The sequence below is a fragment of the Spea bombifrons genome, chromosome 4, assembly GCF_027358695.1.
Source record: "Spea bombifrons isolate aSpeBom1 chromosome 4, aSpeBom1.2.pri, whole genome shotgun sequence".
Lineage (NCBI taxonomy): Eukaryota > Metazoa > Chordata > Amphibia > Anura > Pelobatidae > Spea > Spea bombifrons.
The window spans coordinates 61,469,618-61,931,239 of NC_071090.1; the positions used below are offsets into that span (position 1 = coordinate 61,469,618).

Sequence of the window (461,622 nt, forward strand, 5' to 3'; positions counted from 1 at the left end):
ATCCCCCCCAGAAACTCATGCGGGGGGGACCGATAATGAAGAAATCCCCCCAGGGCCGTAGGACCCCCCCAATAGAAACGCCGCAAATGTGGCCTGCGAGACCTCGAGGTGCGGCCCGCGTAAGATCGGCAGCCAGGGCAACCGATCTTACGCGGTCCGCACCTCGAGCCCTGCTACTTACCTGTGGGAGGGTCTTCTGTACTGCACAGAGGAAGCGGAACCCAGCAGAGTTCACGTGACATCACATCCTGCTTCCTCTGTGCAGTACCAGAGAACGCAGAGGGAGGCCGCGCCCCCTGCTGAAGTCTGTGAGTGGCATCGAGGAGCTGCAGTGCAGGTAAGGGGGTGGGGAGGGTCTTTGAATCAGTATGCGTGATTGAGGGAATGAATCTGTTAATTAATGAGTATATGAATGAATGAGTGTGTGTGATAGCATGGATGTGTAAGTGCTGGAACCTAGGCATGATGGGACTGTGATTGCTGTTAGCAATCACACTCCTATCATGCCAAGTCAGCCAGTACATGCTGAAACCTAGCTTGCTGCCCCCCTTGTCTATTGATGCTGCCAGCAGTATGGGGTCTTCACATCACTTACAGCCACCTGTACCAGCATGTACTGGCTGACTTGGCATGATAGGAGTGTGATTGCTAACAGCAATCAAAGTCCCATCATGCCTAGGTTCCAGCATTTACTGGTTGGATGTGTAAATTCTGGAACCTAGGCATGATGGGATTGTGATTGCTGTTAGCAATCACACTCCTATCATGCCAAGTCAGCCAGTACATGCTGAAACCTAGCTAGCTGCCCCCTTTTGTATTGATGCTGCCAGCAATATGGGGTCTGCACATCACTTACAGCCACCCTGTACCAGCATGTACTGGCTGCCTGGGTATGATAGGAGTGGCCCCTAAACACTTTTTTTTACTCTTGTGGCTCTAGTATCAATAACCAGCGTGAATAGAAAACTGAATACAAAAAGTTCCAAGGACCTTTTCTGCAACAGAGAACTCCTGGTGATGTCCAAGGGGTTTCGTATATGAGAACTGAACACTTGACCTGTGCATTCTGATTCGTACAAATGGCAAGTTTAAAAATTTTTGGCAAATTGACCAATTCGTACAAAGTCACCAAATCCCCCCATGAAGCAGACAAAAAAATGAATAGTCTGAAATTCGCAAACCCATTACTCTCTCAGTGCTTCCCTACCTTCTCTGCTGACCACTTCTGCGTCCGCATCTTGTAACTTCTGTCTTTTATGTATCTTCCTCCAAATGTTTGCGGATATAATCTGGTGCAAACTTCCACCAAAACGTCCTGTCCCCTGATCCTCCAATGCGGGGAGAGAACCGAAAGTGTTGTGAGTTTGGTGAACTTCCCCCCAAATTGGCACTTTTGCTGACGTCCTCACTTCGATCCCTCAATCAGGGAGAGGATGCAGTAATTTGGGCAGAAGTTTACCTTAGGGCAAAATGACAGCTGCCATTTCGACGATGGGGCCGAAGATAAGAGATTAAAGATAGAGGAGAGAAGATGAAAGACAGAAGATGAAGAACAGGAAGATAAAGAAGTGGAAATGGCCATCAGAGAACATAGGGAAACATTGTGGGTATTGGGCAAAAAATTATGTTGCAGCTATAAAGCAAGATGTGAAGACTTCGAGTTGAAAGATGCTAATAATGAGAATGGACAGTGAATCCTGCGTCACCTTATTGACTTTGAAGGCTTGTTGAGCTAGGAGCTTATCACCTGTACATTCAGAATATTGTACTTGGTTGCCTGGGGAAATATTGGGATCTCATCTTGATACTTTTTTCTGGTTTTGTTTATTTAATTTAAATAAACTCTTTTCACAGAGACTTAGTTATTGCACACAGCTACAATATCTCACATCTGAGATAATGATGGCGAAAATTTGACTTATGATGAAAGCAATTTAAAAAAATGTATGTTAAAATGTATTTTGCTTTAATTCTGATAAATGTAACTAATATATGTTTTATTTTATATACACATACAAAAAATTAGCCAATGTTTTTAAAACCTGTTGTAAGATTTAATAAAGGAATCCTGCACACTTCGGAACATTGGTATAGATTGCAAATTATGCCACTTTGAATAACTCCAAACACATTGCAGCTTTAAAGGGGATGTCCAATAAATTTGTTAGTAAAACCAGATTAAAAATCCAAGGCCAAATCTCTGCCTTGATTCTTGCAGAAATTAGCAAATTTGCCAGCTCATGGCATGAGTTATGCCACACCCTGACCCAGTTTGTGAAGTCATCATAGTCAACCTAGACTCTCATATATTGATATTTTAGCCCATTCACCAAGAAGTCAGGTCCATATAAAATGTATAAAAACTTGGCAAACATTATATATTTTATATTTTAAAAGAAAACATACATTAAAGTAGGGCACAGGACAGATGCATGCACATTTATGTTTGTGTGCATTATTGCCACCACCGCCTGACAACTTTATTTTGTAAAGGTATTTGGTATGCATTTTGCAGTTAGTAGATGTTTCATCCTTAACAATATGATTTGTATTTTGGGAAGATTTTCTATCAGCAATTGTTAAATACAAAGCTACTTTTCATAAAGAACAAGACTTGCTACATCTGAGAAAAGGAAAAACAAAGAAAAATTGCTCAGTACAATTAATGCGTAAAAGCACTATCATTGTCAAAAGAATATTTAAACCGTACTATTCTTGATCCAGAACAATTGAACATAGCACACTTAGATCTGATATCTAATTAATATTCACAACATCATCCTTACAAATACTTACAATGATGTTTGTTATCTTTATTTAACCACCTTGTAACACTTCTATAGTTATGACCCACACACACTATTATGTAAAATTTACCAATGTTCTAACACATCGAAGACTATCACTAGTAAAGAATATCTGAACTCTATCACAAAATTTCTTAATTTGTCAGGACTTACCTGAGACTGCACCTGCTGCTTCCTCCTCTAAATAATGTTTGTGACATTATCAGTCTGTGCCCTGCAGCCTATATTAACCCTGCGCATTCCCTGGATGATGCCCTTCTCTGGCTTACTCTTGAGATTTGCCCAAGTAGTGGTCTGACATTATTATTATTAAGGTGCAAAAGAATCTCTCATGCTAAGGGAAAGAAAAATAAAAATCTCAGGGGTTATGTGGACCTCAAGATACTAGTATGAAATTTTAGTTTGTGCTACTCCTGTTGGGAACACAAAATTCTGCAAAAAAACCCAAACAAACAGTGGCTTGATTAGAAAACCAATGTTGCATCACTCACCTGCCCAAAAATATAATATCGCTTATCTGCAGAGGAATAGACAAAACCGTGATGACATGTAAGTCATTTGACCAGTCCGTTATGCAAGGTCAACTTGCATGAAGTATGCAAGTCGAGTGGTAGCACCCAAAAAGGGCCTCCAGCACTCAAAACAGTAGTCAATTCACAATCTCTTACTTGTATATTGTATAAAGGTTGTAATTATAGTTCTATTTAAATGTTTGAGTCAACTTTTATCTATTTAAAGAAGAATTCTCCATTCTGTTATATTTATAACATAGATGCTTAGATCTACTAAATGTGAGTCATGCTATTGTCAATGACTGTGAGCTTCAAAGGAATTATTTCTATATAATGGAAATGTATTATTTCTATGGGATACTACAAATACATGAAAATGAATTAAAACCAAAGACTGGGTTTTGAATGTCAATTTCCTAGTCAGCTTTTAATTGTGAATATTTTATTTTGATAGCTGAAAACATAGAATACGTACATTGCCCAATTTTTTTTTATGTCTGCTTTAAAAAGCACAAAGGGTAAAGGCTACATGTCTGGAGAAGGCCCTAGCAGACCTCTTCAAACCCTAACCCACAAGCAAGATAATCTACTGTATCCGAAGGAATAGAAATAGGGCAATATAAAAACTGTCTTTTAGAATTTGCATGTCATCCATGAGATGTGCGCTGCTCTTTGCAGTATAGGGTGTCTTCTCTACATTTTAAAATGTCCTGAGCCTCTCACTGCTTACATGAACTGACACAGGTCTTTTATCCACACCATGGAGCACAGCATTGGGATCCCAGATGGAACCATAAAACTCCAGAAAAGAGTTTACAGATTAATAATGTTTTGTTCCAATTTTTTACTTTGCTATCATATTCCTAGATTGTTGGCTTACCATTCCTTACTGGCCTATCACAACTAGGGTTAGATAACCTAAATTTGCCAGTTTTTTAAAATTGTTTCCTTAAAATATATTTCCAGGAAAGTATCCCACAGACTTACTAGCCAAGGGAATAGGCTCACTTGCACACTCCTTATTGATGTACCATACAACATATAATATCAAACTCTTTTTCGTACCACAACTCTGCTGCCGCTCTCAGGCACAACCACCACCACAATCACTCAATATCCTCACCTTTTACCATCCACTTTAGTACAAAACCACAGGCCAGTGTCAGCCAGTGCACACACACAATTTATAAGTTGATTGATTAATATACAATTAAAAGAAAAAAAAGCTTCTGTGTAATAATCCACATTTATTGTCAATGTCAATGGCAGCACTTACTAAGTGTTCTAAAAAGGCATAAATGACAAAAAGTAACAATTTAGTTAAAAAGTACCAGTTACTAGGCACAAAGTTGTAATATTATCATCATCTTTTGTTTATATAGCGCTAATAATTTACACAGCCCTTCTTACAGTACGTAAGAGAAAAAGGTAACTTTGAAACAATTTAAATATGTAACTCAGGCTCAGTAAAGCTTTACAGAATATTGCAAAGGAGCATGCCCTGCCTATCCACTCTGCAGCTGTGTAGGACATAACAAGTAGTACATAACATAACAATTACAAAAACAAAAGTTAAGAGGTTAAGTTGTGCTAGCTTACCATTCTTTTGTACTTTCAAGCATCTCTTCTTTGCCATTCATCATATTCAAGCTCTTACTTACTGACTCTTTCTACTCTTATTAACGACTTTGTGACAGGACTGTTTTTGTACCCTTTATGACAATGGCATGGTTTTAGCATTTCTGTGTAGTGTTTGTGTTTAGCTGTAATTCTCTCCTTTCCCATTTACTGTACACACAGAAATTATATGTTTTTCAAGACTAGAAGGGCTTTCTATTTTAAAACTTCCCCCCCCCAAAATTAGCAATAGTGACATTGTAACACTGATATCTGTCATAAATCCCTGAATCACTCCCGACATGTACATATTTTTCAAAAGAAGAAAATCCAAGTGCCTCCACCTTGCAACTGCTTCGGCAGCATCCTATATGGAGTCACTTCATGACCACCACTGCAGCAGCCTCCACAGAGAAGGGCCAGCCCCCCCTCCACCTCAGCCGAGGAGGGGAAGACCCTCCTCCACTCCACAGCCGCCATGTTGGTTGAAATAATGGTCGAATTCTCCTCAGAAAGAGTTTTCCTTTATTTAGATCATGCGCATAATCGAGACAATGCACACAACAAACAAAAGTCGAAGCATTGTCTGATTACATGTTTGGATTACATGGTTTATATAACCTCTTATCTACTTCTAATAGCATGCATCATTCTGATTGGTTACTTTTCAAGCAGGTTACGCCTCTTTAAGCTGCATAATTAAGAATGGCCAATACTTGACCCTTTGCACATATATATATAGAATAACATAGAGTAGATGTGTTGGCATGAACTCGTGCATATATCATAGACTAGACATTTTCTACTTTTTTATGTCTTTGTCAGCAATAATATTTACGATAACATGAGCATTTTTCTAACACGCCACAGCTGGAACAGCCAGGCAGGAGAGGGAGACGCCCTTCCCTGCTGCAGTCAGGTCCTGGGACGACAGCAAAAGATTCTGTGTTCAACTCTGGAACTGCAGGTCTTTAAAATGGGAGATTACAGCATACAAATTGGCGCCAAATTGAATTTCATGCCGGTCCCTATTTAAATCTTTGAGTTTCCAATGTGCCTTGCCCTAGCTCTGATGGTCACCTATGCTTATAGTGCTTGTCCTCAGTGCGCATTATCCTCATCGGTCCTTACATGTTTGACCTTGGCTTGTTTTCTCGATTAAGTTGATTCTCCGGTATCCTGACCGTGGCAAGTTATCCATTGATCCTGATTCATGGTATCCTGACCTTGGCTTGGTTGACTATGTTAACGGTACCCTTGTTTTTAACCTGACTCCAGTATCTCCGTCCTTGCTGTGCGTGACACCAGCTTATTTGACACTTTTTACCACCATACTTTGCCAAAGTTTGTAGAGGCTAAAAAAAAGTGTTTTTATTTTTATTCATACAGATTGCAATTCAAGTATAAATTTGCTGAGAATTTAAATGGTTACAAAGAAACAATACCCCTATATATGTTCTGCAACATCTCTTGAGTACAGTGCTAGACCCTTGCATAGGTTTGTCAGGTTTCTTAGAGGCTAAATTTGCCACATTTGCGAGGTACGCATTTCAGTTTTTCAATTTGGAATTTTTACATCTGATCATCCTGCACCCATGTCCTTTTGGGACATCTTTGAAGCAGGTCAATTCAATTTATCCCCATCAAAACCATATATTTTTGAAAACTAGCCACCCCAAGGAACATCAAATGGTAGTTTTTAACACTTCCCATGCACTTATTCTACCACATCCTTTGTCAACTTCCAGCTTGTGGTATATGTCACTGCCAAATACACCAATATGCATTCAGTAATATCTCCTGGGTACAGCGATAATACCCATGCATAAGTTTGTCTGCTTGTTTGGGGGCTAAACCAGGTTCTTCTTCAAGGCCTTCTGGCTTTACCTATGCTCCCCATGCATAGATTTTCTGGGATTTTTGGGATACAAAAACACAGCACCAAGACTTGCTCATAGAAATACAAAAGCCTAGAGTAGTAAAAGTAAAAAATGTAAAAGGCTGGAGCAGGGACAGTAAAAAAATAATAAAAAATTATGCAAAATGCATGTTTATCATGGCAATCTGCTAAATCTGGAAATATGATCTATGTCTGTTCTTTGCTCTGCATCTTTTTGAGGTTCTTCTTTTCAGTAGGGGGATTTTAAAAATAAAATGGGTAGCCCCAATTCTTCTTTTGTCCATCACCACTCAAGGACCAGGTAGAGCCTGGTACAAGATCCCCCAAATAACCTGGAGCTGTACTATTAAAACAAGAATAATGGATACAGGTAGGGAAGCGCAGGGTAAAACGATGTGAAAATATCATATCCAGGACAACCTAAAATGCAGTCCTTTCCAATGATCTGTGTAAAAGAAATAATACCATGGTACAGTATAGCAAATAAAAAATGTCCTACTATTTATTTTTGATCAGCAAATTTGTCTCCTGAGGAAGCCAGGACAGCACCTTCTGAAAGGTGTAGAGAGGCTGATTCTATCTTCATCCATTCATATCACTTACCAGTGGATTCCTCATGGATTGCATTGGCTTTTATGCTGTTGTGAGCTAGCACTTCTTGTAAATTGCTCCAATAAATAGGGGTCACATGTTTTATTGTGCCATGGTCAGGCCCGGACTGGGACAAAAAATAGGCCCGGGCATTTAAGCCTGAGCAGCCCATATTTATTTATTTATTTATTGTTAAAGCCCACCCTTCATGTACCATCTTTGCATTTAATCATTCACACAAATCATTAACACATTCATTAATGCAGTCTCACAAATCATTCACACAATTCATCCTCACATTCATTAATGCAGTCTCACAAATCATTCACACAATTCATCCTCACATGAATTCATTAATTGTCATACGCAATCATCTTATCTGCCCCTTCTCACTATGTTCCCCCTTTTCACTATGTAACCCCCTTCCCCACTTCTCAATATGTACCGCCTCTATCTATCCCCTCTCCCCCTTTCTCACTACCTAACCCCCCTCTGCCCCTTCTCACTGCAGCCCCCTCCCTCACCCTACTTACCTTGTTGACAGAGCAAGCAGCAACTGCGACCGTGCCTGTGGCAGGGCAGGATTGACTTAGGGGCTGATGGAGCTGCAGCTCCAGGCTCCCACCTTAAAATAGGCCCAGTCAGGACCGGACTGACTGGGCCTATATGGCCGCATTAAGGCAGAGCCCCTTAAGCCCGCCGCAACTGCAACCGGGTCCGCCACTCTAAGGCAGAGCCGGCCTTAGGTGTTCTGGCGCCCTGTGCGGACTACTCCTCTGGTGCCCCCCCATCCCAAAAAAAGAAAGGAATAAAAACTTGTAACAAAACTCCCTTTTCTCACTATCTATCCCCCTGTATCACTATCTACCACCTCTGCCTCTTCTCACTGTTATCATTATATACTGAGGCAGACATTGACGGTGGTACAGCATAATACTTATCACTATATACTGAGGCAGAAATTGACGGTGGTACAGCATAACACCTACCACTATATACTGAGGCAGACAATGACGGTGGTACAGCATAACACCTATCACTATATACTGAGGCACACATTGACAGTGGTACAGTGTAATCCCTATCACTATACATTGAGCCAGACATTGACAATAGTGCAGCATAACCCCAATCACTATATACTACGCCAAACATTGATGTGGTGTAGGCCTACCACTTCATTGTCTGGCTTAGTAGTAGGGATGCACCGAAACAAATTCTGGACTGAAACCGAAAATGCAGCATTTACCTGTCCGAAACCGAATATGACCTCCCCACACCATAAAAAAATCTAACACTTTTATTTAAAGTAAGTAACACACCAAAATAGGACAAAACATTTAAAAAACAATATTATATGTATATATATATGATTGTTAACAGCAATCACATTCCTATCATGTCCAGGCATACCCAGATTCCAGGATGCACTCGCAGACTTGGCATGATAGGAGTATGATTGCCCTATCTACCCCTTCTCACTCCCTTCTGCCCCATCTACCTCTTCTCACTCCCTTCTCCCCTATCTACCCCTTCTCACTCCCTTCTCCCTATCTACCCCCTTTCCCCCGTCTCACGCCCTTCTCCCCATCTACCCCCTCCTAACTATCTACCCTCTCCCTCTTTGAAGTTCACTTACCTTTCAGGAGTCCTGCGGTGGGGGTGCAAGGCCTCTGCCTCCCAGCTCTGCCACTGTATGGAACAGTATAGAGTGATGGGAGTTATGATGTACTTTTAGAGCATAATTAGATCATGAAAAAGACATTGGAAATGGTACAGCATAACACCCATCACTCTCACACACTTACCAATCCACACATATATACCAATCCACACATATATACCAATCCACACATATATACCAATCCACACATATACCAATCCACACGTATACCAATCCACACATATATACCAATCCACACATATATACCAATCCACACGTATACCAATCCACACACATATACCAATCCACACACATATACCAATCCACACACATATACCAATCCACACACATATACCAATCCACACGTATACCAATCCACACATATATACCAATCCACACGTATACCAATCCACACATATATACCAATCCACACATATATACCAACCCACACATACACCAATCCACACATATATACCAATCCACACATATATACCAATCCACACATATATACCAATCCACACATATATACCAATCCACACATACACCAATCCACACATATATACCAATCCACACATATATACCAATCCACACATATATACCAATCCACACATATATACTAATCCACTCTCACTGAATATTTTCCTACCTTTCCTCTTTTCTCCTTACAGCTCCTTTTCCTCCTTTTCGCTCCTCTTCTTCAGTTCTTCTGTCTTCTCTGTCTTCTTCCGGGTCAGAGGGCACGGACAGCGGTGGGCGCGGCTTCAGTGTTGTGCGTCGGGATCTGACAACAAACCCCGGCGCACAGCAGCTGTTGCCCCTTATGCCCTGCGTTAATGCGGCCGTAGGTAGGGTAGGGGCCTGGAGCTGCAGCTCCATCAGCCCCTAAGTCAATGCGGCCCTGCCGTGGCCCGGCCCACCAGGCAAATGCCCGGTGTGCCCGATGGCCAGTCCGGGCCTGGCCATGGTATTATTTCTTTTACACAGATCATTGGAAAGGACTGCATTTAGATACTGATACTAAGCTTTTGTTCATTGACAGAGCACTATTTAACACTAGGCTGAATAAATCTGCAGGACAAGACCTATCAAAAATGAAATCCCCTACCATGTATTGAATTATTAGAGCAACACTATAAGTGTTCCAAGCTCTGTGAATGATAGAGGCCAATAGAAGACACCAATTATTGAGTTGGCTATGATCCCAAAATAATTCTAGTACCTCAGCCAACTGAATAATTGGTCCCTCCTTCATTATTGAGTTGGCTGAAATCCTAAAATAATTCTGAGATCACAGGCAACTAAAAATTAGAAACATTGAAGTCTATTATTCACAGAACATCAAATAGTTACTGCTTCAGCATTGAGAAGGTCCTCGCTGCAGTTTATCGTTTTATGACTGCGCGTATGCAATGTGTTGGCTCTTGTGCATTGACTACATTTAGTTGAGTCAGGTCTAGTTTGGTTTGATTATAGCATTTTGCGCATGACTGTTCTATGCCTTTTAGTCAGGTCATTAAATAGCTTACTGCATTTTTTTACCACTGTTGTTGCAAATGACGCTTTAGTCAGGTCATTGAATCTACCCAAAGCCTAAGCCTAAACACACAAAGAAATACAGAAAAACTATATACTATGGAATATATATGCAAAATAAAACTATTCCCATGTTACTGTGAGTCTTATTCTTGAAAACATGCGGAAATACAGATCACCCTCAGTGTGATCCTCTTGCAAATAATTAAGTTATTTCAAATGTGCTAACTTTTAATTCACAGTCCCTCATCTAAATGCAGATACAGTATCATAAAAATGTTTTATTTCAGTAAAATTAAAAGTAATTATGCATCAGCACATTGCTGTGTTGGTTGATTAGGGTAGGCTCAAGCTGACTTATCAATATGTATTTTATATGCAGATACACGCTTTTAACATATAATACAATTATCAAAATAAATGTGTTCAACTAAAACACTACTCAGCAAAGCGAATCTTCGTTGATGATTTGTGGAGTAAATTACAGATAGAATATATATTGATTTGACAGAGACTATATTACTTATTATTTTTACATATGTCCTTCAAAGTCTTCACAGACTGTGAAAATCCATAGTGTCCACAGAGGTGTTTTTGCAGACAGTGTCAAAATTAAACTAACACAGACAGAGGGTTGTTGTTAGACTTTCAGACAGATAGATTAACAGATAAACAGTCACTTTGGTTTGCCAGCGTTTGGGAATCTGTTTTCTCAATAAGAGGCAAACCGCACAGGTTGTCGAATCCAAAGGCCTTCAGAAAATCTTATTCATAGAAACATTGAAAGTGACAGCAGATAAGAACCATTCGGCCTATCTAGTCTGGCCAACCTCTGAATACATTTCTTAGTCCCTTGACTTATCTTATTCCATGATTGCCTAAACACCTTCACTGTATTAATCGCTATCACTTATGCTGGAAGGCTATGCCATGTACCGATTACCCTTTCAGTTAAGTAATCTTTCCTGGTATTACGTTAAACATAAAGACTATGTCCTCTTGTTGTGGTAGTATTTCTTCTCTCTTTCTTTATAATGTTGATTCCGTTTAAGTATTTAAATGTTTCTATCATATGGCCCCTGTCACGTCTTTCTTCCAGGTTATAAATGTTAAGATCCTTTAACCTTTCCTGGTAAGTTTTATCCTGGAATCCCTGAACCATTTTAGTAGCCCTTCTCTGAACTTTGTCCAACATCTCCTTCTGGAGATACGGTCTCCAGTACTGTACACAATACTCCAAGTGAGGTCTCACAAGTGATCTGTGGAACGGCATGAGCACTTCCCTCTTTTTACTGCTAATGCCTCTCTCTCTATACAACCAAGCATTCTGCTAGCATTACCTGCTGCTCCATTGAATTGTGTGGGACAGTGTCAAAAGCCTTACTGAAATCTAGATACGCACAACCTTGAATTTTTATTTTAGTCATCCAATCAAAAAAGATCAATAAGATTAGTTCGGCATGAGGTAAACCCATGTTGTTTTTTTATCTTGAAATCCTTGTGATTGCTCAACATTCCTATCCTTTACCACAGTATCCATTAATTTCCCCAATAACGATGTAAGACTCACAGGCCTGTAGTTGTCTGACTCCGCCCTACTGCCTTTCTTGTGAATGGGCACAAGATTTGCTCATTTCCAATCTTCTGGGACTACTTCTGTTAACAATGATTGGTTAAATAAATCAGTTACCGGTTTTGCTAGTACACCACCAAGCTCTTTTAATAACATTGGGTGTATCCCATCAGACCCCATTGACATATTTCACTGAGGTCCCTTTTCTTTTTTTTCATCTATAACAACTGAACAAAAATAATAATTAAGGCAGTCAGCTAGACCTACCGTATTTGCTTGATTATAAGACGACCCTGGTTATAAGACGACCCCCCAAAAGCTGAATATTAATTTATGAAAAAAAGAAAAAGCCTGAATATAAGACAACCCTATAGGAAAAAAGTTTTACCAGTAAATGTTAATTCATGTAAACTATGTGAACAATTTATTTTTAATAAAAGCTATGATTGAGAAAAATATTTTGTTTTTATTTCCTTTTTTTTTAACCTGCCCCCCCCCAGTTATGCACATCTCCCCCCTGGCTGGCCACTCTGCCCCAGAAATGTCTTATACCCCCTATATGCCACTTTGCCCCATGATATGCCTTTTAACCCTCTAAATGCCACTGTGCCCCATGATATGCCTTTTGACCCCCTATGTGCCACTCTGCCTCCAGAATTGCCTTATACCCCTATATACCACTCTGGCATTTAGGGGGTTAAAAGGCATATTATGGGGCAGAGTGGCATATAGGGAGGTATAAGGCATTTCAGGAGGCAGAGTGGCATTAAGGGGGTTAAAAGGCATTTCACAGAGCACTCTGCCTCCCGAAATCCCTTATGCCTCCCATTTAACACTCCGTCCCCCTCCCTCCTCCAAACTTACCGGAGCTTCTGAGTCCCCGGTGCGTGGTCCGGACAGCGTGTAGAGCTCTACGCGATTCGCGTAGACAACTTCTGCTGCAGCCGGGAGGAGGTGCGGTTAGCAGCGAGGGTTGTCTGCGTCCATTGCGCAGACCTTCCCCGGCTGTCAGAGATCACGGGGAACTCTGATCTCTGACAGCCGGGGAAGGTCTGCACGCTGCCCGGACCAAGCACCGGGGACTCAGAAGTACCGGTAAGTGGGGGAGGGGGGGAGACAGGAGGATCCAGGTCCCCTGCATCGCTGCGGGGGATCTGGATCTTAGTCTCATAGTCAGACCTAGTTGAGGTCTGATCATAAGACGACCCCGATTATAAGCATTTGCACTGGAAAAAACCTTGTCTTATAATCGAGCAAATACGGTATATCCTCTTCTACATACATTCCTTCTTTTGCTTTTAAATCCTTGTTTTACTTTCCTTTTCTCTTTTATATATCTAAAAAACATTTTATCTCCTTTTTTACTGAAAGTAGGGTGCAGCAGGCCACCAAACCCTGGGACAAAAAGTGCTCCTGCCCAAAAAATACAGATGCAGGATGTTCTCTTTATTAGATCATCTGTGTTGGAAGCAGTAATATGCTATTCTGACTCAATATGTATTACACATTCAGTGGGTGCTTTTGGTAAGACGTGCAAAAAACTTATTAAATGCTGAGTACTTGGCTTCAGGTTAGTGTGGTAGGGCATATTTTAAGAAAATAGTTATGAATGCATGTAGGATACTCAAAATTAGCAATCAGTAAGAATAATAGCAAAAGTCAAAACTAGAAAGCAGAATTTCAAATAATGAATGATAAGGAGTGCTAAAACGCCCAAACAAACACTGCATGCATGAGGTTATTGGAGTAAATAGCTATGTGGGGGCTTTATGAATCTTTCTCAGAGAAGCTTCTCAATTGTATAAAAGCTAGGGAGACATGGCATGGACTCATGGATTAGAGTTTGGAGACTGTAGACATGTAGGAGTTTTGAATCATGACTGTTATACTCTCAACATACCACCATCTGTGTAATGGATAATGATATGAATCACACTTGGCACTCAAGATAAATAGATAGCGAAGGTGTGAAAAAATAGCTGTTTCTGTCAGATTTAGGGCAAAATGAAGTGTGAATCTGTACTACTTTCCTGTAGTGACTGTGATGTATTAGGTTTGTAGCAGACAGTACTACACAGCACAATGACCAATGTAAGCGGGTAGGAGATGAAGACAGAAATTGCGTTAAGGTAAATTAAGCTAAGTAAATTTAAGATTAACAAGGCACTGACAAAACATAGCCAAGGTTTCAAGTGGAGCTCACAGCATTTTAGTTTTTGAATATGTAAGCTGATGGAGGAAATACTTTACGTCATTAAACAAGAGCATACAGCATACTGTATACTGAGCTTCAAGTTACTTCAGCGAGGTAGGCAAAGCTTGTGTCAGAATTAGTCAATGCCCTTGATTGAGAATGCACTACACAACTGCTGGACATGACATAGCCCCATGGTCCAGCAGAGCTTTGAATTAATAACTGGGGAACAGGTCTCTTTATTACTCTCAGAACTGTTCCAGCAATCAAAAAGAGAACAATCCAATTCCATATTCAGGTTACATCACACATCAAACTCATGGTAGCAGGATCAACCTGGAACAAGAAACTATTGAAGATTCGTTTCACCCTCTAGCAATACAAAAATATGTTTGCTACTGTGGGAATTATTTTCATCTTTAGCCCTCACCCCCAGGGCATGTAGGCTTCTTTTGAGCGCTGACATCCAAAGTTACCTAATAGAGCAGGGGCCTCCAACCTGCGGCCCTCCAGCTGCTGCAGGACTACATCTTCCATCCCCCTCAGCCAGCCCCTTAGCGGAAAGAGCATTATGGGAGATGTTGTCCTGCAGCAGCTGGAGGTATACTCTGTCACTGCTGGAAGTTCAGTTGTACCTCTCACTATAACTCCTGGGTTACTTCCTGTCACAGAATTAATCAATTTTTCATTAATGGAAATCCAAATCCTCCTCGCCAATACTATGACGAATATAAGATTGATTAAATAACTATTTATTACTTTTCAGTTTATTTAGCCCACCATTACCACATATCCCACATAATGTGGTAATTACCACATTACCACATATAAGGTCCAGCAACCAACCTAAACAACTCCCACTTGATGACAATGCTCATGCCAAGAGAATACTGTTATTTGTGTTATACAGGGGGAATTTTTGCTAAAATACATTTGGGTTAAAAGCTCTTTTATGGCTAAACCACTATTAGTGAGGTGTCAGAGATAGTAAAAGTAATCAAGTTCTGTCTTTTTAAGAAAATTGGTATGCAGCAGGATATCTCAGTCAATGGTTGAAGTGAACTGGTCAAGCAGATTGAAGCCCTCCACTGATTAAGAGGAAAGTGTTGTAAATCCACAGATGGATGAACGCAGTGTGTAATGCTAGTGCTTTTATAATATTAAATGTATATGGTGAATACTTTCAATGTGGACAAGCCAGGCAAACTTAAGATAATGTATTTAATATTCTGCACATGTTTTACAGTACACACATATTTACACTAGATGGCAGCCTTGCTTTAAAAACACCACATTAAAAAAATATTAAAAAAAGCTTGCTAATTGTGGTAGGTTATTTTTGCATAAACCCTAAAACAAACTGTTGTGGGGTAGAAAGGGCTAATAGATTAACAGTGGGTGCAAAAAAGCAATATACAAAAAGTATTGTCCTTGTATTTACCTTGTATAGGAAAGGGAATCCAGTATATTTTATATTCTATACTGTCCAATTGTCCAATATGAAATACTTCTGCAATTATCTTATAATTAATTTGCCTGATTTCCTAATGAGTATTGAGTAGATTATTATCATATTTGTCAGTAGAACAGCTCTTACTGTACCTAAATAGTTGTTCTCAATTAGGGAGGACTGGTGTTATTTATTGGATTATACAATTTAAACAAGAAGAGAACAAGGCACACAAACACTCTTGATAAAGCACAGCACATTATTCAACAATAGTTGATGAGCAACACTTTTGGATCTCAACCATCACCTTTTGTCCATTCCTCTTTCCCCTATTTGCCTGTTCTTGACATTGCATATTTTGTCTCTACCTAGGTTTTTTCAAAATTATGCTACCTGGGATGGGGTTGGCAGAAAAGGGTTTTGTGGTGAGCATTTTAATAATGCCACTAAGCAGCAATGGCTTACACACTTTGCCTATCCCTGCTGTAGCCCACCCGAGAGTCCAGGCCCCAACATAGAGCAGTTGCTCTTGAAATCTATAATTATTACACTCTCCCCAGCCACCATTTACTATAAAAAAAATCTATACTGGGTGAATATGGCTGTTTCAGATTTAGATCTTAGACATTGAATTTCTATGCCACTTCACTCTAAAATTTCCAAGTTTCCTAAGCCAGAAGAGAAGTAATTGGAGGGAACAGACTGGTTCTGGACAGCTGGATTTGAAAAGAGCTGTGGAAGTTTGCCATTTCAGTCAGTGTGTTGCCCCAGGGTCTTTCTAAAACACCAATCCCGCATGCAGCTCCCTGATCAAAGTCTGTGCCGCTCAGAGAGGGAAAAGCAACAGCAGCACTGTCGGTTTCTGCCACTGGAAAATGATTCTGTGCAAGATTAATGCAATAGTCTGGCCCCAGGTCCAGACTTTTGCTATCCTGTTTTCATAATATCCTATCCTCTCCTCTCATTGAGGTTAACCACACAAGTTACTTTCTTTTGAAACCATACATATATTTATAAGTCATCATTTAGCTTGAAAAGAAAAAGAAAAGTGGGAAAAAATGATTTCACCCATATAAAATATACATAGCCATTGCAACTGAAAAAAAATAGCCAAAATATATTCCGGTATTTGTCCCCATTTTGGAAAAACCACATATGCCTTGGATTTTCATCTACCGTATTTTAGTTATGATTTTCTAAATATAAAAGATGTGCATTACTGTTTCCACTAGATGTTTTTAAGCATTTTAAAACATATGATATGCTATATACCGTATTTATCGGCGTATAACACGCACTTTTTTAAACTAAAATATGAAGTTGAAACCCTACCTACGTGTTATACGCCGATAAATCCTAGAGCTGCACAATCTTCCCCTGCACAGCTCTCTCGCGCGCCCTCTCTGATGCCGGGAGCCGGTTGATGACGTCACTCCGGCCCCGGCATCAGCACAAAAAGTAAAATGCTGGAAGATAAAGAGGACCCATACCAGATCTCCCAAACGGTAGGGAGTAATATATAAATTTAATGTGTGTGTGTCTGAGTGTGTGTGTGTCTGAGTGTGTTTGTGTGTCTCTGAGTGTGTGTCTCTGAGTGTGTTTGTGTGTGTGTGTCTAAGTGTGTGTCTGAGTGTGTGTGTCTTAGTGTGTGTGTGTGGCTTAGTGTGTGTGTGTGTGTGTCTGAGTGTGTGTGTGTCTTAGTGTGTGTGTGTCTTAGTGTGTGTGTGTCTCAGTGTGTGTGTGTCTGAGTGTGTCTTACTGTGTGTGTGTCTGAGTGTGTGTGGTTTCCCAGATAGCAGTGATTCTGATGAAGTTTTTTTTGTGCTTTTTCTTTATTCTTTATTTCTTTTATTACATTATAATAAATGTTATAATGTTATAAACATTATTCCAACATTAAGTTCATAGCTTCCAAGTTTAAACTTATTTTTTCTTACTCAAATTTCCTTGTTAAAATGGGGGTGCGTGTTATACACCAGTGCGTGTTATACGCCGATAAATACGGTAGATAGTTGAGTACTAATAGTGGCTAGAAAAAAACAAAACTTCTGAACAAAAGTAGGTGCATTTTAACACTTTTTAGTCGCCTTTTTCTATATGTGAAAGAACAGACAAAAGTTTGTATTCAGTACGTGGGTTGTTTTTCGGATGTTGCAGGGTCAAAATTGGAATATGAGCATTTAAATTTTTAAAAACTTTGCATTTTGACAGATCATTTTACTGGGGTCATGCCTCATTTGAGGGTGCAAAATACCCCCCCATAAACTTTCTATTCCCTGGAAGTTGGAATTCCTTCGGTGAAGGTAGCAGATGATGTAACATTACTACCCTAGCTTAGTACTGTTTTTTCATGGATGTAATGTTATATCCTCAGTCCTGAAGGGCAGAGTAGGTTCCCAGTAAAAGGTACCTCTGCCTTCACATCCAGTAGACAAAGTAAAGACCCCACCAAATGCACACACATTTACGTTTTGATAAAACATTCTTAGAGGGGATTGGACTATTTTGGAGTTACATATTTTGGTACTGCTTCACTTGGAAGTGTGGGAATTACTGTGTGAGATGCTCTTATGTTTAATCATTGTTTTTATTGCGTTAAAATATCTTAGAATAGAATACGTAGAGGGTTTCATAGCCCATTAAACCCATTAAACCCAACAGAACAGGTTACAATTGTATTGAGTTACTCTGTAAATCTCTGTTGTGACATTAATAGAACAGGTAAACATATTTATGTATGCAGAGTGTCTTTTGGAATATAAAGCTTTTTGTCACAGTGAATGGCACATGACAGATCCACCTCAGGTCCAGGTGAAACAGGAGATGAAACAAAATAAAAAATACAAATATATGCTCTTTATGAGAACTGACTAAACATAAAAGTTACTTTGTAGTGTAGTTCTTCTGAACTTTACCAGTGAGGTCCTTTTGGGCAAATTGCCTGCCACAGTCTGAGTAAAGATGGATCCCTGGGCATGGGGGTAGCAACCCCACCCCATAAAAAATCAGCTTGCTATAGAAATGTTAACAACAGCGATAACAAAGGCATTTAGCCTGGAAGAAGAAGGATTTTCAACTTGAAAAGGCATGGACAAAGAGTTGACGTAAGGTAATACTACTTTTTCAGATAAATATATCACCATTCTTATAGGAGACTTCAAGACATGATACGAACAAGTTATTGAGACCCATGTGCTGGGTGAGATGAGTGAGAATGGAGAGAAACTTACTTTCCTGTGTGGACTCAACAAACTGCCTTGGAGGCAGTATCTTGCCCCACAAGAGTACCTGGGTATTGCCAGAGAGAACAACAGAGAACCGGATCAACATGTCTGCATTAGTAAGATAATCAGAAGATCCCCGCACGACATTAGTGTTAGAAGAGGAGCAGACCTAGAGACATTAAAGAAGAACTGGAAAAACTCACCAGACAGAAGAGCAAAGTGCAATGTCAGCTTTCTGGAGGACTCCAAGACCTCTGAAGAACAGGTTTGCAGTACTACAGGAGCTGTTCGAGGAAGAGAAAGACAACATTCAACAGCTGGCAGAAAGTGAAAGACACACTTTAATCATGTTAGAAAGTGCTCAAAGTCAAGAAACATCAGCAGAAAAGAGTGGATCACAGCAGAGACCTTGACCAAGATATACGGCATAAAGAAGAAGGGGATAGCAGTCAACAACAGGACTAGGGCAGCAAAGGACAAGGCTAAAGAAGAGTGTACTGAAGCCCACAGGAAGGACAGCTCCACAACACCACTCTGTCTTGAAAGGTCTGCAAACAATAATGTCCTATCAAAGACAAGCAGGGAAAGACCAACACAGGAATAGAACAACAGATAAATAGATGGGCGGATCACTTTAAAGAACTGAACAGGCCAGCACCACCAAATCTACTAGTCATCGACCCAGCCAACCAGGGCATCCTAATCAACCAACCAGAGAGGAGATCAAGAAAGCCATCACCCTGATGGGAGAAAGGGAAGATGGCTGGACCTGACAACATTCCAGCAGAGCCCTAAAAGCAGACCTAGATACTCCAGTGTTAAAGAAGATATGTTAAGAAGAATACATTCTGGCAGAATGGAAGGAGCGATATCTCATCAAGAAGAGGCCTTCTTACAGCTCAAGAACATGTTTTCCCAATCTTCTACAATCATCTGAATGACTAAAGTGTAAAAAATTGAGAAATGTATCTGTCAATATAATAATTTTTCAGGATTGCGATAGAGTATGTTCAAAATTAGGTGCTTTAGGGGGTGTATTATGTGAGGAAATTAAGCATATAATTACACAACTGCTATTTAAAATTTAAATGCAATTATTAATTCCATGCCATGAACAGCATAAAACAGTCATTAAGCAAATGATTAGTAATAATAGGTATACTTTTAAAACGAAATTATAAGCTGGGCTAAAAAGCAGCACTTTTTGCACATATGTGCATAAAGAGCCACAGCTATACTTTAGACCACAATGTTACTTAACCCCTTTGTGACAATGGCTGATTTTATTTTTTGTACCCTTAGGGACATTTCCTCGGTGCTCGTGTTTAGCTGTTATTTTCTTCTTTCTCATTTGATGTACCCACACAAGTTATATATTGTTTTTTTCAGGACAAGAAGGCCTTTCTTGAGATGCCATTATTTTGATTGTATCATATAATGTACTATAGAAAAGTATAAAAGATGGTGAAAAATTTACTTTTCTGACTCTTACTTGAAAAACATTTTAATCATTTGATAAAAGCTAATGAAAAAAACTGCTAAATAGATTCCACGATTTTCCTTTTAGTTAAGAAATACCCAATGTTTTTTTATGTTTTTTGCAAGTAATAGGGCAATAAGTACAAGTGGCGCTTTGCCATCTCTAAACCATTCTTTTCCAGATCTGGTCATTCTGTCCCCATGTGCTGTTTGTGACATCTGTGAAGCCGGCCAATGCAATTTACCTGTCAAGATTCTATCCTGACTGCAGGATAGTTAAAGTTTAACCCTTTGTTCGGTATGTATTTAATCCATGTTCTGTGTATTTATGTTCAGCTGTGTTTGGTTATGATATTTCTGTCTCCCCCACCTGAAGCCTATGCCATTACCACACCTGACCTGACCAACAGGCTTTATTGCCCTGCCTCCCTCACCTGAAGCCTATGTCATTCACACCTGACCTAATGACCAGGCCTATATCTGGACACTCCCCTGTTTGTTAGGGGCCTTTGCATTGAAGTTATAGGACCATTTTGCCCTGGCCCTGTACCTGATCCTGACTTGTTCCTGGCTTCCTGGCTTCCTGGCTTCCTGTGTACTTGATCCTGTATTGTTCCTGCCTTCAGCCCTGCCAGTGGGCTTCCTACCTTCAGCCCTGCCAAGTGGGATTCCTACCTTCAGCCCTGCCAAGTGGGCTTCCTACCTTCAGCCCTGCCAAGTGGGCTTCCTACCTTCAGCCCTGCCAAGTGCTCTGGCTGCCTTCAGCCCTGCCAAGTGGACTTCCTGCCGTGTGCCCCTCCAGAGGGCTTCCTGTCATATGTCAATTTTCTTGCTAAGAGACTGTTTAACCTGTATTTGCTTGTCCTGCCATAATATACAATACATAGCATTACCTGCAATTCTACCTGTGGTGTATACCTTTGTGCCCGTCTGTCTTAGCCTTTGGTTACCATGATCGCCGTGTGCAGACAGAACCCCAGGTATCCCCTGCAATAAGGCCCAACCCAACCTGATTACCCGGTCCCTGACATTACCCCATCAAACAAGACACCCCAGGGTATTTCAAACAATAGTATTTTAACTCTTTCCATGCACTAATTCTACCACCAGTCTTTGTCTTTGATACCCTTATGCATGGGTTTGTTGTTTTTTGGGGGCTAAAAGGCCACATTTGGGAAGTGTGCATTGTTCTAATAAGAATTTTGACATGTGGTCATCCTGACCCAATGTGTTATTTGGGACATCTTTGAAGCATATTACACACATTGTACTTCATGTATGAATTTACCACTCCTGGAATATGTTACTGTCAAACAGCATCCCAATATGTGTTCAGCAACATCACTTAAGTACAGTGATGTCATCCATGCATGGGTTTGTCGGGTTAGGGTAAAAGGTCACCTTTGCAAGGTGTGCATTTTTGGCGGATTTGGGCATTTGGTCAGTCTGTGCCCATGTGCTATTTTTGGGACATCTTTGAACCCAGACAATTTGATTTACCCCATCAAATCATATATATTTTTTCAAACTAGACACCCCATGAGCATTTAACATGCCAGTATTTTAACTCTTTTAATGTGAGAATTTTTGTGAAGATATAACGCTAATTTTAGGACTTGCTCACAAAACTAAACTTTTGTATATATATTATTTTTTTGGACCTTTTTTTTTACATTGTACTAATCATATTGTGATTAAAAAGCTGGGCCCCATTGATTTGGATACTTGAATGCAGTACCTGTATTCAACCTGCAGAGTTTTAAGGAGGTTCTGAAGAGAAAATCTCTTGCGTCCTGGGTGGGTATTCGATGTCACTGAATGCGTTGCTATCGATGCATTTCAGTGGCACCGTTTAAGCTTAGGAGATGATCATTGAAGAACTACTTTTGGAAATAAGGAAAATCATCAATTGTCATTAATAGCTTTCTAGAACATGACACCCATATAGTTTTGAATATATAGTTCTGTGATTAAACTTCATAACAAATTGTTTTATTGGGCTAATTAGATGGATGGATTATTCATTTAGAAGTTCAGTCATTAGACATTGACTTGATGTTATTTGAATTTCAAGCAGCCAATTTGGTTAGTTAGCTGTAGGCAGCAAAATGCATAGTTATAAATTATAATAATTCCTCTAAGGAATTTAAAGTAGGGCTGCAACAACTAATCGATAAAATCGATAATAATCGATAATGAAATTCGTTGCCAACGAATTTCATTATCGATTAGTTGAATCGATTATTATCGATTATAAAATGAGGGTTTTTTCAGAGCAAACGCTCTGAAAAATACCCCTCATTATATAATAGTTTAGTCTGACTCACAGCAGCAGCTCCTACTTACCAGTCCCTCCCTGTAATCACTGTGACAACTGGCCCCGCCCCCTTCCGTCTCCCAGAAGGCCAGAACCACATGGCTGTGACACTCATCTAACTGTAAGTATAAAATTAATATTTGGGCTACTGAAAGTCAGGGGAGGTGGGGGTTAATTTAGGGGCAGTTATGGTTAATGGGGTGTTTAGGGTTAATTTAGGGGCAGCTATGGTTAATGGGGTGTTTAGGGGCAGCTATGGTTAATGGGGTGTTTAGGGGCAGTTATGGTTAATAGGGTGTTTAGGGTTAATTTAGGGGCAGCTATGGTTAATGGGGTGTTTAGGGTTAATTTTGGAGCAGCTGTGGTTAATGGGGTGTTTGGGGTTAATTTGAGGCAGTTGTGTGTTTAGGGTTAATTTAGGGGCTGTTGTGGTTGACAGGGTCTTTAGGGTTAATTTAGGGGATGCTGTGGTTAATGGGGTGTTTAGGGTTAATTTAGGGTAGTTGTTTTGATGGGGTATTTAGAGTTAATTTAGAGGTAGTTATGGTTAATGGGGTGTTTAGGGTTAATTTAATGATGAGGACTGAGGGTTAATTTAATAAAGTTAACTTAAGGTGCAGTTAGAGATAAAGGGGGGCAGACTAAAGGGAATCTAAATCCTGGTGGCAGGGAAGATGAACCCAGTACTTATTTATAAAAGTATGGTGTCAGTGTGCTGTGAACGGGTCTGTGGCTCTATGAGAGGACTATGGGATATCTGGGGGGTATAAGGCATATCTGGGGAAGACGGAGTGACATATCTGGGGGTATAAGGCATATACAGTATATAAGGCATATGTGGGGAGGGCAGTGTGGCATGTCTGGGGAGGACGGAGTGGTGTATCAGGGTGTATAAGGCATATCTGGGGGTAGAGTGGAGTGTCATATGTGGGGAGGGCAGCGTGGCATGTCTGGGGAGGATGGAGTGGTGTATCAGGGGGTATCAGGCACAGTGGCATATGTGGGGGTGGAGTGGTATATGTTGGAGGCAGCGTGGAGTGGCATATGTGGGAGGCAGCGTGGAGTGGTATATGTGGGAGGCAGCGTGGAGTGGTATATGTGGGAGGCAGCGTGGAGTGGCATATGTGGGAGGCAGCGTGGAGTGGCATATGTGGGAGGCAGCGTGGAGTGGCATATGTGGGAGGCAGCATGGAGTGGTATATGTGGAGTGGCATATGTGGGAGGCAGCGTGGAGTGGCATATGTGGGAGGCAGCATGGTGTGGTATATGTGGGAGGCAGCGTGGAATGCTGTGGGAGGCAGCGTGGCATGTCTGGGAGGCAGCGTGGCATGTCTGGGAGGCAGCGTGGCATGTCTGGGAGGCAGCGTGGCATGTCTGGGCTCAAATGTGCATAAATTGGGGGGGCTGGCTGGGAAATAAAGACAAGAAATGCATTTTATCAAAGTTTTTTTTTATTCTGCTGTTTGTCTTTAACATCATTTGTTTATTAAATTATTTTAAATAAATGAAAAATTTACATTCATTTTTTTTATCCGATTAATCGATTAATCGACAAAATAATCGGCCAACTAATCGATTATGAAAATAATCGTTAGTTGCAGCCCTAATTTAAAGACAATACTATTTTTAGCTCAGAGCCAAAATAGTACCATACAATTCTAGTGCATGTTACATGCATGGATCAAGGGCTTCATATTAATCCAATAATGTGTATACCATAATTGTAACAGGGGACTGAAATAAGTATGATTGATTTGATGCATAGAGATAAATAAAAAATTACGTACTGTATCCATGGTGATAATTGCTACTTACTAGTGCAAGGATGTGAGAAAAATTGTGATTTGCCCTAAATTTAGGCTATTCCATGCTTTCTTATGGACAATTGACTAAACATCCCATGGGCATAATTGACTTTCACAGTTATTGGTGCTTATTGTGTTTATAATGAACACAAACAGGTTAACTTTCAACATTTTCATCAGTGCCTAAAAGTTAATTAATCACTTTACCCACACCTGACAAATTATCAGTTCCACTAGATATTTCCATAAGGTAACTAATTTTCTTTGGGTGATGGATTTTATCTGGACAATTCAGAGTTAATGCATCAATTAATCAATGAACTTAACTGTTGAATAAAGGATGATCCATTCACATTATGTTCCACCGACATTGATGCTTTCTGATTCTTTTGTACTAAGCATTTAAGTAATGAGAGCAAAAAGTGACAAACACACATGCTCTTTTATAGACTATAGATTAAACCTTTCTGATCCAGCATATACCTACAGCACTAATGTTTGTTGTGCTTCATTTTATAGAACTAAAAAGCATTTATATTAGAAGTTATGGAGTTTTTTGAAAATGGACCCACATACCAAGTAATATCACCCTGAACCTTAAAATATGTGAATTTATGAGTTACCAGTTTACCAAATTCATCTTCACAAAAACGATTTGGACTAATTTTTCTGTTTGTTTTTGTCCTATTCGTTTTGGGCAATAAATAACGTATCCTAACCATTTGATTCGGACGAAAATCAGGGGACATTTTTAATTCTGGAATTAAATTTGTTTCTCAGTGCCCACATTCACTCTTATTCGCACTCTCGAACTCTCATCCTCGTTCACTCTCTCTCACACTCTGTAAATGTTTCCTACCATCTCAGCTGACCATTTCTGCTACTGCCAACACTTCCACTTCTGCTGACCACTTCCCTGTCTTTCTATTCTTCATCTTCTCTCTTTTTTCTTCATCCGCATCTCCGTGGACGTGATCTGGCATGAACTTCCTCCAAAACGGCAAGACTTCTGGTGACATCCTATTGCCTGATCCTCCAATCGTGGAGAGGCACATCAACAAAAGTGCTGCTATTTTGGTGGAAGTTCACCTTAGGGCAAATGGCAGTTCTTTTGGTGACATCCTCTCATCCGTTTGGAGGATCAGACATAACCTGGCGCCTGGCGGTGCCATGAGGCCAACTACTGGCAAAATGGAGTTGATTTCGGTGACGTTGTCCTACTCGATTGGAGGATCAAGCAAGTGGACATCACTGGAAGCACTGCCATTTCAAACCTTATGTGACTCTTTGCCTCAGTGAAATTTGATCCACTAAAAGGTATCCCAAACTTCTTTGTACTAACATACCCTCTGATGCACCTATATAATTTTTTAGGTGATCAAGTAAAAGGTTAATGGGTTTAAATTAGCCTAAAGCTTACATTGTTTCTACAGCCAGCAGTCCCAGACTCAACTGGCTAGGGAATGCTCAGAGATTGTAACAATTCATTTGTTTTATCTGTGATTTAAAAAAAAATAGGGAAATTCTAAGCAGATCTTACCTTGAGATTAAATATCTATTAACATCCCAAAGCACTGAACAGGCAGTTTGGTAATTATGCATTGCACCTGTTTGTTATACATAACTATGCAACTGTGCTCTGTACCTTCTAATGTTAACAGTATAATCCGCAATACTTCATATTTCTGTACATAGGAAATGCATGCTAAATTGCTGTGGGCTGCTAAGTGCCCTATTGGGTAATTAGCATTCCTAGTACCACACTGCTCTCATTAGGCCCAGTTTGGCAGATATGAACTCTCCGTAGAAACCAGTCCACTTATACTGTGGAGGTCTGTGCATTCTACATTCAGGGGCACTGCCCTGAGTAAAGCTAGGGGCAGAAATAGGGGGCTGAGCCGACCTACTCACAGAGACAGGAGCAAAGTGGGGTCAGATAATGCAATATGATGTGACCCCATGGTAATAGCGTGTCTGCTCACACAGTACAATGGAGTATGTTTTAGTGTAAGTGTGTTGGAGTGTATGTATGTGTGTGTGTTAAAAGTGTGTGTTAATATGAGTGTGTATGTGTTATAGTGTGGGTGTGCAAGTGTGTATGTTAGTTTCTGGAGGGAGGGAGCAAGGGGCAGGAGGACCAGGGGAAGCTGCCAGCAGAGACCCCACATAAATACATCACAGAGGTTTAGGTGATATCTTAACAAATTAACTTTTTCCCTTAACCTTTAGAAAATAGAAGAGTAGGGAATTATTTATTTACTTGTAATTTATCATTTTCATTACATATGCAATAACAGTGTTTTACTGAAAATTGCACAAAGTAATGAATAAATTATAGAAAATTCAAACGTGAGTGATAGTAGATAAAATGCATAGTATTTTGCAAATATGAAGCTGGCAAAGGAGAAGCTCCTGAGATCAGTAAAATCCTAAAAAGGTTTTTTTAAGGACATAGTTTTTCAAAATGCTCAATCTGTTTTTGTCTGTTTACTTCTTATTTAAGTTGAAAAGATTAATCTGCCACTAATGCATATTTATTATGTAGCTAGATTAATCAATATTGATACAGCAAGGAGCTTCTTTGGAAAGTGTACTGTATGCTTTATATGGACCATTACATAAAGCATTAAAAAGCTTAGAGGTAGCTTAAAAAATGTCAAGCTACCAATAAATCAAAGTCAATTTCCTCCTTTCTCATATATTATCATTATTAAAGTTACCTCTGCATGTCTCTTTCAATGCAGTAACTTGTTAAATAGTAAAACATTTTCAATACCGCTTCTCACTTCTACAAAAAATCAATCCATAACTAGATTTTACATACTGATTGGAAGGCAGCTCCTGAGCCATCATACAAAGGATTCCCCTGATCACCAGCACCAGTAGGCCATGGATTATTGTGAATGTCTAAAACATGAGTAGCTTATTAATGGCATTGCCTATACTACTGTCCTTATAGTAAAGCCTTTCAGTTAATAGTATATTTAATAGAGACAACAAAACAACTTTTCTTCCAGAGACTTAGCTGATTCGTCAATTGGCATTTATTGTATTTCACTTTGTTTTTTTAATTGTTGTGGTATTTTATGGGTAATAGCAAATTAATAATTTTATATTCAATACATTGATTTTTAGTTTTTGATGATCTATTTGATCTCAAATGCTATCAATGATCAGAGTACCTTTGACTAAAAAAAATTAAATGTCCACATGCAATTGTGGACAAGGAAACCTACTTACTACACATACAATAAGACAATTAAAAATGTCAACTATTTAAAATGTAGTTTATAATATAGAGGCATGGGCATTGGCATGCTTTTTTTGGCATCAATTTTACTAGGTGCCACATTTTTCATATTTAACATGTTCCACTTATATATATATATATATATATATATATATATATATATGTCATCCTCAGATTATTTTATTACTCTTTTTATTTTCCTCAAATCAGAATATATTTGTATAACTTGCACTGCATCTGCTAGGGTTCAAGGTTACACTGTCAGTTATGTCCTTGTGTTTCTCGTGAGAACATTTTTTAAAGGTGATTGCTGTTGGACAAAATAAAAATAAAGTGTAACCTAGCAGAGTAATTAAAATGCTCCATTGGAAGTGAGACAAGGATGCCCCCCCCCATTATTTAAACCCTTAAGGAATGAGCTGGAGTTTTTTTTGTACCTTTGTGACAATGGCTGTTTTAACATTTCTGCAATGCTCATGTTTAGCTGTTATTTTTTCATAATCTCATTTAGTGTACCCACACAAATTATATATATTTTTTCCATCTTGATAATATCATCTAATTTACTATAAAATAAATTCTAAACTAAAATATTGCGAATTTTTTTTAAAAATGACTTTTTCTGACTTTTATTTGAAAACTGTTTTACTCATCTACAAAAACTAATGAAAAAGAAAATGTGTTAAATAGATTCTAATATTTGTCCTGAATTTAGAAATGTTTTTTTTGCAATTTTTTGCAAGTTATAGGGCAATAAGTACACGTAGTTTTTTCAAAACTGGTCATTCTGCCCCCTCTTTTCCCGTTTAAACTCTTTTCATGCAGTAATTTTAGCACCAGCCTTTGTGAAAGTTTGTAGTCGTATTTTTTGGTGTTTTTTCACACACATTTCAGTTCAGGTATGAATTTACAGCCCCTGTTATATGCCACATTTGGTAGGTGTGCATTTTTTTTGGGGGGGATATTTGACATCTGGTCAGTCTGCGCTCAGGTCATATTTGGGTCATCTTTGAACCCGGCTAATTCAATTTACCCCACCAAGCACCTCTTGGGTATTTCAAATGCCAGATGGCTTTCTAAACCTGTTTAAACTCATGACATGCCATGCATGTCAATTGTCATCAAGGGGTTATCATTAGTCTAAATCCAATCATAAGGGTACTCTATAATTCACCATTGTTCAAAGGGGTTAGTATGGGTTCTCAGGAAGGTAACATATCCGTCTTTCTTGATAATCTTTTACTGTTTATTTTAGAACCTACGTTCATTAAATAAGTGGGGCCCAGTGGTTTTTAAGCTTAACCTTAACAAAACAAAAGGCCTGATAATGTCATTGGACTCGCACAACATGGGTATTTTGAGGAGTATCTTGCACTTAGATTCCTTGGGTATAAAGTGCCTGTCATGATTATACAGCCTAAACATGATCCTTGCCATTGTGAAGACCAAGATGGAACTGCAGAATTAGGATAAACTGAATCTAACATATTTCAGAAGAACTGCGCAAATTAAACCCATCAGTTTCCAGGGACTCCTGTACTTGTTTCAGGTCTTACCGGTTTTATTATAACCTAAGGACAAGAATGTATCCTTCCAGTCTTTCCCATTAATTAATGATTTATATGTATACAAAATACAACTATGGTAAGGCAACCACAGCTATTACTATTCCTAGTAGGAAAAATGTTAACTCAGTGGGCTAGTTCCCGAGATGTGCATACAGTGTTTTAATTATTGTATTTCTGACATGTAAAAGGGAGAGCACAATTCTTATGCAAATCTTAGCAATTATTTGAGCAGCTTCTAAATGTCCAGTTATTCCTGGTCTATGTGTTTTCTGAAGATATGTTTAAAAAGTGAAGTCAAGAACTTTTATGAATTACATGAGAGATTTTTAAGGTTTATTTAATTACCACAATAGTCTAATATGCCCATTAGTTAAGAAAAGTAGTAGTTAGTGCAATGAATGCTACATGTTATTACCATATTCAATTTCCCTCTTTTTATTTTAAACTTGTTATGCTATTGAAAATGGATATTCTTAAATTAACAAAAGATCTTTTATGGAGCTGAAGATTCTACTATGCCAAGTAATTGCTGGTAAGGAAAGAATGCATTGTGTCTCATTATTGTAAATGTTCTATTCTGCTACTTTCAAAGTGTTCATTTATAAAAGCAAATCGTATGTTCCACTGAGTAGGGGTTTGGGAATTCTGAAATTATGAGGCATATATAGGTCAGAATAAATTAAAGAAGGGAAACTGCACATGCAAATAAGCGGTATTCTTGTAAATAACAGATAACAGGTGGTTGTGTGTATAAATAATGTTTATCTAAATTTAGCAGAGAGGCATATCTATTGCTTATTGAGCCGACACATTATTTATATAAAACTTGCTACCATTTCAAACAAAATTGCACAAACAACCTTCTAAAATAGCAGCAAGGTTCACTATACACAGAAATTTTGCATCACAACAAATAATGAAACTTTGAGGTGCATTTTAAAATTGTAAGTGTAATATTACATCAAAAGCGGTCTGTTACTTTCCAAAATGCAACATTTTCCAGTTCAATATCACTAATAATCTGTTACATATGTTACTATCCTTGTTACCCTGTTGTGTCTTGCTTGAGATTTTTTGAATATAAATACTTTCTATCATACTCAACCCATGTTTGCCCACAAAAACTAAACCAAATATCTTGTTTACCTACCTGCCTAGCTGTCCATTACCAATGCTGGGTGCAGGTATTGTACTGAGGTCCCTGTATACCTTAAAATTGACCTAAAATCTTACCCATTCTAGCACAAATAGACAAGTCACATATTCTGAACACCAGCTACCCATTTGTGTCTATTTAAAGTATGCTATTTAGGCACAACAAGGCTTTCTTTTATACATTAACCACTTCCATACTGGTGACGTACCTGGTACTTCCTGGTTTTGTGTCACCCACAGACCAGGATCGATCCAGAGTCTCTATGGATGCTGGGATCGCGAGGGGCGGCTGCTACTGAGCGCTGGGTGTCCCTAGCAATCTGTAGCAGCCACTCCCCCTCAATTTCGTGCATGTGATCGCTTTGAAGAGAATCACGGTCACAGAATTAAAATATTTAAATAAAACTGCGGAGGTTAGAAGCAGTACGAGAACGCCAGTCCTGAATGGGTTAAAGTTACTGTTTTTATCTACAAGTGTGGGATAAAGAAACTCCCAAAGAGAACATCATACTCTATATATGGGCATATGTATGCCCTTTAAATTGTAAGGGTCTGATTTGCTTAATAGCATTTTTTTTTGGCCTACTTTAATATAATACACCACAATTTTTGGGTATGTTTCACATATAATGTACTCACTTATTATTTGGGTGCGCAGACACTTGTGTGATTTTGATTGTATTTCATTTGGAATTTTGGTGACTTTGTTCCTGTGTCTTTGCGGTACCACCTCACCAGAAGGTGTAATATTTATATTAAATTCGAAAATTGTGCATCACTTTTTTGTATTTTGAGTACGCCCCACTCCCTGCCCGTTTCCCCTTTTAAATGCGGGTGTTTCCTGTGATGTCAGCAGTAATGCCCACCGACATCTGCAGGACCACCTCCAACATCAGCGGGACCACCCATTGACATCAGCCGGATCACCCAATGACGTCAGTGGCCAGTACTGGCCACGTTTCGCAAGGGAAGGCTCCAGATAGCTGGAGCCAACAAGTTCTCAGGAATGCTTATGACAGTGCCAAGTTTAAAGTCACTGAGCTCTTAAAGTCATGTTACTTATTTGTTACCGATGGGTTTGAATAAAACACCTAAACTGTCCATATAATATGTGTGTGTGTGTGTTTATATATATATATATATATATATATATATATATATATATTCCTTTACTTACTATAATTCATGTTAGCTTCATTAATGCCTGAGGAAGGGACCTAACAACTTGGTCTCGAAAGCTCGCAATCAAACTCTCAGTTAGCCAATAAATGGTATCATTTTAACTATACTTTTCTCCTGTTTTCTCAACGGCTAACACGGTACAAAACCTTTTTATAATTCAAAGGCATCAACTGGCCATGTCTTTGTTTTTAGCAATCCAGTGTATTAGTGTATTGTGTACAGTAATTATAAAGCCCAGCAATTATTGTGCCTTGCAAACCTATGTCAAAGCCATATGTATACTGTGACTTTGGCTATGCCAAGGTTTTTTTTTCAACCAATGGCTTAACTGGCCAGACAGAGGAGAATTTTGGCTCTGCCAAGCATGTCCAAACAGGTGCTGTCCCAGCATGCAGTCTAACCAAAGTATTCTGATTGGATACAGTCACTCTAAGCAGAATTCTATTGACCAGGAACCCTGGAGTATTTGGAAGCAATGTGTAAATTATAAACAGCAGGACTTGAGGACAATCTGTTCTACTCAGACCATGTTATTCTCTTAACTCTATATTTTCCTAGTACCCACTTGCATGGAGAGAGCTACGCCTTGTGCTTTAAGTATGACAGCAGAAGAATTTGAAGATTTCTGGAAAAGCAGGCTTTGAACAAGACACAATTGATACAGAATTTACAATGCATGTATGTTTAAAACAATATACATTTGTAGTGATACTGAAATATTCTAATATGGTAAAGCAAATATGAGCTATAGAAATAACATTACATCATACATGAATAACCTAACATCAATAACATCTCTATACATAAAATGATTTGATATGTGAAAGTGGTATTAGACAGCATTTTTTCAACATTCTTCCATCCAAGTACCTCTAGGACCTTAATTAATCAGTCAAATGCATATCATTTCTTGCTTTAACATCCATACTTATGGTCCCTATCAAATATCTTAAACCTTTCCATGTAAAAAGGTTTTAAAACACCCCTTTGGACTGATCTGGACCCATCACAGAGGCTACTATTACCACATGTAAAGAAGCAATTGTATGATTAGTGACCGGTCAAATACTCCTGTGGTGACATTGTCAATTGTCAAGTATTGGATTCAATATGCCTGTTGAATGCAAAATCTTAGTTCAGTCTCTCTCTGCCCACCACCCTGCATGGATGGGGCTACCGGTGGTGTGCTGGGTTATTTTGGACCTTTAGGTTGCACGTTAGTCTTGGAAAGTGTTGCATTGTATGAGCTGTCACTCATTTATTGTATGTTACTGTGTCTCTTAAATATCTGTTAAAGTAGACAAACCTTTGTGTTTTTGGTTTTAACACCACAACTCCACCAAAATGTTTTCCTAAAATAAGATGAAACCATTAGGAAGCAAACGTCAATGGTGGGAGTGTAGTCATAAACAGGAATTCTTTGGATTTCCTTTAGAGGCAGTTATGGTTGACGTGCAAAGCCCAGGTGGCTTCAGTGGCTTTTAGTTATGCTTAAAGAACTGGCCAGTTGTGATCACTCACTGGACATTAAGGTTAAGGCATTTTGAGTACAGTTTTGGCTCATGGAAAAATACAGTACCTTTGTATAATTTGTACCATATCTTAAATAGGGAATTACCATTAGAAGGAAGTACTTAAACACAGTTTCTCCTACTTTGAGTTGAATTGTTTGTCTATGTCCATGTCCTTTACACCCTCTACCATTCTCCTATATCCATTGGCTCTTTCACCTTGTTCCAGTGTGACATCTCTGCTCCTCTCCTTTTCTCCCAGTTGTGGCACTCTTCCAGGCTACTACTGAAGCATATATTTAGAAGATGAGGCACATAGTTTATAAAACCCCATTATTTTATGTTCCACAAAATGCATAAGTGAACATAATCTGTCAGACTCACTGTTTAACAAATGTGAAAAATAAATGTCCCACCTACCCGTTAAGTTTATTCTTAATCAATTAACTATGTCTTGGTGAACTATGTAGCAATGTATATGGCGCTGTGGGTTTCTAGAAGTGTATTTGTAACTGCAAGGTCACCCTGAACTTTCTAATAAAGCAGAGTCTTTATTGCTTAGTCATCCAACCTGTAATAAATATAAAACATTGCACAGTTACTGTAAACAAATATTTATTAGTGTTGGATGGATCCACATACAACAGCACAACAGCACAAAGCAGCTCCTACTGTATATTCCATAAGAAATGAGGTCCTTGTAGGTTGATGTGGATCCAAGCAAGAGTTTCAGAAGATGTCCTCAACTCCAGCTCACAAAAAGGAAATTTTAATTAAAAAATAAAGGTCCCGTTTGCTCCCCCACACCACTGAACATTTGGGATGGGGACAAGCAGTTCATCTCTATATCTTTTGAGGTTATTTTAATTCAAGCATTATACTTGACCCTATCATTGCATTCTTAATACTACCATTTCATTACCCTAATTAAGAAAACATGTAAACAGCATTAAATACAAATAATTGTGACACAATCTTTAAAATAAACACCATCTATCTATTTTGACGGTTCTATAAACAAATATAAACTTGGCCAATAACATTGTTTCTAATGTGTGCTAGATTTGTTAAATCACTAGTGGCTGTGCTGTAACAATGACAGTTCTGGCCATTGCATGAGTGCAGACAGAGTTAATATATCCTCTGTTTGTACAACCCCCAGCAGATCATCTGTATTTGCAAACATCTTGTACCAAAGCATTGCCTTTTACTTATGTATATTTCCTTTGTGTTTTCAGCTGTGTGCTTGGTTTAAATTAGCAAGCACTTATTATGAGAAGTCAAGAAACAACAAACGCTTACATTTTAGATGGCATATATTCAAATCGTCAACATGTAGCTCATATTAAAGTAAGGGATTCATTAGCTTGCATAGATGTAACATGATGACTTCAAGTTGGGTAACACCTTGTATTATTGAGTCCTATATAAAGCTCTTGACAACAAGGAATATGTTTTTATGCTAAAAGTTAAAGCCACAACTGGAGTTGAAATGGTACCATGGATGGCTTGCGTACTATTATTTGACTTAATTGCTTCCACTATACAGGCTAGAGTGGCTAATGTCTCTGAATTTAACAAAATACAACTACTTGCATGTACAGCTACACTCTTAATTTTCGAGTTTAGATGATTCAGCCACACCCATTGCTAACGAGTGTATAAAATCAAGCACATAGGCAGTTATCTCCATAGACAAACATTGGTAGTATAATGGGTTATACTAGATCTGCCCAGTTCACAGTAAGTGCTATAATAGTGAGGTGGAAGAGTCTATCTACAGCTCAGCCACAAAGGGATAGACTCTGCACACTCACAGAGCTAGGCTGCTGAATCATGTAGCATGAGAAAATTGCCTGTCCTCTGTAACATCACTCACTACAGAGTTCCAAAATGACTCTGGAAGCAACATCAGCAGAATCACTGTGCATCAAGAGCTTACTAAAATGGGTGAGCAGCTGCACACAAGCTGTAGATAACTATGAGCAATGCCAAGCATCGGATCGAGTGGTGTAAAGCACACCGCCACTGGACACTGGAGCAGTGGAAACATGTTCTTTGGAGTGATGAATTACGCATCACTATCTGGACGTCTGATGTAGAGGACTGCATTGGGAGGTGGGTCCCGCGGGTCCTGTTGGACCTGCCAAAAAACTTGCGGGCGCGGGCGGTCTTGCTGGTGTTGCAGGCGGGAGCGGGCGGTCAGGCACTGTACCTGTGGGTCCCGGTAATCCCGCGCAGTCCTGCAAGGCTGCCTTCGCTCTGCTCCCTTACAGTGTCTCTGCTCTTGCTCCACTATGTGGGAAATCTGCAGTTCAGGTAAGGAGGTGGGCGGGATTGGCCACAATGGTTGCGGGAGCAGGCGGGAGTGGAAAACCCATATTGCGGGATCGGGCGGGATTGGGCAAAAAATCAGCGGGAGCGGGAATAAAAAAGCCATCCCGTGCAGGGCTCTAGTCTGATGGACTGTGTCTTGCAGAGGGAGATAATCACCACAAGGTCGACTCGGCCATTGCAGAATGCACTTCTTTGCCTTAAAAAACTCCTGGGTTGCAGTATGTTTCCCGTCATTGTCCATCTGTAAAGTGAAGCGCCCCCCAATCAACTTCGCTGAATTAGTCTGAATCTGAGCAGACTTCTGCTCTGTCACATCATCAATAAATACTAGTGACCCAGTGTTATTGGAAGCAATGCCAGATTTTATTTACTTTGTAAAGTTTAGTGGCTCCGTTGTGAAGAAAAAACAAAAGAGTGACATAAGACCGCGGTGGACACCAGGTCCCCTTCTTCATTTTCTTCAGGAGTCGCACTCCACAAGGGATATGTGGCCCCTTCTCCCCCACCCCCAGCCATAAGGCCTGCAGGAGGGCCGGATCTTTATGGTCCCTTTCCACAAGGGTTGGGATCACTGGAACAGTCGCTAGAGGAGGGGGCCGCTCAAAAGAGCTACCTAACTCCTCTCCTCACCATAAAAACTGGGCCTTTTTAGGGGACCCGGCTCCATCTTGGCTTTTCAGTGTCAAAAATCTGTGTCAAAATACTGTTTACACACATCCCTACAGAACCAGATATGGACAGCAAATAAAACTCAGGGAGATCCTGGATCTGTAACTGTGCAAAGGTATACACTAACAGCTATCATTATCTGATCTTTGTTTAAGAATTTTCCAATTGAAGCGCCCCAGTTAGATGGACTTATTCTGCATTGCTTTAGGTATATGTTATATGTATATTGTTTTAACATGTTTTAAAACAAGATACATACATTTATTTATTTTTCAAAAAAGTAGGGAGCTATAATATATGCATATATACCAATCACATAGCAGTATTTAAATTGTGATATTCCATATTTAGTTTCAGTTGAAGCAGTTGGAATTTGGTAATCTCTCTATGAGTAACAGTTATTTACACCTATAATAAACCTACAACGGTTTGCCCACAATTGGCACCTGAGTTTTATTGGTATGTACAGCTCATTAGCATTACAACAAAACATAACAGAACTAAGTGGTGTTTTTAATGAAACTTCACACCTATTCCATAATGTTTGGGGCAAATTGACCTGCAATCCTTTATTATGCTATAGATCTTCATTTTGTTTGCCTTTTCTATATAACTGACAATTACATCTATGCCATATTTCTTGGTGAGCACCGACACCATCAACTCCCATGCTCTTACTGTTCACATCCAACTTTGCAGTTGGCAGGAATCTATGATCTGCAAATCTCATTTGATCTACGTAAAAGGATTGCCACCAATCCTACCAACAGCTAGCGGGAGATGGCAGGCCTCTCTGAGAATACCAAACAATTTGTTCCATAGCAGGTAGTAGGTGTATGTACAACCAATGAGTCTTTAAGATGCCAACGTCCAAGTAAGGGTAACAAAAGAACAAGAACAGGCCAACTGGAGTAGAAAAAACAAGGAAAAAATGATTTTTCTGGACAGCCCCAAGAGAGAGAGTTAAACTGTGAGACACTTTCGCATACTTACACATTCATGCTCTCACACGTAAACATCCATGCTCACACACACATACACTGTTACTCTAATATACATACATTGATATATATATACATACACCTTTCCTCCCTTACACTCTCACTCACCCTTTTACCTCGTACCTAACTCACAGCTTTCTTCCTGGTGAGCAGCCTCTCTTTCACCACGGAATCATGTAACATTGTGTTACATGACCCTGCTGTGTTTCTGCCTCCCTAGGCTAGTCCAAAATTATTCACAAAGAAGAAGTTCAGACTGGCCCATTCCAGGTTCAACTGGCACTTTTTGATTGTGGATCAGCCCGGAGGGCAATTGAACATCTGCCCCAGGCAAGATCGTCGGGGTAGTGCTCCCTTTGCTGCTTGTGGTGTAGGGCCACTAAACGGAGAAGGGACTGAACCCCAGTAGTGGAGTCCCTTGACAGACTTGTGCACATGGGACCTGGGGGACCCAGTTTGGCAGCCTAGCGGACAGGAGTAGAAGAGGAGGTATCCTTGACAGGCAAAAACCTTTTTTTCCTAGTAGCAACTGTAAATCCCTCAATTTACGTGTTGAAGAAAAATATGGTGGGAATGGGAGCGTGTGTGCGCCTGGCCACACACCCACACCCAATACACGCTGAAGGACAATTCTTTTACCCATGGTAGTCTCTGGGAGGCTTGATCTGTTACCATACTGGTCAGCACTGAAAGGGTTTGTGCAAAGCTTCCCCATAACTGTGGAATCAGTAAAGTGTTAATGCTTTTATCATTAGGATTTTGTCAGCCACTGCTCATTTACTCAACATACCCTTATAAATTTCTTTTGAATTCTCAGAACTCTTACATAATGTATAAGGTGTGTAAATCTTCCCAGTTCAATATGTGTGTGCAAGTTAATTTCTTTTGAATACTCTGGAATGACTTAAAAAGTTGACAGTGTTTGATTGTGCTGGTACTTGGCTTATTGGTTTATTACATTGAGAGGAAGGCCTGTAAACATGTCCATCATCATACATATTTATTAGCCCATGCTTTGTACTCTGTGCTGACTGATTACCTTTGAAAAACACTGATAGCGCAAAACAGCTGTTGGCAAATTCAGCACATTTGTTTGTTTATGCCATAACTGTGCATTATATGTTTTTGGTAAGCTGTTTTATAATATATACTTATATATTATAATTAATGAAATGTTTGCACGCAATATCCATATGTTGAGCTATTTCGTGCTTAAGCAGAAAAACTAAAGGTTATAGGGTGAATTCCTAAAAACTTAGTATACATGCATTGTAAGGATAAATATACTGCTAATTATATTACAAGTATTATTCAAGTGTAAATTGGCTTTTGTATACGTGCAGTCAGAATAATTGGTGATTTCTTTTAACTAACTACCTACAGCCCAGGGCCAGCCCGACAATGGAGCCGAGTGGGGCAACTGCTCCAGGCGGCACTTTGCCGCCCCAAGCCCTTTTTTTTTTAAAGCGGAAGAGAGAGAGAGAGGGGCGCCGAGTGGTTTTCACTTACCAAGTTGTCAGTACCTGCTCGGCCCCCCTCTCTCTCTCCTCTTCGGCGAGTCTCCCTGTTCGGTCTCGGTGCCGGCTTGTAATGCTGAGCGCCGGAAGATGACGTCATTTCCAGCGCTCAGCATTACAAGCCGGCACCGAGACCGAACAGGAAGACTCGCTGCAGGACTGCTGAAAGGTAAGTACAAGGGGGGTAGATAATAGGGAGGGAGGGAGAGGAAGGGTAGATAATGGGGGGGCGGCAAAGATGGAGGGAGAGGAAGGGTAGATAATGGGGGGGGGCGGCATTTTTAACTTCGCCCCAGGCGGCATTTTGTCTTGGGACGGCCCTGCTACAGCCACAAAATCCAAGAAGCGCCTTTCTCTCCATAGCATCTATTAGTAACATACTGTAGGTACTATGCAGATAAGGGGGCACAACTGTTATCTGCAGCAAATGTTGCATTCAATGTTTGCTACCATGTACATAGATAAAAAGGTTAGGCAACCAGTCAATCACCTGCTGTTTACAAAACACAACCCCCGTAAGATATCTGCTAGAGCTCATACAGTTCATTATTTATAGTGTCCATAATTGTGTGGCCATGTAATTACCTTTTCTGTAAAAAAATAATTTGGAAATAAGCCTTAACCCAACAATTCCTCTTCCAATATTTATCAAAATATATAATTGGACAAGAGTGCTTACGTATTTGAAGACTTTCTATAGAGATGACTCTAGATTGTAAGCGTGTTTGAGCAGGGACCTCCTTACCCCTTGTTTCTGTAAGTCGTATAGTAATGTTGTATATACTACTTGTTATGTCCTATTTATCCATTGCACAGCACTGTGGAATATGATGGCACTATATAAAACAATACATAATAATAATAACATGGCCATTTTGCACACGCACAATGCCGTTTTGCCACTAGGTGGCACCTGCTTTGTCACCAGTTCATATACCAGCAATGCAAAAAAAGAGAAGAGTAAGCCACTGTTGAATGAAATGTTGTTGGGGGATGAGCCAACCAGTGGCATGCAGAACTTGAGAGGACTGATGTAGGGGAAAGTAACACAAATATGATGGCTAAAGTTGGTTTAACATGCTTGAGTACGGATTCTTCAGCAATTTAGGTGCTTATTTATTAACTTTAAATTGCAATCTAGTACATTTTATAATGTTATTTGCACCATAACTGTGTTATATTACATACATGCTCAATGAGCCATCACAGAAAAGTGTGTTACCCAATTTTGTTCTTAATTCAGTTCATCTTTAATCATACCATTCATTTCCTATTCACTGCACTTTATTAGTTCTGGATTTTTAGATCAGTTCTGCTTGACCTCACCTAAAGAGCATTGTACTAAAAGATCATCAGTAGGGCCTTAAAGTTACTCATTTATACGACTAATCTGGTACTTTATATACGACTACTCCCTAACTTTATTTTAGGGAATAATCTCATGCACTCATAGTGCCTATTGAGGTGTTTACGGAAGAGGATATATATATATATATATATATATATATATATATATATATAATATAATTAAAAAATATATTAAATTACATTATAATACTTTATAATACTAAATTGTCTCTAAATGGTAAAACATTATTAGGTGTAATTATGATTGTAAGTATACTATACAACAGCAGCACAAATAAGCATAAGCAAATTGAGAGTTGATAATCACACAAATGACAAAAAGCTCTGGCCTGGTAATAAATAAAACACAAATATTAAGACATTTGGGGTATATTCTGACATTAAAGGCACATTATCTTTCTAGAGGAAAAAAACTGACAATTCCTTACATTTAGAATAAGTGTTCAATTTGAAGTACAATAGTGTATTTATTATATTTTACTGTTCTAAGATGAAGCATTGACACATACATAATAACACTATAGACAGATATTGAAAGTTAATTTTTAATTGCCAAACATGAATATTTCCATTTTTCATGTGGGATTTCCATATACCTTCTGTATTTAAAGCTTATTTATATTCATTATTTAAAAATCTTGACCTTATTTATTGACTTTTAAATATCTGCTACTGCAGCCCACATTGTCCTCTTGTGTGGAGGACACAGGGTCAGGTAGCTTGTGACTATAGAGCCATTTAACATTTATTGTCTTGGTCAAATGTGGACATATGGGCATCAAAATGTCATTGTTTTTCAGCCTAAATGACTATTCCTGCCACATATTACAAATTGCCAGGATGCATGGAACAATCCTTATTTTATAGCTCCTTAGACAAATACATTTTAATTTGCAAATTCCATACGCCTCATATTGTCCACCACAAAGATCTCATGCTTTCTTTTTTATTTGACTATTCAGCACCAGATGTTAGATCGCACATTGCTAAATAACCTGCTAAATCTGACTAAATGAGAAGGCATTTAAAAATCAGTAGAATGGGATTCCCAGTCAGTATTGTAATAATGTCATCTTGTACTTTGAATATACTATACGTTAATTAGAAAGAATGGATTAACTATTATCAAGAATGATATGCTTAGATAAGAAAAATAATTACATACTTAATGAAGCCAGTATTTAAAAGAACTACACAAGATAATTAATGATATCCAAAGTTATTTAATTAGAATCTTTATTTAAGGTAATAGAACATTAAAAATGAATTGACATGTATTATTGAGTTTTAAACCAATACATTAGACAGGCCCAAGTCAAATCAATGGTTGCACACGTATGTTATTATCTTGCCTTATTTTACCCAGTGCGTGCCAAGGTTCCAGTTTTTCTTGTAATCAGGTCAAATGCCTTGGATGACGGTGTGTAAACTGACACATAGGATTCCTTGGTAAAGCTGTGGTTTCCTGATTGCAAAACCTCTGTGTATATTGCAATTCTGGTAAAAAAGGAAAGTTCAATGTCCGGTTTACCAGGTGATTAATTATTATCTAGTCATTGATTGACAGGGAGACAAGCAGACAACCATCTACTATTTTCCTAGCCATTGTGACCTGTATGTTTTAACAATACCAAGTATAGATATCATCACAATCATTGACAATACATTATATAGAGGACCAAAAGATAGCAACGCTTAAAAAATATTTTTTGAGGCAAACAATATCCACTCATTCCTGTAATAAAATTCACAAGAAATTATATAAAATTTCACCACATCAGTGAGATTCGGTGTTTCTGTAAACACTGATATACATTAAATAATAAAAAAGATGATGCTGTAGAATGTCTAAGGTTTGGGGAAATCCACTGTTGCAAATCTTTCTCTCATAACCTGCCTTGTTGATTTCTGTCTGTCAAAGTTAGATGTTCCATACAATAATGCGGAGAGAGGTTGCATACTTTGTTTCACATTTCAGTGGCATCGTAAGATAATTTGGGATGATGTCAAGATTTATATATCATGTCTATCTCCTCCTCCCTAGTTACATTTTTTGAATAATGCCATTTGAACTCTGGATGGCAAGAACAGCTAAGAACTAACCACATAATTTTAGTTTGCCTGACCATATAGTTTAGTAGAAAAATATCTTTTGGAAGGAGAATAAATTTCAAAAGTTATGCTGCCCATTCTGTCACCATTTATGAATTTCCATCATGTGAAACTTGAATCCAAGAGATAAGGTCAAGGGAATGAATTATCTTGATCTTGCAGTTTTAGCTGGGTACATGTGAGCTACTTTTCCATTTGGTGGTAGAGCTACTTAGAAAGTGCTGCATAAAAAATGACTGGATTGCCATGAAATATTTCTCAATTCCTTGCAAAAACTGAGGTTCGTTGTAATACATTTCTCATAATAAATCAAATGACTGCTAATGTGCTGCTCAGTAAGAATGTCAGGAGGAAAAGCTACTTGCATGTTTATTTCAAAGAAAACATATTATTTCGGGAAAATAATTTCCCTTGCATTGATTAATTTGAATATAGTTTTTACACAGCCGTGCCCAGAAGACAGATCCGCTAATTACAGATTAAAAAGAAAGTGGGATCCATACTTGCAGAACTGCCATCAAATCAACTAATAATGAGGTATTCCATAATGTTCTATTTACCATATAAATACAGTATAATCTCAAATATAATACATTTGTTCCTGCTACTTTGAGTGCAATTACATTAGTGTGATATACAAGATTGATTCTTGATTTTACTGTATTTTTTTATCATGGATTGGAAACACAAGAAAAAAGCCAAAAAAGCCAATAACTTTTCTTTACTTTTTGGATAAAGTTTATAATTTTCCCCATTCTCATGTAAGTTTATAGTAATTTGAAACGGCTTTCATAGACTAATCAAAACAATGCAATTAACATGGGTATGTTTTGTTGCAGAAATAATGTTGGTTTCAGAAACATAGAAATCAAGAAACATCTAGTATACTCAGTTTTTCTGATATGAAGACTCAAACCTTAATTAGTTATTGGTCTCATCTTAGATTTAAGCTATGCCTATCTTTATTTAAGATTTTTGTATTTATTTATTATTTTATTTAAGATTTATTTCTTTATTCATATTTAAGATATGCCTATCTTATCCATGTTTAAATTTCCTTTACGTGATAACCTCTACCAATTCTACTGTGAGGCTGTTCTGCTTATTTATCACGAGTATAGCTTCCTTACATTACTTCCACATGTTTCAGAATATGACCTTTTGTTCAAACATTTTTCATCCTTTTTACGTGAGCTCAAGACCAACAACAATTGGTTGACATTTGGTCACCAATAGCAGAAGAAATTTGTACTACGGTATCAGACGTCCAAACAATGTGTAGCCTCACAAATTATGTGTTTATTATATCTACATAAATCAATTTCATCCAAAAACATGACAAAAATATAATTCAGGCTCTATACTTTTTGCATTGGAAAATGAATTTAAGATGACAACGGCATTTCAATCTGAATCAACAATGTACTTATCCATAAAGCAAAAAGCTCGATATATATTCTGCAGAACTAATAATATATCAAGACATTTACTTAATAAACACACCCTAGTCTCCAACCTCCTGATCAAAGAACTGTATTTAATGAAAAGTTATTTCTTTTTTTATCAAAGCTGAAATCTCCCTTTTTATTTCCCAAAAGATTTCTTTGTACCTGCTATGCAGTTCTGTTGATGAAAGACTCAGCACAGAATTTACCTTGAATGTGTTTTTATGTAATTTTCATAAACCTTCATTTTGTTTTAAAAGCTTTCTCTCCATTTCCCCCCAAACCTTTTACCTTTATTATATGTGTAAACACTCCAGTACCTAAATGTCCTTTTTTTTAAATTGGTGTTTCAATATCAATATCAGGTCTTACAAAGGTGTCAACAATTACTGTTTTCTTCCTACATTTTGGCTAATGTTGGGATGGAGCACATACTAATGAAGCCATTACAGACAAAAATGTATTATATATTTTTGATTTAAACCTAACATCTTTACTGTTGACAAAGATCTACAGGAGGCACACTTTTTTTTCCTAGTAAAGCCTTGCTTAATAGCAGAGAAGCTATTTCATTACAGCTTTATTTCGAAAGTCTCTTTGTTTTCTGACCTGAAAACATAAAGTCAGCAGCTCTGGCCATGGTTTTAAAATTCTTCCCAAATTAAAAAGTGTGTTCAATAACTGTAAGTCTTTGAGTGGAGCCTTACTTGAATTTAAAGTTAGTTAATGAAAATGTTTACCTTTTAAACTGATGGACCAATATACTGAGCTAGGAAGTGTGGAAATCAATAGTATTATATATTATAATGGGGAGGTTAAATAAGTTAGTACATTAGTCACTGTGAACGCATAGCAATATGTTTTATACACTAAGTGATGCTGCTTACCTGTCAGTCTTTTTTTGATAAGCTGGTGGTGGTCCTTCTTACTAACGTTTTGGTTGGCTCCACTGTAAAATGATGTGATAATCTCTATTAATTATCACCACGGAGTATGAACAAATATATTACTAGTAATATATTACAGTGTGAAATTTAGAGGCTAAACTTGTTGGCCCCCCTATAGCCTAAACCCATTTCCTAAGGTGACACACTCATGTGCTGGGTCCCCTGGAGTAATCGATGTGCAGCACAATATTTTACAAGGAGTCTTTGAAAGAGTCACGCAACGAAATAATTACTGTATACGAAGCCTTACATTGCACTTAATAAATTAGCAAGTACTCTGTCACCAATGACAAATATAGAAGCTACAGTTTGAATTTGCAAAAAAAAAGAGTCCAACAAAGTGTGAGGTGTGATATTTAGATTTTTGGTTAACAAGGTACAATTGCATATTTACTGATTATTATTATCTAGGTCACTTTATTGCCCAATAATCATACTTGCAACCTTTTTTTTCTATTTGCCAATTTCTCAATTTGCCTTACCCAACTAAATTTACTAATACCACTTTTGATACAGATTACATATTAAGGCAAATGACTATGCACTTTATTGCTTAACTGTAAATGTTACTGGCTATAAATGTATAAATATATATATATATATATGTGTATAAAAATTGTGTCCCTGCCCTTGGAAATTGCAGTCTGAAGTATGAAGTAAATTGATCTAGGACAATATACACAAGAACAAAACATGTAAAAAGATTAAATTAAAAAGATTTAAAGATATAGGTATTCATTAATAATTGGCTTCATAATACGTTTTGGTGGAGAATGGACCATGGATGATGGAACTAAAATGTACCATGATGACTTTATTTGGATGCAAAAAGGTTATAGGGTTGATTTCTTTTACCTCTAGACTGGACAGTGAATTACCTAACGTTGACTTCCTTGTAAATTCCTAGAGTCCCCTGCTCTAGAAAGCCTGGTGCTCTGACTTATTGCCCAGTTCTCAGTAAAGGGACACAGAGGTCATCAAAGGCAAACACCATTGTGTACAAACATAATGTCACCTGCTGCAAGTCTTTCTAGAATCCATTCACATCTCAAAAGAAAAGGGAGCAATATACCAGCCAAGACCAAATCTCAACATGTGTGCTCCGCATTTTTCTGAAAAAGAACACAATGAAGAGCGTGATCAAGTGAAAAGGACACATCTGTTCAGCAATTAGCATGTGCCATCCTCCCCCTATGCTATACCTAAAATAACGTCAGTCCCTTATTATGGTTCTGTTATATTATGTTTAATCTATTTAACCTTATAAGTCATTAAGTCAATATTTAAAGGAAAATATATAACAGTATATTAAAAAATATTTGCATTGAAAGCGTAAATGCCAATGACAATTATTCTTGTGCTGCAGAATGCTTTTATACCTAAAACATTCTGTATAAACATATACAGAAAAAAATGGGGAAAATATAAACTGATCATTTAATAAAGGGCATGATTTATCTTGTGTAAGAATGTCCTAAGAATCTACTTAAAATTGAAGAAACTGTAAAAGTTGAACCAAGACAGGTAATAACAGTATTTTAAATGTAACATTTTGAATGTATACCATATTTGAAAAAAGTTTTTAAAATTTTTTGTTTTCTTTCCAAATACTAAAAAAATTGAGTATGATACTTTAAGTTTCTCCCTGCTGCATGATACGTCATGAGTGGGTTTATATTATTCATGTGCAAAATAGCATTATCATTTTCACCTACATCTTTTGTTGTGAATTATGTGTTTGTGTTATAACAGCATGCATGATAAACTCAAGGTTTTAGCTAGAGCTCAGGCCAGGGGCCAATCTAGAGTCTGACTTCAGGAGGGGCACTAACACTACCACATCCAAACCCTCACACTAACACACACCCCCAGACACTTACACTAACCCAACTGGACACTAACACATACGCACACAGACAATTAACACTAACACACGTGCACACACTAACACATGCACCCAGACACTCGCACTAACACACATCCAGACACTAACACAACTAGACATTCAACACTAGCACACAAATATGCCTAGACAATAACACACACCTCCAGACACTAGCACAACTAGACACCTGTATTAACAGAGGCAAACTAACACACACAAATATACCCAGATACAAACACATACACTAGCATACCCACGTACATACACTAGCATACCCATGCACACACACTAACATTCCCAGAAACACACACCAACATAATGACAGACACGCACAGCCATGTACCAACATATACAGACACACATTAACACACAGATCCAGACACCAACACAGCCAGACACTCACATTAACACAACCAGGCACACTAACGCAACCAGACTGACACACACAGTAAAATACCAACACACATGCAACTCCCTTACCATCTGAAGCTTCAGCCTGGCTTCAGTGCAGCGACTACAACAGGGTCAAACAACATGATCTTACGTAATGCCACTCAACGTTGCTTCCTTCTAGAAATTAGATAGGTAAAGTTTGGGACTTGGGACTAACCTCCTTATCCCTAATCGTGGAGCATCTGATTCCACTCTTATTAATATGTGGGCACCCCAATTGATAGTTGTTTTTTATTTATTTTTTTACTAATTTCATTCAAAACACCTCTAATCACTTATATCTAAGTACGTGTGCCCATAAGGGTGGGGCTAGTCACAGATAGCATTGAATTGTTTGGGAGTGGGAAGGGAATTGGGCGTGAAGCAGGCGTGGCTGAACATCACTCCCTTGCCCCAGAGACTTGGGAAGGCAGCATTTCCCAAGTGTGGTTACTAGAACCATTAGCAAGTAACTACAGTAGATTTGTTTATGATGAGTTATTAAAAAATTAATAATTTGAAGAATAGCGGGGTCAGTTAATTTACAACATGTTAAGGTGTGGTTCTATGGCAGGCCCTTTGCTTTAACAGGCTGTAGCCTTTTGGGGTTTCTTGTTGTCGCAGCTAAAAACTTAACATTAAATGACAGCCACAGTACACAATCCTGTCAAATGTGTGATTTCCCCAATTAAGTTGCTTTCATGATGTATTGACTATACCATGAGTTTACAGGTGAGTTGAACATTTCAACATGTCTTATAGAGGAACCCAAGAGACATTCTACTGTAAGGACAGCTGAGTGTGCCCTCTTTCGTGGTTTTCAAGAAGTTACCACAAATAACTAAGATTATACAGGATCAGTTCAGCCCTTCTTGTAGGACAAAGTTTTACTGAAAATGCACTTCATAATCCAATCAGAGGTCAATTTACATGTCAACTCACTGTTTGGTAGATGGACCACTTTATGAATCAATAGGGATCTATGAAACAATATAGAAACACTGTTCAAATCTCTTGTACACAAGTGGTTTTAAACCTTGACAAATTGAAATAGAAGAGTTTTGTTATTCATGGTATGACTAACCACCCACAAACATTTATCCAGTCTTAATTAGGTTGTTAACTACTAAATGTTTGTAAAATAATAGAATGTATGTCCGATGAATTAACCTTATCATGTTCCTCGCACTCTCTGCGCCACACACCAGATGTTGTGTTTTCGTATGTTTTGGGATCTCGTGATGCTTGTAAGCTGAATGTTTTTCCAATGGGCCAGGAAGTCTTTATCATACATACCCTTTAGCCATTTTAATGCTAGCATTCTATAAATATACAATTTTGTTTATGAACACCATGTATAATGTGGGTGAGTTTGAAGTAATGTTTGGCTAATGAGTAGTGATTTTTCCATCAAAATGATTCATGGCATACAAGAATTGTTGCTGTGTTTTATATTAGATATTACTTTGTTCCATTCGCTGAATATAGTGGTGATCATTTATCTATGTAAATTTGATTTAGTTTATTGTAGTAAACATGTCATGCAAACATTTGTTTTTTGTGACTATTTGCATTGAAAATATTTCACACCTGTTTTTTGGCATGTCTGTTTTCTGGAGTACCGGCTATTATTGCATATTACTATAAATATGTAGTCTAAAATAAATGTATTTTAGAAAAAAAATCTGTAATCATGGATGTGCAAAAGGACACAACAAGTAATGTATGGAAAAACAATTTATACTTACAGAACTAAAAGGTGAAGATGGCCATGCTCAAGCGAGTTTACAATCTAAAAACTCTTTATAAACGATTCCAAAGAAGTACCTTTCATATCACTTTTCTCAATATGCAAGCTTTGTCCGAGCTTGTCTTTGCTTTGTACTGTGGGTGGTACTTTTAAATACAGATATGTCATTACTTTGTAGCACCTTTCATATGGCAGATGTTCTCATGTATATAACTAGGAGTGTGACTGAAATCCCTGGTGCTACTTACAAGGGTGTTTTTACACTTAAATGAGAGGCTCCAGGAGACTTGCAGGTTAAACTTGCTGACTTTAACATGTCTCCATTTCAGTCATGCTAGATGAGGCTTAAAGCTAAGGTCATAGTGGACTTGGTTACCTTGTCCCACTCAATGTTTTCAATGTACTATAGTTAGACACATCTTTGATGTTTATAGACATTTGTCACCGATGCAGGAACCAACACCCCTTGAAGGACACCACTGACCCAAGCAGTCTGGTGAAGAACAGAACATCCCAAAAAGTGTGAGCATGGGGGCCCAACAGTCAGACACATGGTACTAGGGAATAGGGAAGACAGTGGTTGGACATTCCAAAAGTCACAGGACAGACAGATAAGGTTAAAACATGTTAAACAGACAGGGGTTAAGGCAGGCATTGATTATCATGGTCAGAAAACAAGCTGGAAGTTAAAAGGAAACAGCGGGTGTTGGGACACTACCACCAGGGCTTTATAGAAGTTTCCATTAGATTCAGTGCACCATTCTGTGACGCTGTGTGTGGATCTACAGTATCTCACAAATGGGAGTACACCCCTCACATTTTTTATAAATATTTTATTATATCTTTTCATGTGATAACACTAAGAAATGACACTCTGCTGCAATATAAAGAATGGAGTGTACAGCCTGTATGACAGCGTAAATTTGCTATCCCCTCAAAATAACCCAACACACAGCCATTGATGTCTAAACCTAGGCACACCCCTAAGTGGAAATGTCCAAATTGGGCCCAATTAGCCATTTCCCCTACCCGGTGTCATGTGACTCATTAGTGTTACAAAGTCTCAGGTGTGAATGGGGAGCAGGTGTGTTAAATTTGGTGTTATCGCCCTCATACTGGTCACTGGAAGTTCAACATGGCTCCTCATGGCAAAGAACTCTGAGAATCTGAAAAAAAAGAATTGTTGCTTTACATAAAGATGGCCTAGGCTATAAGATTGCCAAGACCCTGAAACTAAGCTGCAGCACCGTGGGCAAGACAATACAGCGGTTTTACAGGACAGGTTCCACTCAGAACAGGCCTCGCAATGGTCGACCAAAGAAGTTGAGTGCACTCAGGGTCATATTCAGAGGTTGTCTTTGGGAAATAGACGTATGAGTGCCGCCAGCATTGCTGCAGAGGTTGAAGGGGTGGGTCAGCCTGTCAGTGCTCAGACCATACGCCGCACAATGCATTAATTGTTCGTCCCAGAAGGAAGCCTCTTCTATAGATGATGCACAAGAAAGCCCGGAAACAGTTTGCTGAAGACAAGCAAAATAAGGGCATGGATAACTGGAAACATTTCCTGTGGTCCGATGAGACCAAGATGTTAAGATGTGGTGGTGGACGTGACACCATTTGTGTTATAGATCTCTGTAAAAGTAAGAAGGATCTGGATGTTCTGAATTAGATATGGCAAGCTGCCTCAAATTTGAGACAGTTTAAGAGATTTTATTTCTAAGGTGTTTAGTTGAAAATGTGTAAACTAGAGTGCTGCAGTACCACTATATCCCATTAGATGTCACCAGTGAGATCTGCAATAGGCTGTTGCACACAAGTCAGTGTTCCCTACTGTATGTCAGTGCTATATTGAGACCCTCTGGGTCCCTTAATGCATATGTTAATAGTATTGTGCTATTGTGACATATTCTTGTTATGCAGGCATGTTGGTGGCAAAGAAAAACAATGTTTGTTTATATGTTGTCTGCACCTTACCTGCACACTGATTGCTTATGAACAAGAGGAATAACTACATTGAATGTTTAAAGACCTTTGTGAAATAAACTCTGGAAGATTTATTGCATATGTTTTTGTTTAACAGTGTTTCCAAATGAAGAAACTGAAATGTTTTAGTAAAACCAAATTTGGTAATAAGTGAAACCACTTTAAAAGTATACTCATGCACACTTACCTTGATTATGTTTTAGGGTCATTAACTCTCACATGGAGATGCACGCTGCTGTGTTTAAAGCCACATTGTGTAAAGTCACCCTGCTGAACACCTGATTCGGCCCTATTATGATAATATGGGACTGTCCATCAAGAATTAGATAGCAACCCCAAAACCAGTGGCATTGTGGCTAAAAGCACTGTGGGCCCTGTACCCTGGGCATCACTATATACATGCCTAGTGAACATAGTGCAAACCCCAGCCGAGAAGCAGCCCTTCTTCAAGGCTGTCTGAGAAGGTTATTAGATATAAATGTTACATGAACCATCCTATGACCATCCTGAACAGCAGAGTTGGTATAGTTGATGATTCCAGTCACAGTGAAAATAAATACCCTTTATATAACCTGAGGATATTTCACAAATATAAAATACATGGTTTTTTTATGAGATGTGTATTTATAAGGTTTTCTAACAATGTTTTTTTGTGCAATGTATTTTAGGGCTTACAAAGAACTATACTTGTAATATATGCCTTTGTTGTATGAATTTGATTCATGTGTGATAATTATTCACCCATAAATAATGTTTTGTGTGTATCTTTTGTTCCCAGTGTGTGTGTGTGTATATATATATATATATATATATACATAATGTTTTGTGTGTATCTTTTGTTCCCAGTGTGTGTGTGTGTGTGTATATATATATATATATATATATCATACTGATATGTAAAGCAATTTAAATAATACATATTGTGAATTATTAATATGTTTATGTTATATAATAAAGTGTTGCTGTCAAGCAGCAGAAGAACGAGTTTCAACACTTTTTGTGTGCTAATTAATGAAAGAGGTATTTCAATATTCTCCAACACTGGGGAAGTCAGATAATCTCCACGTATGGTAAATTGTTGGAGCTGTTGAGCTTTTGAAAGTGTGTGTTTTTTTTAATGTTATTCTTGTGGCCTGTTCTTTTCATGTTGATAAATGGATAAGCCATCCAACTATAGTCAGTGATTTCCCGTTGTCTATTTTATAGACCAGTAAAGCTAGTATTTTGTTCTACTTTTATCCGTGACACCCAAGTGCAAGATTTTATTGGTGCTTCCCCCATATTTTCCATGTAAATGTGTGGGCTGTATACTGAATTATATCTGAATTATTGCATGCATTGGGCACTGCATTGGGCCATATGAAATAATTTAGTTAATTTTCATTATTTTAGGTATTTTTTGTCAGTGTTGTTGACATCTCTTTCAGATGAGTGCAGGATACCAAATTGTTCTCCTGTCTCTTGTTTGGCAAACGCAGTTCTGTGGTCTACTATGTCCCTGGTTTATCCCTCACTCATAGCAACAGAGTGTCTAACCCCTGCTTTTTGCAGAATGGACTGCATCGTGACCACAAGATCATGGTGGTGATTTTATATTACTTTCCATTTTGTTTATAGAGCGCCAGCAGGTTCCACAGCGCTAGGGTATAGAAAGTAAGTCAAAATGTTACCTGGAGTGAGAAGACTTTAAGAGCGGCCTCTAAGAGAAGCCTATCACTGCAAAGTGCTTATGTGGCTTCTCTGTGTACATTTTGAAAACTGCCACAAAAAATAACTTCCTTTTGCATCTGAATACAGCCCCTGCGCTCCTTCTTCAGACTTCAGTCTTTTTGTCACTATGACACAAACAAAGATTTCTGCTTGTGGCACCACCTGGCAAACACGTTAGTGTGGTTGAAAGTGTTTCCTGGACAAAAAACGTCCCATATAGATATCTGTCCATTTCCTTTTGACAGAACTGGCCCGGTCTGTTAGAGGTATTCTGATTCTGCCACCTTTTACCACAGATTTCGGTTTCCCTGATGTAAACCGTTAAATTAAAACATTTACATCAATTGCCAAACAAAAGGCGTATGTTATATATTTTGAAAAATGTATTTGGTTATTATAAAAGCTCCGATGTAACAGATTTACGCTCCCCTACCCCTCTAGTCACCTTTATTTCTACCCCTTAATGTTTTTTTCTTTAACCCTCTCTCACCTCTATTCACATTTTTTTACCTACTTCAGGAAAAGGTTGTCATCACTTACTGCATTCATTGACTGTATATAATTTTGCACACTGGGATCAAAGTACACATCACCTCACAATCAATGTCATCACAAAAGCTTTTTTCAAGGCCTTGTAGAAATGTAAAACGGTTGAAAGGACAAATTTCACGCATATAATAAATGGGCTAGCTTCAGACCTCCTTACTAGTTTTATATTTTGCTCTCTAACAAAGAAGACCCGGTAAATAAACTGCTAAAACCTAAATAAGCCATACGGCTTAGCATATTTAAAAATTCAGCAAATACAGCTGACTGGGGAACAGGAAGAGAACGCTACATTTGTTTCGAGGCTTTTTCCAGTGATTGACATTTCGGCCCAGTTTTGCTTCATTTCCCCCTGTCACTAGTACTCATGCATGTGGTGTATCCCTTGTGACACCACAACATCCATCACAATGCCATAAAGAATCAGCTACGGCAACATTCACTGCCTAACGCATATCACCCTTTTAGAAAACTGACTAACCCCTGAAGGTTACTTTATGCTAGATATGATTAGCTATGATTAATGTTTCATTAAATCACTATCCCCTTGTTTAAAAGCAATATTAATGAACAAGGCTGCGCTTCTGTATGTGTGAATCTGTTTCTTGGGTACAAACGACATGCTTTCAAATCACTGCATAAATAAGGATTTGTCAACAAATTAGTTATCACATTCACGGCGCATCCACCAACAAACTCTTTATGTAACTACCTAGAACATTCATTTCTTACATGCGATTCATGGCTCTGAAACGCTAAAATCTCGAACCATCTCCCCTTTAACACTAGCGATGCCAGAATCGGGCGAGCAGCACAGGTTAACTCTTTCATATCATCTCTGGTTTGAGTCACAGGAAATAAAAACAATCCTCCAGCAGGGTACGTTGGAGCACAGCAAACAATGCAAATGCCCCTGGGAGAGGTAGGGACATTCAGGTGCAGGGGAAGAGATCTGTCAACAGACAAAGGAAAAATGCAACTAGGCGCAGATTTCAAAAGGCATTTACTATGCACATGCAGAGATGTTTATTACGCATTCCCAGTGGTAATACACACTTAATAAAAAGTCAATTACACATTACTGGGTATGGTGCTGTTATTCAAGAAAGTCACATTTTTCCAGCTCCTTTTTTCTAGGATGGGGGAAAATGTATTACTTCCTTCCATGCCAATTTTTTATATTTTATTATAATGTGTTTACCATATACTTAAGCTCCGTCAAACACTGGGTTTGCGGGAAGTTGTTTATTTAATAATACTTATTAGAAAGCAACAAATGATAGTAAACAGATTTTTCTAGATAGAGCTAGGGTGTAATGTAGGTAGAGGACTAGTGTGTTAACCTCACAAAAAAGCAATTTTGGCCCTTGAGGCTTGTTACGCAATAACAGGGCCGGTCCTATACCAAATAGCACTCAGGCAAGGATATTTTTGCAGAATTTTGAAAAATCTAAATATATATAGTTACACAATTTGGCATTTTGGCCCCAATATAGTGATCTGTCCAAGTAAAGCATCTCAGGGGCTGTAACCACATCAGACCTGTCTCTCTAGGCAGAACATACCACTGCTGGTGCCCACATTATTCAGGCAGTCCTTGCATTAACCTGGGATTCCAAGTGCTAAGTCCAGTAAGTCTTAGATTCAAAGTTTCATCAGGCATATATAGCTGTATCTACTCTTAGTGATTTATTTATTTTTGCTTATGTCTTTTAAAAATAATTCTAATTTTAGAACATGATCTTAAAATGTCAATCTAAAATATGCCCTACATATTGCAATATGTGCCAATGTCCTAGGATGTATGGTCCTAGGGTTAATACCAGCAATACAATTCACTAAATCTGCAAGCAGTAAAGCAGGCACATTTTAATACTTGTATAGGAAATTGCTCCAAAAGTTTACCCCACAATTTCTCCAGTTCAATAGTTTTTTTTAAAAAAAATATGACTTTTTTAACTTGTTGTTAACCTTTATAATAAATAGGATTCCGATCCCCACAGTTTATCAGGTATTGTACCGGTTACAGCATCCAATTAAGCACAAGCAAAATAGCAACAGTTTTACACAAAGAAAGCAGAATGCAAACATACCCTATAGAATGTGGAATGCCACGAAGTATTTGGTGGCAACTGGAACAGCTACGAGCCATTCACCTTTTTCCAGGGCTGCGTTCCATCTCTCTGCTCATGGCTGATAGCGGACCAATCAGCTGCCGGGGGTGTGGTTAGCTAGCACAGTTAACATGATCTGCATATGAGGCATGTCTTATGTGTGTGTGAGACCCCTGTACAGCGCTTCTGCTCTCCCTTCAGCAACCTGATCACTGGCACTGATGCTGCCTGCTGGGGAGTAGACATCTGTGCATCTGACTTGATTTCTGTTTGCAGCTGAAGTTTGTATTTACTTTTATGTATTGAAACTTTCTTTGATTTCTCCCCCCTCCCCTCCAAGACCTCCGTTATTGTCTCTTATGCAGGCAGTATATTGAGTGTGAGCTCCTCAGGGGGTCCCCCAATAATGGATAAGATGCACACCTGCCCCAGCGCACAATGGACTTTGCTTGTGTTTGTGGGGATCATGTATTGTGCTGCTGCACGCGGAGCAGTGGGGTATTACCCCAGGTTTTCCCCTTTCTTTTTCCTCTGCACCCATCACGGAGAGCTGGAAGGAGATGGGGAGCAGGGAGAGGTGCTCATCTCCCTACACGTCGCAGGAAACCCAAGCTACTATGTACCTGGACAAGAGTATCATGGTAAGTTATACCGTGGGCAGGGCAGTGGGGCAACAGGGATGATCCGCTATCACAGGTGGGGAAGGGTTTCATTTTGGGAGAGAATCTATGCAAGGACTGGGCACCGATTTAAACATTAGGGTGACTTTGAGTGGGAAGTGATCAGCCTTCCATTAGACTGTAGACATAATTATTGGAAACGAGACAGCCTCATTTAGGTCTGCTAACAAAAGGCTATACTGTAGGAACACAATATTTAGCAGACTAATGATCATTATTTTAGAGAGATAACTAACTTTAAGGTGTGGTGAACTCATGCTCCCTCTATGATCGGCCAATTGGTAAAAACAATTTAGTTGATTGTTTATTCCAAGGGTACAGCAACAGAGAGCTTCATTAGATTAAACAATTTACTAAACGCCAAATAATTTAGGAATACTATGAAATTATCAGCAAATAGCAAATTGAATGGTTCTCATGGTGTTATTTATTTCTGCTTTGGTGATTATTATTATTATTATGTTCCGTGGTATTGGATATTTTTTTTTGGGGGGGTGTTAAACAATAACTTGAGAGATAAACTGCTTTATCTGTTTCCTGTGTCCTGTGCCATTATTTGGCTTGCAGTTTTTTTTCACTTTTAACAGGAGTGAATGTTAAGAAAAGCAGATTGTGTGGGTGTTTATATTTCTTTTTGCTATATGATTTAATAATGTATCTATACATATATTCCTATGGCACATAGGTCCATATACATATATAATACAATCATGTTATCCCTAAATGATTTTATATCATTGTGCTCTTCTTCAGGATGACACCATACACCACCTGTAGACACACATATTCCCTTCTTAATTAAAGTATGTCTTATTTACTTATTTATGTCCATTTAAAGTAAACCTGTTGAAAATAGTGGCTGACAGGAATATAGTCGTGTTCTATAGCCATAATTTCACATAAATCCCAAAGCACTAGGTGGTTTAAATGTAAGACACAAATCCCTACTTATTGATATAACTACTGTTAAATATTCAGATTTTTTATTCTAATTTTGTCATGCTCTTTAGTATTAAAAAAAGAGATATATGTAACAGTGTGATGCTATATTATGTATCCTAGCACAGAAAACACTGTGTGTGCCAGTGTGCACCAGTGCCAGATGCTCTGTTTGGAAAGAATTCCGCACATTTTTGATTATTCTTTATCTTCTGTTCAAAGAAACTTTAGCCCTTTTTTTAGATTGAAACCAGGAACAATTCTGGAAACAAACTCAGCTAAAAGTAATTGTAACACAGTTAAAAGCCACATAGTTCTAGACAGAACAGCGCACATTGTCATGCAAAAATACACATAATTTATGAATGCTTTAGTCTGTATGATACAGATTTAAATTTTTTTGCAAAAAATACCATTGGAGAGAACACCGGAACTCCAACCTACCTATATTTTAAAGAATCCATGTTGATCACAATGTGGCTAACCTTCTGCCTAGTGTTGGACTACAATGTCCATCATCCTCAATGGATTAGATATTAGTTAACCCACCTAAATATACAATAGTATTGCAGTTAGGAAATTGTGACTACTATTAACTTATTTACTATTATTATTGTATGATACATAGTACTAACCTTTGGTATAGCTGCTCATAGGCTGCTTATTGGGTGGATCTTCACTACCTAAATCAGTGTATTGTGCCCTTTTGTTATATTCACCTGCCTTTCCCCTTGGCCCACAGTACAAGCTGTCCTCAGATAACCAGGGTATGGCATTCAAATTTTGTTTTTCTTTGTCTAATTGCAATGTTGCTGATTGGGATATGAACAGAACCTAAAGATTAATGAGAAAATCACTAATAAATTGGTACTTCAAACATTCATTGCTAGTGTCCTGGGTCATACCTCTCCTTTTTTTTTTAATGAAAGCATATTTTAGTCATCTTGTTTGGGATGTATTTTCTAATGACACAGATGAAAACAATGCCAGAAATTCCTATGGCATCTCACATAATACTGTCTCCCACAATTAAGAGTTACATGTGTTGGGGGCAGAGGTAATTTATAAAGTATTTAATACACAGGCTATAAACTGAACAGAGATTCCCAGTTTAGACCTTTAAACCTCAATTTACATATTTACAAAGGCTTCGTGTACAGCTATGTTGGAATATATACATATTTGCTATGCACAAAGGGAATTGATCTCTTTAATATTTCACTTCACTGGCTGTGAACAGGTGGCAAGTGTTATTTTTCAAAGCAAATCCATTTTTAGACAAGAACTGAAAATTGTAGGATGTAAATGGAATAATGCAAGTACTTGTGTAGGACATTCACAAACAATTGCATTTTTCAGCACACATTAGGAGATAGACAAAAGCTCAGCAGAAGAAAGGATTAAGTGATTTAAATGAACCATGCTATCAGTGTAACTGGTGCTTTACAGTCATTAAAATAACATGGAATAGAAATTACCTTACACTTCTGGCACAAACAGGATACATTTTAACAGGTCTATTACACCACTGGCAGAGATGAGAGCGTTATAAATTCAATCATGAATGGCTGAGGGTGATAGAGGTTGCCCATATAACCTCAAATAGGACAGAGGTTGCCTTACATCTACAAATCATGCCTAATATAAGAACATATGTTAATATGTTTTAATGTTTTTATTAAAAATATATTAATTGTAGGCTATAGCTACCCATTTGTAAAAAAAAAACAACACTTTTTCATTGGTGGAACATTCTTTATGAGAAGATCTAAATGTTCCCAAATCGCTTGAACTGAATTTGGCAGATTTATCATATCATTATTCTGTCTATTAGACTTAAGTTGTATAGAATATTCATGAGCATTAAGTGTTTAACACACATTAAAACTGCCATGTCTATAATAACTTCACAGGAAAAAATAATGACACCACAATTCCTTTATCATCAATTCACTACATGATTTTGGCTATATTTTGATTTCATGAATTCATTTACAGCTTAGAGCGTTGGGGTATATGTGTCTTTTGGGGTACATGGTTCAAAACAATAAGCCCCTCATATATGTCAGTGTAAGCTTGGGTACTTTTTTTTATTATTTTTGTGATTGATGTAGTTCGGAGATTAATTACATTGATTTTCTTAGGGTAAGCACATTAAACACCTGCTTGCAAATCAGTGAGAAAATTAAAGCCATCTTAAAAGAGATGTTAAATCTTGATCAGTAATGGTAATATTTAGGCTTGAAATGTAGACCCTGGGACAGATGTTAGAAATAAATTAAATCTTATTAAAAATATTCTACTATGCACTTCATCTGCTTAGACAGATAAGAACCCCAATGTTAATTACTGAAAAAGGGATAATATTGCCACAGCACACTATGTAAATTGTATATGTTTTAGAATAACAATGTATGTTCTTCACGCAGCAAGAATAACATTTGCTGTAAGACAAACTATATAGTTATGTGCTTGCAAATTAAAAAGAAACATTAACATGGAAAGCAACAGTAAGGTTATTTATAAAAACTCTCTCTCTCTCTCTCTCTCTCTCTCTCTCTCTCTCTCTCATATATATATATATATATATATATATATATATTACTGTACCTGTGTTTTAGGCAATTGTGAAAAAAATGTTGTAAAGTAAGAATGCTCTCAAAAAACATGTTCATAGATTAGTTTTAGCATTTAACAAAATGCAAAGTCAACATAAGAAAATTCTAACTCAAATCAATATTTGATGTATATACCCAAACAACATCAATTCTTCTAGGTACATTGTGTAGAGTTAGGTGTATGATCATACAATTATACCAAACAGGTGCTAATGTTCATCCATTTAATATCTAGGGTGAAACATTAACATCATTAACTGAAACAGAAAAGGCTGTGCAGGTGGAATACAATTGGATGAGCAGCACCCAAATTCACTAACAATGTAAGGTTGCTGATCTCAAATGATGTTAATGTCAAAACTCATACACTATGGCAAGCCTAAGCACAGCAACAAGACATAAGGTGGTTATACTGCATTAGCAAGATCTCTCCCAGACAGCATTTTAAGACAGACAGGGGAGTCTAGATGTTCTGTCTAGACTCCAGACAAAGAAACAGGCAATGTTAAGGACCGTAGACGAGGTGGTCTTCCAAGGAAACTAAGCGCACCAGATGAAACACACAACATGTCTACATCCCTTGACAGTCGAAGAAGTACAGCAGTGCCATCAGCTCAGCTTTAGAAGAAAACAGTGGGACCCTTGTGTGTCTGTCTAATGTCTGATCAGAAGTGGTCTTCATGGAAGACTCGCGGCCAAAAAGCCATACCTCCGGCATAGAAACAAGGCCAATCCACTCAACTATTAATGAAAAAAAACAAGGAACTGCAGTGTAGACATTTGGCAGCAGGTGCTCTGGGCTGAAGAGTCAACATTTGAAATATTTGGCTGTTGCAGAAGGCAGCTTGTTTGCCAAAGGGCTGGAGAACTATACAAGTGTTTGTAGGCAACAGTAAAGCATGGTGGATGTTCCTTGCAAGTTTGGGCTGCATTTAAGGCAAATGGAGTTGGTAGTTGGTCAGAATTAATGGTCTCCTCGATCCTGAGAAGTACAGGCAGATACTTAATCATCATGCAATACCACCAGGAAGGCATCACATTTTATCATGCAGCATGTCAACGCAGCATGTCAACAACCCCAAACATACAACCGCAGTCATTAAGTGTAAAGAAGAACAAGGAATCCTGGAAGTGGTGGTATGGCACCCATAGAGCCCTGCTATCAATATCAAGTCTGTTTGGGATTACATGAAGAGAGAGAGAAGCAACTAACTGTGGTTAGTTTTCCAAGATATTTGAAAAAACATGCTGTTTGGAAGGCAAAGATTGGCCACACCAAATATTGATTTGACTTAGATTGTCCTTCTGTTTATTCACTTTGCTTTTTGTTATATGATAAAAATAAATTAACATGTCTATTTTTGAAAGCATTCTTACTTTACAGCTTTTTTCCCACGCCTGCAAACTTTTGCACTTTAATATATATATATACTGTAAAGTGTACAGAACTGGTAGCATGCATGATTTATGAAATCTAATCTATTTAATGTATTAAATCTAAGCAGTATGAACATCAAGCCCATATCCCAGGAACTCATAAAAAATGTGTCATACAGAGATGCAGAGATTTAAATGCAGCCCTGCAGTATATATTTCTATAACCACTGCCAATTAAATGGGAAATTGGCCTGTTGTGGTTCCACACAATGTTGATTGCATTTTCTGGTATGTTAAGTAAATAACCTTAGAAGATCTGTTTGCTAACAAAAGGCTATACTATAGGACCACACTAAGTAGAAGTGTGATGATCATTATGTTATTTTATTGTTTCCATTTAAAGGTTAATCTCATACAAAAGTATAATAGTATAATGGCGAATGCATTCCAATTCATTGACCACACATAGAGACTCAGGGAACAGATCCAATAGAAAACAAATAAGGATCAAGCTCAGCTCTTTTGAAAAGTAAAGTTTCGATCCCACTATGGGATCTTTCTTAAGCCATGGCACCAGTGACACCAGTGTTGACACCAGTGTTGTTCTGGGGAACATATCCATGGACTAATACGTATCAGGATACAGAGGTCTTAATAAGAAACTGCTCCCGAAAGTTGAGAAACATGGTCAATGAATCTTATGTACCTATAAATGACAAAACATTTGGATTTCTCCAATGCACATATAATAAACCTATTAATATTGTGTATTAATAAGCATTGTGCCCAGAGTTGCATTATTACCTATGCAGGTTTCTGGTCTTGGACTGAAAATACATTTTTAAAGAACGACTATTCTGCTATTATGTAAACATATTTTGATCATGTGTATCCAAAATACATTTATTTCTGGTATAACTTAAAATGTTAATCCAGAATTTCGTGCACGCATTTGTTGTTTTACATCACATAGGAAAAGCATCTGGCTTGTTATTGATTTGAAATTGGGCACACATGATATGGAGATTAAACTTTTGCTCAGTTTTAGGAGCATAGCTTAAAAAATAATTGTACACCGTCATCAGTCATTGTGCAATAATGAGTTTACTAACACTTGGCATTTATCTGTAGATGACAGCTATTATATGACCTTTGCTCCTTTTGACCTGCAGTATTGATTCAGTAGATAAAGAGTAAATTAGACATACTACATTGGGCACATTTATTAAAGAGAGAGAGAGTTACAGATGATATTGCACAAAATATTACCACTTTCTACAAGTTAGGTTCATAGCAAAATGTTCCAATGTAGTGAGAGAGATTTAGATTGATATTGCAATATCTTCTCAAACTCTTCTAAATTTCCCTTTTATGTGAATATTTGGCATGGTATTAAGAAATGTTATTGTTTTGATGATATTAACAAATGCTTCCATGTGTTTTAAATAATATGCAACTTTTGTTAAGTGGGTACTAATAACTTCATTAGAACATAAGAAAAAAAAGAGACTTTTTTTAGGATACTATGGAAATATTTTAAAGAATAAATGTAATTATATTAAAATTCCTAAACATCACTATAATGTATATATCACTACAATGGTTGTGTGTTCCTTGCCAACTGGATCTGGATTTTTTTGACTTTCACAAGGAAACAGCTGGGCTTGTAAGACTATTGGAACTAATCTGCTGTGTGTATATATATATATATATATATATATATATATATATACTGTATATAATATTTTATATAAATCCATTTTATAATTATTACATCCAAATTAATGACTATATTTTGTTATTTACCTCTGTCGCTCGCATTTGGAATGTTCATATAAAATGTAAAAATCTTCAGCTGGACTACTATAGAGTTTTAGTAATAAATTACTGTTACTCTAGAACTTGTAAACTAGGCTTTACAATGAACATTAAGTGGGATAGCAGACATTGGCAGTCCATTACTATACTTTTGATATTTCAAGCTGGATTTGGAGTACTTATGCAGGGTTTGTCAGGTGGCTTGTTATTGTATATGGTCAGCAAGCTTGTTACCTTCAATCATAATAACTAATCATTAATATATGATCAATTATATTATGTAATGTAATGTAATATGAAAACAATGAAATTATGAATCAGGTAACTGAAATTGAATGCCAAGAATAACTGGCATACCTTACTACACAATAATAAAGGTTTGTACGATAGATTGGTTACCCTATGCATATTCTCAAGATTCTCTTAGTAGAGGTGTCAAGGCCTGCAAACAGACCAGAAATTCTACGTATCAAATGCGAATTAATAATATTTTCATGATTGTGAACTGAAAAGAGACAGTGCTAAGACAACTTTTAAGTATAAAAATCCATATTTATATAAATATATATCGTATATAAAAGGCAAATATATATATAAGACAAAAAGAAAAAACAAACACAGAACACAAATAATAAAAAATCAAAAATCCACAATATATACAAAAAACATGAAATGATTAAATAAAATCACATCCACACTTCACCAAGGGAAGTAAAAACTCACTGTTGAGAAAACTATGCCTGGGCAGGCTGGGCGCCAAATGCAGAACAGGTTTCGTTTCATAACTCAGCTGCAGAAACGGCACATAACTGGCCAGTTAGTAGCCATCAAGGTAATTATTATTTTAATTTGCTCATACAGACTTGTCATATCAGTGATACATAATGTTTGTTTCATAGAACTCTTCACAGGTCACGATACAGGTCACTTCGTGTTTATATACCATATAAATTTACAGTTCAATTGTGTAAAATGTAATTTCTATAATATTTTTTTTTTTTTTAAATCTAATTGTTACCTTACAGAAACAACCTGCTAATGTTTGGTTTCCACTGCTCTAGTTTCCTCAAGGTCACCTTCGGGTGAGCTTAATAATGAGCACATACAATTGTAACAAGAAAAAGCAACTCAAGAACATTTTATATATAATTAGTTTCGGCAATTTTATTGTAACCTTTTAGTCTTTAATGTTCTACCTTATTACATAATGTGAGGATTGGATAACTTTATATAGAATGACAAAACTAAGAAAATTTGCTAAAGAGACATGGCTTTTTATTATTGCTGAGAATTGTAATAACTAGGAAAGGAGCACTAAACAACAGACCAACGTTCTGTAATACACAACTTTAATTACTATATTGCATAAACACTTTAACATTGTCATCAAATGGCATAATCTTAAACCGACCAGTGCACTGATTTTTGCAGGACAGTCCCAATTTTTGGAGACTGTTTTGGGTAGCTACAGCACTTTCATGATATTTCAGGTGGTAGGGATCATTGACCAAATCTAGAGATTCCCTGATGTCCCCTGGCCGACCCAGGGAGCTATAAAATCAATGACTGCACAGACCTTTACTGCAGCTCCCATCCTTGCAATGGTCTGCGGTGAGGTGGTCATACAGGAGGGGCAGGGTGACCATACCTACTGCCCACTGCTTGTACTGGCCCTACCCTCTCACCTCCGGAAAAATACCCAACACAAGGTGTTTGTACTCTTTCCAGCTCAGTCCTCTTTCTTATGAGTATACGTGTTAGTATGTATGCCTGTTAATTATGAGGGGCACTGGAGAAACACTGCACCCACGTGCCACTTACCATAGGCTCAACTCTGCTCTAACAGGCCCATCTAAAGCAAGACGACGGGAAGAGCACGTGCAACAGAACCATAAGGTGTGCTTATGGGAGGATCCTAAGGCAGGGTGATGGGTGAAATGTGGGCGGAGCAATGTGTGGAATAGAAATGGGGTGGACTGATGGGAGGGGCATGGGGTACAGGCTTTACACTTTTACAGGGACCTTAGAGTTCTGATGGTGGCCCTGTCAATTAATGTCCACAATAGAGCAGCATGTTTTATCGGAGACTTACTAATAATTTCTACGGTTGGAGTACAAAATATTTGCATAAATATTCTTTTTAATGTATCCCGATATTTTGTGAGGTTTTATCAGACACTGCTTGAGCAGCGTGAATATACATTTCCTCTTTCACTATATATAAACCGGGTTTACGCTAGTGGATGTCCATCTTTCTTGGTGCTTGTCAGAGTTCTCTATGTGGTATGAAAGGGGCAAATACAATTATAGAACATTCTGCCGGGATGCATTTGAAGCTTAAATACGAAGTGCCTAATGACACAGCTATTAAGTGATAGCTGTCTCATCATAATGATGACTGTAATGTTCTTATTGCCTTGTATTTAATCTTAAGGTCTTAAAAATTGAGTGTGTAATGGCAGAACCAAGTGAACATTTACAAATTACCTAATGGCATTGGTACCATATAAGTCACAGTGAACAGAAAATTATTAATTACCAATCATTTACATACAATTTACATACCTATTTGTGATTGAAGAGACATTTTATTTCTCTTTATTATCTCTTTAATGCATACCCTGATTTTATATCTGGGCAATGAAGGCGAACAGACATATTGCTTAATGAAACTGATCTGTCTGATAATTCTTCACATGCAGAGGTTTTTTTCTACATTCTCAAAAACAGGTGGAGAAGATAAAGATATTTTCCCATATCCCCACATTTAGCAATGGATGCTTAATATATGACTATAATACTCCTATTTACCAAGAAAATATACTAATAGACTTATTTACTAAGAAAATACCATACGGGCATTATAAGGAACCGATAGTCCTCCTGTAGCATAGTTGGGTAGGAGAGCACCCTTTTTTAATGTGTGCAGCCATCTTTTATGTGAGTAAAAATAGTGGTCTCCAGTAACATAGACGTATCCAATCAAAAAGGCATATTTATTCACGCACACTAGATATTAGGAATCAGGTCCAATATAAAAGTCTAATAAGAGGGAAAAAATTGTAACACAGTAATATAGGTTGAATAAAATGCAAGTCTGTTGATCATTGATAAAGGAAAATAAGTTGCGCCTAAGAAATGGAGACTATTCCTTTCTGACTCTAAAATCACAATCTGATTTCTTACTGGATCAACAAGCTATAATTAATCTTTATATCTAAAGATTCATTTTTGCTGATAAAAAGCATCCATCCTATTTTTAAAGGCATCAATTTGTATTTGGCAGCACCACCTCTGTGGGTAGTAACTTGTTTCAGTCTCTAGGACTGATGTTGAAATTTCCTTTGCTAAAGTCTAAAATGATGACCATGTGCTCTCAGAAAATCCCTTTTGATGACTGGAGGTTTAATCATTTTGATAACCACTAGGTATGGGAGAACTCACTATGTGGTGTGATAGGGCTGTATGTGATAGGGCTGTAGTGCTAAGGCACTTATTACAGTGTTGTTTCTTGAATTGGGCAAACTGTATCTGCCCAATTCCCACCATTGCATGGAAATTATTTTTATACCCTTAATTGATAACTGCAAAACCTCATGTAACAATGTGTACCAGCATAATGCTTTAAATGTGCAGATATACTATTCATAGCTATGATGTTATGGGTAAGATTCATAAAAATAAGGTTTCTCCTTTTTAATAGACATATTTTATTCATAAAGATAACTGTCACTATACCATACTTAATGAGTAAAGGATCAAGCCTCACCATTTCATGATGTGACTTTATTTTCACATGCATACCTTTTAACCATAAAGTGGACTTCTAAGCTGGATGACATAATGTAATACTAAAATGTATCTATTTTAGTTTACATTGCAAAGAAGCCAGTATCTGATCATAAGTGTAGACCAGTATGCCCCTGGTTTCCAGCCACTGTTTACAGCCAGGGCAGTCTTTATTGCTTGAGTACTTTTTAAGCCCCCCTCCCCTTAGTGGGCAGGGAGCAATTATGCCACCTAAGGGCTGTTAATATGTTTACATTGAAGAGGAAGCATGTTTGTGGTTCCTGCCCCCTATGAGCGGAGAATTGGACTGAGGGGTTATATTTTGGCACTCTCTGGTTAATAAAATCTTCACCCTTTTCTTGAATGCCACTCAACTTAGTAGTGAATAGACTCAATATAGAGGGTGTTTCCAGCTACCGAATGGCTCTTCAGTCATATTAATGTACACCATCTCCGTATAGTATAAGAGCCATGGGAACCAATTACTCATACACAAACTGTAAAATACAGCAAGACAGATCAGGTCAGCTGGAAATGGCAATTATAATGCAATATCTTACCCTTTCTTTATCCTGTATTCTGGCACAAACACTAGATTTCAAGTTTTTGGTGCCAGGATATTTATTTTTATCTTGTGTTCTGTCTCCTTTGTTTGTATTGTGATGTTTTGTAAAACCTAAAGTTAGTTGAGTTCACGTGATGCTAGATGCGTGTGCTATGTTTAAGTAAACCCTGCCTTCGTGTGCTCCTAGTTGTAGAATTGAGAAAAGCTGCATGGTGTCTCAATTGCAGCTGCATGTTAGATGTTTGCTAAGATTGATTTGCTTGTAGTCTTTTCAGACATTTGTACCAATTAAAATGAACCTAAATACGACTTTACTTTGTAAACCGCTTTTCAACCAGACACCAAATGGCCGTGTATCTTTACTTTTTTCTAACCTAGCAACCATAGAAACAGATTTTGTGAACAGACCTCCTAGAACCGACCTTTTATTGAATAAACTAACCTTGTCCAATAAGCTTTTTCATCAAATATTTTTTTACGTGAAATTAAGATTTGTAACTCTTTATAAATTTGCTACAACACTTTTGTAATGGCACCATGAATGGCAATGTAGAGAATGTTATGGTGGAGTTACTATGTCTGCTGTTCTATGAAGTGGTCATGTTACCAACAGAATGCACAAACCCTTTAATCAGCAGGTTATTAGATAATAACCAATAACCCCATGTAGGCTTAAACCTCTGAGTACTGGTAGGTAGCATTTGTTGGTGAATCATCTGCTCAAAAGCAATAGTGACAATTGGTAGAATGAATAATCCATATATACCCACATATTACAAAATATTTCACAATGGAAACAATCACACACAAGACAAACTTGGGTTGTTTGTTGCGCTGACTAGCATGATCCTTTGGGTAAACGAACACGCTAAAGCCATGTGTAAATCAAACATTTTTTTTCATTTCACAAAGACTCTCTTTTTTTATTAATGCCTTCCCCCATGTTTCTTGTGATTATTAAGCTAAAGTGAATCTGTCATTTTTTTTCCTCTAATTTAAATAGCGTCTTAAATTGTATAATCTCATGCTACATTTCATAGAGATACTCATTTGCATTTTTGCATTTTGGAATTAAATCCTGTGGCTCTCCAGCTCTGTCCAACAAGAACATTTTTTTTTTTTTTGCTTTTTATCTGAGGAGGTGGGAACACACAGACCAGTATTATATCTGAAATCATTGAGGATATCTTTCTTTTCTACTTAAAGTATTAATGTTTAGCTATCAATCAATATAAGCAGATTGCAGATAAGTAGCAGGCATTATCTAAATTTGTTTTCATCTTATTTTTATTAGGAACACTATAGGTTGGAGCAGGGGTGCTCCAAGTAGTTAGGTTATCTGAAAATGTGGCCTTTTGGCAACATTTGCCTGTGCTTTATATAAATATTTTCTAGATAAACAGATTTGACAGATTTTGCTTTCCAAAATAAATGCACAGGTTTTGTTTTTGGTGACATTTTGGGCTCTACCTATAAAGATTCTAACATTTTTCATAGCGTAAGCCAGGAGTAAGCCCCAAAATGTACTGGATGCAGATCCATCCTTAACTGGTTAAGAAGCATGACATAAATTAACAGTTGATATCATTCTTGTGTTCAAAATAATTGTGTGTGTCCATTTGGGTTTAATTTTGTTCAAAAGATAAATATGTATGATATTATACATGGTGATCGGATATTACGATTTGGATCAGTGTACAGAATCTGTTTCTATGGAAGATGAGAGATGCTGTGACTCTAATGCGTGTGATTTGTTAATTGCTTGATTTTCAGTGTCATTAAAGATTACCTATTTAAAACCCAGAACTCAGGTGCTGGGGTTGCTTTGCTGGGTAGATAATGCGGTGTCTTTTGTGAGGCTGGAGACAGCTGCACTTATTTTTTCCGTGATGCTATCAGTCATTTACCATAACAAAGCTGTGGAGCAGCACCTGCCATCCCAATACCACACATCCTATTGCTTACTCGCACAGCTAGTCTTTAAAACCCAAATTAAGTGTCACAGCAGACATAATGTGACATGTTAGCAGCATAAGAGAGAATGTTAACAGATTGTAACTGTGTCATTATTGAGGAGTCTGAAGTGTCACAATTTCTAGAACTCTCACTTTCTACTTCAAGAGACATTCCACCTAAACATCCATGTGAAGCAGGGGACATATATATATATATATATATATATATATATATATATATATATATATATATATATATATATATATGTATATGCACTGCTATTAAGCTTCTGTTAATAATATCTCAAATAAATGGTCTTCAGACAGATGTTTGGGAAAATGGCTTGGCTACCTCCCTTTACACATGATGAAAACCACTCAAGGTTGCAAATACAATGTGTTGACCTGTTTGATTTAACTACAAACACCTGGAATTTAAGTGTATCTCTAGAATTCAAATCGACCCTGTCTGTTTGTGATGAGTTAGATGATAATGCTGAATTCTTCCAGAGGATTGTAGAAGCCAAGACATTAAATATTAAACAATAAATGTGCAGTAGCTGATTAATTCTGAATATTTGTGAGCAGCCCATGAATGTTTAATATCCATATTTTGCTTATTGGATATGATCAGTGCTATTTTAATTACCTTTTTCTGCTGTTGGTTAGTTTATCTGTACACAAATAGAAGTCATCCCAGTTCACATATTAAAGATCTCCCAGTTTAAATCGGTAAGAGAACCACCGGGCTGATTTATTAGATGCTATTGAAATATTCTTGTACATTTCATGCAGAGGTAATTCATTTCTACTTGCAAAAAAGTGGTTGGTCATATACAGTATGTGACTGTATGTCAACATTTCACTCTGTCTATGCACTTGAAGGATTTCAAATGAGCTGTTTCTTTTAATTATTGGGTTTATATATATGACTGCTGAAACCATGCAAAATCACACATCACAATCACAGGACATAAAAGAGTTCATAGATAATTTACATTTTTTCTCATTCAGTTTGAAGCATGTAGCCTTATATTTGTCATTCTGTAGACAGCTGAAGCTTATTAACATGATAAGCGCAGATGTTTCTCTCTATTTCTCCATATATATATATATATATATATATATATATATATATATATATATATGTATATATGTATGTATATATATATATATATATATATATATATATATATATATATATATACACAAAGTAACATGGTTGTAGAATCTTTTGTAGACCTTTTTATTGAACGGACAGACTTCTGCAACATTAGTGGACTAATATGGCTAATACAAAATATTGCTTATTTTGCTTGCTATGTGACAGCTGCTCCCTATTTCTTTCTCTGTTTTTTGCTTTCTTTTTGCTTTCTTCTCCATCCATCTGCACACACATACTTTTTAGTAGTTCCTTCTGTTCAAAGTGTCTTCACAATACTGCCTTCTCCTCCTTTATCATGTTTCCTTTTGTAGAAGATTCTTATCAATCCCACTGTGGGATTCCTAAGAAACAAACAATAGGATGCAGGAATCTGCTCTGTGGATTTAGATTCACAGGGTTTCTGTGGTTGGAAGGCCCAGTTACCCTTTCTAGTGATACTGATGTAAGTATACAGCAGATGTGATCACAATCTTTTCTTTCGTGGATTACCCTTTCAGAGAAACATGTCTATTTTGTCTTATGCCTGTGGATCCTTCAACTGTGACATTGTTGCTGGTTACTGCTACTTATACTTTAAATTTAGACATTTGATAATCATGAATAACTGAACTGAAATAAAAATTAAATGTCAAGAACTGCAAGATTTATAGGACTCCATATTGCCTGAGACATGATTTGATGCTGCATGTGTATAGTTTATAATTATTTCTAATAGATCTTGCATTACCTTGGTATAATCGACTATGAAGTAGTACCCACCTATACCAGTCTCCAACACCAAAGAACGGAAAACCAGTTAGTGCTTATGTACTAGTGTGTTACTTCAATTGTCCACCAAGCTACCGTAATTTACTTTTAAGTTTAAAGAAAATATACCTTCTTTACAACCTAGAAAATCAAGCAAAATGCCTTCTCAAGTAACATTGGTGGAGGGTGCCATGATGCTACAATGTTGTCACTCTATTGTGGTTGGATCTATTTGTGACATATCATGTTATGGGTTTCTCATAGAAACACTACTTTGGGACCTGCTTACCATTTAATTTTTCCGCTGCTGCTGGGTTTATTAATAAAGCTCCTTTCTCAATCTCCAGTAATGAACCCAGCCTTGAACCCTGTCAGTGCTGCCTGTACAGAAGCCTGTAAAACATATTTAGTATGTTGATGTCAGAAAAAGTGATAACGCTTAAACACTAAGCATAGTACTTGTGATGCTGATAGAAACAGTACATTGATCCATGGAATGTTAGTCGGGCCTCAAATTTTTTTTATAATTTATCTTGTTTAGAAAATCAAAATAAAAGAGAATTTCTTTTAGGTGTAGTCACATACATGTAAATGCATGTAAAGCAACAGTAGATTTTGGATAATGTTTCTAACATTTGCGGCTACATATATTCATTAAATCCGGTACTACTCTACAGGTACTTTTTCATGTTCTTTTTGTTTGAGCAAAACTAAACAGAGTATACATGTGTATTTATACAGGGATACGATTCAGTCTATCAGCTTTGTTCACAGTAGGTACACAGACCCAGGTCTGTGATGTCCTTGGGTCAAGGGCCTTTAGAGCAGTAGCTCAGTGTGAGACAGAGGGCATGTATAAGTAGATCTGTACACATACAAGATAAAAACTTTGGGCTTTCATGTCAAAACAAAATGAAAACACTTCATGTTCATGAATGTTATCATCAAAACGTTTGTACTGGTTATTAAAAATATTTTGTTAACTGTTTAATATACCATAATATGTCATAACCTTTCTCTGACGTTTAAGCTAAACATTCAAACATTAGTTTGTTCCCTATGAATCTGAAAATGTAACTAGTTGCTACCCACCAAATATTTCATAGAAGAATGAAGACACGTTATTTTACACTCCTCAAGATAGGCAGATACTGTAGATAAGTTAAGTCTATTACTGAGAAATGCATAATAGCTGGACAATGTAGCTGGTGCAAAGTCCCTCAAAATGAGTGAAACAGGCTTAATGATGAGCAGACTATGGTTGTATCTGTCACAGCTATAATTTGGATGTGATGGCACTTCATAACTGTTCAGCAACTTTTTTTGGTAAATCCAGTCCCATTTGAACACTTTCAGTAGAAATGGGATCAGTTTGTTTATCAATATTTTTTCTTGCTAATCATATGATGTGTGTGATTTAATTTCCACTTTTATAAAATGCCTTCAAAGTTTAAAGAACCCTACATTTAATGGTATATATTGTGAGATAGCACTTTTCTCCTTTTTAACCTTTTCAATATTATTATATTAGAAATATAAATACAAACCCATAGCTTCAATGTTTTAGTGTCTTCAAGCTGGGGAATTTAGCTGTTCTACTCGGTGTGTTGAGTCTAAGCCACTGGTCTTCACATTGGAGTTTGCCCACCAATTATGAATGTTTGCACCATATTTATTGTTATCTGTGTGGTTAGTTTGGTAAACTATGGATTATTATGGTTGTTTAAGCCTATTATCCTAGAAGTTTTGGGTGAAAAGTAACATGTAGCTTCTAATTAAAATTAAATACTGTGTATATATTATAGGTTCTATACAGATATATTTATAGATCTATCTTTGTATTCATTTTTTTCCAGTGACTATTTCAACAAGTACCTATTTTGATGGGCTTCTTGTGACTGGATTATACACCTCTACTAGCGTGCAGGCCACTCAAAGCATTGCAGGCTCCAAGGCATTTGGATTTGGTAAGTGTTAACAAGCATTGATCAGAATTTATTTTGTGATTTAATATTAAGGTGGGCTTTATATCATTTGTCATTGAAAGACTATGCTTAGATGTTTATGGCTCTTCATGTTATGGCTTCAGAAGAATGTGGTTGTACTTGGTGCTGTAGAATTGAAGACATACATTCAACCTACTTAAGCTAGGAGGAAATATATTAAGCTAAAATAAACCAAAATCAGTGCCACTAAGAATATAATCAGTGTCTATAACAGCAAGCGGTACAAATATGAAAGTTATGCATGCACCATTGCCCCACAACAAGCCTGAAGGCCAAGAGAACATCAAGGTTAGCAGGTACGTAAGATCACTGTTAGTGATGCATACTCAATGTTGAATGGGTTTATTTCTCTTGTCAATATGAATCTAAAAACATAAAGCTCTAGAGTTTACTGTTTAATTATGAATATCTCTTTATGCATTATAAAAACACTTTAGTCATGTGTGCATTTAAAATGCATGTAACCAACAGGTTATTTTTAGCCTGGTAAATATGTGGTTAAGACAGGAATGGCGCAGGTTTTTTATAATGTTCTTTTACCTGATTTATGTTTTTTTTTTTTTTTTTTTAAATAAAAAAATCTTATGTTAATCATAAAAAGGCTCATCTATTTGGTTTCATATGTAGATCTATATTTCACCTACTAGATTATATAATTGATTAAATAGATACTATCTCTGTGTTTATTTTGTATTAGTCAAAAAAGATGAGAATTTCCAGACCATTAAAGCCATAACAGTTGGGAATGATTGAGAAGCAAAAAAAATTCCAATCAATGGGAACAATCGGAACATATCTATTTGTCTCTTCTTAATGCCAAAAAGACAAATGATCGCCTAAATTATAGAGCCTGCTAGCACTGTTATGAAAATGACTCACTAAATCTTGGTTAAGGTTTTTAATCTTCTACTAGCCCTGGTTTTCGTTCCTTCATTATGTCAAGTAAGAAGTGTAGCCATTGCCACAGTCTTTGACAAACGACTCACAAGCGGATGTGATTTACATCTCTCCAGAACACTTGTCTCATTGCCATCCTCCTATTTATGGGAGATCAGTCCCTTACTTACGAGAACTCAGACAAGATATGTAATCATGAAAGAGCCAGAACAGTTCTAGTCTCAAGTCTTTCATCTCGTAAATTATTATGGTGTCATAAACATGATTGCTGCCTAAGTGTAATTTAAAATTCTCCCCAAATGATTTTCAGAGTTGCAGTCTATTTTAATTTAAAGTGTTTCGTGCTGGGCGCTGAGCATCTGTATTAGAACTCAAGTCATAATGGTAATAATAAAAGGTGTTATATTTGAACAGTATGAATTTAATCTATGTAGGTGTTCGTGTTATAAAATACCTTTCTGCTATTAGGAAAATTGATGAAAAAGACAAAAAGGCAATTCAGCAAAGGCTTTGCACTGTAATCATTCCCCACTGATAAGAAATCCAGTGTGCATGGAATGAAATCTCTAGATACCATGAGCAGCAGTGTTTGACAGGAGGGGTCCGGACATGTGCACCAGACTATGTACATCAAAGACAGTGGTTTTGACCTAGAAGTGGCTGTACCTGTGCTCTGGCAGTTCATGATGCTTAGCAGCCCACAAAAAAAGCCGATAAGCTGCTATTTTGGTCACAATGGGAGATGTTTAGTGCCTCCTAGAAAACATGTTTGTGTTTTACTTATGTACAGTATCTGTGAATAATGATGGTTTGTCTTCATAACTGTTATTGAGGCTAACTTGCAATCAGTTCATACAAAACTACACATAGAAAGTCTAAGCATAATTTAACAGGGGAATGTGATGTTCATTCTAACAATAAACAGTAACATCACATTACAACACACACAGGGCAAATTCCAGTGGGTGGATGGCTGACAGTGCCCCATAATCATCCAATCTACCACTCTATAGGCAGATCAGGCGTGTGTGGCATCTGGCTGGATTTGCCCAACCACACACAGCATTTTTTCTGCACTGGTCAGCAATATATGAAAATGTGTGATCCTAAAAACATTGTCCAAAATGGCCAATGTGATCACCCTACTATCCAGTGGTTATTTGTGTATGGTAATATTCGTTAAAGAAATACCTTTAATAAATGCAGCCAGGAGCCAGGAAGCTACACCCCCAACGTGGAAGCAAGGCCCAGTGACTCAATCATTCCTGACAACACAGGAACTGGGGTGCAGAAAAATGGCAGCAGGTGCTCTGGGCCGATGAGTTCAAATTTGAAATATTTGGCTGTAGCGCAAGGCAGTTTATACGCCAAGAGTCTGGAGAGAAGTACAAGAGTGAGTGTTTGCAAGCAACAGTGAAGCACAGTGGAGATTCCCTGCAAATGTGGGATTGCATTTCTGCAAATGGAGTTGGAGATTTGGTCAGAATTAATGGTCTCCTTAACGCTGAGAAGTATAGAAAGATAATCATCCATTATGCAATACCATCAAAGAGGCATCTGATTAGCCTCAAATGTATTCTACAGCATGACAAGGACCCCAATCATACAACCACAGTCATTAAGAACTTTCTTCAGCTTAAAAAAGAAGAGGTAGTCCTGGAAGTGATGGTATGGCACCCACAGAGCCCTGTCATAGATAACATGAAGAGAGAGAAGCAACTGAGGTTGCTTAAATCCACAAAACAACTATGGTTAGTTCTCCAAGATGTTTGGAACTACCTACTTGCCAAGTTCCTTAAAGAACTGTGTGTGAATGTACCTAGAAGAATTGATGCTGTCTTGAAGGCAGAGGGGTCATGCCAAGTATTGATTTTATTTAGATTTTTCTTCTGTTCACTCACTTTGTGTTTTATTAAATGCGTACTTTACAGGATTTTTACACTGGCCTGAAATGTTTGTGTGTGTGTGTATATATGTATATATATGAGAAAGTCCTTTTCTATTTCCTTTTTAGAGGGTGAATAAATACACTGATTTAAGCAACTTATTACACATATAAATATAAATTACATGAAAATATGAAATTTACCCGAGCATCTAGACAGTTAAAATAACACAATAATGTTAATGAAAATATGTGAAATATACAAAATATATTTATAGGTAAACAGAATGCATAACAGAAATGAAGGTGGAATCTTAGCAGATGTTTCAAGATTGTATTGCTGGAGCTGCACAGATGTGTCCTTTACATTATGAAACAAACAAACCAAGTGTGAATCCTATAGAAGAATAGTTATGCTGTTCTTTGCGAAGCAGAATCTACATTTTTATAACGATGTCTATTGACACTCAGCAGAGTCAGGACAGATTCATCATAAAGAATATCTAATTTTCTTTTTATTTGCATTTGTATGAATCTGGAAAGATTGTCCTCTGCGCATTTACAAGGCTTGCTTACTGCATATAAATCTGTAAGCGTTCCCTTTCTATGCTTCACAATTGCTTATATCACCAACCTTAAAGGCTCATTTACTGCCTCATTTCTTTTCAGTAGTTGTGATCAGTCTTGTTTTCCTTTTTGGATGGTATTTTCGATTCTGCTTTTTTATTCTGCTTATGCATTGCATACACTTCATAACTTTTATAAAAATTCAGTGTAGTTGAAGACTTTCTTTGGGAATATTGTCTTTCTTATCAAGGATACATATCAAACATGAGTTCCTTGCCACACTGCCAGTCTTTTAAACATAGTAAAATATTTAAATTACTTAAATCTTTGAGACGGTGAGAAGCTTGTCCCCTCTAGCCCCAGCTATGAGGAATGCATATTAAAGATCTAACCAGGGCAGTGCCCTCACATTAATGTAGGGCTCACAGGCAGCTAAGATGAGACTCAGGGCTCCATATCAGACTGGGGCCCTGGAGCTGTTTCCACGAGTTGTGGAAGGCTGCATTTAAATAGAGAAAGCATGTTAGATTGCACCTACCTCTCCAAGTGGAGAAATCCTTGTCCCTTGTACTGGTAATGAGGAAAGGGACCCGGAAAAGCAGTGCTTAACCCTGAGACTCCAGGTCAAACGCAGAGAATTCCCAAATATGTAAATACGTAAGCTTGGCTCAGTCCAAGTGGGGGCCATCATGAGCATAATTTTAGAGACCTAGGGCTTAAAGGTAAGCCCTCCTACTCATCCACCTATTCTGCATTTTCCAGTTACCAACTGATATATTTATAAGAGGTTTTGTCTGTGTCCCTACTGCCAACTGGGAATGAAATACACATTTATTAAATTAATCATGTGGCAAAGCAGGATAGATAAGCATATTGTTAATTTTGCATATAATTTTGCATGAAACTTGAACAGTTGGTAGCAGTCCTTAGCTTATGAAGAAGCACGTGCCCCATAAATATGCTGGGTATTCAGAAATCTGTGATATGCCTTGGCTTTTCCTTTCCTAATTTTAATGTCAAATATATTTTACTTTTTTTCATCTACCCTTCTTTGTTGCATGATTATGTTGGAGTAATGACTCCCATTGAATGCACATCAATAGCTATGGTGTTTGAATTTATGTTAGTATTGAATTTATTATTTGCTCCCCAGTGGGAGTTTTTGGACAAAGTAAAAATCTAAATTAAGCTAATATTAAGCTAAGGCTGGTCCAAGCCAGAACAGCCCAATGTTAAAAAAAAAAAAATATGATGAGACTTAACTTATAGAAAAAATGGCTTGTATTGGTATCCAGTGTATAAACATTTTCATAATTTCCCCTTTTTAATTTAGATTAACTAAAAATATGTAGTTTGTTGCACTTACAGAGAAGCTTTTAACACATCTTTGTGTGAATGAGTCCCTTCTGTTCACTATAATAAAGCACAATCAAATTTGACCTAACAACAAAGGCTTAAGCATTTCCGTCAAGGAAATATTTTAAATAAAGGGATACTTTTTTATTTATCTTATTTGAGGCCTTCCTAGTCCAAGAAAGGGTTGGCAAGAGGTGGGCACGGGCAACTGGGTGCTTTTCAATGTTATTAATTATTTAGCTAAGTTAGACATGAAGCCAATTAAATATAGGATATATGAAGATTAGCAAAACAATGAATTGGAACAAATATAATCATGTCCTAATTAAGCAGAAATTAACCAAAATAACCCATGTTAGTTTCTCAGTGTCGTCACATTTAATTTGGTTTTCGCCATACAACGGATTAACATTTTGATATTTATGTTCAATATATGTCAGTTTCTTTGGAGAGTTGATCCTGTGTCTTTATGTGGCCTTTTTAGACAGTTTCAGGCTTGGTTGAGATTTACTCATACAGGCTGCAAAAGTTTGAGTAGAACATATAAACCTACATTCTATTATTTTATTAGTATGCCAAGTAGTTAGGTATATTGCCCAACACCTACCTACAGCTGATACCATCATACCAAAGAACCACATACAAACTGTTAGCGAACAGAAAAAGCCTACAATAGTCTCCAGATATTTTTAGTACAGAAGTCACTAAGCTGTTATTTTATTTATTTTAAATGATGGAGTCTGTAGTAACAAGGGACCTGGACATAATGAAGAAATATTTAAGGCAATCACATTGAATGAACAGCAAATGAGACACCTCCTTTCTTGGGTTAAGAGAAATGTGTTAATCCTGTCAGCCTACCTAAACACTAACCACTGCCACTGTCATAGCTGTTTTGGAATGTATCAGAGTGTATTATTTTGTTTAGTTAACAAGTGGAAGGGGATAAATTAGATTACAACTCTTGAAGAGAGTAATGTTTTAGCATTTCTGGTGTTATAGCAGTAAAGACACATAGGAAGGATAGGGATTTACTAAAGAAGCAATATCCACAAGTAAGAATTATGGGTAGAATTCCTATTAGCACATATAAGAAATCTAAGATCTGGTAAAGGCTTAATGTACGATGCACACTCGTAGATGCACAGATTAATTATCTTTTTTTGACAGCTTGAAGAATGCTTGCATTAAACTCTGTTGTCCTCTTCAAGTAAAACCAAGTATATGCTTGAGCCAAAACAAACTGAGAAACACTGATTTTATTGTTTGCTCATGTCACGACCAGATCAAGTAGATGTCTGTGCAGGGACAGGTGTTTGTTCAGATCCTCGTGTGCGGCTGGTAAATTCAGGAGTGTTTAGCAGCCTAGGGCTTTTTCTTGGGTGCCAGGGGAGGGCTAGCACCTTCTGGTCCAGAGGGGCAGGTAAAATTAAATGGCCACATTGCCCACCCCCCCAGTTAACTCACATACGCACTGGCACACTTAAGAGCATGCCTAGAGTATTTGACAGCCGCTGGCACCCACCCCACTTTAAAATGTAAAAACACCCACGGCAGATTAATGTTTGCATTCCCCCTACCTTTCTGCACCTCCATGACTTGCTTAATTGTTCCCTGGTGATCTAGTGGGGTGTTTTCTCAATGGGACACCTAATGACACTCTCCAGAGTCCAGCTAGCTAGCAGTGCCCTTGAAAGACACTCCCCAGCATCTTACCCCACTTACCCCACAGACAGCGCTCAGTGCTCATAGCAGACGCACACAGACCTGTGAGCCTGCGACAGAGGTAGGACTGCAACAATCACAAACATTTCTTTTTAATATTCATGTTCAGTATTATTTGTGAAAATGGCCTGAAGTAAAGTCTTACTTGTTTCTGATTTCAACCCTGCTTTGTGACTAGTTAAATGAGATGAAAGTCCCTTGGCTTAAGCAGACACACATGCCAGAAACCAACAGATGGTAAACAAGTGGGAAATGACCCACAGCGTTCTCATTAAGGCTATGGGAAAATTGTAATGGGTCCCACTTTGCCTCCCTGGTCTGTCTCTAACCCTTTGAAATACTGTTTTTTGTTTCAGGTTAACAACGATCATGTATATTTTAAAAGGACTTATCAAACACATTATGCCCAAAACATGTACCAGTCTACCACTCTTAATTAATGTATTTTAAACAAACGGACTTTAGTAGTAAATGGAATGACGTAGGTACCGGTAATTTGCTGCTAGTAAATTATTACTAATTAAGGGTAACATAAAATATCTTCGTAATAGTCATATTTGGATGGCATTGGAATTTGAAAAGCTGCCAAGTAATGGCTGGTCAAGAAAACAGAATAACATCAATAAGGACTTTAGACCAGCTTATTTCATTTTATTTATTTTGCAAAATATTGATTTTTTGGGTTTTTGATCTCCTCTTAGTGCCTTGCCGGTTTTCCCTGGATATTAAAAACCATTATAAAGTGGAAGTGTTTTTAATTTCCAGCAGTGTTTTGTGAAGTTTTGATGTTTTTAGTAGCATTAACAAGACTACATGGGGCGCTGATTTTAGATTTGTACAATTTAATGCAAACCACTGCTTGTTTAGAAACAAGCACATATTAAAGTAATTTAGGGAAGATTTAATTCCCTCTTACTAAAGAACAAAACTGAAACAGTCTATACAGCGCAGGCAAAATGCTGGGTTTTTTTGTTCAGGAAAAAAATATACTAGTATTTTAGATATTTTGCATATCTGATCAAATGGCTCACATAGCACTCAGTTATGTGATTATTAATTATATGGACATATTACAAAATAATTAAGTATATAAAGATTTTAAAAGTATTAGTCAAACAGGGAAATTGAAAATGAAACCTATGATAAAGCAGAATGTATTATAACATATTTAGAAGATGTGGGCTAATTCTGTTTGGGATGGCATTTTATGTTATTGATCCTTTTACTGCTAACCAGCTCCATGCATAGTACAGCATCAATGCCAGTAACAAGGGTCCAAATACAATTTAATCCATAAAAATCAAAGTGTATTTTTCTAACCATTGCTGTTGGCAGGGTAGACAACTAATGCAATATTAAGAGCTCTTTCCCCAGGCTATCACAGTTGAACATGTAATTTGGGTTAGTGTTACAACTCATATAAACATATATCAGTTTTGACCCCCACAGCCTCACCTTAAGCCCTAACCTGTTTTTACTAAACTGTGTAATATTACTAAACTAGTAATATTAAAAACCACAGTTTACATTATCTTTGGTATATTGCATTATATTAAATTTGATTACATAGTGCCGGCAGATTCCTTAGCGCTTTTACAATAACGGACTCTGAAAATATTTAATACCATTAAAATTAAAAAAATATGGGATTGACAATAGCATGAATTACATATTGGTGCAGAAGGAGGAGATGACGCTCACAATCTGTTGAGCAGGAATGAGATGGAAGGGGGCAAGGGACCGCTTCAGCGAGGATGATTTGATTGTACCAAGGGTGACGTGGAGAAGCCAATAGTGTGGGGATCTTGAAAGTGGGGAGGATTGGTGGTTTCTTTAGGATTCACATAGAGAGCGTTAAGAGGCTAGATTGTATGCTATGATTTCTTACAAAAGCACACTTTATTTTTGTACCGTAGCTATATATATATATATATATATATATATATATATATATATATACACACACACACACAAAGTGGTAATTGTATTGCCTGAACCACATCCAATGGAAAGTCTACATGCAAAGACTAAAAAAATATAACTGAAAACTCTCTCTCCCACATCCTAGTAATTACCAAAATGTCACTTTATAGCCATGGACAATGACACTTTTATTTACTGTCTAGATCAATACAGAAATGTAATTGACCGCACTGACTTTCTATACTGGTGGCATTCCAGGTAGAATCCTGCAGACCAAGGCATGCGGCCCTCCTTTTAATGTCTAAAATGTGAGGCACTTTTTGAGCCCTTTTCTTATTTACACAGCTTAGCACTATGACCATGCAAACGGTTTTAGTGTTTGTTTTATTACTTGTTGAAGTTTCTACTTATGAAGGACTGTAGATGCTTCCTGTAATTAATGATGAATGCACATAGAATGTACATCATCGTTTGCCTAAGGAAATAAAAATAAAATGTCAAATGTGACAATTTTACTCGAAGGAATACCTTTAGTGGGCTTGGTTTGATGTTTGCTACTTACAAATTGACTTGCCTGCCAAATTGTGTTTCTTAAAATCCATTGATCGAGGCAAAACTTTTTGAGCTAATCTCACATTTAGACGTTCAATGCTCTAGCCTCCAGTTCTATTTCAATTCTATTTTTTTATATTGCATCCTGTCCGGAAGTGCTGTACAAAATGTACACACCTGTAATAACATATCTGAGCATAGATAGAGACATACATACATACACACACACCAACAAAAGTATGTGTTCCCCATAGTGTTTCTACAGAAACATTATGCATGGCTCTTAAACTTGATCCCCTTGTTTATACTGGCATATTAAGCTGTGTAACAGGGGTCTTTGCCAATAGCATAGACAGATGCCCATGGGATAAGTTCTGAATATGGTCACAGTTAGAAAAGGTATTTGGATGGCTACCTTCCTGTGCAGGTGTACTATATATCAACACCAACCACATGCTCTTGTCTGAATGACCTCAGAAAGCAGCTGCCGGGTAAACAACCAAGCAGTATTTCTCTGCGAAACATTATCTGACAGACAGAAAGGCAGCTCCACTGATCCCTGAAAAAAACATGACTGTCCCTTTAAGTTTTGTTACCAAGCAGTAGTCCAAGAAAACTTCTACTCCAAGAGGGCAACATCAGTACAACTCCAATTGTTTTCATTTTCCCAATGCCCAGTGTGTCTCAGAAGGCTGACTCTTGGGAGGAAATTATGTCATCTGAGTGGTGTGAAATGAACAAATGGTATTTATAGTTTTCTTTGTTGACTAACATCTGGCCTTCCTTTATGTATACTCAGTTTAAAGATTCAGAATACTTTACAGTAAATGATCCTTAAACATTTGTATCTTCTATCAGCCCCTCTTCCCCACCCAAGAAGAGCATTCAATGTATCAATCACAGTACAATAGAGCACACGTTTTCTCATGGTGATATTTCCTGAGAACCCTCAGAAGTTTGTGCTATCTTTGGGTACATACAGACCTGATCCTTAAAAAGCAGTGATGTGTAACAACTCATTCAATGAACTCCAGATACATTATAGGTCTGTTTTGATTAAGTAACGGTTGCATTTGCTATGTTTTAGAATAGTGATAACCAAAGTTCTGGTGGGTAAAGGAAAACCCTTCCACTTAAAATTAAGGGGTTAGTAGAAAGTGTAAGTGTATGTAATAGTGTTCTGTTTCCCATTTTTATCCTACCTTGAGGACCCTGCATACTAAGTTAAGCAGACAGTCTCCCTGGAAGAAAAAGAAATTGTTCCACGATTTAGTATATCCTCCACTAGGATTATGTGAAGTACCCATCAGTTTGCATGTTATCACATAATCCTTTGGTTGCTACAGTTTTTATCTAACAACACCAGATGGGAATTTAGATGATGGGAATGTTTTTATGGACATTTTTTAACCTTATAGTATGATTTGGAAGCTTCTTAAAAACACATACACAATCTTCAAACCACCTTCTTCAGCTGGTGCTCTAAGTGATAGAACATATACTTTTAAGGAAATATTCAATAAAACAATAAATGTCCTTAATTTAGGGGACACCAGGAATACAAACAGACCACATGTATAGGTTTTAGCCACGTTCCAATGAGCTCCCAAGTTAAATTGATTCAGATATGATTTTTGGGTCTCTTTCAGAACTAAAAAGATAATAAGAGATGATCAGTAAATGGTGAATTCACTGAACAAACTCAATGGGAACTGTGTTGGGAGACCCAAAGTTTAGCATATAGTGAGTTGGTTAAAGGCTTTCCTACTACAATTGTTGTTAAATCACATCATATTCCCATAAATGGTTAAACTAGGGGTATACTATAAAGCTTTCAAAAATGACGATGATAAAGTGTTCTTACAACTTTGGCTGTATTATAGACTGTGAGCTCGTTTTATTATATAGTTTACTCTCTCTTTTCTTCAATATCTTATAAAAGGTGAAATACGGTACATTAGAAATTGTGAGATTAATGGGGTTTTTCAAAAAGGCCTTTTCAGAAACATTTATAAGTGTTGCTCTGTGGCTGAGCAAGCCATTTCTCTAATTTCATATTCCCCTACTTCACTACTGCTATTGTTTCTTATTTCTCCCTATACAACATATTTCTAAGTGTTTTTATTGAACATTGTTCTCATATAAACAGCTAAACAATAGTCTTATCAGCACAGTAACCAATTAAACCAATTTGACCAGAAACAATGGGTTTTCCTCAGATTTTGTGAAGCAGAGTTTTCATTTTATTCTAAAATGAATACTACTTTTTATCAAAGTACTCATACCATATATCTTGCCTAGAGCAGAAGGATAATGAATCTAAGACTTGCCATTGAAATGCAAATGTAATATAACTCATTACATTTCTTTTCAGGTGTGAAATAAATATCTCTTCAAGAGCCAAATATTATATATATATATATATATATATATATATATATATATATATACGTATTAGGTTTTGGCCAAAAGTTACTTTTGCATATCTCAGTTTTTTAATTTTGTGTGCATTTTGTTTCTTCAGGTATTATGTCTGATCACCAGTTTGGCACCCAATTCATGTGCAGTGTTGTCGCTTCCCACGTAAGCCACTTGCCAACCACAAACCTGAGTTTTGTATGGATCGCCCCACCAGCAGGAACAGGATGTGTCAACTTTATGTAAGTAAAAAGTACACTGGTGTGAGTGCTTCAGAATAAATTCTGGGATGTACTTATCCCCCATACATACTACTTGCCTGTAAATCCCCTCATTATCTCCTTAGAGAAAGCTCATGTGAGAATGAATAAAACTATATCACCATGATTGTTTAAAAGCATTTCCACAACTGCCTTACTGTACCACTATTTAGTACTGCTTATTATGAATGCAAGTGATTTACTAATATAACTGATGCATCTGCCTGGGAGCATCTCAAGGTTGGGTGCCCATGCTTCCCCTCTCAGTACTCTTTCATCTATCACATCTTCCCTTTTTCCGCTCCTTCTATCTAAATCCCCTGGTTTGACACAATGGCCAATACTTGTGGGTCCCTGTGAAATTCCTTGGCACAAAGCTATCCTCTTTGCTTTGCCATGCTCTGCCAGGTGTACACGTGCTAGGCCCATCATTACAGTGCATTTTGTTTCTTCAAGATATGTAGATCTTAGGCAAACATACATCTTAGGCATATGGACATTTGTTGGCCATATTAAAGATGAACAGGCTAATGGATGAGAACTAGTAGACTGGCGTACCTAGACCACTTGTACAATTGAACCGTATTAATGTATACACTACTAGCAATCCTTCCCCACGGGTGTAGTTAGCAGCATGCACACGTCAATGTATTTCAGAACCTACAGGTTCTTCTTCTAATGTTACAAAGGTGCTCTTGGGCTTGTAAGCGTCAATTTATTCAGTTTTTGTGACAGAAAATTCATGATGGCTCATAGATTGGCATACATTCCAATATTCTTGCTATTTGGAATGTTTAGAACAGCATTTTCTGATGTAGGTGATCTGATACACATAATAACAGTACATTCTGAGCTCCTAAGACAGAGAGGCAATTATGAGGTATGGATTGGATAAATTCTCCTTTAGATTAAGTTGCTACCTCTTAATGGGCAAATGTAGAAATATATGTAGACTAACATACAAGCTTTCAGGACCTCAAAGTTCTCACACTTAGATGGAATGGCTACCCTTTCTCTGCAGCTAATATAAGTATATCTGTTTTTTTCTGACAAAAAACTCCTTTCACCAGTAAATCAATGATATTTGCAAGGAATGTTAAAGCTGGGGTATCAAAGCAGTTGTCTTTTTTTCTGTTCTGCATTCTAATGTTACCAGCTCTTTCCTTTCCTAGTCCATCTGACTATGATCTCTAGATTGTAAGCTTGCAAGCAGGGCTCTCTCCACCTAATGTATCGGTTTGTCTTAGTCTGTCAATTCTCGTCTTGTCATACCCCTTATATGACACTATATAAATAAAAAAATAATAATAATAATAACATGCAAATCGAAAATGTGCCTTTGTACTCTTAGTAAGTAAGCCTTATTGAGAGAAAAAATCACATTATCATTTCTAAAACACTTATATGGAAATTAACATTATTTCATAATTTTGTAACCACTTTTTAACCCTGTAACCCATTATCCTGTATTTCAACTTCAGGATAAGAGCAACTTTAGGGCTCAGACAGCCAGAAAACTGTTGTTTACTGTTTGTCCACTACCACTAAACCCATACTAGACATTTAAATATTTAAAAAAACACATAACATATTTCCATTTCCAAGTGAAACGTGCATTTTATTAATGCATAAATAAATGATTTTATAACATATGTTCCTATCTGGTCACTGTGCTTTTCAGGTTGTGGACATAAAAAATGATAAAGTAGGTGCTGACAAAGAATGCCTCCTGCAGAGTTATGAGCTTTTCCAGATAATAGTACATCTTATGGAGTGACCTTATTTCACTTAGGAAGGACTTTTAACTATGTCTTGCTGAGGCCTTGGCTCTTCCTAGCAGGCAACACTAACATTTTATTGGACACCTGTGTACGATGAAGTGCAGAGAGTTTATTCTTCCTATCATCCATCTCTCAAGTCAGAGCGCAGCAGGGCAAAAAACAACATACACACAACCAGCTCAAGGATTGTTACGGTATAGAATGCTATTCGGAGATGAGGTACCTAGTAGGAGCAGTGGAAGTCATATGGGAGACCTTTAATATTTAGTACTGGTAGTTTCTAAGTCTATACATTTTTCTCTAAACATATAAATATATATATACATTTTTAAATTCAACTGTGGGTTTATTTCTCCAGCGAGAAGGGCTGACCTGGACCTTCATAATGTATAGTTCAATATATGAGAAGACCGTGAAGAAATCTCACTGATTTAATTATACATTATTAAACAATTATGTCCATTAGAATTAAAGATGCCCAGGAATAAAGGTGCAATTGAAGGGCAAGAAGGCGACTACATTTAAACACAATATTAGTACAGTAGGTGATATTGGGGAAAATAAAATGACTGATGAGACATGTCACCACAGAGCATGCTTTGAGTGTTTTTTAGCTGCAACATCTCTTTGCTTGTGTACTTAACATACTCTGCATACTAAAAAACATGACCTGCTTTGTTGGGACATTTGGGTGTCTCTGAACACAAGCCTATGATGATAATTCTTCCACAAAAACGTCAAAAACACAAACCTGTGATGATCATCCTTCCACACATATCAATTTGTTGTTGATCCAGAAAAAAGGAAAGTAAATCACTCAGTAACGCCATTCCTGTTTCGTGCAAAGACCTTGCCTTCTTTCCTTCCTGCATAGCAGTAATTGGGATAGCTCCTGAATTTGTCTTCCTGTAGAGATTTATCGGAGCATGTTTTTATTTTGTTCCTCTATGTATTCCTATTTGCAGCTATAATATTCTTATTCAAGTAGTCCTAGTGATAGGTTAGCCAGTACTGAGTTTGGGAACCTTACTTTCCTTCTCAATACTGTTCTTACTAAATTCAGAAGAACGTAGAATTTGACAGTAGATTAGAACCTATGCATCACTGTATTAACGTCTACCACTTCTGCCAGGAGGTTGTTTCACTTATCTACCACCACCTCGATGCCTTACAACATTTGAAGCGTCAAAAGCATTTTTCCTTAAGGCCAAAGAGGGGCAATTTCTGGACAGGCAGAGCTTTAACAAGTTTTTAGTGACTTTTGTGAGTTCATATGTAATTGAGTAACACATTTAGGAAAATAATAATAATGTATGAACACATTTCCTGATATGTATGTATATATATATATATATATATATATATATATATATATATATATATATACATCATTGTGACGTTTAGAGCTGTACAGGACTGTAATATACCCGTATTGATCAAACATTAAGAGTTCATATAACAGAGGGACATCAGGGAAGAATAGAACAATAGGGGACTTGAGTCCCACAAATGGACTGTCCCTCCTGAAGAGGGACACTTACTTACATTTAAACATCTGACCCTCTAGTTTTAGATAATGACCTTTTGTTCTAACATTTAACCTCTTTTATATATACTTCCCTACTGTACAAGTATAGTTGAGCAAGTCCTTTCATACTGCTTCTGATTTTCAGTTTATGGCATCTTTTGATGACATTAAAAAGGAGTGGGTGCAACAGAATGTGGGGATTTACCACATTGTCTGTGAATTTTTACAGAATACAGTTAACAAACATTTTTGCATTAATTACCACCCATTTCTAAATAACACACACAAAAAAAGAAACACATGACCAATTAGCAGTTCTTTTTAGTTTGTACCCACGTAGGAAGAACTAAAGAAGACAGGGGGGATGCAATCTGTTCTTAAGGATGATTTGAATGTGAAAATCTGAGGTTAATGTTTCTGAAAACCTATAAATCATGATCAGGCTTGGAGCGAAAAGTGATTTTGTGGAATTCTCTGCTTTTAGCTGCATAAATGTATAAGCAGATTATGAACAGAATATTTACTCAAATCAGGCATGTTTCAAATAATGCTTTGAATAACATAAGTGTGTCACGCACGCCAGATGTTTATATGTCTTAAATGTGATTGATTTTTTATTATCATATGATCATCAAAACTGTAATATTGTAATGGGGGGAATGAAACCACAGGAATTACTTACATCATATACAGTAATTTATTGATACTCTTTACTATGCAGGTTCATTTTCAACCCAGGTGTATATCATGAGTAAGCAGATATCACAAAGATTGGATCTTCTTTCTGTGGCTACACATAATAGTGAATATTTGGAAAGGGTACATTTCTGTAACGTGTAACTTGTTACCTAGTCCTAGAAATTGAGGGATGGATGCATAGTTACATAAAGGAAAAAGTTATAAAATTGTGAGTTTGTTAGAAATGTGTTGAAAAGGTGACAGTGGAGTGGTGCAAAATAAAGACGAATTGTATTCAAGATATTATATTGGCTTTATTTACATGCATCTGTAACAATGGCAATATATAACATATATATATATATATATATATATATATATATATATATATACATATATATATATATATATATATATAATGTGCAGGCAGTGTTGTAGCACCCCTGGATAGGCAATGTCTGTAGCCAATGGCTTGCTTCCACTAAGTGGAGCACACGGCAGTGTCTCCTTGCGCTACAATAAGAAGTTCACAGAAAAAATTAGCAAAGTCTTGTGCACCTCGTAAGGAACTAATATATCACAAAATAGTACCAACATCATCCAAATACAAATTCAGGCTTTATTGCCACATCATAAAAGCATCACCGCATGGGGAGAATATAGCCTCACGCGTTTCACCTTATCAGGTTTATTAATCTGTGTTATCCCAATTTACTGGGCAGCAGCGATTGAATGAAATGCACCCATATTTAAAAGCAAAGAACAAATAACGAGCATTCAATTCCATGTATAGGTATTGGTTATTTAATAACATCTAGAACAGGTAAAGATGTCCACCAGAATAGAAATAGATGCTCTTCCCCTATACTATCATTGGTAATTAAGCTGGTGGTTGAACCTTCTTCTTGGTTAAGGGACCTTGGAATGTTAGTGTGTTTGAGTATAAAAGAACAGGAACTGACAGTATCAGAGTCAATAAACCGTAGCATGTAGTACAGGTTATGTATCAAAAGTGTTCAGAACATAAGGGCATGCCATGCATTTACAGTCAAGTGTCGAGTTTCTTGCAATAAACAATGAAATTTATTGTCCGACATAATTTCCCTGTGTCGTTTGTGAGTGTAAATAGTACAGTCAGACCCATTAGCAGAAGACGCTGCATTGAGATGGTAATAATTTATATGTGAGAATAGCCATCAGTTGGAAAGGAGCAAACTCGTTACCACTATAATAGAACCCTAAACCCCTCAGGTCATGCTTGTACTGTTTGGCTAAATGATACATTTTTATATGCAACTTTTTACCATGTCATGTCATAACATGTGTCAGTCAACAAATTTATAACAACATAAAGAAATCAGCTGCCCAGGATATAAACTGCAGGCACACCCAACAACCTAATGCAGCAATTCTGTAGATTTTACTGCTGTTGGCTCAGCATTTTCTAATAAATACAATTTTTTTTTCTAAATAATTGAATGTGGCTCAAGTAGTGATTCTGATAATACCAATACCAAACTATCATTCCAACTATGCATCACAATGAGATCAACCTCAGACCCTTGTACATTAACCATCCAAAAGACATAATTACTTCTGATCAAAGAGAACTTGAGGATCTTTTAAAATACAGAAACTTAAATTTATTTGTGTTCATTAAACATCCCTATGGTTAAAGGCATACAGAATGCATACATTTTGTAGGTCATCTCGGTGCCTGTTACTGTTATGCTAATTGGATATCAGTTGATCGTAATATAAGATTCATCCCTTAAACTGTGTATTTAAAAAATAGGAAACACATTAAAACTGTTGTGGGAATTACGCTGACAAGGTCCTCCACTTCTATTGCGTATATATACGGGTGTGTTGCCATAGTTATTTGCTAATATGGTTACAAAGGGACTTTTTGACTTTGAGCTGAAGTACACATTAATTTTGGTTACTGCCAGGCTCACTTCAACTTCCATAATAGATCCTTGGCCTCTAATCAAATCATGGCGATACAGTGCTTCCATGTGCATAGCTCAGAATTAGTAGGGGGAAAAACAAACAAACCATGCGTCTCATCTCTAAAACCATTTGGTTCAGATTTTATAGGCCTCAATATGCTGTCTGTAATATGTGATAACAGAGCCAATAGAAGCATCTGCCTAGAAAGAGATTACTTTAATTATGGACTCAATGTCCTATTTCCTGCAAGTGGTCCCTGGAGGTTGCCGTAGCGATACACAAGAGGTGTACTCAATTGCATTAGAACATAGATTTCAAACACTGAGAGATGAAATAGTGGAACCAGGGCAGCGAGGAAAAAAACTCTCCCGGCCTCTGGTTAAATGCTAAAAGAAAGAATACAATTATTGTCTTTTAATTATTTTAACACCTGTCAAGGCATTGTTGTGTGTGTGAAGAGATAAATTAAATCACATTTGCCATACATATATGCAGTGTGCATTTTTCTTAATCTGCTTAATAAAATCAAACCTGTTCCACTTGTCACATTTTTTAAATTAGCTTGCTCTTTTATCAGCGATGTGATGCAAGTAATGTAATGTTGAATTCAAACAAGGCAGCAGTTTAGTCTAGTTTAGGCTTAAAGAACATAGGCATTTGCAGTATTCTTACCCAATGTCTACACATACACACTTACTAGATAATCTTACTTACTCACTTACTACATGTCTTACGGATTATGTGAAGCAAGATGGAAGGCAGTCAGACCTAAAGCACAAATATGCCTTAGAATATCTTTTCTTAACTCCTTCACTACAAAGCCCGTACATGTACTGGAATCCCATTAATGGGTTTAAGTAAATGGATTTGCTTTAATTTATTGTTTGTGTTCTGTTCGCTAAGGGCCCATGTTACTAAAACTTAAAACCATTTTTAAATCTCTGAGCTGAAGACATCTCTAAGCTTATGTGACTTTACATCTTTTTTATTTTTTTACTATTGGCTCAGTAAAAGATATCAACTTCAGCCAACTAAAGCATAAATAATAAAAAAAACAAGGGTGGCAGGATCCTTTACTAGGAGATCAGTTAGAGTCAAACATACAAGAGTCATATATATTATAATATGGAATATTGAATCTGTTATGCTCTCACACAAGTACGTGAGCAAATAATATAGACTATATATAGTATGTGTCTAACTGTTATACAGTATATATGATTTAGGTCTAAAATAGACACGTGTCTATCAAGTTCAACCTTTCTTTTGATCCAGAAGGAGCCAAAAAACGCACACTGAAGCAATTTCCAATTGTGCCTCAAAACATGGGATTATTGATTCAGTCCCAGGACCACACTTGGTCATAAAATGTCCCCACACATTAAAGATCAGTGACCCATAGATTGCAGGCTACACTTTTACATCAGCCTAATTGTAGCAGTGTAACGGTGTAGCTCACAGCCGCGCATATCAAGAAGGCAGCCCTGCCCGCTACAAAATTACTTTGTCCTTATTAGAGTGGCCAAGAAACTGGATGGAGGTTATTGGGTATTCGTGCACTTTGTATTAGCTCTATGAGCCCAATGGCAACTCTGGGCCTGTTCAGTCTCAGAGATAATCATTTTCCTTATATCACCTCCATTCAGCCACACCCATCATCATCATCATCATAATCATTTTCTTACCAATCATAATTTCGCTGATTTACATCCCATGTCAGAATAAACATTTTTATTAATCGTTATTCTCATGAGTATGGTAGAAACTTACTGTACAGAAGCTGAGGAGGCATATCCCTAAAACATCAAACAGTATGATATACATACACAATGTCCTGTGACTGCATTCCACTTGTCCGTTAGACGTGAAGGCACTAGGTGGCATTGTGCATCTGCTTTCATTTCCGTATAACGAGCTGGTCAGGCTCTGTTTTCTTAAAGAACCAAATACCTATACCACAGATATCATGTGCATGGCTAATGAAATTTTATATTTGAAAAATTATTAAATTATAAGGCCTCATTTTATCTCTTGATAAGATTGAGGTTACTAGAATGAGTGAATTTAAACATGCCTGGGGTAGGCATATGGATTTTCTGGATGCTAGACAGGACTGATTAATGTTTGAGTCTTTACAGGAGAAATAATGGACCGACTAGACGGGCTGAGTGGTTCTTATCTGCATCAAATTCTAGGTTTCCATTCTATGTAAGATTATGGTGTTGTCCTTATCTAGAATTTGAGCTAATTACGCTGAAATCAAAATTTTTCAAACATAAAATGGTCAACCATGTCGTATCCCTTCACGTTCCCATGTGCTTCTGGATTGCTGACACTCTGTCTCATCAGATAAATGAACATTACTATTAAATTGATGGCATAGCATTGCAAGGAAAGATACAAGGTATGTGCTCTTAGAAGTAGTATTCGCATACAATCCAAGCCAGTGTTATTTTAGTGATGTTACATATAAAAAAACCCCACAAAAGATGGTTCACATTCAAAACTAACCAATAATTAAAGCTATGTTACTTATTTAAAGACATTGCTTTAGCTATAATCGTAACTGGCAATAGAATTATGCAGTTAATTACATTTTTAAGCAAACAGTAGGCATGGAATAATAATAATCCTATTTACATTCTAGAGGTGTACTGTTAGCTTTGTTTCTAAAGGTATAGCGTGTATGGACTGTAATATTTAAGTACAATATAAAACTGTTCCAGCTAGCGATCTATTCAGTACTGTAATTATCATTTTCATAGCAGACTGTTAAATTGCATACGCAGTGGGTTTTCTGGCACTGTATTGTACAAAGCACGAAGTGGGCCTGCCGAGCTCCAATATTAACTTTGGTTTTTATTTCTTACTTTTTTTCCCTTGTAATTGGTTTGCTGCTGAGTTTGGCTCGTATATTAAACGTAGGTCTCCAGTCCTTGCAAACGGACCGTAGTTCATTCAGAGCATTTAACTGTTCAGAGCGGGAATGTTCTTTAACTGTGCTACTTCCAAATTAAAAGAAAACCTGTTGTGTTATGGAAATTATCACTCAATCTTCGAGAGAACTAAAAAAAGATAATATTTTGAAAGTGTATTTATCCCCACAAAATAATTAAAATGTATTAAAAGAAACAAAGTTTAGGTGGTTATTCTGTCCATGGGATAATGTAGACGTGCATGATGTTATCCAAATAATACTAGTAATTTGAAAAATATATAATGTAAAACAAAGTGGAACTCTAAAAATGTGGACTGAAAACTAAGAGGTCTTTAAAATCCTGCATATCAAAGAAATGTAGCATTATCTCATTATATTAACTTTAAATGGACCAGTGTCTATTATGTAATGTTACACATACACAGTGGCACTCTTGGGTCTTCTCTCAACGATGTTTAGATTGAGAACACACTCCTGTAGTGTGGGGGAGGCTTACCTGCTCCAGACTGAAGTCTAATGCGTTTAACAGTATGTGCAAGACGTCCGTTAAAGAGAACAGCCATGTATTTACTGTTAAATGCCCCGAATTACTCCGAACAGAATAGTACCTTTTTATTACTGTCTTACCACAGGTACAAAATACATCAAGTCCTCCTCCTCTGATAAATATAAAATTTACAAATTCATATGTCACGGAACAAGGGCTGTAGAGAACTGTTCTTTGTGTTGGAATTGTTTCCCTGTTCCCACAGGAGTATAACCATGCCGTTCTGTTACCAGCTGTTCTGGTAGCCTAGGCTAGAATGTGTTCTCACTGTTACCAATATAGGCTTCATATGCAATTTATATCAGCTGCATATACATGGGCATCCACACTATAGGGCAAAAAGGAGCACTTTCCACCCCCTTAGAAATTACCTTACATGCTACTCTATTCTACTTGTTTCCTGGCCCTTGGACTGGGCTAATAATTGGCATTTATATCATTATATCATGTGATGTGCATGGTTTGCCCTAAAGTAGCCATATATGAATAGCTTAACATCCTGAAAAGAGCGTAAGCTGTAAAAAGTGAACACATATTACCCTGGCATCACATGGAAAATGTCTCTTGACCCCTGGTATATAGATATGAATGTATATGGAATATATAAATTCCCTGAATATATATTTTAGGGTATTGTTTTTTAAGTGTAGATCAACACTTATTTTCCATCTCACCAATGTCCACTATATCGGTATCTTAAAGCCCACAGCACTGCTTTTGTGTGTCCTATTTTACCGTTACTATTACAGACTAGTGATTTATAAGGGCCAGAGGTACTATATATATTGCTTTGGATTCCTCTTTGATTTGAAACATCAATATCTTTAAATGAATTCAGTGGCACTGTTGTGCAATCCTAGCTTTGATAAGACGGGAACTGTGAACATAAATTAGATTTATGTTTAATTCATAAGGTGTACTACTCCCTTGAATAGGCAGAAGTTAGGTTAAAGGTGCCATAAATACATTTTGCTGCTCCTTTTGTGATTACATTCAAAAGATATATTCATACATTCTCTGTGTACAAATGTGAAATTGGGGTTTCATCTAGTTTTGTGATATAGAAGGCATGCTCATCGACCATTTATAAAAACTACATACGGTCTGAAAGTGAACATGCTTTCATATGTTGACTCTTTGCCTGCATAACCTAAAGGTGCTGTTCACCAAAGCCAAAGCATTAATATGGCAGTCTATTGTGTTAATGATAAACCATATGTGTCGTTTTACTTATTCATTCGAAAGTTTAATCACCTAAAAACCATACAAAAACATTTAAGAGGCTTTTTCTATTTCTAAGTCAACAGCCTATCTGTGCCTGTTTTAATGTCATATAACGATTAAGTGTTTGTGGCACAAGCGATGAATGAGGCAGAATTTTACATCATTAAATACTTATTTCTGGGAAGATTGTGGGCATTCAACAGTGCTAGGAATTACATTTCTAATGTTGACTTTACATAGAAAAGTGTTACATTCAGCACATCGAAAAAAAGGGAATAGGCATAATTCTACAGACTTGCAGAAAATATAGTTTTGCCGGAATAAAGTTAGGCTAGATATTGATAAATGCCACTGCTCTTTGTTTAATTACTTTGATTGCAAATTATCAAACGATGGTGGCTAAATGTATTTGTATTCCCAAAAAGCATTAAAAAGGTTGTGGTTCTGCATTTATATCAAGCATGAAAAGAAAGGCAAAGTGTATCTTCTTGTTGAAAAAGTTTGAACAAGAAATGGTCAGTTTTATTGATGCCAGCGGAAGATGAAACATACCAGTAATTTACCATATCAAACCACCTAATACCAGAATACTGGATGCAGAACAGAAAACATTTGCAGAATGACTCTTGAAACAGTTTCATTCCTTACCTTACACAGGTAAGGAATGAAAAAAAATGGCACGGCTATATATATATATATTTAAGAGATTTACTAAAGTAGAAGACAATGGCGTCTTAGTATCTTTGTGGCTAAGAGTAGAAAATCTATATGATGCATAAAGTGGATCAACTAGCATTATCTCATCAGTTTCCTGTGCTGAATTCCTATACGTACACCTTACCCCTTTACAATGGATGCCTGAACCAATTAATGACAATAAACTTACAATATGAGGATAACTTATTGGGGAGGAATAAACATGCGGATTCTTTGAACAGGAAATGAAGGTATCTGGTGTACATGTGAATAGGTTTAAATAAATATTGCCAATTTTACTCTGCTAATGTGATACCATGATTTCATGTATAGAACTATGAACTGTAGCATTCGGTAATAGTTACAGATCTGCTTTGGCCTCATCTACAGTCTTATAGATAATGGCTCTTAGAAGTTGGAAATCTAACTAGACTTTTTCTGTCATTGCCTTTTCCTCCATTGAAATGTCAAAATACAGTTTATAGTCTTCGGGTGCTTATTTATTACAGACACACATTAATGTCTGTTTGTTTTGTAAATGTGCAAAGCACTGCAATCGTTTGGAAAATAAATCTGTTTCATCAGCTTCAGACAAAATTAGGTGAGAGAAAAAACTATAAATATCAGCAGTGACACTGGTTCAGTTGCTTTTTTATGTATTTTTCAAGGCTATGTTTTGATTAAACAACTCTAGTATCCTTTGGGAGAAAAATTGGATCCTAAACTATCTGAAAAGCAAACACATGTGGCATAATAAAACTACTAGTATTTACTACTACTAGTAAAGTGGAATTAGGCATATACAATGGGCTTGCTACGTTGAGGCATGTCTTCACTAAAGTCATAATGAAGTTCGGATTACCTTGTGCATCTTGTTGTCCTCTGTCGATTACCACGGTACTGGTTGACATGTTCTTACCTGCATATCTAGGTAACTATCATACCACATTCAGTGGCCTAAGCTGACTTGCCCTAGGGTAGCAGGTATAGGGGTGACAGGCCCTCTGCCACAACAGGATGCCTATCTCCTTACTGGGAAACAGGCTCCCTGTAGTGCCACTGCTCAATATGACATTATGACATTATTGACATTATGAGGGACTGTGTCAATTCGGCACGTTGTCCACAGTTTACTACCACTTAATACTACTCATCCTTAAAAGGCAGAATGCTGGGATATGACATCATATCCTAACACTTAGCAGGAATGGTGGCGCAGAGGGGGCAGCTGGTTAGGCACAAGGCAGCGCAGAAGATAAACAAACCATAGTTGTCAAAGATAGTGAACCTTTTTATATGCTGTACACCTGTGCTTTTCCCAATAATAATGATACTCCAATATTTTTTATTTTAGTAAATCAGTAAAAACTGTCCTGGACAGGACAGTCAAGGTACGCTCTGGCCTCCTATGCACTTTAATGCATATGATAGCTGAGTGCTTCCTGACAATTTTTTTTATCCAAATGCATAGGGAGATGTGTCAAAAATCTCTTTGTATTTTATCTTTCTCCCCGTTCAAGATACTTTGCATTTTCAAACCAAACCAAAAGGTTGGATGTCTTGACCTCTTAGGCCCAGAGTCCTAATTCTCAACAGGAGCCATCAACGTGGGTAAGAGCGTGGGCCACAGCTTTATTAACTCCCCATGCCAGTATAACCGTAACATAATAACATGACACACTAACCAATAACAACTCACCAGCTGTTAGACCTAATCCCAACAGACGGTTCCAAAACCATTAACACCAAGACTTCTGGCCCAGTGAGTGCCATCAGCCGTCCGTTGTGCCCACCTCCCCAAGCCCATACGGGCACTGCATCCAGGTAACACCACTTCTCCGCTGTCCCAGGTGGGGAATCTTCCGCTGTTGTGACTATAAACACACTGGCCTGGCCCAGTAGTCATATACGCATCTTTCCTTAAGTCCATGGGAGGCCCTTTCTAGCAAACACAGACATTCAGGGTTTTAATTGTTAGTGTAGGTAATATTGATCCAGGGAAGAATCTGATTGTCTGTGGAGTCCTTCATGGACAATATTGGGTACAATTGCCCTTGACTCCTTCTTAACCAAGGAGAGACTGTGTAGTGCCCTTTTTCCCATCCTATGTGCATTGAGGTACAGAATACTGCATAAGTATAACATAACTAAGGTTTATGGCATAATAATGCTGCATTAACTCACTGTTACCAATGGTTTTGCAAAGATCCAAAATCAGCCACACATGCTCTTGTACAGTCAGCCTTCATTTATTATACAGAGAGCCCACTACCTAAATGTCATTTCTGAATGGTATGCAAAAAAATGCCCTTCCCAAGGAAGTCCTTCATTTGACAAGGACATTTGGTGGGACAAGATAACCGAAAATAGAATGTGCTATTAGACTGCCCTGGGAGAACTTGCTTCAGTACAGATAAACTACCATCCAAGCCCTTTGTATCCCCCAGTCATTTGCTACAGTAATTTATTATATTTTGAAGGACATCATTAAAGACCTGCAACCAACACTGATTAAAGATGAAATCTGGAAATATAAAACAAAAACATATAATAGTTATAGTGACAAATCTAGATACATGTTTCATTATGTCTAAGCTGGGGAAAAAAAGAAAGAAAACCAAAATATACATATTTTATTGTATTTCGGCCTCTGAAAGCAGCATATCAAGTTAACATCCTGAAAATGACAAAAATCTGCTTTTTGTGATGCAAACCTAATACATACAGTTTAGAGTGTTTGCCACCAAATTAAGACATTATTTTTATATATTTTGCAGCTATACAGTATATATATATATATATATATATATATATATATATATATATAAATCATTATTTTAATATATTTTGCAGCTATGTATGTAGGGTTTATTGGGCTTGTGCTTCTCCTAAAAGTTGCACTTATGTTGCACTAATGTGATGTAATCTTTATGTGTAACAAAATCTAGAAAATAGTTTCCCCCCAAAAAAATATAAATGTCATTTGAACATGAAGATTAGGATGTCCTAGATTTCATGTTGCATCTCGTTCGTGAAACAGTGAACATTTCTTTGGCATTATGATCATTTGTTACCTGGCAACATAATTGAGTATGTATTTTTATATTAGTCAGTGGCTCAATCAAGACACACAGTTACAGTGGAACATCTGTTACTTGTTTTTTAATTGTTGATCCTCCTCTACTTTTATAGAATATTGTGGATTCATCTTTTTTATAGAGACAGTGGAAATACAATAGTGTTTTGTTTGACCTTAAACCTTATTGTACATCTATAACGGGTTAGTTTACAAGTAAATAGAGTCTTTAGTTGAAGTTAATACCTTTTTATTGGGCCAACCTAGAAAGAGATGTAAAGTTACATAGGTTGTCCAGAACATTTATTCCAGATGGAATAAATGGTTGAAAGAAGAAGGCATCTAAAATGTTATTCATACCCCTTTCACTGCTTCCAAATGTTCAAGTTTTTGTATTAGTTAATGCGAAAGAAAAACAGTTTCAAGTCTAATAATATTTTGGCCTAGATCAATATGTTTTCCGTAATTAATTTGTTATAACCCCACATTCCAGCTTTGTATGAGAAATATGTTTCTGAAAGTATCGGCAAAGTCTGCCAACACAAAGGCACTTGCTGGCAATTCTGTCTTTTTATGAAATGTACAATAGGGACAAAAAAAGTATAAATTGGTGATAACTTAACATGACGTAAATACTTTTTGTCACCCCCCCGAACACGAAACAGGTCTAGACCATTAACCCCTTAATGACAAAGCCTGTACATGTACGGGCTCAAAATGCATTGTTTTCAATGGGTTTAGGGACCGCCCATTGTCCTTAAGGGGTTAACACTAAACTTGTATTGTACTGTCCAGCAACAGATGTTATATCTGAATGCTTTGGTTATACTCCTGAATGTAATTTTACATTTGGGCACAACTCCTAAAGCATAGAAGATGCAAAACAAGTTTTCTTTAATTGCTAAGTGAAAGTTCTGTGACTAATTTGTCATCAGTCGGAAGTATTTTTTTATTTTATTATGTTTTATTGGTTTTGTTTACTGGAAATGAAAGTACACAGGGAAGCAACAGAGGCTTCTGGGCTGCTGTCCAGATCATCAATCAGTACTTTGGCTACATTTACCACATTTGCTGGGACCTGGACTCCAATAAGCTTATGTACTTTTATAAATATGGGGAGGGAACATGCTTTGAGGTGCTCATAATTATATGCCTTTATCCATCATGTTCTGTGATTCATTGCTTTTATGATCAACATAAAATAGGAAATCATCATATTTCATTCCCTAGCAGGTTTTTTTTTCTGATAAATAATGGTTCGTGCTAATGATACATTTATGTCTTGCTGCAGGTAAATGTAGTGAAAGGGTCGCGAATAAAAAATGAAAATAACAATGTTTATGCCAAGAATAATACACAAAAGGTTTGATAAATGCATTTCAAGGATTTTGGTTTTCGAAATTATGTTTCATTGTCCAAAATCTTTGGCGAGAAAAGTAAGCCAAGCACAGCATTTATTGTGGTCAAATACTTCAGCACTTATGGACAGGTAGCACACAGAAGAAAATATGTCCATGACTGCTGAGGAACCAATTTCCTTAGTCCCCCACTAGACCAACTAGTAAATGGGCTAATAGGTTTAAAAAATTGCCCTTCAGTATTCACACACACAGAGAGAGTTGTGTTTCCAGGTATAATCATAGGGTTTTCTTCTACAGCTGGTAGCTTATGAGCTACATCTTTCTCTCAGACTGTCACAGGGCAGCTCGTGCTACACCTTAACCCCTAACAATAAAGAGACATATATACACCGTGTGTATAGTTAAGTAGAGCTGTATCTCTCTTAACCTATCTTAACCTAGTTTAACCAACTCCATTTGTTCTATAGCATATCTTGAAATTCTTTATTAAACATAACTAGCTCCCATTAAAAGAAATCTTGGCAGTCTTTTAGGTAAATCCTCTTCTAGGGACTATTTTAACAGGAAAATTACCAGTACTCTCACATAGAACTAAATTAAAACTTTTCTTACTGTGTTCTAGACTGGAACACAAATACTGTGACTGGGGAAACACAAATACAGGATTTAGTCATGCACTTTCCTTTACCACCTCTCGAGCAGCAGATCTGCTCATCCAGTGTGGCCAACGGCTGAATAAATGCTATGAGTATGATGAAATTATGTGCTAATGGTTTTTTCGCTTTGTTAGAGCAGGTGTTAGAGATATCAATAACGTTAAGGATCACACACCATGATATTGACTATTTTGTAAAATAAATCAAGCTATCAAACCTACATCTGAGACCTATGCAAAATATGATATTAAATTGATGTTATCATAACATCTTCTTTTCTCCATTTACAAATTTGCAGTATTATTGATATGTATAAATGACGCACGATTTTGTTTGTAATGATAATTACCCATATGGTAATTGTAGGGAAAACATAATGTTGAGCATAGTAAATACATACACTGTTATCCCAGATGGTGCTATGTTCTTGGCTATGACACAAAAGTACAGTTTTCCAAGGGAAGCTTGGTTAGTACGTGATATGTGTACGCAAGGTACCAATGCTTGATTAAACTTGCCTACTCCATAGTATGGCAGGATGGACTGTGTAAAAAAAATAATCTATACCTTTTCTATGTTTAAATGTATAGTAATGAATGAGCAGTAATTAATACTGATGCACGAATTGTATCATATACAGGGAACACCTAGGGTTTCCAAACCACTACTAAATAAAGACTGACTTCCGAAACACAGATATTGTATGATTGTGAACCAGAAGTGAGCCAGTTTCTCACATGGCTTCTCTTGTTTTATAAATCTTAGCCATTAGCTTTCAAGTATTTTTAATGCCATCAGACCCACATGATTTTTTAGGAATTTGGAATCTTACAGTTTTCTAATTAAGTATGAATCAGTGTCAATATTTGCTTTTGAGTGTCTGTATGCAATTTCATTCTTTTCATGTTTTTAATGTATTTAAAGTGTTACGTGTCCCCATAGCTTCTTTCCCATTGATTTGAAAAGTGTCAGGTTTCTTTGTCTCAAATGTATTTGATGATCTTAAATATACGGGCAAAAATGAATCCACTTTAGGAGTTCCTACACGCTGCACATCTCATTGAATCGCTGTAAGGGCAGGGCTTTGATGGTTTCAATGTAGCATTTTCTGTAAATGTGTACAGTAGGGTGTCAGTTGTTGTATAAAGTCTAGTCAGGCTGTTAAATATTTTTTAAGGTTTAGTTAGGTCATTGAATTGAGCCCAAAGTTCTTACCTGACTAAGCCTGGAGGGCACCATTTAATGGCTCATGCCTACCATCCAAAAGGTGCTATTAAATTTTGATAATGCTTTTAACTGAAAATAAATCAGAGAAATAACATCAATTACATTATTAATGCATTTGATTTGTTACTTATTTCTTCAGTCATTTCTTATTTTAGACACTGTAAATATAACATTTAAGGTAGAAAAAAAATAGGTGGAGAAAAGAAGATTGTAATATTAGTATTATTTTTTAAATATTAATATTGCTGTTGATTCATCTCCACTTGTTAAATAGTTGTATGTCAGCAGATTATGCATTATGTTATTGTGTTTGACCATGCCAGCAGCTTTACAATATAAAATGTCACAGATTCATGCAAATAATTGACGGTTTTTATCCTAATTATGTGAAACAGTTTGTGACAGTGAATTAAGAGATTATGAAGGTAATTGGACTCAGCAATATATAGCTAAAAGCAAATCTTTAGAATAATGTGACCTGACAAGAGTTATATTAAATGTACATTTATTAACTTAATTAAACTCTTCCATAGAATGTCACTCAAGATAAGCAATGCACTCTTAATCAAAAGCAACATTCGCTTGTAATTTTATTAAAATAAATTAAATATTAGTAAAAATGAATATTATATATTGACTATGTTGTATCACTGTTATTAGAACCCAGATAACAAGTATTGTGAATTTTAAACACCACAATTGATCTGCTTTATAACTAAATAATACACCTTTCATTTTCTGGTAGTAAATGCAAAGGAAAACAATAAATGGTCTACATTTTTAATAGTGTATCTTAAAAATATCTAACCATCATTATCTGATGTCAAACCTATTGTGCCATATTTCCCTAGCTTGATATCATTGCTCCTAATACACATACCCTAATATTTCTGTGGTCAGATTAAGTCACTTAAGGCCCTTGAGCAATTAGACAAAAAGCCCTCACAACAATTGCTCCACCGTAAATCCGGCCCAGTCTTCAATCTGGTTAAAGCTTTTTCTTAAACATGTGTTTGAATTGGCATCTTGGTTTACTTTGAAATAAAATGCTTATCTTAACAGAGATGTCCTATAAACATAGTGAAGGGGTTCATCAAATTTTGTTGAAACTGCCTATGGTCTACAGGAGACACTTGCTGTGACAGAAAGTGTTTAAAAATACTTCCCTCCAAAATCCTTTCATTCTGCCTCCAAAAAAGCATCATATATTTATTATTGTTTTTGACACTGTGAGTCAAATGCTCTATTGGTGTTTAAGAGCCCCTGCAATTAGGTCAGGACAAAGATGGGGGTAAATTGTGCCAGGATAGATTGATTGGCGTAAAATGTGGTCACCAAGGGATGCATATAACATGATGGGATTTATAGGGATATCATTCTGACAGTTTCAGCAATCCAAATGTGCACAGAAATGCCCATTACATTTTCATTATTGAAATAATCTAATAATATTAATAATCTTTTGTATGTGGTATTTTCATCATTACATTTAAAAAAAAAATCATCTGCTTCAGTGACAGTTGTGTGTTTCATGCTTTCCTATATATATGTCTTTCACTGTGGTGCTATGTCACAAAAAATGGAATCAGGAATCACATATAAGCTTAGACTAGGGAACCTCATGTAGGACCATTCTCAATATCTTTGACGCAATGCATGTTAGAGGACTATGTCGGGACCCTACAAAAACAGGGAAACCTGTCATATCAACTGTCTGCATTGTGTTCTACATAGTGGTCAATTTAAACAATGAAATGACATCAGTAGTTTTTAGAGATTCTGAGGCAGTAGGCTGGCACATTGGTCAAGGTGAGTATTCCTTCTTCTGCTAACAAATTGGAAAGATTTGTGTTGCAAAAACTGTAATTGTATTGTTCTCCAAACATTGCAGAAGCTTCTTCACTCTTTCAAGGTTGTTAGCAGTCCAATTAGCATCAATATTTGGGATCATCTTTAACGATACCAAGAGCTATAAATTAGGGCAAATAATATAAATATTCAGGCATTCCATGTAGTTTATTGCCTCAAATAAACTCCTACTCCTGCTAGTATAGAATGAAGCTGACAGCTTTGGGTTGAAAAAAAAAAACCCCTAGAGGTTGACATTGCAGACTATAGACTTACAGAAGTCAGAAGAGAGGTCTCATGAGGTTTCCTAGATATTGAAATGAGCCTTTTTTCAAGTCATGTTCAGAAAAGAAATGATCAGGTATTTGGCATCGTGTCAACATTGAAATTAAACTTGCTATTTTTGAAGATTGTTCTCATTATGACCTTCACAGTATTTTTTTAAGGTATACAGGATAACGTGGCATAGGTATGAATTTATTGAAGGTGAAATGAACAGCATATAAACCATGCCCTCGAAAAAGCTGCTTGCAGATATATTTATCTTCCTAGGAGTGTTATTAATTATTTTGTTGATCCTCGCTGTCATATTAATAAAGCAACATGCCTTCATGCCACCTGTACAGGAAAAAAATGCCACTATATATATATATATATATATATTAGTATATATGACTGTTCAAAAGTTTTCGGCCCTTGTTTTTGAAAGAAAAACAAATGATGTATATTAAAATAACATCAAAGGGATCAGGAATACAGTTTTCACATTGCTAATATTGTACATGACTATTACAACTGGAAATGGCTGATTTTGAATGGACTACCTTCATATGTGTACAGAGGCCCTTTATCACTCTCGTCACTCCTGTGTTCCCAAGGCACGTTCTGTTCGCTCATCCAGGTTTAAGTTTAAAAGGCTTTTTGATCGTTAGAAAGCTTTTGCAATTACAGTTTTGTTACAAGTGTAACAGCATCTTTAAGGTAAATCTTTTTTCAGTGCTAATGTTACACAGTATATTAATAACAAATGTCATTATTTTCCTTTATAAACCTGTTTTACATTTAATTTATCATCAGTACATTTCCCTGTGTCTACAAGTAGATAAACTTGGTTTAAAAAAAAAAAATGAGTAGGGCGATGTCACTTACTCATATCTGGGATACCTATCATAGGCCCTGCAGTATTATCTGCTAAGCATAAAGTGGATCTGGGGGTGGGGGAGAATGCTAACATTTAGAGCTAAGCAAATTAGTGATTAACTCGAAGAAAGTCAGGAGGGAAAGGTGGAAATTTGGGGAACCAAGACATTGCCCTAAGCAGAAGTTTGCCCATTGCCCCAAGCAGAAGTTTGCCCATTACTCTAAGCAGAAGTTTGCCCATTGCTCTAAGCAAACGTTTGCCCATTGCTCTAAGCAGAAGTTTAACCATTCCTTTAAGCAAAGGTTTGCCGAGACAGCCTCAAGAAAGTATATGTGATATCACAATGTTGTCATAAGGAGTCATCAGAGGCACATATTCTTCTTAATACATTATTGGAGGTTGAGGAGATCTTTCATAATCCTAGTTGATGACAGGAAAATGAGCAGGGAAACATAGAAAACATAGTTAAACTGTATACAAGATAACACCAGTAAACCCATTGCACTCATAACAATGACTTCCTTTTTTGTGTTGCAGGGCTACAGCGACACACAGGGGTCAAGTGATATTCAAGGATGCCCTGGCACAGCAGCTATGTGAGCACGGTGGTAAGTTACGTTACATTAAAATCTAATATCTGTTTTGTTTTCCCTGGACCTTTTAATATCTGTCATTGTAAGGCAGTATTTTAGTGATCAAAGAAGACAACAGCTCATCTTTTTGTAAACGCTTAAGGCATTTGTCCTTTTATAATTCTCATGGTTGTTAACTTTCATGTCTACTAATGAGGGACCATGGGACTTCAGCTTTAAGACCAGCAAGAAAAAAAGTAAAGTTAGTGTTAATGTTTACTGGTTATCACCTTGTAATATGAAAACATGGTTAAGCTGTGTTCACATAGTAAATATTTAATCATAATATACATAAATGCCAGAATAAATATAAAGAATATCTACATATTTATGAAGAGTAAACATGGCCTCCTAGTCATCATATTGATAAATTGATTCTCTGGAGGCATGTAGTAAAGAAACACAAGACCCTTTGTACAAAAATGTTAGCTGCTTAATATACTCTCTGCTACTTTTAATAAACAATGCTTTCGTATTTGGCTTATACATTTGCACAAATGTAGGAAAAAATAGAGATATTTATACAAATACTTGATGCCTGCAAAGCATTTACAAATGTGCTTAGCATGTAGACAAACACAGTCTTGATAATAATTTAGTGAATTTTTCCACCACATTACATTTTAGTTTTTGGGATCAGAAAGACAGCACTAAAACCATCATCAGGCTTACCTCATACTATTACCCAAAGACAAAGAAAGAAGACTTTGAGCCCTTATTAATGCTTGCATTCCCCTCAGGGTCACATCCACTCTTTATTCCAAAACAGTGAATGATTACAGTTCTTGGGGCCAAATTGTCCTCAACTCATTCTGAAATCTGCAAGCCTTGAGTAAGGAAAATAATTTAAATGTCTGATGGGCCACATCAAAGCTGGTTCTAAAAAATAAATCAAATGCTAATTAAAGTGTGTCTAATGCAAAGCTCATTATGTAAGACTAACAGTAGGTGCAACGTAGACATTAGACCTTTTGATTAAGCTTTTAATTAAAAGGAGGACTCAGCATCCAAATCACTTGGTATTGGTGTGTGCGTGTGTTTAATCACTTTCATTTTGCATATGAGGTAAGCCTTTAACTATGTCTGTTTAGACGAAACATGCTAGGTGTGTTATTGTATAGCACGGTGTTGGAATGTACATTGATGATTAATGGTTACGTTCAATATTTATCTAGTTATCCAACCTGCTTTTGTGTTGTCTGGTGTGTCCAATATATTTTTTAACTTTGTTCAGCTTAGGCATGCTTGTCTAACTGGAAGTTAGAGCTAAAAAGCTCACAATCTCTTTTTAATGACATTGTACATTCAGCAGAGTCAAGGAAAAGTAATGCTTTGTTTTCCGGGATCAGTGATATACACTAGTATGCTTCACTATTCCCTGTATGTATGCAATCCATGCATTTTGAGTTTTGATCCAGGCTTGGTTACTTACCCTGCTGCTCTCCCCAGATATACGGAGAGAGACTATTAATTATTTTCTGATTCTAAGTATCTAAATGACAAACCTAACACATTTTATTATGATAGTGAAAGCTGTTGGTATTATTGTTCTTAATATGTATCTATATAGATCAATAAATGACCTGCAACTACAACCATTAAGCTCATTAACTGTAAATATGGAACAAATATCCCTCAGACTTAATACTGTAGCCAGGGCTAAAAACGTGTTTGTCTGTTTCTTAGTGGTTTACTATTCAAACAAAACATTTTTTATTTATTTTTTTACGTATGGAGCACACTACATCAAACTCTTTTATGGAGGATAACTCCACTGGCATCACTACTAGCAGAAACATTCAAAATCCAAACTTTTTACTTTAAGTGCTGTCTCAGCACAAACCCACAGACAACTTTCAGCCAAAACGATTCACAAATGTAGACACATATACCATTTATAAATGGATTGATTAATTAATTGAATCTATAAGTTGATTATCATTATTCATTATGTATTTTTGTATGTATTTATTATATTTATCTCTCCCAATCACTGTACATACATTGTATACATTTTCCCTGCCTCTGCCATAAAATTAAAAGAAATAGATTGGTGTTCTTTGTTAATGTCAATGGCAGCAGTTACTAAGAGTGGTCAAATGCAACAGTTACCAAAAGTAACAATTTAGCTAGCATCGGTTTTAGTATTAGTTTCCCTGGTGCGCAGCTAGTTTTATTAAAATCTATTAAACCCCGATACAATTAAATCACAAATAACTTAGTTTCAACAAAGCGGTTGCTTTACAGACTATTCAAAAGGAGCTCAAAACAGTGTGGGAGATGTATATTATATAACGTTAACGATCATCATCATTGCTGCTGAAACTTCTAGCTGTAGCAACCACCATCACACATTGAATTTAATAAAGGAATTAATCTCATGGAGGTAAAATAAAACTTAATTTGAGAACTCATTAAATTGTATTTTTTTATGACTTCTATATAATTTACAATATTAAGATAAAGAAGTTTAATCAGACTTCCAAGTTAAGACAAGGAGGACCTTAGGCAACATTTCCAGAATTTTCAAATGATGAAGCTTTAAAAGAAAAAAAAATCAAATACTGCAGTCTCTTGAAGGTAACATCAATTATAATTATATAATTATAATAATATAACAATGATGTGTGTTAGTCACGTCAAGTCTTAAAGAAAACCATGACTAAGAGTTTATTTTATGGCATTTTTTCCAAAGAAAGTTCTTTTGATTTGATAGTTTAAGGTGGTTATATAATAAAAACATCGTTTTCAAAGACTTCATTCAAAGATTTCATTTTATCTTTTCAGCTCCAACAGAAGCCCCTTTACGTCCAAATTTAGGTAAGCTGCCATCAATTACATTTTGAACTTTTTTAAGAGTTATGCAGTCATACTTTATCACTTGGATCTGTGCCACCAACACATTCTACGGAACCAAAACATAACTTTTCCCCCAAAACATTTGCTGACAAAATGGTCTACCTAATAATGAACAAGATATGGTGCTAGCTTTCCTCTGTTACTCTTCTCATGATGATGATGTTGTTAATGTCTTGAATAGGTCAAACGGTACTATACTTTTCAATATGCTATTCCATCTGCCATAAAACAGATCATATTTGGTCATAGTGGGTCAGCAGTCTTGTTTCATGCCACTAAAGATAATTCTCCCTATAAAGGAATAGAAGGGGGAATGAGGAGAAGAGAAGACGTTCTGAAACAGTAGGGTAGTACAACGAGTGAAACAGTGCTTAGAGCACCTGTGGTAGGTTGTAGACCCTGAAGCAGATGCATGTCCTAGGTACCAGTATTAATGAAGGCAGCTGTGGCCTCACTGAGGAGGTGTGTTACCTAAAAAGAAAAAAAATGTAAGGAAATGCCCTGTTCTTCTTAATTAACATGTTTGTGTATCCACAAAAGTGTATTTAAAAACAGGACCCCAGGTGAGCTCTGCAACAGTAACATGCCCTCCTCTATATGGTGCATGGACTTCTAGGTACTAAGCATTTAGCTGTCTGTTATTAGCTGGCACTCAACAGATTTTTAATATACTTCTTAGTTACCATATCTTGAATACCCTACACAGTAACTGTCAATTTAATATTTCGTAGTGCTCATGTTACTGTTTTCTATACATTTTATAAATAGCGAATAGATAGAAGAATGTGATTCCCCCCATTACAAACTCAGTTCCTTGTGGCTTACAGGAAACTTAACAAGAAAAGGCTTTTTTTCTATCTACCTACCACTATCTATCTATCTGTCTATCTATCTATCTATCTATATCATATTATAATTATTATTATTAAATATCCATGCATTTCTTTTCAGCTGAAATTCACAAAGATGGTATCATTTTGAGAGACGACTTTGACTCCTTCAAGCAGGAACTTAATCCAAACATTTGGTATGTGACAGCTTTTTACCTTTGTAACAAATGTCAGCCTTAGTTCAAATAATTCGCCAGAAACATTGTGCAATGTTGGTACAGGTTTTCTTGGCATCTAAATCCCAACATGGAGACATCAGTAGCTTCATTTCATGTTGGAAAAGGTGACATGGTAGCAACCCCCGCTGCCATCAAAAGCTCCTTTTTTTAGTTATGACTTGTTTGGGCCAGTAGCAGAAAAATAGAAACATTTACATGTTTATAATGTGGGCTTCCTTTTGAGGTACAAAGTTTACTGTTTTGATTTCATTTTAGCCAAAATACATGACCTACTAGAAGGAAAGAACACTATGAGCTCTTGTTCATCACGTCCCATTTTTAGTTACAAATAGTAAAAGTATTTAGAAAATTCTCCCGGTCCACTTATGTGTGTTCTGCGTTGCATTGCTGACACTTGGAACTGCAAGAAAATGAAAGTGTGAAAGATATATGAGAGGCAGCAGATGTTTCCCGTTCATTACAATGCTGGATGAGATACGGTGCAAAAAGGTAACATCCTGGCAACCAGGCATGGATATTAGAAGATAAGCAAGACAAGTGTCAATGGATTCAGTGACATGTAGAGTTGGATACACAGTGCCGTTTGGAGGTCATACATATTTTAAAGCCAGTTGGACTACTGTATAAACATTCAGGGATGAAGAATAAAAAAACAAAGGCTTTAAACTCCAAGACTGGCAATAGTAATGACTTAACATTTATGCTTCATGTCTAGGCAAGTTAGTGTGTCTCATCCGTAAACATTATATTAAGCAGCTGGTGAAAGACCCAGCTCACATCACAGAGGTTTACATTTTAAAGCCCAGTGAATGAGAAAATGATTTCATGAAATCTCTCTGATTCCTATGATATTCTCTGAAGCACTCTCATCAAATAGAGGGGTTTATTCAGTAATGTGGGAGCTTGTAGATGAGGTTCATGGAAATCAGCAGTTTTAAGCCACCAACTCCATTGTAATGAAGGCCCAAACTTTGCAGGTTCCTTCTGTAAGAAGGACTGAAACAGTCATTCATAATTGAAAGGATTCTTGAAAATGACCTCGCACATTCAGCTTACACATAATATAGAATATATAGAATCATTTTTTCCAGGGCACATATGTGCTGGTCAGCAACCTGCAAAAAGTATATGTATTCTGAAAAAAATGCCTGATGTGGTTACCCAAAAAGAGCACTGTGTCCATTAAATAATAGGTTCTCTTTGAAAGATGCGTCCTTTCCTTGGGACTCTAGTGCAATCCCTAGTCTGCCATGCAAACTTGTAATTAGTCTCCAAACAGAGAGTAGCTTCTTATTCTAACATTTAGTGAAGTATTCGAGCTCTTTGGGTACCATGAGTAAAAGGTAATACACTGCCAAGTCTGGCACATGCTTTTTGGCACTCAAGAGGGTAAAACACTTACTGCTGTGAACCATGAACCTCAGGCTACATTGGAGTATCTACAAAGTAGGGGTTATTAATGATAAGCCAGCTGGTGTCATGCCTCCTGAGGGTAAAAGCAGTCCCTTACTGTGATCGCTAGTCTCTGCCTGGTACACACTAGGGTTTAATTCATTAAACCATAGATTGCTCAATTTCATATTAAATATTTCTATGCATTATACAGTGCCAGCCCTGACTGACCATATATACCGTATTTGCTCGATTATAAGACGACCCTGATTATAAGACGACCCCCCAAAATCTGAATATTAACTTAGGAAAAAAAGAAAAAGCCTGAATATAAGACGACCCTAAAGGAAAAAAGTTTTACCAGTAAATGTTAATTCATGTAAACTATTTTTTTAATAAAAGCTATGATTGAGAAAAATATTTTTTTTTTGTTTTTATTTCTTGTATTTTCCAACCTGTCCCCCAGTTACGCACATCTGCCCCCAGGCTTGCCACACCAATATGGCACTGTGGCCCATGATATGCCTTTTAACCCTCTATATGCCACTGTGCCCCATGGTATGCCTTTTGACCCCCTATGTGCCACTCTGCCTCCAGAAATGCCTTATACCCCTATATCCCATTCTGGCATTTAGGGGGTTAAAATGCATATTATGGGGCAGAGTGGCATATAGGGAGGTATAAGGCATTCCAGGAGGCAGAGTGGCATTAAGGGAGTTAAAAGGCATTATATAGAGCACTCTGCCTCCAGAAATGCCTTATACCCCTATATGCCACTCTGGCATTTAGGGGGTTAAAAGGCATATTATGGGGCAGAGTGGCATATAGGGAGGTATAAGGCATTTCAGGAGGCAGAGTGCACTATTAAATGCCCCCTTAACGCCACTCTGCCTCCTGAAATGCCTTATACCTCCCTATATGCCACTCTGCCCCATAATATGCCTTTTAACCCCCTAAGTGCCAGAGTGGCATATAGGGGTGTAAGGCATTCCAGAAATGCCCTATACACACACACACACACACACACACACACACACACACACGCACGCACTTACTTACTTGTGCTTCCAATTTCCTGCTGTATTGCCGGGGCAGCGGGTTGACGTCTCATTCCGCGGCAGCCGGAAGGAGGTGGAGTTGGCAGCGGGGGTGTGTATGCGTCCGTCGCAAATACCTTCCCCGGCTGTCAGAGATCAGGAACTCTGGAACTCTGATCTCTGACAGTCGGGGAAGGTATTTGCGACGGACGCATACAAACCCCCGCTGCCAACTTCACCTCCGGAAGCACCGGTAAGTGTGTGTGGGGGGGGGGCGACGACAGGAGGATCCAGGTCCCCTGCAGCGGTGCGGGGGATCTGGATCTTAGTCTCCTAATCAGACCTCTATTTGAGGTCTGATTAGAAGACGACCCCGATTATAAGACGAGGGGTATTTTTCAGAGCATTTGCTCTGAAAAAAACCTCGTCTTATAATCGAGCAAATACGGTAATACATAGTTAAATCTTTTAAGAAATCACGCTTGGAAATAGGTATACATAATGCAGAGCCGGGGCTGGCCCTATTTCATGCATAGTTGATTCAGTGCAGAAGAAATGTTTTATCTTAGCTCTCTTGAAGCAGGTTTCTAGATGTGAATCTTAAATGTGAGATGAAGCATAGAAAGTGTTCAGCAAAGATTTCAGCAACATAACTGATTAAAAATTAGCTAGTGTTAACTAATTAGGGAATAACTTACATTTTCAACAGTTCCCATGTGTGATCTCTCTGCTAATATTCCTTTACTTTCCTAAATCCATACCTTGCGCTCACAAGTATGACGCCACTAAATACCTATTCCATATGAACCAGTTTCCCGTACTCATGTATATGTAACTATATGTACCAAGCATACTGCACTGCCCTGTTCCTATAGCTGTGTACTGTCCATAATTCCATCAGTATCCACAAAAATGCTCCTATATTGCTGCCTCTACTCAAATGTTTATACGTTGCCTGCATCACTGTTTTATACAAGTTGGGCACGTGTTGCTGTTAAGCAAGTGTCATCTTCCTCCCTGCGGTAAGGTTGCCCGAGTCTTTGAAAACCTTGTGTGTCTATCTGAATCCGGATGAAACATTAGCCTGGAACTAGATGTTAATTTGCCCTTGATGATGATCTGTTCCCAGCAGCACCACAGTAATAATGTTGGACGCATATTGAAAAGCTTTGAAAAGGCCCCTAATGAGTCTCAGGTGCAGCTTTCTAGCCCGAGGCCTCCCTGCAGTAGTCCTCATGCTGGAATGTCTCATGGCCTTCTTGCATACACATTACCAGCAGTTTTGTAGTGCCAGGAATTGATCGTGTATATTACATTACAACATATAGATATGTATAGTAACCACAAATTGGTTGTTAGGTATGTTGTAGATCACAGTAATTCTGTGCCTGTTAAAAGCATAAATAGAGGCAGCAAAGCCTTTCAGAATAAGAAATGGCCTTGCGCGCTGTTACAGGGATGGATAAGAGGTTGCACTCAGAGGGGCTGATTCATTCCCTTGGGTTAACGTGACTAACACCTGTAAATCCAACTCAGCAACTTGAACCTTCACAGACTAAAGTTGCCATTTGTATGGATTCAAGTGCATATGAGTAAAATGACGCAGATTGGGAGTCATCATCCAAACATGTAAAATATGAATGACATAAAATGAAAGCCCCCTACAGGATGCGATGGCTCACAGTGATGGGAGCAAAACAGTGAAATTATCACCCAGGAAGTCCCAAGTAAAGGCAGCAGCCGTTTACTGCATGAAATAACTATTTATAGTCTTTTTGTGTGCATTGTGGTTGTTTTAAGTGCTAATATTTTATAATGCTCTTTATTTTCCTGGCACATCCTCTGGATCTGCGGGTGTCATAGATTTTATTTTTGTTTGTGCAGGATGCAGTGCAGGAACTGTGGGGTTGGAGAACAATGTGGTGTGATTATGCATGGCAGCGCTGTCACATTCTGTGATCCTTACGGGGAAAGAGAATTGGTAAGTTGGTCTTTTCTTGTTGTGATGGGTGGAAACATTCAAGAAAAGGGCAGAACTACTGTTAGTCAACTAATAAAAGAATCACATCAAAAGTTATTTTTTTTTACCTTGCAACAAATAAGCCCGTAAATGTATTGTTTCAACCTGTCACAGCTTATCGTAGTGTCCGCTTGGCCAAGGATAGCATCATTTTTTTTTAAAAAAAAATAATAGAATGTGTACATTAGCTACATTGCTCTACGATCTAAATGTGGAATATCTGACAGGTACAGCCAAAACATCCACCGCAAAGGGAGGAAACAAGCCACGTTTCCCCATCATCCTGGCCTATAATTTAGTATCTTTGTGTGCATAACACATATAGCAGCATATTGCGCTTTCTTTTCCTGCTTTTCTATATGAATTGAGTAAATGAAGTGCGGAACGGGCTACTTCATGTCCCTGTCTTAAATGGAATGAGCACATATTCTTTCCTACTTATTCTGGTGTTTTAGTTGTTTTTTCACTGAGGTCTTGCACCCTTTGTTCATTGGGCCCTCTCGATCCATATATCTCAAGGTTAGCTCCTCCAGCTCTACATTATCTGTACTTCCAACTACATTTAACGTTATCACAAATGTATGTAATTTTCTTCTGATTCAATTTCAACTCCAAACGCAGCTTGAAGTACATCAAGTTCTTGTTACCAAATTATGTTTCATTGTAGCCGGGTGGACACTGCTCCCAATTTTTTAATCAGAGATCACTAGTGGTAGATTAGTCTATCCAGAATACTTATTTTTTCAGGAAGCAAAATAAATTGCAATTGTTTCCTACCAATTACCAAGACATTTAATGGTATACTAAAAACCATTGAATACCACCCAGCTTATATGAAGTATGTTATGGAGTAACCATATAAACAAAAAAGAAAACACTGGCAGGCTAAATGTTCTTTTTTTCATCCTTGATATACAGTAATTATTCAAACACTATTTTTCATGGATTTTCTACTGTCTTTTAATAACGTCTGATAACCAACATAATGGATTTACTGTTGCATGATCACAGATCGTCTGCAAATCGATTGAACTACTTTTAGTAAGGTGTGATCCTCGCAACACTGAAAAAATAGCTGGTTAAATTAAATTCAGCCATTATAAATATAATAATTATATAATATGCCTCTACACTACAGTATGTATTTACAGTATGATTTTAGACAGCAAAAAGAAACAACCAACAAACCCTTTTTCACATAATGGGAGCACATTGGTGAAAGAAAGAATCTATCATTTTCATCCAAGAGGAAAAATCCACAAGAACACATTTGGTTTTTTAATATAAATAAAAAAACTAGATTTGGTTTTCTAGTACAGTATTCACTGCCAAAAAGTATGAATAATTTACTTGATTAAAGTATTATTTTGTACACATTGCTATAAAAGGAAACGTAATCCTTGATAATCTTGACACTTTGGCCTTTAAATCTAAAACCCAATTTTTAGCAAAGATTCAGTGACGGAAACAACACTAGCTGAGCTTCCCCTTTAAATTATAGTAGCAAATACATGGAGGGATTCAGCAGACTCCCTCCTCCTATGCATTTGCCTTCCCTCCAACCCTCAGCTTCATGGCTTGAAGGATATATGTTTGACCGAACACATCTCCTGCTTGTCAGTGCACACGTGTGGTATACTAAAAGCAAACCGGGTCCAGCACTCACTAGTGCAAGCATTCCAAGTAGAAAGACCCCTGCTTACATGTGCAGAAAACACTCATATGGAATTCAATGAGAATGATTTATTGCCATTGATTGGTTGCTTTTACCGGCCAATAATGGCATGAAATTTGGACAGTGTTAGGGAATGCGTACTTTTAAGGTGATTTGAAATGTATTCTTTATTGTGGGCTGCCTGGGACACTAGACTGTCACTATTTTATTAATACCAATATTTCTTTTCAGACAACAGTGAACCTTAACACAAGCACAGCATCCATTCTGCAGTTCTCTATTGGTAAGTTTGGGGTACATGTTAACAAACAGTGCATCCGTTTTACACAATGTTTGACTAATAAAATACATGATTCATCACTCTTACATTGAATTAGAATTTTAAAGCTACTAACACATGGCATACATGCATTTAAAATAGCACAAAGTATGGTGCAGGATAAATGAACTGGCTAAACCCTGACCTTAAGAGGTCAAGGGGGAAGCTCTGGTAAGTCTATAGGTATGGTGGTCTATGCCTTAGCACATACATGTTCTCTCTTGCTTGGTAGAGACTGAAGTTTATATAATCTAATCTATAGATTATCAGCAGAAGCAGAGTGTTTGTATCTCTTGGGACTCAAAGCCCATTCGTAGCTTTACCCCCTCTGACCTCTATTATTTCTACACTTCATACAATACTGCAGTAACATATTGATGCAAGGTTCTACATTTTATATAACAAAATGATATGAAGGGTGCATTCAGGCTAGAAATAGCATTTTGTTTAAGTTCAGTTCTGGATATATATATATATATATATATAGATATAGATATATATATATCATATATCATATACTGTATCAAACTTTCATGTGTAGCACATAAACTTTGACTCAAACACTCTTAGATATGTTTAAATGTCTAAAAACCGTTACGTTTTAAATTCTGCGAACAATAGATGTAGTGACTCAATAAACCCAAAAGAATTCATTGCTTGAAATAACTAACGGTGATTTTGCATTGATGCAGAATTTTTGCAAATTAAAACAGTGGGAGATGTCTTAATCTTCCTCTCATTATGTGTCTATTCATTCTACTGTATAGAACAGAGCTTAGCTTCATCTTTCATGCTGTATGAATGTATTTGACAAACTAAGGATGAGGTTGATTGGTTATGAACGTGGCTCATCTAAGTAAAATAAATGAATATGATTAAAATTTGGAACCCTAGTGTGGTGCAAAGTATAAAGATGGACGGCAGATGTTCAGTTAGTGGAACACTGGCAGTGGCAGCAGATGGGCTCAAAGTAAACATGAATTGACTTTTCAACTGCCCTTCATTTGCTTCATTTATTTATATACAAAATCGAACAAGTTGACAGCGCTTTACCTCAAAATAGTACACACTTAATAAAAGCTTAAAAAATGGTTTCATTACCCTTCGGTTTTGCCTCATACAAGTCTTATAAACTTTTATAAATGATGGAACGTATTAAGCGTGGCATTATATGTATATCGTGACCAAACTCCTTTCAGGTTAAGGTCACAGCATGTGTAAGTTTTAAATTATTGTCTATGAAGCACCATTAATAGACAGTTACATTTAAAATGTGCAAGAAAAGTGTTGTGAAATATGGAAGGCCATCAAAAAAATGGATGCCTCACACCTTCTCTGTAGGCATAGCATAGCTGACAAGAGGCACACAGCCAATTAAACTAAAATTAAATTGCTACAATTAAACCTTTCATGGAACTTTAACCCTTTAAGGAAAAATTTTCATGCCTGGCACCTCATGGCATTTATTGAGCTTAGAAAGTGATTAAAGATTGCTTTCTTTTCCCAACCGGCGTTGCTCTATTGCCAGGATATTGAGGCATTCAGCAACACCGAAAACTGCTTCAGGAGCCCCATGTGATTGCACAACATGCGCCATATACAATGGCGGCAGCCATCTGCTTCAAAAGAGCTTTGATCGCCTCCTCAGCTCAAACGGTGTTGCTGACAGCATGAAAATCCCATATTAAACAAATACAGACTCTCTCTATATATATATATATATATAAACTCTGTCCTTCACAAATACGAACTCCCATATATCCAATAACAAATAAATCCAGTATGGCCAATTAATTTTTAAAAATTAATGGTTACTACAGTTTGTTATTATTTTAGAGTTGTGTGTGTTTGTGTATATGTATATATATATATATATATATGTATATATATATATATATATATATATACACAATATATATATATATACAATATATAACTCAATAGATTTTCTGAAATTGATTATTTAGGTCACATGTCAGTACTATGTACATTTTCATAGTGTGCACATAATTCATATTGCTCCCCTGGGAAATCTGTACTAGATTACACAGTTGAGTTGTGATTTATCACTTTTATATCAATTCAGACTTCTAAAGCATTGGCAAATCAGCTGCTTACTCTCAGCGAAAGCTCTAATGACATTTCATTATTGATTTAGTAATTTAAGGTATGAAAAAAATGAGTTCTGTGTACTGGGGTCACTTGCCATTTGGAGCTATTAGGGTACAATTAATGTTTCCTTAACACGGTTATATCTTACAGGCTCGGGATCCTGTCGATTCAGCTACTCAGATCCTGGTATTGTGGTGTCCTACACAAAAAATAATAATTCAAGCTGGTCTGTTCTGGGAAGAATCAGGTGTGTTTGTCTACTTAGATGTTTATTATTACAGTCTGTGTTCTTAAGAGGATTATTTATTTTTGTTTGTATCTGGTTTGAATTACATTTAAAAGACTTGCAAAGTTTTCTTTTGTATTGTCCTATCAATCGCGCTACTCAGACTATTATCCTGTTAGCTTGTCAGTGAAATTGGTTATTATTTCATAAGATATTAGTATGAAGACATACTGTATTATCGTTATGTATATGCATATGCATATTATTCAATGACGTAAAAATAAACATGCAAATAATATGTAATAATATCACGGACATGTAAATGTTTGATAAATCAGCGTAAGTCTTCTAAAGTAAGATTTAGTTTTAAGTTAAAAAAATATATAAAACAGTATAAGATAAAAATTATAATTACATCATAAAAGGTGGTTCACATTTAATCACTTTCATTAATACGATTATCACTCAGACATATCAAGGAATTTTCTTTAATATATTAATTATGTGTCTGAAAATAGATGACAATCGCTTTGCATCAGTTAAAAATAATCCTTTATGTCAGTTTGTATGGTTTCCTTAATTGGGTATAAAATCCTAATTGATAAAATAGAGAGCTATTTAGAACAATACATAAATAATGGTGTGCCAGTGCATAGTGTTGGATGATGTTGCAAAATAGAGGTGGGTAAATACATTATTAGTATTAATAATTATTAGTAATAATTACATTATTTCTAGAAGTGCCATTTCTAGATTTAGTGTTTTACGCTTCCTTGTTATCATTTTACAGTGCACCTTCAAACGTTACGACAATTATCCACATTATCTACCTTCCCCATGAAGCCAAGGGTGAGAATGTGAAATTTCGCTGGAAACAAGAGAACACTGTGGATGGAGATGTGTATGAAGCCTGCTGGGCCTTGGACAACATTCTGATCATTAATGCCGCTCACAAACAAGTTGTGTTAGAAGACAATTTAGATCCAATGGACACTGGGAACTGGCTCTTTTTTCCTGGAGCTACTGTCAAGGTATGTGGCTCTGTATTCATTTGTTTTTTTTTTTTAGCTTGGCAGATGGTAAAACATTGACATGCTAAAAAATGTGGTGGGGTTGATTTTTTTCTATAAGCTATTGCTATATTTGTCATGGCCCTTCCTCTTTGTCACTTTTATTTTTAGTGCATTTAGGGACATTATAAAAAAAAAAGCTGCCAAATACATCATATTTTAAAATTTTATGGTTATTATTTGATTATCTAAATTATTTTGTATTGTAGCTTTATTAGGGTATATTCCACAGGTGGATGTAGTCTTACAAACTTCATCGGCAGCCCCGTGGTTTTTTTTTTTATAGGTTTTTAATCATGTCTTCCAGCTAAGATTGAAATGATTAATACATATTTCAGCCTTAACACAAGATGATCAGAAGCTATATGTCCTTGGTTGAGCATGACTTAATGTTTTATTGGTCATTCTACTGAATTATACCTCACCTCTCTCATCCATTAATCTGAATCTGACTGTGATAATAGACAGATGTTCTGCTCTGTTTGTCTCCACATGTATCATCTCAGGAAGATGTGACCTTGCTCTAGGAGTTTGCATGCTTTGTGAGATGTGTTATATGTGCATAATATAAAATATGTCAAAGCATGGGGGTGCCTATGTATGATGGAACTGGTAGAGGGCGCATTGTCCTTTAGTATTCCTAAGAGTTTGTTAATGTGTTCCAGTGACGATCTTTCAATAGCAATATATGTGTATAAATACATATACATATATATATACATATATATATATATATATATATATATATATATATATATATATATATACTCAAATTACCTTGGCAAAATGCTTACTTTTCCATGTTAAATTTCTCTTCATGCCTGTGTGATACCAGCTTGCTATTTTTTGGCTTAAAAAAAAAGATTTATATTAATTTATAATCTAGTAATATTTATGCTGTGTAAGCACATTCTGACGATATAATACTTTGTAATGAGGAACATTATGTGACATTATTACATATTTTAGATCAAGACAAGATGCTCAGTCTATGAACATTACTTTGGTTATGATCAATCATAAAATTACGATCTTGAACATTAAACAATGTATGGGTTTAATGTTACAGAGGAGTTTTGTTTCTTAATAGACCCACAGCTTAAAGGTGCTTTGGGGGGAAACCTGTGTGCTGTGTTTGAATTATGTGTGACTTGTTTTCTCTGTCTTTAAGAGTGTGACAATAGCATACCTTGTAGAGGTTTAGCTAATTTGTAGAACATATAACCATGTGGAACACTATTCAGAATTTCCCTGTTCAGTTCATTTAGGCCTCTTTCCTAAATTTGCTAGATTGTTGGCTGTCAGTTGTATTTTTCAGTATGATATGCATGGATAATTAACTGAGGGTATGAAAGAGATCTGTCTCTATCCTCTTGTCTTCATTTTATACGTATGTGTAGCTGAGCCCTGTAGAAAGCTTTGTAAATCGGTAAATTAAGCTGCTGTACTCTGCCACTCTACCTAATGTTAATATTTCCGAGTGAAGCATTATTATGCAACTAAAACCCAATATTAGATAAATAGGAGCTTGACAGAAACACATGGTTTTGATACCTCTGTCATTTATTTATTTAAGAAATGTATGAAGCCCAGTGCTCATGTGTGAAAAGGTAATCAGACTCAAAACATGTTTATGCCATTTGTAGTAGCAATCTCTAATATCCCTTTCCTACATGTAGAACTGCTTTAACTCTGACACTAGCGGAGTTTTGAGCCTGAACTGCTCGTTTCAGGTTGTGTATCAACATCTTAATGGGATTTAAGCTGATAGATGGATGGGCCTGACAGTCCCCTGCAGAATTCTCTAAAACAACACAAAATTCATAGTTTCTTGAATAACCCCAATAAGACAGTGCCCCCGTCATGCCTGAGCATTAGTATGAGGTCCTCAAACACCTGACTTTAATAACTTTTTCACACCTAGACATTGCATGTTTAATCAGCACATCAAGGAATTGAAACAAGCACCAAACTCACAGAAGGGGTAGTGACTATCCCAGTTTAAGCTATACTGAATGTAGTTAAATGTCAAGGATTGAGCAAAGTATGAGTCTTTACACCAGTAAACCGGACTGGCCAAATGCAAAGCAGGACTTGGGATGGTGAGTCAGCCCTTTTACTCCTTAGAGTCTTATCTCTGATAGAAATCATTTACATGAACCACATATTCAATTTTGTATTTTGATAAAGTATTTCTATAACCAATCTCCCAACCTTACCATGCTGAACAATATTTTTATTTGCAATTAAAAAAATATTATTGTTTTTTTATTAAACTAAAATAGACTCGAAATAATTAAAATAATAAACACTTAGTTTCTTGTTTTTTTTTATTCTGATGTGTGTATGTATGTGTGTATATATATAAACATACATACATACATCTTTAATGTAGTAGATGTTCAAAAGATTTCTGGGAAGGAATATACTGAGAGTAATTGACAGCTGATTTTTATTCATTAGAATTGTTCAGATCCTGTGATCCCCATGCAGTCTGACAGTGACTAGCATAGCAGTGTTTCATTTATAGATTGCTTCCCAGTGTTCTTGTCACAATGAGATCAGTTATTGTAGTGTGATGGTTTCAAGATGAGCCAATTAAGTAATATGCTGACATGTCGGAAAGTTCACACAATAATGGACTCTGTTGGTTCTTTTAACCCTGTCTTTTAATCCTGTTTTTTTGAATGCTGTTTTCGGGTGGGTAATTAGAAGTATAGTTAAATGGTCTTTTATGTATTTTTAAGAGTTTGATTAAACTGTTAAATGTACTGTTATTACACAGACATTTTGAAACATTACTGGATAACCATCGTGAACAATAAGAAACATAATTAAAGGATAGGACAGTCAACGCGGCAGAATATTCTAGGAGGCGCTCTATTTAGGCTGATTATAGTGGCCGGATGTATAGGACCTGGTCTACAAAGCAAGTACACAATATGGCAGAGATCATATACTTTTGGTGATATTATTTATATTCAGAATTGTTTTAGAAATGCCCATATTGATTTGAGGGTATTTTATTTTAATCAAAGTGTGTATGATACTCCAGTTCTTCTCAGATAGTAACATAATAATACCTTTTTGTTACTTTAAATGCTCCAGCTACACCAAGATCCCGTTACATAATCAATAACACAATAACTACAGTTTAAATGAGGCATTGCAAAAAATTAACACCTCCTGGTACTGAAATGGTTAAATGTTACTCTTGAGTACAGAATATAAATTGTACTAAAATGTACTAGATGTTGACATGTAAATATAAAATACCTAATTGCTCCACAATAAATTATATGATTGCATTGCAGGTTACCACTTAACGCCTTCCTGTTTTTAGTTTACCTCTAATATCTCTCTTACATTGGCGGCCTGGATTTTAATTAAAAAAGTTCTCTCAAAGGAGATGTCTGCAGTGACATAATCACTTAAAATATTACAGTCATTACAAAAATTGGCTGTTGCATTTTCAATTTGCACACAAACTGTGTTTTACATTAGTCCCAAAGTGTCCTCCGCATTTGCATTGTTTATCAGCTAATCTGGTGACCAGAAAATGTTCTCCTACTCAGATGGGCTGAATGACAAGCCTCTTAATGGAAGAAATTGATGACTTTATGCTCATGTAGAGGTAAAGGCAAACTGGACAGATTTCTTTCCATCTGCCACCAGGCCTCTGCAAGCTGGCTGTCACCAAATACCCAACGCAGTCTTTCCAATCAAAGCAATGTCGCCAAAAAGTAAATTGCCGGGCTACAGCTGTCTGTTAGACTCATTTGTATATAGTGCCCCAAGGAGAAAAACGAAGGGAGGCATCAATGTTCATTTCCGATGTAAACATAATTAAATAATGGTAACAGTCTATGCAAAGATTTTGAAGCCGTTTTGAGTTATGTCATTAGCGTTCATTGTAATGCATAAGGAATAGTTTCAGGGGAAATACAATAGGGATTGATTCAACATACTACAGTCACATATGTAGTAAATGTCTGTTCTATATATAAAGGAATAATTTTATATCATTCCATCTAGCAGAACTTTGGAGAGATAATTCACCCATTTTTTTCTGGACCATATATAATTTCAGAACAGTGACATATATTGGATAACCATAGTACATTGTAATGAAAGTAGAACCATGTAATGTTGGAGTGGCATAGTTTAAACCATTTGTGGAGGGTAGTTCATATTTAAGGTTTTTCTTATGCATCCAATTACCTTTATCCTTGATGCATTTTTCATAATGCTTTATTGCTTGGAGGTGCTATAAAATACAACAAACAACACAAAAGCTTGAGTTTTTCTCTATTTGCTACAACAATGTTGTTCATAATTAATGTCCAAAATTGTATAATAGTTACACAAAAGACGTAGATTTGTAATTGAGTCTTTCATGTCCTGGACACCTTTAGATGGAGTCCAGGAGAAACTGAGCTATTTAAGAGATGTTCTACTAAAGGCAGCAGAACATCGCATTAAACATGTTAGTAAGACTAAAGGAAAAAAGGAAACCACTGTGGTCCTTTGCAGATGTGGCAAATATATTAAAGGAGATAAAATAAAAGCAAAGCCAGGTTAACAAAAAGTTGCTAAAACATGTTTTAGATGTATAAGTGAGAAAGGAAGCATAAATCAAGAATAATTGGGAAATAAAGGGCATTATATAAATGAGGATAAAGATCTAAAAAATACTTCTGTTTTGTTTTTACAGAGGAAGATGGAGGTGAGGAACCCTTGTTTGCAAGGGAAAATAAGGTGACATGTAAAACATCTGTGTTTACGGAGGAAGACTTCAACTTGAACTCTCCAATGTAAAAACAGACAAATCCATGGCAACAGATGGAATACACCCAAAGTTATTAAAAGAGCTTCAAAGTGTGGCAAAACCGTTGGTGGACTTACTTAGTCTGTCAATATTGGCAAGAGTAGTCTCAGGAGAATGGTTGGCAACTGTATCACCACTTCACAAAAAAAGGTAGCAGGGAAGACTCTGCCAACTATGGACCAGTAAGCCTTACGCCGGTAGTTGGCAAAATCATGGAAACCATGCTAAGGAATAGGAATGTTATGGTTTACATGATCAGAAACCGCACAGGCTTACTACAGAGTGACTAAACAAAACTAACTTAATTTATTTTTGACTGGGTAACTAAAATAAAATACCAGGGAGGAGCTATTGATATCGCCTTTCTTAATTTAGTAAGGCATTCAATATTGTCCCCATTATGTGTCCTGATACTGAATGAGGTTTGAAAACAAGGAATTAAAACAAAAGTGCAGACAGTACACAGAGACAGAAAACTTTTGAGGCACATGAATAGTCAGGCTTCAGTCCTATATAGGCTGCAAGGGTAAGCTTGTAAATTGACAGCCGTGATTTAATGGTTATAGAAAGCTTTAACCCCTTAAGGACAATGGGCGGTCCCTAAACCCATCGAAAACAATGCATTTTGAGCCCGTACATGTACGGGCTTTGTCATTAAGGGGTTAATAATGTGCAAAAAAACTTAAATTCACATTGTCCTCATTTGTTTATCCTTTCCCTGGGTTTGCGCTATGACCTCAGATGGTTAGGTTTTGTTTTTGCCTGCTTATTGGCTGAATCAGACTTCCAGCTGTCTAGTTCCCTACTTAAACCCCTGAGTCATTATGTACTTTGCCCTTGTGTGGTACACATCCTGTTAAGTGTTCTCTTAGCTGTCTTGATTGTATCCTGGTGTTCTACCCTTGCCTGCTTATTGACCATTATCTGACCTCTGCCTGGACTGACCTTTTGGCTGTGACCCCCTCTATTCTCCTATCTCAGCCTGGACTAACCTCAGCTTGTTATTGACTACTCCTGCTTGCCTACTGTTACATTATTGGAGCCTCCACTAGTCCCATGGCTACCCGCACCTAGGAGCTCAACCCTTGGGGAAAGGTAGTTGGGGGGGTGAACATTCTTCTCTCCCTCTGTACCTGGGATCCTCCCCACCTGTTTCGTGACATATGTGTGTGTTCATCAGCATGCATCACACATGAGCAAAGAATCTAAGCCTAAAAGCAACTCTGAGTGATTGCACAAAAACTCAGTCACATAGCACCCTTTGTCTTAGAGATTACTCTTATTATGGGATCAAGCAAAATGTGAGACCAATCTAATGAATAAACTTGTGACCTAGTCTCTGGGTTATGTAAAACTCTTTCTTAACTATCTACTTAAAAACCAACCTATTCAGAGAAGCACATAGCCTCGCCTCCTGATATCCTCAACCTGCATCCTGAAGAAAGCATCTGTTGACCCCACCTTTAAGACCTCCACCCAACTGACTTCTTAACATCAGTCGTCTCCTTCCATCTCATTTCTTCTCAACCTCCAAATAGATTGTACTTTGCAAAAGCAGGGCCCTCTTCTCCTCCTATACCAAGGTTCATTTGTGTTAATTTTAATTAATTTTCACTTCCATTGTGATAGCCCTAGTGCTGTATAAATCCATGTAGTGTAAAAGAGAAAAAATCTTTCTTTAAGAATTACACAAAGAAAGAAAGGCAGAGTTTTGTTATTAAAAAGGAGGTAAAATTAAATTATTTTAAAATACACTAAAATTAGAATTTGCAAAATAGCAAAACATTGCCAAATGATTATAAATGTATATGAATGAATGTTTTATATACTGTGTATGTATATATGTATATGTATTCATCAAATGATGAGATGAGTGCAAAACACAGTGTTATAATATAACTATTAAATATTCTAACTATTATAATTAGTTGTTACACTTTGTTAAAGAGTATAATAAGAGCTATATCATCACTATCAACCATGCCAAAACAACTACAAAGGCAAAAAGGATTCAGCACTGGCTGACAAGGATAAACTACTGGTTAGGAGTGGGGCATTATTATGCGTTGGCATGGAACAGAGACTCTTTAGAGGAAAAAAACCTTGCATACAGTGTCCATCATAGAGCTTTCAGCTAGGCACAGTGCTCTTTTCGCAATACTCCGATAGCGAGCAGTCAGAATTTGACTCCGAATGGAAATGTGTTGGTGAGGATTTATGTATGGATTATAATCATCCGAGGACAATTCAAGTTATCAGCTTTAAGCAGGATGCTCAGCTCTTGGTAATATGCCAACAACAAGGATCAGTGGTTTTCTGGCTGGACTTAAACATATCATTTTAAAAATAACTGTGTCCTTTAAACTGGACATTGCTTTTCTAGGGCACTGGAATGGGCACAGTGTTCAATGGCCACAGCACTCCATACTGTCAGTTGGACAGAACATTTTATTTAAATGACATTAACAATAAGACAAAAATCAAAGACGGATAATTGAATTGTAATATAAAATAAAAGACCAGGGTCCAAATTGTATAATCTATAATTATTTATAAGATAATATTATTTCAGAAATAGGTTGTACAATACAGAATACTAAGTAGTGCTATATGTTAGTTCCTAGTTAAACTGTGATGCTATTTTTTTATACCAAATTAGTAGATAAACAAATGAGAAGGTTGAGACGGTGTTGGTGGTTCTTATGGGATGCAGTTGTGAATGGCAATGGTGCAGATGTCTTTTTTGCTAGATTCCAATCTACAGGAACAATACAAGATGGCAATAGGTATAATATTACCATATTAACAAACTCATTCACCACATCCAATTAACATAAATGAGTATGGTAGATGGGCATGAGTCTCACTCTTCTCTTGATTCGATGGATGTGCGGTGTTGCTAACCCATTGGATTTGTGCACCATACCTACTATGGTAACAACTGAAAATGGAAAGGCAAAATAAAGAAGGAGAACTTGGAAGGGGTCCTGAAATTATTCAGTGGCACGGCCCTATGTACTTGGTTCACATGTCTGGATGCTGCCAGTAACAGTGTTGTGCTTCCAGGCCACAGTTCTTAGAGTTGAGCTGGGTTTCTGCCAATGCATGGCATTACATTCAGCATTGTTAGTAACATTTTTGGAACTTGTATCTCATTATATTTGATTTGAACATTAATACAGTTTGAGAATTCTATATAGATGCAATTGGACATTATTTTTATTGAAAAGTTTATGGGTATCCTATAACCAGCTTAAAAAAAAAATCTAAAATGCAGCTCTTTATTTTGTGCGTGATATTTGTGTAGAACACTAGGCTTATATAATCCTGTAGCAATGTTAGGCAACTTGGAATTTACTGAAAAGCTCACGTAGATCATGTGTAAAACTTATGTAGATCTTCAAAACATATAAGTTAAAAAAGACAAGTGTTAATTGTTAATGGATAAGTACAATTTAACAAAACACATTATTTGCAACATATGGGGAAATATATTGCAACAGAAAAATGGCTTTTCACAAATATAATCTTATTAGACCATGAAAGAACAAGTACCTCAGTACTTGTAAAGCAAATAATCTAACCTAAGATATTTAATAAAGTTCAATGTTTTTTTTGTTGTTAAATATAGTAGGATATTTTACTATTATGCAATTAAGCTAATAACAGAAAATATTGAATATGTTTCTGGTACAAAAAAAAATGTAGATGCTGTGACCTCCTCTTGTGGAACTTTGTGTATTGTATTAGCATTTTCATAGACAAGTAATAATAATTATATGAAGTGAAACATGTATATGTTTAATTGAACAATGTCTTTATTTGTATTTATAGCATAGCTGTCAGTCGGATGGCAATGCCATTTATTTCCATGGTACAGAAGGCAGTGAATATAACTTTGCTACCACACGAGATGTAGATCTCTCCACAGAAGACATTCAGGATCAGTGGTCTGAAGAGTTTGAAAGTCATCCTGCTGGGTAAGTATTAAGAGAGCTAAAAAACATAGTTGCAACGAATGCTGAATAGTGTTTAGCATGCACAATGGAGGTTCCTCAGTTAATCATTTCTAAGCCACACTAGCAATTCGTTTTTTGTACCTTAATTTCACTTACATTTGGTATGTTGAAATCTGTTTCACATTATTCCGTCCTGCTAAATTGTATTTTGCTGATTAAGTTGGCTGTTGGAGGCAGTGTTGTAGCTTTGGAGGCTTGTAGTTTATATACCTTGCTTGCTACTCACTCACAGTGCAAATTAACATTGGTCTAATGTGTGCAGCATGCCATTTTGTTAGTGGCATTGAGGCGACGCAAGCATGTTGCCACTGTTAGTGTTTCAGTAAGAGATCCCAAAGAGGAACCAGCACAAATGAAGAGGACAGGCAATAAAATGTCATTCTTTCTGACATGCCCTTTATTTCCATAACCTACATTGCCATCTTAGGGTATGTTTTGGGTCAAAGGGTAAACCTCACACTTCATTCAGTGTTAATGAAGCATCTTGGTAGCCAGTGATCTGTAACAATCACGGCAATTGGAACAGACTGTCAAGTAAATCAAGCATTTATCTGGTCTTTGTCTCCAAAAAAGCATTATTTTCTTGGGAATGTAAATGTCATAGTTCTGACTTGCCAGATACAAAGGACTAGCAAATATATAGCAGGCACCGTTATTTTTAAGCTATATTTTAATGATATATTATAACTTTGAAACACTTCCACTCTCTAGAATAAAGCATGACAATCATGGTTAAGCATCAATGCAGATGCATATATTACCCTGGAAGAACAAAGAACAGCAGCGAATTAGCAGTTTCTTATTGTATGATCTTCTTGTCATGTTCAATATACTTTGCTTCGCTCCCCATGGAAATTAAGAGGCCGAATCATAAAACTAGAGACTTAATACATGATTTTTCAATCTGGGTATAGCTAATACAATGATATGGAAGGAATAAAGGAAAGTAAACACACATTCTGGTAGCTGGATAATCATTGCAAATTTAACATGAGTGACAGGGATTTCTAACAATATTTTAAGCAGTTTTATTGTACAAACACAGATGCTAAAATACTTGAAAAAAACTGAAACTTTTCCTTTAGCTAACAGTTATACAACAACATTTTTATATTTTAAATATTTATAATATTTGTATGTGTTTTATTATTCCTATAATAATGTGCTGCTATCTACAGGTGGGAGATTGTTGGAGCTGTCATTGGTTCAGAATGTGGAACAATAGAATCAGGCATGTCTCTTGTTTTCCTGAAAGACGGGGAGAGAAAATTATGTACGCCATACATGGATACCACGGGATATGGGAACCTTAGGTTTTATTTTACTATGGGTAAGTGAATTAGTATGCCACTTTTAGTATGATTTCACAATTTCAATAACACAGCCATGTTTTGTCTTAGCCATTGAGCATTATAATTGAAAGCTTTGGAGAAAATATTAATAGATAGATAGATAGATATTTTAGATTGTAGAATACACAAAGATATCCGTAAAAACCCAGATCCTAAATGGAAAAAAAAAATACGAATTAGTGATATCAATAGCTTATGATTTCTTTATTATGGTACATCTGTGAGTGCTGTTTATAGTTAGAATTTCTAATACAAAGAGAGATTTTTTGTTTTCAATATTTCTAGAGGTGTTCTTAGAGAATTTATAAAGTTTTGGATTTTGTGGTCTTCTATCCTTTTTTAAATAATAATAATAATAATAATAATAATAATAATAATAATAATAATATATTTTATTAAATAATAATTCATAAAAAAGCAATTTCATAAAAACTAACAATATATGTATCTATTTGCAGCATCGAGATACCATTCTCGACTAGATACTTAAACTTATTTTCAACCTGATAAGATCTTATGAAAACTCCCTTCATCATTTATTTAAACTGTATCCATTGGTAATCCAGATTTTCACATTTTTAATTTAAATGCACCAGAGATTTAATTGTGTTTGAAAATGAAGCACACGTTACCTTTGCTTTCACAGAGTATGCATGACCATTCCCATTTTCCATAATCTCTAAAACAATTGCATTGATTGACAAACAAAATTACAAAATATTGATTTATATAACTTAATTTGGTTAAACTGTGACAATAGACCTTCAGTAAAACTACCGACAACGAAACACACACACCAGGACAGGCTCTGCCACAGCGACACCCAAACATACACACCAGGACAGGCTGTGCCACACTGACACCCAAACACAAACACACCAGGACAGGCTCTACCACACCTACGCCCAAACACACACACACCAGGATGGGCTCTGCCACACCGACACCCAAACACACAAACCAGGACAGGCTGTGCCACACTGACACCCAGACACACACCAGGACAATTGTATTGATTTATGTAATGGCCCCAGCTGCCCCCTTGTGTATTGATGTAGCCAGCCCAGATAAAATACCCATACTGCAGGGCTGGTGAGTAATATGTAAAAAAATTATATGTGTCCTGGAAAACATGGCCTATGTGGTCACCTAATGCCCCCACACTCTTGTGCATTGCCCCACATTGTATATTTATCCCACCACCCAGCCAGCACCCCCTTGTGAATGAATGCCCCCACACCGTTGCATTTAGTATAATTTCAGCCCTGGCACCCAGATTGTGTCCACAGGACCTGCCCAACACCCAGATTGGAAGCATAGGACTTGCCATCTTTGCCCCCAAAAAGACTTTGCCGCCCATAGACTTTCACAGGGGCCACTGCTTTCCTCTGTGTTGCACACACTCTGTGCAAACAACTTCTCTTTTACCGCCCAGGGGAAGCACAAACAGAGCAGGGTCATGTGACGTAAATTCACATGACTCCGCTGGGTTCCTGCTTGTACAAGAGCACAGGTGCGCGGCCGGCCCACCAGGAAATAAGGCCGCTATATATTTTCAGACAGGGGCCTGAAGCCGCAGCTCCATCAGCACCTACGTTAATCCGGCAGAGAATATTAGGGATGCACCGATATATCGAAAAAAGGGTATTATCGGCAAAATGGCGAAATAAAAAAAATGGCCGAAAATAATCATCCGCAGGGGCCAGGCTGCTTACCTGTGTGTTGCTCGTACAGTGTGTGAGCAGCTTTTCTTGTACCGGACAGGAAAAGCAGGAACCCAGCAGAGTCACATGATTCTGCTCTGCTCCGTTCCAGTACATGCTGGAATCTGGGTATGCCTGGGCATGATAGGAGTGTGATTGCTGTTAACAATCATATATATATATATATATATATATATATATATTAATATTGTTATTGCAATTTTTTGTCCAATTTTGGCGTGTTACTTACTTTTAATAAAAAATAATTTAAGGAGGGGGGTCGGTTTCGGCCAAATGAATCCTGAATTTTCAGTTTCAGTCCAGAATTTTTGGTGCATCACTTCGGTAACAAAAAGCTCATTCTGCTTTTTATCCATTCAGTTCCGATCATTTGAGCCAAATAGAGGTGCTATTTCTCGCTATTTAATGAGGCATGATATACTAAAGAGCAAGCAGCTTTATATTCATTAGTTACATGTCTCTGATATAAAACAATTTATATACTGTAGCAGTTAAGGCTGCATTTATAATGCATAAAAATTCAGACACAGTGCATTAAATGTCTTCTTATAATTAAATTTAACTGCCAGCTCAAAGTTGACATTATACAAACAACTAAAACAAATGTGAAGTCAGATTAATTTAGCTTAGTCACAAAGCAATCAATCATAGTAAAAGATACAGGTGTATTTTTTTATCTTTCTGTTCTGTTTTTGGAACTTAGATATGCACTGAGCCAGCAAAATGTTTTCATTTTAAGGGGAAGAATTGCTGAAATGTATAATTACTGTAAATTATTTTTGGCCCCCTTCTACATAAGACCATGCGAGCATATTTAGAAAAAGAGCCCACATACCTATATGCACAAAATAAATAAATCCCGCAATACGGTCACATTGAGCTCTTTATATGGAATATTAGTATCTAACCGGGTCCGTCTGGAAATACGGCATCATAATGACAGGTCCTTCCCTAAACAGACTTAAACAATTTAATACCCTAACACAATAAAATATGCAAGACTGTATAACGTCAAATAGAAGTAGCGGGATAGAAATAGGATTATGTCCGTGCTAAACAAGACAATACAGAATTTTGAACTTCTCCGCCTGTTGTACTGTTCTCAATACCCATACCATGCCTCCAGCAGTGAAAGTTTCCAGTCATGTACTGGTGGCATAATCAGTAACCATCTTTCAGATATTTGCTAATCCAAAGAGACCTTTGTCTATTATGAAGCTTGGGGACAGCCAGTAGAAGATCTAGAGATCCACTTAAAAAACACAACATTTAAGTTCTTTGTAATTGTTGGGATCTCACATGTGAATTTACAGTTGATTTGGTTAAAGCTTTCCTGAGCCAGTGTCTGAGATCTCTTGTTGGCAATTGTTCTTTTTATTTCAGATTATCTTGAGTGCTTTAGCAACCTCTTACATTAGCTCCTGCATACTTGAACATTTGCTCACTGCTAACCATTGCTACAATTTAGTTTAGTGTGAGAAACCTGTTATACACGTAAAAGCTCTCTGGAATAATTGCAGTCCCTTGTGTTGTTTATCTTGTTATTTGATGTATATCCTACCGTTTCCTGAATTTGCAGGCTGTAGTGTATTGTATATTTGAATACCCTCCTTTGGGGTTTTTTGTTATTTTTTATAATGGTGGGTTCAATTTACATACTTTATATACCTGTTGATAAGCACTGTAGCTCTCTTTTTTGTACAGTCCACATGGTTGTGATCTTTATTTTTCCAAATTCTACATGCAAATGTGTTATCTAACATCCAGCATGCTCCTTAATTGGCTATTTCAACTGCTCTTACATGCTAAAAACTAGACTCCCTATCAAAAGATCCTTCATCCCACCAGGACCAGCAACATTTGTAGTCTATTTACAGAGATACTGAATGTATTGTTAAGTAATTATCTAAATAAAACATGGATTTAAATTACAGTGTTAGTTCACTGCTTAGAATTTTAGAGCATTTGCTACTTACTATGCGTAAGGATTTAATTCCTTCATATAATCAAATAATTGCCTCCTACATATGTATGACTTGTGTCAGTTTGGAAAGCAATGGTTCCGGCAATGGTAAGTGATGGGTATCGGAACAAATCTCAATACTTTTGTACTTTTTAACTCTACAGGAAACCCATATCAACAAAGGCCTTGGGGTTCCCAAAAGTTTGTCTTTTTTTCTGAAAGGACATAATGCTATTGTGTTGCATTTGAATTAGGTGTCTCCTGGATTGGGAATGTCTTTTTGGGATATGTTATATGTGTCCTTGTAATATGTTTGTCATCATCAAATGTCTATGTGAAGTATTTTTGCAGTTCTCATATCTATCTATACATGTTTTTCTGTACTTTTTCACTTTATACTTTTTTTGGAAACAGTTAATTGCTGTTGAATGAGATTCACCCAAAAGTGAAACTTGTGGATAACCAAGAAAATATGTTTTCATGATTAGCAATCTCATTGTTTTAGCAAATTATTTTTGTCTGTAACTGTTTGTGAGGCAATGCATAAAACTTTTTCCACACTTCCATTAGTCATTTTAGGTATGAACATAGGTAACTATTCTTTGTGAAATCTAAAATCCAGGAATCCAAAGGAACACATTAATTCCTCATGTTAGGAAACAAGAATGTTTCTGTTGTGGCCTATGGCATTTCTGGGTAGTTCCAGGACTTACTTGTCCTCAATAATCACAGGAAAGCAGGACAGAAATTCTCCCGGTTGTCTAGGCAGTTAAACACCTGAGAGAACAACAGGAAAAGAGATTTCCTAACCCTGTGGACATTGAGGTGGAAACTGTTGGTTCAGCAAAATGAAGCCATTCTTACAGATTCCAGAGTTTAATTGTGATATTCACATATTTAGTGTGTAATAAAAAGGAAATGTATGAAGTTCAAGTCATGTTTATGCGTTTTCTACTGTCCTCATTAGTAATAATCCCAAGCAACTAAATAAAAAAATCTTGGAATAAAATGTCAATTATTTATCATTACACTTTTGTGCTGCTGGTAATTACTTTCTATGTGTAATCAAAAGTTAATATTTCTGTGTGCTTTTGAATGTTTCTTAGGGGGACTGTGTAATCCAGGAGAATCTCATGACAACGATGTCGTTCTATATGCACAAGTTGATGGGAGGAAGGAACACATTGTTATGGATACTCTGTCATACTCCTCTTATAAGGTATAACAGGCACATCTGCTGTTGGAATGGTTTTCAGAATGACCTGCCTGGTTAACAGTCCCAGTCCTTTTTAATCACAATCCAGTTCCTTTCATGGGAAATCAGGTTTCTTTGGGACAAGTTGATATAAATTTATCCACACCTAAAAAGTTTAAAAAATAAACACAAACCCCATAAGGAACTCCATTCTTAGGAAAGGTATGTACCGGACCAAATATGAAATCAATCTAGGGGGCAAGCTGCCACAGGTTGCATTTAAAGGGCATCAAATTCTTTCCCTGTAACCTCAAACAGAAATTTTTGTGTGTTCATCAGCATGTATCACATCATATTGTGCACAGGCCATCAATGGGCAAACGGGGAACCCAAGACTATGCAGCACCTAGTTACAACCCCAAACTGGGTGATATGGTACTTGTATGGTTGAATGTTTTTAGAAAATAAACACAGCACAATCACATGAACCAACGTTATGTTGTTTCCCTGCTAATTTGATTTTTTTTTCCTTTGAAAGGTTCCATCGTTGGTTTCTGCTGTGATAAACCCAGAACTACAGACTCCAGCCACAAAGTTTTGTCTGAAGCAAAGCAGCCATAGAGGACATAGCCTTAATGTCTGGGCTGTCGATTTCTTCCATGTGCTTCCTGTCCTTCCTTCCACAGAATCACATATGATACAGTTTTCAATTAATCTAGGCTGTGGATCTCATCAACCAGGAAACAGGTAAAGTGCATACTTATATACTCCTAAATTATAAATTATAGAACTTATAAATCAGTCAGAGCCATATAAATCCAAAACAGGGAACATACATGCAGCGGAGGCCCTTAACACAGCTTGTAGGGGCACCAGGTTTTTATGTTATACCATTGCTTAAAATCACTCACATTTCTGATATCTACAACTTCGTCTGTTAGGGTATTCCACATATTTTCCACCTATATACCTCTTATCACATGACTTGCACACCATCGAAATGTACCACCTATTTAGATCTTGATCTGCAGACTGATTTTGTGGCTGTTTGTCAGCATGATAACTACTTGTTGATAAAGTATATGCTCTCGACCTGAAGGAACACTTGTACATGCTCATTTTTTTCCAATAGCCATGGCTGGTCATCGGTAATCCTTCTCAATTTAATGTATTTACTACATGCAGTGAAACTGCTGTAATAGACTGAAAGATCCCAACTGAGACCAGATGTATTCTTATAATTCACATGTGGAGCTAGACATTTATTTGATGTGTCTTTACACAACGTAGTCATTTTAAACAAAGAATGGCTATTAGATATACTCACTGGCTATGCAATTTTGCTTTAAAATGAATTCATGGTTTAAAAACAAATTTAGGAAAATAAAGTGGTATAAGCTACAAAAGGCTGCTGTGGCGGTCCAGCAATTATGAATTAATTGTTAATAATTTAAAATAAATACAGCTGCCATCTAGATTCTTGTTGTAGTTGTAAGGGGTTGGTTCAATTAGAGATGAATTGCAGTTCAGATGAAGCATTTTATCTGTTTTATCTGTTTATAATGACATTAAATTATCTTTTGCTTACTTAAGAAAGATACTAAGGAAATATCACTCCATAAAAAGCAAGGCTTGCATAATTGCTATCTTATGCTTTTGAGTTATTTTCCTGCTTTCTCTGAGAGTACAGATGCTGACAGTGTCCATACACAGTGTAAGATCCTACTATGGCCAATGTTACCAAATAAACTTGAGGTCAAGGCCACCAAGGGGTACAAATTACTCAGTGTCCATGAAATTTGCAGTGATATATCACTGATTTTTCATTATGAGTAGTGCTATCGCTCTGCCATATTGTTTCAGTGATTCCATTTTAAAAAAGTTCCATTTTCTGTTACCAGTGTAAGTTTGGAGTTTTCAACTAACCACGGCCGTAGCTGGTCCCTGATGCACTCTGAATGTCTCCCTGAACTCTGCGCTGGTTCTCATCTCCCTCACAGCACCATCTACTCATCAGATAACTACAGCGGGTAAGCAGTATTGAAGGGAAAGCTAATAAACAAACTCATTAGTTAACAAATGTGTGTGTTACTTATTTTATCCAACATCATCAACACAACTCTCTTGCAGTTGCATGTATCTGAGTGGAATGGTGTTCTTGTTAGTTGGCAATGGAGAATATGCCGGTTGGACTTAACTTGGACCTGCGTGAGATTGCTGTTGTAAACCTGCATTTTTGGCCAACTAGCATGCACTTTTCATTAGTGAACAGACCTGACTGAGAGAGAATATAATTGCTTTGTGGAAGTTACACATAGCAAATCATTTGCCTATATTAAAGAGAGTACAACGTTTTAAATTAAATCTTTAACAAGCAAGTATACACGTAACAGAAACTTTCCTTTTAATGCAGGTGGAGCCGAATTACTATTCCCCTACCCAACGCAGCTCTTACTCGTGACACAAGGATACGGTGGAGGCAGAATGGGCCAATTAAAGGAAACATGTGGGCTCTGGACAACAGTTAGTATTGTGCATCTTCAACTAACACCTGATGAGTAGCCTGTTCAAATAGGCACAGATCTGTTGTTTTTTTACGTGCGTTGATACCTCGGTTAATCTTAAATGCAATAAAAACTCCACAATCTTATAGGAGCAATTTCTGGATCTCCTTACTTGCCCAACCAATGTTTGGCTTTAACAAGTACTATGCTTGGCTTTCCATATCAAAATATATCAAAATTAAGAATTAGAACAGTGTTTCTGGCAGTTCACAACCTGTGCTGCTGACATAACCCTATACATAGAGGTGAACGAGAATTATGTGATACTGGGGAGTTGTCAGCTAAATTGTGTCTTTGGGCTTCACATTCCTCAATCCAGCCCTGGGGTCTTTACTGTGCAGATTCCGAGATAAGTGCTAAATTCAGCCTTTCCCCGTGGAATAGGGTAATTTAGCCTATGCTGGCTTTTAGTTCTTTATAATTCATGATGCTTGGTGTATGTTTCTTGATCTTGAAAATGACAAAGAATTCTAATAACGTCTTCCCTTCCTGAATGTTTCATATCTTTATTACATTGTTATTTCTACAAAAGTAAAGGCTCTAATAACGGAAAATATAATTTTAATGCAGATGTGAATTGGCCTATCTGTTTTAAAGTTTTATTGAGTGGAAATCCTTTTAACTTTTACATCCGGTTTAAAATCAGCCATGGTAAACACAGATTAATTTAAAATGGAATTATTCTTCTGATTGCTAGAGGTACAAGCAAGATGTTACTGAATAATATGTAGATTTTCTCAGGTGTAAAATATTTATGGAAGCCACTTTCGCATGTTACCTTGAAGATTTTAAAACAGCGTGTAACCACCGCATGTGCAGATGACATCCAGGAAGAGCAAAATATATCTCTTCACAGTATATCTAGGTTTGGCTCAGCAATTTCTGAAGTGACAGTCACGACAGGAGGCAAACCAACAGCACGTCTATTTAATTGCTGGCTTCTGCGCTCAGACTGCCAGCTGAGGCGGTGATTACAGAGGTGGCGTGTGAATCGAATAAAAAGCAATAAGCTATTTGATGTAGACAAGACCATGTGGCTCTGATGTAAAGCATTCTTACGCCTCTCCACACTATATTAGATAAGTGGCTCAGATGAGCACTGCTTGCCAGACTGCCATGTAATTTCTGTTAAACTAAAATAAAGGCAAATCCAGTGACACGTATGATTCAATCTGCCTGACAAATGGAGACTTTTCAGGTCTTCTGGGCTATGTCTCTACCTTGGATTATGGAGGAATTTAAGGTTTACGCCTGACAACCATTTAATCTCATACCATTCTCTTCTCGTTCTCTACTTGTTGTTCACGACTCTTTTAAAAGGATTGTATTATTAGCCAATCTTTTCATGTAGTTTCATCCTCTCCCTCCCTCATGAAAAGTAACAAATTTAAATGTGTTTTATATGAAATATGCTGTATATGCTGTATACACACATACATTAAAAGAATACATTATGATTGCAAAATAGAAAAAAAAACATGTTCTAGTTTAATTCCCCGAACCTTTTTTTGTCATCAGTATGAGATATCATTTCCAAAAATATAAATAAACAATGCATTTGATATGAATGTACAATACTTAATTAGGCTACATAGTCCTAGAATGAAGCAGCCTAATTACTGATTTGGTGTAAAGTAGCCTATTCCCATATGTTAAGGCTAAGCAGAATATGGCTGCAGATAACCATCCATTCTGCCTATTTTTGTCTGCTGCAAAAAACACAATTATGTTATTACATGATCTTCTATTGTAATCAGACTAGTCATATGCTTATGGCATTCATGCTTTAATTCCCTCACAATTTTAACTTTACTACTTCTAATGTGTAAAAAGTATTTTCCTACCCTGTTTTTCCCAGTGCCCGTCTCTCATCTAGCCAAGGACAGTAAAGCAAAATGTGTGAATAGTTGGGGAAGAGGGAGAAGAAAAGGGTTAATGTATGCATTTGAGGAAAACATAGTATTATTATTATCATAATTGTATTCCCACAGTAGGTGTTAAATGACACTGTTCTTCCATGTTGAAGCTTCTTTCAGCACCATGGACAGTGCCTGGAGGTGCATGATAGCCAGAGAACGTACTTCATTCAATTTTTACTGCTGATGTGCATGAATGTGTAGCAGAACACTTCTTCTGTACTAGGATTGACCTGTAGACATTAAGAAAAAACACTGGGGTTTCATGCCTGCCCTTAATACATAAAACTCTTTAAGAACCCAGCAACACTAAAAACAGCTTTTTGCTTTCGTTGTTTTTGTTCTTTTGTAAAGATATTCTGCATGCTGATGTTCATTCTTTCATCGGTTTGGAACTCATTAAAATACTCATGTGGTATTGCAAAAACTCTCATACAGTGTTTATTTGTGTCAGGATGCACTTAGTAGAATAATGCTTCTCACTTCTAGCATCATAATGCAGCCACATACTCACATTAAATAGCACATAACATTAGGTGTCACCTCATAGTGTTTCATATGCAGGTCCCCTCACTCAACTCATCTAATATTAATAGGTATGTACAAATGTTTTATGAATGCAATACAAGTGAGGGATGGCACTCAAAAGAAAATCTGTCACCCCCAGTTGATATCCATGAGTTTAGTCTTGATATACAATCTAGAAAGAAAGAACATTTTAATGCAGCTGACTCCATTGAGATGTACCATGTGCTTCTTGTGTCACATGTTCTAAACATGCTTATTTTTACATTGAACTAGCTTTTCCATGTATTACTTTTATATTATGTCTCAGTCTTAGGGCCCAATTAAATATTTTAATTACGTTTTTGTCATTTACTGCTATGCAATTTCCTTAAATATACACATCAGATGTTTCATAATATAATATGTATCTGTAAAAGTATCAATAAAGTATCAGAGTCAAATAAGTGATATAAGAATGGCTTTGAAAACTTAGTTAAACCTTGGTGAAGAGTAAACTATGTGAAGATACCTGGTGGCAGGGAATTCTACCCACAGAAGCACCAGCTCTTGGGTGGTGGCAATAATTAACTGCCCTTTAGAGCGCATAATGGACTATGAACATATATGAAGTCCAAAAGAGGTCACTATTAATGGAGGCTGTTGCACTGAGGCCTTAATATCTTCATGTATGTTGCTAGAACAGTTTATGTAGACCAGACAAGGCAAGGAACCAGTTTGTAGACAGGGGCAAGAATGTAGAGGACTGTGCACAGCAGTGAATCTCTCAGGACTGAAGACTGGTGGTAGGAGCTCAACAGACTGGCAGCACAGACACCAGGGAGTCCAGCATGGACATAATCATGGTGTAGCTAGCTGAAATTTTATACGGTAGGAACAAAAACACACTACAAAAGGGTATGACAAAGAACTATACAAAGTCCAGGCCTGAGTCAATAACTGGGTAATCAGTCAAACGAGGTCCCAAAAAAGACAAGACACCATGTAGAGAGTCTAAGCTGGGCCAAATAATAAGACTCAAATCTAAATGATACCAAAGGGGTGACAACAAAGCAGAGTACAGAGCCAGGTAAAAAAAAACAGAAGGCAATGACAGCAGGATGCATACAAGGAGCGCAAACATCAGAGGCTGGATACATTGCTCCAACAAATGAAGTTGGGCCCAACTCTGTTATGTAAAGGCCACTGATTACAATTCACAGATACACTAGCAAATAGGCAAGAATGACATGGACATGTGGAGGTAGAAATTCCAGTAACAATACAGCCTGCTTTAGGTGACATGGGCAGGTGAACAACCCATGTTCAAGGGTTGTTCTTACAAGGGTCATTTACTGTTTATCTGTGAAGCTATTCCATAATATAGACATTGATGTGTTTGCAGTAACATATAGACATTGATGTGTTTGCAGTAACACTTCCTATGGAACATTGTGGTATTTCTGTCAATGATTATTACAGTAAGCAATGTATTGTTATGTTAACAAATAAGTATAAGAAAACAGAGCAACAGTTGAATACCATTGCTACTGAAACTTTTTATGTAGGAATGTAGCCCAAATAGGGTAGCTCAGAATTACTGTACTACTGTGCCTTCTAGGTCAGCTAGAGGATGCCTCAACAGAGTATAAAAAAGGCATTTAAGTCAAGATGAGAAAATGCCTTATCAGAGGGTTTGTAAGGCATTGTTTGTTTTCTGGAACTCAGAGGGTTAAATTATATTATATACTTTATCAGAATGTTTCTTAACTGATATAATATACATCACTCTTATGTACTGACTTTTAAAACCTATTAATTAATTTGCAGATTGTCTTTCCATCATTAGCCTTATCATACTTTTTGTGTCTTGATAAGGGCAACGATGGAAAGTCACTTATCCCCAACCATAATAACATGATACAAAAATTATTTTACAGTTTACATTGGACCATCGTGCCTGAAATTCTGCTCTGGCCGCGGACAGTGCACAAGGACTGGCTGCAAGTAGGTCTCACGTCTTGTAAATGCCACGTGTGCTGCTTGCTGCATTATTATTTTTTTACCATGAAGTCTGTCAGATTTCCCACGTGACACTTCAACTGGGGAAGAAACAAGATTTACATATATTGATTTTTACTGCTTTCCATTGCTGAATCATTCTTGACATCCATCAGCTTTACTTTCTTTGTAGACACATCAAAAGACCACATTTTGCACTTAAAAATAGAAAGTTTGGGATAATGCACAGGTGATATCTTCAGAAATTAACAAGAAGAGATTTTGCACATATATTTCTAACAGTGTTGGCAATGTACATATCTTCAGATGAAACAAAATGGCAGATGTCTTCTGAAAAAAAATTAGCAGAAGTATCAAAAAAGTTCTACTTTCAAACATGATCTATAAAGGTATTTATCAGCTGGCTTTGGCATGAGACCAAAGTACCTAACTAACACGTGAGAGTAGGTGTCTGCCTAATATTGCAGATTTGCTATAGAATCTCAGAATTGAGATTGACCCCACATCTAGTTGGCCATATATTTTCAGCTTTCTTTCTCACTCTAATGTGTCATTTTAAATTTCTACATTACAGATGTGAACCTGGTTTTTCTGGTCCGGCGTGTGAAATGGCTTCTCAGAGCTACCCCATCTTTATATCAGAAAGTTTCACTAGCTCCAGGCTTTCTTCATACCATAATTTCTACTCTATCCGTGGTGCTGAAGTCAGTTTTGGTTGTGGTGTGCTTGCAAGTGGCAAAGCTTTAATTTTTAATAAGGATGGGAGGCGACAGCTCATTACCGCTTTTCTTGACAGCTCCCAGTCAAAGTGAGTGACGTGTGTTTTTTATTATGTGCCCTGGAATAGGATATGAGGATACTTGGTTTTATTGCTATAATTTTCTTTTGTAATAATCTGAGTAGTGCAGTACGTGAAAGGAAAATAAATGAAACCATTACATATAAAAAGAAAAATGCTTGTTAGACTTTTCTTGAAATAAAGATAAAACAGTAAATGTATTTAAATTGTGCCACAATTATAGATTAGTGAACAAATGTTAAAATGTTTCTTTGTCATAAAAATACAATGTATCTTGGGATGAATAAGTTAATAAAACGTTATGGTAAATTGCAGGTTTGTAATACTAAAAAAGAATAGCAGTCAGGAGTGAGCCAAGACAAGGATCCTGATTCCGTGATCATAGATGCATCTGCCCGCACGCTGGGGCTGAACAAGTACACACTAAAGTTGTTTTAAGAATACCATAATATTTGAGGAACAAGTAAAGCAAGGGCCTAGGGTAGGATATGAGTGGGAGTACCAGGAACAAGCCATGGACCAATAACCAGGACCACCAAGCATCAGAAGGGAATCAGACTACTAAGCATTTAGTTATAGAGTTACTTGAATTTAAATAATTAGGTGCCAGAATATCCAGAGAACTGTGTGTCTATGTGTGTGACTAGACACACAATATGGGTCATAAGCCCATCTCCGTAGATGTCCACCATGTATACATAGATGATTATGAGGTATGGTGGTGTTACTAAAATAACACAACATAGTAGAATGAATAATGCGTATTAAGAAGGCTTACTGCTCTTATCAATAAACAGAAATACATGTTTTGGAAAAAAATATATATGAAATGTTTTACTGCCCTCCGTAAAGAATAAGGCATTCTTGTGTTCTAGTCTACAGCATGTTTCATTTGTTAAACAGTAGTCAGAACAAAAGTATCAAAGAAAAGCAATTCTTACCACTAGAAACAGAAAGAACTAATGTCCAACATCTGAATAATGAATCTGAATCAAGAAAAACAAAGCAGAGTTATATACTAACACTCAAAATCCTAATGGTGATCAACATTCAAGACATTAAAGGAGAAAAGTGTACAATGCATATTTTACTGAGCAATCAGGCTCTGATAAAGCCAACTCTTTCCTCTATGAAACGCGATTCGGGTGCCTTTTTTCGGATGTCTTGTTGAAAAATTTTGAGGCCACTGTCACCAATGTGTTATAAATCATTTAAAAAAAAACATCCAGAAAAGGTACTATTGGCCAGTGATTGCACATAATTTAGTTCCCTGTTCCCTGTAGGTTTTTGCAATTTACTCTGCGAATTGGAAGCAAGTCTGTCCTTAGCACCTGCAAAGCACCTGACAAGCCTGGAGAAGGCATCCTGCTTCACTATTCACATGACAATGGCATTACTTGGAAACTGCTGGATCATTATTCTTATCTCAACTATCATGAGCCAAGGTATGTGAAGAGTTTGCATGTCAAAAGTGATGTATATAGCTCTCTCGAGGCCCAGGTTTTTTTTTATGTTTTAACAAAGATACACTTGATAGTGGAGAAGAATTGGAAGCAATCAGTTTTCATCTTCATCCCCAGATGTATATAATGCAGCTTGGATTACCAGAGTGATACATCGTTTGTGATGCAGTAGAGAATTGAAATCTAGGCTGAAAATAATATTTTCTCAAATCACTAAATCAGCTTTAAAAAATATACTCTGGTTGAAAAATTATTCTTAAAAAAATAGAATTATACATTTATTTGTATTCAAATAATGCAGAGTAGTACATGTATTAATTATAAGTCAGTTTTCCACATTCTTTGCCATGGAGCAGTATGGGAATTTAAACATGCAAATTCTATGTTTCTGTCTCTAATCAGGTATGATGGTTTGCACTGTTTACAGAGAGAAATAACAGTGTATGCTTTTGACAGAAGTCCAGAGAGTTCACCAATTTCCAGGCAGCTTTTTGTGTATATATGTGTGCATTTCAATATGTATGTATCCGTTTGTGTATGAATGGATTTGTGTGAATGAATGATGTGTGTATCAGAGATATGTTGTGGTTATAGGGAAAAGTGCTAAGCTTGTAAATTGAAATTAATTTATTTTACCATTATAACTCAATTACCACTTAACTGGTAGTTTAAAAGTAACTTGTATTTTTTAACTCTCTTTACTTGAGTTTATTATTCAAGCTTGGGGTACTCCAATTCCAACACCTAAACCTCAAAGTATTAAGGCTTGCAGTGCATTCCATGGTACTGATGAGCTGCCTTTGGATTTATTTCCCAGATCCCAGGGCACTAAGGGGATTCATTATACACTCCCTTCAACTGAGGATCCATATATTTCACATAATGAAAAGGAGCGAGACATGCATTATGCATCATCCAGATCACACACGTCTGCATGTAGGCTGTGTTTGGTATTACAAAGCACTCTAGACTCATTCATAAATCTGCCGTCAGTATGATGGAATTCCTAGGCTAGCGTCCTGACATTTAATACTTTAAGCTCACAGACAGTGGCATTTGTGAAGACCACACAGCTAATTAAAGAATAACATTTTTACTAAGGTGTTTCTCTGGCATTGAATAATACATGACATACATCTGAATATTAGTGGCTTGTCTTAATAAGTTTCACCTATATAATTTATGTTTTAGAAATTTCTTATGTAGTAACTGGAAAGGATTCATTTTTATTACTTAAAAAAACGCAAATGTAAATTTTTTAGCACTCCAGAAATGAAGTCCGGGACATTTTTTCATTATTCTCTCGCTGAATTATTTTCTGTCGCTGATTAAAGAAAAATTGAAGGAGCACTGATGGTGAAATACATAGTTTGGGTTTGCTTTCCTTTATTTTAGCGGAGACTGAACAACTTTATAGATGTATCCTCTCACTTACCTCCCTCTGCAATGTTATGGGGACAGGGTTCCTTTCTTACACCCATATTTACCATATGCATCTGATACAGATCTGTAATTGCCTTCTCCAGCTCCCATTTGCAATAATACTTTAATCAGAATTCTATATATCTTTGATATATCATTTAGGAGAGTTTAAGTTGAAAACAAGCACAGTGCATTAATACTATAAATTGTTACCATTAGTAATCCATGTAGTGGAAAGGTAAAAATGCTGTTTTACTACTAATTCTCCATTACCAGGAGAACCCTTAGTAGACATCATAGTATGTTCGGGAAGACAAATGTTACACTCGTCACCCGAGTGGGAAAGATCATGCCAGTGAGTGATTTACTGAATATTCAAGGAGATGTCATTGGCCTGGCAATGAATGTGTTTACTTTGTGCTTATATTCAGTAATTGCTCCTGGAGATTAGATATTACTCTTAATTTTCTCTGCCGTTTGTCAGCTACACCTCTGTTGTCATAGCTGCCACAACAAATCAAATGACCTTACACAGCCTGCTTCACCCCTGGGAACGGGATTAAATCAGATTTCTGTAGCACAGTAAAAGCATTTGGAAAACTTTCTAATCTCTGACAAAATGACAATTGTAGAATAATGAAAATGGATACAAGGCTGCCAAATTAAATCTAGAGACATTTGCATAATAATAATTTGAGTACTCAGATTTATGTTTAGTATTTTTTATGATTATATATGGGCACTTGCTTAAATTTACCTAATGCAAGATGTTTTTCAGATTTTATGTGGATACCTATGTAATGGTCTGAATTCATGTGACATTTATGTAATGATAACATACACTAGTTAATATCGTCGACTGAAAAACTTGTTTCCTGTCCTAGAATTATATCAGTCCAACTTCCAGAGGAAGCAAAGCAGTTTGGCATTCAATTTAGATGGTGGCAGCCATATCATTCCGGCCAAGGTGAAGATGTATGGGCCATTGATGAGATCATCATGACTTCAGTCCTCTTCAACAGCATTAGCTTGGACTTCACCAACCTAGTAGATGTCACTCAGTCACTTGGGTTCTACCTTGGAAATGTACAGCCATATTGTGGACATGACTGGACTCTATGGTGAGTGTGTTTCTTCTCCAATCCAATTATTAATGGTACTAATAATTTGAAAACTAATAATTTGTGAATACATTATAGGGCTATGTTGTATGTGTGACTGGTAAAGTAATTACATTTCTAAACTCTGTTATGAAATGAACATGCGTTTTCTCACACTTACTCATGAGACATTAATAGAAAATAGTCTGTGAGGGCTAATTCATCTGCTACAGGAGATCCACTACTTTTCTTTACCGTATCACCTGCTGATATTATTTGGTGTTAGTTTATCAGCTTTGGTCTGTAGTCAAAGCCCTTGTTATTGACCAACATAGAAAAAAAGCATGTAATGTTACTTAAGCTTTCACAGCCTTAGTGGTCTCTACAGATTACACCTTTGATGTCCCCAAGAAATTCCTAAAAGTACTTCATCTTCTTGGGTCCCGAAAGGTTTCTGTAACTGGCCCAATAAAATGCAGTCTTAATTTTCTCTAGGCTAATACTACAATATCTATTATTCTTATGTAAGCAGCTCGAAACTGACCTCATACAGATCCATTGGCTGTATTTGACTTACAATAATAAAAATAAAAGGGAAACTGTGAAGTTTCCCTTTTTATGCATATCTAATACATAATTATTTTAACATTTAATTGTTATACCCTTTACATAAAAGGTGTACAATCAGAGCAATTGTGTATAAAAAAAAAAACCTTAGGAAGCAGAAATAATTGTCATATCCCCATAGGCATCTACAACAGAGAGGTTTTATTATCAGGAGCTTCACAATAATATGATTCCACTTTTTGATCATCTTCCTGCCTGAAGGGGCTTGCGTATGCCAAGCCCTGAGCGTATGCTCTTGCAGTGATAATGAGGTTGTATAGGCACCATTATCCACTTTAAAAAGGACATGCAAAGTTCTCATCACTCATTATAGTGAGGCAACACTGCTTGTCTCATATGGCTTTCATTCCTCTAATCAAGGAATACAAATAAGAAACCGTGTGCATGGCATTGTACTTGTGTTTTATTATGTGTTCAAGTTTATGTTTTGAATTTAATCATCTATCTTATGATGATTAGGTTATTGTATTTTCAACACATCAGTTTTGCTTTTTCTTATATAAAAGCTAACTTATTTTGTGTGTTTTATTCTTTAATTCAGTTCCCTTGATAGCCACAATCAGGTCAGGGATTCTGTTTACCCCTCAAAACAACTAGTTTAATGATTTCTTTAATTGGGGTGCCTGTTCGCAAACTGAGATTTCCAAAAATGGGGGACTGGAGTTGTCCACACTAGATTTAACCTGGAGGTGGAGATGTGTTTACAAATATACAATTCTGTTTATGATGTTGTTGTTTTTCCTTCACTGTTCCGGAGAAATGTAAGTGTGTTGGCTTGTTTGTCAGTGGTGACAATGACACATCTACCACAAGGCATTCTTTTATGTTTCTACCAAGAAAACGGTAGGTTTTTTCTGGGATATAAATACATTTCAGTTACTGATCAGCACATATAAAGGTCTTCCGTGCTGTATGCAGTATGCATTACTGAGTATTAATAATTTAATAATAATGAGTTTATACAGTATATCTCATTCATACATTGCACGGTAGAAATGTATTTGTGTCCTGAATTGAAATATCTGATGTGGCCACCCTAAATAAAATCTCTTCCTGTTCCTCTGTGTATTGCTTATGCTTCTCAGTTGTTGGATCTCTTAAACTACATCAATCACTGACCTTGCTATTCTCAAGAGAACATGCCAAGGTCACACCAGGTCTCTAGTAAATTGCTGGTGGTTTAATTCTGATGGGCTGTTTCCAGCTGTGGGCTACTTTGGTCCTCATTTCTCTAGCTAGCGCGGGCTCACATAATTTTAGATTTATGATGGTGAAAATTATCCTCACTAGGAAAGCCTGTCAATTGCTGTTTAATTAGAATAACTAACATCAGTATTCTATAAATCACTGGGCTTTGTGACATGCTTAACTACATCTCTGTCTGCATAGGAGAAATGGCTGTTAAATGTTGACAAAGTAAATGTACACAGTATAAGTTCTTATCTCCGAACTGAAAAAAAATTGTATTTAATATGGAAATAAAAATCAACACAACCTGACATATTTTGTACAACATAAAGTATGGTGACCCAAGAAGGTTCTGAGAGAGAGCATGGATAGATGTTTAAAACTCATGTTATATTTGTTATGATATATTTATTTTGTTGTGTTATAAAGCTATTAGGTGTTTTACTACAGTTGGTTTGTAGGGGTCATTGATTTTGAGTTTTTTTTCCTAGAACAAATAGTATTTTTTTATTTTGTAAATAAAGTTTTAAGAGTCAATGAGCTATCAATATATTTGAAATGGGGTGAAAGTAGGTGGTATTGGGTAGAACTGGGGGGAGTGGGCAGACCTGTGTGGGCAATAAGCTAGAGTGACCAGGGCCAAGTGATGCTTCCCACCCTGAGATAAAACATGATGACTTGAAGACTCTGTAATCAGTTCTGGTTTAGGGACCCTCTGGGTGACATCTAGAAGGTTTATAGAAATGTGTTCTTGTCTGTCTCCTAAATTCCATGAAGTCCAGTCCTTCCATGAGCCATATTAACATGTTTATAACACAACACCAGAATGCTTTCTTTGTACTATGTTCATTCTGTGCTGTATTTTTCAGTTTTACTGGAGACTCTAAGCAAGCCTCAAGCACACGTTATGTGGAGACACAGTCCATGCAGATTGGAGCTTCATACATGATACAGTTCAACTTAGTGATGGGATGTGGAGAGCGCTTTACACAGCATATGGACAATCAAGTCAAATTAGAGTACTCTACAAACCATGGTCTCACGTGGCACTTAGTCCAAGAGGTAAGGTTAAATAATAATAAGTCATGCAAGTATAAGTAATCCAAAGAAATGAAGCTTTGCTGTTTTGGGGCCATACTACCTGAAAAAGATCAACATTAATATCCTAATTGTATGTGGGCATATTATGCCATTATTTTTATCCTATTATATTTCATAACTTATTAAAATGAGTAGTATGTCAGGTTCCATGAGAAACATTGTGTTTTGTGCAACCTTTTTATCTAATGTCTGTGAGTATGGCCTTGCAGCCAGCTTATAAAGCAATACCGTGTAGCAACCATTTTGAATCTCCCTAAGTGTCTCAGATGAGGGCTGTTGAGTTCTAGAGTGGCTTGGTGTAAAGTGTAACGTGTTCTGGATTTAGTGGAGTGTATGCTAGCTAATGGTAAGCTAATGAAAGGTTGGAGGACAAGTAATCAAGGAAAGGGTTCTTTCTCAATTTAGAGGATATACAGCCCATGGCACGGCTATCTGTTTATTATCATCCTGACTAGAATTTCCACTAAAGTGTATTAGGTTGCTGATTCAACCAGAACAAAAATACTGGCTTATGTGTTCGCACTGTATAGCTAACAAACATCCCTTTTGCAGGAAAGGGTTTTATTTTTAATTCTGTATTGTTTCAAATCAAGCTTCCTTATGTTTATCCAGTACCAACAGGAGCAGTTCAGATAAATATATCACAAAATTAATATTCTATCCTATTTATAGAAAATATCCAGACTGACCCATTCTCTCTAAATCAGAATCAATGAATCAGTTATATGTTATTCATATTACTCAGTGAGATTTAGAATTTGAGAGGTATTTGTACCTTAAGAAATGTGTTATGCTACTTATTTAGAAAAACACATTTCCATGGCTAAATATAATATATATATATATATATATATATATATATATATATATATATATATACATTCTATAACACACAAAAAAACTTGATAAACGACATGAATGAAGCAGGACATACCACCACTGCATCTAACAATTATATTTTAGTTTGGATATGTACATCCAAAAATGTAATCCTTCCAGATAAATCAAGATATGTTAATGCATTTATTATATTATTCCATGATTTACTGAATGAACCTAAGAGCAGACGTCTGATTATCTTAAAAAAACAAAGTTGCAATGAAGCTTTCTAGACATAGTTTTTTTTTGACAGTGCTGAGGAATATGGTGTGTTCTGTCCCCATTGTGCTTTGTGTTATCTCAAATTGGTCCTGATGAGTGCTGAGCAGAAAGCCTGCCGCTTAATTACTTTTTGCCACACCACCAGGTGTTTTCTCGATAAAAGGATAATAATGAACGCAAATGACTTTTTGGGGAACAATTTGAAAGCAAACAAAAATTTCAGTTGGAGAGGTTTTTGATGCCGCTTAACATCTTTCTAATGGTTCACATTCATTCTGGGAGAGATGATTATTGAAAATATTTGGACTGCATCATTAAGAGCTGTGTTTATTCTCTTTGTGGCAAGCTCTGCCCTTGAAATAAGGTCCCTAGTGAATCAGAGTGGTAAGTGATGGAGCATGTGATTTGGCAAGATCACAAGGAGAGCACGCTGACATTGTTCAAAATATTTTCGTATACACAGACGCTTAAATAATAGGTTTAACAAGTGCTGAGAGCTCTCCTTTGCAAAATCTGTCAAAATAAATGGGAGAAGTGGTTGACAGACTACTCAGAATGTAAAATATTGTTATTATTTTATAAGTTGCTGAATAGCATACCTCTTATTTACTGACGGCTAAACACTTTAAACTAATAGCCATATGCATACTTCCTTGCTGTGAAAATGTTTATTTTGAAACTTGTCTGTTTTTACTTTCTTGTTCGTTTACTTTTAAAACCTCAATATAGCATGAGAAATGTGGACTTGTTAAAGCTACACATTTATGGTAAAGAACAAGGTGCATATCAGTGCCCTATTAAACACAAACCAGACCGCAGCTCATACGCTTTGTCCGTTGCAGACCTCACTGCATACATTGTCCACCAACAATGCTAAGGGTTAATTTTAAAATGTTTCACCTGTATAAATTGAGCCTGGAAACTTTCTATTCACACCATTTCTATATTTTAACACACATTAATTGTGCTCATATAGAAAATTTCGATTTTGCTTGTTGTGGTTTAATACAGAGATTTCTACTAATTTCCTTCATTTATCTGTAATCTGTATGTCTAGGAAGTGATTTGTTGGCCTTGAGCCTTCTGCATCATATCAGGCTGTATTTGTGGTTGTGATGTAATTTTGAAATCCCATTCTCATTAGGAATGTCTTCCAAGCATGCCAAGCTGCCAGGAGTTCACATCATCTAGTATTTACCATTCAAGTGAATTCACTCACTGGAGAAGGATAACTTTGCCTTTGCCACAAAAAACCTGGTAAGAACTCAAAACACAAGGAATGCAATAAGATAGTTATAACACAAGTCATTTATTCACTTGACATGATGATAAGACCGGGTAAAAAATAGTTTTTCATTCTAGATGTTATTAATATTTAATCCTACGAAAATGTGCTGTTTGGCTGTCTGGCTTATATATGCTGCATCAGTGAAGTAGGGGGTTAATGTTGAATGAGTCCAAGAACACATTTGGCAGTCACACCTTGTAAACAAAAAAATCAATGTAAGCACAGATAGTCTCCAATCAGGGCTGACTTTAGGCCAGCACAGGGCTGGCACCTTCTGGAGCTTGTGCCTTCTGGCTGAGCCAATATACATCACCATATGCGGCATTGTATATAAAAACCCAATTCTGGAGGCCCAATTTCTTCAAGTCAACTTTTCCACCATTGTCTACCCCTTGCTGTCTTCCCCATAAGACAGGGTTTTTTCCAGCACTGCCTATCTCACCCAGCTGTAAGGAAATAAGTATGACCATGTGTTCTATAAGGCGCTTCTCACTAACGGAGTGAAGACTTGTGAAAAAGAATACTTGATGCAAGGAAATTGGTAAATTGTGTCTAAGATGCTGCAACAACTACCTAACGCTATAGCCAATGTGATGAAACGCTTCAGGCAGTTCCTTGCTCACAGCAGGATGCTGAATTCAAAACGAATGAATGCATATATTTTCATTTTTTCTTAACTCCATTTGTTTGTCTGGCATTCTTGTGAGTCCCAACCCAGGCGATTACCTGTAGTCAATTAGTTACTTTTAATATTTACAAAGTAGATGTTTTGACCCACTCATTTAGGTAAAGGTCTGCTGAATATCAGTACTTGTTGTCCAATGTACTAGTTATTTGTTGGGATGGGTTATTGAAGGAATCTTCTTGTTTGATTATTTTTTCCCTGACCACATCAGAAATTTGTTTTATTAGAAATAGCAAATATGGGAGAGTCAGGTTATATCTAGCATTAAGCTAAGAAAGAGAAGGTTGTGTGAAAGAACAGTATAATCTGTTTTTTAACGATTGCCTCGTAAATTAATGAATTCACATAAGGAGAAATTTACACGAAAGCTTGGAACGATGCAGTTGTCAACTTGTGACTTCACAGGCAAATCAACACCTAATGTTAGAATGAGCCATTCCATGTAATTAAGTAAATCTAATTAACCAATTGTAGGCATTTATGCAAAACTATATTTTGTTCTCAAAATTACCACTTAATTTCCAGGACAGAAACACATTTAAATGATTATTAAAGCAATGATGAGCAAATGCTACATATTCAGCACACATTACTTGTCCAACATACATAAATCTTAAGATATATGTCCAAAACTTTGGTCAAGCAAAATATGTATGTTGCATTTCTGCAAGTTAAGTAATATAACAAAGTTTTAAAGGCTGAGATAGACAGATATTGAAATTGGGCCATGACCAGTGTTCCCTCTAAGCTGTGCGCTTGTGCGCGCGCACATAGCTTTTTTAGAGAGCGCACATGTCCAAAAATTGTGCGCACAACAGTTTTTCCCAAAAAAAGAAAAAAATAATAATTTTATTGAAACTTTATGTGGCGCGGATATTGTGCGCACAAAATTTTTGCTCTATGAAACTTTTTGCACAAGAGAAATTTTCTGCGCACGCCAACTAAGAAAAATTAGATGGAACATTGGCCATGGCTGCGAGATTAAACATGAAATTGGCAATTTAGTAAAATAACTGCATGCAAAAAAAACTATAACTCTATATGCGCTAGGAGCCCAAGTAGGTCCTATAGTCATGTAATACAGTTTTAACCATTTAATAGAGAACATCTGCTGTTTTAAGCATATCACTGTAGTTTATTTATGGTAAATTGGATTTTATGTGGAAAGGAAAAGTAATTATAATTAATGTTGGCATATTTCCTTTTAAGTTGTTAATGCTTATTATTGTTCCTTACTCTGATTATTGTTTAAAGGTCTAGTGCGACGCGTTTCCGCTGGAGCCAGCGATATTACACATCAGAAGATGAGTGGGCTTTAGACAATATTTACATTGGACAACAATGTCCAAACATGTGCAGCGGTCATGGCTGGTGTGATCATGGCACTTGCCGGTAAGCAGAATACATTCATGTTATTGTGTTCTGTTTTTAGTTTCTTCATTTACTGCATTAGTCTGTTATGAATTCCATCAGCGATGGTGACCAGATTCTCCTGTTTCAACTCTCACTACGTCTCATCACTAGGAATAATGGGAATTGTAATCCAATTTTACCCTTGGCATAAAGCCTAAAGCTTAAACTAATTGTTTTTAGTATTCCTGTAGCATTTTGCTAATTATGCATGTGAAGAATAAATCTACCCATTAAGAAACCATATAAATGATGGCCACCAACATGGTAGTAACGTTTGATACATGTTTGTGTACCAATGAAGTACTGTAGCTGCAGGTAAAGCATCCCTCACATTATTTCGTTTAAAATACACGTTTTGGATTTGTAATATTTACAAAGATATGTAGCTTTGATCTTCCGTATGTACTTTGGTTTGTTCAGGTGTGATACCGGATACCAAGGCTCGCAGTGTCTCCCTGAAACATCCCTTCCATCGACTGTAATATCAGACTTTGAAGGCTTGAATGGCTGGGAAACCGACTGGCAGGAAGTGGTTGGAGGAGAGATTGTTAAACCCGAACAAGGATGTGGGGTCATTTCATCAGGGTCATCTCTGTATTTCTCCAAGGTATGAAAATAACCACAGCGTGTGCTACAGCTCTGACCATTGGTGACAATGAGCTAAACAGCCCCAAGTGACAAATTCCAATACATTACATTTGCATTACTTGTCAAGTGAATGTAGAAATTCATAATTATAGTAAGGTATCTCCCTCCTATAAAGTACAAAATGATTAATACATTAAAATACAATATAACAAAACAATATTGATTTCGGCCTTCTGTTTCTGTAGTAGCGGTACTTCAGTGTTTAGCAACTAACCAAGTACCTTTACTACTTCATGTTTTTCACCACTTTGGGGTCATGGAATTTGTAGCTGTGCTAACATAATTGCAAAAGGGTTTTTCTAATCATCAGTTAGCCATTAAAAACAGGTTTCCAGGTGCAGTAGTCAATTACAACATTAACAACTGTATTTCTTATGCATTTTATTTTATTTTAATGGACAACATTTGTGTTTCTTTAAAAAAAAAAAAACAAGGACCCCAAACTTTTGAACAGTATATCACGTCTTGAAACATATATTTAACTGTTTTCCAAAATTTTCCAAAATCATTGACATCATGAACCTTAGCATATTTATATATATTTATATCAGGTTGCATTAGGGGATAGATTAAGATAAGATGTAACTAGTTTATATTGCCTTTGGCACAGGCATTCATAAATGCAACCGTTTGCTTCCAGGAAGACAAGTTCATTTTATGCCATTTCACTGTGAAGAAAATTGGATGTCCAAAACCATAAATATGACTATTTCAAACATCAAACCATCATATTTCTGGCAGTGGTATAATACTGGTTTACATTGCTTTATATCTATTTTAGCATCCCTAACATACATGGAAACATATCAGATATCTGTAATACCTAGGCACAATGTTTATAATATGTTGTCCTTATGATTCCACCCGTGTAATTGTACCTTGATTTCCTGCCACTTGCTGTCAATGGCAAATTCCATTCTTTAATACAGAGCGTCACCAATGCATTTCACTGATTTCTTTTTCTTTTGACATGTTTTTAAAGGATGGAAGAAGACAACTTGTTAGTTGGGACATGGACACTACGTGGGTAGATTTCATTCAATTTTATATCCAAATTGGTGGAGACAGTTCTTCCTGTAATAAGCCAGACAGCCGCGAAGAAGGTGTATTACTTCAGTACAGTAACAATGGAGGGATCAACTGGCATTTGATGGCGGAAATGTACTTTTCTGACTTCAGTACACCTAAGTAAGTTCAATGTCTACCTTGTGAGGATTGATCAAGCAGATCTTTTCTAATACCGGTATTTATCTAGGGAGGAGGCCTCAGTTAGTAACATATAAATGGGACAATGGTTTGTATAGGCTGATCTATATTTTGGGAAACAAGGTGTAACCTGTCCACATGTTACTTTTAACCCTGTAATTGAGTTGCTACTAGACATTTCTTCTTGATTTAAGTGCAAAATAATGGAGAAGCATTGTGTGTAGCAGTGTGATTTTTAGCTTAGTCCTTGAATCTTGGTTCCAATGCATTAAACATAAAAATATGATCTTTGTGCCTTCAGGTTTGTGTATCTTGAACTACCCAATGCTGCAAGGACACCGTGCACAAGGTTCCGCTGGTGGCAGCCAGTGTTCTCAGGGGAAGGTTATGATCAGTGGGCTGTTGATGATGTCATCATTTTATCAGAAAACCAAAAGCAGGTTATACCTGTTACCTACCCAACACTGCCACAGGTAACGCTTAAGAGAAATCTGTTGGTATTGTATCTACAGATAACATGTTTTAGTATAGTTACTGACATGCATTTATCCTTCATATAAATAAGAAAGTAATGTGTCTTCACTTGTCTTCTGGGTGCAATGATTTTTGTCTTAACTGCTGTTTACCAAGTCATCTGGTGATATAACTTTTTATGAAGGATTGAGTTTCACAAAGATGTTTACTTCCTTACAGAACTTCTATGAGAAACCTGCTTTTGACTATCCAATGAACCAGTTGAGTGTGTGGCTAATGCTGGCTAACGAAGGGATGATTAAAAATGAAAGTTTCTGCACTCTTACTCCATCTGCCATGATATTTGGAAAATCAGATGGGGATCGCTTTGCAGTGACCCGGGACCTCATCTTAAAGCCTGGATATGTTTTGCAGTTCAAGGTACACTTTCTGTGGTGGTATGCATGTGATGCACATGGGCCATAATGGAAAAGGGGGACCTAAGCTTACAAACATCGAGTGATAGACCAAAATCAGGTGAACAGGATATTGTTTATAGAAATCAGTGCTAGTAATATGTAACAATGGTTTATAATTGTTTCAGTAAGTATGTACTTATTTATTTTGTCTTTGATCTCTTTGCTAGAACCACACTTCAATGTGACTCTAAAATGTTGCCTTATTTGGTTTGACAAGCTGTTGTTTCTCAACCCTGATCAAATTTTCATTTAGTTTATAATGAATTCCCATTTGTGAATTTCCGAGGGTAGACGGCAATGTAAATTTAATGAGATAGTCACCACTACATGGCCCTTACATAATTGGTGAATACAAATGATGAATAATTTACATGTGGAATTATTAAAGAGATCAGATGTTTACAGAGAAGTCTTCAAAGATGATTTCCACAGTTCTAAATATAGGACATTACCTGGAAATAATCAGTAATGTTTAGTATCCACACAGTGTACAAATCTTTTGCTATATCGAGCTATAATAACGGGTATGGAGGACTCCTAACTGCCAACACACGGGAATTATAGTTCTTCAACTGCCACATTAGCCCGCTATTGTGCTAGAAAGCTCTGAAAACATCAATTTTGACAGCAGCGTTCATAGAGAACTTGCAAGCTAACATTTTCCATGTAAAGTTCAGTTAACTAAGTGCTATAACTATGCGAATTATAACCCTGCAAATGACCGGGGATTAGATGAGAAAATACCTAGGAATTGAATGCAAACCTGTGCCTTGGTTTGCAGGAATCTGATATTATTTGAAGTTAAGTTGAAGGGTAAATTATAAAAATTACCTGTGAGAACACTGAGATATAACAAAGTCTCCATAAACCGGTAAAACAGATGATGGGCAAGCTAAAGCGGCCAAGAGCATTGAGGAACCCATTTTACCTGTAATAAAGCCCCTAATCAGAACTATACAAAGGGTTAACATGCTAATCGGTGCTCACGATCCCAAAGTGTTACAAAAAATATTTGTCACCGTCATCAACACCTTTCGCATTGACGCATTTCTGTGCGTAACTTGTGACATCGCAGGGATGTGTATAAGTACCAAAGTGCTTTATCATCATGGATCAACATTTTAATCCTTAACGGAAGCAGATCCATCGTTAGAAAATGGGTCAAACATGATCAGAGGCAGGACAGTGGGTGCTTTGGAGCTGAACACTAGGTGTCTTCCTTAAAATAAGTTTTTTTTCTGTGACTATGCAAAATATGTATATTTCATAACTGCTGTTGGCAGCATTCTGAATCGTGTGACTAATGGGAATAATGCTGACTGACAGTAGTTCAATGATTCAGTACTGATATTTCCTGTTATTAGGAATCTTCTATTAACCCGAAGAATGAGACTAACCACGTTTTAGTTGTTTTGTATCTCATATTTTGGCAGTGTTTAAGGGAAAATTATTTTGGAACATTTTTACAGTATAATTTTTAAATACAGAATTAGCACATTCACATGGAAACATTGCTTTGCTTTGATCTTAAAATGTAATCGATTCAGTCATACATGTGTAAAAATTATATCAAAATATATATTTGTGTTTATATGTTCTACTTCAAGCTTTATGAACAATTTTGAAGTTTTGTTTTTTGCCTTCTGTTTGCACAGTATGTATGTTAACAGTTAATATTTTGTTTTCAATCAAGTCTCATCTATATGAATATATCATACACATACATTGCCAAGGCAATATATAAAAGTGTTTCATAATCACATTCCTCACTAAACACGTTAATGTATATAGTGTTTACAATTTACTAACAGTTAAAAACATGATAAACGTCATCTAATAGAACTACCAAGTTGTTAGATTGGTATATTCTGGGGTTCAAGGATCTGGTTGCTTCTCTATTTGTGCGTGTATGTATGTATGTGTGTATGTATGTATGTATGCTGTATATCATACAATTTTTATATAGCATGTAGACATCACAAAGTTGACTGGTCCTGTGTTTGTTTGATTCAGCTGATTGTAGGTTGCACCAATGTGTTCAGCAATACAACCCCAGTCCTCCTGCAGTACTCGCATGATGCCGGCTTGTCTTGGTCCTTGGTGAGCGGTGGTTGCTCTCCTGCATCACAGGCCATCAAAGACTATGAAGGAGGTGCTGGGGAGCTATGTGAGCCCACCACTTACTACATCGGAGACTATGAAGACTGGACAAGAATAACCATTGTCATTCCAAGATCATTGGCTTCTAGGTAGGGCGTTATTATTATTAATTCTCTAATGAGATATTGCTGTATATCTTTTAACAGATTGAGTAGTTCAAACTGTAAATGACAGTAATTAGAATGAAAATTATTTCAACCAGTGGAGGTAACTATGTGAGGAAGCACAATGCTAATAAAGTTAGTGTAAAACTGCAAAGTACGATATTTAGGTGTAGGGTACTATAGACTCAAAATTGAACATTGCCTACATGGCTACTTTCATACACGTGAATATAAATTTACTTAACAATGGGGAGTGTCTCCAGTAAAGAATGATGCCTCACAGCTTTTCTTTGAGTAAATTGAAGTGAAATGAACAGGAATCTAATATGGCTGCTTGCTACCAATGTAACCAGTGATGCCAACCAAACAATTAGATCCATTTTGCATGCAGTAAAATGCATTGGAATCCATGGAAATGGACTCTAACGTTAAAAAATAAATAAAAATAAAATTTTGGGGACATAGAATAAAGACAATATTTAACTGGTAAACCAACTGTTTGAAAAAGCCTTTGTGAGAGCCACAGATATATATATATATATATATATATATATATATATATATATATATATTAAAATGTCTGCAGCTTGACAAAATATATTTACAGCATAGAATGTCCACTCTTAAAAGTCAGACTGATAAAAGAAGGCAGCGTAATCATGTATGACCAAAATCTTTGGTTAACATATTTTTATCGGTTATGATAGACAGGGTTTGTTGAGACTGAAATATCCACTTTTTTGGCACGACAATGGACCAGACGGTGAGAAGCTCCAGCACAGCAAGGACATCTGTCTAACAGTTTTCCCTCTTTCCAGGGAAAGGAAAGCAAATGATTGACTTGTTTGTACCTTTTGTAACAGAATACTATCACGTCTCTAGAGCGTCAGCAGCTTGTTTCTGGAGCGGTTCTGTGAAAGTCACAGCGGCAGTTAACAACTAAATGTGGCAGAAGACTGTATACATAAACCGAGACTGCTAAAAATGCCATAAAATATATTGTATTACTAACGGAAAAACACAAGTGACAGTAACTACCAAGAACAAGTTCAAGCTGTGGCTGTATAAATAATCAAACTCCAACACCAGTCTCCACGTGGAAACCCAAATGAAAACTGGTTCAATTTAACAAACTCAATGTATAAACTATTATTATAAGTCACCTGGCATAGAAACACCAGTTTCATAGTGAGCGCCAGAACATTCTGAAGCAATGCAAACCCCTGATGGGTTTTGTATGTCAAGTACTCTGTCAAAGGCTTTAACTGTATAATATTTTATGTTAAGTTGGGGTTTGATCTACATTTTAGGCACTCCGAGGCATCTAAAATTATTGGAGCCCTGTATCCCGAAAAATGTAAAGGTTTTCTAAACAGGTCTTTAAAAAATGTTTAAAACATAGAATGCCGTTCATATATGAGTTGAACAAAGGCAAGCATGGGCAGGACAAGTGAGTAGTGTTTACATTAAAAGAAAAGCCTGATTTTGGAGACAGTAACCATGAAGAAACCATGAAGAAACAGTTATGTAGGAATACGCTCATCAGCAACCATTATAGGAAACCTCTAGAGGATATAATGAAACTAAATCCTAAAACTTTTAGTATGATAGTGTGTGTTGGACAGGGTATGCCCTTAAACTAGTCAGTTACATATAACAAAGAAAGTTATTTGTGCATTAGGTTTTGTAATGCGTTAGTTACATGTATGATCCATGGTTTATTCTAAAAAAAAAACAAAATAACATTTTATTGCAGTAAGACAAGATTCCGCTGGATACAGGAGACTAACGCTCATAAAAATGTTCCTGCTTTTGGCCTTGATGGAGTCTATATATCAGAACCGTGTCCCAGCTACTGTAACGGCCATGGTGATTGTGTTTCTGGAGTTTGCTTTTGTGATCGGGGATATACAGGTAAATACAGGTTTCCCTTTAGATGAGTCCTACATCAATAGAACCTAGATCAATAATTGTATGTTCCATTATGGTAGCACTGCTTTTCCACTTCCTTTACTGAAAAAGTATAACTCTATAGTGTCTAGGGGATTTTGGTGATTGTTAAAATAAATTTGAGAGTTAACAATGCAATAAAAAGGCCACCTCAAAACGAATTGCATGATAAGCAGAGTTGGCTCTTTGTAATGAGATGAAATGTTTCCATCTAATGAACCCCAATATATGTAAAATTTAGACCAGTAGATCCCTGCTCTCAGGTTTTCGAGATCTCTTCTCATGGACACAAATCGTTCTTTCGTCATATGTCTCCTTAAGGCTCACTCATTCACTGTTTGGGGGATGTTGGATAAGGAACTCTGGAAAAAACGGATTGTCCCCACCCATGTGGTGCCCCAGGCAAGATTTTCCTTCGTCGGCCTAGACAGGCACATGCCATATCTTTTGTATATATTTAAATTGTCGATATAGACAAAGAGCTCTCATTCACATCTATGTCACGCATTGTGGAGGCTTCTTCTGCACCTCTGTCAGATACCAGACCAACTACTATGCATTGGGGGCTTTTTTGGGTGACTGTGGGTGTCTTCCTGGTTGGCAGCTGCCTATCTCACTTGGCACTAAGATTGGCACTGCTGACCACTATTGGAGCGGTACGGATTGCAAGAACCAGCTAGATTTTGAAAACAGAGTAGGCTGTAGAGGATGAGGGTAGGGTTTAAAATGGCAATGGGCATGGTATCCATTACAATATTTTTATTGATAGTTTGGGATAACTAAAATGTATGCCTGTTGTAAATAATTATTGATGTAGTTTATACTAAATAATATAATCTGGATTTATGTATGTTACTTATAGATATGCCGGTCTATAAGCTTGTGATTGGCAAACATTTTCCCACATCAAAGTCAGGGCTATTTAAACAACTAATACCTTAATACTTTACAATTCCACTACCTTTTTGTTGCAATTTTCATGATGTTGGGTTAGATAATTAGAAATGTAATTAAAAAGAATTCATCAAGGTGAGCAATGTATATACTTAGAAATGTTGATGCTTCTTCAAAAGGATTTAGAGACCTACATAGGGATGGACTCTTGGGAAGTCACGTGACCAGAGCTGAACATATGTTACAACATTACAGTTTTTTTATATTGTTTTTCCTTAAACCAACATCCATGTATAATTCATTATTTATGCTTTACTTTGAAATCATCTATAGCTGAATAATAAGCAGTGTATAAATTTGTGGGTTTTTTTTATCTGTGTAAAAACAACAATGCGCTATACATTTCCTTAGTGATTTAGATTAGGAGCAGAAGTTAATCAATGCTTCATTATAATCAGTAAATATAACAAGTTAATCTGTGTCCCTGATGTCAGTATTAACGCGCCTGCTATTTGGGACAAAGACTTTGCGTGTGTGCTAGAAAAAAAATAATTATTACATTAAAACATCTTAAAGGGAATTTATTTATTTTGCATTTGTTCTGAATGGTTTTGATTGCTCCAAGATATAAAATTGAAAATTCACATTCATACACACGCAGATTTCTTGGTTGTATATCCCGGGACACATATTAACTCATTGATATGTTAATGCAAATTGATATATCACATAACACATATGTTTATGATGCTTATAGACATTTACCTACCAATCATTTAATCAATTAACACGTTGCTATTGTTATAATTTATTGATTTATATAGCTCCATCGTATTTGAAGCACTGTACAGTGGGCAAGCATGGCATAATACGTAGTATATCACATAACAATTTGAATATGGAGAAACAAAAGTTTAGAAGGTTCATTAGAAGGAATGAGGAAAAGTATGCATTGCACAGCACTAAGGAATATGATAGAAATAATAATAAATATGAATATTTAGAACATTAATGTCACCTGTAAATATATGTTTTATAACATGTATTATGATGAATACAAGCAGTTATACTTTGGTACAATGGAGGGAATTTATTTCTGATGTTTATCCCCAACTTGACAACATTATGTTTTGGACTGTTATACAGACATGCTTAATAGGTAGATACACGAGTTGTGAAGCTCAAAGAAGACCACGTGATCATACATATACGTATCTTAGCAGAGAGGTGAATGTCATAAGATTTGCTTTATAATGCACCATACACAATAAAAAAATGCAACACTTTAACACTACAGTACAGAATATATTGTTTCGGAACATAACCATAGCTCCTTAACTAGGGGGATCTCCCAGTATTCTGTTTGTATCATAGTGTATAAAATGACAACATATACTCAATAAGTCATTTGTCATATGTCATTGAATGTCAGCCAAATTTCATCTATGTTGTAATCTAAATGTGAAGATAACCATCTAGGTTAGTGTTCAAAGAATGTTCTACACTTGGCTTGTCATCCTGTCATGATGTTCCTGTAGCACATTCAGAGATTTCTTTATATTTCTGTTTTAGCTGAACATGGAACATGCATCTCAAACAGGCCTAACCCAAGTGAAATGTTTGACAGATTTGAAGGCAAACTTAACCACCTGTGGTATAAAATCTCTGGAGGTCAGGTGGGGGCTGGCTGCGGAGTGTTGAGCGATGGCAAATATCTTTATTTTAATGGGCCTGGAAAAAGAGAGGCAAGGACGGCCGCTTTGGACACAACTAATACCAGGTGAATGCAGTGTGGCACGTTAAAACAAATGTTTGGAACAAAAGAAAGTTATTGTTACTGTCTGTGCTAGTAGCCAATTTCTATGCCATTGCATGTTTAGAATAAAAGATGCTCTTTATGGAAACAAGTTCAGAAAAACTTCGAAAACATTTACAGAACAAAAGCTGTCAGTAGAGTTGTGGATTTTTCCTGTTTGCCCAGAATTTAGTTTCCATTCACAAGGTCAATAAAAGTTTTATTAGCACATGAAAGTCCATCCCTCTGTCTCTGGAAATGAATCAGACAACATTATAGTGTCTTTTGGTTATTTTTGAAATTTTCATGTGCCTAGCTAGAAAAAAAATGTAAACAATTAATGTAAGCCTTAAACATAATCTCTTGCCTTAGGTATGTTATTATAGGTAAACACAGTTTACAATTGGGGAGGGATACTTCAAGATACAGTAAACCAGCTGCTAGCACATGAAAAGAAAAAAAAAGAAAATTGTTAATTTCTAAAACCTATTAACAGTCCTTCTTTTATATTACTATGTAATTGAAATGGAAATATATTTAATTAACTCTATGTGTGCATGTATATGTAAAGTGTTAAGCTGACAAATAGCCTTTAAAGGGAGACTACTAAACCATGATATTTAAATCAAGTGTTTCATCTAAGGTGTGAGACTTTGGTAGAACTTATATCTATAAGTGCCATCTGCCTGAACGGTCTAGCCTAACTAATTGCCCAGTGGCTTTACAATAGAAACTACTATAGGCATTTGCGTTTAAAATAGCACTTAAAGTCTTAAAGGATTTCTTTCTTGTTGTGTTCATTTTTTTTATATGTTGTATTTTATATAGTTATTCATTTGAATATGGCTGTTTTTCTTAACAGACTGGTCCAGTTTTACATACAAATTGGAAGTAAAAATGGTGGCTCTTCTTGTCTCAAGCCAAGTGAAAGAAATGAAGGTATAGCGCATGCCATTTGCTATGGCTGTTTTTATGATCTAGTTGTTAAGTATAAATACTAAATACATTCTAATTATACTTATTTTTACACACCTTATTTAGCAGTGCTAACAGTGCTTATTTAATTTATTTTTTTCAATGTAATTGCATTTAATGTGTGTATTTAAATATACATCATTGGAATTATACATAAGACTTTGAAAATACTTCATAAAATCTCAGAGAAATACAAAAAAATATAATGAATAAAAATTTATTTCCTGATTTCATAAGGTACTGAATACGGTTTCATTTGTTGTTTTTTTGTACTTTTTTAATTGCTCTTGTTATGGTTCCCTCTTCTTTCTTCCATCAAGAGCTTTCTCCAAAAACTGTCCATAAGTTGGTTAATAATTCTAGTTTCCTGGATGTGTTGTCCTTGTCTTAGACCCCCTTTGTCTTAATTTCCTCTATATCACTTGTTCCATGTTGGTTTCAGTTAAGACCACACAAATTGTCGACCTTTCTCTCATCTTGTTCCTCTTTGCTTTCTTGGGCAATGCCACATCCCTTGTTTTTCCCAGAAACACATCCTTTGGTTTAAACCATGACTACACCTTTTTATATCATAATACATCTTGTCCCGTATGTGACCATGAGATTTTTTCAGTGAAAAAGTAAATAGAGGTGTTTCTATTTCTGTGTATCCGGCTTGCTAATTAGATGTACGGTGCCTACATAATTTAGTAAAGCCCAAGGGTCACCAAACCTACATGTATATTGACAAATGAGTGCAATATATTTTTGATTTATATTGTTCATTAGCCAAGGATAATAATGTATTATTAACAACTTCAAAACAAGTGACTTTCACCCCTAACTGTGGATAATGTATTGCATGTCAATGCATTCTATTCAGTAACTAATTACTTTTACTTTGTAGGAGTAAAACTAAAGATCTCAGTTAGTACACAAAAAATTCAGAATTCCAGAATAGTATTTGTGCTTGAAATAGGACACTGCTAATGCATACTGAAGATTGTTATCATTTTAAAATTGACACCATTTCAAGGTTGAATATATATTTATGATATAAATTTTATAATTTTGATTAAATCCTCTTGTGGGGAACATTCCACAAAGCTCTGTTATGGATGTCAGGATTAAGGTTTAGGTTAATTGGTCGAGGAAATGTCCCAAGGAAGATGTGGGTGCCCAAGATGCTGTATAACTAGTGGATATTAGGGCAAAACCACCATTCGAATTTGTGTTTTGCACTTTACAATTAGGCAGTAGCAATGACATTGAGGTTTGGATGTTTATTCGTCCCTCCAAACAGTTCTGGATAAATATTGTGCTTGTCATGGTATATATAATGCCAAGTAATATATCCCAAAATCAATCTTAACATCAAGGAACTCAAGCAAAAACAATCCCACTCTAGCAAGGCACGTCACTCATCCCAAAACTATCTACAGGACACACTTCTGAAATGAACATGCATTTACATTTTTCTAGTTAATCTAAGAATAAATGCATTAGCTTTGTATGATTTTGTTTACTGTTAACTTTCAGGTTAACTTTTCTGTATTATTTATTGTGTAAAATCAGGTGGTTAACTTTCTGGCCGCCCATGATTTACTTGAAACTGAATAAACACATCAATGTAGAATGTTTTCTAAAAAGGTTACAAATGTAGAACACATTTCTTCTTTGCAAACTTTAATAATATCTTTTATAATATAAGGTGCAAATTTACCGCTGTCTGGGTCCATTCTAAGTACTACAGATGTTAAAAAAGGCAAATAATATACAATATACCTGGCCATATTTAATGGATTTCTAAATATTCTGCTACAGCACTGCTGGACATTCTGCGATAGGCTAGCGATAGGCTAGCTTTAATGTGACACATGCAGATTGTATGTGTGTGTGTGTGTCTAATAATGTTTTTCTGAAACTCAGGCATTGTTGTCCAATATACAAATGACAATGGGATCAGTTGGAATCTACTGCGGGAACTGGATTTCATGTCGTATTTAGAGCCACAAATAATTTCTATAGACTTACCCCAAGATGCCAAAACCCCTGCTACTGCATTCCGATGGTGGCAGCCACAGAGAGGTAAGATGAACCCATAAATAAAAAGGAGATCATCGTAACACTATGCGTGTGTTTCCTTTTTAGAATTCTAGGTATTGTTGTTGCGTATATGAACTTGGCAATAGATCTATCTCAGAAAGCCTGAAGAATAAAAGTACTGAAATATTCATGAACATATTGCCCTATAGGAGATGTGCCTCTTGGCAACTGTAAATTGCCATGTCCTGAATGTATTGTTTTATGCGGAGCACAGAATTTATTTGAACAATAATATGCCTGGACCCGCTTACCTTACAAAACTGATGTTCATTTATTTGTAATTTGCATCAATGATTTGACATATCGTGATACTACTCTTTGTTGCCTTTCTTTTTTCTAGGAGAACTGTCGGCACAATGGGCCCTTGATGATGTCCTGATTGGGATGAATGACAGTTCACGTTCTGGATTTCAGGACAAGTTTGACGATTCTGTAGATCTGCAAGCCAACTGGTACAGAATACAGGGTGGTCAGGTAGATGTTGACTGCTTGTCTCGGGATACTGCCCTTGTGTTCAGTGAGAGTACAGGTATGTGTTATAACAACAAATTGATCCAAGCCTGGGATATTGGGATTCAGCCAATGTAAAGAAAGTAGCTATGATAGTTGTTATGATAGGAAAGTGTTAGTTTTTATTTGGTCTAAGAATAGTGAGTTGACTGCTGCCATGGATATGTAAAAATGTGCAACAATTCAGTTGACAGTATTGCGCTAAAAAGTTAAACCATGCCCTATAGCACATTCGTCGCAAGTGTTCTGTTGTTCAGCTTATTTACAGCATGGGTATCAAAAGAGAGGCCCACTGGCATTGGACACAAAAAAGTCAATTGATGTTATTATTTTATTTGAAGTCTAAATAGAGCCCGGGTGCTAGGTGTATATTAGACCTATGCATTGAGCAACATACATCAGGAAACTTGATTTAATTATTAAATATGACATTTTTTATTCATTGGTTTATAAGAACAAAATACTGCCAGGACCTGAATGGGGGAATTAAATCCCAGAACTAATGTGGTTTTAATAGTATACAAAACTTAACTTGTATTTAACTAAAAATAAAATATTGAAGGACAGAAAAACTTCCCCGAGGGATATAAACAAAAAAATGAATAGGTACCTGTATCCTTCCTAGAATGCCTGACTAGGGAAAAATAAGCTGACTAGAGAGGCGGCTCCAGGTTCTTATTGAAGCTACAGCGCATGCAAAGAAGACGATTATTAGATTTTTGATTCTCCCATTTGAGCAGTAATACTTTCAGTAGATTTTTGCTATTTTGCGATGTGTGAGGGAATATCAATTTTAGAAATATCGTACAAATCCACTAACTTATTAGTCATCTTATTTTTCCCTAGTCAGCTATTCTAGGAAGGATACAAGTACCTATTCAGCTTTTAGTTTTCAATATTTTACTTTAAGTTAAATAAAATGTAGGTTCATTCATTCATTTAGACACAGTAAAGGAGTTCAAGAAAGGATATGGATATTATCCAGAAAAAAAGTTAACAAGATTCAAAAAAGACAGATAATTTGTTCTTTTCTATGTTCGCTATCTATGTATCGATGTACTTTTTTTATAGGGAAACCCCGCTATGCTGAGACATGGGACTTTCATGTAATGGCTTCCTCTTCTCTGCAATTTGAGTTGAACATGGGATGCAGTAAGTCATCTAGTGACTCTCACACGGTTCAGCTTCAGTACTCTCTGAATAACGGAAGAGACTGGCAACAAGTTACAGAAGAATGTGTACCACCTAGCATTGGCTGTCTGCACTATACAGAAAGCTCTGTGTACTCACCTGAAAGGTTCCAGAGCTGGAGAAGAATTACTGTCTACCTTCCGCCTTCAACCGTGTAAGTCCTTCTATTTTGCACATTATATTATTTCATTTTGTGAGCCGTGCTCAGGATGATTAAAATGCTTCTCTGGCAAAGATAGAACAAATCATATTTTAACTGTAATAAAAATATGGATGTAGATGTATTAACCCAAGGAAAGGGGAGTCATAATAGTAGAAGAGACCTCTGAGATCTGAAAGCTTATATAACTTTTTCTTTGTTGGTCATTTTTATCTGTCTCCCTAACTTATTGTGTTACTCACCACCATTGTCCACTCTGGTCAACCTATTTCTTTGTTCACTTGCTGCTGGCTTTATCTGCTTACATGATGATGTAATTTACCAAAACAAAATAGGTTTGGACCAGTGGCATGTTTTTTTTAATGTTCTTGACTTTGCAACAAAACATATTTTATAGAGACCAGATAAAACAGTATATGTATTTATTCAGTTTCTATTTATTGTTCATTTGTGGTAGATCCCCAAGGACACGCTTCCGATGGATCCAAAATAATTATGGCCATGGAGGTGATGCCTGGGCCATTGATAATGTTGTACTTTCATCAGGATGTCCTTGGATGTGTTCAGGCCACGGCATATGTGATTCAGGCCGTTGTGTGTGAGTAAAAGAAAATACTTTACTTTTTAACCCAGTTTTCACAGATGCAGTGGCTACAACAACAAGACAAGGTAGCCCTTTCTTCCTTTCTTCATGATGTTATGGAAATGTTAACAAGCTTTCTTAAGCTTAGTAAAATTTTCATAGAGAGAAACATCATTGTTGGTATAAATATAATAGGAGTTAGGAATATAAAGTGATGTGGGCCGTATAGAAAAATCGCGTTATTACTAAAGCTACCAAAATTATCTTATTGATTTAACCATCCTGGTGGTTTCTATGGTGATAAGGCTCCATAATGGTCATATTTAGAGCGTTTCTGTCACAGAGTGGTAAAAGTGGCACAATCATTAAAGCAACTAGTTGTCTTATTGAAGAATACATTTCCATAAGAAATAATAAGTTATGAAAGAATAAGTTTCCAAAAGTGGAATGTGAAAATGTACAAACAGGGTTTTACCAAATATTTATTGTTGTAAAGTAGAATTCAAAAATCTCCTGCCTTTTAAATACAAATACAAGAGAAGATCAGCACCTAATGTTAGCATCAGGTATAGTCTAGAGGTGCAATTCTGATGCATGGCCAGTCTTAGTACTAGGCAGCCAAAGCAACAGGTGGGCTCAGCAACTGTAAAAATGTCCGACATGAACCATGTCCAATCCTATGCCTGATTAAAATGAGTGTGTGTCAGTATACAGGGTTATAAGTGTGTTAGTGTACAGTGTTAGAGAATGGGTATGGGGTATCAGTGTATAGTGTTAAACCGTGTTGGGTGTCAGTGTACAGTGCTAGAGTGAATATGTGTGTGTGATTATACAGTGTTAGATGGGATGGAGTGTCCATGTACAGTGTTAGAATGTGCATGTCAGTATACATTGTTTGAGTGTCAGTGTATGGTGTTAGACTGAATGTATATGTTTGCATATAGTGTTAGTGTATAAGTCAGGAAGGTGGTGCACAGAGTGATATGACAAGAGCAGAGCACTGAGCAGTGAAGAGAAACTAAAATCCTATTAGGTCCAAATATTACTTCATAATCCACTGTGATCTGCAATAGCACTGGTTATATATCATTGCTTCCAACATCTTCCTACCGATTACTAGTGTCACATATGATCACCATATTAAAATGTTGTTTGTTTTAGATGTGATCGGGGCTATGGAGGCCCATATTGCGTCCCTATTGTTCCTTTACCCTCCATTCTGAAAGATGATTTCAATAGTAACCTTCATATTGACCTCTGGCCTGAGGTGTACGGGGCAGAGAGAGGAAACCTGAATGGAGAAACCATGAAATCAGGAACCGTGCTGATCTTTAAAGGGGTATGTTATTGTTAAACTATATAGTGTATACTATGATTGCCGGCTTATGTTGCAAAACGGTAATGCTTCTGTAACCTTGGAAATGTCAAAGTTACTTGTTACATGATGAACATGATAAGCAATGAGGTATTCGTTAGAAAAGTCCAATAAACTGAGTTTATAGCCCAAACCTGATCCCTACACAATGTCAATATAGGATTAAGCTGTTCATATGTAAAATCCTAAAACTGTGTATTCTGTATTTCCAGGAAGGATTACGGATGATTATCTCAAGAGATCTCGACTGTGTGCATGCATTATACATTCAATTCTCATTTAAATTTATTACAAAAGGTAAGTGATGTGTGCTAAAATAATTTGCGTGCAACTGTACGTTCTTAATCATTTCTGTGATTCTTTTTTTCTGCATGTGCAAAATTTCAAGTCAGTTTTGAGAAATTTTTTTTCACAGACTCCCTAACTATTGAAGAAAACGTTCTGAAAGGAGTACCAAGCTGCCCTTGTAGAATACATAGCTAAATCTGAGATGTCTTGGATTTGTAGAAAATATCCCTTTGAAGCAGGATAGTTGATAATTCAGACTAATCCAAACTGAACAATCCACATTTAACATAACATAGAGCTGTTTGATTCTTATGTGTCGAAGTGGTATTAATTATTGTAAAGTAAAATGAATTATGTTAATGCATCATACGATTTTTCAGTGTATAGAATATCTTCCAAATGATGAACTGTTTACTCATTTTTAAAAAATTTGACTTTGTGTTGCAGGCACCCCAGAGAGGTCCCACTCGATTCTCCTCCAGTACTCAGTCAGTGGAGGAATTACATGGCACCTGATGGATGAATTCTATTTTACCCAAACCACAGATGTATTATTTGTCAGTGTTCCTTTGCCACATGCAGCACAAGCCAATGCTACGCGATTCAGACTTTGGCAACCTTACCATAATGGTATATACATTATATACATCTTAAGGCTGATGGGTTTTTTGCATGTAGCAGCTTTGAAGGACGTCCTTATTTTTGGGCACTTATATAAAGCAAGTTTATACAGTGTGTCCTAAAATAAAGATCCTGGCCAGGACAAAATCTGTTTCTTTTATTGTCATTTCTGTTGCAAATATATGCTATCTTCCATAGGTAAAAAAGATGAGATATGGATTATAGAAGACTTTGTCATTGACGGCAATGCCTTTAATGATCCTGCAATCCTTTTGGATACATTTGATCTTGGCCCAAAGGAAGATAACTGGATTTTCTATCCTGGTGGCAATATTGGTCTCTATTGCCCCTACTCTTCAAAGGGAGCACCGTAAGTATTGTTTGCTACTTAATCTTCAAGAAAGGTAGATTTAGGGACTTCTAAAACTGTGTATGCATTAATTTTGATAGATTCATTATATGTTTGTGATCATTTGCTTGTCCTGCTAAATTCATTCAACAACGCTCTATTCATTATCAGGGAGGAAGATTCAGCAATGGTATTTGTTTCAAATGAAGTTGGAGAACATTCCATCACCACAAGGGATCTGTATGTTGATGAGAACACCATTCTCCAGTTTGAGGTTGGATCATTGCATCACTTTCCTATAAGTCTCTGTAACTCATGTGGTTATTATTAATACTAGACTTGTGTATTCGTATTCGGGGGAACATGAAATAGAGGTTACGTTATCATTGTTCAAACCGAATATGGCTTTGTTTAAGAAAATCTCTTATTTAATTCCTTTCTCACAAAGTACCAAATGCATTTTCAGTGCATTCTCCTTGTACTATAAAACATTTTCCTTAGAAATAACCAATCTAATCAAGGAAAATATGAATTGGCCAATATTTTAATTAGTTACATTTATTTTGGTAAGGTCTGAGCAAAGGTAAAAAGAGTGCTGTTACTATTGTTATTTTATACAAGTGGTGCTAGGTGTACTCACAGTACCTGAATGTTTAAGTTAGTATTTTAGCGTGGCCATTTCATAATACGGTGTGAAGGGACAACCTCAGCAAGCCAATCCTCAATGGAGGACTAAGGTGGCTCCGTATAATGCCGAGGTAAAAGTTTCAAATATTTTGAAAGTCATCTCACTGATTATATGTAATCTCAGTGTATGTTCCATTATCTTGAGAGATATTTTATTATGCTGCTCAGATCAATGTAGGGTGCACAACTGACAGCTCTTCTGCTGATCCAGTGAGGCTGGAATTCTCGCGGGATTTTGGTGCTACTTGGCACCTGCTTCTCCCCCTGTGCTACAGCAGCAGTCACATCAGCTCCCTGTGCAACACCGAGCACCATCCCAGTAGCACATATTATGCTGGGACCATGCAAGGATGGAGAAGGGAAGTTATCAGCTTTGGGAAACTCCACCTCTGTGGGTAAGTCAACATACTTTTATCATTTAATCTTTTTTTTTAGCAGCCCCTTGCTCCCAGTAGTTGTTGTGTTTTATAATTGTGTTTGTTTTATTCCTCTTTTCCTCCTGATATTACAGCCAGTAGCAACATAATAAATGTGGCGCTGCTGCAGCGGGAGCATTAGGCACTCGTAATCCTGAGCTAAGGTCATGTAAGCCAGAGTTCTGAGCTTTCAGCCAGGCCACTCACAATATCAAGAGCCCTGCTGTTTCAAAAAGTACAAAAGGATTAGGACTAGAACCTCACTTCTTTTTTTTATGTATACACTGGTAGAATATCAGTTCAAAAACATAGAACAGAATCTGTGGGGAACCTGTCTTTGAGGGAAAAATGGCATGGAAATGGATTCTTGGATGAGAGCGTGTAGAAATTGGTGATATTAAATTCAAGAAATATTACTTACTTAACTATGCATATCACAGGATGGACACTTCCTGCAAGAAAAACCTGTGGTTTACATAATGCATTCATTATAATTTCATCTCAACTCATCTACAATGTGGTATTTGGTAAATAAACACCATAGTCACCATAGTAATTTAACATGAAATGCAGTGGTCTATATTACAAATATCTAATTTTGGCTTCCATTCAGTTTATATATTGTTGATTTATTTTATTCTTTTACATAATACATTAGTGCAGAAATTAATTTTCTAGGGAAAAAACACAGGCTGTTCTTCAAAAGTAAGTTTTTATTGTTTTATGACAACAATGTAAAAACTAACAGAGAAAAAAAGTACTCAAACGTTTTAATATCTGATATACTCTTCTGATTTTACTTAATAGTGATGTCATTCTGAGTTAGTTAAAAGTTTTTCTATTTTTTGTCTTTGCAGTTCTGTTCGATTTAGGTGGTACCAAGGATTTTACCCAACCATGATGCAGCCGGTCACATGGGCCATTGATAATGTATATATTGGGCCCCAGTGCGAAGAGATGTGTAATGGCCATGGAAGTTGTGTCAATGGGACCAAATGTATCTGTGACCCAGGCTATTCCGGTCCAACATGTAAAATCAGCACTAAGAACCCAGACTTTCTAAAGGATGATTTTGAAGGTATGTGTTTTTCTATGAAACAAATGCATCAGAAGTTAATATCGGCTGCTCCAATGGTAACTTAAACAAGATTTCATAAAATGATGTTTGATTACTATGAATTACTTATCTTTTTTCAGAGGTGTTAGTAATGGAGAGACCGCTTTTAAAGTAATTTAAATATGCATGGTCCATATTCTAAGACTTTGTTTATCAATCCATTCTAATCACAGTACTAATATGTCTGCTCCATGGAATAAAACAAAACCTCTTTTGTTATTTTTATTAGCCTTTCTTAGCTTTGTCTGGAGTGGTCTGGTGTTAGCAATATAAACTACACATGGATCAGGCCACCATCTCGTGTGTTTAAAGCTGGACCCCAGTGCTAGGTTAATCATTGATTGCGTTGATAAGTACTGAAGGCTTGGAAGTCATTTTAGTTCAACACTGATTCTGCAAAGTATGTTCACCAAATATATTCTGTCTAGTTCCAACATATTTCTAGTGATCCAGGACTGGACGAGCTTTACCAAGATACATTTATTGGTTAAATAATGCTAGCGTGATGTTCATAGCAAACAATGTTGAGGATTTTATATGGTTGTTGAGACAAGAGTCTTATCAGTATTAATGTACCATAGGTCTCACGTCGCCCGTTATTATATGCTCTGTCCACTCAGGCCAGTTAGAATCTGATAGATTTCTTTTGGTCAGCGGTGGAAAGCCCTCTAGGAAATGTGGAATTTTATCCAGTGGAAATAACCTGTTTTTCAATGAAGAAGGTTTGAGAATGCTCATGACTCGAGACCTGGATTTATCCCTAGCAAGGTAAGATTTTTTTTTATTTATTACCCTAAATAAACTGTCTTTAGTGAAATCTGATACCCTTTATTGGTCCAAAAGAGAAGAATAATGTAAAGTTACCTAAACTTTCTGGACCTCAGATGTTTTGCCTTCCTTTGGATCAACAGCAGCAAATTCACAGATATAGGAAAGGCTGAACTTGATGGACGCATGTCTTTTTTCAGCCTATATAACTATGTAACTATGTCACTTTAGAAGATTAAACACACATTTGTTTCTCAGTAACATTAAACTGAATGGTATCTTGCAAAATTAGCAACAGGAAAGATACATTTTCTTTTCATGATTTTTCTGAGAAGCTAGTCACTCCTAACAATAACTACTACTTGTACCGTCAATAATTTGTCTCTGTTGTGAATTTTTACATAAGAGAGTTTGAATTGGCAGTGAAAATAGTAATAAATATTAGAAAAAAATAATTATATATGAATTAGAAAAAAAGAATGACGCGGAAAGTTAAGCGGAAACTTTTTGACTTGTGTTTTGTTGTTTTAGTGGGCATTTTTTGAACAAAATGTAGAAAGCTGCTATATCTGTCTGAGGATACTGCTTCAATTATGTTATATCAACCCCTTTTAGATTTGTGCAGTTTTTCATGCGGTTAGGCTGTGGAAAAGCAGTTCCAGACCCCAGAAGTCAGCCTGTCCTTCTGCAGTACTCACTGGATGGAGGGCTGTCGTGGAGCGTTCTGCAGGAGTTTCTCTTCAGCAACTCCAGTAATGTGGGCCGCTACGTTGCACTGGAAATCCCATTGAAGGCACGTTCAGGTTCTACCCGCCTCCGCTGGTGGCAGCCATCTGAGAATGGGCATTTCTACAGCCCTTGGGTCATTGATCAAGTAAGAAATAATTTTTTTTCTACACACAATAAACAAAGTCTTCAGACAGTCTCACAGAAGACAATTGATTTCAGTTACTTCATACTACTTCAATTTTAGTCAGTTTGTGTATTTACTTGAAGAGATTCACTACAGTTAGTAAACAATGATGTGCATTTCATTCATGTAGAATGCCAGGTTAACACAGCATGTAATAGAGAAGTCAATAGCAATCAGAGGGGACACAGGGAGCAGAGATACACTATGAGTCCTATCAAGGAGGCATGACATGACAATGCACATAATCTTCAGGTTGTGCATGTGTAGCACTTTAAATTAAGTTACTGCTCACCCTCAACTAGCCAATTTCCTACATCCACAGTAAAACATTAATAGAAGCCAGCAGGTTACATGCATGGAATAGAGTAGAAAAGACAGGCTAGACAATTTTAATAATTGAAATTTCATAAAAATAGGTTAAGAAAGAGGAAATTTCAAATGCTCAACTTGTTCTGTATTTTCTGGCCCATACCTACGTTTAACTCCTGACAAAATAAAAAACACATTGGAATGCTAAAAGGCATGTAATTAAGTGTAGAAATGAAACAATGATGCGATGAATCATAATACATCTGTTTTGTCTTGATTTTCTGTTATGATTTTCTGATAATTTTGCATGTTTTCAGTAAGATAAGCAAACATACAAAGCTGCGCTTTTCAGCCCAAGTTTTCAAGTCATACAATATATTCTTATCCTACAGATCCTTATTGGTGGGAATATCTCTGGAAACACAGTTTTGGAAGATGACTTTACAAGTCTAGACTATCGAAAGTGGCTTCTCCATCCAGGTGGCACTAAAATGTCAGTGTGTGGATCTACTGGCGATGCCCTGGTCTTCATAGAGAAGGCTAGCACTCGTTACGTGGTGACCACAGACATTGTTGTAAATGAGGACTCGTACATACAGATGGATTTTGCTGCATCTTGCTCTGTTACTGACTCATGTTATGGTAAGACTGCTTGTATATCAGAACAATATATACAGTATATATGCAGTCTAGGAGTAACAGCTCAGCCAGAAAATGGTAGACCATGCATAGTCACAGAGCGGGGCTGCTGAGTGCTGAAGCACACGTCACCTAAAAGTCGCCTGTCCTCTAGGATAATCTATAGTCTAGGGGTAACAACAGCTCATCCACGAAACTGTGGACCACACATGGTCACAGAGCAGGGCTGCTGAAGTGTGTATCGCATAAAAATTGCCTGCCCACTGCAACATTACTGACTACAGAGTTCCAAACTGCCTCTGAAAGCTTCATGAGAATGGGTTTCTATAGCCAAGCTGCTGCACACAAGCCAAAGATCCCTATGATCAATGTCTAGCAAACCACCACTGGAAACGTTCTCTGGAGTGATGAAGTAGGGTTCACTATCTGGAAGTCTGTGAAATTAATCTGGGTTTGGTAGATGCCAGGAGAATGTTTTGTGGAGAACAGCTAATGGTCTAGGGCTGTTTGTCAAGGTTTGGGCTTACAAATCATACAAAGATATTTTAGACAATTGTACAAGTATTGCTCCAGTATAGCTGTGCCTCTGTCCACAAAGCAAGGTTAACCAATATATGGTTTAATGCATTTGGAGTGAAGGAGCTTGGTACCTTTGGGATAAAATGGAATGCCAATTGCAAGCCAGGCCTTCCCATCCAACATCAGTGCCTAACCTCACAAATATTCTTTTGGCTCAATGGGCACACATACTTGCCCACACACTCCAAAGTCTTCCCAGAAGAGTGGATGCTGTTACAATTACAAAGAAGAGGGGACCTTTTTGGAATGGGATTTCCAATCAGCTCATATAGGTGTGAGGGTCAGGTGTCCACATACTTTTGGGATATAGTATATGTATTTGTACTTCAACGTACCGAATGAGAACTGGGTAATATTTTCACCAGTTATCAGATACTTTTTAGAAAATGCAACAATGGCAAGTGGTTGTACTATTAGGAAAGGGAATGTGAAATAAGTCGTTCAGATTTCACATAAAGGAAATCCAAGATTTACAATAATTAAGTGATTTTGAAAATCATACAAAATAAGTTATACGGTATAGTAGTAAAAAGAGTCATTAGGTTGTTGCCATCCAGCAGCTAAAGTCTTTCAACGCAAGTGATCATGTCTATTATTCCTAGGTAGCTAAACACGCTGCATTTAAATCAGAATACAGATCTTACACAAAAACTGTGAGTAATATTCATTTTCAATATGTTTAATTAAAACCTTGTTTTATCTTTTGTTTTAGCCATTGAATTGGAATATTCAGTGGATCTAGGACTGTCATGGAATCCAGTTCTTAAAGATTGCCTACCAACCAATGTGGAATGCAATAAATATCAACTTCAGAGGGTCCTTGTATCTGACACCTTTAACAAGTGGACCAGGTTCACCTTGCCTCTGCCTCCATACACCAGGTGTATATTTTTTTTATTTTTTTTTTTTATTCCTGTAGTTAATCACATGATCGGTGGGCATATAGCAAGTCAGATAACTTGAGTGCACTTTCAATGTCTAAGAAATCACATAGTAACAGCCTATAGACCACTCCCAGATCTCATTGTGTAATAATCCGCTTTATTTTTTATACAGACTTACCAGTCTGTATATTAATTGACTAAATAATTTATAATTTAGTACATAGATCTTCCTGTTTTCAATATCATAATGGATTGTGGTATGAAAAACTTACTTTTTAACAAAGATAAATAAGCTAGCTTATTGTGTTGTTGCTATATCCCTTTAAATGAAAAATACCCCATAACAATTATTTAGTGCTTGTTGTGTTTAGGTAAACACTACTTCAGATACGTTAAAACAGTTTTCAAAATGTATGCTCTAAAAACATAAGCAGCCATTATAATGAAACTGGGAAACAGCTTGAAAAATTGGAAACGTTTTACTAAACAAACTGCCAACTGGAGTTAGGTTTATTGGGTTTGTGTTTGTTCTGTGTCTGCACTTAGAGCAATTATTTCTACAATCCCATCTGCTTACGGAACTATCTTTACAACAAACAGGACAGATACAGAAATAGCAGTGCTTTCAATATGAGTGAATTAGTAGGGCGTAGATGCCTCTCATAATCCTCTTTTACAAACGATTGAGATCTCCAGGTTGATTTGAGGACATTTGTGTTTCCTTAACAACAAGTTTTACAAAACACAGATATTCCTCCTTTAAGATAGAATGGAAAGTTTTTGCATGATGGTTTACTGAAATTTTAAACAATTTTGTATAGAACAATGCAAAAATATTGTCTGTATGGGTTTAACCATTTCTTCCCCAAAATGTCTTTGGCACTAGACCATTAAAATTCATTGATTTGTAGAATGTATCCCCTACCTAGCATCTTGTGGTTCTAGTACTGAGTAGTACTGACTCACCAATCTGAGGTGGTATTTCAAGCCTCATTTAGTGTAATTAAATGTGGTTGTAGCAATTCTATAGGACAGTTGTAGCCATTTGTTATTAACCCATTTTGCCTCAGAAGGAACACAGAAGGAATGTTGTAATTCTGATGATTTAGAAACATCTTTTCAATGGGACAGAACCATAGTTGTACAAGGCACTACTACACACAAGGACATTATGCTTTACTTTTGCCCACCTCTACTTTTAAAAGGTCCATTGGACATGTCTTGAAACACTTTATGGCAAACCACTCCAACAAATGTCCAAATTCTTAATGAGGGTTCAAAAAGGCACCCAGCTTCAAAACACTGTAAATTATGTAAAATTGTAAAAAATCGTTTCATTTGACCAATATAAGTCACAGTAGAAAACCTTTCACCCAAACAGGACATACTCGGCAAAATACATTTTATTACGTTTTGGACAATTGGTTGACACTGTTTACAAGCAGGTGTCAAGACGTTCACATCATTATTTTCAGGATCCTACCCCAAATAATGTTAATTTTAGAAGTTGTAATCTTACAATCCTTTGTATTTCAGATTTTATCGTGCAATATGATATTGAAGAGATAATTGTTGCTCTGGTTTTTAGTTCAATTTGAGTTAGTGTATGACACTTGTTTAGATTATGTGCTGTCTAACTGTATATTTCAACATTCCTTTATTCTCCTTCTGTTTAACCAGGCTAAACACTGCCACCAATAGGTCAAACCTGTATTACCTGATCTAAGCTTGGTGATATTATACATATTCCTTCCACAAATGTTTTACCTATATAAATATACCTGTACAACTTTAATAAAACAGAACTTACTTTAATATGATAGTTTTAAGGGTGCTGATACTGCCTTTCATCGTTATATTTCATTATTATTATTATTATTATTTTATTAAATCTAAAACAAAAGCAGACCTTATAAGTAAACAAATATCTAAATTTGGAAGATACAAGAAAATGGTCTCCTTTTTTTCTCAAACTGATTTTGCAAGAATTGCTATCTATGACACTGAGAAATAAAACACGTCTTGTTAAGTGCTGATCAGATCATTCGTATTCTTTCTGTAAAAGAATAGAGGCCCTATGGAAATAAAAATATATACCAGTTATAGTGTCATTTTCAAGTCAGCTTTCTATAATAACTAACTGATAAATGATCTGGTATTGCATGATAATATACTGTTTAATATAGATTATCTGGGATAAGATGAACCATTAAGGCAATCAGTGTCACCTTTTGGTATGTCTGACAGGCGCTAAGGCACGGGGACACAGACAACGCAGTCTTCCACTTCCATTTAAAATGCTTTAATAAATGAAATATACCATTCACAAAAATAACTATCACCTATGCTTCCATGTTTCCTGCCTCACTTTGTAGCCTTAGCCCCACTTACCACCTTCTATTCATTGGATATTATTGTCCTTTGTAACTCAGCTCTACAGTGTCTTAAACCCGTCATTTCCTCTTCAGGACAGGGTAATAAAGAGCCTCCACCTCCCTGGGAGCTCCAAAGTATCTTACTCCCAAAGATAAGAAATTACTTTGCTTTTGAAAGAGAAGATGGTTGCTACACCTGGCTGCATGATGGCCATGCTCCAAAACCTATCCTAGATCATGAACATATTTACAGTTTAAGTTGTTCACTTATCACAATATGTATATTTTCTCCCCAAAGATCTCAAGCTACTCGATTCCGATGGAACCAACCATCTCCTTTTGAAAAGCAGCAAACCTGGGCTATTGACAATGTTTACATTGGAGATGGATGTGTGGACATGTGCAGTGGCCATGGGCGATGTGTACAAGGGAACTGTGTGTAAGTATAACAGATTATTTACATAGTCTGTTTTACTGCAATGAAGACTTACCATTAAACAGCTATATACAACAAATATCAGTTCTTTGGAGCTCTTTGACTTGCTCATAACTCACTGTTGTATATTTGCAGACCATGTCTTCTTTTTGACTACCCTATTCCTGTAAACATATGCTGACATGTAATATTGCTGATTTATAGGTGTGATGACTACTGGGGTGGCATGTACTGCGATGAGCCAGAGGTGTTTCTACCAACTCAACTGAAGGACATGTTTAACCGAGCTCCGGCCAGCCAGAACTGGCTGACTGTAAATGGTGGGAAGCTCAGCACCGTGTGTGGGGCTGTAGCTTCAGGGATGGCTCTTCATTTCAGTGGGGTAAGTCGAATTGTTGTCACTGTGATTTTTTGATTGACATTGTCAATAAATATTCTGTTTTTGTGAACAAGGATGAGGAAAAAATATAAGTGAAAAATTATTTAGCCAACAGTGGGTCTGTAGTTAAAGATGATACCTTTTATTGGGCAACCATAGAAAAAAGAAGTAGAACTATATGAGCTTTTAATTGAAGAAGAGACCTCTTATGAAGAAGAGATCTCTCAGGTCTTTAAAATGCATGTCTATATTTGTCTGTGCTGGCCCAATAAAATCTACCAAGCTCAGCTAAAGACCCCCATCATGGATCAAAAAGCAGTGTGTCGGTATACCATTTACCTCCAAAAATTCTATACCGAAAAACCTGTGAGTGGAAATGGGTACATAGAACAGTGTATAGGCACTACTTTCTGTAAAGACGTTAAAAAAGAAAATGTAAAAAATCCCAAGAAAGCTGATGCATTCAGGTGCAATATAAATTAAATAAAGTGGAGTTGCGGGAAGGAAACTCTTTGTGTTGGGAAAAGGTTAGGAACATAATGAAAACCATTTCATGAAGTAGTGTTCCTACAGGCAAAAAAAATACAAACACAACCTTTGTATGTGATTAGTTGTATGAGTGCAATAATACAAGACGTATGTGTAAATTAGTGAATACATATGTGATTACACATGATGACATTTGGAGTTAGGATTTGTTTTACAGCAGAAACGGAATGCTAGCTGTAACAGCCCGGGGAGGCAATATGCAGTGTTTTAGCTGCTGCAGACTACAACCCCCAGCTGTTTGTTGAGTATAATAGTGGTTGGAGTTCACAGCAACAATTAGTGATAGATGATTGTATGTAAGAACATGCAGTGTTTTGTAAATTTTACTGTTGCTGAATGGAATGTCTTTTTTCTCCCCAGGGATGTACCCGTATGTTAGTCTCTGTGGACCTGAATCTCACCAGCGCCGAATTTATTCAATTTTATTTCATGTATGGTTGTCTGATAACCCCTCACAGCCGAAACCAAGGTGTTCTCCTAGAGTTTTCTGTGAATGGAGGCATTAGTTGGCACCTTCTAATGGAAATTTTCTATGAAGATTACAGGAAGCCAGGGTATGTATGTATGTACAAGCAAGAAGCACATTTTAAACATTAATTCTTAAAATACATTATAAACATTTTCTTCACATTTTTTTCAGATTTGTGAACATTTTGTTGCCAGCTAGTGCTAAAACTGTGGGGACCAGATTCCGTTGGTGGCAGCCCAAACACGATGGGTTGGAGCAGAATGACTGGGCCATTGACAATGTATTGGTATCTGGCTCTGCAGATCAGAGCACAGTAATGTTAGATACATTCAGCGGGGCCCTACTTCCACAACACGAGCGCACACCTGCTGATGCAGGACCCACAGGAAGGATATCGTTTGAGATTTTTGGTGAAGAGAGAACTTCAGGTATAGTTGTTGAATTCATTATTAGTGTTCTTCCAACTACTATTATTTGCTGTTGTATTGTATTAGCTTTTAATGTTCAGAGTATTTTAGAATATGTTTTGTACCTGCTATTGTTTTAGTTCTTGATGCTATATCAGTATGAATGTCAAGCACCCTAGATCAGGATGAGAGCCACGCAAGCTCTCTAGATCAGGATGAGGGCCACACAAAGCTTTGTAGATGAGGCCACAGTATGCTTTTAACAAGTATACTTTTTAAAGTATGGTCTGCCATATAAACAGGTTTACCAATTCTCCTTTTTGTGTCTCTAGTTTATTTTGATTGTGCGCAGGATATGTCTCTTGTTCACATTTAATTTATCAAAATAAATGAAAGAGCTAGAAAATACAAAAAATAGAATTAAAAATTCACAGAGATAGAAAAGCAAAGTAACAGAAAAAATATTTTGAACATAAAATGCAATGCTGTATACAGTAATGTAGGTTAGCACTGACAAAAACCTAGGGTTTTCTCATTGTTTTCCAATAAACATCCTTAAACTCCTGGAGGCTGACATTGTTATCAACCATGTGATATTTTGGACTTTCCCTGGTCAAACACCGCAGTGAGTTGGTTCTTTACGGCAATGCTAATGAAGTCCAATCGTCCACAAACTCTCATAAGTCATTGCTGGGTGAAACATTCTGTTGTGAATGGTAGACTGGGCTAAGATAACAGAGCTAAAACACATACAAATGGCTTATATGCATATTCCTGAAAACATATTATGCAAAAACTAGAACTATTTTAAAAAACGAAAACAGCACAAGATTTGAAGGAGTTCCCCTTTAATTCCCCTGGAGTCAGGGGAAGCATAACAAATCCATTATTTTCCTCTGGGACAATTTCTCCAACTCAGCATTATCAAATCAATCACAAAACAAAATTACTTTTTAAATTATATTATTTATATTAAATTATATTATTTATATTAAAAAGTGTGCAATTTACACAGTGCCTGGGGACACTATGTTTAATACATTTTATGGTATGCCTTTCTGATTTATATTTCTGAAGGCAACACAAAGCTTTCTTAAACAGAGAGATGGCCATGCAAAGCTCCCTAAATCAATGTGACAGCCACGCAAGACATTAGAGAACTTTTTTCTTTTCAATGTGGAATGCTATCTTTAAAATGACACAACAGCCATTCACCGTAATGCATATGATAGCTGAGTGGCCTCTTTAAATGGTAGTGTCCCCTTTGCTAATGCATGGGTGGATTCTGCAGAATTCCCTTAAATGCATTTGCCCCTTCACCACTCCCAGCTATTGGCTGCCCAAGAGGTCTGAACACATTTGCTAAGACATTATATGTCCACTGCTAGTCAACTCTGGGTCTGTGAACAGCATGGGGGTCTTACAAGATCCCCTCACCTCCCCCCGTACACAAGCATGGAAAGCACTCCTATTGATTTCAATGATGAAACCTTCCTGACACTGATTGGCTGCTTGAAGCTGTCACCAGTGGCACGAATGGTCAGAGTCGAAGAGCTGCTGCTTCTTCATAAGGTAAGTGAATTTAAAAAAAACACTTAAAGTAAATCTGCATTGCTTCCGTCTGTAACCTTCCACCAAATTGTCATATGAAAATGTTTACCAATTCTCTTTTCAGGTCTGTAGTGCAATTTGAATAATGCATAAAGTCAATAATGTATATATCAACTTTAGAAAAGCTCTCTGGGACATTAAACTGTACTTTAACGTTGATTCTTGTGGATGTGGATTGGTATGAATTTATATTTTAACAAAATTTGCCAGTTTTGTTAATTCATACGAATGTCTGAAAACAAGGGGCTCCAAATATTTGTTTAGATTTTGTTGCTTTTTCACTGTCACTCAAACTCACACTTTTCTCATGCTTTCTCACACTTACTCACTCTCTCATGCTCACTCTCAATGTCTCCCTACCTTCTCTGCTAACTGCTTCAGTATCTTTTTTTCACAGCTCAGCTTCTTCTCTTGCCTATTCTTGTTCTTCTTTCTTTGTCCCCTACTCCTGGTATCAGCTCATTTAACCAGGCCCCTTCTGCCAAAGGGCGGTGATCATGCTGGGATCACCGTGGCTCCGCCCTTTTGCAGAAGTACTCTTAGAGGCCAGAATATTGCAGATGGATTCAAGAAGTGTTTCTGCACCTCCAGTTGTTTGAAAACTTAATATGAAGCAAAAAAAAATATCCCAATATTTTTTGCGCAAGTCTATTGTGAAGAACTTTAGGCATGGTTTCCATTTGATAATCACTGTATTCACTCACAAGCAATTGCGTTTTTAATTGCAAGTAAGCGAACACTGGCTGTTCCACGATGACTGCAGTATAGAGAGATTCTGCGATTCTTCAGATGGAGTTATGATTTGCGGAAGCCATGATGGGCGGGAAGTGAATACAGTTACTCACGATCTTACACCTGCAGAAGGCTGGATCATGCAGTTCAAAGTTAGTCCCCAAAACTTGTATTATCTATTTTTTGGTTTTGCAGTTTTGTTTTTACACTAGTATAAAAAATGTACGTGTTTGTAATCACATCTTAGCATTTTAAGAAAGCTTCAACCAGCCCACAGGACAACAGGAGGAACAAGGAGAAGACATTAATTATATAATCAATTTAGAGTTTTTGTAGAAAATGCTTCCTCATTGTCAATGTGCAAATTAATACAGATACATTAATATTTACCTGAATGTTTACTCTGTGTACATGAATGCTTAATACTTAGACCATGAGAATAAATAGATTATTCCTCTCTAGAGTAACTCCATTTTTGTGAAATATATTGTTTTATTACCCATTAGCACTATAATTTCTCTAAGATTTTAAAACAAAAAAGCAAAACAAGAATACTTACTATCAAACTACTGATTGTCCCTGCTGTGTACTATCCATAAATTTATAATAATGTTTTCTTATTTTACTAATTCATATACAGCTAGATTGCTGTAGTAAGTCATTGCTAGACCCAAAGATGTGATTGTACCTGTTAATTGTCACATCAGATCGCCGTTGGCTGCCGGAACCCAGAGAAGATTGTGCAGAACCAAGTGCATATAGAGTACTCCACTGATTTTGGTGTGAGCTGGAGTTACTTAGTGCCACAATGCTTACCTGCTGATCCAAAGTGCTCTGGTGGTGTGTCACAGCCATCCGTTTTCTTTCCAGCTAAAGGGTGGAAAAGAGTCATCTATCCGCTTCCTTATAACCTTATTGGCAAGTAAGTGGTTCTCTTCCAATTCCAATTTTGTGTATAATACATGGTCTAACAAAGAAGAAATCCAGGGACAGTAAAAACCACCATCTAGTACAAAAATACCATAAGACTGTTAAGCTGTAAATTGCTGAAAATGAGGTATACAGATAGAAAGACAATCATTTAAAGTGTTTCATGCCCCAAAAAACACTTTATCATAGGCTCTTAATCATGGTGTAACATTTAAGGTAATTATTATAGAGACGTTTGTTACCTCTAACATCTTAGTTGTGTTTGAATGAATACACGTTTCCATTGGTTGTAATTACAGCAAAAGCTTATTGGCTTTACAAATTAGAATCTTCTAATTAACTCAGGATAACATGTGTAAATTTGGTTCTGCAATGCTTACTCTAAATAATTCTACATGATATTCTTCCCAGTTCTGTCAGATTTAGGTTTTACCAGAAGTATTCAGATATGCAGTGGGCAATAGACAACTTCTACATTGGACCAGGGTGTTTAGACAATTGTAAGGGACATGGAGATTGCTTGAAGGAGCAATGTATCTGTGATCCAGGATACTCTGGCCCCAACTGTTACCTCTCACAAGCTCTGAAGGTATGTATACCAAGGAATATTGGTTTCTAAACATCAATTTGTGTGCTCCTGCTGAAAGCTCAGTATAGTTTTTTATGGATATCTGCATGTGGTCTATTTCTATCTGCCTTTGCGTATTTCTGTGTTTTTTTTTATTAAATAATAAAACATAAATACAAAACAATAATACAAATAGTAGAAATTCTTTAAATAGCATAAAAATATGTCTATGATCTATCTGTAGTATAGTTAAGCATCTTAACATTTAGTAATACAGAATTTAGCTAGGTCGAGATACTTCACATATTATCTCATGACCTAACATAACATAACAAAAACATAACAGTCATACCTCACCTACACATACTAAAGAACTCGAATCTTAATTTGTTTATTATAAATTACCATAGGCAATGACACCCGTAACAAGTATACAAAAATATGACATATTTAGAATAAAGCTAATTTGGACTGAATTGTATGTTGGTGTGTGTTACAGACATTTCTGAAGGAACGTTTTGACAGTGAGGAAATGAAATCAGATTCCTGGCTATCCACGGAAGGAGGAAAGACATGTACGGAGTGTGGGGTTTTGGCAGAAGATACAGCTTTATATTTTGGGTCAGCTGCGGTGAGGCAAACAGTAACTCAGGATCTGGATCTCAGAGGTGCAAAGTGAGTGGCATCTGTATCCTATTTTGGATGTTTGAATTGTAAGACAGCTTGAAAAATCGATTTAGTAGATGGCTCACTTATCATATGAAGCTGACAAAAGGCACTGATGTTGGACAAGAAGGCCTAGCTCCCAATCTCCATTCCAGTTTGTCCCAAAGGTGTTTGATGGAGATTTCCATTGCTCCAAAGTCCAGTGGTGGCATTGTATTTGTCTGTGTAAGGCTTGCATGCAGCTGCTCGGGCATGGAAACCCATTCCATGAAGCTCCCGCCGGGCAGTTTTTGTGCTGATATTAATGCCAGTGGGAGTTTGGAACTCTTCAGTTATAAAAGACTTTTACGCACCATGCGCCTCAGCACTGCTGTTTCTAAACGCTTCCACTTTCCAATAATACCTCTTACAGTTGACCGTGGAATATCTAGCAGGGATGATATTTCACAAACCGTCTTACTGCAAAGATGGCATCCTATCACAGTGAATTCACAGAGCTCTTCAGATTGACCCATTTTTTTCACAAATGTTTGTAAATGCAGACTGCATGGCCAGGTGCTTGATTTTTATACACCTGTAGCAATGGGTCTGATTGAAACACCTGAATTCAATAATTAAGAGGTGTGTCCCAATACTTTTTTCTATATGGTATATGCTTCAATTCCTCTAAGAAATCTTTGTAAACATTTTTTTGTTCTGATTTTCCTGCTGTTGGAATTTATAATTAAACTAAGACTTGTTTATGTCCATGTATAGTGTATAATATGCATATAAAGAGCTCTGGACTCTTGTTGTACCTTGGGCAATCAGACATCCTCCACTAGGGTAGCCTGAGTACAAACCTCTCTAAACTATATAAATAAGGTGCTGTCCATCTTATGCAGTGATTATTGTTAGATATATTTTAGGAAACAGAAGCAAAATTAAAATCTCAAGGTATCTTTCTTTTTTTGTCAGTTGATTTGCATGGTTTTCACTCCATGAGGCGTAGATGAAGCAAAGGATATGGGGAGATTTAGTCAACTCTACCCATTTGCCAAGAACTTGGTAGCTAGGCCTTGTTTGAAAACACATATAATGTGATTACATTATTTTAATCCCCTAGGTTTGTGCAGTATTGGGCAAGAATTGGCAGCGAGAACATGACATCGTGTCGCAGACCCACATGCAGAAAAGAAGGCGTCCTGTTGGATTATTCTATTGATGGAGGCAAGTTCTAATTTCTTTGCCACTGTATGTTGTACTCTTCCTGCTATCCGCTGAAAGCTTTTAAGGCCTACATCTTAATGGCCATTTTGGTAACAACGATTTTTCAACATCTTTGTCAAGAGCAGCAGGTGTATATTGTATACCCGCTGACTCTTGCTTCAGAAAGTTTGCACTGAAATAAATACTGTAGGAAGAAGATGAAATATTTTATGTACTTATCTCTCTTCTGTAGTATTATATAATAGCCAGCAAGAATTGAAGCTGTTTTGTCTTTCTTCTCTTAGGAATTACATGGACATTGCTTCATGAATTGGATTACCAAAAATACATGTCAGTCCGATATGATTACATTCTTCTGCCAGAACATGCACAGACTAATACAACACGATTTCGCTGGTGGCAGCCATTTACAGTCAGCAACGGCCTAGTCGTTACAGGCCAGGATCGCTCTCAGTGGGCCCTTGATAATATCTTAATTGGTGGAGCTGAGATCAATCCTAGTCAACTTGTAGACACCTTTGATGATGGTAGGCTTCTCAGAAAAACATTAAAATAATTTACTGCACATTCCAAGCAGACATTAATGTGCCTGTAATGTGTAAAACTGTGACTATATCTCATCATATATACCTGTACCAGAAATACCTCTCTTTTTACTTATTAGAGGGTACTTCCCATGATGAACACTGGAGCTTTTTTCCTAATGCTGTAAGAACTGCTGGCTTCTGTGGAAACCCATCATTTCACCTTTACTGGCCCAACAAAAAGAAAGACAAGACGCATAATATACTGTCCTCAAGAGAGCTGATTATCCAGCCAGGTTACATGATGCAGTTCAAGGTAGCATTTTATTTTAGATGCTGTTCTGACAATTGACTGAAATCTTACAATATGTACAGATAACTCTTGGAACTATGTGATGCTTTTTAGGGGCCAACATATTCAGAACATGGATTCAATAGCTTTCAAGACCTCTAAGATATCCTTCTTCATATTCGATCATTATGTTTTTTTACTAAAGGGTTAGTGTGCAGGAGAGTTGTAGCTTTAACTTATTGACTTTGCTATGTGTTATGAAGACCAGCCCCAGAACACCAGAACAAGAAGAAAACTATGTACATAAACAAATATTCCAATATATAATGTGTCTGGGATACAACTATTGCTGAAGGAACTAATATGACAAAATAAGTAAAGAGGCAACCCTTTTCTATAGTGTTATTATTCAGCAATCCAAGTTACAGAATATTGAATTACTTTTTATGTTTATGATAATTCTTGTTACTTCTTGAATTCCTGAAAAACTTCACAACATGGTATAAATCAAATGTACGTGCTGCATAGAACACATAGCATGTCTCTGTATAAATCTAGCTCCAGAATTGAGTTGGTTACCATAATTTTGTACCTCTTGGTTACAGATTGTGGTTGGATGTGATGTCAACTCATGTGTAGATCTTCACTCTGTAATGCTTGAATATAGCAAGGATGCCAGGTATGTTCACTTTATTACAATGGAGATAATTTATAAGGGGCCCATACTTGGACATAGTGCTCTGTGTGTTTCTGCAGCCTAAGGGCCATAGCAATGTGCATGCTTTCTGTATATTTCTTAATAAATTATATTAGATCATCAGTCTGCCACTGCAGAAAATTATGTAGTGTGGCATAAGCTTTTACGACCTCTTTTAAGGTCTCTTTTCAGACAGAATCAAATTATTTATGGGATAAAATACTAACTCCACAAAGGCTTCATCAAATTTTGAAATATGTATCCTGAAACTCACTTTATTTGATTTTATGAAGCTAATATTGCACTGTTCAATAATGAATGTAACAAGAAAAATCAGCTTTTAAAGGAATGTATGACTAGAACTAGGAGGTGTCACATGATCATAAATTTCTTGCTAACGCTTGAACGCTAGGGGCTGATTATTACTTTCCATCGTTTATTGAACTTTTTTCTTTTTTTCCAACTGATCAGATGTTAGACTTATGTTTGTCAAACTATGGAAAAAATAACTAAAGAAAGCTAAATGTTAACACAATTAAGGAAGAGAAAATAAGGTATGTTGACTCTTTTGCCCTTTTGTATTGCTTGAAATAGGACAGACTCATGGCAGTTGGTGCAGACCCAGTGTCTTCCTTCTTCCACCAATAGTATTGGCTGCTCTCCATTTCAGTTCCATGAAGCCACCATCTATAACTCTGTCAATAGCTCGGTTTGGAAAAGAGTAACATTGCAGCTTCCAGATTACGTATCGTCAAGGTAGGTCCTCTTTATTAGCAGAATCATATTATGATGTATTTTGTGAAATGTATGTTTCGGTTATATTTTATGGTGATATAACTCAGTGTTCAATGTGTACTCGGTGCGCTGCATTAACTAACCTTGTTTTCCCTACAGTGCAACACAGTTCCGCTGGATTCAGAAAGGCGATGAGGCGGAAAAACAGAGTTGGGCGGTTGACCATGTATATATTGGAGAAGCTTGTCCTAAGCTCTGCAGTGGACACGGATACTGTACAACAGGAACTGTTTGTATTTGTGACGAGGGGTACCAAGGTAAGTTCTTTTGTAGTGTGTAGTTTAATAGCAGTGTCACTGTTGGCGCCAATGGGACAAGTGTGACTCTAGGTTTAGAAGAGCTCTAATTAAGGACTTAACATAACTTACAATATGCAATACTGAGGTTCATTTATATATATGAAAACATGATAAATCTGTGTCCCTTACTGCATTAATTAGTTTACATGTATTTGTTAGTGGACACAGTAATCTTCTTTAGCTCACAGGTACTAAGTGTCCCATATGGTCTTTCTTATGAGTCTTAAGAGACTCCAGTCCTGTCATACTGGTGAATCAGGCATCTGTATTAGATCACGCAGTCGGTCCTCCTCACAATTCGTTATTTAGGGGTCCTTTTAAAGCCTGCCCACAAATGTAATTGTTTTCTATATGGCCGTTCCTCTTTTATATGATCCAGCTTCTTGTAAACACAAGTAAATTCACCATATTGTCCAATTATAAGTGGGAGAGGCTAATACAGTGAGGCAATTTAAACATGCATGGGAAAGGCATAAAGCTTTCCTGAATCTAAGGCAAGTCCAATGACTGATTAAGGCCCATAACTCTATATTAGGAAAAATAGCGAGACTAGATGGGCCAAATGGTACTTATTTGACATCAAATTCCATGGTTCTAAGTATTAGATTGGGCCCCATACAATCTTTTAGGGTCCTAGAAACCTACAACAGTCTATTTCCTCTATGCTATAAAGTAAAGTGCCAAAATATAAAAACTGAATACATATGTACATATTTAAAATGTAATACTTTGGATGAAAGTTTTTTTTTTTAAGATTAACAATTGTTTTCAGGTGATGACTGCTCCATATTTAACCATGACCTCCCAAGTTACATCAAAGACAACTTTGAATCTGAAAAAGTAACAGAAATAAATTGGGAAAATATTCAAGGAGGTGTAATAGGAAATGGATGTGGACAGCTGGCTCCCTATGCACACGGAGACTCACTTTATTTCAATGGATGCCAGATCAGACAAGCCATAACGAAACCACTAGATCTTACTCGAGCCAGGTATGACCATTTTGTTTGTTAATTTGTGTCCATATTTTTATACTTAATTAATATTTTGCTGCAACAAAAAGTCAAGAGATACTCAAGTGTAGGTTATAATTTCCAAATCAACTAATATACAATACAATAAGTAATAATATCTAGTCATTCTGTGATTCCTACATTCAAATGTGCATATATTGGGCTTGATACGGAGACAAGATTTATATAAATGTTAAGCCTTTGTAATCACAGCCTAGGATCATTGATTCCTTGTCGAAAACCAATGTGTATTTTATAAGATAAAAAAACACGGCACTCTTAACGAACGCAAAGTAATTTTAGTTAGATGTTAGCTCATCCGAGTATGATTCTTCAGAACAAATGCAGTTAATTCATTTGGAAGGGTTAGTTTATCACTGCTTTAGTGTTTCTTCTCTCTCTCTGCAGATGCTGAATTGCTTTCTGTTTCTTTAGAGTGTCTAAACTTTTCTAGATAAAGTTTTCCATGACCGTATATATAAATATGTATCCAGTATCAACAAAATAATATATGCACATTTCCCTGCGTCACATAGTAATTGTCAGTTTCTATTGATATTCAGTGTTTTTTTCTTTTAGAATTTAAGACATGTAGTTAGATCGGTAACCATTTCCACCAACATTAATACCAAGTAAGGTTTAGATGCGTCATTGGATCAAGCCTATTTTATCCAGATGTATGATGGAAAAACACCAATTACCATATCTTACGATTAAAAGACAATTTATCGTATGAGAAAGAGCACTAATTTCATACATGGTCTGAATAAAATAGCATAGTGAGGAGGTTTTTCATCTTAGTAGTTAAATGCCAATATTGCAAAAAAAGCAAATAGTAAAGTTCATTAATAGACTTTATAAATTAAAAAGAAAGCGTCTCACAAGGAAATAATGTGATATTTTTGTGACTGATCTCTGAAAGAGTGCCAGTGTTAGCAGGTATCTGTATCTAGATTATATGGTGGATGTCAATGGATTGTCAAAATAAATATAATTCTAACCAGGTTTACAGGGAAATACATTAGATTATTCGTATTATATTTTATTTATATATAGCGCCAACAATTTATGCAGCACATCTAACAGTGTATGTATCCAAAGTGTAAGGCAAAGCTAGATTTGCCAGATGCAAAATGGAACTGCCTATTGAACATCTACTGTGTCTACAAATAACTAACCTTTTATAATCTTGTAAAATATATAAACTAAACCAGAAAAGTAAGACTTCTCTTTTATCGAAAGACATTTAATGATATACTTTAAACAGTCTCTGTGACTCCTTATAGCATGTTGTTTATTATACTTTAATTGCAGTGGTGTTATATAGTCTGGAGATGCTTCTGTTGGCTAATCCATATTTTAATCTGTACCTTTGTTTTCCTTCTAAAGCAAAATTATGTTTGTCCTTCAAATTGGAAGCATTGCACAGACCGAGAGCTGCAATACCAACCTCAGTGACTCGAACACAGTAGATAAGGCTGTGTTGTTACAATATAGCGTCAATAATGGGATCACATGGCAAGTCATTGCCCAGCACCAGCCAAAAGACTTTATACAGGCCCAGCGAGTATCTTACAACATCCCACTGTAAGTAATTGATTCTTTTGATTCAATATAAAATATAAAAATGGACCAATTGTAATACCTTGAAATTAGAAAGATTGCTATATCACATGTCTTTTAGCAAACCCTACTCATCAAGGTGTGCATAAGGCGCTTATTTGTACCTTGTGTTTTATATCCTGCTTATATATATATATTTATATGCTGCTTGTATTTTATCATTGTTTCTTTATTTGTTGTTTATGGATGTTATGCAACAGCATTGGTGTGTAATTGAGTAGAGTCAACTCTTTTACAGAACTGTGCCCACTCAAAACTGTTGTGCTATTCTCTTACAGCCATGTTATTTAAAACTTTAAAAGTAAAGATTAAAAAGGATAAAAAACAAATTCAGCGACATATCCAGAGATAAAGAAGAAACAGGCACAATATATATATATATTTTTGCATATATTGACACTGAGTTTCCATTAAAAAACTGTTTTTCTAGCGGCCCAGTTATTAAATGTATAGCCTCCCCTATTGTCATAATATGGCCAGTAAATGTTCTGTTAACTGTGATATTATTGCAGTTGAGTCACAATGAGACTGTGGTCTTGTGTTGCAGGGAAGCGCGAGTGAAAGGAGTCTTACTACGTTGGTGGCAACCACGGCACGGTGGAACAGGTCATGATCAATGGGCTTTGGATCATGTAGAGGTTGTACTGTGAGTATCTGCACCGCCTCAGTCATTATAAAGACACATCCACTCTCCATCACTATGCTTACCATGTGGGTATGTAAGAATCGACAGTCTTATTGAAACAACATAAAGGTCAGTGATAAAAGGGTACAAACTTGGAGTCTAGTCAAACCATTATAATAACTATTAAATATAAATATTAAATGACATCATATCTCACAAAGCTATATAATAGGATTTCAGACTGACATTATTTCAACTAAATGTCAAATGGATAGGTGCCCCACACATATATATGTTAGGGCAACCACATCAGTCATTTTTATAAGCATACATTTACAGAAAAACACGTCATATAAAATGTATACGTATCCTTGATTAAAAATAGCCAATGTGTTAATGTAAGTATCAAGTCACAACATACTCAGCTTTGTTCACCTGGTTCATATAATGCTTTTCTCTACTTCTCATAACTCTACACCCACCTCTCAGTCCTATCTCTTCCTACTGTCTTTTGTGCTTCTTCAAACTTCACTATAAATATCTGAAGGTCAGGCATTTCTAATCTACTCCTCTCCTTGGGAAGAGACCCACACTAGCCGTAGAACTGTAACTAATATAGGTCTACTTGCCCACTAACAACAAATGGTTTGTGGTTATATGGTTAATAAGGGAAAATTATATGTAAAACCCCAACTAGACAAAAAAGGGAAGGCAAAAGGTTTGTTGTCCATTCACTGAAGCTGTTTGTAGCCTGATGGCAAATAAATCTCATAATAATTACTGTATATTATGAAGAAATAACTTGACCTCCGTTGCTGAGGAATCTGTCTGTGACTGGCCCTTTATAATACATAGATTTAATCTAATTTTATTTTATCACAACTCACAGATTTTTGGTGAATAGGTCCCAAAATGAAACAAGATGGGCTACCAATAAGGCATCCTCTGATAAGAGTTTGACAATGTGTGTATGTGAAATGAAAGTTACTTTGATGACTTTGTGTTTAAATACATGTCTAAGGGAAAATAAATAGGTGACTTTGCATGAGCAAAAATTGTAATCCCTTTTTCTTTACCACATCGGTGGAAAGTCTTATTAAATTTAAAAAAAAGGAACTCTTTTGTCCTTCCAGCCAAAGTATGTACGGTAAAAAGGCATGGAGTTGGGCTGGCCAGCCTGAGGTCTCAGCCATACAGAGTAAGAGGCCCTCTCTGCAGGCGTTGGTGTCTTTGTTTATCTGGAAGGACACTGTGTAGACCCACTGCCAGGAGCCAAGCATGTGGCTCCAGTCCATATTGGCCCACCCAATTATAATACTTACCGTTTAATGAGGGCCTCTCTGTATATAATTAAATTTTTTCAGTTTTTATAAAATTACAAGTAACACGTCATAAAAGATGTTGGTGGCCTGAATCCCTCCCAAGCCGCCAGTATTTCTAGACAGCTGCTCTCACCTGTTGTGACCAAGCTGCAAACTAAAAGTCATCTATTTTTGTGCTGTTCAAGCCTTGGATATAAATTCCATCCACATCCTTCCACTGCTAGTTGTTGAGGTGCAAGACTACTACCAGTGTAATTTGAGATGGCTTTTGGTTAACCACCTGTTTTGTAGATCAGAGCTACAGTATCTGGTGAAAGATACTATATATCTCACAAGTAACACAAAATAAAAAAATGGCAAAATGCTTTAAGGCTTGCTCTACCCAGAGCATGTTTATGTTTTTGTTTCTGGCATGGTTATTAAATATAAACCATATAAAAATAATTCCACACTCTCTGCATGATGCACATTTAAAACAAACAAATGAATTTAATGAAATTAATTAGATTTGATTTAATCTGAGAATTTAATATCGGACAGAGCCCCTCATGTATGATGTACTGTGAGAGATTGTTGGAAATGAGCTTACCCTAAGATTCTTCAAGTATTAGCTCTTTATCAGTCCATCACCAAGTTCATATTGTAGTCATTCATTGGTGGCCACAAATGTTTTGATAACAGCTCTTCTAGAAAAGATTACTCAATACTCTTTAATACTCAGTACCAGCCATGGTCATAAATCCAATCTATAGGACTATATTTAGTCTATGGCATGATAGTTCACTGTGTGTTGTAACAAAGCAATGCAACACATCTTTCTGAGAGATAAGGGACTTTATTAAAAATAGGGATTAACTCATGACACGCTTGTAGAAAATGCTAAGAAGTTGGTCATTCAAGCCTATTGGCAAAAAACACCCTTCAATAAATGATTTCATCTGAGGGACATTTTCAGGCCGGCATGGCCCTTGAGAATAAACTCTAAACTAGTGTAGTACGTTCCCATACATTGAACCCAAAAGTGTATAATTCTCTATGATATTTCTTTTTTATCTTTATGTGCTTATAAGGTTTCATGTGATGCACATACAAGGTCCCTTTATATTGCAACCACTATCTGTTGATATGCACTTGTAGATTGCTGGAATGGTCTGTGCGTACCATTTGCACATTCTCTGTTTTCTAAGCTGCTGTTAGACACACTCGCTTGTCTGCTGCACAGTAACTGCACTTGATGTTGGCGTGTGCATCTGGAAACCATTACAAGAGTAATATATTGCATTACTGTTCCGCAAGAAATATTTAAGTCTTAAAATTTGACATTTACAAAACCAGAAATCTGTGTGTTCATCTGTGACGTCAATGGTTTCTACATGACATGCTGCCAGTTCAGAAATAGTAATTTAAAGCTTTAATTTTTTGGTACCCTAATAGTTACATATATATATATATATATATTTGGCTGCTTTGTGTTTAAACTACTTTTGTGTAAAATATTAATAAAAATGTAAATAAAACTCACTCTCATCCACAAACATCTGTTATTCCTCATTCCTCATCTCATGATGTTTCTGTATGCTGTGATTTTCTCTCTGTATTGCATGGGCATAAATAGCAAGTAAACGTTATGTGTTACATATTATAACAAAAGTATTATCTCCAATTTCTGTTTTCATAAGAGATGAAAAGTCGCTTATTGCCTCTAAACCTCATCCGTCTTTTATGAGTAATCACAGTGCTGCATGCATAGAAAGGCATTTTCTAACTTGTGTTATATTTCATTATTTGCTTTCCTTGGTTCTACACTAGAGTAAGGTAAGTGCACTTTTCTGTCCCCCTTTGTTTACAATACCTGACTAAAAAAGTAAAGCAAGCATTTAATTTCCATATATTAAGAAGAGGTTACCTGGGCATCATATAGAAATGTTTCGTTGGGTGCTCTTGTTCATCTACATAAATCATTGAGTGATTTATTTATGATTTCAATTATTTGATAATTAAATGATATGACTTATAATTCATTGCTTAGGTGAAATGCAAAAAATAAGCAGTATTACATTTAGGGTTACCTTATCCACTGACATTTTCCCCAGGGGCCCTCACGTATTTCTGATGATGGTATGGTCCACAACTGAGCAAACCTCAGTAATTTTTCAGTAATTCCTTATTAATATTTTATTAGCTTTGATTAAAATGAGAGGATCCAGGTAGGTGCAGACCCAATAAAACCCTTTCTCACATTTTTATGTATACTATGGGAGTAGCCATCTAAATTTCATGTTCTTATAATCTACAAGATTATTCCTAACATTTTCTTATCACTATCATATGGCTGTAGATTGGCTCAGGTAACCTTTGTAAAGATAGGGGAGGAAAATGGACAAAACTTCTGTGTATGAAATGGATGCGATTATGTTGGCCACAGACTGTCAATCTCAGCATCCATGAAGCCAAGTTAAATTTTAAATCAACCAAAAATTACACTACCAAATCATTGAGCATCACGTGTTGTAATCAGAAGATTTCAATAGGTTGCTCTAGCTGGCATTAAGCCAATATTCTAGGCTATAGCAGAAGATCTATATAATTAAATTGATTAAAGTCCCATTAAGGTCATCATATGTTGGATCTGCTTTCATGACTAAAAAAGACTAAATTCATATTTCCAATGTGGGTCATCTGCTGTGGGCTTAGAACTTCCTGTTGCACAGAACAATTACAATACATTGTACTTGATGAGTATTTGGAGAGACACCGAGTGTAGGAATGACATGAGTCAGGAATGAACATTTCCTTGAAATCTACTGCTCTAAGAAACATCTAGGTTACTTTTAGTTCTCTGTAGATGAAACAGTCTATTCCTCATCAGTAGTATTGTTTTGGTCATACATAACTAACCAAACACAAATAGATATATTGTAGAGGATACAGTGCTGTGAAAAAGTTTTTGCCACTTCTCGATTTCCTGTATTTTTGCTTTCTTGTCACATTTAAATGTTTCAGATAATCCAACTAATTGTAATATAAGACAGGCAACACCAGTATACACAAAATACAGTTTTAAATTATTATTTAATTTATCGAAGGTAAAGAGTTAATAAAAAAAACCTGTATCACCCATGTGAAGTAGTTGTCCCCCTAAACCTAATAACTGGTTGTGATACCCTTGGTAGCAACCACTACAATCAAACATTTGACTGGCGATGAGTCTTTTACATGGTGGTGAAGGAATTCTGGCCACTCTTCCTGGCAGAATTGTTTCAATTTAGCCACATTGGAGGGTTTTCGAGCATGAACTACCATTTTTTATGCCCCAGCATCTCAATTGGATTCAAGTCAGGACTTTAATTAGGCCACTAGTTAACAGTCTAGTATACGACAGGCAGCTGCTGGGCAAGTGAATGAGCATCGTTCCTCATTTAAACTCTCCTTGGTTTTCCCTAAAATAGTGACCAGACAGGCAAGCTCAGTTTTCTTTACAGATACACAAAAAAGGGCATGACTATTGTGTATCACTGCTGCAGTATTTTGTATCACTTAAATATACAGGGGTGTTTTTTCTTCAATCAAGATATAGGAGTGGGGCTTCATTTTGGATCTTTGTCTATATCTCCCATAGATGATATTACTGTTTACATATATTAAGTAAAGAGTAAACCATCTAGGACCTATGCACCCACCGGTCTTTTAAACATTTTCTCACATATTATATATAGAACTTGGTTATTGATTTTTTTAAAACCTTTTGGTTCTCCGCTAGAACTTTGTCACCATCAGTTCCCATGGTACTTTCTCCAAATATATATATATATATATATATATATATATATATATATATATATATATATATATATATACATACAGTGTTTCTTGCTGGTTTGTACTTGCAAGTTGTAACTGACATAACTTGACTGGAAACACTCTGGTCCCTTCTTCTCTGGAACAGGGAATACTAAGAAACATTGTTTTCCCCACGTTAAAACCCACATTAACAATAAAAAATATCCTTATTCATAGTAAAGTGCATTTTTTTAAATTATTATAATTTTCTTTTTTTGTTAATGACCACCATTATTGTTAATTCATGAAACCGACATGCGGAAAAACCACTAACAGCCATTTAAAAATGTATTTCTGGCATTGGTGTGCTATGCAAATAGCACTTGATGTTCTTAGTGTTACTGTACCATGAGGTATGTAGCAACATGATACAGTAATGCTAACTGTTTATTTACATGGTTTTTTAAAAAAAAAAAAATCTGGATTTAACAGGATATGTAAATTTTGAAGCCCATAGCGAGGAACTTTGGGATTTGATGTCCTGACACTTAAAAAAAAACCCTTCCTGCTGTTAGCTCCAAGGAAAGTTAACTTAATGTTAATTTTAGGTAAGAGTATAATATTGAGACTGAATCAAATTATCTGAAAAAATCAGGACCTCTCAAAAATCCCTGGCTTAATAGGAGCGTTATACCCATGTAAGCCTCCATTTTATTGCAGTGGGCTTCAACGTTTACTATCCCCTTTCAGTTTGTGTGCATTGATTTAACGGGAAAGTTCCATGTAGCGGCATTCGACCTCACCATAAATTGGGAGAAACCTTTTGGAATATTGACACAAACAGCTTTTAATTCACATTAAGGAAACTTAATGCTTTCGCTTGCATTGCCGTTTTGAAAGTGTAGTTTCTCCTAAGGGCAAGTGATTTTTTGAACTTGTTTAAGAATGCATATTTATAAAGTACTTTGATATGCGTTCTTTGTTGGGGAAGCTGCATGGGACACTGGAGTATCCCTTTAATTCCAGATTTCATGTAAAAAAAATAACAAATAATCTCCCATATTGCCATATCAAAGAAGAATGCATATTGCTTAGTAAGTATTTTAATATTCATTCCATAGTTTCAGCAAAAAAAAATACCATCCTAAAGAGCTACAGCTCTAGAGCTGCAGTGCACCACTCGTTTTTTCAAGTATTGGGTGATTGAATGATTTTTGGGTGTTTGAATTTATATCAGTGGTGATGATTTTTGGGTGATTTATATCGATGGTATTGGGGTAAGCACTCCAATTGGTATAAATTGGAGCTCTTTTCTGTGCCCCGTCCCAGTAAACTTCTCACTGGATGTTTGCTTCTGTCTCATTTTCCTTATCCCCTGGCTGATTTTACTGACGCAGCAAAATCCCTTAAGTATGCTGCCTGCACATGTGTCAGCTTGCATACTTCTATGTTACTGGCACTGATCTCGCAAGCATGTCCATGGTCAGCAAAAACAGGCAGAAGAGGAAGAAAGGAAGACGGGGGTCTCATTTTCTAATTCCAATAAAAAGTCCATGCAAAATTGACTCCAATATATATTTAAAAAAACATAGCTTTAATTTCCATTTTCAATGAATGGTTCATAAAAGTTCATTGGATTCAGTGTCTTGTCACCTCCATAAGCACTTTACTTTCTCTGAAGTAACTTGGCAATTACCGTATGTTTCATTTTAAGTGGAATTTTCCTTTTTTCTGCATATTCCATGATTTATACATTAGTAGATAAATTACTGTTATGTCTAAAATTAATAATTATTTTGAGTGGGTTTTTTTATGTTTACAGAACATAAACTTTGCATGCTACCATTTTATTTTTCATTTCTTAAAGTTCCCATTTTTTTCCCAGACATAGAAGTCTTGGCAATTATTTTGAAAAGTTCCTCTGTTTGTTTCTTCCAACAGCACACGCAAACAAAATTACATGATGAATTTTTCACGGCAACATGGGCTCAGGCATTTCTACAACAGAAGACGAAGGTCTCTGAGACGATACCCATGAGGAATTAAAATATGTCTATCCCTTCTCATCATGTGATGTGTCGCTTTTCATTCTATACAATCAAAACACCGCATCTGGTATCAAGACTTTCCTGTAATTGGCTCGAATAACGAAGAGCCAAGTCTAAGACTGACCATGCACCACTTTTCACACTGTGAACTAATGAGAAGTGACTTCTTTTCTCATCGGTAAATGTTATAATGTTGATGTGTCCGTGGAAAATGTGATCTGTTGTAATATCAGTTTAATCGGCAGTATTGAAACTAAGCAATGTATTCTGTTTAACGTGAAAACATCATAGAGCACAAGGACGTTGAATCTTTAAAATGATTAAAAGTGCAGTATTTACAGTATTTAAACAACCTTTTTGCCACTGAAATATTTAAGTGCAGTGTTTTTCATCTATGTATCATATTTTATAAGATTAAATTATCATGTTTTTGTCTTTTTATGTACTCTCAAACATCACGTGCCAACAGTGCCCCAACTTGTCATGTAGCTGTACAATTTCCCGCGTGTAGTTCGGCTTCCTGAATGTACATGTTGGGTAGTACATACAATCTACGTAATGAAGCTGAAGGTGCACTCACTTTTGAAGACACGTGTATCTTGCAGTCGCATGGACATGCTACTAGGAAAGTAATGTTACATTTGTGACTAGGCTTATGTGACCTCAAAAGATCTCCCCAATGAAAAGTTGTGAATAGTTCCCAAACCAATTACCAGTTTGAAAGTAACAAGTGTTCTAGTTTTTGAAGGTGAATAAACCTGACAGTACCTGCCTCGTGGTGTCTGTGGCATTTGGAGCGCATTGTACTCAGTGACTGTTTTCATTGTGTTCCCGTTTGTGATTTGTTTTTATTGCAGGTCAGTGTATATTCTGCTTATGTACCTACACCAGCAACAGTAGCAAGGCAAAGGATCCCTTGATATCAGGCTTTGTTAGAAATGTTTTACTGTATTATAAGTTCACAAACATAACTCCATGATAAACCGAACTAAAGCCATGTTTACATGTCTAAATGCAGTTCTCACATGAACAATAATTGACCTCCAGTCTTGTGGACTCTAATCTGTACATACCATTGACCTCCTTGAACATATTAACTGCAACTGTCGCCATTGTCATGGATCTCCTTTTATCTGATTAACTGTTATAATGACGTTATGGCAGAAATAAACTGTTCTGAATGTTTGACCTTTTTATTGTTCATTATTTGACCTAAACATAGCTGTGTAGCATTTTTATCTTGGGTTTGATCACATGTGTCGCAGTGTAGGTATCCATGCTTGTTCAAAAGGGTGCCCAGTGTATTCTATACTAGGAACTGCAGCAAAATGAAATCCTCAGTCTGGCTATTCTTAAAAATCACTGTAGCAGACACCTTCTAATGAGATAACACACTTGTCTCAACCATCAAACCTGCCACTTATGGATGATGCAAAATGTAAAATTTTAATTCAGTTATTCAAGTACAAACAGTGTCTGTTTAAACATTTCTGCATTGTATTTTGTTAGAAGGTGGGATTAAAATGGATTTACACAGATGTGTTTGTCACTTATACACTATCTGTGTATAGTGCAGGGCCTACTGCCTATGGTGAAGAATGGTGCTGCAAGACCAGGAAAAAAATATACACCCTGAGCATACCTAACTATATCCACTAGATGTCGCTGTTGCCCTGAGAATGTGCAATCAGCACAACAAGTCCATTTTTCAAGCCAAGATTTTAAATACTGAGCAATTAGGCAAAAATTCCATTCCATGGAATGGTTTTTCTCATGATACAAATTAATGGCTATAAATCACCACTACCGGCAAAATAATACCCTCTGATACTCTGTTTCTTAATATATACACTAATTTATCAATTAAAAACTTACTTTAAAAAATGTACAAAGCAACCAACTAGGAAAAGGATTTGAGTTGTGCTATTGTGTAATTGTATGGATAAAGCATGGTTAATACAAAGCTGTGACCTGATAAAGATGTATTCAAATGCGAAAGCTTTTCTTCTCTTATGTTGCTGTCATAAACCGTCAATCCATGTATATTTGGGCATTACTGACTCTTAAATAAAAATAATCAAGTATAATTGGTTAATTTATGTTCTGGGAATGCAAAGCGGGTTTTAACATATGTTAATTGCACTGGAATTTCACCTCCAAGAATTGGCAGAATTCCCTCACCTAATCACAAGCGAATGCATGATTGGTAAAGGGTATCAATTCAGATTATTCTTCATATTAAGTATAAAGGGAAAGAGAGATTTTAAAAGATGAGAAGTAATGGCAAAGGTGATTCACAGAACATTTTAAGAACTATATAGAGAAATAAGCAATAACAATCCTTTGTTGCCATGATGATTGCGCTCCATTTAGAACAGGAGGACAAAAAAGAGGTAAATTGGGTTGTAAGCTAAATTAAAGTCAACAGGTGGTAGGTATAGTTATGCTACAACAAGTCATTTAAGCCTCTCTGAAGAAGGGACCTCTGAGGTCTTACAAACCCACTTTACATATCACTCTGAATATGCTGGAACACTAAAAGGTATTATAAGCATCAAATGTGGATTTTCATTACATACAGCACATTGAAAGCACCCTTTTACTAGCACACCATGAACAACTACAGGATGATAAAAGCAATTTCAAGGTAAAGGTATATTTTAGCATTGCACATTATTATTTATAGAGGGGGAATTGTGAGGAAAGGGGCATCGTAGTAAACAGAGAAAAATGTTGTTGTTGCAATGGCATTAAATATTTTTAGGATATCTCCTTCTGTCACATGAGAAAATAGAAATCTTTTAACATATAGTTAAATAATTAAGTCTGGACTGAACATCATGGTCTCGGCATTCAAACGTTATAAGAATGACGCTTCTATTGCTAGATTGGATGGACCAGTGCCTTAACAAGCATTCTCCATAATTGTATGCTCTATACACAAATACACATATAAAAAAAAAAAACATTTTTTTCTTAAAATATAGTTTCAGGCTCGAAAATAAAACATAAATATTTGCAATATTAAATATTGTGGCCCTGTTCGTGGTAGCACTGTTGGCTACCGTTGGATCTCATCAGACTCCCTGAAACTCTGACATGAGCCGGCTCTGGAGCTGTGATTAAACAGGCTTAGGTGCTGTGGGGGAGGGAAAAGCCAAAGGGATATGGTGGCTTTCTGTAGAATCTCTCCATATATTTGCAAGGGGGAAACACCAAAAAATTTAAGGGGACTGCTCAGCTACCATATGCACTAAAATAAATATGATGGCTGGCATGTCTCTTTAACGTGACTACCGTACCATCCTGTCAGCTCCATCAGTATTGAGCGTCCACTACAACTGAAATAGCAACTAAAAGCAGTAAATGCCCGGGAATGCTAGGCAGCACACAGCTTCTAATACAAATGAATACAGATAAAATTATAATTTCAGTTTATAGATAAAAGGTACTCTCACTATTGGAAAGAACTTATAGGACAAGATTGTATTGTCCTCAAGTCTGAAAAGGATGACATTTTAGGAGGACAAAGTATAGAGCAAAAAAGCAGAGCCGAAAATTCAATGTCCTTTACAGTGACAAGTTTCTAAAACGGGTTTACACATGGAGAAAACTTATCTATGTGAAATGTTTAAAACAGTTTTTCTTTATGAATTTATACAAGATATATAAATTAGTACATTTTGGTTCATGTCTGATGTGATTACACATGCTTTGAGATAAGGTTGATGATGGCAGGTAGTTCAGTTTTACACCGTCCTCCACTGTCACCCAACAGATAAAACCATTTCATATGGAACGGGGATATCTCAAATCATATCCTTACCTTCTTTGCACAAATCATATAGGATATACTGTTTAGGTCTCTTCTTTAGGTATGCTTAAGATACAACATTATTGATTCTTGTTTGAGTTGTACAGTGATATCAGCTCCCTCTATTATTATTATTATTTATTGTTTTATATAGCGCCATGAAATTCCGTAGAGCTGTACAATGGGATTAGCAGCTTGTACCTGGTGGTCCATCTTAAAAACACTGAAATACATTCCTATTCCGCGTATATTGCTCTTCTCCAGCCTCCTGGAGAAAGAACGATTAGGCACAGGACTGTGAGATGATGACCTTGTGCCCACAGTGTCATTGACAGTACACAGTAACAACAAAACCAAAGATTAAAGATAACAAAGTAAAGAGTAACTCAAAAAGGTCAGACTAGGAACAATTTGTTTTTTTACCCCATTACTTTTTATGTCACTATCTGCACCTGTAGAGTCACAGATCTATATTCTCCTTGAATGACTACCAGGCAGAGGGCTGCTGTGCGGAAGACCACCCTGAGATACAGAGTCGTGTCAAAGCCTCTCCCTGTGACTCCGGATTTATTCTCAATGCCCTATAAAGACTGGAGAAGAAGTTACCCGGATTCGGGTTAAATCAATAGATCTTTGTGGGCATAGCACGTCATTCATGAAGAAGGTGACAAAATATATTAAAGATCACACCCATTTTACGCATTGTTGTCTGTACACAGAACACTAAATCTGCTTTGTCACACTTCCTCAAACTCCTAGATGACAGAAGTGGGACACGAGACAAACGTAAAGTGTCTCATGTACACACCGAACACCATGAGGCACTGCGAGTACCCTGTGCACAAAGTATCATGTCATTTTTAGACTGGGTTCCAGTACTCAAGGTCAATCAGGGCAAGCAAACGGGTTAAACACTAGTTGTGTGTCACTGAAACGTTTCAGTGTTGGCAATAGAAGTGTGCGAGTGTGAAAATGACTATAAATAGGCCTGGTGTCAAGACAGTCTTGCTGGTAATTAAGGTTTGTGAGTTATAGGTCAATGACCGCTACATGTCTCTGATCTAAGCGGTGAGACAAAGCCAGTAATAGCTTTTTATTCATTTATGGGAGATATTATCTATAAAATGGTAAGAAGTTGATTATTTGTGAGGTAGCCTTGACGATATCTCAATATGCAGCCACCTAGGGTAGCAAAATGTCTGCTCCCAGGAAATGTTATATCTCAGATTTTATTTACTGTAGTCTGTCTGGGGTTTGACCCAGTGGGCCAGGAGACGTTCCATAGAGTTTACCGATATATCTAATGGTTTGTATGTCGTAATAACACACCGGGAAACGTATATATCTAGCTGAATTAGCCATTGTAAAGTATGAGAAGATAATCGTAAACCGGGGACAGTTACTGTGTTGCTATGTTCTCTATGACACGAGTCTGGGGTAAGTGCAAATGCCTTGCAAAATCATTGCACATCCCTTTGGCAATCCAGAGGTTAAAAAAAGGACTATTAGCCATTAACAGTCTGTTGAAATTTGCAGCTAATATCATAGCAGGTCAGTTGGGAAATATTTTAAGAAAATGATCCAATTTATGTTAAGGGTCCAAGCCGCAAATATTAAGAATTAGTATTTCACGATAGAATATTTAAATACAATTATTATAAATATTAAATATGTAATTTTAAAGAAATATTAAATAAATTACAATATTTTTGTATGATTTAGTGGCATGTCAATGACTAGACCCCAACCTCAAAAGGGTACATAAAATGTTATTTTAGTAAATTAGAGAGCCCCCACACTGCCGTTTCCGCAAATGTCACAATGACACAGCTTCGGCGAGTTCTGTACCAAATGTCACACTACCAGTATGGGAGGATCCACCTCTATTACTGTATGGCTAACCTTTCACTCGAGAGCGCTGCATTGTGGGAATTGAAGTTCTTTTGACCGGTCAGCGCTTTTCTTTTGCTAGCGAAAAGAACGACGTTTCCCATGATGCACCGGGAAGGGGACCTGCGCTACACAGGCGTAGTGATGTCCTATCAGTAGCTTCTCGCGTTTCAAGGAGCTGTTAGTTCTCTAAGTGAGAAGTGGGAGCTGCTTGCTGTTAAATTGTAACCATAGTTATCTGCTACTGTCCTGTCGCAAGACGGAAGGGAGGCTTCGAGGAGTCATAAAGGTAAGTGACCCGGAATGACCCTTCTCTCTTAGCGATAAAATATTCATCCATTATCAGTGATCCAGAGAGAGAACTCAACGGTGCACACAGGTATTACATAATTACCTTCTCTGCCCAGGGCTCCCCATAGATTACATATCAGTAATTACCTCATTAATGTCCACTTCGAGTTATGTGTTGATGTTGCCCATGGAATGATGATTTTTCTTTCAATGTGACGTTCCTAGAGCTGTTTCATTAAATTCACCAATTGTGATAGAAATGATTGTTAGAGCGCTACGGGGTCTTCTGGCGCTATATAAATAAATGTAATGTAATGTCAAATCTGGATACTGTAATACGATGTGTTCAGTTTACAGACCGAAAAGTAAATGCCCCCTTTGGCTCATGTGCATGTTTACAATGTTTCCATTCATCAAGAATTGTCACCTGTAGAGTATGGTCAACTCAGTTCAATATATATATATATATATATATATATATATATATATATATATATATATTATATCCACACACACATATATGTATAAGCAGAATGTCATATTTGTATACTATGGGAGCAGCTATCTTCATGTACTTTGGATCTGCAGGGCTATTATTTTTAAGTGAAGGAGAACTGTCGCCGTCACAGCTTTTAGCATAATTTTATTAAAACTAACTAATAAAAATCTTTGAAAGCAACAATTGCATGGTTTTTTTTAAAAAAAACTGTTATTGTTTTGGTGCTTGTTTGTTTTCTGAGCGAAGAACATATCTGACTCAGCTTTTCTCTGTACTTTTGATTTCCCGTTATTGATGCCAGCACTTTTTCGTGTGTACCGGATGTTCAGAAATCATTAAAAATCTCCCATTCCTAAATATCTGTTGGTTTCATATCCAGCAGATGTGCAGGATATCCACACGGAGATACTACGCGCCATCACCCCATGAAAATCTAGAACTAGACATTAAAGGGACCATTTACTGTCAAATGTATATTAAAGTACCCTGTGAGCATTTTCAAAAGGGACAGCATGAACATTGTAAGGGGCCGTGCAGCTGTCACGTGCATTATTAAAGTGCATGTGGGAGCTGGAGTGCCCCTGTATGTATTTGGTTACACTGTTTCTCCGTTTTTAATGAGACATGGCTGCCTTAAGAAATCTGCTTATTGATTGTGCATGTTTGGTGGTCGCAATGTGTTTTTACGTTCATAGAACATTGTCCATTATAGAGCGTGTGGCTGCTATCTGGTGTAGAGGGCAGTTATATCTAGTGTACTCCGGTGGAATAGAACCCTATGGATAATCTGAGTTAATCAGGATATAAACAGGACAAGTGGTATGTTCTAAGCACGCAGCTGGGCATGTCCAGCCGGTGGCCACACACTGCAGCTCCTGAAGTGGTAGATCAGGTGAGTATGGGGTGATGTTGGCCAGCAGCCCGCCAGACATTTCCCAGTACTAGATGGCCAGTCCAGGCCTGGTGCCAGCATGGTTGAAGTGCCAGTTACTGCTAAACCACGCTGCAGTTTACTAAACAAACTTCAAAGTTTAGCGATAGCGCAGCTGGCATTGCAGATAGCCCAGGGGAACAGGGAAGACATTGGCTTCCTTCTGGGCACTTTGAGGATGTCAGTGTTTTTCCATGTGCTGCTTGGTTTCGGTGGTACTTTAAGTTTAAGGTACTTTGGAACTAAGGCTTTTCCAAGAGAAGTATGTCTTTCCCATGTGTTGAGGACTTCAGAGATGGACTGATGAGATTGTTGTCAATACACACAAACATTTGGCTAAACAGTTTGAAACTAAGTTCAGGAACCTTGGCATGTTGGGAGAGGATAGTGTAAATTATGATGACCTGGAGTGGCTAAATGTCCAAACAACAACTTGTAAAAATCATTAGTGTCCACCACAAAAGGATGGGTTACGTGGGGGGTTACCAAATACTTTTAAGTATTTATATTTTTCTGTATTCATGGTGGTTCCGTACAATTGCTTTCCATCTAAGGCAGGGCTCGACAAATGTAGGGGCCAGCTAAAAAACTTAGGAGCCAGGATTTATTTTTAAACTAACAACATTTTATTTTCAATGACAAAAATTAATGATGTCCCAAGGGAACCCCCCTCCCACTCCCTTAAATATAGATCCACTTTCCTTGAACCCTTATTTTTTTTTTTAAATACTTACATTTTCGCTTTTCTTTTTTTCCCCCCGCTCTCCTCCAACGTGACGATCCTCTCTCCGTCACGAGGAACTCTTCTGTGAGACCCACCCCCTTGAGCGTCACGTCTTGAAAGCGGCAGGACGAAGAGCCTCACTGAGGCACTGCCACTCAGCAGCATGGTGTGTGCAAGCCGACGCCTAAAAAAAATAAAGCGGCCGGCGTGCACACATGGCGGTCTTACCTTGCGGCCGCACCACGTGAACATTGGTCTGCCAGCCCACCCGGTGAGCCAGTCCTCGGTGTTCACGTGATATGGCTGCAAGGCGAGGTAGTAAGACTGCCGTGTGTGCACACTGGCGGCTTTCATTTTATTAGGTGGCTGGCTTGCACACACCGTGCTACACCGTGAGCTCACGCGGGCCGCACATTGAAGTCCGGCAGACCACATTTGGCCCACAGGCCGCACATTGGACGCCCGTGACCTAGGCGATTTGTCGAGCCCTGATCTAAGGTGACTTTTTTCTGTACTAAAAATGGGAAATGATGTACTGTATGTATTGACACACTGTTACCATTTTACATATGTCTGCCCTATGACAGTACACCTGGCTAGTGTAATTTATACTACTAAACAGGTTGAGGTAATCTGAGGTTTCTTTAATAACAAAATTGTCAAACAGTGTGTTTTAAGCTCCTTCTTGGCATCTGTTTTTTAACAGCAGCTCATGCGATAGCAGTGGAAATGGACTGCAGATGATATTTGCTTATTCCTATTTGCGCAGGTTGTATTTAATTTGGAGGCTGCTTTGAGAAAGGTAGAAGGTTTGGGTTGGTTGCTGTACCTTGAGGAGCGTGTTCTATAAGAGAGGATTTAGGACGCTCTCTGGCTCCTCCCCATTCCCTCTCGCTTTCCCCTTTTCTCTCTCGCTTTTCCCCACTCCCCCTTCTCCCTTTCTCACTCCCCCTTCTCTCACTCTATACTAGACTTATGCATTCGTTTTCGTACAGACTGTATTTTTAATGAAAAATGCCTGTTTTGTGCGTTCATACGAATCAACAAGAAGTGAGGGCAATCTCTGACAAAACTTACGAAAACAAATCTTCCCTCCTTTCTTCTCATTATCTGTTCCCTTTCCCTCATTCTCTCTCTCACATTTGTCATTATCTCTCCCCTTTCTCACTATCATCTACCCCCTTTCTCCCCATCTCTTTCCTTTTTTCCCTCTCCTTTTTCCTTTTTCCTGTGGTGGGAATGCGATGTCTGTTTCTTCTGACCTCTGCTTCAGCACAGCATCAATCGCCGGCACACAGTGCTGTGGGGCATCAAAGGTCTGAAGGGACGCCAACCGGCTCTGCTCCTCGGGCCCTGGAAAGATAGGACAGTTGGCAACTATGAAGTAAACGTAATGCAACATCACATTAGGCTACAGTAGTAGGTTTCTGTGGATGCAATTTGCAGATGCAGTGAATTTGTTGAGCCGTGTAAGAGATGGTATATGCAAATTACAGTTAATAGAGCTCCTCTATGTTGACTGATGGGTTCTTTTACTGTAAAGTTTTCAGTTTATAAAAAAATGAAGTTAACCGTATTTCACCCAGTTCTTAGCACCTCATTGGCCCATTTACAGTGTGTTTTTTTTAACCTTGCTCCAGGACTTGATTTAAAGCCAAGAAGAGAACTTGAATAAGAACCAGGATTCCCTTCTTTTGGCCATGTTAGACAGTTTAACAGTCTGGAGAACAGCCACATTAAACATTGCTGTGCCTTCCTTTTGGCACATATTTATCATCAGTAGCATTGCGAAACATATCTCTTGAAAAACAGGGAAAACAGCAGAACAGAGTTGAAGGAGGTCGATGACATGTGCCCTGTATTAATACAGAGAATGAGCCATTCTAGGCGAAAATACATAACATGCTGTCCTATACTTTTATCACTTTCCTGTGTGCAATGCCCTAAGAATATATACTCACTGGCCATTTTATTAGGTACAATTGCTTGTTAAGAATAATAACTAATCAGCAAATCACATGGCAGCATTTATGTATGTAGTTGTGGTCAAGACAACTTGCTAAAGTTCAAACCGAGTATCAGAATGGGGAAGAAAGGGGATTTAAGTGACTTTGAACGTGGCATGGTTGTTGGTACCAGACGGGCTGGTCTTAGTATTTCAGAAACTGCTGATCTACTGGGATTTTCACACACAACCATCTGTAGGGTTTACAGAGAATGGTCAGAAAAAGAGAAAATATCCAGTGAGCAGCAGTAGTGTGAGTGAAAAATGCCTTGTTGATGTCAGAGGTCAGAGGAGAATGGGCAGACTGGTTCGAGATGACAGATGGCAACAGTAACTCAAAAAGCACTCGTTACAACCGAGGTATGCAGAATACAATCTCTGAATGTGCAACACGTTAAACCTTGAAGCAAATGGGCTACAGTTGCAGAAGACCATACCGGGTGCCACTCCTGTCAGCAAAGAACAAGAAACTGAGGCTACAATTCGCACAGGCTCACCAAAATTGGACAATGGAAGACTGGAAGAACATCGCCGGATCTGATGAGTCTCGATTCCAGCTGCGACATTCAGATGGCAGAGTCAGACTTTGGCGTAAACAACATGAAATCATGGATCCATCCTGCCTTATATCGATGGTTCAGGATGGTGGTGGTGTAATGGTGTGGGGGACATTTTCTTGGCACACTTTGGGCCCCTTAGTGCCAATTGAGCATCGTTTAAATGTGACAACTTATTGTTGCTGACCATGTCCATCCCTTTATGACCAAAGTGTTTGCAGCAAGTTCTGTGTGCTGAGTTTTAGTATAAAATATATATATTTAAATGTGTATATATACATATATATTTGTCAAAAAAAGAGGAATTATTTTTTGTTATATTTTTGGTCGGGCCAACAGATAACTCTTTTTCGCTTCTTGAATGTTAATACTAAATTGCATGTATATAAGTAGGAGCTTTTTAGATAAATGTATCTACTAGATATTGATATGAATCACAAACAAAGTCACACTCTCAATAATTTCTCTCATGCTCTCTCTGTCCCTGTGTCTTGGATTGTCTTGTTCTTCTGTGTTCTTTCTTCTCTTTCCTGTCTTCTTCCACTGCTCCAAAAAGGTGTTCTTTGTCAGCTTCTATGTAGACAACGGGACAGGAACATGACCTCCCTGTTAGTAACCACCCATGAGCTTTTACATTGAAATTGAATGTCCCAGCCCTGTTGTCCGCAGAGAAGCGGATGAAGAAAGAAGACTGTTTTTGGAGCAGTAGACGAAGATACAAGCTAATAGCATGAAAGTCTGAATGAGTGTGAATGACAACAAATTTAGTTTCAGAATGTTAAAAGCTACCTTAAGCAAACGCACAGGAAGCAGAATTTATTGTCTGGAAATGAATGGACCAGAAACGAAAAATTAGTCAAAATTTAATGTCATGAGCCAGCCCCGCGCCTACGTGTGGCCAGTCTGGCTCCCAGGCATGGCTAGTCCTGCACCCTCATGACACCGCTCCCCTAGAAGAGGGAGAGCACCAGGTACCCTACCATGGGAATTTCCCAGATAGGCAGACCAGACCAGATATGCAGACCAGACCAGATATACAGACCAGTATTCAATAGTGATGCAATCACTATAGAAACCAAAGGAATACTTTAGCTTATTGTTTATTTCTGCCAGATTTGCCTTATAAAGATATTTCTTTGTTTAAGTTTCAAGAGTTATGTATTTGCTCAACATATCAATATAATTTAAGTACACTTGAGTCATACATGTATGACATGTATATCATTGTAAGCTGCGTAGTCAGATTTATAGCTATATACATATAACTTAAGTGAGTCCATTGAAAAAGTTAAGAAATGTTTACACTACTAAGTAATAACACTTATCTGGTTCTCAAGATAGGAAGCAATTTATTCATCATGGCAGAGAAGTATGAAGACACTTCCTGCTTTAACGGCAGACTGAGATATCCATAATAAAATATTGTGAAATACCAATAGCGCTGTATGTACACATTGACTGTGATGTCAAGTCCATATGATTACCCTATTAACCCCTTAATGACAAAGCCCGTACATGTACTGGCTCAAAATGCATTGTTTTCAATGGGTTTAGGGACCGCTCATTGTCCTTAAGGGGTTAAAATACTGTGTGTTTTGTCCACTGTTCCTTGCACACTGTAAAAGCCAAATGTCTCATTAATGGAGAGTACGTCCTTTATTCTTCCGGACATCTGAATGTGCAACCCATGTGTCCATGCAATTGTATATGACGTGATCGGTAGGGGGTGGATGTACATGGAGAATACTATACAAAAGTTAAAGTGCAGAATAGCTCAGATTTAACATTTAGTTTAAAACAAAATCACCTATGACTACATGCAGTGGTACATTTTAGAATAAGCACCAAACCTTGCTGAGTAAATATCAAATCATTTATGAAATGTTCTGGTTCTGTCATGTATCACAGCCACAATTGTTTTCATCTTCTACAGGGGCATTAAATATTCAGCCAAGAACTGCAATGTGCTATGGAATTAGTTTCAGGGGAAGATGAATGTCTTTGCCAGAGACAAAGATATTGTGTTGAGCGACCAATATATACCCAGGAATATCTACAAGAACAGCTGCATTTGAGGAAGAACGAACCGCCATCAATTGTTCGTAGAATATCACATTCTTGCCGGTGAGAAAAGTTGGGGAAAAATATGGGGTATAAATGAACTCTTATGAAAATCCCTGGTAATGCAGTAAGAAATTAGAATACCCTTACATATCTGTGTACATGGAGTTTCTTTGGTACTGAAATTAAGGGGACAGTTTAAAGTGTCCTCGACTATCTCCTGTTTGGCCATCTGTAATGAGACATGTGTGGTGGTCTGGTGGGAGGGACGCTAACCCAGATGCTAAGTGATATCTTTCAGACGTGGTATTTTATTGAAATATGAACATAAGTGTGATGTACCTATGTTTTGTTCACAGCTGCTCTGGTAAAAAGGCAAAGTCCCAACTTTATAGTTTTCTCCCGATTTTGAAATGGCTGCCACGTTACCCAGTGAAGGAATATCTCTTAGGAGACATAGTTTCAGGGTTGAGTACTGGAGTCATGCAGCTTCCTCAAGGTAAGTGTCATGCTCCTTAAATATTGAAGCCCCCATAGTAAGTGTCGGCGTGTCATCATATGTTAAAAGTCTCTGACTTTTGTGGGTGGGAAATGGTGTGACCAAGTGCCACAATGCTGCCCAGGTACTGAAGAAACCAGTAAGGTATGGGTGTCAACCAAGGAGTGTGAGACGTTATCAGGTGTATGGACACTGTATGTGGTGTTAAAGACTATTTGTGTGTTGCATTTTGTCTCCTTCTAGGTTTAGCCTATGCCTTGCTGGCAGCTGTGCCCCCGGTCTTTGGGTTGTATTCCTCCTTCTATCCAGTATTCCTCTACACGTTCTTTGGAACATCAAGACATATCTCGATAGGTAAATATTAAAAAATCTGAAGCGTTGCACCAGGTTCTCAGTCACCTGATAATTATAATCTGGAAATTAGGTTAATTCACTAAAGGGAGAGTTGTCAGGAGAGTTGTGGTTTTAACTCCCTTACTTCACTATTCATTATAAAGGGCAGAGCTGGCCATATATAATGGATAATTCAAAGTGTGAGGAGACTGAAGAAATGTCACAGATTTAATTGTGCATTATACAGGGCCAGCCAAGTTCTTCCTGATGGATAAGATCACTGGGGTTGACTGTTCATAATGAATAGTGAAGTGAGGGAGTTGAAACTGCAACTCTTCTGTAAACTCTCAATTTAGTAAAAAGACCCAAAAATGTACTCTACTGCAGAACACTATCACTCCAGAGGCAACATTTAATTGTCACATGAAACTGCTTAAATATACTTATCCCTGGTTGATTGATGTACCTGTTGATTGGAAACCCTTTACAGTAGAGATTGCAAAACCAAGATTTCTGTGGTTTCATGCCCATCGTTGCATAGTATACATACCATGCACATTCATAAACAATTGTTGCCTCAGCACAATACTTAACCTGTTAACTAATAGTGACTTCACTATGAAGGCAATGTATAAAGAACAGTTCTGCTGTATTATGTTACCATTGTAACACTCGGCTAAGTCATTGCATCAGTTGCTATGGAAATGTATCTGCTTTAACGACCTTGCACCAAAATTACTCACAATGTCTAATGGACGTAATATATATATATATATATATATATATATATATATATATATATATATATATACAGTAGTATTCCATATGTTTTGTGAAATATATTACACAAAGGGTGTGGAGTAAGTGCAAACATTAACATGAATCTTAATTATAGTATCGGGCTAACTGTATTGACTTGTTCAATGTACCAGATATGACAAATTAGCAGTGAATATGGTTGAATGAGTGTGAGAGATAAAAAGTGATTGCGCTATCGTGAAACTGCACAGCAGCTCACCTAGATAATGCTGCCTGGCAGCTGCTCACAAAACATTCAGCCGGAAATATAAGGATAGCTGGGCAGGGCTGTGTTTGTATTACCATTACATTTCCCGGAGAACGCTTACGGCTGATTAGAACGGATGTGTCATTTAGACCAAATGTTGCAGGTAAAGTACATGTACATTATATATACAGCCATAATTTGTTTAATTGCACCACTCATATTCAATTTATGTGCCGGTTAACTATAAACTATTGCTGATAACAGTCCTGAAAATTAAGTTCCATTTATGCCGACAAAAAGAAATGTTTGCACCCAAATTTCCTTCCTGGACATCTTTAGATATATTTTATATATTCCTGTTCCTACAAGCTATTAGAGTAAAAAGTGCAATTTTGTTACTAACTATTGTTCTTGCATTATATTGTACATAGTAATAAAGGCAGATTTTTTTTATGAATTATAAAATTAGGAATTAAATATAGCTAGTAGAAAAAAATGAATATGTGGTTCCAGTTCATCTCGAGAGAGAAAAAAACTCTTTATAAGAAGTATATATTAATGAAATATGTATTGCAGGTACCTTCGCAGTCATAAGCTTAATGATTGGTGGGGTTGCTGTAAGAATAGCCCCAGATGAGAGGTTCCAAATTGGAGGAATGAATTCAACAAACAGCACTGAAGAACTGGAGAAGATTTATGAAAGAGACGCTCTCAGGGTGCAAGTAGCTGTCGCCATCACGCTGCTGACTGGCCTCATCCAGGTACTAAATCTTTTATCTGTTTCACCTGTTAACATAAGACAAGTTACGGGATTCGTACGATTTGCATGTGTCTGATTGCCCACAAGTTGTACTGTTGGGCTTCATCAAAATCTAGTGTTCTTACGTCGACCAGTCGAAAGACTTTTTAATTGTAAGTGGTAAAGTAGAGGCATAAGCCTCTTCTTCTGTGTGCTACTATAAAGGCATTAACCTATTAAGGGGCAACCTAACTGTTCCAAATTAAGTACAATTCATTTTAATGAAGATTCGTATTTGATTGGCTTTAAACTGACCAATTCTGAGCTTTCCAATGAGACTGAAAAGAACAGCCGGCAGCGCTACTGACGCATGACTGTGTGAAATTAGTGCGCAGCGTGAGGCAGCCACAGAAAAGAAGAACTTAAAAGAGGACATGATGAGATGGCAAGAAAGTACTGGGGTGGAGGTGAGGTGGTTTGGTAGCAAAGTGTGTTTATTATTTATTATCACCTGTTGTTTGTGTTAGTCCAATTTTTATGTTATATACTACTTGATATGTCTTGTCTACCCATTGTACAGCGCTGCACAATATGATGGTGCTGTATAAAATAATAAATAATAATAATGAATGTTAGGGAGAGGAGACAGGTCAGAGAATGATTGTATCTTATTGATCCAATTTTTGCATTGTAATTTTGTTTATATATATATATATATATATGTGTGTGTGTATATATATATATATATATGTATATATATATGTGTATATATATGTATATAAAATGTAAAATTGACTGAATTGCTTCAGGATCAGTTTGAAAATGTTTGACCTGGTTTGATTTAAAATCCAAGATTCACAGAACTCTAGAAACAGGCTATTTTATATCCGACAGTGTAGGCAGCGGCAGCATTTTTGCTGTGTCTTTGTTCAAGCCTTTTTTTTGTAACAGCGCTTGGACTGAGCACCAACCATGTCGGCTCTTTCTGACAGCAGAGACAATGGGCTGTCACCACACTTATATAGTACATAGTTTTTCATTTTCTTAAGGTTTCAAAATAAATAAAAGAAGCCAACGTTAATAACGGGATTTTTTTAAGCTATGTCTAGGTATCCTTCGGTTTGGCTTTGTCGCCATCTATTTGACGGAGCCTTTGGTACGTGGCTTTACAACAGCAGCTGCCGTCCATGTCTTTACATCGCAACTAAAATACCTCCTAGGAATTAAAACTACAAGATACAGTGGACCGCTTTCAGTGATCTACGTAAGTTTTTTGTTTGTTTGTTTCTTTTTGTGTTGACAGAACCTGGAGTTGTTGACCGATATAATATAATAATCTGGCATAGCATTTTTTGCCAGAATATTGAGAATCGGATCCGTTTCCATCTGGGGCGGACTAGGCAGGGGCATAGTGGGATCACATCAGGGGAGGGCTGGCAGCTTACGACCTGGGGGGGCAAGTCTAGTCAAGTGGCCCATTGTGCCGCCGAATCGGCCCACCATCCATGCCCATCTTTTCCTGATTTTCTTACACATGTTGATGTAATGTTATGGGATTGAGAGTACGCCAGTCATCATACACGGGATGCCCGAATCCACAATTTAACACGACTAATCCTTTTTAATAAAATATGCAGATTGAAATACAGTAAATAACACAAAGCCTTCACTTTTCTGCTTACTGATTTCTGGGCCTAGAAAGTTTTGTCCTTTAAAGTGACTATAGTTCAATTTATTCCTATGGAAAACACACAAACTAGTTCAGGGTCTGCCACACCGACACCCAAACACACACGCCAGGACAGGCTCTGCCACACCGACACCCAAACACACACACCAGGACAGGCTCTGCCACACCGACACCCAAACACACACGCCAGGACAGGCTCTGCCACACCGACACCCAAACACACACACCAGGACAGGCTCTGCCACACCAACAGCAAAAAACGCACACCAGGACAGGCCCTGTCACACTGGCACCCAGACACACACCAGGACATGCTCTGACACCCACCAGACGGGCTAAGCTACAACAATAATCATAATAATAATAAAAAAAAAAAGTATTTTCCACACTGCTTTGTCGTTGACCCCCCTTTTAGTGTTTTTGCCCTCTTTGTGTAATGGCCCCAGTTTTTACCCTTGTGTATTGATGCTGCCAGCATAGATAAAATGCTGCCCTGCAGTATGGGGGATGTATATCTGACTAGTTTGTTCCTTCCACGAGTCTACACATCCCCCATACTGCAGGGCAGCATTTTATCTGGGCTGGTCAGCAGAAAAAAAAACGTAAAAGCTATATGTGTCCTGGAAAACATGGCCAATGCAGTCACCCTAATGCGCCTGCACCCTTGTATGTTGCCCCCGGCTAGCCCCACATTGTCTATTTATGCCACTGCCCAGCCCCCCTTTAGTATTGATTTATGTGATGCCCCCCTTAGCACCCTCTCATGATTTAATGCCCCCCCCCTCCCTTAGCACCTAGATTTCACTCACAGAATCTGCCCAACACCCAGAATGGAAGCATAGGACTTTCCCCCCATTGCCCCCGGCCCAGCCTGCCCCTGGATCACATAGTAGTGTTCCCGAGAGCTGTCGTAAAGACAGAATTTGTGCAAGTATGTGTTTCAGTATGGTGTAAGTATGTGTGTTGGTTATGAGAGGGCTGGGGAGAGCCTACGTGTCCTTGGGCAAGACGGTGCCAGCCAATCCATGGTTTTAAAAGTTTGCTTTAGATTAAAGAAAGATGTTCCTATAGTTTAGCTAATGGTTTCTATGAAGAAAGTGGGGTTTTTTATATCCATGATTTGGGGCATTGCCTTTTCCCGGTATTTTTTATTATGAAAGTGCATTATGTATTTATACCAGTCGGATTCTTTTGGTATTGTTGCAAATAGCAGCTGCTGTTTTTGCCTTTGTCTAAACATAACTACGATAGTTCACAAAACCAGGTTGATATAGTATTTTTGTTCTTGTAAGACCACATTTTTCTGTGAGGCACTGCTTATATCCTATTGTAAAGTGCCGCTGAGTGTTATATATAAAATAATTATTAATAAGCTGTTGCCTGTGTGATTTCTAGAGCTTAGTTGCTGTGCTCTCCAATATCAAAACTACAAATATTGCTTCCTTGATTGTGGGATTCGTATGTGTTGCGTTACTTCTGGGAGCAAAGGAAATTAACGATAGATTTAAGAAGAAATTACCGGTCCCAATTCCTATGGAGATTATTGTTGTAAGTATATTTCCTTATATTTTTTGATGGGTCAGTATAGTTCATACTTGGTACCTTCCAGAGCTATGCAGGAAAACTAGATTAATAACTTCCATAGTGGGGTTGAGAGGACCAATTGCACAATGCTTTTCCAGTTGTCCTCGATAAGTCCGTAGGTCTATCCACGGATCGTATTGACCCACTTTTAATATTAAATATAAGGCAAATGCAAACCGCTCCGGGTCCGAAACAGAAATGATGCAGTTGCCAGTCTCAGGACTGTCCTTACTAATACTGGAACGTATAAAAGTGTAATGCTTATTTCTAGGTAATCATTTCAACCGGAATCTCAGCTGGATTAACACTCAAAGACACTTATGGAGTAGATGTTGTTGGAAATATCCCAACGGGGTAAGTGGTTATATTAGTAAACATATAGAGGAGCGCACTGTCTATCTAAGTGAAAATGTTTTTTATTATGTGTAAATTATCTCTACTACTGTGCCGCTGACCGTTATTATAATTTTTTTTTTATAAATTTTCAAATTGTGAGGAGATTTTAGCTGTGTGTGACTGTATGGGTTTCCACAACAGGTTTCGGCCTCCAGCTTTACCTGACTACAACCTTTTTTCAGCTGTGTTTGTGGACGCGGTGGCCATTGCTGTTGTTGGATTCTCCATGACAATCTCTATGGCCAAAATATTTGCCCTTAAACATGGCTACGCAGTAAATGGGAATCAGGTAAGATAACACAGGTTTGTTTCATTTTCTTATCCATCACCACAGTAATACTGAAGAGCCCTTTGCTCTAATTGAATTAGACGACAGTAACATCATATCACAGTTGTACCTACTTTACTGCTATTGTTATTAATCGGCCATGTGTGATTAATAATTAAGTTAAAATCAGAACAACAGATCTGTTAGTTTTCCAAAATCTTACATTTAACAGTTTCATACACAAAATAAACCCTTGTAACGAGTAATATATCTGTAACGAGTAGACAGCTAGCTGCACATCTTAACTTTCCTTCCTCTGGATTTGCATAATTATTCCTCTCTAATTACTTATCACTTTAGCAATATATATTAAATTATTATTAAAAGTCAAACGTTATACTGTGGAGAATTGTATCTTCCTGTTCTTAGGGTTTTCATAAGACGTGTGCATTTGCATTTGTACAAGATGCAAAATTTACCAAATTCTGCAATTCATACGAAGCCACGAAAATGAGGCCAGACTGCCCACGAAGCGGACAAAACAAAGAGATAAAGCTCTGAATTTTCTTGTGAAATTTTCAAGCTCTTTCACTCACACTCTCTTATACTATCAATCACACTCTCATTCTGGTTCACTCTCTCTCACACTCTCTAAATGTTTCCTATCGTCTCTGCTGACCCCTTCCCCATCTTCTTATTCTTCATCTTATATCTTCTCTCTTTCATCTTCTTTCTTCTATATTTGCACCATAACCTGGTGCAAAAAGGATCCGTAGTGTTTGCTATTACAATGAATGAAAAAAACAGTGTTTTTTTTTTGTAGTATTAATATTTATGTTATGTGATATTTATAATATGTGTGTTAAATTCATGTGTATTATTTGCAGGAACTAATTGCTTTGGGGCTCTGCAATTCTGTAGGCTCATTTTTCCAAACATTCGCAGTGACTTGTTCAATGTCTCGGAGCCTTGTACAGGAGAGCACTGGAGGAAATACGCAGGTAGCGTTGTACATTGTAAATTATTTGCTTGTCCAGATGGACTAAATGAACAACATTAGCAAGTCACCAAAATCAGGAATCTGCACACACTCCCCACAGGAACTCAGGTGCTTAGCTGTGCCAGGAAGGGCCAGCTCCCCAGTAAATCAAAATAGAAAAAGGCTCCAGGCACTCAAGGGTTCCATCAGGCAGATTTATTGAAGGAGAAAGACAACAACGTTTCGACCTCACGATGAGGTCGAAACGATGAGGTCTTTATCAAGTTTGACAAAGACCTCATCGTGAGGTCGAAACGTTGTCTTTCTCCTTCAATAAATCTGCCTGATGGAACCCTTGAGTGCCTGGAGCCTTTTTCTTTTTTAAATGAACAACATTGTCAGATTATTTTTGCTACAAGATCTAGCTTGCTTATGTATCATATAGCAAAATGTTTAGTAGATATATTGTGGACATACAAGTTAGTAATAATTTATATATTTTTTTTCTTTAGATTGCAGGCCTGTTGTCATCTATTATGGTGCTATTGGTCATTCTGGTCCTTGGTTATCTTTTTGAACCTTTACCCCAGGTAGGTTTTGAAAAAATCAGACACTTAAGTAGTTTCAAACCCATATTCTGGATCAAATTGCCCTGTGAATTTATCAATTTATATAAATGATGTCATCATTTATATAAATAGGAAGCCTTTGTGAGAGTGTTCTTTACTTATTGATTAAGTGTCAACTCTTGGCCTAGCTAGAGGGAATTCTCATGGATACATTGATAAATGTTATTTAATAATGTTTTCTTCTGTTTGTGTTCACCTAAGGTTTATAAAGCTACTAGTGGAGTCTTTCTGGGGAGGCAGATTTTTGAGGCTTGCGGGGTATTGTGAGAACTGTAGTCACAGCAAGAGGGGCAGTCCTGATAATTTAAAATTTGATATTATTAAACAGTGCTATTGCAGTTTATTTCTCAAATAAAGTTGTAATTTATCTAAAAATTCAAGGTATTTTTTAAAAAATGATGGAGATGTTAAATACTTGTGAAATATATGTCTCTAATATATAACTGTTTATTTAAATAAAATGCTGTTCCCACAAATCATTCCCACAAATGATTCGATGATTAATGTGTGATACTGTTTATCGACCGTTATATTGGGTGGATTTGCAGTACTTTTATAAGCGCTATTAGTAAGGAAGTAAATCAAAACATATTTTTTTTGACATTTTATACTAAAACCTTGTTTGCAAATGTCCCTTGTCCTAGACCGTGCTGGCTGCCATTGTGATGGTGAACCTGAAGGGGATGTTTAAGCAGTTTGCTGATATTCCACACTTATGGAGAAGTAGCAAAATAGAGCTGGTTAGTTCTTGCTGTAATACATACATATAATGTGTATGAATGCAACATTTTCAAATACTGTATGTCTTCCTTTCTCAAAAAATATCTTTATCTTTTATTCTATTTATAAGTGATGGCCTTCAAAAGGATATTTCCAGGTTGTCCATATGTTTTTGCTCGCCACTGATTTGTGAATTAATATTAAATTACTAATACAATTACAAAACACATTTTTGGGTGTACTGAACATTTTCTCACTCTAATATTTTAGTGTTGAGTGTTTTAGAAGATACAGAGCTGACATAAACTAACATTTATTCATGCAGATTGTCATAGGGGGTAGGAGAGGCTCAGCGGCTAAACCACTGGACAGTGACCAGTGACCTGGTTTCAAGACCAACTCCGTGTGACCTTGGGCAAGTCACTTTATCTCCCTTTGCCTCAGGTACTACCATAAGATTGCAAACACTTTAAGCATGATTTCCTTAGCGCAGCATCGGGTTACTGGTCAGCTGTTTGCAGGGTACCACTGCACCCCATGGGCAATTAGGAATTTACCACAAGAAAACGGGGTCTACACCCAGGGGGCTACAGTGCCCAAGAAAAAAAAATGGGAGGTTAAGAATTCTATAGGTTCTCAGAATAACACTCTGTAAATAAAACTTAATGTTTCTTCTGTTTGTGCTAACAATATCAATTAAGTATCCAAAGTTAATTTTATAAAATGAATACATCAGTACTGGCAATTAACTGTTTACACTACTGATGAGGCTACAGGCAGTGGCAACACAATAATGTTGAGACAAACAAGTTAATCTATTAATTCTATTACTTAGCTATTCAATTAATAGTATGTTTAGCACAAACTAAAAGTAAATGTTGAGTTTTATTTACACAAAGTGGGTACCTTTTGTGCACTATTGCCAGGGGAGGCTACAATGTGGGAGGTGCGGCATTGGGCAAGAATAGTCAGCATTTGGCTTTTCATACCTACGGTTGCAGGATAAAATAAGTTTAACCCTTTGGAATTTCCTGGATTACTGCACGTATCGGCCATTAAATTTCAGATCTTCAATAGATATAGACAAAGACAGTCTGATTCAAATAACAACACATATATATTGAATGCCTTTATTGAATGCACCATCTAAACATTGACAGGGCTGGTGGGAAAAGTATCTGAACTCTTGGATTTAAAAATTGATTGACCCTGCTTTGGTAGCAATAACCTCAAAGAAACATTTCCTGTATCTGTGAATCAGACCTGCACAACACTCAGGAGGAATATGGGACCATTTCCCCTTACAAAAACTGTTTCTGTTCAGTAATATTTTTGGGGTGTCTGGTGAGAATCCTTCTATTGAGGTCATGCCACACCATCTCAATCCAGTTGAACTCACGACTGTGACTGGGCCACTCCATAATGCGTCTTTTCTTCTGTTGAAACCATTCTGTTTTACTCCTGTACTTTTGGTCGTTGTCCTGTTGCATCACCCAACTTCTGTTGAGCTTCAACTGGTGAGCAGATAGCCTTACCTTACTTTCTTCTGCAAATGTTTATGAGATGTAATTCAACTATTCTTAATCTTAGGTTCAGAAATCTCTTTTGTTTAAGGTTTGATTCACATCAGGAAAAGCTTCTAGTGGTTCATGTACTTTTCCCACCCTGCTCTGTGAATGTTTACATGGAATGTTCAATCCAGACATAACAAACATATAATTGTATGTGTGTGTCTATTGTTGTGACTTTTAAGTGAAGGTCAGATCAAATTACATCCAAATACCTGCAGAAGGCCCGATAATAACAAAGGATTTGCATACTTTTTTCCTGCAACTATATAGTGTGAATTAGGGCTGCAACTAACGATTATTTTAATAATCGATTAATCGGCCGATTATTTTTTCGATTAATCGATTAATCGGATAAAAAAAAACAATATGCAAATTTTTCGTTTATTTAAAAGAATTTAATGAACTGGATGTTAAAAAACAACTTAAAATTTACATTAACATTCTTATTTTGTTATGATGTAATAAAAAACAATATTTTCAAAGTACAAGAACCCAAACACAATATTTATGAAACAAAATAACCCCAAACATTCTGAAAAGAGGTGGACTATTACTGTTCAAGAAACTTTGCCCCAGCACTTTGCACTTTGCACCCAGCACTTTGCACCCAGCACTTTGCACCCAGCACTTTGCACCCAGCACTTTGCACCCAGCCCTGGCACTTTGCACCCAGCACTTTGCACCCAGCACTTTGCCCCAGCCCTGGCACTTTGCATCCAGCACTTTGCACCAGCACTTTGCACTTTGCACCCAGCCCTGGCACTTTGCACCCAGCACTTTGCACCCAGCCCTGGCACTTTGCACCCAGCACTGGCACTTTGCACCCAGCACTTTGCACTGTGCCCCTGCACCCAGTCTCTAACTCTGCCCTGCACCCAGCCCTGCCCCCACATTCTGCCCTGCCCCCACACTCACACTCTGCCCTGCACCCACTCTGCCCTGCACCCACACTCACACCCTGCCCTGCATCCCCACCCCCACTCTGCCCTGCACCCAGTCTCCCACTCTGCTCTGCACCCACACTCACACCCTGCATCCCCACCCCCACTCTGCCCTGCACCCAGTCTCCTGCCCTGCACCCCCCACCCCCACTCTGCCCTGCACCCCCCACCCCCACTCTGCCCTGCACCCCCACCCCCACTCTGCCCTGCACCCCCACCCCCACTCTGCCCTGCACCCACACTCACGAACCGCTCTGTGCGAATGGAGCCACTCGCACAGAGCGAACCGCTCTGTGCGAATGGAGCCACTCGCACAGAGCGAACCGCTCTGTGCGAATGGAGCCACTCGCACAGAGCGAACCGCTCTGTGCGAATGGAGCCACTCGCACAGAGCGAACCGCTCTGTGCGAATGGAGCCACTCGCACAGAGCGAACCGCTCTGTGCGAATGGAGCCACTCGCACAGAGCGAACCGCTCTGTGCGAATGGAGCCACTCGCACAGAGCGAACCGCTCTGTGCGAGTGGAGCCACTCGCACAGAGCGAACCGCTCTGTGCGAGTGGAGCCACTCGCACAGAGCGAACCGCTCTGTGCGAGTGGCTCCATTCGCACAGAGCGATTCGCTCTGTGCGAGTGGCTCTGTGCGATCCGTGCACATAGACATGAAGAATACTTACCTCCGGAACGCGTCACATCCGTCACGTAGCTAAAAGAAGGCGGAGACTGCAGAGCGTGTAGCAGAAGCGGGGAACGCTCGCGGAGGTAAGTAAAAGGAGCCGAGTGCTCCAACAACGAATTGATCACTCGATTAATCGATAACGGAAATCGTTATCGATGATTTCCGTTATCGATTATTATCGATTTTATCGATTCGTTGTTTCAGCTCTAGTGTGAATTAGATTGAAGTTCAGCAATAGAGGACTCTAATTTAGTTCCTGAGCAGGGATCTACAAATTTTAGGGCCACATGTACCCATATCTCTACTACAGGATGTCCAAATTAAAGTAAGACTTTCCTGTGTATCAATAATAGCACTGATTTTCTCATAACAGTATAGAGTTCTGAATAAGAAGAGTTCCTAATAACCTACAACTCTAATAGCAGTTCTAAGTGTTTTTGATATTGTGTCTGTTATTGCCAACACTAATACATTCATACATAATCTTATGAATTTTTAATGAAAAATTGTTATTGCTTGCGAATGATTGAAAATAAGTGACTTGTGGTTTTGTTCTACTACTCAGGTAATTTGGGTAGTCTCTTTTTTGGCATCTGTCACCCTGGGACTGGATTATGGTTTGCTTGTAGCTGTGGCATTTGCAATCGTAACAGTGATCTACCGCACACAAAGGTTTGAGACGACAGGTTTTTACTTCTTTTATAACATAATATTGCCTGAACTGTTAGAACATGTACATATATTACATTGGTTGTCCTTTTAGGTCTCAGTAGGAAGATCTCCTTGTTACATACTAATGTCCATCATGATTAGTGCTTATGAGAACTCACCTGTGTGTAAGGATTATAACTAATTAGGGTATATACACCTGTCCTGTAAATCCCAAATGGGGGATAAGCATGTTTCTCTTCCACTTTTCCTGAGTATCTATTTGTAATAAACATCCTAGCCTACACCGTGTGATCCAAATACACCTTTTTACTTATACTAGGTCCTCAATATTATTTTATTAATAATACCTGCATTAATTATCATACCTGAATCAACATTTTATACATGAGATGATGGATTATTTTGGTAGTTTAGCCTATTTGTCACTGCCTTGGTCAGCACTGCTATATAACGTTGTAATTGACACCGGGCAATGCTCTGCTTTTGATCTCATGTAGAACTACCAGTAGGTTTTAAGTAACGTTATACATTAACTATACATGGGCAGCATTGGGAGAGGACAGGTTAAATAGGGGTATTAACACTGGTTAGAATAAAACCTACACTTCACCACGGACAGAAGCAGCATTACAGGGGAATGTAACATTCACCAAATGTTTTCGTTGCCAGACCTCATGAATGTAAAGATACATAGTAAAGCACTGTGTTAGATTTCTGTTTTATAATGATTATGTTAAGCTGTTATATATTTATTTATTTATTTCCAGTGCACGGTACCAAATCCTTGGTCAGGTTCCAAACACAGACATATACTGTGATGTAGAAGAATATGAAGAGGTAAGCGATTAACTTACCTTAGTAAGTGATTGCAGTTATTGTTGCTAAAAGTTTCCTAGGAGGCAATTTTCCCACAGAGACGTTTGAAATGTATTCAAATAAATGAATTGTCAAAGTTATTGGCTCTAATAACGTTTAATGGCAGGATGTGTAAACAATGCAGACAGTCGGAGGGGAGAAATGTCTTTCTGCCAGCTGTTTTTTGTTTTATTTCATATAAGTTACATTATTGCACGCGCACAGAAAAAAAGTTGACATCCTCCAATCTTCTTTCCTTTTGTCTCTCTTTAATAATTTACTAAAACGTGAATTGATGATAATCTATGATAATCGTCGCATTTGTTTTTAAATTTTGTTTTTTATCCATAGATTAAAGAATTCTCCGGGATAAAAATATTTCAGGCAAACACATCCCTTTACTTTGCTAATAGTGAACTTTACGTCAGCGCCCTTAGGAAAAAGGTATGTATGTAAACTTGGTACACTCAAACCTGTGTCATTCCCCTTGGAAGGCACTGTCTAACATAAAATCTGACATTGTATGAGCAGCTGAAAAAATAATCTTTTTCTTTTGGATAAAAGGTTTTATCTATTGGGAATCTTATAGAAAATGGGTTTACTGCTACATCTGTATTATTGTCGTTGGTTAACATCTGGTTCGTTTGTCTCTTGAAGACTGGAATTGATCCTGGTGCTATACTGATTGCCAAGAAAAAGGCCCAGAAGAGACATGCCAAAGAATTGAAAAAGGCAAAGAGCACTGAGAAGAGAGCTGTGTTAAAGCTTGTAAGTCATTGTTCATCTGCTGCCAGTGTTATTTAAATTATTATTTCACCAGCGATTAGTATTTTAACACGGTGGGCGAGGTTCATAGCAAAAAAGAGGTTGGCGTATGCAATAAAGAAAACTTTTGCAGAACTGCTTATCCAAATCATTAAAGTGGATCTGACACTTTTACAGTTCTGTACCCTAAAGAAACCTAATGGTGTTTAAAGATAAAAGCAATAAAACATAATATATATATATATATATATATATATATATATATATATATAATAGTACATCTTACGTGTACACCAGAGTAAAGCTATCTTCACTTTTGTTTTTAATGTAATTGTTACATTATTTCTGACTGGTTCAAATCTTTGTAAGGGTGAGGATAGCTAAGAGAAGTTCAGGACAGAAAATTGATCATAAATATTGGCCCTGCCATACCTTGCCACTAGTCATGCTTACATGAGGTTAACCATTTACATGTCTCCATAACAATAACAGATAAGCCACAGTTAGTTTTAATAAATGAATTCACTTATGATTAAACCCAGTGTCAGTAAAGTAGGCATACTGAGAAGAGACATTTAATGTATTTTATTTTGTATCTCTTTCTTTTGTCAGACCAACGATGTAGAAATGGCTGTAAAACATGAACTAATGGATGATGAACCAATGACAGATTTGTCTGCTAATGTGAAAAATGGATCCGCTGACAGAAACACACATAACACCCCATCAGAAGAGCTGGAATACTTTATGACCCCAGTCATCAATGTCCATTCCATCATTCTTGACTTTACTCCAGTCAACTTTATAGACTCTGTTGGAGCGAAAACACTAAAATCTGTAAGTGTATTAGATTCTTGGTGCAAACATGGGGGCTCTAGCAACTTTCTGAACCCTAACTAAAAAGGCCAGTCACCATTGAAGTTTGAATTTGGATAGGCATTTACAGAAGATCCATTAAAATCAAAAAGGGAATTTCTATTTGTATCTGTTTTCATGCAGATGGGTATTCGTTTAGTATAGAAATAATGAATAGTAAAATTCCTAATTTGTGAGTTAATTTCATCTAAGTGGCCACTGACTACATACACAAGTTTGAAATCCTTGTCTAGTTTTCCGGGAAACTGCCTTTTCATATCAACGTTTAGTAAACACGCTGCATGTTTGGGAGAGAGGTTAAAAAAATAACAAATGCAAAAAGCCAGAACTACACAAAGGATTTTGGTTGTCCAAACAGTGAAAAGGAAAATTTTGAATTAAACACTAATTAGAGATGGGTGGTAGAGTATTGTTGAACTAATTTCCCTGTAACCTCTAATAAGTTCTATATACTGTATTTGCTCGATTATAAGACAAGGTTTTTTTCAGAGCAAAAATAGGTCTGACTATGAGACGACGATCCAGATCCCCCGCAGCTGCAGGGGACCTGGATCCTCCTGTCTACCCCCCCCCTCGCCCCACTTACTGGTGCTTCTTAGTCCCCGGTGTGCAGCCGGGGCAGTGTGTAGACAACTTACGCTGCAGCCGGAAGGAGGTGTGGCTAGCAGCAGGGTTTGTCTGCGTCCATCGCGCAGACCTTCCCCGGCTGCATGACAGGGGAGTCAGAAGCACCGGTAAATTTGGGGGGGGAGTGTTAAATGGGGGCCTTAAGGCATTTCTGGAGGCAGAGTGTTCTATGAAACGCCTTTTAACCCCCTTAATGCCACTCTGCCTCCAGAAATGCCTTTTTAACTCTCTATATGCCACTCTGCCTCCTGAAATGCCTTAAACCTCCCTATATGCCACTCTGCCCCATAATATGCCTTTTAACCCCCTTAATGCCAGAGTGACATATAGGGGGTCAAAAGGCATATCATGGGGCACAGTGGCATATAGGGTTAAAAGGCATATCATGGGGCACAGTGGCATATAGGGGGTATAAGGCATTTCTGGGGCAGATGTGCATAACTGGGGGGGCAGGTTGGAAAATAGAAGGAAATAAAACCAAAATATTTTTTCTCAATCATAGCTTTTATTAAAAAAAATAGTTTACATGAATTAACATTTACTGGTAAAACTTTTTTCCTATAGGGTCGTCTTATATTCAGGCTTTTTATTTTTTTCCTAAATTAATATTCAGATTTGGGGGGGTCGTCTTATAATCAGGGTCGTCTTATAATCGAGCAAATACGGTATTCATAGCTCTTCTTTTATCCAGAACCCTTTCTTTGCTCCTAATTTGCTTCCTTGCCCCTAAATTCCGTGTTTGCTCTGGCAGCAGTAAGTAACTGTTCTTGTGCTGATTCTACAGCTAATGAAGGAGTATAAAGAAATTGGTGTCGATATCCTCATATCTGGTTGCAATGGTAAGTCATTCCTTCTGTTTCTTTATGGAAATAAATTGCTATACATTCTCGCTTGTTATTTAAATATTTATCAGTAAGTAACCCTGGAAGCATAACCAAAATGGAATTTGTCTGTAATAGTACATCATATAGTAAAATGAAGTAAAGGAATAGTTACGCAAAGGAATAAGGAATTGCTTGACAAGTTCCTATACTATGTATATGTAGTAATGTGGGTAATATGATTATTTCTGGCTTACATTTATAATATTTGTTAAAAAAAAGAATGTCGGCTTAATTGCAGGTTGTGTCCCATTTCAGTTATGCTTCTTAGAATTTTTTAGCGGCCCCAGAATGCTGACTGTTGGTCTCCTACCTTAAGGCAGCGATCGAAAGGCAGTTTTGCTCTTTGTCCTTGATCAGCATAGGCGTCCATTATGAATGAAGGTAACATGTACAATATGTACAATATTGTGTGGAGAGATGTTTTTCCCAAAAAAAATTGCAGCTTCACAGAAATGCAGCTGCAATTTACTCACGATATTTATAGGATGTTATGCTGTAGACGGCTCCCCTAATAAAGGTCTGCTATTCTTTGAGGTCTACAGGGGTTCATAAGGATGCTTTTATTACATAGCAATGCAACATCTATCTTTATCGGGTATTGTTATGGTAACCACATTTTCTGGCTTTTTTTTTCCATAGGACTTGTCATGCAAGATTTGACCAGGCTAAATTTTTTTGACCAAACCATCAAGAGAGACTGTGTATTCCACAGTGTTCATGATGCTGTGATCCACTGCAAGTTTAAGGCATCCTGCTCAGCTCTCACATCTTCAGAGGAGCAGGTTCTGACCTCAGACACGCAAAGCCAGACTTGATCTCTTCTGCATTAAGGCAACAGTGCAATAACCTCTTTAAACCTTTTAGTGCCAGAGGGAGGTCACTCTCTAGTGCACAAAGGGTTAAAATTGCTTTATTCTAGTGTGGCCTGCGTCATCTGAAGACAATTTATGATTTTGTGGAGAAGTAGTTAGCAAGTTAACTTGCTCATCCGCTGTTTTTTTAAACCTTTTTCTTATACAAGAAGGGCTAGCCATGGTTCTCTCAACAATCCATTCCAAGCTCAGTTACTCATAAAAAGGTTTTTGTATGTGATAAACAAATGAAATAATGCAGTCTTATATATTTTTAGTAGATGATAGCATTCTTCATGTTGCGTCACTATTGCTCTGATTTTATCGTGTAGTCTTTTGACGGGTACACCTTGCAACAACAAAATTATTATTCGGCCATGGTGGTAAAAATATGGCACTGAACTTCTGGTAAATGGGCCATGTTGGTACAAAGCAGCTGTGCAGGCAGCCAAACTATATTTCAATCCTATTGTGGATTAAGTTGTGTCCTGACTTGAGTGAGGCATTGGATAAATAGTGGGAAACATAATATGGAGATATTCTGGAGGTGGCAAACCAACAGGGCGTGTATAAGGTCAAGCCAGTTCCACCTTGTGCTCATCCCCTCCTGTTTAGACAAGACCAGTCAAGATTTGAATTGAAGACCTTAGCAGTTCACTCACATAGATCCTAAAAAATTAGAATAATCTTTATGGGGAAGAAGATAGAAAATGAGCCTTAATGCCGTTAAACTGTGACTTCTTAACCAATCGCCAATTACCCATTTTACTCTTCCTGATACATAAAATTGTTTATTTGTTGTAATTGTCGAGTGTCTGTTACACTTGTTGCGTTAGAAATGGTTTTAATGAACCTCTCTCTAGTTTTAGTTTGTTTTACATGGGTTTTGACGTTTGTTCCTGGGTGTTTGTCAATTATAGTACTATATAATAACAGATGTGAACTCATGGTACAGAATTTTATATCAGCAGTTAGTGGAATATTAATAGTGCACTGTTAATATAGTTATTTTCTTATTTTTACCCATGAAATTTTATATTTCTTATTGACAAATCAAACCAGTGTTTACTATAGATTCCTCTCACTGCACTGAGATGTATATGTTGGTACAGACAAACCTCACAGAGCCCTGATTTATTACACATTATATATATATATATATATATATATATATATATATATATATATATATATATATATATATATATATATATATATATATATATATATATAAAACCACAGGTTTATAGAGATTATTTGAAAAGATATGTTTTGTTACACTGCATGTGTAAGTGGATCAGTCTAGTGTAATCAAGAACAGCAGATATATTTTTGGGAAGACTGAAGAGTGAGTTAGCAGAGGTTTAGGAATCAGACCATTTTGCTATATTCCTAAAACCTAGAACTGTTGGAAGACTTTGCGGAGAATAGAAACATTAGAATCATATTTTACAAAAATCATTGCATTGGCAATATCTGAACCCTTGTTAATGTATTTTCCATGATGCCGTTTTTTTTCTTCTCTCATATGTAATATTACTAAAACTAGTTAAAATAACATTTCAGTCTTATGCAAAGTGTGCACAATGCAGTCAAAGTGTGTGTTTTATAATGTAAAACCATTATTTTCAATTGGATTTCCAGTTCTTAACTAGCAAAAGGTAGCAAAACTGTCCATGACAATAATTCATCTTGTTTGCTTGTTTTTGTTTTAAATGTATTAACCGTAAAAAAAAAACAGATATCTATGAAAATATCTGGATTGCTGACTTTTGACCTCTATCAGCTGTTACAGAAAGGTGTACTTAAGGCCCTACCTTGTCCACAGAGTGGTAGTGATGTATACACTCGCTGTCTCCAACATGTAGTCTCAGCGAGGAAACACGTGTGCCGGAGGCATGACGATGTGGTAACATGGGCTGTACAGTCAGTGTCAAGTCTTGGTATTGTCAGAATTACTGAGGCACGTACATTTTCATCTACATATTTCATGTTTATACAATGTGTGTTTTTATTATGAGCGTGTGTTAATATGTAAGCGTATATTTCAGCATGTCATGATGCTGGACAGTACAGGTTTTAAATGGCCAATGCTGTTTGCCAACCTTGATAAGTGTATTCTTTGAAACTAAACAGGTCAAGCCGCCATAACACTACAGGATCTAACGATACATGGGTGTTTTGTAGAAAGCAAAAAGAAAAGTTAAATGATGAAGAAAAAAAAAAAAGTAACACACCAGTAGCTGAATAAACACAACTAGTCATTAAAGATGCCAAATCTGGAATTGTGAGAGTTTTGGGGTGCAGCGTGTCTTACTGAGTTCACGTCTTGTGCAGATTGCCGACAAATGGTTCCCTAAATCATAAGAATGTAAAGCACACCGCATGGCAAATATCAAATTCATAATTTGTCTAGCTACATCTATCTTGTGATTTTGTTTTCATAGTAGAATTATTATTATGGGGATGCTGTGTTTCAAATAATCTGCCTCAATGTTTGTTTGTTTGGGGGGGGTAGATGGCAAAATACCTGGTTTAAACAATTGTCTCCTCACCCTATATTTTGAAGGATTCATTTATTGTTATGGTTACATTAAAATCATACAAATCCTAAAAGTTAAATATTACTAGCCCCACATACTGTCAACAAAGTTATTGTATATAAATTTCATTTAATCATTAAAGTTCTAGGGGATAGGTATATGGACCTGTAAAGAGAATGACTTTAGAAAGCGACGGATGCTCTTTTTGTAGACTTTATTCATTGTTTGTACTCTGCCTTTAGTAAAATTCATGTAAGCCTAATATTATGTGTCAATTTGACAGACCTGTACTCAGGATAATTGGTAAAAACAGTATGATTTAAATATAAACGGGTCTGTTACAGAGGCCACATGTGATGGAAAGTTGTTTGTTTCACAGTGGTGCACATGAGGGGGGCGCTATGTCTCAGATTAACTAGTTTTAAATGTGTGCTAAAGTTTAATACATGTTATGTTTACCAAAATATTAGTGTACTTTATTTGCTGATAGTATATTTTTCTAGACATATATTTTTATGCTAAAAGTTAAACAGCCTTCGTGGGGAGATGTATGCTTAAAAGAAAAAAAAAGATGTACGATTCTTTTCCCAGATCATAAGTAATAAAATGATTTGTTTTCAGAATGACCTTGGCTTCTTCATTACTTGATGGTGTAAATTACATGGATATTAAAATAAACTGTACAAAGACATCGATAGTTTACAACATTTTTTTATTCCAATCTACACTTAAACAGGGTTCTCTTCTTACAGTTAGGGAGACAATGGAACGGTCGTTCACAATGAGTACAGCACATCTTAATGCAGATTATACCTCGTGTTTTATCATCTAATTGTATGTCATGTATCTAGGGGTTGCACTGAACTTCGCATACGACTTAATGACCTTGTTCACAGCCTCCAAGAAATCTTTCTCTGTTGCAACTTTGCGGCGTGCTCTGATAGCAAACATACCCGCCTCTGTGCACACGCTACGAATTTCAGCACCTACAATGAGAAACAAGAAGTTAATCTAAATACATATATAAACTAAGTGCAATATATGTGCCTTGCATTATACACTCCTCTAGCACCCCAAAAGTTTAACAGAATGTGTAAGCAGTCCATTTTATGCAGATTCTCAGGTAATTAGTAAAATACACGAACAAGAAATTATTACACATGTTAACAGATCGACAATACAAATACCTGTGCTATTGGGACACAGTCGAGCCAGCAGTTCAAATCTTATATCTCTCTCGACGCTCATAGAACGAGCATGAATTTTAAATATATGGGTACGGCCCTATTGAGAGAGGGGGGGAAAAGTTAACATTTAATGAACCGTTACAGTCGGCAGCAGCCCTGTAAGAATGATGGTACTGTTGCCCGTAGACAGATGCAGTAGCAGATCGATCATGAACCCTTCTGCAAAGAGCAATCTTATACCACCAATGCCAAGATCAGGTGCTGCAAGCTGCCAGGATATTGCACATAAACACGGAATATACCCTCAAAATAAACATTCATTTTACCTCAAGATCAGGTAAACTGAATTCAATTTTTCGATCCAGTCTTCCAGGCCTCATGAGTGCTGGATCTAAGGTGTCAGGTCTGTTTGTTGCCATTAGTACTTTAATATTTCCTCTGGGGTCAAATCCATCCAACTGATTGATCAATTCCAGCATGGTTCTCTGGACCTCATTATCACCCCCAGCGCCATCATCAAAACGAGCTCCTAACAACAAAAAGAGGGGGTGTGAAGTCACTGTTAGGCTTTAAGCAACATATGATCAAAAGAGAGAAGTAAAAAATAAACACCCTGCACAATGACTACATTAACAGATGTTTCGCTACTTGCATGCCAGTTATACAAAACTAACATTGCCATATCAAACCATACAGGTATGCACAAAAAATAATGAGGTATCCAGGGTTCAAGAGGCAACACAAAAAAGCCTTGCACAGGTTTCTAGGGGCTTTCACAAGTGTGGCTTCTGTGTATTTTGAAGAAGACATAAAACGTACCGCCGATTGCATCAATTTCATCAAAGAAAATAAGACATGCTTTCTTTGTCCTGGCCATCTCAAACAGTTCACGCACCATACGCGCTCCCTGAAATAACAAGTAGAAAGTTTGCACTCACCGTGGACTCGTACAGGACACAAGGTAAAATGACTTAATATTTACGGTATAGCAGAGGTACGGACAGTGTTACCCATTCATTTCTTACCTCTCCAACGTATTTCTGGACCAATTCTGACCCGATGACCCTGATGAAGCAGGCATCAGTTCTGTTAGCCACTGCACGAGCACACAAAGTTTTGCCAGTTCCAGGGGGTCCAAATAAGAGTACTCCTTTTGGAGGCTCAATGCCAAGATTGACAAATCGTTCTGGCTGTAGTAAAAAGATATTTTAAAAAAAAAACCATAAACCAGTAAAAAGTGTATAATGTGTAATAAATAAATGTTCACAGACTAGAGTTTACACTGGACCACCCGCGCCTATATAGAGAACCAAGCCAAACTACAATGCTCTGGCGCAGATATATTTTACTACAGGTTAAAAGGAAATGACTAAATAAAAAAAAAAACAAAAAAAAAAAAACATGGTTCTATTTAATTCACACAGACTCTCCCCATTTACATAGGGAACCCGTCACTTACATGAAGAAGTGGTGTTTCAACAACTTCCCTTAGTTTTTCAATTTGCTCCTTACAACCACCAACATCACTGTATGTGACATCAGGCTTCTCTTCCACCTGTTAGAAAATAAACACAAAATATTGTTCATAGTTAATGTGCAATATTACGTGTAATACATGATCCACACACTAAAGAATGATTACTTAAGGGCTTATAGAGCTTAATAATACCGATTCCACATAAATTCAATGAAAGACAATGAAAGCTATGTGCAATAACATTCACCAATAAACGAAAGAACTATAATAAAAAAAATAAACCCTCAAACGTTACCTGCATCATAGTAACTGTTGGATCAATTTTAGGAGGCAGAGGTATGTGGATCTGGTACTTGTTTCTGTCCACACTGCAGTAACAAAAGTAAACTCAATATTACAGAAGTTCTATGCGAGCATACACAGCTATTACAATTCCACAGAAGAACAAAGAAGAAAGATGGCCCATGGGAACAAATATGCTGTAACAAAGATATATCAATTTCAATTATTGCTTTAATTACCCAACTCTCATGCCCTCTTCTATATCTGTAGGAGCAACCTGATCACTGAGATCCACCACAAACTTGGCAAACTGTTTCACATTAATAATGTATTTTGGATCCTCCGAGTCAGCATTGATTATTTTTGTACATCTAGAGGGGAAAATAAAATAAATAATAATACTTTAACAGTATTCGTTCAGTCAGAAGCGAAATACACAAAAGAGTAAAACATAATAGTATAATACAGCTTCTGCAAACAGCTTTGAAAACAAAATCAAATGCTGATTTTGTTTTTTCAAGCCATTCTCATGTTAAATTACATTTCCGAACACATGAAAACCCAAACATCATGCAACATAACAGGGAGGCGTCACATGTGATAGTATGGAAAAGAGACAGGCTGTGAAAGTAACAACATTTCATCCCATTTATTCTGTCACTAAAAAAGGCTATATTGGAGCCAAATCTTTACAAATACCTCCCTCACTAGGCCTGGTGCCCTGTTAAAGGGGTGTTTATACATTAAACATAATCATAACATGTAAATGCTGATAATCTTTGAACTCAACAGAATGATGTGTACCGAAAGCAGCCATGAAGCAAATAGTTCATTGACAAGATTCTAATCAAACATCGAAATGCACCCAGTCTGCAAACTGAATATTCTTGACCTCACATAGCCATGTTTCTAAAGGCGAAACCGGAAAAAAACGATCGGGCAGAATACCAGATCAACAGGCGCATAAAGTTTGGTGTTTGAATATGAAATATATATATATATATATATATATATATATATATATATATATATTTTATTTTATTTTTTTTCCTTTCTTCAATCCAAAGCATGAGTTCACTGGCATCAAAGAATACAATTGACCCAAGTAAAATGTTTTAATGGATAGAATACCTGGCCACTTGAAGTGGTTGCTCACTCTGAAGAGTCTGTTTATCGGCAGCCAAGTCCCATAAAGCTGGGGGAGCAAGTCCAGTATCGGATTCTTTAATTCCTGAAATAACACAGAATCAGTCAGTCACTTGGGAGAAATCCACTCAGTGATTTAAAAGAGTACCGTAAAATTGTAAAGTAGTTTGGAAATAAAGCAGAGCAAGTAACACAGTAAAGGAGGATCTATGATAACTATTTTTTTCTTCTTTGAAACGTGGAACATAGGATGGACATCGAGTAACACTGTTACGACACCCACCCCTCCATTTAACATATTACTGTCCAGACGTTGTTGGATGTTTAGGTAAAAATGGTTAATAGGCTGATATAATGCAAACCTGTGAGCTCATTGATTTTCTTAAGAAGCTGCTGTATATCATCTTCTACTTGCTTAATCTGACGGGAATATGTACTCTGTCCCTGTAATAAAAAAATAAAACATTTTTTTTAAAAAGCAATGTTCCAAAAATTATAGGGGAGTTCAACTGCAGAGTGTTTCTTTCTTTTACGAATCAATTTTAGTTTTAACTAAAGGAAAGCCAACACACATTTTATAGGAACTGGTTTACAAAATCAGTATAGCAATCACCACAGACCAAAGGAAAATAACCAAATTATCTCACAGCTGGAAATGTTAGAATTATATCAGCAACTTACATAGGTTTTTAACAACGCGATGTCGCCTTCATCCAGTGCTGAAACGTAAACAGAGGAAATGTATTTTACAATCACGTATTTCACAAAATATTACATGATATTTATTTAAAAAGATACATACGCTTTATAAAAATATGCTGTGCACTGTAGCTGCATTTTATAGGATGCAGGGTATTTCAATGAAACCCACAGCTAATTCTATTTTAGCGTTCCATATGAGATACGATGCAATGGGTGCACCTGTCATTTGGTCACTTCAGCGATGGCTATCCTATCACTGTCGCCAGCTTTAAACTTAATTTTAATCAATTTGATTTTGTTCCAGAGAGAAAAGAGCAAAGGGTAACAAGCAAACCCGGAACTTCTTTAATGAGCTGACACACTTGGGCTATTAAAGGGTTAATATTTCATCACAAAGATTTTTGTATTGACTTGTCAAATGCCTTGCCCAAATCTCTCCAATACCGGTTGTCGTGGAAACCTTGACCTGTCATTGTTTAAAGATCCACTTAATTGTCACCTGCAATCAAGTAGGACTATCAACCATAACATACTGGGAGTCTTCTATATGAATAGAGAAGAGGCAGCTCCAGACTGTGTGACCCTGAGAGTCATCCCATTCACCTGAGCGTGGGGCAAAACCCTGCGAGTTGTAACATGACAAGGACTGGCAGCTTAATCATTAACACGGGCCAGAAAACGGGCAGAGCATATGAAAGGAAATTCATAAAAAAACAATCAGGGCCATACGTCAGTATGCTAATGAGATACCCCAGTGATTAATACCCCAGTGATTAATACCCCAGTGATTAATACCCCAGTGATTAATACCCCAGTGATTAATACCCCAGTGATTAATACCCCAGTGATTAATACCCCAGTGATTAATACCCCAGTGATTAATACCCCAGTGACACTCGTGTAACAGATCAGGACTATACTTCGTAGATTCCATTATTGCTCTAATGATCCTCATCGATAGGTTTACAGGCCTACTTCCGCGGGCCGTCATATAACGGCGCTCACCCCGGATAGGCTTATCCTCCTTCTCCTCTTCCTTGGTTTTCCTCTGGTCCGCTCCCAGGTAGTCAGGCATTGTGATAACTGCTGTCAAACGCACACAACTCCGATGTAAGCTACCGGTCCACTCTTCGGTCCACAATTACACAGCAAAGTAAAAGTCCTTCCGTAAGACACCGGAACTGCGTCACCAGGAACGTGGTCACGTGATAGCGCATTGCCGTTTTATGTTTTACGTTGTCGCTAGTGAGTGTTTTAGGCCATTTTATCGGTGTGGATCTGATGTGTACGATGTGTACATTTTCAGCCACTTCCGTCACCACAGAAAATAAACTCTGAAATCATTTCAGTCTTTCTCAATAAGGTTATTAGTATTAAAATATTGTTTATAAGAGAGAAACAGGTGTTAGGAAAAAGCAGTAGATAATTACCGTAACTAAGCGATTACAGAGTCCTGCTTCTTATGATAAATGATCTGCTGTAATAAAGGCATTTCAATTAAAAAAAAGACCGCTGCAACTGTAATACAGCCTCCCAGCAATATGCCTTATACATTGTCTCGTTCCCTCTTTTTTCCAGTACATGTTTTGAACAATACACAGGATAAAAGTTCTTAGCATGTCAGCATCCAGTTATTATTAACTAGGGAGTCCTCTGGAAAATACATCGCTGTATACAGGAATATAGGTCACCATTGTCCTAACAAACGTCCTATATCTGCAATCCTGGACGTTGACATTGTTGTCAGTCCATAAATGCCAACAGTCCTGAATTTGCTGGGACAGTCCCAGTTTTTTGGTGTCCTGTCTCTGTATAAAAATACTGCCTATGCACAGGCAGCATCAAGTTTAATCTGTAAAACACTGGGAAATGAGCTCCAGACATCAGGTTTCCATACCTGGGAACTTCTGGGCTCTGGCGACCCGGAACCAGGTGTTGCCTCTTTCAGTTCCCTATAGACATACCAGTAGGTCCATAAAACGCATCTCAAGAAACCCCTATGGACGTAGCAGTATGTCCTGACCTTCTTGCAGCGGCAGGGACACATCCCTACCGCTACATGGGAGATCAGGCTGTTTGACAGCCTGGGCTCCCCTCTGTCAGCAGAAGCTGCTGCCTGATCTCCTGTAACAGCTGCCAGCGCGAACACCAGAAAACTGTTACAGTTTTAAATGCCCGATTGCGCAAACACCACTCTGAGGTGTACGTCACTTTTACAAAGCCGTAGAATTTTTACATTAGGTATGATGGGATTGCAACTCTAATTTTAAACAATTCAACCAATTCTGGGGACTTGCATAGAGATCACAGTGTCTATGATCAGTGCCTCATTGGAGTGATCGAATATCCGAGCATGGTCTATCCTGTAATCCGATGACCTTTCAGGTGATGTCAGCAGTGACGCGACCCGGAAGGGAATACCCGATGGCGTGATGAGGCATTTAAAATAGTAACAGTCTTCCGGCGTTTGCGTCGGGAAGCTGTTACAGGAGATCTGGCAGCAGAAAGCCAGCAATGCTGGCTTCTGCTGACAGGGGGGAGTCCAGGATGTGTCCCTGCCGCAGCAAGAAGGTCAGGACGTACTGGTACATCCATAAGGATTTCTTGAGATGCGTTTTATGGATGTACTGGTACATCCATAGGGGACCGAAGGGGTTAAGTTCTCACCACAGAATTTCAATCGGGTTGAGGACTGGGCCATTGCAACTGATGTAAAATTTCTAGGTACTGCCATACTTTTTCATTTGTTTTCCTAATTCTGTATATTCCTTCAACATTTAATGATAGTAGGAAACACCAGTATGCTCGTAACATGCACATCATTTTCTACAACTGAAGCACTGACATTCTGTTACCAGTCTCCCGATTTCATCTCTATTGACTTGGCACAGTAGTTTTTTGTATGTCCCAGATCATTTTTTATGCTGCTTCTTCAGCCATGTTTTTGACAATGCAGGCACAGTACATTCTTTCAGACTTGTCTTGATGCAGACGTTTCCAAGGTACCTTCAATTTGACTTGCTCGCCTTTCGTACTATTGACTGGTTTTCTGGTTGGGATCATTAAAATGCTATGTGTAGCTTCTTGCATCTGCCATACCAAAGCCGAAATGAGACAACAAATCTGTTACGAGTCCAGAGATATCTGGTCACTGCACAGAAAATTGTGATGGAAACACTATTTTCTCCAAAAAGAAAAGTTTAATAATCTCTGTTCAGCATCACTGCTGTGCATTAGGTCAACACAGTCACCCTCCCTACAAACTTTTGACAGACCGGCATTACATTTTGAGCACAATAATAGAAAATGTAGTAAAACATATGTAACAATAACTGGCACTTTACAGTTTGAATGAGGTAACAAACACAGGCCTTCAAATCAGCCCAACAAACTGACAGCTACCTGCCTGCCACAGTAACATAAAGAGAAACACTGACTGAAAATAAAAGGCTCCTCTGGGCTTACAATCTATATCTATTCTATAACTCTGTATCATGTTTCCTATCAGTCCACGACACTTGTTTGGTTTGGTAAATGTGTTTATACTTTATACGCATCTCTTGCCCCAGCATTGGGTAAAAGGAAAATAATCTATCTATCCACCTACACAGCCTTTCCATAGTCATATATTCTGCCTTCTTCTGTATGTTCAAATTATATATATATAAATAAATTGTACTCTTTCAGTCCCACTGAGGTTACAGGTGAGCAACGCACTGACGACCCCTCAGTGTATAGAAAGGCTAAATTCAAGAGTTATTTCAATGAAATCAATATTCATCTGCCATCTGCCGGCGGGTGTAAAGCGGGAACAAACAATTCATCAGGGGAAAAATTGTAAAGGACGCTGTTCCAGTATATAACTCTCCATATAAGAAATAGCAGTGAGGAATGTGTTGGCATACAGGTTGTTGATGCATTTCACGTATCAATCTACAGGGTAAAGCCACGCACTGTTACTAGGAAGCACGCACCATCTATTATCTTAGCACAGTGCAGCGCACGGAACGCTTGAATTGCGTACTTGCTGCCGCCCGGACAATATTGTCTGTGGAACACGGCTGTTACCCGGAAGTGCATCTCTTGCTTCCATGCGGCTTTGTCCGTCAGTGCCGGGAGAGAAAGGTTCCTGCAGCGCTCCCCGGAGTCCGGCAGATTTGCACCATGCTCCTTGAAGCCAAACCCGAGCATGTCACCGTGGTCACCAGGACCCTGAGTGCAGGTACTGTGGCACGGATCAGCGGGTCCTCCCCTCTCGGATTCCGACCTGTGTCCGTACTAGTACCATTGGACTGGCATACAGCAGGGGTCACTGTGATAGCTGTACAGTAAATGGGATAAATATAGTGCCGTCATGTTCTTCTAGATCGTGAGCTCCACAGAGCAGGGCCGTCCTCACCTTCTGATTCTGTAAATACACATTGTGTTCTGCCACCTGTACAGCGTTGCAGAATATGAGAGCTCTAAATAAACCAATAAAGCACATATACTGTCAGTGATGTTCAGCTTGCAATCTGACCACTGTTTAATTTCTCTAATTGTAATATTCTTTTGGATTCTAATGTGTTATTCATTATCACATTTTCAATACGTTACGGTATTTATTTTTAAACCTGCAGTAAAGATTTCAACCAGCCTACCAGAATGTTTCATGACATTTATTTATATAGCTCTAACAGTTTCCGTAGCACTGTTACAATCCGTGGAATAATTTAAATCACACATAAGTACAAATGGAACAGAGGGCCCTTGCTCTTGTGAGCTTACAATCTAATTAGCGGTTGAGTAGCTGGCAAGTTTAGAGGATAAACCAATCAGGTGTACTGTTAATTCATGCACACTTATGAGTTTGTACTTGTCACACGCAGTGATTTCTTCTATAGGTTACATATTGTTTCCCGGAATTACAGGTGTTGAATCATCTCTAAAGAGTGAATGTAGAACAATAGAATCTTCTTGGACATAGAATTTGAAGGCACAAAAGACCCGTTCGGGCCGTCTACTTTACCTGTTTTTCCTGATGTAAAGACTCAGCCCTTAATCAGTCCTTAGTCTCATCTTAGATTCAGGATAGCTTTATGTCTATCCCATGCATGTTTGAATTCCTTCACCATATTAGCCTCTACCACTTCTGCTGGAAGATAGTTCCATTTACCATCCTCCTGGTAAAGTAAAACTTTCTTACATCTAAGCCTCTAGTTTTAGATTATGACTTCTTCTTTCTCCTCCTATACTTTGTTAAACTATTTAATAACCCTCCTCTGAACTCTTTAAAATGTCAATATTCTTCTGGAGATGGGGGTCTCCTGAACTGTAAACAATACTCTAGGTGGACTGTAAGGCTGAGGATGGATTCCACATTGGAAAAGTTCTTAAATATACTGCAAATGTTACCCGACTGACACAAACATATATATGCATGCTTGATGTTAACATGAATTGTTTATTCCTGTAAGTAAGCATCGCTATTTCTCTATCAGCCTCAGTACTATGCCAGGTCGAACCTGTGGGAAGATGGTTTGAAGCCTTCATCAAACGAAGAAACAGGAACGTTTCCGCCTCGTTCCAGGAGTTAGAGGATGAGAAGGAGTCATCTGAAGAGTCTGAGGATGAAGAGTTTCAGATAGAAGAATTTGCACTTTTGAAAACGCTCGATCCCAAGGACTGGAAGGTTCATATTCCCTTTAACTCTATGTGAAATTAGAAATGGTGTTTGCTACTTATTGCCAACTAAAGGTAGTTTGGCATTCTAGCATAATTATGTGCTATTGTCAAAATTCCTTGTGTAAGAACAACTGTAGACTATTAATAAACTGTTCTAAAGTACAAAGTTACAATATAAAGTTAAATGTTACATGTACCTCTTCCAATGGTAGTCATACCAGAAGTTACTTCACCAATCCTGCTTGCTGTGCAATGTGAGCAAAGTTTCATTTATGAGAGTTTCCTCGTGATGTCAGCTGCCTTTTTTTGTTATTTGCACATTTGCCCTCTGTCATTGGGAGTCTGTTTCTTGTGTTCCTAATGTATTTCTGCAACCCCAAGATACCCCATCTGTGCTGTAATATGAAGTATTTGGATGGGTTAAGGGTATAATATTTTAATTGTCTTTTTCATTCTTGCAGAACCAAGATCACTATGCTGTACTCGGACTGAAGAATTTGAGGTATAAGGCCACACAGAAGCAGATCAAAGCAGCACGTAAGTGATATTAAACTTTCGCAAATTAACTTTACAGGTACACTAAATTAAGATATGTATGTGTTAACTGATTTAATTCTGCAATATTTGTTCGCTTGTTTTTCCTCATTTATTGATCCTCTTTTATGCAGCCAGTCATTCCTTTTTGAGGAAGAGGAAAAGGCAAAGACAGGAAATAAATTAATATGCTAGTTTTTCCATGAAATTAATTTCTAAAAATATGTAGATGCCAGTTCTTCTCGAGCCAGTAATATAACTTCAAGTGTTTCTAGGCTACTGTATCGGTAGCAATATTTGTTTAAAGACATGTTTATTGCATTGGTAAACAGAACAAAATAGCAAATAACTTGCATTTATGAAATTTACCTCCCAAGAACGAAGGCAAGCATGTCTTTCAGATCTGTCATAGTTACATGTGTAAGTAAAAAATACTGTTGTTGAACTAAACATAATTACTGGTTATTAACAGATAAAGCAATGGTCCTGAAACACCATCCAGACAAGAGAAAAGCAGCCGGGGAGCAGATTGTTGAAGGTGACAATGACTACTTCACATGCATCACCAAGGGTGAGTGTCCAGGAGCAGTATGCAGGCTACTCGCAATTTCCTGTATTTCCCCCTTCTGTACTCCGGAGGCTTTTGCTTTCTGATTTGAAATTGAGAAAATAGTATATTTTACTGAATATCCAACATACCAGTGTACAATGGGATGTGATAAAAACAAATCCCTTTGTGAGCACAACACACTCCTTCAGAATGTGGTCACTGATGTCAGCTCAACATGGTGCATATACAACAGAAGAAAATAAAAAGAAAGTGTAATAGGATACCACCACAAGGAACAAAGTGCAATACACTCACAAGGGAAGAACAAAAAAGTATTTTCAATAACTACCAGTCTTCCCTCTGTTGGATAAAATTGTTCAGTACCTAAGTAAGGTTAAGGAATAGATATTAAAAAGAAATACAACACAATACCCCACTGCAACAGCAGAAGAAAGCCCCTGACTCCAGTAGGCTGTCCTCCTAGTACGTCCACTCCAGGGTCCAAAGCTACTTTTAGCCAGCTGAGGGATCAAAGCAGAAAGTAAATGCACTATTAAGGTAGGGCCTGGCTTAATCAGGAGAAAAAATATAATTGTATGAATTGGGTGTGACAGTGTGGGGGTATCTTGTTTTAGGATATGTATGCAGCTGTAATTAGTATACTTTGATCACAGAGAGGAAAGTCAAAAGAACTTATGATCTAGCTGCATTTTATGTATCATATGTAACACAGCAGAGCTGTTAGTAATAGTAAAACTTGTTTGTTTTGCAATCTGTAGCAAATGAAATTCTATCTGACCCACTGAAGAGGAGAGCGTTTAACAGCATCGATCCAACTTTTGACAACTCTGTACCTTCCAAAAATGAAGGCAAAGACAACTTCTTTCAAGCATTTGCACCTGTGTTTGAGAGAAACAGCAGGTAAAAACGGTGTAGTGATCATGACTTGTGGAATATCCATTATCCTTCCTATTGCTTTACTGGTTGAAGTATAATAAAATATTCCTTTAAGTGGATTAACAAGGGCTAATTTGAAAGACTTTGTTCCGCCATATGAAAATCCTATTTCTTGAATTTTAATCATATTTTCTTTGTTGCAAAGTCCCAAATAAAAGCATTTTGAAGATTTTGAAAACTAAGATGTGTATGTGCCATCAGACAAAACTTGTATATAGTTGCAAAAAATTCCATGAGGTCCACAGCAGATATGCACAGAAGAGCAAAAAGGAATCGGTGTATTTCTGTTCTAGTGAATACAGTATATTAGAGATGTTAAATACATTCCTAATGGACATGTGAAAGCAGTTTGCCGTTTGGTAAAATAATTAGAAATACCTTTTGGAACTTCACAATATTTGTGGTCTGCCTTAAAGTAAGCAGCCTTGTGCATGACTATGGAAGAATATCCGGTTTAGTTTCTTACGTTTAGAAATGTTTAATCATTTATGGTTTCTGTAGAACATTAAAGTTTACTTGACTACAGAGAATCCAGAAATTTGCAACTCTATTCAATATTTCCTCCTTACTAATTGTTGGATATTTGACTGTTGCAGGTGGTCAAACCAGAAAAATGTCCCAAAACTTGGAGATATGAATACATCTATTGAAGATGTGGATGCCTTTTATTCTTTCTGGTAAGTGTCTGTAAAATGAGCTTTTAAGGTGAACGGAGTAGCCAGTGTGTTATTTACCTTATCACCAGTTGAGCAGTCAAATTGTAATAATATTTCACTGGCCCTTACCTTTTTTGTAATGTGTGCTCTATCAAAAAATAATTTTCCAACTAATTTCACTGGGTGTTTTTTGAGTTTGAAAACACCTCATAATTGTGTGATGTTCATCTACCCTTTGTATTTACAAACAGATATTAAGATGTGCATCACTTATTATGCTCTCAGGCCAAAGATGCTCCGCAAAAAATCTATTTTCTAAAAAGAATACAACCATGACTAGTTCCACGAAGGTTCCCCACCAACCTCTCATAAAGAGTGAAGTGAAAAAAGAATGTTCACTTTTATTTTTATTTTTTTCTTCATAAATTAGGTCCTGAAATATCTCATTTTATATACAGACGTGTGCAGTAATACCCCACATGCCATGTGTTAATGGTTTAGGAGGGCTAGCGTCAAGCTTACTTTGTCATTTAAGTTAATATGTCACTGACGCTTCCATGGCTTGGTCTGGAACTGGTTGGTGGTCCATGGGCACTGTGATTTTACCATTTTGATTTATAACACCAGTTGTGTGTGTGTGTATAATATGCACCACCAGTGAGAAAATGTTAACCTTTTGGTTAGCTAAGTGAGGAATGCAGTCTCTATGTAAGCTCAGAAGGATTTCATCATGAGATTTTAAGTTCTAGGGCTACATGCTGTGCATAGCAGTCTTGTTTTTGGTTGAATTTACATTGAACCTGTGTTCATTCAAGGTATAATTTCGATTCTTGGAGAGAATTTTCATACTTGGATGAAGAGGAAAAAGAAAAGGCGGAGTGGTAAGTTTTAGCATTTCATATGCTTAGACCCCATTATGGAACATTATGTAAACTATTTGTAGATGCATATCATTGTTGTGATAAATAAATATTAATACAATTTGTAGCAATTCAGTGCGGTAAATATTAAAAATGCCTTTTTGGATTTTTGTTTGGTACCTCTTGCAAATTCTGCAGATTGCCCCATATCTGTTTGCCTCTATCTCTATCTACTCCAGTGCTGAGTAGATTGAGGTTTCCAAGGGGTTTAATGCATCCCCTCCATTAAAGCTAATTTAAAAACAGATGTTCAAAGTGCCTTTTCAGTTTCCTTGCCATGAAAACCAAGTATTATGAATAAGGCAACATTTAAAATGATTAAAGAATTAGATATGGTTATAATGTGGGCATTGAATAGCATAAGTATTGATATTTCTAATGCTATTTAGCTTACAAAAGTATGACATTCATCACATTAGGCAGAAGTGCACCTTTAAGTGATATGCCCTCAATTTTTTTGTTCTGATTCTTTGCAATGATTAGCTGCGCAATATACTTGTGTGTGAGCCATGTGCTTTGTCCTGGTACGTTTATAAAATATTATAAATAACTATTACTTTTTAAATCATATATAGCCGTGATGAGAGGCGGTGGATTGAGAAACAGAATAAGGCAGCCCGAGCACAGAGGAAAAAAGAAGAAATGAACAGGATAAGAACATTAGTTGGTATGTATCCTGTTTTTGCATGTTGGTTGTTTAGCCAATACATGTTGGTTATAGATGTTAAGTTATAGCCAGTTATACCTTTGTTATTACATATCCCTGCTGACTTAAGTTAAAGCATGAGCAAGTAGCTGTGTTTTGAAAGAAATTCACCGCAAACGTGGTGTGCCACTTTCCGCAAACACATGGCATCCAATTCTGCTTACCGACAATTCTGAGAACGACAAAATAAACTAGTGTTAATTCAGAAAGAGGGCACTAAATGGGGCAGAAAAGGGATACGGGTAACGTAAAAGAAATGTAGGAGTGAAAGGTAAAATTCAAATAGTTGCCTAGGGCTTTAGGATCAGCTTTAGGAAACCCTTCATCACAGAAAGTGTTGTGAATTCATTGCACTGCCTTCCTGATATAGTGGTATATTCTGACTGCCTGTAATATCACATGACTGTTCATGATCCTCACTGTGCTTTATATGGAGAATGACTGTGAGTCTATCTCCGTATTTAAATGTCATTTCATTATGTAACTAAAACATAACTTTGTTTCCTGCATCAGTATCGCTATACTTCATGTTGCAAGGAAATGAATTTCCATGTTAAACAATGTACCGCCTGTAACTCCTTCACGGTGTATTTATCCCTCTGACAAGGTGATGTAGGCAACTATTCTGAAAGATACAGTATGAGATCAAGCAAAATAGTATTTGTTTTGGTGACTATATGAAATGATTATGCTCTACAAAGTCGGCATTATTGAAAATGTCTAAGCGTTATGCTTATTTACTTTAGCATGTCTGTCTGCAATCTGTTTTTTTCTTTTTATATATATTTTGTGAATCTGTTCTTGTGCCTAGACAATGCATATAGCAGCGACCCTAGAATAAAGAAATTTAAAGAAGAGGAGAAGGCTAGGAAAGAAGCAGAAAAGAAAGCCAAAGCTGATGCCAAGCGGAAAGAGCAGGAAGAAAGAGAAAAGGTGAGCGGAGAGATTGGGTATAGAGTCTTCTGAATTCCCCTGGGATGTATGAATATTCCTATGTTTTACGCAGTCTGTGTTTAAGGAGGAAGGAAGCACTTTCAGGGCAGGGGAATGAGTTCAATTTTGTGGTTTTTACTACTGCATTTGTCACTGATCTTTAAACTAATTATACTCACAGAAAAAAGCCATTCCAATTTTAATGAGCAGTGTATGTAACATTTCTACCTTTAGAAAGTGGTAAAAATGGAACATTTCTTTCTAGTTGCAAATTCTATAATTTCATGAGAACTCCGTTTCAAAATGACTTCAATAGATTGGTGTTTTCTTTGAAGCTAAATCCAGCCTCTTTATAAAATAGGATAAATGCTGCCTGTTTCACACAAAATATCTTTAATAATGCATTAGACGTGAAATGTCGAAAGTAGCCAGAGGAGTAGTTATTAATTAATCTGCAAATCTGTGCTTCAGCAAAAACAAGCAGAGCTAGAAGCTATACGGCTGGTAAAAGAGAAAGAAGACGAGGAGGCCAGACAACAAGCCCTACTCGCAAAAAAAGAAAAAGAAATACAGAAGAAAGCCATAAAGAAGGAACGTCAGAGGCTGCGGACATCATGCAAGGTTGGTGAATGCCAATGATGTACAAAACACTTCCAATGGTCTGCTGCAGTGCTTTCTATTGTTTTATTGGGTGGCCGTTAGATCTAAGGGCAACTAGGGTCCTGGGACTGACTGCCTTCACACCGTATTCACAATTGAATGATAAACTGCTTTTACTGTTTAAAAAACACTTTTTCAGGCTACATTGTCATATCTTTTATTTACAGAAAAACACATGACTTTGTTAGGATAACATGTTTCTTTTTTTATTTTATTTTTTAGAATTGGAGTTATTTCTCTGATAAAGAAGCAGAAAGTGTGAAAATGATGGAAGAAATTGAAAAACTGTGTGACCGCCTTGAGTTAGCTAGGTAATCCAGATTTTCTTAATTCTCGGTGAAACGTGCAGAAGATGATATGAAGATGCCAGGACCACAGCCTTTGATGTTGCTTAGACCTTCAGACCCCCAAGGGGCAAGAAACAGGCAACACTTTTTGGATATTTGGGATGAGCAGGAGCATCTCAATTTAAAAAAAATAAAAAATTAAATATTACTTGTGTTCAGGCAAGAATACACATAACGCCTGGCCTTTTTATGGCTTTCTATGCCGAGAGTTGCTTTATACTATATTCATATTCTGCACCCAGTCTATAGCCCTGCAAACAAATTTTCATAGTGGTCCACCTTGTCATAGTGTCAGTCTTTGTTAATCAATGTTGTTATGGCACACAAGCAGTAAATCAAAATATAATTATATATATATTATATGTCACTAGGTCATATAATTTTTATTGTATTTAATTTTCAGTTTACAGTCCTTGAATGAGACCTTGTCAGCCAGCTCAAAGGAAGAAGGGAAACTTGCTGTAGAAAAACAGGTATTTGGACTGTAATCTGCGTGATATATATATATTGTCTTCAGCAGTTACCTATTGTGCGGTGCTGCAAGCTATGTTTCAGTAAATAGAAATAATGTGTAATCATGCTGAGTGACATAGATGTTTGAGAGACAAAGGCATTGATTATAGGCATTGACCTAATGGTCCCCTCTTACTAGGCAGAGGTTCACAGGCATGCATTTGTAGACCAGTTTTGCCAAACTTATTGCATATCCTATGTGGTTCTCCTAAAACCGATGAACGTGCACTTGGAATTCCTACGAGAATGTGCTGTATCTGTCCACAGATTACAGAAGTGAATGCCCAACTGCGAAAAGAGAAAGAGGAGGAAGAGGCTCGCATGCGACAGTCTACAAAAGGAGCAGATCAGTCTGCGTCAGCAGGAGGGGGAGGCAGCAGCAAATCCTGGTCTGAAGATGACTTACAATTACTGATAAAAGCTGTCAACTTGTTTCCAGCTGGGACTAATGCAAGGTTAGTCGGTTATGGTTTTGTGGCAATAAAGCACTTTTCTTTTCTTTCACTTCTCTTTAAAATGTTAATTTTACACTTTGATAAAAATCAACAATTACTTTTTCTCTGTCACCAACATCACTCAATATATTGAAATTATATCTACAAGCACTATTCACAGAATGTTAAAGTATAGAAGACTTTTCATTTTAAGGTCACCCTATGCCCTCTAAGGCGAATTACTATGAGTGTGGTGTCCATTTATCGGTCCTTGTTATCTTGGAATCAGGGCAGTGATGTGCAGAAGCATTAGAATTGCATTACTAAGCTACAGGTTTCAGGATATTAGTGTAATTTGCAATTTATAGATATACGTATGTATAATTACACAGTATGTGTAAAAGCAGAGAATGTAAGATTCAAATGTTTCTTTTGTGTTTCTAGGTGGGAAGTTATTGCCAATTATATGAACCTACACTCCAGCTCTGGAATTAAACGCAATGCAAAGGATGTTATCAATAAAGCAAAGTCCCTGCAGAAACTAGGTAATGTAAAACATATGTATATATATATAGTTTCAGCCACAGCTATTTATAACTTCTGATAATATCTGTTTATATTTGTGGGTAGATTTTAGATTAATAATGTAAACCTTATTTCAGATCCCCAGCAAAAGGATGACATAAATAAGAAAGCATTTGACAAATTCAAGAAGGAACACAAAGTTGTACCTCAGTCCGTAGATAACGCCGTACCTTCTGAACGCTTTGAACGTAAGTTTTTATATAGTACAGACACTGGTGCCTTCTTAATGGTGGGAATGATATTGTTGTATTAACTTTTCTTATTTATTAACTAGCTCACTATTTTTTAATGGGCATTTGGCGTATGCATTCTTTATTGGGATAAGAAATTAAGACTTTTAAATAATCCCTCTTTCGATAGATCAGTTTTTTTTATTCATAGAAAGCTACTTTCTTTGGGTTATTTAGTTTTACTCTAGATGTAAAATGACATGTACAGACGCTTAAAAAAACAAAAAAGCTAGATGTTTATTTCTGGTATCGTTATTACCGTTCCCACAGCGCCTGGAGACTCCACTCCCTGGACCACAGAAGAACAAAAACTGCTAGAGCAAGCTTTAAAGACATACCCTGTGAACACCCCCGAGAGGTGGGAAAAAATAGCAGACGCTGTCCCTGGCCGCTCCAGGAAAGACTGCATGAAGAGATACAAGGTCTGTGGATGCCTTTGTTTGTATGTGTAAAGTGTGACTAAGCGGTCAAATTTGTAAAACTATCCTGTCACCCTGCTTCTCTTTCGCGGCAAATGTTACGTTACACATATAGAACCGTGTTTTACTTCTTAATCCACCTTAAGTGTTTGTTTTTTGTGGCTTCTTATTTTGTATATTGCTTCTATCCTTAGGAACTGGTTGAAATGGTGAAAGCCAAGAAAGCTGCTCAAGAACAAGTGCTGAACGCTACAAAGGCCAAGAAATGAGGCAGTTGAAACTGTGTGTTATATTTTATAATAAAAAAGGAAATACTACACCAGTATTTGACTGTATAAATTATAACATTGTCTTTAAATGTACAAAAGGGTTCAGCTATAAACTGTAGCCCAGGAAGGCGAATTCTCCATGGTAGACACAAGGCCATGTGTACCAGACTCATCTTCTCTATTGCCTCAGCCAGTACATTCCACTACGGATTCTGTCGTAATCCGGTAGTAGTCCAATGGGGCCTGGAGAAACACAGAAAATCAAAGGTGGGCTTTAAACAGATTTTTGTAGGTTATCAACGATGTTGGTCTTTAACACCTACAACCTCAGAATTTCGCCAGTAAAACACAACATGAAATCAAAATTATTCTAATCACTTATCTCCAAAACACATAATCCATGAAAGTATCTTCATAAAACCAGAAAAAAAATTCTGCATTATCTTCACTTAATTAAATCCCCTTTCACATAAAGCATTTACTTACCTACAGCAGCAATGGCTGGACTCTTATCATAAATATATTTTGTGCAAACATCTCGGATGGTCTGGGCATCAATCAACTGAACAAAGAAAAAAAGTGAGGATGTTAAAAAATCCAAATTGATATTTGTATTGTCTTATCTATAGCAGCTGTTGGAGCTTAGCTATGGCAGTCTCTACTATCAAATCTAAGTGTAAACAATGTAACCTGAAGCAAAATACAAGTTTCAAGCCAACTGTACTTTGTCTATAGGCCTAGATTCAATAACATGCTCAACTGAAGGTGGGATTGACATTAATCTTAGAAGTGTATTAAGACAGTACTTCAGACCATAACTACAGCAAAATATTTTGCCATTAATGAGTGATTTATCAGCAGAATAGAAACGCAATCCGTGCAGTACTCATTAAATTACCTAACACCTCCAAAGGAAGACTTACATCAATTCTTGCTTCCAGTTCAGGCAGTGGGATTCTGCGATTGTAGCATAACATTTGTCGACCAATATCCTCGCAGATTGGTGTAGAGCCTTTAAGACAAAAAAATATACTTAATAAAGGTTCATCTATAGCATTCTGTTGAGATGCCTTAAAATGTGTGGCATTTACCATCCAGCTGAAGCAACATGTTTGTTTTTAGGAGATTCTTGGCTCGTGCAACTTCATTTTCTGTGACACTTGTACAAAGCCGAATCCTAGAAAATGACGGAGTTGGTATTAATGTGATTGATTGCGGCTTTTGGGTGCAATCTTGTAAACATGCAAATATTTTTAATACCACAATAAATACACTGTTGAAAACCAGTATTTTAAATTGGAAGTGTGAGGGACAAACTTTTGTGGCTGCTGAGATGTGAAGGTTACAAAAGCCATTCAGTGCCAGTTTTTCACCTTTCAGGTTCTTTGCTTTTAAAACCAAGGTGTAGCAGCATAAGTATCAATAAGATCAACAGCAGTGAGGTTATAAATGGCTTACTTGGTCATACATTGGGACGGCTAAAAGTGCATGATTACATTTGTTTATGTGCTAAACATTAATATTGTGGGTTGTGAGAAGGTCTTCTCAGCCGGATGATATTACAGACCCAAATGTACTCCTGTGACGTGTTCCCATAAAAACACTGTTCCCCTTAGGAAGAATGCAAATACAGCAGACGTGAGAAGAACCTATTAGGTATATTTTGATTTATGTCAATTAAGATCCTCTGTGGGGTGCTGTAACAATTAAAAGTATTCCTTTTGGCTGTCAGCATGTACTGGGCTTCCTTGCATTTTATATGGATTCCTTTTGTGGGGTTTACAGTCCACAACATTGCCTATGCACGCCAAATAACTTTTTAGCTGTCATAGTTTTAAAACCTAGCATGTTGTTAACCCCCCCAACATAATCTAACAATGCAGGTTTTCAGGAGTTCTAGATTATAGCTGTCACACAGAAGATATACATAAAGTACCTAGAGAACCAAGAACAGAAATTAGAGCTCTGCATTAAATGTATTAGGAAAAAGTTTGCTTTTTTAAATATATAAAATGTAATTAATGGGTCAAGTTAATACTTATAGGACTAGTGCCTATTTCCATGATCCAGCCAGGTGCAGCAGAATGCTAACGCAGTAGTGATAGGTTAACCATGTTCCAAATTAATAATGATGTAAGCTTACCATTCGTTCTGGACAAAATGCATCATGTCTGCCACTGTGTTTGGCTCACAAACCATGTACAGGCCCCAGAGACCAGTGTCTGTATAGCAGGTATTGAAGGACTGGAAACTGTGACACAAGTTTCCATGGCAGGTGACCTGGGCTAGTTTACTGGACAAGTTCTGGGGACGGAATGAAATAACGTTTATGCGCATCATCAGCATGCAAGATAAAACATTTTCTTTTTTAATATTATTCCTGTATTTTACAGGCTCTCTCTAGAGCCATTTAAACAAGTGAAACTGTCCCGCAGATGACATTTATTGAAAAGGTGCATAAGCACTTTGTAGGTTTCAGAACCATAACGTGTATCCTTAACACCCTGTAGCTCCAGATCTCACCCATGAGGGTTCTGGAATTGCTCAGAGAACTATGCCGGGTGGTGGAGTGCTACTAGACATGGCACTGTACTCAATCCAAGCAACAGCCATAAGTGATAATGTTCTATTGCTCAATTATAAGAGGACCCCCCAAAATTTTAATATTAATTCATGAAAAAAAGAAAAAGCCTGAATATAAGAAATAAAACTATACTATAGGAAAAAAGTTTTACTAGTAAATATTCATTCACATGTGAACTATTTAATAAAAACCATGATTCAGAAAAATGTTTTTCTTGTTTTTACTTCTTTATTTGCCGAGCTGCCCCCTAGTTATGCACATCAGTCTCTGTTATATGGTATTGAGAAATAGTTACTACCTTGCAATTAGCATCTCTTAGACATGGATACACACAATACACCAAACATAAAATAAGAAGAAAATAGTATTTGCATACCACTCCACCTCCAAAGGACCTGTCCCAGTTCCCAATTAATGTGTTGGCCACCATAAGTGGGATCGTGTCTGGATGAGACCAGCCAACAGCCTCAACAGAAATAGCTATGTGAGCCAGAGGCATTTTATCATCTTGAACACGGATCTAGAAAAAAAATATGCAAGCTTTAATATGGGCTTTTTACACTTTATTCACACATTATGAACAAGTCAGAGAGACTCAGCTTTTCACTCAATATGCTTCAATTTTCCTTGTTGAGGTGCAGAACTTTGTATAACTAATATTGCCATCAAAGGTAAGAACTGCATAACAAAGAGGTATTACAAAACACAAAAGGTTTACGCCTGTTGTTCTTACCTCACTGCCTGTAAAGGTACAGGGGGGCAGATTCTCTCCCTCATACATAGATGGCAAATTACCAAAGTGATACTTTGCCAAATGAAGCAGCTCATCATGTAACACGCCTTAAACCAAGAAATTTGTGTTAGAATTTCACATTCACCGACAATTCCCAGAACAACTAGACAGTTACGCTTCTAATACAAGCGCACTTTCATGATGTATGCCTTATTTCCATACAAGTTAAATGCACAGATCCCTAAGAAATGACCTGCTGGAGGTCCAATGACACTACACAAAGCTCATGTGGTTATGAAGAGAACTGTGTAATTATCTGTTCATTGATTCAGAGCTGCAAACACCTTATGGCTGAAAAGATTAATAATAAAAGTGTGTACTAGATGTTAGGTTATAAATGTTCAAACTAACATTGTGGAGTTTCTAAAATTCAGAAGATTTGCTGTATTAATCTGTGGCAGCCAAACGTATTAGTTACTACAGAGAACCTGATAATGGTTATTCAAAACCCCATGCACGCTCCATCCAAGTTTTTGATGGTTTAGTAGAGTGTAATAATCAGCCCACCAAAGTGCGGAAAAGCAAAACCACAAAGCTAATAAATTACGGGTGTAGATGTCTTACTTATCAGTGTATTGGTCTGTGCCATGATATAAATCAAGTAAATTAAACGAAAGAAAGAATAAAACAAAGAAACGAGAGAGAAAAATGTAATAGAGGAACTGCTGCAATACTACCACTTGGCCGTGTTCCCTAAATACCAAGAAGAAAAATACACAAAATCTATAAAATCCGGGTGTGTGCGCTAGCTCCAACAAACAGGTTACAGAGACATGTCTTTGATGATTCTGCAATCTGGGTAGTGGGTAGACCTCTGAACACCCCACCTGGTGACGGATACATTGTTTTGAATTAAATCCAGCTGCACTTTACTGAATCCAGACATACTATACCGTTTATACTCTGGAAAGCAGGTCTTGAAGGTTACAGTGTCCATATTATTAAGCCAGCTCTAAAAATCCTCTGAAGAAGCCCCTTGAGGGTGAAACATCCGGTCACTGGCATTTGTGTATTTGTTTTGCAAGTTGATTGTATCTTATAATCAATTGCTTTTTATATGTTTGATTTAAATATTGATGCAATAAGTATCTATTAAATATATTATTTTTATACTCTGTAAATTGTTTATTTGCTTTGGAGCTAGATTTCTTACTTAAGCTAAGAAAAACACCAAATCAGATTTACCTCCAGCAGCCGCCAGGACTATCCTAGGTCCTTTGTAATGTGTTGTAATATATTCAACCAAGTCATTTCTGTTTATAGATCTGCAAGAAAGAATAATGAAAAGAACATAATTAGAACACAAATGATTTTTCATTGTTTCCCACAACCAAGCTCAGGCAGGCAACCAGTCTAGAATGGAAGCTGAATTTTACATCGCAGTTAAAGCTAAAGATTCTTCTACATTAGCCAACCTACTTGATGTTTTCAGTGGGCCCAAGTATGGTTCTTCCCAGAGCAGTGTTGTGATAGGCAGTTGCATGGAGATAATCAAAGACCACTTCCTGTAGATTAGTCTCTACTTCCTGCATCTCCCGTAGAATGACGCCTCTTTCACGTTCAATCTCTGCCTCACCTAGGGTGCTGTTCTGAATAATGTCTGCAAGGATTTCCACAGCTGCAATACAAAAGAATACAACAACTTACTTATTAACAAAGACATTGTTTACAGACTGAAGGTTTTATGGTAACGGATAAAGAGAAGCTTATCTACAAAGCTCAAAATCAAAGTGCAAAAGTTTAATACACGAAGATAAAATCTTAGTGGTTCTCGAAAAGCAATTAGTCACATGATAATGCAGCATTCCCAGAGCCAGCACCGAAGCCGACTGGCATTAAGTATACCTGGGGGTAGGAAAAAAAGCTTATGGGGGGGTCCGCTGAATTGCAAAAGAAACACCAAGAGTGTCACCCTGTAATTGCCTTTTTGGCTTCTAATTGTATAGGGGGATAACTCATACAGTTCCAGTTCTCAGAGAGTCTCGTGTGACCTAACGAGACATGCATGCGCTTTCGGTTCTCCATTTCACTGACAGTGATTGACTACAAGGCGTAAAAAATACATATTAAGATACTTACTAAGTACTTTAATATGCATTCATGTTTGGAGAAGCAATGCGAACCACTAACATACAAATCACCGAGGGTCAACTACCAGTGAGTAATAAGACACCAGTATCAGAAGTACCTCTGGGCAGATCTTTGGAGAAAGCCTTTGCGTAGTATACAGTCTGTTCCCTCGATGTGTATGCATTTAGGTGGGCACCCATGTTTTCTATCTCAAGCTCCAGATCCAGCTGGGAACGCTTTTTGGTTCCCTAAATTAGTGGAAATAAAGAAAAATGAATAAATAAAATATATTTGATTAGGAACATTTCCTAACACAGGACTTCACTTTTAAAGTGGTGTTTTTGTGTAATTTTCCAGCATGAATCTAAATATCGCTATCCAGCAAAATATTCTGTGAGGCGTTATATAACTTATTGTTATTGAAGATACATATTTTCACACATACCTTAAATGCCATGTGCTCAAGAAAATGTGCCGTTCCATTATTCATTTGGTTTTCATACCTGCTTCCTGCATCAATCCACAGGCCAACCTAATAAAACATGAAATAGGATGCCTAATAGTCTACTGTGTATGAAAACACACGAAGAAAGGTGCAATAAGGCACACATGTATACAGTGGGCATTTGGAAGGGTAAACTGGAACACCAGAAGTAAAGTACAAAATGTCATTAGACCAGATAGCACAATTATCTACTCCAAAGATGGCGTTTGGCATGCAGAGTGCACTCTATGGAATTACTCTCTTTACCTGTCACCCAGGTATATGCATTTCAGGATAAACGTACCTCCTGCACAATAGTTCCACAGAGTCCACAAGTATGTTCTTCTTTGGACTTTCTTGAGAAAGGCTCATTGAGAGCCGAAACATTGGACCTTCACCAAGCTAATAAACTTTATAAAAAGAAGACCTGCTGAGTGCATCAACTTTGTTTGCATGCTGTATATACTTTTTGGATTTTGGATTGTTAGCACCCGGGCATATTACAACTGCTTCCAGCCAAGTGAGTGCGTTGCATTCTAGATCTTTTGTGATTATATATATATATATATAAAACTAACATTGCTTACCGTGCAAGTGGACAGTCCTGAGTCCTCTGAGGCAACTCGAAGGCCATTTTCTAATGTGGTTACTTTTGTCTCCGGGACATTCAGAACTGTTTGGGTTGCCGCTTGTGCGGATCTGTGTCTGTTTATTGCAAAGTTTTGTACCTGTATAGGGAATAAAATAGTACAGAGAAGCTAGAGGATATAACTATACAATAATATATATATATATATATATATATATATATATATATATATATATATATACCGCCACAGCCATACACCAGACGAGACACAAAGCTAACCAGGACCTTAAGCATGCCCCCCCCAAAAGAAAAACTAGGCAGGTGATCCGTACACCCCAATAAAAGCCACAACATTTATTTTTATAAAAATGAACTTATCTTGGATCCACATTTACTGTATTAACCCCTTAAGGACAATGCATTTTGTTTGACTAACAAGCAAGCACCCTATGCATAACCCTAATTCATGTCAGAACACTTCAAATTTGGGGAACTTTTCCAATTCCATGAAACAATACTTCCATAAGCAAGATCATGAAATTACGCAACACAACAGTATCCATTTACACCAGCCCACGTCATAATACTGTATGTATGTATGATATATAGATATATAGATATATATAGCCACATATAACACATCAACTTTGAGGATGAAATGTTCACTTGCTGCCTAATATATCCCACCCACTGACAGATGCCATGATAAGATCATCCTGTCAATGTCAATCACCTGTCAATGGTCACAATGGGATGGCTGATCAGTGTGCGTGTTCAGATAGAACTGTTTTTATTGTTATTTCGGATTTATACATAAGAAAAGCAGTTTATATGTATGCATATATATTTATAGCAAAAGTATACTCGGTTCTTGCTATTAATAATGACAAACCGGGAGAAGCATTATTCACATAGGTTTTTCTCATTGGCCAGCGCATCACCTATTGCACTATAATGCACTGCTGGCGATTTACAGCTCCCATCATCGTGACTCGGCTCTTACACGGGTGATAACGAAACATTGCTTGCTGGCAGGCATCAGACATAAGATATCACCGGCCAGCAGTCACACAGTGTTAGAACCATACACAAAGATAATGGGGCGCACAATAACACCGACCGCATATATTCTCCCTCTGTCACGGTACCGGGATGGTCTGTGTTACCTGTGACTTCCTAGCCAGTCCACGATTCACGGTTCTGCCGATCACACTGCTCAACCTGAACAAGGACGCCGCCATGTTTCCCAGAGTCTGTCGTTCGACGTCACTTCCGCGATCTGGAATGCCTTGTCATGCAGGACAGGAGCTTGTGACCAGAACTCGGTTTTAACCCTTCGTCTTCTTAACAGAATCTCTAAAGCAGCCAGGCATGCAATACTTTTTGGAATTAACGTAAACCTTAAACAGTTATCGGTATATACGGCATGCCTTTGACGTATAAGTGAAAAATGGTTTTATACATTGCATTTTTATTTGCAATATATATATATTTACCATCCTGATATGTTGATGTTTTAAACAGTAAAATTAGTTACATTAAAATGTTAATCCCTCTAAGCCTCATTATGCCGACAGTGTACTGGCATTGCATCAAACTGCTGTTAATATATAAAGGAGTAACTCTGGTGCAAGGTTTAAAAAGCAGCCCTGTCACCATAGCAACCGATTATCAACAGCATTACATTTGTTTCTATGGTTATAAGAATTCAGACTTTGCCACAGTCACCTTTATACATAATTAGAATGTTTTATGTAATTGCAGAGTTGCTTCCACAACGTAATACCTCGTATAGGTAATCTTTTGCAGTAAATACAATGCTCTCCAGCGCCCCATACAGGCTCACCCGTGAATAACACATGCATACTTGGAGTGTCAGCTATATGCCAGAGGGCGTGTTGAACTGCAGCTTCTCCTAAAGCGAAGTGTATATTTAAAACAGTTTGAAGAATGCATATTAAAGCAGTTACAAAGTACATGAGCATGTATTCTTCCCTGGAACCCTGGAGTGAAACGATTTGGGTGACATCAGCCATTTCCCCGAGGACACATACCGTATATGACCAGCACATGTGCCGTAAAGTGTTGTAAAAGCGGTATGATTATAGCCACTATCAAACTATAATAGAATTCATGGTAATATGTATTGCAATTTAAAATGGTTCAAGCACTCGGGTGACAATCACCTGCCGCTCGGACAATATGGCCGCCTATCTCCGCCCCCCTGAGCTCACCCCTAGCAGCCCCGGGCGCTATCAGGATGCTCGGTGTATGTGTGCCCGGTAATTGCCCCTCCCCCCGGCGTGTATGAGGGTGGGCCCTTAGTGACATGGTGGTGAGGTACTGCTGCACAGCGCTTCGGAGCTGCCTGCATTCGCTGGCCGCGCCAATCGGGAAAGTCCGTGACAGCCATCGCTGTTATACGAGCAGACCTCGTACCGAGCCGTGCCTTGGACACGGAGACAGCATCCAGGGGAGTCAGCGGCAGGGAGACACAAGCCAGGCCATGGAAAACGACCAGCGTGCACCAGAGGACGAGCCGGGAGCGAGGTGAGCAGTGTCTGCGCTGGTCACATCAGCCCAGCCGGGTGGGTACGGGCTAACGGTCGCGGGAGCATGATGTACGGGTAGTGCGAGGTGCCAATGTTCTGCAAGCGGCGAACAGCGCAGGATCACCTGAGGATGAGACCAAATACCGCTGTATGTGATAGAAGTCAGGATTCACCCCGCTGGTCCCAGACGTAGTTTGTCAGCTAATGGCCTGTGTGAAAGCAGGTTCCCCAATAATACTCACCCTAACTTAACACAAAGCACCGTGAGGCTGTACCGGGAACACGTAAGATGATTGTATGATGTGCTCTACTACTTCTTTAGTCATCAGAACCCAGCAGTGCTCTTGAAATAACTATCTATAACTGTACACACAGGTATGTGCAATTATTTTTATCATTTAAGCGCCAACAAATTATGCAGCACTGTACAATTTAAACTGAACAGTTTATAAATTGTTAATAAACTATGTCACTTAGAGAGGGGTTTATTCACTAAAGGGAGAGTATGTTGGAGAGTTGTGCTTTAACCCCCTCAATTCACTATACATGACGAAGGGCCATCCGTAGCAAATTTCTCCAGCAAGAAGGATTGAGCTGGCCCCGTATAATGCATAGTTCAATGGGCGAGAAGACATCCCAGTGGTTTAACTACGCAGGATACTGGCCAAGCTCTTCCTGCATCGTTAGCTCACAGGGGTTGGAGATTCCTAAAGTGAAGTCAAGGAACTTTAGTGAATAGACCCCAAAGTGATGTCATAGTCTACGTCCTAGCTCTTTCTAACCAGACCTCGAAAAAAAAAAAAATTTCTCCTTGTTCTGTGCAATATTGCATTGTTTGCCCTGTAAACAGGTAACTCAACACCTTTTGGTATTTGCTGTCAAGTCTTGGTTAGAACATGGTAGTGGGGGAGGGGGTTGTCCAGCGGCAAGCATTATTCTTTCTATAATAAGCTCCTATCTAAAAAAAACAAAGTGCTGAGGGATGAGAACCAATTATTCAGGCCTCAGAGTTAAGGCACGGCTTTATGGAAAGGATGTTCTTTCTAGAAAGCATGTTGAGAATTTCGTGTGAGATTGAGCTTGGCACCTGATGTGGAACGGGGAGAATCCAGCATTGTTGTGTTTTGATGCCGGTCTGGCGGGTTTCAGAAGAGTTTGGTTGGTACGGGAGGAATTTGCAATGACACAACGGGCTATTTTAAAGAATGCTTTGCTTATCCAGAGCCCTTAAACCAGTCTGGATTCTGCATGGCTTTAAACCCCTCAAGGACAACCCGTTGTCCTTAAACCCATTAATGACAATGCATTGTGAGCCCGTACATGTACAGCTTTGTCAGGTTAATGCTTCATTTGAAGGAACGTAGGTGTTTCCGGACAGACCGTTGTGAGAAGGTGAATACATGGAAAGGGGTAGTTCCACCGCAGCATGTATATTTTGGTGTGCTGAATCAAGCAGTGCAAACATTATGGCTTGTTCTACAACGAGTAAACACCGCCGCCTCCGATCAGACCTCCGTCCCGTCTCCTGATTGTTGTTTGCATGGAAGCAAATGAAGTCATCCAGATAGACGACTCCAGGCAGATAATATACCGTAACACTTATATTGATGGGATCAGCAGACTGGTCATTGAATGAGCTATTATATTATCATAGTATGTTTACTGTTGGTATACACTGTAGGTATGTACCTGTGCTCTGCAAAGGTGTGCATCGTTCAGTAAGGTAACGGCTATTTAACAGAGACTAGATAGTGTTCTTATTTGAGCAAGCACTTCCAATTTCTTTAAATTGTAAAGTTTAAAGGGGTGGTTGTTGTGGTATGGATACAGATGTTTACTCAGTAGTGTACGTAGTGCTGTGTTCTTAGGTGCCTATGCAAGCGTCAGGTGAATGGACAGATAACCTGGAGCTTTCCATGGGTGTTGTTCCCTTCCTGTGCGCATGCTGCTGGATTGTCTGTCTGCACTGTGCTCCAGCATTAATACTCCCAGCCGATATCCTCTGCTGGTGTCACATGCCCCTTCCATGTGTATCTGGCCACATTTTCACCAATACATGGCTTCATTCAAGGGTTGTAAGATGCAATTTGCTGTCTCTGAATTTACGTGATGCCAGTCTTTAGTGTTGCTGGGGACTTCCAGGTAGCAAGGAGAAGGCAGAAGAGTTCCAGTGGTGGGTACTAGTGTGTAAAATTAACAAAGATAAAGCATAAGGATTTATGATCAAGCACTTCTTATGTCTTGTGTGTCAACTCCATTGAATTGTACGTTACTAAGAAAAATAACCAATCGCTCCTCATGCACAAAAAGCCTACAAAGAAGTGCAGGAGCTCATGCTAGAGCTACAAATAATATTAGAACATAACTAGTTTTGTAAGTGGGGATATATTATATTAAAAAAAAAAAATTCTACAACTACTGATGCAAGCTATATCCACACTCTGGTTAGAGAGAAAGCGAGCAGATCCAGAGACAGTGTTTGGTTGGGAGCCAGCAGACTTCTTCATGACCTTTTATTTATAGTGTGGATAGTGGTCTGAGTCAGGCTCTGAAAACCTTCTAGTAAACGCTGTAGCGTGCAAACAGGAAGCACGGTGGCTTTGAAGACACTTCTGGTATTTCGCTCTAAAACTAAAAGCAAACTGACAAAGGTCAAAGTTCTTAATGTACAGTATGTGCAACAACAATATGTGTTGTCTTTCATAATCGGACTGTTGGCATTTAACAAGGCTTTTATTTGCTGAATGGCTTCGTCTGTAAGGGAATACAGTTTTAGCATAACCTAATTAAAACTACACTATATGGGGCACCTTGACCATTACACCAACAGGTACTTTGATAACATTCCATTCTAAATGCATAGACATTAATATGTATTTGCCCCCCCCTTTTTGCAGCTGTAACAGATTGACACACAACGCACACACCCCCCACTTTAACACCATACATGTATACATACACACAGCCACCCTAACACCACATGCACATATAAACATTCATGCATACTCTAACACCATGCATTATACACACAATCTAAAACCTTGGGCATATATCCATACACAGATTCACTCTCACTGATAATCACATTATACAAACTGTACTGTTGGTCCCGACCCATTACATGATGTCATGGGCCACAGTGATAATAGGAACTATGTATTTTTATATGTACCTTATTAAAGACTAACATGTCTCTCAAACATACTTTCAAATGCAGAATTTGTCCCTATTCTAAACAAAAGATATTGGGACTAGAACCAGACATGTGCAATGTGGCACCATGAAATATGGGGCTGCTTGGTGTTGTGGTATATCGGTGAAGCCATATTAGGTCCTGTGTGGCTGTATCAGCAGCGCCAGATGTGATGTCCCTACATAATCCCACTTGTTTACCAACTTATTGTCCACTGAACCGTGTCAATTTAACTTTTAGACTGCTTAATGCAATGGAAGAAAGTGACAACAATGAGTGCTCAACATCTGGCAACCAGTACCCAAAAGAGACTGTGCGTAAGCGTCAGAACTCTACACGCAGCTCCAGGAGTAGTGATTCATCCCGATCATCAAGGAAAAGCTTTAAGTTGGATGCTCGATTAGAAGAAGATGTTACCAAATCAGTAAGAGGAACGAACGGCAGATTCATAAACCCGTGGCAGACTTGGAAATCGCCTACATTGCGGCATGTGCTGAAATGGTCCATAACAGAAAAGGACAACAGCAGTGTTCCCACCACAAAGGAGGTAAATACGTTATCATTATGTTTTAACAACAAAACTTTTTATTTTTTATTTTGGGTATGTAATGTCCCTTTCTCCAGACCTTACTATGACCATTTGGCATTGGTAAACCCAGCCCCTCTCATCACATTCATACGCATTGTGTATATTACCAAGAGTGTGTGTTGAATATCCATCATGCATCATTGTGCACAAATTAGAACCTTCAAATAGGGCAGTCCTATAGAAATTTAAGACTGAATTCCATTCTTAATCACAGTTTATGGGTTGCGATGTAATTCATTATGTGAACAGCTGAGCTAGGGTTTTTAGTTTTTTTTGTTTATTTTTACCGTTTTGACAACAAAAGTTTTAAAAGTGCCTTTTCTTTGACAGCTGCTTGATAAGGAGCTTCCAATAATTGAACCGTATTTCATTAAGCAACCTGAACTTGCTGGAACGATGAAGAATGGATTACGAGTCACATGGTTAGGTCACGCATCAGTCATGGTGGAAATGGATGACTTGATATTTCTAACAGATCCCATATTTAGTCAACGAGCATCGCCCATTAGCTTTGCAGGTCCAAAGCGTTTTCGAGGGCCTCCTTGCACAATAGAGAAGCTTCCAAAGATTGATGCTGTTGTAATCAGCCACAACCATTATGACCACTTGGATTACAACACCGTATTAAAACTTAATGAGCGCTTTGGCACTGAACTCAGGTGGTTTGTCCCGCTGGGTCTCCTGAACTGGATGCAGAGCTGTGGATGTGAAAATGTAATTGAGTTGGACTGGTGGGAACAGAACTGCGTCCCTGGACATGACGAGGTGACTTTTGTTTTTACACCCTGTCAGCACTGGTGCAAAAGGACACCTTTTGATGACAACAAAGTACTGTGGGGTAGTTGGTCGGTCCTGGGACCTTCAAATCGCTTCTTTTTTGCAGGAGACACAGGTTATTGTGCTGCTTTTGAAGAGATTGGTAAGAGATACGGGCCTTTTGATGTTGCTGCTATTCCAATTGGAGCTTATGAGCCAAGGTACGTGTTTCCTTTGGATGGTAATGTAAAATTGTAATAGTAGTTACGCCAATGTAAAATGACCCAGGTGCAATATTTAACGTGTTGTTGTATTTACCTAATTTTTAGACCTGATGAGGAATGGATGAGTATTATGTCCTGAATTCTGTATATTGTGTGTGTGTGTGTGTATATATGATAATATTTAAGATGTAGCACCAGCAGGTTCTACTGGACTGTACAATGAGCTACACAATGACAAATTTACATTAACTAAAAAAAAGGCAGAAGGCGTGAAACAACTTGCGCATCTTCTCCAATTGAGAATTGAATTAATTTGCAAGTAGAGAGTGTTTTATATAGTTTTTCTTCTTTACGGTTGTCCTTGTTATTGGTGCTGTTCATATCTGTTCAAAATATCTATCTTTTTCTTTTGTATCACCTATACCAACATGTGCATGCTTTTCTTGTTTGGTTACAATTAGGTCTAATCACTAAAGCGAGAGATTCACAAGAGTTTGCTGGAGAGTTGTTTCAACTATTCGACTTCATTATACATTATGAAGAGCCAACTATAATTCACTGTTTAATATGTTTATTTCTTTAGTCTCCTTACACATGGAATTTATATGGCTCAACCCTTCTTCTCGAATATGTCTGCCAGTGTTGGCTATTCATCATTAATGGGCATTGTGAGGGTTTTGAAACCACAACTCTCCTGCAAACTCTTCTTTAGCGAATATACCTTAAGATGTTTAATTATTTGTTACTGGTTTAATAACCGATTTAAAAAAAAATAAAAAAAAAATACAAGTGGTTTCCAATCGCTGCACACACTGTCCATCAGTAAATGAGCTACAGAGCAGTAATTAAACGGTTTGTTGCTTTGCGGAGTGGTGCAAATATATTGTCTTTTAACTGTGTGTAGCATGTCACTACATAATAAGGGACCATCAAATGCCCATCAAATGCTACTTGACATGGCAATTCCCGTGTTCTTGTCTGCTGTAAATTGTTTGCATTTACAAGTGCAAATGAAAATCTGTTATCTGCCGTAACATTTTAAATGTTTTATTAGGTGGTTCATGAAGAGCCAGCATATTGATCCAGAAGAAGCCGTCAGAGTTCATGCTGATGTTCGTGCAAAGAAATCGGTTGCAATACACTGGGGAACTTTTGCGTTAGCTAATGAGGTACGTCCAAATTGCCATATTTATCGCATCGATGCTAGGTAGGTGCTAGACTTGTGCAAATGGATCACAGTGTCGATGATTTTTTGTTTGGTTTTGGTCCATTTGTTTTCGGCCGAGAAATTTGGTTTCCTGCCAGTTCGTTTCAGGCATAAACTATTTTTACATTCGGAAACAAAATTACCGTATTGGCTCGATTATAGGCCGCACCCGAGTATAGGCCGCACCCTAGAAGTTAGGTTAGAAAAATTGTAATTTAAAGTGTAATAGATATGCTGCCACTCTGTGTGTGTCCCCCTGAGACATGATGCCACTCTGTGTGTCCCCCCGAGATGTGCCCCCCCCCCTAGACTTACCAGTGCAGACTCCCAGACTCTTGCAGGGCGGACAGGGGACATCTATTCTACGCAGAACGCGTATACAACTTCCGGTGCCGGCACTTCTGCCGTGGGAAGTGCTGGCAAGGAAGATTGTTAAAGCACATCGCGTAGTTGTTCACCGGCGAGCGTAAACAACCTCTGCTGCCGGCATGTCTGCACGATGTGCTTTAACAATCTCCCTTGCCGGGACTACCCCCCATGGGAATTCCCGGCAAGGGAGATTGTTAAAGAACATCGAGCAGACGTGCCACTGCTGGTGAACGTCTGCACGATGCGCTTAGACAGTCTCCCATGCCGGCACCCCCCCTGCGGAAAGTGCTGGCAGGGGAGGCTGTCTGAGCGTATCAGAGAGTAGGATGCAGGCCTATATTCGGGCAAACACTGTAATTGTCATCCTTCCCTGCCTACTGCTTCCGTGTCTCTGTGTCTCACAGCTCTGCTTCTGATCTCTTCCTTCTTCCGCTTCTGGGGACAGCTCCCCCTCATGTGATTGGAGGAATGGGGGAGAGGGTGTGCCTAGAGGCTCCGCTCTTTTTGCCTGGGGTAACCTCATGGCAAATGGCAGAGCTTCCTCTGCATCCTCTTCCCTGTTTGGAGGAATGGCCCTTATATGCCCAGGTTCTGTGTGTATGTATGCTGTCGTGTGTGTGTGTGTGTGTGTGTGTGTGTGTGTGTGTGTGTGTGTGTGGGGGGGGGGGGTTGGAATGCTTTTTTTATTTTATCATCTCTTTAAGCCATTATTGTCTTAATGCAAGTAAATGTAAAGAAGTTAAATTGCATGGTTATTCTTATTAATTTATCAGCACTACCTGGATCCACCAATCAAACTGAATGAAGCGCTCCAGAGCTATGGACTGAACTCAGAGGACTTTGTCGTTCTAAATCATGGCGAATCAAGACTTTTTAATGTCGATGATACAGAATATGCATCTGAAGAAGAATAAGTCTGAGCTTCAGCGTAGTAAAACGTGGTACGATCAGGTTTGAGAGGTGTGCTGGCTCAACTTTTAGTTGTGGGGGGGGGGAAATCTATATACTGGTCTAACGTTTTAACACTTGGTTGCGTTTTTTACTTGTGATATTAAAAGCAGAAAAGTCTTCCAAAATATGTGTGGAATGAAGCACATAGCTAGTTGCACACTTTGCTTGTGAAAATGATGATGAAATTGTGCTTTTAGTTGATCATGTGCCTTTTTTTGTTTTTAAAGTGTCAGGAATCTAATTTAGCATACCATCTGCTCATGTAATATTTCCCTTTTATGTCTCATGAGTTTACACACGGTATAGAAAAACAAAATGGTTTTAGAGGCTGGGGTCTATTTCATGTTGCTTTTAATGTCTTAGCTGCTATTAAACTCCCACAGCTATGTACAGTGCTAAAAAAGAAAAATAGAAAAAAGTATTCAGTATGACTTGCCAAATATTTGGTGTAGAGGCCAATGAAAAATGTAAGTTTACTTTTTTGGCACTATATTAACCCCTTAAGGACAATGGGTTGTCCTTAAACCCATTAACAATGCATTGTGAGCCCGTGCATGTACGAGCTTTATCATGAAGGGGTTAAACAAGTAGTAGGCAGAAAACATTAAGAGCCAAGGTTCCTGGGATATTCTACAAACCTTATGGTACTAAATTGTAATTCTACTAATAAATGGCAGGTATTAAAGACTGAATTCAAATTCATTATCCCACCTTTAATTTGTATATGGAGAGTGCCTTTTAGACCTTGCTAGACCACACTATTATAAATCAAGTACTTAAAATATGGTTTAGTCGGTTTAGCTAAGTTGATGCAGCTATATATGAAATGTGTAACTGTTAATTATATCAAAGCTGTTCTTTTCACACCAAATGTGTGAAAGGGATGTAAGTACTGTTTAGAGAATTTTAAAATTACCATAAATGCTAAAATTGTTGGCCTTAGTAATTATAAAAAATTATATTTATATTTACTAATTATAGTATAAAAGATTCCAGTGTGGGTTATTTTTTTAGGGGATACTACCAAACTACTTACCAAAAGAAAGATCGATTTACCAGAAATGCAAGCATGAATATGGATTTTGGTATATATGCCTAACAATATTGTATCACATTCCTGGTGCTATTACCGTAAGATGCCCACAATATTAATAGGTTTTTTTTGTTTTGTTTTTTTTTATCCTAAATTCTTTCAGATCACACCAAAATGTATAATTAAAAATGAGATATTATACCACACAATAGTCAAGATATTATTTATTGTGAAAACACAAATCTACAAAATCTAATATGATCAGTGCAGCGCAAAAGATTAAAAAGTCTTCAAAGCATGTCAATTATAATAGTATGACATAAAATGCTGTGTATAGATCTTTAATAGATGCAAATAATGTTATACTTCATTTTTGGGTTATTGGCAACAATCATGTAAACCATCATGTAATAATGAAATATACTATTTCTCCAAAGAAGGGTTAAGGCTTCTATGGTGAGAAAAAAAAACAAAATGCACATTAATTCGGAATAATAAAACACCATTACATTTACTACCTCTTGTTGCTGTGGTCCAAGTGGTTCCGTGTTCCTATAAATCCAGGTTCAGTGGAAAGAAAAAGAACTTAAAATTGGTAACTGTCATTCCAATTAGCCAGGAAAATATAGTAAATAAAAGATTGTTAAATGATCAAAGTAATTATGAGATAATCCAAAAAAATTCAGGAGCCCCATTTTTATATATATATATACTTACATACACACCTCCTTTGTCTAAACAAACTCTTAAAGACGGCAATCTCTGCTGTTGATTGAAATACTCCAATCAGAAAGTTTTTAGCATATTTGTGTATGTATTGCCATTTTTCTACCGCTAAGTAATATTGCAAGCATGATCTTGGTGTTAAAGGAACATGTTAAGGTGCTAATGTGTATCACTAGCATGGACTATACTTCAGGTTTGTGTATAAATGGTTTTGCACAATAAAGCTACTTCTGGTAATCTGTGGATGGATTTTCTGGGTTTTAGTCTGTTTGCCAAGGCCTTCCTGTGTGGGTCCATTCAGACAATACTACAGTAGCAGCTTATTTACCAGAACAAGGAGGAACTCAATCAAGTTCCCTGGGAAAGTTATGCGCAAAACTCATGGCTTGGTCAGAAAAACAAATGATCAGCAGCACTTTGCAGGCCATCCCATTATCTTGGCAGACCGGTTGAGCAGGAGCTCTCCCAAAGAGACTGGGAGCTCAGCAACAGATTTTTTTCGTAGAGATCACCCAAAAAGCATTGCTGCCCATTTCTACTAGAGCTGTTGTCGCTTTATGGATGGAGACCGCAGCTGCCTCACCTGACCAGATTTGTAGAGCCTCCACCTGGTCATCTCTACGCACCTTCTCAAAACATTACAGGCGAAACATCCTGGAAGCTGAGGATGCTGCAGGCAGTAGTAAAGCACTCTCCCCAACCTTCTTAAATTACCATGCTTTGTCCCTAAGGTATGCTGCTTTCAAAGACAAAATTTCTTACCGTAAATGTATTCTCCCTGACACCAAGTAGCAGCACTTGGTGCTCCTTGGCAAACTTCACGCATACAGCAATGGTAAATTGGAGAGCAGCGCCTTCCTCTGTGGTGTCCTCCCATGGACTCCATGCATGTTCAATGTTTTGCATAAGGTAGACTCATGAACAGAGATTTATCCAAGTCCATTGATTCCTTCAAACCTTTAGCAGTTACACTAGGATTCTCTTTTTTTTTTTTTTTACCTCATTGGGTGTACTGCAATGTGCCCTTGGAGTAATCTTCCAACTCATACTGTGAATGTTTGAATGATGTATTCAATATGGACAAGCATAAAGGTGGTCTCCTATAGAACCTGAGGAAATTTGCTAAAACGTATCAACGTCTTAACATCTGTAGATTGCCACAGAGTTCTTGGCCGTTGTTGCGGTTCTTATTGGCTGCACTGGTTCGCAGAGAGATTAGCGCTAGAGCTGCTCTTGGGGAAAACATAGAAAAACAGAATGCTAGGCCCATCTAGTCTGTCTGTTTTCCTTATGTAAAGACTCAGACTTTAATTAGTCCTTGGTCTTGTCTTAGGCATATGGCTATGCTGATTCTATCCTAGGTATTTGTAAATGTTCTCCCTGTATTAACATCTACTACTCAGTAAAGTAAAACTTACTTAAATCTCCTAATAAATCTCACCACAGGGGACTGCAAAGAACATGATACGACAGCCAGCCAGCCAACAAATTTAGGAGCCAACTTTAAATAATACTGGATTGGGGGTTTTGGGAGTAACCCAAAATGAGAGGTTTGGGCCTTTAAATATTTACTTTTTCCCTGTCTTGAAACTTTGTTTCTCACTCTATTCCCTCTGATGTACCCTGCACCAATCAGGGCTCCATAGTTTTGCACTGCTGATCTCAATCTCTCAGCTGATGGGGAAGCAATCAGAGATCCCAGGAGGGTCTAGATAGACACTGCTTGGTCTTCTATCCTGAAGGGTAATTAGGGTGTTTAATATTAAACAAGAAAATAAGTAAAAACATTTTTTGTTATTTATGGTCAACTGACATGCCAGGGTCTCGTGCCTCACAGTAGTCGTGAAACAGAAACCATGGTCTGTGCTTCAGAAGTGGTTGGGCCACAGTGGATACCAGGTCCTCAATCTTCTTCTGAGGCTGCACTCCTACAAGGTGACATGCGGCCCCTTCCTTCCCTCCCAGACTGAAGCCTAAGGCCGGATCTTCTAGGATCTCTCCAAAGAGGAGACCTACTGAAGTCTTCAAGAAGGAGTGGCCTCCAAAAGGCACAGCCCACTCCTCCCACCAAGACAGAGTCTTCTTCGAGAACCCGGCTCCACTGTGGCGTTTTCAGCGTAAAACCTTGTGAGGTGAATTCAAAATTCACATGTGCTCAAACTAAACAGTTTCTCCGTGATATAGGTTTCTGATGCACTTGACAGCATGGAACATCAAAAGGTTTTAAAGGAGTTAAATTTAGTAGAGCCTCCATTGCAAATGCATATACACTTGCTCCTTCCCCCACCCTACAGCCAATTTCAATGCAAAATCAGCCAATAAGCCTCAATCGTCCATTGGTTGCTAAAGTGATCAAATACTTTTCAAAATTTGCACCAGAAGTACTTTATATACAACTCTACTGATACTAGTAAAACAAATGATTCAACACCAATAAAAGTGCAGTCATATTTTATCCAGCATATCTATATTATGGGAACATTAAATGGTGACTGAGGTAGTGTTACATAAACAATGGAAGCATGTCATATTTAACCATAAAAGCCCTCAGATTTATCCGATTCAATTCACACCTAACCTGGTATGATGCAATTAAATAAAAAATGATCAGAATGAAAAGCTACTGACTGACACTACATTCAGAAGTTATGTTACAGAAGTGTAGCTACTTTTTCTTTTACTTCCATGTCTGGGTGTTGTAATAAAAGCCACAGATTCTTCTTAAACGGTGCCTCGTCTCCAAACAGCAGATTAAAAAGAGATTTTTCATCATAATCATGACATCCAAGGTGGCGCGCGTCTTTCACATTATCATATAAATTTGCAGCAAAAGTCAACGCTCTGAGAAGAATGTCTTCTTTCACACTGCTGCTGAACAAAGCATCCAGTGACTGCGGAGCCTTTAAGGATTCAACAAAACAAAATGTATTAGTAGGAACCTGTTACGACAGCACAAGTACGAAGGGTTATTTATTAAAGAGTGTTTTAGGAGAATTAAAGAGAGCGTAAACATCCCATTGCCTATGCACTAGGCCAAATGGGTTCAATTAGTGAAATCCTGTGATTAAACAATCCATTATGCAGGGTAGCTTGTGTAACATGTTTAAAAGAAATGTTGGATCTGCAATATAGTATCTTCTATACAATATGTTTGCATATTTCACAAAATGCTAAATATTGGCAGTGCTTTAAGTATAATTATGGCTAGAAGAAGTGAAATGCCATAAATATCCAATATGAATGCATGTCTTACCTCACTCTGCAGTAGGCATGTAGCCATTGAAGGATTTGCAGACAGGTTCACTAAAATCTTTAATACATGGATCTGAAAAAGATGCATTATCAGTGGATTAAGCTGCCAGAGCAGCTATCCCCTATCATACACATTCATATGTCACTGAGAAACGATTGTAGTCTACAAACAACATCAACCAACCTGAAATGGTGCTTTACTAAATATTAGAACATGGAGGACTGAATAAACCAATGTCACTTTACAGTAACTGATTTTGTGTTTCAGCGTTTATAAAGAAATATCATGTAGAATGAAATTCCAATTCTGTTAAACATGATTGATCTGTAGCTGCCAGATGAGTAATACCATGATTCCTACTTAACACAGGCATTGCACAAAACACATTCTGAGGATAGATGAAATAGCAGGGCCTAGGTAAATTAGGTTTCCCAGAAAAAAAAACATGTTTCAAACGAAATAAAGGGGTTTGCTTTTTGGAAATGCATATTGTTTTAGTGCTGTTACTATAAACTGGGGGAAGGTGAGGTGAAGATGCACAAAGTAATCTTGCCTACCTGAGTATCTGCATTGCCCTCTACTAGTAGATGAAGAAAGAACGGAATATAATCGGTCATCCTGTCTTGATAATTATTGGTCACAGACATATTGATTAACAGCCTTAGACCAGACAACTGTAATTGGGAATTAACTTCCACTGAAGACAAGGTCACATAGGTCACAGCAATGAAATCCTGAGGGGAAAAGAGCAACAAGCTTTAGACATTTGTGTAAAAGAACTTATATACCGTACTTACCGGCGTATTACACGCACCGGCGTATAACACGCACCCTCGCCGGAACCGGAAGTGCGGGAGACGCGGCTGCAGATCGTGCAGCACAGAAAGTTATCGGCGTATAACACGCAGGTAGGGTTTAAACTTATTTTTTTTAGATATAAAAGTGCGTGTTATACGCCGATAAATACGGTAATTATTGTAAAAATGCTGATTTTTTATGTTTGGACCCTTACATAATGAGTAGATTGGGACTGTGTGGTTCATGAGCATAAATATAATAATTACTCACATGACCTGGGCACATCCTCACTTTCCCCATTGCCTTTAGCCTGCTCTACTTGCTTGCAGCTGAGCTAAGCTAAGCTGATGTATATTTATGCTTATGAACCGTTGGTATTGCCACAACTACACAGAATGTGCTTTAGAAGTGACAGTTCTACAGATACATTTTAATATTTAAAGGATTAAGTGTCAGTCTTAAACATACTACGCTTTTCAGATCAATGTACGTCTCCTGGTTTTTAGTCACATTTCTTTAAAAATGCTTTATTTGTAGTCCAAAACGCAGTCTATGTTTTACCAGCGTGCAGGCATAGAATTATTACTAAAAACTAATGAAATAGAATCACCTTGATAAGTTCTTGATTGCATACATTCACACTCAAGTTGGAGAGTGCATTTAAAGCATTAGTCTGTATTTGTGGACTGTGGTCAGAAAGTGCAGCTCCAATAATTTCAATGCCATTCAAATTTCGGATGATATCCTAAAGAAAATAAGACATAATAAAAATATTACAATAGTTGCAGGGAACCACACGTACAACATACTGCGGAAGGCTTCAAGAAATTGCAAGTTGGAATCCCCCAATAACCTTATGGCACCAGTGAGCAAACATATAGCTGAACACTATAGAGAAATTAGTGGACTTCATCAAAGTCAAACTTTGTAGGATTCGGTACCCAGTTGGAACTAGCTCACTAGATGATGAAAAGATGACATTTCAATCTTGTATTTAAAAAAAATGTAAATCAAGAACACAAATGATGTGGTGCCTTAATGCATACATGTGATGTTACAGATTAGTGTTTTAAAGAGATAACATCACTGAGCACATAATCCCAGTGTCACTAAGTACAATATAGGAGTATCTGTGATGAAGCATTCATTTAATTATTGTTCTGAACCACAGCCGCATATTGCTTCAATCCCAATACACATTGAACATGGAAATATTTCTGCTTATTAAAATTGCATTTAAATTCACTTAAAAAAAAACAGAACCAAGCCATGACAATTGAGATATTTTGTTAATGTTCCCCAATCGGTGATTTAGTTGTGACTTTTTGTATTGGGCTCCTGAGGCTGCTCTGCTCACTGCAGTTACAGGAGTCTTACACGAGTATATTTGACTTACTTGATTTACAGAGAAGGCCGCACTGTTAGCCAGGGTAATTAAGGCCTGTTCTCGGAGGCAAGAGTCAGAACTGGCACCAACGATTTCTAGGAGTCTTTCAAAATGGTAAGGTTCAAGATTACTGGAAGGGTTTGCAATATTTTCTGGCTGAGCTGGAAATATTAAGCAAACAGTACAAATGTCAGTGCAACTTATAAAAACAACATAAAAACTGGTAGTTTCTAAAGACAACTTTAAGAGAAAGGCAATGCCTAACCTCTATAGCACACCTGGAACAATCCCTAAAGTATCTTCGACACAGGTATCCATAGGGTGGGATCCTTCATTATTCCTAAAATCTGACCATTCCTTCCATGCTTTGGAATAATCCTTAGATAATTGTTTAACAATCTACTTTTCTGGGCAAAGGTAAATCCCTTATGCTGTCCGGTACTTTTAGGCTCTCTCTGCCCAAGGTGCCAAGCTACTGAAAACATGACAGGGAATCAACAATAGAAGTACAATAAAAGCCGAAGAACATTAATAACATGTTATGTGCAAAATCTATTCCGGTTAATCCCCCAAATCACCTCATGTTATCCCAATTCAACAGAATCCTCATATTATCCAGCTCCTTACCACAGATTTACATTCCACTGCAAAATAAATCTAGTAAAATCATTTTTTTTTGCCCATGCTTGCTCTCCTCCAGCTTGTAACCATTTTGTCACAACCCATTTTCCTTGCCAATAGATGCCAAATCCGTGGGAACCAGTTCCATCGGTGAAGTACCGTATTTTATTATTTTTTGCCTTATATAGTGCCATCAAATAACGTTGCGCTATACAACTGTTATGTAACATAACAATTTGACTTACAGAAACAACATGTGAGGAGGGCCCTGCGCGAACAAGCTTACAATCTAGAGCTCTCCAGAGAAGTTATCCTCAAATACACTCTGCCAAATTGCAGAGTTCCCAAACTTTTAAATGCTCCCAAGCCTGAGCTGCATCCAAACCCGGCAAGCCCTTCAAAAGCTCTGCTAAAGAACCACCTCACCCAATGTATCCATATTACCATATTTGCTCGATTATAAAACAACCCCCCCCCAAAATCTGAATGTTAATTTATGAAAAAAAAGAAAAAGCCTGAATATAAGACGACCCTATAGGAAAAAAGTTTTACCAGTAAATGTTAATTCATGTAAACTATGTGAACATTTTTTTTTTTTATAAGAGCTATGATTGAGAATATTTCCTTTTTTTTTTTTTTAAACTGTCCCCCCAGTTACGCACATCTGCCCCCAAGCTTGCCACTCTGCCCCAGAAATGCCTTATACCCACTATATGCCACTGTGCCCCATGATATGCCTTTTAACCTTCTAAATGCCACAGTGCCCCATCATATGCCTTTTGACCTCCTATGTGCCACTCTGCCCCAGAAATGCCTTATACCCCCTATATGCCACTGTGCCCCATGCCTTTTGACCCCCTATGTGCCACTCTGCCTCCAGAATTGCCTTATACCCCTATATGCCACTCTGGCATTTAGGGGGTTAAAAGGCATATTATGGGGCATACTTCCGCTGCAGCCGGGAGGAGGTGCGGTTAGCGGCGGGGGTTGTCTGCCTCCATTGCGCAGACCTCCTTGTCCAACTGATGTTCCAGAGTGCTGCTAATGCTTAGCCTATGGGACAGCCAGAGTTTTGTGTCCATACCCATTGTCCATCTGCACAAAACTGTCCTCTGAAGATGACCCCTCTTCTTATCAAGACATTTTCGTTGGGAAAGTGAAAAGGGCCTCTTCTGGCAAATTACTTGTTTTCTTGTGTGTTGCCGGTTGAGGACATCATCATGACTCGATTGTCCCTCTTTGTCTTCTTCGTGAAGCAGCCTCACCGCTACCTGTTTATGATCAAGTTCTCATCTCACTCATGCACTCCAGCTTGTAGGATGAGGGGGCAGATTGCCTCAGCTAGTCCTCGCTGCCTGTTTGCAAAGCTTGTTCAGCTTCCCAAAATCACAGTCCAGTACAGACACATGATTCGCTTTGGTCACAACCTGACCAGCACTGTGCACTTATTTCATATCTCCCAATCTCCACGGACAGGTGGAGTTGGGAGGCAGCGCGTCACTTGCACTACTCTGCACGCACACAATTCTCAGACACTGGAGAATGAAATTGGGGCAGTGGAATTGTGATCCTAATTCCCGCCAAGCTCCACCTCCATCCTGAGAAGCAGAGGAAGAGCTCCGTGGGATAGAGTGGCAAAATGTGCACTGTTTGGAGGCATGTAATTTAGGACAGTCTACTCTATTGTTTTACCATATCATATGCATAATCATACCTGGACCATTGTGGGAGAAACTGGACAAGACAGCAATCTCAGACACCTTGTCAACGAGTTTGCTGTGCTTCCGCTCTTTATTCTTTCTAGGCTCCTTCTTTTTCTTCTCTTTATTAGGAAACGTCACCCTATAAAATAAGTAGCACACGGCGGCACCGACAGCCAGGTACAGCGCTTGTCTCATGACTGTCCCGCCTGAAAGCATGCTCAAACAGATGGAGTTTTACCGCTAAATTATTAACCTTGACAGTAAAGGTTCATTATTGTGCATACAGGGAACTGACAGCATAATACCGAAAAACTACCCCCGAGCACAGAAAACACGACATACAACAGCCCTTCGGAAACTTTCGGCAACTACAAGTCATAGCATCACGTGACTGCGTTCAGGCGACACGTATGTAGTCAGAGCGTTTCTATTGGGTAAGTACGTCCATTTTGTTTACGTAATCTCGTCACATCCAACCAATCACTTGCTAGCAGACCCAAAAGGAGGCTTGGAACGCTAAATTTCTAATTGGCTGCTGGGGAGTTGCTCTCTGCGGCCTGCTTCCGCTTCGGGAATTGTGCTCTCCGGAAAGTGTAGTCAGCAGCTAGAAATTGAGGTATGGATAACGGGCAATCTTTTTATTGTTAGCGGTGTTCTGGGTAATAAGGCTGGGGTTTCATTGACGGTTACAGTGTACACAAGGCGAGTTTCACGTATCAGGGATGATTCTAAGTAATAATTTACCTGCATTTCATTCAAACCATCGGGGGTTAAGAAACCATTCTGCCCAGTTAAACAGGCATGGTTTTAGTGGTCAGAACGGGCTAGCCGAGCACGTCCTGTTCTCAGAGGGTTTGCTAGTTCGATATAAACCGTGTCATAGAAAATTAGCTAACGTTGGGACCAATATGCTATTATTACAGGTGCTTTCTGCCCATGTGTCATTGCAGGGCACCTATCTGGCATTGCGGGGCATTGAGATGGTGTTGCTAAGTATATTAAATTACCAAAATTAGCAGCCCTAAGTAAAGCTGGTTTAGATTAAACATGAATGCTTAGTACTACTCTAGATTGTAAGCTTGTGAACAGAGCCATCTTTTTACCTAATGTAAATTCTAGTTTTTCAGACCCTTTGAATGTATCTAATGTAAGAAGCGCTTTATCCCTATGGGCAGCGTTGGCATATGCCCTGGGGCAGTTATTAAAAGGGCCAGTGATGTTTGACGTGTTACCTCGTTTTCAATGTACGAACAAAGGAGTCTCATAAACCTTGAAATTAGAAATCCGCATGGAGGAAGGTACTGGGTAGTAAAACCCTAAGTTATGCTTCCTGGATAAGAAAACGTAACAACCGGGTGAATACTCTGAAAAAGTTCTAAATACTCACTAACTATATGCATGTAGTGAAGCTGCTATATAGAAAACAATGCTGTGGGGCAGCAAACAAAACGTTTTAACTATTAAAAGTATTAATGAAAGTTACGTTTTCTGTTCCGTTATAGGAATTTCTTCAATTTTAGTTTTAAGCCATTTTTTTTATTTGTGTGCCATGTTCTATTCTTCTAAGTAACTTTCATATTAGACATTGGGGGATGCTATTAAATAATATATCAAGGCCTCATATTCGAATCATCCTTCCAATGCAAAGTTAGGAGTAGAAGATTTTGGCTGTATTAGTTTTATTTGAAACGTAAACTTGTGGAGCAGGCTCCCAGCAGAAGCGGTAGCGTAAGTGAATTTAAACATGCATAGGTTAAGCATATGGCTATCCCGAATCTTACAAGAGACCAAAGACTGATTAAGCTTTGAGTCTCTAAAGCAGGGAATGAGCCAAAATGGTATTTCTCTGTCATCAAATGCTGTTTCTGTTTTCTTATTGTTAATCTGTTATCTATAGACATTCTCTGAAGTTGGATTTTATTTCTTTTAATTTTCAATATAATGTCTCAAAATCGTATAGAAATACAGTGCTATGTAATGCCATTCATTGAATGGCGTATCCTGATATTGTAGGGAACCGGAAAATGTGAGAAATATGCTTATACATTAAATATCAGCTTGGAATAATGTAATTATAGCATGACCAAGATATGGACTGACTATATACAGTAATTAATCAGCATTTTTTTTTCTGCTACAGGAGAACAGTTGAGTTATGCACCTGTGACTGAGAAGGTACAGGAATCATGGCAGACTTGACCAAACTCCACACGGACCCATCCAGGTACATACTAATGGAAATGTGCTGTACGTGTGCTACAAGCCACATATGTTTTAGCCATTTGTAAGAAAAACATTAGTAAAGAGACACAAAACATTGATGAACAATAACCGATTTAACTTTAATTAATTAATTAATCAACTGTAGCTACTTACAGTTCACTGTGGCTGAAATGTGCACTAACCGGGGCATTTTCTCACCAGGTTTATTTGCATTTATCCAGCTTATATCAATAACAAGAAAACAGTTGCCGAAGGGAGAAGGATACCTATTGAAAAGGTCAGCAAACCAGAGTTTCTTACGATATGTAACATTTCATGATTATTTTAATTACACTTTAGCAGTTAATGGGCACTTTTGCAAACATGTCCACTCCACGAAATTAATAGTATGTGGAGCACTGTGCTGCAATCGACACTCATGTCTCAGTCTCTATTGTCTCTCTGTTTGATAATTAGGAACTGTGTTGCAGGCAACGTAGCAAATGTATTTTTAATGATTTTATTGTATATGATAGTATACCTGTTTGTTGTAGAGTAACTGGATATGCAACAAAAAAAGCTTTAAAAATATCTTGTATGGGAGAACAGCAGCATACTGCATAATACACTGCATAATACACTGCATTTAAAACACCCGGAGCTGCCATGCTGCATTCTGAATGATTTTGATGTAGCAAATGCCTTATTTCCGTACTGTGACACTGTTTGTTGATTCATATAACACAGTTATATTCTCCATGTAGTTGGAAATGAATGTTGGTCACACCATAGAGGATGGCAGAAAGTGTCCAGATATATCTGATAGGAACACCTTCTCCTTGTTCTTCTCCACAACGAGTGTGATGGAGTAACCCAGATCATAGCATCTATGTTATTCACCCGTAGCTTTGTTTTCATCCAGGCTGTGCAGAATCCAACATGTTCCGAGATTGCAGACGTGTGCCGTGCCAACAAGTTGCAAGTTGTTGTAGAGGTAATGATTTAATTTCTTTGATTAGTTGTCCAGTGATTCATAATCCAGTTGTGTTGAATTTTGAATCTTTTCTCCACCACAGGCAGATAAAATGTACACACGTGAGTTGAACCGAGACGTCCAGTTCAGAGGCAGAGTGCGCGTGCAGTTGAAGAACGAGGATGGGACACCATGTGTGGACAAACTTACATCAAGTAAAGCTCTGGATGGGGTGGTTGTTTGTGTTTTCTTTGTTGTCTCTACAAAATCAGGAAGGGAAGCACCTGGCACATTAAATGTGCAACTTTATTTTCTGTAGCAAGTTCTCACAAGACCAGTTTGAAATGGTTCAGTTTCACATTGTGGTGGAATGCTTCATCTCAGAGTCAGCCACAAAAAACAGCTTCACACGAAAATGTCTGCAAGCTGATAATAAATGTTTCAGTACCGCTGGACACACTATATACGGATTAGATGTAAGTTTATTGCGTTTCCAATATATGAAGAAATGGTGTTTACTAGCCCTGGCTGCAGTACTTCAGCTATAGCCTGCTAGTAAACGAGGTTTGCATTTGTTCGGTGCTTTGTCTGTGGTTTAATTATTTTTGCTTCTTTTCTTTTAAGGGAAAGCTGTAATGCTCCGAGTAGCAGAAGACATCCCAAAACTAAAGACCAGAACTCAAAAATCAGGAGGCAGCGACCAAAATGTGCCTCAAGGTGATGGTGGCAAGAAAAGCAAAAAGAAGAAGAAATAATTGACCTGAGTAAATGCAAGACTGGTCCACATTAAGAATGATGCTAAAAGATAGGGAGCTGAACTGACCATTTACCGTTATCATGCAAGCTAAGCTCCCCCCCCCCAAGAATAGTAGTATTTTTTTATTTTTGTTTCTCCATACTGGAATACAACACAACCTTTATCTCAAGTTGTAAATTGTTTGTATCACACAAAATATAGCAGGTAAACCCCTGCAGGCATAGGTGTTTCATGATGGGCCACAGTATTGATTTTTAGTATCTAGGACATACCTTTATTAATAAAAATATTTGTACAGCAGTTCATGTACTGTATCGATAATGGGGAAGGAGCTTTGTTTTCTAATAAACTGGTTCCCATAACCTCCCATGAACGGCAGTGAAGCTGCAAATATGTAGTGATTGATGCAATTTTTTTTTCCCCAATGATTGAAGGGAACAGAAATGAGCGCTCTCATAAGAAACCTGGTTGTCTGTACTGTCATTTAAGCTGCTAAAAGTGTCAGGATAAGTTTATTTGTATTACATCTGGTGCATTTTTCCATATGTTGTAATTAAAGGCATTTCAGTTATATCCTATAAAAAATGGGAAGCCCTGTAGTGTTCTTTAAATACCTTCATTTATAGGTATTAGTGACCGATTTGGGGTTTGGAGAGTTTCGTATAATTTTATGACCTTGCTTTGCAGCAGTACAGTAACTTGTTACAGGGATCACAGAATCTTCCTGGCATAAACCTCTTATTTGATGGAGGCAGTTTGTGTAGATAATGTCCCAAGTTTATTCACAACCTGTTCTAACAATGTTGTCGCCCCCCCCCACACGAACGAGCGCATGGCAGTTGCGACTATTCTACTCACCTGTTAAACTGCATAATGAAGGACAAAGAATGTTTCTTAGCAATGCATAAGGGGATTTGTGGAAAGACAATTCACTGATTTAACTATACGCTATGGAGGGCCAGCCCTTCTTGCATCAGGATCGCACCAGGCCTGGCCATAACACGCTCACCATACTTTGCCTGAAAACTCTCACTTTAGTAGATAAATCTATAACTCATGCAGTTCTTAGGTCAGTCTGTCAGTCTGTCCATGTGTATAATCTACAATATCTATGTACCTCTTGTTCTATTTGGCCCCTGGACAAACCACTCTGTCCTTATCTATTTCCTTTTTAATTGTAGTCACAAAAAGTAAACATATTGTTCTGCAAAACAGTTCCTTATTTTAGTGTTTTGTTTAAAGGCAGGAATGCCCTTGTTAATGGCTATGATGACCAGACCACTTTACAAACTTTGCGCCATAATCATTTCTTATGAAGAACTCCAACATTTTTACCGTTGCTTAATCTAAATAGAAACAATAGTGGGATTCTCTTACTTTGCATTTCAAGATATAATGGTTTACTATTTGTATAATCATAGACTTCAAATATAATTTCATTTAATAGCTTTTCAGAGCCACTACTTTCCTCTAAACAATGAATGTAATAGTACATGGCTGGTTGTTGTCTTTGCAGTTCACTATCTGGCCAGCAGGGGTTGCAGTTACATTATGCAATCACCACCCTGTATTTGTCATAGAATAACTAATATATCCATGTAATAATAGAACAAGGAAGCACATTGTGCATTCTATACTGGGCATGTGTGTCTCAGTGCTCAAAGAATTTACTTTACAAGTGCTTCATGATGTCACTGTGACATCACTCAATAAACCTGATCAGCGTCTGTATGAATTTCATCACAGAGAAGATGGGGGGAGGTGGAATGGCCTTCCTGCAAATTCCTACAAATGAATATAGTGAAGGAATTTAATCATGCTTGGGATATGTGTAGTGCAATGCCAAGGACCCAGTTAGAAAACAGACACATAGTAGTTCTTAGCTGACAAATTCTGTGTTGCTATTAATGTACACATGTACCCCTGCATTGGGTAAAAGATAACCAAGCATTGGCAAGTTTGGATTAGAAGGCGAAGGGATTTAACTCAACCCTAACATTATAACGCTTTTATGCTGTCACAAATATTACAATACAAACATTTTAGCAGAATTTCTACCTGAAAATTAGGCTGAGATATTAAAAATGTAATAGGAGATGGCAGTAACTGTGTGTCCAACCTTATTGAAAAAAATATTTTTTTTTGTACGCTATTAATTAACAAGCGCAGGTTACACTGAAAGTGTTTGAAATTCTGAACGGAAGTTAGGCATTCCCTTCCAGTGTTGTGAAAGCATCCTGCAGAATAGCAATCAAACGTTAAATGAAACATTAAAATAAAAATACATACGTACAAATGTAAAGGGACCCCAGTGATGTCATCAGGGATTCCCTATAGTTACAAGAAAGATCTCTGGTGACATCACTGGAGCATTTTTTCTACATTGTTTTATACAAACTAATGTCATATTCATGAATATTGTTATATCAGAAAGCCCTACTTGTGCTGAATAAAAACTATAATTTGTGTGGGTGCATTAATTAAGAATAACATTACCAGTGAACAGAGACATAAAACACGAACATTGCTCAGGTCCTGTAGTGTAAAAAGCGCTATGGTTAACGTATTTGAGGCAATAGGTCCGCAGCACTTTATAAAGTGACGTCATATGTATTTAAATGTTTCTGCCACCCCTTCTGCAATCCATACATTGAGATCCCTTAACCCTTCTTGATAATCACTTAGAAAAAGGACATTTTTGCAAAAAAAAAAATCTCAAGCTAAAAAAACACGTTTATTCAGGAATACAATGTTAATAGGGCAGTGAATATCCTTGGTGCCTGAATGAAAGGATGCAGGCAGCCGACAATCTTTGAGCCCTCAGATGTGGGTTCTTATCGGTTGTAAACGTTTAAGTAAATGGCAAAACAATTTGGAATAGTCAAATACCGCTCTTATCATTATATCAATCAATCTCCCCTCATGGTTGAAGCCCATATACGATCATTTACGGATACACACTCGCATCCCAGGGTTAGGTTATTGTCGGCCCTTTCCCGCCCAACGAGCAGCGTTGAACAGACAGGGACGGGGGAGTGGTTTGAAGCAACGGGTGGGTAAGCGAGAGTTTGTTGCTAGGAGACCGGGAGTGTAGACGCTTCCAATGTGCTGGTCGTTCTGTTGGTGAATACAGAAAGTCTGAGGGTCTGGGGTGACCTTAAACTCTAACATGTCCTCTCTGCGTAATGCAGATGTCCGGCTCAGGACGTATATCAAGCAGCACTCACTACCCGAGATTTATGAGGTAACGCGCCCACCCCTCCAAAACGAAATGAAAACTCCCTGCAAGACAACCATTGTGATAAAGTTATATAATCAGCGCCCCTATAGCATGGGCGCCAACCGAGTGGTCAAAACTTAATGGGGACACTTCTGGAGGCAAAGGTCTTATTAAACACTAAGGCTAGGTTTTTTCTATATATACACCTAAGGACTGAAGAATTTCTAGCACCTTTGCTATGTTGTATTTTATATATATATGAAATATATATTATATGAAACTATATATATGTATATATAATCAGCATGAAATATTTCTCCTATAAAAACTATGGAAATGGAAAAAAATATTCCTGTATTTGTTCTGATTTTGGAAATATCTCAAATGACTTGTATTTGGTCTATTCTTGGACCTCAACATCTCTTTTCAGTGAATTAGGTCTGAAGAAATATCACGGAATGCCACCTTTCAGGAGACGTTAATGACCGTTAGAAAAACAATTCTTCAGTTTAAGGAGTCTCCATATAGCACAAGGGTGGCAAAGCCAATTGGGCAAAGAGTTGGTTTAGATCTAGCAAAGGCTGCACTTCTGTAAAGGCAATTGGTAGACTATAGAATAAGGTATCCAATCACTATGATGTATAGTTGCATGAAGCATATAGGCGCTACTGTATGCAGACAGAAAATAACAGCGTACAAGACACTCATACATTTGCATTCATTTCAATGGCTGCTGATTTCTCTGTAACAGGCGCTGCTGTGTGGCTTATGCATTATGTGCCCAGAAAACCCTCTCCTGTTTCTGGAAGACAAACTCAAGCAAATGATTGACACGGGCCATGAGACTTTTTTATGGTATGTGATGCAGATGTTTATGTTTACTATGGATGGTGTAATAATTCTGATAAGCAGAGTGCATTAATTGTAGTTTTTCAACAAAAGAAAATATTCATCACCACACCTAGTACATTAATATTGTTTAATAAGAAATATCGACTTTAGCCCATTCCAAGTTTCGATTAGTTTGGTAAATAAGCAATAATGCATTTGAAAAATGCAAATATACTCTGTTTGTGATACAGTTGTTTAGCCGTACAGAAGCCATGTTTAAAACCCACTCGACTGACATGTTTGTAGTTTTTTTTTTATTTCTATTAAAATGTCAAAATGCAATTCACTTTTCATTAGCACAATGTATGGGGCAATGTTTCCTACCTAAAAGGGGAGACTTTAATTTTTTCAGTGACAGGGGCACTTTCAAAAGGTTATTTTTGTTTGAATTATAGGAACAAATATACGTAAATCAATCTTATTAGCTTATAACCAAAACATGGAGGAATAAACCTTTAGTCTCATGGTATATACATTGCATTGTGAAGTCGCAGATGTAAAATAATATATGTATAGTGCTGCCTTAAGCGGTGGTAAGAATATTTGCTTTACATTTTTCCTACAGGGATGTGTTTATTGACGAAACTAAGAAACCTAAAATAAAAGCTGTGGCCGGAAGCTATTTGGATCACCTTTTTGGACAAGATGAAGACGTGTTGGTAATACTGTGCTGATCTTTATAGTAAGGAGAGAAAAAAACTCTACGGTGGTTTGCAATTATCAGTATCTATTGATGGATAAATATTGATAATTGTAATGCCCCGTTTCCTTTACATTATGAATTACTTTTTTAACTGCAGGAAAGCGTATAATGGATTGCAAGCTTTTGAGACTATCTATGAGTCTCTTCTTCAGACATATTATACCTGGGATAATATGACTAATAGATAGTCTTAAATGCTTGCAATCCATTGCAATCAGTCAGTTAGCCAATAAAAGTATAATCTTTAGCAAATTTACTTCTTCTCTTTCTATGGCAAACACGGTGCAACTCTATACCTTTTTGAGCTATGAATTATGTGGGATCGGATCAGCTCTTCTTGCAGGATAAACTCACAGACGATGGTCCTTTCACAATTCTTGGTGATAACTGCAATTTAACAGCAAACTTTAGTAAATAAACCCCTAAATATTAATAGGCAGGTAAGTCAATTTAGACTCACCAAGTTTTCAACGAGATGTCACTATTTCTTCCACAATTATTTATTTATGTGTTCCAGAAGCACCAACAATTTCCTTTAAACTCTATATTCATCTGTTAAATCCTAAATTGAGAATAAGTTGAGTGGTCATCCTAAATGGTGTGTTACAGTGAATATATTGTGGCCACTTTTATTTGTTGATCTATGCATCACTTGGGAAGAAAAATGCGGTGTGCTTTTTCCATTGCCAATTCTGTACTTTAGCAAAAAAGATACTTTTACATATGAGCCTTCTGGTAAGGTACTATTCCTTTTTCCTTTCAGGTGTCGCCGGAGTTATTTAAGAAGGCATATTCATTTTACATCAACAATTTGCAAAGACTCTGTTTTGAGTGAGTACTTTACAACCTGACAAAGTATATTCCAATTGTGTTCCTTTTAAAATGCACTTTACTGCAAAGACTGTCTTACACTTTGGCAGAATATTCCATGCTTTCATTCCAGGACTTTGTCCTGTTGTTAAGTGATATCGCAGAATTGAAGCTTTTTAGAGTTTATGACCATATAAAAGACATCCTTGTCACTAATACCATTTCGGGTATCTGTGGACATTTTACTCTTCCGTATAAAGAGGGTTCTAAATTGTTTACAGCTGTACATTTTATATCGCTAGATATAGATGCATATACATACATAAACAGTAAGCTCTATGGGCCAGGGACGTCCTTTCCTAATGGATTTATAGTTAGCTATCCCTATCAAAATGTCTCCTTGACCACATGTATGTGCTGCTTTTCTTTTTCGAGTGATATTTATTCATACAGTGCCAGATTTCAGCATTGTTTTTACCACCTGACTACACTTATTCTATCCCTATTATTATAGTGTAAACTGTAAAGTCTTATGAACATCTGTTGATATAAATGAATAAAAACTATACATATGATACATACATATGCAAACTGAGTGCAAGTAACCAGCACTTCAGGGTGTTTATGAAAGATCATCACTTTATAGATGATATAGAATCTATTTATAGATAATAAGAACTTTGAGACAAATTCATTGGTCATATTTTTGTTGGCTCAGTCTTTTGAAATTTAGAAATTTGAGGAAAGTCAATAAGGAATCCAATGGAGGTGCTCCAATGATTGCTGCATATTTTCCTCTTTGCCTTAAATGTGCTTGCATGACCTATATGCTAATATATAACAGTTCATGTACCCAGCTCTTCATCACTCCCAAGCACAGTCAAACAAGGCATCGATTCTCCATCACTGGTCAAAATCAAGCGAATCCATCCTATAGGTGGAAAAAGGGCCAAGTGTCTTCCCCATACACCACTCTAAGCACCGACTGGCTGCCATCACTTCACTTCTCATAAAGGATCTCATCCATTCCCCTAACAGTGAGAGATCTCAATCTCTTCTATAACCTTGCTATTGTCATATGATATACAAACTACCTATTAGTAATTAAAGTTTTCTTTTTCAGCTAAAATAATATAGACAATTACAAAACTAGAAATATACATTTGTTTTGCCGTTTAATGAACCTCTTCTTGTTTTGCACCTTATGTCTGTATAAAGCAGTTTATCAAATGTTTCCAGTATTCGATCTCACACGTTCCTGGCATATGGATGGTTTACTACTTTGAGTTTTACTTGTGTTTCTATTTATGTTCTCTATTTTAAACTTGTGTCAGGTGGTAAAAACAATGCTGAAATCTGGCACTGTATGAATAAATATCACTCAAAAAAGAAAAGCAGCGCATACATGTGTTTTCATTTGCTTCTCAGTAATTAAAGCAATTTTGTGTTCTGGAAACTTCAAAGAATGAAGAGGCTAAGCCCTCCTAAGGAAGGTCAATTTAAGTTTACAATACTTTATTTGGTTGACATAAAGCATAAGTAAACTAACTGTAAATTAATAACCCATGTATAACTACTAAATATAATTTATTTCAATAATAGACCTGTAAGTTTCAGCTACACATTTCACTTCTTTCTGGACAGTCTTCTTGCTCCATGGTCACACCAGAAATGAAGCTTTTCAGGTTTTCTTAACAGCAGTACATGTATTTAATTACCATACACACATGTCCTATGAGGTGCACCCAGACATAATCATCAATAATTGGTTGGACAGCCATGCTCCCAAGTCTAAGAAGTCTAAGAAATCTTTAGTTGCCTACCTGCTTCATTCCAGTTGGCCCTGAAACTGCTCTACCTACTTCCTTGCACATCCTCACAACCCCAAGACATTTTTCAACCGCAATCACACTTTGGAAAGCAAGTATCCAAGATAGTGATCTATACAAATGTATCCAGTTTTGCAATAAACCTGTATAATTGGCACGGCCTGAAGATTAATTTGATGATCCCCTCTGCTCAACCTGCTAGACTGTGTGTCACCGACCCAGTGTTCCGTATCAGATTGTCTTACATGGATTTTATTTCTTGTATCTGTAGAAAAGCCCCTTTGAATCCCGGGATATATAACCTTCACCCGTCTGGCTTTCCTTTAACTACTACAGATTCCTCGTCGTATGAAACTCCACTTACACCAGTGGCTTAAAACAATGGGTTTATTAACATAACAAATACATATATATGAGTATATAGAGAAGCGTCTAAAATACAAGGCTCTATGACTCTAACTACACTATGCTAGTGACTCTATGTGTGCATGTAAGGGTGGGATGTCCCTGTCACCTTGATGTTATCCTTCCTTCTTTCTTTCTGGTTCTCTCTTTTCCTTCTTTCTGGTTCTCTCCCTCTCTCTGTCTTTGTTGCTCACACCTTTATAGCCACCATGCCCAAACAGTCCCAGCCAATCATCTTCTTAGTTTGTGTCCACTCATCCTTAGGAAGGCACAATCTTGTACCTGCACCAGCTGCCTGTAGAGACCGCTCTTGTCCATGAAGTTAGATTGCCCCCCACAGTGAAGTTGATGGTCCTCAGGGAAAATTCAGGGTGGGTCTCTGAATGTTGATATTGTCTCCTTTTGTTGTAGGACAAACACATGCTTGTCTCCAGCCCAGATACTATCTCCTGCAGTCCTTTTGTTGTAGGAGATTGTAGATTGTATCTCCTGTTTATTGTTCCCACCTGGTAGAGAGATAGCCCTTTGATGTATTGGGAGTTCCTGGACATTTGGGTTTCGCCACTAGTGTAATTCCTTGAAACTGGTTTACTCAAGAGGAATCCCATTGTGTTGGGAGCCAGCTGTTGTCCATGGAGATTAATAGTTGACTTATATTTATTACATCTCCCCCCTTTGTGTCTGAATGACACACGTAAACCCAGTTTGCTGTGGCTGGAAAAAACATTCAAAATGGTCAAGAATAAAATCCATAATGCAGGTCCTCTTCAGATTAGTGGTTTTGTATGTTTGGATTTCCATGGCACCATAGTGTAGTTATCTTTTAGAGAGTCTAACTTAAATGAAAATATCTAAATTCTTTTATAGTATGTCTAGCCTTGGATGTCAAGCGCTTCAGTGATTTACAAAGAATTATTTGCACAATAAAACATATAATAGTACAAATGAAAATAATAAAAACAGGATGAAACATATAATACATAAAATTCCTTTTAGAAAATGATTGTCCAAAAATATGATCCCAATGATTATTTGTGGCAATAGAATCAATGTGAGGAATAAGTTGTTCAACTTCCCCTTGGAGATGTTGAATTACCACCTTAGTTTGATCATCAGATTCTTTCATTTTTTTAAGTAGGCCTATGTCTGATTCTAATACTTTACTCCATTTAAATAGAATAGTAGCATCCCTGAGATTAGGAGGTATCACCGAAATGTTTATAGAAGGGAGGTATTCAACAGAATGTCGACTGATGAATGGAATCCTAAATAAAATGCCAGAAATGTTTAAAATAGTCAAATTATCCCCACAATAGAGTCCTCTAGACAAGTTGTAATTACCCCAGCACCCATCAGAAGAAACCCATTCAACTTGATTGATCTTTAGTAATAACGTGTAACACACCCTGCCGTATCCCATGAATGACAGAATTTGAGAAGTAGGGACTGTCTCAACTCCTACTTGACACAGTGAATTATTATGCCAGCATGACGTGTATACCTCCCTATACTGTCCCGGTGTACAGGCATATGTTTTTGTCACAGGATGTAGACCGCCAAGAGAAAGATTTTCTATCCATTCCCCATTTTGAAATACCAAGAAATCATATCATACAAACAAAGTCATTCTTAACTATCCCCTTAACTACTGGTGTTATTATTCTCTGTCTGGAATTGATTTACTTGAAGATAAAATTATTCTTTGGATTTTACCCAATTTATGCATCATTCCCTGTCTGCCAGTGTAGTTATACTATATCCAGTTTAGCCTAAACAGCTCTGGCATGCTGTATATACATAATATTCCTCTGATACAGGCTTTATAACTATCGAACACTGACAGAGTCCCAAGATATTCAGCATACAAGTAATTGTTCGCATTAAGGATTTGGCCTTGAGTTGATGCATCTGAAAAAAGGAATAAGGGAGAGAAAGAGAGAGGAGAAACAAAACAAGAACCAAAAGTTAATGAGGTTTTTCATAATTCATAGACCACTTGTTTGAATCAATTTACATTGATCAATATGTACCCATTTCATTGGCTGTTTCCTCTTTTTCTTGGTTTTCTGTTTGCTTTCTACTTGTATGACTGTACAGCCAAGCTTTTTATTTATTATATATGGGCCTTCCCAGTTTGCACTCCATGGTGCTGTGGGTCCTAATTTTTTTTTACCATGACTAACTAGCCTGGTTCAAATAGACTCGACGGGTCGCCTGTGTCACTCCCCTCTTTACATGGTCTTGCCATGTTGCCTGCTGCAAATTGTAAATTTGCTCGAACTTGGTCTTGCACTGCCTTAAGAAACTGTTCTTTTGATATTGCCTCCCTGAGAGGGGTTGAAAGTGTAGGCTCATCAGAATGCGAGAGGTTCATAATCGCCAAGGAAATGGCTTCTAATTCTGCCCTTTGAGCTGAGCAATATGATGGGAGTTTAACTAAAAGATGAAAATTCCTGGAGGGGCAGATCACCGCACAACCCGTGTAGAACTTACCATTCTTCCAGTACCGTGAACCATCTACAAAGACATGTACAGAGTCATTAATTGTGTCAGCATGAAATATTGTTTTACATTCATTTTTCTGCAATATTTCCCTTACTGGCTCAATAGCTTCACTTGGAAACCTATACTGTCTTTGTGGGGGAGGGTCTGGCCCTTGAACCACAATTTCACTTCCTTTGAGAACTCCACAATCATTCTTACCTTGAGCCCACACCTCTGGAAACTTGTGCACTAAGGATTTAACTACTGCCTTATCTGTAAACGGGAATTGTATAGGTGCATCTTTCACGCTGTGTATAGCTGGGATTGAGGAGAGATGTTCATAATCCAATATTACTGGTTTACGATTACGTGTGACTTTCCATAACATACCGTTACACAAATCAATAAGCATCCCTGCCTTGCGCATTATATCCACTCCTAGAATAGTTTCATCACCCTGTGAGGTGCACCACATAGGAAATACGTCACTCCAAGAGTTCAGCTGTATAGGGACAGAGGGTGCTAACACTGCTCTTGTTTGGGCTCCCCCTAATCCTATTAAGTGAGTTTGTGGCGCTAATGGTGAGACAAACAACGGTAACGATGTTAGACTAACAGCAGCTCCTGTGTCCAGTAGTATATTTGTGTGATGGCCCCCGACCACACCTGAAACACAAGGGCGACTGTTATGGTCCTTCTGCAATTTGCAGATAGGTTCCATTTTAACAGGGGCCTGACATCCCTATGGTGAGAGTACAGTGCACCCCTCATCCCTAAGGTCAAGTAAAGGTGCAGTTGGAATCACATTGACTACGTGGCTGGAAGATTTTGCATCCTCTACTGTTCTAACCTGGGTGGGATAAGACTTATAACCTTCTTTTTCAGAAATCTGTTTAAGATGCTCTCTTGCTTGTGTATAGGGATCATGTCGTGTGGAATGCCATGCGTTGTTTCTGGCAGTATTGTGATATACCCCCGCATGTACCTGACCCCTTCTTTCCTGATTATTTCTGCGTTGCCAACAGTGTTTTTTAATATGTCCAATTTTCCCACATGAAAAACATATGCGGCCTGTTCTTAATTTATCTAGGTGTGTACTGTTACCTTCATTTTTTGTTATTAAAGCAATGTGTTGGAAGTTTGTTTTAAGTGTATGATCCTTCCTCCAGTCATGTAACATTCTTAGGAATTCATGAAAATTACGAGCTGTCGCTAATAAGTTACGGTTAGTGGAATCCATACCCTTATATTTTCCTGCTAGTATACGTAACATTATTGGGTCTCCTATTTGCAAACCTGTTTTGTTATGAACCTTGCAATACACCTCGTGAAATCTAGTGCAAAATGCAAAAGGGTCTTCATTGGGCTGGGGCAAAATACTATCTAAGAAGGATGTGTCCGCAGTATCTACATTTGTAAGGACCATAATCTGATTACTGCGCTCCTCCTTGTTAGCCCAAGAGCCATACTGCTGTTGGAGTTCTAATGAATTACTGTAATATGGAGGCAACCAAATTTTAAGCAGTTGGCAGGCAGTGTGGTCATCAAGGCTATACTGGGTAACAAACTGCTCAAATGTAACTAAATTATCTACCATGTGAGCACTTGAATTAAAAGGTGTGATGAGGGTTTTAATTTCACGAGCATATTTCTTATGAGGGTCCTCTGCAAAACTAGTAAGTGTTGTGAATTTATGTGTTCGTGGCAACGTGCTTGGGGTTGTCTCAGATCTAGTAAATAGCGAACGTTGCACTGTATCATGACCTGTTGTATTTGGTGGAGTGTGACACTGTGCTTCCTCACCTCCTGTTGCAGTATAAACAGGAAAATGTGTATTGTGTCTAGAGCGTTCCTCTTCTAGTTTCTGAGTTAGTGTTGCTATAATATGTCCCCTTTGTACAAACTGTTCCCCCAACATTTCTACATCCTCTCTACTTAATTGGCATGTAGGACAACCATCTACCCCAACAACAGAGACATTTACAGGCATCATTTGTACATTGGTATTGGGCATGACCTTTCCTTCCATCCTTTCTAATGCACACTTATACTGTACAACAAGTTGAGCTAAATTAGCCGCATACTTCTTTTTCTTATGTATTACAAATTTTCCTATCTTATTATTAGCCTTTTCAAACTGTAAAAGTAAATCATTTAACAACTGTAAAGCATTTAACCTATCATTACATACATATTCAACAGTTGACTTATCCGCAAAATTATTAACAGCTTCCATCTTATATACTCACGATACCGAATCTCTCCGTTCTCATACGAATTCCGCCCTCCAAAATGCTCACGACGTAGTCCTGGGCCAACCGAGGAATGTCTTCAAAAATTTTACTGGAACGTTAACCTGCCTGGCTTCGCCAATGTAGAAAAGCCCCTTTGAATCCCGGGATATATAACCTTCACCCGTCTGGCTTTCCTTTAACTACTACAGATTCCTCGTCGTATGAAACTCCACTTACACCAGTGGCTTAAAACAATGGGTTTATTAACATAACAAATACATATATATGAGTATATAGAGAAGCGTCTAAAATACAAGGCTCTATGACTCTAACTACACTATGCTAGTGACTCTATGTGTGCATGTAAGGGTGGGATGTCCCTGTCACCTTGATGTTATCCTTCCTTCTTTCTTTCTGGTTCTCTCTTTTCCTTCTTTCTGGTTCTCTCCCTCTCTCTGTCTTTGTTGCTCACACCTTTATAGCCACCATGCCCAAACAGTCCCAGCCAATCATCTTCTTAGTTTGTGTCCACTCATCCTTAGGAAGGCACAATCTTGTACCTGCACCAGCTGCCTGTAGAGACCGCTCTTGTCCATGAAGTTAGATTGCCCCCCACAGTGAAGTTGATGGTCCTCAGGGAAAATTCAGGGTGGGTCTCTGAATGTTGATATTGTCTCCTTTTGTTGTAGGACAAACACATGCTTGTCTCCAGCCCAGATACTATCTCCTGCAGTCCTTTTGTTGTAGGAGATTGTAGATTGTATCTCCTGTTTATTGTTCCCACCTGGTAGAGAGATAGCCCTTTGATGTATTGGGAGTTCCTGGACATTTGGGTTTCGCCACTAGTGTAATTCCTTGAAACTGGTTTACTCAAGAGGAATCCCATTGTGTTGGGAGCCAGCTGTTGTCCATGGAGATTAATAGTTGACTTATATTTATTACAGTATCAAAAGACAAACTGATTAAATATTTACGATTTCTATCATTGCCAGTGCATGGATAGAATTCTGCTCAAGGAGGCAGGCCAACAAGATCAACACACAGCTCAAACTGCAGACTGCTGAGGCCCATCATGCGAATACTGTACTGAAATCCATCATACATCGGTGGAATTCTTGGACAAAAACTCGCAAACAGCAACAGATCTGTAAGTTTTTCACTCTCAAAAAACTTACACACTCTGCCTTGTTTAGCTATTTAGAAATATATTCTTTTTTCAGTTTGCTCAATGTCACACTGGCAAATTTAATATTGAAACTGCATTTCAGATATGATTGCAGAGAACAAGAAATGTTGTTGTTTTTTAATAGAAATGCGTGCAAGCAACACATACCAAATATGTTTTCCCTGCAGTAATACATGACTCGTACAGCTTTGGATGACCTGGGTGTGTATCTGAAAAAGCAGAGTGTTCCGTGTTCTGCTCCTTATGCTGTTTTGCCATCTTTAACAAACAGAACATAAGTTATCCCAAAACAGTTTAGTGTCACATTGCTTTGTATAGGTGCCAGAATGTTACACTTTCATATATATGTTGTTTCATTTTGCTAAATGTTACCAGCTGTCTTTATTCGACAGAAACTGTTTATATTTTGATAGATGGTTGACCCTGTTCATATTGATTTGGTCTCCTTAGTTCTAACTGTGCTAGCTATGTGTTAAGGGGAACCTAGACATTACATGTAGACTCAACAACTTCCTCTCTCGGTCCCCTTTAAGATATATATTTAGTTATATAGTTATATAGGCTGAAAAAAGACATGCATCCATCAAGTTCAGCCTTTCCCATATCTGTTAATTGCTGTTGACCCAATATATATATATGTTGCTGCCACTAATCACTAATATGATTCTGATTGTTCTCTATGGGTTTTCCACTACTTTTAGCTGTCTTGTGTGACTATTTTAACAGCAATCTCCTCTGTTGACAATTGGAAAACAGATGGATCTATCAGGCAGACACTTAGTGGTCCACATGCGCAACCCTGAAAAGTGTCATTTCAGAAAAGGACTAGTTTGGATGCAAATCACAGTTTATACAGTTTTTTTCTTTCTAAATGTATTTGTTTTAGTGGCAGCAACCAGAATTCAGAATGTTTTTAATGACGCCTTAATGAAGAAAATCTTAAAAGCGTGGAACGTTGAGACCCAGGACTCTAAAAAGAAAAGAGAGTACTTTGAGGTATGCCTGAAAGAACACTGTAAAGCTGACATTGTCTTAAATTAGTCTACAGGCCCCAAGTAAGGGATCAGAAATTCTTATCTTAGATCTGGGCTCTAAAAATATACCGTGTGTGTTCATAGTGCTTTGCAGTGTAAACACAAGAAAAACTTTCCATCAACAAATCTTTCCATGGTAAGGATATGTTGCCAATGAGATTTATTAAATAAGCCAAAATGAAAATACCATCCAAGTAATAGGTTTAAAAGGGATGACTGTCCAGTTATGTGCCACTTCTGGATGCTGATTTGTTTTTCATGTCTGTTTCACAGTTCTTGTGAATTATGTTTTTTGTTATGAGCCAACATGATTTCTTTGTTGAGGCATAACTTAAAGCCACGTGTCATTCACTTACCTGTCTCTGTGTCACCCATGGTGGCTTGTATAGGTGTTAGTCAAAAAGAGGAAGTGCCATTTCACATATTCTACACAATGGCTGGTCATCATTACAGAGGCACACATGGCCCTAGATAGCATCTATTCTACATATATATATATATAATGCTGTCTCCATTCTATTTGAGGGGTGTTTTTTTGCATATCTGACCTGACAACAGTTAAAGTTAGCCTTTAGCCATAGTTCCTCATGCCCCTTATGTGAGCCAAATAATCTGCCTTTGTGTGCTTTAGTGTCCTTTTTAACTATTTGATTCCTGACCCAGCTTGTATTGTCAACTTTGTTTCTTCATTTGAAGACCTTCCAGACTCCTTTCCCTTAGTCTGTCTATGCATGGGCAGATCAAGACCGGGTTGGACCCCGGGAAACTCATTTTCAAGTGACCCTCTCCAAAATCTGTTTTCCCCGCCTTCATTTTGCGGTTCAATTCTGCCTGGGATCAGAAGGCTATAGTAACTTGCATCCCATGGAATTATATTCAAGTGGACAGGAAGTGGACCATAGACAAAGATGCATGAAAGTTATAACCACTACTAAATGTCCAGACATAACCAAGTACCCATCAGACAAGACAGTATAAGAAGATATGTCATGGTTCTGAAACTGTGGTTTCAACTTCTTCATTTCATTATTTACTGTTAATAACCAACATTGAGAGGTTTCTCCATCAACCAGGGCTGAGCTTGCTGTGTATAATGCATTGCTGAGTGAGTGAGGAAACTTTGAAGAGGTATGCAGTATAACAGGCCAGCCAAGCTCCTCCTGCAGTAAAAGCTCTCTGGGACTGAACCCTCACAATCTATGGTGAAGTCACAGAGTTGAAGTAACAGCTCTCCTACTAACTATGTTTTGCTGAACACATCTCCTGCTTGCCCCTTCACTTGTGCGTTATATTCACAGTTAGCATTTAGTTGAGGAAATGGAGCACTTCCCTAAGATAAAATAAATGCTCACTTCTGGCACTCAAACTGTTAAAAGTGCTAAAGTGTGTTAAAACAATTGTCTCAGCCTAAAAACAGATGTCTTGAACTGTAAAATACCGTAAAAGAATAAAAGAAGTACGTGAAGCCTATACAGCATCTTCTTAAAGTCATATAGGTTTTTGTAGACCCTCTGGAATCCAGCGTTCTAAAAATATTATGTTTTTTTTTAGTTTCTACTCACTGTCAGAACAAATTGCTCCTTTTAGAATAATGTGTTATACCACAAAGATCCTTTGGTACTGAAAGACCAAGTGACTACTTTAAAAGAACTGTTGAAACATCCAGAGAATTCAGCAGTGTAGTAATGTGAAACAGGCCGTATGATGTCATTCTTGTAGAACACCAGCTTCTTAGAACCTTAACCAGGCTTATCTTCATGTGGGATTCCAGCTGAAAATGTGCCTAATTTTTTACAGCATTGCCTTCAGTTCAGAAATATTTTCTGAAAGAATACTTTTGTTCTGAACTCTGTTACCGTTTTATTATTCAGCATAGCTGTGTAGTGTAAAATTGACAATTTCATTGGCTTTTGCTACATTGTATTGGGTGTTTTATAAAAATATTGTTGCATGTACCAATGTATAGTAATCACCGATATATTTACTGGGCAACGTAGTCCAAAGATGTTAAATACACAAAAAGAAAGGTTGGAATGCAGCACTCAGCAGTGAAAAGGTGCACGAACCAGGGTACCACCAAGTCCCTCAATAAATCCAAAATAAAGAAGCAGAAGCTCAGCACTCAAATGATAAGGTGAGTTTATTTCACACAGGCAACGTTTCGACGCACAGAAGACCTGTGCGTCGAAACGTTGCCTGTGTGAAATAAACTCACCTTATCATTTGAGTGCTGAGCCTCTGCTTCTTTATTTTGCACAGATGTTAAATGACGCATAGGCATTAAATGGGTGGGGGTACCTATTGTCATTAAGCCCTTTTCACCTACCACAGCACAACTTAACACAAAGAGCTTGCATTAATCTGCCTACTAACTAGACCGACCATGTTTTTTAAAAATGTTTTCTCAATGTGAATCTGTTGGAATGGCCCATTTCCATCATTTATATGATTTGTATTTATGCTGATGCCATTTAATGCATATACCCCTCTCATAGAGCAATTTATAAAGCCTTGGATGTATAACCTTGCAAGCCTAATGTGTTGGTTTTGTCTTAACCTGTCGATTCTATTTTTGTCATACGCTTTGAATATGCTTTGAAATGTGCTGTGTAAATTGGTGATGGTATATAAATAGAAGGTAATAAATATTAATGTACACTGGGCTTTAGTGGAACAACATCTATTAAATATAAATGTTTTTATGTCACTTTAACGCTGACTTATGTATTTTTTCATCCTCATTTGGAAGCGCTTGGAAAGAGGGGACATGGAAGATTATGGAAGTTTAAATTCTTCTTCTATAAGAGAAGGTGAAGATGACATTTCACAGTTACCACTCAAGGCTGTTCTCAAGGTACAAAGCGGCAAATGCAGACAGAACAGAATGTCATGTTATAAAAAAATCAGTATATTACACTTCTTTATATGTCATAGTATCATCAGATTGCAAAGTTAACCAAATAAACAGGAATGGTGTTTGAAGAATGATAGTGACAACTACTGTATATATAGTGTGCATATGTGTGTGTGTATATATATATATATATATATATATATAAATATATATAATATGCATATTAAAGTGGATATGGTCCCAGAAAGGGCTGGCCTAGGGGACGAGTTCTGCCAAATGTTCTGGCTTAATTGCACTATTAACACTCATTATACACAAGTAACACAGTGCTAAGATGTAGTGGTGATCCGGGTGTCTATGACAGCATAGTAGAAGATATCTGCTTGGACCAGAGCATCTTGAGGAAACTGGTGATGAATATTATTGGAAAGCATGTATTTTTTGAATTGCTATTTTTAATGCATTTCTTTAGCTGTTTTTGTTTAGATTGATTACAATAATGTAGCTAGTGAACTCTCTCTTTCTAGCGTAAGATCAAAGATGAACTCTCATATCATAATGAGGCCCGTATATTACTCCTCACGCTTTAAAAAATATCAATACACGTTTTAATAAAATATTTTCCTGTTCAAATTCTCTACCAGTGACACACCAGATTCAATATTAATAAGTCTGTTGTGAAAACATAGCCATTTGCCAGCTGGAAAATATTGTGTTCTAAATACACAAGAGAAGAAATATGAGTTCAAGTAAAGATTCTGAAAACTGCTCAACCATGTCAATGACTGTAAAATGTACTTATTCATGTGAAGAGCATAGGGTAAATAGGGAACTGAATACTAAGCAAGTAACATTGCGTTGTATTACCATACTCCAATTACAAACACTGCACATAGTTAACCTTATGCAGAATATCTGAATGTACCTTCTAACAAATAGTACTTTTCAATAAAGGTGCCATTCCACTTATATAAAATACTCATTTCACTTTCTACTATGTTAAGCAAATAAAGTGTAGCAGACATGCAATTGTATGGCTTCATTTTGTATGTGAATGTTAATATTTGGAGACCAGCTTCCAAGCATGTGCATTTCCCATTATTCCTAGTAAGCACTGGGCTGAATAGAAGCAGTCATGTTGCTATGTTTTAAACTTCTCTGGCTGCCTTGCAGACTGTTGGCTATCCCTGTTTTATAGTTCATTTTTATAGTTAATACCATAATCCTTTAACACCAGTCTGGCATCTAGTCTGAGTTTAGCAGGTGTGTAGAACAAGGATGTCCAACATTTAAATGGAGGAGACTGCATGTCATTAAGAGCATGAGCACTGTTTTGAAACCTGCGTGGGGTTTCAAGACGGCTGGCAACTCTAAATTAAAAACCATTTTTTATCTTTTTCAATATATTATTATTATTATTTCTTTATATAGTGCCATCATATTATCGATTTGTTCATACTGTAAGAGGGAGTTTGCCTTTACATTTTCCAGCTTGATAATTTAGTAAATCACAAATAAATGATAAAAAGACTTAAGGTAAATGTCCACCAAAGCAATTAGTCCAAGTGCTGTAATTATACCGCATGTTAGATTCATGGAAAAGATACACACTTTTAATTTAAACCCTACACTTCCCTAAATTGGCTTTCTAGACTTTTTGACTTGATTTTAAAATAGTAGGAATTAATAAAAGAATCATTTATGTCCGTGAGGTGGCACTAATGATCGTGGGCTCTTCAGGACACTCTGTTGTCCAACTGTAGATAAGCACCTTGGCTGGACCTGGAAGCAATTTCACAACGGAGATCCAGGGCTTGGGGTGTATCGAGCCCTGTAATAAGGTCTGTTTTTGTTTTACATCCCTCTAGTGTATTTAGAATGAATTGCCTGAAAAATCACGCTAGCTTCCATTTTTTACCTGGTGTTGGCACATAATTTATGCTTGCTGTTCCTTGTGTTTATACAGATCTTTGGTTTTGTGGACTTGATAGATTTGGCAAGATGTGCTGAGGTTTGTCGATCCTGGAAGATAATAACACAGCATAGCTCACTCTGGAGTAGTGTAAGTAGACTTTTTGAATGGAACTGGTTAGAGGGTATTAGATAAATGGAACAGTCTCCCATAAGAAGTGCTGAAGGCTAATGCAGGAAGGTAATTTAAACACACATGGCATAGGCATAAAGCTACCCTTACTCTAATTCCAGGCCAAGGTCAAGAAAAATGACCAGAGTAAATGGGCCAAATGGTTCTTATCTACCCTCAATTGTATGTTTCTATGTGCAGTTTCACAAATACATATACATTTTTAAACACATCATATAAATCACAATTTCTTACACTGTGGGAACTCCACAAAAGGTGCAGCTTTTGTGGTAATTGAAAACACAATCCTCACAGCTATCCTCACAGCTCATAGCCTTATATATGATAAATAAATATGTATATAACAGCAGAGCAAACATAGACTCTACTGATAAAGACTCTAAACTCCGGAGCATCACCCTGTTTTTCTCGTGAGCAATGAAAGAATCACCCCGATATGCAATAAAGAATTCCAGTTTTATTATGCCTGCGACATATAGCCAGTCAGCCACAGTCAATTGACATGCAAAGCCAGTTTTACACGAGAAAGACCTAGCAGGTTGAAATGTTACCTGTTGTGGTGGGGAAGGACTATTACTGCCAAATTTGCACGCTAAGCATCCTCAAAAAGGTAGCGTTAGCTGAGCACATGGGTGGCACATCATCAACAATGGGAAGCAAACATGTGGACACAGGCAGGGCTGTCTGTAAGACCCATATGCACACAACTTGTTTGTCAAAAAGACAGTTCCCCTCTATGACATGTATATTGTTGTGTTTCCCATCCCGAGGACTGTAACCAGTTCCACTCTTTAACAGTTCTGCTCTTGAAATCATTCCTCCACCAAAATCTGTGTTGTGTTGTGCCAAGCCCTTTCACCCACACTACTTTACTCTCTCATTTCTTATTGTATTCTCTTGTGTTAGCAGCCTTGTACCCAGACAATAGGATATATCCATTCTGTAATACCCATATGAGCCAGTAATGTTATCTTGGCTAAGGTGACTATGGAGGCAGATCAAGGGGGATGAAAGCCCCTATGCTCCAAAACCAGGGACTAATCAGGCCCCATGGTGAGCCGTCACTAAACGAGCCATAGGATGGTGGCGCAGAGTTGAGTGTTAGATATGACTGGGAGCTTTAGGCCTTGGGCAGCTCCCAGTCATCTCTACAGATATTGGTGGAGGAATGATTTGGTATATATTTATTAGTAAATTCTTAATATATTGGAAAATTAACCTGATACTTGCCTTCCCACATACCCATTTTTTCATGGTCTTACCTACTGTATATTTTGAACATAAGTAATTTATTATGCTTTTAATATTATCCATATTTTTCTACTTTATCTGTAGATTGATTTTTTCACAGTGAGGCATCTCATTCAGGACAAATTTGTGGTCAGTATTTTACGCAAGTGCCGTCCTTACGTTATACGCTTAAATCTCCGTAGCTGTTCTTCGCTCCACTGGGCTTCATTTAAAGCAATCAGTAAGTATTTTTATTTATGGATATTTTGAAAGGACACATCATGCATTGAGTTGTGTACTCCTTGTTCAGAAAAGTCCCTAGCACATTACATGTACAAATACACCTGGTAGATCCCCTTCCATTTACCTTAACATGTCATACCTGTTGCATTGTAGAATGCAATACTGCTTTTTATAAATGAGTAACCCACACATTTCTAAAGGTTTAGTTTAATGCTGCTCTCCATAAAAACTTTAGTGACAGCATAAAACTGCCGGTATGTCGGTGTGGCAGAGCCTGTCCTGGTGTATGTGCCTGGCTGACCGTGTGGCAGAGCCTGTACTGGTTTGTGTCTTTGGGTTTCGGTGCGGCAGAGCCTGTACTGATTTGTGTCTTTGGGTGTCAACATGGTAGAGCCTAAATTCCTACATTCCTAAATGTAGAAATACATTGAACTATTTAATTTTACTTATCCAGAGATAAAAACGGCCTCCTGAATTTGTAGTCACTTCAGCGGACAAAACTTTCTAGGCCCAGAAATCAGTGGGAGGAAAGGTTTTGTGTTATTTACTCTGCATCTGCATATTTTATTAAAAATGATTAATCACAGTAAATTGTGGCTTCATGGGTGACTTTTTTAAGTGTATTGATGTACTCCCAATCCCATCCCATTACATCATTATGCATTTGACTAGACTTGCCCCCCCAGGCCCTAGGCTGCCAGCCCTCCCCGTCAGTGGGATTGGCTCTTCATAACACTCAGTGATCCTTTATAACACCATCTTCAACCAAAGATTACATTTTCCCTTTTTCAGCTATTATTAGAAATGACTCTTTTTAGGGTTTTTAACTTTTTATTAAGCCATAACTAAAAGGTAAGTTGTATCCAGAATTAGACACATCAACAGGAGGCATAATTTCCTCCATCAGTCTCGGTCTGTTTTCAGCTCCCCTCCCCAATCAGTCCCGGACTGTTTTCAGCTCCCCTCCCCAATCAGTCCCGGGCTGTCTTCCACTCCTTTCCTCCCCAATCAGTCCTGGGTTGTCTTCTGCTCCCATGTAGGAGAAGGACACATACAGACAGCTCATCAGCGCTGCCCGTAACTGCCGTTTGCTGAGCAGGTTGGAGCAGATGACCTCTCTACTCACCAGGTACAGAAAGATGACATTAGCCGATGTCAGGAATCGCTCTGTCTGCCATCCTTGGAGGTAGAGGGCTCTGTCTGAGAATCCAACGGACGGGGTACTTGGGACTAAGCAATGGTATCATAGGAAACCTGCAGCAGATAAACGTCCCAAACCACGTGAGCAGCTTGGTGGTCGTGGCCTGCTCCAGCACCCATTGTGATGGTAAATTCTTGGGATCCGGCACGTTGTTCTGGCTGCTGTTGCTTGGTTCTTCGTCTCCTGGCTGCTTCTCCAAGAACGGAGTCACAAACCGCTTCAAGGGCAGGTCTGATGGGTCTGACGAGCTCCTCTTGAATGGTTTCCCCGTCTTCTTGTTCTGAGAATCCATCTCGTGTTTAACAACTAAGAACCTCTCAACTGATAAAAGCTGAAAACTGTGTCTGAAACGCTCCTGTGAGCTGCTTTCTGATGGTAACAGCCATTGTTCTCCTTAATTTTTATGACATCATCATTCCATGAGTCTTTGTGACGTATCCTGATAAGACATCATGGACACCAGTGACTCCAAACCCTTATCACTCTTCTCATTCAATAAAATTAATTGAAGATAATGTAATTTAAAGTAACCTTCCTTTATACGTTGTGTGAATAAAAGGAAACTCTACAAGACACCTGGTGTGACACAAGCTGGGGCATTTACCAAAGTGTGATACGTTGGATGAGTTTTTGCCCCCATGAGAAGGCTTTTTCACTTTAATTAAATTGGGGATCCTCCTTTTCATGGTGATACTTAATACTTTCAGCCATGAATCATCATCTAATCGACTGTAGAGGGTGTCTGAATTCCCCCAGCGGTTCAGTTATGTAATTTGCCAAGGTATATGCCCTGGTATATATATATATATATATATATATATATATATATATATATATATATATATATATATATATAGGAATATATGTTGTCTCTCTTGTAGATTCGTCCCAACATTGTATTCCTCTAAGTAAGTCTAGCAGACCCCCTCCCCCGCCGGAACCTTATTATATATTATTATAATGCTGCTGTCCCAAAGAACACTAGTGGCAGTATAAAGAAAACATTGATATTTAAAGATGAATTACATTTAAATTATATTTAAAGATAACAAAAAGGAAAGAAAAAACATTTTCCGTACTCTAAATATCTTTCCCATATAGTAATATGTATAATGTGTGTGTGTGTGTGTGTATATAATTGTGTTACTTGTAGCACTGGAAACCTTTCTGTTGAGTGGTACTGAAATGAATATTAATAAATACATCTATCTGCTTACTCCCCGAACATCTGAAATAGATTTCCAGAGCAAAAAAAAAACTGACATCTGGGAAAACCTTGCAACAAACTGTTTGTTAAACACTGTACCGAGTGTTTCCAAGAGAGTTCAGTGCTTCAGGCCACTAACTCCACCTTATAAAGGCCCAACGCCAGAGATCACCTCCTATAAGAATTGACCATGCATAATGTATAGTTTAATAAGAACGTTTGGTTGTTGTACTGACAGCTTATTTCCAGCGCCATGCTGCCTGTTAACAGGTAGCACCATTGACTATACAGCTGGCTCCGTTCCGACTCCGTGTGATGCCAGCCTATTGAGCCGTTCCTGCAGGACAATACACCATGCTGTCATACAAATAATGGCCCTAAAGGGCCACTGCAACAGCACATTATGTGACACTTTTTCCCACTGTGTCCCCGCTCTCTCCATGTCTCACGATGATGTGATGAGAGATACTGACACATGTTACATAATATCAGGAAACAGGATTCCCCACCTTATTATTCAAGCCTTGATGACTGCTTTTTAGTGAACAATTAAGAATTTTAATCCTGTATTTCTGGGACTTGTTGTAAGCGTTTAGTCGTAGCTTAGATTTGCAGTATTTATATTTTTTTGCATATACCGTGTATGTAAAATTAAAAACAATCTGTTAAACAACCTAATGTTTGTCCAGGGTTTGCATGACTATTGATTTAAAGAAAATGTGCAAACTTGCAGTCATTTGGAAAATGAATATCTTGTGGCTACAGCAAACCACATTATGCTACTCAAAACATAGCATGTATACAAACATTGTAATTTCTTATGTTTGGGCGACGACAGGGGTATGATTTATTAAACTCCATTTTACAAGAGTTGAAATTACAAAATGCCTATGATACACATATTGTCACATATACACATTTTAATTGTATTTACACTTATCCCTTCACAAAGGCACAACAAATAGCAACATATCTGATTGCACTAAATACACTCAACATAATGGAATTATGGAATTATAAAAGAGAGAAACATAAAGAGCAGACCTTTAGTAGGTATAGACTAACGGCATGCCTATGAGTTATGTATAAAGAGTGCTCACACCCAGGCCCGGCGCCATCTATAGGAGGGGGCGCCGGCAGCCACGCAGCCTGCAGCCGCGAACCGCCGGCCGTGGTCATTCATTAGAAGCGCGGCTGCGGCTTGCGGTCACTATGGGGAGGAGTGGGTGTGGCAAAAGGAGAGGGGCTTGTGGAGGTGGAGCCAGGGGGCAGCAAAATTATGTTTTGCCTAGGGTGGCAAAAATCCTTACACCAGCCCTGCTCACACTTTTCCCCCAGAATTAATTATTACACATAACCCGCACAGGGCTAGAACACGCTAATTAGCAACCATCTGTAGATGGCCTATAGAACAAATATTCGAATGAAGGAATTTAATGAAGCTGCATTTTTTTTGTAATTGCTTTCTATGTGTTCTGTCACAAGGGGGGTTATACACAAGACAGAGTTTGCTGAGGTTCCTTTGGCTGGTTCAGTAGGAAGATGATAAAATGTATTTGCTTACTAGCATCTGCCAGCAAACTGCATCTTTTAACACACTGAATGCTATATGTTCACAAATACATATACATTTTAAAACACATCGTATAAATCACACCTTGTTAAATTGCTGTAACTCCACGAGACGCATCCAATAGGGTCAGCTGTTATATTGATGCTGTTTGGTAGAAACGATTTGTTACAGGGTGTCAGACTTTGTCATCCAATCACAGAGTTTTGTTGGCAGCAGCGGATTGTGTACTGTTAGAAATGTCACCTGAGTTAACCATTCAGTAATATAGCAGTTTCAATGAGGAACTTCTACTAGTAAATCAGATCGGTGATTGACGGACTGATTGAGAGGAACCTGCTTTAAGGCTACCTGACACATAAAATAATGCATTGCCCTTGGCTGCTTTTGTCACAGTTATGTAAAGACCATTTCTTCTGTGATAGATGTGCACACTTTGTGAAGCATATATTGTTGGTATGGGATGCACCAATTTATTGATTCCCCTAAAAGGAGACAATTTCTTGACAAGAGGTCTCCAACAGCTGAGGGCTACATGCAAATGTAGGCCAGGCTTTGTTTTTGTTTAGAAAAGAAGCAAATTATAAGAAAGTATCTTGCTTACAAAATATGCTTTAACTTATCACAGTTACTATGACACCTTTAGGTTTTGGCTTTGAATTGTCCTTATGTCGCTCCCTTTCCTCTTCATCCATTGCCCGATCCGTGTGCACTTGAAACTTTTCATTTGGGCATTCTTCATAATAACTTCGAACATACCTCCCAACAAACCAGCCCTTATACTCCTCCGGCGACTTGCACTCCAAGCCGTTGTAGTTAACATTGTAGTGGTGCTTTAGCCAGTAAAACAAGTAATGAATGTGGTAGTCGCACCTCCAAGGGTTGTCTCTGAGCCAAAGCGTCTTCAAAAAGTACAAGTCCTCCAGTACGCCATATTGAAAGTTAGCAAGAGAATTATTTGATAAATCCAATTCTTGTAGATTCAATAGACCTGAAAAGGCAGCTGCAGGAAATAATACAAAATTAAAGCACACAAATTGGAAACCAGTATTATCTTTATAGTAGTGGTAGTGGGCCATCTGAGTTCTCCTACTTTATTGTCACTAATCCACTATTTTAATATGATATAAAATAGGTACTGTGTGTCACATTCGTGCCTAAAACGTATTAATTTGACATCGCCATGGAGTACGCTAGGTTAAAAGAAATACACATTTACATTCATATGTACTTAACTCACCCGAATCTATGGATTCCATACCATTGCTGCCCAGGTTTAATGTCTCCAGATTTGGAACATCTTCAAACTCTTTTGAACGTAGCTCTTTTATTTTATTGTAGGACAGATCAAGTTTTACGATGTCTGGAGCTATGTCAGTGGGGACTCTTTGTAATCCTGAAAGAATGAAAAGCATCATTACTTGTGGTTATGTCAATGTCATTTGTCATAGAAGCATAGAATTTGAGGGCAGATAAGAACCATCAGCCCCATCTGCCTATTTTTCCTGATGTAAGATTCCGGTCTAAACCAGTCCTTGGTCTTAGATTCTGGATAGCTTAATGTCTGTTCCATGCATGTTAAAATTCCCTCACTATAAGTCATCTACCACTTCTGATGGTATATGACTTAGTAATGAATAAATCAGTGTTATGGCGATTCTTTAGGGTCCAAACAGAGAGTCTGTTATTTACATCATTGCTTTGTATCATCCTGATAGATAATGATCTGACATGAAATGGAAAATGCACACTAGGTAAATTGTGTTTATAGCCAGCAGTTAAGTTTTTTGGAAATTCCCAGTGCTGATATTTGCTCGTTTTTGTTTTCTACCGGCTGCCATGGCTTGTTAGATTAGTTCTAAATTGCACAGATTATTAGATACATCGAGAAATTAAGCGCATACACTTTTTTTAATGCTAATGCTGTTTTTCAAGGCGGACTCCAAGAGACAAACATTTCGTACAATAAAGTTACTTTGATGTGTATTATCATAACCAGAGGGCTATTGGTTTCTAGTGACTGACATAGTGGACACCGTCTGACCTTGGCAATGTCCTCTTGACTCCTGTCCCAACTAAAATAGTTGGATTTGTTCGGCAGCAGACTGGTCCATAGCATGACATAGCTGGACACGTGTTACCAGATAAATCTATACCAGGTATTATATAAAAGTTAATGGTGCTGTATATTGTACTATGGTAAATTGTGAGATTATTCCAGAAAATCTTACAACCGGGTGTCTTTTTTTGATTGCACAGTCCAGGATAAAATGCAGTGAAGCACAAGCCATACTGGAAGTTTAGTTATGTGTTTCCGTGCATGTGAATCTGGAAACGGTTCTTTATTTATTTTCTATTAAATTGGAATTGTCACATATTTTAATCTATTTTACTAGATTGCTGACTGTAATGTGGCTTATAATTATGTATTTTTAGGTTATTCTGATTTAGTTTTTTTGTAGTTTCACGAATTTAGTTCATGCATTAGTCATTTGTCTGGCACTCAGAACCTCATTTCAGTTCTTGCCTTTATTCTCCCAAAAAATGCTTTGATTAGAAACTTACATAACTAAATATCATTGTTAATATGCATCAGAGCCAACATCATCCTTTTAAGTTTCTCTGTGGCTTGCTGCTATACTGCTGGCCCTCTTTTGGTTTACTCGGATACGTGATGTATGGACTTCATTATAAATAATGAGGGGGAGCTCGGCAAATACTGCAGATGGAGCTGTGGTCTTGTTTAGTTTGTTTACGGAGTATTTAAGTGGATGCTCTTCCTGCTCTCATCAATTGTGAAAACAGCTTTGTGTAGTACCCCGTTTCTTTCCTCACAGATGAATACACAATGCAGAAGTGCCACATGAAGCTCACACGTTGTGATGTTTACATTAAATTTACTAACTGACCCTCTGCGTACCAAAAAAAAAAAATATATATATTGACACAACAGGTAGAACTATTTTATCCCCAAAGACTGTGAAATTTTGCTCAGGGCTCCTCAATTAAAGGAACTCCTTCTCTTTTACTACAAAGTCCTTACCTATAGTGTCAGCTACATTAGTCTGTGGTTTTATTTCATTGAGAGTTAATTTATGCTGGCTTTTTGGTATTATTACAGATTAATGGGGTTGTGTCACCATTAGTAATATATATATATATATATATATATATAAACAGTTTTGATTTTACGATATTGATTATCTGCTGAGGATCATACAGTTAAGAAAGTCAGCTGCGCTCAGAGTATATATATATATATATATATATATATATATATATAAATATATATATATATGCTTTACAGCATGGTGACAGTACCAGTGATGTTTAAAACCTATCCCACCACAAAAGACATTGGGGAGGTCCATCCCTGTTCTCTGCATAGTATAGCTGTAATGGTTTAAAGGCTTATGTGAAAAGTCATTGGGTTTTGAACAATTATACCGAAATAGAAATATGTTCACCAACCTTTTCTTTTACAGTCTAATGTTGCAATTGGGTACAAATAAAGATGGCAGAGCGACGAGTCCACTGAAGGTCTGGTGATCTTGGGTCCTTCCAGGTGTTTAGGTGCTGCGTCGTCTCCCTGACATATAACTTCTGGTGTAACCTGTTTTAACTTCTGCCCATTCATCTCTACTGGAGTCTGACACTTGGCGTAATTTCCCATATTCCGGTTTCGGGGAATCTGCAGATATGTGATTAGGGATTCCAGCTCACAGTTACAATCCCATGGGTTGTCATACAGCCGTAGGTAGCCAAGCCTAGGCAGGTGAATAAACACCTCCTCTGAAAGTACTTTAATCTGGTTATGTTGCAGCAAGAGAGTTGTGAGTTTCGTTAAACCAGAAAAGGCTTGGTTTTCGATTTTAGTTATTTCGTTTTGCTGCAAATCCAAGCTCTTTAGTTTTTTGAATTTAGAAAACGCGTTGTTTTTCAAAATACGGATCCGGTTTCTAGCAAGCAGTATGTGTATTAGATCTTCTGGCCAGTCAGGGTGGACAGATGTCTGCCTCCTCTCCTGGCAGTCTAAGTATTTTTCATTAAGATATGTGTAAATGTCACAAGGTGATTCTGGAGTATAACGCTCTGCCGTGCTAGAATATTTCTTGGAGTTTTTCGGTTTGTCATTGTTTCCTCTGTGATTTCTTCTTATCTTCCTTAGCTCAGACACTGTGCAGAAGCAAAGTAGCAATGTAAGGGTAACCACTCGCATCCTGACATCCAGCTGGCCCTTATTATCCTGCCCACAAATAGAATAGGTCTTGGAAGCCAATGTTTGCAGATGGGCTACTTGGAATCCCCGTTCTAAAAGACAAAGAGCAAAAACATGTTTGTGAATGAAACATTACTTATTTTTTTTATTTAAAAACACATTTTTTCCTAATATTCAGAATGTTAAATCCAGCCTCTCACATAAATGGGAATATTAGGACATAGTTGTGTAACTAAGGAATATTACATTATTAGTGTGTTTATGTGGGCACGGGGTGGCCTTTGTTTAGTAAGTGAGTTCTGATTTTTTAGTAACTGCCAGGTGTCTCAATTTAGTCCCTTGTTTGCACCCAGATCCCTCTGTCCCTCTTTCACCGATGACGTCCCTCTATTCTAGGCGTTCAGAATGTTTTGTGGACACAAGTCTATCATAGTGTTCTACAGTCCTTAACCTTACAACAGTATGTTTGTGAACAACAGAACAAGTGTAGATTATTCTTTTCAGAAATATCTTCTGAAAAACAGCATCTCTAAACATATCCCCTAAAGCAAAAGTGTGTCTCCTTGGTCATCTAAAATGTTGGGAAGTATGCGGTGGTGCTAAGCTCTTGGCAAGCAGGTCAACAAGAAGGGTCATCTATAAATGAACCACATGTGTATGTCAGTATGTTATTGTACCTAACAGCCATGGATTTCATTTTTAGAGCAATGTTTATCAAACCATGTTGAAAGATTAATTAGTTTCAAGATATAAAATGTAAGTCTATGTTATAATTTATATAAAAGCAGTACAGTGTATTTGGGAATTCCTGTTGTAAAGACTTCCATCTTATCTCGCAGTTTGCTGTCCTTCACAGATTAGAAGAAAGTACGTTGATAGGAGACTATTTGTTGGATAAAAAACCCCAGAAATCTAGATATTGACACACGGTATTTCCCATAATGAAACATTAGAATGGCATGCATTTAGTTTGCAAAACTATATATATATATATATATATATATATATATATATATATATAATACACACAGAAATTTATTCTAATGAACGTGTTTTTTATTTTTAGGTGAGTGTAAAAACCTGCAAGATTTAAATGTGTCTGAATGCCAAAGCTTGAATGTAAGTGTTACTATTATTGAAAGCAACTTTCCAGAAAAAAAATACAGTTTGCAATGTGGTATCACTAAATTACAGATGTAATACTTAATCTGGAGCCAGGGCCAGAAAAAATGTTCCAGTTTTACATGATCCACATATGGATTCACTTATTCATTTTAGCAGAAGACAGTTGACCTCGGTTACAGAAAAAAAGGCTCTTATTGCAGAATGTTAAGAAACTGCTTTTTCGTACATAAGGGTTGTGTATGAACATATAGAGACATAGAATTTGACAGCAGATAAGAACCATTGAGACAGTATAGTCTGCATGTTTTGTTTCTTGCTGTAAAGGCTAATACCTATATTTGCAAATAGAAGAACTAAAATGTGAATAATACTTTTGGAGATGTCTTTTGGAAATGTGTGAAATTTAGATAAAACTCTTGAATATGTGAATTAAGTGAACAAAAATCTTCAATGTAACTTAAGTATTGATCCTGGAGAATACAGAAGTCAGTATCCACGGTTAAGAGACCATACCAATGAAGATTGTCCTTCACTTTCTGTGCAACCTACAAGATAGTTGTGTGTAAATGTCAATAACTGTAAACAGTGACAATAGACACCCCTACCGATCATAAAACTGGGTCAAGATACCACAACAGTAGGGTGTCAAATTTGACTACCAAGGACTTAGACAAAAGATAAGTAACATGAACAAATTTCAAGGATCAGATTTTAATGACATTTGGGATGAATATATGGATATTTTATGCCACCATATGGCACATATTTTGCATCCTTTGGTTTTGTCCCTGGCAGGTACAATGTAAAGTAAGCATCGTCCATGTGTGAATGCCCAGGGCTGTCTTTGCAAACTCTACTAGGGGCTCCAGCCCAGAGCCAAGTAAGGGAAGCAGCCACTTTAGCTTACTGAGGGAACTGACCCCTAGTACCTCGCAGACATAGGCTGTGGTTGTGAAAGATTTACATCTTTGTAAATAAATGAATCAACAGACCATGATTTATTAAATGGACCTAATTTATTAAACAGCAAGACAGACATTTTGTGACGGCAGGCTATCTATATTATCATTGCTCGCTGTCATGATGTGTCAGTGAAGGTTAGCTCCACGAGCCTAATGTCTATATTTCCGAAAATGTTTCTAATTATAGTTTTTTCTTTGCTGATCACAGAGAAAGCAATCCAATATAACTTCGCAATAAATTGCTCCCATAGGGAGCAAGTGAGTGGCAGTGCTGGATTTTCAGGGGGAAAATAACATTACTAAATCTTTCCTTTCACCCTAGCCAATTTGTTTATTGAATACCAGATGTACTATTTATGGTAAATCGCACTGCCTGTACACAGTTGGAATATTAAAAGAAATGATATTGGTGTATACATTTTAAAAGTAGGAAAGCACTATTTAAAAACAAAAAAAAAAAAGTAAATCTTCCTCCATGATTTTGTTTTGCTCAGGATGAATCAATGAAGATTATTTGTGAAGGATGTCCAGCTTTACTTTATCTCAATGTATCTCATACTAATGTAACCAATGCTTCATTACGCATGATGTCAAGGTAACCTGCTGCTTAACTTGGAATTTTGTGAACAGTTGTTTATGCAACGTTTCATTACAGAATAGGCCAAGATGTGTCAGACCTGTTAATTTACAGTGCTTTTCTGCCTCTTAGTTTCCATTTCAAATGGCGTAAATATTTTTGTCATTGTACATTTTCCAGTTACCTATAACTACTTCGTTAAACTGCATCTGACAGAAGACCCATTAACAGGAAAATGGTGCCAGGGTACAGCTGTGCTACCATTTTAAAAACATATAGATTGCCAAACCAAGCGGCGGCTTAGTTTTATACAGGAAACCTAAGGAATTTCATATTAACAAAAATAAAGGAAAAAAGTGATGTGTTTTATGGAAAGCAGCAGAAAAACAGCTCCTGTACATGATCAAGTGACAAAGGCAAAGTAAATCGGTATCTATGTGGTTGCCCACTGGCCTTGGAAAAACTGTAAACCCCTGTAGCAGGGTAGTAATGCCAAATTTTATTCCGTTATAAAAAAAAATGGGTGCAAATAGACCCCAGTTATACACCAATGAACTCATATCTGCTGGTCAGCTTTCCTTTGTGTGGAGGGCAACAGTATGGTAGCATTTTTATGGCAATCTCGGATGTGAATTTGTTACCAGATGCTGTGTCATCAAATTATATTCACGTATGTTCTCAAGATATGTGTGCAAGATACAGTGTTTTTATACTGGTACACATTTTCCAACATTCAATCTTATGATGAATCAACAGGGCCTGATCTACAATTCGCATCTTCATTCACACTAATTCACCGCAATAATATTAGGAAAAACTTAGAGCCCAACGGGTAAAAAGAATAAGAGGCATCTCCAGGCAGCAGCCAAACGGGAATGTTTCTTTCACAGTGGGCTGCCAGAAATCACAATACTAGTTAAATAACAGGTTTGAATTAAAAAAATAAAATCTTACACATGTTTTGCATGCTAGATTAAACATTTTAATCAATTTTGGTCATGGGTCCATAAAGAGAGAACAAAATTCTTTACATGCATCTTAGCTTTCTAAACAAAAGCTTGCAAAGGGGATATAGTTCCTAGAACTCATAAAGAGCAGGAAAGACCCCTGTAAGCTGTAGCGGACCTCGGGCTGTTACAAGCAGTTTTGGATAGGTAAAGCCATTAATATGTTAGCTGGGGATTACTGGCAGGGCTGTGTGGGAGAACCTAGCCTGACTCAAACAAGCATCGGCTCCCCTGGCACAGAAGGAGCTAGCAAAGAAAAAAACGCAGTGTGTTCCCCTCCCCTGTCCTCTGAGAACAAGTTGCAGTAATGCTTTCTGCACTATTTTACATACTCCTCTCCAAACTGCTTTCTGAAATAAAAGGGCAAATTAAAAATAAGCAATAGTGTATAAAATAGTGTAAAAAATATTTTCTTGGAGTATTAGCAAGGTAACAAACTCGCTGGTACTTTAAGGGTTATTTGTAAATCAGTTTGTAAAAGGGGTTATTTTTTCATATTATTTCATATTAAACAACAAAAGGAAATGCATGTAATTGTTTGCAGAAGCAAAGGTTTTTATAGCACAAATAAGCCAATACAGGGTGATTGAGAAGGGCTGCATGTTTTCTTTTGTGTGTGTGTGTTGTCTTATAACCTTTGCATACTTTCCCCTATTTAAGGTGTCTTCCTAATCTGCAGTATGTGAGTTTAGCCTACAGCAGAAAATTTACAGACAAAGGTTTACAGTACCTGGGATCAGCAAAAGGATGCCACAAACTCATCTACTTAGACCTGTCCGGCTGCACTCAGGTTGGTCTTTCCGTTTTCATGCAGAAAGAAAGCAAATGCTTGGAACAAACGACTGTGTCTTTCTCTCATTGTGCTTGGAAGTAGTGCTGCTCCTCCAGGAAACTCCAGTGGTTTTAAGTTACAAGGCTGCAGCTGCTTACAGTCTCGTTAGGCACAGCACTATAGGCACTGGCCAGATTCCAAGACACTGTCAGAATTATAAACAGCTCGTACACATTGGATCATGAAAAGAAGACTTGGGTCCTGCAAAACTGTTTTCATTGTTCCTATGAAACATACTTGTAGAGAGACCGCAGGTCAATGGCATATGATGAGATGACTGTATGTTATGAAATCAGCCTTTCACATTGGAGAAAGTTGCAATACTCGGCCCTTCATAATAAATAGTGAAATGAGAAAATTAAAATCACAACTCTCCTGCCAACTCTTTCTTTAGCGAAGAAATCCCTTTGAACCAATAAACTGGTTTCAATGTAGATATATATAAATATATTGTAACCTCCCAGAATTACATAATGTCAACATGGTAAAGCAAGAGAGGTTAAGATATGATGTATAAAGTATAATTGTTAGAAGTGTACAAATCACCAGATCTGTGCACAAAGATAAACCAAACTAATATCACTGAACAGAACTAAGAAGAAGCAGGTAAAGAGCAAAGAAATATAAAAAGAAGATGAAGAAAATTGCTCCAATTAAAAAAAAAAATTAAACATAAACCACCATTTTTAATTACAGGATTATACTTTAGCAAAATGTTAATTTATATATGTATATAGTCTCATGAGGGGAGTCCTTAATGCCAGCCAAAAAATATGAAAATAATATATACATCTCATCTAATATGCATGATTAATATTCCAGTTATTAATCATTTATTTATCAATTATTTTATCAAAAACACCTTGTTATAGATATGATCGTTAAATAATTAAATTATATCTATTTGGTTGCTATTAACCTATTTATGAAACAAAAATGGATTCAGCATCTTTGTACATGACTTTTTAAACCTAGTAACTTAAAAAGTTTAGCTGTATGTGGAGTAACTGGTTGGAGGGTGTTGTGCGTGAAGTTATTAAGGTTTAAATCCCTGATGACAGGCAACCAAGAGGTGGGGGTAATGTTGCAGGTTACAGATGAATCATGTCTCTCTGCTAATCTTGGGCATCCTTGGTAAATATGAGCAAAAACTGTGTTGGTAATTGTCTTTATGTTTAACCCTATGATCTTTTCTATCACTACTCTTGTGGATATCAAACAATTGCAAACACAATACAGGTTTATCAAAAAAGTGAAAAATACATATGGCACAATTATTGGCACCCCTACGAATTAAAAGGAGAAAAATATATTTGAAGCACATTCCCATTGATATTTTATATTTTTGTGCACCTGGGTGAGTAGGAACAGGAAATTGTTCAACCATGCCTTCCTGTTTCACAGGGGTGTAAATATTATGTAACACATTGGCCAAATTCTCTTAACCATTCATCACAATGAGTAATACCAAGGAATATAGCTGTGATGTGCGGCAAAAGGTTGTTTTGCTGAACTATAAGAAAATAGCAGAAGCATTGAAAATGCTCATTTCCACTATCAGGGCAAAAATTAAGACGTTCCAGTCAACTGGAAATGTTATGAATCAACCTGGAAGAGGACGTGTCTATATTGTCTGAACATACTGTGAAGAGGATGGTTTGAGTGGCCAAAAAATCTCCAAGGATCACAGCTGGAGAATTGCAGAAGTTAGTTGTGTCTTGGGATCAGAAAGTCTCCAAAATTACAATTCAAGGTTGTCTACATCACAAGTTGTTTGGAAGGGTTACAAGAAAAAACTCTCTAATCTCATCAAAAAACAAACTCAACCATCTTCAGTTTGCCAGACACTACTGAAACTTCTACTGGCACTACTGAAACTGGGGTCTATGGTCAGATGAAGCCAAAATAGAGGTTTTTGGCAATAAACACCAGAGGTGGGTTTGGTAAACACAGAGAGGTAGCCATATGGAAAGTACCTCATGCTGACGGTGGCTCTTTAATGTTTTGGGGCTATTTTTCTGCCAGAGGACCAGGACATTTTGTTAGGATACATGGCATCATGGACTCTTATCAAATCTTAACATATATTAAATGAACACCTGACTGCCGCTGTCAGAAAGCTTAAAATGGGCTGTGGTTGGATCTTCCAGCAGGACAATTATCCAAAACATACATCAAACATACAGGTCACAATATCAAGGTCCAACCATGGCCATCCCAGTCCCCTGACTTGAACTCCATAGAAAACCTGTAGGGTGAACTGAAGAGGAGAGTCCACCTGCGTCTACCTCGGAATTTGAAGGATCCAGAGAGATTCAGTATGCGGGAATAGTCTCAGATCCCTTGCCATGTATTCTCCAAACTCACCAGGCATTATAGGAGAAGACTCACAGCTGTTATCTTGGCAAAGGGAGGTAGCACAAAGTATTGACTAAAAGTATGGCAATAATCGTGGCACAGATATATTTAATTTTTTGGGGGGATAAACCTGCATCTTGTTTGCAATTGTTTGATATTCATGGGAGAAGGAAAGTCCTGACATCAATCACCAGTTATCATCTACCTCTTTACTTTACACATAGAAGACACATGCAGACAAATGCTTACTGTCTTATTATTTGACAGCCACATAATCCAGTAGTTTATTAGTAAGCAAGAAGTTTAGTGCTTGAGGTTCTGGTTTATTTATTGTGTACATTTATGCATTGAAATCTTTAGCGTTGCTTTTATAATGAGACAGTGAAAAATGTTGTACAATGCAACAGTTATTGTATTTTTTTGTCTGGGGTTCTGAAAAGGCTGCATTTCGTGCTTGGCTTTTTGATGTAAATAATTTGCTGGATGCATCATGCACATCAGCTGTCTTTGAACATATTTAATTTCAAACAGAACACTATATGCTCTGTTGTGGTCTGTTTTCATGAACATGTAATAAATATTTATTTCTTGATATCTGGTTATATGGTAAAACATAGCTATCCAGAAGGTCAGCTAAATTAAAGTATGTATGTATACAATCTGATTAAAGCATACAAAATGGCATAAAAGTATTATCATCATCATTACCTTTTATATAGCGCCAACATTTACACAGAACTCTTTAAATTCAAAGGGTAAAAACAACACATTAGGTCAAGAAGGCCCTGCTCGCAAGCTTAATTATGAACAAGAACAAATCTGACTTGTGTTATAGTTTAAACATTCTAGAATCCTTAAAGGATGCAAATATATACCTATATACTGTATTATATATAAGCATGTATATTATATTTTATATACACACACATGGATTCTCACTTATGTTGTCTCCTGCATAAATATACATACTCTCCATCACATATACACACACTGTCCCCCACATACCCAGATACATACACATGCTCTCCTTCTAAGGATTAGTGATGCTGTAGCCCTTATCTTAATTTGTATAACTAAGTACCAGCAGTTAAGGTTTACATTTCAAACCATTTTATTGTGTTTGAAATATATGTTTTTAAATCCATTGATTGTTAACTAATAGACAAATTGATGGGCCTGATGGTAGCCACATTTTTTCCCATTGAAGTGCTTGCTTGAAATATATCAATGTTCCATGTATTGTCAGAAGACCATGGACATTTTTTTAAGAGGGTCTGGTTTTCATGCCAGAAATGTATCAATGTTTCAATGCTGTTTCTGTTTCAGTAGATACATTCAAATAGTATCACAAAACCACAAATGACAGACTAAGACAAATGGATACATTAGATAAAGTGGGCCCTCTTCTCAATCTTAATGAATTGAATATGGCTTGAAAGTTTAAAAGGATCAATCTGGTCCCCAAAATTCCGCTTTTATGTTTTTAATGCATGTTGTAGTCCTTTTAACATGTACTCTAAATGCATTTTACTGAGATTTCTGTCTCCTGTCCTCCCCTAGCTGCCTCTACTAGATCCAGGTAGTATTGGTATGTACACTGGTCAAAGTGGTATGACAAAATGGTGCTACTAAACTCTTGGCAAAAACAAAATTGGAAAAAAGTGTTAAATTCACTAAAGTGCCATATGACAATTGCTAGTATTGCTTGTCATCGCATATCATTAACAAAGTGCATTTCATTCTACAAGCTGTAGAATCCCAAAGCTATATTTTTGCAGAGATAATGACCTAAATCTGCTAGGCTGTAAAATATGTATGAAGTCGAGTAATTTGTTAATTTGTTGTATGGACAGTTTTCTACAAGTTATGTTTGGAATTTGTATAGTGATCTTCAATACATGTTGATCGTTAGACCCCAAGAGTGGGCATATCTGTTAATTAAAACAATTTCTAATTCGATTTAATTCTACAAATACTTCATGTGCTGAAGTAGAACCAGAGCTTTCAACCAGAGCGTGTTATAAATCACCTGAAGTTCTCTCCCTTCTCCTCATCTACCTGCAACTTATCCTTAAGAAAGGGATAATACACTCTATCACCAAAAATATATACCCGATCATAACAGCTACAGTATATGAGTTTGTTGTATTCCAAAACTTTGGGAATTCATATGGAGGCGGTCCCCCTTTTGCAGCTATAACAACCTCCACTTTTTTGAAAAGGCTTTGCACATGATTTTGTAGTGTATCTGTGGAAATTTGTGCCTATTCAACTTGAGTATCTGCCCTCACAAATGCTCTTTTAGCTGGACGAGAAGGCATGGTTCGCAATCGACGTTACAATTCATCCCAAAGGTGTTAAGTGGGGTTAAGTTGAGGACTCTGTGTGGCCACTCTAGTTCCTCCACGCCAAACTTGTCAAACCTTGTCTTTATGGATCTTGCTTTGCGGACAAGGGCACAGTGATGCTGGAACAGGAAAATACCTTCCCCAAACTGGGGCCACAAAGTTGGAAGCATCCAGTTGTTTAAAAGCTTTACCATTTACTTGAAGTAAGGGGACATAGCCAAAACCCTGAAGAACACCCCCAAACCATTATCTCTGCTCTACCAAACTGTGGGCACTATGCATTCTGGAGGGCAGCATTCCCCTGTCATCCACCAAACGCAGATTCATCCATCAGACTTCATCAGATAGTGAAGTGTTATTTATTATTCCAGAGAACATGTTTCCACTTCTATAGAGTCCAGTGGCAGTGTGACTTACACCACTCCAGCTCACAATTCGCATTGGGCATAGTGATCTTCAGCCGTGGAAGATCATTTCATGAAGCTCCTGATGGACAGGGCTTGTGGTGATGTTGCTTCCAGGGGCAATTTGGAGCTCTGTAGAGTGTGATGCTTCAGAGGATAGGGAGTTTTTACTGGCCACACACTTCAGCACCAAGCAGTCCGCTCTGAGTGTGTGTGGTCTGCCACTTCGTGGCTGAACTGTTGTCACTCCTAGGCTCACTTCACAATAATAGCATTGGGCAAATGTTGCAGGGCAGAAATTTCACAAACTGGCTTGTGGCAAAGGTGGCATCGTATGACTGCACCTCTTCAGTATGATCCATTCTACTGGCAACGTTTGTCTAGAGAGATGGCTGCCTATGTTCTTGATTTTATACACCACCATGGGTGTGGCTAAAGCACCTAAACTCAATAATTATGAGGGGAATCCATATACTTTTGGTCATAGAGTGTATAATCATAAGGAACAATCAGAATAATGCAAATCTGGAGAAAAGGATGTTAAGATACCCTTCCCCATCATATATACATAAGGTGGGTTTTTCATACATAAACATGGCTTACTTTATTTTTCCTAATACATACAGCATTTGTTGACCAAATTTTATTTTGTTAAAGGGCAATTATCATAAATTTTAAATGGCTTGAAAGTAAAACAGTGCACAATTATTCTTGACATAGACATTACAGATTTATTACCCTATGTGCAATAATATCATGTAGTAATGTACAAATACTGTATATCCATGTTTGAAATTATTAATTTGTGCACTGCTGCACTAATGTCACTAAGTCAGTAAATTAGACCATTAACGGATAATGTTAATAAATAACCACTATCAATCAATTAAATTGTGAATACTAGGTGCCAGGGATAAATTAGCAACAGAGTTTCCTGGAGGCAACAATATTTTCTTTGGAAAAATACCCTCCTGGCTGACAAAACCTTTTATCATCTTTTCTATATTTTCAGTATGACACACTGATGTGTTGTTGTTGGCTGCATGTTCGCTGTAGTGCAGCACATAATCCTTAACAAAATTGTGAAGTCTGCAGGGACTTTTAAGCGAAATAGCTCATCAGATGCATATGTAATGCAAGCAATGTGGTTCCAGGGAATGGACAGAACAAGTTTTTTTCCGTTAGATGAAGTACATTAAGGAAAGACCACATTAGCCCCATGAGTACCAGTTTAATGCAGTTTGAAATTACTTACAATTAACGAAATCCTGTTTTTGAAGGTCTAGATGCAGATCACCAGAAATAAACAAAACATTAAAACTGTGACTTTAGTGTGTGAAAGAGTGGAACAAAATATTTTAGTGAGCTAGTATAGTAATTCCATGGTCATATAGTGTGCATTTTATTTTCATGCTTCATTTAATGTCCATAATTCTGCATATATAAAAACTTAAGTGTCTACTACATCCAATCAGTCAACTTTACATTGAAGAACTGTTGGTTTATGTATGTATCTCCGCTGACTCCTACAAGTGGATACTTCCTCCTCTTGCCTCCGTTCCTCTCCTTATGGTTTATTATTCCCCTTGCACAATGCAGAGATCACTGTCCGCTGCATGGGTTGTAGGTAAAAAGTTACTCCGGCCCAACGTTAGAAAAGTGGTCCTATCATCATAGACCCAGTGGTAGGTAGCCCGATTCCATTAGTTGCTACAGTGATTCAATCACTTTGCACCGGGATCATAAATCCTCTTATGCACTTGGAACACATGTTAAAGTGCCTCATTGGTAGGGAATTGTTTTTGGCCACTAACAGAAGTTTGAAAATGAAGAACATTAGACAAAACAATCGAATGTATACTCCCGATTTTTCTCATTGTTTAAAATAAAGTTTGCTTCTACGAAAGTAAAGCATTTCACTGATATATGAACATAATGAAAAAAGGTTTATAGTCTATAGTAAATTTCCAAAAAATGACCCCTTCCTGCATCGGGTTTTGCCATTGCAAGATGGTGTAATAAATAAACAACAGTGTAAAAACAGTGTAATTAATAATTTTATAAACATATTTTATTATTGATAATCACTTGTGTTACTATGCATAAAATGTATGTTATGTTTTGTTTCAAATGTTACAAATCTTTCATTCTCTTTATCCTCAGATATCTGTGGAGGGATTCAGATTCATAGCTGCTGGATGTAGTTCTCTTCAACAGTTGAAAATAAATGATATGTTTACGCTGACAGACAACTGCATTTTAGTGAGTATGACGAAAGTACCGGTCCCCCAAAGAGAAGATGTCACTGACACTGGCCAGTGATCTATAGCTGCTGTTTCCATTGTAAATTCCACCTCCTAAGGGCTTCTGGCTGGTATCGAATCACAGTTCATTGACTCCGAGGGGATTTATACCCTATTCATCTTTTGCAAAAATATATGTCGTTTAATGGAGTATCTCTGGTTTTTAGGACATATCAAGAGACCTGTGTTATCATCCAGTCCAGATTCTTACATATTGTGCACATCTGGAGAAAATACAGAGAATATTTTTTTCTAGAAATAGTTGAAGATGTTTTATGTATGTAGATTAATGTAGATTCATAGATACCATGTCGATGACTACAACTTTATTGCTTTGATTTAAAGGTTAAACGATCTTTCAAATGATAGAAAATGATTATCGCATGGTTCTGTAATATCAAAGTTTATCCACAGATTTAGTGTAAAGTGACGGAATACCAGTTTCTAAAAATAAGTTGATTTGTTAACTTATGAAAGTCCTGTATTCAAATGCCTTGTGGTCCATCCTGTGTGATTGAGCTCTGTTCTCTGAGTGATTCATTTACTTATATCTGTGCCAGAAGCTTTCTTATAACACAACGGTAAACTCAATGCATCTGAAATCCCTATTTTATTTGGTTCGGCTACAGAACTATCTAAAAACCATCAGCCTGTCCGTGTAACATCTCCTTACATTATCTGAGTATTTGAAAAGCAAATGAAGTGTGGTCTGGTTAGTTCCACCCAAAGTCACCACCTGCATTCCTGGTAGAAGTCTCTTTGTAAAGGAAGGTGGTTTCTGTAAGAGCGTGTCGTCCACCAGAGAGTTGGATAACTATGATCCTGGCCTTTAGGAAAACATAAGTCCTTCCGTTTTGTCCTGCAAGAAGGATGAACTGTTCCTGTGTAAGAAGAAGATGACTCTGTGAGCTTAAAGCCTATTAAAATAGCAAACCCACTTCATTAACTACACTTCAATATAGCTGCTTTCCAGTAAATCGTTTCCTCTGCCGTTAGATAGATGGTGTCTTCTTGTCCAGTATCTCCAACCTTGACTAGGCGCCAAGTAAGGTTTTTTTTTTTTAACATTATATATATATATATTCATTGCTTAATCTTGTGAAGGATCTGGAATGCTTTCCTTTCTGTGCACAATTGAATGTATCCTTGTTTTTGTCTATATGGGAGTTCTTCCCATACAGGCTTCCTGATATTTGCTTGAAACAAATCACAGCGTTTAATGTAACAGTAAAAATAGAATCTCCAATAGAATGCATTTGGAAGTAAAATGACTCACTCCAATAAATGTAATGGTCTACTGTTAAGAGCACAACCTCGCTCTGTACATACTTTTATTTGAGGAAAAAAGGACGTTGGGGATACATACTCAATAACGTAGACTCAACACGCAGTGTTTGTCAGTGAACATCCGTTCAGAAAGCAGCCGAGGTGAGACAGTATCCTCCTGAGGTCTTATAGAGAAAGGAACGCAATCATGTTTGTGAATGTGAAGATCCAAGCACGTGACACTGCGGACAATGCAAATATACTAGATTCCAAAAGGAATTTAAGTGACATGACCCTTCATGGTTCGACCAAGCAAATAAATAATGAGAAGTATTCATGTTCACTCCCTTTTGCAAGATATGTTGAGCTTTACAAACTTCATTGCTAAAAGCTACACTGCAAAACAGTGTAGTGAACAGAACAACTGAATAATCAGAAACTGTATCCATCAATCTATGTGGAAAAGACCAAATTCATTCATGTCACATAGAAAGTATATTAGTTTTAATAGCCGGACATAGAGGGGTGTAGATAAGTGGAACTGCCTCCCAGCTGATGGCAGAGGCTAATACAGTGTGGGAATTTTAAACATGCATGAGACTGTAAGCTCTGGATTGGAGTGTTTCCAATAGTTTTTTTATTTTTGTTAAAATAAAGTCATAAGCGTCTATTAAAGTTCTTACCATGTACCTTAATATACATTTCATGTACATTCATTGCCAGTAAGGCAGTTTGGGGCATTAAACTGTCCCTTTAACGTTATTGTTAAAACTCTATTCATCCTTCATTTTAATTGTGGTGCAGAATCTGTTACTACTTTGTAAAATCAATATTTGATACAGTAACCATGTTTTTTTAGAGTTGTATAAGTCATACACTCAAAGACTGTAGTAACATAGAGAACCTTAATGTGAAAGCATTCATTTTAAAAGCAGTTTAATACATCTCTCTATTTTTCCGGAATAAGGCACTCTCTTGAATGAATGTGGTATAGTTTTCTTGCATTCTATAAATAAATAAATAAACACTGATTGCTTATAAATGAACATGCCGCGTGCAGTGTTATATTTGACATGACTTATTCTTTTCAAGGCTCTTCTTGAAAAATGTCAGTGCATTACATCGGTCTCTCTTCTGAGTTCCCCGCATCTTTCCGATGCAGCCTTTAAAGTACTCGCACAGGGAAGAAAACTTGTAAAACTCCGAATTGAAGGTCAGAGACTATACTTTATTTCCCGTTTGCTGCCTTTGTGTTATTTAGTTTAACATCGCAGTTTATTGTTGCAGGAAACAACAGGATTACTGATGCAAGCATCAAGGCGCTTAGCAAATCGTGTCCCAATCTGAATCACATTTATCTAGCCGATTGTCAGAAAATTACTGATGCCTCCCTAAAGGCAGTAGCAACACTGAAGAATATTACTGTATTAAACGTTGCTGACTGCATAAGGTAAGTGACTAAGGCTTACACTGTTCAGGATACTATCCACTTTTTATCCATGCAATATATTATAAATACAATAAAAAGTAAAATGTGCTTATTCTCACTTGAATTCCTCTGGATTGTACATTGCTATAGCATATGACGTTGGCATGTAGCCAGTTTCATCACATTGGGTGTTCTGTTTCCTGTTTAAAGTAACTGTGACATAAAGCAGACATGAAGGAAAAGACTTGAAATATTTATCATATTTAGCTAACATGGCTTTATGCCTTAATAACAATGTATAGCGTAAAAAGAGAATTATTTTACTAATTGTGATACTTGCAGAACAAAAGTAATAATTATTGTCTATTTTAATAACAATATGATCAAAAGGCATTGTCCTCTGCATGGGACTTGTAAATGAAAGCACGGCGATAGGGAATATGCCTACCTCATATTCATAAACCCAATGCCTTTTAGAGCCACTTAGTAATACTAAGCAAAATAATATGATAATCAATGGAACTTAAAAAAAACTGCAGTGTTAGCATTTTAAAACTCTTGGAAAGTTTTTAAATCCGTTTTCTCATGCAACAACTATAATAAAACATACCACCAAGCGGATAGAACATACATTGAACAATACGCTGTCGGGCTGTAGCACTCGAGACACAGTGAAATAGTTATTGTTATACGTTATACATCCATTCTTCACTTCTTATTGAAGTACCAGTTTGTAACTTAGAAGCATGATTTCCTCATTGGCTTTGTTTTGTGCAATAACAATAAGCTTGTTAGACGTAACGTTATTGTAAAGCTCTCCATCATGTTTCATACACCTGCATGCTTTATTTTAGGATCAGCGATCCAGGTGTCCGACAAATTCTAGAAGGACCATCAGGTGCTAAGATCCAAGAGTTAAATCTGACTAACTGTCTACGTGTCAGTGATTTATCTCTTCTGAGAATAGCCCAAAAGTAAGGAAATCGTCTGTATTATTTTAATGAATCTTTTGCAAACAGTCAACCATATGCATCTATAGAAAGGATACAGAAGCTCAATGGTTTTTGTGTTAACGCTGAGGTAGTGGTGCATGAACATACTCTATAGGGCCTAGTGTATAGAAAATGAATATTTTGATGTCACGTGACTATCCGACAAGTGCTATATTCTAAGTGAGATGTTAACACTATTACTTTCTTGCAGGACACACACAAGATATGCTAGTAAGGCAGTTGTTATGAATAGAGGATAGATAAACCATTTTATTATAATCCTCTATTTATATAGTGCCCACAGTTTACGCAGCATGTCTTATAGTAAATACATGTCAAGTGTATGACAAAACTAGAGTAGACAGACTGAGACAAACCGATACATTAGATAAAGAGAGTTTTGCTCACAAGCTTACACTCTAGAGGGTAAAGAGAAGCATAAGGTATGGAGTAAGGGGAGATGGATGACATGTCAGATAAAGGAATGGATCCTGAGCTTCTGTTTGTGTGGTACCAATGCCAATAATATAGGGTGACCAGATGCGTATGGGCAAGCCCTTGATTGGGTCCTTTACATAGTAACATAGTAACATAGTTCATAAGGTTGAAAAAAGACCAAAGTCCATCAAGTTCAACATATATACATATTGTGTCCCTACCGTGTTGATCCAGAGGAAGGCAAAAAACCCTTATGAAGCAGATGCCAATTGCCCCATACCAGGGGGAAAATTCCTTCCCGACTCCAAATATGGCAATCAGAATTAATCCCTGGATCAACGTTCTGTCCCTATTAATCTACTATCCATAACTTGTGATATTATTGCTTTCAAGAAACACGTCCAGGCTCCTTTTAAACTCTTTTATTGAGTTTACCATTACCACTTCCTCTGGCAGAGAGTTCCATAGTCTCACCGCTCTTACTGTAAAGAACCCCCGTCTGTGCTGGTGTAGAAACCTTCTTTCCTCCAGCCGTAGAGGATGTCCCCTTGTTATAGATACAGTCCTGGGTATAAATAGGTCCTGGGAGTGATTTCTGTACTGCCCCCTTATATATTTATACATAGTTATTAAGTCCCCCCTAAGCCGTCTTTTCTCCAAACTAAATAACCCTAATTCTGATAATCTTTCTGGGTACTGCAGTCCTTCCATTCCCCTTATTACTCTGGTTGCCCGTCTTTGAACCCTCTCCAGTTCCACTATATCTTTCTTGTACACTGGTGCCCAGTACTGTACACAGTATTCCATGTGTGGTCTGACTAGTGACTTGTACAATGGTAGAATTATTTCCTTGTCATGGGCATCCATGCCCCTTTTGATGCACCCCATGATTTTATTTGCCTTAGCAGCAGCTGCCCGACACTGGTCGCTACAGGTAAATTTACTGTTAACCAAGACTCCTAAGTCCTTTTCCATGTCAGTCGTCCCCAGTGTTTTCCCATTTAATACATATTCCCAGCCTGGATTTTTCTTCCCCATGTGCATAACCTTACATTTATCCGTGTTGAACCTCATCTGCCACATCCCAGCCCAAGCCTCCAACCTATGCAGATCCATTTGTAATCGTGCACTGTCCTCTATTGTGTTAACCACGCTACAGAGCTTAGTATCGTCTGCAAAGATTGATACTTTACTATACAATCCCTCTACAAGGTCATTAATAAATATATTAAAAAGAATAGGACCCAAAACTGACCCCTGTGGTACCCCACTAGTAACAGTCACCCACTCAGAGTATGTACCATTAATAACCACCCTCTGTTTCCTATCACTGAGCCATTTACTTACCCACATACACACATTCTCCCCCAGCCCAAGCATTCTCATTTTATGTACCAGCCTTTTATGTGGCACCGTATCAAATGCTTTGGAAAAATCAAGATATACGACATCCAGCGATTCTCCCCGTTAAAGTTAAATGTGAAGCCAACTCAATCCACAATAAATATTTCACATATTTAATGTTATTATACCCCTCAGCAAATGATCGATTGAATAAAACCCTTACATACATTAAAGCATTGAGGCATGTTTTGCCCTCCTTGCTTAAATCTAACTGGAAAATAATATTTTGGGAGTCATCGCTGAAATAAATACAATAAATTTACAAAGGCATGTAAATTCACTATTCAGTATTTTGAATATTTGTTTTAGTGTGCGTAAATATTCATTTTATTGATTTCAGAATGTAACTGTGTTTCCTCATTTCTTCATATTTATTAAACATATATTATAGAACGGCCCTCCAAAACACTCCATGTATAACTTTATCTTTCTGCTTCACGGTAGATTTAATGTATCCCTCTACAGCATTTCTATAAACCGTTCTTTGCTGTGAAGCATGCTTTGATCCTTAGCATTAATTTGCACTGGATAATGAACTGGTTCTGAAGGGTATTGCTTTATGCTGCTATTACACCAGAAACATTACAGAGAATAAGGATAGCAGAAGGATGTTGTAAAATATAGCTTCTATTCAGATCAGCCTTAATGGAATACTCTTTTTTTCTTAAAACGATGTACAGCTCAGATGTGATTCAATTCCTTGGGTGGGAAACTTTGTGCTATAGTTTCTGCAGTGCTATCAGAACTGATATCCCAGTTTTGGGTTGTGATTCTGCTGGTGTGTGATCTTCCTGGAATACACATTAATGAACATGAGCTAATTGGTTTTCCTGCCAACAGTGCATATGCTGGCTCAGAAATTGCCTAAAAAATTAATAGACCATGTTTTGTTAAAAAGGTTTTTAATGTTTTTTTTTTGCTTTTTGAGTCACATTGCCAGTACTTTAAACTTTTATATTTCTAATTCCTTTTATAGTTGATAGAAATAGCCTTTGTTATACCAGTAAATTGAATGCCATTTCAAAACCAACTGAGCATTAGCTGCCTCTTATAAGTGTTTGATTGTCCGTGTTGCATCATAAATCTCACTGATTTCTCCATTCAATCGTTAATTTAAAAAAGCATCAATCAGAAATTAGAATAGTGGCATTATTTCATTGTCACTTTGAGCTTGACATACCCCATGTACTATGTTATGTGTTGTGAAAGTTGTTGAGGATATGAAACTAAATAATAAAATTATACCAAGATAAATACCATTAGTGTTGGCAAAATAGTTCAAAAAAATTAGACCTAATTTCAATATAAATATCAATAGCCCCAGGTAGCCTTCAGTGGGTTTGGCTGCCCTGAGGAGGAAGGGAATGGCCTGCAGCGGGGGTATTTGTAGGGACACACACCTCATTGCTGGAGTATGATCAGACATGGCAGACTTCTGTCACATGACAGGATCAACCACTAAGAAACTACTTTTGTAGATACAACAGTACAAGAGTGGAAGTTGCATGGCTTTCTGCTTGAAAACAAAAAGGAAAGGCTCAGAGTTATTGTGTCAAAACTCAAAACCCCCAGCCTGCAGACACAGGAACAGAGATACTCTGCAAGTTGGAACTTTGGTCCATGGGCACAGAACTCTGTGTCTTTATGTGAGGATGTCTCTATATGAGTGCATGAGTGGCTGCATTTGTGTAGGTTTATGCACATACCTGGGAACTCTATGAAAAGAAGAAGAGACTCAGCTATTATAACATTTGTAAAGATCTTTGGACATTCAGTTAACTGAAGCAGTGGGAACTTGCTTTGCAAAGTGCAAGATGTAAAAAAAAAGCTGCAGAAATTTCTCCTGGAGTGGGACCTTCCAGTCACTGACTCAATAGTGTTATTGTCCCTTGTATGAGAAAAAGCTCCAGAATTGTAGGAAAGAAATGTTTTCCTACAAGCCATGAGCTTTGTGATGCCCTTGAAACTTGATGCACTTGAACTTAGTGTGTATTCTTGATCTACCCTTAGCTGGAATCATGGTAAACTTGGTAAAGTTTGTAGAATTAATCTGCTAAAATTATGCTCTTGTTTTTTGTTATTTGTTTAAAACATAGATATGCATTATGTTGTTTCTAAGGAACATGTTGCTTTCTCTTTAGATGCCATAACCTGACGTTCTTGAGCCTTCGTTTCTGTGAAAACGTGACAGATTCTGGCATTGAGCTCCTGGGGAACATGGCTTCGCTCATCTCCATTGATCTGTCTGGAACCAGCATCACAGACCAGGTGAGCCATAAAGTTACCAGCGCACAAACAACAATAAATATAAACAAATTGTTTATTATTGTTTTTCTGTGGGGGAGTGTGTAAACCCATGAACTGCAAATGTGTTCTTTTCATGGAAGTGAAACCTTACAGAGACAGGCACGATGACACATTCTTTGATCCTGTGAGCTTTCAGAGGCTATTGAGTATTTAGATATATAAACCAGAATATCTCCAATAACCAATGCGCTGTTGTAAGAGTGTGCTTTCATTATCTGATCTGAATATTAATGTTTGACTCTATGTATAATTTACTTAAATACCCACCCTTCCCATGAAAATGGCCAGATTACAAAACCCATTTATTATAGCACTTATAGGAAGACACCTACTTCATCCATATAATCAAACAGGTTCTCCTGAATAGGGCTTGGGTTTAGCAATGTTTTGTCTACTTGATGTAGATCATCTGTATACTATGTTTTAGTGGATTTGTTATATACGAAAACGTGTCCAGGCTCCTGCACAGGGACATGGCTAGTGTTGCCTTACAGGTAGTAGGCTGTATCTTTTTTAGACAAAAAAAATAAAATTTCTTTTCATTCAGTACATTTTCTACAACTAATAATTTAGATCTTGGTAGACTGGCGACACACAACACATTTAACAGGGCGCAGTTCATATTTTAGTTCCTCGCTTGTCAAGAATACCACCACTCGGTTTCTTTTGGACGAAAGTGATGCTAGGAGGAAGGAGGCTCTTCTACTCACACAATGATGAAAGTCAGTGAATAAGTCTCGAAGCATTGACTCCAAATATGCAAAGGGAAGTTAGAGGCTGGGGTGATCACTCTTGGGGTTGTTTGCCTAATTCTGCTTATACACAACTGTCTAAAATAGGCTCCAGGGCCAGCTCACCATAGAATGACGCTTGTTGGCAGATGCATAATACAGTAAAGGAAGATTTAAGAAGAGAGTGGTTTTGCTGCTGGTCTTTGCTTTGGAATAATAATAAAACCATACTGCTAGCAGGACATAACTGTACAGTGATCCCTTTATGACACAGCACATACTTCTGAATATGATCATATCCTTCAAACCCACACTTTCCTATAACACTATAATTAAGTTTACTTTTAGATCCAAGATCGGTAAGGTTTTACGTTACAAAAAAACAAGATGTACAATAAAGGATAATTCTGATTTCTTAAAACAAGTGTGTATATATGTATGTATGTATGTATATATATATGTATATATATATATATATATATATATATACACATATTAGGACTATACAAATGCATAGTTGACAGATTCTTTTCTTACTAATTGATGTATCTAATGTCATGAGTCTTAGTTTCCACTCATTTTTAGAGACAGACTTTCTTATTCAATCATATAATTTTTTTACCACAAACCCCAAACTAAATTAATGTATTAAAACTAGCCATTTAGCTTTTGTTTTTCAGACAGTGTAATTGTTGTGGATATGTTTAGTTTAAAAGTAAGGGAGTGTTATATGTTGTGAAAGCTGAGGTATGTGTGTGAAAATTAGAACTAGCATATATATTCCCTGTTATGATATTGTCTTCGCTTCAATCCTCTACCCACCACTCATACAAACTGCTGAAACTAGGAATCACAAAAATGGATCAGTAGCTTAACAACAGGGGCAAAATAACTTGGAATTTGTGGTACATTTAGTAAGGCCTGATCTGAGTGAGTCCCCCAAGCTGCCCCTCAAGACCCACCATGGTGAAGGAGTCTATTCCATCTTCAGTTCCGCGCCTGGTGTGGTCCACCAAAATGCATAGTGTTGCAATGGAACTCACAGAAGCAGAGAGCTGTATGGCTGACTGGGAATATTCAAAGCACTTTCCCCTTACTAGAGAATTCACAGAGGACTCCAACATCAACTCTGCCTCCAGACCCTCGGCAGTTTGAAGTTGCATGGAAGCAATCATTCGCAATAGGGTAATTTAAAGTATTAATTGAAAAGAGGAACATTTACATGACAGGGGAGAGTGGGTGAATGAATGTAGGATAGGGGGAATAATTATCCGCTTTGTTTTAAATCTACACATTCCCTTGGAAAAGTTTCTGCTGACGCCCATATGCATACCCCCTGTATGTTACCAGGGGACAAGATTACAATCAAAGGAGAGAGTTGTTTTAAGGATATTCCATGTCTATTATTCTGCCAGAAGTAATATTTTTGCATACGGCATGATAGGGCATTCACATCTGGATCACAGATAATGCGTTACACATCAAGGAGAACATAAGGTACAGTTCCTGATCCACATGCAAGGAACAGAGAAATTAGTTTGTCATCAGTTATTTTATTAAAACCATAGCTTGTTCTTACTTGCTTGTTTTTAAGTTGCAATGGAGACAATATGGGAGGCAAAGCCCTGCAAAGCCCTGATACCAATTGTACAGGCCTGCAGGTGGTTGTGGGGATACGAAGCGGTCAGGTAAAGGTCAGCAATGTTGTATTAGGTAGGCTTCCTAAGTTCAAATGTTATATTATATATATATATATATATATATATGTATATATATATATATATATTAGGGCTGAAAGAACTAATCGATAAAATCGATAATAATCAATGATGAAAATCGTTGTCAACGATTTTCATTATCGATTAATCGATTTTTATCGATTATAAAAAGAGGTTTTTTTCAGAGCAAATGCTCTGAAAAACTCCTCTCTTGATATAATCCGACCTCAAACAGAGATCGGATTATAACACTGGAATCCAGATCCCCCGCAACGCTGCAGGGGACCTGGATTCCCCTCACTGTCGGCCGGTCTCTCACTTCCGTCTCTCTCCCCCCTCCCATACACCCCTCTGACTCCTCCCCCCCTCCCATACACCGCTCTGCCTTTCTACCCGGCTCCGTTACTGACAGGCACTTTCACTGCAGCTTCATAGAAGCCTCAGCGTAAGTGAAGGGCAGTAACGGAGGCTGTCTGTGCGCATCATGCAGACCCCCACCGGCTGACAGAGAATCATACACCACTCCCATACACCACTCTGCCTCTCTACCCGGCTCCCTGGTGTCTTGTGAACCTCCGTTGCTGACAGGAGGCAGAGTGGAGTATGGGAGGGGGGAGGAGGCAGAGTGGAGTATGGGAGGGGGATGGAGGCAAAGTGATGTATGGGAGGGGGAGGAGGCAGAGTGGTGTATGGGAGGGGGGAGGAGGCAGAGTGGTGTATGGGAGGGGGGAGGAGGCAGAGTGGAGTATGGGAGGGGGAGGAGCCAGAGTGGTGTATGGGAGGGGGAGGAGCCAGAGTGGTGTATGGGATGGGGAGGAGCCAGAGTGGTGTATGGGAGGGGGAGGAGCCAGAGTGGTGTATGGGAGGGGGGAGGAGCCAGAGTGGTGTGTGGGTGAGTTATATTGGTGTATTATGGTATTATGAATTTCAGGGCATATAGGGGGTATAAGGCATATCGATATTAGGCATATCAGGGGGGCATAAAACATATCTGGGGGTAAAAGGTATATCAGGGGGCTCAATGGCATATAGGGGGCATAAGGCATATCGATATTAGGCATATCAGGGGGGCATAAAACATATCTGGGGTAAAAGGTATATCAGGGGGCTCAGTGGCATATAGGGGGTATAAGGCATATCGATATTAGGCATATCAGGGGGGCATAAAACATACCTGGGGGTAAAAGGTATATCAGGGGGCTCAGTTGCATATCACTGGCATATAAGGAGTATAAGGCATATCGGGGGCACAGTGCCATATCAGGGGGCACAGTGGAATCTGGCATATAAGAGGTATAAGGCATATATGGGGCAGAGTGGCAAGCTGGGGGTCAGATGTGCATAACTGGGGGCAGTTTGGTAAATAAAAGAAAATTTAAACAAGGCTTTTTTCTCATAGTTTTTATTAAATATGAAAAATAGTTAACATATGAATTAATATTTACTAATAACTTTGTATTGAAACCTAGTTTGAGAAACACTGTGTTTGGGTTCTTGTAGCTTTTATTATGTCAGTAAAAAAAGAAGGTGAATAGAGAGAGGATAAAGAGATGAAAGTGTAAATTGTACGTTTTTTATTACATTATTTGAAATTGAAAAAAAATTGCATTTTTTTATCCAATTAATCGATTACTCGAAAAAATTATCGACCAACTAATCGATTATTAAAATAATCGTTAGTTGCAGCCCTAATATATATATATATATATATATATATATATTAATCAGCTTGCGCTCATGTTTTGCCTGTGGGTGTGCCTTGTGACAGGCTCACGTTGTGCAAAAGGCAGGAAAAGGCTATATAAATAGGTTATTAAAACAGCACTTTGCATTGCCTAAGGGGGGCTGCTGGCTGTCTATACTGACCTTATTAGAGTCCGATGAACAGCAGCTTTACAGGAGAGCCGCAGGCATGATGGAGGAGCTGTGTGACCATCTCTTGAGCCATAACCTTATGGACCCGGCCATCCACTTGGTGTAAAAGAAAACTATTCATCAGACCAGGCCACCTTCTTCCGTTGCTCTGTGGTCCAGGTCTTATGCTCTCATGCCCATTGTAGGTGCTTTCGGCAGTGAGCAGGGGTCAGCATGGACACCTTGACTGGTCTGCGGCTACACAGCCCCATATGCAACAAACTGCGATGCGCTTTGTGTTCTGACACCTTTCTATCAGAACCAACATTAACTTTTTCAGCAATTTAGCATCCAGTACTAGAAGGGTTAGTTTTCCTTCATGTGCTTAATTTGAAAAATGGTTAATCTACGGATGAATCCGGCTGGATGGATTTGGCATGAGTTTAAGAGCAGCTTACAGGAATCTCTTGGAAAGGTTGGACTCGACAAACAATCCTTTTTCAGACTATGTGATCACTGCACTGATAATGTTTTCACTTCTTTCCCAGAAATGAATTGCTTTGTAAAATTGAGATGTAATGTATAATTCGTTACATGTAAATAGAAATGTGAGTTAACATATTAGTTTTACAACAAATGTATTAAGACTTGAAACATTGCTTAGGTATGGCAACCACTTTGTACATATTTATAAATATCACTAGTACATAAAAATCACTATTACATAAAAAGTTATCTGTAAGCTCTGTTAAACATCTAGTGTGTTTAAGTGTAGTTTAAGGTTTTAGATAAAGTCAGCAGTAACTTTTTACCTACCTCCCAGGGAAAACATTTGATATTAAAAAAAAAATGGGGGCACACAGCTGACTCTCCTGATTTCTTTGTTAAGTTTTAATGTACGGTATGTGCATTTTATCTCATGCAAATCAAAACCGAAACAAACATCAAAAAACATACACAGGGACAATTTAACCCCTTCAGTGCCAGTACAATTGTTAGAAATGGGTTTATGCATTAATGGGAAAGTGACTTTGCAGGAGAGTTGTGGTTTCAATCCATTGACTTCACTATACGTGACACTTTATAATAAATAGTGAAGTGAGCGTTGCAACCATAACTATTGACAGCGTTCCCTTTAGTGAGAAGACCTCAAAAAGTTAGGCCTTTAGAAAATGATACTTTTAATATCCAGAACAGTACGTATTTCAATTTATTTGGGCTTTCCAACTTTTTATGACAATGGAACGTGTAGCACAGAATTTGGACTTCGGCCGCATTGTACATCACTGGTTACTGTATTGTTTATTTCTTATAGGGATTGGCTGCCCTTGGTGCTAACAGCAAAATAAAAGAACTCGCTGTATCAGAATGTATGGGGATCTCTGACATTGGAATTCAGGTAACTATTTGCATATATGCAAAAGCAGTGTCATGCAATCTCCAGCCATATACTGGGAACTGATAGAATCCATTATCTTCCACTCAAGAAAGCAAGGTGGGTCATCAGTAAGTAAACTGACCCTGAGCCTTACAAATATGACCCTTGAGATTCTGTTGTAGCAACTTGCTAATGGCAGCAACTAGCAGTTCTAATAGTAGTCGGTGTGTGCCCCCTAGCTTTATTCTGTGCAGGAGATGTGTTTGAGCTAACACATTTTCCCACATGTAATAAACTCACTAAACACTGGCTCTGCAAACATTCCAGGTGGTGGTCCAATGAGACCCCTGTGGGAATATACCCGATGTGCTCCCATTGATTTCAATAGGAATCTTTCCTGCTGCTGATGGGCTGCTTTGAGCAGCCAATCAATGGAGGGAAACATCGGACCACGGAGGCGGGAAAGATTTGTAGCTGCAGCTTTTCTTTTACAGTAAGTACATTTCTTTCCAATGAAAGTCATTACATAGATTACTTACATGCATCAGTATTTTAGGGGGTTCACTGGGACACGTGTATCTGTATTAAAACACTGGAGCTATGCTTTGCTTATGTGTGTTCATAGTTTTGTTAATAACCTTATGGGGACAAATATATTCTGAACTTCTCTTGAAATAGCATGCAGCAGCATATTCCTCTTAAATTACTTGTTAAATTAAAAACTTTCTTCACATAAGTCCACAATTATTATGTGAATCAAGCACATACTCGCATACCCACAAACGAAAGATCAACAGCAAACATTACCTAGGGTGATAATATTTACTCCTAAAAATGTTTCCACGTTGCCAGTCAGGCCCCTTCTCGTTTCCTACTGCACAAGCCTATTTCTAAAAACTCTTAACCCCTTTTCCATCTTTTGTCTCTTCCATAATTGACAGTAGTTCCAGTTTCATCTCTGTAATCATTTCTCCCATCCCAGTTCATATTAACCCAGGACACTTCTGTATAATTTTGCCTTCTCTCTCTTCTTCCGAACCTGTAACGCCTGGCTGCTCTGGTGTAGACACATTTCTGGCACAAAAATATAGAGGGATGTGGACTGCTGAGGCTCGCTCGGATACCTTCTGGGATGATGCACCCTGGCTATAATCCGTACATTCAAAGCCAAAAGGAAATGAATAAATAGCAACTCAGAGGCTGTTAGCCATGTGCAAATAAAAATATTAACTTCAAACCATGTAAAAGCGAATAACAAAAGGATCTTATATTTCACTACACCCTTAATTACACAAAAGGACTAACAATTCCTGGAACGCTGGACCAGGGCCCTGCTCTAGAAATACGTTTACCAAATAAAATGTTTCCGACTAAAACCTTTGTTTATATGGAATATCAGGGGAATTAAGCCTTCTGAGTTTTAGTATTAACAGTTCTTTTTCCTGGGGACTCGATAATAAATTAGGTGCAATAAGATGCAATATACTTGTGTTACACAAGTGAATTCTTAGAACTTATATTATACTTTTAGTTATGGTTATTTCACATACATTCACTCTGTGGAAATGGTCCTTTCAGTATTCCCTCCAATTGTAGCCACATTGAAACTGATACAAACATTATTGTTATGTATCTCCAGCGTACCACAGGAATCATGAAGCCATACAGCAATATACAAAAGTGTGATATGAAAATGTGGCATGTTTGTTCACATCTGTAGTATATATCACATGGCTTGACAATCCAGGAACATGATTACCTGTGGTGTAGTCAACTGTATTTATATAGGCATATTCTGTAGGTTTCTATTTTGAGGGAATTTAGCAAATCTTTAAAATAGATGTACTCAACTCCATCCTACAGGGTAAGTAGGAGATGCTACAATAATTACAGTGCTTTTAGGAAATAATCCATAGATCTGGAATGTTTTACAATCTGAAATTAGGAACAAAATTAGGCAGATTTAATCAGTGATATTGTTAAATTACTAGTTGCCGTGGCAAAAATCAGCTGAGGTCAAGCTATTGCAGATATTTTACTCCATCCGAGGACCTAAAGTCCTCCGACTCTACCTGCAGAGTAGATTATAACAGAATGGCACAATCATAAAACAAAATAAAACCCCTGTTCAAAAATCTGCATACCTTTAGTTCTTAATACTGTTCTTAATATTTCACCCATTTAGCGTCAATGACAGCATGCGGGCCTTTTGTAATAGTTGTCTATGAGGCCCCACATTCTAGCAGGTGGTATAGCTGCCCATTCATCATGGCAAAATGCCTCCAGGTCATGCAAAGTCTTTGGTCATCTTGCATGAACCGCACGTTTGAGATCTCCGTAGTGTCTCAATAATATTAAGGTCAGGAGACTGTGATGGCGACTCTGAAACCTTCACCTTTTTGTACTGTAAGCACTGAAGGGTAAGCTTGGCCTTGTGCTTAGGGTCATTGTCGTGCTGGAAAGTCCAAGAGCGTCCCATGCGCAGATTTCAGTATTTTCTCATAACATGCTGCATTCATCTTGCCATCATTTTTCCCTGTGCCTTTAGAGCCCCCCCACAAATAAAAACCCATCAGTGAGCCACCACCATGCATGACAGTGCGGATGGTATTCTTTTCCCTATAGGCCTTGTTGACCCCTCTCCAAACATAGCGCTGATAAAGCTCTATTTTGGTCTCATCACTCCAAATTACACTGTGCCAGAAGCTGAGAGGTGCGTCACGGTGTTGTCGTGTTTATTGTAACCGGGATTTTTTGTGGCTTTTGCGCAGTAAAGGCTTCTTTCTGGCAACTCGACCATGCAGCTCATTTTTGTTTAAGCATCGTCATATTGTGCTCTTCGAAACAACCAATATTCTGGCAGCTGTGGCTGAGATCTTTCCTGGTCTACCTGACCTTGGCTTGGGATCAAGAGATCCCCAAAAGTGATTGAACAGTACTGACTGCCATTTTCAAGGCTTCGGATATTGTTTTATATCCTTTTCCATCTTTATAAAGTTCCATTACCTTGTTACGCAGGTCTTGTGACAGTTCTTTTCTGCCTGTTCTCAGTATCTCGCCTGCTCAGTGCATCCACGTGAGAGCTCACAAACTCATTGACGATTTATACACAGACATTAATTGTGTGGGAAATGTAACCTTTAATTTCCATTTTAACCTGTGTGTGTCATGCAAGGGTATGTAAACTTGTGATCCCGACCATTTGGGTGATATCTGTTATCATTATTTAAAAAAGGAGCCAAACAACTATGTCATATTTTCAAAATCAATGCCTACATTTCACAGTTTCTGCCAGGGTATGCAAACTTTTGTATAAGACATGTATGGATCACAGCAGAAAAAGCAAGGTTTTGTACTCTATTTCTTGACCAGGATGATGATGATGAAGTAAGTCAGCTACAAGCAGGGGCTTAATTCAGAATGTAGTGCTCTCTATGTATTTATTGTCTGAATTATCAACAGCTGTATACTGGATGAAGGTTCAGAAATCTCCTCAATCCATTGCATTAAAATCTGATTACAAACTCTTAGGCTTAGGCAACACTTGTGGTATTTGTGCAGGTATTTCAGTATAATGGGTAGAGTTAGGGCTTTCTTTTCCATTGATGGGCTAATTTGAGCTAAGTGTCAAGAATATTTTTTGTTTGATATTGTCATAGTTGTCCCATAGAATATACTCTGATATAGGCTTCTGAGAAGCAGATAAATACATACACTAGAAGAAGCTGCAGCTATTGCATTCACTGCAATGACTGCTGTATATTTTGGGGGTTTTCACATAACTCTCTCCAGGACAAAAAGTTTAGATTAGTTCAGCTGAGCCTCATGAGAATGAAATAGCTTCTGTGCTGTATAACATGAGGCATGGATATATAGTTGGAAATGAATAAAAGCATTCTGTACATTGTATACCAGAAGAACACACACAATTCAGGGTTTGGTTCTGTTTTTCTTTCCTCTCCCTAGGATTTTGGTCATTGTTGTCGATCATGTAGTATGAATGCTTTTGCTAACATGAAATTTAGCTGTGGGGATATCATTCACTGGATAATGAGATGTGCAGCTGCATTTCCCTAGATATATACAGGAAACATTTTCAGTTTTAGGTAGCAAGTGCCAAAAATGTTTATGAAAATTTGGAACAAACTCATCTGTTAAAAAAAACAAAAACTTGTATTAATACAGGTTTTTTTGTTCAAAGTGAAATTGTGAGCTATGGTATTAACACTTCTACTGAAAGTTACCTAGTCTGAATAGCTAAGTGGGCAAACCCTCATGAGACATTTACCTAAAGAACCGTTTCGTTTGGGAGTGATTCTCAGACAACCAGGACCTCATGTTCCAGGATCCTTTGACTCGCTTTCTAGTAGCAGGAACACAGGATTATGTGATAAAGCTTCCGAACACTAGATCCCCAGAAGGATGGTGAGCATGTAGTGAAAAGATTTATTGTGCATCATACGTGCAACTAAAGTAGGTAAGTATACATAAATGAACACAATACTTACAATCGAAAGTGTGTCAATGAAAAAGATGCATTATAATGATATACGTTTTAAGAGGAATCTGTGCCCCCCCCCATTCTTCTGATGATGCACCATAGACCAACAGGAGCCCCAAGCAACGGCTTAATCTGCTTGTATGGTAGCACCCCCCTAGCAAGTTACTTGCATACTTGTGCCTATAGCCCAGTCACTGCAGCACCCATTCAACCTATATCTTTACTGTATTACTGTGTTTAGGTAAGCAGTTGCTGCTAAGACAAAATGCCATCCAATTTGGTAGATACCACATTGCCCCAACACCATATGATACTCCTTCTTAAACTTACACGGATAATGAGCTTAATGAGATAATCTTGGTAGAGGAGAAGGTAGTAGTTGTTACATGGCATGCCAATAACTCTTACATTATTGACAGCTCAGTCCTTATTTAAATTAATGACCTGCTAATAGGTTTTCTGACAATAATCAAAGGAGGATCCAAACTCATCGCAGACAGCCAACAAATGGTCCGACCACACTCCAAGAAAATGGCAAAATACACATATATACAGTAAAATCATAAACTAATTCTTATTAAGGTACTGAGTCCTTTATAGTAAAATCATGGCAGTATCCAGAAATAATTCTTAAAGTGCATACACTATGTGTGTTGCCAAAGCACATTGAGTAAGAACCCCCCCCCAAATATGCGCTTTATGAATTACTGCCATGATTTTACTATAAAGGACTAACGACCTGAATAAGAGTTAGTTTATGATTTTAGTTGATATGTGTTTTATTCTGTGCCATCAGAACATTTGTCAGATGCCAATAACTCTTGCTTAGGTTCCAGTGCTTTGATGGCAAAGATCTCTTGAAGGTGGGAAGAAATGACACTGGCGATTCCTACACACATAGATAGTGTCTGTGCAGATTTACCTATACAATATACAGTGGGAGTCAAGCTCTTCCTTCAGCAGGGGTGGGCCCTTCATAATGTATAGTAAAGTCAGGGAGTTAAACCACAATGTCTTGCAACCTATTCTGACAACTTTCCCTTTTGTGAGTAAACCCCGATGACTTTAAATAAATGCACGATGTTGAAAACGAATCGAGAAGCAGCTCAGATATGTTCTTCACTCTAAACCTGGACATTTAGTTAATATTAAATGAACAGTGGAACGTGTACCACCAGGAACAAGGACTTTTCATCAGTTGCCAGGGGAATAATGCTCTAAAAGTGTTACTGGGGCATTGAGGGGGCATTGAGGGGGCATTGAGGAGCAATATGCGGACAAAGGTATTTAAATAAAGGTAGGAAGGAGGCAATGAGAAGGAATGAAATTAATGTTTAGATTAAAGTGGGAAAACATGTTCCAGTTTATTTGGGTTTTGTCTTGCTTTTGAAAACCTTAAGTGGGCTCTAAACCTTTATAAAGCATAGTGTCTGGCAGCAGATAAGAACCAGCTGACAAACCGATTCCATGTATTTGTTAATCAAAGGAAAACGTTTCTACTTAGTAGAATTTATGATAATGTTTTGTGTTTAATATAGAAGTGCTTTGTCTAGAATAACCCAAGAAAATGCTAAAAATTAACAGCTGGGTCCAACACAACGTGCCCCGAGTTACGCAGATATAGTAAGTTACACCCGCACATGCAGCAATACTCTTCAACCGCAAAAACAGTAAAACTCCTCACCTCATTACTTAAACATACACAGAAAAAAATCAATATTCGGCTCGTATTAAGTCACAGGCACATCTTGCACTTCAGTCCCATTCAGAACAGAATGAGCACAACATAGTCCCTTTTCCCCACAATGTTGCCTGTAGAAGGACTGGCCTGTGTGGCAAACTAGCCCATTGCAGGCAGATGGGTGAGAGTGTTTTCTTCTTCATACAGCAAGCAATCAGCAAGTGAGTTTTGAATCTTTACTACTTCCTTCACTTAACCTATGGAAAAACCTGAAGGAAAATAATAAGCTTTTCTATGCATGTTTCTCACCCCTTTTTTGTAAATTTACAGAAATTTTGCCAACAATCAAAAGATCTGGAGCTGCTTGACATTTCTCACTGTCTGCAAGTGACCAACAACACGGTGAAATCACTGGCTTTCTGCTGTAAAATGCTAACATCAATCAGCATTGCTGGCTGTCCCAAGGTAAACATGCAAGGTTACCAAACCCACCCTCAGAAGGGACACACTGGACATTTTTGGGCAACTTTTGATAAATTTTAAATAGAACAAAGTTTGAAATACTCTTAGCAGACGGTACAGCAGGCTTTTGATTTGGCGGCCTGGTGGAGGGTGCAAAAGGTAGCTTTGAAAGTCTTTTCCATTATAAAAGGTTTAGGATACTTACACAAATACCTATACCCAGGAGGTTTGGTGTTTGTAGCCACGTACCCGCTCTTTAAGTTTCGACTAATCTCCCTACCCCCCAGGCCCATCTCTGTTACATAGAGATAGATATAGCTAGGCCTTAAGTAATTCTGCTTGCTCAATGAGATCCTGAACAGTTACACTTTTTTGAAGTACGTAAACCGACCTTCAATCTAACGATACATCTTTTTGTTGCGAATTTATAATCCACAGGTAACAGACTTAAGTATTCAGTATCTCTCTGGTGTCTGCCATTATCTCCACATCTTGGATTTCTCTGGATGTGTCCATCTGAGTGACAGAACTTTAAAATACCTGCGGAAAGGTTGCAGACAACTTCGTATCCTCCGAATGCTGTATTGCAAAAGTATTACCAAGTGAGTTATGAGAAGTGTATTAAACCCACAGCAGATAGACTAACATGTGATAAAATTATTCAGACTAGGAAAAACATAGTTAGTCTAGGCTTCTTGCAATGGGAAAATCAAATTCTACCAGGTCTCATCAGATTACGTTCTTTACCTAGATGAATGGAGAGGAAATGCGTGTCTGCGAGATAAACCTATCTTCGTTCATGTGTTATTTAACAGAACGCGTGCTAAAGAGATATGTTACGTTTAAGTGGAAGCATCTTTCCTCCAGGAGGCAGCTTCCCCTTGTCTTGCATGTCAGCCAGTCCCTGGATGTACAACCAACACTTGGTGCTACCCTGTGATGGATCCAGTAGATCGCATTGTGATTTCAGCGATTCCCCCAAACCCTTTTCCGTATAGATTATGTAGAACATCACAAACTCTCAGCTTATACTTGTAGATGTGCATTTATGCTCAATGTAGTTAAACCTAAAACTAGGCTTTATATTTTTATATAGTTTTAACCAGTTTTGCTGTCCAGTAAATATTACATGAGATTCTATAGTAATTATGAGTATTTTGTTCCACAGGGCAGCTGTTTTAAAAATGGAATCAAAGATTCAGAAAGTAGAGTACAATAATGATGATCCACCCCCATGGTTTGGATACGATCGGCATGGTGATCTGCTTAATGGTGTGTCACATCTGGAGGAAACTGAAGAGGAGACGGGGAAGCAAGCTACAAAGCTATTTTCCAGTGCGAGCGTGGATAGCCTGTGAAGTGTGTTAGTGAGTGCCTTTATTCAATAGCGGGCCTAATTAGTCTCTTTGCTTAGGTGGATTTAGAGGTATAAATGCTATTTATAGTGCCAGAAAATACATCCTTGTCCTAACTACTTTGTGCCATTAACAATCCAATTGAAGGAACACTCTCAGTTGTGATTTAATGAGGAATTGGTCTTGCCTGAGCTTCAACATTACTTATGGAATACATTGCAGTATAATGTTTCATGATGTAACAGTTATTGAAACATATAAAACCATTAATGAAGTAATGAACTGTGCACCAGCAACTGAAGAAGACCAGGACCCCCCACCTGTGTGTATGTGTACTACCACCGGGTCCAGGTGACACAGACTAACAGTGACACAATGCTTTCATATCATTGAGGTGGATACAGAGCCTGGAAGGGAGAAACGGCAGGGTTATCAGATCATTATAGGAGACCTCATAGATGAAATATTTTTACGGATTACCAAGTGTAAAATATGCATTGTGAGAATGAATAAAGCACGCAAGACTGATTTGTTCTAACTTTTATTGCAAGCTACAATATCTACAGCCTCACGTTTCCTGGTGTGTTATCTTATACCGTTTAGTGGTTAGCATTTATTGCGCTGTGACAAACCGCACATGTTTTTTATACATATATATAAAAAAGGAGAACCTTGTGTTATAAGATAATTAGAAGAAAACAATTTGTAAAACAAGTAATAGAATGCCGTAGGATAACCATTTAACATACCAGTCTGAAGAAATAATACAAATGTTAACAGCAAACACACTACAATGACTGCCAAAGGCACAGAATGCATTATTGTTCTATTCCCATGACCTATTACTTGGAAGAACTGTTTTTCATTAAAAGATCTATAAGGTGCACAAAAGAGTTACTTCAGGCTGGGTATTCCTATTGGGTTGGCTTTATTAACAGCTGGATAAAATACCCTCCTTAAATGGTTGCACTGCCAGATCCCTGAAAAGATGGATATAACTCTATCCTAGGTTTAAAAATAAGCACTACACGGTGGCACAAAACCAGTTGTGTAGTTGACAGAAGGCACGGGGCATTAGGAAACTTTCCAGGTGCTAATTTATTACATTGAGATGTGAACTGCCAGGAGACTGTAGCAACACTGCCTGTGAATGTACACTTTCAAGTTTAAAAACATCCCCAACACAGATCCTAAAGTTTAAAGCCACGATGGTGGTATCTGTAACCCTTGCTCACTTGACACAGAGGAGAATGGTCCATTGCTGTACAGTATTTCCTCTCTGTCAAACACATAACTGTATGTACTTTTCAATTCTTTGATATTTTTCGGAAAGCAGCGCTGTAAAATTTGGCGGTTGTCTAATTATACTCCTAAATCTTGTAGATTTCTTTTTACCTTCTCAAAATACAGTAAAATTGATTCACCCCATAATAAAATGATTATTTAGGAATCGTGTAATTCCTCGTTGCAGTGGTTAGAACAGAGGTCGGTACTACTGGAACAGTAGTATGGTAAAGGTTTGAATATCTCAGGTTGTTTGAAGTTTTAGGGATTGTAGCCAGTCTTGTTGTTTAAGGGAAACTGTGCCTCGTTTAGCTTCAGCCTCAATTAACTTCTCTTTTTCATTTCCCAAATTCAAAGATCCTGAAAAAGGGCAAAGAGGTTCTATGAGGTCAACATGCTGTGAATTCTGCTTCAGTACTGTAACTTACTACAAAATCATGTCCTAGTTACAATCAACCAGCCGGCTTCAGTACCTACAGTGCCTTACAAAAGTAAAAGTATTCACCCCCTATTTTTCCTATTTTGCTTCATTACAACCTGGAATTAAAATAGATTTTTATTTGGATTTCTTGTAAGGGACATACACACAATAGCCCAAATTGATTAAGTGAAATGAAGAAAATTACTTTTTTAAAAGAATTCTAAAAAGATTAAAAAAAAAAAAAAACAGAAAAGTGGTGAAGCCCCTAAATAAGATCAATTACCTTTAGAAGTCACATAATTAGTTAAATAAAGGCCCCAGAGTCTGCAACACCACTGAGCAAGGGGCACCACCAAGCTAGCTTCATCATGAAGACCAAGGAGCTCCCCAAACAGGTCAGGGACAAAGTTGTTGAGAAGTGCAGATCAGGGTTGAGTATAGGGCTGCAACTAACGATTATTTTAATAATCGATTAGTTGGCCGATTATTTTGTCGATTAATTGATTAATCGGATAAAAAAATACATTATTTTAAATTGAAGAAAAATTGCAATAAAAAACGTACAATTTACACTTTCATCTCTTTATTGCAATGGCCTCTCTCTATTCACCTTCTTATTTTACTGACATAATAATAAAAGCTACAAGAACCCAAACACAGTGTTTCTCAAACTAGGTTTTAATACACAGTTATTAGTAAATATTAATTCATATGTTAACTATTTTTCATATTTAATAAAAACTGAGAAAAAAGCCTTGTTTAAATTTTTTTTATTTACCAAACTGCCCCCAGTTATGCACATCTGACCCCCAGCTTGCCACTCTGCCCCATATATGCCTTATACCTCTTATATGCCAGATTCCACTGTGCCCCCTGATATGCCACTGTGCCCCCTGATATGCCTTATACTCCTTATATGCCAGTGATATGCAACTGAGCCCCCTGACATACCTTTTACCCCCAGATTTGTTTTATGCCCCCCTGATATGCCTAATATCGATATGTCTTATACCCCCTATATGCCACTGAGCCCCCTGATATACCTTTTACCCCCAGATATGTGTATGCCCCCCTGATATGCCCAATATCCATATGCCTTATACCCCCTATATGCCCTTAAAATTCATAATACCCCCCATACACCACTATAACTCACCCATACACCACTCTGGCTCCTGTCGGTAACGGTGCCGGGTATTTACTAATAACTTTGTATTAAAACCTAGTTTGAGAAACACTGTGTTTGGGTTCTTGTAGCTTTTATTATTATACAACAAACGAAATTTAAATGGGGCGCAGGTACATGTAAAGGGAAAAAAATAATAATACAATATAGTGTAGATGATTTGTTCAATGTGAAGCTTAAGTGATATAATGCACTCACAAATCAAAGAAGTGATTCCAACCCATCAATAAGGACTGTATACAATCTTGGGAGCTGCGGTCCAAATCAGGGAAGTATCACCTTCATTTTATTTTTCACCATAAGAGCACGTTATTTCGGTTTTATTTTTCACGGTGTCAGCTTTTATTATTATGTCAGTAAAATAAGAAGGTGAATAGAGAGAGGCCATTGCAATAAAGAGATGAAAGTGTAAATTGTACGTTTTTATTGCAATTTTTCTTCAATTTAAAATAATGTATTTTTTTATCCGATTAATCGACAAAATAATCGGCCAACTAATCGATTATTAAAATAATCGTTAGTTGCAGCCCTAATATATATTATATATATATATATATATATATATATATACACACACATACATACATACATACACTTATACATACATACACATATACATACATACACATACACACACATATATACATACATACACATATATACATACATACACATATACCGTATTGGCTCGGATATAGGCCGCCCCCGTATATAGGCCGCACCCTAAAAGTTTGGTGCTTTTTTAAGTTTTTTTCTTTAAAAAAGCACCAAAAAACATGCTGCCACTCTGTCCTCCCCCCCCCCGAGATATGCTGCCACTCTGTCCCCCCCCCCGAGATATGCTGCCACTCTGTCCTCCCCCCCCCGAGATATGCTGCCAATCTGTCCTCCCCCCCCCCGAGATATGCTGCCACTCTGACCCCCCCCCCCCGAGATATGCTGCCACTCTGTCCTCCCCCCCGACTTACCAGAGTAGACTCCCGGGTGTCTTACGGGGCCGTAGGAGGACATCTATGCACATCGTGTATACAACTCCCGGTGCCGGCACTCAGCGGAAGTACCGGCACCGGAAGTTGTATACGCGTATTGCGTAGGTGTCTTCCGCCGGCCCTGCAAGACACCCGGGAGTCTGCCCTGGTAAGTCGGGGGGGGGGTGTTAAAATGCATCGTGCGGTGAACGTCCGTGCGATGCGCTTAGACAACCTCCCGTGCCGGTACTCCCCTCGTGGAAAGTGACGGCAGGGGAGGCTGTCTGAGCGTATCAGACAGTAGGATGCAGGTCCCCCGCACCGCTGCGGGGCATCTGTATCCTAACCCCGCTGCCTGCCCGGCGCTAGACCCCGAATATAGGCCGCACCCCCACTTTAAAGTCTTAAAGTGGGGGAAAAAAGTGTGGCCTATATTCGGGCCAATACGGTATATATATATATATATATATATATATATATATATATATATATATATATATATATATATATATATATATATATATATATATATATATATATATATATATATATATATATATATATATATATATATATATATAGCCAGGTTTGTTGTGTTGATATATTCTTTCCTATATATATATATATATATATATATATATATATATATATATATATATATATATATATATATATATATATATATATATATATATATATATAGGAAAGAATATGTCAACACAACAAACCTGGCAATAGAGGGCTGCCCACCAAAACTCACATACCAGGCAAGGAGGGCATTAATCAGAGAGGCAACAAAGAGACCAAAGATAACTGATGGAGCTGCAAAGATCCACAGCGGAAATTGGGGTATCTGTCCATAGGACAACTTTAAGCCTTACCCTCCATAGAACTGGGCTTTACAGAAGAGTGGTCAGAAAAAAATAAGCAAACAAATTTGCTGTGCGCCAAAAGCCATGTGGGAGACTCCCCAAACATATGGAAGAAGGTACTCTGGTCAGATGACACTAAAAATTTAGCTTTTTGTCCATTGAGGAAAAACGCTAGGTCTGGTGCAAACCCAAATACCTCTCATCACCCCAAGAACACCATCCCAGTTTTCTTCGGCAGGGACTGGGAAACTGGTCAGGATTGAAGGAATGATGAATAACGCTTAAGACAGGGAAATCTGTTTCAGAGGTTGACCTTGAGTGGTTTAAAAGCGGAAACATTTAAATATAATGACCTAGTCAAAGCTCAGACCTCAATCAAATTAAGGATCTGTGGTGTGACAAAAGATTGCTGTACACCAGCGGAACCCATCTAACTTGAAGGAGCTGGAGCAGTTTTGTCTTGAAGAATGGGCAACAATCCCAGTGGCAAGATGTGCTAGAGATATACCCCAAGAGACTTGCAGCTGTAATTGCTGCAAAAGGTGGCTATACAAAGTAGGGGGGGTGAATAGTTATGAACGCTCAAGTTTTCCTGTTTGTTTCACAATACAAATTAATTTGCATCTTCAGTGGTAGGTGTGTTGTGTAAATCAAATACAGATTTCAAACCCCCAACAAATCCATTTTAATTCCAGGTTGTTATGCAACAAAATAGGAAAAATGCCAAGGAGGGGTGAACACTTTTGCACGGGCAGTAATGTACCAGTAGCTACTGTACATCTCATTTAAAAGCAGCCGCTTGTATGTACTGTATTTAGGTGTTTATGTCTTAGGCCGGCATTATACATGCCGTTTGTCTGCAATTGGTATGCTGTACAGAATCACCCTGTCCATAATCCCACACAGATATCGCCTGTACCCCGTTTTATACCTTAAAACATGTCAAAGCAGATTATATAACTAATAGAGGATTTACAAACAAAAATATACCTGTTACGGTTGCCTGGTCCTCTCTTGAAGTGTTCTGGATCTCCTGTAAGTGGACCTCAGGGCTGACCTCGACCTTGGCTCCAGAAAGCTGTAAGGAAGCCTGAAGTGTTGCGGGTATTTTGACAGTAATGCTACCTATTCACGGTAAGAGAAATATGTCACCTAGGGAAATACATTTTTGTCACACACCGACCATAAAAAAGAACGATCTCTTTTCTTATAAGTGAACATGTACAAGGCGCCCGGCAGCACACATACATGAACCAGGGAAAAGCAGCACGCTGAAAACGAAGGCCTGCTGTACCCCTGCACTAAATGCTTTTCACTCCCTGTATCAGCCTTAGCGAGCCCTTTACTTACTATACATGGAAAGAGAGGTTTCACAATATGCAAAGTCATTTCAAAGCCCAAAGTGATGCTTAACACCCATACAGCACACGAAGCTAATCACAGACCTCAAGAACAAAGCATTGTCACAAACTGAACATGTCAAATGAAGTCGAGAAAATCTCCAACACATAACCTTGCAAAGAAAAATTCCGGCTGTTGTGGGAAGCTTGCATTTCACGGAACAATTTTCTCACCTTGGTCTGATTTCAGATGTACCTTCCCAGCTTGGCTGACGTAAACATCTATGGCTCCTTGGTGAGTGGATGCGGTTAGACACCCATCAGAGGAATCTGCAGGGGATCATTACACTTGGTAAGAGGAGGATGCTATTAGGCAGAAGAGCTGACACAGATAAGTGCTTTTTCTTAACATACATAACATTACAATAACTTGCAATTTTAAATTGTGATTAAGATTTTAATTTAGCTAAACAGATAAATAACAAAACACAACAATAAAAGGAAAAAGGATGCACATGGTAAACACTGTTTAGATCCTAGAGTAATTATGGCACAACCTTACAAATACGTAACATCACACACATCGCAAAGCATAAAAAAAGTACTAATACAGAGCATATAGTAGCTCACGCAGATAACTTACCCAGAAAAATAATATCCACGCAAGTTTAGTAATTTAAATGTTTGATAACCTTGTCCTGGCTGACAGAGAGGGGTTAAGGCTATCAATCGGCAGCTTTATTCCCCAGCATCGGTACAGCAGAGAATGCGACAATGCAGACATGCTCATTAGCACAAAGACAATATAAATGTGATGCCTGTGCCGACCTCATGGGGAAAGCCAGCAATGAATATACACCGGTCTAAAAGGGGTTAAAGTGACATATACAAAACAATGGAGTATAATGGCATACCTACTGTAATATTTCCTCTCTCTGTATGAAGCTTTGTGTCACCTGTAAAAGATAGACGCATTAAGTCAGGAGTAACTATGCAATGCCCATTGTACAACGCTACGGAATTTGATGGCGCTATATAAAACAATAAATAATATATATTTCATCAAATATAGCCATATTCTCCCCAAAAGGATGAATAAATACACACACATACACACTGTCTTTGGACATTTTAGTCAGCCAAGCATCATTGGTGGTCCAGTGATCTAAACAGATTCGTCAGCAGACCTATCAACTACAGGCGGTTTTCTGGATTACTCCTGTAAACGCAATTTATTACATGAAGCAATTCTCCATGTAATAAAACACATATGGGCAGACTAGTAACCAGGTGGTCTTACGCTGCTTCAGGCTTGTGTGCGTAAAGAAAATATAGATCATATTTTCAAATCTCAGAGCACGGTTAAACTGGCCAAGGTAGCTCCAGAAGAACATTCTCACTATATATGTTTGATAGAGTATCTTGTTAATGTTTCGAAGCAGATTAGTTGACCAGTGGACAGGACCGCTTATTCTTTCTGCTTTGCATGGTTTGCTTAATCAATGCCTGTCAAGCAATGTTTCGTACATGTTTCAGCAGCAAAAGGTCTGCTATGCCCAGGTACGCGTTTTTCCCTAGTTGGCAGCGCTGAGCACTGAATTCTGCTGGCATTCCTGTCGTACTAAGCAGGCGAATATGTCATGAACTCAAAAGGTTGGGTTTAAGCTGAGCTTTATGGAAAGCATTACTAGCGCTCCACTTCAGTTAATGTAATTCATACAAACTTCTAAACTCTTGAAGATATTCATATGATCGTGAGAACCCTGGAAGCTTTATGAGAGGCCTTTGTGACTGCAGGGAGGATAGGTGCTTCTGTTAAGCCAGGTTAGAGAAAAGAAGTAAAGGGCACATGGGTCAATCAGCAAATAAAGGAGAGACATATAGATATATCAGTGCGGTTTCTTTTCACTCATTGAACTATACAGGGCCAGTTTAGCCCTTCTTGCTACAGAAACTTGCCAGTATCAGCCCTTCCTAATGGATAGTGAAGCAAGAGTTGAAACACAACTTTCCTGACAACTCTCCATTTACTGAATAAATCCCAAACTGCTTTCCTTGTTTTCCTCTTTCTGGATTTTTAGGGTAGAAGCATTATTAAACACTCATTTACAGACACCAGACAAGCCAGAAGGCTTGTTTTTTTCCCTCAGAAATCTCATGGTGCTGCCACAATCACAAGGGATTCTGGGTAGGCACATGCAAATAAGGTCAACAATGATCACCTTTTGCCTCTATATCCACTTTATACATGGATCCCTTGAAAGTAATTGGCTGCTGTACAAGACAGCCTTTAGACAAAACTCGGGTAAGCGGTGCAATAGCCAGATCACCACTCATGGACAGCTGTTTCGTCCTTAATGGGACTCGTCAGCATGAGGTTGGGATACTGGCTTAATACTTGAGACTTGGGGTAGCCAAGGAATACCATTACTTCTACTACCCCCTTAATTTTAGTGGAAGGGTTTTCCATCACCTTTACCCACCATAACTTATGTAATGGATTTTTAGGAGAATTGTTAGGAGGATGGAGATATATGCTAGGTTCAAAATTCTGAGTGAAGAGTCATGTGGATACTTTGAAATGTATTTTATCTTTACTAGAAGACAAAATACTCTTTGGTTGTACCTACAGGGCAAACTAACCATAAATCCCTACCTTATTGATGGTTATTACTTGAAAATCTGTTATGACTACACAACCACGGACTGCAAACAGCTGGCCAACGACATGAAGCTGCAGATGTTCAGGAGTTTTGCGCTCCAATTTGTTCCCCATGGAGGATGTCGATTAGAAACATTCCATGACCGTTGGTGTGATTACAAAAAAAGGCAGAGGAGGAAAAACACTCTTTTTCACAGAGAGTGTTAATAGTTGTTAGTGGGCGGGAGGAAATTGATTTCAAATATAGAAATAAGAAAAAAACATTAAAAATAGAAAATTAAAAAAAAAATCAGTTATGTAGAATTCTAAAAACAAATGTTCCCCGAGGCTTAAGTTCTTCAAACCTCAATAATTTACATGGCCATCAACACATAAATTCTACTTTTAGATTGTATATATATATATATATATATATATATATATATATATATATATATATATATATATATATATATATATATATATATATTTATTTCTTTAGCGATATCTATATTTAATATTCATCTCCCAAAAGCTGAGATCTCCCTACTTCTCCCTACCAGCTTTTGCAAAAGCTACCTGGGACAATAGTTTGTCGATTTTGAGAAAAGTTAACATATGATGTACGTATAGGGTTGGTTTTTAATTCATATTTATTGTTTAAGTTAACATGTTGACAGCACTACATAGGTTTAGTTTAAGTATAGGACTGTAAACGTTGGAATTTGGGAAAAGCTTTAGTCGCTTCAGTTTCCTCATTAGTTATTAACACAACATTAATGATAATGCGTAACTCTGAGTTCCTGTGTGGAGTTTATTCTTGCTTGATAACGAGGATGTCAGCTCATGAGAACTGTCAGCAGGACAGTATCCAGCCAAGTCAACCGCGAGAGCGGCTCTGATTACAGCGCACCGGGATCAATATCCCACGGGGTGCGAGACTGGTTAAACAGGTCAGTGCTAAACTGCAAAAATGGTGCAAATAGCCCAAACAAGTAGAAAAGTGAAGGCACTTTTCACACACACATACAAAAAAAAAAAAAAAGATCTGAACCAAGGCTGCGGGTAATTATTCATATGTCACCAAATTAAATAAGCAGGGTGATGTCACTTCACAAAGATTTGTTTAATTTGGATGCTGCTCTGTTAGTGTACAGTCTGCATCAGACATGAACTACACTGTAGTCATAACTCAGTAAATTACTTTAATGATGGTTTCAAATACCGCTCATCAGTAAATCCAGAAGTGTATATTTTTGTAAGTGTTATTTTTTTTAAAAAAAGGTTTTGTTTAATTTATGCTGTATTATAAGAGTATCTAAATAATCATAAGCATGGGTGGCAAGTGGCACCCAGTGTGGATGGTGAGCAACAATGGATCAGACACTGCTGTTAGCGCATACACTGTTAGATTTTATGAGCCTGCTAAGAGAGGGAAACTTTTAAATTGTGTTTTTTTCCCCCACTAAATTGTTAATTAAACATAACCCTGTCGACCAACATGCAGCATCGTCGATGCAACTCCACAGCTTGGAAGGCAGGAGGGGTAGAAATGCACATTTTGGGTGTATTAAGGATAGTTGGGTCCTTGGAGCGGTACAGCTCTTAACATGGTTATAAGTTGTTACATTGTCATACAATAGCACAAATCATTGTCTTATCCCTATATCATAGGCCCATCGGACCATGGAGCAGGAGGGCAGCTGCAGGGCTGCAGTTTCTACATTAGTTAAGTGTTATATTTTTGTTTGTAAGAATGCATATCATACTCACAGAGAAGATTTATTCACGATGTGCTTTAACAATCTCTCTTGCCGGCACCACCCCGTGGGAATTCCCGGCAAGGGAGATTGTTAAAGCACATCGAGCAGACGTGCTGGCAGCGGAGGTTGTTTATGTGCATCACCGTAGCCGGTGAACGTCTGCACAATTCGCTTAGACAATCTACCGTGCCGGCACTCCCCCCGTGGGAAGTGCTGGCAGGGGAGGCTGTCTCAGCGTATTTGAGGGTAGGATGCAGGTCCCCGCAGCCCTGTGGGGTATCTGTATCCTAACCCTGCTGCCTGCCCAGCGCCTGGAACTGCATGTCCCGGGCATCGGGCGATACAAATTGCGCAGTCCTGCGCTAGACCCCGAATATAGGCCGCACCCCCACTTTAAAAAAGTACAGCCTATATTCGGGCAAATCCAGTATTAGGCAGCAAGTGAACATTTTGTGTGTTAGAGGCAGGAAAAATGGGCAAGCATAGCGATCTGAGCGACTTTAACAAGGGCCAAATTGGGATGGCTAGATGACCGGCTCAGAGCATCTCCAAAACCGCAGCTCTTGTAGGGCGTTCCCGGTCTGCAGTGATCAGTACATATCAGAGTAAAGAAAAGTGATCTGGATAATACAACATGCTTTACCAGCTCCTCGCCGTGGGATTTGGCTTATTTTAGATAATTGTAGCTTGAAGCTACAATTTTGCTTTCCAGTTTTTACAATCTAAGCATGTTAAACATATAATTGACAAGAAAATACATTCTTTTCAATAGCATTTGCTCACCCAAACTTGTGATGTTGTTAAAACTGACAAATACGGGGAACTCTTACCGTGGGTACTTCCTAGCAGAATATCTCCCGCAGTGGAGGACATTGAGGAGTATTGGGCATAAAGGTACTTTGCTTTCAAACGGCCATCTTCTGTGCAAATATTTATGGAATTTCCCAGCAACTTCTCAATATCTACAGTCTGTAAAGACGCAAAGCAGACATGAGAAGTATAAACAACATTATTCTAAACAAAAAGATTACAAAGTATGTAGAAAATTATAAAAAAACATAAATCTAGTGATACATATAACCAGAAAACTGGTAAACATACCAGTAAATACAGTCATTGGTTTATAATGTATGGCATAAAATTTACACTGCCTGCCCGCAAAATCTCAAAATGATATTCGAAGTTGGAGTTGCAATGACGGGAACATTAGAATGAGAACTTGCAATGACAAAGCAGACGGATGGTCCCTCCAAAACACTGATAGCTAGCTGACAGTATTGCAGTATATTATGGAGCTTGAGAGAAAATGCTATCCTAACCGTCCACCCTTTCTTAGTCTATGGGGCAGATCCTTACATTCTTTGACAGAGCTCTGACATGGCAATATGTTTACGTCACTAAAACCCAATACAGATCCACAGGAGCAAGATAATCCCCCAGTGGTCTAAATTTACTTTTCACTGGTGTTGGGCTTTTCCCACCTCGCCCATCAGGCCTGGTGTGACAGCCTTAGCAAACTCAAGCCAGGGAAACAAAAATGGAATATCTGTTAGTTAGATTGTAAGCTCTTTGGAGCAGGGCCCTCCTTACCTCCCTGTTATTTACTACTTGTTATGTCATGTTTACCCATTGTACAGCGCTACAGAATATAATGGCGCTATATAAAACAACAGATTATGGTAATAATAAGGTAAAGGCACCAAAAAAGTAGAACAATGGTTTCAATTTACATTATTGTTTATATAAGCAAGACGATGTTTAAGCCATTTAATGTATAGTGTATTGTAGCCTCCGGTCACTGCATTGGATCATTTTGTCGCAAGCAGTTCAAGATTTAGATTTACAGGGCCCTTTTCTTCCAGTGATTAAAATAACCATTTATTAGAAATATTTTTTTCTTGAAATTGTACTAGATTTTGTTTGCCAAAACACTCCTACTATCAGATTGGGTGCCAGTGGGAAAATTGTTTTTCAGCCTTCAGCGGTTATATTTAGGCATGGCAAGAGTTCAAAACTATTAATAAATGCAATATAATTGTAAAAATCTTGGCAAAGCATTTGCTTTGATTGTCCCTGAAATAGTCATCTCGCTTTCCATGTGTTTGACACCCTAATCACAGACTATCTGATTACTCACCATGACTTAATGCTGGAGATAAAAGAGTAAAAGAAATCGTTACCAATCCGTGGGTACTGTTCACTGATAGCCTTTCAGTGATTTGTCTTTTAAACCAGTTGCCCGAGGGGGGTTTGGAAGCATTTAAATGGGCAGGAAACCCCAGAGAGGAATTTTATGAACAAACTAGTTAATTGGGACCATATGACCCACAAACATGATCAAATGGAAGAAAATAAACTGTTGCTATCTCAAAAGATTTCCTTTAATTTAAGGAAACATAAAAACATAGCCTTGGAGGGACAGTTTAATGTCCCAGGAAGCCATTCCAAAGAATAATGCATATTAAAGTACTTTTCAAAAAAGTTAAATAAACTGTAGCTCCCCCCTCCTCTTGTGGTCTGATGATTCTTGGCAATGACCGGCTGTTTGCAGCAGGAAACAATTCCCACTGAAACCGGTGGGAGCACTTTCAGGCGGTCACCATGAACATTTAAAGAGACCACTCAGTTATATGCGTACATTGGCTACATGCAAACCCCAGAGCACGGCGGGAGTATGCTCAGCGGCCATGGGCTATCGGCGGCGCTGTAGCTATGGCAGTCTGTACTTCCCAACATGCTGCAGCAGACTTCAGCTGGCTTTGGGAAGTTGGGAGGTAAAGCGAAGAACAGCTGCAGCTTCATGTCATTTCTGCTCCTAATCCTGAAAGAGTACACCATTTTATCGTAGAACTACAGTACAGTACATGGGAATTCTTCCACCTCCTTCACCTGATTGCATATGTATGTCCATCCACTCCCTACTACTACTACTATTTAGACTGTAAGCTCTATGGGACAGGAATGTCCTTTCCCAATGTATTCATACCTATTGTATCCAGATCAAAATGTATGTACATTCACTGTACTTATTATATGTCTTCACTTATTATACCATTCATTTTAACCGTAAAGCACTTAATACATAAAAATAAGCATAAATACATATATAATTCACGTTCAGCAATTATTGTAGGTCAAGGTGGCCTGCTGATACATGCCAAGGTGCAGTTTGTACCAACATGGCACCTTTAAAATGTTTAATATTTAAAATATATATATATATCCTCTCCTTTACTCTTTGCCCAGTATTTAAGTGTACAAAACACTTGTTTTCATGTTTAGAATGAATGGATTGTCAAAGCTTGTGACCAGAATACAGGGAAAGCATAGTTTTGGTTTAGCTGCATTTGTATAAGTGCTCCTAATACACCACCTTGTGGCAGAAGTCTAGTACTGCAATTATGTATTACAACAAACGTCATACATCACACATATTTAAATGGTGCTCATTAGATTTCACTGAACAGCTTATCACAGCATTACTCAGTAAGAAACATTTTCCTCCAAAAGTCTATATGACATTTGTCTGTTATTGTATCATCGGCAGAGGTCAGCGAGTGCGGATCATATACGTTTTGTCTTAAGTTAAGCAGTTATATCTTTTTTGCTCTGCGTTCCACAATGAGCCTTTTTCTTACATTTTAGGCATATTTACTAGTGTAATGCAATAGTATTTGGGCAAAAGGTAGCAGCCTGGACAAACTATAGTTATATTCGGACTCATACCTAACTGCAGCCACTTCATTATCATGGTACTGCCACAGGCTGGGAGGCGTTGTGTCGTGTTCTGCTTCTGATTCTTAATAAAATACACTCAGAATGATGTATGCTATTGCTAACTTTTTCTTGTTTACCACTGAGAAATTATTTTACAAATGACTGCATATCCTAAGCTTCTGGAAGCAATAATTCAGCACATATGTCTTGTATCATCTTGTTAAAAGGGGGAATAAGGGAAAATGTTAAGAGGTTTATAAGAGGAGACAACCAAAGGAGAACAGACACGGCAGCTTACTTGCCATCTTTACATGTGCATGGTGGGTCTCACTAGACCCTGGAGCTGTGGAGCTGCATTGAGTGTAGTGTTTATGCCCTTAAACAAGCAGGAGATGTGTTTGGCCAAAATCCATTACTTGCAGGCTAAGGAGCTGGGGTGGTTTAGCGACTTCCTACAGAAACACTATGGTCAGGTTCAGGGAGGTAAGTGGAGTGGGGGGATTACTCACTAAACCAAATTATGTAAATAAATATAAAACTATATATGACTTATTTTAACTGTCCAAACGGGGACAGTCACGTTAGAAGGAAGAAGGTTTTTATTAGAGTGGCCCAAAAGATTCTTTGGTCATTTCAGTAATCAGAGCCTTTGTAAAAAAAAAATAAATGTAAATATCATGTGAGAAAAACATTAAGGAAACATTTATCACCTATCGGGTTTGTGTAATTAGTTTCTGAAAGCAAAGCAACTAGTGACCTCAAAAGGTGTATCGTCCATTCTTGCTTACACTGTGAGATGAAGCCTGAATATCTACATTTCCATGGACTGTACCCACGCATCTCACTTTGCCTCCTTTGGTTACTATGTGGACATTGTGGCCCTAAAAGAGAAAATAATGTTCGTTAATTGTCACAAAGTTTCATCTCCAAAAGCACAAACAAGGTTCAAGGAGAAAACTAGGTTGGGGTATAAACCACGAGTACAAAAAAGACTAAGAAAAAAAAGAAACTGGGACTTTTTAAAGTAACTTTCTCTGTAGCTTTAATATATTATTATTTGTTCTTATTGCATTCAATTCATTATTGCGATTTTTTTTTATTATCACACACAGAAAAAAGTTGTGGATTTTAGAAAAAGTATCTCTCAGTTGAACATACCATTGCAACAGAAAAATAAACCACAAGGGAAAAAAACCTCAACATCAGATACCCCAAACTGAACAGGATAGATAAAAAAATGATAAATTCACTGCCACAAACATTCCTAATGACTTAAAAGGACAATATGCAGTAGATTTAAGTGCAAGCATTCGTAGCTGCATTTTTAACATCGCAAGTGATTAACTATAAATGCCACATACATATCCCTGGTGGTTTAATTTCTGTATAGTACAAGCTCAAAGTTACTTACAAGGCCTATTACTCTAAATTCCAATGGACCCATTTCTCTTCTAGAGGGTGATACTTTATGACTGAACCATTGAGTTAAAGTTAAAAATCTAAATTGTGTACTCTGTAGGACTTGGTGACAGATAAGGTGTAACTAAAACTGTTAAACCACTTATAAAAATAAAGGTAAAACTTGTCCCCCATGCTCAAGACTCTCTGGTGTCAAATGGGGTCAATGCGACGCGTACGGACAACCTTTGCTGCTACCCGCTATATGACCTCACGGCGGTGCTCTGTCATAGAAGCCCCGGCGGAAGTGTCGGATAGCAGCGGAGGTTGTCTGCATGCATTGTCCACCAGCTGCCAGACAGGAGGATCCAGGTCCTCTGCAGTGCCGCGGGGGATCTGGATCTTAGTCTTCTAGTAAAACCTCTATTTGAGGCCGGATTATAAGACAATGGTTATTTTTCAGAGCATTTGCTATGAAAAAAAGCCTCGTCATATAACTGAGCAAATACGGTAAATGCGGCACATCGGTTTTAGGATTAATGAAACGTGAGGGGAAACTGCTGCAAAATGGATCATGGTTTACATAGTTTCAATTAAGTAATTTAAAAATACCTAGAAGAATACTTTACATTTCTTATCACAATAGGTTATTTCAAAATGGACTAGTTACATTTTCAGGAAAACAAAACTGTGTTAGATTGAGTCGCCCTATGGCACTCTGCAGGCTTCTGGAAGCCCAGGGGTCTCTTCTAGATAACCAGGTACCCCACTGCTTTAGAACCGTGTACTGGAAACACTGGTTTTTATGCTTAGTGAACTTCCAGAACTCAATTGATTCAAGTGTCTCTGTATGATGTCAAGAATTCCCAGCCAAACAAAATGTTCCTAAAATGGTTTCATGCCTTTTCTAATTCATGTAACAGCTTCAAAGCACACAAACATCAAAACCTTCACAACATACACCGGAAATCGGGCATTTGGTTTGTTTCCTTTAAGCTTTTATTGTAAGCTAAACAATTAAATCAATTCAATAAACCAGTTACCATATATGATTAGTTTATTTTCAACGGACAGTGGATTTCCAGGGACTAAATCTGGGAGGATTAAAACCAGACTTCAGCTGGTGACCAGAAGTATTAACCCCAATACCTCCAGTCTCATAAAAACTATCAACTGGCCTGGTTTTAATGCTCAAACTGGTACAGCTTGTTATGAACTACGTGTTTACAAGGGTCAAGAAATCCCAAGTGCAGAATAATCAAATTCCTTTAAAAATGCTCCTGCCTGTTTATATTCCTTCTTCTTTGTTATATAAATCTAGTAACGGGAATGGAAAAAAAACAGGTATTTTTTTTGTCCCAATCCATCAGTCCAGGATGGTGCAGGGAATGGCACACAACATCTGCTTCACCATTAGACACCACGGGGTCCTCCTTTCTTGGATCACCCATAGCCTAGGAGAATGGGTAGGCAAATGGCAGAGCCATAACCCCCCCCCCCTTGCTATTTCAATCTGCTACTACTTACAGCTAATACCAGCACCTGGCATTCACAGACAAGAACCCTGGCAAGGGACACCACTGCTCAGCAGCTGACTGGAAACCGAGACCTGGCCCTCGCTATTCCAGTGCTTATATATATATATATATATATATATATATATATATATATATATATATATATATATATATATATATATATATATATATATATATATATATATATATATATATATATATATATATATGAAATGTGGAAATTAACACCAGATTACTGTTCACAAAAAGTTCATAATTCAACTCTGCTTCTAAACACCATAATCGGAAGCGTAAATCTATAGGAAAATATTCACTAAGTAGTGACAGGGCAATAAGTGGCCAGGAAACACTATAAAAGAGAAGATATAAATAGGACAAGAGCTTCCTTCAGATTAACTATAGAGTGGATTTGCATTTTAGATGAGGTTTGAAGCCTGTGAGCATTACCTTGACAGCATGAAGAACGCTGTCTCCTTTCTCGGTTTCTATCTGACAGTTGTCACATTCAATTTGTTTAACGTTTACACTACCAGTGCCTGAAGTCTTGATGTTCACATCTAGAATGAAATTTTGAGATAAATGGTAAATTTACAGCATGCACATAAAACAATATAACCAGTATACTTAATACAGAATCTTAAAACAAATTAAAATTGTTGCATCGGTGAGATTACAGAACATTAACATGACGTGATGGTGCTTTTAACTTTTGTATGTTGCGAAGAACTCTTATTACAGGGCTAACTACGACCGGATCTAGAAAATACAACTAACCTTTAACAGTAAACAGAACAAAACCAAAATACTGAAGTCTAGCATGCTGGTAAGGGTATGACCCGCACCCAGATGGGCGCACATGCACAGTACCGCTGGGGGGTCTACCTGCCAGGAGATGGACAGCAATAGGCTGCGACGTGAGCAGTGTTTCTAAATGGAATGTATTTTATTTAGCAGAAAGGGGTAACCAATGAAACATATGCGTTATTGTTTGACAGGCTGATTAAAGGTCCAGTAAGGTCCAAGGGAAAAATATTCATTATGAGGATCATAGTGTCTACGTCACCAAAACTGAAGTCCAATTAGTCACGGGAGTATATAATTTGCCTACATATGAAATGAATGGGTTTAGCACATGTGAACCACGAGAAGAACATTTTTGTAACGATTGTTAAAACCCTGTAGGGCAGATTCAAATATTTGCACGTTTCTTTGTTGGAGAAACTTGTTTTCCAGTTCCTGAATGACTGCTCAGTAAACAGCTTTTTTTTATCATAGGGAGAAAGTAAGGAGGGAGCTGCAAAGAGGCCTGTCCTGCAACAGTACAGACCTCCATTGGGTTTTTACCCCCTGGGCTGGTCTGGCCCCCACCACCCAAATAAAAGTGGGAATGTCCAGCAAAAAACACACTACTGGGAGTTATAAACCCACATAATCATATATTTATTCTTAGGATCCATAAAATTACTCCCATTAAGTTACCAATACAAACAGAATTTGCAGACCATTCGGTCATCTAATTAATTTAGGTTTGGTAAACACTGTGACACCAAAAGCTCATATTAAAATCCTTCTAATATAGATTACCACTAACTGTATGCTCCCTCTGGAAAACTTAATAAGGGCTAGTTGTTATAGTACACTGAGACAAGATAAGTGCACACATACAAAAAAAACCCACATGCATCAAGCAATTTTAAAGCCAATAAAATGCTAAAATAAAATAAATTAAGTTACACATTTTATTGTGTTCCCCTTTAATGTGTTACACTAAGCGCAATACACGTTAATTGCAAATGTACAATTTAAATCTGCTGGACGGTTCAATAAAATATTACAGAAGTTAAAAATGCTATTTAAATACACAAAGTTGTTATATTGGTATTCACAAATGTCATGTCAACACCATATACTAACAGGACTGAGACTGAATTCCAGCATCAATAATCAGGTGAAGTGCAAACAAAGCAGAAGAACAGCATGACATATACAATACATCTGCCGACAGCCGCTCAAACATTGGAACACCAAAACCCGTCATCACGGGTTCCACCCTGCAGCAGTCACAGGCTCTACAGCCTATAGAAAGATTTGGAATGTTGTTCTACCAACGTCAGGAACTTTAAAAGCTAGTATTCTTGAAAAAAATACCACCCGTCGTGGTCTATTTGCATTTCTGGGAAAATCCTAGTTATACGTAGTAAAAAGTATTTCACCCAGTTACGCCAGGCTGATCAGATACATATTCTAGAACACGATTGGCACTGAGGTTATCAGTAATGCAGATTACATACTAGAGCTATGCCAGCTACATCTTAAAGGAGGAATACACTCATGGCCACAAGTCTGACACTCTCCCAAACATTTGACGAATTTCATACAGGGCATCAGAACGGGAAAGAAAGGGGATTTAAGTGACTTTGAACGTGGCATGGTTGTTGGTGCCAGACAGGCTGGTCTGAGTATTTCAGAAACTGCTGATCTACTGGGATTTTCACGCACGTCTATAGGGTTTGCAGAGAATGGTCTGAAAAGGAAAATATCCAGTGAGCGGCAGTTGTGTGGATGAAAATACCTTGTTGATGTCGGAGGTCAGTGGAGAATGGGCAGACTGGTTTGAGATGACAGAAAGGTAACAGTAACTCAAATAACCACTTGTTACAGCCAAGGTATGCAGAATACCATCTCTGAACGCACAACACACTGAACCTTGAAGCAGATGGACTACAGCAGCAGAAGACCACACCGGGTGACACTCCTGTCCGCTAAGAACAGGAAACTGAGGCTACAATTCGCACAGGCTTGCCAAAATTGGACAACAGAAGACTGGAAGAACGTTGACTGGTCTGATAAGTCTCAAATCCAGCTGGGACATTCAGATGGCAGAGTCAGACTTTGACGTAAACAACATGAAAGCATGGATCCATCCTGCCTTGTATCAGCGGTTCAGGCTGCTGATGGTGGTGTAATGGTGTGGGGGACAGCCTACCTCAGTATTGTTGCTGACCATGTCTGTCCCTTTACGACCACAGTGTACCCATCATCTGATGGCTACTTCCAGTAGGATAATGCACCATGTCACAAAGCTCACATCATCTCAAACTGGTTTCTTGAACATGACAACGAGTTCACTGAACTCCACTGGCCTCCACAGTCACCAGATCTCAATCCAATAGAGTACCTTTGGGATGTGGTGGAACAGGAGATTCACATCATGGATGTGCAGCCGGCAAATCTGCAGCAACTGCTCAGGTCCATATGGATGAAAGTATGCCACGAAGAATGAAGGCAGTTCTGGAGGCAAAAGGGGGTCCAACCCGGTACTAGCAAGGTGTACCTAATAAACTGGCCAGTGAGTGTACACACACACACACACACACCATTTCAATGTCAAATTGGCCATTTAACATGAAAGAAAAACATGTAACAGGTGTTCCACTTCCCAGAATATATGCTGTGACCCCATTTAACCTTGTACACAGCATAGTATAAAGCCACACGTGTCCAAAAGCTGCTCCCAAAACCAAGCAATAACTGCACTGCAACAGTATAACATTTTGAAATGAACACAAGAAAGATTATATACTGCTGGCGCCCATTCTGCATTACAATATTCACCAAAAGCTAAAAAGCAGCTGCTCTGTAAAACGTGCACAGAGTAAGTTTATTCCCGACAGCTATTCATCATCAATGCATGTGACGGGGGCCTGTTAGGGTCTACATACCGGACACATTGAACCTCTACTACTAGTAGCATGAACTAATTACGGTCATCATTCTCTCCCCCCCAATTCCTAATCACCTTGAGAAGATGCAAAACATTGCAAAGTCGAAACACTAAAAATAAGTTGGTGTTGAGTGGAGAGATTAAATATTCTATTGCGGGGCCAACTAGTACTTGATGGCTCTTCAACTATTATTTATTGCACTGTACTAATATGCAAGATCATTAAAATGTAAGCGGAAATGTATGAAGAAGCACACATCAAGTTATAGATTTTGTTTTATATAGCAGTAAGGGTCCCTTAAAAAGATCCAGGAGCTGGGACTGTCGATCCGGCCTGTTTAATGACTGCAGAGACCTTAGGAAACAAAGCTAAACACTGGGGGACGGGTTATGGGAGTGAGGCACATACTTACTCATATCTTCCCTGAACTCGTCACAGTCATTTCACTTTTAACTTGGTTAACACACTGGACCTTTCAGACGACTTTTAAAATAAGCATAGGGAGATACTTCCAACAAAACGATGCTGATCTCTAATGGGGATAAAGTCTGCAATGCAAACTACGCCATACAATAGGATTACTCCATCCTAGGACTTTTTACTTTAATGAAGCTTTTTACACGCAGGGAACGCAGTTCCAGATACGCCCCGTGCAGGGCGAGGGCTGGGAAGCCTCCACGGACAGCCTGCGGGCAGGGTGAGGGCGGGGAAGCCGCCGCGGTCAGGGTGAGGGCGGGGAAGCCTCCGCGGACAGGCCGCACGCAGGGTGAGGGCGGGGAAGCCTCCGCGGACAGGCCGCGCAGTTCCAGATACGCCGCGTGCAGGGCGAGGAAGCCTCCGTGGACAGGCCACGCGCAGGGCGAGGAAGCCTCCGCGGACAGGCCGCACGCAGGGTGAGGGCGGGGAAGCCTCCGCGGACAGGCCGCGCAGTTCCAGATACGCCGCGTGCAGGGCGAGGAAGCCTCCGTGGACAGGCCACGCGCAGGGCGAGGAAGCCTCCGCGGACAGGCCGGACGCAAGGCGAGGGCGGGGAAGTCTCCGCGGATAGGCCACGCGCTGGGCGAGGGCGGGGAAGCCTCCGCGGATAGGCCACGCGCTGGGCGAGGGCGGGGAAGCCTCCGCGGACAGGCCGGGTGCAGGGCGAGGGCGGGGAAGTCTCCGCGGATAGGCCACGCGCTGGGCGAGGGTGGGGAAGCCTCCGCGGACAGGCCGCACTTAGGACGTATTGGCATATCGTGTTTAAAACAAAAAGCAAGACAAATTAAAAGTACATAACAAGCACACTTTATACTGGGTGTCACATGGCACACCTCATCTAGCACCACTAACAGTGCGGTACTCACTAAAGCGCACAGGAGTAGTGACATCCACGCAGGTCTGGCTGTCAATGTTCTCTGAATAGATCAGCACCTGCCTGGACTCTTCATTGTACTTGACTTCAATGTTGTCGAGATCCAGCCCCCGGTGAACATTGCGGTCCACGCCACTGACCATAACAAACACCCTGTCGGCATCTGGATAGGCGAGGGGGTCCTGGGGTCTCACCCTCACATTGCAGGGCAGTCGTACTCTAAGGCTGCCTAGAGGGCTCACGATCAGCGTCCACTGCTTCAAAGGCTTGTTCTTGGTATCGGTCGGCTTAGTATTTTTCCCTCTTGCCCCTAGCACCATGCTACAGTTCACCGTCAACCGTCCTTTGGCCACAAGGGACCACCAACACCGACTGCGACACGCCACAGAGTTCATCTTTGCCCCATACCAGCCATACAGACAATTCTTTCTCCTCGGTACACACCCACAGCATTGTGGGAGTTGTAGTGTCGAGCCTTCCGCACATTCGCTTTTCCACCGAGCAGGTGAACTACAGCACCCACAATACACCGCGCCTGCGGTTAAGACGGAGACGTCTGATGTTTATTTCCCCTCTGCTGCAAACGCTGTGCGCTTTAACTCCACTTCTTGTTTTAAGTGCAAGGAATAGCTGACCGCACGTTATTCTTAGAGACTTTAATAACCATTTGGCATAAGAAATATCATATTCCTATTATATGAAACCGACATTGCCCAAATCACTAAGTTATGCTCCCTTACCCGTGATACTTAAATAGAACATTCCACTGCTTGGGTACGGGGGAAATATGCAGCGCTCTCTGGTTACTGGAATACTTTCCATCGGCCTGTTGTATTGCTGGGCAGGGGGCTTGTCATTGAACTGTAGTATTGTGTATTCTGAAATGTGAACATGTTTCTGTGTCTTCTCCAATCTAACTGCATTTACAACTTCCCAGATTACAGGAAACTGTCTTTCTATTGTGTGAAACAGCAGTCTTTGCTTACTGCAATAACAATAAGCATTCCTGGGGATTGTCTAAACAGTGAGTTGTATTGGAGTAAATTGTGTTGTATTTCTCAGCCAGATAATTGGCAACTGCAGAAAAAAGAATATGTTCAGTGATATATTTCCAGTTAGTTAATTACTGCAATTTAAATTACCTCATAAAACCTTTTTAGTTTATCCAGGCTATATTTGGTTCTGTTTTTTTTTCTTTGGTGTAGTAGGGAGCATTGTAGAGGGTGGGAAATTAAGTTTTTCAGACAACAGAGGATTGTTTTCTTGGGAATTTTTGCCCATTCATCCATCAGGCACTGATGTTGGATGAGAAGTCCTGGCTCCCAATCTCTATTCCAGTTCATCCCAAATGTGTTTGATGGGGTTGAGGTCAGGGCTTTGTGTAGGCCAGTCAAGTTCTTCCACACTGGGGAGGGAAGGAAGGGGTTGCATGTCCCTTCAGGGAGTGCGACCCCCAAAGGTTTCTAGTGTGGCCTCACAAAAGCATTTTGGCACTATTGGACTTTGTACGTATGTATATATATATAATGATGTAGTGCGTTGCTGTGATTTCTGAATCCTCATAGAACAGCGTAGCAGTCTCTATGTACTGGTTAAAAATGCCACCTGTGAACCTGTCACGCCTTGTTCTGCGCAATTATGCCAAAAGTGCCACATTTATGTAACATAAGTCAGTTATAGGGCCCAAAATACATTACATTGCACATGGCTACAAGCAACAAACTAACAGGAGTGTCACCAATGCCCCCTCCAACTGCCCCACGTGGTATGAAAAGCCCTTAAAACCCTCATGATGCAAGCGCAGACGCAAACTCCCACATTACATACACCTCTGGCAGCCATATTTGCTACTGGCGAATCTCAACGAGGCCACTTATATTTACAGAGAGAAGGCAGAACCCGCCATACCGCTGTACATTAAGCCCTTACAGATTACGCTCCGCATGCGCAGCATTTCGAACTACTACCTAAAACGAAAGCGTTGGGCAGTCGTATTTAACTGCTCCCGCTGTCACTGATTGGTCGGCTTGGCATACTGGGCGGCTCTGCAATTCCTGTCACTGTTGCCATAGTGTCGGACGCTAGAGCTGTGGCGATCCTCGTAGGTCTGGTTGTGCAGCTGTTAGGTCTGCGACCCCCCGAGTCTGGTGAAATCCCAGTTAAAAAAGGTACTTTTATAAGTTAGCGTTATAAATGTGAACTTTTATGTGCTCTTGGATCATTGCTGAGGTAAGAACACCGGCTGCCGGGAAATCAAACCAACGCACTCAGTTGCTTTGTTGACATAGGCTATGTATAAACAATTCAGACATTCAGTTTTAAATATGACATTTCAGTTATTGTTAGTTTATGCCACATATATATATAGATATATATATATATATATATATATATATATATATATGTATATATATATATATAATTTTTCTGTTTTTTTTACTATAATTAACCATATGACAGTTTGCATGGAAAATGGCTTCCATACAGAATAACTATGTCAGGTGAGTCAGTCCGCTACCTGGGGTGCTGTGGGACCAGCACAGAGTCAGCATTTACCGCAGAAAGTACCCTCAATGTGTAACAGTCATTCTAGAGGTTTCCGTTGCACCCATCACGTTCCAGACTGTGTGAGGGATGTATACAGGAAAGCCATGCCTACATTGGTTGGCGTTATACTTGTAGAAAAAACCCATGGAGTGTACATGTGTCGGCCGACACATGTCGACACATTGGATATAGTGTAGATAGGTTGTTAGCAAGTGGCCGGAATAGAGCATTAACACTACTGCCTCCGAAAGAATGTTCTCTATTAGGATACCCTAAAAAGCTGTTCTTTGATGAGGCGGCCTAAAAACGGGGACCACGGCGTTACTGTTGCTTTGGTTGCAACAGCAGATAACATAATTCATTAGGCAACTCTTTTATGAGCCAAATAGCTTACTTTCCATTTACAATGCAATTTCTATGACTCTTTATAAACCAAAAATAAAAACTGTTAACTCAACATAAATATTTCATAGCAAAATAATAGGCATGATCCCGTATAGTATGGTTAAGTTAGCCAGAGTGGGCTTTAGATGCCGACCTTGGTGTGGCGAAAGAGAGTGGAAGTCGAATCTAATGTTTACATAAACTACTGGGAATTTTTTAGTTATGAACTTTGTTTGAAGTACACCTTTTTCATTTTGACAGAGAAATTCATAAAAAAACAGATCATTTTCAACAATGTGCTAGCCATTCCTGACAACTGCATTGATTAAAATATGTTTATCTGTCATTTTCAGATTTTTTTACTATAATCCATGGTTATGTAAGATTCCATAATGCAATAGAGTAGCATACATGTGCCTCCACAACATTTGTTAATCAACTTGCTCACCAGATCTGTTTGATCTATACTTTTCCCAGACCTTTTGCTAACACTATGTTCTCGATATGTAAAGTAGGTCTGATATCTGAGGATATGGATTACAGTACATGAATTTATATAGCGCCAACAGATTCTGTATCACTTATACTCTACAGAGAGGGTGGTAAGTGAATGAAAAGCCTCCCATCACAAGTGGTAGAGATAAATACAGTGAGGGAATTTAAACATGCTTGGCATAGGCATAAAGCTATTCTGAATATATGATAATACCAAGGACTGATTAAGGTCTGAGTCTTGCATCAGGAAAAATGGGCACACTAGGTGGGCGGAATGAACAAAAGGTGACCTAGTTCTATGGTACCATGCCATCATGTGGACAATTTTGCCTTGTGAAAATTAAAAATATAGTATTTTTATGGTTGGGAAATCAATGCAGCTTTTCGTTAATTTTCCATTCGTATTGTTTAGAAAGATGAGCACCTATGAAGAACAATCAAGTAATTCTTCAGCCGAAGAGGATGATGAAATGAAAGATAAACCATTGTGTGCTATCGCTCCAGTAACCATTCAGGAAGAAAGCCCTACGGATGTTTTCTCAAGTCCTGCTTTTCAATGTCTGGATGAGGTAAGGGGATAAAGCACCCTTGCAAGAATTTTTTGCTCATATAGTGAAATTTTTTTTGTTGTAAAAAAAAAAAAACACTTAAAACACTTTTCAAAAGTAGCTTTATCCCCACAGCAACCATATAGCTGCCAACAGCCCACCAATGCCCAGGCTGGTTGTCCTATTGAATGTCCCATTTATAGAGATTCATGGCAACTTAGCATTTATAGAAAAGAGAGAGAAGACAGGTTATGTGGTGCAGAATGGCAGCTATGTAACAGGTCAAATGATCTAATCAACTGGAACACTCCTTTCGGTTCTGTATCGATCAGATTACTTTTAAAACATCACTTGCAAGTTTTTTGTTTTTTTTAGCATCAGTAGCCTTAAATGTTTCTTGTCAGACCTCACCAATAGTATGTTGTTCAGTTCTGGGGACTGCATCTCCAGAGAGATATTGACATAATATGATTTACTGGAGAGAGTACAGAGGAAGGCTACTAAAATGGCAGAATATAAATTATTGGGAAAGACCAAAGGATTTTAATATGTATAGTTTGGAGGAAAGAAGAGAGAAAGGGTGATAGAAACATTTTTATACATAAAAGGGTTTAACAAAGTACGGGAGAAAAATGTTAGAACACAAATCTAAAATTAGAATACCGAAGGCTTAGATGTAATGCAAGGAACTTTTACTTTACATAGAGTGTGGTAGATAAGTAGAACAGCCTCCCAGCAGAAGTGGTAGAGGCCAACACAATGAGCATGGAATAGGCATATGTGCATATGATAATCCTAAATGTTTAAGGTTTGAGTAACTACTACGGGAAAGATGGTTGGACTAGATGGGCCATATGATTTGTATCGGTCATCAAATTCTGTGTTTCTATGTAAACCAGCAGATGGGGCTAGCGGAATTTACATTTGCAACTAGAGAATTCTAAATGTATGCAAGTGTTTACCTAGCAGACATTCTTAAAAACTCCTGAACAAAATCTAAAGCTCAATATGGAAAAAAGTGAGAGTGCATATACATGCATATATACACTCACTGGCCACTTTATTAGGTACACCTTGCTAGTACCGGGTTGGACCCTCTTTTGCCTTCAGGGCTGCCTTCATTCTTCGTGGCATACTTTCTACAAGGTGCTGGAAACATTCCTCAGAGATTTTGGTCCATATGGACATGATGACATCATGCAGTTGCTGCAGAATTGTTGGCTGCCCATCCATGATGTGAATCTCCCGTTCCATCACATCCCAAAGATGCTCTATTGGATTAAGATCTGGTGATTGTGGAGGCCATTGGAGTTCAGTGAATTCGTTGTCGTGTTCAAGAAACCAGTTTGAGATGATGTGAGCTTTGTGACATGGTGCGTTATCCTGCTGGAAGTAGCCATCAAGGGGATGGGTACACTGTGGTCATAAAGGGATGGACATGGTCAGCAACAAATCTCAGGTAGGCTGTCGCGTTTAAAGGATACTCAATTGGTACTGAGGGGCCCAAAGTATGCCAAGAAAATGTCCCCCACACCATGACACCATCACCACCAGCCTGAACCGTTGATACAAGGCAGGTTGGATCTATGTTGTTTACGCCAAAGTCTGACCCTCATCAGACCAGGCAACGATCTTCCAGTCTTCCATTGTCCAATTTTGGTCAGCCTGTGAGAATTGTAACCTCAGTTTCCTGTTCAAGGTTTGACGTGTTGTGCATTCAGAGTTGGTATTCTGCATACCTTGGTTGTAAGGAGTGGTTAGAGAGTTACTGTTGCCTTTCTGTCATCTGGAACCAGTCTACCCATTCTCCTCAGACCTCTGACATCAACAAGGCATTTTCATCCACACAACTGCCGCTCACTGGATATTTTCTCTTTTTCGGACCATACTCAAGTGGCCAGTGAGTGTGTATATATATATATATATATATATATATATATATATATATATATATATATATATATATATATATATATTATAATGCTATATATCTGTCCTGTGTCTGAAATGTTCTTGTCTTAACCCCTTAATGATCAGTGACGCGCCAGGCATGTCATGGCATTAAACAAGCTTAGAAAGCGATCTTCGATTTCTTGGCTTAAACAGTGTTGCCGAATGCCTTGACATCGAAGCATTACAGCAACACTGAAATTTACTGCAGGGGCTCTGTGTGGCCCCTCCTCCAGACCTAATTTAAGAGAGCTTAGGAGGCGATCAACGATCGTTACATGACCTTCCGGTACTCCACCATAGAAACTCCAGCGTCAAACACCAGCAGAGGTTGTCTACATGCATCTCGCAGCCGTCCACCGGCTGCCCCCGCTAGACACCAGGGAGTCTGGGGATCCATTCGTAAGTCAGGGGTGGAGCAGAGTGGCATATCTTGGGGGCATAAAGCATGTCAGGAGAGCAGAGTGGCATGTCAGGGGAGCAGAGTGGCAGACCTGGGGGACATAAAGCATATCTGGGGTCAGAGGGGCATATCTGTAAGTAAGGTGTATTATGAATTAAGGGGGGCCTTAAAATGGCTATTGGTTTTACAAATTTCGGTTTGTTTATAACCTGTGCTGACTAACTGCATAATAGATACCAAAATTGTTACAATGCATGTGTTCTTGTTCTTTAGATAAAATACTGCTTTACCATTCCAGTCATGTGTATTTTTTTTAATTGGATGCAGCCTATAATCGGATGCGGCCTATAATCAAGCCAATACGGTATTTTAAAGAAAGAATAGAATTTTTTTTTTAAAAAAAGATTATTAAGTGCTAAAATTTCAGTGTATCTTCCCAACAATCCTGACATGAAAAGAGTTAAAATACCAGCATTTCAAATACCCAAGGGGTGTTACATGTGTAAAAAAAAAAAAAAAAAAAAAAAAAAAAAAGACTACAACAAACTTTGACAAGGGCTGGTCGTAGAATTGGTGTATGTAAAGAGTGAAAATACCACCATTTGAAATACCCTGGGGTGTCTAGTTTTCAAAAAATATGGTTTAATGTGGTAAATTGAATTAGTCGGCTTCAAAGATGTCCCTAATAGGACACGGGGGCACCCGATCTCAAAGTTGAAAAATGCGCACTTCCCAAATGTGGTGTTTTTGCCTTACAAACAACCCGACAAACCCATCCATGGGTGGTATCAATGTACTCGGGAGATGTTGCTGAAGACATAGTGAGGTGTTGTTTGACAGTGACATATACAATGTGTGTGAATTAAAAAAAAATACCACCACAAACTTTGGCAAAGACTGGTGGTAGAATTAGTGCATGGAAGGGGTTAAAATACCAGCATTTGAAATACCTTTGATGGGGTAAATATAATTGGCTGGCTTCAAAGATGTCCCAAATAGCACCTGGGGCAGAATGGCCAGATTTGAAAAAAAGGGTTTTGAAATAGCAAAATTGCCCACTTATTGTACTTATTGCCCAAGAACAGAACAAATAGTAGAAACTCTTTAGAAGGTTTTTTTTAATTCGCTTTTGTAGGCGAGTAAAAGATTTTTTTCAATTTTTCACAATATTTTATTTTTTTCTATAGGAATTTAGATGATATGATCAAAACAATGGTATCTAAAGAAACACTTCTTGTTCTGAAAAAAACAATATATAACTTATATGGGTACACTAAACGAGAGAGAAAATTACAGCTTAACGTGATTTTTAAGAGTACCTTCTTTGTAACTGAGAAATGCATGAAGAATAAGGCCAGACTTAACAAATACACTTCTATACACATTATTTGTAGCTTTTCGACACATTATTTGTACTAGAGTGGACCACTACCCCAGGGTAACAATGAAGGTCTGGAGGGTCGCTATGAAGGACACTGTAGGGGTAGTTGAATATTTAGCTTAAAATACTCTTTTGGTTTGTCAAGGTGACTATTATATTTTGCACTACGGCTATAGGAATTAATGATTATAATAAGCTTAACTCAGATGCTCATCTTTTGTCTGGACTTTGTTTTGATCTCTAGTTTATTTAAGCATTGGACTAAATGATAAAAACTCAAAATTATCAACATGAAGTATGTAGTATGAAGTTATATTTTAATATGGTACACAAGGGAAACAAAGTAGCAAACACTATTTTATTTTGCTTCATTTATATTAACAAGTATTTTCAAAATATTTACACCTGTAAAAAGCCACAAAAAGTCGCACAAAAAAGCATATCTTGGCAAAATAGAGTTATATCTGACTGTTAATTTACAACCCCACCCGTGCTTAAATACAAGAGAGAAAAAATCTATACATTTGGAGTATTTGAGCACAGAACTTAAAAGGATTTTAAGGTGCACTAAAAGTGACAAGATATATAATAATTATTTTGGTCCATCTTTCCAAAGGAGACTAAAGCAACATTTCATTGACTCCCCCCAATTTGTTTTATAGCCCAGTTTGAAACTCCTTGATCCTGTGGCTCATAATGTATAATAAACATGTAGTACCTGGGCGTTTGTGTGGAGGATACACAATAAAAAAAAAAGCATGTTAGAGGAGATGTAGAATACAAGTATGGTACAGCCAATAACATTTTGCATGCTATGGCTCTTAAAAAATACAGCTTTTTCAGGCTGTCTTGTACAGCGGGCAATTACTTTCAAGGGATCCATGTATACAGCGGATATAGAGGCAAAGGTGATAATTGTTAACCTTATTTGCATGCGCCTACCCAGAATTCCTTGTGGTTGTGGAAGCACCATGAGATTTCTGAGGGAAAAACAAGCCTTCTGGCTTGTCTGGTGTCTGTAGATGAATGTTTAATAATACTACTACTAGCTTTTTCAAAGAAATACTGCCCAGCATAAGAGACATTTAGCATTGCTACCCTTTATATAAGTCAGTAGAAAGCTTGACACAATACTCCTTGAGAACACGCATTTGTATTATTTTAAAATATTCTTAAATAAGCATTAATGTTTTTCCTGTATGCTCATATATGCTATATGACAATAATCTCTTCTGAAAAAACATGATATTATTAACATGATACCAGGGTGACATACAAGCAGTTTTGTGATTATTTAGGCAGTAAAAACTTTTGGTCTGATCATCATTTTGACAGATTTAAATGTTTGTCTTAATCCATTCAGTTGCTCATCTGGAATGCTGTGCCAAGTACCCCAGAAAATGCCATTGCGAACACCTTTATAGTCCTTCTCATAGTACTTGCCATTGAGATTGGCAGACATGCATGCATCAAACCACCATCCAGAGCTGTAGTAGGCCCCACAATTGCCAGAGGGATATCGATCATTGTCCTTATCTGGGGTAGTAAAGAATTTTTGATCATGGTTATATTGCTTGCTGAAGTGTAGAGCGTCGCCTGCAGTTCCACTGTAGCCCCCAACTGTTAAACGATATTTAAGATATTCATTGGCTACATAAAACTGGTCATATTTAGCGTATTCTTTAATACCCTTAAAGTCTTCCAGCTCAATTCTGAGGATCATATCACTGCTTTTGGTCAAAAGATGCAGCTTGTCATTACCCAGCCAAAACTCTCTGGTCAGATTACCAAAACCATTTTTGTATTCATTCCATGTTCTGTTGAAACTTGTACTGCCATCTTTGCGGGCTTGGACAACAGTCCACCCTCCCCCCCAAGACTCCATGTCACAGTATACTTCAAATGTTTTATTCTTTGGGTCGGGTGTGACTCTGTAAATCCCATTTATTCTCTTGCCAAGTTTATAGTAGTCAGAGCAGTCTTTATAGATGAGTTGTATACCTGTTAATACAAATATATTATTATTATTTTTATGGCACAATCATATTTTTCATACAACTTGGAAATAGGGGATGCATGTGTTACAAAATAACAAGCTAACTTTACTCATTTAACATTTAGCATGCAACAACCAGTTAATATGAAACTAATCTAAAAAAACAAATTGTGAGTGTCAGAAGTATGTGTGAGATCAAAGACTATTGCTGCACAAGACAACATAAAATATCCAGATTTGCCCAGTGGAGAGGCTTTCAAAGCAAATACCGTATGTGATGTCTGTGCGATGCGCGTAGACAACCTGTGCTGCTGCCGGGCACTTCCGCTAGGGCTTCTATGACAGAGCACCGAAAGGTCATGTGATGCCGGCGCTCCATCATAGAAGCCCCAGAGGAAGTGCCGGCAGTGGCGGAGGTTGTCTGTGCGCATCGCCAGAGAGGAGGATCTGGGTCCCCTGCAGCGCTGCGGGAGATCTGGATCTTAGTCTTATAGTCATACCTCAATTGGAGGTCAGATTATTAAATGACCTCGAATATAAGACGAGAGCATTTGCTCTGAAAAAAAACTTGTCTTATATTCGAGTAAATAGGGTATGTTATTTTCTGACATTATAAAACAAATTTTGTAATATCTTGTAATTTGCCAAAATCTGTTAAATATTTATCAAATAGAATAATTTCTGGGTTCTTTCAAAATGATCTTTAAGATCAAGGACTGATTAAGACCCGAGTTTTACATCAGAAAAATGGGCAGACTAGATGTGCCGAATGATTCTTACCTTCCATCAAATTATATGTTTCTATGTGTCTCTGAAAGTCATGGTACTAAATGATGAGACAAGTGAAGAATGACAGTTGGCATTTACACTAGGAAAAGGGCGGACAATGTAACAGACTCACCAGCTTCCTCTTACATTTATGGATCCATTAACTGGACATATATCTTAGCAGCTGTTTCATAGAGATAACATGTTTTAAACCTATCACCACTCTCAACCTTCAGTTCCGCAGCTTATAAAGGAAACAGAAAAATTACAGAACACTGTGTCCCATAGAAACCATAACAAGTAATATTTCATCCAGCTCTTATTGAGGAATTTCCTGTTAAATGTATATCAGTCTGTTTATTCCCCCACCCCACCCTGAAGTGCCAAATAGCATTTGATAGCTTTTAGATGTATACATAAACTGCGCCTTCTATGGAAACCAGTTTGTAGTTGACTATTTCATATCTATAATAAGACAGACTTGGGTAACTAATTGAGTAACGTCATTGCATTGTTTTCAAGTGAAAGAATTCAGTAACTTCATTTTCAAAGCTAAATTAACAGAACATTGGCCACTTACCATCAAAGTAAAATACACCGTTGAATATAATTGATTGATAACTAGTGTCATGTCCTTGAGCCAATTTTATTGGCATTATGCTCTGATTAGCCCTTTAGGTTAAACAAATATTTGGTACAATGTTGCAAACAGGCCCGGACTGGCCATCGGGCACACCGGGCATTTGCCCGGTGGGCCGGGCCACGGCAGGGCCGCACTGACTTAGGGGCTGATGGAGCTGTAGCTCCAGGCCCCTACCCTACCTACGGCCGCATTAACGCAGGGCATAAGGGGCACCTGCCCCTTAAGCCCGCCGCAACTGCGACCGGGTCCGCCACTCTAAGGGGCCGGGAAGTCCCCACCAAGGCCGGCCTTACGGGTCTGCGGCCGCACAGAGTTTAAATTAAAACATCGGGGGTTTTTTTTAACTTTATTTAACATCCTCCATGTTAAATAAAGTTTTTTTAAGTTGAAAAAAAAAACCCCGATGTTTTAATTTAAACTCTGTACGGCCGCAGACCCCTAAGGCCGGCCCTGGTGGGGGCTTCCCGGCCCCTTAGGGCAGGGCCGACCCTTGGGGTGTGCGACCACCCTCCAGGGGGCGGCGGTGGCGGCGGCGGCGGGTGGCGGTCCGCACTGGGTGCCGCCAACCTGCGGCACCCGGCACCCCTCCAGAGACGGACAGTAATGTCCGCCGCTGGAGGAGCAGGCTCGCAAGGGAGCGGTATCGGAGGTCTTTAACAGACCTCCGGTTCCCTTGAGTGATTTTAAGCCGGGTTCAACCCGGCTCAAAATCACTCAAGGGAGCCGGAGGTCTGTTAAAGACCTCCGATACCGCTCCCTTGTGATCCACGCGGCAACTGCTGCTGTGCGCCGGGGTTTGTTGTCAGATCCCGGCGCACAGCACTGAAGCCGCGCCCACCGCTGTCCGTGCCCTCTGACCCGGAAGAAGACAGAAGAACTGAAGAAGAGGAAAAGAAGCTGAAAGAAGAAAGGAAAGGTAGGAAAGCATTAAGTGAGAGTGGATTGGTGTATATGTGTGGCTTGGTGTATATGTGTGGCTTGGTGTATGTGTGTGGCTTGGTGTATGTGTGTGGCTTGGTGTATGTGTGTGGCTTGGTGTATGTGTGTGGCTTGGTGTATGTGTGTGGCTTGGTGTATGTGTGTGGCTTGGTGTATGTGTGTGGCTTGGTGTATGTGTGTGGCTTGGTATATGTGTGTGGCTTGGTATATGTGTGTGGCTTGGTATATGTGTGTGGATTAGTGTATGTGTGTGGATTGGTGTATGTGTGGATTGGTATATATGTGTGGATTGATATACGTGTGGATTGGTATATGTGTGTGGATTGGTATATGTGTGTGGATTGGTATATGTGTGTGGATTGGTATATATGTGTGGATTGGTGTATATGTGTGTGGATTGGTGTATATGTGTGTGGATTGGTGTATATGTGTGTGGATTGGTGTATATGTGTGTGGATTGGTGTATATGTGTGTGGATTGGTGTATATGTGTGTGGATTGGTGTATATATGTGTGGATTGGTATATATGTGTGGATTGGTGTATATACGTGTGGATTGGTGTATATGTGTGGATTGGTGTATGTGTGTGGATTGGTAAGGGTGTGAGAGTGATGGGTGTTATGCTGTACCATTTCCAATGTCTTTTTTCATGATCTAATTATGCTCTAAAAGTACATCATAACTCCCATCACTCTATACTGTTCCATACAGTGGCAGAGCTGGGAGACAGAGGCCTTGCACCCCCACCACAGGACTCCTGAAAGGTAAGTGAACTTCAAAGAGGGAGAGGGTAGATAGTTATGAGAATGAATGAATAAATGTGTGGATGAATTGTGTGAATGCGTATGACAATTAATGAATTCATGTGAGGATGAATTGCTTGAATGATTTGTGAGACTACATTAATGAATGTGTTAATGATTTGTGTGAATGATTAAATGCAAAGGTGGCACATGAAGGGTGGGCTTTAACAATAAATAAATAAATATGGGCTGCTCAGGCTTAAATGCCCGGGCCTATTTTTTGTCCCAGTCCGGGCCTGGTTGCAAATGTCAGGTAATGAAACAGAACCTGTAACCGGTGATCATGTTGATTTGGCCCCTCAGAAGATGAGTACGTTTAAGCTTTGCAGTTGAGCATAAACAAAAGCCAGAGTCAGACTTTAAGTAAGGCTGGAATATATTTGTCCCAACCCGTATTTACTAATTGACAATGTATGCCAGGTTTTCTAGAGCTACAGCTGACAAGGCAGTCAAGGTGAACATTCTTCATACTGTCACTCAGGGGATGCATGGTACCTTTTTTGGATTTTTTGTTAGAATTACCATTCTGTCCACTATGTCCTCAGTACCACAGGCTTTACTATCTAGTCCAAAAGATAATTTGCATTTCTATATATTTAAGAAGTAGTAATAGAAATCTTTTGCAGGCAGCTGCATTATATTAGACAGTGGAGCATTTGTAGATGGCATCAACTATGTTGTTACTGCTTCTGAATGCTCAATGGTTAACTAAAATGCAAATAATTGCTTAGCATGTTTTATTCCACATGTGTCTACCAGAGGACAGGACAGGGATGTCTGTTATAAAATATTGAAATAAGTTATGTTCAGTTCTATGCTCAGAACTCTACTAGCTGGTTCAGGTTATGTTCCATCACTTATCTTCACCCTGAACTGAAGGTCTCTAGAACATTAATCCACCACATCTGTAGAGATCTTTTGGAAATCACTTCACACAATGTTCTGCTCTGTTTGCCAGTTTCTGTAGACACCTGTGTCTCTCATATTTAATTTTCTTCCTATGATTTTTCTGTCCAATGAATGTGCTTTTTATTGACCATTGATAATCAAGAAAAATTGATTTAACATTATGATCCTTTAGTAAGAATGCTAAGTACAGAAATGGTCCTGTTTTAATTTTTTCTTGTATGTACTATTTATCAAAGCACGTTACACCAGGCTCTGAAATGGAAAGCAATGTTCTACTCTCTCAGCTTTGAGTGCTTGGTGTGTTCACTATCAAACACAGAGATGATTTCAACGCAGTTTGCAATTACATCACCCTGGTCCATGTTTAATATCATCCTGGCATCTGTACTCCCCATGTTAGGCTGTATATCCTATATTTATTTAGAAAATTCCCAGAAATTATAATTTCCAAAGCTATCGGTTAACCATGAATATAAAAGAGTCATATGGAAAGAGTTGTCTCAGATCTCCTCTTTATTGGTTTTAAATCACCTTCGTTTTTTATTGCTGAACTAAACTAAGATCAAGCAGTACATTACACATATACCTATCCCACGGGTTGTAATTTCTCCTGAGCATTCCGCCTGCAGACATCATGAAGCCCTGCATAGTTAGGGAGTTGAGAATTGTTATTCTGTGAGACTAACATCTAATATACGATGTTTCAATTGGCAGGTGCATTATGGTTGCTACATGACAACTTTAGTTACTTTTAACTCGGTACCAGCATTTAAGGTCCTATTAAGATGTTACATGCAGTGTTCTTTAGACTGATCAACAATGCCTGTAGCTTTTTATGAAACCTTTTATGAATGCCAAAAGGGTTTATGCTACATTTTTCTTCGCAGACAAAAATGATACCAGCTATTAGATGCTATACATCCTTCTTGTTCAAGTCTGATTCCCCACAATTGCTAGATTAAATTAGCTCTAATACATCAAAAAACTTCTCACAAGCACCACTGACAAAAAATGATAACATAAACCTACTTTTATTCTACTTGTTTACATGATAATGATGTTCCTGTAGAAAGTTGATCATGTTAGTATAGATATTTTTAAATAAAATCTGCTAGATTTCTAGTGGAGAATAGAATGGGTTAATTCAATTTCATTAATGGTTGATATAAGGAAACATTTTTTGTATAAAAAACAGCATACTTACTTGGATTCGCCTCAAGCAATGGGCAGTTACTGGAGCATTTGTTGTCCAAGTTGTTCACCACAAAAGACAAGTTTGCCATCTTTTTGTCCACATAATCCTCCACACTATTCATACTGAGTGGGTTCATCTTCTCAAGTTGGCCTTGCAGAGTGTTAATCTGGGACCTGGCATTTTTCAGGCTGATGGACATTTTCTTCAACTTGGACTGGAGCTCTTGCATTTGGTCGCCCTCTCCATGTTTAGCATCTAGAAGATCTTTGTTATCTTTTTCCAGGTTGTCATCCGCTTGTAGTTTACAGTCCTGACATGATTTCTTTAAACTGTTTACTATCTCTTTAAGGCTCTGAACCTCCTTGATTGTTTTTTCAAGGAGTTGAAATTGTTTTGGTAGCTGGATCGTCATTGCTGGTAATGTTAGCTGGTAGGGGCAGTTGCCATCTTCGTCACATTTGCCCCCGTTTTTCATCTTTATAGGACAGCCATTAACCACTCTTTCTTCTTCTGTTTCAGCAAGTGCAGTTGACAGGGCAACTATACTTGTCCAGTAGAGAAAAGCCTTCATCTTTACAGATCCTGATCAGTGAGAGAGCATGCAGCCCTTTATATAGAAGCTGTGTGATAGGGAAATGTAGCTGTGCACAGAAATGGGTGGGAGTTCTTACGTAATCATTTCACATCTGAGAGAGAAGTTCCTGGCAAATTGACGTTCTTTTACATTGTTTTCACTTTCTGTGTTGAACTTCTGCTAAAAATATCCCTGCCAGAAAGGGTTAAGACAAGTGACCTGCAAGATGAAGTTTCTGTGTTCGCCAAATTCCATCAAATATATTCTTAGTCGACCTTGTGTATTTGCCTTTTTTTCTGAATCTAGAAGTTATATTAATAATTTAACAGACTTGTAGAGCAAACGTAATTGTACCTTAAATGTGAAGTTATCACTTGTTTTCTTACTTTGAGACGGACCAAAAACATTTAGCTTATTCTTTAATAATTCTTTTAGCAAACTATAATAATTCACAAAGTGATGCTGCTGTTTAACTCCTTTAGTGTCACAAAAGTTTCCTGTTTTATGCCCACTGGTGCCCAGGCCATTTTTTGACACCTTGGTAATGTTAAAATTTGCTCGATTATAAGATGACCCTGATTATAAGATGACCCCCCAAATCTGAATATTAATTTAGGAAAAAAAGAAAAAGCCTTAATATAAGATGACCCTATAGGAAAAAAGTTTTACCAGTAAATGTTAATTCATGTAAACTATTTTTTTTAATAAAAGCTATGATTGAGAAAAATATTTTGGTTTTATTTCCTTCTATTTTCCAACCTGCCCCCCCCCCCAGTTATGCACATCTGCCCCAGAAATGCCTTATACCCCCTATATGCCACTGTGCCCCATGATATGCCTTTTGACCCCCTATGTGCCACTCTGCCTCCAGAAATGCCTTATACCCCTATATATGCCACTGTGGCATTAAGGGGGTTAAAAGGCATATTATGGGGCAGAGTGGCATATAGGGAGGTTTAAGGCATTTCAGGAGGCAGAGTGGCGTATAGAGCGTTAAAAGGGCATTTCTGGAGGCAGAGTGGCATTAAGGGGGTTAAAAGGCATTTCATAGAACACTCTGCCTCCAGAAATGCCTTATGCCCCCCATTTAACACTCCCTTGCCCCCCCCAAACTTACCGGTGCTTCTGACTCCTCTGTCATGCAGCCGGGGCAGTGTGTAGATGTCCACGCGATTCGCGTAGACAACTTACGCTGCAGCTGGAAGGAGGTGTGGCTAGCAGCGGGGGTTGTCTGCGTCCATCTTTACTTTACTTTACATCTTGGTTGATGTACCACATTTATGGCTAACATTTGGCACTGGAAGTGCTGTGCTAAAAATTATGAGATGTGCATTCCACAGCAGGTGCAGTACTAATGATATAAAACCTAACCTCTGGCTCTCCAGTTGTTGAGTACTCGTTTTCCCATGATACTTACGATACCAGAATGGTTGAAAGTTATAGCAAATGTAAACTTAACAGCTGGGGTATTAACTAACCCTAGCTGCAATCCATGTTTGAAAAATATACCTTGTGTCTGCAGCATGCAAACTGTCTCTGTCCAGGTGTGGACTCTGTGCCTGTGATTAAGCAGCTGCTAGAGTGAAAGGGAGAAGACCAGCTAGAGAAACATGAAGAGAGCAGATCAGACCGGGGGGGGGCAGAATTAAATAAAACTTTTTTTGCTCCACCCCCCTGACTACCCGGTGTTTTTTCTTCTCTCTTTGACTTTGATGACACTGCATTCTAAATACATAGACATTAATCCCTTAACAACCAGAGACGTGCCTGGCATGATCTTGAATTGCTTTCTTCACTTAAACAGTGTTGCTGTAATGCCTAGACCTCGAAGCATTTAGCAACACCGAGATCAGCATCAAGGGCCCCATGTGGCCCCTCTGCAGGGTGTCAACGTCCGCCATACAATGATTGCTTAAGCTTCAGTGGTGTCACAGAAATACCTTGATAGCATTTAGCGAGTTTGGAGAGCAGTCACAAGTGCCACTGTGGGAGACTTTGCCTCTCGCAAGATGGTGGCATCCTATAAAAAAATAAACAAGTTTCCAACAGGGTTTCTCCAGACCATGAACATGTGATTTGTCCAACATTGGTGCCAGGCATCACACATGCTCTAATGGATGAATGGGCAAACATTCTCACAGAAACAAAATTCTTGTGGAAATCTGTTATAGATGTCATGAAGTCTCTGTTGACGTAATGGTCAGATGTCCCAATACTTTTGTCCATATAGTATATTTTTACCCAGGGCTGGCCTTTGGGGATATCACCTGTGTGACCACACAGGACACAACATTTGAAGGTGTAGATCAAATAACTGATTCATGGAAACCCTAACTGAGGAAATGTTATTTTTCATAAACCTGATATGGTATGTGGTGTATAGTGATTAGGGGCAATTTCTTCCCAAGGTGGTTCAAAATTCTTCTAACAGGGCCGGTCCAAGTCGCAGAGGCAGGAATGCTGTGGGGCCACTTAACGCAATGTTACATAACCATGTGGCAATAGTATGGCCGCTTGCACAGTGTGCGAACACCAAAAGAAACTGCCCCTGGTGCGATGGTGTTATAATAGAGTGAGGTATGCTAGAGTGAGCATGTTTTAGTGTGAGTGGACATTTCTTTTTGAGTATCAGTGTAACATTGGTTACAAGGTTAGAGACAAAACATTGACATCATTATTGAAGAAAAAAAATATTTCCACCTTAAAAACACCCAAAATAACTTCAAGCACGGTGTTTTGGGGGTTTGGAGCAGATGCACTTTGGGCTACAGAAGTCACAGCAGTAGAAATAAAAGGAATTATTATTTCAGATGACTTCAGTAGGCAAATAATGAAGCAAAACAGCATGAAGAACCAGCTGGATATCAATGTGTACTTAAATAGTGAGGAGATGACCTTCAGTCTGAACATTGTGTTCCATTCTGGGCAAGAATAAATAAAGTGAAATGGAAGTCTTAGTAACAAGGAGAAGCGGCAATAAAACTGTCTAGAATTTACATGACATTTTATTTATAGAACACCAGCAGATCTCTCGGCACCATTACAGTAGGGATGAACATAATTAACACTAACACCAAAAGTAACAATAACATAAGCACACGTTATATGAGCGGAGGCACCTGCTCTTGTGAGCTAGCAATCTATGAGAGGAATGAGACAGAAGGGCTGTTTGAGTTTTGGGCTGATCTGGGGTTTGAATGAGCAGGTTATTGTAAGTTAGGTTGGGGTCAGAGGCAGGCCGAACCAGGCTCTTGGTTTTGGCAGGACAGCAAAGGTTCAGCATTGAAACCATTCTAAGACACCATGCAGATAATGTAGGAAATAGTAAACCTTTTTGATAATAATCGCACCACTAAGAGGTAGTTTGCAAAGCCACCAACTGGTTTTTATTACAAATGTCAGATTAAAAGTACATTTGAAAAATACTGTTTTTTTAAAAAAATAGTTACCCAAAATATCATATGGCTGAAAACAATGACAGCCTCCAGGTCTGCAGATAAAAGATGTTTAATGGTAGGAAAGGAGACAAAGCTGACCAACATTACTGTATACATCACTGCATTTTATGTTCAATGAGAAAAATATTTTTTCCTATGGCACCTACCCGTTTCAAACAAATCTCCTTGAATAATACAGAAAATAGAAAACATTTTGTTTCCTACTTCATATCCTTTCTCTTCCTTTTTTCTTTGGTCTATATGAGCATTAACGTCCTCATGGGTTCAGAAGGCCTTCTTTTGGTAGTTTTTTGGTGTGTGTGCGTTTGACAGATTGTTGATTTAACGCAGTAAAAGGAAATTGGATTAAACAATGTAAGTTTCTTTTGTGCCCATAATAGGATAGGATGGTGAGAATTAGACGTAGGTTGCTGGCACTTGGGTCTGTGTCAAATAACATCATTTTACATGGTTACTGATTTTTCAAGTTCCACTTTACAGCTTCAATAAAATATTATGTATCTCATCATTTTAGAGTGCGAGAGAAACCTTTTTAGTGAAACGTTATCATGGGAACTTAACATAGCATAAATAGTTACCATACGGTTATTTTGTTGTTTTTTTTACATAAAATGACACTGTGGCAGTGCCCTGGATTTCTCAGAAAAATAATCAAAATATGTTTCTTTTTCATAGCTTTTAACATCTGGAAAAATCCCTGGAGCCAGAGTAGCCGAGCTGAAGGCAAAGTATAATTTACTGTACGAGACACTGAAAAGGTACTGCCGGATATCATGAAAGGGATAGTGGGTCTCAGGGTACTTATAATGCATAAGGGAATAAGTTATCATTTCAAACATTTAAGAAATAAATAGATAGATATTATAAATACATACACACTTACCTTTCCCTTATGTGTTTATATTTTTGGTACCATTGACACAGTTTGTCTGCTACAAATCATGGAGATATATAGTTTGCAGGCTATAGTTTGCCTGTATAAAACAAAAACAAAATGTCATTTTAATATTAATAAAAAATTGTATTTAATTTGCAGCTTTCAAGAATCTGAGATACAGCTTTTACAAGATGCCAAACGGTTTACCCATGAATTGGAACAACAAAAACAAGAGCTGGAAAAAGCAGAGCAGTTCCCTGAGGGATCCAATACAGAAGTCTCCATGTTAAGGCAACAGCTACTTAAATACAATAACGACCTAACGCAAACTGAAGAAAGGGAATATCATCTCCAGTATAAACTAGACTGGTAAGTAAGTCTCAGTGTGATAGTCTTCATGAACATGAGCTGTGGAGAGTGCGGTGACAGCTCCCGGAAACTTAACAACAAGTCCATGTTTAATGAATAAAACTCTAAAGTCTCCTTTGATGGCATACATGAAATTGGGAGGTATTTGTACATCTGGTTTTTTGATCACCTTTACCAGGTTATTGGTAGAACTGAGGTAGTTGTCTCCACCTCTGGCATGTGAAACCTGTAACATGGCAGACTTCACATTAGTATAGTTTCATAACAATAGATGAATATCATTCTTCACAATGGCAATCTCAGTATCGGCAAGCCAACTGGTGCCACCTCCTGATATGCTCAGTACAGACGCTATCAAACATAAATGTAAATCAAAATCTGCCCTTTTAAAGGAAAACATAAGATAATGATACAGTTTATTATAACTTTGGAACGATTTCCTGGTTGGTAGTCGTATTTTAGCCTAAAAATCATATGACCTTTGATGATAGCTGGTTCCTCCTCTACGTCAGCCTACCTATTTCACTCAGCTTGGAACTTCTTCAAAGGACCTGTGATGTTGATTCCCTCTGTTCTGTATTTTTCAATTAAATAAAATACCCCATAATTAAAAAATAAATGGAAATATTGTATTGGGATCAATTGTGTAGAGTTTTTGTGAATGATTACAAAAAATATCTAAAACATTAAAGTATATAAAATATATAAGGTATAATATATATGTTAGAAATGTATGCAAAGACATCTTTATATATGCGCAAAATTAAGATTGTATAGAAAAAAGTTGAAAGACCTGTATATCTCCACAAATCTTCACAATATTTTACATACGTTAAAAATAATCAGATCTTACAAATTGGGATATATTATATTTACTATGCCTAGTGCAGAATCTTCATTCATAATTTATTACCTAAAAATCAGTAGAGGACATAAAACTTTAATTAATATTTATAAAAAAAATTTGATTTAATTCAAATGGATGTAAAGAATTGAGAGAAAAAATCCATCTCCTCTACATTTGACCTAATTTTAGTTTTTCTGTGCTAATTTCTCTTTACATGTTCCAATAAAGTTAATATGATGTAGATTTGTTTATGACATCTTTCAAAATATCTTTGCGCACTATGTTTTCTACAATGTCGTTTTATGTTTCTAATATGTTCTTCTATCCTTATATGGAGTGGCCTAGTTGTCCTCCCTAGATCACATAGATCACTTTCTAAGTATAGTAAGTAATTGATTGATTTACTTTCTCCACTTTAAAAGTGTCTGTCTCTTTTTGTAGAGTTTTCCTGCAAGCTAGGCAAGTGTCACAGACAAAAATAATCTTACGTAGATGAAGTAGGGAAATATTTAGCAGGTTCTTCTTTCTTATTAGTTCTACCAATATAGATTTCAGATGTGGTGCTCTCCTAAATATAACTTTAGGTTTCATTGGAACAATTGTTTTAAAACTTGCGTTTTTTTTAAAAGTATAGCCAGTATCTCTTAGCCCCTTAGTGATGTGCCTACTCTATTTTGCTTTTTTCATCTCATACTGAGAAAAATGTTCTCTCCAAAAAGATAAGTGGGTTGTAATATATGTATATATGTGCACCATCACTTGATTTATATACATTTCACATATGCACGGTGGTATTAAAAGTGACATACACCAAGAATGATTATGCACATTTAATAAGTTGTTTCCAATTTGAGAGAGCGCCTGCACTAATTCACATTTATTAAGGTTTTGGGGTTTATTAAATGAAAACATGGGTTTACATGTTTGTTGCATTCAGTTCAATCATTTGAACTCTCCAAATTCAATAGGAATTGTGAATGATGAACAACCCGTTTTAAGTAGGAATAGTGCAAGATAAAGCTTGTTCATCAAATGGATGATGACAAATGCTTGACATTTCAATCTTTGGATCAGATGAAAATTAAATCCTATGATATTTAAAGAATTTTTGACTCCACTGTCAAACAAGAATGTATTGTAGTATACATGCTTGGTAGAATGAGTCAATTCCTTGTTGTATTTAGATTTAGTGGGCTACACAAATATCAAGCTATGGGTAACATAACGTTGACATCATTTGTGCCACAACACTTTAATGGAGAATGAAGAATATTATTGCGATGACAAAGAGTTTTGTTTGGAGACATTGAGGATGGAGGCTCTTGGTATAATTGCTATCATCCAGAGTAACTTTTACATTGTGGCCAAAACCATATTGACTGCTTAAGAATGTGTCTGTTAATATAGTATAAGACAGAATGGTTCTTACACTATATGATCAAAAGTAAGTGTATACCAGACCATCACACCTGTAATAATAAATGCAACAAGCTTGCTTTACAACCCATTCCAAAAGCATGGGCATTAATAAGGAGTTGGACCCCTCAACCCTTTGCAGCCATAACAGCCTCCAACCTGGGAAGGCTTTTCACAAGATTTTTGTGTTTGCAGGAATTTGTGCCCATTCAGCCAAGTAATTTGTGAGGTCAGCCACTAATGTTGGACAGTAGGGCCTGGCTCGCAATCAACATTCCATTTTATCCCAAAGGTGTTCAATGCAGTTAAGTTCATGGCTCTGTGTGGCCACTCAAGTTCTTCCACACTAAACTCATCCAACCATGTCTTTATGGACTTTGTGCACTGGGGCACAGTCATGCTGGAACAGGAAAGGAGCTTCCCCAACTGGTGCCACAAAGTTGGAACCATATAATTTCCTGTGATGTCTTTGAATGCTGTTCCAATAACATTAACCTTCCCTGGAACTAAGGAGCCTGGAAAACCCTAAAAAACAGCCCCCGACCATTATCTCTCCTTTACCAAACTTTTCGTAGACACTATGTATTCTAGTGGACAGCGTTCTCCTGGCATCCGGCAAACCTAGATTTATCCCTCAGACGTCCAGATAGAGAAGTGTGATTAATCACTCCAGGGAACATGTTTCCACTGCTCCAGAGTGCAGTGGGGGTCCTTTACACCACTAGATCCAAGGCTTGGTATTGCGTATAGTGATTTTCGACTTGTATGAAGCTGCTGATGCACAGTGCTTGTGATAATGTTGCATCCCGAGGCAGTTTGGACTTCTGTAGTGAGTGATGCTGAGGACAGGCAATTTGTTACGTTGCGCACTTTGTCACTTGGTAGCCTCGCTCTGTGAGTCTGCATGGGGAGCTGTTGTTACTCCACTTCACAATAATAGCACTTTTAGTGGACCGGGGCAAATCTAGCAGGGCAGGCGTTTCACAAACTGACTTGTAGTGAAGGTGGCATCCTGTGCCAGGGCCACATTTAGAGGCACTGAGCTCTTCAGTACGACCCATTTTACTGCCAATATTTCCTTTTGCACTGTGATTGTAGCATATAATATTCAAATGTTTCTGTTTTCAGCACATTTTCATTATCAGTAATTATCCCAATAGCTGTGCTGTTCTCCTGCTGTTTCAGTTTTTTTAATCATTCATTTGCCAAAAAGATTACATTTTGCTTGGCTTACACACCCATATACTTTCTTTGGTAGTGGGGCTGGATAGGGCTTTGGAGTGCCCCTTAATGATCACGAGATTTCTAAACGTAGTTATTTGCCCCAAAAAACAGTATCATTGCCTTAAACACTGTTCTCTAATGTTAACTTTTCTTTGGGGAAATGTATCAGGTTCTTGGTAAATGTTAGTTGTGGTTACAGAAACCTTTTGTGTCACTTGGTTCCGTAATTCACGCACTTGTGGTTTGTACTTTGGAATTTCTATTATGCTGAAACAACAAAATGTCAGGCACAAAAGTTATAGGTAAGACTTTAGAGTGTATGTTGTTATGAGGGCAGGCGGTATATAAACTCTGTAATGTTTAGTAATTAGATAATGTATATATGAACTAATGACGGTTTGGCCAGGACCACCAAAGCATTATATATGGCTGTAGTAAGAATTTTGGATTGTATTCTGGAGTAAATATCAGGTTATGTCCAATTCATGTAGATGCCGATCAGTCAACAGCAAAAATGATTGTGTTATATCTAAATGCACAAACTGGGTGTGCCAACTGCATTTTAATGTTGATAAATGAAAAAAAATGCACTGATTCTGTGAAAAATACCTTAGATATAAAGAATAATTGCTGCCATGGAGCTTAGAACCTAGGAAAACTGATTTGAGAGCAATTATTTCTGATGACATTAAGGTAGACAGGCAATGTAATAAACCTGCAGGTGTATGTTAAGAAGCATTAGTAGTTCAGGGCTTCAATGTTTTTGTTAGCCCGTAGGATATCTCATTCTCCTACGTTTCTCAACAAACCATCTTTCTGAACAGTATTTCATTTTTATTTATGTTTTGCTAAATATTGTGAGAGAAAAATGAATGCAATCCGTTAGAATCAGTATCAATTTGCGCTATACACAATTTTCCCCGTGAATGGAGTAAGTCCCAGATGGCATTATTTTGGTTCTGACATCTGAGTCAAATGAAATTTAACGCTTTTAAATGACATATGTAATTGCAATGTCTCCTTTTCTAATAGCTATGACACATGACGCGTTTCCCGAGCCAAATTATGCGCTAATTGCTGTGAAAAATTGAGTAATCTAAGCCATTACGATTTCAAAATGAATTTACCCACTTTAATTAGTTGTGAAGATAAAGGTCAAAAATACATCTCCCACTCAGGAACATTCTCGTAAAGCTGCTTTTGCTTGGCATTTCATTAATGGATAAAGTTCATGAACTTACTTGGTTACACAAAAGGGCATTGTGTGTTATCTTCCGTCACAGTAGCCTTACATGTTGCTATGAGCCAAAGCCTCAGTATTTTTGTATTATTCAACCCCTCAATGACTAGTGTAAAACAAATGATGGGTAGCAGGGGTTGAATTATTATTATAGTAGGGGTTCACCATTGGACATAGGAATGTAGTGTTTAGAAGCAAGATAGCACATTTTAGGAACCAAGAAGGGGAATGTCTGCAGACAGGAATCTGAAACAGCACAAAATGTTTGTGTTTTTATTATTGAAGCCCTGAGGTTCAGTGGCTCCACTGTAGAGGAGAAAATAAAGTTTCCCTAGTGCCAAAGTGCCTTAAGGCCACGGTGATGACCAGGTCCCCCCTCTTCTTTTCTGCTGAGGCCACACACCTGATGGGAAATGCTGCCCCTTCCTACTCTCCACAGCCAGAAGGCCTGCAGGATGGCCAGATCGTCTTAGTCCTTCCCAGCAAGGAAGAGGACCACTGAAATCATGTTTAGAGTGAAGGCTACCTATCTTCTCCCTCACCAGAAAACTGGGGCATTTTCAGTAGCTGTGTGCTATTAATTCAAATCCATTTCTTTTTGTTAATTCTAATTCAATATTTACCATAAAACGAGCAAAATAAAATACATTTATACCGAGATGTGCTTGTGCATAGAAATGGAAACAATGGTTAAAATACAAAATGATACAGTTCCAAACACAGGTACAACATTATAGTTTTAACAAATACACAGTAATTATACATTAGAACATATCAAAATGCTGAACAATACAGAGAAACTATAACAGAAGTATAACCACAACATGTCCGTATCCATTCCATAGGCTCAGAAAATACGTAGTATGGAATTTAGTTATTCTGCATTTTCTGGTATATAAATATAAAGCACAAGAGAAAAACCCATCACTGGTAAACATAAATCCCCAAACATCATTCTCCATGTGGAACTAGAAGTATGTTAAACATGAAAAACAACTATATTATTAACGACCAGACATAAAAACAATATGAAGAGTTAAGTCCGCAGACGGTGCCCCAGAAACATTTTGTGCTTTCTATACTTTCTCAAAGATATATACATACAAAAATAGACATTTTATCTATAAACAAATAAATATATGCAAATCCTTAAACATTTTTTAACTTTTTTCCCCCAAATGTTTTTTTCTACAGTCTACAGGAGGAGAAAAGTCTTCTGGAGAGAGAGTATGAACGAATCCCAAAAGCTGGGGTAAGCCGAAAAGACAATACAGTTACCATAAAACCTAGAACGATAGCCCAGTTAAAAAATGATGTAACAGAAAAATCATAATACTTCTCACAGTACACAACAAGTTAATATTCAAATATTTTCAAACAGAAAAAATATTTTTCTACAGACGTTGAAGGTTTTATAGTAAAAAGCAACTCGGGTTCAAATATCCTATTGGTTGCCATGGCAGTTGCTCCGGTTTGTGTGGTTAATGATGTTTAGTGAGATTATACAATTTGCTGAAAATGATTTTTGGGCTTTTTAGGAGCTTGAAAAAAGAGCCAAGTTGCTGAAAGAAAGCAGTGAGGAGTTACAAAAAGAAAATGCCCAGAGGAGGCTGGAAATAAAAGCTCTGAAGGAGGATGTGGAAAATAAACAACGGGAGATCCAGAAAGAACAGAAAGAGCTAGAAAAGAAACTGCAGCAGCAGAAAATTGTAAAAGTAGGAGCAATCTTTTATCTTTACTGACTAGTCATAGTTCTACATTTGTAGAATAACAGGTAGCCCCTGGTGTAAATACCATATGAACCGTGTATGATACAAACAAGGATGGACATGTTTTGTGAGGATTTAAAAGTTGGTAAGCACCATTTGTTGAGTGAAGCAAAGTGCTTTTGGTTTTCAGAAAAAATATACTCCGCAGACACGGTACTTGAAGTCAGTACACACCATAATGAAACATGTTGTTTAAGGAAGGAACAACAATATCTTTCTGGAGTGAAATTATTATTCTGTATGCAATTTCATAGACTGCTGAAACAACCTCAAGACATATTCAGGTGCTTCACTTGGTTATAAAAATGTTTGTGGAATAGAGAAGCACATCAGAGCATAGCATACAAATAACCCCTAAAAGCATCAGCTTTGTGCAAGTAAGCAATAAACAGTCTTCAGTCTTAAAGCAATATAATGCAGGAAATTATTGCTAAATGTATGTTGTAAAGAATTTCATCACTTTAAAATTTACGTTATGATTTCCTGCCCAGATTCACCCTCAGCAAAAGTCCCTTCATTTATGATTTAAAGGTCAGAGAATATTAAAGATAGATCAGGTAGGGGAAGTCTCACAGTATGTGATTGTGGGATGTGGGGATGTGTGAACCGTGTCTGCACTGAATTGTGTATATTCTGGGGTGTATTATTTTTGTGTAGGATGCATATAGGGTACATGTGTTAATATCATTGAGAATTACTAGACTCACACTACAGATCTGATTTGAGTCTCTACTCCTTATGTCACAAGTCAGCTAAGTAAAATTATTCCGTATATATATAGAATGCGATACAGAAATGGACACAAGTGGGCCTGTCATTATAAACACATTAATTTCCACATTAATATCCAATGGAACATTAAAACAACTGTCTATAAGGTTTATTCCCCAAAATCTGAAACAAATGAAACATTTGTTTTTGAAGTAAAAATCAGACATTATCAAAATGCAGCATCAAAAATGAAATTCTTCTTCTGCCTAAAGCAAGATTTCACATACGCACAATGTACACAGTGTAGTTCAGGATTTACGAAATGGTCGCTTTGACAAAAGAAGCTGATCTCCTAATGCCCGCATACTGCTCTCTGACTCTCTCGCTACCTTCATCAATTGTACAAACACACATTTTTTTTCTTTACTAGGAACGCTATCTCACTTATGGTTTACAAAAAATCTTACAAAGTATTGGACTGTGTTGAATGTGTTGACAAAACCACGCAGCTTAATATATACTACAATGCCATTATCTATTATACTATTATCTTCAAACACGGCAATTAGATAATTTGAAGTGTCTTAAATAAAAAAATAATGTTAACACTATATTATTGAGTATTATCAATCTATAAGTAACAATTGGCATCATTTCCTCACCACATTTGTTGTTACCTGTGCATATTTTCCAGGATAAGTATATGGATACCATGTCTCTTGCTGTTTCTTACGATACTGAAATTATTCCCAATGTCATGTAATACACATCTATACACCAGAACAACATTATTGCTATATTTACTCCTGTTACTCATTAAGGTATAATTGCAACCAAAGCCTGTCATTTTGCTCTGTGTTTTCTTTGCCTTACTTGAGTAAGCTTAGTTTCATAAAACAGTTGACTTAGTGTAAGTTCTGTATACTGACTTCATTTTGACCTCTATTTCCAGGAGGAACTTGTACAGATCCATAATATACCTGCGCAGCTCGGCAAAGACATGGAGAAGATTAACCGCAAGATAATGTATGGAATTTGGAGGCAATTTGCATTATATAACACAGATGTGCAGTCAATATAATGGGAGATAATAGACATAATCTTAATATGCAGTGGATTGTAGATTTGTAGCCATTATGCCTAGATCTGCCTGGATGTTGACTAAGCTTAGAACATGTACTAATTAGAAAGTAAATTGCTTGCATCCCTGCAAAGAATGTATTTTTCTTTTGTTGGTAATTTCCACTAAAATACCTGGCACAAGTGCAGTTATGTATTCCACATATCCGGTTTTACTCAAGGAATCATTTTATTTAGGTGGCTCTGGATTTGATAAAGTGCGAAGAGTTCAAGATCCAGGTTTTGGCCCATAACTAGCTTATATTACTTCATAAGAGCTCAAAGGTTTGATTTTGTTGGAAGAGTAAATATTCCCATATGCTTTGGTTGCTGTGTTTTAGACATTGTTGTGTATGTATAATAGCCAGGTCTACACATTCTCATTGGGCTTTTGGCTTGTTCGTGTTATTTAACTGGGCTTTTCTTTACTCTAGGGTAACAGAGAAAGAAAAACTACAGCTGGAGGAACAGTGCCAAGACCTAAACCACAGCCTGAAACAGGTAGAACAGAAAATCAATAAGATAATGGAAGAGAAAGAAGCAGCCATCAAAGAGGTAGATGGGAAAAGGATTTTGTTGGAAAATAAAGAGCGAGAATTCAACCATCTGACAAAACTGCTTGAGATTTCCAAAGAAGACGAAGCCATGGCTTTGGGAGAAAGGTGAAGAATATCATTTGTGGGTCATGTGGGTTCACGAGGATTCCTTTCATATGTTGGGATGCTATCCTCTCATGCTGTACATAAATATATACTCACTATGCACTAATGGTATTAATTAAAACATTATATATATATATATATATATATATATATATATATAATTGCCTGCACTTTATAACCAGTGGTGTATTCTGCTATAGGCTGATTAGGACTAGGGCAACATGACCAGGGGGCAGCAGCTCCTCTACCATATTATGGGTAATCAGGCTTCTTGTAATGCCACTGCTTAAAAGGGAAATCACTGATCTTCTTAACAGGACCATTCACACTATGGAGGGCAGTGCCGAGTCAGCACAGCATCCGTAGTTTACTTTTGAACTGCATCATCCTTAAAAGATAGAGAGCAGGGATATGATCTCATATGCTGGTGCTCAGAAGAACGATCGTGGGGCAGATGGGAAGGCTGGTGGTTAGGCTTAATTCAGCACCAAAGATTAATAAACCACATGCGTATATTATGCCACAAACCACCCTCTCAGAAAATGCTGTGTATTAGCATTTTGCTTTTATGCGATTGGTTACAAGTTTTCACTTCCCAAAGTGGTTTTTATGCGATAAACCGAAATATATGATATGACAAAAAAAACAAGTCTAGTTTATTAACAATGCCATAAAGTTCTGTGTGGGCTTCTAGGAAATACAGGAAGATAGATTAACATCCTTTCTTTCTGCATGTGTGATTGGACACTTGACTTTAGGAATCTGACTGTGTGGAAATGGCTGGAAATTCAGCCATTGAGTGGATGTTGTAGTGTAACAGGTACAGTGCCTCTTTAATTGTTTTTGTAAGTACCTCCATAAAAATTAATACAGTGAACAGTTTTCATGTACAAAAACGCCTTTATTCTTGCATGTGTTTATGGGCCGATTCATGTTACCTTTACAGAGCGGCATTAGATCTGAACTTGCGTCACACCTTATTGGAGAAGCAAACGCAGCATGATAACCTCACTTGTAAAAACAGAGAGAAAGACAGAGAGCTGAGGAACATCAAGAAAGCAGAGTTACAGTTCAAGTCAGCAAATGATGCTTTAGCACAAACTCAGTCCTTGTATGACAAGATCAAAGCAGAGGTATGTAGTGATATAGCCACTGGAAATATTTCTGTAACCAATAGCTTCATCATGACGTGTTTCCTTTTTTATGAATTGCACCCTTGGTGGGGTGCGGTAAACGATCACCAGAGCACCAGATGAGTACCTCTACTAATAATATTTAGAAGTTTCCCTGGTACTCTGTGACGTCCTAAATAATGCTGAGGTAACTTGTAAATATCATATATATGACATGTGTTTGCACCCCGAAAGCTATTGTGAGTGATCTCATTGAGCCTTGCTTATGGTTCCGTCAAATACCTGCATGGTTATATTAATGTGAAATGAAGCTACAGTATAAAAAACAAGCCTTCACATCACTTGTGAGACGAATATAATGTCTATGTATTACGAATTCTTCTTCAAGCTAAATAAAATATGAAGGGGATATTGTTAATTTTAATATCTGCCATTCGTAAGCAGCAGTCTGTCTAATCATTGTGTTCCGTTGCTTTATGTTATGCAGCTAGACAATTTTCTGTCACCAGAAAATGGTACGCTTATGGAAAGGAGGAAAGAGCTACACAAAGAAGTGGAAACAATTAAAAGACAACTGGCAGAACAGGTTGGCAATACTTGCACTGTATATTTAACAAAGGTGTTCTCCAGTATTTGGCAGTTAGAAGGTTAATAGTTATTGTAAATTAATTGGAGGGGTATTACAAAAATAGTTTACCAATTCAACTAATGTTCACATAATGTAAACATTATGTCAGGGACAAATTTGGTGGTTTTTGTTTTCTTCCCCAATAATGTTTTTATTTTCATTTATTATTCCCTAGTCTGCAGTGAAAGGATGTTTATTATGGCAATACAGCATAAAACACTATATGCTGATATACACGCCCATGCTAATGCCACACACCGCATCATACATGCTAACACCACATGCACACACTTACCAACAACATATACACACTGAAAAGGAAAAATAATGCTGACCACACATTTTTCACTTTTCTATCTCTGTTCTATAAGATATTAATTGAGACTTATCTTGGGTGAATCTGCCGCACTTTCTGTACACCACTAGTTAGGTATTTATCTTTTATTCACATTGAGTTATATATTATACAGGGTCAGCAGAGCTCGAGAAAGCTGGCAGTTTTATCCCTTTTGAATAAACAGTGAAATGGGAGAGTGGAAACTAGAGTTCTCCTGCCAATTCTCTCCTAATATGAATAAACTCCATCTAAAGTCCTTGTTATATGCACAAAAATGTTACATGTACATTAGGCTAATTGGTCACCTGCACCGTATAAAAATTACAATCTAAATGCAGCAATTACTGACTGAGGCGGAGGTCCGCGAACTGGAAAAATGCATTTCTGAAGAAGAGAAACTGGTGAAGGAGCAGGGGGAACGCAGGGAGCAGCTAGTCAACCTAACGCGGCTTGTGCAGATCAAAGCTGATGAGAGGGAACAGAAATCCAGAGACCTCATAAAAGCCCAGGTAATGATTCTGTTAAAAAAAACCCACTTTAATATCTACACTTTCCATCCTTCAGTATGATAGAATTAATGGCATTTTCAAATGTTACATTTACATTAAGTACTTGATTTGTAAATCGCATTTGGTAGATTGCAGTATTCAGAGCTACTATGAATTTAGGCTAAAGACCTTCTGGAGCAATTGTTTGTTTCTGTATATTCAGAACATATAACTTTTGAAAGTCGTTACAAGAATCCATGGTCTTTAAATCAATTATGTATTTATTTGTCAGGTTTATGTGAAAACACTATACTTCCATGCAGGAAGACGTATGCTTTATTATACGTCAATAAAAAGATCTCTTGTGAAGCTTGCTGTGCCTTTACAAATGGTTTCAATCTTAGAACTGTTGATTAATACAGAAAAATACTTTTATGATTCTTAAGATATTGAGACCAAAACACCACCTCCAACCTGAATACAATTGTAAAGAGATGTTTTTATTTCAATAATAATGCGTAATGAAATTACTTTCATAGTATGAAGATTATTTCAAATTTTGTGAAGTTTAAGCACAAGGTTTTGTTTAAATATTAATGCATATGGTTATTTATTTAAACAGCAAAGATATAAGCAAATCCTGCAGGAAATCAAAGCAAGAGATCTGGCTATTGGAGAACATAAGAAGAAAACACAAGACATTAATAAAAGGTAAAGTTGGGAAGTCAGAAGACTATCAGCAGGTTAGACGGTTTAACGTTAATTTGATGTTTTCCTTCTTATAGACTAAAAGATTTTGCCAAGTTGTATGATGTTCTACGCAATGAGAGGAATAAGTGCGTTAGTCTAATCCAGATGTCCAACCAGCGAGCCGCAGAACTGCGTGAAAAGCTCACAATTCTTGGAAATGAAATAGAGATCTTAAGAACCAATGTTTCAAACAAAGACAGGTTTGTAAAATAAAAGAATAAATAACTAAAATGAGCCTTTTAGCGATGCAGCAGGCCACATGAGACAGATATGCTTTTTGTGACCCTGACTGAGCATCTGGGTGTTGCAGTCCCATTGTCTTCTAATTGCTATATTGCTCTAGATATCCCAGATATGAGCATGCTTTCATTTCACAGATGGCAATTCACTACCTGCAGCCAATGAAAGTTGAATGTTATATACATACTTTCTGTCTTTATAGACAGCTACAAAAGACCAGGTTAAAGCTGAGCAATAATCACATGATTCGTGATAGCCTTCGAAAGGAAGTCGGCAGAGTAAGCCATTACCTTCAGGAAATGAAAGAAACCAAGGAACAGCAAAAAATGGAAATTGGCCGTCTGACCAATATGATCAACCAGGCCGAGGAAGACATGGTGCAGCTTCGTAAGAAGTATGAAACTGCTGTCCAGAACAGAAATGAAAGGTGAGGAGGGATTTGGAATCACTGCCACTAGTCAGCTATACAGGATTAAAGGGCTTCCTGTAGAATATATGTAATTTGAACCTATTGCAACATAGGCCAACTAGAATTCAATAAGTGAAATAATCACCAGTCGCTTTTTGTTCCTTTTTCCCACCTCCACTGGCTCCGATAAATTTGGGCAAGTGCCCCATGCAGTTTGCAAGATACTCCTGACAAATTCAGTAACTCCGATGTAAATTTGTGATCTTAAACTTCAGCCCTAAAAGCATAATTTCCAAAAAGACAAAAGAACTGCAAAAAATTGGCTGAAAATTAAGATCGCTACAAAAGTGTATAATGGAGTCATTAAAGAGCTTCCCATGCAGGTAGTGTATTAATGGTGTGTTGGTGGGGGTAAGAACATAAAAGCAGTTAGACGGTATTCACAGTTAACTATGGAGGGCAACAAATGAATGAATAAAGGAACTGAACAGGCCTCTCTCATCCAGAGAATGTGCCGCATATGGACTCTTTGACTTCTGGAAATGAGTACTAGAAAGTAAACAAACACATTGCTTAACTTTTCTCTTGAACACTTGATGTTGAAATTACTAAAGTGAAAGTGTTTTATGTCTGGATATATAAAAAAAAACTATTTTAGTAAGTATTTTAGGGAAAAAATGATGACTATATTTAAAGCTGTCTGGAAACACCCGAAAAACACCAGCCACACATCACCTTTTATACGTAACACTCAGTTGTCATAATAAGATAACCACGCAGTATGAAAGCACCTGGGGAGTATATTGTCCATATAAGTTGCATTGGCATAACCGTAATGGTAAAAATATTTACTATTTGACATTTTGTGCATATCACAGTGGGGTTCAGCTTATTGAGAGAGAAGAGGAGGTCTGCATTTTCCATGAGAAAATTAACATTCAAGAGACACTTCTCAGAAAAGGGGATATTGAAATAATGGCACTGGATGAGAAGATTCGATTCCTTAAAATGAACCGTAAAGAAAAAAAGCGGCAGATTAAACAGGCTGAGAAAAGCCTGCCAAACAAACATGCATTGGAATCAGATCTTGTGACTCTCCAAATTCAGGTTAGTAGAATGCAGAGACTAATTAATTCTGAACCTGTATAATGTAAGTATTACTATAGAATGGCACTATAGAATGAGCACCGCTTGCATAATGTATAATTTAATTGATGAGGATAGTGAGAAAGCTCATTGATTTAACTTTATATTATACCGAACCAGTGAAGAACTTCTGAGGTTGGATCTTCATGGTGAATAATGAGGTTAATGGACTGAAACACCATTCTCTCTTCAGTGCAAGGGTCTCCAAACTACAGACCGTGGGCCACATCCGGCCCACCACAAGTTTTTATCCATCCCACAGCCACTTGCCCAGATGGCAGGGCTGGACCGGAGTACTGGGAGATTTCCCAGTTAGCCGACGCACCTGGGCCAGTCTTGAGGCTGCCCATCCTAATATGTGTGGCTGTGGTCGCAGCCATAACAGTGGTTGATTGAGGCACAGGTCTCCTATCCACTGCACATCTGCCAGTCAATGTCACACTGGATATGACATCATATATGGTGCAACACTGATGGGCAAACACACAGAGCAAGACCACACCACAGACCTACGGGCAGGCATACTGATAGACTCGGCTGGGGACACACAAAAATATGAATTGGTGCATTCTGAGAGAGGGTAGGAAGGGGAAATACTGGTATTGAAATGTAAGGGGATGATTTTGATGCAAAGCATTGATGAAAATGATGGTGCGGAGGAATATAATGTTGATGGTGGGAGGTATGAATATGCAAATATGGTGGTTGGGGGTTATGAATTATGATGTGGGTGGGTGTGATGATGGTCAGGGGCAGCTGTACACTTACCCATATATGCACACACATTCACACAGTCACGTTTGGAGTCCCATGCTTCAGTGAATAGATCCTTTACCCATTTTGGTTACACCTTTTACTTGCCCAGATTGTGCCCAATCTAGTATCTTTCCTTGACAATTGTAAAATGACAATATGAATAATAATTAAAAAAGAACCATGTACCAGTGGCTTAAACTGACAGAACAAATGTACTATAAAGCTAGCATTAACCATACATTGCAGATGTTCAGTGTTGAGTTGGCCATGTTAATAAAGAACACTTGTCTGCTGAATCCTTTTGACTCTTGTCACTTACAATCCCTCCTTCTGTTCCATGCATTATTTTCTATTTCCATTTTGTAGCTTCTGGAAAATAATGTCCACTGGAAAAAACTATTTATTAGCTTCAAAATGAACTCAGACTTGTATAACGTTGTTACCCCTTTTTGAGGAGAATTGTGCTGATTTTCCAAATTATGTGGTATTTAAACAACAATTCTAAATTCAAACTATAATTATGAATTAAGATTAGTTGTTGTTTCCTAAAAAATCTCATGTGCAAAGTGTAGGATAGTCTAAGAATTATTATTATCTTTAATGCCAAAATGTAGGCAGCGCTTCTTACGATACATACATTGGGGGTATGACAAACCTAGTACTGATAGACTAAAACAAACATTAGGTAACGAGGGCCCTACTCGCAAGCTTACAATCTAGAGGGGATGCAGATCCTACAATGTCGTTTGTTTGGTCTGTATGCCGCTTATGTGAGATACTCAGAGTGATGAACGCTCAAAAATAATAAATCATCTCTTAACATAACAATAAAAATTCATTACTTCCATAACTACCTTCCTTCAGCAATTTGTAGTAAACATTGTAGACGATCCTGTTCAAGCCTAAAGTATTAATTAGTCTTGGATGCCATATCTGCCTAACAAAAAGGACACTGGGTCACAACCTTCATTGATAATCATATGTTCTAATTATATAGCATTTCATTTAACAGCTTTCTCAGTGCAATGACCAAATACAGGAATTGGAAAAGAAGGCAGAGAATCCCAAAACAGAAAACCGGATTCGCCTATTAAAAGGAAGAGAACCTACCCTTCAAGAACTTATGAAAAAAATTGAAGAGGTAAGAGTAACATACTGCAAGTAATTTAGTCACTGACAAAGTACTCAATCTTTAAAGAGAAGCTACTCAGCACCAGGGCTGCTGCTGATGGCTGCTTGGAGACCAAGGCGGACCAGCAGCAGCAACCAATAGGAGCCACTGCCGTGCATGCGCTGGCCATGTAATGTTGGCGTTGGCAGCGAATGCAACCTATCTCTGCTTTACACTGATTGCGAGACAGAGAGAGGTAAAGAAGACAGCTGGGGTCAATTTTTGTTTGACTTTGATTTTACACTTAGAGTTGGGAAGGGGAGAGGTTAAGAGAGGCTTATTTTACTGCAGTCATAGATTTAGGGTACAAATTCACAAAAATAAACATTTGTTTTTTATTCCAAAAGAGAATTCAGCCATGCTGCATCAAAAACACTTAAAATATCATGCCAAATGGAGTTTCCAAAATCAAACAAAAACGTAAACTGATTTGTTGGGGTACTCAAATATCTATATCTGTGAAGTTTTCTGATAAACTAGGTGACATGTGACAAAAACATGATAAATATTACATACAAGCACATAATTATACAGTGCAATGTAGTAGTTATTTAGTAGAGATTTGCAGTATTGTGCAGTGCAGTATTTAGTAGAGATTTTTTAGAGTTATGCAGTATAATGAAGTAGTTATTTAGTAGAAATGTTTAAAATGAGGCAGTGCAATTATAATGTAAGTAAATACATTGCTTTCTTTCATTTAGTAATACTATAATCTTTGTGTGTTTAGAATATAGTAATACTGGGGTAACAGTGCTGTCGGGGGGAATATCGGGGATGATGGGTATTTGTTGTTCGTTTTTTTTTTTCCTTTCTGTTTTGTTCTTTCTTCATTCCCTGTTCACACTAATCTATTGTCCATATATTGTCCTTTGTATGTTTTTGTTAAAAATAATAATAAAATAATAAAGTTGAAGACTTACATGAGTAAAATTCTACTTCTGTGCAGTATTTTAGGCTAGAAGTGAGTTAAGATGGATTAGGCCAGACTCTGGCCTGTATAAAATGAGACTTCTTGCCTTCTAAAGACAAATGACCCAGTTAGCAAGAGTGCTTCAACCAGTTCTAGCTTGTCTCTTGTTCCTTCTGTTGAACCAGGGATGCAGTTTAAGCCCACACTGGCTTGCCCAATATGTTTGTAGGGCCTAATACCAGGGTACCTGTGAAGTCCAAGCATGTTAAGACAATATCAGATCAGTATAACAATTTCCCTGTATTACCTGTGCTGACAACCACTATGTATTTGCTTAAAAAGCACTAACTATGCTTAGATGTTAGAGAAGAAAAGGTGAAATGGGGCCTGTTCAGGCACTCAGGGTATAGCTATACAATATTACAGGTAAAAGGTTCAAGTGGTCCAACCACCAGGAAGATTATCAGGTTAAAGATTTGTTTCTGAATACATAGAATGTATATTTATTAACTATAATATTTATGGTATAGTAAAGTGATCTTTAGAATGATGTGCACTTTTTTTTTCTCTTCTAACTTCTCTCTGTTCCCCTCTGACAAAGAGAAATAGGGAGAAAACACAATCAGTTCCAACATAGGGTATGATAGATATGACAGATATGATAGGTATGCAGAAGGGGATGGTTATTTAATCAACAATCTGTATCTTAACTGTTGTCCCAAATCAGCTGGAATTGCATTTGACAGAGAAGGAACAGTGCTTGATGGAAAAGGACTTTCTGTATGAACATATTTCACAACTTTCAGACAAACTTCAGCAGAAAACAGAGAGCGGCAAGGAGGACACCATAGCCCTTGCTAAAAAGGTCAGTGTTATTCCTTATATAAAACAATTTCAGCACCAATGAAATGCATATCCAGGTGCAATCGCACACAGTGTACATTGCTGGTTCATCCATATAATGGTATCATACAGAAGAGGCTGCTTCAAATAATGCCCTATAAATGCAGTTTATTGTATGTGTTTTTTTTGGTTTTAGATGAATGAGCTCAGAAAGATGATAAAAGACACTAATCGGAAAATGATGGCACTCATTGCGGAGTTGTCTATGCAGCAAGCTAACTGCATAAAACTTCAACATGAGGCTAGAGAAAAGGATAGGTTTGTGGAAACTTGTTACAAAAGGTTGGATGAAGGATTGCCACCCTGCAACGAAATGGATCAGGAGTGGGAGAAAATAGTGCGGGACGAGCATAGACGCCGCCTGGACAAAGAACAGAAGGCTAAAGTAAGTGTGTAACAGACATGGGAATATTGTGCAACACTAACGAGCAATTCTGATGCGATGTGCTAAAAGTGAAGCACATTCCATTGGTTGCTATGGAGATTGCACCTTCTATCACTCTGCATCAGAAGAGCAGTTTATACAGACTCATCAGCACCCCAAATATTTCCTTCTCTGACACACGTAGGTCAATGCACCTGTACTCGTTTAAAAAGAAATGATTCATATGCTTTAGTTTCACATGACTTAAATGTCTGGAATCGCTGCCATGTATTCTTACGAGTAAGATGTATGGTTAAGTGTTGCTTTATAAAGGACTCTTCCATGTCTAGGACCCCTGTTCCCTTACACTACATTCACTTCATCAGTTGCAATTTTAATAAAACAAAAATATCATGGTTCCAAAGTACATGTAGTGGTTTTAAGGAAGTGTCAGGCTCCATGAGATACTGTATCTGCCTGCGTAAACACTTCCTTCTCAGTGTGAAGTACCAGCCAGCCAGCCCCAGCTATTACCATTTATCAACAATCTCAAGTGTTGGAGACAGGAAAGGCCTCATATAAACCTTTGGTAAAGTTAGTCTGTGAAACTGTCAAAACAGAGGAGGAAACTAAAAAAGATATAAACAAAGCACATAAACTAAAATAATCCAATGTATTGCTCTTACTGTTATTCATCCCATATGGGAAGGAATTTGTGTCTGCCATTTACCCAACATTTACACCAAATCTTTGTAAAACTACCGCGGCCAAAGTAAATTAGAAAGTCGTTAATAGTTTAGTAACCCACACAATGTTTAGCTCCGTTAAATGTGAGCGTCTCGTAGCTTCACCTACCCCACGTCTGAAATGAGAAAAGCAAATAAAACAATGCGACGTCTGAGAAGTGTGAATATTCAATTCTTGCAGATACAAGAAGAGGAAAATCAACAGTTGCTGCCCAGTGGCGTTTACACAACAGCAGAGCAACGTCCAAATGCCTATATACCAGACGCTGAAAGTGCTCTTCCTCTGCCCCGGCCGTACGGCAGACTAGCACCATTCAAACCAAGCGAGCTAGGATCAAGCATGAGGCACATCAGAAGGCCGGTTATCAAGCCCATAGAGATTTAAAGGAAATGTGTATTACATCCAGTGCTTTTAATAGACGCTCTATACCCACGGTGGATCTTGGGTGGGTATTTTGCAGCTTTGTTTCCTCTGTCTCAGTCAGACGATTATTAGTATGTTACATACTTCATCTTTTGCGGAATTTTAGTGCCTGCAGAGCAGATTAGTGCCTGTTACGCTTTTGGGAATGGACCACGTGCCAAATGCATTTTGTTATAACACTTCTGAACCAATTCTGGCAGTTCGCCTGCCTACTTCTACCAGTCAAATGGGTTGTGTTTAATATTTTATATTTAAGCCCACAGCTCAGAGTGCCATCTGCAAACATTTCACTGTACAGCACCTCTGACATTACTGATGATGCAGATCACATTAATGAACAATCTTACTGTTAATTTGCAATATTATATTTTACAATAAATATGTAAAACACCCACTTATGTTATTTCTAAGAGCTGGGCAAACTGTCTGAATATATTTTACAGAACTTGCCCAAAAGCCAGGCTAACTCTCTGTAGAGACGGGCCAAAGCACGACCAATTACCCAGCTCAAGGCTAGCCTTAAATTTCCAAGCATCTTCAGTTTATATTATAAGGATACGTTTATATATATATATATATATATAATATCGGGAAACTGCTCTCAGTGAAATCAATGGAAGCTCTTTCTGTGCATGAATGCAGGGGGAGTGGTCATTCAGCAGACAGCAGAATGTATACATCCTATAAAACGGAATGGATTGTTCCTTACATTATCATCACTTTAATGGTAAGGCGGTGTAGAGAAGAAAAAATTACAACCAGTCATTTTGTTTATAAAATATTTAATTTACGGTTATTTTTTTCTTAAGGATGTCATGTTATCAACATTAGTATAACTTAGAGCAGTGGTGCACAGTTCTAATCTTCGAGGGCCTCAAATAAGTCACGGCTTTTTTGGATATTCCTGTTTGAACGCATTAAACTACTTGTCTTCAGGTAGGAACACACATAATTCCAGCCCTTAAGAGTTGGAGTTACGCAGCCATGAATTAGATATACGTCAGAAACATTGATCAGGTACTTGATTGTGATGAGCAAGCAGTATAAAAAAAACAAACCTGTATCTGTACAACAGTTTGCAATAACAAATCATTGCCCCTTCCATACATACAATAAATATACAAAGCTTTATTTCACTAAAGAAATACTCTAATACTTTAAGTGTCTTGTCTTAAAATCCTTAAACTAACCTTTTCCCAATGGGGTAGTATCACCCGATATTTCTGGAGATTCTGACATACAAGGCATTTCCTATGAGGAATACATTCGTTATTTCTTTAACTGCATCCAGTGCAAAGATGGTTTTAATTTTCAGATTAAAACCAATGTCTTTCTAGCACTCATTATGCAGCAATAATAATAATAATGTCTGTAAAAACTGACTAGATTAAGAAGGAGCCTGTCTATAATACCAGTTATAGCAGGCATGTCAGCAATTTCTAGTTTACACTGTACCTGTACAAAAACAGACAACCTTTATTTTTCCATACCGGTGATATTTTAAAGAAGGAAGATACATTAGAATAAAATATTAATTTTTTTTAAAAAAATCTAGCGTCTTTGTAATCTCAGGGCAATGGCAGTTTGTTTTAGGGCAATTTCTTCTAGGAATGTAGCGTCTATGTTGTCATCTTCAAAAGGATTTAATGCTAAAAGAAAAAAATAAACAAAAGTAAAAACAGAAAATATACACTAACATAATGATTTTAGTAATATACTTGCTGAGGCCTCCATAATTAAACTTCAAATGTTAAACATTCAATAGTCCAGATATACACATCATGTGTAGCTATATTGCGCTGTATAGTAGGGAGCAATATTAGATTTCATGAGATTACCTCTTTACGCAGTAGGACATGCTAAGATATACTAAATTGGCCAGAATGCATACAGAGGTGATAGTATGCCCTGCGATATTTGCAGTGGTAGGTGGAATGGTCAGGCTATCAGTCTGTAGTCTCCGGTCATCAGCGGATAGCTACAGTGTAATGGCACCTTCACCGTTTAAATCCTTAATCGTATAATTTGGCTATTCCCAATGACATTAATGCACCACCAGAAATACTTTATTTCTATCCAGACCCTGCTACCCAAGTACCGGTCACACAGATTGCTACATAGCCCTGTTTACTAGTCTCACAGTATTAACCACAGAAGAGGAAGAAACTAAAGTTTAAATTAAAAAATAAAGAAATCAAGCAGGCCCCTAAATTTACATAAAATAACTCCGCTGGTATATTATATACAGATCGCAAAAAAGACATCTAGTTTATTAAGAAAAATCTTTTCTAAGAGGAAAAAAATACGTTTTTAATATATTATTCATACTAAATGACACTATACATAGAAATGTGTATCTATATAAATCTATCCTTCACACATGATCAACGGATTAGTGGGGAATAAATAAGGGACTTTTGAATTTCAAAATATAACTAAAAAACAGTAACACTTACCAGTTTCTTCTACTTCTGACAACATCATAATCAAATAATTGAGAGGCAAAAAATTCATGTACAGCGGGGACCGATTGAGCACTGGCTGTCTTGTAAACTGTGAAGCAAAAAAATCAAAATAAAAAAGCAACAACAACTTCTTCGTAATTCTGGGAAGGTAAAGGTTTAAGGGCATCATTTAAGGTTTATAATGGGTTATTTGGAATAGGTTATCCTGTAGAATACCATGTTCAGACTTGTACAAGCTCCATTTTATTCAAGTGTATATTCCGGCGCTCAGCATGAAATGCCGGCACCGAGCCATAAGCCTCGCAGAGGAGAGTGAGAGGTGCTGAACGGTTGCTGAAAACGTATTCCTCAGCAGTCGCTCGGCGCCTCTCTTTCTCCTCCGGCTGCGCAAAAAAAAATAAAAAAAAATGGGGGGCACACGGGTTGCCGCACGCCACTGGTGTCACCCCCTGTAAGGTGTCACACCCAGGTGTGGTACTGTACATAAAATGTTTTTCCTCATAGGGTGGTCTTATATTCAGGCCAGTGTTCCCTCTAAAAGTTATGTGCATGCGCACAGCTTAGAGAGCGCGCACACACGTCCTAAAACTGCACACAACCAGTAGCGAACCTAACAGGGAGCTGGGGGGGGCGTGGCACCACGCTGGCACTCCTCCAGAGACGGACAGTAATGTCCACCGCTGGAGGAGCAAGCTCGGTTGGGGAGATCAAGGATCTCCCTCCAACCGGCTTAAAATCAATCAAGGGAGCAGGAGGTCTGTTAATGCAGGCCTCCGATCCTGTTCGCTTGCGATGCGCGCGGCAACTGATGCTGTGCGTCGGGATTTGCGGTCAGATCCCGGCGCACAGCACTGAAGCCACGCCCACCGCCTTCACTCCATCGGAAGGACAGGACACAGAAGGAGAAAAGTTGAGAGGAAGAACGAAGAGGAGGAGGAAAAGTAACTAACAGAGGAAAGGTAGGAAAAACATTAAGTGAGAGTGGATTAGTAAGTGTGTGTGAGAGTGATGGGCAGGGGGGCAATAGCCCCCAGGCCTCCCGAAATCTAATCTAAACGGCCGCTGGGTGCTGATGCCGCCGGCATATTATAAATAATATAAAAAAAAAAAAAAAAAAAATGATGCCGGCCGGCGGCATCAGCACGCATCTGCCGTTTGGATCAGTTTTCCAGCAATCTGATGGCCGCATAGTGATGGGAGCAGCGTGAGGGGTGAAAGCTCCGCCTCCTCGTCCCCCGCTATCAGAGGACGGAGGCCTAGACGAAGTGTGTATGTAAGCGTGTCCGTGGGGGACAAACAACATAGTTCAGCTCCCCAGTGTCACCTCTGTCCCCAATCAGCCCCTCCCAGTGTCACCTGTCCCCAATCAGCCCCTCCCGGTGTAACCTCTGTCCCCAATCAGCCCCCCCATGTCATAGGGTACTCATATTAGCATTTACAATTTCCCTGCTGCTGTGTACTATACTTCCCATAATCCTCAGCCAGTATCATGGGGGACATTTAACTGGCTGAGCATCAGGGGGACATTAGGTTTTTATTTTTTTTACCATCATTTGTTGCTATTACATTTTCTTATGTTAAACCACATTTGAATCATCTTTGTATCTTTATAATCAATATGCATTAGAAAATCAGGAAAAGATGGGCATGTATTGTGGGCTGATTCGGTGGCACAATGGGTCACTTGACTTGACTTGCCCCCCAGGCCTTAGGCTGCCAGCCCTCCCCTGGTGATGGGTGTTATGCTGTAGTTTATGCTGAATGTTTGTGAATGAGTGTGTCCAGGTTCCAGCATGTACTGGCTGCCTGGGCATGATAGGAGTGTGATTGCTGTTAGCAATTATATTATATATATATATAATATTGTTGTTGATTTTTTTTGTCCAATTTTGGTGTGGTAATAAAGTGGGCTTTTTTTTTTTTTTTTTTGTGAATGCTGAATTTTCGGTTTCGGTCTAGAATTTTCATTTCGGTGCATCCCTATATACTATGCCAGACACTGAAGCGGTAGGCCTACACCACATCAATGTTTGGCTTAGTATATAGCGATAGGGGTTATGCTGCATTATAACAATGTCTGGCTAAATGTATAGCGATAGGTGTTGTGCCTCAGTATATAGTGATAGGCGTTATGCTGCCCCACCGTCAATGTCTGCCTCAGTATATAATGATAGCAGTTATGCTGCAACACCGTCAATAGTTGCCTCAGTATATAATGATAGCAGTTATGCTGCAACGCTGTCAATGTCTGCCTCAGTATATAGTGATGCTGTACCTCTGTCAATTGTTGCCTAACGACAGAAGCTATGCAGTTTTAAAGTGTGTGGCGGGGTGCCACTCTAGGTACCCCCCTGCGCACAAAAGTTTTTCACTCATAATTAACTTTTGCAGTGAGAATTTCACCTTTAAAATAGACCATGGAGTAAAGAGGGTTGGAAATATATAGCTCCACCCCCCTTGCAATGTGCTTTTTTTTCCAGCTCCACCAACTTTGCTTTATGTGGACTGTAGAAGCATATTTGTGCGCACAAAATTTGGGCTCTGGGAAAATTTTTGCACAACAGACATTTTCTGCGCACACCACCTAAGAAAAATTAGAGGGAACATTGATTCAGGCCTTTTTTTCCTTCCAATAAGATCCACAAGTTGTCTCATAATCAAGCAAATGGCGAAATCAGGGAATATAGCGTTCCTACCTCCTTTTTTTTCAGGTTGCACAATTGTTGTTTCACATATTTCATGCCGATAACCTTGTTGCTGATTGCATGATCCCATAAGTGATGCACTTTTTCAATAATTGCCTAAATATATACAAAAACAAGTATTTTATTAAAGATCAGCTTGAGAACACTCAAAATCATCATGCGCGAGTCTCATGACACCTCAGCCAGGGTGATTTCCTGATACGTAAAGCGTTTACACATCACTAAAAGGATTTCCTGGAACCTGATGTTCCTATACCCTTTAATTTGGCACAAAATGATGATCACAATAGACCGCTACCAGTATAAGCATTTTGTCATAAAAAGGAGTACGGTAGTTATTCTAAAATTTGGTCTACTTGTTAACTTAATAAATGTATCCATGTAATGTCTGCTTAAGTGCAATTTATTGGTTTTCTTCGCTAAAAATGAAAGCTGTAATGAAGAAAGAAGAAGAGTTAATGGAAGTGGAGCCACAGGGAAAGGAGACAGGGACATGGAAGTAGTCGTAGGCGTGGGGAAAAAACAAACAAACAAAAATTCAGAGCTTTCCTTCATTTATGCTGGAGTCCCTCCTCATTTTCAGAGATTTGCATGAATTGACATTACTTCATAACAACTGAAATTTGTACTTATTCAAATGCACAAGCCCAGGGAATTTGTATGCAAGTTGATACATTACTCCAACTTCACTATCTATTATGGACCACACACACATTTCCCAGCAAGAAGTCCTTAGTTGCCCATAACTCATACCTTAATTGACAGCAGCGTTCAAGAAATCTCGCCAATTTTACTATAAGGAAGGTAGTTTGAACTCCTACAGGCTCACGGAATAGTGAGTCAACTCTACAGAATGCAGTTCACAACCAGCCTTGTGTCTAAGAGACTGTGGTACTCAGCTCTGTTCCTGCAATGTTAGAGTTCAGCAGACCTGCTCTACAGATTATAATATTTCATTTAGAACACAAAGTACATTGTAAATGAAAAATAAGACACTTTGAATTTCCCAGCTTTGGCGTCATGTAGTGGATTTCAATAATGGAAAGAGGAAATGGGAAAGATAACAGGAAGATAATAGAAGTTTATATCAAATCAAACACTGGAACAGTACATTCTTTCAATATGAATCACGACAAAAGCTAAAAAAAACACGTTATATCTATCTATATATCTCCTAATCAGGATTTACCAAGCTACTCCTCATGCGTTATGAAAAGAGCAGAAGGTGAAGCCTTGAAAATGGCATCCTATAAAAGCACCGGCTTTTCAATTTATCATGTATTAGCCCGTCACCTAGTGTAGCATCCCAGGACCTCATTCACAGCCAGCCAGAACTATTCATATACAGAGAACCTGGCAGCCCCGTACCATAAAGCCCTGCCCTAATCAAAATAATTCCAGTCTCTCCACTATAGCCAATATAAAAGCCCTTAAATCTCCAGGTAGATATCCTGATAGAAAGAAAAACGAACAAAAAAAAAAAAAAAAAAGGTTCCATCTAAAATCGCTGAACATGTAAACCCTAGGCGTTGCTCCGCTTACCTCAGGAAGACGAATAATTATACTGTACTTAATTTTCTCATTGTGTCCATCGTCATCCAATTCTTTAAATAAAAAAAGAAGCCACATTATAACATAACTGGATACTATATTTTTCTGGAGTAGTTACTTTTGCTTGTAAGGGAGATTTATTGGAACCAATTTCAGTCATGAGTGTGTAATATATACACACACACACACACACACACACACGTGTGGTATCTAGCACTAAGACGTTAGAAGCAGATCCTTTAAGTTCTGTAAGTTGCGATGCATGGATGCATCCTGGTTTTCCATGTGGTAGAAAACTTAATTCATCAAACCAGGAGACCCTCTCTTGTCGCCGGTTCACTGCCTTTTCTTCCTTAGACCACTTTTGAAAGGTACTGACCACTGCAGACTGAGAACACCCCACAAGAGCTTAAGTTCTGGAGATGCTCTGACCCAGTCATCTACTTGTTCACTTGCTGCCTAATATATCCCACCCACTGACAGGTGCCAAGATTATCAGTGTTATTCATTTCACCTGTCAGTGGTCATAATGTTATGGCTGACCGGTGCATGTATTATTTTTATATATAGATATACAATTTATTTTTTTATTGTTATTTTAACCCAAAGGGAAAGTTTAGGTGCATAGGTACAAAGTTCAATCCGACTGAGAAAGCAGAATTAATTTCCATTATCTTTCCTTACAACATGCAACACACAGCATTTCTCTAATTTACTCTGCAGATTAGTCTTAATAGACTACATTGGTCAATAATAATAATGTAATATGCAATATAATAATCAATAATTTTATGGAACAGTAAGAGTTAGCTCTCATTCTGTATCTGATAGTTTTGTCCTATGGATCATATGATTTGAAGAGCACTGAGAATGTCCTCATGACCACATAACAAAACACTAAGAAAGTGTGTACATGACCAGTATTTCAGTCAAAAACCAAAATGCTTCAAGAAGAAAAAAAGAATCAAAACAAACATAGGCCAATAAATACCTTTCAGAAGCTTGACAACAAAATTCTCTGTAAGGTGTAGGACACCACTATCTATACAATGAAGGAAGTTTCCAAGAGGAAGACAACGAACCCCAAGAACCAGCTGTAGTGTATGGAAACCTAGAGCAGAGCACAAAACATGAACAGGCACATAAGGGTGTCTCCTCAATAGCTTAGTTCTTCCAGCAAGAGCAACACTGGAAGCACATCTATGGTTCTACAGTACTGTATGTCCAGTAAGAGCCAAAGACATAAATAGATAAACAAGGCACTCAAGTACTTTTACAAAAATATCCATGCACCACTGTATGTTATAGAATGAGCTATAAAGCAGGTAGTAAGGCCATGGGATTGCAGCATTCTTTGACTGCAGTTATCAGGAAGGAGCAATATTACGGTCAGGTGCCAGCAGGCCCACGTAACTTACCAGGAGGCAGAGGCATACACATTTTGCTTGCAGCTTCTGAAATGCGGCACATGACATGAAAGGCAAAATACTCCGTAGAACTTCCTCTCCCACTGCTACATGAGAAAAAAGTATGCATACAGTGAGCGCTTTGTGTTCCAAATATACAGTAATGCATTGGAATTCCCTAATGTAAAAATACAGAGCAAAATGATCAAGTTTTTCATTGCCAGAAGAGAATGCAGCTCACCAAGAACCAACTCATTCATCATGGACAACTACAATTGAGGGGTAAGAAAAACAAAAACAATATAAAAAATTACCATGATTGCCAATTAAGGACATAACCATGCATTTTCTTCACAGGAATAAAAAATAAATAAAAAAGCCCATGAATATCATTTAGTGGTGGTCAGGTTATATGTCTGGGGTGACTAGATGGCCACTGAAAGACTCTTACTTGCCATTAAACTGTGTTTCTCAAACAAAGGGTTTTAATAAAGCAGCCCTACCCAGTGAAAGAGCTATGATGTCATGCATTTGAACCAACAGTGCAAAAAAGAAATTGGTGTTTACTGACTTACAAATTGAACACACATGACTCCATGTTGAATTTTCTCCACACAACCTCCAGTATTAGACACACAATGTCCAGCTGCAGTTAAAAGATTTTCAAATGACACTTTAGCAAAACAATTTTACACTACAAGTAAACACATGGGAACGTTTAGCTCATAGTACGTATGGTGCAATATTATCTTCTTGTATAACTAGAATACAGACTCCAGATTTACTTGGAAGCCTATGAATAGTGCAAGATGAAATAAACGGACACATTTACTTAATTTACTCAGGAACCATGATAGCCCAATACCAGTTATATTAACAGATTTGTTACAGTATAAGTATATATTCCTTTATTCACTATTCAACAGCTATTTAATTTCTGCAAGATTCATTTCTAGTTCATGGCTAGTTAAGAGAATACTCATGTTTATTCTTTAATGCTTTATATAATAAACTACAAAACCATAGAAACATCAGTACTAAATCAGATTTGTTGAATTCAATTCAAAATCAATCCTGCACACACATAAAATTATTTATACACAAAGGACAGATTTTACCTGTCTTGAAACATAATCCAGAACAATTTTGTCGATCTTGCTTTTTCCAATATGAAGATACTGAGATAAGTGATCTTTTAATTTAATCACCATCTGCAATGGAAAACAAAACCACAATCATAGTATTCACATAGATTAACAAAATTCTCTAGAAGAACATAAAACTCTGTTAATTAACAGAGTGAGACTCTGCCCATGTTCTAATGGGGTTAAAAATTGCCCCCCAAATTTGTGCTGTGTACACAATAGAGGAACTAATAATCACATACCAGGCCCATGAGCTCTTTGTGTTGATATTCCTCCTCTTGATATAATGGTACAGTTCTTTGGTCTGTTGACAAAGGGGATTATATTTTAGGGGAAAAAATGCTTTCAATGGACAAATGTATTGCATAGTAATGTTAGGGAAATATACCTGAACTCCAAGTTTCCATGTTTAAAAGAACCCTATAAAATTCAAAAACAGAAAAGGTTTTTGTTCATTTTCAGGAAATGTCATTAGCCTGAACACAGCCCACACAATGTTCTCTAGGACTGTATGGTGGCTTTAATAACATTACAGGATAGGGGCAATAGACTAAAGATTACTCCTTTTGCACCAAACAATGAAGCCTAGATTGATTCAAGTGTGAGGACTGCAAGAGGAGACACAAGTCACCAGCTGCTGGACCACAAGGGAAGTGCTGCCTTATAAGCCTACAAAGGTAGGGTTCCTAATTGTAGGCGTGTGTGATAGACTTATGGGCGCGTATCATACATATATACTTATTTTTTCTTCTTAAAATGTAGGGTAGATTTGTACCGCTGTATTACACCTTAGATTTTACAACACATAATTAAAGACAAATGTTGCTTACTTCTTTACATTTTCCAATACACTGCGCTGATAAACACCATTTCGCTTCTCTTTGGTGTCCTGCATTATAAAAAACATATCATCAATATCCATGTAATTAAACTGTATGGGAAAAATTGCAGTAGGCCAATACAGTGAGGGAATTTAAACCTGTATGGTATAGGTATAAAGCTCTCCTGAATCTTTGACCGCACCAAGGACCGATTAATGTCTCAGTCTTTACATCGGGAAAATAAAAATGGACAGAGTAGATACCATCAAATTCTGTGTCTCTATGGTGACAGATCTATGCCACAGAAAGTGATTCAAAGTGTTTTTTTAATAATCTTACCACTTCGTTAATTAGTTTGCACCAATCTCTTCTATGTATATAGTTAGCGTAGCGAAAACGTAGCTGAGCAACTTTCATGTATTCAAGCTCTGAATGGAACTTTTCCCAGAATCCTTTCAAGATTCCGACCTATTCAAAGAACGAAAAAATGTGCAACATACATTCTAAATAAACACATCATTGGCAAGAACTGTATTACAGAATTTTCAACCAATGCAAATTATTTGTTGTGCGGTGTAAAAAAATTTAGATAGAAGTACTTATACTTTGGGTTATTACCTGACAAACCTTTTTCTTAGGAAGGAGACCTTATCAGCCTTAATATAAAGGATGCTTTAAGGATTACAATCTGTACTTTAGTAACAGTTTTGGACTGCATGCTACAAGATGTAATAAGTATGTGTTTATATATATATATATATACACACACACACCGTATTGGCTCGAATATAGGCCGCACTTTTTTCCCCCACTTTAAGTCTTTAAAGTGGGGGTGCGGCCTATATTCGGGGTCTAGCGCCCGACGCCCGGGACATGCAGTCCCGGGCGCCGGGCAGGCAGCGGGGTTAGGATACAGATCCCCCGCAGCGGTGCAGGGGACCTGCATCCTACTGTCTGATACGCTCAGACAGCCTCCCGTGCCAGCACTTCCCACGGGGGGGGGAGTACCGGCACGGGAGGTTGTCTAAGCGCATCGCACGGACGTTCACCGGCAGCGGCGATGCGCCGTTGCCGGTGAACGTGCGCATGATGCATTCTAACCCCCCCGACTTAGCAGGGCAGACTCCCGGGTGTCTTGCAGGGCCGGCGGAAGACATCTACGCAATACGCGTATACAACTTCCGGTGCCGGCACTTCCGCTGAGTGCCGGTACCGGGAGTTGTATACACGATGTGCATAGATGTCCCCCTCCGGCCCCGCAAGACACCCGGGAGTCTGCTCTGGTAAGTCGGGGGGGGGGCAGAGTGGCAGCATATCGCGGGGAGGACAGAGTGGCAGCATATCTCGAGGGGGGGGAGGACAGAGTGGCAGCGTATCTCGAGGGTGGGGAGGACAGAGTGGCAGCATATCTCGGGGAGGGGGGAGGACAGAGTGGCAGCGTATCTCGGGGAGGGGGGGAGGACAGAGTGGCAGGATGTTTTTTGGTGCTTTTTTTAAAGAAAAAAACTTTTTCTTTAAAAAAGCACCAAACTTTTAGGGTGCGGCCTATATACGAGAGAATACGGTATGTATATATATATATATATATATATATATATATATATATATATATATATATATATATATATATATATATATATATATATATATATATATATATATATATATATATATATATATATTACACACACGTGTACGTATAGCTATATCAGAAAGCTGGTAGACTAACACAAATGGCACACTCATTTCGGTACACAAATGTAAATAGGATCGTACCTTCACAACCGGCATATCCGTTATGTCTGTTGTGCATGACACACCATCGATATCCTTTAACAAAAACAAAAAAAGGCATACTTATTGAAAATCCCATTAAATGCAGATGAAGTACTGTAGCCTACACAGCATAAAGGGCATATTCACTACATAGAGTTTGCAGCACGTGTTATCCTGATCAACACAGTGCATTGTGAAGAGGAAGCTGGAGTAACCTTAATCAGCAAAAGCAGCTTAGCTGCCCAATATAATAGTTATTCTGGGTGGATTTATTGCAAACCACAATGATCTCCTCCTGAAAGAAGGGCTCAGCTGGTCCTGTATAACTCATATTTTTTTTTTTATTATGCACAGAAATGGCTGGTGAATCTGGACGGCAACTCTCCTTCAAATCACATGCTATGAGTTAACCCCCCTTGCATGATTCGACCACTACAAGCGAGGAAAAGTAGATTCCGCACTTCAGAAAACACTCTTCTACTTTGAGCACAGTATATTTGTTTGTTATTTGCAAGAGATGGGGTCCTCGTCTTCCTTCCAAAACGACCCCTTTAACTGACTATACATGTGCATATAGGGGGACGACGACTGGTATCCTAGGGTCCTATGCAGTCTTAAATCAAATTGAAAAGCATAGGAGGTCCCTATGAGCTGATACGTACCTCATTCCAAAGAGGCACCGATGTATACGGCAAAAGTTTATCCAGATACACAGCCTCTGAACTGAACTTCCTATACAGAGATGCTGCAAAGGTTGGAGTGTTAAAAAGGAATCTAGGTAGCATGTTACAATCAGATAATCAGCACTAAATATAATGCAGTCATTTATTATCACATCATTACAGTAACATTTTCAGAAAACTGCCCCTGAGGGTCAAAGTCATGTAACTTTAGTAACATTTCCAAGCTATAACCAGCTAGAAGTTTGTTTCTTTTACAAGTAATAATCAGAATTTAATATTTTTGTAAAATATGCGGCATTAGAACAGATATTATGACACAAAATGTTACAAAACAACTTTCAGCAGGTGGTCAGAAATACTCGCTGGTAAACAAATACACATTTGAATACATGTTGATAATTATTTCCACTTATCGGTTATAAATATCCACCTGAGCTCCCAAAAGCAGCTCTTTCTAGGTTGCCCCAAATAAAAGGTATCTATTTAAACTTAACATTCCAATATCTCTAATACAGCTATATCCAATTTCCTTACTAGCTTACTAATTACTCTGTAAAAACACAAGCCATGCAAGTGGCTTGTGTAAAATATTTTCTTTAACATATTTAAATTTAACGTGCACTATATAACACTTTGTTCCAAGGTTTGGTATAAAGTATAAAATTTTTATTTTGCAGCTTATATAAATGAATTTGTGAAGTTTTGTGATACGACAAGGGAACAAAACTACGTACCAGTGATAAATTCTTGAATGGGATCAAAGCTTTGACAAGTGGATAGGTTTTCACAGATCCATTCGATAAGCTAAAATCAAAAGGCCAATTGTTAAACATAGGTTTCCAAACATATTGTATTGGACAGAAGTGGGGGGGTGAATTTAAATCGCAAAATGAGAGCTGTGAATTAGCTAATTTATGTGATAGTAGATTAACAAATCATACTTAGAACAAGAAAAACAAAAGAAGCATAGAAATTAAGGTTTGCAAAGGTAAAATGATATAACATTTACATCAAATGCATTATTTCAAACAGCAATGTCCGCTTTGAATCTGGTTACCACTATCAGAGGTAGAAATCTACGTCAACTGGCTTGGAATAAACAGCATATGAAGGTGAAGTAGAAATGTGTACATTACTTGTGTTTCCAAGTGTGGTTGATAGTTGAGGTTGAGTAAAACACAGTGAAGAATTGCCAACTTGTCAGCGTCCAGCCTGGTAAGTGATAAAAGTTTTACAAGCTGCGACTGGTTGATTCTCACAGAGTAGAGAATGCCGGTACAATACTCCAGAACACAACTCTTCAGTACAGACTGCAGCGGACAATCACAGCACATACCAGGGATCCTGGCATCATCTCCTGTACAAGGAAAAAAACATGGTTTATGTCACCAAACCCTAGGAAGGAGGTGTAATAATGAGCCGTTTCAATCAAGTTGGAAATGGTCGTTCATCCCAGATACACCACGTACACATGAATACACACTATACTTACAGATCTACACACTGCACTGCCACGTTTTAAAGAATGGAACCTAATAAAAAAAATCCATCTCTGAAGAATAAGCCCACAGCGTTGCAATTTATTACGAATCAGAGAAGTAGCACACAAGTTTCATGCTTACTTAAGGCCTTTTGTGTGATCAAATGTTTATATAAATACCTGCAACACTACCAAACAAAAAAACCAAAAAACAGATGGAGTAAGATCGCCACCTAGAGGTGGACAGATAGGATAGATGGTTTTCATTTTTAATGAGTTTACCTACTTCACATTAAATTACCAATAAACATGGCAAGATAAATCAGTTCCCCAGTGGTATAGAGAACGGTAAGTAGGTCCAGAAATTCCATGTTTGGTATACCCGTGTCTGGAAAGCTCCTTAAAGCCAACCAGCTTTTACATAAGCATTTCCATCAAAGAAATTGATAGGACCTCATTGGTTCCTAGTCTGCAGAATACATTTAGAACCACACATATCTACTGAACACATAAGCTTTTCACACGCTCCTGAAAATAACGTAAATAAAAAACACTTAATACTTCAACTGATTAGATATCTCCCTGAAAAGGATATAAGGCACTGTAGTTTATTCTATGCAATTTGCCGACTCACTAAACATTACAAACATGTACAGACAGACATTAACATTTCCTCCAGGCCATTCTTTCAGGTTTCTAGGTATAAAGTATCTGTTTCGGGAGGTATTCATAGCAGAGGCTGTACAGGTAAGACAGTTTAGCCCAATATCTTAAATAAACAGCCTTCTTTAACAAGTAATTTCTATTTTCATTAACGTAAGCTTTCTGTCCAACACAAGTGTCACACACACAGTGTCCAGGGCTTTTGTGCCACTTTATATCAAAACGTATGTATCATATTACACGCACCTCATTGTTGAGAGCAGGGCCGGCCGAAGACTTAACGCCGCCTGGGGCGAAGTTTAAAATTCCGCCGCCGCCGGGGGGGGAGGATGCGGCATTTTAAACTTCGCTGACGCCCCCCCCCCGGTACTTATCTTTAAAGAGTCCTGCGGCGAGTCTCCCTGCTCTGCCACGGTGCCGGCTTGTAATGCTGAGCGCCGGAAATTGACGCCACTTCCGGCGCTCATCATTACAAGCCGGCACCGAGACCGAGCAGGGAGACTCGCCGCAGAGGAGAGAGAGGGGCGCCTAGCGGGTAAGCGAAAACCACTCGGTGCCCCTCTCTCTCTCTCTCTCCTCGGCTTCAAAACAAACAACAACAAAAAAACGCTAGGGGCGGCAAAGTGCCGCCCCTTCTAAAGTGCCGCCTGGGGCAATTGCCCCAGTCGGCTCCATTGTAGGGCCGGCCCTGGTTGAGAGTTAGACAAGATCGGTTGCATCAGCATGAAAATTTAACTCAATAGAAAGAGTTAAAAAAAAATTGTATCCGATAAGATCTTACCAGCCAGGAACAAGTGATAACACATCAGGTCAGGATGTCTCGTGTTTATCAAGTGTAAAAATTGATCAGGCAAGTAAACCACAATATAGCTATCTGAAGAAACCATTAAAAAAAGAGACAATTAGTAAGCTTCATGTAATATACTATAAACATTTCAATCGTATTGACAGGGCAGTCTGCTTTTAGTTTGAAATCGCCACAATTATAAACACTAGAACAGTGTAGAAAACATATAAAATGTCTCTTTTTGCCAGGAACAGTTTAATGTCATGTGGCACAAACACAGGCACTAAATGGATGTTGCCCTTAAAATTATTATTTGAGGTTTGTGTTTTTGTGTGATTAAACCCGGGTTGTTGCCAGATTTGGCAAACATTTTATAATAATTTGTATAAAATCATATGTAATTTAGAATACATATATGAATTACGAAACAATGTATACAAACTACAAACTATTGAAAACCGGGTTTTACTTTTACGTCCACATTTCCTACACAAAATACATTTGCTGATGAATGAAATGACAGGCGACAGAATAAAGCTGAAAACACAATGTATTTTACTATTATACTTTCAGGAAGCAGAAATAAGATGCTTACCAAGATTTATGAACGATGCATTCTTGAGCGGCGTGGAATGTTCCATTGCCGTTTGAACTTTAAATGTTTTGCTGCACCCTAAAAGAGTTTGGATGGAAAAACAGAGGCATGTGTAATTTATTTACTAAAATAATATTTACTGTGAACAAGGATCTATAGCAAACAGAAAACATTTTCCTAGATCACCAATTTGCCTTTTCATTTTGTTTTTTAATTAACATAGCAAAAATGCAGGATCTAAACGGACACAAATGCGTTGTGTTCCTATGTTTTTAATGATCTAATTCTTTTTTGACTCAGAAATTACCTGTGGAGACTCATGGTTATTCATTCACTCATGAGTTAATTCCAAAGTCACCCCAGCACTGAGTTAATTCCAAAGTACCCCTAATATGTTATTTGCTTGTTATAGACTCCGACTATTCAGACGACACCATCAACAGATCTACAACAACTGGATAAGTTAATTATTGTTAACTTCTGAGCTTGCCCTTCAAGTGAGAAACGTAGGAGTCTTCTGTGGACATACAAGCTTTAGCAAAAATGTATGTACTGACATTAATGTGAGCACAAAACCATTGTTGGATTTATTACGTATAAACCAAATCCATAAGTCTTACCCTTATGTAAAAACACAACCATGTAATTTACTTCATGTGCCACTTGGGATGGCTGAACGTAAATCAGACACAAGCCACCTACAAAACAAACAAAACCATGAAGGTAAAAACAAAATTTACAATATATTCAGATTGTATTATGATGGCTGTGTAGCAGATTTAACAATGAATGAATATAACTTTTCCTCTTCCAGAAATGTATTGTTCGTGAAGCACACTGGAATAATCCCTCAATGTAATAAATTTATAACAAACGCACAGTTGTTTCCATTTCTCTATGGCTGATTAAACACAGTCACTAAGATATGTAGGCTGTGAAATAAGCGGGTACACACTTGCACTTACTATATGCTATTAGACACCTATTTTGTTCTTAAGGCACAACCCATCAGCTTGTTTATGAAGCTATTGTGTCTCTTACAGAAGAGTGGTCAGACACCATAGCCCCAAAGAAAAGATTCAATGTAACTGGGGTGCATAAAGTACCATAAATTGGTCCGTTCCAAAACCGTGAAAGAATTTGAAGGCAGATATTCTGCATTTTTTTCCCATTGTAATAATGGTGCTATGATTCAGGAGGCTCAAAGCTTCTCTTTTTGAAAAATGGTAAAGGCAAGGATTTCTGACTATTGACTGGTCTGCTCTTATATCCAAATCACTCGGCTCAATCTCAATTACTTCTATGCAGGGATTTATGCCAAGGCAGATTGGAAACTAAGCAGAATTCTAGAACACGGTCAAAGCAGACATTACATACCCATGTTATTTGTAAATACTTGTAGATTTGGAGATTTAACTTTTGATCTTCCTCTCTCTTCAAGAACATCAATCCCCAGGTTAACAAAACTAAAACAATATGGTGTGTTAAGCTTGAAGAACAGTAGCACCGCATAAATCTAGCAATAAAAACCACACATTTCCTATTAAATATAGAACATAGATTAACGTATCAAAGCTTTTCCCGTTTTCAACTAATGCCAGTTTGCAAATAAAGAATGCAGTGGTTTTTGCTACCAATGCCTGAGAATGTGTTCAGCTCATCTAAACTAAACACGCAGTTCTTACTTTCCTATCGGGTAGACATCCGTGAATCAAATAGTTTGCTAAAAAGTTTCCTTAAGGGAAAAACACAAATAAGTGAACAAAAACACAATTACAGCTGAAATTGCAAACTGCATTTTGATATTTACTGAATTATTGAGATCATTTAGGATACCTAAAAGTTAAAAAAATAAATCTTACCTTATTACTTGGTCAGAAAGAATTATTTCAAGAGGGACTTCAAACTTGTGAACAAAAACAAAAAAATAATGAATAATTACAATGCATAGAACCAGTAAAGCCGTTTACAGACTGTAGGAAAAAAGAAAAAAAAAAAATATCTAACATGCACATTTTGGAGCAAGTTTAACCAATGGAAACCGTCTGCAACAAATCGCAGAGACATAGAAAAGAAACAAAAAAAAGATGCAGCTGGTAAAGTTAGTAATTTTACTATATAAATAAAGGCAACAACTTGAGATGTACACAGCAGAGCAGAGGGACACATTGCGTGCTTCACAGAGAAAAGCCCTCTAGTGCTACCAACCTTAACACGTCCATGTCCCTGATAGCAATAGATCTGCATGCATCCCATCTCTAATCTACTGTAATGCTACATTTAAAAAGAATTAATGTGAAGTAGTCATTAAGAGACATAAAGTTGCCCCCTCTGCTCATATCTATCCGGATCCGAATTCCTGTGCCTGTAACTACAACATTCTACATGTGTGAAACCAAGTTATATTATGGAGCCAATATACCTTGTGACATTTATTTACATAAATTAGTGATACGAGAACAAAGATCTTGCACAAAGCTTATAATAAATAATAATAATAATAAAAAGACAAACAGACACACATAAATACACTTGTGCACCAAGAAGGCCTTGAGGGCCCCTCAGCACCATGGGGGCCCCCAAGTTAAAATTCTGCATTGTACGAGAAATACACAGCTCTTACCACATTTTTATAATGGTCTTCAGGATAAAACTGGACACAATGCAAAACACAGCTGGAACGCTAAACGGATAAAATAAATAATAATAAAAAAAAAAGGTTAATTAAGGAAAGGGTTAATATGTTGGGGAATTTTCTTTTTTTTTTTCACACAAGTATAACAGGACCTTTTATCGAAATGGTATGTCAAAATAAGTGTGTGGTAATACAGCGCAACATGTCCTAAAAAATGGGAGTAAACAGTTAATTAGCATTAAACAGGATAGTTTTTCACATATTACTAAAGATTTAAAAGTAAGCAATGGTGAGACTGTCACGGATCAATTTATCATGCCTTCCCGTCTGTCTAGCGGAGGGTCTGCCACTGCAGGAAGACATGCAAGTATAATCGGTTTCATTCTTAGTTTATCTGCGGAGTAAGAAAGCTTCACCTCTCTATACGTAACCCCGTTAACCCCTGCCTGTCCACACTGACATGCACAGTTGTGGTTTAAAACAAGCAGCCGTTTGTCTTAATAAATGCTACCTACTATGGTAAAACTATCCTCAAATTAAAATGAGCGGGCAAAATGAGGTGTGCTCTCATGTGCGCTGCTTCTAGTTCAATGAAAACATGACATACAATCCTTAAAGATAATCTGACTGCAGCTTATATGTTACCTTGCAGAACAGTCTACTTGAAAAGAGCCAAGTTGTACCAATTATAGGCCCAAGATGTAACTTTTTCTTGGCTATTCACTAACAAATACAAGGCTTACATAAGCAAATCTCTGCCTAGGTGAAAAGACTCCACTGACTAATCTGAGAAAATAAATACTTTGACATTTCTTTACAGAATAAAATAGCGAAAGGCAGTCCTTTACCTTAGGAACAATATAAAAGAGCCTCTGCTCGGATGCATCCCACTGAGCCCACACAAAGTCCTCCGTTATTCTATCTTTGGGCAGCTGACCCGAATTCTTAATGACCTATCAACAGAAAAAAAAAAAAAAAGTTGCATGAATTTTAGAGTGTTAATCGACACAAAGTATCTGCATAAACCAAATGTTTTACATATTTTTTTAGGTGCCAAGATTGGCAAACATAAATCTGCAGTATTTATCAAGAGCAGATCTAGTGCCAAGAGATGAATGTGGAGCAATCAGGAAACATTCTATAAGATTCCATGCCCATTTTTAACAAAAAAACCCAATAGTACGAAATCCAACAAGGAAAAAATAATTCAAGTATTACCACTTTGCCTTCCTCCTCGGTAGCGACACATATGTGGTATTGCTCAATATCTGTTAAAGAAAGCGACACAGTTCAAGTCTGTATAATGGGACAACAAACGCTTGCCTAATTTTGATCATGCATGGGCCACCAAGCTCAACATTATGATGAACTTTAAGAAGACTCTACAACTTGTAAAAAAAAAATAGTAAGTAACTTGTGCCCAAATCAATGTAAATCCAAATAGTAACAATGACATGTAAGCATCTAAAAAATGGTTGAACTCCTGCACCATATTAACGCAATGATACCCATCTCTATACATAAAACTCGCAGGTTTAATTGATACAGTATTACAGAATAAGTTATATTTAGTAGCATTGCATTAGCGTACGACTCAATGGTACCGCACAGAAGAACAGACCATTAGAGGAGTGGGCTAAGTGCTACCTCAACAAGCATGGGTACTGTGTGCTTTCAGATGTCTCATACTTACATCTCTCTTCTGAAACCACTAGAAGATGACTTTCAGGAAACCGACACATCTCTTCTGTTGGATATAAGAACTAGACACAAGAAGAAAAACAATTCACATATAATACCGAGTTGCACCAAAGCGTGCAGATATAAAAAGACGCGTATTATTATGCGAAGAGATCGCTTGCCATGAGTAATGATAAATTTCCTTTTGGTGGGTTTCTTTAGGAGGAGAAACAAGATACAGAACACCCTAAATGTGCATTCCCTACAATGTCATACGTAACAAATATACGAGCAATGGTCCATCATGAAATATAGGTTACCTGTACTTTCATACTGCTATCCACTACTTTGAGAACTCTCACATTGTTGATGGGTTGGATTTCGATCAGAAGGGCTAAGTACCTGGAGACTATAAGTAAATAAGCAGTGTTAATTATCCCATAAGGCCAATTATGTTGCAGTCTCAACTTTGAAAAATGAGTTTGCGCCATCAAGACAACACCAGTGAGTTTTGGGGAAGAGGCACTTTCCTACTCACTGCATTGCTCACCCCACCATTAACTATTGTGGTATCAGAAAAAAGTGATATCTCCATAACAAAGGGTATGGATATAATAAAAGCCTCTGATTGTTTGGATGGCGATACTGCTAAAACCAGCTCTGCGATTTCATAATTTTGCCAAATTTCAGATGTGGTGCAGAAGACGATATGATTTTCCTTTAAACAAGCAACTACTTAGTATTGTAGATAGGTATGTTCACTAAGTAGTTATGTCCATGCAAAATATTGACAGACGGAAAGAATACTAAATTATAAGAAATATGGCATAAAATACAAAAAAAATTAGCCAAAATAATGATGAAATAATATTATGAAATAGCCATTTCATAAAAACTTAATATACGCTAGCAATTTCAGAACAATGAGCGTTACATTGTGGTAAATCAATAGATTTATATATATTTACTTTCCAAACTGTAAAATACATCTTGGTGAAACCATCACAAAAAGGATTCAAATAAAACACACAAAAAATTACATTCTGATTGTTTAAAAAAAAAAAAAATTCTCACCCCCCCCCGCTAAATTTAGTATTTCCACATACCAAGGTAAAGAATCTGTAATGCACTCTCTGTTACTGACCAGAGGGCCATCACAAAACGATCACAAGACTTTCACACAATAACCACATTATCTTCGAGGAACGGTCATGGGGAGCAACTGCCAAACTATTTAATTCAATTTCTAATACATATATAGTAATGCTTGCTTCTGTTACAGATGCAATTGTCATTAATAAGATATGCTGGGAATTGTAAGAATATAAAGTGTACTTTAAAAATGAATAAAAATTGTTTATTTCTCTTTAAGAAAACATTAATTACATACTGTCAATAAAGTGAATATTCACCACAAAGTGTGTTTTTGTCAAAATACCAGCAGCAACGTACATATAAGCAGTAGTACCGTACCTGGCCAAATGGGTTCAAATTTGTTTTCTCCTGGAGAACGGCAGTAACTTAAAGCTTAAAAAAACAAAACAAAACGCTAATTTAAACCAATTCACACATGCAAACACGGAGAAGAAAAAAGTCTTAGTTAAGTCTGATGTATATTATAACTATAGTTATCTATTTTGCCTGTCAAAAATGTAGTGTACATTCACCCATACCACACATTTTGCTTTTCCCTTATTAGCTTTGCTAAGATGTCTCAGTACTCATAATATCAAAAATGTTACTTGTGTTTACAACAGGAAAATGAAGATGAATAGTTATCTGCAGTGATAAATACTTACCAAGTAGAGTCTTTTCACAATTCACTGAACAGCTTATAATATATAGATCTTGGTCAAAGGAATAAAGCAGCTGTGAAATAAACAATATTAGTATGTTTCAATATAACGTCATTAAACTTTACAAGCCATCTACTCATCCACAGTTGTGCAGAATTAAAATTCTTTGGGTTTTTCAGGGCCACGTCTGTTCAGCCAGGCATATTCTGGCCTAGACGCCTTGTGTGCCACTGCCCAATAATGGGGTTTCAAGAGAGGGCTTTGATCTTCCCAACCATCCAATGCACTGTGCCTAGCCTGTGTAGCCTCCATTGATGTACCCAACCCCTTAGAGGCAGAGTGCCAAGATATGACATCATATCCAAGCATTCAGCAGTAAAGGACAGCGGCCACAGAGCCCAACACTGAATGCCATCCATTGCATGACCCAGTTCCTTTCAGGGGCAGCTGTTCAAAACCAGCCCTAAATATATCTTATTTCTTACCTTATTTTGCAGAAATATATTATAGTAGTGAATCATGTTTGAACAAAAAAAAAAAAACCCCGAAAGAAGGAAAAAGCAAAGCAAATGCTGAGACATTTACCGTATTCCTCGAATCCTACAGTGCCAACCACTAATATTGGCACCCTTAGTAAATACGAGCAAAGAAGGCTGTGAAAAATTGTTGGTTAGCCCTTTCATCTTTACTTTAAAAAATTACACAAAAATACTCTGCTCTTACAGGTTTCAAATAACTGCAAACACAACACAGGTTTATAAAATAAATAAATGTAAAAAAAGATATTGACTATATGTGTGGCACAATATTACCATTGATATTTTAAATTTTTTTTGGAACACCTGGGTGACTAGGAACAGGAGATTCCTCAACCATGACTTCCTTTAATCATTTATCACAATGGACCAAGGAATACATGTGCGGCAAAAGGTTGCTGAGCTCACAACATGGGAAGTGACCATAGGAAAATAACAAAAGCATGGAAAATACCAATTTTCACCATCAGGGCAATAATTTAGAAGTTTCAGTCAACTGGAAATGTTACGAATTAACCTGGAAGAGGACGTGTGCACGGAACTGAGGGGGAGTGGTTGCTACGGATCGCTGCGGACACTGACACCCAGCGGTCAGTAGCAGCCGCCCCTCGCGATCCCAGCGTTCATAGCGACGCTGGATCGCGCATCATTGATGACGTACCTGGTACGTCCCGGTCTGGCGGTGACACCCAACCAGGAAGTACCAGGTACATCCCGGTCTTGAAGGGGATAAACACCAGAGGTGGGTTTGATGTACACCATATGGAAAAGTACCTCATGCCCACGGTTAAATGTGTGGGGGCTCTTTAATGCTTTGGGGCTGTTTTTCTGCCAGAGGACACAGACAGTTCATGATGTCATACATCCTATCAAATATCAAATTAACACCTGACTGCCTCTGTCAGAAATCTTAAAATAGTCCGTGGTTGGATCCAGCAGGACAGTGATCCAAAACACAAAAATGGTTTACTGACCATAAACCCAAGGTCCAACCATGGCCATCCCCAGCCCCTGACTTGAACCTCATAGAAAACCTGCAGGGTGAACCAAGTCAACCAGCGGTCAACCTCAAAATTTAAATGACCTGGAGAGATGGTCTCAGATCCCTTGCCATATATTCAGAGCCGTTATCTTGGCAAATGGAGACAACACGTGTTTGACATCAATGTGAACATACTTTTGTGTATGATTTGAAGAAAAGATCAAAAGGTTAAACAAACATTTTTTCACATCCTTTGCTCATCTTTACCAAGGGTGCCAATACTGGCGGATGGCACTGTATGGATTTAGCAGCTAGAAATAAACTTGTACATAGAGGGTTATACACTTTATGAATAAATGTACGTTACATGGAAGAAAGTAGGGCTGCAACTAACGATTATTTTAATAATCGATTAATCGGCCGATTATTTTTTCGATTAATCGATTAATCGGATAAAAAAAAACAATATGCAAATTTTTCGTTTATTTAAAAGAATTTAATGAACTGGATGTTAAAAAACAACTTAAAATTTACATTAACATTCTTATTTTGTTATGATGTAATAAAAAACAATATTTTCAAAGTACAAGAACCCAAACACAATATTTATGAAACAAAATAACCCCAAACATTCTGAAAAGAGGTGGACTATTACTGTTCAAGAAACTTTGCCCCAGCACTTTGCACTTTGCACCCAGCACTTTGCACCCAGCCCTGGCACTTTGCACCCAGCACTTTGCACCCAGCACTTTGCCCCAGCCCTGGCACTTTGCATCCAGCACTTTGCACCCAGCATTCAGCACTTTGCACCAGCACTTTGCACTTTGCACCCAGCCCTGGCACTTTGCACCCAGCACTTTGCACCCAGCCCTGGCACTTTGCACCCAGCACTGGCACTTTGCACCCAGCACTTTGCACTGTGCCCCTGCACCCAGTCTCTAACTCTGCCCTGCACCCAGCCCTGCCCCCACATTCTGCCCTGCCCCCACACTCACACTCTGCCCTGCACCCACTCTGCCCTGCACCCACACTCACACCCTGCCCTGCATCCCCACCCCCACTCTGCCCTGCACCCAGTCTCCCACTCTGCTCTGCACCCACACTCACACCCTGCATCCCCACCCCCACTCTGCCTTGCACCCAGTCTCCTGCCCTGCACCCCCCACCCCCACTCTGCCCTGCACCCCCCACCCCCACTCTGCCCTGCACCCCCACCCCCACTCTGCCCTGCACCCACACTCACGAACCGCTCTGTGCGAATGGAGCCACTCGCACAGAGCGAACCGCTCTGTGCGAATGGAGCCACTCGCACAGAGCGAACCGCTCTGTGCGAATGGAGCCACTCGCACAGAGCGAACCGCTCTGTGCGAATGGAGCCACTCGCACAGAGCGAACCGCTCTGTGCGAATGGAGCCACTCGCACAGAGCGAACCGCTCTGTGCGAATGGAGCCACTCGCACAGAGCGAACCGCTCTGTGCGAATGGAGCCACTCGCACAGAGCGAACCGCTCTGTGCGAATGGAGCCACTCGCACAGAGCGAACCGCTCTGTGCGAATGGAGCCACTCGCACAGAGCGAACCGCTCTGTGCGAGTGGAGCCACTCGCACAGAGCGATTCGCTCTGTGCGAGTGGCTCTGTGCGATCCGTGCACATAGACATGAAGAATACTTACCTCCGGAACGCGTCACATCCGTCACGTAGCTGAAAGAAGGCGGAGACTGCAGAGCGTGTAGCAGAAGCGGGGAACGCTCGCGGAGGTAAGTAAAAGGAGCCGAGTGCTCCAACAACGAATTGATCACTCGATTAATCGATAACGGAAATCGTTATCGATGATTTCCGTTATCGATTATTATCGATTTTATCGATTCGTTGTTTCAGCTCTAGAAGAAAGGCATTTCTTTTTCATAAACAAGATTAGGTATTAGATTTCTGAAATATGCATGGAAGACCATTGAAATAAAAATGAAGAGCACTTCAGTAAAAGTATCCAGTCAACTGAAATACAGAGACAATGAGGCTTATGTTAAACCGAGCCACAGGAAACCGCATTAAAAGAAGACATCCAGTGTTTAAACTCGTACTAAATGGCTAATAGGCACATAATTACAGATGGCCTTTATTTGTTTTAAAACATAAAAGGAATGGAAAATGTCTTTTTGGTAGACATGATACTGTTTGAACATAACTTGCCCATCTAATTTAACCTATTAAGCAAAAAACACTTAAATACACAGTATAAATAATATTTACATTTTAAGCTATACCAAAAAGAAAAAAAGCTGAAACAATGTGGCAGCATATGTAAATTGTTCATCTGTGCAACAGTTTTCATGAGCAGCAAATATTGACAACGGAGTCCAAACAATATGAACATTGTCAACAAAGCTCTAGAGAAACTGTTTGACCTTTATATCCTGCATTTACATTCCTAAACCAACAGTATTTGTTTTATTCTTTTAACCCATCTGCATATGATGTTTAAACTAGGTATATTGTATAAAACCGGCCCATGCTCTTTTCGAACGTTCAGAATACCTTACCTTGTTTTGCACAAAATGGGGATCATACGACCCAATGCTGGTAAATCCCCCAGTTCCCTGAGAGCAAAGACAATTCTGTCAGCAATCGATTTAAAGTCAGTGGCATCCTTCAAATATTGGGTACAGAGTTATATTTCAAGAAGTTAGTGATAGAAAAAAAATGATTTAATGCCATTAATAAAAATGTTTACCTTCCAAGTATATAAAACACTCCCATCTTGCTCAACATTGACTATTCGCAGAGTTCTTGAGCTTCTCTCTGTATTTTCTGAAACTAAAAATAGAAAACGTTCAATAAACTTGCTGTATTGTCAATATACATGTCCAGACTGCACTCAAAAACTAGCCATCTACTGAAAGGTGTAGGGTCGTCTTCCACATCTGCAAGAGTTCGTCCACTAAAACCATGATGCCATGTCTGCCCTTCACATACTTTAGAGAATAAATATGACAGTAGTATGCAAGTATCTGTGTGTGTTCTAGGTTTTTTTCTGGTTATTCTTCCTATAGTTTACATTCTCTGCTTGTACCACATTGAAAGCAGGCTCTGCCCCCTTGAACGTTAGGGTTTCTCAACACGTACATGGATGGAGTGGCACCATACTAGTTTGTGTGTGACCATTTTCCTTGTTTTAAAAGTTGAAACTAGAACAGGTTTAGAAGATCTATTTTAAGTGAAACACCTATATCCAACATATTTATGCCTCCTCCTGTAGTAATTTAAAATACTCCTCCAGGTGTGATCAACCAAATTAACATAACTCTGACTCTAAGAATGAAAAGGTGAGCCATTCCTTTCTTGAATGTATTCACTATATCCATAGACAGCTGGCATCTACTAACTTTTAACTCGGATATTCACGAAAACAATCCAGAACAATGCCAAGTGTCTGAAATAAACAGAATTTTAGCAGTTTGTGTATCGCAGAGTTGAAAAATGTATCTTCTAAACAGCTTCAGCTCAACTCCAAACCACAAAGTTAACAAGGACTTAAAAAGGAGAATTTCCAGAATGCATGCAATGTTTGCTTTGTTGTGCCGACGTCACAAGTTCAGTGAATAGGCAGAGTAAGACTGCTGGGCGTAAGAACTTTACGTTCTCAGAAAAAATATACTTCAACCTAAAACAAAAGACTTTTAATAATCAGATTACAACCAATGTGGAGGCTTCCACATCCCAGCCGATTATAACTTGCTGCTACACATCTTAACATCCCTGATAACCCTCCTACTGAGCTTCCCACATCACAAGACTCTCCCAAACACTCAACTAAAGATTCGAACATCAAATAGTGACTTAACATAGTATAGGAGAATAAATGGTAAATAAAATGCTTCCCACAGACCTGTGTGCAATGGCTCCAAAAGAACTGTTGGGGATTCACTTAATGACAGCGGTTGGCAGATACGTTCTACACAAATCCAATGGGTCCAACACTGCACATCCACCAAATCAACTCCAATATTCTTTATTCAGACTTTCAGAAACAGCAGGACAACAAACCGGGCACGGATAAGATATACAACAGGGAAATTCCACTATTGCCATCAAGGCATACACTACCCCGATTAGTCTAGATCAGAGTTCAAAACGCTTTTCTCAAACTACAGGAAAGCATTTTTTGATATTGCGTATCTCCACGCCAGCCCGGTCACATTCAATGTAGACACGGCAAACACATGCCCAATGACAACGGAACCAATACATTGCATAACAAATCCAGAACGTGTATTCGCAAGCAGCAAATGTAAAGCACCAGAGTGTATTTATCATACAGACATGGACGATCACAACACAGAAACACGGATTAAAAGAACACTGACGTTTAACCATGAATGCCGAGAACGGTTTGGAAAACGGTGCACCTTGTAGGTGAGGAAGATCTACAACACCGTAACGCAATACTAATAAAGTGGGATCTTACCCGTGCATTACATTTCCCCGGTCGCACGTGTTGTTGGGTGTTTAATAAACAAACGTGTTTATTTTTTTCTAACCCGTACACATCTTCACAAAGATTTATTTAGCATACAGCAGCGTACGACCTTATGGTTTCCTGGCCTCCAGAGAGGAAAAGAAAAGTTGGCCGAGTAGTATACAAACAGGCCTTAAATGGTTAACGTGATAGAGTTACAGGTGAAAACAACTTTGGTGTCTGGCAACACCTGGGAAAATTAAACTTTGGACCGTTCCAGAAAACGAATAGAGAGACCAAAAACAGGAAGTTTAACAACACCGAACACACTAACATAAATGTCTCATGCTTTCTGGAAACGTACCAAAGTTAAATAAGATAGTAATTATCTTCCCCGTTTATAGATGTAACAATATAAACCCTTTGAGTGCCAGGAGTCTACAAACCGTGTGGCCTCCAGGTCAGCTGGCTACCAACAGATTAACACGTTTGCATAACCCGAAGAGAATCCAATACCCAAATAATATTTTAATTTGCACTTGCCTGACACGGTTTACTAATAGGCACGTGCCAAAGTGTTTTCACATTACCAGAAGACCCGCGTGAAGTAACACCTATCCGCAAGAACTAAAGTTACATAAAGAGGCCAAAGGCATCCAGCAGAGGAACCGCTATAATAACAGAAACGAACATTGGCACTTTTTATTATTTAAAAATAAGTATTTGGAATGTAGGGAGTTGCCAATTCTTATGACACCAAGTAAACACTTGTGCCTATTTATTCAATGCCCCCCCCCCAATTATCAATATTTATATTAGTAATCTCAAAAAATATGGGAGACTAGCAATCACCTTGGGGTAGAAAAGTAACATAATAAGCGATTAAACAATAACAGTAGATTGACCTTGAGGAGTATGGAAGTAGCATCATGGCCAAACTTACACCCAACCTAGCATCACATAGTGTGGCACTGGTTACCCTAACGTAATAACATACATCACAGCTCCTTCCAACAAGCAAGACTAATAAAACAAAGATGGAATATATATCATACAGCAGAAAGAGTTAAGAACATTTAGACAGTAATTAAGACAAAGGCACACTGTTCTTCACTGCAATCAGGAAGGGGGATGCTTCCTTTTCTCTCTGCTTCACCTTGATCGGCAGGGTTAGCTGTGATACGCTGATTTACACTTTGAGTACCACTAGGAGCGTGAAGGGGTTAAAGGTCTGAAACAGATCGTGTTATTACCAGGTGCTCCTTGGGCGAGGATCCAGGGCATGACATCCCTATGGAGATTAAAGGTGGCATGGAAATCCAGCAGCATCTCAGCAACTCCGGCCGGCTTCAAACGGCATCAGCAATGAAGGGACTATTATCTAAGAGGGACAAGCCTTCATGTGCCTACCGCCCAGCTAAATGCCCGTGTGAGGGGCAGCCGATGGGGCGAGCGATCTCCCGGCTGCGTAAGATCTGAAACTGAAAGCTGGTTACACGGAAGCAACAGGGAAATGCTTTACAGCAGATCGGTGATCTACTCACAGATCCACATCAGTGGGATCAACTTATCGCCAAACTAATGCCAGCAGCACAGGTGCAGCCAGACAGCTAATTATCGCTGTCCCTAAACAAATGAACATGTCCTGCGGCCAAAGAACTACGAGCTAACTGCTTACATGCAACATGCCCTAAAGAACTGCCACCCAGCAGAGAACACCCCGCGGCTCACTCATTCCATAACTAAGGGGATGCCTCCTGCAGCGAACAGCCAGCCTCCAGGACACCGCAGCCCGTAATCCTAAAGCTGGCTGCACCGCTCTATGAACAACCAGCTCCAGTGCGCCTCCCCAGCAAACGCCTCGCCGGCCCCGCCCTCAGCCTTGTCTGCAACCAACCACGGCACAGACCGAGTTCAGTGTCTCTTTCATTGGATGCGCATGGTGTCACTCTCAGCGTCCTGCGTTCTTGCTCTTTAATCATTTAATAGAGTGAGAGCGGGGAGGTGGTTACGCATTGTGCGGAAAGCAAAAGTCCGCGGGGATTTGCCATGACGTCACGACTCGAAGTGAAAGTGACGTGACTTGTGGAAGGAATGAGAAAGGAATTCAATGTACTTTCCTCTAGCAAACTTATAATATTTATTATAATCAAATCTTACATTTTTATTTTGGTCTAAGTGTGATATCGTGTATGTTGGTTCAGATTATCCAAATGTTTCCAGAGAGGGTGACAAAGCTTCCATAAAAATTTTAAGTATTTCTGTCCTCCTCCCTTCTTTATACCTTGCTTTATTTCAGTGTGTTCTCTCCTTTTTATTTTATTTTAATTTGTGTATTCTGCTATTAAGCACCTCCTTATAGTGCTCTGATATCATCTCTAAAGGATTTCTTCAAAGGACCGAAGGCATGGGGAAAGGCAGTTTTTTTCTTTTGAGAGCCCAAGGTTCGTGCTCTTCGTCTTCTACAACTGTTCAAGTGAAAACATGGTGATCGGTGTTCCAAAACTGTGTAGCGTCACAGTGGAGCCAAGTTCCAGTCTCTGTCTTCTGGGGCTGCACTCCCCGAGGGGAAATGCAGCCTCTTCCTTTCCCCCCGGCAGAAGCCTTGGGTGGGCTGGATCTTCAAGGGTCTCCCCGAGGAGAGGCCCACTGAAGTCTTCATTCCTCAACAACCGAGAGGGAGTGGGGGCCAGAAGGCACAATTCACTCCCTCCACCAATACTGGACAGAGTCTTCAGGACTCAATTCCACTGTGACTTTAGGCGACCCAATGGTGCTTAACTCACTACCGGAACCTATAGTCACACGTTCTCTGAACCGGACAAAAATCTGAAAAAACTAGTGCAAATCAAGTGCCCACATATCCACATGCCCCAGCCAGTGGTTGGTAGATTAAAGCACTCCCTCCACCACCAGCCATAGGCCAGGGCAAATTAAGGTAGGGTATAAAAAGTGCATCAAGAAGGGATCCGGGTGAATATAGTATGCTTACCAACCCGTGCACAATGAGAAAAAATGATGTGCCCTTGCACTCCCCTCACAGTGCCGAGTGCCCCAGGGGACACTATAACAACCTCTGGCTTTCTGACGCTGTTCCAGCCCTAAGGCCAGAAGACCGAGCTTTCACTCTCTCACAGGTGCTCACTTGATCTTAGCCAAAAGTCTGAGAAGTGATGGGGGAAAGACAAATAGGCTGGGTGAGGGCCTTCCCCAGGACAGGGGCTGTCCTTGAGAAATCTTGTAAGTGTTGGATGGAGGGAAGCTAACTAGTTCGGTTTTGGAGAATTACTAAAAGCCAAAGGTTGAGATTAGTTTGCTTAGTGAGGGAGTGTAAAGTGAGAAAAGAAGAGGTCCTAAAACTGAGCCTAGAGGTACCTCAACTAAGACAAGAAGGGGTCCTAAAAATGAGCCAAGAGGTCATACGAGAGGTCAGACGAGAAGGGGAGAGGAAGTGTTACTGGAAAGAAGGAAGCAGTACTAACAATAAGTAAATCACTAGTTAATCACTAAAGTTAGTAAAGGTGGTCTCCACTGAATGGCGAGAGTTGAGATTGAAGAGAGTCAAGTTAGTTAGGTCATTCAAAAACCTTTTAGGTGAGAGGAAGTAGAGAGATGGGATGGTAGTTGCACAGATTGGTGGGGTCCAGGAAGATTAGAGTCATCACTTACTATTAACAAAATCTAGAAAAGTTGGTACAAGCTGAACAAAAACCCACATTTTTCAGTTACCCCCTATAAATAGTACATGGAGCAATAGTCTACTCTCACCTCCTTAAATTCCAATAATCTTCTAGACCCAATGCATACTGCTTTTTACCCCACCATCTCAACTAAAACTGCCCTTACTAAAAGTATTAAATGATCTCCATACAGCAAATTGCAAAGGGTTTCTCATCCTTCTTAACCTACCTGCTGCGTTTGGTACTGTTGACCATACCATCAGGTTCCGCACTTGGCATTTCAGTCTGAATTAAAGCTTAATATGTAAAGGCTGAGCTTCTCATTTTTCTAACTCATTCCCTCCTAACACTCCTCTTACTGTGGATGGCCCCATTGGCAATTTAACACTGCCAGTGGGTAATTTTGGATTCAGCTCTTTCATTTAACTTCCACATTAAGGAGGTAGCTACAACTTTCTTTCTTTCGTTTCTTTCTTCAAAATATCTCTAAAATCTGCTCGTTTCTCTCTCACGCAAGAGCCAAACCACTAATGTACTAATCATTTCCTATTTTGATAGCTGTAACTCATTGGTCTTCCTGCTGCACATTTATCTCCTGTACAATCCATTCGTAACTCAACCACCAGAATTCTTTTCCTTTCCTCCAGGACACCATTTACTCCTACATTAACACAGATGCCTTGTCTTAAAAGAAGGCTCCTATTATGCTATATCTTTCTTAACTAGACTCCCAGCAGCAATAAAACACAAATACATTTTTAAACATAAGTAGATAATAAAATACACATATAACCCATTATCCTATCCCACAAATCAATGTGCAAACCAAGTTTATAAATATTGCATCCCAACTGTCTGTTGCTGCTCCCAGGAAAGATTTCTTAATAAATGCATTTATTTTTATTTCATTCTTCTATTTATTTATTTATTTAATAAAATGAATCCTGTCTATTACATTATAGACTCCTGTGGCATTTATGGTGTGCCATAAATGCATGTATGGAAATGCATGCTAGCTATATATATTCCCTATATAACACCTGACTGCATTCAGCAGCTCTGTCAGCATTTTCTACATGATAACACTATAACTAAGCTGACAAGTCACTCATTTTGCTTTCATTCTGTTACCATTATCATTTTTCCAAAATTATATTATTGATATTAATTATTATTAATAATACGGTATATTTAATTTTTTAGCTAAATTTACTTAAATAAATTCTCATTTACATTTTCATTCATAAATTTAGATCAAAGTATTCATACTTAATACATTAAATGAATTAATTCAAATTTATTTAAATATATTCATTTTATGCAGCAGTCCCCAAAATTCATTTCAGTATATTCTGATGCTCATCAGACCTCTCCTGATTGTGAAAGAGATTTTACAATGTCCAAATCTTATTTACACTATATGGACAAAAGTATTGGGATGCCTGATCACTACACAAGAGGAATTTTAATGACATTGCATTGTAAATGCATAAACATTAATATGTAGTTGCCCCCCCCCCCTTCACAGCTGTAACAGCTTACACTCTTCTGGGAAGGCTGTTTCTGTGGGAATTGTGTCCATTCATCCAGTAGAGCGTTTGTGAGGTCAGTCACTGATTTTGAACTAGAAGGCTTGGCTGGCAATGTACGTTCCAGTTCATCCCAAAGGTTTTTGATGGGGTTGAGGTCAGGGCTCTGTGCGGGCCAGCCAAGTTCATCCAACCTTTATGACTTTATGGACCTTGCTTTGTCATCTTCCCAACTCTTCACTACAGAGCACATAAACATTTGACAGCCAAACAGCTGAAGAGATTTCTAAAATACACAGCTCTCATGTTTTTCTTGGTTGATGGAAAAGCAGAACTTCTATGTTGGTTTAGACACATCTATGCTTAGAATGGCAAAGTGATTTTTGCATAAAAAGAGTGATAAAAGTGCTTATTTATACAAATTAATTTGTAAACACATGGACCACAAACGTGCATAAACAATTACAAATTATAATAATAGAGTGTTGGGCAGCGTAAAAAATTCACCCAATGTGATAAAAAAATAAAAATGTATACTTAAATATAAACTGAAAATTTGCTTTACCCGGGAACATGCATACATAAAAGACAGAAAAAAATACACATAAATATTGCAATATTACAAAGTAATTTAAATACAGCAAAAAAAGTGATATAAGCGCTTATTTTTACAAATTAATTGAAGGTGTGCTGCAACCTCAACACAAAGTGATTTTTAGCCTAAGGATCAGATCATAGAGTCAGATGCAAGTCACTCAGGTTTGGGTTCCTGCTGCGGTCACATATTGACAGGAGGCAGATGGTCAAAAGAAGAAAACAATCTTGATATCCATTGCTTGGGACTTTTAGCAGGTTCTTTTCCCACAAAAATGTTTGTCCTACTCGGGAGGGACAAAATAGCCCCAGTCTGGAATATCAGTCGGCTAGGTGGTACAATATCAAAAGATCAGATTTGGTGAAAGATTTTTGGCGTTTTTGCTTGGATTGTGTGATTACTATAAAAGTGGAATACATTCCCAGACTTTCCAATTCCCAGACTTAGAATGGAATTCCAGATATTTCATCAACTACAGCAATTGGAGGTTACACCAGATTATTTTTCTAACTCCTTGGGGACCTTTGGACATAAACCTTTTTCTCATCTTCTAGAAACCATCTTCTAGAAACCATGAACTTGTTTTTTGGAGGCCAGATCCGGATGAAAGGGCATTTCATTAACAAATGTATTTGTAATGATGCTAAGAGTATTATGGAAAATCAGTCCCCATGTGGCCAACTCAACCTTGGTAACCAACCCTATTCGAATTGAAATTCACAAAAATGTAAAGGTTGGGAGTACTTAGAGTACTTAAAGTAATAAAAAAACTCTGTCCTGTGCAACTGTAGGTAAATGTTTTGGCTGCTCCCTCTCCACAGCTATAACTGTTAGTTATCCATAGAAAGAAATCCAAGCACAGCAGGATACGAATTGTGCAGTGAAACTATTCTAATTGAACGTGGATCTTTCATCAATAATACAAAAATTTCAAGATCTCCTTCAGGATCCAGGTAATTAACATTAATTATTTCCAACAACCTTATACTGAAGGCTTGGCTAGTTTTGGGACAAACATCTCTTGCAGAAAAGTTTCACGCTCATCTGCCCAACTTCTAGCAGCTCTCAGGTCAGTGGGTACCAGGTCAAATTACAGACCAGCCTGGTAATTATGGTCTGGCTCTAGAATCTAAATTAAACAGCCGCGTGGCTGCCGCCTGAAGTTGCTGATTTAATGCGGGGCAAAAGCCCGCAGTGTCACGACCACCCCCACACTGGCACTCACCGCGGAAGTTTTTCCAACCAGATTACTATTACCAAAGGAGAAGCCCTCGGCAGCAGTACCCCAGGATTTAGATGATCCCAACAGAAACGAGGCCAGATAGAGGTAGGTAATATAGGAACGGCGTTGGATCAACAAGGTACAGAACGAGCATAGAAGGATCCAGAAAAGGAACTCAGCAGGACAGGGGTTAAATGCCAAATGAATAGTCAGGATAGCCGGGTCGGTACACAAAAACGGGTAGTCATACAAGCCGGGGTCCAGATCCAGAGAGGGTAGTCAGACAAGCCAAATTGGTAACCGAAACAGAATAGGTAGTAGTACAAAAACGGAAGGCAAAGAGACATCAGGCAAGCGAAGGGTCAAAATATCCAGGAATCAATACAGAGCACTACATATAGCAAAGACCACAACAGGGTATCTGGACTGAGCATTTCCAGATTTTTAAATCCAGCGCCAGACCTTACCCCGCCCCCTAGATCACCATCACCGCTGCAGCTCCAGCCGGCCGTCCGGACCACGCCTCAAGCTACGCGGCAACGTCACGTCCCGTCTTCGCCGTGAGGACCATTGATGCGCCTGGAGCGGGTAAGTAACTGTCTCTGGGGGTCTCTACCTCGGCGGGCAGTCCGCTGCACCGCGGTAGATCAACCCCCGGGGAAACCCTCGCGTCTCTGATGTCGGCGAGCGGACACCCGGTTGCCGAAATCAGAGGCATGAGTCCCAGACCCCGATGCCCGTCGCGCACTGGCACTTCCCTGCTTGGACCCGAAGCAGTAACACCAGCCCCCATGCCCGTCGCGCACGGGTACGAGCCTGTCCGTGCTTTCCAGGACCAGGGACTGTCACATAGAGCACCCATGGTGGGGCGGCCAGTCCTTGGGCCGGCACACCGAGATGCCATTGTAGCCGATGTGGCTGCGAGTTTTAAATTGGCCGTAAGACACGCCGGCCGCTTTAAAATCATGCCAGCATCATGCCGCCCAGTGCCTCAATGATGTGCCACTCAAGGGGGCAGGCTCACACGGAACAGTTCCTCCTGACGGGAAGAAGAGCATGTCGGAGGACAGCAGTCTGCAGGGAAGGAAGGCACCAAAACAGTAAGTATTAAAAAAAAGTTGGGGTGAAGTGTGGAAGGGGACCCATATTCTAAGGTGGTGGCTGCCTTGGGACAACAATTAAATTCAAAAAGGGGGTGGCTGGGGGTATAAGTACACAACCGGGTTGGTTGGGGCATCACATAAATCAATACACAAAGGGGGGTGGGTGGCTGGGCACAATACACATGGGTACATTAACCAGTACAAAAGGGGGCATCACTATACAAGGGAGGGGGGCCTGCTGGGGACATCACCTAAATCAATAAACAAGGGTGTTGGGGCATAAATGCACAAAGTGGGCTGGCTGGGGGCACAAATGCACATGGGGCAATACAACACACAAAAAACTAACCAGTGTGGAAAGCATTTTTTATGCTTTGTGTAGATTAACCCGTACTGATGCGGGTGTCGGTGTGGCAGAGCCTGTCCTGGTGTGTTTGTTTGATGTGTTGGTGTGGCAGAGCCTGTCCTGGTGTCTGTGTGTTTGGTGTGTCTGTGGGGCACATACTGCCCTGGTGTGTGTGTGTTTGGTTTGTCTGTGTGGCAAAGCTTGTCCTGGTTTGTGTGTATTTGGCTGTCGGTGTGGCAGAGCCTGTCTTGGTGTGTGTGTATATAGTCTCTTGAAATTTTCGTGGTGCCCCCTTACATATGCATGAAGAAATCTGCAGCCTATACTCCATACAGGAGATGTGTTTGGTAGAACCCATATACGTTTCACCAGTCAGCTCTATCTCTGGCTCAACGTACACTGCAAACAGGGGTCTGTTCACCCTTGTGCACATGAGTAGAAAACCCCCCCATTGATTTCAAAGCAACTAGTCACTGACAGAATCATCAGACAACAAAGGAGGAGGGCAGCTGAGTCTCTATCTTGGGTAAGTTTTTTTTCTTCTGCTTTAGAAAATGCATATTAAAGTACTCACAGTTTTTATTTTTGTAATAATGTAGAGTGGGTACACGAAACATGATAAAGGGCAGTTATATGGTAATAAAATAACCCCTGGTTAGAAAAGAGTTTAAAGCCTCTGTTCTGATATGTGTACGAATCAAACATGGTTTCTACAAGAACACTTTGTAACACGAAAGAACCACTGAGTGGCGGTAGAGTGTAAAAAAAAAAAAAATCACAAAAGGTATCCTGGCTGTTTAAGAAAGCAGAGAATTTTAACTGTAAATAATACAAATGTTAGTACATGACGAGTAACTAGTGTCTAGAGAAAATGTCACCACCTGAATATTCAGAACAAGCTTGAGTAAACAAGAACTATTAACAACTAGTCAAAGTATAGTGCCCTGGATTTGACAATGCTATATAAATCAAATAATAATAATACTAATAACGCATTTCAGAACTTTTCGTGTGACACCATCTTTGAATTCTATGGTTTTACATATTAGAACATAATAACAATCACCTTTTCCTTAGTAGGTCTAAAAATTTGATAAATACAACCTCAGATGAACTACAACACATCACATATTACACCGTGTCATGATTTATTCAACAAAAATAAAGTTAAAAAGGAGAAGCCATGTGTGAAAAAACTAAGTACACCTTGTGATTCAATAGCTTATAGCAACTGTGGCTTGTAGCAATACCTTTAGAAGCAATAACTTGAAGTACCGTATTTCCCCATGTATAAGACACACCTTTTTTTGAAAAATGTGGGGTCTAAAAACCAGGTGCGTCTTATACAGTGGTTGTAGATTGCAGTTACTACTCCCCAGTGTCACGCTCTACCCAGGCCGCGGAGCTGCATGTCTTTTGTTTCCCTGTCTTGCTGTGGTCCATTTCTGGATTTCTGTATGTTCTGTCCTGAACCTCCGATTCCTTGATTCCAGTCTTCTTCTTTGCTTCAGCTCTGTTTCCTTTATAAGGTGTGCCCCACCCATGTGTTCTGTTTGTCTCAGTCTGCAGTCTACAGGTATGTCTATCTGATATGTGTTTGGATTTCATGTTTGGTTCATGTTTAGTTCCTCTGTAGACAGGTTAGGACCCACCGTCATTGGAGTACTGAGTAAGATGTGACGGAATCTCCAATTGTTATCATATAGTCCTAGGCTAGTTCCTGTATTTATGTGTGTCAGTCTGTGATGTAACCTGTGGGCTGTCCTGTCCTGTATCCCCGGTAGAGATAGCATCCACATGGTTAAGCCAGTCATCAACAGTAAGTAAAAAATTAATATTTGGGCTGCTGAAAGTTAGGGGAGGTGGGGGTTAATTTATGGACAGTTATGGTTAATGGGGTCTTTAGAGTTAATTTAGGGGCAGTTAATGGATGGGAGTGATGAAGATGAGTATAAATTTTATGATAAATAAAACTTGAGTTCAATAACTATGTAATACATTTTTTTTCTAATTTCGGGCCCCAAAAAACATGGGAGCGTCTTATACATGGGAGCGTCTTATACATGGGGAAATATGGTAATTGTTTTCTGTATGACTTTATCAGTCTGTCACGTCATTATGGAGGAAACGTTGCTTCAGTTCATTGAGGTTTGTGGGCATTTGCTTATGCACAGCTCTCTTAAGGTCTTGCCACAGCATTTGAGGTCTGGACTTTGACTGGGCCATTGCAACAACTTGATTGTTTCATCATTCTGTTTCATGACCCAGTTGTGGCAAAGCTTTAGCTTTCGTACAGATGGCCTCATGTTTGACTCTAGAATACTTTGATATACAGAGAAGTCCATGATCGATTCAATGACTTCAAGGTTCCCAGGTCCTGTGGCTGCAAAACAAGCCCAAAGCATTACCCCTCCACCACTGCACTCAGCTGGTCTGAGGTGTTTGTGCTGACAAGCTGTGTTTGGTGAAACATCTCCAATTTGGTCTTGTCTGACAAAGGACATTGTTCCAGCAGTCTTGTGTTTTGTTCAGATGCAACATTGCAAACCTAAGTCATGCTGCCATGTTCCATTTAACTGCTATGTAATAAGAGGTAGTTTTGGGGAATTATCATTAATTTTAAAAAAAATACATAACTGTAATTGTCCTATGTGTGGTCACATCTTCTAGTATTATATCAATTATAGAGTAGGAAACATATACTCTAAAGAGGTGTGTATAGTCCCTCTCTGTAGCGTGATATGTGCACCAAACATCAAACAGATTTGTAATTTTTAACATGGCGGGAACATGGCAAAATTGAGCTTAAAATATTATCACAAGGGAAACAGGACTGAAAAATGCTGACAAACTCAAGAAACAAAGAGCAAATAGTCATATTATGTGCATAATTGATAACAATTAGACACTGTTGACCCCTGAAGACATAGGATCGGGAGAGGATGTCACCGCAAGCACCACCATATTACCTTCAGTTGGTGTTTTTGATGACATCCTCTTTCACGATTGGAGGGTCGGGGAGGACATCATCGCAGCGCTGCCATTTTGGCGGACGTTGCTGGGCTATGTCCGCAGAGATGAGGATAAAGAAAGAAGATACAAGATTAAGATTGAAAATAGAATGGGTAAGAGAGAAGTGAAGGGAGAAGATAGAAGAAAGAAGATGAAGAAGAAGTGGCCGGCAGAGAAGGTAGGGAAACTTTTAGATGGCATGAGAATGAGTGTGTGAGTAAGTGACAGTGTGAGTGGGTGAGTGAGAGTGAAAGTGGGCACCAGCAACAAATTTTGTTCCCAATTTCAAAATGCCCCTGAATTTTAGGGAGAACCGAATGGGTAGGGAATGCAATGTGTTGCCTGAAAACGAATGGGCCTGTCACGTTCTACCCAGGCTGTGCAGCTGTATATCTCAATCTTGCTTCAGTTTTGCTTCAATCCATTCCTGGATTTCCTTATGCTCTGTTCTGATCTTCCATTCCTTGTTTCTAGTTCTGTTCTTTGCTTCAGCTCTGTTTCCTTCATAGGTGTGCCCCACCCGTTATGTTTGTCTCAGTCTGCAGTCTAAAGGTATGTCTCATTGCTATGTGTTTGGATTTCATGTTTGGTTTGTTTAGTACCTCTGTAAGCAGGGTTTAGCGTTAGGACCCACCGTCATTGGAGTACTTTGGCGTAGTGGTGGCATACTATGGCCATAAGATGTGACGGAATCTCCAATAGTTATCAAATAGTCCTAGGCTAGTTCCTGTATTTATGTGTGTCAGTCTGTGATGTAACCTGTGGGGTGTCCTGTCCTGTCTTGTATCCCCGGTAGAGGGGGTGCTCTGCCTTGTATCCCCGGTAGAGGGGTGTCCTGTCTTGTATCCCCGGTAGAGGGGTGTCCTGTCGTGTATCCCGGTAGAGGGGTGTCCTGTTGTGTATCCCCGGTAGAGGGGTGTCCTGTTTTGTATCCCCGGTAGAGGGGTGTCCTTTTGTGTATCCCCGGTAGAGGGGTGTCCTGTCGTGTATCCCTGGTAGTGGGGTGTCCTGTCGTGTATCCCCGGTAGAGGGGTGTCCTGTCTTGAATCCCCGGTAGAGGGGTGTCCTGTCTTGTTCATGTCTGATCTTGAGTACTCCTCGTCTTGTTCACTGTTGTGCCCTGTAATATGTAAGTCTTGTCTGGTTATGTTTGTCACCTGGTCTCCCTGTCCCTTGCTCGCTATGTTTTAGCTATTACTCTGCTTAGCTTCCACACTCCCAGCCTGCAGCATCCTGCACATGAGTCTTGTGCTATGTCTCATGCCTGTTCCAGGGTGCCTGCAGGATTTATCTTTGCTTCGTTCTGGACTACATCCACTGCTATCAGGGCGCTGGTATGTGGCTGCACAACCCTAGATGCTCACCACCCTGGTGAGTGCAGTCACCCTGCATCAGGCCCTGTCCTGTGACTCCTGAACTCCATCTTTGGGCGCCCTGGGTCATTACAGTCATCTGTATGGACCCAGTTCCTGACAGGGCCAAAAATGAAACGAAAAATGTGTCCAAATCCCTTTGGGCCATTTGCATATGTCTAATAAATGGTATCCAGTACCAACTAGATTGCATAATATGCACCCAGTGACGACCAACGTATGTTCGCACTGCCTTGAGTTACATTCATATATGGTGGCAATGGAAAAAGATAATGAAACTTTGAGACATGGCTTTTGATCTACTAAAAGAACAGATAACTTATATTCAGAAGTAGCCTTATTACATCTATATTGGTCGCTTTAAGTTTAGAACAACAGTTTTTGACAACTCACTGCTTTCTTGCGGTTAAAATCATTATAGCAAGGGGATGGAACCAAAGCAGTGAATTTACAAGATTTCAGTTGATAAATCAACTAAAATGGCAGTTGTCTATGGAAAAATGTGTTAGTTGGATACATAATGCATCCCTTAAAATAATAAGCATGGGAAAGATCATTGGATAAGCTCCTCTCTGTGTCATTTTGAATTTGTGTAGATATATCTCTATAAATAAGATATAGTTATTGTTGAAGCTAGAATTGTACACTTACCCCTCCTCTATTTTCCAAAATAAGCTACTGTGCCAATGTAAAAACCAGGAAAAGTTCAAAAGTCTTCATACAAGGCCAGTCCAATCTGGACTGTGCCAGAGAGGCAGGAACGCAGTGGGTCACGTAATGCGATGTTACATGATGCCGTGGTAAAAGTGAGATTGTGAGTGAGAGGGTAAGGAAGGAGGTAGTGAATATGTATGCATTTATATGAATAAGTGTGTGTTAGCATGAAAGTGTATGTGTAAGTAAGATACAAGTAAGAAAGAGGTTAATTCAAAAAGCTTAGAAGAAGACTTAATGTCACAAGGTGAAGTCACACCACAAAATAATAAAACTTATATTAGTAAGTTAACTATAAAATGGGATCGTTAATTACACCTGTGGATTATTACTTAAGCATGGTAAGGTCTGTTACCTCTGTGATCGTCACCGTGCCACATCCAGGCATCCTTTGAGAGGTCAGTGGCAACTGGCTTCTACCTCCTGGCCGCCCAGCGCTACCGGTTGGCCCCGGCCTCATGAAATCCCACAATGCTGCAAGCTTGTGACGGCTAGTGTCTTGCTGTACGGAAGCGCCCCTAACTTCCAGGTTCCATACACTCCCTCTTAAATGCACAAAAAACGCAAAAAAGGTCCCTGTAAACTCTGGCAGACATCAGTGAAGAAATGGCTGCCTGAAAAGTGCCAAAATTACCATTTTTTTATATTTTGGATCTACTGTTCATAAACATATACTTTTATGAGGGTAATTATAATTGGAGGCTGTTAAATTACCCCAAATAGAAGATATGGGCCCAGCAAACCAATTTCTAAAATTTACAATTTTGAAAACTGTTCCAATTTTGGTTACACATATTCTATATAAAATCCAATAAGAAATTTGAAGGATTATTGCAAAACAAACAATAAAATGCCACAAAGTTTTTTTGAATTTTTGTTGAAATTGCTGCCTGAACCATGATATTTTGGGGGCTTTCCCTGCACAGTCACCTCTCCGAGCTGATTTTTCATTGCAACGCTACTTAAGTAGATTCCTATGCAGACTTTCAGTATTTAGGATGTCTAGCTGAGGCACAGACCTCACATTCTCCTAAATGGACCACCAAGGATGTGGCTCCTATATAACTGCTTGACATTAATCCTGCAAACTTCACCAAGAGGTCAGTGGTCAAACCCAACCATATCAAATCCAACAGTTGCTAAGAATAATGGCAGTAAGAAATAGGACAGCTAAATCCTTTTTATCTTTATCTTTAATGCAACTATAAGCAGGCAATTGCTGTTACGCAATTGTTTTAAACTAGGCCTTTACTCTGTGGCAATTAATGATGGTGGAGATAAGCCCCTTGTAAACCTTATCGTTGTCCAGCTGCATCCTTCCTTGTAACTAAGGTTTAGTTTGAATGTATTGCCATGGATTCTGTGGGTCTTTTTGTAAAATTGGCTACATTTATTGGATTATGCCGTCAATGATCCAGGGACAACAGCACTAGATAATGCCTCTGCTAACTTCAATGCAAATGAACTAATGCTAACATTTAAAATGCAATGAACAGTAAGAAAAAAGTTTGTATTACTGATTAGACTGTTTGTGGTACACCATTTCTATATTTTATAGAACGTCACTACAGTCTCTGAAGCATTTGCTTTGCAGGGGTGTCATTGGAATGAGAGGTGTTTAACTGGGATCCCTGGTAATAATGCTGATGTCCTGCCAGAAGCTCTTGCTCTTCAGACAGGAGCGTGCCTAGAGTATTTGGCACCTGGGGAGGATACTGTATGTGGCACCCCCCCCACAATAAAATTAATGTTGGCAAGAAAAACTAGGAATCTGAAAAAATAAATTATTAACTTATAAATAAATTAAATGAGTTTAAATAAATAATGTTTACTGAAGAGATATAGTACAGCATAACTCCAATCACTGTATACTGAGCCAGATATTGATGTGGCACAGCGTAACTCCCATCACTATACACTGAGCCAGACATTGACAGTACTGCAACATAACCCTTATCATTATACACAAAGCCAGACATAGACATGGTACCCCTCTGCCCCTAAAGGAGCCGGTCTGTGCCACTGCTGCCCCTTTAGCAGCCTGCTTGTACCACTGCTGCTCTTGTGCCAACTCTGTCCAAAAACAGCCTGACTGTGCCAACTCTGCTCCGAAACAGCCTGCCTGTGACAACTCCGTCCCTGAAAAAACCTGCCAGTGCCAACTCTGCCATTGAAACAGCCTACCTGTGCCAATACACAGGTATGCAGTCTTTCAGTAAGCGCAGTATTCCGCCCCCCCAACTCGCGATCTCGCTATCATATATACTTTTTTGTTAGCTAAAAGTTGGCATCGGCACATGGTATGACCTTGACTATGTCACTCATAGTTGTTTACCACGAAACCCGCCTATAAGATCGTGACACATACCATGTACTTTATACAAAAACAAAGCACAAAGCGCCAAAGAGAATGCCGGGAATATGTGATGATTGATGCTTATTTCATAAATTCTTTAATTTTGTAATCCAGTCCTCATATATGAGTTTTTTTCATTTCTGTTGTAAATTAATCCAATATAAACCACTCTCCATCTGCAATTGATATAAAACCTGATTTTTCAGTTCTAATTGTAAAAAGGTCTATTTTCTTTCCAATTTCTTGCATTCATTACTTTAGAGGCTGCAAGTACATGAATAATTATCTTATCCTTTAAGGAGAGCTTAGGTGAAAGTATATGGAGAAGAGCTAACTCTAATGTTTTGTTAATCATGATATCTATTTTTTCTAGAAAGTTGAAAGCAAACCTCCATAGAGGCCTTACTTCTTTACAATTCCACCATATATGTTGAAAATCTCCCTTTTCCTGGTGATATCGCCAACATTTGTCTGATGAATTTGGATACATAGACTTTATTTTTGTGGGTACTAAATACTAGGGCACCAGGGGGCTCTTCGTGTTCGTCTTCGTGTTCGTCTTCGGGAAAAAAAAATCTTCGTATTCCGCGAATATTCGCCTGTTCCTGTCTTCTCTTCGGACGAATATTCGTGGACATTCTTTGTGTTCCGTTTTTCTTCGTTTTTGCCAGTTAAGGGGTTAATACGGGGTTAACGCGCCAGGAGGTTAAGCTCTGGCGCCAGGAGCTTAAATGTCCATATGAGCAACTCTATTGGTCATCAGCAGGGGGCTCGTCTGCCAATGGTTGATGGCAGACGAGCCCCCTGCTGGCGACCAATAGGGTCGCTCGTACAGACTGTTAAACTCCTGGTGCCGTAACTTGTCCGGCACATCCCACTGGTCTCCCTGTTCTATCAGTTAAATGTCCGTACGAGCGACTAATAAAGTCGCTCGTACAGACTTTTAAAACCCCAATGCTGCAACTTACCCGGCACAGGGTCCCAGTTTTTTTTTTTCTGCATAGCAACTAGTGGTAAGGGGCCATGCGAGTGAGCCTATTGGTCGCTTGCACGGCCCTTTAACCTACGGATTTCTGCTCCCGTTATCCAACGCAGCATCGCAGGGGTAACGACAGCGGTAATCAGGAGTTAAAAAGGCCGTGCGAGTGAGCCTATTGGTCACCTGCAGGGTCTTCCTCTGGCATCAACCAATTGGTTGATGCCAGAGGAAGACCCTGCAGGAGACCAATAGGCTCACCCTCACTGCCCTGTAACCTGACGGCGAACCTGCGGATTTCCGCTTCAGTCAACTCCCACGATGCCGTGAAGATAAGGTAGGCTAGATGGGGAAGGGACCGGGGAAATTAGTAGACGCAGACGATCACGAAGATTCTTCGTGTGTGTGTCTTGTCTTCGCTGCGTTTTACCGGCACTGTCTTTTCTTCTATGTTTCTTCCGAACGAACAAAAAAACTGACTCTTCGTGTTCATTTTCATGTTCGCCCAAAGACGAATGCACAAGTCTAATAAATATATAATTTATTATCTAAAAATAATTCTGCAGATACTTTACTTGATAATGGGTCTGCAAAAATACGTAATAACAAAAGCTGCCACAAATGTATACTTTTGTTGGCTTTACAAACGAGTTCACACCATTATTTCTAATAAGTGAAATGCTTAGGTATCCAGCAGTGTTTCTTACTGTAACATAGCCACTTTCTGGGCTACAAGACCATCGCCAAGCAGCTTGGTGAGAAGGTGACAACAGTTGGTGCGATTATTTGCACAAATATAACACAAAATAACTGTCAATCTCCCTCTCTCTGGGGCTCCATGCAAGATCTCACCTCATGGAGTTTCAATGATCATGAGAAAGGTGAGGAATCAGCCCCGAACTACACAGGAGGATTTTGTCAATGATCTCAAGGCAGCACCCGCAAGGTCCCCCTGCTCAAGAAAGCACATGTACAGGCCCGTCTGAAGTTTGCCAAAGAATATCTGAATGATTCTGGGTGAAAGTGTTGTGGTCAGATGAGACCAAACTTGAGCTGTTTGGCATCAACTCAACTCGCTGTGTTTGGAGGAGAAGGAATGCTGCTTATGACCCCAAGAACACCATCCCCACCGTCAAACATGGAGGTGGAAATATTATGCTTTGGGGATGTTTTTCTGCTAAGGGGGCAGGACAACGTCACTGCATCAAAGGGGTGATGGATGGGGTCATGTACCGTCAATTCTTGGGTGAGAACCTCCTCCCCCAGCCAGGGCATTGAAAATGGGTATTCCAGCATGACAATGACCCAAAACACACGGCCAAGGCAACAAAGGAATGGCTCAAGAAGAAGCACATTAAGGTCCTGGCGTGGCCTAGCCCGTCTCCATACCTTAATCCCATAGAAAATCTGTGGAGGGAGCTGAAGGTTCGAGTTGCCAAACGTCAGCCTCGAAACCCTAATGACTTGGAGAGGATAGGCAAAAGAGAAGGGGGACAAAATCCCTCCTGAGATGTGTACAAACCTGGTGGCCAACTACAAGAAATGTCTGACCTCTGTGATTGTCAACAAGGATTTTGCCACCACTCTTATTTCACGGAGTAAAATGCAAATCAATTTATAACTTATTTGAAATGCGTTATTCTGGATTTTTTGTTGTTATTCTAGCTCTCACTGTTCAGATAAACCTACCATTAGAATTAAAGACCGATCATGTCTTTGTCAGTGGGCAAACGAACAAATTCAGCAGGGGATCAAATATTTTTTCCCTTCATTGTAAGTCTGAAATGAACAGTGCTTTCTGCACATGGGGGGGGGCTTAAGATGACACGCACCCCTGCAGGCCCGGACTGGGACAAAAAACAGGCCCGGGCATTTCAGACTGAGCAGCCCATTTTTTAAGAAAAAACATATATGTACATGCACATACATAATACTTGGTCATTCAACATGGGAAGCCTGAAGCCACAATTTAGTGCGACTAATCCTTGAAATAAATATTATAGAGTAAATAACACAATACCTTATCTTTTCCACTAAATGATTTCAGAGCCTTGAATGTTTTGTTCCCTGAAGTCACTTCAAATTCAGGAGGGTGTTTTATCTCTGGATAAGTAAAAATGAAATAGTTCCTACTGTAAATTAAGGACACAGATAAGCAAACACACACACACCAGGACAGGCTTTTCCACACCGACAACAAGACACACACCAGGACAGGCTCTGCCACACCAACACCAAAACACACACACACACACACACACACACACACACTAGGACAGGCTCTGCCACACTGACACCCGAACACACAAATCAGGACAGGCTCTGCCACACTGACACCCAGACACACACATCAGGACAGGCTCTGCTACACTGACACCCAGACACACACACCAGGACAGGCTCTGTCGCACCGACACCCAAACACACACACCAGGACAGGCTCTGTCACACCAACACCCATACACAAACACACACCAGGACAGGCTCTGCCACACCGACACACACACACACACACACACACACACCAGGACAGGCTCTGCCACACCGACACCCAAACACACACACAACAGGACAGGCTCTGCCACACTGACACCCAATCACAAACACCAGGACAGGCTATGCCACACTGACACCCGCATAGAAACATAGAAAGTGACGGCAGATAAGAGCCAGAAGGCCCATCCAGTCTGCCCAACCTCTGAGTACTCTCCTTTAGTACTTGCCCTTATCCTATATCTAGCTTGGCATTATGCCTATCCCATGCTTGCTTAAATGACTTTACTGTATTAACATCTACCACTTCCACTGGGAGGCTATTCCATGCGTCCACTACCCTTTCCGTAAAGTAATATTTTCTGATGTTACCATTAAACCTTTGCCCCTCTAGTTTATGCTTGTGTCCTCTTGTTGCGGTTTTATTTCTTCTTTTAAATAAACTTTCTTCCTTTACTTTGTTGATTCCCTTTAAGTATTTAAATGTTTCTATCATATCCCCCTGTCCCGTCTTTTTTCCAGGCTATATAGGTTAAGATCCTTTAACCTGTCCTGGTAAGGTTTATTTTGTAATCCATAAACCATTTTAGTAGCCCTTCTCTGCACTTTCTCCAACATATCTATATCCTTCTGGAGATATGGTCTCCAGTACTGTACACAATACTCCAAGTGAGGTCTCACCAGTGATCTGTACAGCGGCATGAGCACTTCCCTCTTCCTACTGCTAATACCTCTCCCTATACAACCAAGCATTCTGCTAGCATTACCTGCTGCTCTACTGCATTGTCTACCTACCTTTAAATCCTCAGAAATAATTACCCCTAAATCCCTTTCCTCACACGTTGAGGTTAGGACAGTACCAAATAGTCTATACTCTGCCCTTGGGTTTTTATGCCCCAGGTGCATTACTTTGCATTTATCCACGTTAAATGCCAATTGCCACAGCTCTGACCATTTTTCCAGCTTACCTAGATCGTTTGCCATTTGGCTTCTTCCTCCAGGAACATCAACCCTGTTGCAAATTTTTGTGTCGTCGGCAAATAAACATACCATTCCATCAACACCATCTGCAATATCACTAATGAAAATATTAAAGAGAATGGGTCCAAGTACAGATCCCTGAGGTATCCCACTGGTAACAAGACCTTGTTCTGAATATACGCCATTGACTACAACCCTCTGTTTTCTGTCACTCAGCCACTCCTTAATCCATTCAACAACATTGGGATCTAAACCCAGAGATTGCAGTTTATTTATAAGTCTTCTATGTGGGACAGTGTCAAAGGCCTTACTGAAATCCAGATACGCAATGTCTACTGCACCACCTTGATCAATTACTTTAGTCACCCAATCAAAAAAATCAATAAGATTTGTTTGGCAAGATCTTCCTGAGGAAAACCCATGTTGTTTTTGATCTTGAAAGCCATGTGACTTCAGATGTTCAACAATCCTTTCCTTTAACATTGTTTCCATTAATTTTCCCACTACAGATGTAAGACTAACTGGCCTGTAGTTGCCCGACTCCTCCCTACTGCCTTTTTTGTGTATAGGCACAACATTCGCTACTTTCCAATCCCCAGGGACAACTCCCGTTACCAATGATTCGTTAAATATATCAGTTAACGGTTTTGCTAGTACACCCCCAAGCTCTTTTAATAACTTGGGGTGTATCCCATCAGGCCCCATCGACTTATTTGTCTTTACCTTAGACAACTGAAGTAAAACCTCCGCCTCGATAAACTCACATATTTCAAATGATTCAGTCTTTTTTCCCAACTGAGGTCCCATTCCATCATTCTCATCTGTAAAAACTGAACAGAAATATTCATTGAGGCAGTCAGCTAAACCTTTATCCTCTTCTACATATATGCCTTTTGTTTTTAGTCTAACTAATCCTTGTTTAACTTTCCTTTTCTCATTTATATATCTAAAAAATGTTTTATCTCCATTTTTTACTGATAGGGCAATTCGCTCTTCTGCCTGTGATTTGGCAGTTTTTATAACTTTCTTTGCCTCTTTCTGCCTAATTTTATAGATCTGTCTATCTTCCTCACTTTGGGTATTTTTGTATCTACTAAAGGCTAACTTCTTGTCTTTCGCGATTTTGGCCACTTCTGCAGAGTACCACAGCGGTTTCCTTAATTTTTTACTCTTACTGACCAACCTAATACAATTTTCTGTTATCTTTGATAAAACAGCTTTTACAAAATCCCATTTCTCCTGAACACCATTTAAATTGTGCCAGTCTGATAATGACTCCTCTATACATTTTCTCATTTTAGAAAAGTCAGCTTTTCTAAAATCTAAAACTTTTGTTTTTGTGTGGTGTGACTCAGTCACTGTTCGTATATTAAACCACACAGACTGATGATCACTAGATCCCAAACTTTCACCTACAGAAATATCTGTTAACAAATCTCCATTTGTGAACACTAAATCCAATGTGGCCTCCTTACGAGTTGGTTCCTCAACCACCTGTTTTAACCCCTTCGTGACAAAGGCTGATTTTACTTTTTGTACCCTTCGTGACAATGGCCGTTTTAACATTTCTGCGCTGCTCGTGTTTAGCTGTAATTTTCTTCTTTCCCGTTTACTGAACCCACACACATTAGATATTGTTTTTTTCAGGACAAGAAGGGCTTTCTTTAGATGACATTGTTTTGATTGTATCATATTATTTACTATTAAAAAAAGTATAAAATATGGTGAAAAATTTAGAAAAAAATGACTGTTTCTAACTTTTAGTTGAAAAATCTTTTACTCATCTATAAAAGGTAATAAAAAAACCTGCTAAATAGATTCTACTATTTGTCCTGAGTTTAGAAATACCCAACGTTTTTATGTTTTTTTGCTTTTTTCTACACGTTATGGGGCAATAAGTACAGGTAGCGTTTTGCTATTTCAAAGCCATTTTTTCTGAATCTGGTAATTCTTCCCCCCATGTGCCATTTCGGGTATCTTTGAACCCGGCCAATGCAATTTACCCCATCAAGTCATATATTTTTGAAAACTAGACAGCCCAGGGTATTCCAAATGCTAGTATTTTAACCCTTTCCAAGCACTTATTCTACCATCAGCCTTTGTCAAACTTTATGGTAGTAATTTTTTTGCATTTGTTTTTTCACACACATTTTACTTCAGGTATGAATAAACAGGTTCTGGTATATGTCACTATCATAAAACACCCCAATATGTGTTCAGCAACATCTCCTGAGTACAGCGATACCTCACATGAATGATTTTGCCTTGCTGTTTGGGGGCAAAAGGGCCACATTTGGGGCATGCGCATTTTCAATGTTGAACTTTGGCATTTGGGGATCCACTGCCCATGCCCTATTTGGTACATCTTTGAGCCGGGCCATTTCAGTGTGCCCAATAAAGCCATATATTTTTGAAAACTAGACACCCCAGGGTATTTCAAATGCTAGTATTTTAACTCTTTCCATGCACCATATCTACCACCAGTCTTTGTCAAACTTTATGGTAGTCTTTTTTTATGCATTTGTTTTGTCACACACATTTTACTTCAGGTATGAATTAAAAAGTTCTGGTATATGTCACTATCACAAAACACCCCAATATGTGTTCAGCAACATCTCCTGAGCGCAGTGATACCCCACATGAATGATTTTGCCTGGCTGTTTGGGGGCAAAAGGGCCACATTTGGGGCATGCACATTTTTCAATGTTGAACTTTGGCATTTGGGGATCCACTGCCCATGCCCTATTTGGTACATCTTTGAGCCGGGCCATTTCAGTGTGCCCAACAAAACCATATATTTTTGAAAACTACACACCACAGGGTATTTTAAATGCTGGTATTTTAACTCTTTGCATGCACACATTTTACCACCAGCATTGTTTCAAAGTTTGCAGTAGTATTTTTGTGTGTGTATTTTTCCCACACACACCTACTTTATGTATGAATTTACAGCTCCTGGTATATGCCGCTGTCACACGACACCCCAATATGTGTTCAGCAACATCTCCTGAGTGCAGTGATACCCCACATGCATGGGTTTGTCATTTTTTTGGGGAACTAAAAGGCCACATTTGGTACGTGTGCATTTTTCTAATTGGAAATTAGATGTGTGGCCATCCTTCCCCCCGTGTTAATTGGGACCTTGTTGAACCTGGCCAATTCAATTTACCCCATCAAATCATACCTTTTTTAAAAGTAGACACCCCACGGGCATTTAATATGCCAGTATTTTAAATCTTTCCATGCGAGAATTGTTTTAAGCTAATATGCAAATTTTAGGACTTGCTCACAAAAATATATTTTTATATATATATATATATATTTTTTTTTTTTTTGCCTTTTAAAAAAAAAAAAATGTAAAATTTTTTTTCAACTTGGAGGTTCCCCTGATAGTGACATCAGTGGGAAATGATTTTTACATTTTACTGTTTTTTTACTATTTTTTTCTAATTATTATTAATTTTATTTTTTAATTTATTTTTACTAATCACACTGTGATTAGAAAGCTGGGCTCCATTGACTTGCATGGTGAATGCAGTACCTGTATTCAACCTGCAAGTGGAGCCAGAGTTCTCTAGATGTCTGGAGACCATCTAGCGAACTTTAAAACTTGCTTGTTTCTCTTGCAGGGCGGCGGCCATCTTGCTTGATGGCGAAGATCACCGGCAGCTGCGGCTGTGACCGCTCTCCGGAGCGGTCACAGCCCATCGAAAGGTAAGTGTTTGGTGTCGCTGGATGCCTCCTGATCGAGGCATTCCAGCGACACCATTTAAGTTTAGGAGGCGATCGTTGATCGCCTCCTAAACGCTTTTAAAACGGGCGTCCGCCGCCATACAAAGTATGGCGGATGTTGACGCCCCGTGGAGGGGCCAGAGATGGCCCCTTCGTGCCGATCGCGGCGTTGCTGAATGCCTCGAGGTCGAGGCATTCAGCAACGCTTTTTGGGTGCAGAAAGCGAAAGTAGATCGCTTTCTGCACCCGTTTAAAGACGTGCCGGTCCTGGCACGTCAATTGTCGTAAAGCACATGCTTTTCCGTGTCGTGCCAGGACCGGCAATTGTCGTTAAGGGGTTAAAGATAATCCCAATAAGGAGTTTAGAATATCCGCACTCCTGGTACAACCAGCTACTTTCGTTTTCCAGTTCACATCAGGGAGATTAAAGTCACCCATGATTATAACATCCCCCTTCACTGTCATTTTAGCTATTTCCTCCACTAGTAGATTATCGAGTTCTTCTACTTGTCCTGGGGGTCTATAAATCACACCTATGAGAGTTACTTTACTTTTGCCAAATTGTACTGTAACCCAAACCGACTCTAAGTTCTGGAGGGTTTCCACGGACGGTTTCACTTAGCCTGCCTGTGGCATCTTTGCCCCCATAACAGCCTGCCTATGGCAACTTTGCCACCGAAACAGCCTGCCTGTGGCATTTTTGCTACCGAAACAGCCTGCCTGTGGCAACTTTGCCATCAAAACAGCCTGCCTGTGGCAACTTTGCCACCAAAACAGCCTGCCTGTGGCAACTTTGCCACCAAAACAGCCTGCCTGTGGCATCTTTGCCACCAAAACAGTCTGCCTGTGGCATCTTTGCCCCCCCCTACACATCCATGCTATCACACACACATTCATTCACTTGTTCACAAATATTTATTCACTAATTCACAGATAATCATTCACTCATTCACTCATTCAGATATTCATTCATACATTGATACTCTAATTCCCTCATTCAGTTACTCATTTACATATACTCATTCACAAACATTCATTCACTCACTCCTTCACAGATTAATTAATTCTCTCTTTCATTCAATCTCACATACTCCATACAGCCTCCCTCACCCCCTTACCTGGACTCATGATGTACGCGCCGCTCGCAGACTTCCGCGGATCTGTACAGGGGAAGCAGACACACAGCAGGGTCATGTGGTGTACATGACGTACGTCACATGGCTCCGTTCCGTTGGATTCCTGCGTCCCCCTGGCCGTGGAAGGGACGTAGCCAGGTAAGTAGCGGGCCCGGTCGCGGTTGTTGCGGGCTTAAGGGGCAGGTGCCCTGCGTTAAGGACGGCCGCATAGGCCCAGTCAGTCCGGTCCTGACTGGGCCTATTTTAAGGTAGGGGCCTGGAGCTGCAGCTCTATTAGCCCCTAAGTCAATCCGGCCCGGCTGTGGCTCTGTCCCGGCCGTGGCCCTGTTCCGGCCCACCGGGCAAATGCCCGGTGTGCCCGATGGCCAGTCCGGGCCTGCACCCCTGGAATGCTTGCTGAGCAAGCCCTGGGGCTAAGAGGCAGTAAGTATACTACATGTC

The 461,622-nt window shown here is 38.1% G+C and overlaps 14 protein-coding genes across 15 annotated transcripts; 7 read left to right on the forward strand and 7 right to left on the reverse strand.

Annotated features, from left to right (window-relative positions):
* The first annotated feature begins 55,362 nt into the window (after positions 1 to 55,362).
* Positions 55,363 to 202,400, forward strand: RELN (reelin). The gene is made up of 64 exons (XM_053464229.1): positions 55,363 to 55,788; positions 72,657 to 72,767; positions 84,236 to 84,371; positions 105,581 to 105,651; positions 108,463 to 108,495; positions 109,486 to 109,561; positions 113,917 to 114,013; positions 115,959 to 116,010; positions 118,309 to 118,405; positions 119,175 to 119,415; positions 128,117 to 128,262; positions 129,480 to 129,631; positions 134,447 to 134,559; positions 135,074 to 135,282; positions 136,437 to 136,565; positions 136,949 to 137,058; positions 141,460 to 141,526; positions 142,116 to 142,349; positions 143,624 to 143,785; positions 146,110 to 146,346; positions 149,010 to 149,202; positions 151,487 to 151,599; positions 153,570 to 153,707; positions 154,149 to 154,335; positions 155,359 to 155,564; positions 155,884 to 156,055; positions 156,276 to 156,476; positions 158,528 to 158,763; positions 160,535 to 160,692; positions 163,195 to 163,402; positions 164,280 to 164,356; positions 166,301 to 166,459; positions 166,818 to 167,006; positions 168,059 to 168,332; positions 168,796 to 168,936; positions 170,083 to 170,260; positions 170,509 to 170,593; positions 171,032 to 171,214; positions 171,404 to 171,575; positions 171,726 to 171,828; positions 172,410 to 172,636; positions 173,515 to 173,735; positions 174,395 to 174,542; positions 175,158 to 175,416; positions 176,157 to 176,406; positions 177,695 to 177,863; positions 180,540 to 180,680; positions 180,882 to 181,059; positions 181,966 to 182,159; positions 182,246 to 182,502; positions 184,822 to 184,976; positions 185,532 to 185,746; positions 186,166 to 186,343; positions 186,822 to 186,997; positions 188,094 to 188,197; positions 188,482 to 188,724; positions 188,862 to 189,037; positions 189,619 to 189,692; positions 190,305 to 190,466; positions 190,605 to 190,762; positions 191,577 to 191,796; positions 193,207 to 193,404; positions 193,988 to 194,086; positions 201,109 to 202,400. The coding sequence occupies exons 1-64, from the start codon at positions 55,554 to 55,556 to the stop codon at positions 201,203 to 201,205; spliced, it is 10,380 nt and encodes a 3,459-aa protein (XP_053320204.1). The 5' UTR covers positions 55,363 to 55,553; the 3' UTR covers positions 201,206 to 202,400.
* A 4,698-nt stretch (positions 202,401 to 207,098) lies between these two features.
* SLC26A5 (solute carrier family 26 member 5) lies at positions 207,099 to 231,819 on the forward strand. Of its 2 annotated transcripts, XM_053464243.1 has the most exons (19): positions 207,099 to 207,208; positions 213,860 to 214,050; positions 214,347 to 214,486; positions 214,730 to 214,840; positions 216,402 to 216,586; positions 217,664 to 217,828; positions 219,650 to 219,802; positions 220,110 to 220,192; positions 220,376 to 220,523; positions 221,390 to 221,503; positions 221,994 to 222,071; positions 222,755 to 222,850; positions 226,586 to 226,692; positions 227,460 to 227,529; positions 227,899 to 227,991; positions 228,205 to 228,315; positions 228,925 to 229,149; positions 230,600 to 230,654; positions 231,339 to 231,819. In XM_053464243.1, the coding sequence occupies exons 2-19, from the start codon at positions 213,896 to 213,898 to the stop codon at positions 231,512 to 231,514; spliced, it is 2,265 nt and encodes a 754-aa protein (XP_053320218.1). In that variant the 5' UTR covers positions 207,099 to 207,208; positions 213,860 to 213,895; the 3' UTR covers positions 231,515 to 231,819. The 2 variants fall into 2 exon arrangements, with proteins under 2 accessions (XP_053320218.1, XP_053320219.1); XM_053464244.1 differs by lacking the exons at positions 221,390 to 221,503; positions 221,994 to 222,071; positions 222,755 to 222,850; ... (5 more) ...; positions 230,600 to 230,654; positions 231,339 to 231,819 and adding an exon at positions 220,932 to 221,241.
* Positions 231,820 to 234,919: 3,100 nt separating this feature from the next.
* Positions 234,920 to 240,069, reverse strand: PSMC2 (proteasome 26S subunit, ATPase 2). Its single transcript, XM_053464262.1, has 12 exons — positions 239,893 to 240,069; positions 238,867 to 238,904; positions 238,548 to 238,629; positions 238,171 to 238,270; positions 237,279 to 237,410; positions 237,053 to 237,125; positions 236,740 to 236,835; positions 236,306 to 236,470; positions 236,100 to 236,187; positions 235,607 to 235,809; positions 235,281 to 235,377; positions 234,920 to 235,079 (listed from the first exon to the last, which is right to left on the reverse strand). Exons 1-12 carry the CDS (start codon positions 239,960 to 239,962, stop codon positions 234,922 to 234,924), a joined length of 1,302 nt encoding a protein of 433 aa, XP_053320237.1. The 5' UTR covers positions 239,963 to 240,069; the 3' UTR covers positions 234,920 to 234,921.
* A 2,891-nt stretch (positions 240,070 to 242,960) lies between these two features.
* Positions 242,961 to 253,312, forward strand: DNAJC2 (DnaJ heat shock protein family (Hsp40) member C2). Its single transcript, XM_053464259.1, has 17 exons — positions 242,961 to 243,109; positions 244,368 to 244,558; positions 245,013 to 245,088; positions 245,558 to 245,656; positions 246,415 to 246,556; positions 247,189 to 247,269; positions 248,064 to 248,129; positions 248,744 to 248,835; positions 249,686 to 249,807; positions 250,279 to 250,428; positions 250,690 to 250,778; positions 251,218 to 251,287; positions 251,595 to 251,782; positions 252,206 to 252,306; positions 252,424 to 252,534; positions 252,847 to 252,998; positions 253,190 to 253,312. Exons 1-17 carry the CDS (start codon positions 243,052 to 243,054, stop codon positions 253,262 to 253,264), a joined length of 1,863 nt encoding a protein of 620 aa, XP_053320234.1. The 5' UTR covers positions 242,961 to 243,051; the 3' UTR covers positions 253,265 to 253,312.
* PMPCB (peptidase, mitochondrial processing subunit beta) lies at positions 253,274 to 261,053 on the reverse strand. Its single transcript, XM_053464260.1, has 13 exons — positions 260,951 to 261,053; positions 259,783 to 259,923; positions 259,157 to 259,243; positions 258,830 to 258,959; positions 258,061 to 258,259; positions 257,827 to 257,906; positions 256,582 to 256,688; positions 256,225 to 256,368; positions 255,408 to 255,568; positions 254,356 to 254,441; positions 254,188 to 254,276; positions 253,751 to 253,826; positions 253,274 to 253,507 (listed from the first exon to the last, which is right to left on the reverse strand). Exons 1-13 carry the CDS (start codon positions 261,023 to 261,025, stop codon positions 253,443 to 253,445), a joined length of 1,440 nt encoding a protein of 479 aa, XP_053320235.1. The 5' UTR covers positions 261,026 to 261,053; the 3' UTR covers positions 253,274 to 253,442.
* Positions 261,054 to 262,110: 1,057 nt separating this feature from the next.
* NAPEPLD (N-acyl phosphatidylethanolamine phospholipase D) lies at positions 262,111 to 270,038 on the forward strand. The gene is made up of 5 exons (XM_053464261.1): positions 262,111 to 262,334; positions 265,770 to 266,076; positions 266,449 to 267,095; positions 268,153 to 268,267; positions 269,448 to 270,038. The coding sequence occupies exons 1-5, from the start codon at positions 262,114 to 262,116 to the stop codon at positions 269,586 to 269,588; spliced, it is 1,431 nt and encodes a 476-aa protein (XP_053320236.1). The 5' UTR covers positions 262,111 to 262,113; the 3' UTR covers positions 269,589 to 270,038.
* Positions 270,039 to 273,753: 3,715 nt separating this feature from the next.
* ARMC10 (armadillo repeat containing 10) lies at positions 273,754 to 279,545 on the reverse strand. The gene is made up of 6 exons (XM_053464266.1): positions 279,158 to 279,545; positions 276,832 to 276,983; positions 276,046 to 276,180; positions 275,195 to 275,371; positions 274,638 to 274,709; positions 273,754 to 274,284 (listed from the first exon to the last, which is right to left on the reverse strand). The coding sequence occupies exons 1-6, from the start codon at positions 279,360 to 279,362 to the stop codon at positions 274,036 to 274,038; spliced, it is 990 nt and encodes a 329-aa protein (XP_053320241.1). The 5' UTR covers positions 279,363 to 279,545; the 3' UTR covers positions 273,754 to 274,035.
* Positions 279,546 to 279,672: 127 nt separating this feature from the next.
* On the forward strand, positions 279,673 to 283,663 carry SRP19 (signal recognition particle 19). Its single transcript, XM_053464269.1, has 6 exons — positions 279,673 to 279,762; positions 281,287 to 281,370; positions 281,571 to 281,646; positions 282,271 to 282,342; positions 282,425 to 282,536; positions 282,946 to 283,663. The coding sequence occupies exons 2-6, from the start codon at positions 281,333 to 281,335 to the stop codon at positions 283,074 to 283,076; spliced, it is 429 nt and encodes a 142-aa protein (XP_053320244.1). The 5' UTR covers positions 279,673 to 279,762; positions 281,287 to 281,332; the 3' UTR covers positions 283,077 to 283,663.
* A 2,580-nt stretch (positions 283,664 to 286,243) lies between these two features.
* FBXL13 (F-box and leucine rich repeat protein 13) lies at positions 286,244 to 346,558 on the forward strand. The gene is made up of 21 exons (XM_053464272.1): positions 286,244 to 286,322; positions 287,050 to 287,153; positions 287,755 to 287,848; positions 288,656 to 288,723; positions 296,647 to 296,801; positions 297,727 to 297,836; positions 300,624 to 300,728; positions 302,695 to 302,790; positions 304,168 to 304,303; positions 313,569 to 313,621; positions 315,084 to 315,184; positions 316,834 to 316,963; positions 324,279 to 324,377; positions 326,777 to 326,897; positions 326,972 to 327,134; positions 327,968 to 328,087; positions 332,089 to 332,215; positions 337,873 to 337,956; positions 344,448 to 344,582; positions 345,018 to 345,181; positions 345,748 to 346,558. The coding sequence occupies exons 1-21, from the start codon at positions 286,248 to 286,250 to the stop codon at positions 345,935 to 345,937; spliced, it is 2,430 nt and encodes an 809-aa protein (XP_053320247.1). The 5' UTR covers positions 286,244 to 286,247; the 3' UTR covers positions 345,938 to 346,558.
* LRRC17 (leucine rich repeat containing 17) lies at positions 308,212 to 317,054 on the reverse strand. Its single transcript, XM_053464264.1, has 4 exons — positions 316,904 to 317,054; positions 311,755 to 312,594; positions 309,524 to 309,679; positions 308,212 to 309,286 (listed from the first exon to the last, which is right to left on the reverse strand). Exons 2-4 carry the CDS (start codon positions 312,500 to 312,502, stop codon positions 308,898 to 308,900), a joined length of 1,293 nt encoding a protein of 430 aa, XP_053320239.1. The 5' UTR covers positions 312,503 to 312,594; positions 316,904 to 317,054; the 3' UTR covers positions 308,212 to 308,897.
* On the reverse strand, positions 346,463 to 368,601 carry FAM185A (family with sequence similarity 185 member A). The gene is made up of 8 exons (XM_053464265.1): positions 368,131 to 368,601; positions 363,510 to 363,619; positions 360,915 to 361,007; positions 357,240 to 357,378; positions 352,920 to 352,961; positions 352,240 to 352,335; positions 351,656 to 351,790; positions 346,463 to 347,578 (listed from the first exon to the last, which is right to left on the reverse strand). Exons 1-8 carry the CDS (start codon positions 368,531 to 368,533, stop codon positions 347,463 to 347,465), a joined length of 1,134 nt encoding a protein of 377 aa, XP_053320240.1. The 5' UTR covers positions 368,534 to 368,601; the 3' UTR covers positions 346,463 to 347,462.
* A 1,602-nt stretch (positions 368,602 to 370,203) lies between these two features.
* Positions 370,204 to 408,160, forward strand: CCDC146 (coiled-coil domain containing 146). Its single transcript, XM_053464378.1, has 19 exons — positions 370,204 to 370,306; positions 371,977 to 372,133; positions 387,807 to 387,889; positions 388,168 to 388,377; positions 394,299 to 394,356; positions 394,643 to 394,819; positions 396,537 to 396,610; positions 397,138 to 397,365; positions 398,312 to 398,498; positions 398,986 to 399,084; positions 399,802 to 399,972; positions 400,574 to 400,662; positions 400,737 to 400,901; positions 401,144 to 401,368; positions 402,229 to 402,457; positions 404,265 to 404,393; positions 406,061 to 406,198; positions 406,373 to 406,621; positions 407,528 to 408,160. The coding sequence occupies exons 2-19, from the start codon at positions 371,981 to 371,983 to the stop codon at positions 407,729 to 407,731; spliced, it is 2,868 nt and encodes a 955-aa protein (XP_053320353.1). The 5' UTR covers positions 370,204 to 370,306; positions 371,977 to 371,980; the 3' UTR covers positions 407,732 to 408,160.
* On the reverse strand, positions 377,092 to 383,707 carry FGL2 (fibrinogen like 2). Its single transcript, XM_053464379.1, has 2 exons — positions 383,109 to 383,707; positions 377,092 to 377,847 (listed from the first exon to the last, which is right to left on the reverse strand). Exons 1-2 carry the CDS (start codon positions 383,668 to 383,670, stop codon positions 377,141 to 377,143), a joined length of 1,269 nt encoding a protein of 422 aa, XP_053320354.1. The 5' UTR covers positions 383,671 to 383,707; the 3' UTR covers positions 377,092 to 377,140.
* A 1,158-nt stretch (positions 408,161 to 409,318) lies between the features above and the next one.
* GSAP (gamma-secretase activating protein) lies at positions 409,319 to 437,667 on the reverse strand. The gene is made up of 31 exons (XM_053464606.1): positions 437,187 to 437,667; positions 434,209 to 434,291; positions 434,018 to 434,074; positions 429,962 to 430,031; positions 429,636 to 429,689; positions 428,483 to 428,571; positions 428,176 to 428,245; positions 427,701 to 427,750; positions 427,331 to 427,435; positions 426,471 to 426,530; positions 425,710 to 425,753; positions 425,225 to 425,313; positions 424,468 to 424,545; positions 423,848 to 423,925; positions 423,247 to 423,339; positions 421,459 to 421,679; positions 421,057 to 421,126; positions 420,302 to 420,384; positions 419,640 to 419,693; positions 418,203 to 418,331; positions 417,873 to 417,931; positions 417,431 to 417,462; positions 417,285 to 417,346; positions 417,016 to 417,108; positions 416,473 to 416,543; positions 415,910 to 416,004; positions 415,483 to 415,602; positions 414,483 to 414,544; positions 412,932 to 413,036; positions 410,227 to 410,323; positions 409,319 to 409,419 (listed from the first exon to the last, which is right to left on the reverse strand). The coding sequence occupies exons 1-31, from the start codon at positions 437,260 to 437,262 to the stop codon at positions 409,322 to 409,324; spliced, it is 2,547 nt and encodes an 848-aa protein (XP_053320581.1). The 5' UTR covers positions 437,263 to 437,667; the 3' UTR covers positions 409,319 to 409,321.
* Between the last annotated feature and the right edge of the window lie 23,955 nt (positions 437,668 to 461,622).

Coding starts and splice junctions, on each gene's coding strand:
- RELN (XM_053464229.1), top strand. CDS start 55,554: ATGGATAAGATGCACACCTGCCCCAGCGCACAATGGACTTTGCTTGTG. Junction 141,527..142,115: donor TGCACAAGGACTGGCTGCAA/GTAGGTCTCACG, acceptor TCTACATTACAG/ATGTGAACCTGGTTTTTCTG. Junction 171,215..171,403: donor TTGGCAACCTTACCATAATG/GTATATACATTA, acceptor TATCTTCCATAG/GTAAAAAAGATGAGATATGG.
- SLC26A5 (XM_053464243.1), top strand. CDS start 213,896: ATGGAATTAGTTTCAGGGGAAGATGAATGTCTTTGCCAGAGACAAAGA. Junction 222,851..226,585: donor GAAGTAGCAAAATAGAGCTG/GTTAGTTCTTGC, acceptor TCTACTACTCAG/GTAATTTGGGTAGTCTCTTT. Junction 229,150..230,599: donor GAGCGAAAACACTAAAATCT/GTAAGTGTATTA, acceptor CTGATTCTACAG/CTAATGAAGGAGTATAAAGA.
- PSMC2 (XM_053464262.1), bottom strand. CDS start 239,962: ATGCCTGACTACCTGGGAGCGGACCAGAGGAAAACCAAGGAAGAGGAG. Junction 237,411..238,170: donor CAACCACTTCAAGTGGCCAG/GTATTCTATCCA, acceptor TTTCCCCTCTAG/ATGTACAAAAATAATCAATG. Junction 236,471..236,739: donor TTGAAACACCACTTCTTCAT/GTAAGTGACGGG, acceptor TTTTTACTACAG/CCAGAACGATTTGTCAATCT.
- DNAJC2 (XM_053464259.1), top strand. CDS start 243,052: ATGCTCCTTGAAGCCAAACCCGAGCATGTCACCGTGGTCACCAGGACC. Junction 246,557..247,188: donor GTGTTTGAGAGAAACAGCAG/GTAAAAACGGTG, acceptor TGACTGTTGCAG/GTGGTCAAACCAGAAAAATG. Junction 251,783..252,205: donor CCAGCTGGGACTAATGCAAG/GTTAGTCGGTTA, acceptor TTGTGTTTCTAG/GTGGGAAGTTATTGCCAATT.
- PMPCB (XM_053464260.1), bottom strand. CDS start 261,025: ATGGCGGCGTCCTTGTTCAGGTTGAGCAGTGTGATCGGCAGAACCGTG. Junction 259,244..259,782: donor CAGGACTGTCCACTTGCACG/GTAAGCAATGTT, acceptor ATGTTTTATTAG/GTTGGCCTGTGGATTGATGC. Junction 257,907..258,060: donor GGGCCCACTGAAAACATCAA/GTAGGTTGGCTA, acceptor TCTTTCTTGCAG/ATCTATAAACAGAAATGACT.
- NAPEPLD (XM_053464261.1), top strand. CDS start 262,114: ATGGTGGTGAGGTACTGCTGCACAGCGCTTCGGAGCTGCCTGCATTCG. Junction 266,077..266,448: donor GTGTTCCCACCACAAAGGAG/GTAAATACGTTA, acceptor TTTCTTTGACAG/CTGCTTGATAAGGAGCTTCC. Junction 267,096..268,152: donor ATTGGAGCTTATGAGCCAAG/GTACGTGTTTCC, acceptor ATGTTTTATTAG/GTGGTTCATGAAGAGCCAGC.
- ARMC10 (XM_053464266.1), bottom strand. CDS start 279,362: ATGCTTTCAGGCGGGACAGTCATGAGACAAGCGCTGTACCTGGCTGTC. Junction 276,984..279,157: donor TTTCTCCCACAATGGTCCAG/GTATGATTATGC, acceptor TAATATTTCCAG/CTCAGCCAGAAAATATTGCA. Junction 274,710..275,194: donor AGGGCAATGCAGATACTCAG/GTAGGCAAGATT, acceptor CATCTTTTTCAG/ATCCATGTATTAAAGATTTT.
- SRP19 (XM_053464269.1), top strand. CDS start 281,333: ATGGCAGACTTGACCAAACTCCACACGGACCCATCCAG. Junction 282,343..282,424: donor AGTTGCAAGTTGTTGTAGAG/GTAATGATTTAA, acceptor TCTCCACCACAG/GCAGATAAAATGTACACACG. Junction 282,537..282,945: donor TGTGGACAAACTTACATCAA/GTAAAGCTCTGG, acceptor TTTTCTTTTAAG/GGAAAGCTGTAATGCTCCGA.
- FBXL13 (XM_053464272.1), top strand. CDS start 286,248: ATGTCCTCTCTGCGTAATGCAGATGTCCGGCTCAGGACGTATATCAAG. Junction 297,837..300,623: donor AGAAAAGAGAGTACTTTGAG/GTATGCCTGAAA, acceptor CTCATTTGGAAG/CGCTTGGAAAGAGGGGACAT. Junction 337,957..344,447: donor TCTCTGACATTGGAATTCAG/GTAACTATTTGC, acceptor GTAAATTTACAG/AAATTTTGCCAACAATCAAA.
- LRRC17 (XM_053464264.1), bottom strand. CDS start 312,502: ATGCGAGTGGTTACCCTTACATTGCTACTTTGCTTCTGCACAGTGTCT. Junction 309,680..311,754: donor ATTAGACTGTAAAAGAAAAG/GTTGGTGAACAT, acceptor TCATTCTTTCAG/GATTACAAAGAGTCCCCACT. Junction 309,287..309,523: donor TATGGAATCCATAGATTCGG/GTGAGTTAAGTA, acceptor TATTTCCTGCAG/CTGCCTTTTCAGGTCTATTG.
- FAM185A (XM_053464265.1), bottom strand. CDS start 368,533: ATGAACTCTGTGGCGTGTCGCAGTCGGTGTTGGTGGTCCCTTGTGGCC. Junction 363,620..368,130: donor CACTACTCCTGTGCGCTTTA/GTGAGTACCGCA, acceptor ATTTCATTCTAG/ATGTGAACATCAAGACTTCA. Junction 352,962..357,239: donor TCTGCTAGGAAGTACCCACG/GTAAGAGTTCCC, acceptor TATCTTTTACAG/GTGACACAAAGCTTCATACA.
- CCDC146 (XM_053464378.1), top strand. CDS start 371,981: ATGAGCACCTATGAAGAACAATCAAGTAATTCTTCAGCCGAAGAGGAT. Junction 394,820..396,536: donor AGCAGCAGAAAATTGTAAAA/GTAGGAGCAATC, acceptor CTCTATTTCCAG/GAGGAACTTGTACAGATCCA. Junction 400,663..400,736: donor ACACAAGACATTAATAAAAG/GTAAAGTTGGGA, acceptor TCCTTCTTATAG/ACTAAAAGATTTTGCCAAGT.
- FGL2 (XM_053464379.1), bottom strand. CDS start 383,670: ATGAAGGCTTTTCTCTACTGGACAAGTATAGTTGCCCTGTCAACTGCA. Junction 377,848..383,108: donor ATTGCTTGAGGCGAATCCAA/GTAAGTATGCTG, acceptor TTGTATTAACAG/GTATACAACTCATCTATAAA.
- GSAP (XM_053464606.1), bottom strand. CDS start 437,262: ATGCTGCTGGATTTCCATGCCACCTTTAATCTCCATAGGGATGTCATG. Junction 425,754..426,470: donor AAGACCATTATAAAAATGTG/GTAAGAGCTGTG, acceptor TTTGTTCACAAG/TTTGAAGTCCCTCTTGAAAT. Junction 417,347..417,430: donor CATGGAAACTTGGAGTTCAG/GTATATTTCCCT, acceptor CTTTGTCAACAG/ACCAAAGAACTGTACCATTA.